Source organism: Choloepus didactylus, chromosome 6, assembly GCF_015220235.1.
Source record: "Choloepus didactylus isolate mChoDid1 chromosome 6, mChoDid1.pri, whole genome shotgun sequence".
NCBI lineage: Eukaryota > Metazoa > Chordata > Mammalia > Pilosa > Megalonychidae > Choloepus > Choloepus didactylus.
Window position 1 is genome coordinate 71098250 of NC_051312.1, and position 487587 is coordinate 71585836.

At 40.9% G+C, this 487587-nt stretch overlaps 7 protein-coding genes and 2 non-coding genes across 30 annotated transcripts; 7 read left to right on the forward strand and 2 right to left on the reverse strand.

Annotated features, from left to right (window-relative positions):
- Positions 1 to 21699: 21699 nt before the first annotated feature.
- ZBED5 (zinc finger BED-type containing 5) lies at positions 21700 to 41039 on the forward strand. Of its 7 annotated transcripts, none has more exons than XR_005217441.1 (3): positions 21700 to 22174; positions 23752 to 23868; positions 37374 to 41039. XR_005217441.1 is itself a non-coding variant. In XM_037839970.1 (3 exons), the coding sequence occupies exon 3, from the start codon at positions 25033 to 25035 to the stop codon at positions 27115 to 27117; it is 2085 nt and encodes a 694-aa protein (XP_037695898.1). In that variant the 5' UTR covers positions 21953 to 23690; positions 23805 to 23868; positions 24860 to 25032; the 3' UTR covers positions 27118 to 27191. The 7 variants fall into 7 exon arrangements, 6 of the variants coding, with proteins under 6 accessions (XP_037695898.1, XP_037695897.1, XP_037695895.1 ...); XM_037839970.1 differs by lacking the exon at positions 37374 to 41039 and adding an exon at positions 24860 to 27191 and having other exon boundaries at positions 21953 to 23690; positions 23805 to 23868; XM_037839969.1 differs by lacking the exon at positions 37374 to 41039 and adding an exon at positions 24892 to 27191 and having other exon boundaries at positions 21953 to 23690; positions 23805 to 23868.
- LOC119538938 lies at positions 35764 to 35891 on the forward strand. The gene has a single exon (XR_005217720.1). It is a non-coding gene; the product is annotated as a small nucleolar RNA SNORA32 (small nucleolar RNA).
- Positions 41040 to 53726: 12687 nt separating the features above from the next.
- On the forward strand, positions 53727 to 65299 carry EIF4G2 (eukaryotic translation initiation factor 4 gamma 2). The gene is made up of 24 exons (XM_037839614.1): positions 53727 to 53806; positions 53917 to 53951; positions 54126 to 54137; positions 55549 to 55675; positions 56011 to 56076; positions 56750 to 56890; positions 57369 to 57471; positions 58048 to 58179; positions 58268 to 58334; positions 58429 to 58580; positions 58953 to 59063; positions 59250 to 59333; positions 59423 to 59521; positions 59804 to 59945; positions 60046 to 60206; positions 60580 to 60693; positions 61202 to 61327; positions 61449 to 61553; positions 61654 to 61869; positions 61956 to 62214; positions 62536 to 62740; positions 62865 to 63076; positions 63191 to 63312; positions 64453 to 65299. The coding sequence occupies exons 1-24, from the start codon at positions 53727 to 53729 to the stop codon at positions 64516 to 64518; spliced, it is 2937 nt and encodes a 978-aa protein (XP_037695542.1). The 3' UTR covers positions 64519 to 65299.
- LOC119538952 lies at positions 60746 to 60880 on the forward strand. The gene has a single exon (XR_005217733.1). It is a non-coding gene; the product is annotated as a small nucleolar RNA SNORD97 (small nucleolar RNA).
- Positions 65300 to 82769: 17470 nt separating the features above from the next.
- Positions 82770 to 136650, reverse strand: CTR9 (CTR9 homolog, Paf1/RNA polymerase II complex component). Of its 2 annotated transcripts, none has more exons than XM_037840158.1 (25): positions 136403 to 136650; positions 135060 to 135158; positions 131053 to 131292; positions 130381 to 130498; positions 129833 to 129922; positions 127919 to 128067; positions 126232 to 126339; positions 107188 to 107295; positions 106836 to 107072; positions 106527 to 106616; positions 106299 to 106427; positions 106004 to 106187; positions 104791 to 104879; positions 92343 to 92528; positions 92170 to 92257; positions 91931 to 91986; positions 90780 to 90896; positions 90451 to 90596; positions 89472 to 89543; positions 88832 to 88967; positions 88540 to 88683; positions 87947 to 88104; positions 86801 to 86897; positions 86468 to 86580; positions 82770 to 83833 (listed from the first exon to the last, which is right to left on the reverse strand). In XM_037840158.1, the coding sequence occupies exons 1-25, from the start codon at positions 136445 to 136447 to the stop codon at positions 83407 to 83409; spliced, it is 3426 nt and encodes a 1141-aa protein (XP_037696086.1). In that variant the 5' UTR covers positions 136448 to 136650; the 3' UTR covers positions 82770 to 83406. The 2 variants fall into 2 exon arrangements, with proteins under 2 accessions (XP_037696086.1, XP_037696085.1); XM_037840157.1 differs by having other exon boundaries at positions 91838 to 91986; positions 136403 to 136649.
- A 72584-nt stretch (positions 136651 to 209234) lies between these two features.
- IRAG1 (inositol 1,4,5-triphosphate receptor associated 1) lies at positions 209235 to 347159 on the forward strand. 6 transcript variants are annotated; one of them, XM_037840052.1, is made up of 21 exons: positions 209235 to 209336; positions 265739 to 265896; positions 289055 to 289155; positions 290305 to 290375; positions 292519 to 292692; positions 293839 to 293916; positions 295168 to 295220; positions 295417 to 295464; positions 296625 to 297242; positions 299407 to 299485; positions 309646 to 309769; positions 314586 to 314616; positions 317015 to 317155; positions 317579 to 317710; positions 319715 to 319856; positions 325521 to 325570; positions 326107 to 326214; positions 328163 to 328227; positions 336853 to 336972; positions 338248 to 338382; positions 343537 to 347159. In XM_037840052.1, exons 1-21 carry the CDS (start codon positions 209270 to 209272, stop codon positions 343778 to 343780), a joined length of 2739 nt encoding a protein of 912 aa, XP_037695980.1. In that variant the 5' UTR covers positions 209235 to 209269; the 3' UTR covers positions 343781 to 347159. The 6 variants fall into 6 exon arrangements, with proteins under 6 accessions (XP_037695980.1, XP_037695982.1, XP_037695981.1 ...); XM_037840054.1 differs by having other exon boundaries at positions 325524 to 325570; XM_037840053.1 differs by having other exon boundaries at positions 295420 to 295464.
- A 5938-nt stretch (positions 347160 to 353097) lies between these two features.
- Positions 353098 to 366106, forward strand: LYVE1 (lymphatic vessel endothelial hyaluronan receptor 1). The gene is made up of 6 exons (XM_037840867.1): positions 353098 to 353448; positions 356931 to 357102; positions 357219 to 357358; positions 363164 to 363460; positions 364084 to 364162; positions 364718 to 366106. Exons 1-6 carry the CDS (start codon positions 353364 to 353366, stop codon positions 364902 to 364904), a joined length of 960 nt encoding a protein of 319 aa, XP_037696795.1. The 5' UTR covers positions 353098 to 353363; the 3' UTR covers positions 364905 to 366106.
- An 8728-nt stretch (positions 366107 to 374834) lies between these two features.
- Positions 374835 to 430006, forward strand: RNF141 (ring finger protein 141). 4 transcript variants are annotated; one of them, XM_037839990.1, is made up of 7 exons: positions 374835 to 375003; positions 379599 to 379683; positions 381967 to 382164; positions 385134 to 385242; positions 391550 to 391731; positions 395859 to 395966; positions 400950 to 405998. In XM_037839990.1, exons 3-7 carry the CDS (start codon positions 382022 to 382024, stop codon positions 401098 to 401100), a joined length of 693 nt encoding a protein of 230 aa, XP_037695918.1. In that variant the 5' UTR covers positions 374835 to 375003; positions 379599 to 379683; positions 381967 to 382021; the 3' UTR covers positions 401101 to 405998. The 4 variants fall into 4 exon arrangements, with proteins under 4 accessions (XP_037695918.1, XP_037695917.1, XP_037695916.1 ...); XM_037839989.1 differs by lacking the exon at positions 379599 to 379683 and having other exon boundaries at positions 374840 to 375003; XM_037839988.1 differs by lacking the exons at positions 374835 to 375003; positions 379599 to 379683 and adding an exon at positions 375042 to 375376.
- Positions 397180 to 486346, reverse strand: AMPD3 (adenosine monophosphate deaminase 3). Of its 7 annotated transcripts, none has more exons than XM_037839985.1 (15): positions 449337 to 449749; positions 441017 to 441242; positions 431796 to 432003; positions 428544 to 428706; positions 426237 to 426456; positions 424079 to 424208; positions 418291 to 418485; positions 417495 to 417626; positions 416780 to 416943; positions 415917 to 416043; positions 412787 to 412950; positions 411525 to 411645; positions 410158 to 410331; positions 408340 to 408450; positions 397180 to 399788 (listed from the first exon to the last, which is right to left on the reverse strand). In XM_037839985.1, the coding sequence occupies exons 1-15, from the start codon at positions 449356 to 449358 to the stop codon at positions 399675 to 399677; spliced, it is 2271 nt and encodes a 756-aa protein (XP_037695913.1). In that variant the 5' UTR covers positions 449359 to 449749; the 3' UTR covers positions 397180 to 399674. The 7 variants fall into 7 exon arrangements, 6 of the variants coding, with proteins under 6 accessions (XP_037695913.1, XP_037695911.1, XP_037695912.1 ...); XM_037839983.1 differs by lacking the exons at positions 397180 to 399788; positions 449337 to 449749 and adding exons at positions 405774 to 407230; positions 486326 to 486346; XM_037839984.1 differs by lacking the exon at positions 397180 to 399788 and adding an exon at positions 405774 to 407230 and having other exon boundaries at positions 426237 to 426426; positions 449337 to 449747.
- Between the last annotated feature and the right edge of the window lie 1241 nt (positions 486347 to 487587).

Below are 487587 nucleotides of genomic sequence, written 5' to 3' on the forward strand. Positions count from 1 at the left end.
CAACTAAAAGAATCAAATATCTAGGAAAAAATTTAGCCAAGGACGTAAAGGACTTGCACATGGAACACTATAAAAAAAATTCCTTAAAGAAATCAAAGAAGACCTAAATAAATGGAAATACAATTCATGTTCATGGATTGGAAGCCTAAATATTGTAAAGGTATCAATTCCACCCAAAGAAATTTACAGACTCAATGCAATTCCAATCAGAATTCTAACCTTCTTTGCAGAAACTGAAACCTGATTATCAAATTTATATGGAAGGGTAGTGGGCCCCAAATAGCCAAAGCCATCTTAAAAACAACACAGGTGGAGTACTCATATTTCCTGTTCTTAAAACTTATTACAAAGCCATAGTATCAAAACAGTATGGTACTAGCACAAGTTGTTCTGTCTCTGGAGACCAGGGGAGTATTCTGTAACATCCAGGAAAAAGTGGGACAGGGAGAAGCTGCAGCAAAAATTGTGACTGAATCACTCCTGTGGCAGTGGCCACTCTCGAGCCTTGCTTTGGACACAGACAGAGAGGGGCATGAAGGTGGCTTCTGATCAGTGAGTTTGGACTGCTCGGTTCCAACTCTCAATCACGGTTCTAGTCTGTCCAGAACACAGATCCCCACGCTACCAAGAAGAGGTTGAAAAAATACACTCCAAGCTGGGAAAGGTTTGCCAAAGAGCAACATCTGCTGGGAAGGCCAAGAAAGTGCAGCTTAGTGGAGGTGAAAAATACAAAATGCTTTTTGGCCTCTTTCCTGACCCTCTCCCCAGGGCCATTTGGAACTGGTTGGCATCCCCTTCATGGAACACTGGCCCTGTTTTGATAAGTTAAACATAGGAATTCTAAAGTCTAGAATAAGTTGAACCAAGTATCAAAGGAGAGACTTAACACAAAGCCAATCAACAATAAAACCCTAGTCAAGAGACAGAAACAGACTAACAGTAAACTCATCAAGATAAACAGGTGCCTAGACATCAGCAAAAAATCAAAAGCCATACCAAGAAAGAGGAAGACATGTTCCAGTCAAAGGAACAAATTAAAAAGTCAAGGGAGGACTTCCAGAAGATGGTGGTTAGGAGAGACAGCAAAAAAACACCTCCTTGAAAAATACTAGACAAAAGCCAGAAAGTGACCCAGAACACCAGTTCCAGTGATGCACAAGCTGGACAAGGTCTGCTAAATCCACAGGGACTGTGGACTTGATGAAACTGGGAGTCTGCATTCTGAAACAAGTGAGTAAGGCTGCTGAATATCTGGCAGCCATACTGCAGTGTGGGGAAACTATGGGTTGGCTGTTGGAGTTGGACTAGTTCTTTTTTAAAAAAATCCAAAAGCAGCTGTGGATATGGCAGCGAGAATCACAAAGTGAAGTATGGCAGGAACAGGCTGTGGGTACACTTCAATATTTAGCATAGACAATAGCCTTTTGTGCACCCGCTGCTAATTTTCTCGGAGCAAGGAAGGCAGAGGTAAGCCAAAAGGGGAAAATAACCACACCCCTTACAGCCATCTTCCCGGCAGGCTGTGAACACTCCTGCCTGGCACCAGCGCCATAGCCAAGAGCCACGCCAAAAAACCCTGTGTGATGGGAAGTGTTTCCAGCCTCACATGCACATGCCACAACATTGGGCATGGACAATAGCCTTTCACGCACCCACAGCTAATTGTCCCAGAGCTAGGAAGGTGGAGCTGTGGGAAAAAGAGGGAAATTAATACGTCCAATTCAGCTATCCTTTCAGCAGGCTGGGAACGCACCTACATGGCCTGGCAGCCCAGAACTTCCCTTGAGGGACAGTGCACACTTGTGACGTAGCAAGCCTCCCCTCAGGTTTAGACTCTTGGAACAGCCTTAAATCTCCAGGAACACCTGGGAGGCTTGATTATTAAAGCCACCCTCCCTTCCTAACTGCTCAGACACATGCCCCACATTCAGGGTGGACAGCACCAACAACACACCCAAACTTGGTGCACCAAGTGGACCCCCACAAGAATCAGACCCCCACAGACCACAAAGACAAAGTTGGGGAGAACTGGCTTGAGAGGAATAGGTGGCTCGTGGATGCCACCTGCTGGTTAGTTAAAGAACGTGTACACCACCAAGCTGTAGATCTCACAAATTAGAGATGAGTCTTTGAATTAGCCTACATATACTAGAAGAACCCTATCAAGTTAAGAAAATGCCAAGAGGCCAAAAACAAGAAAAGTTTTAAAGCATACGAAAAAAAACAGACAATATGGATAACCCAAACCCAAACACCCAAATCAAAAGATCAGAGGAGATGCAGTACTTAGAGCAATTAATCAAATAACTAAAGACAAACAATGAGAGAATGGCACAGGAAAAAAAGGACATGAAGAAGACCCTAGAAGAGCATAAAGAAGAAATTGCAAGAGTAAATAAAAAAATAGATGATCTTATGGAAATAAAAGAAACTGTCAACCAAATTAAAAAGATTCTGGATACCCATAGTACAACCCTAGAGTAAGCTGAACAAAAAATCAGTGACCTAGAGGACGAAAAAATAGAAAATGAAAGAACAAAAGAAAGAATGGGGAAAAAATTTTAAAAAAAATTGAAATGGACATCAGGGATATGATAGATAAAATAAAATGTCCAAATATAAGACTCACTGGTGTCCCAGAAGGGGAAGAGAAGGATAAAGGTCTAGAAAGAGTATTCAAAGAAATTGTTGGGGAAAACTTCCCAAACCTTCTACACAACATAAATACAAAAAGCATAAATGCCCAGAGGACTCCAAATAGAATAAATCAAAAAAAAAAAAAAAAAAAACCCACTCCAAGACATATTCTGATTAGACTGTCAAATACTGAAGAGAAGCAAGTTCTGAAAGCAGCAAGAGAAAAGCAATTCACCACATACAAATGAAACAACATAAGACTAGTGACTACTCAGCAGCCACCATGGAGGCAAGAAGGCAGTGGCATGACATATTTAAAATTCTGAGAGAGAAAAATTTCCAACCAAGAATACTTTATCCAGAAAAGCTCTCCTTGAAATTTGACGGAGAGCTTAAATTTTTCAGAGACGAACAAATGCTGAGAGACTTTGCCAATAAAAGACCTGCCCTACTTCAGATACTAAAGGGAGCCCTACCAACAGAGAAAAAAGAAAGGAGAGAGAATTATGGAGAAAGGTTCAGTATTAAAGAGATTCAATATTGGTCACTAAAGGACAATAAGAGAGAGAGGGAAAATATATCTGACAAACATAAACCAAAGGATAGGATGGCTGATTCAAGAAATGCCTTCACAGTAATAATGTTGAATGTAAACGGATTAAACTCCCCAATTAAAAGATATAGATTCATAGAATGGATCAAAAAATATGGACCATCAATATGTTGCATACAAGAAAATCATCTTAGACACAGGGATACAAAGAAATTGAAAGTGAAAGGATGGAAAAAAATATTTCATGCAAGCTACAGCCAAAAGAAAGCAGGAGTAGCAATATTAATCTCAGATAAAATAGACTTTAAATGCAAGGATGTTATAAGAGACAAAGAAGGACACTACATACTAATAAAAGGGGCAATTCAACAAGAAGAACTAACAATCATAAATGTTTATGCACCCAATCACGGTGCCACAAAATACATCAGACAAACACTGGCAAAACTAAAGGAAGGAATTGATGTTTCCACAACAACTGTGGGAGACTTCAACACATCACACTCTCCTATAGATAGATCAACCAGACAGAAGACCAATAAGGAAATTGAAAACCTAAACAATCTGATAAATGAATTGGATTTAACAGACATATATAGAACATTACATCCCAAATCACCAGGATACACATTCTTCTCTAGTGCTCATGGAACTTTCTCCAGAATAGACCATACTCTGGGACATAAAACAAGTCTCAATGAATTTTAAAAAATTGAAATTATTCAAAGCACATTCTCTTACCACAATGGAATACAAGTAGAAGTCAATAACCATCAGAGACTTAGAAAATTCACAAATACCTGGAGGTTAAACAACACACTCCTAAACAATCAGTGGATTAAAGAAGAAATAGCAAGAGAAATTGCTAAATATATAGAAACAAATGAAAATGAGAACACAACATATCAAAACCTATGGAATGTAGCAAAAGCGGTACTGAGGGGGAAATTTACAGCACTAAACGCATACATCAAAAAGGAAGAAAGAGCTAAAATCACAGAACTAATGGAGCAACTGCAGAAGCTAGCAAATGAAACAATGAAAAAAAAAAAAGAGAGACCCCTTGAGGAACTGGTGGAGAATGCAGTGTTGTTCGGCTCCCCCACCTTGATGGTTGCTGATGTGCTCACAGACATAGGGTACTAGTGGTTTGATGGGCTGAGCTCTCTACCACAGGACTTTCCATTGGGAAGACTGTTGCCATGAAGGAGAGGCTAGGCCTCCCTACAGTTATGCCTAAGAGTCTCCTCCTGAATGACTCTTTGTTGCTCAGAAGTGGCCCTCTCACTCTAGCTAAGCCAACCTGGCAGGTGAAAACACTGCCCTCCCCTCTACGTGGGATCTGACACCCAGAGGAGCGAATCCCCCTGGCAACGTGGAATATGACTCCCGGGGAGGAATCTAGATCCAGCATCGTGGGATGGAGAACATCTCGACCAAAATGGGGATGTGAAAGGAAATGAAATAAGCTTCAGTGGCAGAGAGATTCCAAAAGGAGCCGAGAGGTCACTCTGGTGGGCACTCTTATGCACAACATAGACAACCATTTTTAGGTTCTAATGAATTGGAATACCTAGCAGCAAATACCTGAAACTATCAAACTAAAACCCAGAACCCATGAATCTTGAAGACAATTGTATAAAAATGTAGCTTATGAGGGGTGACAATGTGATTGAGAAAGCCATATGGACCACACTCCCCTTTGTCTCTTTTATGGATGGATGAGTAGAAAAATGGGGGAAGGAAAAAAAAAAGGAGAAAAAGACACCCAGTGTTCTTTTTTACTTTAATTATTCTTTGTCACTTTAATTTTTATTCTTATTATTTTTGTGTTTGTGGTAATGAAAATGTCAAAAATTAATTTTGGTGATGAATGCACAACCATATAATGGTACTGTAAATGACTGAATGTATGCTTTGTTTCATATGACTGCATGTTATGTGAATACATCTCAATAAATATGAATAAAAAACTAAAAAAAGAAGCTAGAAAATGAACAGCAAACTAATTCTAAGCCAAGTAGGAGAAAAGAAATAACAAGGATTAAAGCAGAAATAAATGACATAGAGAACAAAAAAAAAAATAGAGAGAATAAATAACACCAAGAGTTGGTTCTCTGAGAAGATCAACAAGATTGACAAGCCCCTAGCTAGACTGAAAAAATCAAAATGAGAGAGGAGCCATATAAACAAAATAATGAATGAGAAAATAATAAATGAGAAAAGTGACATTACTGTGGATCCCGTAGGAATTTAAAAAAAAACTGTAAGAGGATACTATGAACAACTCTATGCCAACAAACTGCATAATGTAGAGGAAATGGGCAATTTCCTGGAAACATATGAACAACCTAGACTGACCAGAGAAGAAATAGAAGACCTCAACCAACCAATCACAAGCAAAGAGATCCAATCAGCCATCAAAAAACTTCCCATAAATAAATGCCAAGATCCAGATAGCTTCACAGAGGAATTCCACCAAATTTTCCAAAAAGAACTGACACCAATCTTACTTAAACTCTTTCAAAACATTGAAGAAAATGGAACACTACCTAACTCATTTTATGAGGTATCTAATACCAAAACCAGGCAAAGATGCCACAAAAAAGGAGTACTACAGACCAATCTCCCTAATGAATATAGAAGCAAAAATTCTCAACAAAATACTCGCAAATCAAATCCAAAGACACATTAAAAAAATCATATACCATGACCAAGTGGGGTTCATTCCAACCATGCAAGGATGGTTCAACATAAGAAAATCAATGTAATACAACACATTAACAAATTAAAAGAGAAAAATCAAATGCTCATCTCAATAGATGCTGAAAAAGCATTCGACAAAATGCAACATCCCTTTTTGATAAAAACACTTCAAAAGATAGGAATTGAAAGAAACTTCCTCAATATGATAAAGAGCATATATGAAAAACCCACAGCCAGCATAGTACTCAATGGTGAGAGACTGAAAGCCTTCCCTCTAAGATCAGGAATGATACAAGGATGCCCACTGTCACCACTGTTATTCAACATTGTGCTAGAAGTGCTAGCCAGGGAAATCCAGAAAGGCAAAGAAATAAAAGGTATCCAAATTGGAAAGGAAGAAGTAAAACTGTCATTATTTGTGTATGATATGATCTTATACCTGGAAAACCCTGAGAAATCTATGATACAGCTACTGGGGTTAATAAACAAATTTAGTAAAGTAGCGGGATACAAGATTAATGCACATAATCAGTAATGTTTCTATATACTGAAAATGAAAGAAGTGAAGAGACATTCAAGAAAAAGATACCATTTTCAATAGCAACTAAAAAAATCAGGTACCTAGGAAAAAACTTAACCAAAGATGTAAAAGACCTATACAAAGAAAACTACATAACTCTACTAAAAGAAATAGAAAGGGACCTTAAAAGATGGAAAAATATTCCATGTTCATGGATAGGAAGGCTAAATGTCATTAAGATGTCAATTCTACCCAAACTCATCTACAGATTTAATACAATCCCAATCAAAATTCCAACAACCTACTTTGCAGACTTGGAAAAGCTAGTTAACAAATTTATTTGGAAAGGGAAGATGGCTCAAATTGCTAAAGACACTCTAAAAAAGAAAAACAAAGTGGAAGGACTTACAGTCCCTGACTTTGAAGCTTACTATAAAGCCACAGTAGTCAAAACAGCATGGTACTGGCACAAAGACAGATATTTCGATCAATGGAATGGAATTGAGAACTCGTAGATAGATCCTCAGATCTACAGCTGACCGATCTTTGATTGGGCCCTCAAAGCCACTGAACTGGGACATAACAGTCTTTTTAACAAATGGGGTTGGGAGAGTTGGCTATCCATATCCAAAAGAATGAAAGAGGACCCCTACCTCACACCCTACACAAAAATTAACTCAAAGTGGATCAAAGACCTCAATATAAAAGACAGTACCATAGGGGGAGAAACTAAGACGGCGACTAGGTGAGACAGGGCAAAAAAACACCTCCGTGAAAAACACTAGATAAAAACCAGAAAGTGACCCAGAATACCAGTTACAGCGATGCACCAGCTGGACAAGGTCTGCTAGTTCCACAGGGGCCGTATACTTGGTAAAACTGGGAGTCTACATTCTGAAAAAAGTGAGTAAGCTGGCTAGAAGACCCACAGCCACGTGGCGGTCTGGGGAAGCCAAGGCTTGGCATTTGGAGACCGACTGGCTCTTTAAAAAAAAAGGGGGGGGGGACCCAGGAGCGGCTGCAGTTGCGATAGTGGGAACCACGTAGTAAAACACAGCAAGAGGGGGCTGGGCCGGCCTCTCGGTGTCTGGCCTGGAAGATAGCCCACTGCAGATACCCTCGGGGCTGGGGGAATAGAGAGGAGAGCCAGAAACAGAAAGAAACCCCACAGCTAGCAGCTGGCTCTCCAGAGGGCTGGATAAACTCCTGCCTGGGGCTGTGCCCACAGCCCAGAGCCCCGCCAGTTGTCCCAGAGCTGGGAATGAGGAACTGTGCAAGGAGGGGGGTGTTGAGATGCCCCGTTCAGCCATCTTTGCTTCAGGCTGAGAGCGCCGCTGCACGGCCCAGGGTCCCGGGGCTTCCCTTGAGGGATGGTGCGCACTGGTGATGTAGCACAGCATTCCCTCAGCAGAGGTCCTGGAGGATCGTGGCTGGGAGGGGGGACCCACTCGGAGAACCCAGGGACACTACGCCAAGTCCGGTGGTTTGTGGGACAGTGAGAGAGAGGGTCTGGGGCTGAACTGAAATGAAGGCTTAGACTCTTGCAGCGGCCTTGAATATCTGGGAACCTGGGGGATTTGAATATTAAAGCTGCCCTTCCTCCCTGGCAACCCGTACACACGCCCCACATTCAGGTCGGATGGCTCCAGCAACACACCCAAACTGAGTTCTCCAACTGAACCCCACAAGAAACATTTCCCCACACACTGTGGGGACAACGTGTAGAATTGACTTGAGGGGTATAAGCAACTGACAGATGCCATCTGCTGGTTAGTTAGAGAAAGTGTATGCCACCAAAATGTGTTTCTGAAAAATTAGATTGGTATCTTTTTTTTTACAACTTAAAAGAACCCTATCAATCAAAGCAAATGCCAAGAGGCCAAAAACAACAGAAAATCTTAATGCATATGATAAAACCAGATGATATGGAGAATCCAACTCCAAACACACAAATCAAGATATTGGAAGAGACACAGTACCTGGCACAATTAATCAAAGAACTACAATCGAGGAACGAAAACATGGCAAAGGATTTAAAGGACATCAAGAAGACCATGGCCTAGGATACAAGCGACATAAAGAAGACCCTAGAAGAGCATAAAGAAGACATTGCAAGAGTAAATAAAAAAATAGAAGATCTTATGGAAATAAAAGAAACTGTTGGCCAAATTAAAAAGACTCTGGATATTCACAATACAAGATTAGAGGAAGCTGAACAATGTCTCAGTGTCCTAGAAGTCCACAGAACAGAAAATGAAAGAACAAAAGAAAGAATGGGGAAAAAATTGAAAAAATTGAAATGGTTCTCAGGGATACGATAGATAAAATAAAACGTGCAAACTTAAGACTCATTGGTGTCCCAGAAGGGGAAGAGAAGGGTAAAGGTCTAGAAAGAGTATTCAAAGAAATTGTTGGGGAAAACTTCCCCAACCTTATACACAATATAAATATACAAAGCATAAATGCCCAGTGAACTCCAAATAGAATAAATACAAATAAACCCACTCCGAGACATATTCTGATCAGACTCTCAAATACTGAAGAGAAGGAGCAAGTTCTGAAAGCAGCAAGAGAAAATCAATTCACCACATACAAAAGAAACAACATAAGACTAAGTTGTGACTACTCAACGGCCACCATGGAGGTGAGAAGGCAGTGGCATGACATATTTAAAATTCTGAGAGAGAAAAATTTCCAACAAAGAATACGTTATTCAGAAAAACTCTCCTTCAAATTTGAGGGAGAGCTTAAATTTTTCACAAACAAATGCTGAGAGACTTTGCCAATAAAAGACCTGCGCTACTTCAGATTCTAAAGGGAGCCCTACCAACAGAGAAACAAAGAAAGGAGAAAGAGATATAGAGAATTTTAACAGACATATATAGTACCTTACATCCCAAATCACCAGGACTCTCATTTTTCTCTAGGGATCATGGATCTTTCTCCAGAAGGGACCATAAGCTGGGACATAAGACAAGCCTCAAGAAATTAAAAAAAAAAAAATTTGAATATACTCAAAGCACATTCTCCAACCACAGTGGAATACAAATAGAAGTCAATAATTTTTGAACTGTAACTCCACTATTTACTTCCTACATGATATAAAATACACAAACTCTAATGACAAATCAGTGGTTTTGAACTCAATGTAAAATATGTAATTTTAGACAACTATACAAAGGTGGGGGAATGGAGGAGTATAGGAACATAGTTTATGTGTCCTATTGAAGTGAAGGTGGTATCAAAGAAAAACAAGATTGTTATGGATTTAAGAGGTTAATTTTAAGCCCCACAGTAAACACAAAGAAATTACCAGAGAATATAACCATAGAGATGAAAAGTAGAGTATGGGTTAAGAGAAATGGGGGAAGGGGCAATGGGGAGTTAAGAAATGAGTGTAGGGTTGCTGTTTGAGGTGAAGGGAAATTTCTAGTAATGGATGGCGGGAAAGAGCATTACAACATTCTAAATGTGATTAACCCCACTAATGGTAGGCTAGGGAGGGGGTGGAATGGGAAGATTTAGGCTGTATATGTTTCCACAACTGAAAAAAAAAAAAAAAGACAGTCTAAATAGATGACAGTTGAATGCCAAGGATGAACTTGAATGGGATTGGAGGATGGAGGACAGGAGGCTCAAAGGGACACAGCTGAGACATAAGGAAAAGGAAATATAGAATGTAAGTTTTGTATCATTGTTGAATCTCTTGTACTTCGTAGCTGCGCTTAATGGGATTGCATAAAAGAATGTTCTTGTTCATGGGAAGTGTATATATGAATTACAGTGTATGTTCAAGGATGTGTGCAGCTAGCTCTCATATGTTCAGAAGACAGAGCAATAGATGATGGATGATAGATAGGGAGGCAGGGAGGGAGGGAGGGAAAGAAATAGCAATGTGACAGCATGTTAAAGTTGGTGGATTGGGCTATCAGGGGAGGGGGGTCAGGGTATGATGGAATTCTGTGTATGGGGTTAGTATTGTTTTGCAACTGTTCCTATAACTTTGAATTTATTTCAAAAAAAAAACAAAAAACAAAAAACAAGACAGTACCATAAAACTCCTAGAAGATAATGTAGGGAGAGATCTTCAAGACCTTGTATTAGGAGGTCACTTCCCAGACCTTACACCCAAAGCAAAAGCAACAAAGGATAAAACAGATAAATGGGAACTCCTCAAGCTTAGAAGTTTCTGCACCTCAAAGGAATTTGTCAAAAAGGTGAAGAGGCAGCCAACTCAATGGGAAAAAAATTTTGGAAACCATGTATCTGACAAAAGACTGATACCTTGCATATATGAAGAAATCCTACAACTGAATGACAATAGTACAGACAGCCCAATTATAAAATGGGTAAAAGATATGAAGAGACAGTTCTCTGAAGGGAAAATACAACTGGCCAAGAAACACATGAAAAAATGTTCAACCTCACTAGGTATTAGAGAGATGCAAATTGACTACAATGAGATACCATCTCACACCAATTAGAATGGCTGCCATTAAACTAATAGGAAACTACAAATGCTGGAGAGGATGTGGATAAATTGGAACTCTTATTCATTGGTGGTGGGGCTGTATAACGGTTCAGCCACTCTGGAAGAGACTCTGGCAACTCCTTAGAAAACTAGATTTAGTTACCCTTCAATTCAACAATTGCACTTCTCGGTATATACCCGGAAGATCTGAAAGCAGTGACGCAAACAGATATCTGCACGCCAATGTTCATAGCAGCATTATTTACAATTGCCAAGAGCTGGAAACAACCCAAATGTCCTTCAACAGATGAGTGAATAAATAAAATGTGGTATATACACACAATGGAATACTATGCAGCAGTAAGAAGGAACGATGTCGTGAAACATATGACAACTTGGGTGAACCTTGAAGACATAATGCTGAGTGAAATAAGCCAGGCACAAAAAGAGAAATATTATATACTACCACTAATATGAATATTGCTGGGGGAGAATGCAGGGGTGTTGGGCTTCCCCATCTTGATGATTGCTGATGTGCTCACAGACATTGAGGACTAGTGGTTTGATGGACTGAGCCCTCAATCACCGGACTTGCCCCTTGGGAAGACTGTTACTGCAAAGGAGAGGCTAGGCCTGCTTATAATTGTGCCTAAGTGTCTCCTTCTGAATGACTCTTTGTTGCTCAGATGTGGCCCTCTCTCTCTAGCTAAGCCAACTTGGCAGATGAAATCACTGCCCTCCCCCCTACATGGGATCTGACACCCACTGGTGTAAATACCCCTGGCAACGTGGAATATGACTCCCAGGGAGGAATCTGGACCGGGCATTGTGGGATGGAGAACATCTTCTTGACCAAAAGGGGGATGTGAAAGGAAATGAAACAAGTTTCAGTGGCTGAGAGGTTCCAAAAGCTGAGAGGTCACTCTGGTGGGCACTCTTAAACACAATATAGACAACCCTTTTTAGGTTCTAATGAATTGGAATAGCTAGCAGTAAATTCCTGAAACTATCAAACTAAAAAAAAAGAAACAAAAGTCAGGAGAGACACACAACTTGGAACAAATAATTAAAGGTGTTCAAACAAACCTAAATCAATTCAAAGAAATGAAAGAAAATATGGTTAAATAGACAAAGGATATTAAATAGCCACTGGGTGACCATAAAGAAGAATTTGAAAGCCTCTGAATCAAAAAGGGGAAGAGAAATGAAACAAAATAAAGTTTCAGTGGCTGAAAGATTTCAAATGGAGTCGAACTCAAACTCAATAGTAGTAAAAATTGCAAATAATTAAAATATGATTTTTTAATCTATCAAACTGCAAAAATTTAAAAGATTGATAATATACAAAACAACGTTGGCACAGAAATGGGAAGATAGGTACTCTTATGTTCTGTTACGGAAGTGTAAATTGGTATACTCTTTTTGGTGTACAATTAATATCCACCCAATAAGGCTTAAAGTGTAAGCCATCAGTTCTACTTTAGGACTCTAACCCAGAGAAGCACACACATGCACACACAAAAATGTACATACGAGGACATTTATTATAGCATTATTTCTAATACTTAAAGATTAAAAACAATCTAGAAATCTATCTATAAGGGAATGATTAAGTGGAAGACTAAGAGACTATCAGAAAGAAAACAGATTTTCATGTGCTGACATGAAAATTTCTTCAAGGCATATTGATAAGGGCAAAATGGGTTGCAGACTAATTTATAAAATATTTATATCAAATAATTATATGCATTTGATTGTGTGCATATATGTATATTAAAAAGTTTGGAAGGATATACACAAAACCATTATCTGTGATTAACTTTAGTTAGTGAAGGAAATAAGAAGGAAAAAGATGATAAGAATTTATACTTTATGTTCAATATGCAAATTAAAAATTCTGTAATCAAAAATTTCAAGAAGAATTATTTCTTGTGAATGTTTGTAATGGCAGTTTTTTTAAAAGAAGAGATGCTACATAGGAGGAGCTCAAAGCTTCTAGGAGGTATGATACTGCATAAATTCAAGCACTGATAACATACTCTTTATTGTCAGCATCTTTATTCTTTGCAGCTATCAACACAGATATGCCTTTCATCAGAGAAACTTAAACACAATTTACAAATAGAATTTCATTTATTCACAGAGCACACCTCTGAGGCAAGGCTATAATTCCAACATACAGACATAATAAATGACTTGCCTAGATTCTCAAACAAGTCAGGAAATGATCCAGAGCCAGAGTTCCACTCTAATGTGAATAAATATATATACACTGGCTCTCAGAGCAGCACCATAAATAACCCCATCTCCTGGTATTTCAGTCTCTCCCCAACTAACTGAGTGTTTAAATGGCTTGCAAACCTTCACTTTGGCTTTAAAAATTGCCTATGTCTGGCATTCTTTTTAAAAGAGATGGCTTTTAAAAGTTTAACATCAACCTTCCAAAGAAAGGAAGAGAGAAATATTTAGTTTTCACCTTCTACAAAAGGACAACCCTAGAAGATCATGGTATTTTTCCAAATGACAGTTCTGATCACATTATTTAGCCTAAGATCAGTAATTTAGCAGTAGTACTCTATAACCACATTACCCTCATTCTGAAAACTTTCTTTAAGAAAGGAAGCATAAAACACACTGATCTGAATCAGGAAATTGACCCAAGTTCTGCTTCTGCCAATAACTTTAAATGTGACCATGCAAAAGTCCACCAAGTTCCTCATTTGTAAATGGAAACAAGAATACCTCCCTACTTAACTAAACGTACTGCCATCTCAAGCTTCAAATAAGGAGACTGTGAAGTTGCTTTGTAAAGTATGAAGTTCCAGATAAATTTTTATTAACATATGAAAACTAAGTTCCCAATACAAGTATGCTTCCTGCCTACAAAATGTAAGAAAATATCTGGTTCACTATATTCAAGTCTCTCAATTTGGGGCACAATAATTTGTTTCTTCTAGACCAACAGCTGTCAACTGCAGTGTCTAGAAAAAGGAGTGTGTGACATTTGTAAAGTGTGTCATGATTTAAAAGGACAGTGATAAATTATAAATTAGAGAGGATTGTACTAGAGATGTTACTTCAATAGAGGCCCTAGACCTTTTCTGAGTGAATTGCCCCCACCTTCAGCTTCTCTGTTTACATGATCCTGCGCTTTCTTAACCACAGAAAGAGCTGGATTAAGGGGTAGGCTGTTGGGCAGTTATCCAAATAACTAATCTAAAAGGGACACTGAAATATCACTGGGATATTTAGTAACTATAGAACCAATTAACTCAGATAAAAGAATGTCAATTCTTTTTAAGTGGAGAAACATAAATTTGCCCCTTCTTGAAATACAGTACAGAGATGTGGAGACTAAAAACAATAGTATTAAGCTAACATTTATTAGATGCTTATGATTACAGGCCCTATCCAAGTGTTTTACATATATTATTTCATTTAACCCCAGCAACTATTGTATAAGGTTTTTGTGTTTAAACCTATTTTTCAGGTGAGTAAATTGAGATGTGCCCTAGACCGCACAAGGAGCAGATGGTAGAGTTATGATTTGAAACTAGTCTTCCTCCAGGGCCTGTACTCAGTATTCCTCACTGCCCTCCTCAGTCTAGCTAAGTTGGTTATGTTTTTGCATCTTGCATTTTTGCAGGAACAATCAGATGAAACTCAGCAGGCAGACTAATTCTGAAACCAAATAATTCATGGCATAGTGCTGTTGTCCAGGAATTAGTTACCTATTTTTGAATACAAATTTTAAACCTTTTACTATATCTCCAAAGGTGTCTGGTTCAGAAAAATTGCAAAAGAAAAGTGAAAAGATAGTATAAACTATAGAAAAATATGAAACATATTTTCAAATTGTTTCAAAATATTGACACTTCTTCAGAAAGTATAATTCAAGCATAGTTTCAAATTAATTTCCCACTGCTCCCATCAAGTTTATTTTGAACAAATATTTAAAGAATACTTTTGAAAGCTGTATCAGTTAGGATTCAGTTGTAAATAACAGATTTCACTCTAATTAACTTAAACAAAGGTTTTTGCTAGGAAAATATTAGAGGTTTATAAAATCAGTGGAAAGACTGGAGGAACAGGGTTTGAGGCTGGGCTTACAGGAACAACTTCCAGAACACCATCACAGAACTGGCCCAACATTGGCACTATGCTTTTGCCACACTTAGGGAATTGTGGAATCAGGAAGCTGCTTCTAGCCGCTGACTCTGCCATGATCTGAATCAGCAAAATGGATGCCCTGGTCCTTGAGCTCTCATCACTCACAAAATTAGGGACTGAATGCTGGGAACTCTGCAAAGCTGCTTCAGGAAAACCAACACCTCAGTAAACATGCTGCCAGTGGAAAAAAAAACAGAAATATAACCTCCATCTCAGAATGTTCACTTCTTTCTTCCAAATCTCCCTCAGGTACATCAGTTTAGCAGAAACTAAGTTTCATGTGGAATCCAAACTGTAAGAACCTCTGAGAAATGTAGTCTCTGTGCTTCCAGCCTTAAGGATTAAAGGCATGCCAGAAGGGAATTAGAATGGACTGGACTGCATCAAGTCCATTTGCTACAATCAAACACCTCATTATTAGCCAACCTAGAGCATCCATCATCTTGCCCCAGCTCTAACAATGGTTCAGAATGGGGACTTGACTTAAGACCAGCCCACATAAAGGGTGGTCAGTATTCCGTGACCTGCTGAAAAAAACATAACTTGGGCCAATCAGATTCCTCTCTCAGGGTTCTGATATTGGGACAATGAAGGATTGAGCCATGAATTGATTTGGGGCCAGAATGATAAGTCATATGCAAGTGAGTGTGTGTGGAAAATATGGGGGTTAATACCAGGAGAAATAACCTAAAAAGTTATAAGTGGTTCCATCTGAAGAAGGGGCCATGGAATCTCTTTTATGGTTGTTTAGAATCCTTTTAGTGCTATTTGAATTTTTAAGTTCTATGCCTGTATTGCTGGGATAAAAATTAAAAACAACAAAATGAATACAACAAATCTGAGCCTTTTAGCCAGAAAAATTAATCTACATATCACATGACCGATAGCTGAAGAGAGGGAGCTCCAGAAAATCCAGTCTTTATTTGCCTCACTTTCCACCTAGAACCTCCATTGCTGTAATACTGAAAAAATTAAAGAAGTGAAACAAAGTTATTGAGAACCTTGAATTCCAAGCTAGTCAGTTATCACTCCAGCAATGGGAATAACTTTGCATAGGGGAATGATTTTAATGTCTATATTTTAGAGAATGCTTATCTGTATGCAGGATAAATTTGATAGAGATTGGGTGGTAGAAAGGAGATTAGTTAGGAGATTAATAATGGGAACCTGGACTAAATTGATGGCAGTGGAAATGGAGAGAAATGAATGGACAAATAGATACAACAACAAAGGACTTCTTGGTGGCTGATAAGATATGAAGGGAAAGAAAAGTAAATTTAGTGGTTATCTCCCACTTTTCTATCTGCCCAGAATTTCTTCCTTTTAGACACTACCCCTTATCTATTCCATGAGACTCTGGTCAATAAGGGTAATCTCAAGTACTCAAAAGCAAGGAAGATACATGTCCCAACCTGTCCTCTTAGAGTACTCCCTCCCTGCACAATGTGCTTAGTTCACAGACTAACCCAAACTGGGCTGAAGACCTTTCTGGAAACCTTTTACCATTGCTATTGGGGTTCTCTCTCCCATAAGTTTTGGGATGCCAGAGGCCATCGTACAGCCATATAGAGAGGGCTTACCAAGAGACAGACAGTCAGACAGAGTCCTGACTAATCATTTGAGCCATTGAATCCACCCATCCCTCTGTTGGTGGGTTTTTTAGTAATATGAGCCAAGTTAATTTACTTTATTATTCATGCTTCTTTAAATTGGATTTCTGTTATTTGCAATAGAATGAGATCTTAACAGAGAGTCAAAGAGAGCTTAATTTATATGTTAACAAATATTTGCAATGTGCCTACCAAATGAACAGCTCGACATCCAGTACAATGGGAGACAAAAAAAAAAAAAAAAGAATTGTAAGATATGCTCCCTACACCTCTCCATTCCAGCTTTGTCACTAATTATCAATGTAATATCAAAGAAAGTCATATGATCACTCTGGAACGCATTCTTTGCATCTATAAAGCTAAGGAAAAAGGGGGATTACCTTGCATTAGTTTCTAAGATTTTCTCTTCAGCCCTAAAGTTTTATGAGTCTATGCCAAGATAAGAAGAATTAGTGAGTTGCTGAAGGTTCCAAAATATGGAAGAATGGTATGCGCAGGTTGGCAAAACTGCTTAAATGGAAAGAGACTGGAGGCTGGCAAGACTATGGCAATAATTCAGAAGGAACATTTCTTGGGCTTAGGCTGGAGATCATGCAAGAGTGATGGAGGAGAAACGATGAACATAAGAAACATTACAAGACATTAAAAATTTGATGCCTGTATATAAGAAATATGAAGGTGACTTAAGAGTGACTAAAGACTCCAAGTTTGCTAGCTTAATATCTTAAAAGAAATAATAAAATCTTCAACAAAAATTAGGTTATTGGGAAAGTACAAGTATTGGGAGAGATAATTCATTAAGTTTTGAACATTCTGAACCTGAGCTGTTGGTTTGTATTTGAACAGAAAGTCTATAGGCTATTGAACATTCAGAACTGAACTTCAAGTGGGAAGTCAGGACTAGAGTTTATATTTCTGGGAATCAATGAACATAGAAAGAATAGCAAAAGTTCAGGGAGTGAATACAAAGTACAGATAAGAAACTATTCTTGGCATGATTAATAATAGGCAAAATATGTTAAAATTATAATATTGTATTTCTTAAGATTTTAAGTTAAACTTACAAATCTTCTTAGTCTATTTATAAATCTGGTAATTTTTGTATAAAAATACGGACCATCACTTTCACTTATTCTCTGATTACTGTTTAATTAATTCACAAGTTTAACAGAGTAAATACTCTTAAATATTTAACACCATTTGCATACTTAAATAATCAAATTTTCTTAGACATTTTAAACTGCTGCTACAACTGCAATATATCTGACACCTAGCCAGTGAAATCTTTATAAGCAAGTATGTAACTTGCAAATCTAATACCAATTAATCAATCTTGAGCATGTGACACGTGGTCATGAAATTCTCTTAAATGTTTCATATATCTTAAAAGCCAGCAATGGACACACCATTGCACAGTGATTAGAAAACTTTTTCCTATACCTGTATTATAACTTTCACAAAAATAATGAAATTTCATTATATAGCTATCCCTTTTTAATTTTTAGTATGTTAGGCTAGCTAGAAGGAAATACCTGAAATTGTTGAACTGCAATCCAGTATCCCTGATTCTTGCAGACGATCGTATACTTATATAGCTTATAAAGTGTGACCTTGTGATTCTGAAGACCTTATGGCTCATACTCCCTTTATCCAGTGTATGGACAGATAAGTAGAAAAATGGGGACAAAAAGTAAATGAATAATAGTGGGGGAGAAAGGGTATGGGATGTTTTGGGTGTACTTTTTTTCTTTTCTTTTTAGTTTTACTTAAACTAAGTTATGCATTCATCACCACAAGATATTTACCTCTCTATGCTATTTCCTTATCTGTAAAATGGAGATAATCATCTGACAGGGTTGTTGTGAGACTAAATGAGTTATTACACTAAAGAGTACATAGAACAACCCCTAGCCCATTCCATGTATTGAATAAATGCTAGCCATCATCATTATTGGTCTGATTGAGTTCCACATTGCCTTCAAAGCTACCAAAGAAAAAGTTCAGATTTTAGGGTGTAAGTTAAGTCCTACACTTTACCTTTGTTGAACATGTTTAAATAAAACTAAAAATGTTCAAAAATTGATTGTGGTGATGAATGCATCACTATATGATGATACTGTGAATAACTGTACACTTTGGATGATTGTATGGTATGTGACTATATCTCAATAAAATTGCAAGGAAAAAAGTTAAACTTTATTAATTTACTATCTATGCTGGTTTGGATGTATTGTGTCCCCCAAAACACCATGTTCTTTCATGCAATCTTGTGGGGGCAGACATATTAGTGTTGATTAGGTTTGAACCTATTGACTGTTTCCATGGAGATGTGATTCAATCAACTGTGGGCAAGAACTTTGATTGGATAATTTCCATGGAGGTGTTACCCCACCCATTCAGGGTAGGTCTTAATTAAATCACTGGAATCCTATAAAAAGAGTTCATAGACAGAAGGAGCTCAGAGCAGCGTAGAGTAACATTTTGGAGAGCAACTGAGAGTGACACTGAGGAGCTGGAGCTTAGAGATATATTTTGAAAACAGCCATTGAAAGCTGATGCTTTGGAGAATGTCATTTTGAAACACAACCTAGGAGCAAAGCAAGCAGATGCCAGCCACATGCCTTCCCAGCTAACAGAGGCTTTCCAGATGCCAATGGCCTTTCTCCAGTGAAGGTAACCTATTGCTGATGCCTTACCTTGGACACTTTATGGCCTTAAGACTGTAACTTTGTAACCAAATAAACACCCTTTATAAAAGGCAATCCATTTCCAGTGTTTGGAAAAAGGAATCATTAGCAAACTGGAACACCATCTTTTTATTAAAGGTTAAAAATTGCGGCAGACATGGAGACGCTTCATGCAGATTCTAGCTGTCGGCTCATTCAAAGTCTACTTAGCTGCAGAGTCATACCCTTACCGGGGCAGCCCACATCTGCTGAGGGGGGTGTGGGGGGTGTGTTAAAGGCCAGGATGTGGCACTCTGATGATTCCAGAATGCCCTGCCTTATGATCTGCTTCTGGCGAACCTAACTGTAACACAAATTAACTCACTCAACTAAGGGGAATAGCACTGCCATCTCAGACCTCCTACAGCAACTGAAGCTACAGATTTGTGGTATCAGTGGAAATTCTTGTCACTAATTCCAGGATGATTTAACCTGAACCCCAAGCAAACTAAGTACCTTTTTAACAGAGAGGCTCTAACTGCTTACCCAATATATTACTATAATCTTATTTACAAGTCTTATGCCTAAATTTGTACACACATACCACACATACACACATGGCTTGTAGTTCCCCACAATCAGCATTGAACCTAATCGACTCTGCTACCGATTAGTTTTGGGAACTTGGGCAAGATATTTACCTCTCTACGCTAATCATCTGACAGAGTTGTTGTGAGACTAAATGAGTTATTACACTAAAAAATACATAGAACAACCCCTAGCCCATTCCATGTATTGAATAAATGCCAGCCATCATCATTATTGGTCTGATTGAGTTCCACATTGCCTTCAAAGCTACCAAAGAAAAAGTCCAGATTTTAGGGTGTAAGTTAAGTCCTACACTTTACCTTGTTGAACATGTTTAAATAATATTCTTCCTATCAGTATAATGTTTTGGGTTTTTCCAATTCATGAAGATGTAAACCAGATGTGTGAAGATAAAATTGGGACCACACATGTAAATGTCTTTTTCTGAAATATGAAACACTACGAAAATGAGATATTATCTCAATATTCTTATGAAGCCTACACAAAGCTTCATAAGAATGTTCACTTACAAAATGAAATTATTTCCTCAAGTCCCAAAAATAATTATTTCCACCTTTGTGGTTAAAGATAAAGTTCAAATGAAACTGAATTAATAGTAATAATTTTTAAATAATAATGAGGACATATGGATGGCCTATTTTAGGGCAAAGACCTGGAGATGTTGAAAATGGAGATGTTGAAACTTAGGACCAAATGTTGGCTTCTATTATCAGTCCTAGAAAATTGTCTATGAAGTTCCGGAAACTGTGTTAAATTGAGGGTTAGGCTTCTTTCAACACCTAAGAGATTTGCTTACCTATCGAAGAAGCTTGGATCTTTGTTAATTTGCCCTTCATCATCTTCTTGAAGTCTTGCATATTTAAAAACAACAACAACAAAAAAGCTGCCCTTACTTTGGAACACAAGTTGGGAATTTTGTGTCATTAGCGCAGCTCAAGAAAACATGATCCAATTTTCACTTAGCTATTCCTATGGGGCCTCGAGCAGCAAACAATGGTACCTACTGTTTAATGCTACCCATACCTTAACAAATTCCCCTCAATAAGTATATATATTTCAAGGTGCCAGTGTGGAAAAAAAGACTCAGAGTGTCTACGAAGGATTTCACACAAAATGGAAATTCAAGCCCGCAGATTTCTGTTGTGCTTTCAAAAGCAGGTGGAGAAGGGAGCTAGGAGAACTATGGCTTTAAAATTCCAAATCCTGCAACTGGCAAAATGAGTATTCCAGAAAAGGCAACCGGGCTTTCCTTCGGTGAAGGCATCATTTGTGAGAGGGTGCTAGGACAAGTAACAAGACAAACTCATCTTTCGCGGAAATACTGCCTTCCACACATATTCCTGGACTGCGTGCGGCTCCTCGACCCCAATTGGGGGCCACCCCAGAGCAGAGGCCTGGAGGGACGGATGGGAGCAGCGCCGGGGAGAGCGTCAGGTACAGCCCCAAGCCCAGTCAGGCCGGAAAGGGACCCTGGCTTGCCTTGGTCAGGAAATGACAGGGTGAGTTTTCTTCCCGAATTCCATGTGGAAAACATGGAAAAGTGGTGGTGGTTGCGTAATCTCGTCCCGGGGTGCGAACTCGTGGAACAAAGAGGTCGTGGAAGCACAGGGAGCAGGGCCTCTGTGCGCTCCTTTGGGGCACTGCCAATCCTCACAAATCACGCCCGCCTGGGCAGGGTGCCAGTGCTTATGAAAATGCAGTTTCCTGGACTCCAGTCCAAACCGGCAGGATCACAAACTCTATCGGATACCACCCAGGAATATGCATTTGAAACAAACACCCCAGCCGATTTGGGTCCAGGCAAATTCGAAAACAATCGCCTCACGCCGAGAAAATCTCGGCCTCACAGCCCAAGATAATCCCGAGTGGCTGCAACGGCTGGAGCGTGCCTCAACCGAGCCTGGTGCTTTCCTTTGGTTCCGCCCTGCTGCTCAGCGCGGATTGGTGGCGAGAAGGAACTCTGGCGCTGATTGGGCGGCAGGGGAGTCGTTCGTGGTTACTGTAGCGTTCGGGAGCTCCGGAGTGCTAAATTTATCTTCAGACGAGCGACCGCGCCAGCAGCGAATCGGAACTGTATGGAGGTGGTACAGGCGCTATCCCTGAACTGAGAGCATCAACCTGTCCCCGAATCCTTCTTTCCTCTGTTTTGTTTTCCATTCCCCTCCTCCTCCTTATCCCCCACCCCCCAGTCTGCGACGACTGGCTTTTGACCATGTTCAGGCCTCGGTGAAGGTGAGGAGCAGAGCCGCCACCGCGGCTAAGTGGTGCGCTCTGAAATGGCCGCTGCCTTGAGCTGTTTAAAATGGCGGCCGCAGACTCTGCTGGGGTCCGCGGCGCTGCTCTGCAGCCTAGCCGCAGAGAAGACCGTTCTTCTCCATCGCCGATGGAGATGACGTAGAAGGATAGCGTTGGGTGCTGAGACATTTTCATGGGACTGTTAGATAAGGCGACCGCCCGCGGGAGAGTTCTGAGGAGAGGGTGGGCTCCGACAGGAAGCGAGACCCCAGATGTGACGGTCCGCGGACGGTGCGAACCTGGGACAAGTGTTGTAGGATACCTGGCCCGGGCTACTTATCGGGGTGGCCTTTTAAAAGGCCGTTGATGTGCTGAAAGGTGTATCCGAACCCTCTTTCTGCCTAGCCTTTAGGTCTGGACTGCACTCCTGCTCTGTGCACTTTCTAAGAGTACTGTTCAAAAGCTGGAACTGCCTTGGGATGGAGGAAAAGGATTGTGCTGTCAGTTTTACCCGAAGGAGAGTCAAAAGAGGATTGTTTTTTGGGTTTTGTTTTGTTTTGTTTAAAAAAAAAACAAAAAACACATTTTCAGGGCGTGGAATGGAAACTTAATTCTCAAGGGAGTCCAGACTTTCTCCTTGAAAGATTTGAGAGAAGCACTTCTGAAGAGGTGGGAATGAGGCCCTCCTTCCTGAAAACAAAGCTTCCTACCCTGTTGTGTCCTCTAACAGCATGGGAGAAGGATCCTAATCTTTAGGTGAACCAGAAGCTCCAGAAGTTGATCTGTAATGGAGAAGTAGGGGGTTCTGCCAAGTTGATATCCTTGACTTTCTGACAGTTGTAACCCATTGTTTTTCCTTTTTATCCCTTTCTGTCTGCACTGCCCAACTCCTGGTACCAGATGTTTTTAGTGCCTGGGGAATTAAGGGTACTCAGGAACACACAAGTAATCCCTAGGTATGTGTGTTCTGCATTAGAATATTTGGGTTCTGTTCTTGAGTCTTCAGTTACTAGTTGTGTTAGCAAGTGACTTACCTCTCTCTACATATGTTTGTTCATCTCCAAGTGCAGTTATTAATAGCCCTGGCTTAGGTTTCTTTTGAGGATTAAATGAGGTAATCAGTATGAGGCACTTAGCACAGTTACTGGCACATAGTAAACAGTGTTCACAGAATAATTGCAATGGTAAGAGGTTGGTTATTGAGGTGAAAAATGGTTATAGGAAAAAAAGGCATATTTCATCTACTAGGTCCATCTTAATTAATTACGTTTTAGATTACTTCCTGTAAGATGTGGTTTAGTTTTTGAAAGATTTTAAAAAATTTGTTTCTGTGAAGTCATTGGGTTGGAGAGAGCATCTCAAAAGGGTGAAATTGCCAGACTAATACTAGTTGCAAGTATTAGCAACTTTATTATGCTAGGCATCTTCTATTTCAGTCCAAGATCTGCATTGTGGTGAAATAATTTCCACTCCCTGGATCTAAAAGAAATTGTAATTAATGGACATCTTAGAGGTTTGTAGTTAATTCTGCTTGTTACCCCAGTGTCTGATTTTAATGCTTTTTCTCATTCTAGGCTTTTTGGTTACTCCCCATTCCACCCCATCTCTTAATTTTATTCTTTTGAAGATTCTACATTTCAAGCTGCCAAGGTGGACAGTGTGATTGCAAGAGGGAGTGCTTCTCATTTCAGGTATCTTACCTGTTAATAGGATAACTATTCTGATTTAAGGTCTAACATAAGAATGTAAAGCTTACTTTGTAGCCAGATCATAAAGTTCAAATCAAATATAGCTATATTTAGATAGGTGATAAATTTGTGTGCCTTAACTTATAAAGCTAATTGTACTCTTAAAAGGTCCATACATTTGCACTAACCTTTGCTCTTAATTATGCTTTTAAAAAAAAAAATTATATGAAGAATAAACCTATTAAGGGAGAATTTGTTTTCTTTAGGTCTAGAGCAGTCAATCAAAATATACATGATTTTGGATGAGTCTTAATTTGGATAATATAAACACTTACGTAATTTTAAGTCAAGGGAAATAGTAGCTAACCTTTGGTCTAAAGTTTATTTTCCAATGTTAGTATAAAGTATTTAGGATACAATAGAATTCCCTATCTTGCAAAACTATGAACTTTGTATGTTTTTAATATAGCTCATCAGAATTTTTGCTAGCCCTGAGGGAAGCCTTCAGACATATAATACTGTAAACAATTAATCTGTCCAGCAGCAGTAGGCATCAAAAAGCTGTAAGAGAGTCCATGGTACTATATACCATAGGACTAGTCAGCAAACTGTGGCCATGCTGCCTGTTTTTGTAAACAGAGTTTTACTGGAACACAGCCATGCCCATTCTTTTATGTATTGTTTATGGCTGCTGCCACACTACAGCTACAGAGTTGAGTAGGACATACTGTATGACCCACAAAGCTGAAAATATTTACTGTCTGGCTCTACAGAAACAGTTCGCGAACCCCTGGCATGGGATGTATTCCTCAAGGTCCCTTCCATAGAAATAGGCTTCTCAATTCTTGCCCAGTGGTTTCCAAATTGTGTTTTATAGAATATTCATATTCTAAGTTAAAAGTGTTCTAAGGAAAAGATCTATGCTAACAATAGGGATTTTTTTTATAAAGTTTATTTTAAAATATAAGTTTGATTGCTAAACTCATTTCTATAGCTTTTATTTTTATGTGATAATCTACCTTTAAGAAAAGGTGTGCCATTCCTGAGAGCACCAGGAAGTCGCATGAGAGATCAGCTGATACACGAACATACGATGTTCCATCTGCGCATTGATGCATAGGCAACATTTGCAAATTAACTGTTGTGTTTCTATATATCATCTCTTTGATGATTGCTCATCTCCTGTGTATCCTGACTTATAATTTCAACACATTTGTGATACTCAATGTTTATTCTAAATTAACCATGTTTTGTACCACAAATTCATTACCCATGGATTTATTGCTGAAAGAAGGAAGTCTTAAACAAGAAGTAGAATCTTTTTGTTATCAAATTGTGTCTGAATCAAATGATCAAAAGGTTGGAATTTTACAAAGTGAAGATGAACAGTTGCAGCCTTCAGTTTCTAAAAAATCAGAAGATGAGCTTTCTAGGGTGAAATTTATGTCAAATCCCAACAAACTAAGAACATTTAGTAAGAAACCAAAAAGAAGAAAATATGATGAAAGTTATTTGTCTTTTGGATTTACTTACTTTGGAAATAGAGATGCGCCTCATGCTCAGTGTGTGTTATGTAAGAAAATTTTATCGAATAGCTCTTTAGCCCCTAGTAAGCTTCGAAGACATTTGGAAACTAAACATGCTGCATATAAAGACAAAGACGTAAGCTTTTTCAAGCAACATCTTGATTCACCTGAAAACAGTAAACCCCCAACACCTAAAATTGTTAATACAGATAATGAAAGTGCTACAGAGGCATCATACAATGTAAGTTACCATATAGCACTGAGTGGAGAGGCTCATACTATTGGAGAATTGCTTATCAAGCCTTGTGCAAAAGATGTAGTTATGCGGATGTTTGATGAACAATATAGTAAAAAAATAGATGCAGTACAGCTATCAAACAGTACTGTTGCACGTCGAATTAAGGATTTAGCTGCTGACATTGAAGAAGAGCTTGTTTGCAGACTAAAGATTTCTGATGGGTTTTCACTGCAACTAGATGAATCAGCTGATGTTTCAGGACTTGCTGTGCTGCTTGTGTTTGTTCGTTATAGGTTTAATAAGTCTATTGAGGAGGACTTACTCTTATGTGAATCTTTGCAAAGTAATGCTACTGGTGAAGAAATATTCAACTGCATTAACAGTTTCATGCAAAAACATGAAATCAGATGGGAAAAATGTGTTGATGTTTGTAGTGATGCTTCTAGGGCAGTGGATGGAAAAATTGCCGATGCTGTCACCCTGATAAAATATGTGGCGCCTGAAAGCACCAGTAGTCACTGCCTATTATATAGACATGCACTAGCAGTTAAAATAATGCCTACATCTCTGAAAAATGTGCTAGATCAGGCAGTACAAATAATCAATTATATTAAAGCTCGACCACATCAGTCCAGACTACTAAAAATTTTATGTGAAGAAATGGGTGCTCAGCACACAGCACTTCTTCTAAATACAGAGGTGAGGTGGCTTTCCCGAGGTAAAGTTCTGGTAAGACTTTTCGAGCTTCGTCGTGAGCTCTTAGTTTTCATGGACTCTGCTTTTCGACTATCTGATTGTTTAACAAATTCATCTTGGCTACTAAGACTTGCATATCTTGCAGATGTTTTCACTAAATTAAATGAGGTTAATCTGTCAATGCAAGGAAAGAGTGTGACGGTTTTTACAGTATTTGATAAAATGTCATCATTGTTAAGAAAATTGGAATTTTGGGCCTCATCTGTAGAAGAAGAAAACTTTGATTGTTTTCCTACACTTAGTGACTTTTTGACTGAAATTAATTCTACAGTTGATAAAGACATTTGCAGTGCCATTGTGCAGCACCTAAGGGGCTTGCGCTCTACTCTGTTAAAATATTTTCCTGTAACAAATGACAATAATGCTTGGGTCAGAAATCCATTTACAGTAACTGTCAAGCCAGCCTCATTAGTAGCACGGGACTATGAGAGTCTGATTGATTTAACATCTGATTCTCAAGTGAAACAAAATTTCAGTGAACTTTCACTAAATGATTTTTGGAGTAGTCTAATTCAGGAGTATCCAAGCATTGCAAGACGTGCAGTTCGTGTACTTCTTCCTTTTGCTACAATGCACCTGTGTGAAACGGGGTTTTCATATTATGCTGCAACAAAAACAAAATACAGGAAAAGACTTGATGCAGCACCTCATATGCGGATCCGACTCAGCAACATTACACCTAATATTAAGAGGATATGTGATAAAAAGACACAAAAACATTGTTCTCATTAAAATTAGAGGTTATATTGCATGTTTCTTGATAACCAAATGTAAGGTGAAAATAAAAGATGATTTACTTCATCTGAGATATTTTGAGGTGTTTTAAATTAAATGACTCAATTTTTTAATACTTCTTAGATTTTAAGAAAGCTAAAGAATCAAAAATTTAAACATTTTGTGTTCTTGTTGGTATTGTTTCTTTACATTGTAATTTCAAAGGGCTTCATGGTCATAACTGGGAAATGCTGATCCACAGGATACAGTCCCAATTCCTAGCATAACATCTCTTCAGAATCTAATCCCTGCCTATCTTTCTAGCCATGCCTACCCTGCATCCCTCCAATCACATGGAATTTCCTACCATTCCCTAAACAAACCACAGTGTTTCATACTTTGAGGTCTCAAAAACCAATTCGATCTTGCTCCCTGACAAACTCCTATTCACTTTTCAACACTTTGACTTAATAATTATCCTCAATACTTTAATTTTCTGTTTCTTTTAATCCTATTTTGTGCTATAGTATTTATTTTTTGTCTGTCTCAACTATAAATTCCTTGGTGGTATCACAATCCACAGTGTTGTTGACCCTCTTGGAGGGTCTTACCGAGCTCTGTTGCCAAAATCTGGCATAAGACCTTACTAAACTAGTTGTTCAGTAAAGGAATAAGTGTTGGTAAAGGTAAAGTAACAAAATTGGAATAGGAACTTCCTACCATTCACTGGTTGGCATGGTGGCTTGTACTTGCATACTCTGCATGTAGACAGAATGTTCCCCTTTGTGTTTGTGTGTCAGTTGTTCTGGTTAGCTAGAATTCATTGTGGCAGTTATGCAGAAGTCAAAGGTCAACAGCTTTAATTTGAGCTAAACTAGGGGAGAAGTAAGGAAAAAAGAAAAGCATTTTTAGCGATTTTATTTCTTTTGCAGTTCCTACCTAAATTATTGTAAATTCCATATTCTTAGACTAAATTACTGAGGTTTTACTGTACTTGAAGATGATTAATACTACAGTAATTGAAACTTATCAATTTATTCTCGAAATGCTGTAAAAGACTGCTGACTTTCCTGTCCCTGAGCTCCTCTTCCCATGTCACATAATGCAACACAGGTCACCAACTTAGTGTTCTTAAATATTTTAATTGTGTTACTCCTATAATTGAGAACTACTGTAGATAGTTATTACTTAATCTCACTTATTCAAACCTAATCTCACTTATTCAAACCTATCTGCTATTTGGGGGAGTAAGGGCACCTCTCATTAAGGCAGAGTGACTAGGTTTAGGTGCCTTCTCCACTACTATTTAGGCTTGGGCAATTTGAACTTTCCTGAGCCTCAGTTATCTGTGAAATTACAATTACACCTTTGAAGGATTATTTTGAAGATTAAATGAAAATGTCTATAAAATAGCTGCAGGTGATCAAGAATAATTATGCAACACATATTACTGACCTCCTGTACCTAGCCATGTCAGAGTTAAACTTGATTCCTCACTCCACACTTCTGAGTTTTTATTTTTTATGGAATCTCATGAGTCCTCCACTCCATAGGATATGTCCTAATCTGAACTAGCAGGATTAAGTAATTATAGCACAGTTTTTCCCCTTTGTCGCCTTATTAAGCACTATTTGTTCCTTGTCAGGCACCTTACTAGAGCTTTGTATATTGTCAGTGATATTCGCAACAATCCTATAAGATTTGGTAATTGTTAGACTTGCCCAAGGTCACACAGTAAATAGGAGAATTTAGCTTAAAGTAAGTCTGGAAAAGGTACTTTCCAAACAGTGATTTGGAAGTATAACCTAAGACTTCCTACTAAAATCTGGACATTTCTTTGAAATCATTTTCATAAGAAAATGCATTTTCTTATAAATTCATCCAAAGTTTGCAGTCTACCTCAACTTACGACTGCTTATTGTAATACAAAAATTAGAATAGTTGCTATCAGTTAAAATTTTCCAGAAAGATATATGATAATTTCTCATACATGTAACACTTAGTCTAAATTAATGAGGTTTTTGTATTGTCCATTAATCCCAGAAATAAAATGTGCCCTAGTTTGAAAAGCACATGCAATGCCACAGTGTCTCTCTGACTTATAGTCCAAGTCTGAAAACTAGACTCATGTAATTCATTAGCCTGGATCATCTACCCAGGATGTCAGCCACTTGAGATATGAGAATTCTCTTGCTTTCCAGTCCTTTTCCCCCACCTTCTAAGACTAGATTCCTGCATTTAAACCCAAGCCTATTGATTGAGAACCTGTTACCTGCTGCTAGAACCTCTTGCTGACCCTACTGAACTTTTTCTTGTTTCTTGATGCCAGCTGCTCACCTGTTGTATAATATATCAGGACTAACCTATGGATATCATGTATGGCTAGTGGGAATGGACATTTAGCACCTGAAGGTGGGTATTGTACCTCCTTGATGATGGGCAAGTCTAATTCCAGACAGCAACTTCCAAATTATCCTAATCTGTAGTTACTGGAACAGTTACTATATCCCAAATGAGATTCTTTTCCTTTATGCTTAAACTTTACCCTTGAGAATAGCCTACCATGTTCCATAAATAAAATTTAAGCAAACAGTCTTGAGCATTGCCAGCCTTTCTGGCATGCTTTCAAAGCCCTTTGGTTCCTCTTCAGCCACTACATCCCTGAGGCTCCTTCTGGAGCTAGAGGGAAACTTCTGAGGAACCTTTTAACACAAAAAATGAAAACAATTTCAAAAAGAAACAGTGGTGTCCCACTTATGAATGGAAAAAATACTTGGGGACTAAGTGATATTCTTGTGACACCCTCAAATGTTAGCTACCCTTCCTACCTTTGCATGAAACAGGAAAATTCCCCTAATTTGCCCAACCCAAAATAGCTTTCCTACTTTTTAGTTCCTAAACTTAAGTAATTATAATTGCATTGATTTCTTAATGAGGATATTTCATGTCATTTTTGCTCTACCACTCACATACATAAACACATAAATAGTAATCTCTTTGTAGCTAGGACTTGTTCTTTTAGTTCATTCATAGAACTTAGCAGAATTATAATCTTGAAAAGTACTCAGTGAATTGAATTCCCTAGCTTAAAAAATGAGATAATGAAATATAATTCGTACTAAAATAGCTTGAAAATTAGAAATCCTTACCCTCTCTAAAATAAAGCAGTAACTAGTCTGCCTTTCAAAGACTTCAAAAAACAGCATTTCTTAAAAAAGCAAGTTTACTCCCCAAAATATAATTCACCTACAATTCTTAAAAGAACCCATCAGTTACATAACTCTAGGTGCCTCTGAAATTTATGCCTTTTATTTACTTTTATTTTTTTAAGTTGGTGTAGCTGCACTGTTAATTAGTACAGTGGAAAGGTTTCTGAAGTGTGAGTTGAGAGACCTGTGTTCAGCAACTAATTAACTTAGATAATAAGTTCATCCCCCTCTCTAGGCTTTAGTTTCTTCATCTATTAAATGGGGTTGAACTAGAATGAGTTTTAAAGTCCTTACCAGATAAGATCAAATTTTAAACCTTTAAATAAAGATTAGGATAATGATAGGATGTGCTCAGTTATTTCAAATATGTGGGGTTTTTTTCTAAGCCAAGATTTTTTCAGTGAGTCTTAGCATAATACTTTCTACCAACCAAATGATAGTTTATAAAGTGCTCCATCATGAATACTTACTAAATGGAAAAAAAAAGTATTTTTTGGAAGGGAAGTATACTTTGAAATTTAGAAAACATTGGATGAGAAGTTTAAAGTATGTTTGATTATGACTATGTTGAAATCCAGTGTAAAGTGTCATGCAGGCTGCAGTGAAAATTGTTGACTACCTCCCAGCATCTATGTTGTCCCAAATCATTTCCTCATTTTCTTTCAGGTGACCATTCCTCTGCATAACCCATGTACTAAAGCAGCAGCTTACCCCAATACAGTTTTGAGAGTGAACCTGTTTTGTCTAAGACAGTACCTTTCAAACTTTTTTTGTTCCCAAACCACAATAAGTAACAGATTTTACATTTTCATCCAGATGTGAATATACGTGTAAATACCATTTTCACAAAGAAATACTAACCTTTTGTATGTAAGATTTATCTCCTATTTAATTTTTTTAATGATAGTTAAGACCCATGTATTAATTTCATAACCCATTGTTGGCTCATGACCCACTGTTTGAAAACCACTGGTGAGTGTAATGTCATTCATTGACCTCACAAAATTTGTTCAGCAACCTGGATCTGAGTCAATTGAGGCATGGTATTAATCTGGCCATAGAAGTTGGTCCAGGAATAGCATGTGAACCAGATCGTTCAGGTCAGTGAAAACCAAGGGCAGTATTATGGGAGCATTGAGAAAAGAGGCTTCCTTAACTCTTAAGGAAGAGGTAAGTGTTATCTTGTGTAAATGTGAGACCTGCGATTGCTGCAGCTCTAGCTGTCAGCCTGGGGATAAAGCAAATGTAATGGTGGGCAGACCCAAAATATTAGTGATCCCTGACTGAACCACACTTGATCACTACCCTACTTTTAATATTTTTGCTTCCTAGGCCAATAAATGCCCTTTATTGCTTAAGTCAGTTTATGTGGCATTTTCTGTTACCATACGCAGGATCACCTTTACCAATACAGAGGCCCAAAGAAGAAGCAATATTAAACTTTAGAATTTATTGGTAAACTTAGCCACAGTGATGAGATCAGTGCCATTCCAAACTAAAATAGTCTTATCTTTTGTTTATTTAGCCATCTAAGATGATGTTACTATTCAGAAACTCACTGGTAGTAGTTTATAGATCAGAAATTAATCTATCATGTATACGGACATATTGGATATCATCAAATGCCATTTTATTTCTCTCAGTGGGATAACTTGATAACATGTATTTTATTTATTAATAGCTTAGGCTGAGTTAGTCATAAGTTAGGTATGTGATTCAAATTTAAAATTAACCTTGAAAAAAACTTCATTTTTCCTTTAACTTGAAGACCTTGACAAAAATAATGGGATTTTTTTAAAATGGCTTTTAAGTTATATGCTTTGCAGGGGAAATTATCAGACAGAAATAATTTGAGTGTTTCTTCTGCCAAAGTTTTAAACAAGTTCTTTGAAGGATTTTTTTAAACTTCTTGTCATAGGATTATGTATTGACATAATAAAATCTGTCACAACACTGTTAGCATGGCTTAACAAATATCTGAACAAATTTATACCTTCTTTCCCCAAACAAGCTGGGTCTTCACATTTAAAGTGGTGATCTAAATATCTACATTTGTCTCTGCCTTCCTAAAATCCCATAGACATGTTAAAAGAAATATAAATCAGACAAATCCCATAGCAACACAGCAAAAAGAGTAAAGATGTCTCTGCTCTCAATACATTTTAGTGGGAGAAATAGAAATAAACTAATAAGTGATACATAGTTGTAGGCAGTTTTCCGTGCTATGAAGAAAATAAAACAGGATAATGTCAGGAAGAGTAATGGAGGATGTTAACTGAGTTACAGTGATCTGAGATAGCCTCCAACAAAGTGACATTTGAGTTCAGAGCTGAATGATAAGAAGGAGCCAGTCACGTGAAGATTGACGGAAGAATATTACAGCTGGAAGGAAAGCAAATACAACTTAGTGCAGGAAAGAGATCGGTGTGTTTGAGGAATAGAAGACTAATGTGGCTAGAATAAATACCATGAGCATAGACGAAGTTATCAAAGAGGAAGGAAGGGGCCAGGTCGCTTAGGATCTTATAGACCAATTTAAGACTTTATTCCAAGTACAGTAGGAAGCTGTTCTCAAATGGAATAAAGGGGTGGGGATTAGGTTACCACCTCCAGTGTAAATGTGTGAGGTCATTGAGGGAGGAGCTACTGTAACATATTTTAGGCCCATTATTAAAGATAATATTCACCCACATAAGACCCTTCCCTTTTGAAAGTTACAAAGTTTCGATAATATTGGAACCTTCAAAGACTTCTGAGGAGACTCAGAACTTAGGGAACCCCACTTTGGAAAATGTATGTTTTAATTGAAAGGTTCCTCGTCTTAAGAGCAGCGACCACACTTTGGACGTCTTTTCATCCCATATAGTACCATGTTAGTCTCCTTGTACCACTGTTAAGTTTGACACCTATCCAAATTTGGGAGTATGCAAAAGAGAAGCTGCATAGTATGGAACAAGACAATCATTTCAGAGACTATCATATAAGGCTCACATAAGGCATTTGATGGTGGTTACCTTTTATTTTTTATTATTTGTTTACTTATTTATTTATTTATTGGTGGCTACCTTTTGTAATGTAGAAATGCAGTGCATTAATCTCAAAGGCCCATGCTTTGGCTTTCAGTATTTTTGAGTGAAAGGATGAATGTTGAGTCTCCAAGCCTCATCTAGTAGTTCTTCAAGTTGGCTGCCATCACCATGTCCCTTTTGCTGCCATAACTCCTCCCCACCCTTTCCCTCTTCTTTGGGAAAAGGATTCCTAGAATTCTTGGTGGGTGGAACAAAGGGGACTCACTCTTATGAATTTCACTTTTGGAATTATTTTTTTACTTTATTTTTTAACTCCCTCTACCAGATGATTTCAAGACTGCATATAAAGAAGTAGCTCTACTTCCCTACCCAAAATATTTCAATGAACCCTGGTCTGAATGGTATAGCACTGGGTTGGCTTGGTAATGGCAAGAGAATAAAATTACTCCATGTTTTTTCTCTATGCTACTAAAACATTTTTAAAACTCACTTAGCATGTCCATTTCCAGATCACTTTAAAGGCATTAGGCAATTAATTCTACAGTAGGTCATACAACTATGTTACAGCCATGGAAGAATTAATTGCCTAACGCTTTAGTTTTTTTAAAGAAAAGCCTTTAAAATGCAAAATTAATTTTTACTAGTCAGGATAGATAAATGAATTTTTACTAGTCAGAATAGATAAATGAAGTCAAAAGTCATAGTATATTGTCTAAGCCTCAATTTTTTTTGAGTCCTTAAAAGACTTTTTTCCAGATTTATTCACAATTTTCTTCTCAACCAAGTGGTGAAGATGACTCTACAATACATCCACTTTAACAGCAATTAGATTTTCAAGTACTCATTCCAGCTTTTAAATATATGTGTGATCTATCAAAGCACCATAATCAGATCAGATAGCTGTCATCAGGAACTAAGCCAACATCCCTTTTCAGAAAGGCTCTGGAAAAAGATTTTTCTGACAAACTGTACTTATTCTTAGAAAACAAGCTACTCTCAAGGCTTCAGTATCCAGTCAAATAGGGGACTGGTGGTTTGATGGGCTGAGCCCTCTATCACAGGACTTGCCCTTGGGAAGACTGTTGCTGCAAAGGAGCAGCTAGGCATCCCTATAATTGTGCCTAAGAGCTTCCTCCCGAATGCCTCTTTGTTGCTCAGATGTGGCCCTCTCTCTCTAGCTAAGCCAACTTGGCAGGTGAAACCACTGCCCTCCCCCCTAAGTGGGATCTGACACTCAGGGGAGTGAATCTCCCTGGCAATGTAGAATATGACTCCTGGGGAGGAATCTAGACCTGGCATCGTGGGATGGAGAACATCTTGACCAAAAGGGGGATGTGAAAGGAAATGAAATAAGCTTCAGTGGCAGAGAGATTCCAAAACGAGCCGAGAGATCACTCTGGTGGGCACTCTTACGCACACTTTAGACAACCTTTTTTAGGTTCTAAAGAATTGGGGTAGCTGGTGGTGGATACCTGAAACTATTAAACTACAACCCAGAACCCATGAATCTCGAAGACAGTTGTATAAAAATGTAGCTTATGAGGGGTGACAGTGGGATTGGGAATGCCATAAGGACCAAACTCCACTTTGTCTAGTTTATGGATCGATGTGTAGAAAAGTAGGGGAAGCAAACAAACAGACAAAGGTACCTAGTGTTCTTTTTTACTTCAATTGCTCTTTTTCACTCTAATTATTATTCTTGTTATTTTTGTGTGTGTGCTAATGAAGGTGTCAGGGATTGATTTAGGTGATGAATGTACAACTATGTAATGGTACTGTAAACAATCGAAAGTACAATTTGTTTTGTATGACTGCGTGGTATGTGAATATATCTCAATAAAATGATGATTAAAAAAAAAAAAAAAAAAAAAGGAGCTGAGAGGTCACTCTGGTGGGCACTCTTATGCACAATATAGACAACCGTTTTTAGGTTCTAATGAATTGGAATAGCTAGCAGTAAAGACCTGAAACTATCAAACTACAACCCAGAACCCATGAATCTTGAAGATGATTATATAAAAATACAGCTTATGAGGGGTAACAATGTGATTGGGAAAGCCATATGGACCACGCTCCCCTTTGTCTAGTTTATGGATGGATAAGCAGAAAAATGGGGAAAGAAAAAAAAAAGTATCCGGTCAGATGCAGTATAGAGCTCTAGTCTACTGTAGGCTTGAAGTTCTGAGTCTTACTAATATTTTCACAATAAATTGACTACAAGTTAGGAAGTTCTCATTGTTTTTGCAAGCATTAAATAAGTCCAACACTCCTTAATTGTGCAATATCACTAAACTTCACCTTTTCAATTTTTGCCTAATTTTGTACTCAAAGGCAGACTTTCATCAACTTAACTATCATGAGTGATGAACAGAGCTTCTGAAACAAAGGTCTGAAGTTCAAGACAAAATTTGTCTACCAAAATCGAATGGTCATTACCAAAGCTTTTAGAATGCAGTTTCTGATTTGCTGTGGAGTTGGCCATAAAAAAAGAAAAGACATCCCACTAGGTTTTCTATTTGCTACCTTGGTAGCATTCGGCCTATTGGGAACATTCTATCAATCAATCAATCAATGAAGAATTGTGTGGTGGGTGTATGGAGCGTTTATTTGGTATTGAGCCAGTCAAATACTGCCAGATAGGAAAGATTTAATTAATTTAATGAAAAATTTAAATTTTATTTCCAGTTTCTATAGAGTATGAGAGAGAATGCAAGCACCTCTATATTCCCAGGACCTCGGATAATACCTGACACCTAATAAGTGTTCATTAAATAATTGTTGAATATCAAATGGTTATGGTGAGAAAAGGACTAGGTCACTTAAGTTTCCTGTCTGTAGAAGTTTTATTCCCTGTCTTTATTCACAGCCCTGCACCGAGGGTCAAATAAGGTCATTTATGTAAAAATCACTGTAAAAATGCTATAGCATTATTTTAAAGTATTATTTTAATACTGGTAAGTTATAACAAAACATTGCCTGGTAAAGATCCTTAGTGGATTTGAGTTAATACTAGTTAGCATCTTTATTTTTTTAATTCAATTTTACTGATATATATCCATATACCATGCAGTCATCCAAAGTGTACAGTCTATTATTCACACTGCCATCATGCAGTTATGCATTCATCACAATTTTTGAACATAATGAAAACTTACTCCAAAAAAATTAAAGTAAAAAAGAGCATCCAAAACATCCCATCCCCCCATTATTCATTTAATTTTTGTTCCCATTTTTCTACTCATCTATCCATACACTGGATAAAGGGAGTGTGAGCCTCAAGGTATTCAGTCACACAGTCACACTGTGTAAGCAATATAGTTATACAATCGTCTTCAAGAATCAAGGCTACTGAGTTGCAGTTCAACAGTTTCAGGTATTTCCTTCTAGCTGTTCCAATACACTAAAAACTACAAAGGGATTTCTATATAATGCCTAAGAATAACCTCCAGAATGAACTCTTGACTCCATTTGAAATCTCTTAGCCACTGAAACTTTATTTTGTTTCATTTCTCTTTCCCGTTTTGGTTAAGAAGGCTTTCTCAATCCCATGATGCCAGGATCAGGCTCATCCCCAGGAGTCATGTCCCACCATGTTGCCAGGGAGATTTACAACCCTGGGAGTCATGTCCTACCTAGGGGGAACGGTAGTGAGTTTACCTGCAGAGTTGGCTTAGAGAGACAGGCCACTTCTGAACAATGAAAGAGATTCTCTGGGGGTGACTGTTAGGCCCAATTATAAGTAGGCTTAGCCTCTCCTTTCCTGTAATGAGCTACATAAGAGCAAGCCCCAGGATTGAGGGCTCAACCTTCTTAATTGGTAGTCCTCAAAGTTAGCATCTTTTTTGATCATCTGTTGGATGCCAGGTGCTTTATATACATTATTTCATTTAATTATAACAATCCTGTGAGGTAGGTTATCAACCATATTTTAGAGATGAGAAATTAAGGCTCCAGGTTAGCTATTCGTTGTGTAACAAATTACCCCCAAATTTAGTGGCTTAAAACAATAGCACTTATTACCTCTACGTTTCTGTAGGTCTGGAATCTCGGTATGGCCTTAGCTGGGTCCTCTGCTTCAAAGTCTTCTGAAGGCTGCAGTCAAGTATTGGCCAGGCCTGCAGTTATTTCAAGACTCAACTGGGGAAGGATCCACTTCCAAGCTCTCTCCTATTGGCAGGATTCAGTTTCTTACAGGCTGTTGGACTGAATTTAAGGCCGCCCTCGGTTACTTGACACGTGGACCTCTCAGAACAGTTCACAAAGTTTCAGCTGGCTTCATCAAAGGGAGCAAGTATGAGAGCAGTAAGACAGAAGTCAGTCTCTCGTAATCTAATTTTAGAAGTGACATCCTATCACTTTTGTTGTATTCTGTTCATTAGAAGCAAGTCTCTTGGTCCAGCCCACATCCAAGGGGAGGAGATTATACAGGGCACGAGTACCAGGAGGGTAGGTATCATAGGGAGCCATTTTTGAAGGCTGCCTACCACAGGCTAAGATTGGTTAAGTTGCTTCTCTTGTTTCACAAAGCTAGTAAGTAGCAAATCTGAGATTCCACCTCACATGGGCCTGACTACAAAGCCCACAGTGTTTCTATTGCTCTTCTCCCAGTGAATACATAGGGATAATTTATGGTTAGTATAAACTTGTCTAGAAGTGAATTGTTAGAAAGCGTGAAAAGTCTGTTTGCTCTCTAGGATGGATTAAGCCATCTTCATCCTATCTTGTTCATCCTAATCATTTTCTTAATAGATAAAGCAAAGTAAACATTTTTCATTCTTGATCTGTGATAAAATAAATTCCAAATTTTAGTGATAACAGAATATTCATTTTTTTAAAAGTGCACAAATGGGAGTTAAACTGCCTAAGGAAAATAATCTCTGGTGAATACACTAGTGTTACTAACAAACCTTTGGAGAGCATACCTTTAATTTGTTTATAAACATTTCACTTTCTTTGTATAAGACCCTGCCTAGGGGATGGCATTAAGAGATTTATAGAGCCTGTTCCATGTCCTTGAGGAGATCACAGTGGGGAAGGACAGAGATATTTGTAAATAATATAATAAAGGTATAAACAAGGTGCTATGTAAACTCAGAGAATAAAGTGGAGAATGCTATAGGTAAAATATAAGTCAAAGCAGGACTTACAGAGGAAAAGATACTTTATTTAAGTCTTGAAGCATGAAGCTGAATTTACTGAGTGACCAAGGCACAGAGTTGTTAAAAAAAAAAAAAAATGGCATATATGAGGAATTATAATAGCCCAATAGCCCTAGATTATTGGAGATTATTGGAGCCCAAGAATAATAGCAGATTTGGAATTGTGAGGACTCCCTGAAAGTCAGAAAGCAGATGGGATCAGATTGGAAAAGCAAAAGTCAGACTTCAAGATCAGAGGAAATGATACAGGGAGTTGGGGTGGAGGAGAAACTGCAGTGTCCAAGAGCAACCATAAAGGATAACTGTTCCAGGAATGGAATTTGAAACTTCTGTTTAGGTTGGCTTCTGCCTTCATTCATTCTCTTCTTCAAATCCAAGGGTACCTAGGCTTTGCCCATAGGCTGGTACCTTTAGGCTTGTGCACTGACTCTGGGGTCTTGGGGCATATAACCTAGGTAGTGCCCCAGGAAAGGAAGTCCTACTTTATACCCAGAATATTAGCCACTGGTATAACCAAGATTCTATTTTGACCCTGCCTCACAATCTCCAGAGCAAACTGTGATAAAGAGAAACAGCTTCATGCATAGAGAACAGGGAATACCAAGATGAAAACAAAATCAAGAACCACCAGACACCCAAGGAAGACCAATACTATGAAAGGGTAACACCAATCAGCAACAAAACTCAAGCAAATAGCATTAATAGAGCAAACAGAGGGAGTATCTTTAAAATAATTATTAATATTTATTCAGTGCATACTAATGTCAGGCATTGTTCTAAGCACCTTACATGTATTTTCAAATTTAATCCTTATACAGTATATCACCAAAGGAATATGAAAGAATAGTGAATCTATGAAATAAGAACTAACTTTTATGAAAAGAACCAGTTAAAATTTTAAAAAGCTTTCAAAGATAGACTGAACAACAAATGGACTTTGATGAAAATTAAATCAGTAAAGCTGAAAGAATATGCTGAACAATTATTACATATTGCTACTCAAAAAAAGCAAAGATATTGAAGGAAGGAGTTTTAAGAGACATGTAAACTATATCTAGAGATTTCCAATATCCATCTCATAACTCCAAAGACTGAGACGAGAGAATTTGAGAGAGAAAATAATTGAAATAATGATAGAAGAAAAATTCCCAGAACTGGTGTGACTAATATAATTTGTAAGATATTTTTCGTGTAATTTATGTCAAAAAAATAAGAATGATGAAACATTATATAGGTGCATCTTATTTTGTATTGCCAGGTTGCATCTAAGATTTCATCACTTTATAATATGTATTTCTAAGTTATATATTCTGTATATTTTAGTGATAATTATGCTGGGTTTTTTTAGTTTTTAATTTTGAAATAAATGTAGACTTACAGAGAAGTTGCAAAAATAGTACAAATACCCTTCACCAAGCTTCCCCTAATGTAACATCTATAACTATAGCATAATTATCAAAATTAAAACATTAGTGCAATACCATTAACTAAATTACAGACTATTCTGATTTTACCAGTTTTTCCACTGATATCCTTTTTCTGTTCAGGTTCTGATCCAGGACCAGCTACACTATTTTTGATGTGTTAAAATGAGACTCAGAACAATTCCATCAATATCCTGTTTATTATTTTCACCTCTCTTTGATATTTCATATTATATAAGGAAGCCCTACTGAACTTATTTTTTAAACATTCCTGAAAATCATCAAGTATTAGTGTCATGGTAATATGTGGATTAGATGTAAGAAAAAATTCAACAAAAATAGAAACTAAAAAGTAGAATCACTGTTTAGAAAGCTTAGAAAGCACAGATCCTTCTTGACCTAAAGAACTTTTTTACCCAATATAATTTTCTCAGTCTTTCCTAGTCCTATTTTTATTACTCCCATTGCTTCTAAGGTGGACAGGCCCAGGTACACTGCTATTTTTTGTTTGTTTTTCTTTTGTTTTGTTTACCTTGTATCATGTTTACTCAGAGAATGTTCTGGGGCTTATCCAAAGTGCTCCCAATCTGAAAAATTAAGGAAAGGGCCTTTTTAATCCTTAATATATGTATTTCATATATTATTATATTATTTTTTCAATAACCGTTTGACAAAAAAAAAAAAAAAATGGAATCAACCAAAATGTCCATCAATAAAAGAACAGTTCAGTTAATTATGGTATGATAATGAGAGGTGTCAGTCTCAATCCTGGGTTCCCCCATGGATGTACCTATGGAAGAAACATTATATGTTGGCTGCTGGTTTCTAAACACATAATGCTATAGAACAGGAGTCAGAAAATTTTTCTATAAAGGGCTAGAAAGTAAATATCTCTGACATCAAGGGCTGCATATGGTATCTGTCATATATTCTTCTTTGTTTTTGTTTAGAAACCCTAAAGAAGGTGAAAACCATTCTTAAATGCTGTTCCAAACAGGCTCTAGCAGTTGGTAGTCAATGAGAAAAAAAAAACCTTGTATTATTCTTGTCTACTCAGGACAATTTCTACCTAATTGTCTCTCTTAGATTGTTACACCAAATAAAAAATTTTTAACTCCATTCAAGTCACTTCATTTTCTAGTCTTTGTCATAGAAGGATTGGTTTGAGAGGGATCGTTCTTTAAAAAACCATGTTTGTTTTTAATTTTCAGTATTTATATTGTTCCTCTGATCAAAAGGAAAAGGACCTTTAAGAGTAGGATTTGAGGGGTGCAATTTGGGGAAGCTTTAAAACTCCTCCAATTCAAGCATAGTGCCTCTACATCAACTTGAGTCTTGGCCTCCTAAATCCGTCTGTTTTCCTCTCCCCCCTTCCTGAATGTGTATGTTTTTTTACCTTGGCTTTTTTTTTCCTTTAATGCAATTTTATTGAGATAAATTCATACATCCTATAAACCATTTACCTTAGTTTTTTTAATATGTAATTTAATTCAGTTTTATTGAGATGTATTCACATGCCATACAATCATCCATGGTGTACAGTTGTTCATAGTACCATCATTTAGTTATGCATTCATCATCCCAATCTGTTTTTGAACATTTTCCATACACCAGAAAGAATAAGAATAAAAAATAAAAGTAAAAAAGAACACCCAAACCATACCCCCCCATCCCACCCTATTTTTCATTTAGTTTTTGTCCCCATTTTTCTACTCATCCATCCATACACTGGATAAAGGGAGTGCAATCCACAAGGTTTTCACAATCACACTTTCACCCCTTGTAATCTACATTGTTATACAATCGTCTTCAAGAGTCAAGGCTACTGGGTTGGAGTTTGGTAGTTTCAGGTATTTACTTCTAGCTATTCGAATACATTAAATCCTAAAAAGGGTTATCTATATAGTGTGTAAGAATGTCCACCAGAGTAACCTCTCTACTCCATTTGAAATCTCTCAGCCACTGAAGCTTTATTTTGTTTCATTTTGCATCCCCCTTTTGGTCAAGAAGATGTTCTCAATCCCATGATGCCGGGTCCAGATTCATCCCCAGGAGTCATATCCTGTGTTGCCAGGAAGATGTACACCCCTGGGAGTCAGATCCCACATAGCGGGGAGGGTAGTGAGTTCACCTGCCAAGTTGGGTTAGCTAGAGAGAGGGAGCCACATCTGAGCAACAAAGAGGTACTCGGGGAGATTCTTAAGCACAATTATAAGTAGGTTTGGCCTCTTCTTTGCAATAACGAGCTTCATTAAGGGCACGCCCCAAGATAGAGAGCTCGGGATTCTAAACCATCAGTCCTCAATGTTTGTGAGAACATCAGCAATTACCTTAGCTTTTTGATACCTCTCTCACTCCCTCCCTCTACCCCTCCCCCTCCCTCTCCCTCTCCCTCTCTCTCATTTTGCAAGACACTTCCTCCCTCCTCTTCCTCCCTCCTCTTGGTTCTCGAATCAAGCAGGTATCCAGCTCTGGTTTAAGTTAGCATGGAATTACCCTTAGGTTCTTTCCTGATTGAGTTGAGGCAAATAAGGTAGTGGTATAGCATTTAGGTACTAAAAACTATACTACCTATACTCAAATCCCAGTTCTGCCACTTGTTTTTCTGTGACCCAGCTTCCTTTTCTGTAAAAGAGACAACAGAATCAACCACCGCCTTGGTTTGTCGTTCACATGTAAAGCACTTAGAACTTAGCCTGGAACACAGGAAATACTTAGTAATTGTTAATTATTATGACTTGATCCAGGACCTCAATGGGATAGAGACCCATGTTATTTCTATCACATTAAAAGCTAAGCCAGTTTTTACTGAATGACCACAACATGCCAGACACTGTGCTAGGAAGAACATAGAGATGAAGCAGAAACCAATGCCGCCCTCATTGAGGTGTATTTGGTATGTACATAGTTACAATGGCAAAGGGCTGTTTACCCAGGCAGCCTTTTGCTGTTATCTCTGTTGACTTGAATGCAAGAAAGAATGATTGTGCTTTAACTCCTAATATTATCTTGTATTGTATTATTCTATTTTCTTTAAGACGTCAAAAGCACATTTTATAATCATAGATCATGATCCCTTACAGTTTTCAAATTCACTAGGGATTTTCAAAATTTTATCTTTTCCTGTAATTAAAAATAAACAGTACTTTTGTCTCGTTCCCAAATCCTCAGCTGTCCAAGTTCTCAGGAATCATAACTTTGGAGCTTGAAATGACTCTGCTCCCCTACCCCCCACCCCCATACACTTCCCCCATCCACACACACACTTTGATTTGGGGGTTTGACAGTATATATGTGTTTGCCTTTTGGCTATAGTGAGGTGTGGAAATGTGAGCTGTAATCAGAAAGGCGTCAGTGAATTTACCATTAAAGAGGTTAGTCACTTTATAGGTTTGGCTGGCAAAGCTTATTTAAATCCCTTGCTCACCAGTTGTTTCCCAGATCCATCTGGGTTTCATCTCTGGCTTCCCATCTTAGTGACAGAATATAGAAAGGAGACAAACTTGAAAGGGTCTCTCCAGAAGAGATTAAGAACCCTTTCTAAGGCAAAATGTGAAGTTCTAGTATAAATGATGCTTGAGGGAGAAGGATTTTTTAAAAAGGACACAGTAAAGTAAAGGATAATCCTTTGTTCTGGTTTACATTCTCCACCCAAAACTGAGACTTTTTATTGGTTTGTATACTTTGGCAGACACTTTCTCTTTTAAGGAGGGGTGGGGGAGAGGTGGGGAGGAATCATGCACAGGCCCTGAGCTCAGCTGTAGAGATGTGAAAATGGAGATGTGCAGTGCTGTGAGACACAAAATAAATTCTCTGAGACAGTTTTGGGTGACTGTGGATCAGCAGTGGATCACTGTGGTATCACTGTTTTCTGTTTTGAGTCCTTTGGTGGCTCACAAAAGGTGGCTCCAACCCTCCTATCTAATCAGCCACAGTAAAATGTAATTGTCAGCCAGAGAACAGAGTATTTATAGTCAAGGAAAGGTAGGCATTTGGTGCAATAACCACCAAAATTCATTTTATGTATAGCTCTGTCCCCATGCTATCTTCAAATTTCTTTCCCTTTTAGAATTGCCTCACTCTTTTCTTTATAAAGCAAATCATTATCCAACCAGTGATATGTTATTTTCAGTAAGTGATTAATATTTCAAAAGTCTTAAGACCACAAAAATCATCCTACTAAATCTATTGGTAGGGTGACAACACTTTGGACAATTTTTATGTGAGCCAGAGTAATCACATTCAATGTCTTTTCAACTTAATAGGGAAAAAATGAACACTTTTCTGTATTTCAATTTCAATGCCAAAATTTAAGATTCAAAGAAACACGGCTGGTTAAGCTATGAAAACTTCCCGGCATTACAACACTTTCCCTTTTTCTCATTTTCTCACATTATCTTTCCAATTTGCACAAATATTTTCAGTCTTAAATTAGGAGCCATGGTAAGTACTAGAATACCCAGGTCCAGATATGCTGGGATTCTCAACAATACTTATAAATCTTTGAAATTCTCACCCCATCATTAAAGTGGTCCTTTAGGGTTAATACTATAATCTGTAGCAAAATTATTAGAAATATACGATATCTAAACATATAGCAGATACAACTCCATTTCACTGCCTGAATCTGGAGGAGAATTGGGACTCCTGAATTCCCAGCCCAGGACATATGAAGTAAACAAATTAAAATAAGGAAGAATATCTGGCTAGAGACAGAGTAATTCATTCTGTCTTTCATTTCCCCAGCAATCACATAATCAAACAGTGCTGAACTAGGTATCCTGGTTTTTAGACCTGGTCTTATACAACTTCAAGGGCAAGATCTAAGTACAGATCTCAGGGAGCATCAGCTTCATCATCTATAGAATTGTGAGACTTCCTATCCCTCAAAGATACTGAGAGCTACATGGGAAAGTGTTTGGACTACTCAGAAAAATATCACTGCATGGGTTTGAAGTGTGATTATTTTCATTATCATTATTGTCATCATCCTTATATTTGGTGTTTATCATTATTGATGCTTCTTTCATAAGAGAAACTCAGATTTATAAAAAGAAACATATGTACTAATATAGCATATCTCTGTAATATCAAAATGTAAAATAAGTAACTGGCTCAGATTTCCAAACACATTAGTACATGATCCAGAGCCAAAATCCAACTTAGCACTCATAAATATATACACTGGCTATCAGCAATAACATAGAAACCCATCCCCAGCATCACAAACACCCACCCAGAAACTGTTTAAATGTCTTGCAAACCTGTACTTCTAGTTTAAAAATTACCTTCAACCAGGCATACTTTCAAAATTACTAGCTTAACCTCCCAAAGAAAGTAAGACAATGAAATTTAAACTTATCTAAGAATACAACTCTACCTTATCACAATAGTTTTCCAAATGGCTACTTAGTTATATTATTCAGACCCAGTTAAATGGTTAAGTGGCATTAAGCTAGTACTATACATTATCTTAATCCTGAATATTCTGTATTCTACTAAGACAAAGTATAAAGACCTAAGAGTTAAAAAAAAAAAAAAAGCACAAGTTAGTTTTTCCAAACCTCAATGTCCTCATCCGTAAAATGAAAATAAGAATATTTCTCCTGAATATGAAAGCATTCCTTAAAGTGTAAATCTGAAACAATTAAATTATTACCAAAGTATATAATCTGTGCTTTGGACATGTGTGCTTTCTACCCTCCAAAATCTTGGTTTATTGCACTTGTTTCTCTATTTCAATTGAATAATTTGACTTTTCTAGAACATTGATTCTTCAGCAGCATTGTTTTTAGCAAACTTTTAGTCACATTTGGATGTAAGTTACATTATTGTCCTAATAAAAACTGTAAATTACCAAAGTTTGCAAATGATTTTCTTTTTTAATAAATTAGAGTGGATGTAATGTTATCCCTATAGTAATATTCTCAGTAACATGCATTCATATATGCTTTATTAGTGTGAAAGAAAAAAATACCAAAAATTGCATATAATTTGAATCTGTCTCATCAAACTTGCTGCCAGTAATCTTGATCACCTTTTAGGAGTATTTCCTGTAGATGATCACCCATTCCCTAACTTTAGTTTTTCTAATTGAATTAAGAAATATAGTGAACTGAAAGGCATCAGTTGTCCTCCTTAGCTTAGGGCCCAAATGTGTCTCTACCTTGTCCAGTACAGAAAATTTTGCTCTAAAATGGGTCTCCCACTTCCTTCTACAAGCCCTACATCCAAAGGTTTAAGTGGTCTCCATGCTGATGAAGTCCATTGGGAGAGTAGTGTTTTCTAAACTTGTATCACCCACCAGAGAAAGATAATACTACAGAGTCCTACCCCTGCACCTTACTAGCTGTGTGACCCTAAACAAATTGAACATTATTTCTCTGAACTTCAGTTTCCCTCATTTTTGAAAATGTTAGAATAATATCTACCCTAGCCACTTTATAGGATTGGTATGAGGATTCAATGGGTTATGGGTATGAATGTGTTCAAATGCTTTGAGAACCTGACAATTATTAAGATTATGATGGCCACAACTACACAGTTAATGAACTAATTTCACATCCCTCCAGGAGATACAGTATAGTGAATTCTCAGTCATGTTACTATTTATCCATTTAAGAACTTTAAAAACTAGATGCTATTTTGACTTAGAAAAAAGAAATGCAGAAAAAAGTGGTTTAGGAGTAAACAGAATACTTGCTTTTGACCTACCTTCAACAGGATGTTAAAGTGAGGACACTTTATATTTTCAGTTGCAGTTAACATGCTTTACAACAAAACAAAAGCTGCCTGCAAGCCTGGGAGGCAACTAGCAATGCTCTCTCCAAGCTCTTTCTATTAAAATCTCACTCCCTACAGTTCCATATGGAAGCCCTTAGAGGACTCTGTGTTCACCTTAAACATGATTTAAGTGTTCTATATGCTGCAGTGCATATAAGGGTTACCACTTTGATAAGATTTCTCCAGGAAAGAAGTGTTCTTTACTGATTAGAGTTTAAAATCTATTATTTTGAAGAGAGAACAATGTCAGTTTATTGTTTAAGGACTATTAAAACATACTAGCAGGCAGGGTCTTGGCCTTTTTCACCTCTCTTTGTCTCATGCATCATAAGAAAGGTGATTTTATGTCCTGGTTTGCCTGGTATAGTCCTGGTTTATGCCTGCTGTCCCAATGTAATTATTAATAAGTGCCCTTTTTCATCCCAAACATAAAATGCTTACTATTGTTTATTGGTATATATCCAACTTCTAGTACTATACATGGCAAGTATTTGGTTCTTATTAAACATATTTGTTAAATGAATGTAGTTCTGGACTAAAATGCCATGAGCACTATAGTGGACTGAATGGTAGTCCCCAAAAATATATCCACATCCAAATCTCCAAGACCTGTGAGTATTACCTTATAAGACAAAAGAATGAATAGTACCTTACATGGCAAATGATGTGATTTAGTTAAGGATTCTGAAAGGAGTTTATCCTAGATTATCTGGGTGGCCCCTAAATGAAATTACATGCATTTTTATGAGACAGGCAGAGGGAGTTTGAGACAAACAGAGGAGAAGGCAATGTGAAGACAGAGCAGAAGGAGATGTGGCCACAAGCCAAGGTATGCCAACAGCCACCAAAAGCTAGACTAAGAAATGAATTTTCTCCTAGAGACTCCATAGGGAGTGTGGCCCTGCCAATGCCTTGGTTTTGGACTTCTGGCCTCCAGAGCTGTGAGAGAATAAATTTCTGTTCTTTTAAGCTACCCTCTTTGTGGTAATTTGTTGCAGCAGCCATAGGAAACTAATACAAGCACCTTACACATTGCATTCAAAAGTAAAAAGGAATATCCCCATTATGATCAATCATGATGCTGTGGGAGCTTGATACAGTTGAAAAAGTATGAGATTCTGCCACATAGTAACTGAATTACATTGGAAAAGTCACCTTACCTTCAATTTCCCTGTCTTATAAATGGGGAAATGCTATTTCCCTACTTACCCCTAATTCTCAATTGAGAGAATGTATATTCCTGTTTTTAAAATATTTTTGGATGCCTAAAACATGCCAGGAACTGTTCTAAGCACTGTTTCTAAGAACTACAACAGTGAGCATATAACAGACAAGTTTCCTGCTCTCATTAAACAGTGAGCAGACAACACATAAGAAGTAATGCAAAAAAAAAAAAAAAAAATCATTTCAGATAGTAATAAAGACAATTAAAAAAAACAAATGGAGCAGTGTGATAGAGACAGAAAGGGGGGCAACATTACATAGCATGATCAGGGAAGGCTTTTCTAAGGAGGTGACCCTTCAAGCTAATTCCTGAATTATGAAAAAGAGCCAGCCATGTAAAAAACTAGAGTAAGAGCTTTTGCGGCAGAAGAACTTGAAAAAGAGATAGCCAATGGCCTTTGTATGCTTGATGAATGGCAAGCTTTGCATGAGCTGGTATGTTGGAAGACTAAAGACCAGCCTGAATGAAATATAGAGGTCAGGAAGAAAATGACAGGCGATGAGGTCAGAGTGATATTTCAAGGGCTAGATCACGTAAGGCCATGTAAGATATGATAAACAGTTTGGATTTTATTGTGGATGTTATCCGTGTCCATGATTAGGGGGTTTTAAACATGGGAGTAGCATTATCTAATTTACATTTTAAAAAGATGACTGTGTTCTTTACTGAGAAAGTATTGGAGGGCAAGAGATGAGGTTGAGAGACCAATTAGGAGACTATTGTAATAATCCATGCTAGAGATAATGGTGGTTGGATTAAGGTGATAGCAATGGAGATTAAAAGAAGTGGACCAATTTAAAATATATTTTGGAGATAGAGCCAATAGAACCACTGGTGGATTGGATATGAGAGATAAGAGAAAGGAATTAAAGATGATTAATAGATTTTTGGCCTGAGCAACTGGTGGATGTTAGTGCCATTTATTGAGATGGGGAACAATGGAGGAAAAACTATTCTGAACATAGTAAGATTGAAATGCCCATTTGATATCCAAGAGGAAATTTCAGGAAGCAGTTTGATATGTATTCATAGCTTGCATGGTGGGGAGCATAGATCAGAGATGAAGATTTGAATTTGGAAACCATCATCATAAATGGGACTTAAAAGTCACGGCTAGATGAATTATCTAGGGAAAGTATTGGGGGGGAAGAGAAGGCGGCCCAGAATAAACATTTGGGGTACTTCAGTATTTAGAGATCAAGCAGAGGAGGAGAAGCCAATAAAGAAGACTGTTGTGAATTGGTGAAGCAATTAATGAGGAAAAAGGGAATTCTGGAAAGAGTAAAGTCATGGTAACTGAGAGAAAAATGAAAGACTACAATGTTAACAAGATAATATGCATGCACATTTTCTCAGCTCCTGCTGTGTACAAAGAATTCTACTGAAAATACAATGGAAGTGTTCCTGATCTCACAAAAATAATATACAGAGCCTTCTGATCTCATCTCCAGGTTTGTCCTTCAATCGAATCTACACAAGCCACAAGGTTAATTTTCTTAAAGCAGCACTGATCAATTAAAACCAGCTCAAGTACTATCTTTGCCCTGATACTCAAGGAAGAATGGCTAGAGCCTCTTCTCCTGCTGTTCCTTTTATGAAACATTTTCTCATTTTTTTTCTTGGCTGTTCAGTTGAGCATTTAAATCCTACTCTTCCCTGTCCTTCTATGTTAATTGATGTATCTTTTCCTTGTCTAGATGGTGAGCTTGACAATAGTGATTAAGCCCAAGCTACTTGCCTAGCTATTGGTATATTAACTCATTAGCTTTATTTTTTTCTGCCGAGTGAACAAAGGCCACCAAATTTTAATCATAGAATATAGAACACTGGTGTTAAATTGGAGCAAAGTTTGAGTACCATAGAACTAGATTATGGATGGATAACTGTAGCACTTTAGAGAGGATGTGCCTGGACAGAGGAATGGGGAAGTAGTCTGAAACCAGATCAAAGGGCCTTTTATGCCAAGCTAAATTCAGATGTTAGCAGGAGAGCTACTGAGGTTTTTGAGCAGGGCACTGATATATTCATATCCCTGCTTCAGGAATGAATTGACAGAAGGAATAAATGCAGGTGGCCTTAAAACTGCAAACAATGGGGAAGTGGGAGTGAAATTTTAGGCATAGCAACATCAGCCAAACTGGCTCCATGAGAAAAGACTGGTGTTTGGGAGTGGTGAAAAATAAGGCCAACCAAAGAGGTAGGGTAGGGCCAGAATATGAAGGGCAGGAAAGCCAGGCAAAATCAAATGAACTGGAATCTCTAGGTTCTAATGCCTATTTCCCTACTTGGGGAAAGTCCCTCATCTTTCTAAACAGCATTTCTTCTTCCTGGGGTTCCCTTCAGCTGTAAATGCTGTAATTTTCTGAAATTCTCTCACTTGCTACAGTGGTTTCTACCTTGACTGCACATTGAAATCACCTAGAGAGCTTTAAGATATTGATGCCTGGATTCAACGTCCAGCGATTCAGATTTATCTCATCTTGGATGCATCCTGGATATTGAAATTTTTAAAAGGTCCCCAAGTGATTTTAATATGCAAGGCTGAGATCAACTTATGTAAAAAATAGTGAAAATTCTAAAACTCGGTAATGATATACTGAAAAAAAGTGTTTTAGAGACTAACATGAAATATAGTTGTTCTAAGTAATATTCTCATCTGTTCCCATGCACAGGAGTAGAAAAAAATATAGTTGTTCTAAAGACTAAGATGAGTCTACAGAGTAGAGGGCAAAGACTGTAGAAGACCAACTAGAATTTTTCAATAATTCAGTAGGAAAATGAACTGAGCCTGGATTAACATGTATACAGTGAAATTATAGGGAAGATAAATGCAAGAAACATTTAGAGGGTAGTAACACTAGGATGCCGTAACTGTTTGAATATTAAACCTGATCAAAAGAAAAGAGAATATGTAGTCATTTCTAGCATAAAAGAATAGTGGGGTCCTTAACAAAACTAAAGTAGTTGTGAAACAGCTGGTTAATTGTTATTATTGATATTAGAGTAAATAACATTAAGTAATTACTATGGTAGGCTCTATGCTATGTGCTTTACATATATTATCTTATTTAATCTTTACAACTCTGTAAGTATTACCATTCCTATTGTATAGATTCAGAAGCTGAGAAAGAGACTGATTAAATAACTTGCCCAAATTTACATAGAAAGAGGAGAAGATTCAACTGGTCTGATTCCATTTCCTTATAACATGCTTAATCTGTTGAATTTGAACAGATGACTCAACAAAACAAAACAAAACAAAACAAAACAATGGATCTAATGGCCAGGTGTGAACATAAACAAATCAAGTCAGGTTAAACTGTGGTTTTGAAATAAAAAAAACATTAAGTGGAAACAGTCACTAGTCAGCTACACTTGAATGTTGCCAGGTGGGAATGTCAGGCCCAGTATTGCCAGATTTTAAGATTTTTTATGAAAAGATGAAAATCTGGATTTGTATGTAAAATTGCCTAACATTTCAACATCAACTAATTCAAATGTTTCAAATTAGTATGACCCAAACTATTACAGCTGCAAGTTTGCACCACTGGTCAATAGGCTGTTGGATATTCAGAATTGGAATTCAAATGAGAGATCTGAGCTGGAGGTGTATGATTAGGAAATCCTTAAGCACAGAGGATAGCAGACACTCCAGGAGTTGTATGTGCTAGAATAGCTATATTTAACATGATTATTAGTTAAAATAATGGGAAAATATATGAGTTAACAAGTCAATCAGGATTATTAAGAGTTTTCCAAAGAGAAAACTAACATAAAATAAATGTTAAAATTAGCAGATTGAAGTAATGTGTTTAAAATACAATTTTCTATGAACTAAAAGACAAATTCCAGACAATTACTTGAGTTGTCATACATCGACAGTGTGATAGAAACAGAAATTGTGAATCTATCTCCCCATTGACTGAAAGATAATTGAAAAGATTTTGTTTTATTCATATTTTCTACTTTTTCTTCCTTCGATACTCCCTCCCAGCCCAGTTTCTCACATACACTCATCCTTGCAAAGCCCATAGCAGAGGTGTTCACAATTAGCAAAGATTAAATAAAAGATCAAGTGAAACATTTATTTTAAATTAGTTTCAAGTTTCTTAATTTTAACAATAAAAACTGTTAATTTTTTTTTTTTTTACTTAAAAAAAGGTTTTAGAACTAGGATAATTTTCTTTGGCTGTACTTTTTAAAACACTATTCTTCCTATCAGATTAATGTACTCTATCAGTCACGAAGAATGTAAACTAGTTATGTAAAAATATAGTTTACATAAAAGCATTTTTACAAACAGTAAAGCACTCCAGAAATTATAATTATTCTGGTGTTATTTTGCAGCTAAAAGAGTCCTACAATTACAAAGCGAAACCTCTTGTATTTGAAACAAAATTTCCACTTTTCTCCAACAGAAGTTTCCTTTTTTCTTTTTTTAAACATGTAACTAACTCCCAGAGTGTGTTAAAGTTCAGCTGAAACTGATTTAATAGAAATAATCATAATACTATAATAGGGAGAGGGGATGATGAACCTACTATACGTCAAAAATCTAAGGATGCTGGAATTGGGTTGGAAACCTTCAGGGCCCCACCACGCCCCTCTATTATCAGATTTAAATTTCCTAGGAATAACTCTGGGCAACTCTCCTGAATTTTGTATTAAATTAAGGGCTAGATGCTTTCAAAAGAGCTATTTTGACATGTCAAACATAAGTTTGGGTCTTCGAAATCCTGCCCCTTACACTTTCTTTAACAAGTCATGCATGTTAAAACGTACACATACTTTCTTGCTTTAACCTACACATTGTATCATGTTCAACATGAAAATGGGGAAATATCTGTTGTTTGTTGAAGTATATGGGAATATGACTCCATTTTTGTAAAGCCATGACTCCATATTTGTATAGCTAAAATGTCGCAAACGATGTAACACTTCATTTTACGGTACCCATCCTTTAAAACATTACCTGAGAAGTATAAGTAGTTCAACCTGCCGGCCTTGAAAAGCCTAATCCTATTTCGTATAGTGCACCTTACACAAAATGGAAATACGCTGCTGACAGTCTTTAACGTGCTCTTTAAAAACAAAAAGAGGAGCCAGCAATTAAAAATCCCTCGAACGCCCGTGCTCCGCAAACACTTCTTCCAGAGATGTGTGTCATATTCTGGATATTTCTCCGTGACCGCTGACCAGACATTCCTTTGGGGAAAGCTGCTGCTTGTATGAGGTACAACGACAAACCCCTTCCTTTCATCCCTAAATTCACTTAGAGAACAGCTAAGCAGAGCTGAACAAAGCTCCCTTTACGCATTTGGGCGCACCTTGCTGTCTCCTGAACCTACTTTCCAGGATTCCCCACCCTAAGGCCGACGAAGCTGAATGCCTGGAGACTGGTAGGGATTCCAAGCTCGGCGCCCCGAGGGCGCCAGGACTCAACCCAGCAGGCCCGTCCCACGAAGGTCAGGTCCGCGATGGGCAATCTCGGCTCCTTGGGGGCTGGAGGCGCCAGGAAAACCAAAGCTCTTAACACGCCATGGAGAGGAATCGGGTGGGGTAGGAGAAAGACGAGTTTTCTTCCCATATTCCCGATGAGAAAAACGAGGTAGGGGGGAAAGAACGTTGTATAACTGGAGCGTGGGGTACAGACTCAGGGAACAAAGAGACTGGAGGAAGATGAGGCAGCCTCACCAACTCAGACTCCGAGGGCTCTCCGACTTTACGCAAGTTACTCGCATCTCAACAGTGCTCAGTTTCCCTTACGCCACTCTCTTGGCCTCAGAGCTTTCGCGAATATGGCTTTGCGCACTGCGGCGGGGCTGCGCCTCAACCGAGCTTGGCCCTTTGGCTCCTCCCCGTCGCCTTTAGCGGATTGGTGGCGGACATCAGCCAGGATGCTGATTGGGTGGCGAAAGAGCCATTCGGGGCGGCTCTGATGGGTTCGGCTGCCCCAGAGTGATAAGTTCGGCTTCCGACACGCCTCAGCGCCAGCAGCGAGTCGGAGCTCTATGGAGGTGGCGGTGGGTACCGGGTGGTGGCTCCAGTAGCGACTCTTCTGAGCTGAGAGCTTCAAGCCGTTTCGACTCCTTCCTCCCCCTTCCCTCCCCCTTTTTTGTTTTCCGTTCCCCTTCCCCTCCCTTCCCCGTCCCCGACGACCGGATCCTGAAGAGGCAGCTGCGGTGGCAGCTGCTGAGTTCTCGGTGAAGGTGAGTGGAGACGCCGCCGGCGCTGTCGCCGCCGCTGAGTAGAGCACTCTAAAATGGCCGCCGTACTCAGGCTACTTCTCGTGCGGTATAAAATGGCGGCCGCAGGCGGGCCGGGCGGGGCGACCCTTTTTAGCGGTTTCTGTGCGCTTGGGGCCCCTGGAAATTCGTCGCACCTGTTGTTCCTCGCCGTTGCTGACGGAGTAGAAGGAACAGGGTAGTCCTGGCGGGCCTCGGCCGTCCGGTCGTAGCTGTCAGCGGCCGTTCCCTTGGCCGACGCTGACCGAATCGCGGGTGTGATCGGACGGAAAGTGAGGGCGGCAGGGGTTGCGCGCGCCGAGGCGAGGAGTGCGAGCCGGCGGTGAGAGCCCGGCCGTTGGCGCGGGACAGTCGAGGCGCAGGAGTCCCGGAGCCGGTCTCCCGGTGGGGAGGAGGTGTGTGGGGCGGAGGCCGGTATCGGAGGGGAAATGGCCGGTTGCTTTTCGTGGGGGAGACCGACGGGTCTCCCCGGCGGGCCCCGCCCGAGGCGGGGGAGGGAAGAGAAAATAAGGGTTTATGTCTTTTTGTCAGCTGATAGGTAATGGAAAGGCAGCTGTCAGCCCCATGGGGATTTATGGGGTGGGAGGGGGCCCGCTCGAAGGCGGCGGGTGGGAAGGAGGCCGCCTTCCTGCCTAGAGAACAAAGAGCCCGGCGCTTGGGCCGGCGGGGGCGGCCTCCGTTCCTCCCCGCCGAGGCTTGGCCCTACCGGCGTGGGAGCGCCCCTGATGGCAGAGAGACCAGTGGCTCAGGAGGAGGCTGTCGGAAGCACTTCCCGAAGTCAAGCCTGGGTGGGAGGAATCCACTGCTCTTTTGTTCCCAGGAAAGGGGAAATGGGGCGGAGGTTCCTGCTGCCATGTTGTGGCCCTGGTCTTCGCCCTTCTAGGGCCAATCACTGTTCACCACTGCCCCTTCTTTTGCATTCTTCCAGGTGTGCATTGGGGGCAGGGTTTAAAAGAATGCCCAGTGAGGAAACCTCTAAGCGGTCTATAGTTACTTTATCGAGTCTGTTGAGCCCAGCAAGGCAGTAAATAGTACTACATTTTCCAAAAATGTGTCCGTGTTGATGGAGTTAGATTTAGTTTCAAGGGAGGCTTTTTTAAAAATTTTGGTTCTTAGTTTTTGAGATTAAATTTATTTTTATGAAGGCTGTTCTTGACATCCTTGAGGACCTTGGAAAAGTTTCCAGGTGGTTGAACAAAATGAGATTTTACCACTCTTTTGTTTTGAGAACGTTCAGTTTAGTCTTATGAGATCTGCAATGCAGTGAAAGTTCAATCAGCTGCAGTGCCAGGATCTGAGATAAATTGTAATTAATGCAGGTTTATAGATCTGTATTCTAGCAGTTATCTAATTTTGGTTCTTTTTCTCATTCTAGGTTTTTCATTTCTCCCTTCCCCTCCCCTCCCCACCCCATCCATTAATATTATTCTTTTGAAGATTCTTCGTTGTCAAGCCGCCAAAGTGGAGAGTGCGATTGCAGAAGGGGGTGCTTCTCGTTTCAGGTAAGTGCAGATTTATTTTCAAGAATTCTTTTACAAAAGCCAGGCACAAAACCAAGAGTCACCATACCAAATAATTGTGATTTTATGTGTTGAAATTTTAATTTATAATGTACTACGTATATTAAAAGTAGTTTTTAAATTTTCACTGGCCATCTAATAATTGCCATCTGAAGAAATCATGTAGTACAAAGTCAGTTCTCTGGTTTTTCCTCCATACCTAGGTTCAATCTTAATCTGGTGTAATTTCTAAAACAAAATAAAGAAATCCTGTGTCCATTTCAGGTAGTAATTAACTGGGATATGTTTTTAAAACTTTTTCTTTTTCTTTTAAATAGTGCTTCTTCGGGCGGAGGAGGAAGTAGGGGTGCACCTCAGCACTATCCCAAGACTGCTGGCAACAGGTATCAAACATATAAATGAATGTGTTTTTGAAGTAGTACATTTAGATTGAAAGTCTTTTTCAAGCATAACAGTATAGTTTATGGCAATAGACATCAGGACTGTCGAAATATTATGGGGTGTGGTTTCTGCTTCGTACCCTAAGTTTATATCTCAACTTTTGATTATTCTTTAGCCATTCATCTAATGTGAGTTGAGACCCTCAAACTGTTACGATTTCTTTTCTTACTGTTTGTGAACTCTTCTTTAATGTCATTTCTGATACCAGTTATTATCTATACTAACTGGTGTTAATAAAGCAGTGTGAATGCAACATGGTCATGGTTGTAACGATATCTAGAGACTTGTTTTCAGGAAACTTCTCTTAGACCCAGCAGCTTTGCCATCACCTGCAAATGCAAATTTTCCAGACTCTACCCCAGACCTAGTACTGCAGAAAGTCTGGCGGTGGGCCCAGCAATCTGTTTTAATAAGCCTTCCAAGTGGTTCCAAGGTATACTACAGTTGAAGAACCACTGATCTCTCCAGGGTTGCTCAGTTGTGAGGGAAGGTGGGAAAGGCTGACAATTATTTCTATTTATAGAGGGTCATTGTAACATTTGGCATGTGACTAGATGCAGTGTTTTTAAGTTTTCTTAATCTTAATTAAAAACCTGTTAATTTTATTGTAATCAGCGAGTTCCTGGGGAAAACCCCAGGGCAAAACGCTCAGAAATGGATTCCTGCACGAAGCACTAGACGAGATGACAACTCCGCAGCAAACAACTCCGCAAATGAAAAAGAACGACATGATGCAATCTTCAGGAAAGTAAGAGGGTAAGTTTATAGGTCTGTTTTGTCTTTTTTCTAATAGGGGAAAAGAATGGATTAATCAAACATTCAGAGTGCTGTACAATTGGAATTAGAAAACAGGAGTTATGTAGTGAACCAAAAAGTAGGACATCAGTATTTTGGAGCCTATAGTTGCTTTCAGCTATCGGGTTAAAATCCACAAGCCCTTGTGCTGTTATTTCCTTTGCCTGGCGTGTTAACCCAGTAAAGCAGAGAATATAACACATTATTTCCTGTTTCTAGCTTTGGTAATAAGGAGGCCCTTGTGCCCTGGGCTTTGAGAAATAGCTGAGGTGCCCCCAGTCTGGTCTGTATGTTATAATCTGAAGGTTTATTTCAACATCCCTTTGGTTAGGTGGGTAAGAAGACATGCCTTGATATTAAAGGGAGGTAGAAAAACAATTTTCAACTCAAAAATTTTTTTGTGTTGGCTGACACTTGGTAATATTTTCTTTTTCCCCAGCATACTAAATAAGCTTACTCCTGAAAAGTTTGACAAGCTATGCCTTGAGCTCCTCAATGTGGGTGTAGAGTCTAAACTCATCCTTAAAGGGGTCATACTGCTGGTAAGTTAAATGTTTACTTAATTCAAAGGAGGAGGAAAATATTTAATAAACCCAGTTTTTAATGGCCTCAGATTTAAGAGGTGAATTTTAAATTGAATTTACATTTTAAATTCATATTATGCTTGAAGAATGAAGCAGGGGGCTGTCAGCGGGCTGTTTTCCCCTCTACAAACACCATGATTTGGTCTTTGAAAATAAGTTGTATGATAATCAGTATAATGTTTCAGAGTCTGTTTACAGTTTTAACACCGACAGTGTTTTCAGCTACTGGGAAAGGGGTGATCTCTATAATTGGACATTTTTGGTGCACAGTAACATTTAAGTGCTTTATAGTTTTCCCAGATTGCACTAAGTATCGTCTCATTTGGTTCACACTGTAAATCTTATGAAAGAGGTGATGTTATTCCCAAATTATAGCTGAGGCATAGGCATAGAGAAGTGTATTTGTCCAAGTTGATAAAAGATTCATTGCAAAATTTAGCATCCTTAAGTCTGGAAGAATTATTTAAGTTATAAAGACAGGTGTCTCAAAGTTTTCATGTTTAATTTAGTAAAGCAAAATGACATTTTCTGTAGATTGTGGACAAAGCCCTAGAAGAGCCAAAGTATAGCTCACTGTATGCTCAGCTATGTCTGCGCTTGGCAGAAGATGCACCAAACTTTGATGGCCCAGCAGCAGAGGGTCAACCAGGACAGAAGCAAAGCACAGTAAGTAGTAGTTTGTTTATCATAAAGTTGATTTAAAAGGTTTCACTTGAATCTGCCAAATGATTTTTTGTATATTTGTTTCCGATAGACATTCAGACGCCTCCTAATTTCCAAATTACAAGATGAATTTGAAAACCGAACCAGAAATGTTGATGGTAAGAATTGATGTTTGATACATGAGTAGTAGTACATATTTTCAACTTAATTCTGAATGTTGACTTTCATTTCTAAGGTATTTCTCTTTTTCAGTCTATGATAAACGTGAAAATCCCCTCCTCCCAGAGGAGGAGGAACAGAGAGCCATTGCTAAGATTAAGATGTTGGGGAACATCAAATTCATTGGAGAACTTGGCAAGCTTGATCTTATTCATGAATCTATCCTTCATAAGTGCATCAAAACAGTAAGTATGACTGGGAATTTAGGTTTAGGTTAAGGTAAAAATGGCATGCATTGCTATTTGGGGGAAATGAGTTAATTGTAATTGTCTTAGAGGTACTCTGAGAAGGATGGTAGTCTAGGTAAATATTTTAGGTGGCCAGCAAATCTGGCATGTAGAGCAAAATTTATTTAAATATGTAATAGGGCCTACTGTGAAAGTATGCTATGTGATTGGCAAGATGGGTAGAACTGATTTAACCTACCTATATTAAGGTTGCTTAATTTGGAGGGATTTCTTTATAGAGTTTAGTAACTGTCGTGCCAAAATAAGGGAAAAGTACTACATCTAAACCAGGATCAAGATTTTGTCAACATACGGCTTTTCTTTTGGTAGCTTTTGGAAAAGAAGAAGAGAGTCCAACTCAAAGATATGGGAGAGGATTTGGAATGCCTCTGTCAGATAATGAGGACAGTGGGACCTAGATTAGACCATGAACGAGCTAAGGTGAGTATATTTCTTGATGCGGGCAGTATAGTTTGTCTTAGTTTTTATTCAAATTAAATGGCTTTTTTGACATAGATTGTTGTATTCAGTCATTAACCTTGATTATAATATTAAAAGTCTAAAAAGCCTTTAGAACGTGTTGGCTTTAGCAGTTTCTTCCAGTTATATGTTTTTTTCCTTCATCAGTCCTTAATGGATCAGTACTTTGCCAGAATGTGCTCCTTGATGTTAAGTAAGGAATTGCCAGCAAGGATTCGATTCCTGCTGCAGGTAAAATTGGTTTCTTTAAATGTTAGTAAGCTGACCTTTTTTTGTGTAAGAATAGTAGAATAAAATTTACACTTTTTTTTTAATTAAAGGATACCGTAGAGTTGCGAGAACACCATTGGGTTCCTCGCAAGGCTTTTCTTGACAATGGACCAAAGACGATCAATCAAATCCGTCAAGATGCAGTAAAAGTAAGACTTGTGGCTTTTTTTTTTTTTTAAGCAAATGAATTTTAAGTGTTTTTATAGTAACACATGGACCTCTAACACTTGTACATAAATATTCATCCTACTGGTGGATCTTAATGTTTCAGTGTCTTGTGTTCCATTTTGGGAAGAAGTTATTTACAGAAATAATACAAAAGCACTCTTATAAGACAGACATTTTTCCTTGTACTTTTTCTTATATAAGGAATGTAAGTTTTAAGTAAATGGTGTACAGAGACAAAATTGTTTATTCACTTATTTCTAAAGGATTTAGGAGTGTTTATTCCTGCTCCTATGGCTCAAGGGATGAGAAGTGACTTCTTTCTGGAGGGACCGTTCATGCCACCCAGGATGAAAATGGATAGGGACCCACTGGGAGGACTTGCTGATATGTTTGGACAAATGCCAGGTGATTTCAAACAAGACAGTGGTTTGGTTAATCTAAAAAATCAATTTAACATTTTAACAGTAGTAGAATTCTAAGAGATGTTTATGTGTATATTTTTAAGGAAGTGGAATTGGTACCGGTCCAGGAGTTATCCAGGATAGATTCTCACCCACCATGGGACGTCATCGTTCAAATCAACTCTTCAATGGCCATGGGGGACACATTATGCCTCCTACACAATCGCAGTTTGGGGAAATGGGAGGCAAGTTTATGAAAAGCCAGGTAAGGCTACATTTGAGAATGTCTAGATAACAAGTATTGAACCTGCAATGTATGTGATCTATTGTGGTTTTGCTAAAAAATGCAAATCTTTTCAGGTGTGTGTATGTGTGTGTGATTTTTGAAACTAAAGTTTCATCTATGATAGGTATTTCAAACTGGGTGAAATGCTAATCCTTAAATTGAGTAAAGTAGTAAAATTACATTGCTTTATTTGACAGTTAGGTTAGACTTTTATTCCCTGTATCATCTTTTACTTTCTCTGGGAGAATTCAGTTAAGCTTTCTTTATGGCTTGACTCATCCCTCTGGTACTTGCTTACCATAATTTGTGGATCCCTTTTTATCTAGACTTTCTTTCTCCCTTTCTGAAATAGGGGCTAAGCCAGCTCTACCATAACCAGAGTCAGGGACTCTTATCCCAGCTGCAAGGACAGTCGAAGGATATGCCACCTCGGTTTTCTAAGAAAGGACAGCTTAATGCAGATGAGGTACATTTACCTATGTTACTTATATACCATAGTTTGTCAATTCAGAAATCTATTGCCCGATGATTATAAAAAGACGCGTTATTAAGAGGACTAATGCTGGAATTCTTTACTTTTTTTTCTTTCTGTACTTTTTCTTTCTTTGGATGTCCAGCGTCCTATGAGCGAAGATTATGAGATATGAGGGCAAATTTCTTTAAGTCTTCGGTTAGAGTAAGGAAAATGGTTGTCAAGATTTTGCTTGTGGTTTCCTGTAGTTAAATTTTCTGGTTATTTTAATATTTTAGTCATGCTAATCCTAGGAGAATTATGGTACAAATGTGAGATTTGTAATGGTATCATTCTTCTGTAGATCAGAGCTTTAATTTTCAGTTATTAGAAAAACATCTGTCCTAGGTTTTATTGTATTTGTATATATTGAGTTAATATTAGGATGTTGTAATGCTGAGTTTAATAGGTCAATAGGATATTGTTAACTTTGATACCTGTTTTGATGTGTTCTCCATTCCAGATTAGCCTGAGGCCTGCTCAGTCTTTCTTAATGAATAAAAATCAAGTGCCAAAGCTTCAGCCCCAGATAACTATGATTCCTCCTAGTGCACAACCACCACGCACTCAAACACCACCTCTGGGACAGGTATGGACTATAATAGTATGACAGCATTTTTCTTTTGTTTCGACACTGAGTCTTCCCTCAGACCTCACAAGTTCCTTTTTTATTTCTTTAACTGCCAGTGTCTGTTGTGTTGTTTTTTTAGACACCTCAGCTTGGTCTCAAAACTAATCCACCACTTATACAGGAAAAGCCTGCCAAGACCAGCAAAAAGCCACCACCATCAAAGGAAGAACTGCTTAAATTAACTGTAAGCTTCAAATACTTCCATAAATAATTCTCTAACCCATGGAGTAGTACCTTCAGGATAGGGAAAGCACTAAAGGTATCTGGACTGTGTTCTTTTCAAGGAAACTGTTGTAACTGAATATCTGAATAGTGGAAATGCAAATGAGGCGGTCAATGGAGTAAGAGAAATGAGGGCTCCTAAACACTTTCTTCCTGAGATGTTGAGCAAAGTGATCATCCTTTCACTAGATAGAAGTGATGAAGATAAAGAAAAAGCAAGTTCTTTGATCAGTTTACTCAAACATGAAGGTATAGCTACTAGCGACAACTTCATGCAGGTAGGACAGTTCACACTTCGGATTTTGTGATAACTCTTTCCATTCAAATTTGAAAACTATTTTGACTGTTCTGTGTTCCTCCTAAGGCTTTCCTGAATGTATTGGACCAATGCCCCAAACTGGAGGTTGACATCCCCTTGGTGAAATCATATTTAGCACAGTTTGCAGCTCGTGCCATCATTTCTGAGCTGGTGAGCATCTCAGAACTAGCTCAACCACTGGAAAGTGGCACCCATTTTCCTCTCTTCTTACTTTGCCTTCAGCAACTAGCTAAGTTACAAGATCGGGAATGGTTAACAGAACTTTTTCAACAAAGCAAGGTCAATATGCAGAAAATGCTTCCAGGTAAGAAGATGCTGGAGTTTTTTTTGTTTGTTTACTTTGTTTTTAAATCTAGGGATTTCTAGTACCTTGAGTGGATATATATAGGTCAGGCACAGTCTGATAATCCTGTCCAGATAATCAAATATTACCATGGATAGTCCTTGCCACCTTATAAAAAGAGGAGATGATTACTTATTAATCCAGGCATATAGTTGCTGGGCTGGTTTTTTTTATTCTTTTATATGTATATTGTATATGGGGAAATAATTAATAAAGCTGCAAAAGACAGGCTGACTAGATGAAATGAACTTACTGTTAATGTAATTGGCTTTGTCTCTTCAGAAATTGATCAAAATAAGGATCGCATGTTGGAAATTTTGGAAGGAAAGGGGCTGAGTTTCTTATTCCCACTCCTAAAGCTAGAGAAGGAACTGTTGAAGCAAATCAAGTTGGATCCATCCCCTCAAACCATATATAAATGGATTAAAGATAACATCTCTCCCAAACTTCATGTAGATAAAGGATTTGTGAACATCTTGATGACAAGGTAAGATGAGAAAGATTTTTATTTACTAGAAAAAATAAGTACAAAGCAGGGTACTGAACTGTCAGTTTCTTTAGCTAGGAAAACTCACTTTTTGATTGTAATGGGGCATCTTGTTTCTGTTCAGCTTCTTACAGTATATTTCTAGTGAGGTAAACCCACCCAGTGATGAAACAGATTCTTCCTCTGCTCCTTCCAAAGAACAGTTAGAGCAGGAAAAACAACTGCTGCTTTCTTTCAAGCCAGTGATGCAGAAATTCCTTCATGATCATGTTGATCTACAAGTCAGTGCTCTCTATGCTCTTCAGGTGCACTGCTACAATAGCAACTTTCCAAAAGGTGAGAGGATCAATGTCAGTAGAATGGTGGGAAAGGGGCAGTTCTTAAACCATACACATATTAAATAATGGGAATTAACTTTTTTTTGTTGTTGTTGTTGTTGTTGTTGTTAAGGCATGTTACTCCGCTTTTTTGTCCATTTCTATGACATGGAGATTATTGAAGAAGAAGCTTTCTTGGCTTGGAAAGAAGATATAACCCAAGAGTTTCCAGGAAAAGGCAAGGCTTTGTTCCAGGTAAATCTTACTTTGTTAGAGAAATTTGTTAAAAGCTTTTTTAGGTTTCTTTGGTGTTCCCTCAATAAAAGAATTTTTTTTTTAACTGAAGTGACGTTAAATGCAGATAGTCCTGGTAGTTTGTCTTCCGTTTGTATTCATATGTATCATGTATATCATTCTGCACTGTTTGAAGCGTCAGTTAAGTAGGCAGTTTGTGGCAAAACGAGATTGAACTATGTAATGAAATCGTGCTTCAATCCTAATGGTGTCTAAAATGTTCAATTTGAGGTGAGTAACAAATTTGTAAAAGCGGAGCTTGTAATATATGTAGATTGAGTGATTATGCAAGATTGGATTTAAGGTTTTTTAAAAATTTCAGCTAATTACTGAAGAGATTGTTTCTGAATTTTTAGACCTTGATTTATTCTTTATTTATTTTTGATAATAACTTACTGGGTTTCTACCCCTCAGGGAAGAACTTAATGCATTAAGGGACTCTAAAATCACAATGTGCATTAATCACCTGAAGAGTAGTTTGAATGCAGGTCCAGACCTGATCCCAGGGATTATTTGTTAGTTCTGTTGTATGTATTTCAGGTCATTGTCTCATATTGGTATTCCAGGGGGTCTCATTTTGAGAAACATCAGACTACAGTATCGTGTTTCTACCCTTAAGGTTCACAAACTAGCTTCATGAGAATCATCCCTGCAGTATTTGTTCCTGTTCTCAGAGAATCTGCTCTAATAATTCTGGGGTGGGACTGGAAATTCCACTTATTCAGGAATAATTCCCTCCCCTGCCTCCTTCCCTCCAAAGTACTTCTAATATATTTAGGTATGGGCGAAGCCATTGCCCTATTCTGAAATGGTCCTGAAATGTAACTGAGCTAAGCAGTGTCATTCCTTAACCACTTAAAACTACAGGCCATAAACACTCGTAAGTTATCCCAAATCCAAACAACAAAAAAAAACCACTCTTATTATTTAAAAGTAACTAGGAAATAGTACTTTTGCATCATATTCTGAAAAGACTTTCCAATTATAAAATGTGACCTTGGTGGTACTGATGGTTGGTAGTTAGATCTGAACCAAAACTTCTGCTGAGTTTTACCTTTTGTACATAATATTTATTTTGTTAAATTACAAATTAACTTACAGGTGAATCAGTGGCTAACCTGGCTAGAAACTGCTGAAGAAGAAGAATCGGAGGAAGAAGCTGACTAAAGAACCAGCCAAAGCCTTAAATTGTGCAAAACATACTGTTGCTATGATATAACTGCATTTGACCTAACCACTGCGAAAATTCATTCCGCTGTAATGTTTTCACAATATTTAAAGCAGAAGCACGTCAATAGGATTTCCTTCTGCATAAGGTTTTTTTGTAGTATAATGTCTTAATCATAGTCTACCATCAAATATTTTAGGAGTATCTTTAATGTTTAGATAGTATATTAGCAGCATGCAATAATTACATCATAAGTTCTCGAGCAGAGGCAGTCTATTGCAAGGACCTTCTTTGCTGCCAGTTATCATAGGCTGTTTTAAGTTAGAAAACTGAATAGCAACACTGAATACTGTAGAAATGCACTTTGCTCAGTAATACTTGAGTTGTTGCAATATTTGATTATCCATTTGGTTGTTACAGAAAAATTCTTAATTGTAATTGATGGTTGTTGCCGTAATAGTATATTGCCTGTATTTCTACCTCTAGTAATGGGCTTTATGTGCTAGATTTTAATATCCTTGAGCCTGGGCAAGTGCACAAGTCTTTTTAAAAGAAACATGGTTTACTTGCACAAAACTGATCAGTTTTGAGAGATCATTAATGCCCTTGAAGTGGTTTTTTGTGGGTGTGAAACAAATGGTGAGAATTTGAATTGGTCCCTCTTATTATAGTATTGAAATTAAGTCTACTTAATTTATCAAGTCATGTTCATGCCCTGATTTTATATACTTGTATCTATCAATAAACATTGTGATACTTGATGTAGTTGTGACTTTTAAACAGCATCCACAAATTTATGGAGAATTCTAAGATTTTGTGAGGTAGTGGGCCTATTTTTATTGGTTTGAAGATTTGGGAACCTTAAATCCTTAGAATCGAATTCTCTTGCTGACGAGATAAAACATTCAGGATTATTCTTCTGTAGGTTGCGTTGCTAGAACTTACTGATATGTATACAATACCTGTAATTAGAGACAAGGCTGTGAGAGCACAAGTATCATGAATATGGAAGGACATTGCGATGTGTAACAAAATTGACATTTCCATTTCATACTGAAATGCATGGTAAAAAGCACTTAACAAGCTTTTCTTCATACCCACATCCCCCACAGGACTCCCTGACAAGTCCTGAGACTTTTTTTAATGTAATTTTATTGAGGTACGTTCACGCACCATACAATGCATTCAAAGTATACAATCAGTGGTTCACAGTATCATCACATAGTTGTGCATTCATCACCATCATCAATTTTATAACATTTTCGTTAAGAAAAAAAAGAAAAGTATAAAAGAAAACATCCCATACCCCTTATCCCCCATCTGTTATTGACCCCTGGTATTGGTGTGGTACATTTGTTACCGTTGGTGAAAGAATATGAAAATATTACTGCTAACTATAGTCCATAGTTAACATTTTTCCTCCATATATCCTATTAACTCCTTGTAATAGTGTCATACATTTCTTCTAGCTCATGAAAGAACTTTTATATTTATAGAGTTAATTAGTCATCATCCACCACAAGATTTCACTGGGACATTTTGGCAATTACAGGCTTACTTGGCTATCATTGGTTGGGGCAGGGACTTTTGAGAAAGTGCCACTGGAGTCCTAATTGCTATCTTAGCACCTAAGTATGTCCTGTACTTGGTAGTTAGTGGGAGAAATTCAAGACAGTAATAAACCATAGTATTGAATCTGATGGAAGCCTTCAGTATCAGAAAAGGTGGTAACTTCATCCAGAAGTGGGTGATGGGTAAAACTAATATTCCTGATTTTTTGAGTCAGAGAAGTTAGGTCCTATATTAGAGCAGTCATCTTTCCTGGAATTCTAACAATGAGTTTATAGCTCCTGATGGATATCTCAAGTACAGCAAAATTAAGGCCATGCAGAGACTTGTGTAAGATTTTAGATAAAATTAGAGGAAACTGCAAGGCTGAAAAAAAAAGATAGTAAAGAAGCCATAAATTGCTTTATTCCTGGCCCACTGGCATAATATGGTAGGGGGATGAGGGTGGGTCTTGGCTCCTCAATTCAGTTTACAACCAGAATTATTCCAGTTTGTGGTTAGGGAATCGGCTTAAAGGAAGTTGTACATCTAAACCTCCTGTGCAGTGGTTTGTCCTTGGTTGCAGGAGAGCCATGCTCTCATCACCATATATTTCAAAAATGACTTGATGGACCCCTCACAGAATATGCAACACTCTTCAGAGACAGTGTATTTTGTAACCAACCATACTAGGGAGTAACAATATTTGGATGTTCTTGATACATATACCTTGCATGAATGCCTTATAATTTAGCATCAGTATACAAATGCACAATGACATTTGAAAATAAGATTGTATGTCTTTACTGTTCCAAATTCCTGCTTCGAAAGAGCTGTCTATATTCACTTAGTCAACTCTATTTTTCCCACTTATTCAAATTTCAGTAAGGTTGCACTCTACACCCATACACTAAAGGTTTTCTGATGTCTCCAATAACTTGAGTGCTATATGTAGAGGGCTTTGTCTTCTATAGGCAGAATTTAACAGCCTATTCCTTGAGACTGCTCACTTGTTCTGAGAACACCTCACTCTTGGTTTTCTTTCTGCCTTACTTGCTCTTCCTGGTCTTCCTTCTAGGAAAAGGACTTTTTGATTGTCAAACTCTACGTCCGTCCATATCAAATCCTGTTGGTTCTGCTTTAAAAACACTGCACTTCTTCAACTGGTACCCTCCTTTCTCACATAGCACAATAGCCTTAATTGGACTCCCTGCTTAATCCTTGCTCTCCAGTCTCCACACAAGCCGCCAGAGGAAGTGGAATCCTTAAAGGAAAAAAAAAAAAAAAAATGTGCCACTCAGCTCAAAACTTGCCAGATAGTTTATATGTAGTTATAGATTTCAAGTCAAAATACTAAGTTTTGGTCCTACATCTGATGTAGTTCCCCCTCCCATGTCCCTCCTCCACCTACTATTTCTGACCTAATTTCCCACTACTGGTCCTTGCTCATTCTGCTCCAGTTAAACTGGCCTACTTGCTGTCCCTGGGACATGCCAAACATGCTCTTACTTCGGAGTCTTTCTTTTCCTACTAATCTACCCCGAGATAACTGAATGACTGACTCACCTTAGGTCTGGGCTCAAAGGTCACTTTTTATTAGTAAGGCCGCCACTGCCTACCCTATTTTAAAATGTAACCTAAAACACTCCCTGTTCCTCCTCCTTACTTAATATCCATGTCTGTCATCAAACATACTAAGTTATTTATATCTGACTTCATTATTGAAGAGCAGGAAAGTTTTGTTCACTGCTGTATCCTTAGCACAGAGTAGGCACTCAAATATTTGTTGTATCAAACTGAATTAACCAATAAAATTATCCTACATAGCAGGGTGTGGACCTAGAAGTATGGAAAGAACTCAGACTTGAGTTTTCAATAGATCTAGGGTTAATCCTTGCCACTTACTAGCAATGAGATCTAAGGCAGGGTCCTTCATTTCTCTGAGTCTTGATTTCTTTTAAAAATGGGGCTAATAACTTACTCATTGCCATGAGGGCTCAATAAGGTAATATTTGAAAGTCATCAGCAGAGAGCCTTGCCCATAGTCCTTTAATATGTGTGAAAGACCTGTTCAGTAGCTTTTCCAGAACGTATTCCCATAAAAATTGCCTCCATTCTCTGAGCTTCCAAGATACCAGTTATATTTGACATATATTTCTCAAATCTTATTTGACCTATCAAAGCCATTCAATAGCTGACTATTCATTCCCTCTTTCTTACTTTGTTGTTTCAGAAGTCAGAAGAATTTCTGCTTCTCCTTCAGACAGACAGCTTTTCCCTTGGAAATTCAACTTCACTTTCATCAGTTTCTAATTTGTAGCCTGCTCTACAGAATTCAGACTTGACAATCTCCATGGTCACATGAGCCAATTCCTATAATAAATCTCTTAATATTTACACACACACACACACACACACACACACACACAGACACATCCTGTCAGTTTGTTTTTCTGGAGAACCCTGAGTAATACACCATGTATATGCTGATGACATCTATATCTTGAGTCCAAACTTCCTTCCAGAGCTTCAAACTTGCACATGTAACCAACTCCTGGACATTTTATCTAAACGTGCCACAATCTCTTCAAACCCAACATTCCTTCACTAAACTTTTTCCCCAAAACCAACATTTAACTGCTACTCTGAATGGCACTCCGGTCCAAGCTGAAAACATGTGAGTTATCCTTGTGTTTTATAATCACTAAATTCTATTAGTTTTACACCCAGTATAGCTATTGATGCCATTTACTTCTCTCCATCTCTATTGCCACCACTCTAGTTCAATCATCATTTTGTGCCTAATTACTGCAATAGCCTTCGAAATGGTCTCCCTGTTTCTACCCTTGATCTCCTTCCAGTCCATTTGCCACATTACAGTTAAGAGTGGTCTTACGCACAAGCCTGGTCCTTCCGCCATACATCAATGGCTCCCAGTTTTTTTTCCAAATAAATTCAAATTCCTTAACTGAATAATCATGGCCCCAAGTCATGCGCCATTTGCCCATTTTTACATTTCTTTTCATTTCCTTGTCTCTGGGCTTCCACACATGTTGTTCACTCTACTTGGAACATCACTTTCCTTACTATTTCCACCTCTTCATCCCCCTTCATCTAGCTTATTTTCACTCCTCCTTCAGCTATTTGCATAAATGTCCCACCCTTGAAAAATCTGTTTTTCTCTGCAAGATTTGGTTAGGTCCTTATCTGGTTGCAAAGGGAACCTTACTCGAGACAAACTAAATAGAAAGGGGATTTATTGGAAATCCACCCACGGAATCCACAGGAAGTTCAGGGAACCAAGTTTAAAAATGAACAAGGACTAAAGGAAGCTGGGCAGCCTAAACCACAGAACCAGTGTGGCTAGCAAGGGCAATGTTGGAACCACCCCATCAGATCCTGGATTCCCCTGCTGGTGTCTGAATGAAATCCCCACTGTGATACCAGGTCTGAAGTCCCAGGCAGAAGTCACTAGTCGACTGAGATTGGATCATGTATCCACCCCCCTCACTGACTTGGTTTCCTTTAGTGGAGTAAGGATCTGGCCTTTTGGGCCACTGCTGTGTCAATAAGGCAGGCCCTGGTGCCTAGCACAGTGATGGGCACATATTAAGATTCACTAAGTATATATTGAATTCAACAATGAATCCAGGTTTTGCAGAACCTGAATTTTATAAAATTTTGGAGGGCCTCTATTAAAGGAAAAGAATACACAATTAGATTCAGGGCCCGGAAAGGATCCTGTATAAGAGGGTGGCCTTGAAACTGTGGCTTCATTGACTTCATGGTAACTGAATGACTGACTGTAGTCAATACACTAAATTATAATAATTTTTCTACCTATCTGCCCCAGCCCACTAGACTGAAACTAAAAACAGGAAAGTCTTTAATAAACACTTGTTGCAGTGACGAGTTTTTCTTCTCGGTTGTGGCTGCCCCAGCCCTCCCATTTCTGAGTCCCTCCAATCTAATTACAAAGCACCCAGTTCCAAACATTAAATTAATCTATTCATTTGTGCATTTAAAATTGAACACCTCCTATGTGCCAGTCTTGTGTTAGGTGCTGGGGATACAGAAATGATAAGACCCAGTTTCTTCCCCTTTAGGAGCTGTGCCAGTTTGAATGTATTGTGTCCCCCAAACACTATTATCTTTGATGTAATCTTGTGTGGGCAGACATATCAGTTTTGATTAGATTTCTTTGAGTGTTTCTTTGGAGATGTGCCCCACTCAGCTGTGGGTGATGACTCTGATTGGCTATTTCCATGGAGGTGTGGCCCCACCCATTTAGGGTGGGCCTTGATCAGTGGAGCCATATAAATAAGCTGATGGGCAGAGGGAACTCAGTGCAGCTGTGAGTGATGTTTTGAAGAGGAGCTACAGCCAAGAGGGACACTTTGAAGAAAGCACAGGAGCTGCAGATGAGAGACAGTTTGAAGACGGCCATTGAAAGCAGACTCTTGCTCCAGAGAAGCTAAAAGAGGACAAATATCCCAAGTGCAACTAAGAGTGACATTTTTGAGGAACTGCAGCCTAGAGAGGAACATCCTGGGAGAAAGCCATTTTGAAACCAGAACTTGGAGCAGACGCCAGCCACGTGCCTTCCCAGCTAACAGGTTTTCTGGACACCATTGGCCATCCTCCAGTGAAGGTATCTGATTGATGATGACATTTTGGACACTCTATGGCCTTAAGACTGTAACTATGTAACCAAATAAACCCCCTTTTATAAAAGCCAATCCATCTCTGGTGTTTTGCATTCTGGCAGCATTAGCAAACTAGAACAGGAGACCACTCTCCAGAGGAGACAGACAGGAGAACACAACACTACAGCAACATGGGTGCCATGTGTGCCGAGTGGAGGAAACATCCTGGAGAAGCTGAGACTTCAAGGAAGAGTACTTTTCCAGGCAAATGTGCAAAGGGCCTGGCTTTCCAGCACAGGCTTGAAAATACAAAGTGAATTTTTTCTGTCCCTGACCCAACCTTGCCTTTTTTCCTGGTACCACAGAGCTCCCTTCTATTATATACTAGAAGGATAGATTTCATCCAGCACCTCTGAAAAAGAGGGCATCCTTCATCTCAGTGTTGGAGATGGTGGGGCAGGGCAGTTTTGGTTATCAGCTGTCCAGTGGGACCAGGAGGGCAGGGATTTGCAAAGCTCTTTTCCACTTGTCTCATTGGCTTTAGAGAACCCACCTGTCCCAGATTATTAATGCTGCCATTATGCAAAATACCAGAAATGGTTTGGCTTTTACAAAAGGGGTTTATTTGGTTACAAAGTTACAGTGTGAAGGCCATAAAGTGCCCAAAGTAAGGCATCAATAATTGGGTACCTCCACTGAGAGACAGCCATTGGCGTCTGGAAAACCTCTGTTAGCTCGGAAGGCACATGGCTGGCATCTGCTTGCTCCCAGGTGATGTTTCAAAATGGCATTCTCCAAAATGTTGCTCTTGGGGCATTTAGCCCTCTCCTAGCTGCAGCTGCTCTTCAAAATGTCACTCTCAGTTGCTCTCTGGTCCTTCTGTCTGTGAAGTCCTTTATATGACTCCAGTGATCCAATTAACACCCATCCTGAATGAGTGGAGTAACACCTCCATGGAGATTATCCAATCAAACATTTCACTCACAGTTGATTGAGTCACATCTCCACGGAAACATTCAATCAAAGGATTCCAATCTAATTGACACTAATACATCTGCCCCCACAAGACTGTATCCAAGAACATGGTGTTTTGGGGGACATAATACATCCAAACTGGCACACCACCCAAGGCAGCTTTCCAAGGAAAACAATCCAAGGAAAAGCCAGGGCTTTGGTCAAGGAGATGCCTGAGCACAGAGCAGAGAACAGCAGGAATAGGATACTGAAGTTATGTGGGATGCCCAGACCCAGAAACCTACCTGCCCTTCCCACCCTTTCTCCAACTCCCGTAACTACCTGGAGTTCAGTACCTGACATTCAGTCTAGCAGAAGGGGATAAACAAGATGTGGGTGAGCATTCCCCAGGCCACAGATGGCAATGCTAATCTGGAATGTTGTGTGTCTCTAGTGCCTTCTGTCAGCTTTCCAGAAGATGACCTCCCCTTGGCAAATAGGGTACAAGGGGTTTTGTCCTCTACATCCCGAGGAGACCTATCAGACATATCATGAAGAGGAGGAAGTGACAACTGAATTGTATACTTTATAATGACTAAAAGGGCAAATTTTGTTCTCTCTCTTCTCACTACAATAAAATAAAAATTAAAAAAAAAAAAAGAGGAAAGAGTGAGAATTTGGCCTCAGCTTGGTCTCTCAGTCAACTGTGGAGGAAACTACAGTGTGACTGATAGGCAGGGAATCCTTAAGGGCTACTCAGTCAGTTGTGAGGTATGCGGAGTCACAGACCAGAACCTGAATCCCAGCTTCCCCATTGATTGGTTCTGGGAATTTAGGCCAATTGCTTTGTTTCTTTGGGCCTCATTTGCCTTATCTGTGAAATAATCCTTGGTCTGCCTACCTCCTAGGGGTTGTTGGGAGGAGCCAGATAGGTGATAAGAAAGAGCTCTGGGCAGGTGTGGGATTGTCCTAGACGTCAGTAATTCATTCATTCATTCATTCATTCATTCAATAAACACTTATTGAGTGCCTACTATGTGCCAGACACTATTCCAGTGCTAGGAATATATCAGTGAATGAGACAAAGTATTCATATGGAGCAAACATTGTGGGTGTCTGAGAGATAATAAATAACACATGTATAGTGTCTGGTAGTAAAAAGTGCAATATGTAGAGAAATAAAACAGCATAAGAGACAAGGAGTGATGTGAAGGCTCTTTGAAACAGGATATTTAGGGAAGGCCTTATGAGGAGGTGACCTCTAAGCAAAGATCTAAATAAAGCTGGGGAGAGAACTGCGTAGACAGCTCAGGGATGAGCATTCTAGGCAGAAGGGAAGTAAATCCAAAGGCCCCAAGATGGAAACACATGGAGCATCTGAGGGGAGTGTGGCTGAGGAAGGAGTAAAGGGGCCTGAGGCCACAGAAATGTCAGACGCCAACACACACAACTAGTTAGACCTAGTAGACTGTGGCTCTATTCTAAGTGGAATGGGCTGTTTGGGGAGGATTATTATTATTATTTGTTGATAATATTGATCAGTCATTAAGACTACATAGTGCCTATACTGTGTCTTGTGCTATGCTGTGACATTATTACTAATAGTCTAGCTTATGTTTATTAAGCACTTAATATATGATAGGTTGGACTAGGCACCTTACACTAATCATCCCATTTAATCTCCCCAACACCCTTACTATCTCCATTTTATTGATGAGGAAACTGCAGCTCAGAGAAGCTAAGCACCTTGAACAAGTCTTTCATTTGTTCAACAAATAGTTATGCACACCTTCTATATGTACTTTCGAAGTGCAAAGTCATACAGCTATGAAGTCATGGGATTGGGATTCAAACCCAAGCTCTGCAACTCAAGAGCCAGTACTCATAACTACTGTACCAAACTGCATGCTGGGAGGCAGAAAAACAGGAAAGAAAGGAAAGGACCTGTCCTGGAGGCAGTGAGTGTCTCTGCCCTGGAGGTAAGTAATCAGAGCTGGGTGAACACATGGAGTACAGTTGCCTCTGAGGGCTGGGCCTGAGGACCTAAGGGGAGGAGATATCAGCCTCCAAATCCTCCCCTGCATCCCACCTCCCCTCTCTCCCACACACCATGCACCATCACTCCCATTCAGATGGTGACTTCCAACCTCCCCCATTCCTCTCTCCTCCCCATAACCCAAGAGCTGCTTCTCAACTCAGCTGGATGTGAAAGAGTGGGTGAAGGAAAGGTTTGGATGAACAAATGAACGAGTGAATGAATGAGTGGTTGAGCTTTTTATTAGTTCGGAGAAAAATTCATACTTTGAAGAAAACTATTTCACTAGCAATCCAAGGTTAGTACAGAAAAAGTAGAAAATAAAAATAAGCAAGAAGAAAAGATATAAAGGTGGTCGTATTATACAAATTTTCATAATTTGGGGGTTGGGTGATGTTCTAGTTTGCTAATGCTGTGGAATGCAAAACACCAGAGATGGATTGGCTTTTATAAAAAGGGGGTTTATTTAGCTACACAGTTACAGTCTTAAGGCCATAAAGTGTCCAAGGTAACACATTAGTAATCAGGTACCTTCACTGGAGGATGGCCGACGGCGTCCGGAAAGCCTCTGTTAGCTGGGAAGGCATGTGGCTGGGGTCTGCTCCAAAGTTCTGGTTTCAAAATGGCTTTCTCCCAGGACGTTCCTCTCTAGCAAGCTTGCTCCTCTTCAAAACGTCACTCACAGCTGCACTGAGTTCCTTCTCTTTGAGTCAGCTCATTTATATGGCTCCACTGATCAAGGCCCACCCTGAATGGGCGGGGCCACGCCTCCATGGGAGTATCCCACCAGAGTCATCACCCACAGCTGGGCAGGGCACATTCCAAGCAAATCTAATCAGCTCCAAAATGTCTGCCCCACAAGACTACATCAAAGATAATGGCTTTTTCTGGGGGACATAATACATTCAAACCGGCACATTTCTAAGCATGACAGCAGGATAGTTCCAAGTTTTGTGGGACCCAAAGTTTATATTATTTGAGAGACACTCTTTAAGAAAAAGAATACAAAATTACAAATACAAAATTAGGTACAAGACCTTGGAAGAGGCCCAAGAAGGTGAGGGGCCTTGAATCATAAGCTTCTTTAATTAAACAGAAAATTGACTTCTGCATAAAAATAGAAATCCAGAAATAATGAAGGAAAATATTGATGGATTTATCTATTAATCTGGCTTAAAATACTATAAATAAAGGATAAACTAAGGAAAATATTTGCCATCCACACAGCAAAGGGTTAAAAGTAAAAGCTCTTAAAAATCTATAGGACTATGCCAGATAACCCTTGAAACCAAGAGGTGCCAGTATCTCCAAGAATGTCAGTCAGTTTGATTCCTCTACCCCATGATGTCTACACCCTTTTTCAGCATGAAGAAGTTAGAATGATCATTGCCCAGATACCCCTGAAGATTAAGAGAATGATCAAATTGGAGGGAGGAGTTGTAACTGAAAAGTTAGGATTTAACAAATGACTATGACCACTGAATCATTATATAGATATTTCTTTTCAGTTTCTAGTGTATTAGAATAGCCAGAAGGAGATACCTGAAATTGTTGAACTGTAACCCAGAGCCTTGATCTTTGATAACGATTGTATTACTATATAGCTTTTATCTTATGACCGTGTGATTATAAAAACCTTGCGGCTGACACCCCTTTATCTGGTGTATGCTTAGATGAGCAATAAAGACATGGAAAAAGGTAAAAAAAAAAAAAAAAAAGGGAAAAAATCCTAACTTTTTTGAGGCCATACTATGTGCCCAACACATAACACATTATTTATTTCATTTGAATCTCAGAACAGTACTGGGATGTAGACATCCTAACAGTAGGAAATTGAGACTAAGGAAGATGAAGCCTTAATTCACATAGTTTGTTAGTGGAAGAGCTAGGATTTAGAGTTTGAATAACTGTGAAGCTCATATTTTTTTCCATGACAGAATGGTCAAAATTGGAGATTTCCAGAGGAGGTGAAAATAAAACAAAAACATGGCAACCCATACCACAGACTCCCACAAAGAAAGGAGGGAGGGGCCTACCATCTTAGCTCTAACAGTTTCTTTTCAATTATACGAGGCTGCCTCTCAATTAGTCTTTTAGAACAAGGATGAACTGTTTGGAGATGATTTATTAACCTGAAATGATCCCAGTCAATGCTAGTTTTCGATGTTTATAGCGGTCCCCTGATGGCCATGGTTAAAAAAAAAAGAAAAAGCACAAAGAAATTTAACGCATATTTAGTCATTATTTCTGGGGGCATGAGCACACAATGGCAAGTGTGAGCAAAAGTTATAAAGAAGCATTTTAAAGTTTGCTTTAAAAAGTGGTTCATTTACTGGAAATCAAAAACACTCCCCACTGAACAAATGAAAATGCCAACTGTCCCAGTGTGATGCAAATGAATTTTTAAAGCTCAGGAGAACATTTCCAGCTGCCCCATAGACATGGATCGTCAAGGCCTGGATCTCAAACAACACAATGTTAGGGAAGGGAATTCTCTTGGAAACCTTGTTTAGATGATTCAGAAAGTGGCTCAAGACCAATATGTTGGTCTGAGATTTTGTAATGAATTTGAACAAAATTATTCTGTGAAATGTGAATGGAAAAAAGCACTAGTTCTTAATCAGTGTTTTATTTTGTGTAATATGTGATTTTAAAGGTACATTTGTAATTAAGTAAATATTTTCAGTAGATGTTGAATTATATCACGTACATTCCAAAAGTTTATAAATTAAAGTTAATCAAAAACTTTTTTGGCAGAGAGAGAAAGTTTACAGTGAGAATTGGTCTCATCATATTCATGCTACCATACGTTCTGGTATATACAATATTTAGGGCTCAAAACACAACTATTAATTTGCCTTTGGAAATGCTGAGCAGTGAATACTAAATCACCAGGGTAATGTGATGACCTCCTTGACCAACCACATTGTTTCAAAAAAGCACCATCAGTAACAACGTGCCATGGAGAGACAAGGTCTCATCCACCTGCCTCATGCTCCAGGCCCACAAGGCCACAGGGCCCTCGAGAAGGGGCACCCCAGCCTCCAGTCCCACTCCCTGACTCTTTCCCACATCTGTGCCCAGGGGAAAAGGAGAATGGACCGAGCATCCTCCAGTAGCCTTGCTCTATGAACCCAAACTGGTTACTCACCTGCCATCATGCCTTATTCTCACCTCAGTCACCACCAGAAAGCCCGAGAGCCTTGGGTCATCCACCTTGGACCCCCACTCCCAAATTTCAATGTATGTATGCTAATCTGACACAATTCTGCCACCTCCGCCTTCCTGAACCCTTCCTCCACACCCGCTGGGACCCACAGTCTATCACCAGGGAGTGTCCCCCTGTCCTCAATCTCTTCTCAGAACATTCCTGTCACCTTCTTGATCTAAAGGAAACCTAGCTTCCCCTGATGCCACAAGTTCCCCTGTTGTCTTTCCTCTTGCCCAATGGCCTTGGAGTGGGCCAGGTATCCACCTTGCTCCCCACGGATTATTTGTAACCACTTCTCCTCCTCTTTTCTTCAAAAGATCCAGCTTCTTTGATGTGCCATCAGACTTTACCATCTCTCCTGGTATCTCACCTTCTCACTCTTCAAAATAACTATTTCATATCCTCTCTCTGCATAAACCTTTGCTATCTCCTCCCTCCCATTCCCCCTCAAAATACCCCTGTCTTTCCATACCTCACCTAGCTGATGAAATTGCCTTGCCAGGCCTTTCAGTTCCAATGAAAACAAATTGTGGATCTCCCTCCAGCAAGGACGGATTTCTAATGATATATGACCTTGCCATTTCAAATGGAGTCTTTGGAGTAGCATCACCCAGGAGCATGTCAGAAAAGCAGAATGTCTGGTCCCACTTCAAACCTACTGGATCAGAATCCTTATGCAATTTGTTAGCACATTAGAATTTGACAAGCATTGATATACAACCAAGTCAACCCAGGCCCCCTTGCCAACCAGCAAGCTCGTACTGCCTTCCCAACCGCAGTGGTCATGGGCCTTGGCTTCTACTTCATTGAGAAACAAGTATACGTGAAATCTTCTTACCAACTAAACTACCGACTTGCCAACAATTGCACCCACCCAAAATCTAACAGTCTTAGATTTTTCCAAAGGCGAAACCGTCTCCTCATGTTTGGACCTCATTCCTTGGGGACAAATCTGTGCAGTCATCTGCTGTTTCTCAGCACGGGGGAAAAGGGCCCACTGGCCACAGCACAGCTGTCATCTGGAGCACACTGCTAGTTCCTCTGGCAATTAAGAGCTTCAAAGCTGCCTTGAATCAAGGTTTTAGACAAGATTAGTTTGCAATGTGATATTCCAGAAGGAAGAGTTCCTGAGTCATCTTGCAGATAGAAACCTGAGTTCTGTGATTTCTAAGAACCATGAAAAAGTAGCATGTGCAAAATTCTAATGCTAGTGAGTTCTGGCTTGAAGCAACGAGGGAATGGCAGCAGGATGATGAAGCAAGATTTTAACATCCATTAAACCAACCCAGTGTTGGTCCCTCACGTAATATCTCATGGCCAAGGCATACAGGTGGTGCTCTCTTCTCCTACCTTCATGGCACAAGGTACTCCTTTGCATTTCCTTAGCAGCCATTCCAAGCTGAAGCAGCAGAAAATGAGATAAGCAAGGGGCATTTGCACGCGAGTGCACACATGCAGGTCAGAATAATCTGGCAGCAGACTGAGGCAGGAAATTAAGTCTCCACTTCTTCCTAGTTAAGGAAATTGGAGCACCAGCTCCCGTTGGAGAAATAAAAGTGATATTGTTTTAGAGAACAAAATAGTACAGGAGAGAACAAAGGTTTTGGCATTGGATCCCTCTCTGGTGATGCTGTCATAGACAATCCACCCTCCTTAGATGAACTCAGCCTATCTAGGACTAAAGATCAAACTTACAAGTTTATTTATTAGGATCACGCGCAAGTATAGTCACCTTTCAGTTGGTTGACTAACACTCAATGCCTTCATAATTGTTAAAATGAGAAAATCTGATGAGCAATAACAATGGTTTCTGAGAAACAGCAACCTTATCATTTACAGTCACGCAGAGAGTCTGGTAGCACACCTGCTGATGGCTCCCATGTCTGTGAAGGGGCATCTGGACTCAAACCATGTGGCTGCTATTGACACTCCAAGTGTAAACATGGCTTAAACAAAATGGATTTGCTAAAACACATGGTAGGAGAGAAGGATGGAGCTACCAGAGACCTCAGAGCATAGAGTCCAATCCTCTCCCACAACCTCTCTTCTGTGGATAAGAAATTCAGTTTTAAAAATAAACCATAGAATAGCACCTACTTCTTGGCAAACCTTATGCTTTGTCCTTGGAAAATAGATGAAAAAAAGATATAATCCCTATTCTTGAGCTCCATTGTCTGGTAGGGACATATAAAGAGATCATTTCAATCAATTGCCTGGGGTCATTTAGTGCAGGGGCAAGGAGCCTGGCACATCTCGATCTCTATGATACATGCAAAAACCAATGTTATTTCCACAATCGTGACCCTGAATCATCAAAACAGGGTTAAATCCCCAGATAAGTTTAAATATCTCACTCCGAAGGGCCATATGTGGGAATGGAGAGGGGTACACATGAGAAAGGCTACACAGGGAGTCTCTGGTAGGGGCATGGGGTGTTGAATTATTTTTGTATTTTATTGCATCAAGTATTCTTTTATATGCATGATTAAAAGGATGAATATAGGAAGCTGTGTTTTTGATAACATCGAGCCTACTGATTGAACTGTACTCTTCTTTCCTCAATCCCCCAGGCTTCCAGTTATAGGATACAATAATCTTTCCTTATTGTTAAATCAGTTTGAATCAGGGTTTCTGTGATTTGTCACCAAAAACATACTAATTGATAAAGGGATAGAGAATGCAGCATTTTCCAAACTTATTTGACTATGGAATCCTTTTTTTTTTTTAACACTCATTTTTTTTAACTTTATAAAAAATTAAAAAACAAACAATAAAAAACATTTCAAACAAAACTAAAACAAAGGAATAAGAAAAACAAATAAACTAAAATAACTACATTGCTTGGGATCCTTTTTAAAAGAATATCTTATGGGACTAGTTTTTGTGGAAAACACTCTGAGCAACACTGGATTAGAGACCCATTTAGGAGATGGAATTGACAAGTCACAAAATTAGTGACTTCTGGATGACAACTGAAAAACCAGTCTGCATGTCTGGCACCCAACAAGTGTCATTTTCACTATTAAACTGTGAACTCCTGTATGAACAAATACAGATTTGCCCCCAGGGTGTTATACAATTGTGGCAATCTAGAACTGGTTAGTCATGTCAGAGCAAATGCATAAAAAAGTTCAGATATCTTCCCAAACTCTATTTTCAAAATGGACAGTTTAACAAAAACATTTCTGTTGTAGTAAGCAGAAAAAGAAAGCCAAAAACAAGCCAAATGCATATATTTTATAAGCAAAAAATAATTTATATCTATGAAAAATTAGGTCTGAAATAGTGGAAAAGTTTTCAATTACTTGAAACAGAAAGACATCAAGTTACTAATGCAATTGAAGTAGAAACTAGTACTAAAATTCTATGCAATGACCTAGAATGCTAAAACTTAAAAAGATTTCAACCTCATGTTATAATGAAGGCTGAAAAGTGAAGCATTTTGTCACATCAATGTGACCATCACGCCAGGTCAGCCTTTCTATTAGAAGGGCATAATGTAAAATGTGTTTGTCTGACCACAGGCTACAGTCTATTTGCTCTGCCCCAAATCAAAGGATGCACTAATCTAGACTGACCTGATTTGCCTGTAGCATATATCCTTTCCTGTGTTCCTGATGCCACTGTTGGAAGCATCACCACTGACATGTGCTGATCTGACACCCCAAAAGACCAGAGCAACAGAAACTTCCTTTTCCTAAAAGCAAAGCATAAAGCTGCAATGATCATATCCAAAGTCTAGTTTGAGAAGCTGAAATTATTCTCCTTTAAAAGGTCTTTCTTTTATCTGTTGGCTACTTATTCTTCCAGGGATAGAAATTGCTCATTGGTGGAATCAAAACAAGGAATACTTAAAAAGTTTCAGGAGAGTCCCATTTCCTGGAGATTAAAAAATATTTGTCTGGAAGGGAACTAGGAAGAAGCAACAATTTTTAATAAGATGACCTATGAAAGAATAACTGACATAGTCCCCACGTGGTCCAAACAAGGATCGCTGAGCTTGACGAATAGTGTTAGGCATTCGGAACTGATTCAATCAGATGGGTATTTTTGAGAAACTACCGTGTGTTCGTCACTTAACTAGCCTAAACTCAGAATTTTCACAACAAACCCATGAGCTAGATATAGTCTTTTATTATAATGGAATAGTCACCTACTTAGGAAACTTTATGTTCTAAAAAAATAATTTCGTTGGGGAAAGGGAGTTAAAGTTTCAAATTCAGAATAACAAAGTGGTTTTTCTTGCCAGCATTTGAACAAAAAATTATTTTAAAATTTAACAGCTCTTGATTTTATGGTTGTGGTATTTGGTCTGTTTCTGAACTAATATCTCAAAGATGATGGAAATCATATTCTCCAGTTGTGACAGATTCAGCTGAGATTTTCAAACTTATGGTGTAGGAGAAATGCCTCATTTTAGTACGAGGAAAGTGGCCTAACTAGGGGAAAGTGAATTGCCCAAGGTCACATGGCTCATCAGTGTCACAAAACGAGATTCCCATCTAGGACACCTGGACTCTAGTATCTCTGCTCTTAACGAACTATGCTACATTGCCTTCCCTGGTTGACAGCAAACTGCACTAAGAGATGAAGGCTGATCCTGAAGTGCAGGCAGAAGGGCAATCAGAGGCAGAGCTTGTGCCAGTCGAGCCCCCGAGGGCAGCAGCAGCTAACAGGGCAGTCACATTTCCTTTGTCAGGAGGACCTTTCCCTTTTCCAGCAGTGCATTCCCCACTCCTCGGTCATTTCTGTAGCAGCCAGGCTCCAAAGGGCAGCCACAGAAGGAAACTGCACTTGAAGAAACCTCACAGTGGTTTTTGATGTAGGCAACATGGTCAGGGAGAATACTGCTGTTCTAATCTGGGCAGAAATATCTGTATTTCTGGCTCCAAAATTGCAAATGAGGAAGTACACTCAAAAACATCTTTGTAGCAAAAACAGAGAGAGGGAAGTGAAACGTTAGCAAAATCACTATACACACGAGGTTAAATCCCTCCATAAATAGTTCTCCAAGGGACAATTCTGCTTGAATTCAAATGAGTCATCAGCTGGGAACTTTTTATTTTTATACTTAAGATAGATTTTTGTCCCCTTGGGGATCAACAAATTCACCTCAATTGGTATGTGACATTTTGGAAAAAGCAGGTGAAGAGGAGATGGGGACCTGGATTCTAGTTTAAACCTCACCTTTTACTAACCACATGACACCTATCAGTTCAATGAACTTCTGAATTGCAGATTTTTGACTTTTCAGAGGGGGAATACTTGCCTTGTCTCCCTTACATTATTATTGTAGCTTCTAGAGCTGAACATGTGACTCCTTCTGCCTCTAACATCCTTCCCTGAATTCTCTGGTCCTTTGAGAGCCATCTCGGTTTCCCATTTCTTCAGGAAAACTTGCTTTGACTGCTTCCCACAAGACTCCATGTCAACATTATCACAGCACTTTGCACACCACAGGAACAATAAATTTATCTTTTCCACTAGACTGTGAGCTTTTTGAGGACAAGAAGGGCATTTTTATTTCCAGATTCTCAATGCCTAATACAGTGCATTTAATACTTGTTGACGAAATTAATTAAAGCTCTTTGCAAACTGATAGTTATACAAAAATATTGCTCTTAAAATGCTAATCACTGAATTCCTGAAAGAAAAATACAAACTAGAACCTCAGTGTTTTTACCTAACTACCCTCCCTCCCCACATACACAAATCTACAAAGAATGACAAAAGTCTTGAATAAACCACCTTTGGCCTAATGCAGGCTCTTCCAAAGATCTGCATAGGTTATTCATGCTAAATTTTCATATACAAATGTATTTTGAGGAAAAAAGAACACAAAGTTACCCACAAAAGTTGGTAAAAGAATTTTATTACTTGGCTTAAGTAGGTCTTTGCATTCTATTAACAGAAAAGCTTTCTTTCACATCTTATCTACCTAACAAATTATATATTTGATTTTATCTATATGGTCGCAGTATTACACTACTGAAGAAAATCTTCCTTTCATTTGTACTTTGGTACAATTATACAGTAGATACCTCTTCCTCCAGAAAATAAAAATAGTCTCAATCTATACTCAAAATGGGACAAAGACATTAACACCAAGTTTCTTGCACTACTTGGTAAAAGACTGCAACAAAAATCAATACAGTATGCTGCTTAATAAAGAAAATGAGACATCTGCCACAGCTTCATTCAGACCTTTGTAGGAATGATTAAGCATCTGGGTTTATTTTTACTGCAGTTTTCACATATGATAGGTGGAGGTACCACAATGAAGAATAGTCTCATTTGCATAAGAGACTCGCATATTGGAATCTAGCACAGGAAATGTCTCTTGGGGCTTAGTAATATACAAACAGATTGGGAAAAAAAACTGCCTTAGGAAAAATTTCACCATTGTTTGACTAAACATCTGAACCATTTTTATCACAGCTTTCACATATTAAAAAAGTTTCCTCCAGAGATGAAGCATATTTATAAAATAAAACTAGTCGCTATCATCTGATCCATGTTCTGAGCACCGATCCGAGGCCTCATTGTTGGATCCCTCTGGTTCTGATTCATTTCCAGAGCCTTGGCCCGAACCCTCGTTATCTGATCCTCTCTCTGAATCCCGATCAGAATCGGCACTTGGAGAAGCTGGACGAGAGTCGTTCTCGGAACCTACTGAGCGGCTTCTTCCTGACTGCACAGATTCATTGTCAGACTGTTCAGAACCTGAGGGCCTTCTCTTTCTGGATGGCTGGTCACTGTCTGAATCCTCATCTGACTGCTGTCTTTGGGGCCTCTGGGGGCTGCCGGCCTCGCTGCCAGACCTATTCTGGTTCTCATCGGAATCACTCTCTGACGAGGCATGTGTCTTCCGTGGTTCACCCTCGTCTGAGTCGCTGTTGCTATTGCTATTCCTGGGGTGTCTGGCAAAGACAAGCATTGGTTAGACACTGAGGTTTATGGCTGACTGGAGCCTTGATAAGCAGAGAACATGCTTTTAAAATAAAGGCACTTAATGTTCTATTTCTTGACCTGGACAGTGTCTGCACAGGTGTTCACAATGTGATATTTGTTTACTTTTCTGTAAATGTGATATTATTTCACTATAAAAAAAGATTACAAAAGAAAAAGAAATGACACTTTAGCTATAAAGGCAGAATATAAACAGTGAAGGATGACTCTCACTGGATTTTATCAGTCACCTTTCATTAAAATGAAGCATTTCCTAATCTCATATAGAAAATTATGAAAAGGAAGAGATACATTTGCTTATGTTTACAAGAAAATCAAAAGCAACAAAGGTAAAATCCAGGATCTCCCTTGGCTGTAGAGACTTTAAGAACATACCCTCCTCCAAGGCTAGAAGAGTAGGACTCATCCTTGTTCTATTACCATCTGTGCTAACAGATACCTTAAGAAGAGCAAGTCATTATTGTCTATCCCAGGATTTGCTACTCCACCGTGACTATGAAAGACAGGAATCTGGGGCTAAAAGGGTTCTTCAATTTGTTTATTTTTGCTTCTCAAGTATTCCCTCTGCTTGTTGGTTGATATGTTAAATGGGAAGGGAATTTGTGCTTATGTATGGAGGCTCTGGAGGAAAGAACATTCCCTTAACCACTGTGACAGCTGCTCACCAACTCTCCTCCCCTCTCCCTCAAGCTTTGGAGAGGAGACATACACTTCTCTGGCATATTCCTCAGTAATGGTTTCCATGATGGGCATTCCAAGAAAGGAATATTAAACCAGTGAGGGAGGAGCATTAAATCAGTGAGGGAGGTGAAATAAATTATTCTCTTCAGACACCAAAACATCCCTGCAGACTGCAAAGAGGCTATTCACGCTTTAATCTGAAAGAATTATGTAACTCAGATCACTCTGAGAGAATATGGTGAAGAGTGACTAAGAAGCAGACCTGCATATTCATTCTGTTATATACATTAAAAGCAACTGTGTCTCTTGGGATCTAATTCACTCCATTTCATCTGGCCAAATGAACAAACACACTTCATGATGGTCAGGATCAAGTTTAACTGATACAAGTGGCCCAAATAAACTTGGCCTTGACCTCAGATATAGGTTTAGCAGCAGTTTAGCCTCTCAACATTGGACTTCTCTACCTACATACTTCAACAGTGCTCATTCTTTGAAAACACATTTCGTTACACTGACTATACATGCATCTACCCAACGCACCAGGCAGCACTGTGGGCAAGGGCAAAACATTGCTTTAGGGAAAAGCAATCCAAATTCAAAGGAAAAGGGAAATGTAAAATCATTACAGATGGTTCCCTTGTCCCCTATGGATCTCTACCCAAAGAGGCCAGTCCCTCACCAATACCCCTAGGTCTAGCTCCAGCCCTCTCAACATGCTCAATTCTCTCATCTCTGCCTCACCTCTGAACCAACCAGGACTCCCTACTCTTCCTCTGAGACTCAATTCAAACAGCATTTCTTTCACTAAAAACATCTTTTACAACTTCCCCAACTTCCCAAACCACCTCATCATTCCAGATTAGGTACTTCCTCCCCATCCCCTGGAGTGCAATAAATGTATAACTTAAGTGATAAATCTTATCACCCATGTGATTTTTGGTTTATTTCTTATTCACCACTGCCTCCAAGGCATAAAATCCATGGATGCAGGGTTTGTCTTTTTTCCTCTGTATCCCTAGCATTTAGCACTGTATCTCAAATAATGGATGTTTAAATGTCTATTGAATGCATGAGTTAAATGATGGCCAACAGAATAACATGGTGTAGTATAAAAAGTCCATGTCTAGGAATTTAAATGAGATAACAGATGTACATACCCACCGAAAAACACAAAGAATTACATTAAAGACAGGTTAAAAAAAAAAAAAAAGTACATGAAGACAAAGGTAAGTGGTGGAGAGAATTAAAATCCATATTGTCAAAAATGGCACTGGTTAATTTGTTTATCCAAACCAAGGAAATCTGAACAATGGAGGCAACTTGAGTTTGAGGGGAAAGTTTAAGACAAAATTAAATATTGTTCCACCGGGTGGGCAATGAGCTAAAGGAGAGCACTGTCAAAGTAGTCTGGGATATGACCTCCACAGAGCTTTCCACCTCCCGAAAAGGGGGAAAACTGTCAAAACAATGCTTGTCTTTGACCAAGATGAAGCTACTCATAATGCTTTCAGTCAGTCAAAGGTAGCACAGCCAAATGATGCATTTCATTAGGATGATGTCACCCAGGACATTTCAGCTTATTATCAATGAAGAAATAAGATTTCAAAATACGTTTTCTTCTTTGAAGGATAAGCATATAGTAGGACAAAATGAAAGGAGAAGAACAAATGTTTGCTAAGGTTTCTTCCAGCTGTAAGATTCCACGAAGCTCAGAAGAGCACATTTTGGGCCAGTGACCACTCCTAATTACCTATTTCCTCCCCCAGTTTTCTAAAGTCTGTTTTCTCTCTTATGAAAAAAAGAGTACATATATTTTTTTCTAGCGCAGATAGGCTGGTTAATCACTTTTTGTTTATTCACAACATTAAAAGTAAGTAATTTATCAAGGGAAAAATTCTTACCCTTCATCAGCAATTTTAAGTTTATCCTCATCTGAAGAATCATCACTTGACGATATTATGGCTTTTGATTTTATTTTTCCCTTCATTGAAGGAGGCAGACGTTCTGGCTTGGGCTAAAGAAAGAATGTCAAACAGAATATGTTACTCAAGACTCTTACATCAGAACATTTTGTTAAACTGGGTTTGCATCATAATGATACAATCAAGCAGCAACCAGTTAACTTTGAAAACAAGCATTTGTGCTTGAGGAAGCTGCAGGGAAAGAATGTATTCTAATGAAGTACAATCTTTTATGCCTATAGGGGGAACAGAAAAACAGTACTATGAACTTACAGCCTTTTTCTTCTCTGCTTTTGGTGGACGACGCTTTTTAGGTTTCGGGCCATTTTCTGTTTCATCATCATCAGATCCTTCTTCTCCCTTTGGAGGTCTTAAACAGTGAACACCAAGAGTTTGTTAGTATTCACTTATGCCTATAAAGTCTAAGTCTACTTCTCTATCAAAATATTATTCTTTCATTGTGAAAACCCTAAGAACGGGTACTATCCTCAACATACTATATACTCCTTAAGGGCAAAGTATGGACAATTTTCTCCTGCTGCACATGGCTCAGGAGTCTCCAGAAACCATGTACTTATGCAATATTTGCCAGCCAGTTTAGCCACTGTTAAGCCCTCTTATTAATCTATAAGTCTGAATCTTAAACATACGTGGAGTGGAAAACATTGTATCTTTCCCCTCTTCTTCCTTCCTTCCCAGCTATGCATTGCAGGCCTGCTGCTAATGTCCCTCATCACAGCTTCAATTCCACGAGTTTGTGTTTGAATAATGATTTCATCAGGTTCTTTCCAAACACAGTCAACTGAGGCTTAGGAAGAGCAGGTCTGGGTAAGATAACTGAATGGAGGCTCCTAGACAGATAAGTAACCTGGGAGGCAATGGGACAGCTTAGGTACACCTCAGGTGAGAGATGCACAAGGCATCTTTGATCTGAATAGCAGATGGCACTGGATGGTTTAAAAGATGCTTTCACAAACATTCATATTTTATACACCCAGCAAAATCATGAGGTGAGTATCATTACTTTCATTTTACAGAGAAGGAAACTGAGGCTCAGTGAGTTTCCCAAGACTGCACATTTAGTGTGGACATAAATACAGATTTTATCATTCTAAATCCCATACATTTTCCAATAGATATTACAATTTTAAAGAGAGAAGATCGAGAATTATGACTAATTCATAGCTGTCAGAAGTAAAGCAGTGGAAACTTGTGGAGATTCTAAGTAATCAGGATTCTATGATGGAGTCTATCTTAAGATTACAGTGGGAAGTGGGGGCACAAAAGGCTTTAATGTCTGGGAAGATCAAGTGTTTAGCAGGTGTTCCTAAATTTCTAAATATAAAAAAGATTCAGAAGGTGAAAAATCTTTTTACCCTTTTTATAAGGTTATTTAAAACACATTAATTATAATAATACCTTCTTCTCTTTTTCTTCTTTCTCTCACCACCCTCCTCTTCTTCACCTTCTTGTTCACTACCACTGCCCTTCCTCCTCTTCTTCTTTTTGGACATAGGCAGGTCATCATCAGTGTCATCATTGACAAATTCATCAAACTCTCCTCCCTTCTTAGAACGCTAAAATCCAAACAAGATTACAATCAGTTTTTTCCTGGTTGTTGGACTAAATATGGTTTGAATGAGAAGGTATCGAAAGAGGCCACTACAAACTAAGGATCTTCTACTAAGTCAAAGGGAAGATGTGCTTGGCTAGGCCAAAATTTTAAAGACTTCTTATTAGGATGAATGTCTTGAATAGTTAAAACTTTGCAAAAATCATTAACTACTTAAGAGTTCATTACAAGGAAAATATACCTAGCCTAACATGTAGTGTATTTCTCAATACAAGATACCATTGAAATAATTCAGTGATTGTTAGGAGACTATCTCTAAGCAAAGGAAGAAGTCAAGACTAAGGGCTAAGTATTGAGTGAATTTAATCAATTCTCTTCGTCTCTGAAAGCCAAACTATAGACACAAATATCATCAATGTCAGCAGGAATCATATCTTACCCGTCCGCCACCACCTCTTTTTTTCTCTTTTGTTGCTTCAGTCTCACCAGTAAACATAAGAATATTTTTGGTTTTCTCCACGTACTGGGCCCGCTGTTCCAAAAGTTTCTTCTGCTCTTCCTTTTCTCGGAGACGCTTCTCTTCCTATGAGATAAGAAAGTAGAAAAAACATAAAAATGCATTATGATAAAAAAATCATGGCTCCCATCCCAATTAGAAGGACTTTCTTAACAAGGTTTATGTATGCACACAATTCTTTCATTCTAGTGTAATCGGAAAATATAACAGATACCTGTTCTTTAAGAAGTTTCTGCCTTAACAGTTCTTTTTCTTGTTCTTGTTTGGCCCGCAATTCCCGTTCTTCTTCATCTTGTTTGCGTGCCCGGGCCACATGGTACTGGGCCTGACTCAGTAAGTCAGAGCACTGCCTAAAACATTTCAGATTTAGAGAAATACGAATGCAGCTAGTATACATTGCTCAAAAACTCAGAGCATCTGTTTTTCTTACAAAAATTTAAAATTTTGCAGGATCATTAGCTGATATCTATGCCAAGTCTTAATTAGAAAAATTAACTTGGTTTATTATAAACCAATACTGTCAACTATATTAAGTTCCCAAATTGTAAATTTCTTCCCAAAGCACAACTAATAAAACTTCCAACATTATCTTCAGCTATACCTCAGACTCAGAAGAGCACTTTTTCACGCAATGTAAGTACTTGTACTAAATCAATTGTGCTATATTCCCTGAATGGACCCCCAGAAAAAGGCCTTGGTGTAGGTTGGGTAGTCCCCTAGAGGAGAAGAGTGTGAAAGACTGATTCCTGGAAGGCCGGGAAAACCTGGTTCACTTCTGTATTATTCTCCCAGTCCACACCAGTATCACTGCCCACACCTCAAACAAAATCGCCTTCCATAAACAGTAACAATACCTGGCTTCTGTAGCAGCAAGGGCTAAATCGAATCTCATTTTATCTCCCACTTTACTCAAGTAACTGAAGTATCTAAAAAGAATGAGAAAATAAAATATTTTCCTTAAAAATGAAACAAGACCCTTTAGAGTTTTAATCTGTTCTATAAAAAAATTCTGTGAAAAACTAACATATTGACTGAATTACATGAATGTATTTAATACATAAAGAGCTATCATCTCAATAGGAAAATTATATATGCAACTCATTTAAAAAACCAGACTCTCATCAATAAAACTTACTCATAAAATATGTTTAATAAAAGGCAAGTTAATCAAAAGAAGAAGTTATAGTTAATGTTGCTATAAGTAAATCCACCAATAACCAGAAACCAATTCAAGCAATGATGATTTTCTAAATATTAAATTATTAAAATGTTAGTATGCGGGTTAGGAGGCTTAGACCATGAAAGCACTTACAATCTACAAGAAAGATAAGAAATGTTTAAACAAGAATTCAAATAAAGCTGGACAAAACCTGAAGAGATGTCAGGTTTTAATTTTGCCATATAATTTAACTAACAAATACAAAATATAAGGCTTAATAAATTTTTAGCTGAGCTGAAGACCTATTAATATTTAAGAAAATTAACATCCCATAAAAAGACACACTGGTGTGACAACTAAAGCCAGCAAAACTTAAGTGGAGTCTAAAAATGTCAAATGTATAAAATGCTATGTCATATTGTCAGATTAATGAAAAATCTAGGGTAGAGCTTGCAAAGCTAGCAAGCCAGTTCTGAGGGTCAGGCTACATGATCCAAATATGCTAGGCTTCTGGCTATTGTCTGGCGCCATCTGGTGTCAGCTGTGTGCTTTGGCTCAAATATCGCTAGAATGATTCTTAATCACTTTTGAGGGAAGTGATTTTCAGCACCCTTTGAGATACATGGGTTTGAAAAAAGAAAGCATTTCAAAGGTTGTTTCTACAAAATCTTTACCTATGTGCAAGTTCCAATTCTTTCACAGCATTAAGCACTTCTTTCAGATTACTCTTTTCATCTTTCAGGACAGAGGTAGCTAATCTTTGCAGCACCAAGGCAACGTTAAACATAAGAACTGTATCACTGGGTGCCACATGTCTAGCCTGCAAATAAAAAACAAGCAAATATTTTTATATAATCTAATGACATAAAAAGGATTCTAATTAAAAACAGTTTTAGTAGCTATGTGAACATGCATAAAAAAGCATAAAAAAAAAAAACCTTTTCATTAAACAATGTAGCAAAGAATTGGACTAGAATAGTGAGCTCCACTCCTATTTTTTTACCTTCAGCAAAGTCTGTTTGCATTCCTGTAACTTGCCACACTTGAAGAGGGCCCGGGCCAAATAGAGCACAACTTCAGTGTTCTGGTGTTTATAGAATTTTCTGAGACAGTTTTCATACTACAAAAAAAGAAAAAAGTTAATTAAAATACTACTGGGATTAAAGGATATTTTCATTTTATAGCAAATTTTCAAGGAATTTTAAAGCACTGTGAAAAGATATTTTTTACCCTTTGAATGACTAATTTCAAAGAATAATTTGACAAATGACTTTTGACATTCACCAAGATACATTTTCACAACATGAAAATCTGATCATTAGAAAAAGCAGATACACAAAAGTTTTTCCACTTAAAATTTGGGTTTCTGTCAGCATTCTGATTTCCTAACAATCAATACTGGAAGTGCAAACAGATTGGAAAGTCTTTTTTACACCTTTAGCAATACTAAATAAAATCAGTTTATTGACCATTGGTTAAAAGTCTCATACCTGGGTTATATTCTCTATTATCCTTATTTAATATTTGGTGGACCCTATTGGCCTTGAGAATAAGTTTTACAAATATGATAAGCCTTGAAATATAAGTCTTGAAACCCTTTCCCCATGGAGCTCTTTAAAAAAAAAAAAGAGTCACTTAATCTTTTTGAAACTCAGTTCTCCATTCTGAAAAAATAAGAAAACAAACCAATATTCATTCCTACCATTTACTGGGTACTTACTAATATACTAGGCAAGTTAGTGCCAAGTTCTGTGCTAAGTACTTTATATACTGGATCCTCACAAACTTCTGTGAGGTTAAGGTACAATTATCTCCATTTTATAGACAGGGAAATTGAGGCTCAGAGAAAATGTCCCTTGCCCAAGGAATGCAATTGGTAGAATCAACTCAAACCTTTGTCTGAACACCAAAGTCTGGTCTTAACATTATGTAACTATAAACCTCTGAATACACACACTATCACAAGAGATAACATAACCCCCAACAGGGCCAACAATTGTAAGAAAAAATCTGCTCAACAATGAATACGATGTCAAAATATCTTGAAAGACAAGACATTACCATCTGAACAGCACTGATATACTGCTTTTGCTCCACATAGATGTGTGCTAAGTTCAACCATACATCACTGATATCTGCTGTTGCTTCTCTTACTTGAGCAAATACATCACGAGCTTCACGGAAATATCCTTTGTGGGCCAACACAGCTCCTAAAAGTTACAAAAAGTTTCAGATTAAAGAATTTTCTAATTGTAGTCAGCCAGAAAAACAACTGAAAGTTCTGTTTAAAACAACTACATTTAGAACATTAGCAGAGAAATTCTGATCTATAAACATTTCCCCCAAAGTGTTCCCTTTACAAATCACTATGAATATCCAATTTTTATAACCACCTATGCCATTAGCAGCATACAGATTTTTTGCATCATTTCTGAGTACTTGTTTGTAGATGGCCAAAGCACGATCTTGATGACGCTTTTCCTATGAAAAGAAACAAATACTATAAAAAAAATTCCAACAGGAATATAGAGTATCTATTTTGTTTAAAAAGACAAAAAGAAATTACCTTTTCTCGGTCTCGGGTGGGCTGATGCAAAGTTTGGAGCCACACGTTGCCAAGGGCTAGCATAGAGTAAGTGTCAGTCTGTGTGGATGGTTGTTTTAATATTCTCTCAAATTTCTTCTGACCTGGACCCCATTCTTGTTTAGCCAAATGAAGATTACCAATCAAAGACCAAGCATCTGGATGATCCTGAAACACACATTAGGGATATAAAGAAACAAAATCTGTGTCTTAGATTGAGAGAGATCAATTCTCTTTCCACAATAGTTGACTACTGAAGAGATTTACAAGCTACATAACGTGTTTTTTAAACTGAGAGCTGAGACCCATTAGTGAGTTGTAAAATCACTGTGTAGTTATGAGCATAAAAATTGCAACAGAAGGGAGTAAAGTAAAAGTATCAGTGTTGGTAAGTTTTTGCTTCGCAAAACTTTCATTTCAGTTGTTTAGGTTATGGTGTGAAATCTTATCTCTTATTGTTGGCCGCAATCATAGAGTTTAGATGACTTTTATGGTTCCATTCAAAATGCTAAAAAATACTATGATTTTATTAACGTCTCTCATATGGGACTAACTAAATCTCAAGTCATGTAAACTAGAGAGGGTAAAAGACATAAGAGTCAGATCGCTTTTTCTGAAGTGCAGGTAAAGGGATAAGACAGGAGAAGAAAAGGAGGATCAAGAAGGGGAAACAAAAGAGAATTATACAGAAAGAGGAGCTAAGATGGCAGCATAGAGAGGAGTGGGAGACTGTTAGTCCCCCCCGGAACAATCCATAAATGACCAAAAAACTAGTAAATAACCTGGAATAACTGCAGGGAGACAAACGTGACTGTCCACTCATCATCCACCAACCTGAATTGGGAGGAACACCCAAGATCGCAGCATAAAATCTTTAAGTAAAACTGCTGACCCACGCTGAGAGCCGAGAGCCCCTCTCACGGAAGCCACGCTGTGCTAGAGAGCAGCACTCTCTCAGCCCAGCTCCAAGTCGGGTTTTAATGCTAACAGCTCAAGACAGACAGCAAATCCTCAACAAGTAGACAGAGGCTTTTGGTGACAACTGACCTTGGGAGAGTCAGGGGACATATCTGTCTCAGGATGGGGAGTCCAGAGGATCAGGTGCTATCTCTGGCTGACGGGTGAACCTGCGAGCTTTTCTGTCCCTTTCTCTCCGTGTGGAGAAAACCTCAGCCTTTTCAGCCCGCAGTGCCTTGCAGTAAAGACAGCCTCAGCCATTTTAAAATCAAAACACTGATCGGCAGAGTCAGAGAAACAAAGAACTTATTGATATGCAGTGACCTCTCTGGAGGAGGCATAGCTTCCCAAGAGGAAAGAGAGGGGCCCAGCTCTACTGCCTGCCTTTAGGAATCAGACCCTAAAGCCTGGGGGAGGAGAGCCACAGGTCACACCCTCTTACACCAGCCGGTGACAGGCTGACAGGTGCACCTGCCGGGCAGAAAAGCATAGGTGTATCAATCCTCTAAGAAAAACCATCAGGGAAACCAGATACTGGATATTTCCTCCTTCTGTGACCTGAGCCTATTCTCGTCTGGGAAAACCTTATTGGGGTGGCCTAGGAGGTCAGATGCCTAGACAACAGAAAACTACAACCTACACTAAGAAAAACAAAGCTATGGCCCAGTCAAAGGAACAAATGTACACTTCAACTGAGATACAGGAATTTAAACAACTAATGCTAAGTCAATTCAAAAAGTTTAGAGAATATTTCGCAAAAGAGATAGAAGCTGTAAAGAAAACACTGGGCATGCATAAGGCAGAAATCGAAAGTTCAAAAAAACAACTAGTAGAATCTATGAAAATGAAAGGCACAACACAAGAGACGAAAGACACAATGGGAACATACAACAGCAGATCTCAAGAGGCAGAAGAAAACACTCAGGAACTGGAGAACAAAACACCTGAAAGCCTACATGCAAAGGCGCAGACGGAGAAAAGAATGAAAAAATATGAGCAATGTCTCCGGGAACTTAAGGATGAAACAGTACAAGAATGTACATATCATTGGTGTCCCAGAAGGAGAAGAGAAGGGAAAAGGGGCAGAGGCAATAACAGAGAAAATAATCAATGAAAATTTCCCATCTCTCATGAAAGGCATAAAATTACAGATCCAAGAAGCGCAGCATACTCCAAACAGAATAGATCTGAATAGGCCTACACCAAGACACTTAATAATCAGATTATCAAATGTCAAAGACAAAGAGAGAATCCTGAAAGCAGCAAGAGAAAAGCAATCCATCACATACAAAGGAAGCTTAATACGACTATGTGCGGATGTCTTGGCAGAAACCATGGAGGCAAGAAGGAAGTGGTGTGATATATTTAAGATACTGAAAGAGAAAAACCACCAACCAAGAATCCTATATCCAGCAAAGCTGTCCTTCAAATATGAGGGAGAGCTCAAAATATTTTCCGACAAACAGACAATGAGACTTTGTGAACAAGACACCCGCCCTACAAGAAATACTAAAGGGAGCACTACAGAGTGATAGGAGAAGACAGGAGTACGTGGTTTGGAACACAATTTTGGGAGATGGCAGCACAGCAATGTAAGTACACTGAACAAAGATAACTATGAATACGGTTGAGAGAGGAAGGCTGGGAGCATGTGAGACACCAGAAGAAAGGAGGAAAGATAAAGACTGGGACTGTGTAACTTAGTGAAATCTAGAGTGTTCAACAACTGTGATAAAGTGTACAAATATGTTCTTTTATGAAGGAGAACAAGCAAATGTCAACCTTGCAAGGTGTTAAAAATGGGGAGGCATTGGGGGAGGGATGCAATCAACATAAACTAGAGACTGTAACTAACAGAATCATTGTATTATGCTTCCTTTAATGTAACAAAGGTGATATACTAAGGTAAATGCATGTAAGGGGGGGGATAGAGGAGGCATCTTAGACACTTGACATTGGTGGTGTTGTCTGACTCTTTATTCTACTTTGATTTAAGGTTACTTTTCCTTTTGCTACTTCCTAGCTGTCATTTTTTTTTCCTCTTTCTTTTGCCTCTCTACTTTCTTTGACTCTCCCTCCTGCCTTGTGGAAGAAATGTAGATACCCTTATATAGATACTGGTGAAGGTGGTGAACACATAAATATGTGACCATACAGAGAACCATCGACTGTTTACTTAGGATGGAATGTATGGTGTGTGAACAAAGCCATCTTAAAAAAAAATGGGTTGATGACAAAACCTCGAGGGCAATATACTGAGTGAAATAAGCCAGACACATAAGGACAAATATTGCAGGGTCTCACTGATAAGAACTAATTATAATATGTAAACTCATAGACATGAAATATAAGGTACCAAAATATAGGACGAGGCTTAAGAATGGGGAGCAGTTGCTTAGTATGAGCAGAATGTTCAACTAGGATGAACTTAAATGTTTGGAAATAAACAGAGGTGTTGGTACCAAGATGTGAGAATAACTAACAGTGCCGAATGGTGTGTGAATGAGGTGGAAAGGGGAAGCTCAGAGTCATATATGTCACCAGAAGGAAAGATGGAGGTCAAAACATGGGAATGTATAAAACTGAATCCTATGGTGGGCAATGTCCATGATCAACTGTACAAATATTAGAAAACTCTTCCATGAACCAGAACAAATGTATGACAAACAACTGGAAGTTAATAATAGAGGGGAACATAGAGAAGAAATATATACCTATTGCAAACTGTATACTACAGTTAGTAGTATTTCAACATTCTTTCATAAACAGTAACAAATGTACTATACCAACACTACGAGTCAACAATTGAGGGGGGTTGGTTAGGGATATGGGAGGATTCCAGTTTCCTTTTCTTTTTTTTTTCTTTTTTTATCTTTCACTTTATTTCTTATCTGGAGTAATGAAAAGGTTCTAAAAATTGAACAAAAATTAAGTGCGGCGATAGATGCACAGCTGTATGACAGTACTGGGGCAACTGATTGTATGCTTTGGATCTTTGGATAATTGTATGGTATCTGAACAATCCCAATAAAAATTAAAAAGAAGAAAAAAAAAAGAATTATACAAAAAACATTGTCCCCAGTATTCATAATAGTGAAAAGGCAGAAACAACCCAAATGATCATCAACTGATGAATGGATAAACAAAATGTGGTATGTATCAGTACAATGGAATATTACTCAGCCATAAAAAGCAATGAAGTACTGATACATACTACAACATAGATGAACCTTAGAAGCATTATACTATGTGAAAGAAGTCAGACACAAAAGGCCAATATTGTATGATTCCATTTATATGAAATATCCAGAAGAAGCAAATCCATAGAGACAAAAGGCAAAAAGTGGTTGCCAGATATTAAGGGGAAAGGGGAAATGGGAAGTGATTACTTAATAGGGATGGGGTGATCATTTCAGCAGACTGGGAGCCTCCCTACACAGCCCAGCAGCCCAGAACTGCCCTGGGGGGACGGCACTCACCTGTGACATAGCACAGTCATCCCTCAACAGAGGACCCGGGGTACACAGCCTGGAAGAGGGGCCCACTTACAAGTCTCAGGAGCCATACACCAATACCAAGGACTTGTGGGTCAGTGGCAGAGACAAACTGTGGCAGGACTGAACTGAAGAATTAGACTATTGCAGCAGTTTTAAAACTCTAGGATCACCAGGGAGATTTGATTGTTAGAGCCACCCCCCCTCCCTGACTGCCCAGAAACACGCCCCATATACAGGGCAGGCAACACCAACTACACACGCAAGCTTGATACACCAATTGGACCCCACAAGACTCATTCCCCCACTGACCAAAAAGGCTAAGCAGGGGAGAACTGGCTTGTGGAGAACAGGTGGCTCGTGGACGCCACCTGCTGGTTAGATAAAGTGTACTCCATGAAGCTGTAGATCTGATAAATTAGAGATAAGGACTTCAATTGGTCTACAAATCCTAAAAGAACCCTATCAAGTTCAGCAAATGCCAAGAGGCCAAAAACAACAGAAAATTATAAAGCATATGAAAAAACCAGACGATATGGATAACCCAAGCCCAAGCACCCAAATCAAAAGATCAGAAGAGACACAGCACCTAGAGCAGCTACTCAAAGAACTAAAGATGAACAATGAGACCATAGTACAGAATACAAAGGATATCAAGAAGACCCTAGAAGAGCATAAAGAAGACATTGCAAGACTAAATAAAAAAATAGATGATCTTATGGAAATTAAAGAAACTGTTGACCACATTAAAAAGATTCTGGACACTCATAGTACAAGACTAGAGGCAGTTGAACAACGAATCAGTGACCTGGAAGATGACAGAATGGAAAATGAAAGCATAAAAGAAAGAATGGGGAAAAAAATTGAAAAACTCGAAATGGACCTCAGGGATATGATAGATAATATGAAACGTCCGAATATAAGACTCATTGGTGTCCCAGAAGGGGAAGAAAAGGGTAGAGGTCTAGGAAGAGTATTCAAAGAAATTGTTGGGGAAAACTTCCCAAACCTTCTACACAACATAAATACACAAATCATAAATGCTCAGCGAACTCCAAATAGAATAAATCCAAATAAACCCACTCCGAGACATATACTGATCACACTATCAAACACAGAAGAGAAGGAGCAAGTTCTGAAAGCAGCAAGAGAAAAGCAATTCACCACATACAAAGCAAACAGCATAAGACTAAGTAGTGACTACTCAGCAGCCACCATGGAGGCAAGAAGGCAGTGGCACGATATATTTAAAATTCTGAGTGAGAAAAATTTCCAGCCAAGAATACTTTATCCAGCAAAGCTCTCCTTCAAATTTGAGGGAGAGCTTAAATTTTTCACAGACAAACAAATGCTGAGAGAATTTGCTAACAAGAGACCTGCCCTACTGGAGATACTAAAGGGAGCCCTACAGACAGAGAAACAAAGAAAGGACAGAGAGACTTGGAGAAAGGTTCAGTACTAAAGAGATTCGGTATGGGTACAATAAAGGATATTAATAGAGAGGGGAAAAATATGACAAACATAAACCAAAGGATAAGATGGCTGATTCAAGAAATGCCTTCACGGTTATAACATTGAATGTAAATGGATTAAACTCCCCTTAAAAGATATAGATTCGCAGAATGAATCAAAAAAAATGAACCATCAATATGTTGCATACAAGAGACTCATCTTAGACACAGGGACACAAAGAAACTGAAAGTGAAAGGATGGAAAAAAAAACATTTCTTGCAAGCTACAGCCAAAAGAAAGCAGGTGTAGCAATATTAATCTCAGATAAAATAGACATTAAATGCAGGGATGTTTTGAGAGACAAAGAAGGCCACTACATACTAATAAAAGGGGCAATTCAACAAGAAGAAATAACAGTCGTAAATGTCTATGCACCCAATCAAGGTGCCACAAAATACATGAGAGAAACACTGGCAAAATTAAAGGAAGCAATTGATGTTTCCACAATAATTGTGGGAGACTTCAACACATCACTCTCTCCTATAGATAGATCAACCAGACAGAAGACCAGTAAGGAAATTGAAAACCTAAACAATCTGATAAATGAATTAGATTTAACAGACATATATAGGACATTACATCCCAAATCACCAGGATACACATACTTTTCTAGTGCTCATGGAACTTTCTCCAGAATAGATAATATGCTGGGACATAAAACGAGCCTCAATAAATTTAAAAAGATTGAAATTATTCAAAGCACATTCTCTGGCCACAATGGAATACAATTAGAAGTCAATAACCATCAGAGACTTAGAAAATTCACAAATACCTGGAGGTTAAACAACACACTCCTAAACAATCAGTGGGTTAAAGAAGAAATAGCAAGAGAAATTGCTAAATATATAGAGACAAATGAAAATGAGAACACAACATACCAAAACCTATGGGATGCAGCAAAAGCAGTGCTGAGCGGGAAATTTATAGCACTAAACGCATATATTTAAAAGGAAGAAAGAGCCAAAATCAAAGAACTAATGGATCAACTGAAGAAGCCAGAAAATGAACAGCAAACCAATCCTAAACCAAGTAGAAGAAAAGAAATAACAAGGATTAAAGCAGAAATAAATGACATAGAGAACAAAAAAACAATAGAGAGGATAAATATCACCAAAAGTTGGTTCTTTGAGAAGATCAACAAGATTGACAAGCCCCTAGCTAGACTGACAAAATCAAAAAGAGAGAAGACCCATATAAACAAAATAATGAATGAAAAAGGTGACATAACTGCACATCCTGAAGAAATTAAAAAAATTTTAAGAGGATATTATGAACAACTGTATGGCAACAAACTGGATAATGTAGAAGAAATGGACAATTTCCTGTAAACATATGAACAACCTAGACTGACCAGAGAAAAAAACAGAAGACCTCAATCAACCCATCACAAGCGAAGAGATCCAATCAGTCATCAAAAATCTTCCCACAAATAAATGCCCAGGGCCAGATGGCTTCACAGGGGAATTCTACCAAACTTTCCAGAAAGAACTGACACCAATCTTACTCAAACTCTTTCAAAACATTGAAGAAAATGGAACACTACCTAACTCATTTTATGAAGCTAACATCAATCTAATACCAAAACCAGGCAAAGATGCTACAAAAAAGGAAAACTACCGGCCAATCTCCGTAATGAATATAGATGCGAAAATCCTCAACAAAATACTTGCAAATCGAATCCAAAGACACATTAAAAAAATCATACACCATGACCAACTGGGGTTCATTCCAGGCATGCAAGGATGGTTCAACATAAGAAAATCAATCAATGTATTACAACACATTAACAAGTCAAAAGGGAAAAATCAATTGATCATCTCAATAGATGCTGAAAAAGCATTTGACAAAATCCAACATCCATTTTTGTTAAAAACATTTCAAAAGGTAGGAATTGAAGGAAACTTCCTCAACATGATAAAGAGCATATATGAAAAACCCACAGCCAGCATAGTACTCAATGGTGAGAGACTGAAAGCCTTCCCTCTAAAATCAGGAACAAGACAAGGATGCCCGCTGTCACCACTGTTATTCAACATTGTGCTGGAAGTGCTAGCCAGGGCAATCCGGCAAGACAAAGAAATAAAAGGCATCCAAATTGGAAAAGAAGAAGTAAAACTGTCATTGTTTGCAGATGATATGATCTTATATCGGGAAAACCCTGAGAAATCAACGATACAGCTACTAGAGCTAATAAACAAATTTAGCAAAGTAGCGGGATACAAGATTAATGCACATAAGTCAGTAATGTTTCTATATGCTAGAAATGAACAAACTGAAGAGACACTCAAGAAAAAGATACCTTTTTCAATAGCAACTAAAAAAATCAAGTACCTAGGAATCAACTTAACCAAAGATGTAAAAGACGTATACAAAGAAAACTACATAACTCTACTAAAAGAAATAGAAGGGGACCTTAAAAGATGGAAAAATATTCCATGTTCATGGATAGGAAGGCTAAATGTCATTAAGATGTCAATTCTACCCAAACTCATCTACAGATTCAATGCAATCCCAATCAAAATTCCAACAACCTACTTTGCAGACTTGGAAAAGCTAGTTATAAAATTTATTTGGAAAGGGAAGATGCCTCGAATTGCTAAAGACACTCTAAAAAAGAAAAACGAAGTGGGAGGACTTACACTCCCTGACTTTGAAGCTTATTAGAAAGCCACAGTTGCCAAAACAGCATGGTACTGGCACAAAGATAGACATATAGATCAATGGAATCGAATTGAGAATTCAGAGATAGACCCTCAGATCTATGGCCGACTGACCTTTGATAAGACCCCCAAAGTCACTGAACTGAGTCATAATGGTCTTTTCAACAAATGGGGCTGGGAGAGTTGGATATCCATATCCAAAAGAATGAAAGAGGACCCCTACCTCACACCCTACATAAAAATTAACTCAAAATGGACCAAAGATCTCAATATAAAAGAAAGTACCATAAAACTCCTAGAAGATAATGTAGGAAAACATCTTCAAGACCTTGTATTAGGCGGCCACTTCCTAGACTTTACACCCAAAGCACAAGCAACAAAAGAGAAAACAGATAAATGGGAACTCCTCAAGCTTAGAAGTTTCTGCACCTCAAAGGAATTTCTCAAAAAGGTAAAGAGGCAGCCAACTCAATGGGAAAAAATTTTTGGAAACCATGTATCTGACAAAAGACTGATATCTTGCATATATAAAGAAATCCTACAACTCAATGACAATAGTACAGACAGCCCAATTATAAAATGGGCAAAAGATATGAAAAGACAGTTCTCTGAAGAGGAAATACAAATGGCCAAGAAACACATGAAAAAATGTTCAGCTTCACTAGCTATTAGAGAGATGCAAATTAAGACCACAATGAGATACCATCTCACACCGATTAGAATGGCTGCCATTAAACAAACAGGAAACTACGAATGCTGGAGGGGATGTGGAGAAATTGGAACTCTTATTCATTGTTGGTGGGACTGTATAATGGTTCAGCCACTCTGGAAGTCAGTCTGGCAGTTCCTTAGAAAACTAGATATAGAGTTACCATTCGATCCAGCGATTGCACTTCTCGGTATATACCCGGAAGATCGGAAAGCAGTGACACGAACAGATATCTGCACGCCAATGTTCATAGCAGCATTATTCACAATTGCCAAGAGATGGAAACAACCCAAATGTCCTTCAACAGATGAGTGGATAAATAAAATGTGGTATATACACACGATGGAATACTACGCGGCAGTAAGAAGGAACAATCTCGTGAAACATATGACAACATGGATGAAACTTGAAGACATAATGCTGAGCGAAATAAGCCAGGCACAAAAAGAGAAATATTATATGCTACCACTAATGTGAACCTTGAAAAATGTAAAACAAATGGTTTATAATGTAGAATGTAGGGGAACTAGCAACAGAGAGCAATTAAGGAAGGGGGAACAATAATCCAAGAAGAACAGATAAGCTATTTAACGTTCTGGGGATGCCCAGGAATGACTATAGTCTGTTAATTTCTGATGGATATAGTAGGAACAAGTTCACAGAAATGTTGCCATATTAGGTATCTTTCTTGGGGTAAAGTAGGACCATGTTGGAAGTTAAGCAGTTATCCTAGGTTAGCTGTCTTTTTCTTACTCCCTTGTTATGGTCTCTTTGAAATGTTCTTTTATTGTATGTTTGTTTTCTTTTTAACTTTTTTTTCATACAGTTGATTTAAAAAAGAAGGGAAAGTTAAAAAAAAAAAAAAAAGAAAAACAAGGAAAAAAAGATGTAGTGCCCCCCTGAGGAGCCTGTGGAGAATGCAGGGGTATTCACCTACCCCACCTCCATGGTTGCTAACATGACCACAGACATAGGGGACTGGTGGTTTGATGGGTTGAACCCTCTACCATAGGTTTTACCCTTGGGAAGACGGCTGCTGCAAAGGAGAGGCTAGGCCTTCCTATGGTTGTGCCTAAGAGCCTCCTCCCGAATGCCTCTTTGTTGCTCAGATGTGGCCCTCTCTCTCTGGCTAAGCCAACTTGAAAGGTGAAATCACTGCTCTCCCCCCTACGTGGGATCAGACACCCAGGGGAGTGAATCTCCCTGGCAACGTGGAATATGACTCCCGGGGAGGAATGTAGACCCGGCATCGTGGGACGGAGAACATCTTCTTGACCAAAAGGGGGATGTGAAAGGAAATCAAATAAGGTTCAGTAGAAGAGAGATTCCAAAAGGAGCCGAGAGGTCACTCTGGTGGGCACTCTTACGCACACTTTAGACAACCCTTTTTAGGTTCTAAAGAATTGGGGTAGCTGGTGGTGGATACCTGAAACTATCAAACTACAACCCAGAACCCATGAATCTCGAAGACAGTTGTATAAAAATGTAGCTTATGAGGGGTGACAATCGGATTGGGAAAGCCATAAGGACCACACTCCACTTTGTCTAGTTTATGGATGGATGAGTAGAAAACTAGGGGAAGGAAACAAACAGACAAAGGTACCCAGTGTTCTTTTTTACTTCAATTGCTCTTTTTCACTCTAATTATTATTCTTGTTATTTTTGTGTGTGTGCTAATGAAGGTGTCAGGGATTGATTTAGGTGATGAATGTACAACTATGTAATGGTACTGCGAACAATCGAAAGTACGATTTGTTTTGTATGACTGCGTGGTATGTGAATATATCTCAATAAAATGAAGACAGAAAAAAAAAAAAGTCATCCACAGTCCTTGAAATATGAATGCTTATAGTCTTGTAACTTGCCTGCCTTTGTAATAAAATTTCTCTTATTGTGGTTCTTGGGGAAAAAAAAAAAAAAAAAAAAATCAAAATAGCCAATCTCCCTGGCCACAGTGTTAGCCTGAGATGTGGGCACATGACCAGATTAAATAATCAGAACTCTTCCATGGGACTTTACATTTTAGAGCAACCAGAAGTAAAAAGATATCATGGAAATAAGCCAGGAACAAAAAGAGAGAGATTGTATGTTACCACTAATGTGAACACTGTGAAAAATATAAAATAAATGGTGTATATTGTAGAATGTAGGGGACAAAGTGATAGGTAGCAAACAATGAAGAGGGAATGATAATCTAATAAGAACATGTAACTTATGGAGGGTAAACTTAATGTTAATGGAATACTCAGGAACGACTATGGTTTGTTAATTTCTGGGGGTATGCAAGGAACAAACTTCACAGAAATTCAGTTATTTTAGGTTGTTTTTCTTATTCCTTTGTTGGGTTATAGTCTATTTTGTTGGGGTAGGGTAGGAACATGTTGGAAACAATGTAGTTATTTTAGGTTATTTGTTTTTTCTTATCCCTTTGTTTTGGTTTTGTTTCAAATGTACTTTTTATTGTTTGTTTTTTAATTTCTTGATAAAGTTAAAAAAACAATGAATGAGTGTGAAAAAAAGTAAATGAATAATGGGGGGAGGAGGGGAATGGAATGTTTTGGATGACCTTTTTCATTTTCATTTTATTTTTTGGAGTAATGAAAATCTCCAAAGATTGACTTTGGTGGTGAATGCACGACTATATGATGATACTATGAACAACTGATGGTATACTTAGAAGGACCGTATGTTATGTGAATATATCTCAATAAAATTGCATTAAAACAACAACAACAACAACAACAACAACAAATAGGGATGGGGTTTCCTTTTGGGGTGATGAATACGTTCTGGAATTAGATGGTGATGATGGTTGCAAAATATCATGAATGTACTAAATGCCAGTGAACTGTAGACTTCAAAATGGTTAAAATGGTGAACTTTATATAAGCTATGTGTGTTTTACCATAATAAAAAAATACACATGATTCCTATTTCTTACATGATTAATAATGCAACCTACTATACCTTTATACCTTTAACAATGGGAAAAAAAAACAGGGAGATAAGATTACTAAAATGATAATCATTAAAAGAAAAAATTGATTTAATGATGGAAAAATAATTATTTCTCAAACCTAAGAGCTAGTATTACCTACCTGATTAATCTGAAGAGCCTCTTTAAACCAATCTGAAGCCTCATAAAAGTTTCCTTTATCTCTGGCCATGGCTCCGAGGCGCAGATAGCCTGAAAACATATATTTTAAAGTTTTTATGTTTAAAATATTAGATACAAATTATAATTTTAATGCCATATTTTTGAAACAATTATTTTTTTTTGTTAAAACATCCATACAATGCATAGAAAAGTCCTGCAGGTGAAAAAATATCAAATATCAACATAACTATTCAACAGCCTAAGAAACTAGAGTAATTTGTCACTGTCACATTTTATTGTTTGAAATCTAAGATTTATGTCTTCTACTCCATTCCCAATGCTAGCACCCCAGTCGAATCCTTATCTCAAACTAAGTCATTTAAAAAGCTTGGAACTGGTCTCTATTTCAATTTCTCTCCAATGCACATTATCAGCAGTTCTTTTTCTTAAGAAGTTGTTTCTCATGTGGCAAAATAGTAAAAGCATGGACTATTAGGGACTATCAGTCAGAAGTCCTGGGCTGTAACGTTGGTTCTCCCACTTAAATAACAATAAAGCAAATGTCCTTCTCTTCAAAAGACCAATATTTCACCACTGCATATCAAATCAATTCAAATTCAGTCTGGCATTGAACTAGAATCTTATTTATTTTACACCACGTTTGTTATCTATAATAGCATGATAGAGGCTAAGTTAATAGCTCCTGATTTGACTGGAGCCAAAACATCAACAACTTTCAAAGAAAGTACTATATGTAAATTATTTTTTAATTAAAAGTTTTCCAATATGTTTTAATGTCTAGGATGCCAAAACTCAAGCAAGGACATTTTTAATAATAACTGTTTCAAGGAAAAACAATCTTTTTTCTCACTATATAAACATTGTAAAAATGTTTACATGAATTTAAAGCAGGATAGTACAAAAGTAAAATCCATCATCAAATATGCCAAGGTATTGTTAAAAGCCTAATATTGAAGAAAGCACAGTACATAAAATACGGTCTAACTGGTTTTTGGTTGTTTCTTTCAGTTTCTAGCATAATGCTAAATGGCGCTATATCTTTTTTTAAGCCACGAATTTGTGTTGAAGACATGGAGACATCAGAACTGTCAATATATTTTTACACTGGTTCTAAGAAAGATTTTTTTTTCAGGCTAAAATTTAAATGCTGTCATGGGAACTTGATTTCATTAAAAAATGTTTAAAATTCTTACAGTCAACATAATTCGGATGTTCCCGTAAAATGTTTTTATATAGTTTTTCTGCTTCATGGAATTCACACATCGCCTCATACAGCCTCGCTAAATTGTAAGATGTTGTAACAGAAATGGCATTATAATAATGTTCATCATGCTCAGCTTCTGCCTTTGCACGATCCAATGATGCCAAAAAATATTTCTATAAGACAGAAAAGAAAATTACACTGTTAAAAATTTAGTTAGTAAGTCTAAAAAAGATGTGCATTCAACTTGATCAAGTATAAGAGAAAGGAATATTTCTGTTTCGCACCTTTGCCTCCCCTAGGTTTCCAAGTCTAAAATGGAGGGCACCCACATTATTCAGAATCTCTGGGGGTACATCGGCCTGTACCTTCTCCTGAAGGATTCGTGTTGCTGTTCCATAGGCTGAAAGGGCACCCTGTATTTTCATGGTGAACAGAATAAGGTATAAATGAAATGAAAATAAAAGTGAAACAAACATTAGGTAGATGAAAGGCATTACTAAATTATGAAATACCTGTATATCAGTCTGCTCTAAGATTTGTGCCAATTCAATCCAAGCTTCAACATCATCAGGATACTGTTCCGTGACCTTCTTCAAATGGCCCTGGGATAAAAAAAAAATCATTATATTAAAGCATTCTAACTATAAGCTGTCAAAGTAAAAAGAGGGGGCTATTTCAACCTGTTTCCTACTTAAACTGGAACAAGGTCTGCTAACAAAACTGTTTCTGTCATATCTCTACTAGCAATAACCAGAAATAAGGAATGGAATAAGAGCCTAGGGATAGCTAAAAGAACATAGTGAAAATTTAAAAAAATGTACCTTGGCAATATCTCGTTTTTCTTGATCTTCTGAGGCAGCGTAGAGTGAGCCAAGAATTTTCATAGTTTCATAATTATTAGGATAAGCTTTCAAAACTTTCTCAAAGCACTGAGATGCATTTTCTTTGTCACCTCGATAAATATACATTTGTCCCAAACCAAAAAATGGCAGCACAAAAGAGGATGAGGCAAACTGTGTGGCTTGATAGTAGTACTGGAAAGCTTGGTCATAATCTTCCTAAAAAATGAAGACAAAACAAGACCAACAATATACACAAAAGTTTTTAAAAGACTTGAAAAACTATATATTTAAATATTATTAAATATTTAGGGAAGTTATAAAATTATCCTACCTGAACATGGAATGATCTAGCCAGCTGATAGCAACTTTCTGCCTGCATAGCCTCCACTTCTGTATTATGGAATGCATGGAGAGCCAAGTGCTGGACTTTACTATAATCCTGAACAATGAAGATCAGAAAATCTGCGTGAACTCACAAAATTCTAAGTTTCAATCACAAACGGTATTATATAAGGCTTCCCCAAATTCCGTTTACAGAATTTGTTAATTGAACTAACAACAACAGCACTGTCTTCAGAATTACAAATCATTTTGCTCACTACCCTTACTGATAAAATTCATGGGAGATGGAAGGTTATGTTTAACTATAATCCTGAACAATGAAGATCAGAAAATTATGAAGAAAACAATGAAGATCTGCCCATGATGTGTATTACTTCATTTAATCCCAAAAATCCTTTGAGGAATTAACCGTATTTTTTACACATTTTTAAAATTGTGAACTTTAACATAAATACATAACAGTGATAACTTCTAAAGTACAATTTAACAAGTAGTTAGAAAGCAAATTTTAAAGAATGTTATGGGTTACTGTTCCACAATTTCAGTTATTTCCATTATTGTAAAATATAACATATATACCAAAAGGTGTTAACTTTCAAAATACAGCCCAGCAAGCAGTTACCTAGGTAGTTTCAACAAATGTTATGGGTTACAGTTCCACAGTTTCAGTTCTTTCCTTATTGTGAAATAAAGGATATATACAGAAAGGTGCTGACTTTCAAAGCACAATTCAATGAACAGTTCCAGAACAAATTTCAAAGAATGTTATAGGTTACTGTTCCACAATTTCAGTTATTTCCTTCTAGCTATTCTAATACTCTAGCATCTAAGGTATTACATTTAAACATATACACGTTTATATAAAGTTTCAGTATTCTTAATCCTTTATTAAATCCTATCTTGTCTACTGCTATCTCTTCCTCTCATTTAATCACTTTCTTAGTCTTCAGGTGTGTCTAGGCAGTGACCACCCTAACTTGTCCAAATTGAAAGGGGGTGTCAACACTATGGGGAAGGGAGCTGCATCTGACTTTTGTTCTTAAAGATAGCCCTATCTTTGTGATGAGAAAAGTGAAGCTAAGAAAGGTTACATCCTTATTAATGTTACCTATAGTAATGGTACTTGTTGCTACCTATAGTAATGGTAACAATTGAGAACTACCATGTATCAAGTACTGTACTTGGGAGAATATGTATATTAGTGCTAACCTTAACCAAAAATCCTGCAAAGAGTATCATTTTTACCATTTTACTGATGGGAAAACAGGCTTAGAGAGGCAAAATGTGTTATTGTCCAAGGTGGAAAAGTTAGAATATGAATTTAAGTTTTTTTCCAACTCCAAAGGAAATGTTCCATCACATCAGGGTGCTAGCAAATGCCAATGCTTGGATTTTAATTCAGGTCTACTTAAATCTATGGGTCATAATCTTCCCATTTGGGTAATTTGGATTACCTAGTTAATCACCTTAGACTCTGGAAGTCACAGTTTATACACTGTATTAGTTAGGGTTCTCTAGGGAAATACAACCAACTCGAGATAACTGTAAATATAAAATTTTATAAAAGTGTTTCACGCAACTATGGGGACGCGTGAGTCCAAATTCCGTAGGGCAGGATGCATGAGTCCAAATTCTGTAGAGCAGATGCACGAATCCAAATTCCATAGGGCGGGCAGCAAATAGGCAACTCCGATGAAGATGTCTGATGAATTCCTCAGGAGACGCTGGCTAGCTGAAGAAGTGAAGGTCCTCTTTCTCCCTTAAAACATATTCAACCGATTGGATTAAATCCAGCTGACTGAATTCTCTCATTGCAGAAGACATGCCCTTTGTTGATGTAATCAGTCCCAAGTACAGTCAATTGACTGATGACTTAATAAACCATCCTTTTGGTTTATCCAACAGCCACAAATGTCCTTGCAGTAACAGGCCAGTGCTTGCCTGACCAGACACCTAGACACCATCACCTGGCCAAGTTGACACATGAACCTAACCATCACAGTCCACCCCTTGTCAACTTGACAGTTATACACAACACCTTAAAGCATACCTTATCTCTGTAAAGCACAATAACAGACATACATTTCACCTAACAATACCAAGTTGTCCTGCCTACAACTAGAAATGCACTAAGTCTCTCTAGAATAGGGTGCAAGTCCTTGGGTGACAATGACTCTTGATTTTCTTTAACTTAAATAATACTCATAACAAAACAAGGAGGAAATCTTCATGCCTTCATAGTCCTCGTTTCTGTAACTTGTCATGTGGTCATACTTCATATTTATCACTACCTTCTCCCATTACCCATTCCATGTTCCCTTTACCCTCAGCAAGCACTTCAGCTGGCCTTGGATCTTGCCTGGTGGGGTGACCCAAACCTTCATTCCTGAAATTTCTTGGCCATTGGTAGTCCTGCCTGGATTGGGTTGTTGCAGTTTTCCATTGACTCTAATCATAGGGCATGGTAAAACTAAGAGATGCCCTAGGGGATCTCCTGTATTCCAGGAAAACTCTTCTTTACCTCCATTGTGTAATTGCAGTGCTATTTCCCCTTGATAGTCAGAATCAATCACCCCAGTCAGTAAAGTAATCCCCTTCCTTGCCTCTTGATTCAGAGGCATGAGAAGCCCAAAGTGACCAGATGGCAGTCTTAACTTCCAGTTCAATGGAATTATTGTTGTGTCTCCTGGTGGAAGCACTCCTCCTTTTGGAACTAAGACTTGAAGACCATCAGAGCTTAAGGTTGCAGGGACAGGAATAAAAAATTTTCCTAGTGGATCACTAGGATAGTGAGTAGTGCCACTCTGTTTCCACCGCTTGATTCTTGGACATGTGAATCCTGGCTATGGGAGAAACAGCCCCATAGAGTGGAAGCTGACTCAGAGCATACATAGCCTCCTGGAGAACACTGCCCTGGCCTTGCAAGGTATTGCCAGCTAGTTGGCACCATAACTGAGTCTTCAAAAGTCCACTTAACAATTCTATCAACCCAGCTGCCTCTGAATTAAGGGGAACATGGTAAGACCAGAGAATTCCATGAGCATGTGCCCATTCCCTCACTTCATTTGCTGTGAAGTGGGTTCCTTGGTCAGAAGCAACGCTGTGTGGAATACCATGATGGTGGATAAGGCATTCCAAAAGTCCATGGATGTTAGTTTTGGCAGAAGCACCATGTGCAGGGAAGGCAAACCCACAACCGGAGTATGTCTATTCCAGTGAGAACAAATCACTGCCCCTTCTATGATAGAAGTGGTCCAATGTAATCAACCTGCCACCAGGTAGCAGGCTGATTACTTCAGGGAATGGTGCCATATTGGGGACTGAGTGTGGATCTCTGCTGCTGGCAGATTGGGTACTCAGCAGTGGATGTAGCTAGGTTGGCCTTGGAGAGTGAAAGTCCATGTTGTTGAGTCCATGCATAACCTCCATCCCTACCACCATGACCACTTTGTTCATGAGCCCACTGGGCAACACAGGAGTGGCTGGGCAAAGAGGTTGACTTGTTTCCACCAAATGGGGCATCTTATCTACTTTATTAAAATCTTCCTCTGCTGAAGTCACCCTCTGGTGAGCATTCACATGGGACACAAATATCTTTGTGTTTTTGCCAACTCAGAAAGGTCTATCCACATACCTTATCTCCAGACTTCTTTGTCACTGATTTTCCAATCATGATCCTTCCAAGTCCCTGACCATCCAGCCAAACCATTAGCGACACTCATGAATCAGTATACAAATACACCTTTGGCCAGTTCTCCTTCCAAACAAAATGGACAACCAGGTGCATTGCTCAAAGTTACGCCCACTGGGAGGATTTCTCCTCACCACTGTCCTTCAGGGACATCCCAGAAAGGGGCTGCAGTGCTGCAGCTGTCCACTTTTGGGTGGCGCCTGCATATCGTGCAGAATGATCTGTAAACCAGGACTGAGTTTTCTCTTCCTCAGCCAACTGATTGTAAGGAATGCCCAAGAGACCATGGCTGTGGGCTGGGAAAGAGAAAGTGGAAAGAGTGGGGGCCATAGGCATTTGGGCCACTTCCCCATGTAACTTACTTGTGCCTTTAGGACCCACTCAAGCCCTATCTTGTATATACCATTTTCATTTTATGACGGAGTGCTGCTGTGCACACCCAACTTTATGGCCTGGCAGGTCAGACAACACCCAGCTCATGATAGATAACTCAGGTCTCATGGTAACTTGGTGGCCCATGGTTAAGCATTCTGTCTCCACTAAGACCCAATAGCAGGCCAACAGCTGTTTCTCAAATGAAGAGTAGTTATCTGCAGAGGATGGTAAAGCTTTACTCCAAAATCCTAAGGGCCTGCATTGTGATTCTCCTATAGGAGCCTGCGAAAGGCTCCAAACATCATCTCTATTCGCCACTGACACTTCCAGCACCATTGTGTCAGCTGGATCATATGGTCCAAGCGGCAGAGCAGCTTGCAGAGCAGACTGGACCTGTCACAGAGCATCACCTTGTCTGGTCCCCACTCAAAACTAGAAGCTTTTCTGGTCACTTGGTAAATGGGCCAGAGCAGCACACCCAAGTGAGGATATGTTGTTTCCAAAATTTAAAGAGGCCAACTAGGTGATGTGCCTCTTTTTTGGTAGTAGGAGGGGCCAGATACTTATCCTTCACATTGGAAGAGATATCTTGACATGCCCCACAACACTGGACACCTAGAAATTTTACTGAGGTGGAAGGCCCCTGTATTTTTGATAGATTTATCTCCCATCCTGACATGCAAATGCCTTACCAACAAATCTAGAGGAGTTGCTACTTCTTGCTCACTAGGTCCAATCAACATGATATCATCAATATAATGGATCAGTGTGATGTCTTGTGGGAGGGATAAACGATCAAGTTCCCTGCGGACAATATTATGACATAGGGCTGGAGAGCTGATATAACTCTGAGGCAGGACAGTGAAAGCATACTGCTGGCCTTGCCAGCTGAATGCAAACTGTTTCTGGTGGTCCTTACTAACAGTTGTTGAGAAAAAAGCATTTGTCAGATCAATAGCTGCATACCAGCTACCAGAGAATGTGCTGATTTACTCAAGCAATGATACCACATCTGGAACAGCAGCTGCAATTGGAGTCACCACCTGGTTAAGCTTGTGGTAAATCTACTATCATCTTCCAAGACCCATCTGTTTTCCGCACAGGCCAAATAGGAGAGTTGAATGGGGATGTGATGGGAACCATTATCCCTGCATCCTTCAAGTCCTTAAGGGTAGCATTAATTTCTGCAATCCCTCCAGGAATCCAGTATTGCTTCTGATTTACTATTCTGCTAGGCAGGGGCAGTACTAGTGGCTTCCACTTGGCCTTTCCTACCATAATGGCCCTCAGTCCATGAGTCAGAGAACCAATGTGAGGATTTTGCCAGTTGCTGAATATGTCTATTCCAATTATGTATTCTGGAACTGGGGAAATAACCACAGAATGGGTCTGGGGACCCACCAGACCCACGGTAAGATGGACCTGAGCTAAAACCTCACTGATCACCTACCTCCATAAGCTCCTTCTCTGACTGGTGGACCAGAGTGACATTTTGGGTCTTCCAGAATTAATGTCACTTCTGAACTAGTGTCTAATAACCCCTGAAATATCTTGTCATTTCCTTTCCCCCAATGCACAGTTACCCTGGTAAAAGGCCGTAGGTCCCTCATGCAGAAAGCTGGGAGGAAGATTCACAGTATAAATTTTTGGCACTGTAACAGGGTCCTTCCTCAAGGGTACCCGGCCTTCCCCTCATTCAAGGGGCTCTAGACCAGTAAACTGTCTCAACTGTAGGAACTGATTAAGGGGCCGTGACTTTGTTTTTGGAATTCAAGTTAGACTTTTATTCACTTGACCTAGAATTCTTCTGAGTATACAGATCAAACAAGAATTTGGTAGACTGCCCATCTATTTTACTTCTAGGTACTCCATGATCTACTTGCCAATGCCATAAGTCCCCAGAGTCAGATTATTTTGATTACTGCTTTGAGCCTGCTGTCCATTATAGTAGCCACACCCACTTAGTCTTTGGTGATTAACTGCTGCCACATGGCTTCTGCCAACTCAGGATGATTATTCCCATTGTGTTTAAGATTCCAGCTCAGTGACAGCAGTTCCTACAGTAATATCTGACCTACAGAGAGGGGCAACTACAAAGCTCTTCAGGGATGATGGAGCTAGTCTCACAAATTTATTCCTCACAGTCCTGGTAAAAGGTGTGTCCTCTGGACATTCCAGGGGTGTGTGAGCAGGTCTTCCACGATAAATCCACTCTAACATTCCAATCTCTCTAAGCCTTTGAATCCCCTCCTCTACATTAAACTGGGCAGTTCTGGCATTTCGGCCTGAGATAATGTCAGCCACCTTTTGATCATGTTTCAGCCAACTACCCAAACAAATTGTTAATGCCCTTTCTAAGCCCTTGAGCTACAACACTGAATGCAGAATCTCTGCTTGGTGGGCCCATTTCAATAAATTCAGCCTGATCCAACATTATAGTCCCTCCACCATTATCCTACACCCTTAATATCCATTTCCACACATATTCCCCTGATTTCTGTTCATATAAATTGGAAAACTCATGCAGTTCTTTTGGACTATAGCGTAATTCCTCATGGGTCACACTTTGTACCTCACCCTTTGGGGCCTGTTCTGGCTTTAGTCTAGTTATAGGTCTTGAGGCAAAGACCGGTGGTGGGGGTGGGTCATGAAAACAATTAGAAGTATCCCTCAAGCCATTTACCTCAAGAAATTCCAATGCAGTTTCATCTCATGAAACAGGATTAATCTCTCCAGACAGAGGTATGAGGGATGCCTCCTCAGGGGAGGTGATTATAGGTTTAGCAGGCACTGAAGGGTTAATCTCTTTAGGTGGGGGTTGGATGCCAGGCTCCTTAGGGCACACTGGAGGTCAGGAAACAGTTTCCTCAAAGCAGGCTGGAGACTGGGTAGCTGTATTCTCAGAGCAGACTGGAGGTGGGGGAGGGCTGTTTCCTCAGGGCAATCAATTACAGGTATATCTAGCAAAGACTCAGCAGAATCCAGGGTTCCAATGTCCTCACTTGCCATTATTATCAATCCATATGCCCCCATCCCAAGTTTCAGGATCCCATTCTTTTCCAATTAATGCCTTTACTTTAACATCAGACACCCTGTGAGGTTGAGATTTTAGTTTACATTGTAAATCTGCTACTTGCACAATGAGACCCTTAGTCTGATTTTCAGAAATCTCAAGTCTGTGGCCACAGAAAATAAGATTTCTTTCAGGGCACACATAAAAACCTTTCCATCTGTCATACGTCACTTAAGTTTCAAATTTGAAGCCTTTAACTCATCCTTTCTCTTATAACTTTATCCAGTATCTCTAAGAGCAACCAGCCAACATCCTTATATCTCCTAACTCTTCAAAACTCTGTTATGATGTCAAAAACACTGTCACCCAGAGCCTTGCTTCATATACGAGTATGATTACGAGAATCAAATGGTGATATTTTGTGTATCTCCATTGCCAACTCATGCCAGGGCCATCTTGATTACTGGAAATGGAGTCATTAGTGCCTTTGAATATAATCAGAGTAGAAAATCAATTGGAAAAGCCCATTGTAAGATTCTGTTTCTCAAAAATTACTCTCGGTACCAAACTGTATTAGTTAGGGTTCTCTAGGGAAACAGAACCAACAAGAGATAACTTCAAATATTAGATTTGATAAAAGTGCCTCATGCAACTGTGGGGATGCATAGGTCCAAATTCCATAGGGCAGGATGCATGAGTCCAAATTCCATAGAGCAGGATGCACGAGTCCAAATCCTGTAAGGCAGGCAGCAAACTGGCAACTCCAATGAAGGTACTGGATAAAGTTCTCAGAAGACACTGGCTAGCCGAAGAAGTCAAGGTCCTCTCTTTCTCCCTTAAAAAATCTTCAACTGATTGGATTAAATCAAGCTGACTGAATTCCTTTATTGCGGAAGACATGCCCTTCGTTGATGTAATCAATCACAGGTGCAGACAACTGACAGACGATTTAATAATCCAGCCTTCTGCTTTATTAACTAGCCACAAATGTTCTTGCAGTAATGGTTAAGCCAGTGCTTGCTTGACCAGAAACCTGGACACCATCACCTGGCCACGTTGACACATGAATCTAACGATCACATAGTTCAAGCGCAGGAAATAACTTTCTGGTTTCAATAGGAATGTATGAGGCGGGGCAAGATGGCGGACTGGTGAGCTGTATGTTTTAGTTACTCCTCCAGAAAAGTAGGTAGAAAGCCAGGAACTGTGTGGACTGGACACCACAGAGCAATCTGACTTTGGGCATACTTCATACAACACTCATGAACACGTCGAACTGCTGAGAGCAGCGAATCTGTAAGTTTTTGTGGCCAGGGGACCCGCGCCCCTCCCTGCCAGGCTCAGTCCCCTGGGAGGAGGGGCTGTCGGCTTCGGGGAGGAGAAGGGAGAACTGCAGTGGCAGCCCTTATCGGAAACTCATTCTACTGATCCAAACTCCAACCATAGATAGACTGAGACCAGACACCAGAGAATCTGAAAGCAGCCAGCCCAGCAGAGAGGAGACACACATAGACAAAAAACAGCACGAAAAACTCCAAAATAAAAGCAGAAGATTTTTGGAGTTCTGGTGAACACAGAAAGGGGAAAGGCAGAGCTCAGGCCCTCAGGCTCATATGGAAATCCCGAAGAAAAGCTGATCTCTCTGCCCTGTGGAACTTTCCTTAATGGCCCTAATTGCTTTGTCTCTTAGCATTTCAATAACCCATTAGATCTGTGAGGAGGGCCCCTTTTTTTTTTTAATCCTTTTTTATTTTTCTAAAACAATTACTCTAAGAAGCCCAATACAGAAAGCTTCAAAGACTTGCAATTTGGGCAGGTCAAGACAAGAGCAGAAATAAGAGAGCTCTGAGACAAAAGGCAATAATCCAGTGGCTGAGAAATTTCACTAAACACCACAACTTCCCAACAAAAGGGGGGTGTCCACTCACAGCCATCATCCTGGTGGACAGGAAACACTCCTGCCCATCGCCAGCCCCATAGCCCAGAGCTGCCCCAGACAACCCAGTGTGATGGAAGTGCTTCAAATAACAGGCACACTCCACAAAACTGGGCGTGGACATTAGCCTTCCCTGCAACCTCAGCTGATTGTCCCAGAGTTGGGAAGGTGGAGCAGTGTGAATTAACAAAGCCCCATTCAGCCATCATTTCAGCAGACTGGGAGCCTCCCTACACAGCCCAGCAGCCCAGAACCGCCCTGGGGGGACGGCACTCACCTGTGACATAGCACAGTCATCCCTCAACAGAGGACCAGAGGGTGCACGCCCTGGAAGAGGGACCCACTTGCAAGTCTCAGGAGCCATACGCCAATACCAAGGACTTGTGGGTCAGTGGCAGAGACAAACTGTGGCAGGACTGAACTGAAGGATTAGACTATTGCAGCAGCTTTAAAACTCCAGGATCACCAGGGAGATTTGATTGTTAGAGCCACCCCCCCTCCCTGACTGCCCAGAAACACGCCCCATATACAGGGCTGGCAACACCAACTACACACGCAAGCTTGCTACACCAATTGGACCCCACAAGACTCACTCCCCAACTCACCACAAAGGCAAAGCAGGGGAGAACTGGCTTGTGGAGAACAGGTGGCTCGTGGACGCCACCTGCTGGTTAGTTAGATAAAGTGTACTCCACGAAGCTGTAGATCTGATAAATTAGAGATAAGGACTTCAATTGGTCTACAAATCCTAAAAGAACCCTATCAAGTTCAGCAAATGCCAAGAGGCCAAAAACAACAGAAAATTATAAAGCATATGAAAAAACCAGACGATATGGATAACCCAAGCCCAAGCACCCAAATCAAAAGATCAGAAGAGACACAGCACCTAGAGCAGCTACTCAAAGAACTAAAGATGAACAATGAGACCATAGTACAGAATACAAAGGATATCAAGAAGACCCTAGAAGAGCATAAAGAAGACATTGCAAGACTAAATAAAAAAATAGATGATCTTATGGAAATTAAAGAAACTGCTGACCGCATTAAAAAGATTCTGGACACTCATAGTACAAGACTAGAGGCAGTTGAACAACGAATCAGTGACCTGGAAGATGACAGAATGGAAAATGAAAGCATAAAAGAAAGAATGGGGAAAAAAATTGAAAAAATCGAAACAGACCTCAGGGATATGATAGATAATATAAAACGTCCTAATATAAGACTCATTGGTGTTCCAGAAGGGGAAGAAAAGGGTAGAGGTCTAGGAAGAGTATTCAAAGAAATTGTTGGGGAAAACTTCCCAAATCTTCTAAACAACATAAATACACAAATCATAAATGCTCAGCGAACTCCAAATAGAACAAATCCAAATAAACCCACTCCGAGACATATTCTGATCACACTGTCAAACACAGAAGAGAAGGAGCAAGTTCTGAAAGCAACAAGAGAAAAGCAATTCACCACATACAAAGGAAACAGCATAAGACTAAGTAGTGACTACTCAGCAGCCACCATGCAGGCAAAAGGCAGTGACATGATATATTTAAAATTCTAAGTGAGAAAAATTTCCAACCAAGAATACTTTATCCAGCAAAGCTCTCCTTCAAATTTGAGGGAGAGCTTAAATTTTTCACAGACAAACAAATGCTGAGAGAATTTGCTAACAAGAGATCTGCCCTACTGGAGATACTAAAGGGAGCCCTACAGACAGAGAAACAAAGAAAGGACAGAGAGACTTGGAGAAAGGTTCAGTACTAAAGAGATTCAGTATGGGTACAATAAACGATATTAATAGAGAGAGGGGAGAAATATATATGACAAACATAAACCAAAGGATAAGATGGCTGACTCAAGAAATGCCTTCACGGTTATAACATTGAATGTAAATGGATTAAACTCCCCAATTAAAAGATATAGATTTGCAGAATGGATCAAAAAATATGAACCATCAATATGTTGCATACAAGAGACTCATCTTAGACACAGGGACACAAAGAAACTGAAAGTGAAAGGATGGGAAAAAATATTTCATGCAAGCTACAGCCAAAGGAAAGCAGGTGTAGCAATATTAATCTCAGATAAAACAGACTTTAAATGCAGGGATGTTTTGAGAGACAAAGAAGGCCACTACATACTAATAAAAGGGGCAATTCAACAAGAAGAAATAAAAATCATAAATGTCTATGCACCCAATCAAGGTGCCACAAAATACATGAGAGAAACACTGGCAAAACTAAAGGAAGCAATTGATGTTTCCACAATAATTGTGGGAGACTTCAACACATCACTCTCACCTATAGATAGATCAACCAGACAGAGGACCAGTAAGGAAATTGAAAACCTAAACAATCTGATAAATGAACTAGATTTAACAGACATATACAGAACATTACATCCCAAATCACCAGGATACACACACTTCTATAGTGCTCACGGAACTTTCTCCAGAATAGATCATATGCTGGGACATAAAACAAGCCTCAGTAAATTTAAAAAGATTGAAATTATTCAAAGCACATTCTCTGACCACAATGGAATACAATTAGAAGTCAGTAACCATCAGAGACTTAGAAAATTCACAAATACCTGGAGGTTAAACAACACACTCCTAAACAATCAGTGGTTAAAGAAGAAATAGCAAGAGAAATTGCTAAATATATAGAGACAAATGAAAATGAGAACACAACATACCAAAACCTATGGGATGCAGCAAAAGCAGTGCTGAGCGGGAAATTTATAGCACTAAACGCATATATTAAAAAGGAAGAAAGAGCCAAAATCAAAGAACTAATGGATCAACTGAAGAAGCTAGAAAATGAACAGCAAACCAATCCTAAACCAAGTAGAAGAAAAGAAATAACAAGGATTAAAGCAGAAATAAATGACATAGAGAACAAAAAAACAATAGAGAGGATAAATATCACCAAAAGTTGGTTCTTTGAGAAGATCAACAAGATTGACAAGCCCCTACCTAGACTGACAAAATCAAAAAGAGAGGAGACCCATATAAACAAAATAATGAATGAAAAAGGTGACATAACTGCAGATCCTGAAGAAATTAAAAAAATTATAAGAGGATACTATGAACAACTGTATGGCAACCAACTGGATAATGTAGAGGAAATGGACAAATTCCTGGAAACATATGAACACCCTAGACTGACCAGAGAAAAAATAGAAGACCTCAACCAACCCATCACAAGCAAAGAGATCCAATCAGTCATCAAAAATCTTCCCACAAATAAATGCCCAGGGCCAGATGGCTTCACAGGGGAATTCTACCAAACTTTCCAGAAAGAACTGACACCAATCTTACTCAAACTCTTTCAAAACATTGAAGAAAATGGAACACTACCTAACTCATTTTATGAAGCTAACATCAATCTAATACCAAAACCAGGCAAAGATGCTACAAAAAAGGAAAACTACCGGCCAATCTCCCTAATGAATATAGATGCAAAAATCCTCAACAAAATACTTGCAAATCGAATCCAGAGACACATTAAAAAAATCATACACCATGACCAAGTGGGGTTCATTCCAGGCATGCAAGGATGGTTCAACATAAGAAAATCAATCAATGTATTACAACACATTAAAAATTCAAAAGGGAAAAATCAAATGATCATCTCAATAGATGCTGAAAAAGCATTTGACAAAATCCAACATCCCTTTTTGAGAAAAAAACTTCAAAAGGTAGGAATTGAAGGAAACTTCCTCAATATGATAAAGAGCATATATGAAAAACCCACAGCCAGCATAGTACTCAATGGTGAGAGACTGAAAGCCTTCCCTCTAAGATCAGGAACAAGACAAGGATGCCCGCTGTCACCACTGTTATTCAACATTGTGCTGGAAGTGCTAGCCAGGGCAATCCGGCAAGACAAAGCAATAAAAGGCATCCAAATTGGAAAAGAAGAAGTAAAACTGTCATTGTTTGCAGATGATATGATCTTACATCTGGAAAACCCTGAGAAATCGACGATACAGCTACTAGAGCTAATAAACAAATTTAGCAAAGTAGCGGGATACAAGATTAATGCACATAAGTCAGTAATGTTTCTATATGCTAGAAATGAACAAACTGAAGAGACACTCAAGAAAAAGATACCATTTTCAATAGCAACTAAAAAAATCAAGTACCTAGGAATCAACTTAACCAAAGATGTAAAAGACGTATACAAAGAAAACTACATAACTCTACTAAAAGAAATAGAAGGGGACCTTAAAAGATGGAAAAATATTCCATGTTCATGGATAGGAAGGCTAAATGTCATTAAGATGTCAATTCTACCCAAACTCATCTACAGATTCAATGCAATCCCAATCAAAATTCCAACAATCTACTTTGCAGACTTGGAAAAGCTAGTTATCAAATTTATTTGGAAAGGGAAGATGCCTCGAATTGCTAAAGACACTCTAAAAAAGAAAAACGAAGTGGGAGGACTTACACTCCCTGACTCTGAAGCTTATTAGAAAGCCACAGTGGTCAAAACAGCATGGTACTGACACAAAGATAGACATATAGATCAATGGAATTGAATTGAGAATTCAGAGATAGACCCTCAGATCTATGGCCGACTGATCTTTGATAAGGCCCCCAAAGTCACTGAACTGAGTCATAATGGTCTTTTCAACAAATGGGGCTGGGAGAGTTGGATATCCATATCCAAAAGAATGTAAGAGGACCCCTACCTCACATACTACACAAAAATTAACTCAAAATGGACCAAAGATCTCAGTATAAAAGAAAGTACCATAAAACTCCTAGAAGATAATGTAGGAAAACATCTTGAAGACCTTGTATTAGGCGGCCACTTCCTAGACTTTATACCCAAAGCACAAGCAACAAAAGAAAAAATAGATAAATGGGAACTCCTCAAGCTTAGAAGTTTCTGCACCTCAAAGGAATTTCTCAAAAAGGTAAAGAGGCAGCCAACTCAATGGGAAAAAATTTTTGGAAACCATGTATCTGACAAAAGATTGATATCTTGCATATATAAAGAAATCCTACAACTCAATGACAATAGTACAGACAGCCCAATTATAAAATGGGCAAAAGATATGAAAAGACAGTTCTCTGAAGACGAAATACAAATGGCCAACAAACACATGAAAAAATGTTCAGCTTAACTAGCTATTAGAGAGATGCAAATTAAGACCACAATGAGATACCATCTAACACCTATTAGAGTGGCTGCCATTAAACAAACAGGAAACTACAAATGCTGGAGGGGATGTGGAGAAATTGGAACTCTTATTCATTGTTGGTGGGACTGTATACTGGTTCAGCCACTCTGGAAGTCAGTCTGGCAGTTCCTTAGAAAACTAGAAATAGAGTTACCATTCGATCCAGCGATTGCACTTCTCGGTATATACCCGGAAGATCTGAAAGCAGTGACATGAACAGATATCTGCACGCCCATGTTCATAGCAGCATTATTCACAATTGCCAAGAGATGGAAACAACCCAAATGTCCTTCAACAGATGAGTGGATAAATAAAATGTGGTATATACACACGATGGAATACTACACGGCAGTAAGAAGGAACGATCTCGTGAAACATATGACAACATTTATGAATCTTGAAGACATAATGCTGAGCGAAATAAGCCAGGCACAGAAAGAGAAATATTATATGCTACCACTAATGTGAACTTTGAAAAATGTAAAACGAATGGTTTATAATGTAGAATGTAGGGGAACTAGCAATAGAGAGCAATTAAGGAAGGGGGAACAGTAATCCAAGAAGAACAGATATGCTATTTAACGTTCTGGGGATGCCCAGGAATGACTATGGTCTGTTAATTTCTGATGGATATAGTAGGAACAAGTTCACAGAAATGTTGCTATATTATGTAACTTTCTTGGGGTAAAGTAGGAACAGGTGGGAAGTAAAGCAGTTATCTTACGTTAGTTGTCTTTTTCTTACTCCCTTGTTATGGTCTCTTTGAAATGTTCTTTTATTGTATGTTTTTCTTTTTTGTTTTTTGTTTTTTTTTAATTTTTGTTTTTCCATACAGTTGATTTAAAAAGGAAAAAAAGGTTTAAAAAAAAAAAAAACAAGGAAAAAAATATGTAGTGCCCCCTTGAGGAGCCTGTGGAGAATGCAGGGGTATTGGCCTACCCCACCTCAATGGTTGCTAACATGACCACAGACATAGGGAGCTGGTGGTTTGATGGGTTGAGCCCTCTGCCATAGGTTTTACCCTTGGGAAGACGGTTGCTGCAAAGGAGAGGCTAGGCCTCCCTATAATTGTGCCTAAGAGCCTCCTCCCGAATGCCTCTTTGTTGCTCAGATGTGGCCCTCTCTCTCTAGCTAAGCCAACTTGAAAGGTGAAATCACTGCCCTCCCCCCTACGTGGGAACAGACACCCAGGGGAGTGAATCTCCCTGGCAACGTGGAATATGACTCCCGGGGAGGAATGTAGACATGGGATCGTGGGATGGAGAACATCTTCTTGACCAAAAGGGGGATGTGAAAGGAAATCAAATAATCTTCAGTAGAAGAGAGATTCCAAAAGGAGCCGAGAGGTCACTCTGGTGGGCACTCTTATGCACAATTTAGACGACCCTTTTTAGGTTCTAAAGAATTGGGGTAGCTGGTGGTGGATACCTGAAACTATCAAACTACAACCCAGAACCCATGAATCTCGAAGACAATTGTATAAAAATGTAGCTTATGAGGGGTGACAATGGGACTGGGAAAACCATAAGGACCACACTCCACTTTGTCTAGTTTATGGATGGATGAGTAGAAAAATAGGGGAAGGGAACAAACAAACAAACAGACAAAGGTACCCAGTGTTCTTTTTTACTTCAATTGCTCTTTTTCACTTTAATTATTATTCTTATTATTTTTGTGTGTGTGCTAATGAAGGTGTCAGGGATTGATTTAGGTGATGAATGTACAACTATGTAATGGTACTGTGAACAATTGAATGTATGATTTGTTTTGTATGACTGCGTGGTAAGTGAATATATCTCAATAAAATGAAGATTAAAAAAAATAATAATAAAAAAATAAAACCAAAAAAAAAAAAAATAGGAATGTATTTTCCTCATTTGACTAGAAATCTGGTTTGGAATACAGTTCTGGTCAATGGCCACTTTAGAGACTTTTTTTTTTAACATTAGGAATAATTACATGATTGTGGTTTAACAGTAACACGGGCTAAGTATTTAATGTACATATTACATTTAATCCCATTTAAACCCCTCAAATTCCATAAAGAAGGTATTACTTGTTTCACAAAGGAAGAAATTAAAGTTTAGGGAAATTAAGTTATTTGCCCCAAGTCACATAACTGTGTAGTGGTAATGACTGAATGTGAACCAGGTGATTCAAACTCCACATTTTAACATTTTAGCTAATTATATAGATTGTTCACTGGGATAATGGTAAGGATCACATGTTTACCCTGACATCTACTTTGATTTTCCCATTTTTATTACTCCATGACTCACGAAAAATATTCTAGGAAATAAAATATTTCTACTTGAAATTTAATATTTAATGCACGGACGATTAGAAAAAGAAATTGATTCTATTTTTAAATCCTCATTCACATCTTCTTTGGTACAGCTAACACTTATTTTTTAGTTTCCTTTCCCCCTGGTTTTTCTTGTTAATCTACTCTGCATTCCGAGTTCTTCTCTTTCCCTCTCAAAAGGCAAGCAAACCCATATCCAGTGTATCTCAATTCTAAGCTCCTTCTGGAGTTCTGTGCTAATTTCTCCAGGAGTCACTATAGCTCCCATCTCTAAACTCATTTTTACCACTCAATTACTGAAGTGACTGGGAGGTTAATCAATAATACCCTTTCCTCCTAGCTAAATTATTCGTCTGAAGGGGAGGCAATGTGGTGGTGGGCAGAGAACTAGAGAGCACATCTAAACTTTATCTGCTAGCTGAGTGAATTTAGGCAAGTTATGTTATTTAACATTGCTGACTCTCAAGTTTCTTATCTACAGAGAAAGGGAAATAAAAATATCTTGCTTATCTCCCAAGGCTGCTGTGATGATAAATTGAGAAAATATATGTATAAATGCTTTCTAAACTTTTGAGACATACTCAATGCATGATAACTTCACATCACCTAGCTCAGTACTGATTATACAGCAGGTATTTAGTAACAGCCAAATTGATTGGCCTGACTTCTGCATTTCACTTACGCAGTCTATAAGGTTCCGTATATACTGGTTGTGTTCTTAAGTACAGTCAAGTCTTTAACTTCAGCAGTGTAGGCATGACTAACTTTGAAAACTGAAAACTGAACAATTCTAATCTGGTTCAAGGAAGCTGTCAAGGAGCTGTAAGCACTGGTTATTAGACATGCACATGCATACTCAGAATCAATACTTTGTTTTTTCAGTGAAAATACAGCCAGTTAGCATAACTTTTATCTTAAACATTAATGTTTAATTTACCTATAAAATACAATCCCATCTCCTCCCTAAAAGTTGCTGTTTAGTATTCTATCAGTTAATAGTCTAAAGCTTAATCAATAATTCATTATGGAGATAGAGTATGCTTTTATAGCCAGAGGGAGTAAAGCATCTTAGTCAATATCTGTGCAACCTTAGGTTATTAATCCTGCCTCAATTTACTCATGCACAAAATGGGGATAATATTATCTGACCTCAATGTTGTGAAGATTATGTAAGTAAATACGTTATAAACTTTTTTTTAAATTAAATTCAGTTTTATTGAAATACATTCACACACCATATAATCATCCATGGTATACAATCAACTGTTCACAGTACCATCATACAGTTATGCATTCATCACCCTAATCTATTTTTGAACATTTTCCTTACACCAAAAAGAATCAGAATAACAATAAAAAATGAAAGTAAAAAAGAACACACAAATCATACCCCCATCCCATCCCCCTCATCCCATTTAGTTTTTGTCCCATTTTTCTACTCATCCATCCATACACTAAATAAAGGGAGTGTGATCCACAAGATTTTCATAATCACATTGTCACCCCTTGTAATCTACATTGTCATACAATTGTCTTCAGGAGTTCAGACTACTGGGCTGGAGTGTGATAGTTTCAGGTATTTACTTCTAGCTATTCCAACACACATGTAATGAACTTTTAACAGTGCTTGGCATTTAGTAAGCATTCAGGGCACATTAATAACAACAACAAAGTAGCTATTATTAATAAAGATTGATGCAATTCTGTGAACTTTTAATGAAATTGAAATTTAACTATGTTTAAGTTCTTGGTACAATTTAGTACCTGGTTTCCATAAGGAAGATTATGCTTTCATGCTTGTTGTATAAAAAATTTGCCAATGAAATCTTGGATTTAGTATTCTAAAAAATTCAAATATCATTGTATGTATAGAATTTGTGGCAATTTTACAAATACATCATGATCAACATGCAAAAATAAACACAAAAACTTCAATGGCTCCTTGTTGCCTACATAATTATGTCCAAAATCTTTTCTTACACAAGTGCCCATTTTCTGGATCCAATGCATTGCCAACCATAAGCCCACCACACATGATGCTCTTACTAGACCATGCTACCAAAACTATTTCATAAATCTGTGCCTTTTTCCTTCTACCTATTTACTAACCTCTACATTCCTAAAAACCTAGTTCACAAGTTTTCCCTTCTCAGTGAAAACCTTTAACCATTTGAGTACATCTTCCCTGCTTATTTCTCTACCACACATGGGTAGAGACCTTTATTTTACATTTGTTCACATGTCTGTGTTTTCTATGAAAGTGAATCCCCTGAGTGTACAAACCGTGTGTTACTGATCTCCACATCCCTCTCACGGTGGTGCATACAGTATAAAGGGTTAATACATATTAAGTGAATGAATGAACTAAGTATCACCCCAGATAACTAACACGAATGCTAATTTGAAAAAAACCCCGACATTTTCAAAGTTTTCCCAAAAAAGTATCAACTACAATAAAGAAAAACAAAAATCAGGAACTAAAAATAAAGTACTTTAAAAATAATTAAGATAAATGACTTTTACCTTTTTGAAGAAAAAGTGGTTTGCCAAGTGGTTCAATACCATAGGATTGCTAGGATCAATAGTATAGGCTCTGGAAAGAAGCTGGACACCATTTTTGATGGAATCAGCCTAAAAGAAAACAACAATGATGAAGTTATTGAGTGAAAACATTACTTAATTAGCACTTTTTTTCAGTTTTCTTTATAACTCAGGAAATATAGTTATATAAGCCTCAATTTAGATACCAAAATGTAGCTTGTTTTAGTTAACCTTCACCAGGTTGAAAAATTTCAAATAATGAGTTAACAAATTGCTTGAATTCAGTTTCGTTTCAAAAGGTAGGTGTAAAAGCATAACCAATGTAAAGCACTCCCTGTCTGCTAAAACTGGGTACATGTAATAAATATATTTGGTAGCATGTTTTTAATAATTTATTGTTGACTCACTGGCAAACAAGAGAAAACACAGATTACATTTTCTAACAGCTTTATTGGGGTATAATTCACATGCTATTTACCTATTTTAAATGTACAATTCTTCTGTGAAGAAGTGTACAATTACCCCACAATCTACAATTGGAACCTTTTCCTCATCCCAAAAAAGAAACCCTGTATCCAGTAGTAGTCATTCTCCATTTATCTTATAAAATATGCAAAGTTGCTTAGGTGTTTTTAAACAGACATAAATAGTTTATGCTGTAAATCTCATTCCAATTACTTTTCTGGATCAACACTATGTTTTTTTTAATCTTTTTATTGTAGACTATATCATATATACATAAAAATGATAGCTTTCCAAGTGCAATTTAACAAATAGCAAATTTCAAAGAATATTATAGGTTGCAATTCCACAGTTTCAGTTATTTCCTTATTATGAAATAAATAAATACACACACACACACACACACACACACACACACGCTACCACAATAAAATTTTAAAAAAAGTCAACAGTGTTAAGGCTAAGAAACCCTGGTAATCTAATTCTGGACAATTACACATAAGGGGAAGCATGGTGGGGAGCTTCCTTTTCAATACAGACAGAGCCTCTCTAAGAGAAAGCCTTCTATTCTTTCCTTTTCTCCCTCCTTATAAGGCTCATATAATAATGTGATGTCTGGAGATGTAGTAGTCATCTTTTAACTACTAGGTGCCAGACATGAAGAAGAAAGGCCTCATAAGAAGGAAAGGAGGACAAAAAGACAAAAAAGTCTGGGCCCTTGATGACACCGAGGTCCCAAATCTGAGACCTTAAATGGCTGGTTTAATGAATAAAAATCTTTATGGTTTAAGTCACTGCAGTGTGTTTTTTGTTACTTGCAACTGAAAGCCTTCCAATCTGATACACATTAGACAGGTCTACAATCCCTTATCTGAGATTCTAAATCCAAAAAGTCCTAAAAAATAAAGTTTTGTGTTTTTTTTTGCAATCTTGGAAAGAACTTGTTTGGTGAAAAAACACTACATGAACTGTAAGGCTATCCTAATCCTGTAAACAGTCATTCATTCTGCCACAGAAATATTAGTTTGATTTGGGGGTACTATCCTAGATTCCACTGGGGTGTTACATATTAGGCAGTACATGCATACTACCTTTCTATAATCTGAAATCTTGACTTGTGAAACACATCTGGACTCAAAAGTTTTAGATCAAGTTCTATGGACCTGACAAATCAGTCAGGAACTATGCACTTTTTTCACTTACATACCTCTTTATTGTTGAGTTCTAGAACAGCTAGTCCAACTAATGCTCCCACACATTTGGAATTGAGTTCTAGGGCTCTGCTAAATGCCAGACGAGCTTTTTCCAGTTTGTTGAGCTTCACGAAGCAATGGCCCATTCCTAAACGAACTTCCGCTAAAAAGAAAAGTCATTCAATCTGTCAAATGAGGGCATTTTTAGGGTTCAAATTCAATAAAAAAAAAAGTTTAACCCTTTTCTATGATTCACAAAAGCCCTGAATTAACCACAGCATAACTACACTTTAAGAGTCTTTTGCTATACCACAGACTCAGTTTACTGGAGTTTAAACCATCCCACTCCCTGTTCCTCCTTCTCAATCATGGATTCCTTTCTCACCATAGAACAAAACACCTAAAATACCGGCATTTTTCTTGTCTTTTAATACCCATCTTAAACTGTACCTTCAACATCTCATTTCTGAAGAGCAATTTTCAAACAGAGAACAAAAAGTTCCATGAAAGGCTTTAAACATTGTGAAATGCTCCTACTGCCATATCCCTCAGAGCTCTGCTTATAAATGCCATCTAATATCAAGGCCATGCCAAAAACACAACCATGTTCCTAGTTAAGGCCAAACCTTCCAATGGTCACTAGATCCTATCCCCTCTCATCTATTCAAGGACACTACTCCAGCAACCGTCCCCTATTTTTTCCTGAATCATCACATTTTCCTGTTCTACTGGATCATTCTCCTGGACATACAAATATTCTCCCATCTTAAAAAAACAACAATAAAAACCTCTCCTAATTCCATTTCCCCTTTCAGTTGCCAACCCACTCCTGTTCTTCCCTTGACAGAAATCCTTGAAACATCTGTCTCCACTTGCTGCCTCAAATTTCTTTCCATTTTCTCTTGAATCTATTCCAAGGAGGCTTTCACCTCCATCATTCCAGTCAAAACTCTTTTATCAAGATCACTGATGATTTCTATGTTACTAAATCTAATTCTCAATTCCCAGTCCTGATTTTACTTGGCTTAACAACAGAATCTGACACTGTTGGTTACTCTCTCCTCCTGGGAACACCTTACATCTGGCTTCAAAGTCACTTAACTTACTTTGCTTTCCCTCTATACCTCTGTTTGTTAACTCCTCAGGTTCCTTTGGTGATTCCTCCTCATTTCCCTAACCTCTAAATGTCAGAGTGCCTCAAAGCTCCATCTGTGAACCTCTTTTCTATCTACAGTCACTCCCCTGATGACCTCATACAGTCTCATGGTTTTACGGATCATCTGTATGTTGATGACTTCCAAATTAATTATTTCAACCCAGCCATCTTCCCTGAACTCCAGCCTTCCAAACCTCTGATTATACGTCAAATGGCATATCAAACTTTTCATGTCTAACACCAGTTCCTCTTGCACTATTTTCCAAATGTAGTAAAATGTAACTCCACTTTTCCAACTGCTTATGCAAAGGAATTACCTTTGATGCCCCGCAATGATGCTTTCCCTGGTTACCTTTTTTAAGTACACCCTCAACATTTCTCATACCCCTTTCTGTTTTACTTTTCTCCTTAGCCCTTATCAATATCTCATATGATATACATTTTTACTTATTTATCTTGATTATTGTCTGTCTTTCCCATTAGAAAATAAGTAAGAGCAAGGATTTTGTCTCTTCTGTTCATAGTTGGTGCTTGAAAAAATTTGCTAAAGGAATGAGATTTTGGAAAGAAATACAGTATAGAACAAAAAGATTATAAATGACCAGCTTTTGATTCAAACATAATATTCAAGATAAAAATCTCAATTTTACCATTTTAATAATCTTAGTTATCTTTTCACAACTACTTTATAAGCAACTGCCAAATCCTCAATATCTGATATCTGATGTTGGATCATACACAATTGAGACCTCAAATAGAGCTGTTCACTTACCTGGACATCCTGGGTTAGTACGCAGTGCTTTCTTATAGTAAGCAAGAGCTCCTCTGTAATCCTTCTTGTTGAATGAAATGCAAGCTTTACCTGTAATGATATTTTAAAATAAGCAAGCACTGTTTGGTTAAAGCACACAAGTCTAATATGCTTTATACCAACTCACCTAAATTATATACATCTCTTAGTAGGAACGGTGACATGATTTCATAAAAAACTTGTTTTCCACAAGGTTAAATTAATTTATGCCAATAAGTAGAATAATTCTGCCTTTATGTATCTATAAAATAATTACCAGAATAGCTTGGAATTATCTAAAGAGTTTATTGAATCTTTAGAAGTAAATAAATTATTCTTAACTAGTACATATTTATTTCTGCAATTCCAACAGAACCAAAGAACCTGTTGTAGATAATTTCATTTTTAAGATGACAAAGTTCTTTTATTTTGCTGTCAGACCCAGTTCTTAAGGAACTATTACAAAGACACATAGTCCTGGCCTATGCCGAAAAAACAGATTTCTAATAGGGTTGCCAAAACTTGCTTACCAAGAAGGGCTGGAATATTATTTGGAGACTGGTTGAGTACAAAATGAAACTGTGCATCAGCTTGATCCATTTTGTCACCTTCAAGAAGGCAGAAGCAGGCTCTTCCCAACAAATGGTTCTGAAAAAGTACTGCATCTTTTTAGACTTTCCTTTACCAAGAACTAATCACAATTTAACATGAATGTGCAACACTAAAATGAAAACCACCTAGTAAGGAGGTGGAGCATCACACGTATTCCTTTATCAACTGTAATGTGTTTAAACTTTCAATAAGCAATTCTTAATTATAAATTGAGAAATTACCCTAAAAAGTAAGCCTTCTGTGCCGGTAACAATGATAACAAGAAAAGTTCAAATTCCTTAAAATATGATTAAAAACCTCCTGGAGATGTTAGAATTACTGATTCAATATGTGGATACAAAGTTTTATATGCCAAGTTTTCCCACATTATCCTAAGAGTTCAGGCACCAACAAAACAAAACAAAACAAAACAAAACAAAACAAAATTCCAATTTTAACAAGGGACCCTCTTTGACTATTTATATCAACTGTTATTTCAAGAAAATTTATATTTTACTAATCTTGTTGCCTTTTATCATATTTTGTTTCAGGTTGTGTGGTTTTTTTTTTTTTTCAATTTCATAAATTCAAAGAAATGTGACTTATTTTACCTGATCATACATAATAATTTTATCGGCCATTGTATACAATAGGGTTGCCTGTGTAATAAGATCCTTCTTATTGTCCTTATTCTTTTCCTTCCGAGCCTGTTGTACATAGTAGGCTGCCAATGTATCCAAGCAAGTCATCTGGTCTTTTTCATGGTCTCTATAGTCCAAATTGCCATCTATACGTGCTGCTTCCAATAACTTTACAAACTCTTCTGTTTTTCCTTGCTTGTAGTATTCCAACTATAATGTAAAAGGATCAAGTTAGAATTACCAAAGCATATGTCCATACAAAAACTTGTACATGTGAATGAGAACAAATGTATGTCACTATTACAAGGTTTTAAAAATGGGATGATATATGGAAAAAATACTATTAATGTAAACTAGGGTTTATAGTTAATAATAACATTGTACTATTCTTTCATTAATTGTAACAAAGGCAATATGCCAAAGCTAAATGTCAATAAGAAGGGGATAAAAGGGAAGGGAATGAGATTTTTTTCTTTTCTTCTTTTCAGAAGAAATGGAAATGTTTTCATATAGATTGTGGGGGTGAATGCATAAGTATGTGACTATACACTTAGAATGGATTGTATAATGTGTGAATAAAACTGTTTAAAAAAATAAACAGAAAAGTACAAGTGCTGGAGAAGATGTGGAGAAAGAGGTATACCTATTCACTGTTGGTAAGAAAGTAGATTTGTGCAGCCGCTCTGGAGGGGGCAATGTGGCAGTTCCACAGGAAGCTAAGTATAGGGTTGCCATATGATCCTGCAACCCCGTTACTACGTATATACTCAGAAGAACTGAAAGCAGGGACACAAATAGACATTTGCACAATGATATTTATAGCAGCATTATTCATGATTGCAAATGGATGGAGGTGGCCCAAGGGTCCGTTGAATGATGAGTAGAAGGGTGAACTGTGGTGTATACATATGATGGAATATTGTGGGGCTGCAGAAAAGAATGAAGTTGTAAGGCATAGAACAAGTTGAATGAACCTTGAGGACATTACGTTGACAAAATAAGCCAGAACAAAAGGACATATATTGTATGAACTAACTATAAGGAGCAAACTCTGAGAGTTAAGTTCAAGAGCACAGTTTACCAGAAAATAGAAAGTGACCAGAGATTGGGCAACTGATGATTAAGGAGAATGTTCAATAAGGTTCACTGTAAAGGTTCAAAAATGAATAGCGATTGATTTAGGTGATGAATGTACAACTATGTAATGGTACTGTAAACAATCGAAAGTACGATTTGTTTTGTATGACTGCGTGGTATGTGAATATATCTCAATAAAATGATGATTAAAAAAAAAATGAATAGCACAATACTGTGTGATGGCAGCACAATACTCTAAGTGTAATTAATAAAGCAGAGTGTAGTATGGTTGAAAGAGGAAGGCTGAAGTTGTGTGTGTCACCAGAGGGAAAGCTAGAGGATAAAAATAATTTAGTGAAACCCAGAGTAGACAATGATGGTAGTTAATTGTAAAAATATAAGAGAGTTCTTACATGAACTAGAACAAACCTAGGTCACTATTACAAGGTGTTAATAATAGGGTATTTATGTGGGAAAAAATTCAACGAACGTAAACTAAGGTCTATAGTTAATGGTAACATTACAACATTTTTTCATTAGTTGTAAGAAAGGCACTATACCAAAGCTAAGTGTCAATAATAGGCGGATATAAGGGGTATGGGATTTTTTTTTCCTTCAGAAGAAATGAGAATGTTCTCATATTGACTGTAGTGCTGAACGTATAACTCTGATTATATCAAGCATCAATGATTTTTATTCACACACCATACAATGACTTTTATGGTGTGTGAATAAAACTGTTTAAAAAATTAAAAAATGGGGGGGGATAAGAGGTATAGGTGATTTTGGGTTTCATTCTTTTCTGGAGTAATGAAAATGTTCTAAAATTGATCTGGTGATGTATGCACAACTATGTGATGATATGGATACAAAAAACACTGTGAGCCAATGATTGTATACTTTGGATGGTTTGTTATAGTGCGTGAATATATCTCAATAAAATTGCATAAAAAAAACAACCTGTACATGTTTTAAGCAGTTTGATTTGCAATAGACAAAAACTGGAGACAACTAAAATGTCCATCAATAGATAAATGGATAAACAAGCTGTAGTGTGGTCATGCTATGGATACTACTGAGCAATTAAAAAGGAAATAACTATCGATACATGCTAAAACATGGATAAATCTCAAAATAATTATGCTGAGTAAAATAAGTCAGACCAAAAGAATATACACCACTCTCTGATTCCATTTATATAAAATTCTAGAACATGCAAATCTTGGGTGTCAAAAAGCAATCAGTGGGAACCAGGAGATCAGTGGGATCAAGGAGTAAAGCAGGAGGAAATTTGGGGTGGGAGGGTGACAGATATATTCATTATCTTTTCTGTAGCAATGGTTTTGTATGTCAAAGCTTATGAAGGGATACACTCAAATATGTGTAGTTTATTACAGGTCCATTAAACCTTAAAAAAAAAAGCTGTTTTAAAAAAACTGAAATCACTACAAATGCTTCCAACCTTACTTCTTACCTAGCAAAAATTGATTTTAACCTAAATCTTTTAAACAAGCAAGCCCAAGAGCATGACACAGTAGCAAGTGTGAGGTATAAAGAATTCTAGACAGAAAACTTGGGTTCTGCTTCTAGAGCTATCAGAAATTATCTGTCACTTTGGGCATGCTGAATAATTTCTCTGGGCCTGTTTCATTTATAAATAATAATAGGAATAGCCATCATTTATTGACCATGTACTATGGGTCACATATGCCAGGAGCTTCACACACTTTAATCTGTACTACCATACAACATGCCCATATTCTAGATGAGGAAACAGGATCAGAAGTTAGGTCACTGGCCTAAGACGATACAGCTAGTCAGCAGCCAAGTTGGGATTTGAACAAAAGTCTCTGTAATACCAAAGCCTACATTCTTTCCTCTGCAACAACTTACATCCTACGGTATTTCATCAATTTACTCTACCATAGATGCCATGCTAATTCTCCAATATCCAACTTTTGTGTAAATGCCATTAGAGGAAGCATATGTACTAAAACAAAAAATTTAAGTTCCTTTCTGGTTTCAAAAAATGTACAAAAGGAATAAAGGCTTATTCTCCATAGAATAAGAAATCTTGGTACTTCAACTAAGGCAGGCAGAGTTTGTCACTGAAAATATTTCTCTGTAAATCCATATAAAGGAAAGAAATTCTGAGGAGTAGGTTTGAGCACTTTACACAAGCCTAGTTCCAGGCCTACTTCTCTGATCCTCCAAGAAAACATGAGGTGTCCTCCTATCTTTTCATCAAAGTACACCCTATGGCACACCTGCTTAGGAATAACAATTACAGTATTTATATTATCTATCTCCATAAATAGGAAAAATGATTTCATACCTGTTACTGGTGTGTGTGTATTTTAGGCTTTCTGTAGTGATTTTCCTGTGAATTTCCAGTCACATTCATGTTATGGAGGGAACCAAACAAGGACAAAAACCTTAAGCCCATGATAAACTTCACACCAAAAGGTTTTTGTCATTAGCCTGGGAAACTAATCACTTTCTAGGGTATTTTATAGGCAGTGTTTTACTCTTATGGGAAGCAATGTTCATTAGCAATGTTTACATTGTAGTATCTTGCTTTTTGTCAGTTTATCTATAAACCAACTCAGGCTTCACTGAATAATCACTAAAAAATCAAATACAAATAACTCAATATAGAGTACTCTTTGGCTTAAATGAATTTTGCTTTTACCAACACATATACTAATTTACCATGTGCATTAGCACATATCATTTGCTAAATTGGACTTACTGTTCCAAAAATGGCAAGGCAATTAACTTCCACAGACACGGTATGGTTATTTATCATGCACTGAAGCTGGCTATTATTATGTCTGAAAACAAAAAGCACATATTTTCCCAGTCAACAAGCAAAAAAAATTTGTTATGTGAATACTAACCGCTAAAGCAATCCATATGTGCAGCTGCGTGTGTTCCTGTTTCAGAATACTGATAACTTCATCTCCCTCCGGTAACTGATCGAAGTCAAGTTCAATGACCTAAAACATAAAATACAGATGTTAACGCTTTTCTTTCTTTTTTAAATTCACAATTCTTCTCTGCTGCTTTTCTTGAATATACACCCATATGCATATACATAGGGTTTGTGCTTACTTTCAATAGGATTGAACTATTACATGTTAAGGAATGTTTAATGGAGCACACAAAAAATAGGTTATACTACAATATTAAAATAAAATCACAGAGAAGCAAACAGATCCTGCCAGTTGCCCCCAAATCACTAGAACTGTACAATGCTACAAAAGCTTCACTTATTCAAAAATAACAAAAACTCCACTTAACAAATAATCCAAGTAAGTAAGGTAAGCACCCCAGAGATGGAAGCCGCAAGTCTTATAGCTCACAATGCACAATCCTGGAGGCAATGCAAAGTTGAATGCTACTGTACACATCAATCATGGAGGCAGCATTTATGGCACAGACACTACTGAATGTGGGCACAAAAACTGTAATAGGAAAATGTTCTGGAATTAGATAGTGGTGATGGTTACACTGCTTTGTGAGTATACTAAAACCACTGAATTCCATGGCATGTAAATTATATCTCAATTAAAAACACAAATAGCATAGGAAATGTCCAGTAAGACCTAACATCAATGCAGAGCTTTACAGGCCAGCCATGAATGAGGGGTTGGGAAGGAAGCGGGGCTAATTCTATCTGTACACGGTAGAAGCTTCTCCTCAGACACCCAGAAAAGCTGTATCTTGGGGTCCCTATCTCACTGTGGAAACAGCATAGGTCATTAGATTATTTGCTACGTATCCTGTACGGTGGAAACAGCGCACAACGACACATTCCAGTTTCTAGGAGAGAAGGGGCGAAACCCTATATATTCCCAGGAAAAGATACCTAATTTGAGCCGCAGATAGACCACGGTGAGATTAGCGCCCACCCCCGCGATCCATTAAGTATTTTACAGTTTATTCGGTACCCTCACACCCTTGGGCTCCTAAGTTAGGAAAAGAGCGGAGAACTGTCAAATACGAACAGGTTTTGAGGAACTTTCAACAACTCCTCGGAGTGGCCCCGAGTTTGCGAGGCCAAGGGTGTTCTCAGTCTGGGAGGCGCAGGTCTCAGGAAAAAAGTGACCGGGGCTCTGGCCGGGGATATCGGCCTGGGCTCCTGGGGCAGGAGGGTACTCTCGCTTAGAAAAAGAAGTCAACTGAAGGAGAGGATTGTTCAAGTTCAAGGCTTCCACCCTCCCCCATACTCGACAGTTACCTCATCAGTGTCCCGGAGGGGAATCTCGATGGAGCCCCGCGACATGATGAGGCTAAAAGACGAGCGGGCGTCCCGCCCCGGCGCTCCGTAACCAGTAGTCCTCGCTTCTAGCTCTTCCAGAGGTTAGCGACGGCTCAGCCCCGGGTTATGACCGCCGCTCCGCGGCGCCGTCAGCGATCGGTCTCTTCCTTCGCGTCAGTGGCTTAAAACAAGGACCAATAGATAGTGTCCGGTCACTTCCGACGGCCCCGCCCCCTGCCCCCGGAAGGATTTTCCGCCGGAGGGTGCGTCCGACTGCTGGCTCCGCCTGTGGCTCGGATAATTGCTTTGTTTCGGGATGATGGCTCTGATGTATTCCTTCGCGGGTCGCCTGTAGGTGGACAGAGGGTTTTACAGTATCTCCGTGAGCCTGACGCTTCTGAGTCTGCAGCTAACAATGCCGTAAGCTGGAATAAAAGAACCCTAGAGTGGGCGGGGAGACGAACGCGGCGCTGGTTCAGGTTCTGGCCGCTGACTGACGTTGGACATCTGATCAATTCATGCAATTCTGAGCCCCAGACTCCGCCTCTGAGCTCCGGATTTGGCCTTTGTGGGATGGGCCTGGCGCACCTTGCTTTCTTTTCAGGATTGCTGTGAATTATTCAACCATTTGTTCCTCAACCCAATCGTTAGTTTATCGTTTAGCACCTATTATGTGCAAGTCATACCTGTCATGCCTTTGTGGCTAGTTTAAGTGTTAAGTTAGCAATGTATCCTGTAATCATTGTAGTAATTCATGTATTTTGTCTTTTTTTAAAAAGCTTTTTGAAGTATATAAGAAGAGCTGCTAGATTTGTGGCTTTCAGGAAATTGTATAAGAATATGATTAGGACTGTAATCTGTTTTCATTTTAGAATTTGATTAAACACTGTTAATGTGATCCAGTTAGTTTATAATCAGTTTTAATTAAATTAGAGAAGAATCGGATTACCTCTCAAGTGTTTCTCAGATGTATCCCCTTCTCGTCATCTCCACCACCTTCATTCTAGCCCAAACCTCTATTACCACTCACCTGGATTACCGCAATAGCCTCCTATTTGACCTAACACTTCATCCACTCTTGCCCCACACTCTAATACAGCTTCAACGTGTTGCACACATTAAGAAAATACCAGTTTAATGTTTGTCTTTCCTTCTACCGCCCTTAAAACCTTTAAGAAGAAATTTTAATATGTTAAATTTGTGTTACTTAACTATTGCAATGTTTGGATCAGTGCTATCCAACACAAATGCAGTGTGAAACAAACGTAACTTTAATAATATAGTTCATTTAATCCAATATATACAAAATATTATTTTAACATACAATCAATATAAAAATTATTTAAATAATTTACATTTTTTCATGCTAAGTTTTGGACATCCAGTATGTGTGTTACACTTATACCGTAGTACATGTCAATTCAAATGCTAAATTTTCACTGGAAATGCTGGATCTGTATTTAGATTTTATAAAATGTACAATTTAAAAAGTAGACTCACACTTTAGTTTTTCTAAACATAATTAAGTTTTCTGATAACTGAATCAATTATCAGTTTTTAAATGTAAACTAATTAAAATAAATTTTAAAATTGAATTCCTCAATTGCATTAGCCATATATGTGTTCAATGTGGTTAGTGGCTACTGTATCACATAGTACAACTTTAAAGAATACTGTTCACTAGATTTTAAGGTTTATAAAGTAAGTATTAAACAAAAGTACACATAGTACTGAATGTATTTATCTACACCTAAAAGCCTCCCTGACATCGAAAACCCTAACAGTATATTTCAATTGGCTTTTAAGTTACTGGCAACCAAAAGCATCTTAATTGATAATGTAGAACAGTATGATAGAATAATAGAGAAACTCAATTTAGATTGAGATTTGGAGGAAGTGACATTTCAGTTGCACTCGGAAAGATGAGTAAGATTTGGCTAGGTAAAGGCTATAGAGGAGTGTGTACCAGAGGGACAGCTTGCTGGGCAAGGCAAGAGCTTTGTGAATGTTAAATAAGACCATGTAGGGGAAGGTAGCATGAAGCTGAAGACATAAGAAGTAGCCAGCTCATGTTGGGCTTTTAGCATATGAACCAAAACTGACACCTTGTCCTGTTCCAATATGAGTAAGCGTACATATTGCATCCCTCAGTTAGGAAAAACAAAACTTTTTGCACTCTGAGATAGACCTATCTGAGATAAACCTATTACAACACTAACTAGTTGTAATCTCCAAAATGATTGAAACCGTCAGCATTTCCCATGTTACAGACTCCCTAAAAAACAATTTAATTCTTGACTTCTGTGGTGGTTAAGTCTGAAGATAATGCAATGGTTGGGTAGAGGGATATGACAAATCATATGAGAAAATTGCTGTTTTTCCATCATGAGCTAACTACCTATAACCTGTAAACTTGGTAATTGTGTGTTTGTGTGTTTGATGAAACTAGTCCTCCTAAGGCCTGAACACATTTGTAAACTTTTGTGTTTTTGCAAGTTAATTTTTTTTCTAGATGATTTTGTCTCTGAAACTTCTTTTGACATAGGGTAAGTTAAGGGTTTTGGGTTTTATCCTAGGTGCAATGTGATTGAAAAATTTTAAGTGATGTGTGAGTGTGAGTGTGTGTGTGTGTGAGAGAGAGAGAGAGAGGGAAGAGGGAGGATTAAATTTGTGATTTGAAAAGATCATTCTGGCTACACATTGTGGAGAATGAATTGAAAGAGTGCTTGAGAGGATGTGGGCAGATCACTTAGGAGATATTGTCCGGGTGACGTGTTGTAAATGGCTGGGAATAGGTTTAAGGTAGTGGCAGTGGAGAGAAGATGGCATGATTGTGCAGTGTTGTTCACAAAATTCCAGGCTCCCTATTGGGCCTGAGTGCACCAGATAAAGAAAGCAATTAGTGTATATGGTAAGTAAGTGTGGGTTATCTTGAGCGCATATTCTAAGACTCTTTAGTTTTCTTTTGTTGATATTGTGGTTTGTTGTATTGGTAAATATGCATATCTAGCCATCCAAAAGAGTGAGCTATTTTATATGTTGATAAAATGCTCTTATTGTTCAAAAGGAATAAAGAATATTTGATCTTCATAAGGAATATTTATCTTAAATTAGACATCTTTTAAATAGCAGGACACAAAGGGAAGTGTTTTCAATAGTTTGTTTAAACTAAGAAAGAATAGGGAGCCTATCAATAGGATAAGTCTTTGCCCTTTCCCTGTCAATTATTAAAATGATTATTAAAATAAGCCCTATTCCTGAAATAGTAGGATAAATGATCATTAGAAAAAAAATTAGGATTATAATTTATCATTACATTTGTCTAGGCAGTTGTTTTATAATCTGTGCCGTAGTTTCCTGTTGGTTTCAATAAATATTCATCTCTGAAACATGAACTTGTTTTCAGGAATTTAAAACTATAAAAAGTGCTGCCTTAGGTAAGAACTGGGAATGTAAAGGGTAGCAGGCCTAATTTGACTGTCAATATAAAAACTATGATAGAAATCTTAGTTCTGTCGGATGAGAATAACCACAAGACTCTCCTGCTACAAATACTGGAAATGCTGGGTAAAAAATATGATAAATGTCCTTTTAAATGCAAAGCTGAATGATCTAATAATCAGAATAACAGACATTTAGCCTGTGCTAAGGCTACCCAGATGGTGGTGGGCAAGAGTAGGAGTTGTTTTCCAAAGACCAGGAATTTGCATTTTAATGCTCACACAGAGTCAAAATCCGAAATTTTGGGCCAATCCTGGATCCCTTAAAAGACTACATCTTTTTTTTTTCCCCCTGTTGTTTATTTTTATTTTTTCTTTTTTTTTAAGTCTTCATTTTATTGAGATATATTCACAAACCATGCAGTCATACAAAACAAATCGTACATTCGATTGTTCCCAGTACCATTACATAGTTGTACATTCATCACCTAAATCAATCCCTAACACCTTCATTAGCACACACATACAAATAATAAAGAATAATAATTAAAGTGAAAAAGAGCAATTAAAGCAAAAAAGAACACTGGGTGCCTTTGTCTGTTTGTTTATTTGTTTCTTTCCCCTATTTTTCTACTCATCCATCCATAAACTAGACAAAGGGGAGTGTGGTCCTTTTGGCTTTCCCAATCCCATTGTCACCCCTCATAAGCTACATTTGTATACAATTGTCTTTGAGATTCATGGGTTCTGGGTTGTAGTTTGATAGTTGCAGGTATCTACCACCAGCTACCCCAATTCTTTGGAACCTAAAAAGGGTTGTCTAAAGTGTGCGTAAGAGTGCCCACCAGAGTGACCTCTCGGCTCCTTTTGGAATCTCTCTGCCTCTGAAGCTTATTTCATTTCCTTTCACATCCCCCTTTTGGTCAAGAAGATGTTCTCCATCCCACGACGCCGGGTCTACATTCCTCCCCGGGAGTCATATTCCACGTTGCCAGGGAGATTCACTCCCCTGGGTGAAAAGACTACATCTTGAGTAAAAGGGTGGGGAAAAAATCTACCAACTACCAACAGGAGATGACAGTTTGTCCTCTGGTTATGTAAGTTGCAGGTGGTGGTGGGTGGGGGAAGAGTCTCCCCTGAGAATTTGCAACCATAGGTCCGTACCTCAGGTGAGTCTGGGAGTTGATAGTACCCACTTGGTCTGGGAAGCCCCAAGGCAAGTAGTTAGCATAAAAATTACCCCTAGGCCTGTGCAGTCCCTAGGGAGCCTGGGCAAGCTTCTTAACCTTTAGGATCAATCCTTACTTTCCCTAATTATAATGACACAAATAATAATAGCTAACAGGTTTTGAATGTTGATGTGTGTCAAGACTATTCTGAGCACTTTACATGTCAAAACTCATCTTCAGAATAACCCTGTGATGTGAGTACCATGATCTGTCAGTGTAGTGGGGAGAGGTCATAGCTATCTGTAGTACTGATATGAAAATAAGATAAAGAGTTGTATAGCAGGTCAAGGCTTATGGTTTCTGTGTTTCTATTGTGTAAACTGCAGCCATCTACTCTGCCCCTTGGGGTTCTTTCACTTCAAGTGGGACACAAACTCTCAAACTCTTTTCTTCTTTTTCCTGTTATTCCCCAAAGACAAGCAGAAGGTCCTTTTTGTTTTAAAGATTTTATTATTAATTCCTGTTGAATGAAGGAAGAAAAAAAGATGGAACTTGAGGTGGAACTTGGAAGATGGGTAGGACTGAATAGTCAGAATTGTGGGGAGAGTGTTTCAGGCAGAGAAGGTATATCATGAATAAAATCTTAAGGGCAAGAATAACACTATTTAAGGCCAGTGAAGAGGGACTATGCCATAGCATTAAAACTTATCAGTTGTGTTTTTTAAAAACAACTTTATCAAGATATAATTCACATTATATAAAATTCACTTTTTTTTTAAAACAATTTTTTTACATCCACCCTCTGTCCCATCTCTTCCAGGAAGCCTTTCTTGTTATCATCTTTCTTAGTTTTGCTAGGCTGTGATCACAAATACCGCAAACTGGTTTTGACTTTAAACAAAAGAAATTTATTGTCTTACGGTTTCAGAGGCTAGAAGGCTTACTTCCTCCTGAGGTCAGTCGTGTTCCGGCTGGCCACAATCATTCAATTACTTGGCTTTCCCATCGCAAGGCCGTGTCCTCTCCTTTCTTTTCCCAGTCCCATGCTTCCTGTGGCTTTTTTTTCTATATATTTGAATTTCTACTTATAAAGGACTCCAGTAATCTGGAATAAGGTCTAACCTCATTCAGTTGGGCCACACTGAAACTAAAATATCTTCAAGAGATTCTATTTACAATGGGTTTGTACCCATAGGAATGCAATCAAGGCCAAGAACATATCTAAATCGGGGTACACAGTTCAATCCACCAGCATCCTTCTACAAGGATCTCTCACCTTCCTTTTTTTTTTTTTTTTTTTAATCTCTGAAAATAGCTTGGCATTGAACTATAGTTTAGAAGAACAATGAACAATATACATTATGATATATTTAGCCTTTTCTATTTAATATATATATTTCTGTATGTAGTCTTTTTTCCCCGCTAAAATTCTGATCTTGAAGAGATACTTTTATAAACTTTTTAAATATTCCCCTCTCCCAGTGTAAGGAAACTGGTAGGTGCTCAATAAATAAATAGATTTTGAATTGCTTTATAAAAACCAAAATTGGAAGCACAGAAAAGGATATTGCTTCCAAAAGCAAATCTACACATAGAATTTGCATGTTATTGCTTTGTGAAGATGAAGTTTTCTGCTTTAGTGTTTAAATATTTTGAAGATATTTTCAGAACTTTGAGAAGTGAAAATTGTTTCAACTAGATGATGCATTCATTCCTAAATTTGTAAGAAGTATTTCAATTTTAAGAAAAGATGGATTATTTAGATTGAATTATTTTAGGTCTGGTATATTAAAAGATCTTTGTTTAAAAAATGAGTTTAGAAGTGTTTAAAACTACTTTTCCTGATTAATTTGTCTATATTTGTGTATATCATAAACATACCACTGGGTTCCGGGACTTGTTAGGGCAGAGATAAAATTAACGTGCACGCTAGTGAGAATTCTTTTACTTACCTCTGAGGTGATTTTATATTTAAAAAAGTGTGTTACAACATACAGGAAGAAACTCTTTCCTGACTATCCTACTCATCTCTCTCTCTATAGTATAGTTTACGATGGGTCAAGTTAGTGGTTTTCACAGCACATAAACTTAGCCAACTTATCAGTGCTCTTGGCTGAGGAGCTGCCAAGGCCAGGTTGTACTGACACACATATTCCAGAGTGCAGACCACTCGTGCAAGTGAGGCCTGTTTACAAGGCAATTTTTTTTTTTTTTTTTAAGTCTAGGGATCAAATTTGCAGCAATACTTTTAATTTTTTAAATTCTTTTTGAGTTTTTTTTTAGAAAAAAAATTCTTCCAATGTTAATAGCATTTTGAAATAATTTTATAGTAGATTAGGGAGAGCTTTTCAAGTTTTGGAGAGATTTTCCATTTTTGTCTCTCAGAGACAGGACTGTCACTTAGAGCAGTGCTTAAACTTTTTAGTTTGAGAAATTAAAAATTCTTTTTAATAAGAATCACCCAAAGAGCCAGAGAAAACTTAGATTTCTGGGCCACAATCCTAGTTTCCGATTTAGTAGGTCTGGGGTGGGATGGAGAATTTGCATTTCTAAAAAGATCCCAGGTGATACTGATGCTGCTAATTCAGGACCACACTTTGAATACCACTGTTTAACAGAATGTGGGATTAAAGAGTTTTAGAGTGGGGCCTTAAAAAGAAAAGTTACTTACATTGTGTCTTACTGTGCAAGTTACTTTACATACATTGTGTTTCATCCTCACAACAACCTTACAAGTTGGGAATGCTTCTTTGCATTTTATAGCTCAAGGAACCAAAGCACAGACAGTTAAATCAGTTATCCAAGATCACACAGATAGTAAGTAACAGGGCCAGAATGTGAACCTGGGTTTTTCTATGTCCTGATCCATGCTTTTTCCATTAAAACATGCTTCTTTATCTGGATTAAGGTTCATCTAGTCCAAGTTCCTTCCTCAGGTGGGAATATCTTCTCCAGCATCCCTAAACGACGGTTCTTCAGCTTCTGCTTAAACTGTCAGAGAGCAGCGCTCCCTACTTCAAAATGGAGGCCTTTTGGGGGGCTGCTAGAGTGAACCATCCCAGTTTGCCTGGGACTGAGGGGTTCCCAGGACACAGAACTTTCAGTTTTAAAATTGGGTCAGCCCTGGTAAACCAGGATGGCTGTTTACCCTAGGGTTGCTCAAAGCATTTCAGAGCCTTTATAATGAGTCCAAATCGTTCTTCCTATAGTTTTCCCCTTCTGTTGTAGTTTTACCTGATGGGGGTTCTGTACATGACAATCCTTCAGATATTTGAAGAGAGTGATCTTTTCACCAGTATCCACAAAGATGGCTCCAGTAGTTTGTAAAGTACTTAGTATGGGGCAGGAATTCTTCTAGATCCTATATATATATTGTGATGGTTAGGTTCATGTGTCAACTTGGCCAGGTGATGGTACCCAGCTGTCTGGTAAAGCAAGCACTGGCCTAACTGTTGCTGCGAGGATGTTTGTGGCTGGTTAATAAACCAACAGGCTGGTTTATTAAATCATCAGTCAATGGCTGCAGCTGTGACTGACGACGTCAAGGGCATGTCTTCCACGGTGAGAGAATGCGGTTGGCTGGTTTTAATCCAATTAGTCAGTTGAAGACTTCTAAGCAAGACAGATAGAGGACCTTCACTTCTTCTTCAGCTGCCCAGCAAAGCATTTCCTGAGGAGTTTGTCGAAGTTGCCAGTTCATTTCCTGAGGAGTTCATCGAACATCTTCATTGGAGTTGCTAGTTTGCTGCCTGCCCTACGGAATTTGGACTTGTGCATACCCACAGTTGTGTGAGACACTTTTATATATCTTATATTTATAGATATCTCTTATTGATTCTGTTTCCCTAGAGAACCCTAACTAATACAACTTGGTTTCGGGAGTGGTTCTTGAGAAACAGAATCTTAAAATGGGCTTTTACAATTTGTTTTCTACTCTGATTAGATTCAAAGGCACTAATGACTCCATTCCCAGTAATCAGGAGGGCACTGACAATCCATGATGTGAGCTGGCAAAAGAGATACGCAAAGTAGCACCGTTTCATTCTCCTAATCATACTCTTGTATGAAGCAAGGCTCTGGGTGACAGTGTTTTCGACACCTTCACAGAGTTTTTCAGAATTAAGAGGTATAATGATGTTGGTTTGCTGCTCTTGGATACGTTGGATAAAGTTATAAGAGAAAGGGACAAGCTAAAGACTTCAAATTTAAAACTTAAACACCGTATGACAGATGTAAAGGTATCTATGTGTGCCCTGAAAGAAAATCTTATTTCCTGTGGCCACAGACTTGAGATTTATGAAAACCAGATGCAGATTCTCATTGTGCGAGTAGCAGATTTACAACATAAACTAAAATCTCAACCTCTCAGGGTGTCTGCTGTTAAAGTAAAGGCATTGATTGGAAAAGAATGGGATCCAGAAACTTGGGGTGGAGATATATGGATTGATAATAATGGCAGTGAGGACATTGGAACCCTGGATTCTGCTGAGACATTGTTAGATTTACCTTTAGTGGGCTGTCCTGAGGAAACAGCTTCCCCACCTCCAGTCTGCCCTAAGGAGCCTGCCATCCAACCTCTACCTAAAGAGATTAATCCTTCAGTGTCTGCTAATCCTGTAATCACCTCCCCTGAGGAAGCAGCCCTCACTCCTCTGTCTGCAGAGATAAATCCTGTTTTAAGAGATGAAAATGCAGCAGAATGTCCTGAGGCAAATGGCTTGAGGGATACTTCTAATTTTTTCATGACCCACCCCCACCACCAGTCTTTGCTTCAAGACCTATAACTAAAGTCCCAACAGGCCCCAAAGGGTGAGGTACAAAGTGTGACCCATTAGGAAGTATGCTATTCTCCAAAAGAACTGTATGAGTTTTCCAATTTAGACAGAAACCAGGGGAATATATTTGGGAATGGATATTAAGAGTGTGGGATAATGGTGGAAGGAATATAAGGTTGGATCAGGTTGAATTTACCGATATGGGCCCACTAAGCAGATTCTGCATTCAACATTGTAGCTTGAGGGGTTAGAAAGGACGTTAACAGTTTGGTCGGCTGGCTGAAACATGGATCAAAAAGTGGCCGGCACTACAGGAGGTTGAAATGCCAGAACTGCCCTGGTATAATGTGGAGGAGGGGATTCAAAGGCTTAGAGAGATTGGAATGTTAGAGTGGATTTATCATGAAAGACCTGCTCACACACCCCTGGAATGTCCAGAGGACACACCTTTTACCAGGACTGTGAAGAATAAATTTGTGAGACTAGCTCCATCATCCCTGAAAAGCTCTACAGTTGCCCATCCCTGTAGCTCAAATATTACTGTAGGAACTGCTGTCACTGAGCTGGAATCCTTAAACACAGTGGGGATAATCGGATCCTGAGTCAGCAGTAGCCAAGTAGCTGCAGTTAATCGCCACAGACAAGGTGGGTGTGGCTACCATAATGGAAAACAGGCTCAAAGCAGCAATCAAAATAATCTGACTCGACAGACTTATGGCATTGGCTAGTAGATCATGGAGTACCAAGTAGTAAAATAGATGGGCAATCGACTAAATTCTTGTTTGAACTATATAAGCAGAAGAATTCTAGGTCAAGTGAACAAAAGTCTCTCTTGAATTACAAAAACAGAGAGTCATGGCCCCTTAATCAATTCCCAGACTTGAGACAGTTTACAGATCCAGAGCCCCTTGAATGAGGGGAAGGACGGGTACCCTTGGGGAAGGATCCTGTTACACTCCCCAAAATTTATACTGTTAATGTTCCTCCCAGCCTTCCCCAGGGGGACCTACAGCCTTTTACCAGGGTAACTGTGCATTGAGAAAAAGGAAATGATCAGATATTTCATGGATTAGACACTGGTTCAGAAGTGACATTAATCCCAGGAGACCCAAAATGTCATTCTGGTCCACCAGTCGGAGTTGGGGCTTATGGAGGTCAGGTGATAGATGGAGTTTTAGCTCAGGTCTGTCTCACAGTGGGTCCAGTGGGTCCCCAGACCCATTCTGTGGTTATTCCCCCAGTGCCGGAATGCATAATTGGGATAGACATACTCAGCAACTGGCAGAATCCTCACATTGGTTCCCTGACTCGTGGAGTGAGGGCTATTATGGTGGAAAAGGCCAAGTGGAAGCCAAAATAGTAAATCAGAAGCAATACTGGATTCCTGGAGGGATTGCAGAGATTAATGCCACTCCCGAGGACTTGAAGGCTGCAGGTGTGGTGATTCTCACCACATCCCCATTCAACTCTCCTATTTGGCTTATGCAGAAAACAGATGAGTCTTGGAGGATGACAGTGGATTATCATAAGCTTAACCAGGTGGTGACTCCAATTGCAGCTGTTATTCCAGATGTGGTATCATTGCTTGAGCAAATCAACACATCCCCTGATACCTGGTATGCAGCTATTGATCTGGCAAATGCTTTTTTCTCAATTGCTGTCAGCAAGGACCACCAGAAACAGTTTGCATTCAGCTGGCAAGGCCAGCAGTTTACATTCACTGTGCTACCTCAGGGTTATATCAACTCTCCAGCCCTATGTCATAATATTGTCCATAGGGATTTTGATCATTTAGCCCTCCCACAAGACATCACACTGGTCCATTATATTGATGTTATCATGTTGATTGAACCTAGTGAGCAAAAAGTAGCAACTACTCTAGATTTGTTGGTAAGGTATTTGTGTGGCAGAGGATGAGAGATAAATCCAACAAAAATACAGGGGACTTCCACCTCAGTAAAATTTCTAGGTGTCCAGTGGTGTGGGGCTTGTCGAGATATCCCTTCTAAGGTGAAGGATAAGCTGTTGCATCTGGCCCCTCCTGTGACCAAAAAAGAGGCACAGAACCTAGTTGGCCTCTTTAGATTTTGGAGATAACATATTCCTCATTTGGGTCTGCTACTCTGACCCATTTACCAAGTGACCAGAAAAGCTTCTAGTTTTGAGTGGGGACGGGAACAAGATGAGGCTCTGCAACAAGTCCAGGCTGCTGTGCAAGCTGCTCTGCCCCTTGGACCATATGATCCAGCTGACCCAATAGTGCTGGAAGTGTCAGTGGCAAATAGAGATGCTGTTTGGAGCCTTTGGCAGGCTCCTATAGGAGAATCACAATGCAGGCCCTTAGGATTTTGGAGTAAAGCTTTACTATCCTCTGCAGATAACTACTCTCCATTTGAGAAACAGCTGTTGGCCTGCTATTGGGCCTTAGTAGAGACAGAATGCTTAACCATGGGCCACCAAGTTACCATGAGACCTGAGTTACCTATTATGAGCTGGGTGTTGTCCAACTCACCAAGCCATAAAGTTGGGCATACACAGCAGCACTCCATCATAAAATGGAAATGGTATATATGAGATAGAGCTCAAGTGGGTCCTGAAGGCACAAGTAAGTCACATGAGGAAGTGGCCCAAATGCCCATGGTCCCCCTCCTTCCACCTTACCTTCTCTTTCTTAGCCCATATCTGTGTCATCTTGGGGAGTTCCTTACAATCATTTGACTGAGGAAGAGAAAACTTGGGCCTGATTTACAGATGGTTCTGCATGATATGCAGGCACCACCTGAAAGTGGACAGCTGCAGCACTGCAGTCCCTTTCCGGGATGTCCCTGGAGGACAGTGGTGAGGGGAAATCCTCCCAGTGGGCAGAACTTTGAGAAGTGCACCTGGTTGTTCACTTTGCTTGGAAGGAGAACTGGCCAGAGGTGCATTAGTATACTGATTCATGGGCTGTTGCTCATGGTTTGGCTGGATGGTCAGGGACTTGGAAGGAACATGATTTGAAGATTGGTGGATGAAGTCTGGGGAAGGGGTATGTGAATAGACCTTTCTGAATGGGCAAAGGACATGAAGATATTTGTGTCCCACGTGAATGCTCACCAGAGGGTGACTTCAGCAGAAGAAGATTTTAATAACCAAGTGGATAAAATGACCTGTTTGGTGGATACCAATCAGCCTCTTTCCCCAGCAACTCCTGTCATTGCCCAGTGGGCTCATGAACAAAGTGGTCATGGTGGTAGGGATGGAGGTTATGCATGGGCTCAGCAACATGGACTTCCACTCATCAAGGCTAACCTGGCCATAGCCACTGCTGATTGCCCAGTCTGCCAGCAGCAGAGACCCACACTCAGTCCCTGATATGGCACCATTCCCTGAGGTAACAAGCCTGCTACTTGGTGGCAGGTTGATTACATTGGACCACTTCCATCATGGAAGGGGCAGCGATTTGTTCTTACTGGTATAGACACATACTCTGGATATGGGTTTGCCTTCCCTGCACGAAATGCTTCTGCTAAAACTACCATTCATGGACTTACAGAATGCCTTATCCACCATCATGGTATTCCACACAGCATTGCTTCAGACCAAGGAACCCACTTCACAGCAAATGAAGTGAGGGAATGGGCACATGCTCATGGAATTCTCTGGTCTTACCATGTTCATCATCATCCAGAGGCAGCTGGGTTGATAGAACGGTGGAATGGCCTGTTCAAGACTCAGTTGTGGTGCTAACTAGGTGGCGATACCTTGCAGGGCCGGAGCACTGTTCTCCAGGAGGCTGTGTATGCTCTGAATCAGCTTCCACTCTATGGGGCTGTTTCTCCCATAGCCAGGATTCATGGGTCCAGGAATCAAGTGGTGCAATCAGGAGTGGCACCACTCACTATCACTCCTAGTGATCCACTAGGTAAATTTTTGCTTCCTGTCCCTGCAACCTTAAGCTTTGCTGGTCTTCAAGTCTTAGTTCGAAAAGAAGGAGTGCTTCCACCAGGGGACGCAACAATAATTCTGTTGAACTGGAAGTTAAGACTGCCATCTGGTCACTTTGGGCTTCTCATGCCTCTGAATCAAGAGGCAAGGAAGGGGATTACTTTACTGACTGGGGTGATTGATCCTGACTATCAAGGGGAAATAGCACTGCAATTACACAATGGAGGTAAAGAAGAGTTTTCCTGAATACAGGAGATCCCCTAGGGCGTGTCTTAGTACTACCATGCCCTGTGATTAAAGCCAATGGAAAACTGCAACAACCCAATCCAGGCAGGACTACCAATGGCCAAGAAACTTCAGGAATGAAGGTTTGGGTCACCCCACCAGGCAGAAAACCACGGCCAGCTGAAGTGCTTGCTGAGGGTAAAGGGAACACGGAATGGGTAGTGGAAGAAGGTCGTGATAAATATCAACTACAGCCACATGACCAGTTACAGAAATGAGGACTATGATGGCATGAATATTTCCTCCTTGTTTTGTTATGATTATATTTTTATTTGTCTGTAAAGCAAATATCTTTGCTTTCTGCTCTGTCTTATCCCCTTATCATATGGCATAAGCTGTATTTTTCATTTTGCTGTATTTAAGCTAAAGGAAATCAATTTTAAGAGTTAATGCCACCCAAGGACTTGCACCCTGTTGTGAAGAGATTTAGTGCATTTCCAGTTGTACACTGCACAGCGGCGTATTGTTAGGTGAAATATATGTCTGTTATTGTTCTCTACTTAGAGATAAAGTATGGTTTTAGGTGATGTGTATAATTGCTAAGTTGACAAGGGGTAGACTGTGATGGTTAGGTTCATGTGTCAACTTGGCCAGGTGATGGTACCCAGCTGTCTGGTCAAACAAGCACTGGCCTAACTGTTGCTGTGAGGACTTTTGAGCCTGATTAATAAACCAACAGGCAGGTTTATTAAATCATCAGTCAATTGGCTGCAGCTGTGACTGATGACATCTTCGAAGGGCGTGTCTTCCACAATGAGAGAATGCAGTTGGCTGGTTTTAATCCAATCAATCAGTTGAAGACTTTTAAGTAAGACAGATAGAGGACCTTCACTTCTTTGGCTGCCCAGCGAAGCATTTCCTGAGGAGTTTGTTGAAGTTGCCAGTTCGTTTCCTGAGGAGTTCATTGAACATGTTCATCGAAGTTACCAGTTTGTTTCCTGAGGAGTTCATCGAACATCTTCATTGGAGTTGCCAGTTTGCTGCCTTCCCTATGGAATTTGGAGTTGTGCATACCCACAGTTGCATGAGACACTTTTATAAATCTTATATTCATAGATATCTCTCATTGATTCTGTTTCCCTAGAGAACCCTAACATATATATATATATATATATATGTATATATGTGTGTGTGTGTGTGTGCATATATCTATATCTATATATATGCACACATACATACACACACACTAATTTAATTCTCACAGTCAGGAGTCCTAAGGGGTAGGTACTAATATTATCCCCATTTTACAGGTGAGGGAACTGGGTCATATAAAGTACCTTGTCCAAGATCACACAATTATTAAGAGGCTGAACAAGGATTTTAATCCAGACAGTATGGGTCCAAAAACTATACTCTTAATTACATCTTAATGCTTTCCACTCAGTCAATAAGTATTTATTGAACACCTAGTATGCACTGAATGAAAAATGGTACAGAAGACATGGTCCTTGTCATCACAGAACATATAGTCTAGCAGGAGATACACAAGCAATAAGTAAATAAAAGAAATGAAATGATTACAAATTAGGATAAATGCTATGAAATAAATAGGGTGCTGTGCCAGTTTGAACCTGTTATGTACCCCAGGAAAGACTATGTTCTTTAATGCAATCTTGTGGGGGCAGACTTATTGTGGGTGGGATCTTTTGATTAGTTTTGTTTTTATGGAGATATGACCCACCCAACTGTCGGTGATACCTTTTAATTAGATTATTTCCATGCAGGTGGGTCTTGATTAGTTTACTGGAGTCCTTAAGAGAGCTCAGGGGACACAGACTCAGACACTTGGAGATGCAGACAAGAAGATGTTTGGAGATGCTAAGCTTAGAGATGAAGCCTAGAGTTTGTCCCAGAGAAGCTAAGAGAGGACTCCCAGATTCTTAAAGAGAAACACCCCGAGAGAACAAGCAAGGATGCACAGGAGCTGAGAGAGAGAAGCTACGAGAGACAGAAGCCCAGAGACATTTTGGGGAAGGCTATTTTGAAACCAGAATCTGGGAGCAAAGGACCAGCAGAAGCCAGCCATGTGCCTTTCCAGCTGACAGACATGTTCCAGATGCCATTGGCCTTTCCTCAGTGGAGGTATCCTCTTGTTGATATCTTAGTTGGGACACTTTTATGGCCTTAGAACTGTAAATTTGTAACCTAATAAATTTCATTGATAAAAGCCAATCCATTTTTGGTATTTTGCATAATGGCAGCTTTAGCAAACCGGAACAAGTGCTAAGATAGAAAATATTGGTATGGCAGTTTGGGTCCAATCAAGAGAGAGGAACTACATAGTAGTTCAGTAAGGGGAAGTTTAGCATAAAGAATTGCTGTGATAAAAGAGTAACTATAAGACATAAGGAAACTCTAGGGTACCTAGGCTGGAGTGAAGGTACTTGTTTCAGTTTCCTGGCTGCTAAAACAAATACCGTGCAATGGGTTGGCTTAAACAATGGGAATTTATTGGCTTATGATTTTGAGGCTAGAAGTTCAAAATCAAGACATCATCAAGGCAATGCTTTCTCCCAGAAGAATGGTATTTTGGGGCTGGCTGCTGGCAATCCTGGGTTCTTGCTTTTTTGTTACATGGCAATGCACATGATGGCCTCTCCTAGACTGGCTTCTCTTTTTCCTTCTGGATTCCATTGGATTTTAGTTTTTGGCTGCTCCCTCCAGCTTTCTTTTCTCTTTCTCTGTGACCTTCCCTTCAAGGCTTTTGGTAATAGGATTAAGACTCCTCCTGATTTAGCTGGGTCACATCTTAACTGAAGTAACCTCATCAAAAGGTCCCACTTTACAAAATTTCAGACCCACAGGAGTGGATTAAGTTTAAGAACATATTTTTCTGAGGCACATATCTCCAAGCCACTATAGTACCCAAAGGACAAACTTGGCCAGGATTCAGGTCTCATTGAAAAAGATGTGGTTCAGCTACCAGATAGCAGAGAAGCTAGTTTGGCCAGGCCAGAGTTGGTCTGGAGTTGCTGGACAAGCAATAGGCTACCCTCCCAAACTCAGGAGATCAGTAACTGGTGGTGTAGGGGCAAGAGCAAGCTTGGGGTGCTGGCATGGACGGAAGGACTTCAGAGCACATGGGCTGCATGGGGTCTCTTGTATCTATGTGGAGAGGACTGTGGAAAAATTATTGGTAGGCCAAGTCTGCAAGGTTGCAGAGAGACTGTGCTCTGGGCCAGCATCCAGGGACGGCTCTGTAGCATACCCAACCTGCCCACCATGGCTTGTGCTGGAAATAGCAGGAAAGCCTATTCCTACTGCAGTGTCCCTCCAGCTTCCTTTACTGAGAAAGTGGAGCACTGAGCTCATTTTAAAGGAGAAATGCTTAAAGGAATTCTGGTGCATTCAGAGCTGAGAGGTGATTGATAACAGATAAAATTGGGTGCCAAGTTAAAAAAAATGTTAAAAATAATATAAATCCAAACTAGAAAGTTTAAACTCCTTCAAATTTACTCCAGAAAGATACAAAATAAAAACGGAGAATCTCCTTCCCATCCCATTCCATTTTCCCTCTCCAAAGGTAAAAACCATAGTTTTCTGTAATTTCTTTCAGGAAAAAAGATGGGTTTACCCACATATATGTCAATGTTATCATTTATACAAAGGGATCATTTTCCTCATACTATACTTTTTTCACTTAATAATATGTGTTAAAGATTTTTTCCACATCAGCACATCCAGAAATACCTGATGCTCCTTAATCTCTATTCAGTTTTGTGTCATATAGATGATGGATAATTTATTCACCTAGTTCTCTCTCTTTTTTCTTTAAATTTTTATTTGGTAACATATATCCATCACAAAATTTCCCATTTTAACAACTTTATGTGTACAATTCAGTGATATCAATTAATTCACAAAATTGTGCCACCTTCACCACCATCTATTACCAAAACTTTATCATTGCCCCAAACAGAAATACTGTGACCATTAAGCATTAACTCCCCATTTCCCTCTTCCCCAGCCATTGTAACTTGTAATTTACTTTCTGTCTCTATGAATTTGCTTATTCTAGGTAGCTAAAATTAGGGAAATCATATAATACACATCTTTTTGTGTCTGGCTTATTTCACTCAGCATGATATCTTCAAGGTTCATCCATGTTGTAGAACTTCATTCCTTCTAATGCTGAATAATATTCTATTTTATGTTTATACCACTTGGGTTGCCACTTTTGGCTATATGTAAACAATGCTGCTATGAACATTGGTGTACAAATATCTGCTCGATCCCTTGTTTTCAGTTCTTTTGGGTTTATACCTAGAAGTAGAATGGCCAGGTCATATTATAATTCTATACTTAATTTTCTGAGGAATCACAAAACTTTTCCACAGTGACTGCACCATTTAATATTCCCACAAACAATGTGTGAGAGTTCCTATTTCTCTGCATCTTCACCAACACGTTTTCCATTTTTAAAATAATAGCCATCTCAGTGGTGGGAAGTCATATCTCACTGGTTTTGATTTGCATTTCTTTAATGATTAATGATGTAGAGCATCTTTTAATGTGCTTATTGGCCTTCTGTATGTCTTCTTTGGAGAAATGGCTATTCAAGTGCTTCGCCAAGTTTTAAATTGGGTTGTTTGTCTTTTTATTGTTTACTTGTAGGAGTTCTGTATATATTCTGGATATCAAACCCTTATCAGATATGTGGTTTCCAGATATTTCCCCCCTTCTGTATGTTGTCTTTTTACTTTCTTAACAGTGTCCTCTGATACACACAAGTTTTTAATTTTGATGAAGTCCAAATTATCCAATTTTTCTTTTGTTGCTTGTGCTTTTGGTGTCATATCAAAGAATTCTCTGATACAAGGTCCTGAAGTTTTTCCTATGTGTTTTCTTCTAAGAGTTTTATGATTTTAGCTGTTATATTTAAGTCATTGGTTCATTTTGAGTTAATTTTTGTATATGGTGTGAGATAGGGGTCCAACTTCATTCTTTTGCATGTGGATATCCAGTTTTCCCAGCACCATTTGTTGAAGAGTCTATTCTTTCTTCATTGAGTGGACTTGGCCCCTTTGTCAAAACTCAATTGGCCATAGATGTGTGGGTTTATTTCCAAATACTAGATTCTGTTCCATCATTCTGTCTGTCTTTATGCCAGTACCAAACTGTTTTGATTACTGTAGCTTTGTAATAAGTTTTGAAATAGGGAAGTGTGAGTCCTCCAACTTTGTTATTCCTATTTAAAGATGGTTTTGGCTATCCAGGACTCCTTGACATTCCTTATAAATTTGATGATTGACTTTTCCATTTCTACAAAAAGGTTGTTTGAATGTTGATCATGACTGCATTGAATATTTAAATGTTTTGTGTAGTATTGACATCTTAACAATATTAAGTCTTCCAGTCCTTGAACATGGAATTCCCTTCCATTTATTTAGGTCTTCTTTAATTTCTTTCAACAATGTTTTGTAGTTTTCCATGTACAAGTCCTTTACATCCTTGGTTAACTTTTTTCCTAGGTATTTCATTCTTTTAGTTGTTACTGTAAATGAAATTGTTTTCTTGATCTTCTTTCCAAATTGTTCACTGCTGGTATATGGAAACACACTGATTTTTTCCCCATCATCAATATTTATTGGGCATTTACAGTGTACTAGGTACAATAGAACATGCAAAAAACATTGTCCTTGCTCTTGAGGACCTTACATTCTAAAAGAAAAAAAATACACCTCCTTTAAAATGGTATTTTTGTGTGGTGTTTTCTGCAAGGTACTGAGGAAATTGTCTGTAGGGTGAGCTTTGAATATAACTTAGCCCTATCATTATTTTTTAGATAATAGAGAAAGAGGAAGGATTTAAAGGCAGACAATGACAGACCAATCAAGATAGGTAGGGTTTACAAGGAGAAAAACACAATCTCATCAACTAAGGAGAGATTTACTGCAATAAATAGGATGAGAGAAATGGTTTGTGGGATGCAAGTAAAGGAAGTGTAGGGTAGTATTTTAGACATTGAGTGGAGCCAGAAAGATCATACAGTCTTTTTCCAAGTACATGGCAACCAAGTAGGAATGGTTGTTGATGAGACAGAAGAAGGCTAAAAAAGGAAGGTTGTATTACTTAGGGCTCTCTAGGGAAACAGAATCAACAGGAGATATCAGTAAATACGAGATTTTATAAAAGTGTCTCACACAACTGTGGGAGTGCATGAGTCCAAATTCCATAGGGCAGGATGCCCGAGTCCAAATTCCATAGGGCAGGCAGCAAGCTGGCAACTCTGATGAAGGTCTTCCATGAACTCCCCAGGAGAGGCCGGAGGGCTGAAGAAGAAATGAAAGTTCTCTCTCTTCTTCTGTTTTATTACCAGCCACAAATGTCCCTGCAGTAATGGTTAGGCCAGTGCTTGCTTGACCAGATACCTGGGCACCATCACCTGACCAAGTTGACACATGAACCTAACCATAACAAAGGTAATCCTGTGCACCTGACAAACAGAAAGAATAAAGAGCCAAAACTGAAGGAAGTCTATAAGAGTACCAAGAAATTCTTAAAAACCAAAAGTGGAAGCATAAAACTTACAGTTAATGCTACTCAACATCATTATGGGCCAAGAATATTGTGGCTTGTGGCTTCCTAAGTTAGAAAATATCATATATCAACAATTTAAATGAAACACATTACTTTTATCCAATTGACAACCACCCACAGTAGAAACTAATTTGGTGTGGGGGGGGAGGGGTGGGGGGCTAGGGAAGTGGGGGGAAGGAGAATGGGACATGATTGGGAACAGTGGTTATATAAGTAATATTTTTGTTGTTATGATAGACTCTATATTTAAACTTGGGAAAAAACTATTAGCTGCCAAAAGGGAATAAGGAATAAATTTCAAAAAATGTACAATTTCTTTCAGAGATGTTTCAGAACCAAAAGACTAATTTACTTGAAAAGCTATAGAGAAGGTAGTTGAAAAGTCTGTTCATAAAACTTGTATTCCACTTACCTCAACTTAATACACGTGTTCTTAACAATTATGCTTGGATTGTTCATGAAAATTTCATAAGATTTAAACAAAGTTAGCCATCATCAAGTTATTTCCTTGTTAACTATTTTTACAGCAGTGCATGCATGTTGGGAAAGAATAAAAAAAAATCACAAAAGCAAAAAAACCTAAAAAAAAGTTAAATACATATATTTTTTTAACTGCTGTGCCTGTTATACATGAGATAATGGATATCAAACAACTTGTTTTTACTGCATCATTACTTGTACATTTATTCTAAGGTTGCATAAAACATTTAAATACAAATAAAATGAGTGTAGCAAAAATAATGAAAGAAAACAGCATGTAACTTTACAAATAATGGAATGTGAACCACACTTCCCTTCTTCAGAGTTTAGAGTAAACTGGATCACAACTTTGTCTAAAAGAACATTTCTGCAGTTGTAGTCAAAGGTGTGCACACTGAGATTAGGTATTATTCCACAGATACACATGGTTCAACATATAATATCCATGGGATATCTATTTCTACCACAGCCTCAAAAGTGCTCCAAACCTTAAAGTACCCACAGTAGCCTCATTTGTGACTGGAACCAATTATCCCTTTTATCTCTCACCATGACAAACCAAACCGTAGGCAGTTTTCTTTGCTTAGAGATGGAAACAGTTTTAATACTGATCCTTGTGAAGCCACAATGTACCAAAAGTACTATGCCAAACATTTATAACTTATATAAAAATTCCACATCCCCACATTGACCACCTCAAGATGAAAATAGATGACTCTCTAATGTTAACTGGCTCTACTACTCTAATATTAAACATAAAACCACATGGGAAATACAGAAATTCAAGTAGAAGTAACATAAACCTGTTATAAGCCATAAAAAAATATTTGTGGGGCGGCATGGATGACAAATGGTCTACTGTGTAAATTTTAGAATAAGGCAGACAAAAGTTGGAAGTCCAGTTAATTTTCCTCTCCTTCTCCTGCTTCAGCTTCATCTCCTTGGGTATTCAATATCAACAAGTTGTCTTTCAGTAATTGCATTATTAACATGCTGTCTTTGTATGGGGAGTTCAGAATCTCATAATAGAATACAGAAAAGTTAAGGGCTAGACCCAATCTGATATGATGTGTAGGTTGCATTTCCTTTTTGCTGATTTCAAATGCTTTTAGGTATACTTGTGACTGATCCACAATCCTTTTCTTTTCATCACCAGCAGCAACCTCAGCCTTGTAATGATAGTTATTTCCTTTCATTTTCATAGCGAAGACTTTACTCTTTGCTTGTGAGGCATTGGGGATCAAGAACGTTTCAAAGAGACAATACATCATTGCAGATGTCTCTTAGCTGGTCTCAATTTTCTCTCTGTATTCTTGAGCCATCTGCTGTTTTTTCTCAGCACCTTCCTTCTTTTGCTTAATACTTGAGACAACCCACCAAGATGACCTACAAGCTCCTACAACATTTTTATAAGCAATTGAGAGAAGTTTCCTCTCCTCATTAGATAATTCAGCTCCTTGCTCAGTTACAGACTTCATGCAGGCTGCTGTATCGTCATATCACTCAGCCTGCTTGGCCAGTTTGGCCTTCTGCACAGTTCTCTGTGTCTGGAGTAGGGTGATGGTAGATGGACGAGGTTCAGCAGTCTTCAACACACTGATTTTCTGAGTGTTGATCTTGTATTCAACAACTTTGCTGAATTCTTTTATTAGCTCTAGTAGATTTTTTGTGGATTTATTTTAGATTTTCTAAATATGGGATCATATCATCTGTGAATAGAGATAGTTTTACTTTTTCCTTTGCAGTTTGAGTGCATTTTTTTTTCCCTTGCCTAATTGCTCTGGCTAGAACTTCCAGTACAATGTTGAATAGCAGTGGTAGAAGTGGGCTTATCCAGTTCTCTTTGATGAGCACTCTGGGTTTTGCTTTTAATAAGAATTCTGCCAAGGCAATTACTGTACATATAAATGGGTCAGTTTTTGTGGTAATAAACACATCTAAATTCTTCCTTAAGCAACAGGATATGTGCCATTTTAATTCTGATAGATTTTGTCAAATATACCTGCAGTAAGTGCATTAGTTTGTACTCTCCTCCAGTCAAAAATGTATGAGAGTACTTGTTCCCTCACATCTCCTGCTAGCTGGAGAAACCTTTTGCCCATTTGATAAATGAAAAACAAAAATTTTTTCACTATTTAGATTTGTACTTCTTTAATTATACATGAAACGGAGCATTTTCTATATATTTATGGTCTTTTGAATTTGTTTCTCTAACAAATTTGTTTATATTCTTTACATGGTTTTCTATTGGGTTTCACTTTTTTCATATTCGTTCTTATCAATTCTATTTAAGTTATAGAAAAGAACTCTTTGACAAATAAGTTTCAAATAGGTTTTCCCTGTTTTTGAGCTTAGTATTTTGATTTAGTTTTTTTTTTTTTTTTCTTTTCTCATACCAAAGTTATATTGCTATTTAGGCAAATTTATTAATTTTTTCCTGTATGGCTTCTGGGTTTTATAGTCTTCTCCAAAAAGCCTTTAGCTCTCTTAGATTAGTAATAAATTAACCTGTATTTTTAGATATTTCATGATTTTGTCTTTTACATTCAAATATTCAATTTATCTGGAATTTATTTGGGTGCAAGGAGTGAGAAAGGAATCTAGGTTTGCTGTTATCTCAATAGTTACTGACCAGTTGTGCCATCACCATTTACTTACTAAACTCTCTTTTTTCCAGTGATTGAAAATCTCACCTTTATCTTTTGTATATGCATATCCAAATCCACTATATTCCCTTGTGCATTTGAGTCTATTTCTGATTTTCCTTCTATTAATTTGCTCTATTTCTTCTCTTATATCAAACTGCTTTATTGATTGAAGTTTCAAAATATGTTTTAATATTTGATAGGCCTAGAAGTGGACAGACTTTGGATGGGGTGAACAGAGGAAATCTTCTTGCTGAATAGGTGACATTTAGGCTGACACATGAAGATTAAGAAGTAACTAGCTTGATGGAGATGGGGGCAGGGAGCATTCCGGGTGAAGGAAGCTGCATACACAAAGGTTAGGAGGCAGAAACAACTTGGCACATTTGAAGGAAATTAAAAATGACCAGTGTGGTGAGCAGAGTGAACAAAGGAGAGAAGGACATGAGATAGAGTTGGAAAGATAGGCCACATTTTGCAGGCTGTTGTAGATCATGGTAAGGAGGCTGGTTTTGTCCTAAGTGTAAAGGGAAGCAGCTAATGAATTTGAAGCAGGGAAGTGACATGCTCCAATTTATGGTGTAAAATCAGCACTCTGACTGTTATGTTGCAAATGGGTTGGAGGAGAGCAAAAGTTTCATGAGGAGGTCAGTAAGGAGGCTATGGAGTGCTCTAGGTCAGAGATAGTGGTGGTCAATCTATGGTACGGGCAGTGGAGATAGAGAGAAATGGACAAATCTGAGACATACTCAGGAGCTAGAATCAACAAGATTTGTGATTGTTTATGTGTAGGATGAGTGATGGGAAGGAATCATGGCTGATTCCCAGGAGCCCCGTTTCATTTTGTACCTTTCTAGACCATTTAAATTGACCTACCTTATTCATGCATACATTTTAAAGTGGAAAAATGGTTGGGGGTGGGTTGAAGGACTTTAAAAATATCATATCTGGATTTATTTATATTATAAGGTCTCAGAAAGTAGATGATGGTACCATTTGCTGAAGTGGGGACGACTTAGAGAAGAAGTCTAAGAAGATTTGGGAGCAAAGGGAGGTGGGACAGGGTGATATCAACAGTGCAGGGATGAGATGGGTGATATCAACAGAGCAGGGGAGAAATTGGAACTCTTACTCATTGTTGGTGGGACTGTATAATGGTACAGACACTCTGGAAGACAGTCTGGCAGTTCCTTAGAAAACTAGATATAGATCCAGCAATTGCACTTCTCAGTATATACCCGAAAGATAGGAAAGCAGTGACATGAACAGATATCTGCACACCAATGTTCATAGCAGCATTATTCACATTTGCCAAGAGATGGAAACAACCCAAATATCCTTCAAGAGATGAGTGGACAAACAAAATATGGTATATACACACGATGGGATACTGCATGGCAGTAAGAAAGAATGATGTGAAACATATGACAACATAGATGAATCTTGAAGACATAATGCTGAGTGAAATAAGCCAGGCACAAAAAGAGAAATATTTTATGTTACCACTAATGTGAACACTGTGAAAATCGTAAAATAAATGGTTTATATTGTAGAATGTAGGGGACCTAGCAATAGACAGCAAATAGTGAAGGGGGAACAATAATCTAATAAGAACAGGTAAGTTATGGAGGGTAAACTTAATGTTCTGGGAATGCTCAGGAACGACTATGGTTTGTTAATTTCTGGGGGGGTATGGTAGGAACAAGTTTGCAGAAATGTAGTTATTTTAGGTTATTTGTTTTTCTTATTCCTTTGTTCGGTTATAGTATGTTTATTTTCTTGGGGTAGGTTAGGAACATGTTGGAAGCAATGTAGTTATTTTAGGTTATTTGTTTTTTCTTATTCCTTTGTTTTGGTTTTGTTTGAAATGTTTTTTATTGTTTGTTTTTTAACTTTTTGATAAAGTTAAAAAACAATGAATGAGTGTGAAAAAAAGTAAATGAACAATTGGGGGAGGAGGGGAATGGAATATTTTGGATGTTCTTTTTTATTCTAGTTTTTATTTTATTTTTTGGAGTAATGAAAATGTTCAGCGATTCTGGTGATCAACGCACAACTATGAACAACTGATTGTGAACTTGAAAGGATTGTATGTTGTGTGAATATATCTCAATAAAATTGCATTAAAAAATAATAGCAGTAAGAATATGCCAAAAAAAGGGGGGGGCGATGAGATGTTAAGTCTGAAATTTCTAAGAAATCCAAAAGCAGATAGCAAGTAGGCATTTCAATATTTGAATCTGGAGCCAGAAGGAGAGGTCTAGGGTACAGACATTAGTCTGCAGATGAATGTTACTTAGGATCGTAGGAATGGGTGAGATGATGGAGGAGGGAGAGAGTTTGGAAAAAAAGAAATGGGAGCCTAGGACTATTTCCTGAGGAACACCTGCATTTAGAAATGGGTGGAGGAGAAGAAGCCTGCAAGAAACTGGAGAGCACCCAGAGGCATGGCAGGAAGGCAAGAAGGCATGATTTCAAATACTTTACTGAAAATTTCTTACCACCCTCTGCAGAGCTCTGTGCAATTTGGCAGATGTCTACTCTCTGTTTAAAGCTGTAACTACTCCCAGTTTTGGCCACCATCTTTAGAGCCTTCACAACGGTCTTATGGCCTCTCTGGTTGGAAGAACTGCCCCAACCCCTTATCCCATTCACAGGTGAACTTCTAGTCATCCTTAAATGTTGCCTTCTTATCATCCAAATTCCCCTTGTTATATTCTATCCCAGCATCTTATTTATTACCTTTATCATATTTATAATTATATAATTGTTTATGCAGGGAAGTACACTCCATTAGGTGGTGGATAGTTTCTGTTTTATTCCTTTCTGTATCTTTAGCAGCAACATAGTGTCTAGCAAACATTAGGTATGCAATAAACATTTGACTCATGAATAAATGAATGAATGAGCACACCCTTTTCATCTTCACTATGGCCTTTGGGGTCAAAAATTTTAACTCTTTTTAATTGTTTTTAAACTATTCAGGACCTGAGACTCAGTTAGGTGACTGTTGATGAGAATCAACATAAGTAAGTAGGGATGGGTGGGTTTAAACATTGGTGACCTGTGTTCCAGCAGCCAGGCAAAAAGGAACCATGAAAAATAGGTGGTCCCCTGTTGCTGGGGAGCTCCAGGCCTAAGTAAGCAAGGCCCCAGCAGAGGGCAGCAGAGGTCTGCATAGGCCTGTGATTCCACTTAACACAATGGGCCCTGGACTGAGGGAAACCTTGGCAGGAAGAGGGCTGCAAGGCAGGGAAGTTGCTGGAATGGACACTGAACTATGGTTTGGGAAGGAGGAGACAAACTTCTGCCCAATCCTTTGCACTTATGGAAAGCTTGAGACAACATTACTATGTGTGTTTAGATGGACTGGTACCCCCAAAATAGAGTATTATGAAGCTGCTTTCCTGAAAGGTCCAAATGTCAGAACCGAGATGGGAGTGATGGGTGGGAGTGGAAAAGGAATGGTGAGTACAAATGGAATTATTGGCCTTGGCTGCAAGGGACAGGCCTCCTAGAGACTGTTCTGCAAAGCAGGAAATAAGGTGATGTCTGTCAGAGCCTGGCAGGGAGCTGGAAAGGCTCAAACATAAACAGGACTTTGAGGAAAATAGGAGGTAATTATTGGCTCAAGGAAATAGCTTTGGATATTCTTATGTTCTCTGAATTGATTTCATTTCCGTTCTCTGCACCCCCCCCCCCTTTTTAATTAGGGAAAAAAATTTTAATTCCACAATTGATCATCTGTGCTTAGGGGATAAGGGATTTTGCACACACACTGGCTATTGCCAAAGGGGTGCATAGTGCCATCTAGGAGCCAGCAATGTGGTAGCAACAGAAGTCAGAGTGAAAGTCCCCAAACAGCTGTGACAGTCCAGGCATATGATCTTCCAAACTAATATGCACATACACACACATACTCACACACTGTCACCCAAAACATAAATGCACAGTATATACATGCATCTCACACAACTATTCACACAGACACATCACATATACTCATATTACATACATACGCACACCTCATATACAGACATATCACACGTGCACATAATACAATACTCATACCCACACACTGATGCAGGGTCTGTGTAGGCTGCTCTCAGTACCTTGCCATGTGGGCCTTCCAACTTGGCAGCTTGCTTCATCAAACCCAGGAAGCTGAGAAGGCAAAAGAGAAAATGTAAAGAAGATGAAAGTCACAGTCTTTTATAGTTTAATCTTGGAAGTGACATTCTATAACTTTTGCCATATTCTATTCATTAGAAGAAACTCACCAGGTCCAGCCTACACACCTACACACACACATGCACACAGAGAAGAGATTGCACAAAGGTGTAAATACCCAAAGATGGGGATCATTGGGAACTATTTCAGAAATTTCAGAAGCTGTCTACCACAGGAAGGGAGGAGAGGAAAGCAACTAGAATTTATTGAGTTCCAAATATGTCAAAGGCATCTCATAATTATCTCATTAAATCCTCACAACAGGCTTATGAGGAGACTGGCCTAAGTTATTCTTTGCACCAAAGAATATCAAGGAAGGTCTCTGAGGGGTTAAAGGCCAGTTGGGAGACCTAATATTTGCATAAGTCTGGGGAAGGCAAGTCTGAGTGCTATGAGAAACTGCAAGTGGGGCCTCTGAGGTTGGAACTCAGAGATTAGTCAATTTGTAGCATGAGTGATAACCAATATACAAGAAGACTGCAGAAACCAAAGACACCATTTAAATGGGAAGGAGGAGAATATTCTCATGACAAATGAATGGGGAACAATGATGAGGTCATGGGGACAAGTCCTCAGAAGCTGAGGTTGGAATTGGATTTACAGAGTAGTGGTACAACTGATGTTCCAGAATTGTTGATGATGGAAGAAATAGTGAAAGGCTCTGAGGTAGAGTTAGCAGATGAGAGGGCTCCTCAGGTAATCAGTGGAAGCAAATGATGATCAAAACAGGAGCTTGTGAGAAAGGACATCAAAGTGGAGGCCATGAAGAATGGAATTTCTAATGCACAAACCCATCCATTTACCTTTCTTTAGCTTGTATGATCTCTAGGGGTGGGGATGGGGAGTCTGAGCATCTGTCTTGATGTGACCTGCAGCAAATTACTTAATCTCAGTCAGCCTTAGTTCCCATACCTTTAATAAGGCGATAATAATACCTACTCACAATGTGCTATAGGAATTAAATAAGTAAGTGATATAAATAAATTATGTAGTGTATACTAGGTGCCTAAGAAGGTTCCTTTTTCTTCTCTCTCTCCATTCAAAATAATATGGTGTAGTATATATGGTAGACTGGCACTCAACTGTCATTCCATCTGCCTTCTAGTGGACTGTTTTGTCCTGCAGAGGCTGAAAAGCTAAAAACTACATTTCCCTGATGGCTATGCAGTTACGGTTCCAGAGGTAATTAAGGCTCCACCAAGCAGATGTACTTGTGAGAGATTTGGGTGGAAGCCAGGCAGAGTCCATACTTTTGCTGCTCCTGCTGTTTCTGCTGGCAATCACAGTTGAGGGGCTGATTGACTTTCCTTTGGTAGTATGAGCAGATGTCTTAATGTCCTGTCACTAGCCTCATGGATACTGAGAAGTGAGGGCCATCTATTTTGTTAATGGCCTTGTGGTAAGAGCAGTGTTGGTTCTGGAATAAGTAGCTTCTTGATCAGAGATGAAACAGACACTACTTTGATAGCCCAGTTCTCCTTTGAGAAGCCTTCCTGAAAGCTGAATCTAAAGTCTTTTCTAAATCCCTTCCAGTAGTCCTGTGAGACATTCAATACTCTATCATAAATCCTTCTTGCTTAATCTAGCTGGAGTGGATTTTATTTGCTTCAAGTAACCAATACAAGTCAGATGGAGAGATTTTTATTGCAGAAGTCCTCTTTAGAGAAAGCTCTGTCTGTGTTTTGGAAGGATGCCTTGATAAATGCTTGGAGAGAGAGAGTGGGATGGCCCCTCCCCCACCTACCCCCATCTCATCCCTACCCAGGCGTAGGTGTCAGCTGACACTGAGGCTTCTGAATTTTTTTATTTGTTCCTGAAAAAGAAGGAAATGTGGATAGAAGGGAGAAGGACCCAGTGGATGGCAGAAGGCCAGGTGCTGAATGACATGACTCATTTCTAGGACCTTCTCCCCCACATTTTCAGTTAAATCTATATAAAGATTTCATGTGATTGAATTTTTTTTATTGGAAACCAAAGGTGTGACTGAATTTCATGTCAGAGAGTAGGGGTCATAGTATTGGGACAGAAGAGGTGTGTGAGGAAGCCAGAGATTTGAGAGGCAGAGGGAATCAGGAGATCACAGGTCCCCAGAGGGAAACAGCAGAAATATTGAGGAGAGTGTTGAAACTCCTCAGCCTATGGGATTCAAAAGTCCAGGGCTATCTCACTTGGATATCAAGGAGTAGAGGCCCTGGGTCATCCCAGGGCTGGAGTACACGTGAATAGCACTTAGGACTGGTTTTTTCGTGTTCTTCTTGGCTATTTACCTTACAATTTTATCTCTCCCATCAACTCTCACCATACTTAAGCTCCACAGTCCTTCAGAGAGCACTGCATTTTCTCATCTATAGTGTGATTATTTATGTGCATTTTTTTAACTTTATTTTAATTTTTTTTTTTACCTCCTCTGCAAGATTGTTGGCTTCTGGAAATCAGAGGCCTGGGTCTAATTCATCTTTCAATTTCTGAAGTTATTACAAGCACAGTGTCGTGTGTATGTGTCTGTGTGCCTATTTTTGAGGAGAGAGCCCAGATCTTTAATCATATTCTCTAAGGGTCCAGGACCTAGAAAAAGTTAAGAAGCTGCATGAGAAGTTCTTTTTGGGCATTTGAACATTGTTCATTTACTGATATGTAAAAAAGAGCCATCTTTCAGAAGCTGAGCCCATCTTGTCCTCATGCTTGTCTTCTGTTGGCAGGGATGTGCACCCATGGAGGTCTAAGAATCACAGGTCAGGCAAGAAACTGAGAGTCAGTTTCTGGTTTCAATATTCTGCCAGTTAAGGGCTCAGCCAAGCAGCACATATTTATCACCTCATCCCCAGATGCTTTGTTCTGCACTCGGAGAGGTTTACAAGCCAAAGTGACACCAGGCGAGTCTCACCGTGGGTGGGATCCAGGGCTGTTGTGTGCTTTCCAGCTTGTCATCCCTTAAGTTGTAAATATTTATCAAGTCAGTAAGGAGATGTCATCTCTGAAGAGTGTCTGGAGTTGTGTGTATGTGTGTATGTGTATGTGAGGGGTGGTGCTGGGAAAGCAAGAGTCCCACAGAAGCTAGTATGTGATGTTGATGGCACTAAAGATTCGATTACAAGAACCATAAAAACAGTAACATGAGTCAGTGTCTCTGCAGCTCTGTTTTAACCTGCACATCTTAATCCAGAAACCAACATGTTGAAATGTAACATGTAAACATCAGGAAAGCAAAGCTGGGTTCCCATAACTGCCAAATTCGTCAACTTTCTGCATTCCTTCCTTGATCTCTCACATTAATCCAGTGGTGTTTCCATTTGACTGACAGTTTCACGTGATTATCTGGATGGGTTCAGTGAGGTAGACATTTTTGTTGGCATTTCATGTTTTTTTTTTTTTTTTTGGTAATTGTTAAAATGGAACTGTTTTGCTCTCACTTGCAGCCGAAGCACCGAGATCCTTGCGAAGGATATCCACTTAAGGATTAAAAAAAATTGAAGCTGAGGTAGCCAAGAGGAGTAGAAATTGGAAGAAGAGTTTGAGGAAAGCTCCCTGTGTGCTGTAAGTCTCTCTGCCCCAACTTTAGAAAGGCTTCTGCAAGGCCTGAGCCTTTTCTACTCTTAGGAAGCCACCTGCCAATTTGCACAGCTATCACCCCAAACCGCACTATCACTGGCAGAAGGTTGTCCCTTCCCTTTCTCTGGACGCCCATGAGCCAGTGTCTGAACACAAGCTGTTGCCACCTCTGCTAGAGAAAAACTAAATACCTCCATGGTGGAGCTTGCCAGAAGAAATAGCAGAAGGGATGGGAGCTTGGCTGAAGCCCGACTTCTGCCCTTCAAAGCTTCCTTTAATGCCTCTTACTGGAGGAACCTAAATCCTATCCAGGGCATTGCCTGCAAGGGAATCTTGGAAATGTAGATTTTATTCTCTCTGCCTCTGCAGTTCAGGAAGCACATAGAAGGTGGTTCTAACGGGTGTTGAGCATCTGTTCACCTTATCTAACACAATCCTACCTTCACTCCAAGGCCAGCATGAAATGTTACCTCCTTTCTGAGACATCTTTCCCACTGTCCCTCTCCCCCAGTAGAAAAATTCCTTTGTGTTCCCACAGTTTATTTTAATCCAGTGTAACATGTCAGTCTCTTTTGTTAGGCTCAGCGGTCCTTGAGGGCAGGAATTTTGTATGACTCACCTCTGTGTCTCTGGCACCTAGTAAAGGCCTGATAAGTAATTAACTGTGGTGTTTTAAAATATGCCCATAAAATTCTTTGATACTTATCTCCTCAAAAGGTGGAATCTAATTCTCCTCTCTTTGAATTTGGGCCAGATTTAGTGACTTGCTTCTAATAAATAGAATGTGGCATGCCTTCTGAGAGCAGGTCATAAAAGTCATGGCTTCATCTCTGTTGGGTCATGGATCTGGGGGAAGCTAGCCACTATGTTGTGAAGACCCTCTAGTAGCTCTATGGAGTGGTCCACATGGCCAGAAACTGAGGTCTCCTGCCAACAACCAGGACTAACTTGCCAGGAATTTTCTTCCTCAGGAGGAAAATCTCTCCCTTCTGACCTGGGAAGACATTCAAGTATCTTTCTTCCCCTAGTCCATTAAAGTGGTTAAAAATCACAGCCTGTTGACTCGTCTTCTTTGTTTCAAATGAGTTGAGGCATGGTGGATGAAAGGAGAAGGAATTGAGGGTGGACAGGATAGAACTGAGGCTAGGAGTTCCCTGTTTGATTCAGGTTTCCTGGTTGTGGTTTGGCTAAGCCTGACTAAATTCCCCTGAGGAAAGTAAGGAAGGACATCAGCAGCTTAGAATCCGCACACCTTTCTTTATGGAAGAGGAGGTTGTGGTCCTGGTGAAATTCAGGGTCCCTGGAACAGCTTCAGCCATAGGATGGAAAGCAGGTCAGGGAGGGCTCTTCCGGTCCCTGGACCTCCCCTGTGCACTGTGTCAGGTGAGTGGTCTGGAAAGTCTGCCCCACACAGCAGAGAGAGGAGTCTTTACCCAGCAGTGTTGGAGCATTAAGCCCAGCTCTCCAAGCAATGCCTTCAATAGGCGGCCCCACCATTTCTCTGCTTCTGGAGGAAGTTGGAGATAAATGAGCAGCTGGCCTCAGGCAGGGTGTAAAAATTTACTTCTCCAAGATGGCTGGGCTCGGGGAAACTCAGGCAATCCTTGGCCTGTTTTCCATATGTTGGAATCCTACATCTTTTTAAAGGAAATTAAACAATTAATACAATCTCATTGTTAAAAAAAAAAAAGTTCAAACAACACAGTTACACAGAGTAAAAAAAGCAGTGTTCTCCTCCACAACTTACCCCCTCCCCCCAATACCATTTTTCTCTCTACAGGTAACTGCTGCTAACAGTTTGACATGTGTCCTGTCCTCATGGATATATAGATACTACATTCTATATATTGGCTGCAACTCTTTTTTTCACTTGACAATAAATCATGAACATCACTTTCCATGTTAGTACATACAGATCCAACACATTATTTTTTTCTAATAGTTGTCTGATACCCCATAGTATATGTGAGAGGAAGAAAAAAAATGATGCTGGGAACAACCACCTTCAGGGAATGGGGAGTGAGGGTGTTGAATGGAAAGCTTTTTGTTCATCTGAGCATCTCGGTGGGTTTGGTCAGTGATGGAGAAGGAGTTATGGAGAGCTGAATTACTCTTTATAATAGAGGGGGAGGAATTTGGAGCTTCTGAGGCCACTTGAGGTGGAGAAGTGAAAAAGAGAGAGGGAGAATGGGGGAAGTAAAAGGCTGCTGACAAGATGGGACAGGAGTGCTCTGCAAGTGACCCTTTCCCGTACCCCTTACATCTTCAGCAAGTTTACTAAATTCATGATGAATATAGTCCCCATTTTTTGGAGTGTTTCCTTAGAATAACGTCCCAGGGATGCAATCACTGGGTCAAAGGATAGGAATTTCTCTATGGCTCTTTTGACGTTGTCAAATTGTTTTCCCAAAGAGTTGTAAGAATTATGCTACTACTTATAACGTTTCTCTGTTTGGGGACTGTTCCGGTTTGCTAATGCTGCTGTTTTACAAAATAACAGAACTGGATTGGCTTTTATAGAGGGAGTTTATTTGGTTATAAAGTTACAGTCTTAAGGCCATAAACTGTCCAAGGTTAGGCATCAACAACAGGTACCTCCACAGAAGAACCCCATTGGCGTTTAGAAAACCTCTGTCAGTTGGGAAGGCACGTGGCTGGCGTCTTCTTCCTTTGCTCCCAGGTTGTGTTTCAAAGTGGCTTTCTCCCAGGATGTTTCTCTCTAGGTGTCTGGGGGTATTCTCTTAGTTTCTCCCAGCATACTCTAGAGTAGCAAAAGTCTACTTTCAGGCTGTCTTCAAAATGTTTCTGTTGGCTGCAGCTCTAAAATGTCACACTTAGTAGGCTCTGTGGTCCTTCTGTTTGTGAACTCTTGTGTATACTCCAGTGATTTAATTAACACCCTTCTGAATGGGCTGGGCCACTTCTCCATGGAAACATTCAATCAGAGGTCACACCCTAACCAAGGGTGTCACTCACAGTTGTCTCTTCATGGAAACAACCTAGTTGTAATATCCCAAGAGATTGGATTAAAAGATCATGGCTTTTTCTTGGGGGACACAATATATCCAAACTGGCACAGGCAGGTTGAAAGGAACCCCAGTTTAGAGTGTGCATTTCTAGAATATGATAATTGAAGAGGGGAGCTTATGAGATGGGAGGTGATCTTCACCACATCTGACAGACCAACATGTAAATTGCCTGCCCTGGGTCAGGCCCTGTACTACATTCTGCTGCGAAGCAGGCTGTGTTGTTTCAGGTATCAAGCTCAGCTCCCCCCTCACAGAACTGACAAGATTGGAAGACAAAACATGTGTACACTGACACTAGAGAAGCTTACAGGCCAGGAATAGCAAATATGTTTCACCTATATCCCCACTTTCCACATTTATGCTTTTGGCAGATGTCACTGATAGATCATGGAATTTTTTCTTGCTGAACCCAGGTGCTTCTTCAGCATCATTCTTAACATAGTGCCCCAGGCAATCACTACCAGGCAGTCAGAATTTGATGATAAATTGAACACATTTGCCTTCCCTGCTGTAGGTTCATCCTCAAATGAGATTCTAGGAGGAAATATCCAGAGGCCCTAGTAAACTAGGTGTCAACCATGCTGGAGAACCATATTACACACTTAAAATAAGGGTCAACTATTGTTCTTCTGATGTGGTATCCAGAGGAACTTTTAGCCTGCAAGAAGTGGAGTTTGAGGGGATGGGTCTGCACAGATTTCTCCCAAGATGGGTTCAGAACTGAAGGGAGGATATTTATGAGTTCCACCCTTAGAAATTCGAGGGTGCAACTAAGGAGCTCTGAGAATGCTGAATTTAGAGACTAGATTTTATACCCAAGAGGAGGGTCATGTAACTATAAATGGTTGAGTCAGGATTTGATATGAGGTCGTTCTGACTCCATCTTTCCACTATGCCAGAATTTTCTCAAGTGTGACAGACCTTTGGTGGGGAACAGAAAAGTGTTTTTTTTTTTTTTTTTGATGGTCAAAAAATATTATTTATTGATTTTTATTAGAAAAGTTGCAGGTCTACAGAAAATTCATGCAGAAAACACAAAGTTCCCATATACCCTCACCAGCCTGTCATACAGCTTTCCCTAACACTTTGCATTAGTGAGCTAACTTTATTACAATTGATGAAAACAATGTAATTATAATTATATTATTAACTATAGTCCATAGTTTACATTAGGGTTCACTTTTGTGTTGTATCGTCCTATATTTTTAAAAAAATGTTTGTTCTAGTAAAATATATAGAACCTGAAGTTTTGCTTTTAACCATATTCAAATATTGAATGTTGATTGCATTCACAATGTTGTGCTACAATTACCACCATCCATTACCAAAACTTTTCACCACCCAAAACAGAAACTCTGTACCCATTAAGCAATAATTCCCCATTCCCTACCCTACTTCAGCCCTTGATAACCTGTGTTCTAGTTTCTGACTCTATAAATTTGCTTATTCTATATTTCATATTAGAGAGAGCATACAATATTTGTCCTTTTGTGTTTCGCTTATTTTACTCGCTATTACGATATCTTCAAGGTTAGCCATCTTGTAGCATGTATCAGAACTCCATTCCTTTTTAAGGCTGAATAATATTCCAAGTATTTATATACCACATCTTGTATATTCATTCATCTGTTGATGGACATTTGGTACTTCCATTTTTTTTGGCAATTTTGAATAATTCAGCTATGAACATCAGTGTGCAAATATCTTCCAATCCCTGCTTTGAGTTCTTAATGGGTATATACCTAGAAGTGGCATTGCTGGGTCATATGGTAATTCTATACTTAACTTTCTGAGGAATGGCCAAACTATTTTCCACAGCAGCAACACCATTTTGCATTTCCTCCAACAGTGAATGAGTGTTTCTGTTTTTCCACATCTTCTCCAACACTTGTTATTTTCTATTTCTTTTCTATTAGTCATTCTAGTGGGTGTGAAGTGTTATATCATTGTGGTTTTAATTTGCATTTCCCTAGAGGCTAATGATATGGAGCATTTTTTATGTGGTTATTGGCCATTTGTATATCTTCTTTGTAGAAATGTCTGTTCAAGTCTTTTGCCCATTTTTTTCAATTGGGTTGTTTGCCTTTTTATTGTTGAGGTGTAGGATTTCTTTAGATGTTTTGGATATTAAACCCTTATTGGATGTATGGTTTCCAAATATTTGCTCCCATTCTATAGTTTGTCTTTTTACTTTCATGATGAAGTCCTTTGATGTACAAAAGTTTTTAATTTTGATGAAATTCCATTTATCTATTTTTTGTTCTGTTGCTTTTGCTTTTGGTAAAAAATCTAAGAAACAATTGTCTAACAAGGTTCTTAAGATACTTCTGTATGTTTTCTTCTAAGAGTCTTATCGTTTTGGTTCTTATATTTAGGTTTTGATCCATTTTGACTTAATTTTTGTATATGGTGTGAGATGTGGATTAAACTTCGTAATTTTGCATGTGGATATCCCATTTTCTCAGCATCAATTGTTGAAGAGACTATTTTTTTCCCATTGAGTGGACTTTGGCACCCTTGTCAAAAATCAGTTGGCCATAGATAGGAGGGGTTATTTCTGAACTCTCATTTTGATTCCATGGGTCTATGTGCCTGTCTTTGTGCAAGTACTATACTGTTTTGATTGCTGTAGCTTTGTAATAAGTTTTAAAATTGGAAAGTGTGGGGAACCTAAGATGGCGACTAGGTGAGACAGAGAAAAAAACACCTCCATGGAAAACACTAGATAAAAAACCAGAAAGGACCCAGAACACCACTTCCAAAGTAGCACTAGCTGGACAAGTTCTGTTAAAGCCACAGGGAACGTGCGTTTGGTGAAACCAGGAGTCTGCATTCTGAAACGAGTGAGTGAGTAGGCTGAATGCCTCAGCCACGCTGCGTTGGGGGAAACGGTGGGTTGGCATTTAAAAAAAAAAATAAAAGAAGCCCGGGAACAGCTTCAGATAAGATGGGAGTGGTCTGGACTAACGCCTCGGTGTCTGGGGTGGAGGATACCCCTTCCCACACCCACTGCTAATTGTCTCAGGTCCAGGGAAACACAAGGGAGAAGCATGACTTGCAGCAGTCTCCCCAGTGGGTGGGGCTATCCTTGCCTGGGGCTGAACACACAGCACAGAGCCCAGCTGAGAAACCCAGCCTGGCAGCCGTCTCCCCAGTGGGAAGGGCTATTCCTGCCCAGGGCCGAACACACAGCACAGAGCCAAGCCGAGCCGAGAAACCCAGCCTCGCAGCCATCTCCCCAGCGGGCGGGGCTATTCCTGCCTGGGGCCGAACACACAGCACAGAGCTGAGACAAGAAACCCAGCCTGACAGGGAGTCTTTCCCGCAGCACCGCTCACACGACACAATATTGGCCGTGGACAGTGGCCTTGAATTCACCCACGGCTGATTGTCCCGAAGCTGGGAGAGTGGAGCTGTGCAGAAAGGGGGAAGTTAATGCGTCCCAGTCAACCATCTTTGAAGCGGGCTGGGAACGGCCCTACACAGCCCGGTGGCCCAGGGCTTCCCTGGAGGCCGGCGCTGACTTGTGATGTGGCACGGCCCTCCCCCCCTCAACAGAGGTCCTGGAAAAGCACAGCAGGGAGGGGGGAATCGCTCGGAAATCCCAGGGAACCTACGCCAATACCAAGGACTTTTGTGTCAGTGGCAGAGAACAGCCTTAAATCTCCGGGAACACCTGGGAGGTTTGACTGTTAAACCTGCCTTTCCTCCCTAACCACTCAGGCACATGCCCCTCATTGAGGGTAGACAGCACCGACAACACACCCAAATTAAGTGCACCAATTGGACCCCAAAAGAATCAGATCCTCACATACTACAAAGTTGGGGAGAACTGACTTGAGGGGAATAAGTGACTCACGGATGCCATCTGCTGGTTAATTAGAGAAAGTGTATGTCACCAAGCTGCAATTCTAACAAATTAAAGATCAAGTAAAGCAAATGCCAAGAGGCCAAAAACAACAGAAAATCTTAAAGCATATGATAAAACCAGATGACATAGAGAACCCAAACCCAAACACTCAAATCAAAAGATCCGAAGACACACAGTTCCTGGGAGAATTAATCAAAGAAATACAGACAGGCAATGAGAGCATAGCATGGGATATAAAAGACTTGAAGAAGAGCATGGTACAGAATATAAAAGACATAAAAAAGACCCTAGAAGAGCATAAAGAAGATATTGCAAGAGTAAATAAAAAAATAGAAGATCTTATGGAAATTAAAGAAACTGTAGGCCAAATTAAAAAGACTCTGGATACTCACAATACAAGATTAGAGGAAGTTGAACAACAACTCAGCCTCCTCGAGGACCACGGAACAGAAAATGAAAGAACAAAAGAAACAATGGGGAAAAAAATTGAAAAAATCAAAATGGAACTCAGGGATATGATAGATAAAATAAAATGTCCAAATTTAAGACTCATTGGTGTCCCAGAAGGGGAAGAGAAGGGTAAAGGTCTAGAAAGAGTATTCAAAGAAATTGTTGGGGAAAACTTCCCAAACCTTCTACACAATATAAATACACAAAGCATAAATGCCCAGCGAACTCCAAATAGAATAAATACAAACAAACCCACTCTGAGACATATTCTGATCAAACTGTCAAATACTCAAGAGAAGGAGCAAGTTCTGAAAGTAGCAAGAGAAAAGCAATTTACCACATACAAAGGAAACAACATAAGACTAAGTAATGACTACACAGTGGCCACCATGGAGGCGAGAAGGCAGTGGCATGACATTTAAAATTCTGAGAGAGGAAAATTTCCAACCAAGAATACTTTATCCAGCAAAACTCTCCTTCAAATTTGAGGGAGAGCTTAAATTTTTCACAGACAAACAAATGCTGAGTTTGCTAATAAAAGACCTGCCCTACTTCAGATACTAAAGCGAGCCCTACCGACAGAGAAACAAAGAAATGAAAGAGAGATATAGAGACTCTTAACAGACATATATAGAATATTACATCCCAGGTCACTGGGACACACGTTCTTCACTAGTGATCATGGATCTTTCTCCAGAATGGACTGTATGCGGGGACATAAAAACAAGCCTCAATAAAATAAAAAATAAAAAAATGAATTTGTTCAAAGCACATACTCTGACCACAATGGAATACAAATAGAAGTCAATAACCATCAGAGACTTGGAGAATTCACAAACATCTGAAAGATAAAAATGAGGGGGAGACAAAAACATTCCCAGACAATCAAAAGCTGAGGAACTTCATCACCAGTAGATCAGTCCTAAGCAGGCTGAAAGAAAGGGACACTAAACAATTGACTGAAACCACATGAAGAAATAAAGATTTCCAGTAAAGATCACATGGTAAATATAAAGACCATTACTACTGTATTGTTGATTTATAACTCCACTATTTACTTCATACAGGATCTAAAATACATAAACTGTAATGATAAATCGGTGGTTTTGGACTCAATGTAAGATATGTAATTCTGGACAAGAACTACATAAAGGTGGAGGAATGGAGGTGTATAGGAACATAGTTTATGTGTCCTATTGAAGTTAAGTTTGTTTCAAAGAAAAACAAGATTGTTATAGATTTAAGAGGTTAAATTTAAGCCCCATGGTAAACACAAAGAAAGTATTAAAGAATATGACCACAGAGATGAAAAGTAGAGTAGGGGTTCCAAGAAGTGGGGGAAGGGGCAATGGGGAGTTAAGAAATGAGAGTAGGGTTTTTGGTTTGGGGTGAAGGGAAACTTCTAGAAATGGATGGTCAGAAGGTGATAGCATTGCAACATTCTAAATGTGATTAACCCCACTAAGGGAATGCTAGGGAGGGGAGGAATAGGAAGATTTAGGCTATATATATCTTTCCACAATTGAAAAAAAAAATAAGACAGTCTAAATAGATGAAAATTAAATGCCAAGGATGATCCTGGAAGGGACCTGAGGTCGGAGGAGAGGAGGCTCAAAGGGACACAGATGGGACACAAGGAAAAAATATATATATATAGAATGTAAGCTTTATATCAATGTTGAATTTCTTGAACTTCTTAGCTGCGTTTAATGAGATTGCATAAAATAATGTTCTTGTTCATGGGAAAGGTATATGTGAATTATATTGTTTGTTCAAAGATATGTGCAGCTTGCTCTCATATGTTCAGAAGACAGAGCAATAGATGATAGTGTTAGGGAGGGAGGGAGGGAGACAGTGGTGTGACAGGATCTTAAAGGTGATGGATCACAGTATCAGGGGAGGGGGCGGGGTATGATGGATTTCTATGTAGGGGGTTTGTACTGTTTTTACAACTGTTCCTGTAAGATTGAACTTATTTCAAAATAAAATTTATTATTAATAAAAAAAATTAAAAAAAAGAAATAATGGAAATACAGGGAATACATCAAATATATATTTTTTACAAATCAAAAACAAACAAAAAAAAAAACAAAAAAAATTGGAAAGTGTGAATCCTCCAATTTCTTTCTTGTTTTCCAAAACGACTTTGACTCTTCTTGTCAAAGAGACTATTCTTCCCCCATTGGGTAAACTATTCTTTCCACATTGGGAGGACTCACACCTTCCTTCTTCTTTTTCAAGATTATTTTGGCTATTTGGTGCCACTTAACCTTCCATATAAATGTGATTGGCTTTTCCATTTCTGTAAAGAAGGCTGTTGGAATTTTGACTGGATTTCATTGAATCTATAAATCACTTTCTGTAGAATTGACACCTTACTAATATGTGGTTTTCTAATCCATGAACACATTTATTTATGTCTTCTTTGGTTTCTTTTAGCAGTGTTTTGTAGTTTTCCATGTACAAGTCCTTTACATCCTTGATTAGATTAATTCCTAGATATTTCATTCTTTTAGTTGCTATTGCAAGTGGATTTTTCCCCTGATTTCCTCTTCAGATTGTTCATTACTAGTGTATAGAAACACTCCTGAATTGCTGGGTATTCCATCTTGTACCCTGAAACTTTGCTGAGTTTATTGGTTCTAGAGGTTTGTTGTGGATTTTTCAAAAATTATATACATATAGAATCATGCCATCTGCAAATATGGAAAGTTTTAATTCTTTCTTTCCTATTTTGATGCCTTTTATTTCTTTTTCTTGCCTAATTCCTCAGGCTAGAACTTTCAGTACAATGTTGAATAACAGTTGGTGACAGTGGGCATCCTTGTCCTGTTCCTGATCTTAGAGGGAAAGATTTCAGTCTTTCACCTGTAAGTGTGATATTAGCTGTGAGTTTTTCATATATGCCCTTTATCATGTTGAGGAAGTTTCCTTGTATTCCTAGTGTTTAAAGTCTTTTTTATCAAGAAGGGGTGCTAGATTTTGTTAAATGCCTTTTCTGCATCCATTGAGATGATCATGTGGTTTCCTCCTTTTTCCCCTTTGTTCTATTAATGTGGCATATTGAAATGAATTGGTTTTCTTATGTTGAACCACCCTTGTATATGTGATCCCATTTGATCATGGTGTATAATTGTTTTAATGCTGTTGGATTGGGTTTGCGCGTATTTTTTTTTTTTTTTTTAGGGTTTTGCATCTATATTCATAAGGGATATGAGCTATAATTTTCTTTTGGTATCTTTATCTGCCTTTGGTATTAGGGTAATATTGTTCTCATAATTAGTTAGGAAGTGTTTCCTCCTCTTCAATTTTTTACAAGAGTTTGAGCAGGATTGGTATTCTTCGAATGTTTGATAAAATTGACCAGTGAAACTCTGTGGTCCTGGGTTTTTCTTTGTTGGGAGATTTTGGATGACAGATTCAATATCTTTACTTCTTATTGGTTTGTTGAGATCTTCTATTTATGCTTGAGTCAGTATGAACAGCTTGTGTGTTTCCAGGAATTTTCCATTTCATCTAGATTATCTAATTTGTTGGCATACAGTTGTTCATAATGTCCTTTTATAATCCTTTTTATTTCTATCGGGTCAGAAGTAATGTCCCTCTTTCCTTTCTGATCTTAGATGTGTGTGCCTCTCCCTTTTTTTCTTTGTCAGTCAGCTAAAGGTTTGTCAATGTTATTAATCTTTTAAAAGAACCAGTTTTTTTACTTTTTTGATTCTTTCTATTGTTTTTCCCCCTCTATTTCATTTATCTCTGCTCTAATCTTTGTTATCTCTTTTTTCTTACTTTTGGTTTAGTATGCTCTTCTTTTTCTAGATCCTCCTGCTTTGAGGTAAGGTCTCTGATTGAGATTTTTCTCCTTTTTTTTTTTAGTGAGAACATTTAGAGCTATAAGTGCCCCTCTTAGCACTGCTAGCTACATCCCGTAAGTTTTGGTACATTTTGTTTGTTTGTTTTGGTTTTAATATGTCTCAAGATATTTCCTAATTTCTGTTGTGATTTCTTCCTTGATCCATTGGTTGTTTGACAAACAACAAACACCACAAATATATGTTGTTTAAAATCCACATATTTATGAATTTTCCAATTCTTTCTCTGTTATTGATTTCCAGCTTCATTCCATTGTGCTTGGGGAAGATACATTGAATGATTTCAATATATTTGAATTTTTGAGACTTGTTTTTTTGACCTAACATATGATCTATCCTGGAGAATGATCCATGTGTAATAGAGAAGACTGTGTATTCTGCTTTTGTTGGGTGAAGTGTTCTTTATATGTCTGTTAGGTCAGTGTTTAGTTTCCTAGGCTGCTCAAGCAAATACCATGCAAAGGTTTGGTTTAATGGGAATGAGAATTTAATGACTAATGGTTTTGAGGCCAGGAAAAAGTGCAAATCATGGTATCATCAAGGCAATGCTTTCTACCCAAAGACTGTGGCATTGTGGGGCTGGTGATCCTTGGTCCTGGGCTCCTCTGTCACATGGCAATATGCATGGCAGCCTTTCCTGAATTCTCCCTTCCCTTCCAGATTCCATTGATGTTCAGCTTCTGGCTGCTCCCTCTGTGGCTTTCTCTTTCTGTGTCTGAATTTCATTCCACTTATAAAGGACTTCAGTAATAAGATTAAGAACCATCTTGATTGAGATGGGCCACATCTTAACTGAAGTAACCTCATGAGAAGGCCCGACTTCCAATGGGATCGCACCCACAGGTATGGATTAAGTTTAAGAACATGTTTTTCTAGGGTACACGCTGCTCCCAACCACCACAGTGAAGTTGGTTTATATTATCTTTCATCCTCTATTTCCTTATTAATCTTCTATCTATATGTCCTCTCCATTATTGAAAGTGGTGTATTGAAGTCTCCTACTATTAATGTATAACTATGTATTTCTCCTTTCAAATCTGTCAATATTTGCTTCAAATATTTGGGGCACTGCCATTAGGTGCTGTATTAGTTAGGATTCTCTAGGGAAACAGAATCAACAAGAGATATCTATAAATATAAGATTTTATAAAAGTGTCTCGTGCAACTGTGGATATGCATGAGTCCAAATTCTGTAGGGCAGGCAGCAAACTGGCAACTCCAATGAAGATGTTCGATGAACTCCTCAGGCAGCAAACTGGCAACTTTGATGAATGTGTATGATGAACTCCTCAGGAAATGAACTGGCAACTTCAATGAACTCCTCAGGAAATGCTTTGCTGGTTAGCCAAAGAAGAAATGAAGGTCCTCTATCTGTCTTGCTTAGAAGTCATCAACTGATTGGATTAAATCCAACTGATTGAATTCTCTCTTTGTGGAAGACATGCCCTTCATTGATGTAATCAGTCACAGCTGCAGCCAATTGACTGATGATTTAATAAACCAGCCTTCTGGTTTATTAACCAGCCACAAATGTCCTTGCAGTAATGGTTAAACCAGTGCTTGCTTGACCAGACACCTGGATACCATCACCTGGCCAAGTTGATACATGAACCTAACCATCACAGGTGCATACATATTTGTAATTGTTATGACTTCTTATTGAATTGACTCCTTCAGCCATATATAGTGACCTTCTTTGACCTTCATAACAGTTTTGGACTTAAAGTCTATTTTATATGATATTGTATAGCTTCCTAGCTCTCTTTTGGTTAATTATGCCCATGGTTTATTTTTTCTATCCTTTCACTTTCAATTTACGTGTGTCTCTGGATTTAAGGTGAGTCTCTGTATGCAGCATATAGTTGGATCTTGTTGTTTTTTTATCCATTTGCCAACCTCTTCCTTTTGACAGGAGAGTTTAAGCCATTTGCATTTGAAGTAATTACTGATAGTGCAGGACTTTCTACCATTTTACTATTTGGTCTTTATAAGTCATATACCTTTTTTTGGCCCCTCAATTCTTCTGCTAATACCTAATTTGATATTTAATATGATTTTTTCTATTGTAGCATTTTGAGTCCCTGCTCGTTTTTGATATATGTCCTTCGTGGTTACCATGGAGCTTAAATTTAACATCCTACATCTATAAATCATGTTTGATTTGATACCAACTTAACTTCAATGCATACGCATACACTATTCCTATATCCCTCTTTCCTCCCCACTTTTTTGTTATACCTGTTACATATTATATCTTTATATGTTTTATGTCCAAATCCATAGATTTATCATTACTTTTTATGCATTTGTATTTTAGAACCTTTTGGAAGTATGATGCAGAGTTACATACAAGAAAATACAAGACAATATTATTGGCATTATAATTATCCAAATGGTTACCTTTACTGAAGATCTTTATTTTTTTTATATTGTTTTGAACCACAGTGTACTGTCCTTTCCTTTTAGTCTGAAGAACTCCCTTTAGTATTTAGATCCTACAGGTCTAGTGGTGACAAACTCCCTCAACTTTTGTTTGTCTGGGAATGTCTTAATCTCTCTCTCATTTTTGAAAGATGGTTTTGCTGGATATAAAATTCTTTGTTGGTAGTTGTTTTCTTTCAGCACTTTAAATATTGCATCCCACTGCCTTCCTGCTTCCATGTTTTGATGACAAATAGGCAATTAATCATACTGGGACTCCCAAAATGTACATAGCACATTTCTTTTGTCTCACAGCTTTTAGACCTCTCTCTTCTTGTCCTTGGAATGTGAAAGTTTGAATATTATGTGTCTGGGAGTAGATCTCTTTTCAAGTTTACCCTGCTTGGGATTTGTTTGGCTATATGAATGTCCGTATTCATTCCTTTCATTAAAGTTGGGAAGTTTTCTGCCATTATTTCTTTGACTATTTCTTTTGCCCCTTTCTCTCTTTCTCTTCTTCTAGACCTCCCATAAAACTTATATTGGTATGTTTGATGGTGCCCCCAGGTCTCTTAGGCTCTGTGCACTTTCTTTCATTCTTATTTCTTTCTGTTCCTCAGCCTGAATCATTTAAATTATCTTGTCTTCAAGTTCACTGTTTCTTTATTCTGTCAGTTCCAATCTACTGTTGAAACCTTCTAGGGATTTTTTCATTTCAGTTATTGTGGTCTTCAACCCCAGTATTTATGTTTGGTTCCTTTTTTTTTTTTTTTTTGGTCTTGCATTTAAAAAAAAATCAGTTTTATTGAGATATATTCACATACCCTTCAATCATCCATGGTGTACAATCAACTATTCACAGTATCATCATATAGTTATGCCTTCATCACCCCAATCCATTTTTGAACATTTTCTTTACACCATAAAGAATAAAAATAAGAATAAAAACAAAAATAAAAAAGAACACCCAAACCTTCCCCCCAACCCACCCCATTCTTCATTTAGTCCCTATCCCCATTTTTCCACTCATCCATTCACACACTGGGTAAAGGGAGCATAATCCACAAGGTTTTCACCATCACACTGTCACTCCTTGTAAGCTACATAGCTATACAATTGTCTTCAAGAGTCAAGGCCACTGGGTTGGAGTTTGATAGTTTCAGGTATTTACTTCTAGCTATTCCAATTCACTAAAACCTAGGAAGGGATATCTATATAATGCATAAGAATGCCCACTAGAGTGACCTCTCAAGTCTATTTGAAATCTCTCAACCATTGAAACTATTTTGTTTCATTTCATGTCCCCCTTTTGGTCAAGAGGATGTTCTCAATCCCACACTGCTGGGTCCAGGTTCATCCCTAGGAGTCATATCCTGCATTGCCAGGGAGATTTACACCCCTGGAAGTCAGGTCCCACATAGGGGGCTGGGCAGTGAGTTCACCTGCTGAGTTGGCCTAGCTAGAGAGAGGGGGCCACATGTGAGCCACAAAGAGGCACTCAGGGGGAGACTCTTAGGCAGAGTTATAAGCAAGTTTTGCCTCTCCTTTGCAGCAATGAGCCTCACAAGGGCAAGCTATGTTTGGTTCCTTTTTAAAAATTCCATCTCTTTGTCGAGATTCTCATATTGTTCAGTTTTTGTTTTCCTAATGTTCTTTAGTTCTTTCTCTGTGTTTTCCTTTATCTCCTTGAGCATACTGAGGATCAGTTTTTAAAAATCTTTGTCCAGTATGTCCAAAGTCTGGGCTTCTTCATTCATGGTTTCTGTATTTTTATCTTGTTCATTTGTATGGACCATCATTTCCTGTTTCTTTGTTTCTCTTACAATCTTTTATTGTGAACTATACATTTTAACATTTAAAGTGTTAACTCTTGAGATTTATTCCCTGAGCTGTCTGTTCCTTAAATGTGCATCTAGCTAGTGATACAATATAGATTTCCTTGAGTGCCAGGGGTTAGCAAAAATAAACAACCCAACACACACAAAAAACCACCTTTCACAGTCTTTGAAAAATGGCTTAGCGTTAACTAGTGCTCTTTTTTTCAGAGTTTAGTGCTCCTATCAAGAAATATCAAGAAGATCAGCTCAAGGTCAATGTGGAGTGCAGGGTCCTCTCCGTCTTTTCTGAACCTGGATCTTGTTCAGGGCTTAAGAATTCCCCTTTTCCTCATTTATAGGAATTCAGATGCCCCCTGTTCTCCCTCTGAAATAAACTTTTTCCCCTTCTGGGATGCTCTAGTTTATGATTTAAAGCAGGTAATCTTTTGCCCCAGGCCACTTTGACTTTATTGTTTCTTATACTGCTCTAGTTTTCCACAAACTGCTGCTGCCTTCAAGGCAAGCCAGAGATGAGTTTCCTGGTTCAGTCTTTCAGATAAATTGGAACTGATACACAGGCACCCCAGTATGCACATAGTGGTTACTCTGCTCCCTCTGGAACAGGGCCAGGGACCCATATGGGAGCACAGACTGGCTTCACACTATGCCAGGAAAGGGTTAGGGTAAGGGCCAACAAGGGCATGATAAGCTTCTCCTATTGTTTCTAAAGCTGTGCTTTCTAGATTCAACCCTTGCATAGTTATTGCAACCCTTTAACTGTTTTCCAGAGTTTTGAGGAAGATGGCACTGACAGTTTCTGCTGGTTGTTCAAAAATTCTTTTGGGGGAACAGCACCCTGGGGCATCTTTTTAATGTCATCATTTATGTATTCTAGTGAGCACTATGAAAAATAAATTTTCTGGAAAAGGCAAAATTTCAGGAACAGAAAATGTATCAGTTGTTGCTAGGAGCTGGGGGCGGGGCAGGGGATAAACAGCAAAGGGTCAGTACAAGGAAATTTTTTGGGTGATTGAACTATTCTGAATCTTGTTGTGTTGTCATTACATAAATGAAGGTCTTTGACAGAACTCACAGAGCTATACACTAAAAAGCGTGACGATTACTCTATGTAAATAAAATAGTTAATTAACAATATGGGTAATTTCCTCCCCACAATTACCTTATAATATAAGACTTAGAGAAGCTGAAAAACTTGCTTAAGATCTCACAGCTGGGAAATGGTAGAGCCAAGATTTGCACCCAGATCTAACTCCAAAGCTTGTTCCATCCATGGAACCATGGAAAAGAGTCTCTCCCCAGGAATGGAAAAGAACAGGATCTGGATGAATAGGAAAGTGTGAGCAAGGCTCAGAGGGGAAGAAAATCCCCTGCCCCCAACTTCCTGAAGCCTGACCTTCATTCATTTGTTGAGTGAGTGACCTCATATCTCGGACCCCATACACTTGGGTAAGCAATGGTGGCTGGCTGATAGTGCCTGGGACACCCTCAGGAAGTGGCTAGGGCACATTTGCTGGTCTTGTTGGTATACTATCTTGCAGGAAGACAGGGCCTGGCATCAGAAGAGAAATGAGGAGGGCGTGTTCTGCCCAGAAGCTGTTAAATGCCTTTTGGACTTGAATCAGATATAGTGGGAACAGAGAAACCCCAAATGAAAGTTCAGAGTGACTCTGTACCTATGGTTGGGTGAACTGCCTTACTTGGAATTTTCTCCTACTTGCTTCATTTGCTCGGGCAGTTAGATAAGAAGGCTTTTCTCCTCTCTACCTTGTTCTCACCAGGGAAATCAGCCACAGACACTAGTTACTTCTGACCTTGGTGTGACATCTTCCTTGAGTGGCCCCTGTGGCATCTCCTTATCTACCTCTGGCCAGCCCTGAGGTTGCTCTGATCTTGAATTGTGTCTCTGTGCTCCTAGGTTCTGCATTTCTGCCCACTCCCCACCTCACAATCTTGCCCTATTCCTTCCCAGGCCCAATTCCACTTAACTGCCCATCTGTTTCCTACCTACCTTGGATTCTCATGGGCTTCTCTTGCTGCCAGTGGAACTGTGGCTAAGCCTATTAGGCCTCATGATTTCTGGGCTCACCCTCCTGCCTCTTCTTGCCAGCTTGCCTGAACAGTCAGCCTTTGCTGACCTGTCAATCACCCCAGCTCCTGTGCGGCCATCTGGGAGCTGCCAAGTCTTTTCTGTCCTGAGCAGGAAGCCCATTTGTGTTGACAACAACAGTGAGTTGAGCATGTCCACACTGGGAGTACACCTACCAGTCATAACTGATTATAATGGCAGTATTATTTATAAGGACATTCCTTCTGTCTGAGGCAGTGAAGGTAGTGTGGAGGAAAGAACAGGGACTTAAGAGTCAGGTAGAGTTCACATATAGGTTTGGCAACTTACTATCTTGGACAAGTTTCTTAAGCTTTCAGAGCCTTAGATCCCTCATTTGGAAAAATGAGGATAAATAAAAGTGCCTAACTCATTGGGTTGTCGTAAGGATAAATTGGTATAAATGGGCATGATTTATAGTGAGAATTTTAAAATGGTAAGCTATCATTTTTCAGGAGTATTTACAAAGCCCTGGGTTTTGATGGGATTTAGTGGAATTAAATGGTGATCGTTCAGCCTTACACAGTAAACTCGGGATACCTGGTACATCAGTCATACACTGGTGGCAGCAGGCCTATGGTTGGTCCCACAAGCCTCCGAGTTCATGCTATGAGTCGATCCTGAAAAGCCTCGTTTTTCCCCCTAAATAACAGTGGTAGTGGTAGTGGTGATGGTGGTGGATGGTGGGCTTCCAGGGATTAGGGAGGCTCCACCTGACCCTGATGTCCATGTTGGATCCTTAGGGTCTGGGCTCAGGGCCAGATCCTGACTCTGCTCACCTCCTTCTCTTCCTACCACTAAACCAAGTTACTAAGAAGAAACTTTATGCCTCACAGCAAATTTCAACATCAGTTGGGATTCTTTCTCTAAGAAGGGGAAGGGATAGCAGCCTCAGGGGTCTCTACCATACTCCCTGTTCTGTAGAAAAGCTGGGTTCCCATGGAGAATGGAGAACAAGTAGTGTCCAGCAGCTGGTAACTGGGCCTTCTGTATGCCACACCAAGGAAGTGGGAAAACAGAAAGCCAAAGGGATTTTAGGGGGGGAATGAGAGTGGGACTATGTTCAGAGTGTGACAGAAGATCTTTACGATCTCTGTAAACTTCTACACAGACCCCAGTCCATCTTGGGGCTTAGTGTCATGGCTCATTATCCCAGCTCCCTCCTCCCAAAGGAGCCATATCTGGGGAGTCTCTTCCCTGAGAGTGGGTTGCTTGAGTGTCTAGGGCATCTGCTTCTGGCATTAAAGTCTTAGCATCTTAGCACCTAGGTGGCCTGCAGTTTGGACATTTGTCATATCTGCTTCTCACCAGGTCAAGGCTCTGTCTGTGAACATCACAGCAGGATTTGTGTGGCTGGAGATAGCCGGGTAATACTAGTCAGCTCTTGGGGTAGTGCCAAGCCAGGGAATGCTGTGACTTCCTCCTCAGCTTCATCCTTGAGGGTGTGCTGGTTTTATGAAGATACAGGGCCAGGATCTCTATTCTGTCTTTATTAACTACCCTGAAATTACTAACTCAGCTCAGATTCAACAAACATTTACTGAATACCCATACTTTACTAGCAATTATAGCTAAATAATATACTAATTCTGCTCTCAAGGATTTATATTCAAGTGGGGATAGAAAAGGCATAGAGAAAAATTCATTGAGATATAGGCAGAACATGATAAGGATGGTGATCAAGATCATGGCAAGGTACTATGAAGCAAAGAAAAAAGAGAGATTACTACCAACTAAGGATCTGGAAGCCTTCATAGAGGAGGTGGTATTTGTCTTGAATTGTGAAGATTGGATAGGACTTTAATGAGCACAGAGAGAGAGGAGGGTTTTAGAAGGGAAAAAATAGGCTAACAAAGGAAGGCAAGAATATGTGTAATATCATAGAACAACAGGTTTTTAAGTGTGGCTTGAGCATGGGGTGGAAGTGTTTATTTGGGGATGGTGAGGAAGATGAAATTAGAAAGGAAAGTTGTGCCTAGATTGTATAGGATCTTGGGTATCCCACTGAGGGATTTAATATTATTCTGTAAGCAGTGAAGATGGCATTGAAAAGGTTTGGACCAAGTCAGCAAATTTATTGGAATTGTGCCTTGAGAAGACCTATCTGGTGGCCTTTTATGAACTGGATTGAAGTGGTAGAGGCTGGAGGCAAGGAGGCCATATGGGAAAGTGCTGCAATAGTCCAGGAAAGACTTAAGACAGCTGGGCTGGGTTTCATAGGTCAGTAGCCAGCGTGGTTGAATGGTTTCTTAGAACAGGATGAGAAGAAGGGGCTGGATACCAGGTGTGCCAGTTTAGATGTATTATGTCCCCCCAAACACCATTATCTTTGATGTGATCTTGTTGGGGAAGACATATTAGTGTTGATTAGATTGGAATCTTTTGAGTGTTTCCATGGAGATGTGACTCAATCACACATGAGTGAAATGTCTGATTGGATAATTTCCATGGAGGTGTTACCCCACCCATTCAGGGTGATGTTAATTGGATCACTGGAGTTGTATAAAGGAATTCACAGACAGAAGGACCTGAGAGAAGCTAAGAGTGACATTTTGGAAAATAACTGAGAGTGACATTTTGAAGAGAAGCTGCAGCTAAGAGAGGAAAAAATGCCCCAAGAGCAATATTTTGGAGAATGCCATTTTGAAATGCAACCCGGGAGCAAGCAGACACCAGCCATGTGCCTTCTGAGCTAACAGAGGTTTTCTGGACGCCAATGGCCATCCTTCAGTGAAGGTACCCTGTTGTTGATGCCTTACCTTGGACACTTTATGACCTTAAGACTGTAACTATTTAACTAAATAAGCCTCCTTAAGACTGTAACTGTGTAACTAAATAAACCTCCTTTTATAAAAGCCAATCCATTTCTGGTATTTTGCATAATGGCAGCATTAGCAAATTGGAACACCAGGATTGAGTTGCCCACCACCCCCCCCAGCCAAAGATGGGGAGATGCTAAAGGATGTGACCCAATGGCAGGTGCCAACAGAAGATTCTGATGGGCAAATGTGGGGACCAAAGGGTCAGGCAACAATTGTCCAAGGTCTCTCAACATAATGGGATTAAAGTAAATTGGTGTTATATCTCAGGTGGTGATCACAAGGACAGGGAAGTCCAAGTTGGCAACAGCTGGAATTCCAGGCTGGTAGCCTGCAGCCAGAAGTTCTGCTACTGACCCTGCCTAGTTGGATGGTTTTGACTGGGCATTTTATCCATTCTGCTCTGTACTCAGTCCACTAGGTCAGATTAGTTAGTATCTGGGCTAGCTTGTCCTCCAGGTTTGTCCTCCAGGAATCATGAACCCTATCTTCCAGCCTGATCTATGCTGCTAGAGCTTCCTCCCCTAGTCTTCTATGCCTTCTAAGGTCCAGTCTTCATTTGTAAGAAGGACCTTCCTGTGCCATTTGAGGTCCTTTGGCATCTCTTGAGATACTTCTTGGGTGTCTTCTGATATTTCTGTTGCTTTTCCTTTGAGAGATCAGTAACAGGTAATGGTGGGCAGGTATGGACAGTCTTAGCAGACCTTTTGTTCTATCCCAGATTCAGAATCCTTGCAGATGGTGCCCTGCCAATTGGCCAGGCCAGGGCAAGAGGACAACCATCAACCTTTTTCTCCCAGACCCAGTGGCATCTAGACTCACAGTCTCCCACACTTAGCAGATTATTTGTTTCTGGTTCTGTGGAAAATGGCCTTATACTGGTTTAGTAGCTCCAGCCACTACTCTCAGGGCTACTCAAGTCTTCAAATTCTGGACATAAGGTCAGTGTGCCAGTTTGTATGTATTATGTCCCCCAGAAAAAGCCTTATTCTTTGATGCAATCTTGTGGGGACAGATTGATTAATCCTTTTGATTTGGTTTTGACTTCTTGATTGGATGTTTCCATTTAGATGTGATCCATCCAACTGTGGGTAATATGTTTGATTAAATTATTTCCATGGAGATCTGGACCCCTGCCCATTCAGGGTGGGTCTTGATTTAATCACTGAAGTCCTATAAAAGTGCTCACAAACAGAAGGATGAGAGAGCAGCTGCAGCTAAGAGAAACATTTTGGAGAACACCGTTTTGAAACACAACCTGGGAGCAAAGGAAGAAGATGCCAGCCTTGTGCCTTCCCAGACAACAGAGGTGTCCCAGATGCCATTGGCCATTCTTCTGTGAAGGTACCCTATTGCTGATGCCTTAGCTTGGACACTTTTATGGCCTTAAGACTGTAAATTTGTGACAAAATAAACCCCCTTTATAAAAGCCAATCCAGAGAAACTAAGACGGCGGCTAGGTGAGACAGGGCGAAAAAACACCTCCGTGAAAAACACTAGATAAAAACCAGAAAGTGACCCAGAATACCGGTTACAGCGATGCACCAGCTGGACGAGGTCTCCTAGTTCCAGAGGGGCTGTATACTTGGTGAAACTGGGAGTCTGCATTCTGAAACGAGTGAGTAAGCTGGCTGGAAGACCTGCAGCCATGCGGCACTCTGGGGAAGCCAGGGTTCGGTGTTTGGAGACCAACTGGCTCTTTAAAAAAAAAAAAAGGGAAAAACCCAGGAGCGGCTGCAGCTGCAATAGTGGGAACCATGCAGTAAAACACAGCAAGAGGGGGCTGGGCCGGCCTCTCGGTGTCTGGCCAGAAAGATAGCCCGCTGCAGATACCCTTGGGGCTGGGGGAACGGAGGGGAGAGCCGGAAGCAGAAAGAAACCCCGCGGCTAGCAGCTGGCTCCCCGGAGGGCTGGATAAACTCCTGCCCGGGCCGTACTCACAGCCCAGAGCCCCACCAGTTGTCCCAGAGCTGGGAAGGAGGAACTGTGTGAGGAGGAGGGGGTTGAGATGCCCCGTTCAGCCATTTTTGCTTCAGGCTGAGAGCGTGCCGCTGCATGGCCCGGCAGCCCAGGGCTTCCCTTGAGGGATGGCATGCACTGGTGATGTAGCATGGCATTCCCTCAGCTGAGCTCCTGGAGGATCGTGCTGGGAGGGGGGACCCACTCGGAGAACCCAGGGATACTACGCCAAGTCCGGTGGTTTATGAGACAGTGAGAGAGAGGGTCTGGGGCTGAAATGAAATGAAAGCTTAGACTCTTGCAGTGGCCTTGAATCTCCAGGAACCTGGGGGATTTGAATATTAAAACTGCCCTTCCTCCCTGGCCACCTGTACACACGCCCCACATTCAGGGCGGATGGCTCCAGCAACACACCCAAACTGAGTTCTTCAACTGAACCCCACAAGAATCATTTCCCCACACACCGCGGGAACAAGGTTGAGAACTCACTTGAGGGATATAGGTGACTCACAGATGCCATCTGCTGGTTAGTTAGAGAAAGTGTACGTTGCAAACTGTGTTTCTGAAAAATTAGATCGATATCCTTTTTTTTTACAACTTGAAAGAACCCTATCAAGCAAAACAAATGCCAAGAGGCCAAAAACAACAGAAAATCTTGATGCATATGATAAAACCAGACGATATGGAGAATCCACCTCCAAACACACAAATCAAGATATCGGAAGAAACACAGTACCTCGCACAATTAATCAAAGAACTACAATTGAGGAAAGAAAACATGGCAAAGGATTTAAAGGACATCAAGAAGACCATGGCCCAGGATATAAGCGACATAAAGAAGACCCTAGAAGAGCATAAAGAAGACATTGCAAGAGTAAATAAAAAAATAGAAGATCTTATGGAAATAAAAGAAACTGTTGGTCAAATTAAAAAGACTCTGGATATTCATAATACAAGACTAGAGGAAGCTGAACAACATCTCAGTGTCCTAGAAGTCCACAGAACAGAAAATGAAAGAACAAAGGAAAGAATAGAGAAAAAAATTGAAAAAATCGAAATGGATCTCAGGGATATGATAGATAAAAGAAAGTATGCAAACTTAAGACTCATTGGTGTCCCAGAAGGGGAAGAGAAGGGTAAAGGTCTAGAAAGAGTATTCAAAGAAATTGTTGGGGAAAACTTCCCCAACCTTCTACACAAGATAAATACACAAAGCATAAATGCCCAGCGAACTCCAAATAGAATAAATCCAAATAAACCCACTCTGAGACATATTCTGATCAGACTCTCAAATACTGAAGAGAAGGAGCAAGTTCTGAAAGCAGCAAGAGAAAAGCAGTTCACCACATACAAAGAAAACAATATAAGACTAAGTTGTGACTACTCAGTGGCCACCATGGAGGTGAGAAGGCAGTGGCATGACATATTTAAAATTCTGAAAGAGAAAAATTTCCAACAAAGAATACTGTTGTATTTAAGGAAGAGCTTAAATTTTTCACAGACAAACAAATGCTGAGAGACTTTGCCAATAAAAGACCTGCCCTACTTCAGATTCTAAAGGGAGCCCTACCAACAGAGAAACAAAGAAAGGAGAAAGAGATATAGAGAATTTTAACAAACATATATAGTACCTTACATCCCAAATCACCAGGACTCTCATTTTTCTCTAGTGATCACAGATCTTTCTCCAGAAGGGACCATAAGCTAGGACATAAAACAAGCCTCAAGAAATTTAAAAAATAAAAATTGAATATACTCAAAGCACATTCTCCAACCATAATGGAATACAAATAGAAGTCAATAATTTTTGAACTGTAACTCCACTATTTACTTCCTACATGATATAAAATACACAAACTCTAATGACAAATCAGTGGTTTTGAACTCAATGTAAAATATGTAATTTTAGACAACTATATAAAGGTGGAGGAATGAAGGAGTATAAGAACATAGTTTATGTGTCCTATTGAAGTGAAGGTGGTATCAAAGAAAAACAAGATTGATTGGGATTTAAGAGGTTAATTTTAAGCCCCACAGTAAACACAAAGAAATTATTAGAGAATATAACCATAGAGATGAAAAGTAGAGTTTGGGTTAAGAGAAATGGGGGAAGGGGCAATGGGGAGTTAAGAAATGAGTGTAGGGTTGCTGTTTGATGTGAAGGGAAATTTCTAGTAATGGATGGTGGGAAAGAGCATTACATCATTCTAAATGTGATTAATCCCACTAATGGAAGGCTAGGGAGGGGGTGGAATGGGAAGATTTAGGCTGTATATACGTTTCCACAACTGAAAAAAAAAAAAAAAGACAGTCTAAATAGATGACAATTGAATGCCAAGGATGAACTTGGATGGGATTGGAGGATAGAGGACAGGTGGCTCAAAGGGACACAGTTGAGACATAAGGAAAAGGAAATATAGAATGTAAGCTTTGTATCATTGTTGAATCTCTTGTACTTCTTAGCTGTGCTTGATGGGATTGCATAAAAGAATGTTCTTGTTCATGGGAAGTGTATACGTGAATTATAGTGTATGTTCAAGGATGTGTGCAGCTAGCTCTCATATGTTCAGAAGACAGAGCAATAGATGATGGATGATAGATAGGGAGGGAAAGAAATAGTGATGTGACAGCATGTTAAAGTTGGTGGATTGAGCTATCAGGGGAGGGGGGTCAGGGTATGATGGAATTCTGTGTATGGGGTTAGTATTGTTTTTGCAACTGTTGCTATAACTTTGAATTTATTAAAAAAAAAAAAGCCAATCCATTTCTGGTATTTTGCATAAGAGCAGCATTAGTAAACTAGAACAGTCAGATTTTTTTTTTTTCTTTTTTCTTTTTCTTCACACTATCTGGGATTTTTGAACCTCTACTAATAAATTGTAGTTCAGAGAAGACTTAATATCTCATCAAGCATTTGGCCTTTTCCTCAAACAAGGCTATCAGCTTGCCCCTGTAATCTAATTGTCAGTTGGGCCCTCCTTATTATTTGAGTTCTGGAAAAGATTGTTCCCAACCCACAATTCCACAGTTGAAGAAAGCCCAATGGGCCCCCTAAGATTATGGTGAGTTCTTTTTGTGTTTTTTGTTTTTGTTTGTTTGTATTTTTGTTTTTGGATTACTGTGAATTCTTATGGTGCTTCTGCTTAAAGGCTCTTGCAACCATGTAAACTGTCGGTGATTCAAATACCTCATGCCAACTTGCATGCACAACTCCCCCCCTTCATTAGTGTCCATAAGAAATCCATTCACACTGAGTATTTCTGAACTTAGCAGAGATACAGGGGTAACATCACACACCTCAAGCCTCCTCTCCTATTTCTGATATATCTTCCTCCAGAATGTCCAAAAGTCTCATTCTTCCTCTGTTCCTATGCAGAGCAGCTCCCCATCTGACACTCTTTTCCAGCTGACATTCAGATCTTTGAAGCTCCACTTTGTACCCCAATAATTCCCAAGATGTTTTCTCCGACAATGCGGTTCTCTCCCTAGGAGGTATTCTGGTGCCAATACTTACAATAGCAAACATTTCTCTCTCTGGTTTTACATATATCACACATAGAGTTGAGGTTTTAGGAAATTCGCTCTAGCAATTAGGATGCTTTGGGCTGTAAATTAGCAGGAACACAATTCAAAGTGGCCTAAATGATAAGGAAAGTTATTATTGCTCAAAACTAGAAGCCCAAGCTCTGGGACTCCAGCCTCTCAGCTCTGCTCCAGGCTCAAGTTCAGATTTGTACCAAGGTGGCTGCCACAGTTCCAGGCATCTCAGCTGGACCCAACAATGCCCAGAGCAAGAAGGCTCTGTCTCTTCCCAAATCTCTTCCTTTGTAGGGAGGAGACCTTTCCCAGAAGCCCCTTGGCAGATGTTGCCTTCCCATCTTTTTGGCCAGATTTTTTTTACATGCCTAAACTCATAGCTGGAAAGGGGACTGGGGTTCTGTGACTGGCTTAAACTAAGTAGGAACCTCCCCCTGCTGATGGGGTATCGTCAGCATTCCCTGAAGTATGAAGCTGTGCAGAGGAGGATGGTCTCCTAAACAAAACTGGGTTGCTCCTTTAGCACTCCTGCTGCTTTGCTGGTTGCTAGCTCCTCTCCCAACCCCAGTCTGCTTCCACAGCTGCCAGCCAGAGAAGGTATCCGGCAAAACTGAACATCTCTCGCCTTTACAGCTTTCCTCCCACTTCTGCTCCAAGGACAAACCTTCTTTGTCCTGAAATAACTTATTCTTATTTTTTGAGGAATTGATGTTCTCATTTGTTTCCCTGTTTAGGGCATAGTAGCAGTCTTTAGCAAGTTCTTGCATGGTCTATCTTTTGAGAGAATTTGTAGGCATTTGGGGGATTCCAAAATTTCCATTTGCCATGAGCACCTAAGAATCTGTGTGGTTTTTTTTTTTTTTGTTGTTGTTGTTTTTGGCTTTTTGTTTGTTTGTTTGTTTTTTGTTTTTTGCCTTTTCACTAGTTAGGATGGTGGTTTTAAGTAAGAAATACTTAGAAAGCTTTTAGAAATGACAGAATTTCAGCTCCTACCCCACCCCATCAAGAGTACAACTTAGGAACCTATATTTAAAGCATGCCTTGTAGGTGGTCACGTGTTGAGATACACTACTTACTTTAGGAGAAGGCATCCATATCTAACCCTGCCTTGACAGATTAATTTAGGGGTACAACTCCAGTGTTATGTAATTCTATTTTTGTTTATAAAAGGGATTTGTTGAATGCAAAACCAAATGTAACATGCATTTTAGACCATCAGGAGACTTTTCCTTTAAGTACACTCACAAATCAGAAAAGACATCTCTCTTACTAAACTGGGTGACTTAATTTTTGGTTCAGAGCATATGGCCACTTTCTAAGGCTAAACTTGAAGATACCGTTTATTCAGATGGAATGGTAGTTGCTTCCTCTCCAAATGCCAAGCCTGTGGCTGCTCAAGCACGTGAACAGTCTGGGCCTATAAAGGAAAGGAAAGACTCTGGCACTTGGAGTATATTCAGTGTTTCTGAGTTGTTCTTAGCTGAATAAGTTTGCTTCTTCCATAAATGGGGATTTCTTGTAAATTAGGACAAGTTGGTGATGCACTGTGCACTTGCTGCGGGGTCTGCTTCTGGGGCTTTGCCCATCCTGCCCCTTTTCCAGCACAGTCAGAAGCTGCAGGCAGAGGAGGGGAACTTGCAGCCAGATGGGCACAAGGCAGAAAAGGTGACCATTCTTGGCAGGTGTGGGAAGGGCATGGAATCAAGGTCACCCCAGAGCAGCATTGACCCTTGGAACTGGAACTGGGCAGTTTTAAACTTCACCTTTCTGTGTATAGAGATGGAGAGTGGGGACTCCTTCTTCCTTTTGGGGAAGGCTCCCAGCACTGCATCAGGCAGAGGGTGTGTGGAAGAGAAAAACAGGCAAAGAAATGAAAAAGGAAATGGAGTCAAATTAGAAGAGGAAAAGAGACCAAGAGCAAGGGCATGAGAGAGAGGCAAGAGAATTTTATGGTTTATTGCAAGAGGTCTGGAGTTAGGTAGGTTTGGGTTTGAATCAGGACTCTACCACCTGCTAGCTGTGTTTCCTTGGAAAGTCACTTGAACTTTTACATCTTGGTTTCTATAAAATGCGGTTAGTAATACTACTTACTCATAAGTTCTTGTGAGGATTAAATGAAGTAATTCATATGAAATATTTAAAAGTGCCTGCCTGGCATATGGTTATCATTGATTGTGCACTATTATAACCCTAGTTGACCCTCTTCATTTTGTATGTAATTGGTATGAAATGCTTTGTCAACTTGGAGTACAGACAATAATCTCCCTTAAGTTTTCCAATTAGTGCTAAGCTTAAGCACTCACATGCTTTTATTTTAGCAGAAAATCCAGCATCTCCCACTGAAGGCATCTCCCCTTTTGACTTTTCTAGTAACCTCAAAGGCTTACTCAGTCCAAAGGGACAGTCCTGCAGCCAAATGCTAGGCAGAGAGAACTCTAGAGTCTCATTGGTCCATTGAGGACATTGCTGCTGCTATTTCTGCTCTTGTCACGTAGTGCCATAGTTGAAAACTGGTTCCATGCAGCCTTGAATCACTGCCATGATAATCCTCACACTGACCTGGAACCCGCTGTGGTAGATTTTCCTATTGAGTTCTTCTTATAAAGGAATTTTATTTCTCACTCCACTGATACCCAGCTTGACCCTATGACTTGCTTTGACCAATCAAGTGGAAGTGGAAGTAACATGTGCTACTTCCAATCATAAGCTTAAGAGCCATTACTATTGGTCTTTTTCCTCTGACACAAAAATGGCAATGTACCATGTACAAGTTGGTCCTTCAGTGTGAGTTCTGGAATGAGGTGTTCATGGAGCAGAGACATAATCAAACCACAGTCAGTGTGTAATGTGACTAGGAAATAAAACTTTATTATTATAAGTCACTGATATTTTGGAGTTGTTTTTACTATAGCATAACTTTCTCCAGCTGACTGATACACCCTCTTTGGTCACAGGGATGTCTCACATTTAGGTTTCAAAGTTACAATTCTTTTAGTACATATATTCAACTCAGGCATTATACCCAAAGCACACCATAATGCCAGGACAGCTTGGTTCAGAGGGCCCTCCAGCCTCAGCTCCACCAAAACCAGCCCTCCTCCATGATCACTTAGATTCTTATCAAGAGATAGATACCTTCTCTGGCTGGCAGCTGTGGAAGCAGACTGGGGTTGGGAGAGGAGCTAGCAACCAGCAAGCAGCAGGAGTGCTAAAGGGGCAACCCAGTTTTGTTTAGGAGACCATCCTCCTCTGCACAGCTTCATACTTCAGGGAATGCTGACGATACCCCATCAGCAGGGGGAGGTTCCTACTTAGTTTAAGCCAGTCACAGAACCCCAGTCCCCTTTCCAGCTATGAGTTTAGGCATGTAAAAAAAAATCTGGTCTGTCTCTTCCCAGATCTCTTCCTTTGTAGGGTGGAGACCTTTCCCAGAAGCCTCTTGGCAGATGTTGCCTTCCCATCTTTTTGGCCAGATTTCTAATCTCAGGGTGCTTTCAACATTCAGAAAAAAGTAACAGGCATGGTTCCCACCCAGGAAAGATGAGGGAGGTCCATTGCGGCCCTCCAAACTGGCTTTTGGGAAATCCAAAACAGACCTAGGTACTTTAAGAAAACGTCTTTTGCTTTTAATCCAGAAGAAGGAAGGAAGACCACAAGGAAGGCTCAGATCCAAAGTGAATTCTTTGTCTTTTACATGGCTTATTTTGTGTGAAAGTTCAAGGTTACAAAAACAAGTGATTTCAATGGGGCTTTTGTGAATTCTGAAGCACAGATGCTTCTCCCATGTTTGGAGGTTGTGCTCAGATGTCTGTGCAATTTTTGTCATTGTTAAATGGAAGAAATACTGAGGCTATGGAACACTGCAACCAGGATGATGTGAAAAATAAGTAACAGTACAGGGCCCAGAATCCCTAGGAGGGGAAGGAAAGAAAATATGGCCATGGTTGGTATTCCCTGTTAACATGGTCCCCAGACACCTGGTTGAAAAACCCATTTCCAACATACCAAGCCACAAGTTGGATGGATTTACTGACTTAATGGAATTAATTGACCAGGTAAATTGATGTCAAGGAGACAGACCTGCAGCAGTGGTATTCTTGCTTTTCCTCCATTCTCATCTAGTCAATTCTGTTAAAATCTCTTTTTATGGACTTGGCTTTAGATTTCATTGACTTGATCAGGCACTTTTGGAAATGGACTCCTTGGGGGAGAGAGGGTATTGGATTTTGCTTCAGCAACTTTAGATTGAAGAAAACAGCATGGGCTTTGTGGTGTTCAGGCCCAGTTTTGTCACATAGTAGCTGAGTGATCTTGGATAAGACATTTCATCTTTCTAAGCTTCATTCTCTTAGCTGGAAAATGCAGACCAAACACCTACGTAATATGGTGGTTTTGAGAATAAGTGATGTATGTAAGTTGCCTGTATTGTGCCTGGTACAAAATAAGTCTTTGTTTGTTTTCCTTTGTCCCTCTACTCATTTCCCCATCTCCCTTCTTTCATCTTAAACTTATTTGCTCAAGATTTCCATCTTTGGCACTTTGAGAGAGATATTTTCAGTGGCACTTCTCAGAAGCTGAAACATTGACTATATAATTTACCTCAAAGTCCATGACTCTCTCATTGGACTCTAACCACCAATCACACTGGGACTTACATACCACTGAACATCTTTGTGCCCATAGCTGTGTGTCAGCATAAATTATGTCTTATATTTAGCTTATGGAAATGCAGTAGAGTGAAGGAGAGTGTGGGCTCTGGAGCTAGACTGCCTGGATTCATACCCAACTTTGCCACTATGAAATCTTGGGCAAGTTATGTAACCTTTCTGGACCTCAGTTTCCTCATCTGTAAAATGGTGATAATAACAGTACTTCTCTTATAGAGTTATTCTGAAGATGAAATGTGTTAGTATGTACAAATGCTTAGAATAGTACTTAGCATCTAGAAAGTGCCATATAATTGTCAGTTATGATGATGATAATGATGTTGCCCCTGTTAGACTGTAAACTCTTGAAACAGGGCATATGTATAATTCACTCTCCATCTCAAGGACCGAGCACAAGGGTCTGGTACATGGCGGGGAGGGGAGCCTTAGCAAATGCTTGTGGAGTGGATGAACATCTACTTGAATGAATGCTATGAAAATAATGGGAAATCAATGTGTCCAGAAGTCAGGTGCATACAAGTGCTTCATGTATGAGGATTTTCATTTTTGGAGGAGAATTCTTCAAGTATACCAGTTTCATGGTACAAGTTAGAGAGAATTAAACTCAAATAGCTTTAAAATGTATAGGATTTACATTCAGATTCAATGATAGCAATTAATTTCCCAGGACAGAATGCCCTGGTAGGGCAGGGGCACCCCTGTGTTAGGCAGCCACAACATGGGGTCAGATAGGAAGTAATCTGTGTTAGAATGGAGTCACCCTGGAGAGGCAGTCTTCGTGTCATCTGACCAGGACATACAGCATCTTGGAGCCTAGGGAATCTGACCTGAAGGCTAAGCAGCAGCTTGGAAATACTTTTATATGCTTTGATCCTGAGGGAATTATGATCCTAAAGATGCCAGAAGACATGCAGGACCTCAAGAGCTTATCTGTCAAGTAGAAGGAGGAGGCCTGTTTGGGACTGAATCATGTCCTCCACAAAAGGCATACTCAAGTCCCAACCCCTGGTCCATGGGTATGAGCCCATTTGTAAATAGGGCCTTTGAAGATGTTATTAGTTAAGGTGTGCCCAAACTGAGTGAGGGTGGACATTAATCCAATATGGCTAAAGTCCTCATAAGCAAAGGTAATTGGACACAGAGAGAAAAGACATGAGGAGAAACCAGAAATTGCTTAGTGGAGGGGCCCAGGCTGGACATAAATGTTTGAGAGTCTTTAATATATGGATGTAATTGAATCATGAGCCTGGATAAGATCATCTTGGAAGTGAGTATGGATATAAAAGAATCTAGGTCTGAGGACTAAGTCCTGAGATGCTCCAGTGTTTGACATCAGGGAAAGGAGGAAGAACAAATGTATTTTCTTTTATCATTATGAAAGGAGACTGTTCTATTTAATTCAGTTAGGCTTCACTTGAACAAAGCTGCTTACAAAACTTCTTTGCGTTTGCTTTTAAAAAGTGATATGTGCTCTTTGCAACATCAAAGTGTTTAAAAAAGAAAAAATAAAAAAAAAAAAAAACAACCCTGGCTGTGGAAGAAGGCCTCATGGTGCAGGCATTGAACCAGCAAGTCCTGTGCATCTGGAGATCAAGTTCCTCTTAGGATTAGTGAAATTGCACTTTTGTTAGAATTAATCTAATGGTGGAATGTCAACTTGTAAACCTCTAAAATTCTTTTCTGCTTCGCATCTCTTCCCCTTTTCCATCCCAAAGAAAAACTATGTGAAGCCAGAAGAAAGAATCTGAGAAAGGTTTGACCCTTCCTTTTGTGAGATAAACAATCTGCTATGTCATGGCACCAGCATAGAAATCTCGTGTTTCAAGAACAGGCTCAGGCTACAATATTATTCAGGATGGTTTAGGGGAGAGCAAGGCGGGGCTGGCTCAACTCGTTGTGTTAAAGATCTGAGTGTCCCAGAGGATCACAAATTCCTATGATCCAGGCAGTGACATGGCTATTACAAGAGCTAACACAATAGTAGGTTCAATTCAAAGAGGTCTAGTGTCCTGACCATAGGAAATCAGCATCTCCTGAATAAAGAGGCTGCTGGTTGGATGATGCCAGTAGTCCCCTATGCTATTCTGAACATCACGTTATGAGAGGGACTTAGGCAAAGTGTGTGGTATTTATTGGAGAGACACCAACATGGGACAAGGTTTAAACAAAAAAATAGGCATTTGGCCTGTGCTGGAGCCTTGGGGTGCCATGATCACTGTCTTCAGATATTTGAAGGGCTGCCAGCAGATTGGTTCTGCATTTTTCCATAGGGCACAAGAAGAACTAACAAAGGGGAAGTTACACAGAGTTTTTAATTGTTGGAATGGGCTGACACATAAAGTAATGAGTTCTCTCTCCCTTCAGGCATTTAAGTAGAGTGTAAATGATCAACAGTCAGGGATGCTGTCAAGCAAGGACTCTTAAGTGGGGTCATGGATGGGCTTCAGGATGTCTATAAATCCCATGAAAGTGCATGCCAAACTGTGTGGGCAAGCATGTATTTTTCAGGGGAGAGGGTCCATAGCTTTTATCAGATTCTCAGAGTTATGGAACCCTAAAAAGGTTAAGTCTCTTATAACAAATACCTCTAAGTGGGGTTAGACGTAAGAATGGTTGACCCCTGTGGTCTTCTTAGCCTAAGTTCTATGGTTTAACTAGCTCTAATATCTTTAATTCCCTGGCAGAGTGGCCTTGTAGAAAGAGCAATGTCTTTGGAGTTGGACAGACCTTGATTTAAATTCTAGCTCAGGCACTTTCCACCTTTATGACCGTGGACAAGTTGCTTAACTTCTCTTAACCTCCGTTTCTTCATCTGTAAAATGGGAATAATAAAATTTATCTCTCTGGGCCATTAAATAATGTAACATAGTCAGCACATCCTTGGCTTATAGTCGGTGCTTGGTAAATATGAGGTCCTTCCTTCACTTCTTGTCTGTAATAGCTTTATTACCCCAGTCGCTCTGGCCTCTCCCTCAGGATCCTTGGCCCTCCCCATGATCTGGCAACTGACCATGGCAACCCCCAGGACCCAGTTCCAGCAAGACAACCAGTAGTACCTTTTCTAATTGGCCAGTGTCTGGGCCATAACAATTGCTAACTATTTTGAAGACGACCCCATTAACATCCATTTTGAAGAAGAGGAAACTGAGGCTGGAGAAGCTAACTAATTTTTCCACAGTTCTTCAAAGTGTGTCTGGCTCTTTTTGGAATAATTCCCTGGCTGGTCCCCTGCCTCCAGCCTTGAACCATCCAATTCACCCTTTTCACTGCCCCAGAACAATGTTCCCAAAGTTCAGCTCTCATCATAAACTGCTCCTGCTTAGAAACTTCCTGTGACTCCCAGCCCTCATGGAGGTAAGTCTAAACTCTTAAGCCTGGGGTTCAAGGCTTCTTTACAATCTGACCTGCTCAGCCCTGCCCCATGATAGAACCTCTGCCACTGCATTCCTGGATACTGTCCCACACCACCCCTTCCGACCCATTCTCCACCTTTTAAAACCTTGAACTGTTTGGATTCATGGCTGCTTCAACTGTCAACTGTTCTAGAAAGCCAGGCTTCTGTAACACCCCCATTTCTTCCTCCTCAAATTCCTGCAGTTCAGTTTCAGTGTCCCCACCCTAGCCCAGTCATGGCACTGACTGTGTTCTTCCTTATAGAATAGTTTTACTAATAACACCTCATGTAAGCATCCTGATGCACAGTTTGCAAACCACTGCACATGCCTTTTGTTGTATATGTTACTTCTTTAAGTCTTACGTCATAAGCTCCTTAATGGCAGGGATCATGTCTTACCCACCTCTGTAACCTCACTGCCTAGCCCAGGCCCAGGCACAAGGGATATGTTCAGTGCATGTCCTTGGAACAAATGGGCAAGTCATACTCTTGAGGCAGAGTGGAGAAAGTGGGTGACAATTTTTCCACTAGGTGTTTTCTCCAGGGCTTGTTGGAAGCACAGTCAGGATACCAGGGCCCTTTCTGTACCCTTGTCTTACCCCAGCCCACCCCTCAGCCTCCTTCCAGTGGAAAGAGCACCCAGGGACTTATATTTTTCATTTTTATTTTAAAAATAATTTTTAAATCAAAGTAATATCTCTATATAATTTTTAAAAGGCTCAATTAGAAGATAATGTCTTATAATAAAAAGTCCTGCCCTTCCCTACCCAAAGTTCAGCTGCTGGAGGGAACCCCTTTAACTGTTTCTTCAAATGTATACTATTTTAACTCTAAATAATATAAATAACCTATAAGATTTAGACTTTATCCCTTGGTAGATGTGGCAGGAACTTAATTATACTAGTTTGATTTTCATTCCTTTGTAAGTGGCCTGCTTCCCTCTCTCCCCTCCCCAAGAAGTTTCTAGTTTCTTCTCCATGTCCTAATGGTCTAAATTTCACAATGGTATGTCCAAATGTGGGCCTTTTTCCTTTTTTTTTTTTTTTTTTTTTGTGCTGGGCACCTAGTAAGTCCTTTCATTCTGTAGACTCATATCCTTTGGCTCTGGGAAAATTTCTGTTGTTTCTTTGAAAATACCCATACCTGCTTTCTCTGTTCCTTTTTCTGGAATTTCATTTGGTTTGGTTCTCTATGCTTCAAATTGAAATTTTAATTTCAGTAATAATATTTTAAATTCCAAGAGTTCTTTCTTATTCTCTAGTTGTTGCTTTTTCAGAGCATCCTGTTCTTGTCTTATGATTGCAACATCTTTTGAATATTTCTGTGGATACTAGTTAGAATTATTTTTAAAGTTATCCTCGATTATCTGTGTTTTCTCCATAGTCATGTTTTTTGGCTCATTTCTTCATTTGATCTATATTTTTTGAGGGCCTCCCATGTCCAAGCACTATTCTAGGTACTAGGGAAAGAGTGATGAACAAAGTAGACAAAAATCCCTGTCTTCATGAAGCTCACATGAGGGAGAGTATGGAGGAGAGAGACAATAAATGAATTAATTAAAATGTGAAATATGTCAAATAGTGATAGATGCTGTGAAGAAAAGTACAACAGAAAAGGTGGATAGGGACCGTCTTAGTTGGGGGTGGGGATTTGCTATTTTAAACAGAGTGATCAGGGAAGGCCTCAGAAGGTGGCATTGGAGAGAAACTGGAAGGAGGTGAGGGAGTGAGCCAGGTGGACATATGGAGGAAGAGATTTCCAGGCAGAGGGAAGACTATGCTAAGTTTTTTTTCTTTTTCCTCTTTCATGGGCTTTCCTTAAATATCTTCTTATCCTTCACTGCCTGTATAAGAATGAGGCAATAGAGAAATCGATTGTTAGCTCTGAGTGGGCTAAGAATTGGGGGCTGGTTTACTGACTAGATTTGCTGAGGTTTTAAAACTTTGCTGTATTAGAATTCCCTTTCAGGGAAATTTAAAAAATCTCAATGCTTGGGCCATAATCCATACCAACTAAATCAGGAGTTCTAGAAGTGGGACCCAGGCAAAAGTGGTTTCAGAACCTCCCTAGGTGATTCCAATGTTCAACCATTTGAGGACCAGTGCTTTAGAGCGGTGGTTCCCAGTCCTGAACACTGGAATCACCTGGGAAGTTTTGGCAAATAGCTAATGCCTGGGGTCCCGACCCAGACCAACTAAGACAGAATATCTAGGAGTGGGGTCTGGGCAGTGATAGATTTAAAACCTCCTCCAAGTGATTCTAATATATAGCCAATGCTAAGAACCTCTGCTTTAGAGAATGAGGGTGTGCTTTCAGCCAGACTCTATTTTGTCCCCTCTCTCCTCAATTTCAGAATGCAGAGGATTTTATTTGGAGATAATATTAGCTCCCATAGTAGCTATTCTAATTTATCCCAGTTTATTCTGTTTCCTTAGAGAAAAGTGCTCTGTTGCTATTGTTTTTGTTGTTTTTGGTTGTGAGATCAAATACCTATTGCCAACTGACTTTCTGCAAGGTGGGTTAGAGGAGAGAACGAGAGGAGAGGAGAGATTGTCTTTTTTTATCCGCAGTTTTTTTTTTTTTAAGTGACTATATTGAAATTTGCCTGAGAAACTCCAACCTCTTCCTTTTATTTATTTATTTTTTTGCCATAATGTCAGACTTAACAGAAAATTTGCAAGAAGAGTACAAAGAATTACTGTACCTTAGCCCAGATCCCCCAGTTGTTGACATTTTGGTACATTTGCTTTGTATTTGGATATTGCCAGTGTCTTTTAGAGCAAAAGAAAATCCCCAATCATTTGTTGTATTCAATTGTCATGTCACTTAAGTCTTCTTATATTTGGAACAGCTCCTTGGTCTTTGTTTATCTTTAATGACATTGACATTTTTGAAGAGTATGGGTCTGTTTTTTTTTGGATTTGTATTTGCCTTTTCCCTCATAATCAGATTCGGATATTGCATCTTTGGCAGGAACATCACAGAAATGATGCTGTATTCTCATTGCATACTATCAGAAGTTACATGCTGTCAATTTGTCCCTTTACTTTATTTAACTTTATTCATTCTGCTATGGTGATGTCTGTCAGGTTTCTCCACTGTAAAGTTAACATTTCCTTCTTTTGTAATTAATAATTATCTTGTGGGGAGATATTTTGAGACTATGTAAATATCCTCTTCCTCCTTAAACTTTCAACCATGAATTTAGCATTCACTGATGATTTTTGCCTGAATCAACTATTAATAGGATGATTAATAGGTGATTTTCTAATTCCATCATTCTTTTACATTTATTGGTCAGCATTGTACTGTAAAAAGCAGCATTCCCTTCTCCATTTGTTTATGTTATCATGGACTCATGGATTCTTATTTTATCCAATGGGTTATAATCTTTTACTATTATATTAATTTTGATGCTCATATTATCTCATATTTGGCCAATGGTAGCCCTTAAGTGGCTTCCATGTCCTTTTGACATCTTTTCTTTATTCTTGAAGCACTTCCTGGCACAATAAGGTGATCCAGTCTGACCTTCTACTTTCTTGTACTTTCCCCATCCCAGCCCTAGAATCATCTATTTCTCCAAGCAGTTCTGGTTGCATTTATTGGAAAATGGTGTTTATAAACCAAGATCTGGAAATTAAGTATGCTTGTTACTACCAGGGCATCATTACTTCCAGGCTTCTCAGTGGACAGAACTAGAACATTGGTGTATGTTTATGTAAATATGTACATGTATGAATGTACCTAAATATGTGTGTGTATATATATGTTTGCATATATCTATACCCACATATATCTACATCTATCTGTCTGTCTAGTCTATCATCTACTATCTACCTAGTTCACTCCAATACTTGATATCTCAGTGCAACACTACATGGTTTATTCTACCCATCCCCCTTTCCATATTTGTAACTTCCTCCCTCGGCAGTGAGAAACTCGGTTCTCGTGATCCATGACATTTACTAATTTTCTCATTCTTAGAATGTACGGAAAATATTTTCAGAATTGCTAACCCATATATCTATGAAAAAACTATTCAAATTTGTTTATAGTTCTTTTTTACTGTAGCCTGAGGGCATCTAGTCCAAATGCTGTGTTCAAAAGTCACTTGGTTTTGTTCATTTGTCCCTACTCTGTCCATAGACTTTTATTCATCCCCTCTCTGTCTGGCTCCATATCTCATTTCTGTCCTTGTCATATCTGGCTTTTCAAGTCCAGAGCTCTCAGGGGCATCAGGGAGAAGAGTTCCCTTCTTGGCTAGAGCCTTTTTCTGTGTGTCCTCTCGGACTAGGCTGAGGCCTCCTTTTCCCTGCTTTTTTAGGCACATTCCTCTATCCTCTTGCCAACTTCCAGAAATGTGTTCACTCATGGTCCCCTCCTGTTCACATTGTGGCTAAGGATTGATTCCTTTTTAAATAGTCCTTTGATATCATTTTAATGGGAGCATAGGAGGGAGAGGAGATAGCATGTGTTCTCACTTGGTACCATCTTGAACCAGATACCCAGAGACTCTTGAATCAGAAAGATCTGGGTTTGTGAACTGTGAGACACTGGTGATATTCTTGACCTCTGCAAGTCTTATGTTTCTGCTTCTTTGTCATGGTGATGAGAAACTCTACATTTTATGGATTTGGTGAGGACTGAATGAGACATATAGGTAAAGTGGACGGCACAATGCCTGGTACCATGTTCAGTAAATGACAGCTATTATCATTGTCCAGATGCAATTCCTGCTGATTTGGTCATTTATCTGTTCACTTACTCATCCAGGGCCTACTAAGTACTTGGCACATCACAGAGTTCCTGAATTTAAAAGGGGCAGGGAAGACAAAACTCCAGTGAGGTCATCCCAGCAATCAATCCCAGATCTGGCAGTGTTCTTGGCAGGAAGCTGTTTCCCTCACTTGTCTTCCCTTTGTCCCAGGATGTGCTTTTTGCATGGGACTTTTAGACGTTTCCCCTGGCCTTGGGTCAAATGGCCTGTGGAGAGCCTCCTCGAGCTGTGTGGCAGTGTGCCTCGGCTGGCCCACTGCTTTCATACTGAGGACACATGACTGTCTCTGATGGGAATGAGTGATGAGCTGGAGATTTTGGTACAGTGAGGCCAAATCCCTGTGTGGCTCCAGGAATGAAGATAAATATAGCCCAAGTAATTGCTCATGCTCTTTTAAGGATTAAAAGTGAACTCTTCAGGCAAGCTGTGAAGCTCAGTGACCAGGACAGCAAAGGGACACAGTTCCTTTTTTAGAGTAACTGTGCATTGCTGGGTCCCAGGCCTCCCCACTACCATTCCTGCTGGAGTAATGAGGTCACCTTTACTAGCCTATGCACCATGAGGGCAGGGACAGATCTGAGGCTGGGTCTGAGGCATTGCTAACAAGTCCCCATCATCCAACATTCAATAAGCGTTTTTTAAATGAATGAAGGAATGAGCTACGAGAAGGTTTTATTTTAAAAATGATCTTTAGCATAAGATCTGTAGAGTGGTTAACAGTAATATACCAACATGAATTTCCTGCTTTTGATATTGTATGTCAGCTATATATCACAATTGGTGGAAGCTGGGTGAATGGTATATGGGAGTCTTTGTACCATTTTTGCAACTTTCCATGAGTCTGCAATTATTTCAAAATAAATTTTCAAACAAAAACCTTTTGTCAGGCTCATGCCAACACCCTTTGACACTTAGAGGAGGTGGTGCTGGAAGATGAATTGATTAAATCCAAACTCACAGCAGTGCTTTTGTTTTATTATTGTTTTAAAATGTCAACACATGATTCATTCATATGGTTCAAATTTTCAAGCGTATAAATAAGGCATAATGGATGGTCTTACTCCCAGCCATTTAGTTCTTCTCCTCATAGCTGATATGTTAATGTTATTTCTTGAGCTAATTTTGGTGTGATTGTATACACACACATGTGTCTGTGAGTGTGTATATGTGAATATATTTGTATATATATATATTTATTTTTTCACTCAAATGGCAGCGTTTGGTAGACAGTGTTCTGTTATCTTACTTTTTCCACTTTGCAACATATCTTGCAGGCTTTTCATATCAGGATACAAAGAACTTCCTCATTTTTTGTTATGGCTGCACCCTATCCTCTTTTATGGCCCCCAATTGATGGACATTTATGTTGTTTCCACCCTTTTGCTTTTACAAACAGTGCTGCAAAATGAATAATCTTGGTCATTTGTCATTTCTCAAGTGTGGGAATGTGTTTGTAGAATAAATTCCTAGAAGTGGAATTGAGTTAAAAGGTATGAGCTTCATAATCTTGATGGAGCTAAATTGTCCTCTATAGAGCTTGTTCCATTTTACACACCCACCAGCAATGTGTTTTATGAAATGCTTGTGTTAATGCAGTGATTAAAAACAATTATTTTGGTGACCCCTTTGTGAGTCTGGTGAAAGCTATGGCCCTCTATCCAAGAAAAACACAGATCACACAGTGTTTTGCACATAATTTCAGGTGACTCAGCGATCCCTCAAGGACATCTGTGAACCCCTGCTTAAAAATTCCTGACTGAAGGGGAGGTATAGGAGAAAGAGCTTTAGAGCCAAACACACCTAAATTCACATTTTAACCACCCTACTTACTAACTGTGGAACATCGGGCAAGTCATCTATCTCTTCGAGCTTCAGTTTCTTTTTTGAAAGTAAAGAATAATAGTTCAATTTCATAGGGCACTTGTGAAGATACATACATGCTTTTATGTAAAGCATGTAATAGAGTGCTTGCAATACAGTAGGTGCTCAATAAATGGTTTGTGTGTGTGTGTATACATACATATATATATATGTATACACACACACACAAACTATGTACAAATAATTTTTCAGTACAAGTGTGTCCCATGCAACATTTGGGGCATACTTATACTAAAAATTTATGCATTCTATATCTGTAATTCAAATTTAACTAGGCCTCCTGTATTTTATCAGGCAACCCTTCCCAGGGCTGTTCTGTGCTGCTTCTAACCCCAGAAGGAGACTGGAGCCCCCATGTGACTTTCTCTGAGCCTGGAGAGCCATGATCTTGACCGCAGGTGGGCACTGCACCTGAGGCAGTGAGGAGAAAGTATGGACTGGCAGAGTGTAGACTAGCCCGAGGGAGGCTGCCCTTTCTCAGCTGTGTTTGGTCAGGGTCAGGAAGCAAATTCATGCTAATCTGGAATTTAGCAGATGCTGGCACTATCTCATTTAATCCTCCCAATGACCCTATGAGTTGGGTATTATCATTATTATTCCCACTTCATAGATGTGGAGACTGAGGCTTTGCCATGTTAAGACCAAAGGGCTGTTAAGTGGAGAACCAGGGGTTTCAGCCCTTGTGGCTAGTGCCAGGTCTGGATTTAGCTGAATCTCCCAGGCGCTTCTCTCCAGTAATCCCAAGGGTTTAAGGTGGGAGCAGCTCCCATCACCAGGTCCCTGGGACAGGAAATGTTCCCAGATTCTTCTGGCTCTGGGCCAGAGTCCTCTCCAGGCTCCCATGCTTGCTGGAGACTCCAGACTGTGAGGCGTATCTGCAGCATCTCCTTCGTCCCCCCCTGGCCAGGGACAGTACCAGGGGCATGAGCTGCCCATGGGCACTGCCATCTGCCATGTGGGTACCCATGGGAGGGGCCCAGGGTGAAGTGCTGCCTCGCAGGTCCAGCCTGCCCTGAGCCCTGAGGTCTCCAGCCTTTAACCCCAGAGCCCGGCCAGAGGGGGCACCCCGAGCAGCTTGTGCCTCTAAGTCCCAGCCCCTCTCCTGAGGAGGCGGGTGGCCGAGGCACGGCAGCCAGAGGCTTCTCTGCTCTGAGCTCCAGAGCCAGATGTAACATTGACCTTAAATGGTAAAAGCTCCCCAGAGTGAAGAGAGGCTGGCCAGAGGAGGAAAGGGGAATAACTCAGTTTTAGGTAAGTAGCCGCTATATCTGAGAATAATTTGCCTCTTCAACAGGGAAGCAGAGGGAACCCTTCTCCTCCTTAAAGGTACAGGGTACTGGGACGGGGGCGCCTAACTTGATCTTTTCAGGGGAGTTGACTTCGTTATGTGGTATTTAGATTGGAGTATTTTTATTATAGCTGCTCTCAATTTTCGATAGGAAGTGAATCTTATCAGTTCTAATTTAAAGTATGCTCCTTTTGCTTTCTGTTGGTAAGCATGCACCGGTCAGGATGAAAAATGTGGCTTATGACTGGAGATCCCTAGCCCCAGTTTTTCTCTGGGGCCTTTTGGGGAATAGAGGGGTCCTCCGAATATACAAGCCTGCCAGGCAGGGCTAGTTCCCCACCACCACTCTCTACCCCTCTCCCGGCCTTGCTTTGTACTTCCATATGTCTCTCTCTGCTCCCATCTGACCCCCTGCCTTTGAATCTTGTCTCAGCCCATCCCTTGACCCTGCCCCTGTTTTTGTCCCTGTCCTGCCTGTTCTGTGTCCTGGTCACAGCCCCTGCTATTACCTCTGTCCCCATCTCTGCTTCTGTTTCCAGCTTCTCCCAAGTCTGTGCCCCAAGCCCTGCTCACCTCTAGAGGCTCTGTGTCGCAGCTATTCCTAGAGTGAGCTGCGCTCAGGTTGGCTTTCTCCAAAGGAAAGGCCGGTAGAATCCCACAGAGAGGCACCAGCTGCCTGGCTTCCTGCTGTCTAGTAAACAATTGTAAAAGCCCAGAAAGACTCTGAAGTTGAGTAAACTGCAGTGTGGGGTCTGGGGCCCCTGGCCAGTCCTCCAGCTTCCCAGAGCTCAGCAGCCATGGCTCTCTTACCACTCTTTAGTCTGCTCATTGGGGTGCCAGGGGAAGTAAAGCAGCCCAAGGACTTGCCTGAACTGGGTCTCCAGCAGGATAAAAGGAAGAAGCTTCCCAGGACTGTTATGTTGGGGTAACACTAGGGAGTCAGTCCTGCTAAGGATTATGTTGCCTCTACCAGGGTAGACAAGAAGTTCCTTGATCTTTATGACATGTTGGTGAGACAGGTAGAGTTATATACCACCAGACTACTGCCCCACCCCCCACTTTTGTGTGGTTGAGTGACCTGCCTAAGGTCATACCACTAAGAAGAAGCAAAGCTAGGATTCGAACCCAGGTCTGTATGACTCTAACTCAGTGCTCCTGCCCCTTGACAACTGCAGGATTAAGTGTGCACTCCTGCCTTGAATAGTGTCTTGTGATTTTTGACCTAATGGATAATACATCTGTCATGTTTGTTTGGCCCATGGTTCAGTGATGTATGTGTGTGTATATGTATGTGTGTGGGTGTCTGTCTTGGGGTTGGCTGTTTGCATTCACAGCAGATGTACCTTTATGCATGGTAGTAAATGGGGCATTCATTGGAAGAGAAATTTCTTGCACATTTACCCTCTAAGATCACCTGGGAGATATTACTCTGCGCTAATTGCTACAACATGATCAATTATCCTTCTAAATATGTTTTCTGGAAAAAAACTTATATAGGTCTTAAAATGTATTGGACACTGTTCTAAGCACTTCACATACAGTAGCTCACTTACCACTCCCGCAACCGTACAAAGCAGGGATTATTATCATCACTCTGGTCTTGAGGCTGGGATGTTTAAATACAGAGAGGTCATGCAGCTGTGAGGTGGAGCAGACGTTTGACCCCAGGCAGTCCATCTCAGGAAGCTCTGCTCTTAACCCCCATGCTGTGCTGATCTCCAGTTGGTGCCATTTCTGGGAGGGCAGTGGGGATGGCATTGTGCATCTGAGGCTCTCCATGCATGCTTTCATGTGCTCCTTACAGCAATCCTGTGAGGGATGTATCTTTACCCCAATTTTACAGGTGTGGACACTGGGACACTAAACAACTTGTCTAAAGTCACCCAGCCACCAAGTGACAGAGCAGGGGTTTAAGTAGTTCCTTGGATGAGGACAGTAGGGGTGTGTAGCACTTTCTCCTTGAAACTGAATTTCCATGGGACCAGTCGACTAGTAGTTGTGCAGTGGGGAGGGGTTCTGTGAGTGGCTGTGAGAGGTTCTTGTCTGGTGGGTGGAATTACACAAAAAAGGGTCCTCAGCTTCCCAAACATCCCTGCCTCTTTCCTCTAAGCCTTGATAATGAAGGGGGATGGATGCACCCCACGCCTCCACCATGAGTGTAGACTGAGCCCTGTGAGGGCAGAGACCCCATCTCTTTCCCCACTGTTTGTCCTGTACCTAACATGATGCTGGGAGTGTACTACATGCTTAGGATCAGTTGTGGTTTTGGATGAATAAATGGACATAACACTCATAAAGTGTGTTCTGATTAAATGGGGGCTCCAGGTTTATTATGCATATGTGCCTGAGAAGCAGATTTTTTTTCAGTCTGGCTTGAGAAGATGCAAGGTATGGTTCTCAAGTTATGCACACTGCACCCCCTTCCCCATACCCCCTCCCCATCACCTCTCCTGGGTAGCCTCAAAGGGCCACTGGGCTGCCCATCAGCCATCCTCTCTATGGCTTGGCAGTCAGCAAAGGGATTCTGTTTGCTGACCAGACTCTATCCCTGCCCCTTGGGGAGTTATTTGTGCCAAGTTTATTTCATTTGATCTGACACGAGGATGTTACTTCTCAAAGAGGTGAAGCAACATGCTCAAGGGCACACAGCTGTTAAGTGGTAAGTGGGGATTTCAGCTCAGGCCTCCTTGCACCAAAGTTAACACTTACTGCATTAGATGCACCCTGCCATTAGTTAGTAACCCAGGTCCCATGGACCACACTTGAGTGTCACAGTCCAAATGATGGGAAGATCAAGAAAAGAGGGAAAGTGGATATTGTGTTTCCCTGTGGGCCTGAGTGGACCAGGGCAACCTTGCTGGATGGGCTTTTCAGACACAGAGCCTTAGCAGAGGCACCATGTGCCCATAACTTTGGACAATCCCTGCCTTCTTTGCAAGGCCTTCTCTAGGGGAGAAGGTAAGCAGGTGTCAGTCAGTCAACCTGTCAATCTGTCAGTCAGTCAATCAGTCAGTCTGTTAGAAAACCTTTTCTCCCAGTTGGCCACAGATGTAAACAATGGTTTGCTGATGTTGGACTTGATCTGCTCTGGTTACTTTTTTCCTACTAATTTTTAATTTATAATTTCTATTCATTTTTTCTGTTAATAAAAGTAAAGTATGATCCTTGTTAAAACTTCTTAAAAATATAGAATTCTATAGTCTATAAAAAATAGAATAAATAAGAAAATACAGAGATAAATATGAAGAAATAAAAAATCCCTCCATAATCCCATCATTCAAAGATACCTACTGTTAATATTATGGTGTGTTTTTTGCCTGTCTTTATATTTCTCTATATTTTATAAAACTACGATCTTACTGCGTATATGGTTTTGTAGACTGCTTTAAAAAAAAAAAACATGATTTTTCAGTGTCTGCATAATAGAGAATCATTTTATAGCCTTACAGCAGTTGAATCTTTCTCTCTTCTCAGGCATTTACAAGTGTGGTTTTGCGGAGGCACATACAGGATGGCTTTTCCATATGTTTATGGCCTTTGGAAACTCAGCTTTCAGAGGTGGGCTTATGAGGTGTTTCCCAAGGTGTAGGCTTGTTCTGCAAGATGATTTAAATTAGGAAACTGACAGCCTGAAACACATGAAATCCCATTGTGAGAACGTATCACCCCATTTAAGTTATTTTCAGTCCTTCTGATCGAGGAGAAGCCTCCGTTTGAGGTAGGGTGACCAACGGTCCCAGATTGCCCAAGAATGAGAAGCCCCTCAGGATTTTCAGTGATGCAAAGAGAACAAACCCAGGCAAACCAGGAACAGTTGGTCACCCTAGTTTGAGCCTAGTATTCCTGTTACATTTTTCTGACACTTGCTTTTCTCTCCTTTTAACAAAATGACTGCAGGCCTTGGGCATGGAGCCTCTGGCAGGCAATAGCTAGAATTTAACAACTATTTTTGTTTCATTTATTTTTACAATAATTCTCTGTGGTGAGTGGTACTGATTTTTCCATTATGGTGGGGATATAAAGTTTCCCTTTTAAATAAATGGAATGACAATAGCAACTAACACTGCGTGTTCGCTGTGTGTTAGGCCCTGTTCTAATGCTTTGTCTGCAGTATCTCATTAGTCCTTACAGCAAGCCTCTGAGCTAGGTACTGTTACTATTCCCATTATATAGATGAGAAAGCTGAGGCAATCAAGGGTAAGGAACTTACCCAACAGCACAAAGCTAGTGAATGGCAGAGCTGGGATTTCAACCCTGGCTTCCTAGTCTATTGCTAGTCAAATTAAAGACTCTTAAGGAAATAAAATTATAGGTGGCACACAGACACAGCAAAAATCGTGAGGGTGATGTGCATGTGACTCAAGTTTAGGAAGCGCTACCTTGGTGGGAATCGGGGTTTTATGAGCAGGAATATCAGTATGTGCAGAGTATGAGGAGAGCAGAATCATCTCAGAAAAACCAAGAAAAAGTTAGTAACCTGCAGGCTGGTGGGAGAGATTGAGAGGGACGAAACCATACACTGCTCACAGCCTGGCTGCAGAGGGAATGCAGTGCCCTGGGGAGGGACACACAGAGCCTACAGGCAGCTCTGCCACTAACAGGAGAATCAGGGGGATGTTTCCAGAGAGCCCAAGTTTCCTGGTTCATCAGAAGGAGAAGACAATGTAAAGACATCTTGACCTTGCTCATAATGGTGAAATCAAAAGAGCACTAGGCCCTGAGTCAGGAGATGGGCTCAGTGTGGGCCAGCTCTTCCCTCATTATTACAGTGAGGAGATGGAGCCTCATGATAGAGGTAGCGCAGTGCCCTGGCGGGAAGTGCAGGCCCTAGAGTGTCCATGTGCCCCTACCACTGACCAGCTGTATAACCCCGAGCTACACTTAACCTCTGAGCCTCAGTTTCCTCTCCTGTAAAATGGAGATTATGATAGTACCCACTTGGCATGACAAAATCCCTTAGCCCATTTTCCGTCCTTAGGTCCTAGTAAACATTTGCTATTATTATTTCTACCCTCTGCCTGTCCCCTTCCAGGAGATTTCTGCACTGAGTTTGAGGCTCCAACCATCCATAATTCTGGGTCCTAGTCTCACCTCTATTAATGCTGCAAGGAGAATGGCAGGTTTATTTGCTAGATGATTGGTCCTGGACACCTGATGGGGTCTTTAAGGAAGGTCCAATAAATAACACTTCCTTCATTCACTTCAGTTTTAAGGCTTGTTAAGAATTCAGAGTCTAATATCACCCTGATGACTGAGAAAGCTGGTATTGGAGAATGTGATATATTTCGATAGGCAAGTAGTCTTTCTCATATTGCATTAAGCAAGCAGACTTTTGCTCCCAGCCCTACACAGTGCCCTTTGGTGGAAGCAGTCCCCTTTAAATCTTGGAAGTGGAGGAGCTGAGCAAAATGTGTGTTCCCTGTAGGCAGCTCATTCACAAGAGAAAGGGGAGATGGAAGGGCAGAGCCACTCACATTGACACTTCTCAGAACTCGCTAGTCAGGTAAGGCCTTCCCCTGGTGGAGCCAGGAGTATTACATTCTTGGGACTCCTTCAACCCCAAAGGAAACAATCATGCTTGGAAAAGAAGCACCATCCTCTTAACAGTACCTCAGTGTGGGCCTTGCCTGAGTCCTGCTGCAAAGCTGGTCTCTTAGGCAATGTGTGCCTGGGGAGACTCGTGCCACACCTGAGTGAGAGAGAGGTAGGCCCGAGGTTGCTGTGAGGTGCTGTGAGGGTGGGCACCGCAGCTCCTGCCAGTTCCACTTGTTGGAATCCTACCCTTTCCCATCCTGATATGCCTGGAGGAGATTTGTTTGATGTGGAGTCCTTCCTTGGACAAGACAAGCATCCAACTAGAAGTATCTGATACGAAATCTTCCTCAGAGAAGTCCCATTTATGCAGCTCCAGACAAGCAGCAAATGATCTCTTAACCCCCTCCTTCCTCTGAGTTACTTCTTACAGGTAGGCGAGAGAAGATTGGGGAAGGGAACTACCATCTTTTGAGCATGTTCTTTGAACATTATATCCATAATATAGCCATCTAAGGGATGTATTTATGAACAAACTGACTCAACAAGGTTAGATCACTAACCAGTAATTTTTTTTTTTTTTGGCTTTTATAAAGGAGGTTTATTTGGTTACAAATTTACAGTCTGACTGCCATGAAAATGCCCAAATTAAGACATCAACATGAGTATACCTTCACCGAAAGAAGGCCAATGGCGTCTGGAAAACCTCTGTTAGCTGGGAAGGCACGTGGCTGGTGTCTGCTGATCCAAGGTTGTGTTCCAGCTCCTCTCTCATGTCCTGCACATTCTTCAAAATGTTGCTCTTGGGCTGTTTTGTCCTCTCTTAGCTTCTGTGGAGCAAAGTGTCAGCAAAAGTCTGCTTTCAGTGGCTGTCTCCGAAATGTCTCTCTTGGCTCTAGCACTGAACTCCTTCTCTCTGAGCTCTTATAGGGCTCCAGTGATTTAATTAAGACCCACACTGAATGAGTGGGGCCACACCTCCATGGAAATAATCCAGTCAGGGTTATAACCTTCAGTTGGGTGGGTCACATCTCCATGGAAACAACCAGTCCAAAGTTTCCAACCTAATCAAGAACAAATATGTCTGCTCCCCACAAGATTTCATTAAAGAACGTGCTATTTTGGGGGACATAATACATCCAAACCAGCACAAGTGGTAAGTGAATTTTGAGGAGGAGGATGGTCTGAAATGCATTATAGTGCCTCTAAAAAGAGAATAAAATCTAGTGCTCTGGCCGTCTGAAATCTCTAAGATTGGATACTGACCAAATGGTTACCCCATTAAAAGGCCACTTCTGGAAGCCTACCTAAGCATCAGGAAGAGTTTTGTGGTGTTTTTGTTTTAAGAAAGAACATAAACCAGTGATTCCTACCTTGTGGGTCATGAACTTCTTAGGGACTTAGTAGTTAAGAAATTAAGTTTGCATTTCAAACATTGTAGACCAAATTATTTTTCACATATTTATAAATATTTTTTTAAGAATATATTACTGCTTTAATTAATAAAAGAGTAATTAAAGGCAGTACTGAATTCTTAGTCTTTTAAAAAGTATATCTGTAAACACTGTCTCCTAAAGGTGCACCTGTTATTATGTAGGGAGTCTCTGAAACTTTTTGAAATTAAAAAAAGTCCTTATTTTTGTAAAGAGTTAGATGTTATTATGCTAGGTTATGAACAGGAGCTTAGGTGTTAATTTTTTTTCTTTTTTAGAGAAGTTGTAGGTTTATAGAACAATCATGCATAAAAAACAGGATTCCCATATACCACTCTGTTATTAACACTTTGCACTGGTGTAGAACATCTGTTACCATGATAACACATTTTTATAATTGTATCATTAACTATATTCCATGGTTTAACTTAGAGTTCACTATGTAGTATGGATTTTGTTTTTTAATTTTATTCTGTTACCATATATACAACCTAATATTTTCCCTTTTAACCACTTCAGATGTATATTTCAGTACTGTTAATTACCTTCACAATGTTGTGCTACCATCACGAACATCCATTACCAAAACATTTCCATCATTCCAAATAGGAACCCTGTACATTTTAAGCCTTAACTTCCCATTCCCTATCCCCACCCCATCCCCTGGTGACCTATATTCTGGATTCTAAGGTCATGGCTAACTAAATTATAAAACACATCCTAAGGGAGCAACAACTCACACCTACATAGCAACCTACATTGTACAGAGTCATCCCATGGTTTCCTCTTTCCTCTCCACAGCAACCCAGATGAGGAAACTGGGTCCCAAAAGGCCACATCCACACTCAAGATCACACAGCTAGCAAGGGCCCAGGTCTGGGACTCCCATCATGGGTCATTAATTCTGCTTATTCTATTTGGTTCAAATCAGTGAGATCATACCATATGTGTCATTTTAAGTCTGGGTTATTTCATTCAGCATGATGTCTTCACGGTTCATCCATGTCATTGGATGTTTTAGGACTCCATTCCTTTTTATAGCTGAATAATATTCCATTGCAGGTTGTGCTGATTTGGATGTATTATGCCCCCCAAAATGCCATGTTCTTAAATGAAATCTTGTGGGGGCAGACATATTAGTGTTGATTAGGTTGGAATCTTTGTATTAGGTTGTTTCCAGATGCGACCCACCCAACTGTGGGTAATACATTTGATTAGATTATTTTCATGGAGCTGTGGCCCTGCCCATTCAGCGTGGGTCTTGATTAGTTTACTGGAGCCCTATAAAAGCTCACAAACAGACCAGTAATTTTTAAGTGAAGAATTGGGAGTCAAACCAAAAGCCATTAGGACCCCAGCCCTCAGCTTTTTCCATCTCTGGGTGGCTTACTCAGCCAGGCAGCAGGGTAGAATGAGAACCCCTTTCTCCCCCACCTTGTTTGTCTTCCTGTAGTTTTTGCCCAGGAGGCTTCCCAGGCTGCTCAGAGGAGATGCCCTGAGCTTTTGGGGCAGGAGCCTGGGGCAGTGGCCTCACTAAGCCCTGTTCTATTTTTCACCTCCCTTTCATCTTCTTTCAATTTGTGAAAGTTTTTATCGATTTCATAACCTTGTCCATTAACAAGCCCCTTCTCTATTTAAAAGGAAAATACTAGTCTAGAATAATGAGCTTTCTATTGGCAAGAAATTCTATGCTGTACAGTTGGGAGTCCTGCATCACTTTCTGTGGCTTACCAAGGTATGTGTCCTGAAATTTTGTAGACACTGCCATGGTCACCCAGTCTGCCACGGAGTCAGGCTAGAGTAGTGATTGGGACCCCTGATTCTTGAATCAGATGACCTGGGTTCAAATCCCAGCTCTAGTAGTTACTGTATGACCTTTGGGAAATGATCTAACCTCCCTCTACCTTATTTCTCTTACTTATAAAATAGGGCTGATGATGATAGTATTTGCACAAAGTGCCATTATGAAGATGAAATGGACTGCTGTATCAAAAGTACTTACATATAAGAACTCAAACATTAACTATTATTATTGGAGCCCAGCATCAAGCACATGGGACTTCTCTATTTTGGGGGCCCCAAATCTTCACATTTCCCAAAGCACTGTCTATCATGATATTTTCAATCTGTTTGGGGATTGGTTTCCTGGTAGAAAAAAATGTAATGTTGTCCTGGACTTTTTACCTAAGACATCTCTCATTTCCTTAGCTTGGAAGGTGATGATGAGGCTGGGTGTTGTCAGTAGTGAGCTGGCTGACTGGTAACAGGAGGCCTCTCTAAGGAGCATCATTTTGGGAATGTTTCAGAATGGGCCTATCCCTAAGCCTGGTCAGTGGCCTGGAGTTGATTGTACATGTAAAGATTGACTTACAATAATCAAACCCACAAGAGTCTGAAGTACACAATTCTGAATGTCCATGTGCTAATATAAGATAGGAGGTAATGTTTTCCTGTGATTAAAGTATTTAGGACATGGAGATGTTGGTCAGAAGGCAGGAAATTCTGAGGGATATTTCACCTGGACCATGATGTGGCCTGATGAGCCATCTCTGCATACAACAGAGAGATTTCTTCAGAGCCTAGGAGGAGTCTCTCTCCCCTGGAAAGTTTAGATGAGATGAACATTTTCCTTTGTAATCTCCTGTGTCTGCTGTAGAAAAGTATTCTGTAAATGGTGGTTATTGCTATTGGAGAAGGTGGTGTTCTGATGGCCTGTCTCCAGGTAGCACAGGTAGAAATTCATCAGATTCCGTATATATTGGCTAAAGTTCTTTGGTTATCAAGTATTAGAAACCTACATTGGCTAATGTAGGAGAAAATTGAGGTTTATTGGAAAGTAGTTCAGCAAATCAAAGGAAGAAGTAGACTGACAAGCCTTTAGGATGCCAGAATCTGGCAGCAAGAAATTAACAACTGTGCTGGTTTGGAACTGTATTTACCCCCAAAAGTCATGTTCTTAAAGCTAATCCATTTCTGTGGATGTAAACCTATTGTAAGTAGGACTCTTTGATGAGGGTACTTCAGTTAAGGCATGGCCTGGAGTGGGTCTTAATCCTCTTACTGGAATCCTTTGTAAGAGAATGAAAGAGAGAAAAAAGCCACAGAAACAAGAAATTGAAAGCAATGAAACCTGGAAAAGAAGGGAGAGACCAGCAGATGCCACCATGTGTCTTGCCATGTGACACAGGAGTCCAGGATCGCTGGCAGCCAGTCTTCAGGAAGAAAGCATTGTCTTGATGATGACTTGATTTGGACATTTTTATGGCTTCGAAACTGTAAGCTTGGGGTGGGGCAAAATGGCGGAGTGGTGAGGTGCAAAATTTAGTCTCTTCTTTAGAGCAGCTGGTAATTACCCAAGAACTGTATGAAACAGTGTTTTCGGGGTCTCCAGTGACCAGTCACACATCGTACACAAGTTTGGAACCTGAGGAAAAGCTGAGATCACAGCGAATTTTTTAAGTTACCCCAACTAGGGGTCTGACGCCCCTCCCCACCCAGACCCCATGGACAGTCTTGCAGCTGGCTCCCTGAAAGGGGGAGGAAAAAAAAACAATCTGCTGAGGGCAAGAAGGGAGACTCAACCCAGCCTCAATGCAGAATTAATTAACAAATTAATTAACTAATTTCTGGAGCTGGGGGTGCTAAAGAAGGGCTGGGCTCAGAGAAGTGGGGGGGGGGGAAACACACATAAAAGCAGACACCCATTCCCTGGCTCCAAAAAATCCTCCCCCCATCTACATTTTGTCCCTTCTCCTTTCTCACTTATCTTTTTGCACTTCAATAGCCCCCAGCAGGGGCTGAATTGAAACTGCTGGAGAGTAATTATCAGACAATAGCCCAAAGTAGATCTTTAAATGCTCTATTCTGACACAAAAATTCCAGGCTGGGAGAGGCTTTTAAAAGAGACTTCATTTATTTTTTTCTTTTTTCTTTTCTATTTTTTAAATTTAAAAGTAACATACGTGGTTATTTTCTATCAGACAGCCCAAGTTAAAGATCTAGGCTAGTCTTGGCGGGAGACAGAGTACCCAGAACATCTTTGAATTCCAGATTCACTTCTGAAGAAGGTCTTCACCCCAGTCTTTAATTGGCAACTCAAGCTGACCAAGGAATTAAGCTGGAGTTGCCCCAGAGAGGAGAGGGGAGAAGGGAATAGTGCCCCTGTGAGACAACTGGAGTTCCTAGGATTGGGAGAGTGGAGGGAGGTCCAGCTAAACTGTCAGCCCTCCTTCTGGGAACTCAGACCCCAGGGGTTGGAATTCAGATTCCAGCTTCAGTCAGCCATGCCCCTGACAGGATCAGAGTCACCAGGAGAACTAAAGGCTCCACACCTCCTTACACTGGTGGGGGAGCTGCATGCTGGCGAGCGCCACCTGCTGGACAGCATAGGAAAAGCACCAATTCTAGAGGTCTCACAGGAGGGTCTTATTCTCAGGGAAACTCCATACCCTCCTCCTGAGACCTGGGCCTCTCTAGACTGGGAAAACCTGACTGGGGTTGACCGTATCTGAGGAGATCCTCTGACAAAAAGGCTACATAGAGGCAGGGCAAGAAACAGAAAAACAAGAGGTGAAAAATTCTGATCAACTAAATAGAACCTAAGTTAGAGGTCTAGAATAAGATGAACTGAACAACAAAGGTTAGAGAACAAAGCCAACCAACAAGAACCCCCTAGGTAAAAGAGTAAAAATGAGCTCCAGGATAAACTCATCAAGAAAATCAGATACCTAGACAACATAAGATAACGAGCCATACTAGGAGACACAAAAATATGGATCATCCAAAGGAACAAACTAATAGTTCAACCAAGATACAGGAGGTGAGGCAACTAATGTTAAATCAATTCAATGAACTGAGGAAAGATATGGCAAAAGAGATGAAGGATATAAAGAAGACACTGGATGACCATAAAGAAGAATTTGTGAACTTGAAAATGCAAATGGAAGAATTTATGGTAATGAAGGCCACAATGGAGGATATGAAAAACACAATGGAGGGACATGACAGTAAATTTGAACAGGCAGAAGAAAGGATCAGTGAACTGGAAGACAAGACACTTGAATTCATGCACACAAAAGAACAGATGGTGAAAAAAATGGAAAAATACAAGCAGGGTCTTAGGGAGCTGAGTGACAACATGAAATACATGAATATTATGTTTTATGGGTATCCTGGAAGAAGAGAGGGGAAAAGAGGCAGAAAGAATAATAGAATAAATATTCACTGAAAATTTCCCAACTCTTATGAAAGACAGAAAATTACAGATTCAAGAAGTACAGCATACCCTAAACAGAAAGACCCCAATAGACCTACTCCAAGACACTTACTGATCAGATTGTCCAATGTCAAAGACAAAGAGAGAATTTTGAAAGCAGCAAGAGAAAAGCAATCCAGCACATACAAGGGAAGATCCATAAGACTATGTACAGATTTCTCTGCAGAAACCATGGAGGCGAGAAGAGAATTGCATGATATATTTAAGATATTGAAAGAGAAAAACTGCCAAACAAGAATTCTATATCCAGCAAAACTGTCCTTCAAAAATGAGGGAGAGATTAAATATTTTCAGACAAAAAGACACTGAGAGAGTTTGTGAATAAGAGACCAGCACTACAAGAAATACTAAAGGGAGTGCTACAGGCTGATCAGAAAAGACAGGAGAGAGAAAGTTGGAGAAGAGTGCAGAAATGAAGATTATCAGGAAAGGCAAAAGGAGAGAGAGGAAAAAATAAGATATGATATATAAAACCCAAAAGACAAAATGGTAGAAGAAAGTACTGCCCTTACAGTAATAACACTAAATGTTAATGGATTGAACTTCCCAATAAAAAGACAAAGACTGGAAGAATTGGATTAAAAAATAGGACCCATCTATATGCTATCTGCAAGCAACTTACTTTAGACACAAGGACAAAAATAGACTGAAAGTGAAAGGTTGGAAAACGATATTTCACGCAGACAACAACCAGAAAAAAGCAGGAGTAGCTATATTAACATCAGACAAATTAGACTTTAAAAGTAAAACAATTAAAAGAGACAAAGAAGGACACTATATATTAATAAAGGGTCAATTCATCAAGAAAACATAACAATCAAATATTTATGCACCAAGCAAGAATGCCCCAAAATTCATGAGGCAAACACTGAGAACACTGAAAGGAGACATAGATAGCACTACAATAATAGTTGGAGACTTCAATACACTGCTCTCATCAATGACTAAAACATCTAGATAGAGGATCAATAAAGAAATGGAGATGTTGAATTGTACAATAAATGAACTAGACTTGACAGATATTTGTAGAACACTACATCCAACAACTGCAGGATACACTTTTTTCTCAAGCGGTCATGGAACATTCTCTAGGATAGACCACATGTTGGGTCACAAAGCAATTCTCAACAAATTTAAAAATATTGATATTATACAAAACACTTTCTAGGACCATAATGGAATGAAGTTGGAAATAAATAACAGGCAGAAGGTCATAAAATTCACAACTATATGGAGGCTAAACAACACCCCCTTAGAAAATCAGTGGGTAAAGGAAGAAATTACAAGAGAAATTAGTAAATACCTTGAGGCAAATGACAGTAAAAATATAACATATCAAAATTTATGAGATGCAGCAAAGGTGGTGCTGAGAGGGAAATTTATTGCCCTTAATGCCTATACTAAAAAAGAAGAGAGCAAAAATTGAGAAATTAACTGTTCACCTGAAGGAATTAGAGAAAGAACAGCAAACTAACCCCAAATCAAACAGAAGGGAAGAAATAACAAAGATTAGAGCAGAAATAAATGAAATTGAGAACAGGAAAACAATAGAGAGAATCAACGAAACCAGAAGTTGGTACTTGGAGAAAATCAATAAAATTGATGGAATGCTAGCTAGGCTAACAAGGAGGGTGGGTGGAGAGAGCAGATGCAAATAAGTACAATCAGAAATGGGAAAGGAGACACAACTACTGACCTGCAGAAATAAAGGAGATAATGAGAAGACACTATGAGCAACTATATGCTAATAAACTAGATAACTTAGATGAAATGGACAACTTCCTAGAAAAGCATAAACAACCAACATTGACCCAAGAAGGAACAGAGGACCTCAACAAACCAATCACAAGTAAAGAGATTGAGTCAGTCATCAAAAAATTCCCAAAAAGAAAAAGTCCAGGACCAGATGGCTTCACATGTGAATTCTACCAAGCATTCAAGAAAGAATTCATACCAATCCTGCTCAAACTCTTCAAAAAAATTGAAGAAGATGGAACGCTACCTAACTCATTCGATGAAGCCAACATTACCCTAATACCAAAATCAAAGATACTACAAAAAAAGAAAATTATAGACCAATCTCCTTAATGAATATAGATGCAAAAATCCTCGACAAAATACTTGCAAATTGAATCCAGCAGCACATTAAAAGAATTATACACCATGACCATGTGGGATTTATTCCAGTTATGCAAGTCTGATTCAACACAAGAAAATCAATTAATGTAATACACTATATCAATAAATCAAAGCAGAAGAGCCACATGATCATCTTGATCCATGCAGAAAAGGCATTTGACAAAATTCATTGTCCTGTCCTGATGAAAACTCTTCAAAGGATAGGAATAGAAGGGAACTTTCTCAATATGATAAAGGCAATATATGTAAAACCCACAGCTAACATCTTACTCAATGGGGAGAGGTTGAAAGCTTTCCCTCTAGGATCAGGAACAAGACAGGGATGTCCACTGTCACCTTTGTTATTCAACATTGTGCTGGAAGTGCTAGCTAGAGCAATTAGGCAAGAAAATGAAATAAAAGGCATACAAATGGGAGAGGAAGAAATAAAACTTTCACTGTTTACAGATGACATGATTCTATATGTAGAAAATCCAGAAAAATCTACAGCGAAGCTACTAGAACTACTCAATGAATACAGCAAAGTGGCAGGCTACAAGATCAACATGCAAAAATCTGTAGTATTCCTATACACAAGAAATGTGCAACAAGAGGAGGAAATAAAGAAAAAAAAATTCCATTTACAATAGCAACGAAAAGAATCAAGTGTTTAGGAATAAACTTAACCAAGGACACAGAAGACCTTTACACAGAAAACTACAAGAAACTGCTAAAAGAAATTGAACAGGACCTAAAAAAATGGAAGAACATACCATGTTCATGGATTGGAAGACTAAATACAGTTAAGATGGCAATTTTATCCAAACTGATTTATAGATTCAATGAAATACCAATTAAAATCCCAACAACTTACTTTACAGAAATAGAAAAACCAATAACCGAATTTATTTGGAAGGGCAAGGTGCCCCGAATAGCCAAAAATATCTTGAGAAAGAGGAATGAAGTGGGAGGTCTCATGCTACCTGACTTTGAAACATATTACAAAGCTACAGTGGTCAAAACAGCGTGGTACTGGCATAAGAACAGATATACTGAACAATGGAATTGAATTGGATGTTCAGAAATAGACTCTTGCATCTATGGAAATTGATCTTTGATAAGGCAGTTAAGACAAAGCAACTGGGACAGAGTAGCCTCTTCAGTAAATGGTGTTTGGAGAACTGGATATCCATTCCCAAAAGAATGAAAGAGGACTCCTTCCTCACACCTTATACAAAAATTAACTAGAAATGGATCAAAGACCTAAATGTTAGACCATAAGACTCTTAGAAGAAAATGTAGGTCAATATCTTAAAGATCTTGTGATAGGAGGTGGTTTCCTAGACCTCACACCCAAGGTATGAGCAAGCAAAGTACAAATAGACAAATGGGATCTCCTCAAAATTAAACACTTTTGTACCTCAAAGGACTTTGTCAGAAAAGTAAAAAGGCAGCCTACAAAATAGGAGATGATATTTGGAAACCACATATCAGATAAGGGCTTAATATCCCGAATATATAAAGGGAACTTACAACTCAACAACAGAAATACAAAGAATCCAATTAAAAAATGGGCAAAAGACATGGACACTTTTCTGAAGAGGAAGTTCAAATGGCTCAAAAACATATGAAAAAAATGCTCAACTTCACTGGCTATTAGGGAAATGCAAATCAAAACCACAATGAGAGATCATTTCACACCTACCAGAATGGCCATTATCAAAAAAAAACAGAAAATTACAAGTGCTGGAGAGGATGTGGAGAAAGAGGCACACTTATTCATTGTTGGTAGGAATGTAGAATGGTGCAACCACTCTGGAATACAGTGTGGAGGTTCCTCAGGAAGCTAAGTATAGATTTGCCTTATGACCCAGCTATTCGACTGCTAGGTATATACTCAGAGGAACTGCTAGTTAAAATACAAATGGACATTTGTAAACCTATGTTTATTGCAGCATTATTCATGATTGCCAAGAGATGGAAACAGCCCAAATGTCCATCAATGGATTAGTGGATAAACAAACTGTGGTATATACACATGATGCAGCTATAAGACAGAACAAAGACATGGAGCATACAATAAGGTGGATGAACCTTGAGGACATTATGTTGGGTGAAGTTAGCCACAAACAAAAGGACAGATACTTCATGGTCTGACTAATATGAACTAACATTAATGAGCAAACTTTGAGAGTTAAAAGCTGACAACACAGGCTTACAGGAGATAGAAAGAGGGTAGAAATCAGGCTTTTGATGCTGAAGGACTACAGAATGTTCAGCAGGATTGATTGTATAGATCCAGAAATAGATAGCATAATACTGTGTGATGGTAGCACAATATTGCAAGTACACTGAAGAAGTCTGTGAGTAAAACTGAAAGAGGTGGGATAGGGGAATGTACGATAGCAGAGGTAAAGATAGATGATAAAGACTGGGACTGTCTAACTTGGCAAAAACTGGAGTGGCCAATGACTGTTAGTAAATGTACAAATATAAAAATGTTTTTACATGTGGGAGAACAAATCAATGTCAACCATGCAGAGTGTTGAAAAAGGGATGGTATTTGGGAAAAAACATAATCAAAGCAAACTGGAGTCTATGGTCAACAGTAACATTGTAATATGCTTCCATTAAATGTAACAAAGGCAAGGTACCAAAGCTAGAAGTGTATGAGAGGGGGATATAAGGGAAGGATATGGGATTCTTGGTAGTGGTGTTGTTTTCTGTCCTGACTATTATATTGTATGACATTTTATTTTTCTTTTTATTATCTTTTTTATTATTTGCTTAAAAAAACTTTTTTTTTGTAGAAATCAATATGTTCAAGTGCTGACTGTGGTGATAAATGTATACTGTGGATAAAGATAAATGTATGGTATGTGAATATATCTCTATAAAATTGTAGGAAAAAATATAAATAGGGGTAAAAGTGCTGGAGAAAACATGGAGAGGGGTGTACCTATCTACTGTTGATGAGGAGGTAGATGGTGTAGCCTTTCTAGAGGTCATTGTGGTGGTTCCACAAGAAGCTAAGTATGTGGGTGCCATAAGGGCCTGCAACCTCATTATGGGGTATGTAATTGGAAGATCTGAGAGCACAGACATGAATGGACATTTGCACACTGATGTTTATGGAGGCACTATTCATGATTTGCAATGGGTGGAGGTGGCCTAAGGGTACACTGACTGAGGAACAGAATGGTGGACTGTTCTGTGTGCATACAATGGAATACTGAGCAACTACGAGAAGGAGTGAAGCTGTGAGACACACAATGAGGTGAATGGATCCTGTAGACAGAATTTTGAGTGAAGTACATCAGAAACAAAGGCCAATACTATAATGCCTCACCAATATGGATTAACTACAATGTATAAACCCAGAACTGAATCTTACAGCACAGCCTAACAGAGGAATGATTATTGTAATGGTTCCTAGATTGTTTGAGCTCTTACCACAGTCAAATCTATTCCTGAATGGTAATGGCTATCTCCAACTCTGAGATGCTGATCCCTTTGTGTATAACCTGATTGGTGGTCTCTGGAACATTGGGTATCTGTGTGACACCTGAAACTCAGAGCTAGAGCTCGGCAGATATGGATGTCAGTATTAGCACACACAGCAACTTTTAAAAAAAGAAGAAAAAAAGCTGAAAAAGAGCCCAGACTTCAATTAGAGATATGAATGAAGCAGATCTGGTTAAGACTAGGGCAAATGGGGCCAAAGGGTGAAGGTTGAAACTGTGTGTTAAAACTTCAGCTTCCATGTGAGACCAAGGAAAGAGATGTCTATTTGGTGCAGGATCTATATTTTCTAAACAGTATAACTTCTACAGTCAGTTTGTTCAAACACCACAATTACACAGAACTTTGAATAGGAAGTGAGATATGGTAGGTCTGTATAGGTTAGAGTGAAGTAGTGACACATCCCAAAGTAATTTGGGCAGAGAATAAAAATATATATGCAGGGCCCCCCTGAGGAGCTGGAGGGAAATGTGGAAGTGTTGGACTTCCTCACCTGGACTGTTGCTGATGTTCTCACAAACACTGAGGACTGGCAGTTTGATGTGCCGAGCCCTCTATCATGGGTCTTGCCTTTAGGAAGCTCGTTACTGCAAAGGAGAGGCTAAACCTGCATATAATTGTGCCTAAGAGTCTCCCCCTGAGTACCTCTTTGTTGCTCAGATGTGGCCCCCACCCTCTCTCTAGCTAAGCCACCTTGGCAGGTGATCTCACTGCCCTCCCCCCTATGTGGGATCTGACTCCCAGGGGTGTATGTAAATCTCCCTGGTAATGCAAGATATGACTCCCAGGGATGAATCTGGACTTGGCATTGTGGGATTGAGAACATCTTCTTGACCAAAAGGGGGATGCAAAAGGAAACAAAATTAAGTTTCAGTGGCTGAGAGATTTCAAATGGAGTTGAGAGGTCACCCTGGTGGACATTCTTATGCACTATATAGATAACACTTTTTAGGTTTTAATGTATTGGAATAACTAGAAGTAAATACCTGAAACTATCAAACTCCAACCCAGTAGCCTGGACTCTTGAAGACGACTGTATAATAATGTAGCTTACAAGGGGTGACAGTGTGATTGTGAAAACCTTGTGGATCGCACTCCCTTTATCTAGTTTATGGATGGATGAGTAGAAAAATGGGGACAAAAACTAAATGAAAAATAGGGTGGGATGGGGGGATGATTTGAGTGTTCTTTTTTACTTTTATTTTTTATTCTTCTGAATTTTTCTGATATAAGGAAAATGTTCAAAAATAGATTGGGGTAATGATGCATAACTGTATAATGGTACTGTGAACAGTTGATTGTATACCATGGATGATTGTATGGTATGTGAACATATTTCAGTAAAACTGAATTTAATAAAAAAACTGTAAGCTTGTAGGCTTATGAATTCTCATTGTTAAAAACCAACCCATTTCATGTTATATTGCTTTTAGCAACCTAGCAAACTAAAACACCAACCTTTTCTCTAGAGCAGAGATCTTCAAACTTTTTTGATGGTGCATCTCATCAGTTAAAAATATTTTTTTAGTGTGTACTTCCATTTCATACATTTCTTTATTTTAGATCATATTCACTAGCTACTGTATTAATATGCTCTTTATTTTATAAAACATGTAAAAATAGAAATTTTTAAGTAATGAGAAAGATAGAATAATATTTTGAAAATCATGTTTATTTTTTAAACAGTGCCAATGACTCTTTTGCTTTCCCTAAAAAGTATTTAGTGAGAGAAGTGTGATTGATTGTGCTTTATTGTTTTTGAAAATCTCTATGTGGACTTTTGGATAACCCCTGGGATCAATGGCTATAATGGCTGAAAGAGGTATTATATCAGTAAGACTCCTAGTAGGGAGCCAAGTCTAACTCGTATGGTTCAAGAGATTTTAATGAAAGGACTGATTTGCAGAAGTGTGGGAGTCAAGGAGGGATGATGAAGTACCCTGAAACTAGCAATAGGGGGAAGCCTAGCTGGGAGGGACAAGAGAAGGAAATAGTGTTACTGGAAGCTAGTGAGACTCAGAGCCAGGGAAGGGGGTCCACCCAGAATAAGCTGTAGTTATAGAGTGATACAGCCACTCCAGAGATGTGGTGATGAAGCAAAGAGAGAGCAGGAAAGGAAATGCCCCAACCTCTCTCCTCCTGCCTCCTGCTGGCACACTGGCCAAACTCAGCCAGCAAGCAAGGAAGCCCAAGGGCTACATTCCATAGGTGTCATTTGGAGCACAAGGCAGGAAAGAGGAGGTCAGAGAATGGCTCTAGGTGCAGGGAAGGGCTGAAGAGAGGACAGGAAAACCAGCCTAGACACTTAACAAGGAAGAAAGGTTCCTTGGCTGCACATACTGAACTATGATACTAAATTTTCAATTTTATCTACCAGTTTGAAAACAAAAATTTTTTTTTTGAGAGTCGCTTGAGGTTTCATTAGTGGTGGTGTCTTCACATTTTTTGCAGGAGCCTTTTTAAAGCATATGCCCATTTTATGATGGTTGGTTTGGGTAAAACAAGCTAAATATATTCCACTAATCCACTTACTTAGATACATGCAAACTCTGTGTCACATTTCACTGAAAGCAAATGAATACATGAGGGTGCTAGGTCAGCCCTTTAGCATTGTAGAACTCCCCCTTTTCCCTTGGGACAGCTCAAAAACTGGACATGACGGTGACATTTAGATATATGGATCCTACTTTTTAAATAAAAATAACAGTTTCAAATATTTTCCCTATATACCCTTGGATCGTCTTTCACGTTCCCTTTGTACGCATAGTCCACCATGAAGACTCTGCTCTAGGGCACAGCTACTAGCTTGACCAGGCTTCAATACCTCTGATAGCCTAAGTTGGATGACAGTCAATCAGCCATGGCTAGGGGACAGGATTATGGGACATAGATGTGGCCATGGGGAGCCATTCTTTGCATGTAGTGATCCTTCCCATTGGAGGGGAAATTGCTGACAGCACAAATATCTTCTAAGGATGTTGTTACCTATTCACTTATAATTGCCTTCTTCTTCTGCCTTCCAGAGATCCCAGTCAAACCTCAGTCACATTTTCATTTAGAGATGGAGTGCTGAAGCAAGGAGAGAGCAGGGAAGAAACACGTTAGGTTATTTCCAAAGATGACTAATCAGTCCATTGTGTGGGTTTTCATTTGTTTATGCACTGGAGGCAGCCTTATTTCCTTGCTGTTGTCTCCAGTTATAGCCAATATTTCTGGCAGGTCTGGGCCTCACACTAAGAGGCAGACTATTACTTGGGCCAGTCCAGACCCAGCAGAAGAAGATGGATGCAGTGATGGACCTCAAGGATCTGGCACATTAGACCCAGAGACTCTTGGCAAGTTGTCCCTAAACCATGGCTCTTATAGTTTATAAAACACAGAAGTTGCCCAAGCAAGTGAACAAAGAAAGCCTTACTTTTCTGAGTCCTGGAGGGGAAGGTTCCATTTGCTGAAATCTTCAGGGACTATTTTCATATGACAATAACAGGAGTAATTTGCACTTATTATTATAACAGCTATAATTTATTGAACACTGGCTAAATTTTGTGTCAGGTACTTTATATATATTATCTCATATTTTTGAAACACCCTGTGACACAGGTAATAATATTATCGCCACTTACTGATGAGAAGATTGAGGCTTTCTGAAGGTAATTCACTGAGAATTACAATTTGCAGGGCCAAAGCCTTATTGCCCTTGGTACGAAATACACAGAATCTGTTTTAGTTTTCTTGGCTGCTCAAGCAAATACCATGCAATGGGTTGGTTTAAAGAATGGGAACTTATTAGCTCATGGTTTTGAGGCTATTAGGAAAATGTCCAAATCAAGGCATCATCAAGATGATACTTTCTTTCCAAAGACTGGTGTTCTGGGGCAGGCTGCTGGTGATCCTTGGTTCTGGGCTCCTCTGTTACACGGCAATGCACATGGCGGCCTCTCCTCGCCTCTCCCTTCTTTTCCAGGTTCCATTTACCGTCAGCTTCCCATTTCCATGGCTTTTTCTCTCTGTCTGGATTTCATTCTGCTTATAAAGGACTCCTGTAATAGAATTAAGACCCATCTTGACTGAGGTGGGCCACACTTTAACTGAAGTAACCACATCAAAAGTTCCTACTTTTGATAGGTTCACACCCGCAGAAATGGGTTAAGTTTAAGAACATGTTTTTCTGGAGTACAAGGCTCCAAACCACCACACAAACCATCAGCAGACAGAAACTCACTCTTGTTGCTTATCTGCCAGGAGGGAGGAGGGGCTGGGCTCTAAGATTTCAAAAAGGTCATATACTTATGGGTTTATAGGAAGGTATTAAGGGAAGTGGGGGTTTCTAGCACCATGGCAAATTTACAGCAGATTCTTGGTGGATATTGAATGAATGAATGAATGAACCCTTTCAGCTTTGAAAACAGAGAGTCTTTCAATATCTATTCCTTGGTGCCATTTCCCAAGCTATAATGAAGTTATCTAAGCAGTGGTCCCAGGTTCTGGGCTTGGCTCTTGCCTCCAACTTATTTTATGCCCTTTAGCAAATCACTTCTCCCTACCAAGGCTTTGGTTTCCTCATCTGTGAACTATTTCTCTCCAAAGCCCAGGGATTTGCCCAAGAGCTGTACGCGTTTGGCCATTCCATATTAATAAGTGTGTCAGACACTGTCTGTGCCAAGGAGGAAGACAGCAGGTGTGTTAGAATCCAAGTCAGCTATTGTTTATTTTCTAGACGCCCCTGCAGTGAGGAGGGGACAGTTGGAACTGGCACTGGGCCCAAAGTGAATGGAAGACTTTTTTTTAAAGAAAACATTTACTGCTGAAAGGAACTCCTATTCATTCTCTTTTGTAAACAAGGCATTTGCCTCATGCTTTAGACATGTACTGCTCAGATCAGAAACAATTGTCTTGTTTTTGTTGCTGACAAAGCATGCCCCTTTTCCTTCAACCTATCCAGTAATATTCCCCATCTCTTCTGCTCTGGGAACACACAGACTATATCTTATGGAGATGAGGGACAGGGACAAAAAAGACTGGATTTCAGTCCCCTGGCCAGGATGAACCTCACAGGCTCCACAAGTTGGGGGTCATCCAGGAGGCATTGGGTACCTCCTCAGAGCTCCATAAGAGGAAGAAATTTGGAGAACTTTAAGAAACCCAGGAAAATGATTTGAGTAGCAAGCATCTGCATAGTACTTTCTCTGACTGTATCTCACTTGATCCTTCCAGAGGACCATGGAGCCATGATATCTGTGGAACCTTTCATGAATCATCTGGACTTCACAGTTTTATGCACTTTAGGTGGCAAAACCCCTCCCACTGCCTCCCTTGCCCCACCCCCAGGGCTGCGTCATGACTTTTGTGGGCTGAAGGGCCTTTTACCTTGATGGGTCCCTTCCTACTTTAAAAAAAAGAATTAAAGACTTTATTTTTTGATCATGTTGGCATAAAGATGAATATATCAGTGTTACCTATTAAAACATTTTATTTGCCCTAAAAGTTCATTTTTCTTTTGATTTTAAATGAAATTAAAACATTTTCCTGGGCCCTAGGCATGTGCCTACTATTTTTAATGGGGAAGTCAGCCCTGCTCTGCCAGAGGGTGGTCCTTGGAACAACAACATCAGCATCACCTGGGAGCATGCTAGAAACAAAGACTCTTGAGTACTGCCCCAAACCTATGGAATCAGAATCTATAGTTTACCAAGACTCCCAGGTCATTCCTATGTACATTATGGACTGAGATGCACTTCTTACATCACTATCTCATATACTCTTGGGAATATCTGAATCATAGGACACACACTGTTACCCCAAGTTACAGTAAGAAGTTTAATAACAGAAAACATATATCCAGCATTAAATGGGTGTATAGATGCCAAGAATTCCTGGATGACTCTTTGCCAAAGCTGTTCTCTCTTCCTGAATTGATGCTTTTTTTTTTGTCCCCTCAGTGGAGAAGTGAGACCTTGGGGGAGGGAGTGCCTTTGCTTCTGATCTTCCCTGGGACTTCTCCACAAGGGCTGAGTCTCCACCAGGGCAGTGTGGCTTCTGTTCACCCACTTTATAGTTGCCTGACTCCTGAGTGCCTTGCCTTCTGGGAGGCCTTGGCGCCCACAGCAGCTGTTACTGGCCTCACTAATCCCCGTGTCCCGTCCCACCCCCCCATGCGCCCCCCCCCCCACATGCCAGAGATATTCAGTGCTCTCTGAATATTCATGTGCTCATTTACATTTCCAGCCTCTCTTGCGTACGTTTGGGCCATGTGACCAATTCTGGCCAAGAGACTGTGTATCACCTGTGGGTCGAGGGACACTGAGAGCTGGTGCTTCCCAAATCCCTCTTTTCCTCTGCTTAGATGGCTTTGCAAGCCATGTGCTTTGTTGGGCAAGATGTAAATACAAAGCAATTGAGATTTTGGGTTTGTCTATTGCAGCAGTTAGAGTTAATTATCCTAATTCGCTACCCAAGCACCCTTGTCTTGGGAAACCTCTTCCATTACACCACAGTGGGAGGACACTTGCTAGCTGTTTTGGTGCTGCCTTCTCTTTACTGCTTTTCTTGTCTTGGCTTGAGTGGCCATCCCAGGCCCCTCTGTCTGCTCAGTGCTCTAATTCTAACCCTTTCTGTGCCATATCTCTGGGTTAAAGTCTTGTTACATTCTGTTTTATAGGGAAGGAAACTTGGGATATTATTATTAAAGATTCAATTGGGTTTAGAATCTAGGTCTTCTGACTCCTGAGTGTTCTCCTTTGAGAGAGAAAAAAATATGAAGTACAAGTGGAAACCATGACTATCTTTTTTTTTTTTTTTTAATCTTCATTTTATTGAGATATATTCACATACCACGCAGTCATACAAAACAAATCATACTTTTGATTGTTTACAGTACCATTACATAGTGGTACATTCATCACCCAAATCAATCCCTGACACCTTCATTAGCACACACACAAAAATAACAAGAATAATAATTAGAGTGAAAAAGAGCAATTGAAGTAAAAAAGAACACTGGGTACCTTTGTCTGTTTGTTTCCTTCCCCTATTTTTCTACTCAACCATGACTACCTTTTAAGTAGCTCATCACCATCTTTGCTGAGGTGTTCCATAAAATTAAAGGCTGTTGTAGATCTGGAGTAAGGAGTGCGAACTGTAGACTGGTGCACCTGAGGGAATGTGGGAAATCCCCTTTTTCAAAATTCTTAAAGGATTTATTGAGCACTTACTATGTGCCAACATTGTTCTAAGAAGTTTATGTGTGTTATATAGTCTACATTATTATCATCACCCGTGTTTTACAGATGAGGAAAATGAGACACAGAAAGATGAAGTAACTTGCCCAACTCATACAACTACTTCATGGCAGGGCTGGGATATGAACCTAGGCAGCCTGACTCTGGAGCCCATGCACTTAACTGTTCTTCTCTCCCACGTCTGGACACCCACTAATTTGAGAGGGTTTAGGGCATCTCACACTAGTGTTTTGAGGAAGACACTACGATGTATCATAAAAAAAAATCATGGTCAAATAAGTTTGGGAAACATTATATGCTTTGTCTCCCTCTTGGAGATTTATATTGCACATTTGCTTCTTAAAAGCTCTGAGAAGCCTGTAGAACAGAAACCTAGCTCAGTCTAATATCCCCAAATGTATTAAAACATAGAAACCTTTCTTTGCAGAGCTCCTAATAATGCCTCCCAGGCTAGACTTGTGTGGAACCCACTTTGGGAAATGCTGGTTAGGGACATTCTTGCCTGATGGATGTGGGGTGGATCGTGCAGCTTCTAGGGAGCCCCTGCAGCATGCAGAGGTGCCAAGGAAGGCTCCAAGTGGGCCAGGACAGTCCGAAAGCCTCTCTGGGAGGCAGGCAGTGGGCCAGAGTAGGAAAACCATGGGCTCTGCTGGATTCAGATCCCTGCTTGACTATCCACAAGCACCACATTGAGCCTCAGTTTCCTTATCTGAAGAATAACATCCAGCGCACAGTGCAGTTGGGCTGAGTAAATTGAGTAAGTAAATATATTTACGGCATCAGGCATATGGTAGGTCTCTGATGAATAGTGAATGTTGTTACTGTTATTTGTTGTCTATTTTGCTTGTCTTATTTAAAATCTCCAGGTCCAGTGTAGAAGTAGGATACTAGAATTAGAAGTGTTCAAGGAGGAGGCAGGGCACAACTCCTCTGTGTCAGCCTGGAGGTCATTTTGCCTATTTTCTGCTCTCCCGTGGTCAGGGGACCAAGGAATAGTTTCCTCCTATGAAGGGAAAGGGTTGCTCTTGGGTTGAACAAGAGACTAGGGAGGAAATTTTAGAGAACTGGATGAGCTTGTAGACACAGAATATCAAAAGGGAACATTAACTCAGCATTCCAGAAGGTCATAGAAGACCCAGAAAAGGCAAAAATTGTTTTCCCTGGCACAGGCAGAATCTGCCCCAGGAAAAAAAGTTTTGATTACAAATGAGGTGCCAATTGGCAGAGTATGTGCAGAAGTCTGTGCCAACCTAGACCAGTCTCCTAACAAGGGGCATTTCTAAATCATGGTGGGTCTGAGAATAAATTTCAGAACACGGTTATTTGAAAAAGACCTTGAACAGAGAGGCAAAGTGAGGGAGGGACACTGTGATGGCATGGAAGGGCACCAGGCTGCGAGTTAGTCTCAGCTGGGCCCCTGCTGGCAGTGTGATCTTGTCTAGTCACTTCACCCCACTGAATCTTAGCCTTCTCATCTGAAAAATGGACATAATAAAATCTTCATTGTAGTATTGTAGTGAGGAGCAACTTAATTAGTGGATTTGTATAGCTTAGGCAATAGAAAGCTCTAAACAACAAGAAATTAGGTTTAAAAACTAGGAGCATCCTTTAAGGATTGTTATCAGAGGCCGACCATCAAGAAGAAATAGTTTCTATTTACAAAGCCCATGGATTCACCCAAGGTGAAGGCAGTTAAGCAGACCCAGAATGATGGTGAAGATTGGAGATGGCAAATGTAAGAGGCTTCCTGGTGACAAGGAAACATGACCCAAAGTTTAGGATCCCTTTTCCTAGAGTGTGGTTGAGGGGAGAGTCAGCTGAAAGCTAAGATCTTGTGTCAACAAATTTACCAAGGGCCTATGATGGGCAAACCTTGTTTGAGGACCCAGGGGATCCAGAAAAGAGTAAAATGTTCTCCCTGCCCTCAAGATACATGTAAATCATTTTCCTGTATGACACACTGACAGGTGCAATATATAACAATGGAGTAAGTTCAAAGGACGGAGAAATTTATTCTGCCTGGGGCCATCTGCAAAGCCTTCATTGAAGAGAAGATAGTTGAGTGGGTGGGATTTTGACAAGTAGGTAAGAAGTGGAAGGTTTTCCAGGGAAAGGCACAGGGTGGGAGAGTGGAGGGAGCATTTCAGACTGGGGAATGGATTGGTATGAATGAAGCACAGTATGCGGGGAGCCTGGGGAGAGGGTCATGAGAGGTAAATACAAAAGGGAATTAAGGTGAGATTGTGGAGGGCTTTGAAGGCTGAGCTGAGGAGAGGGGACTTGATCTCTAGGTGGTAGGGAGTCAAGGAGACTTCTAAGTAGAGAAGTAACTTGATTAAACCTGTGTTTGAGGAATGTTAGTGCGGAGGAAGATATTTGAAGGGAAAGAGACCGAGGACAGGGAAGTGAGCTCCGGCAGCATCTGTGTGGGGGTTAAGGAGGACCTGACCAGAGCCTTGTTGGGGGGTGGCAAGCAATAAGCCGAAGCTGCTGAGCTTTGCATTAGCCAGGATTTTTGTTTGAATGGAATAGAAACTGATTCACATTAGATTAGACAAAAATCAGAATTTTCTGGATCAAATGATTGAGAAGTCTAGGGGCAGTAGTAGTTTTAGATATGCTGAACCCAAGAAACCCACATAATGCTATCAAGGCTCATTCCCTCTAGATCTCAACTGTCCTTGATATTGAATCTATTCTCAAGTGCCCTCTCCCTCATGGTGGTACTTTGGTACTTGCAGGTCCTGGCTTATGTCCTATTCTTTCAGCAACCCTAGGAGCAAGAAGAACTCCCTCAAGATTTCCAACTGAAGTGCCCAATTTGAATCCATTGGCCTGGTATGAGTCAGGGCCCTTCCCTCCGTTAATCACCACAGCCAGGGCATAAGGTTCTGATTGGCCCCGCCTGTGTTATAGGCTCCCTGCCACAATGGTGTCAGTCAACTCCACCCTCCCCAAGCACAAAGGAGGCAAAAACAGCAGATGTCCCCCCAAAAGCACCAACCCTGTGCCAAGTAGTTTACACATCTCATTTCGTCCTCACAACCACGCTGAGGTAGGAACTATTAGCCCCATTTTACAGAGAACGAAACCGAGGCTTACATTACTTTGTCCTCCCTCCCTTCCAGCACTTTCTCTGTTCTGTGCCGCATTGGCATCTCTAAGGAAGGTAAAGTAGAGCCATTAAGAGAGGCAGTAAGTGAGTCACAGTGGAGAAAATGAGAACTAAAATATATGATCACAGAGATCAAATCACTTTTCTTCAAGCTGAGAGACATTCAGACTGCATTTAGAGTAGAAACCTTGTGCAGGGTTTATAGACTGACCACTTGCTAGAAGAATGGGGGTCAGTCTCTATGAGGCGGGAGATGCCCTCATCCCATGCATCACTTCTGTTCCATGAGTTTGGCAACTGGGAATCAGAGAGATGCAAACCACTGTGGCAATGGCTCCCTTTGGCATCCACAGCAGGTCAGAAGCTCAGAGTTTCCCAGGTGACTCTGCTTCCCTAGTTTGCAGTTTTAGGAATTAAGTTGCACCTTGATGATAGAGTGCCACCATGGTCACATCTCTAAGGGCCCCTTTCTTCCCTTTTGAGCCACATGCCAGGTTAAAGGCCTGTGACTTAGTAACAGCAAGAAGCAGGCATAAATCCTGAGCATTTCCTGTTTGAGAACCAGTACATGCAACACAGAGTAGTGAAGGACTGGGTAGGAGGGGACAGAACCAGCAGAGTCGAACAGCTGCCCAGATTCTAGTTGATGTTTGACCAAAGGCACTCTGGGTGAATGGTGACATTTAAAAAATGTTGACATTCCCAGGAGACTGGCCCAGCCCAGGGTGAAAGGCAATTTTAGAATCTCTGACTACTATTTTTGGAGGCTGAACTGCATTAATTCACTACTCCTCCAAATGGTGGGCAGCCAGGGAGAACTTCAGGGGGCCCTAGGGCTGTTTCCGAGCACAAACTCTGGTTCATACAGCCCAGGATCTGCAGGCCAGGACCCCATCCTCTCCCTGCTCCTGAACTAACATGAAGGACTGAACCACCATCTTAGGTTGATACTCCAAGGCTATTTCTGGAATATTGTGCAGCTTGGGCTCTGGAGTTAGGAGAGAAGAGGCCTGAGCAAGAGTCATCCAGAAGCATCCCTGGCCTTTCCGTCTCAGAGTAGACTGGGTCGGGCAAGGAACAGAATTGCTTTTCCTGTCATGTTGAGATTCCCTCTCACATGCCCATGGGTGGTTGAGAAGCCATGAGTCAGGGTAAAGGATCAAATATGTGATGCTTTTTTTGGGCCAGGTCTGGGTGGGATGAAAGGAGAGCGGAACAAAGCATGTTCTGGGAACTTTCCATCTGAAAGCCCAGAGGAGTAGTGTTCACATTCTTCTCCATGTCCTTACTGATAAAGGAGAATGAGGACAGGGTTTCTCTGGACTGTGGGATGAATCCTGTCCCTTTGTGTCCATATTTATAAAAGCACAACATATCTTTGCATATCTTTCCAAGCAGAACTCTAAGTGCCTCAGGCTGAGAAATGGTACACCCTGCAAAAATGATTCTAATTTTGGGAATGTTGCATGTGTTGAGTGTGGTTTGTGTGTCTATGCACATGTGTAGTATGTGTGTGTGCATGCACCCTGTGTACTTAAAGAGCATCTTGGGCTACTGTGCCCTAGCTCTCACTATCCATGCATGTAACTGCTTGTTTACTAGTCTGTCTCCTGCTGACCTCTGAGCTTGGTGGCTCAATCCATCTGTCTTACTACTATATACAGGACTTGGCACTTAGCAGGTGCTCAGTGAATATTTGCTAAATGGAAGAGTGGATTAGTGATCTGCATATGTATCTTGGTGAGTGTGTCTTTCTTTTTGGCTGTAGTCTTGTCTCTATGAGTGTATGTGTCCACCTTTCTGAACGCATGTCCCTTGACCCTTCATGTCTTCCTATTTCTGTTAGTCTGTTTCCTCTTCCTTCATTTCTTCCCGCATGACTTTGTCCTAGATACATACACACTTACTCCATCTCTCTTCCTCAACCTGTTTTCTTATATTACATAGACCAAGGAATTTTAGAGGTGGAAAGAAACTTAGAAATCATCTAGCTAAACTTCCACCGTTTATATTTGAGGAAACCATGGCCCAGAGAGGTTAAGCACTTGAAGTCATAATGTAGTAAAGACCAAAGCTAGTTTTCTTCTTTTTTTCCTAGCAGTTTTATTTTTAATTTTTAACAGCTTTATTGAGATATACATACTATACAACTCACCCATTTAAGGTGCACAATTCAATGGTTGTTAGTATATTCAGAGTTGTGCAACCATCACCACAATCAATTTTAAATGTTTGTATTACCCCATAAAGAAGCCCCATACCCATTAGCAGTCACTCCCCCTTCCAAACTACTTTTGGTTTTTATGGGTTTGCCTATTTTGAATGTTTCATATAAATGGAATCATACAACATGTGATCTTTTGTAATTTGTTTCTTCCACTCAGCATTGCATAATGTTTTGTAACTTGTTTCTTCCACTCAGCATAGCATAATGTTTTCAAGGTTCATCCATATTGTGGCATGTATCTGTACTTCATTCCTTTTTTAAAAAACCTATGCGAATAATCATATTGCCAAAAAAATAACAAAATTCAATACGTGTTTCCACATTCTGGAGGGGTAAGGCAGGGAGATAAAGATGAATGTTTCATGAATTACAGGTAGTTTAAGGGAAAAAGGTAAGGGGTTCCTTGTATCTAGAAAGTGGAACAGTAAAACATTAGCATTAATACCAACAAATATAATAATTCTTTATCAGTTCACTTAGTCCTAGGTAATTATCCTTGTTTCACTTTATCTTGTGTAGCAATCTCATGAACCCATCAGCTTCTTCACTAGAATGTACTTCATTCCTTTTAATGGATGCATTATATTCCATTGTGTGGATATACAACATTTTATTTATCCATTCATCATTTGATGGATATTTGCTTTGTTTACAAATCTGGCTAATATCAGTAATGCTGCTATGAACATTTGTATACAAGTTTTTGTATGGATGTACATTTTCATCTCTCTTGGATATATACCTAGGAGTAGAATTTCTGGGACATATGGTTAACTCTATGTTTAATCTTTTGAAGAACTGCCTAATTGTTTTCCAAAGCAGCTACACAATTTTACATTTCCACCAGCAGGTATGAGGGTTTCAGTTTTTCTGCATCCTTGCCAGTACATGTTTCTACCTGTCTAGCCATCCTAGTAGGTTGAAGTGGTAGCTCATTGTGGTTTTGATTTGCATTTCCCTGATGACTAATGATGTCGAGCATCTTTTCATGTGCTTATTGGCAATTTGTATATCTTCTTTGGAGAAATGTCTATTCAGGTCCTTTGCTTATTTTTTTAAATTGGGTTATCTGTCTTTTTATTATGGGTTTATAAGAAGTCTTTACATATTCTGGATACAAGTTTCTTATTCAAATATGATTTTCAAATATTTTCTCTTATTCTGTGGGCTGTCTTTTCACTCTCTTGATGGTATCATTTGCAACACAAATGTTTTAATTTTCACGAAGTCCAATTAATCTATTGTTTCTTTTGTTGCTTGTGCTTTTGTGTCATAAATAAGAAGGCTTTGTATAAACTACATTCACAAAAATGTAATCCTACATTTCCTTCCAAGAGTGTTATAGTTTTAGCTCTTGCGTTTAGGTCTTGTTCCGTCTTGAATTAATTTTTGTGTATGGTACAAGAAAGGAGTGCAACTTCATTATTTTGCATGTGGCTATCCAGTTGTTCCTGTGCCATTTGTTGCAAAGGCTACTTTTGACACCCTTATTAAAATTAAATGATTCTAAATGTAAGGACCTATTTCTGGATTCTCAGTTCTGTTCTACTGATCTGTATATCTACCCTTATGCCAGAATCACACTGTCCTAGTAACTGTACCTTTATAGTAAGTTTTGAAATTGGGAAGTGTGAGTCTTCCAACTTTGTTCTTCTTTTTCAAAATTGCTTTGGATATTCTTGGACCTTTGTATTTCCATGTGAATTCTAGGATCAGCTTGTCAATTTTGCAGAAAAGGCATCTAGAAATTTGGTAGGGAGCACATTTAATCTATAGATCAATTTGGGAAGTATTTTCATATTAACAATATTAGTCTTCTGATCTATATACATATTTTTTAATTTCTTTCAACAATGTTTTACAGTTTCAGAATACAAGTTTTGCACTTCTCTTATTAAATATACTCCTAAGTATTTTATTCTTTTTGATGCTGATGTAAATGGAATTTCTTTCTTAACTTCATTTTTGCATTGTTCATTACTACTTTACAGAAATATAATTGAATTTTGTATGTTGATCTTCTATTTGTATCCCACAACCTTGCTGAAATCTTTGGTTGTTTTTTTGTTTTTGTTTTTGTTTTTTTTCTAGTTCTAATAGCTTTTTAGTGGATTCCTCAGGATTTTCTATCTTCAAGATCATGTCATCTGCAAATAGAGATAGTTCTTCAAAGTTAGAATTCTTGGGGTCTAGTCCATACCATTATCTCATTGGAACGGTCTGGACAGGACCTTGTGGTTGACCTGGAAAAATACTAAGACAGTTATTTCCCAAAATTCATTGATCCTAATTCCATAGAGTAGGTATTTGAAACAGACTTGAATTTAAACCTGATATGGTTGAGAAATTTTATCAATAGCCCTCCTAGTTTTCCTCTGAGAGAACTGATCTCTGGTCAGTTGTAACTAGTGAAGCCAGAATTTGTTAAACAGTCTATTCACCACAGCCACCAAATCACAGTGACCTAGAGCCAGAATTAGAAGTCACTCTCTATTGTCCTGAGCTAAAGGATCCTTGTGTGCAATTCTGCATATTCCTACAGCTAATTTTAGTTAGGGTCTACTCTATAACCACATCAGAGGGTCAATAACTAGCTATGGGACTAGGATATACACATAACACCTAGAATTTCTATATGCACTGCATGCTTTAAAAAGCAAAGCAAAAGCAATTTGAGATCCTGCTGTGTAAGCAGAATGGTGAAAGTATGGTGACTTGCATGAGGTTCTTTCTGTGAAGTGAACTCTGAAGTTCTTAAATGCAAAAGCTCACTATAATTCTGTTCTCTTGTGAGCCGAGGATCTGTTTTAGAAGCTCACGATGTAACTCGTCATCGTGCTGTTCCTTACAATGACCAAAAGCAAGGCACTTTTGATCTGAATTAGTTATGTCAGTAGGAACTGAAAAGCAAGATTTCCCTCAAGTCATCCGAGCAGAAAAGTCATCCCCCCTTCAGCTGGTTGCATTATCTCCCTCTTTCCTTTGCACAGTCTCTGCTCCTTTTTTCGGCCTTTATTTTTAACTCTCTTGCCCCCTGAGTATTTTTATTGTCAGCTGGCCACAAACCCTTTTAGGAAGGAGGTAGTTATAAATCACCCACAGGGAAATCAATAAAAACCAATTCAATCTACAAGACCGATTTGTTCCCAGATAACCAGGATCCTGTATGCTCAGCAGTTTGACCCATGTGGGGTGTCTGCAAGGAAGGCGAGAGGTAAGGGGGGTTGTGTTCTGAAAGAAGGGATGGGCTGCCAGTTTCCAGAGGCCAGGCCAGGGATGGACTTTGGCCTCCATCCATGCACTTCTCATCCGTCCTTAGGGAAGGACTCAGTGTTTCCATTTCATCCAGTTTAGATTTTTTCCAGCAACATCAGTGGCATTTTCTTATCTTCTGAGGATCTGCTTCAGGGCTAAAGTATCTTCTTTAAGCCCCAAGAAAGCACAGTAGGAATGAAATGCTGTGTTTGCTGGGGAAAGCATGTTATTGTAGCGCAGAGGCATGGAAGAGGAAGGAAGCTCTATCAAGCTCTCTGTTAAAAGCTGCTTTGGGCCACCATGAGTAGAGGGAGGCCAGAACTCCAGGGGGCCTAGGCCCAGACAGTTGTGTTACTGACCCAGCGTCACAGAACAGTTGCTAGTGGAGCTCTACTGGAACTGTCGTCTTTTCACAACCAGCTCACAAAGAAATGTTTTCTCTGCTTTGAAATCCTAGTTTTTTTCCAAAAGGAGTTTGGCTCAGGAAATGCAAATTCATGGGTAATCAAAACTAAACAAAATGTAAATCTGTAGTGAAAAATAAATCAATGAATAAATTAGCTCATGTATTAAAAATGGGCACACCAAATTGCCATCCGAAAGGACCACGTGGGTCCTTGGACCATGTAGATCATTCGTTTATGCCCTCTTGGATAATGGGAGTGGACTAACAATTATAAAGAGAATTTTCCAGAATGGGGGTAGATGGCAGATTTCCACTGGCTGGTTTGAGAGCCGGGGGTGGGGGGTGGGGAGTGGTTTGTGGTGAAGTCTCAGGGCCTAAACCTAACACTCCACTCTCTAACAGGGAAAATATTCCAACTGCAAGGCCCAGGGTGCTGGAGTGGGCTGGTGAGAGACAGTGAGACTGCCTGTGGTGCCCTGAGGGCAAAGGGGTTTCCCCTGCCTTACGAGAAAGAGTCAGGCTCAGAACTAGGGCTGCTATGAAGACCTTGGGTCCCATGATTGCCTTATTTTACTTCCCAGGTGTTTCTGGTTTTCCCAACCTGTGCATTTCTATAGCCTCAGCTCTGGTCCCCCAAGAAGCCTTGCCCCCTCTTCCCTTAGGGGCTTTCAGGAGATGTGTGCATTTAAGCTGGTTTAAGGAATTATTTGATTCACATTTGCCAAGTCCTAATTATATGTCAGGTGCTGGGGACACAAAGATGAAGGAGATTGGGTTCTGAAGAAGGAATAGAAGTCTTCCATGAAGATCAAGTTGCTGTCAGCCAAGTTGGGGAGACCAACCTACAAATAAATAATTGCAATTATGTTAAAGCATGTGTAGTGAAACTTTTTATGCAGAGGGGCAGATGTAAATATTTTAGGCTTTGTTGGCCAAATAGTCTCTGTTACAGCTAGCAACTCTGCCCTTGTACTGCAAAGTCAGTCATAGGCAATATGTAAATGAATGGCTGTGGCTGTGTCCCAATAAAACTTTATTTATGAAGGTAAACAGTGAGTAGCATGTGGCCCATGGCCATATTTTGCTAAACTCTGTATTAGAGGAATGATATCATAATATGGGCATACTACTAGCATCAGCTACCACTCTAATAGTTTACTCTGTGCTAAGCCCTATGCCAGACATTGAGTACAAATTTATGTATATTTGCATACCTAATTGAGACACAGGAGCCAAAAACACAGAGCTAGTAAGTGGCAGATACACAGCTGGGCAAATCCACAGCCTATGCTCCCAACTAAACAAGTTTTAAAATGCTGAAAGGAAATGGGACCAAAGAGGTTAATCTGTGAGGATCATGAGGTGGCTCCGGAAGGATGAGCAGAGTCTGCCGTGGAGACCGGTTGGGGAGAAGGGCATTCTAGGCAGAAGGAGTGGGACAAAATTTGAAAGCACACAGAATATTCTGTGAACTGGGGCATTGGGTGGGCAGGACTGTGGGATACCTTGATGGCAGTGGCTGGAGAAGAAACAGGAGCGATTGGCAGGCTCAGAGCAGAAAGGGTCTGACAAGAAAGTCCATGAGCCTGGACTTCATCTATGGTCCCTGGGTTCTCCTGCTTTGGTCTTCTGGATATGTTGCCTGAGACTCCCCTGAGGTGCTGTTAGCCAGCGAGATTTCTGGGCCCCATCCCCAGCTATTCTGTTTCAGTAGGTCTGGGATGGGCCTAGGAACCTGCATTTTATCAAGAGCCTCAGGTGATTCTAGTAAGCCTCCAGATTTGGGAATCAGCGTGTGGTGAGCCAGGAAGTGTTTTACTCAGGGGAGAAATACGATGTGTTTTAGAAAGGTCATTTGAGCTTTCAGAAGAAAAGCCATTTAGAAGACGGATGGTCATTTGAGCCATTTAGAAGTGGAATCTCTTCATCAGGAGAGCCAACGTTCCCATGGGTCCTTTTTCTGGTCAGTTATCAAATTCTCTAATCTGGAAATGCAGAACGCAGAGGAAATGGGACAGGATGGCTAGATTTTTGTGTGGGGGACACTGGGGGAACTGTGGCAGAGTATCAGGACAGGATAGAATGGAGGCCAAACACCATCCCTTCTTCTTGCTCTGGGCCTTCCGGTGCTGATCACAGGTCTGGGCAGAATGGAGCTGCTCCCCAAGCCTGTTCAGTCTCAAGGCCTGCTAGCTGTACCCCAGTTGACTCTTCCAGCCTGGGGCCTTGAAGATTCTTTGTGTTCCCTAAATTCTGCCAGCCCTAGAGGAAGGGCCCTGCACTGGGGCTCTGGAGTGAGGGATCAGGGGAAGGGACTTCGGGGGAAAGGCCATGAGAACAGTGTCTCGGGCCTTTGGACTCCTGGGATCCTGAGTGACCCCAAATTAGTTGCCTTTTTTTTTTTTTTTAACTTTCTGTTCTATAACCTTACCTTTTCATATCACAGACACACATTCCTCCAAATTCTATCATATCATTAATGACAAAAGCACTTTTTAATTAGGAAACATCAACTGTGGGCATGGGAAACAGGGGAGCCTGGGGCAGTGAAAGGAGTCTGCATGGCCCTGGGAAAGTGTTCCCTGAAGTATAGGAGCTCTTGGGTGCTTCCACTCGGGGCAAAAGGGATGTTGCTGGGGCGATCCAATTTCCCAGTGCCTGTGCTCCACATGGCTGAGACCCAGGCCTATAGAGAGTCTGCTCACTCACAGCCCTGGATGGTGCCCGCACAACCACCTGAGGCATTGCCCCTCTCAGGTCCAACCTTAACTTGCTCACAAGGCTCTCTTAACCCAGACTTTTATAAACCTAAGAAAAAGCTTCATGACAATGACTCAGCTCAAACCCTGGAGTGAACTCTATACTGTTTACCAAACAGTTAAGTAGAGCAATTACACATATAACAAACCACAATTAACAGAAAGAACATGTGAATCTGAGGTTAAGGAAAACAACTTCTCCATGATGAATTGGTGAAGCCTTAGCTAGGTGTGGCCAAGGGAAACCTCTTCTGAATCTGGGTAAATGTTCCTTTTTTGTTGCTGGTGATTGATAATGTTCATTCTTGGTTCTGTGTTGTCCTAGAAGCCTCATCATGGTGTATTAAATATAACTCTGGGCTTGGACCCAGATTACACCGGGTTCAAAATCTTGGTTACAGTACTTAGTACTTGGGATACCTGGAGCAAATAACTTAGCTTTTCTGAGCTTCCGTTTTCTCATCTGTGGAATGGGCATGATAATACCATGTAGGGCTGTTGTGAGGATTACCTAAAATAAAGGTAGAGCACCTGGTACCATGTAATCCCTCAATAAATATAGGTCTCTCTTGCTGACCAGCCCCTCTTACCTCTCCATTGTGGAAAGAGGACAACTCCCTTCTGTGGTCACTTCCTGTCTCATATCATTAAGCAGTCACAGTTGTACATGCCTGTTTAAGTAGCAGGATGCTGCAGTCTATGTGCCCTCAGGCCACCAAAGTCTATCGTTGGGAGAACAGTTCCCAGGATCCCCCCTCCACCCCATCCCCTCCTCTCTCCTGGCTATTTCACATCACTGTTTACCAGAGTCTATTCTCAGGTTGTGTATAAAGACTGAAATCCTGCAGCTATTTGCATAGCTCTGGATAACCAAGGGAATTGCTCCATTTTACTTTAACACATTGCTTTATGTAGTCATAAAGGGAGAGTCTTTGGAGCTGAACAAGCTGCAAATGCAGTTCAGCTCAGATTCCATTGTGAAAAGAAGATCCTGGCCAAGATCCACAGCTATTCCCACCTCCTCCAAGCCTCTGTGTGAGGCAAGGTGTAAGCTGCTGCTTTGTTCTGCAAATTAGAGTCTTCACCCCAAACTATGGGGCTGGGGTTCGGGGCTGGGGTTCAGGGCAGAGGGCAGTAGGTCCCATCACACAGCCTCTCAGGGCCCAGGTCTGGGGGTCTGTTCTTCTGGGGAGGGTTAGGTGTAGATCCCATTAGACTCTATGCTGAGAAACAGGTTCAGTGAGTTCCTAAAGGTCATCCCAGGGAGGCAAAGACATTTGAAAGGAATATGGAGGTTGAAATTTGATTTAGCAAAGATATCTTGATGTGCATGAAGCTATCTTTTAGGCAGGAACATGGAGGTTGGTCAAACCCGGTTTCTCCTTTCAAGACTGAGAGTTTAGATTGGAGTATGTAGTAGGGGGATGAGTGAGGGCAGGCAGGCATACTGAAGGGTACAGAGGTTTGGGCTGGAATATCTGGGAGGTTGTTGGGCCTGTTAGGTTCTGAGGCAAGGGCATGTGATAATTTTAGTTAGGGAATAACTTAGGGTAAGCTCTTTTACTTTAGAGCTGTGTTTTCCAGCTCAAACTCTCATGGAAGCAGCAGATAAAAGAAGTGAGAGCAGCCTTTGGTACTGAGAAAGACCCCATACAGCCAGCTTTAAGTGAATTGTGAAACCAAAGGCTGTTGGAACTGTTTATTGCAAATGCCAGAAAACCCAACACAAACCAGCTTAAGCAGAAGGAAGTAGTCATTTTTTCTCAAAATAGAAAAAACCAGGGATATCAGGCACAGCTTGATCAAGGTCTTTAGAGGCTAGCCTTAGGACTGTTTTTTTCCAGTTCCTAGTGAACCCTCTTTCATACTGATTCCATTCTTAGACAAGTTCTTCCCCCACTGTCATGAGAGGGCTTCCGTAGAACTTTTACCCTCTTAAATTCAAGGTCAGCAGTTAAGAGTAAGAATCTCTTCCCAGGATGTCTAACTAAGTCTAATTGTGTCTCATTGGCTCTGATTAGCTCATCCTTGAACCAATCACTGTAACCAGGGGGATATGATACAAAAATGTCCAAAGGCTGCTTCCAGTCCTGGGCTTGCCAGTTAGGCCAATCAGGTGGCATCAGAGCCCAAATCTTCAGTTTATATAACTGTTCTCAATAGGCAACATATTGATGCTGAATTTACGGAGCAGAAAGTGTGGCTCAGGCTTACCCCACTCTGTGCTGTAGAGGTGGGGGCACTGAGGCCCTACTGGTGATGGAACTCTTGCCCACACAGGCAATTAGCCTCGTGATCTGCTCTTCACTCCCCCAGAGGGCACTTGTCACTGAGCCTCCATTCCCATCCTCCCTTTGGCTTCTCTAGAACTTTTAGGCCAGTCTAAATCCTACAACCTAGCCAAGCTTATGGGACCTATTTCCAAAGCTTCTGAAAACAGGGATTCCCAGGGTGGAGATAAACGGGGTGGGGATTTTAGCAGGGAAGCACTACATCCCAGCAGGGACAAACTATCTCTTCTGTTCCTCTAAGATAATCACAGCTGCTTCCTATCTACCCAGGGAATACTGTGAGAAGGACTTCTAGTTCCTCAGAGAGGGGCTGTGCCTATGTTGGGGTTGTCCTTCTCAGCTGTGCTGGCCCAGAGGTAGGGCTGTTTTGGGACAAATGCCTGCAAGGAAACATCTTCCAATACTCTTGTCCTATCTCTACTGAAGTTAGAGAAGGACAGGAATGAGTTCTCTGTTGGAAAGAGCTGAAGACTATATTTTGGATACAGGAGACCCAGTTTTTAATCTCCTTTGTCTCCTGGTGTGGCCTAGAGCAAGTCACTTTACCTTTCTCAGACTTGATTTCTTGAGCTGTAAATGTAGCTATAATACCTTCCTCACAGAGCTGAGAAGATTCAGGAATATACTATGCTGGGTAGATAGTAGGCCATATAAAAAGCAAGATTTGATTCCAAGAGTCCTCACTTTCATAAAGGAGAGCAATTACTCTGTATCTGTGCTATGTGCCCGTGGCTGATGCACAAAAGAAAGCTCTCTGCCTTCAGATTTGGCAGATGTGATTAAGGTACAGGAAACAGAAACCACTGCCTGCTGGACCAGAGCAGCCTCACAATGCTATCCTAGACCAGAGAGCATGCAGCATCTGGGCTCTCCCAGATCAGGGAAGGCTTCCTGGGGGAGACAGCCTAGCATAGTACCTGACATGTAGGAGGCACTCAACAAACATTTCTGGAATGAAGTAGAGGCAGCTTTTCCTTCTGACCTTTTCAAACCAGTTTCTTCAAATAGACCCCAATAGTCACTTCCCAGAACAAACCTGGGAAGGGGGAGTAAGAGGGAAGAACTGGCAAAGAAAGGTACACTGAGAATTATGTGTTATATTTTTTTGTTTGGGGCAGAGACGGAGGTGTTTTTATTTGGAACAAAGTTCCTAAGGGACCCAAGGATGATAGTGTGCTGTCTCTTGACTTTCTAGATAGATTGCTCCTGGAGATCTGGGTGGAACTTGGTGGATCTAGTGTCCTACACAAAATACCAGTTTGTCTTTCTCCATCCTTGTCTCCCTCCTAAGGAATGATCGGGGAACACTGGATGTCTTTAGGCACAGAGGCCAGAAAATCTGAGGAGCAGGCTGTAGGCTCAGATTCGGTCCCGCATGTTGGAATCCGAGAGAGACTGGGGTGTGGGCAGCACTGGCTCAAACCTGTCAAGCTGACTTGATGCCTTTGACCATCTCTCCGAAATAAGGAACAACAGTTCCCAGAGGCTGGCCTCACAGGAATGGGCGACTCCATGCCACCTCCTAATATCAGAGTCTCCCTTTGTCAAAGTGGGAGTTGGGCCATGTGCCCCAGTTTGGGTTCGGAGGCTATGACCACCTTGTTTATCCTTTGGCTCTGCTTTGTTGGGAAGGAGGTGTTTCCAGAGCACCACGACGGCAGATTCTAGGGTGATCGAGCATGGAATGCATGCCACTCTGAGGGTTTTAAGACCATCATCTTAGGAGCTGCTGGGGAATGACTTTGGCAAGCTTTCCAAACAGAGCTGAAAGGGCCAGTCAGGCTGTTCTGTGGTTTCCTATGAGGGTTAGAATAAAGCTGGGGATTCCGATGGTAAGTTGATCCTAAAAGTCACTTTACAAAGTACTCCTGGCTGGCAGAACAGAGGCATGAAGGTGTCAGAGGAGGAGGCCCTGCCCTTTGTGAGGTTCTGGGCCAGTTTGGATGTATTATGTCCCCCAAAATGCCATTATCTTTGACGCAATCTTGTGTGGGCAGACTTATTAGTGTGGATTAGACTGTAATTCTTTGATTGAGTGTTTCCATGGAGATGCAACCCACTCAACTGTAGGTGATAACTGATTAGATAATTTCCATGGAGGTGTGGACCTGCCCATTCATCATGAGCCTTGATTAGTTTACTAGAGCACTATATAAGCTCAGACAGAGGAGCAAGCTTGATACAGCCAAGAGGGACACTTTGAAGAATGCATAGGGGCTGAGAGAGGAGCTGCAGTTTACAGAGACATTTTGGAGATGGCCTTTGAAAGCAGACTTTTGCTTTGGAGAAGTTAAGAGAGGACAAATGACCCAAGAGCAACCAAAAGTGACATTTTGGAGAGAAGCTGCAGCCTATAAAGGAACATCCTGGGAGAAGGCCATTTTGAAACCAGAACTCTGGAGCAGATACCAGCCATGTGCCTTCCCAGCTAACAGGTTTTCTGGACACCATTGGCCATCCTCCAGTGAAGGTACCCAATTGTTGATGACTTTCTTTGGACACTTTATGGCCTTAAGACTGTAACTTTGTAACCAAATAATCCCCCTTTATAAAAGGCGATCCGTTTCTGGTATTTTGCTTAACGGCAGCATTAGCAAACCGGAGCAGGTTACCTCTGGGGAAATCTGCCTCATCTGTGTGTCTGAGAAGAACGGAAATCCGGTTAGATCATGAGGAGAAAAACTCAGCTGTCAACCTTGAGAAGCTCAGTGGGAAGAGGAGCAAGGCAAGGCTATCCACCTGCATATGCAGCAGCCCGGATCATGCATATTCATGTCTCTCCTATAAGAGGAGAACAGGGCCAAGACCTCCCCATTTCTCACATGATGAACTCCAAAGCCATTCAGGGTGAAATCAGCTGTGGAGGGCTCATTAAGCACCCCAAGGCTTCTGCACAAGTCAAGGTCTATACTCTTATTAATCTGTGTATTTGGTAGAGTATTTGACATTTTCTTTCACACTCTTTGATTTTTTCATTCATTTATTCAAGAATTTCCCTCATTGACCACCTTCTTTGTGCCCAGCCAAGGCAGAATGTTAGGCATGCAAGAAGCAGCGCATGCTGGCTTTTCCATCAAGGAGCTTACCATCTGGGACATGATTCTTCAATGAGGTGTGTTTGGGGAGGAGGAAGGGAGGAGTTGGGCAGGGATAGTGTGCCTGCTAATTAATCATTGGAATTAATCGGAAGACTTTTCATATTTCACACCACCATGGAGATGTATGCCTCTGTTAGTTGACAGAAACTTGCCATATACCTTAGGAGGACTGGGGTAGCAAAAAGCTGCTCGAGAACTGCTACTCCAGCAGGCTACGTAGAAGTAAACAAATGATTGCAAAAGAAAGCAACAGAGCCATGAGGGAAGAGTGAGCAAGGAACAATAGGAGCTCAGAAGAGAGAGATCAGGGGAGGAAGTCAGGGCAGGCTTCTTGGTAGAAGCGACATTTGAGCTGAGTACCAAAGGATAAGCAGGAGTTGGCAAGGGAATTCCAGATAGGAAATTCCACAGAAAGGCTCAGAGCCTCAAGTAGCATAGGCTGAAGTGAAGACCATTGACACCTAAATAATCCATGATCATCAGGTGTGAACTGTTTGCTTTAAGTAACTCTGGGGACACCAAAGAGATTTATTGTTTTCTTTTAAAAATTCCATTATTTATTTTATAAGTAAGCCATGCTCATTGAAGAAAATGGAAAAAATATAGATATAAATATTTAAAATATATTAAATTGAGTTTACTCATTATTCCACTTGGAGAGAATCACTTTTAACATTTGAGGTAAAAAAAAAAATGAATAAGACGTAGTCCTTACTCTTGAGATATTCAAATTCTGGCTGAAAATGTTATATTGACGCATAAAATGAAATGAAAATGTGCTAAATGCTGAGTTTAATTTGTACAAAGGGTTCTGGGAGAATAGGGAAGGAAGTGACTTCCTGGGGTAAAGAGGAAGAATGGGTTTATGAAGGAGAGTATATTTGAACTGGGTATTGAAGGATGAGTAGGAGTTTATCAGGCAGAGAAAGGGGGATGGAAGACAGCTGAGGTATAGGGAAGAGGATATGTGTAAAGAGAGTAAAAAAGCAGGGCGGATTTGGAGGTTGGATATTGGTCCATTGTGGCTGGAACAAGGCGTACGAAGGCTGAAAGAGGAGATGAGGCCAGACAGAGGGCCTGAGAGCTTGACTTAGAACTGGTTCCATGGTCTAAGGATGTCCTCAAAGGTTTTAAGCCTTTTAAAAGGAAGGATGATCAGATTTATTGTTTATTTGTTTTTCAGCTCTGGAAGTGACTTTTTAATTTTTGCTTTCTTTTCAAAAGACTATTTTTTAGAACAGTTTTATATGTACAGAAAAAGATAGCATGGTGTTCTCAGGCCCAGTTTCCCCTAGTATTAACACCTTATATTAGTATGGTGCATTTGTAACAATTAATGAGCCAATATTGATACATTATTATTAACTAATGTCCATAATTTAGAGTTCCTTATTTTTCATGTAATGTCTTTTTTCTGTTCCAGGATCCTATCCAGGATACATTACATTTAGTTGTCATGTAGCATTTTGGCTTTTTTTTTTTTTTTAATTAGAGAAGTTTTGGATTTAAACAATCATACATAAAATATGGGATTCTCATATACCACTCTATTACCACCCATATACCACCTTGCATTGGTGTGGTACATTTGTTACAATTGATGGAAGCACATTTTTATAATTGTACTACATAGTTTATAATTGTACTATTAACTATATTAGGGTTCACTGTTCATGTTGTGCAAGTTAATTTATTCTAATTTAATTTAATTTATTAAATTTAATTTAATTTATTCTAATTTAATGTTGTGCAAGTTAATTTATTCTAGTAACATATACACCCCTCTGTCCCTCCACCTTTTTTTGTAACCACTGATATCTTTGTACATTGATATCCAAAACCATAGATTCATCATTATCCTTTATGCATTTGAATTAGCACCTGTAGGAATTAGAAATGTATTTAGATACCAAACAATATAATACAATAAAAATGACGTAATTACCCAAATGGTTTCCTTTCCTGAAGGTCTTTATTTATTCTGCTTTGTTCCACTATCTAGCGTCCTTTTCTTTCAGTCTGAAGAGCTCCCTATAGCATTGTTTGTAGGGCAGGTCTAATGGTGATGATCTCCCTCAGCTTTTGTTTATCTGGAAATGTCTTAATCTCTCTCATTTTTGAAAGAAAATCTCTCTGGATATAAAATTCTTGGTTGGCAATTGTTTACTCTCAGCACTTTATTTCAACCCACTGCCTTCTTGCCTCCATGGTTGCTGATGAGAAATTGGAACTTTAATTGGGACTCCCTTGTACATAATACATTGTTTTTCTCTTCAGTTTTCAGAACTCTTTGTCCTTCGCATTTGCTAGTTTCATCAGTATGTGATGGGCCATATTTTTCTTCAAGTTTATCCTGTTTGGTGTTCTCTGGGCATCTTGGTTGTATACATTCATGTCTTTTGCTAAGTTTTGAAGTTACTGTTATTATTCCTTTGAGTATTCCTTCTGCCCTTTTCTCTCTTTTTTCTCTTTCTGCTTGATTGTGTCCCAGAGATCTCTTAGGCTATTTTTGCTTTTTATAATTATTTTTTCTTTCTGCTTCTCAGCCTGACTCATTTCAATTGTTTTGTCTTCGAGTTTGCTGATTCTTTCTTCTACCAGTTCCAGTCTCCCGTTGAAACCTTCTAGGGAAGTTTTCATTTCAATTATTGTGGTCTTCAACTCCAGTAGTTCCATTTGGTTCCTTTGTAAAATTTCTGTCTCTTTATTGAGATTCTCATATTGCTCATTCATTTTGTTTCCTGATTTCCTGTATTTTTCTTCCTCTCCTTTTGCATATTAAAGATCACTTTTCAAAAGTCTTTGTCTAGTAGGTCCACAGTCTGGTTTTCTTCACCGATGTTTTCCAGATTTTCATCTTGCTCCTTTTGGGTGGGTCATCATTTCCTTCATTTCCATTATTTTTTTTTATCTTATAATCTTTGTTGCATGCTGTACATTTTAATATTTTAAAATGTTAACTCCAGAATTTATTTCCTGAGATGTCTGTTTCTTGAGCTTGTAACCAGCTGGAGATATGACAGAGATTTTCTTGAGTTTCAGCCCTCCTATCAGGAAGTCCTGCCCAGAGAGAATGTAAAATGCAGGGTCCTCCCTGTCTTTTCTGGGCCTGTGTCTTGTCCTGGGCATGTGCTTGCTAGTGGTCTTAGGAGTTCTATTTATAGGACTTTGAAGCCCCCTCTACTTCTCAGGAGACAGACCTTCTCCCTCTCCAGGGTGTTCCACCACCAGACTTAAAGCAGGGAAGCCTTAGCCTGAAGTCAACCGCCTCACTTGTTTCTTATACTGTTTTCATTGTCTCAAGTTGCTTTCGCCTGGAGGGCAAATTCGGGGCTGGAGCGGGGGAGGCATGCCAGATAGAACAAAGCCAGGGACCCACAAAGGGAATGCAGGCCACCTCCAAACTGCCCTGGGAGAGGGGCCAGGAAGGGTGGCAGGAGCTTCTTCCACGGCTCTCCAAAGCTGCACTTGCTTACCTGCCCAGTAAATGCAGCCCTTCAACTTTCCCCTGCAGTTCTGAGGAAGTCTACTGTCTTCTCTGCCACCTTTATCCAGGGCAGGTTGGAACAATGGCCACCATCACTGTCGGGCCCCCTGTGATCTAAAGTCATTAAAGAAAAGCCATGATCAGCACTTCTGCTGACCCCGGATCTTAGGTAATTGGATTTTTATGTCCTTTACTGGCACCAGCAAGCTACATCAGAAGCCAGACCCCACTGCTGCCTGCCATGAGTGTGGGGAATGGGCGCCGGTAATTGCTGTGTAGAGAGAGCAATTTACTGGTTTTTACTGTTTTTATCAGCCTCTTCCTCTTTCTCTTCCCTGAATGCTGTATGGTGTTTTACTGGACTCTTGCTTGTTTAATAATCCTGGTAGTGTGACTAATTTCTGGAGCTTCCTACTCTGCCATCTTCCTACAAGCCTCCAGATTTATGTTTCAAGAGACTGCTCTGGCATCATTTCTTAGGGTGGATTGGTAGGAGCCAGACTGGAGGCAAAGTGACCAAACAGGGTGTTGTAGTAATTCAGGTCACAGTAGGAGTGGTAGTGATCAAAAGTAGGGAAGTGATCAAAGACATTTCAGAGCTAGGATGAATAGGACCTGGGGTCTAATTGAATATGGTGGCGGTGACAGAGTGGGATGAGTTGTGATGATTGCCAAGTTTCTAGCTTAGGTGCCATTCATTGGGGTATAGGAGTGGGATTGGTGGGAGGCAGGGTTAGGGAGGGAAGAAACGATGAATTCTGTTTGGGACATGGTGAGTGTGAGAGCCCAAGGTATACCAGAAGAGTTGTCCAAAGGCAACTGGGGATCTAATCTCCAAAACTATGTTATTGTGTTAAAGTTATTTGCGTTCCTTCTGCACCCTGGTAGGGGTGAGGAATGAGGACCTGGGACTGAGTATGTTGGTAAATGTTTAACAGCTGGGTCTCCGAGAAAGAAAATGACCTGATATGTAGAATTTGCTCATTCTGTTGAATAAATATTCCTATCATGGCTGATTTCAAGCTACCAACTCAACATCACTGAACCTGGAGTTGGGAAAAGGTGCATAGTAGCACACCATTATATAGTATTTCCACCAAACAGATACAAAAGATGTAAATAATCTCAAGAGCATAGATAATAGTAAAATGTAGCAAAATAATTAGGGCATGATTTTTTTTTTTTAACAGAAGTTTTAAGTTTAAAGAAAAATTGAGCAGAAAGTATAGAGAATTCCCATATACTTCCCCCTCCCTAATAATAATAACAATAATAATAATAGTAATAATAATAATAATACTATTAGTATCTTGCCTCAGTGTGGTACATCGGTTACAAGTGATGGATCAATATCAATATATTATTATTAACTAAAGTCCATAGTTTACCTTAGGGTTCACTCTTTGTGTTATACAGATTCATGGGATTTGACAAATGCAGAATGTTGTGTATCCACCATTACAGAGGAAGTGATTATTTTGGAGATTTAGTTCTGTTGTTTTTAATATAATTTATTTAATCATAAATTTATGTAATTTAATTTTTAATAGTGTTTGTCTTTAACAGCCAGCTCATAACATCCCTGACAATTTAACATTTGGCTCTTGTAGCTGTTATGAGCTGGCTCCTGCACACCACTCTGGGAGGCTCCTCCAGAGTACAGGTTGGAAGAGACCTAGATCTCTACCCACTTCTCAGACAGGCTCAGTGACCCCGCAAGGTCATGCACCTGATACGAGCAGAGTCAGGTCCAGGCCCAGGCGGCGCCTCCGGTCCTCACTCCTTCCTGACAAGCCCCATGTGCCCTGGTCAGCCTCACAGACCTGGGAACGTGGTATGGTCCTTGACCCCAGGATGATGACTCATGTCACCCTGGACTGAGTGATTCAGAGAAGAGGCGGCTGGACGGCCCGGAACAAAGAGAACAGGGCAAGATTTATTTCTGCTAGGAGCTGAATGGGAAGCTCAGATACTTGTCTGCTATTCCTGGAGCCTTTGAACTGCCTCTGATTGAGCAATTGCACATATTTCCAAGAAGAAAAAATTTCTTCAAGTGGACATATTTTCAAAAAAGAATTGCTGAAGTGAACAAGCTAGAATGGAAACCTGGGGAGATGTTTTGGCTCACTTCCTGTCCTGGTCGGGGATGGGGGAAAGGGTTGGGAGGGAGGAAAATCTGGCCTTTGCTTGGCTATTTCTCAAGGGGTATAGAACCTGGATCTCAGGCATGTCAAGGTTTTCCCAACCCCCCTTCCTCTGGAGTGGCATCAAATTCCCAAGAAGCTTCCCAAATGCCAAGAAGTCAGGTGAAGAGATGCTTTGGTATTCAATGTCATCTGTCCTAGCCAGTGTTTGATAAGATGTCCATCACACTTCCTGCCAGTCTTTGGTTAGCAGGCAACCACTGAACCATCCTTCTCGAGGCAACTTCAGGTCTGGCAGTTCTCTGCTTCTGAGTACACAGTACTTAACAGTACACTGAGTACTGAGTATACAGCATCCTCCCCTCCCCCATTCTCTGGGACGTGAGAAGCCCTGTGAGGGTGTCTAAAGACCTTATCTATCTAGATGAACCAAATAGCCATTGGGGAGATTTATTTCTCCCACTCCAGGCCTCTTGGGTCTGACCAGTTTCTAAACTTGATTGCTTCTACTCCAACTCTCCTGTCTTTCCCTCCCCTACCTCACCCCCCATAGTCTTTTACTAGTCTTAGTGGAGGGAGACTTACTCTGCCTTGGATGTTTTCTCCCAAGTGCCCTGAGCCCTTTCCATTAAACTTTGAGAGACACAAGGCAGGGATAGACTCCCTTTTCTCTACCTCTTGCTGCTACAACCTTCCCCTAAGCCTATGAGCAGAGAATGTTCTTGCTGTTTGCCTGAGGGGAAAAGTAGAGGATGGGGGGGGGGCATGAGTTACTATCATGAAAATACGATCTAAGAGCCTACCCCCACCTCCACCCCACCCCACCCCTGCCACCCCAGCCCCCCTCTGGGAGCTGGCCCAGGCTCCTCCTGGATGTGGCTCCATCACTGGTCTAAACAGATGCTGGCTCACTCCCAGGTCTGTAACGAGTTCTGACTCAAGGGAGGAAGGCACCCCCAGCCTGCAAAGCCTATAGAGGATCTCCAGAAGTGGGGAGAATGGCCAGAGAAAGTTGGGCTCTGCACAGTTTTCCCAGACAGGGTGCAGACCTGGGACAGTGTGGGTCTGTGCTAGCCAGCCTCTCCGAAGCACGTCTAGGTCCTGGACTGGAGGGGATCGTGTTGAGGGACAACATCATTATCCAAGTCCCTTCCAGTCCCTCATCCTCCCATTTCTGTTGCCAATGAGGCTTCCTCATCACATCTCCACCTTTCTCCCCCTCATGCCTGCTCCCCCACTCTCCCTTTCAATCCCAATCTGCCTTCAGGAGAGAGTCCTCTGGCCCTTCTTGCACCCTTCAGTCATTTATTCATCCATTTACCCAGTACATTCCAGGTACCTGCTGGGCCAGCCTCCTTATCTGGCCCTTTTAAAGAGAATGCTCCATGCTTGGCCTTCCTCTCACTTGTGGAATGAAAACTTTCTCCTTTGGGAGTCAGCATAGGGGTAGTAGAAAGATCTGGAACTTTGGAACCAAACAGACCTGGGACTTGCCACAGTACTGAGCCCCCTCTCTCAACGTGACAGCAGTGTGGATGTCAGCAGCACTGGAGGGCGTGGTCCTGATGGACTGAATTCCAGTCATTAAACTGACTGTCTTTAATCTATTTGTCTCCACAGAGGAGACTCCCTGCTTGAGCAGGGCTGTGTTTCCTTGACTTGCAAGAGACAAAGCCAGGAATCTTCTACCCAGCATTGTGAAAACCAGAAAGGCTGCATCTTGGTTGGGTTTTGAGGATGCTGTGGCTAAGAGAACTCAGCTGTCCTATTTGGAGAAGGGGAAGTACACATTAAGTACATACTGTGTGCAGGCACCCTGCATGCATTTCCTAATTTAGTCCACAGGACAATTTTGAATGACAGGTACTCTCATCTCCATTTCACAGATGAGGAAACTAAGGCCCAATAATATTATCCAGCAAGAAAAAAGCAGAGGAAGGATTAGAGCCTACTGCATCAAACTCCAAAGCCCTCTCACAGCTTCCCAAGGTTAAGAAACAGGAAGGCGCTCTTCCAAGAAGGGCCCCCATTCAGGCTCACTTGCAGAAATGCAAGAGGCCCCAGCTCTGCACTTGGCTGGGCCCCAGGGGCCCGCAGAGGCGCCCCTTAGCACTTTGAGCTGATCTCTGATACCTGAATTGATTTTCCACGTCTGTCCAGGACTGCCTTGGGGTGAGTGCAGGAATTGGGGGGCATCCTCTCTCTCCAGTGAGAGTGGCTGGGAAGGAAGCGGATGCCTGCCTTTGTAGCACAAGCACAGTTGCTTATTCTTTACTACAAGTAAACCCTTCAAATCAAGAGACCAGGAGGCTGACGTGTGGAGGGCCTGGGGAGCAGGGATTCTGGAAGCTCCTCAGACTCTGCCCCCGACTCATAGGTGAGGCCTGGGCCAAGTCCCTGCCTCTCTCTCTGGGCCTTGTTGCTCCTCTGTCAAGATGGGAGCAGGGAGCAGGACTGGCTGATCTCCAACAAGCCCTCCCTGCCATCTTCTGAATTTCCAGAGCGGCTGAAGAGATGTGTGTGCAGTCACCCCAAACAATTCCCCCCAATGAGTTCTGCATCTACAGATAGACCAGTGGTATTAATAGCAACCTAATCTCTTTCAAATTCTTTGTGCTGCTAAAATGAAAGCAAAAATTCAAAGCTGGAAGAACAAAAAAAACTCCCTTCTGAGAATTCTGAGTCACTTCAGAAAGGTCAGTGGAGTCTGAGTTAACCCACTGTTTTCCAGAAGGACTTCCTGGCTCTTCCCCCAGTGCCTAAAAATAAACAGAGAGACTGTGAGAGCTCCTTGCCCTGGAACACTATGGTTTTTATAGAGGTGTATGTTCTCTTCAGGACTGCTTGCAAGCTCTAGGAAATGCATCTTTGGGGCCAGTGAGAGAAGCCACTGTCTGCCAAGAACACTATTTGTGAGCTGGTAAGCTTAGCCCTGCAAGAAGATGGAGAGTCAGACAATCTTCAGCTGGCACTGCTACTCATTGGCAATATGATTTTGGACAAGTCTTTGGGCATCTGTTTCCTCATATGTAAAATGGGACTATGTTAATAACAGTAGTACTTCCATTACCCACCTTATTGGGCTGTTGAGAGCACTGAGGGAATAGTTTCTTGATGGCAATTTTCAAACCATGACTCCTGCAGTTCCCCCAGTGCTTGCTGGGACACAGCCACCACCACAGGAAGCCACTGCCCCTCCCACTGAGGTCTGCAGGATGGAGGTGTTCATCCAGTTGTGAATGTGCATGTCTGTGCTCGTATGGCTGCCCTGTCAGAGCAGCCCCCTCCTGCCCTCCTGTTCTCTCCTCATATCCCACAGGATCTTGCAGCAGTATTCCTAGGGATGGAGCCTATGTTTTTGGCCTAACTACTAACAGAGTTTCTGAAGTGAATGTTGGATGAGCTAACCAATGGAGAGTAGTGTGAATGGAAGAGTCAGAAGGTGAGGTGGGCGATTGGATGGACCAATAGACAGAGAGATGGATGGATAGATGAATGGATGGATTTGCCAAACCACACTGTGGGTCATGGAACTTCAAACCGTGGGCCCACTTTCCTGCTCTCATAAGGCTTGGAGGACAGGAGGGCTTGGAGCCAAATTATTGGTGCTGATTCCTCTCCCAGCCCCATCACCATCCATAGCCCCACTTGTACACACTACAGTTCTCCCCAGGATTAGGGTTTGGAGGGTGGGCAGTGATGAAGGGGGAGTTGCATGCTGGGCTCTTTTGCTACACTGTAGCAGAACTTCCGGTGGAGAGACACAGTGGAAGAGGAGAAAGATGATGGGCCTTGGAGTCAGACTGGACTGGGTTAAAATCCTTGGCCTGCCGCTTACTAGCTGTGTGATCTCAAGCAAGTTGCTGAACCTCTCTGAGCCTTAGTTCCTTAATGTATAAAATGTAAATAATGAAACCCATCTCATAGGGGTGCTATGGGGGTTAAACAAAACAGCATTTGAACTGTACTTAGCCTAGGGTATGACACTCAGGAGGCAACCTAGAAATAGCTGATGAATAAAAAAAAAATGAATGAGAGAATATTGGTTTTCTTTCTTTCATGAGCAGTGCCAGGGACAGATAAAACATTTAATTTGGTTCAGCCTCTTCAGTTACACAAATGATCAGATATTCATCCCAGAAGAGGGTCTTGGATAATTTTCCCCAGGTGCAAAGTTAATGTGCCCAGTCAAGTTGCTTCCCTTCTAGTTTCCCTTCCTGTGAAATGGTTATACTTAGGCAAAGGCTGAAGGTGAGTCAAAAGAGCTGATTGGCTCTTGGCACCGACCCTACCCAACCAGAATCACCTAACCCTTTACTGACAAGGCTGGAGAGGCAGCGAGAAGGGCCCTTGAAAATGGGTTAAAGAAGGAGCTGCTCAGAGACCAAACATCACTAAATATTTTTTCCTTTTATGGGCCCCTGCTCTAGATCACCACTTCCTGGAGATTGTATTCTAAATTTTGCTGTGATGGATATGAGGTCCGAGTGCCCACGAGCTCCAGCGGAACCCAGATGTCTACCCTGGGGGAGGGACTTCACTTTTACCTTGCTATTTTAAGCAGCGGGTTTATAATAATGGATAGGAGAGAAAGCAAACAGGGCCGTAGCAGTGTGGGGATGGAGCCGGCAGGCAAGGCTGCTGGAGCTCCCTACCTAGGAGTTTGGGTTTTGCCTTGTCAAGCGTGGGACCTCAGCCAGAGTCCATTCTGACTTTATCCTGCAGCAGCTGAAATCTCTTAGGTTTTTTCCAGCTTAATTCATTTCTGTTTTATTTTGTTTTCCGACCCCAGGGACTTACTTAAAGTCTGTCCTGAGGAGTGAAGCTGGAGGAAAGGAAGTGGTCAGAAAATGTGATATTTGTGATGTGACTTTGGAAAACCATGATCCCAGAATCCTCTGGGTCATGGTCATCAGGTCTTGTAGTTTGTTGTAACTAGGAAGGATCCAGGATTTCATGGACCTCCAGGGCTGGATAAGCCCCCTAAACTGGATTAGGAATCCCATGATTCTCACCCCAGAATTTACTGGAACTCTCCCAGGAATAGGGGTCTCACTACCTTAAAGAAAAGCCCATTTCATGTTCAGATGGCTCCAACACTAGAGTGTTTTTCCTTGCCTTGGTCTGACCTTTCAGTTATTGGTCATTTGTCTCACCTTTGGGGACAACAGAACAACATGAGTCCCTTTCAAATATCTGATAAGAGATTTTATTTCCCCCAGCACCTTCTCTTCTCCAGGCTAAAGGTCTACAGTTTTTAAAACACAAATTCTCATGCTGCTAGCATCCTGCTTCCTCTTTTCTGAAATGCCCCCACTTTGCCAAAATCCTTCTTAGTATGCACAGCACAATAAACTTGCTGGAGTATAAGGCATAAAGGAAAACTGGAAGGCCACCTACCATGTTTTGGAAACTATATTCTTATTAAGACAGCCTGGACCTACACACATGTCACACACACATTTTTAAGAGGTTTCCTGGGAGGTGTAACCAACTTCCCTGGTGGCTTTTGTGTTTGTGGATACTTTTTGGCTACTCTAAACCCCTGTTACCATACACTTTACCCAACACCACTGATGTCACTGCTGCTGAAGTCCAAGTAAAAGTGATAGAAATTAATGACAGAGCTTGGTCAGAGACCAAATATCAGGATGAACCTGATGCTTAATTTATTCATACAGTAGCCATTTGGGATGAGAAGCACAGCATGCCCTGGTCCGAAAGCTCTTATCCTCAAGAGCCAGCTCTTAGGTAAATCTGTCCAGTTTGTCCTGTCTTCATTCCCATCTCCAGTCCTCCCAGCCATTCTGACTGGGGAAATTCCAATTAGCATTTCAGTGTTCATGGCTCAGCGCAAACACCATTTCTAATGTGAAATCTTCACTGGAACCATGTCCATCCCATCCCAATGTTCGTAGTTAGAGACCCTTTCTCTGGACTCCCACAACTTCTTACTTTCACAGTATTTACCCCATTACAGTATTTTCCACCTGCCTTCCTCCATTAGTCTCTATGCTCCCTGAGGGCTGAGACCATGTCTTCATCATCTTGGAGCCTGGTAGAGCAGGCATAAGGTAAATGTGAACGAATGAACGAATGACTCAGGTAGTGGATATTCTACTTGAGATGAGAATTTTTGAGCTGACCAGCAGGTGTCACCCCAATTGTTTCAATGCTAAATGGAGCTACCTCTCCATTGCAGAGAATGACAGAAGTCAAAATGATGGTCACATTGACCAACCCTGGGTTGGGAGGGGAATGGCATAAAGTGAATCAGAGTCAACACGTCAACAAGCCTTTTTGGATGAATCCTCTGGGGATCCACAATGAATCAAACATCTCACCTGCCTCCAGGTGTGCGGGATCAGAACAGGTGCATGTGTGTTGGGTGAGGTTGTCTTATCCAGGCCCATCCTGCAGCATTCTAGTTCTAGGGTCCTTCTGAGCCCACAGTCCGTGAGAGGGAAGAACACCTAATATCACAGCAGGTGGCAGGGTTTTCTGGCTTCTCGTGCATCCTCCGGCGGTTGGCAGCTCCTCGCATAGGCCATAATAGGTACTCAGTAAGTGACAGTGTCCTACCTTCCCCCTGTATGTGTCCCAACTAAGGACAATGTCTGAAGATGGCATCTGTAAGTCTAGTGGTTTTCATCTGCCATCCAACAAAGTGGCTCCTTCACGGAAGCTCTGAAGTTGCTTGTTGATTCTGTGGGTCCTTGAGGGTTTTCCATAACCTACAAGGAGCAGGATGGCTGAAAGAGTTTAGGGATGGGAAGAGGCCATACAGAGCCCTCTGGACTCTAGTCAAGCATCTAATCCTTCCTGGGCTGTAGACTTACATGCGGTAGACTGTGTGCTCGGCACTCTATCTCAGTCCATCCTTGGAGCAAGCTTTCATGGGCTTATGTCTGCTTCTCTGACAAGTTTTCCTGACTGAGGCTCAGAAGTGAACTCCACTTTCCAAGACCACACAGTGGCAGAGTAAGGACTCAAATTGAGGTATCTAATTCCAAAGCCTCGTTCCTCCATACTCTTTCTACCTTGCTGTACTGCTCCTCCAGAAGGAGACCTGGCATTACCAGAGACTCCTTTTCTAAAAGGAAGCAGAGTAGATGTAACCACTGGCTCCATTCTGTTGGCAGGAGGGGTTGGGGGATGGTGGACCTGGGCCTCATGACTGGTAAGAACAAAGAAGTAACGGTTAGTATGCTTTTGATTACACGTAACAGAAATCTCAACCCAAACTGACTTAGAAACCAAGGAGATTTAATTGTTCATGTAACTGGCCATTTCAGAAAGTATCATGTTCAAGTGCACTTTGATCAGGGCTCCAGCTCCATTTCTCTGAGGGCCTCTTGGTTCTGCCCTCCTCTGTTTGTCAGTTTTATCCTTAGTCTGGCTTTCCTCATGGTAGCAAAATGGCTTCCTCAGTACCAGGTCTCACATCTGCACATGCCAGTCCCCAGAGCAAGAGAAAACATCCATATCCCAGAATCTGAATCAACCACTGGGACCAGAGGACTGCCATGTGCTCATTGGCTTAGGCGAGGCTGTTGTCTATCCCTAAGCCAATCACTATTGGGGAGATGGATAAAATTATGCCGATTGGTGTCAATTTCAGCCAGGCCTCATGGCTGCTACACCATGGGGAGGGGGAAAACTGGCTTCTAGGGAAGCAACCCAAGGTCTGTTATGAACTGCTAGAGTGGGCTCTGCACAGGCACACAGATCCACCCTGGTTGAGCTTCTAGAATCGTGGCTTTATTAGGGCAGGCCTGCCAGTGAGGGCTGTAGTCAGATGAGAGAGCCCTGTACTAAAATCTGAAGAGCTGCTCAAGGGCATGAGAGGGGCTATGGGGGATTCAGTCAGGAAACACCATCTCTTACATCCCATCTGCAAGGCCAAGAGAGGCTGTGTGGTGTAAAGAGCCCTGGCCTCAAAATCAGGAAAATCTGGGTTCAAATGCTTGGTTCTTTGTATGATTTTGACTTCTGTTTCCAAGGCAGTTCCCTCAACTATAAAATGGGAATAATTATGCCTTCATCAGAGGCCATCATGCAGATTAAATTAGGTGGCGTTAGTGATACTCCTAGCACCCAGTAGGTGCTCAATGAATGGCACACAAATGCAAATCTGATTCCAATGGAGTGTCCTCCATTAGCTCCAGCTTTGAGGAGTTTGAAGCAGTTTTCTCCCTTCTGGGATATCCGTGTTTACTCTAAGGACCAAATTAGATGCAAAATCTCTAAGGTCACCTCTGACTTTGTAAACAAAGCCAGAGAACAGGAGGAAATGCAATTCCAAATGCCCTCTCCTAGTCTATTTTGACCTTCAGTTTTGATGTAAACTCAAGCAGGCTGACGCTGTTGGGACCTCTCTTTGTGACTCATGGCTCCTGGAAATGGAACCCAGATTGGGATAGGGATGGGAATGGATTTGATTTGTCCTTTTGGCGTCTCCCCAGCCTGTGGAGCCCAGGTCTCTCGGAGCACCCTCAGGGCTGACGCAGCAGAGGATCCGGGCACACACGGCCACTCCTGCCAGGAGGCTGCCATGCCCCACATTCCCGAGGATGAGGAGCCCCCCGGAGAGCCACAGGCAGCCCAGAGTCCCAATGGCCAAGTAAGTGCTCCCTCCCTGCCCTTGGCTAACCCAAACGCCCTGGGCTTAACACCACAGCTCCTGGCCTGGCCGGAAGGTTTGCTGACAGCCTCTGCAGGCTACAGTGGGTGCCCGGGGGGAGGCGTGGCTTCCACAGTAAGGAATAAATTACCCTATCTTCATTTGAATTGACTGAAGCCCCAATGTATCCTGTAAGTGGAACTATCTAGGCTGTGTCTAATTGAGGCCTTATGGGAAGTCAAACCATCCTATATAAGTAACTCCTAAAATGGAGAAAGACACAGAAGAGAAAAGTCAACACAGAGGGCCTTGTCACATCAGGATAGTGGGCACCAGCAAAAGGTCATTGAAAGTGAACCAAATTAAAATAGAAATGAAAATTTCATGGTAAAGAGTGAGAAAAGCATTTTATTGAAATTTTACTGTGAAGAAGGAATTGAAGAAAATAAAAACTAAGATTTTTAATAAGAAAATGAGTTATTTTTTAGCTAAAAATATAGGTTATATACTAATTTTCAGAATGATCAAAGAATTAAGTGTTGATTTTGGTTTCGGTGTGTTTATTTTTTATACCAACAAAATGGTCTGTTTGCATGATAACACATTCTTTACATTTTACTTTACAGCACCTTCCTTAAGAGATTGGTTTTGTTTTGTTTTTTAATTTAAGGGTTTCATCCGTCTTTTGAAGGACATTTTTCAATCAATCAGTATTCAAATCATTCCCTTTTGAAAATTGTTTTGCCAACATCCTTGCCATTTTCCTTTTACATTTAATGGCTCATCTCTATCTGAATTTCACTGGTCAAGACCTTCTCCAACATCATTTTCTTTGACTTCATGAACATAGCAGTTAATTCACATCCCCCTGTTATATCTGAGAGTCACCTTAAGCTGACCAAGGCCAGATGGGAGGGGACAGATATTAGTTAAGTGAGGGAAGAATGTATGGGGTGAGCATTAATTTTATAAATGGACAGATTCTTCATGACTGTTTCTGTGTTATGATGACATTTATTTTCTTACATGTCATAATTGTGGGGACTTTAGATGATAAATACAGAAAAGAGTGGCCCCTTGTAACTCCATATTTCAAGCCTGTGGGATTAAGATATGTGCTTCAGGGTTGCACTTCCCTCCAACATCTAAATGACATTGGGCCAAGCCCTCCTCCCTTTGACTATAGGCAGCCCAGTTCAGGGTTTTATTGACCCTTCCCAGGGACTTCTTGGACCACAGTGGGTGCTGCTCATCAGTTGCTTTTGGCAGATCCAGATAGCTGCTCTGTTCCTTTGCAGGCCGCTTGCAGCTTTCCCAAGACTAAGTGTCCTGCTGCTTCCCCTCTCCTGCCCCTCTCTTGCTGCTGCTTTTCCTCAAGTGTGGACAATTCCCCTAAAATGTTGTCAACAGTGGGCTATAAGGTTTAACCAACATCTCTACTGAAAGCTTGAGGATTAAAAAAGGGAATGACAACACAGAACAAAACACCCACAACTGGATTCCAAACGTGACTGCTCCCCAGTCCTCAGGTCATGACTTACCTGGGTTCTGTCTCCTTAGCAGCCCTGCCCTTGAGCCAGATCCTCATGCAAAATCTAGCTCCAAAATCCTGGACAACTCCCCCAAACACTTGCATGCTATGCCTCCCAAGAATAAAAGTACTTCCAAAAAACAAGTAAGGTAGATCAGTAAAGATACAACTCCGTGAAATCAGCCTTTTAGATTGAGTTCAGTTCCTCCTGGTTTTAAACTTATCCAATTTAAAGGTCCTTCAAACCTTTTCCTCAGGAGACACAAAACACAATGACACAAAAACCTGCTGGCTCTCTTAACCATCATGAATTCAAATTGCTCATCTGTACAGCTCCATTAGGTCAGGTGTGAGAATGAGTTTCTAGAGGTGGCCGTCCCTAACCCATCTCCACTATCACAGTTGAATGTTAAGAGAGCTCTGGTAGGCCAATAGAAATTCCAGATTCTAGTTCGCTACTTGCTCCTCTCCCTGTGACCTTGAGCCAGATACAGACCCTGATCCTCTCTAAAAATCCTTCAAATGCCATGATTCTATGTTTGTGCTCATGAGAAATCAAGACAACAAAGAGAAGGTTTGCAGGAACCAGTAGCTTCTGCATTGCTGGAGCCCAACAGGGAGGAATACATGAGGAAGTCAGGTGGCCTGGGAGCCGGGAGGTCTGCACCTCCTACGGAGGGCACGTAGGACAGCATTTAAGAGTACAGATTCTGGAGTCAGACCAACCTGGGCTTGAATTCCAGCTCCTCTATATCCTGCTTAAGAGTACAAGTCTGCTAACTTTTCTGTGCCTCTGATGCCTCATCTATTACCCAAGACAAGTGGTATTTGCTTCCTCCTAGACTCTGCCTGTTAGGTCCAGCTTTGGGACGTGGAGCTGGGACAATTTAAACCCTCCAGACTGAAGACCACATCAGATTCAACATTACTCTTCTGCTTTTACTGCCGGGCATTGGCCTCCCTGAGTTCTCCAGAAGCAAATGGGAGTATTGTCAATGAAGAGCTTCTCACCCTCTTACACTCACCAGACAACCCACAGTTGGCTGTGCAGGCAGCCACAGCCTCAGGGGTAGAAGGAAGAGTCAGGCCTTGTGAGCCAGTCTGGAGCCTCCCTGGGAGAAATAGAAGCCAGGTAGCCAGGGAAGCAGGGCTGGCCAGGAGGACTCGGCTTGAATTCCCTGGTACTGTGTGAATTCCCACCCTGAGAAGCAGGCAAAGAATAGAGCATCTTTCTGAGTTTACAGCTCCCCCAGGTCCAGCCCTAGTTCTGGTTCCTCAGCCCTTGCCCCCATTTCCCATTGCTGGCAAGAGCACAAAAACACAAAAGCTGTAATACTAGATCCTGTTTTTCTTTCTGGACACATGCACATGTGCGTGCACACACACACACACTCTTTAGGTCCCAGTTGGAAGCCATAATCCCCCAGAAAAATCTGGGAATAAAGCCTCCCAACAATATACCCTGTGAAGCTGGGTCCTGAGCCGTGTTTTCAGGGCTGTCCCTTGAACAGAGAGGGCTTCAAAGGGATGGCTCATAGCCAAGGATTTCTAGCAGGAATAGAAGCCATCAGGACATGAGCCTGGGACCTTAAGGGACCATGGAATGACAGACCCATGGAGCTAGAAGGACCCTAGATCACATCTGAGCCCCCCCTCCTCCCAGGAATGCAAAGCTCTCCATAGCAGTGGGCACCAAACCAGCCACCTAGGGTATTTGTTAAACCCCAGATTCCTCATCAACCCCAGATCTCTAAATAGGGAATTCCTGGGGTGGGTCTCAGAAAACTGTAGGAGGGTAACTCCATAATGGGAGCTACCACCTCACAAGGATCTGTGTGGTTGGCCAGCTCTGCTTCCTAGTTATGCTGGAATCTGCCTTCACAGTGGCTCCCTCAGTTCTGCCCTCTGCTACAGCTTGTGGTGTAGTGAAAACCTGCAGATGCGAGAACACAGTTTTTGGGTCTTTCCAGAGTCTCTTTTCCTGCAGTTCCTTCAGTCTTTCAGCCAGAATTTATTTATTGGAGAAGTTGTAGGTTTACAGAAAAATCATGCAGAAATACAGAGTTCCCATATACCTGCCTCTGCCCCCAATACACACACACACACACACACACACACACACACACACAAAGTTTTCTCTTTCATTAACAATTTGCGTTGATGTGATACCTTTGTTACAATTGAAACAATATTATTATAATTATACTTTTACATACAGTCCATAATTTACATTAGAGTTTACTGTTTGTGTTGTAAGTCCTATGGTTTTTAAAAATTTTATTCTTGTAACATAAAATATTATTTCAACCTAAAATTTCCCCTGAAACCACATTCAAATATATAATTCAATGGAGATAATTACATTTACAATGTTGTGCTACCATCCCCACCACCCCAACTGGAAACTCTCTACCCATTAAGCATTAACTCCCTGTTCCCTACCTACACCCCAGCCCCTGGTAACCTGTGTTCTAGTTTCTGACTGTATGAATTTGCTTATTTCTAATTATTTCAAATCAATGACAGACATCATATAATATTTGTCCTCTTGTGTCTGGCTTGTTTCACTCAACATGATGTCTTCAAGTTTCATCCATGTTGTCACATGTATCATAATTTCATTCCTTTTTAAGGCAAAATAATATTTCATTGTGTGTGTGTGTGTGTGTGTGTATATATATATATATATATATATATATATATATATGTTTGTTTATCCATTCATCTGTTGATGGATACTTGGGTTGCTTCCATCTTTTAGCAATTGTGAGTAATGCTGCTATAAACGTTGGTGTGCAAATAACTGTTTGAGTCCCTGCTCTCAATTCTTCTGGGTACGTACCTAGAAGCAGGATTGCCAAGTCATATGATAATTCTATACTTAACTTTTTGAGGAACCACCAAACTGTTTTCCACAACAACTGCACCATTTTATGTTCCCACCAACAGTGAATGAGTGTCCTATTTCTCCACGTCCGCTCCAACACTTGGTATTTTCCATTTGTTTATTATTAGCCCTTCTGATGCGTATGAACTGGTATCTCATTGTGGTTTTGATTTGCATTTCCCTAATGGCTGATGATGTTGAGCATCTCTTCAAGTGCTTATTGGCCTTTGTGTATCTTTTTTGGAGAAATGTCTAGTCAAATCTTTTCTCACTTTTAATTGTGTTGTTGGTCTTTTTGTTGTTGAGTTGGAGGGTTTCTTTGTATATTCTGGATACTAAACCCTTATTGGACATGTAGTTTCAAATATTTTCTTCTGTTCTGTAGGTTGTCTTTTTACTTTCATGATGAAGTCTTTTGATGCATAAAAGTTTAAATTTTGATGAGGTCCCATTTATCAATTTTTTTTTCTTTTGTTGCTTGTGCTTTTGGTGTAAAGCCTGAGAAACCATTGCCTAACATGAAGTTCTTAAGATGCTTCCCTATGTTTTCTTCTAGGAGTTTTATAGTTCTGGTTCTTACATTTAGGTCTTTGATTCATTTTGAGTTAATTTTTGTATATGGTGTAAGGTAGGGGTCCACCTTCATTCTTTTGCATATGGAGATACAGTTTTTCCCGAGTTAAAGAGACTTCTCTTTCCCCAATTGTGTGGACTTGCACTCTTGTCAAAAATCAATTGGCCATAGGTGGGAGGGTTTATTTCTGAACTCTTAATTCAATTCCGTGGGTCTTTATTTCTGTCCTGGTGCCAGTACCAGGCTGTTTTGATTACTGTAGCTTTGTAATAAGTTTAAAGTCAGAAAGTATGAGTCCTCCAACTTCATTCTTCTTTTTCAAGATGATTTTGGCTATTTGGAGCCCCTTAACCTTCCATATAAATTTGACTATTGGCTTTTCTATTTCTGTAATGAAGACTGTTGGAATTTTGATTGGGATTGCATTGAATCTATAAATTGCTTTGGGTAGAATTGACATCTAAAGAATATTTAGTCTTCCCACCCATGAAAACAAAATGTCTTCCATTTATTTAGGTCTTCTTTGATTTCTTTTAGCAATATTTTGTAGTTTTCTGCATGCAAGTCTTTGATATCCTTCGTTAAATTTATCCCTAAATATTCGATTATTTTAGTTGCCGTTGTAAATGGAATTTTTTCTTGATTTCTTCTTCAGATTGTTTATTACTAGTGCATAGAAATACTACTGATTTTTCCATGTTGATCTTGTACCCTGTCACTTTACTGAATTCATTTATTAGCTCTAGTTGCTTTGTTGTGGCTTTTTCAGGATTTCCTATATACAGGATCATATCATCTGCTAATAGGGAAAATTTCACTTCTTCCTTTCCAATTTGGGTTACTTTTATTTCTTTTTCTTGCCTAATTCCTCTGGCTTGAATTTCCAGTACAATGTTGAATAACAATGGTGACAATGGGCATCCTTGTCCTATTCCTGATCTTAGAGGGAAAACTTTCAATCTTTTACCGTAGAGTATTATGTTAACTGTGGGTTTTCATTTATGCCCTTTTCCAGGTTGAGGAAGTTTCCTTCTATTCATAGTTTCCTAATTGTTTTTATCAAGAAGGGATGCTAGATTTTGTCAAATGCCTTTTCTGCATCAACTGAGATGGTACAAGATTCCCGCCCCCCCCCCTTTTGTTCTATTAATGCAATATATTACATTTATTGATTTTCTTGTATTGAACCATACTTGCATACCTGGGATAAGTCTCACTTGATTATGGTGTATAATTCTTTTAGTGTGCTGTTAGACTTGGTTTGCTGGTATTTTGTTGAGGATTTTTGCATCCATACTTGTAAGAGATATTAGTCTGTAATTTTCTTTTCTTGTGGTATATTTATCTGCCTTAGTTTTTAGGGTGATGTCGATCTCAAAGAATAAGTTAGGGAGTGTTCCCTTCTCTTCAATTTTTTGGAAGAGTTTGAGCAGGACTGGTGTTAATTCTTCTTTGAATGTTTGGTAAAATTCCCCTGTGAAGTCATCTGGTCCTGGGTTTTTCTTTGTTGGGAAGTTTTGATTACTGCTTCAATGTTTTCTACCTATTGGTTTGTTGAGATTTTCTATTTCTTCTTGAGGTAATTTCTGTGTTTCTAGGAATTTATCCATTTCATCTAAGTTATGTAATTTGTTGGCATAGAGTTGTTCATACTATCCTCTTATAATCTTCTGTATTTTAGTGGAGTCAGTAGTAATATTTCCCCTTTCATTTCTGATTTTAGTTGTGTCCTCTCCCCCTTTTTTCCTACATTATTCTAGCTAAAGTTTTGTAGATTTTATTGAACTTTACAAAAACGAACTTATCATTTTGCTGATTCTCTTTATTGTTTTTTAATTATCTATTTTACTGATCTCTACTCTAATGTTTGTTATTTCCTTCTGTTCACTTTGGGTTTAATTTGCTTTTTTTTGCTAGATCCTCCAAGGATGAAGTTAGGTCTGTGATTTGAATTATTTCTTCTTCTTTGATATAAACATTCAGAGCTATAAATTTGCCTGTCAACACTACCTTTGCTGCATCCCATAAATTTTGGTATGTTGTGTCTTCATTTTTATTTGCCTCAAGATATTTCCTAATTTCCCTTGTGATTTCTTCTTTGACCTATTGGTTGTTTAAGAATGTGTTGTTTAAGTTCCACATATTTGTTACTTTTCCAGTTCTCGCACTGTTATTGATTTTTTAGTTTCATTCCATTGTGGTTGGAGAAGATACATTGTATGATTTTAATAATTTAATATATACTATCTTGTTTTGTGACCTAACATATGGTCTCTCCTGAAAAATGACCCATGGGCACTTGAGAAGACTGTATTTTCCTGCTGTTGGGGGAAGTGTTCCAAATATGTCTATTAGGTCTAGTTTGTTAGTAGTATTGTTCAAATCTTCTATTTCCTTATTGATCTTCTGTCTAGATGTTCTATCCATTATTTAAAGTGGTGTATTGAAATAGTCTACTATTAATGTAGAACTATTTCTCCTTTCAAATATGTCTATATTTGCTTCATATATTTTCGATCTCTGTCGTTCGGTGCTTATGTTGTATCTTCTTTTTGACACTGTTTCAGAGTCTCCCCCAGCTCCTTCTCTGGATGCATGCCAGCCTGTCCACCCCTCACTGTGGGGCCCTAAGCCTGTCCTTGGTGCACCAGATGCAGATTGACTAGGGTGTCAGTGATTTTCTGTGCTGTGACCAGCAGCCATATTTTAAGCCTGACTTACTGGGACAGCATGGCCTTTCACAGGTGCCTTGCAAACCTGAGGGTGCCAAAAGGCTTAAATTAGCTGTAAGATCCCAAACTTCTCTAGCTTTAGCTTGTACCTGGACAACTCCTACCCTCCTCCCAAGGATTTCTGGAAGCCTCCAGGAGCAGGTCAATGTGAGCTCATAAACAGACTTCCTATTTTCTGCTCTGGAAACCCCTCCTTCCCAGTTTCCCATTAATAATAACAGCTAACACTAATATAGCACTTACCACATGCCACAAACTTAACAGCTAACACAAATGTAGCGCTTACCACATGTCGCATACTCTTCTACTATCTTAACTCTCTTGACTTTCTATCAACCTTATGAGGTAGGTAACATCATCCCAATATCATACCTGAAGAAGCTGAGGCACAGAGATGTTAAGTACCTCTCTCAAGGTCACACAACTCATAAGTAGCAGGCCCAGGATTTGAACTGAGGCACACTGGGCCCCAAGCCCATACTTTTAGTCTTTTCCCTGCACTAAGCATTATTGACTTTGCCTTTGGGGACTTCTGTGGGTGCCCTGGTGCCTGGACCAAGGGAACATTCTCTTTTACTCTCACAGCCACTCATCTGACAGTGGTCAATGTGGGCCTCTGCACAACTCATTATTGTGTGAACTCCAAAGCACAGGATCTTGTGGGGCTGAGTCTCACTAAACCCCTTCTGGGAGCAGTGATCAGCATCTGCCTTCCGTTCCTCAGGTGCAGGAACCCATGGGGCCAGGGAACAAAGCTCTGTGTCACAAATCTGCCAAGACACTGTGCTGACTGTGTCCCATCCTATGCAAATCCCTTCCCTTTTCCTTTTCAGCCAGACACCAAAAACAGCACAATTTGAATGCAAGTTGACTCCTAGAGACACAGACCACCATGCTATTGCCTGGCTTACTTTCATTCCAGGTCTCCTCAAGCTTCTACTTTGTACTTCACTTTTTCATGCTTAGCTCTGTTAAACAGCAACATCGTGTAGGTTTCAGATCATTGCAACACTCAACTAACTTGTGGCATCTCCCTTATCCCCCAATTTTTAAGTAACTGAGGCAAGTTTGGAGTATGCTCTTGAGAAATAACTCTCCATGTATAGCTCTAACGGGAAGGGATCTATTCATGGAAACCTGGAATCTTTGGCCATGAAGCCAAAGCTGCTGGGCCTCCTCCTCTTCTTCTTCTTCTTTCTTTCCTTTTTTTTTTTTTTTTAATCAATTCACATTAATTTATTCATGATAAAAAAACATGAAATCCACTGTTACCATTCCAACCAAAGGATACAAAACTTTCTAAAAATGTCTCTGAAGAAAAATTCACAGTACATTAGGTGGAAGAATTTAACCATGCAATGTATTATTGATTTCAGGTAGCTGTATTTGCTATGTGTTACTTGTACTTTGAAGATTTCCTCAGTGGACCTTTTTTATTGTACAAGTTTTTGTAATCCAAGTTTCTTTTAAAGTACATTAAGTTGATATTTGCTCTAATCTGACTAAGTGACTTTATTTGGCACAAAATAGAGGAGCTTTGCATCTGAAACAATATTTTCTAAGAAATCAGTTATGGCACAGATACATACTAAAGCACAAAGACTCTTCCAGAAGCTGAAGAAAAAAATTATGATTTGTGACTCCTTATATTTAAGATATCCGGGCTTGGAAATCATATAATCTTACTAGTTTTCAAAAAGTCCAACAACACAAACACAGAACTACAGCAGAGAATATAATACTTACAAATTTCACTCTTAAGCATTTAAAAACTAATTATAATAGAAAACCATAGGGCTACATTTAGCTTAAAACATACAAAGATACAAATTACAAAAATTCTTCACATGGCCAATTTTACCAATTTTCACCAATTAACTAAAAAAAATTGATAACTTATCATCAAGGGTCCAAGTGATAACATCAAGAATTTGTGCAAATATACCTTAAAGGAATTAAACATTTTCCAGACTGTTATCTGCTTCCTCGATTAATATATATTTCTTTCAGTTTCAAGTGGGACTTTTAAAATACTGTTTAAAAAGAACATGATGAATTACTATGTTTTTATCCCCATTTCACTTCCTGTCTCCATCTACTGTTTATATCACCTAGGTGAAAGAAATGAAAATATTTTCTTCATTGTTTTTGTTCCTTTTCTTAGGAGTAAGCAGTATGTTGGGGGAACTTTCCATAAAGCTGAAATTGGCAAGGTTTTATTCCCAATAATACTAAACAACTAATATTCTCCTCCGTGAAGGGCCTCCTTTTCTTTTGACCCAGAATTGGAGACCATGGTAGCTGCCACCGTAACAAATCTGGAATTCTCTCTCAATTCACATCAGTGTACTAAGAGACCCATGCAGGCTTAGCACTGTCAGTGAGCTGGGCTCAGAGCTGACCCTGCTAATTCTGTCCTTTTAGAAGAGGAGAGTGACCAAGCAGGGTTCCCCAAGCAGCTAGGGAGTTCCAGAAGGTATCGAAAATGATCCCAGTACATAGAAACACAAGGTGTAAGCAATACAGAGAGTGGACAGATCCTGGACTTCACATCCCTGAATGTGACTGTGGGTAAGCTATCCACCTGACCTCAGTTTCCTTACTATAAACTGAAGGCAATGGTAATCACCGTTAACAACAGCTAATCTGTAATGAGCACTTAACACCTGTAATGACACTGCTAGGTTTGTTGCATACATTATCTCATTTAATTTTCACATTAACCCTGCAAGGTGAGTGCTATTGTTATTTATAGATGAGGAATTTAAGGACTAAAATAGTAAGTGGCAGAGCCTTGGTTTAAATCCAGGCAGCTTGACTTGGCAGCTAATTATATGAAGTGATCAGCAAAATTCTTAGCTCATAGTAGAAGCTTGGTCAGTAATATGCACAAAACAACTTACAAAATGTTTTCATATATGTTATTGCAACTGCTCTTTCAGCACCACTCAAAGTAGGCAGGACAGGGATCTTCATCCCCAGGAAAAATGGAAGCTCAGGGTAGTTAGGGATCTTACCCAAATGAAGGGCAAGAAACTAAAAGGGGGCTCCAACTGGATTCGGTGCTGAATTTTTTAACCTATATTAATCTTCCTAACACCCCTGTAAGGTAGAGATGGCTATACCCATTTTACAGATCAGGAAACTAAGACTTGGAGAGGTTAAACCAGTAGTCCAAAGAACAATAAGATGGAGTGGCAAGACCTGGATTCCACTGTCTCACTTTCATAAGCTGAGAAAACAGGGTTAGAATTAAGTTCTTTTTCTTTCTAGTCCAGAAAATGCCCCATTATGCCACAATGGAGTTTGAGCACACAAGAAAGGGATAATTATTCAATTATACATGATAGGTTCTCAATAAATATGGAATTGAGTTGAATTTATTCAATAAATGTTTATTGAGTACCCACTAACCAAATCTCACTCTCAGGGACACCACTTTCTAGCTGATTTACAATTGAATGACAATTCTCTATGGTCTTATTTGCACTTGTGTTCTCCCATGACCCTCTCTGGTCAGGAATTGGAGGATCTTTGTTCTGTGCTGTCCCTGGGAAAATCTAGAGCTCAGCAATATGCTTTGCTACTTCAGGTGAATTGCCAACTCTCTCCATTTGGTCTTTCTTTGGCTGTTGAGGCTCTGTCTTCACTGATCAGCATATTAAGTTTCTTTCTATACCTCCCTGAGATCCGTTGGGAAATGTGTGCTCTCCCACTAGGGGAAAAATGTTTAGGACCCCAAGAATCAATTCTCTGTCAGGAATGAGATGAAAACTAAATAATAATGCAAGTAAAGCTCTTAGAATCTGGTAAAGACCGTGTAGAGTGGGCTCCCACCCCCAACTCACACAGCAAGAACCGTTATACCATCCTTCCTACATACCAGGCACTGCTCTAAGCACTTCACACATATTAACCTCACAACAACTTGAGGAGATAGGTTTGATTATTTTTCCATTTTACAGACAAGAAAACTGAGGTAGACAAGTATACTCTTATGGCCAGAAACTGGGCAGTACTTTGAATGCTCCCAATGAAGATTTTGAAGTTACCCTCTCTGGGCTCATTTTCACTTATCTTATCACACCCTTTGCATGAACAGCTTCAGTTAAGACCTTTTATGAAATGTCTTCAAATAAATTATTGGTAAAGCATTAGGATATGGTGTACAAAATATTAGCAGCATCTTTTGAGTACCTGCTCTTTCGTCTCCTTTGACTCTGACATCCTCCCTCCAAAATGGATATTATTATCTGTATTTTACAGATGAAGAAACTGAGTCTCTGAAAGATTATGTAAGTGTCACAAGTCCTATAGTTGGTTCATGGTTAAGTGGAGAGTCAAACCCAAGTTCCCTGTGAGATGTTCTTGCCAGCTTCTGCCTCCCTCCCTGAAAACGCCTGGTAATAAAGCCAGTGTCCTGGACATCAGAGGCCCTGGGCATGGGAAGTGGGTGCTTTGATGGCCTGTCCTCCATGGAAAACAAGCTGGGACTTGGGAAGTGTCAAGAGGATAGTTCCACCAGGCTGGTCTCTAGTGGTTCTGGTCACAGAGCAAGAACTATGAGATTGTAGCTGTGGAAGAACCTAGGACAAAGAAGAAAGTATTTTAGAAATGCTAGTAGTTACAGTTGGTCAGGAAAACATATTACAATTGTTTGTCCTTAGTTCCTGCTGTGAGCTATTGAGTATCTCATGTCACTCTTTGTTTCTCCATATCCCTTGCCAGGCTGCATGTGAGCTATTTGGGGGCAGAGGCCATGACTTTCATGTGTGTGTCTCCAACCCTCAGCATAGGACCTTGTTTTAGTTTCCTTGGCTGCTCAAGCAAATACCATGCAATAGGTAGGCTTAAACAATCGAATTTATTTGTTCATGCTTTTGAGACTGGGAAAAAGTTCAAATCAAGGCATCATCAAGGCAATACTCTCTGATGACTCCCTTTCTAGGATTGGCTGCTGGTGATCCTTGGTCCTTGGCTTTTCTGTCACACAGCAGTGCACATGGCAGCCTTTCCTGGCCTCTCCATTCTCTCCAGATTCCACTGAATTTCAGCTTCTTGCTTCCTGTGGCTTTCTCTACATCTGCTTGAATTTCATTCTGCTTGTAAAGGACTCTAATAACAGGATTAAAACCCATCCTGATTGAGGTTGGAGACACCTTGACTGAAGAAACCTTATCAAAAGGTCCTACTTAGAATGGGTTCACGCCCACAGGAATAGATAGTTTAAGAACATGTTTTTTGGGGGAGTACATACAGCTCCAAAACACCACGGGCCTAAGTGGTGGGAGCTTAGGGAAAGAAGGAAGGAAGGAAGGAAGGAAGGAGGGAGGGAGGGAAGGAAGGAGAGTTCAGACGGATGAATGAATGGATGGATGCTTGTATGATAGCTTGGGTGGATAACTGGATGGCTGGATGATTAAATGGCTGAATTGGAGGAAAGGAAGAAATGGAGGGAGGAATAGTTCTAGTAAGGGAGAAGAGAAGGGGAGATAGACGTTGATGATGGATGAATGGCTGGCTGGCTGCCTCAGTGATACACTCTATGCAGAATAAGACTAATAGAATTTGTATGCACTTCTATACCCTCAAATCTGTTAGCATGAGAGTAATAACAGTGAGGAAGGCAGCAGGATAATCTGGTGATTATTGATCCCTGGTTTCTAGGAATAGAGTGGACAATGGCAGCAAAGGGTTTCCAACAAGACAGGGCAGGCTCTGGCTATACAGCTCCAAGCTGTGGAGCCTTCAGGGAGCCAGCATACCAGTCCTCTGTCCTTGGGAGGGAGGACCCCCATGCCCAGCAGACCTCTGTAGAGGCACTTCCTCTCTCTCCTGTGTTCTTAGTGCATGACTCTGGAATAATCATTTTCTTGAAAGTACCCAGAGAGTGTTTTTATTGAGTCACAAGAGAGGTTAACTCCTGTTTGTGCCAGACCCCTCTCTACAGAGGCAGTCCTTGTATACCCCCAGGTCATGAGAGTGGGATCTGGGGATATAGCCCCAAAAGTCCTCATTCCATACCCTGCCCCACCCACCCCACCCTCATCATCATCATTATTGCTTTATCTCATTTAATCCTTCAAAACAGCCCTGAAAAATGGGGATTCATAGTTCCCCATTGAATGAGAACAGGAAACTCGGAGAAATTAAGTTATTTACCCAAGATCACCCAGGTGGGATTCCGGCCCAGGCCTACCTGACTTCCGGGCCCACGCGTTCTCCGCTATTTCACACTGCCTTCCCGCAGGATCCTCTCCTCTCCTGGGCTGTTTGCCAGGACCCGTCTGCAGGAGCTAAACTCCTCACTCCCGCCTGGGCTGGGGCTTCTGTTGTTCCTTAGCGCTTCCTAGCCCGATCCGCTCATGTGACATTGGGGAAAGGAAGCTAATATTCCCATCTATGACACTGGCCTATATTTATCTCTGGGCCCAGGCAGTTAGGAAACCATTGTGCATTCCTGGGAATTTATGAGTGAAATAAACATTTAAATGTTTCTATAAGATTTATTTAAGGAGAACGAAATGTGACCTGCTGGCTTATTAAGGGTGAGCTTGCTAGGAAATGATCCAGCCCCACAGCACTTGGCTGACTCCAAGGGAGAGAAATGGACCTCCGGGGCTGGGCCTCTGGAAGGGTGAGAGGGGCAGTGAGCCAAGGACACCTTCTGCCCCTGCGATCTTGCCCCCAGTCGTGCTTCAGCCTTGAGCAGGCTTGAGGGTCTTCCTGGAGGAAGGAGTTTGTGAGGGAGGGTGCAGCCTGAAGGAATGAGAGAGGAGAGTCAGGGGCCCATGGGACACCCGGACCAAGGGGAGATGAAACCAAAGACCAGGATTGACGGTTGTAGGAACAGCGTGGTGTAGTGGGAAACACACAGCCTCTGAAGGCCGACAGGCCTGGTGTTTGGTCATTTTCACCTCTTAGTTGCTCCACAGCCTTGGGAGAGTCAGTTTTCTCATTGGAAAGTGAGGATTGAAATAAGCAAAGAGGTAAGGGAAAAGAAACGTATCAGTCTCCTACTCCATGCATAGGACCTTCCCCTTCATATTCCCATTTCCTTTTCACAATTCTGTGAGGTTGGGAGATATTATCCCTAATTTGCAGTTGGGCATCCTGAGGTTCATTCACAGATTACTAGGAGGATTAAATGAGAAGTGTCTAGGACAGGGCCTGGCACACAGTATGTCTGAGTAAATGTCACTTTCCTTTGCCCACATTTGTTTTTTTTTGCTTTTTGTGCCCTTAACCCAGTAAGGTTCAGAGTTAGACCCTTACGCCATGAAGACCCTTATCCTTACTATACTTGGTTTGAGAGGCAGAGGCTGAGAGAGGGAGAGGAGCCAGTCAGAGGCAGCCTTAGAGGTGGGTTTCTCTGGGAGTCATTGATTGCTTGGAAGGAGCAGTTGCAGGGAGGAGCTTGGTGTGTTCCATGATCAGAGGGTTAAGGCAGCTCCAAATGGTTAATTGGACCCAGAACTGAACACAGCAATATTCTCAAAACCAATTCAATACCAAAAGTAATAATAATGAATGAGGATGTCTAATGCTTATTGAGCATTTACTAGGTGCCAAGCACTGCTCCTTGTGCTTTCCGTATATGGTTGCCAAATTTAGCAAATAAAAATACAGATATGTCCATGCAATAATTGGGACATAATTTTACCAAAGAATTTCTCATTCTTTATCTGAAATTAAAATATGACTGAGTATCCTGGATTTTATCTGGCAACTTTATTTCCATGTCAACCCATTTAATTCCTGTAACTTTCCTGTGGGGTAAATGTTATATAATATATCCAGATGAGGCAACCAAGGCACAGCAAGGTGAGGTAACTTGCTCAAGGTTGCACAGCTAGGAAGTGGGAGGTTGTGTAATGAGCCAGTATGCTCCTAAGCCTGATGCCCTTGAAGCCCCCTGATGAAATGGGGGGTAGGGGGCAGAAGCCAAGGTAACTTACCCAGTGGACCTTACATTTGGATGCACTACCCAGCAAGCCTTCTCAAGCCTGTGTTTGACAGTTCAGAGTGGAAGTATGGATGAGTATTTACACTGCATTAAAACCTGGCAGAACTCATGCCAGAGGGCCCCTGGAATCTTCCCACATTCTGTCTCCTAGATTTCTGTCTCCCCAGAACCAGAAAGAGTGAAAACAGCCTGCACAAGATATGGGAGTTCTCCACAAAAACAGTTCGGCAGAAAACTGGGAAAATTTGTTCAGAGCTTGCTTAACTATTCTGTGTGCTGATTAGAGAAAGAACATTTTGATTTTATTAAATGAATATTTTGCACACATTGGAAGGAGAAAGTGAAGAACATTCCAGGATGTTCCATCAGGAGATTAGAGGATTTCCCCTGATTGCTTCATGCCTCTGTGTTTTTACACAGCTTGGGATTGTGTGCATCCACAGTTATGTGCTTGGCACTTCCTACCCATGGCTTGATTCAGCCTTTCTATGTGGGAGCCTTTGCCCCTAGACCCTTCTCTAAAAGTGAGTGTGCCTGCAGTTCTGTGCTCAGCAGCCACCTCAGTAGAGCTTTGCTGCCGAGTGGCCTTTAGCCAGGAGACAGAGAAAACTTGTACCAGAAAGCAGCCCACTCCAATGCCTTGTAGGCCATTTACCTTGCAGGTGTCAACATTGAGGGAACTAGACTTGGGAGCCACTTGGTGGTGGGGTAGGGGTGAGGGGGTACTTCCACCCAGTGCCCTTTCCCCTTATGCTAACTGGGAAGTACTTCAGAGGCCTGTCTTGCTCACCTTTGTTTCCCCAAGGCCTAGCATAGAGCCTGGCACATAATATACATTCAATAAATGTTTGCTGGATGATTGAACAGAATAAAGCATACTAATGTGGGAGTGTTCATAGACTTGACCACTCTGCTAAGATTGCCAAGGAGAATCTTACACTTGCCAGCACAGTGCCTCTCTGTTGTCTTGGAGAAGAGCCTTTCTCTGCAAGACTCTTTTTTTTTGGTAAGCAGTTTATTAGGGAACAAGTTATGTATCAATTTCAATCTCAAATTTACTGGTTTTTGTTTTTATAGAGTACTATTCAAAAAAATCTTTTTAAAGCAATTTTACTCTATTTTCTCATTTTTTTCATAAAAATATCCAAGTAGGTAAGAGGTCAAATTACTTCCATCTTATAGATGAAGGGGACACAAAGAGATTAAGTGACTGACTGAAAACATAGGTCTAGAGTTCCAGTTGTAATATTTTTCCACTAAACCATTGTGACTAATTAACCAAATAACAGTATTCAAATAAACTATCAGTGCACAAAAGACCTAGGATGAATTAGAACAGTTAAGAAAAGTGTATGTACATTACACTTGGGATTTATTTGTTTAAGGGGCTGTCATAAGGGGACAGTGTATATATTAGGATTCCCTTGTGTGAACAGGATAAGGTCAAAAAGGAACATATCATCACGTACATAGTAGAGGAGGTTAGGATGAGAACATGACTATATGGGGACTTGACTCAATCCGTAATAAGGACAGTGGCACTCTGGGTTCTCTCCCATGTAAGCAGGGTAGCTATTCTGCAAGACTCGTAAATGCTGTGAGTCAATCATAAGAAGAGAGACTAAGACAATCTGCACAATAACTAACCAGAAGGAGCTGGGGAGTAAAGATTTTGGGGTAGAGATGGGGGAGGAAAGGAGAGAGTGGATTTGGGTAGGAAGGTTAAAAAGTGAGGAGTCTTTCCATCAACAGACAAATGGGATATTGTTCAGCTGTGAAAAGGAATGAAGTCCCGATACCTGCTACAACATGGATGAACCTTGAAGACATGTTGAGTGGAATAAGCCAGACACAAAAGGACAACGTTTATGATTCCACTTATTTGAAATACCTAGGATATGCAAATTATAGAGACAGAAAGTAGATCAGAGGTTAGCAGAGGTGGGGGTGGGTAGAATGGGGGATTATTGCTCTATGGGAACAGGGTTTCTGTTTGGGGTGATGAAAAAGTTCAGTAATAGGTGGTGATGACAATAGAACAACATCGGGAATGTACTTCCTGAATTGTACACTTGAAAGTAGTTACAAGGGGAAATTTTGGGGTTGTTTATATGTTATCAAAATAAAAAGTAAAAATATAAAATAAGTGAGGAGACTTTAGGGTGTAGGATATGAGAAAAGTGTGAAAAAGAAAAAAGAGTAGAGGAAAGGTGAGGGTGGGAATTAAGATTTGTTTCCCTTTCATGTCTTTGAGAGGTAAGAGTAAAGAATGGAGTTTTTGTTGTTGTTTAATTAGCCTTTTGTCTGTTGACCAGCTCTTTAAAGCAGTCTTTCTCAGAGTCTGGACCACATGGATCACAGCTTCACTGGGTTTCAGACCAAAGAGTTTATCACCAGAGTCAAACTATGGATGGTTAAAAGGAGCATGATTTCTCTTTGTCTGCTAGGGATATTTATATGTATCAAATTATGCCCATTTTTACAGTCTCATGTTTTTATGCCTTATATTTTATTGTTGGTTACTTCAAATTGCCTTAACAAGTAGGTACTGTGTCAATAAAATAAAATAAATTAGTGAACTATATTCTACTTACATAGCAGACTGAATATATTAAACCCTTGGAAACAGATACATAGTAAAACCATGACCTGCATTCCCTCCAATTTGTTTGTTTTTTCACAACACAACATTCAGAAGTTAGTTCATGTTTGGCCCATCCTTCTCCCTTCAATAGACTTAACCGATTTGCACCAATGCATGCCGGGAATTTGTACAAGTTCCACCATGAAGGATGGCAGAAACCATGGGATATAATGAGTAGGAAAATTATATTTTAGTCAAAGGGCACTCCTTCATTTTCACCATAAGATCCATACAAGAAAGAAATTCTCTATGACAAACATGAAAAAGACAATTTTCAGAGCTTAAAGTTTCATGATCAGAATAAATTCCACACAGGGGAGGAACCCCAAATACACTGTAATACTGTAAGCACAGTAAGTGTTTTGCCTGGCATTCCCATGTTATCAACCACCCATGAGGCCATGTAGGAAAGACGCTCCATTAAGATGACATGGGTGGAAGGTTTTAAGCACAAACTTCCTATGCTCCTGAAAACCAAGTATTACATGAATACAGATGCTTTCGGGGCCTGGCAGGTAGCATAAATGATTGAAGCAGGCCAGGTTAAGATGACTGCAGCCAGGGATTACTCTTCAGAAATGTGGGCCTGAGATTGCTTATCCCTTGGTTTTTAAAGAAAAGCAGCGAAACCAGATTTTTATGTGAATTTTCCCAATTATGAAATGTTGGTAGCTAATTTAAAAAATTGTAAACACTCATATCTAATGGGCCCACAGTTTCCTAATTTGCCATCTCTGAGTCTCATAAAATAGGCTTCAGGGGATGCTCATTCCTTAATTAACATCCAAGAGACTGTACCACCAACTTTTAATGATGTGAAGAAAACCTCTGGAAAACCTTCAGCCCTCCCTGCTCACCAGAGAGTCCACACAGTACAAAATTCCCCCATTGCTCTTTCTTCCCTAGCTCTCTCCATTTGGTATGGCACCTGCCCCTGGTTCCATCCCCGTCCTGCCACATGATATTTTGACACACTGCGTCCCCTTCTTGACCTCAGCAGTTTCCCTAGACACTGTTCCTCAGACCATAACCCAAGATCCTCCTGGCCCCTTGAAGACCCCAGCCCCTCTGCTGTTGCCTGGCCTCCCTCCATGGGGGCCTAGTAGACAAAGGGTGGGGAGAATTGGTTCAGAGTAGAGCCACCATTCATTTTAATGGTAACTTTGATTATTGGATATTTGTAAATCAAAAGTGTATATACATCATTTTGTCATTTTATTTTATTCTCACAATCTTTTGAGACAGAGAAGGCCTTTGACCATTTTACAATTATGGGAATTGAGGGACAGTGTGACAAGAGGACAAAGCAAACTTGCCAGCTCATCACCAACCCATTAATGTGATCCTATCTATAGAATGAAATGCTGCTTTTTGGGAAACTCCCTGGGCATCTCTTCCAGGAGGAGTCTGTAATGGAATGATGGATATCTGTGTTCTTGGAGAAACTGGAGCTCTAGGGTCTTGAGAACAGGTTGGCCAGTGGTTCCAGTCCCAAAGATCTTGTTGACTCTTTGACACTCCACCTTGGTCAACTATGAGCGTCCAAATGGAGAGTGGCCTGGCTTCAGTTTATCAAGGGAGAATGGATTCTTTAATAACTGGGCTTTGGCTCTCATCTCCACCAACATGAATCAAATGGATTCAAGGACAGATCTGCTGTCAACAATTCTGTACTGTCTCTGTGGGCAGTCAAGTTATTTCCAATCCTAATCTTCAGGGTTGCTCACCTCCAAATCTATAAAGGTCAAACTCAATAGAGTGGCATTCAAGGTCCTTCAGAAGCTGGCTCAATCTCTTATTTTAGCCTTGTCCTCTCCTGGCCCCTCCTATACTGCATACTCCACAGTCCATGCTCCAGCTACATTGATGCCTCTCTAATTCCCAGTTTTGCCATTTGCTAATGCTATTCCTTTTGCCCAGAAATTTTTCCCTAATACCTTTGTCTTTTAAGCTCCTATTCATCCCTCCAGACCTAGCTAAAATATCCCCTCTTCTATAAAGTCTTCTCCAACTTTCCTACCTAGGGAGTTTTCTTTTGTTTTCTCTGAGCTTTCACAGACTGTGGCCCATTCCTGATCACATTATATTTAGTGTAAGTATTAGTTACTTCTTTATCTCCCCTACTAGACTATGAGACTTTGAAGGTCTTATCTTTGTATCTCAAGGTGCTTCTGACACATGGTGGATACCTAAAAAGTGCTTGTTAAATGAGCAAGTATCATGACAGTAATATAACCATTTATTGAATACATCAATTAGGTATTTTATCAACACTATTTTTAATCCTTATACCAACATTATGAGTTATATTTGATGATCCTAAGGCATAGAGAGATGAATAAATCACCCAAGGACACATAGCTACTAGTTAATAAGCAAAAATGTGAGTCCAGGTCTGTCTAACTCTTCCAATAGGTGATGTTGCTTCCTACTCCTACCCAGCCAAAGTCCCTGGCCAAACTGCCTTCTGTGTGCTCAGAGATTCTGAGTGCTTCCCCTTCTGTTCCAGTTTGCTAATGCTGCCATTATGCAAAATACCAGAAATGGATCGGCTTTTGTAAAAGGGGTTTATTTGGTTACAAATCTACAGTCTGAAGGCCATGAAAATGTCCAAATTAAGGCATCAACACAAGAATACCTTCAACAAAGGAGGGCCAATGGCATCCAGAAAACCTCTGTTAGCTGGGAAGGCACATGGCTGGCATCTGCTGATCCCGGGTTGTGTTCCAGCTTCTCTTTCAGCTCCTATGCATTCTTCAAAATGTTGCTCTTGGGGCATTTTGTCCTCTCTTAGCTTCTCCAGAGCAAGCACTGGGCTAGCATCTCCAAAGTGTCAGCAAAAGTCTGCTTTCAGCGGCCATCTCCAAAATGTCTCTCTCAGCTGCTCTCCAAAATGTCACTCAGCTGCTCTCAGGTCCTTCTGTTTGTGAGCTCCTTTATAGGGCTCTAGTGATTAAATCAAGAACCACCCTGAATGGGTGGGGTCCATATCTCCATGGAAATACTCCAATCAAACACTTCACTCACAATTGATTGAGTCACATCTCCATGGAAACAATCAAAGGATTCCAACCTAATCAACACTAATACATCTACCCCCACAAGACTGCATCAAAGAACATGGCATTTTGGGGGACATAATATATCCAAACCAGCACATCTTCTAACAACCACTCCATCTCCCCTTAAGATGAAGAGGTCTTAGATAAGAACGCAGAGTCCAAGGAACATCTTTTCAGGGATCTGGCTTTGGATTTCCATATGAAAGCCCCTTTTCTGCAAGGGAAGCAACGTGGTGTTCCCTGTCCAGACTCTTACTAAGAGACTCTTTCCCAGATCACACAGCCTTATGTTTGAGGCCAGGGCAGGGAAGAGCTGGAAATGAAAATGGGAAGAGCTGCTTTCACTAAAAATTATGGGATTTGAGGACTTCCAGACAGTACTGTGCAGTACCCACTTAACAACAAGGTATAATGTGAAAAGGAGAGGGACTTCCCCTCACCTTGCAAGGAACCGACACTATACACTGAGAGCTCAAGAACACAGCTTAGCTCAGCTCTGACTCTGTAAGGGCCCCAGTTCATTGGCAGCCCCCGGCCATGGCTTCAGCAGAGCTGGTGGAAGTAAGAACTCTTCATGCCCACAGGCTCCAGAAGGACCCAGCCCCACAAAGTAGCAATGGGGCAACTGTACCAACTGCTCTGAAGCTACAGGAAGCCACACTAACAGTAGGAGGTGATGCAACCTGCTGGGGAGCATCAAGAGACAGTGCCTTGGAGATGACTACTATGACGGTAGTGCATTCACAGAGGGCCTGGCAACCATGGCTGCACATATCAGTAAAGGGAGCTGGGACAGAAGAGGGGAAAATGGCAGGTATCACATTAGTTGATGAAGGGGCACATGAGATTACCCCAGAGAGTCTCCCAGATATAACTGGGAACAATTCTGAGATGAAAATACTGCAATAGCAGGTGTGTAAAAGGACCAGAGAGATACCATGTATTACTGTTAATGTGGTCCTATTTTACCTCTATGTCTGCTTTGACCGGGAAAATCCAGGTTTGAGGTACATCTTTATGGATCTAACTGTATACCTCATATTGCTTTTATGTCATCCATTCATTTATTCATGCAACAAATACTTATCATGCCCCTCAGGTTGTTCTACAGTTCACTCAGCAGTCAGCAGTGTATAAGGATACCAATTGCATTACAAATTCACCAATACAGGAAGTTATTATTTTTGAATTTTATTAATTCAGTTGTTGTGAAATAATACCTCAAAAATCTAAAGACTGGCCAGTAACTTTTGTCCTAATTTTGGAAATTTATATTTAAACATTTTTAAAAAGAAACAAATATTAAACTGCATTTCATTACCCACTAAACAAATTACCCTTATTGAAATGTCAAATTGTCCAAGTGTAGGACTGTGACTGAATCTCAGGAATGTAAGGGTGTTACTGCCTTTTCTTCTGGCCTCCATTCTCTCCCCAGCCAGGTCTGGCCACAGTCTGAGGGTTCCGGACCATTCCTTTCCTGCACTGTTTGTGAGAGCTTTGAGCAAAGCCATGGCTTATAGATTCCCTAATATTAGTGCATGAAAAGCAGACCATAATAAGCTAGCGTGAATGCCTCCTGGGGAAAGAAGAAGGAACCACCTATCTTTTTTTTCTGAATAATCCAAATAAACTGCATTCATCCCCTTATCAAGGTGACTCAGAGTGTCAGGATGCTGGAAAAAATGCTCCAGCTCCAATCCCTGGAAGCTTCCACCATCCCATGCTTTACCCCTTCTGTGTTTTTGTTCTAAACCACCAGGGCCCTCCAACCGAAGGAACATCTTGCAGCCCACCTGCAATCATCCTCACTGGGGATGCCAGTTCACCAGAAGGCAAGACCGATAAAAACGTGGCCAACAGGTACACGACCCATGTGCCTGATCCCTGTGCTGTGAAGAATGTTTCCTAGAACCTGGGGGTCAGAGAGCTATTTATTTTTTATAAATCTTTTCTTTCTTGTATCATTTTATTGATTTTTATTGATCTTTCTTGTTTCAATCAAGCAGTTTTTCGAAATGAGAGAGAGAGAGCTTGGGATTTTTCCATGTCTTTCCCCCCACAAATTATTTTTCCTCTCCTGCATGTGGCCCTTTTTGCTAGCCTTTAAGAAAAGCACACACTATAGCAGAGGAGTTTCCTAAGTAATAACTGCCCAGGTATTTGCAGGCAGACCTACAGGATGTGAGTCTTTGACTGTAGAATCCTGCTCTTGGCCAAAGCAGGGCCTGAGGGGAAGATGATCTCTTGGGAGGGACACGGGCCCACGTGTCCAGGCATGCCACTGTACTGGTTTGATGCAGCATTTGGCAGTGTATCGGTCAATCTGGAATGAGATTGTCAAAATGTAATTTTCAAAAACTTAAAAAGATAATTCTTATACAAATATACACTGAGCACGTCAAAGATTTAACTCATTCACGAGGGAATCAACAGGTTAACGAAAAAGGTTCAAAGGAGGAGACGAGAAATCGATATGCACAGCTAATCCGTGGGGAGGAAGAGAATGCTGGTATGACACTGCTAAGTTAGATATAATATAGGTTAATGTTCCAAAGGATATTGAAACCATGATTTTGTGGTTATCTTTTCTTCCAAACAGAAATCATTTGCACCCCTGCTAGACAACAATCATTTACATCTTATGAGGTTTTATTTTGTCAGGTTAGATCTTAACAGAAATTCTGGGCCCTGAATAAATAGAAAGGTAAAGTTACGTCCTCTAGGAGCAGTGCTTCTCAAAATTTAGCGTGCATCAGAATCACCTGCAGAGCTTGTTAAATACAGCTCCCTGGGCCCAAGCCCTAGAGTTTCTGGATCCAGGAGGTCTGGGGTGGGACCTAAGAATTAGCGTTTCTGACAAATTCCTCTGTTGAGATTCAGATGACCCTTAGATGAGCTTAGAAGACAACATTCTAGTATGAACTTGAAAGAATATATAAGCATCTTTGTGTTCTATATCCAAGTTTTGAACAAAATTTCTTAACAAGATGTCTCTGTTCTGTCTTTCAGAGCTCATAGCCCGCACAGGAGGCTGTCACACCGACACTTGAAGATTTCCACAGCTTCACTGACTTCCGTGGGTAAGGACTAGGCCAGTTTATCTTTTTCCACTAAGATTGCAGGGGTCCAGCTGAAGGTGTGTTTGAGTAGAAAGCCTGTGTTCTGGCAGCTTGGCTCGACTTGAGCCCATTCCCCTCTCCTGACCCTCAGTAAGCAAAATAAATCAGCCCCTCTGTGTTTGAACCCAGACAAGTTTGGTATCTAATTTCAATTTCTTTTGGTAAAAAGACAGGACCAGGGCATGAAGAGAAGGATGAGGAAGTCACAGAGAGGCATGAAACACAACAGCTGGGCGAGGCTCAATTCAGCTCTCCACCCCCTGGCAGAGAGGCTGGCACCCAGGGAGGGGTGTGCCTGAGTGCAAGGCTGGCAGCTCCAGGCACCTGCTCATTCCCCAAATGTTTTCTCAGGGCTGACCTTGGGCCAAGCACTGGGAACATAGATATGATACAGACCTGGCTCTTGCCTTCATGGAGCTCATAGCCTACAAGGAGCCTTCTCAGAAGTGAACAGATAAAATAAGGACACTATTATAAGGGCCTTCACACAAGTGCTAGGGAAACCGAGGGGAGAAGAGGACCAATTCTCTCTGGGGAAGGGGAGGGTTGTACAGATATTCCAGAAGAGATGGTATTTGAGTTGTGCTTTAGAAAGTTCAGTCTTTAGAGAGTTGTATCTTTAGAGAGATAGTCAAGAGGAAGGAAAGACATTCTAGGTGGAAGAAACAACAGGGCTAGGAGAGCAGGAGCCGTGACAGAGAACTTGCTGGTAACTGAATACTCTGCCATGTGTATCAGTCTGGACTCGTTCAAAAACGCAAGACTCTTTCAAAACTATCAAAACTCAAAGAAGCTTGTGCCTAAATAAATAAATAAATAAAAGTCAGGAGTTGTGGTTTCAGGTCATGCTGGGTACTGGTGCTCAAGTTGGGTTGTCAGTAATTTTCCATTCCATCCCTCTAGTCTTTCGTGTGTCTCAGCTTTCCTTTTGGGCACGTTTTTCAAAAATGCAGCAAATATCATCAGTGTAAAGAGATTCCTCTTCCCCAATAAACCGCAGGATTGACTCTCATTGGACTCACATGGCCATCCCTGACCAATCTCTGACCCAATCACTGTGGCAAAGGGGATTGAATTCATTGATTGGCCATGCCTGGAACATTTTCCCACTCCAGGCAATGGAGGTAAAATGGGTGGGGAGGGGGAGTTAGCTCCTCCCTAACTAATGCAATTGAGAGTTGGAGGGGTTTCCCCCAATGAAGACTGAGGGACTACTACCAGAAGAATGGGAATGGAAGCTAGGAGACAAAAATGGGGGTCATTCACTATAAAGTAGCTGGAATGTAGGGGTCTGGGAAGGAGAATATGGGGCTGGCAAAATTAGCAGGACCCACTTTGCAGTTTGGATGTCATGCTGAGGACCATGAGGAACCTTGATGAGAAGAGGCAGGAGAATGGTATGGTCAGATACAGCTTTTTGAAAGGGTCACTGATAGGCCATGGAGGATGGCATGAAGGGGATAGCCTGGAGTCAGGGGTCTTATGAGATGGTTGCTGTAATTGTTCAGGTAAAAGCTAATGAGCAAGAATAAAGATGGGGGGCAGAGGTTCTGGAGATATTTGAGGTAAATTCCAGGACTTGATGAGATGGTTGAACACTGGGGGAGCGGGGAAGACTGAGTAGTGTGGAGTGACTTCCATGTTTCTGAGCAGCTGCCTGAGAGGTGGTGTCCTTCACCAAGAAGGGGCAGTTTGGAGAAGGACCAGGGTAAACAATGTGAGTGGAGGAAAGAAGGGAGGACAGGTGCAATGAGATTGTGTCTGTGGCCCATGATCTTTGGAATGCTCCCTTTATCCTCACACCTTAAACTCACCAGCTTGTGAAAGAAACAGAGACCCAAAGTAAGAACACACTACAGGGAGGAGATAGCATGGAGATGGGGCCCCAAGATGGCTTAAAGTGGAGTTCAGGGTAGTACTGGATACCCATGGTGGCTTCATGACCACTTGTGACACAGCCCTGCCTATGGATCACCATCAGCCAAGGTTTGACTGGCCCGGTCTGCTCTGGGCAGCAGCCCTGGGCTGAGGTGTGGGGTGGCAGGCCTCTAAGCTGGAGCCCAGGATTCAGTGGCTCTCACCCTGTGCTCCCTTCCCTCTGCAGACCCAGCAGGGCACATCATTGATCTGGTAAATGACCAGCTGCCAGACATCAGCATCTCAGAGGAGGACAAGAAGAAAAACCTGGCATTGCTGGAAGAAGCCAAGACGGTGAGTGAGCGATTCCTGACCCGCCGAGGGAGAAAGTCCAGGAGCAGCCCGGGAGACTCCCCACCAGGTAGGGCAGGACCCGGCTGTGTAGGTAGCTGCCCTGAGCCACTCTCAGGTGGGGGAGGGAGTGGTGGGGAGAGGGAAGGGCCAGGCTCCAGCCATAGTGGGAGCTTTGCTTCCGAGGGGGTTGCCCTTGACTCACCTGTCCCCAGGCCTGTTGACCCCAAGAGGACTGAGCCTTGTGAAGAGTATCCTGAGAAAAGGGGGCATCTTGCCCAGTTTCAGAAGCAATAAAATGCCAACCCAACTCTAGCCCAGAAAGCTCTCCTGCTTTTCGGTCTTTGGCTTGGTGTGTGACATTTGTAGCATCCTGTTTAGCCAAGAAATGTCAGCTCATATGGTCACCCATGAACATGGAGACAAACCCACACCTGCCAGCTTCTACCTCCCTAATCCTACATGAAGAAAAATCATCCATGTGTTGCCCACATGCACAGACACCTGGGTCACCCTCCACGGTTGTATTCTGTGTGACAGCCCCACCTTCCCCAGGAGGCCCTGCTCTCATGGCCACCTCCTCAGCAAAGGTCTGGAGAGCCTGTCACTGGGCTCCCTCTCCTTGATCTGCTGTGGGTTCTGAAAAGGATCCTAGGTACTGGGGACATGTGTTTGTTGGGGGGTGGGAGATCGGGGTGGGGAGAAGGGAGGATGTGGAGGGGTTGGTTTTCTGATTCAGGGGATTTCTGAGTTAGAAGTAAGGCTTCCCTGGACCCTGAAGTCCGCCTGCTACCCCTATGGCAAGTGACTCTTCTTCCTGAGCAAAAGATTGGGGGCAGGGTTTAGGTGAGACTGAATGTTCTTGGGAGGATAAGGGGAGCATATGAAATCTGGGAAATCCAGGAGGAGCAGGCTTTGGGAGTTGTCAAACAATGCCAGGTCCTCGGTTTCTGGAAGGTACTTTGAGGTCTGGGTGGGCAGGCCGAGGAGTACAAGCCTGCATGCACATGCACACCCACAGTGACCCGAGTGCCCTCTCGGGCTGGCAGCAGGGAGGAGTTGGGTTGTGGTGGGAGCCTTGTCTGGCAGTCAGGAATCAGCGCTACTCTGATATGGCAGGTCTGGTTTCCAGGAGGGGCAGAAATATCGGAAAGATGTCTGTGTTAGGCTGAAGTCCGAAACTCACAACTGTGGGCCAATTTGTCTGTCTCCACAGCTGCTCCCCGGAACTCCAGCCCCGGAGCGTCCCCTGCCTCCTCCCGGAGCAACTCGCTCACAGTCCCCAGCCCCCCAGGTGAGGTCCATCGCCCACTTCTTCCCCTGAGTAGGGGCTCTGCCCATCCCCTGGTGTGCTAATTTCCTAGGGCTTCCATAACAAAGGACCCCAACAGACATGTATTGTTCTATAGTTCTGGAGGCTGAAAGTCCAAAATCAAGGTATTGGCAGGGCTGTGCCCCCTAAGAAACCTGCAGGGGAGAGTCTGTCCTTGCATCTCCCATCTTCTGGTGGTTGCTGGCAATCCTTGGTATTCCTTGGCTTGCAGCTGCAACACTTCATCCACGCAAGGCTGTCCTCTCTGGGTCAGTCTGTGTCTTTTCTCCCCTTCTTATTAGGACACAAGTTATATTGGATTAAGGGCACCCCTACTCCAGCATGACCTCATTTTAATTTAACTGATTCCATCTTCAATGACCCTATTTCCAAATAAGGTCACATTCACAGGTAACCTTAGATTCAATGTCTTTTTGGAGAACCCAATTCAACCCATGATACCTGGCCTAACCATGATGCCTCCTAGTTCCTTCCCCCCAGCCTGCAGGTTGCCCATTCAGTAGTCTCTGCTTGCCCCCGTCCACTAACCCAGTCAGCCCCCCTCTCCCTGGCAGCTGGTTCCCCACTCAGTCTGGCTGGGTTGCTCCAGAGGAGGCCAATTTATTTTCAACTGGTATTGGTGCTGGTGTGGGGGAGGCAGGGCTGGTCCAGAAGGAGGTAGGCAACAGTTTGGGAGAGGGAGCTATGGAGGGCTCTCTCTCTGCCCGACAGGCCCAGAGAGAGTCCCAAGAGAATTCTAGAACACAGCTTACTTGGAAAGGCCACTGGGCCACTATTCACTTTTTGATTTCTTCCTTTCACTAAGCTATGAACAGGGGAATACCCTCAGACCAGCAGGGAAAGGGGCAGGGTGCCAAGGAGAGCAGCTTGCCCTTATCAGTACTGTGTGATAAGCTCAGACTTGGGTCAGACAGCCTGGGTTCAAATCCCAGTGCTGACACCTGGCTGAGTACCTTGATTTCCCTATGCCTCAGTTTCCTCCTATGGTTTCTGTGGGGATTAAATGAGAGCCCACCACAGAACCTGGAACATGGGAGGTGCTAAAAAAATGGTGGTGTTGGTGGCTGCTCTTACTGGTGGCTGCTCTTACTGGCTCCCAGGCCTGAGATTGCTAAGGGAGAATGTTTGGGGAGGGAGGCATGTTATCTGCTAAAGGGACAGCTGAGGGTCTGGGGTGCTGGCTATCACTCACCAGTGCCTGGACCATTCCAGGTTTGGATGTGTGCAGTGGCCCTCAGCCCCCTCTGCCTGGAACGCTGCCACAGGTAATGGGCACCCTGTGGGGTTTCTATGCCAATGGGTCTCTCTCTTCAGCCCCTAGAAGCCCCCAATGGTCTACTGGAAATGAGGGCACTGGGTGTGGGAGGCATTTAAACCATTGCTAAGGACCTCCCTGTGGGTATTTCAAGAGGAAATGTGGTCTCTTCCCATTGCTTACTGACATGTGTTTACTTTCATCAGCAGAAGGGGGATGAGGCCAAAGTGTCTTCACCTCACCTTGGCGAGCCTGTGAGTTTGAGCTTTGCCTGATTTGGATGATTTGGGTGGGGGAGCCACAGTCTGCAGCTGGAAGCCTCAGCTGGAAGCCTCACCTGGCCCCAGGCAGCCTGCGAGTGTGTGTGCATGAGTGAGAGGCTGGGGGATGCTGGGGAAACTGACAGATCCGTCTGCCCTGTCATGACTGGAAGTCTGAAATGGAGGGGGTGGGGAAGCAGGATTCAGTGAGCCTGACCTCCATGAGGATCCTGCCCTCAGCCCTGTACTCCTAGGCAGGCAGAGACCAGGGCTGCTCTGGCCAGCTCAAGTGAAAATTGTAGAAAAATCAAGCCCCTGGTTGGGATTCTTCCTGAGGGCTGTCAGGGAAACTCCATCTTTGTTGATGATAGAGCGGCCCCACACCTGGTCAGAGCAAGGTGCCAAAGCACTGAAGGTGGGGTCAAGGGCAGTGTTGGAATACAGCCTCACCTAGAGCTGGGTCCAGGATAGAGTCTTCTGGAAGAGTTTTAGCACACACACAAACATAGTCATACAAATACTGAGATGCAGACCCACACCTCCTCACAAAGCAAGTTTCCCTTGGGAAATGGAAGAAGTGTACAGCATCTTAGAATTTCTGAGCAGTAGGCTATTACCTCTGCCAGGATCGCCTCATCCAATGGTCCTTAACCTCTTTTGGATCATGGACATCTCTGAGAATTTGGCGAACGCTGTGAATTCTCTTCTGAGAAACACACTCATACACAGGCACAAACATATAAACACACACACAGATTTGCATACAGTTTCAGAGGTTCACAAATAAGATGTGAAAATGGAGCCCAAAGAGTTAAGGGCCTTTCCAGGCAGAGCCAGGACTAGAATCTGGAGCAAGGAAGTTGGGGCCAAAGCTTGTGACTGCCCCATGCTGTCTTCTATTCCAGTCTCCTCCTCAGCTCCTAGACTGTGGGAAGCTCTTGGCTGGTTGTGAACTGTAGGTCCTGTTGCCTTCTCTGTTTTACAAACCTCAGGTGTGTTTGTGGATTCCCTTTGCTGGCTCAGATCCACCTAGCACTCCTCACCCCCATCCCTTGTCAGGGTTTATGGGGGCAGATGTCCTACAGTAGACATGGCTCCACCTACCACCTCTCCAGGCTCTCTTCGGGGTCTTAGCTCTACCTTGTCTCTTTCAGAATGTTCCGGAAGGGCTAGCTGACCAGAAGCAGAATGACCAGAGGAAAGTCTCTCAGGGCAGACTGGTTCCTCACTCCCCGCCGATTGAGAAGTCTGAAGAGACTACAATAGAACAAAAGGAAAACGTTGATCCCCTCCAGCATCCTGAGACCACACCCAAGGGCCCAGCTTCTGGCACAGGAAGTGGTGGGAAAATGGCCCTGAACAGCCCCCAGCCTGGCCCTGTCGAGAGCGAGCTGGGGAAGCAGCCCCTCAAGACAGCCAAGGAGAGCAACCCTCTGCCGAGAAGCCCAGCCCAGGTTTCTGGAGGGGCGCCTCCCCCAGTCCCTCAGGGGAAAGGCTCAGCCGGGGAGCCAGCAGGGTCCAAGGTCAGCTCCAAAGCTGAGATGTGGCCCCCTGTGTCCCGGCCCCCCCTGTTGCGAGGGGTCTCCAGGGATAGTGGCCCCGAAGAACCTGGCCCCCATCTGCAGAAAGTGCTCGCCAAGCTGCCACTGGCAGAGGAAGAAAAGCGTTTTTCAGGCAAAGCCAGCAGCAAGCTGGCCAAGGCACCAGGACTCAAAGACTTTCAGATACAAGTCCAGCCTGTGCGGATGCAGAAACTGACCAAACTCCGTGAGGTAGGTTCCTGGGGGCCTGGTGGGCAGGGTGTGGCCCTGGCCTGAGCAGAGGGCTCCCAGGACCCCTGGGCTGAGAGTTCTCTGGGCTAAACCTGGGGCCCGGGGCAGGGCAGCTCTGGCCTGGACTTGGGCCTCCTGGGAGCCCTAATCTTCCCACCCTGAGAAATCAGGCCCACATGTGTAGCATCTTCTTCATAAACACGAGATGCAGGTGCTATTACCCCAGTAACTAGGGAGAGGTCAGTCTGGGCTATAGTTGCCACACAAAGGGAAGGCAGATGCATGGAGAGAAACATGGACCCTCCATCCGGGACTGTGTTTTCCTCCTCCAGCCAGAGCTGGTGGCTGCTAAACAGGAACCCCTTGATGGAGTGCTTTGTCATTCCTGGGACTGAGATAGGGCAGCTTGCAATGCCCAAGCTGCTTTCCTTCCTGATGCCTGTTAACAAAGGTCTCATGTCCATCTGCAAGTATAATGATGGCCATGGGGGTTGCTCCCATGGTGAATTTCTTCTAACTCCCATGGTGCTGCCCACTTTTGCTGGCCATCCAACCATGCACAGTGGTGACTCCTGGGGCTCCCACCCTGTGCAGGGGCAGGGTTGGAGGTATCAAGAGATGTAGGGAGAGAGTCCACGAGGGTGTGAGAGAAAACTTTAACAGGGTAAGGCAATTCCTGTTTGATTCATTCTTCCCCAGGAGACCAACCCAGGCTACAGGACAAGGCAACAGGGACTCTGTAGGGTGGGGCCTGGGGCATCCACAGCTGGCTCTGCGACAGAAGGGACATGGGCCAGAGAAGGAAAAGAGGCACCTGACGCAGTCACGCATAAGTGAGGGGATTTTTGACTCAAGCATAAGTGAGGGGATTTTTGAGTCAAGCCACTGCCCTAGTCAGAACTTCCATGAAGCTGAGTGGGAAGCCTGGGGAAGCTGGGGCCTTGCTGCTGATGTTAACGTTTTACACAGAAAACTCCACCCAGTCATGAAGACTTCACTAACTAATGGATCAGCACAGGGCCTGGGGGGGCTGCCGGGATGGTCGACTGTCCCACATTTCTGCTGAAGATGGATCCACAGGAGTCAGACAGGCAGGGATTTGCCTCCACCCCTGGGCATCAGAGGCCCGGCCAGTTTTTCTCACCCAGCAAAGAAGGTTATAGAGAACTCAGAGGCTCCATCCGGCTCCCACTCACCACTACCCTAGCAACTGAGCAATGCTGGCCTGTGCCTGCCCCCCATCCAGTGTGCTAGGAGCTGACTGGCTGTGGCCACTGACTTGCTAAGGAAATAAGTAAAAGGGCCCTGGCTGGTGATTTCCCTTCAAGCCATGGGCACCCCCTGCTGGTCACTTCCTTTTCTTTTTACCTGGGGCAATACCACTCAAGTGACCTGCTACACAGAAGACTGAAAATCCATTTATAGTCACAAGGGCTCTGTCAGTCATTTTCTCTTGAGGGCCCTACCTTGTGCAAATTGGCTCAGAGCAGATGTAAGCCTACCTGTGCCACATACCTGAGGTCAGCATCCCTCTCTCTCCCCACTTCTGAGCCAGCCCTGTCAGTCCCCTGGCTGTGCTTGGGTAGTGACTGCTAGGTCTGCTGCTTTGGGGCAGTAATTCCCAGGCCTCATTTACCTAGGCTGTTTAAAACTTAAGAGATGCCCCCCCAGAAAAAGCTATTGAGCTGAGGACATCAGGGGGTCACAAGTCCCAGAACTGGGTACTAACTGTGATGAACGGCAGGGCATGAAGCCCCAGCCAGCTCAGACCACAGCCAGGATGTTTCCAGGAGCAGCCTGGGCACACTCAGGGATGCCCCCTGTCCCCAGAGTTCTTAGTTTTGCAACTAAATGTTATCTGAGCAGCTCATTCACCCTGTGGCATTCCATCTTATCTAAAACAGCAGGCTATGATGAGGACAATTCTTAACCCAAGGAATGTGGCCCTAATGGTGGGGTTCCAGGTACCTACAGGCTGGGAGAGGAACTATTTTCTTGGTGCTCCTCAGATCTCCCCATATCATGACCCTCGGCCCCACTTTTGAGGCTGCCCTGAGAGTCCCCCACCCAAGGCTTAGTGGTCACAGAGCCATAGACGGGACCAAGAAAAGAGTCCAACCTGAAGTCAGCATCTGAAATGTTGTCTTTTTCTTTTCCCACAAAGGAACACATCCTGATGAGAAGTCAGAATTTAGTGGGGCTCAAGCTTCCAGACCTTAGTGAAGCGGCTGAGCAAGAAAAAGGTAGGTGGGGTGGGGGTTAGCTGCTCCCCACAGGCTGGGCTGGATCCATGCGTGCCAGGTCAAGGAAGGACGGGTAAACACTAGCTTCCTGACAGCAGCCCTTGTCCATCCCAGTGGGTAGTTTGAGCCAGACACAGAACAGACCCTCAGTAAATATTTGCTGATGAATGAATGATATGGAAGGGTCACCCAGGCCTGAACTTTTGACGCTTCCTTTTCTGTCTCCCCTCACACCCAGGAAGCCTCCCAAATGTATCAGTTCCTCTTTTCAAAGACATCCGAGTCATCTCTGGCTTTCTAATCTGCTGTCACCACAAAGTCTAGACCCCAGACCTTCCCTCCCGGGTCACTGGAAGTCCCCTCCCTCCAACCTTACAGGCTCTACACCACCCTACCCTCATCCACCTGGCCAGACTCATCTTCTGGAAATAAGGCTTTGAACCTCTCTGCTTTTCCCCCATCCCACCCTGTCTCCTCACTCACCTCTCCTGATGTCTTCAGTAGAGTCCTCACCCTCCTTGTTTGACTGACTGATCCAGCCCTACTTCCCAGTGCTTCCCAGGCTCCCTCCTCAGCACCATCCAGCATACTTGTGCTGAGCCCGAGAGCCAGAACTGTGAGGCCTGCTCTCCAGTAAATCCTGGCCCTGCCACTGACCAGCCATGTGACTTGGGCAAGCTACTTTACCAATCCATGCCTGATTCTCCCCATATCCAAAATGGGGCTAATAATAGTACCTCATGGGGTTGTCATAAAGGTTGAATGAATTAATATTTGTGAAGTACCTGGCATGTGCCTGGTATGTAATAAGGTAGTCCAGGCGTTTAGCTGTTATTATCACTCGAGCAAAGGGCCCTCGAAGGCAGGGATCTGTGGTGTGTGTGTGTGTGTGTGTGTGTGTGTGTGTGTGTCCATCCCCAAATTCCAAAGTGCTTACAACAGTGCCTGGCACTTCTAGGCCCTGAATAAACATTTGTTGAATAAATGAATGAAATTGTGTAAGATGTGACGGGGGAGTTGAAATAGGTACATAAAATTTTAAAACCTATTATAGCTGTAAGTACCACAAGGTAGACAAAGAGGAGTGGGGGTGACTTCAGAGGGAAGAACGTTTCCAACAGGCCAGACTGCCCTTCCCTCTGCCCCAGATCCTCCTCCCCGTGGACACTCATCCTCTTGCTTCTATGCCTTTGTTCATGCTGAGTCTCCATCCTGACGTGCCACCCCCCTCCAAACCATCCCATCCCTGTCCCTCAAAGCAATGGGTAAGTCCCACCAGCTCTGAAACCCTCTTCCTTTCCTTTCTCTCTTTTTTATTTGATTCTATATCCTACTCCTTTTAATCTAATCATAATAAATAAATTCTTTCTGGTATTTCCCATAGTATAAATCACTTTGTACCCCTGTTTTAATCTAATCCTCCCAATAACTAAGAGAGGCAGTTGAGGAAAACTGAGGAACAAAGATTTCCTAAAACCAAATCTCATGGTTCTTCTATCATGCAAGTGATGATGAAACTTTTTTTTAGCTGCCCAATGTTTTGGACAAACTAATCCATAGAAGGCCAGTAGGTAGGGGAGAGAGGAGAGGGGCTGCTTGGTCAAAGAGGGTAGGAGGGCTTGGATCCACACCCATGGGCCACTCTCCCTTTCCACTGAGGCCTTGAGGCACCTCAGTGCCCCTCAAGCTTCACAGAGCACCATTTGAAAAGCCTCGATCCCCTTCATGCTGCCCGTGGTCAGTCTAAGTCAGTCTCTGCGTGACACGTTCTGGTTACAGATTGTTGTGTGGGTGCGTCTGGGCTGTCACCAGTGCCGCAGGGAGCCCCCGGTCTGAAATGCAGTAACTAACACCCACCTGTCCAACATTAACAAGCAGGTTCCCAGAAGTAAACTTTCCACCAAATGTTTTTAAAAAGCAACATTTTTTTAAAAAGTAACCTTCCTTAGAGGAAGTCTTTTGAAAATGCATTGTATACTTCTCTACTTTAAAATTTTAATTTGTTTATTAAAGCAGATTTGGAACACTAGGAAAAACTTATCTTAAAATTTCACCGACAACCCCATAAATTCTGAAAAAGCAACAATTTTACTCTTTCTAATATTTATCAATATTTATAATTTATGATTTTTCACAAATGATTTGCTATAAATGTAACTTTCTGTTTCTATTTTTTTTATTACTTAAGCTATTTCATAACTCCATGTATTTTGACTTTCATATTTATCATTAATTGGGTGCATTTATATATCTGTTGTCAGGTAATTCAGATGATTACCTTCTTTTTGGCTATGATTAACAACCCTACTATAAACAACTTTGTACTTGTGGTTTTTTTCTTTCTTCCTGTAAGTTGCTCCCTTGGTATAAATTCACAGGCTGCTCAAAGTGCAGAAGCATTTGCATTTACCAAATTCCTTCCAGTTTATAGCGCTGCCTGCAAAGACTGAGTGTACGTCTTTCCCCTAAGCTTTATCAGTGTTGGACTTTGTTTTGCTTTTGCTCCTTATTGGCCAGAATATAGCAAGAACCAGATAATCAATGTCAACATTAACAGCAACAACAAAGTGTTGTTATTAGCATGAAATGGCACTTCATTACTATTTCATCTAATTTTCTAGAAAGCACAAAATTTTTCATATTTATTTTCCATTTTTATTTCTTATTGAGTGAATTAGCTACTCATTTCTTTGCCCATGTGTCCATTTATGTGCTTTGTTTTTTATTGGTTTGTTTTTTTGTTGGCAATATATATTTATATGTAAGCTCTTGATACATTATAGTTATTAACCTTTCATCTGCTACTTTCATTTTATAATTTTTTTTTGCTTTTTAACAAATTTTGTATTATTTTAGAGAAGTTATAAAATTTCCACATAATCGTTTTTGTTCGTTTTTTCCTTTGAGATGCCTTCTTTTTTAATCATTATAAAAACATTACTTTTCATTAATTGGGATAGCAAGTCTATTTTCTACTAGATTATATTTTGTGGCTTAGATAATCGTTACATTCATATATATCAGAGCCTAATTCTGGGCTCTTGATTTTGTTTTATTCTGGTCCATATCACACCATTTAAATTAATGCTGCCTCATAATGTGTTCTAGTGTACAGCAGGGTTGGTTCTCCCTCATTGCTCTTTTTTTTTTTTTCAGAATATTTGTGGATAGTCGTGATACAGAGATTCAATGCAAATAAATGGAAAGAGCAACTAGACAAGAAGCCAGATTTGATTTCATATCCCAGTCCAGATATCAATTAATGAAGTCCTTAAATATGTTCCCCAACCTCTCTAAGCCTTTGTTTCCTCTTGGACTAGATAAACTTAGAAGTCCCTTTTAATTCTAACCTTCTAAAATCTAAGGATTCCAGATCTAGTTCTGACTCTTACCTGTCCGTTTTTCTAAACGTAATTTATACTGTTTTGTACAACATTTTTATTATGATTGCCCCAAAGCTACACATTGGATTTAGAAGAACCATACTAGTTACGTTTGTTTTTACAGTTTATAGACTTTTAAATTTTTTGATTTTTAAATATTTACTTCTCATTTAGGCACATGGTTTGTCCCTCTTTTTTTCTCTAAAATATGTGCATTTATTTTTATAGGTCTCCTACATCTCATGTTGGGGCACAATCTATGTGATTTATATTTTTGCTTGTTTATTTATGAAAACACTTTTTTCATCAGATTTTCTAGCTGCTAATTAGTGGCATAGATGAATCCTGCTTGAGTTTATACATATTTCTTATGTAATAAATGGCAGCATTTCTTCCTACCTTTCCATTGCTACCTATACAAATGTTAGATTATTCTTTTTATATTGTCAAGGTTATAACATTTACATTGCATTCTATGACCATAGTTCCCGCAGCTGTTTAGCCTTAGATTTATATGTAAAGAAATTTAATGCTTACCTCTAGTCCTCCTTCGCCATGGCTCACTATTTCTAAATTTATTATTTTGATTATGTCTTGTTTTCTGGACTTCATTTTCCAATAGTTTACCCATAAGTTCCCAGAGATGCTATGTTCCCTGAGTTCTAGCATGTTTGAAAATATTGTCTTTATTCTTGAAGGACAGCTTGGAGGGTTATAAAATTCTAAAGTCACTCTTTCCCTCAGAACTCTTTAGATGTTGCTCCACTGTATCCAGTGTTGTAAAGATGTCTGAGAAGAACTGTTTTCCAGCACCCCTCACACACCTCCAGCCTTGCCCCAGAGGTAGCTGACTTTTTTCTGTGAGGGTAGCTGAAGAATCACTTCTGCATCTTTCTTTTTCCATGTCACGTCATGTCATGTCTCATGTCATGGCATGTCTCACGTCACATCTCACGTCATGTCTCACGTCACGTCTCACATCTTGTGTCACATCTCACTTCACTTCTCATGTCACGTCTCACATCTTGTGTCACGTCTCGTGTCACATCCCATGTCATGTCTCACCTCATGTCATCATGTCATTCTTCTTCTTCTTCTTCTTCTTCATAGTATGCTCTTTCAATCCACAGGTTCAGCTTTTCCTTTCATTTGAGGACAAATTTTAAAAATTGTATCTTTGAATATGCTTTTTGTTGCATTTGTTTCATTAGCTATTACAGAGACCACATGATCCATAGATCGCTCATCAATGTCTCAACTCCAGGCCCATTATTCCATCTCTAAATACTTTATTCTTTCTTTTCTTTCTTGTATTCCTGGTGAGCATCTCAATTTGCCCCTCCTTACAAGTTCAGTTTGAAGCCAATTCTGTTTTATTCCTTCATATTAGAACATATTGGTTAGTTCTCTATTTTCCAATTTCTTGCTGGTTTTGTTATTTTGGTCTTCAGTTTGTTTCCTTAAATTGTAATCCTCTTCCATCTTTGTGTGATCTTCTCATCTTGATTTCTTATTTTCATTGTCTCAGATTCTAATTTATTTTAGAATCAAAGCCTTTGTGGTAAACATTTTTGCATTTTTGACATATTTCTTGCAGCTATGTTTCCATCCTGACATCTGTCTTCTATATGTTTCCTTCTTTCCTTCCTTTCTACCTTCCTCCCTTCCTTCCTTCCTCTTTTGGTAATAGTATTTTTGCATAGTTGCCATTCCATTTGTCTTCATTTCATTTCTTTTTGCTCTGGAAATTTCTACCTGGAGCTTCACTTTGCCCAGATATGTTTTGTGCAGATAAATTTTCATAGACTCTTACCTTATCTGAGATCTCTTTGCCCTGCCTTTAGAACCTCAGTTGAGGCCTGGAGCTTTCATGTTGACCTGCTTTGCTATTGCTTGGGTACTAGGGAAAAGGGGAAGTTCACATGTAGCTGTGGGTAGTAGTATTTATGGGATTAGTTTCTGCTCTTTTTAAATAATTTTGTTCATAGTTCAAAACTTGGGTTTTTATGCCAAATTGGAGCATGCCTTATTTCCTTGGGTGGGTGATAGCAGGTTTTTGATTGTTTCACCAATTCAGGGTGGAATTGCAAAGACAGCCTATCCCAGGTGTATTTTCCAAAACTGACTCAACTGTTCTAGCAGCCACCTGGAAAGGATAGACAAAATCCAAGGAGTTTGGCCACTACACTATTTTTTTGGAAGTGGTAGAGGGGACTTCAACTGGGGCTTTCCATGTCTCTTGCCCCTCAATCCCTAAAAGGAATTCCTTTTATTTATTTTCTCTTTAGTCTTCCTTTCTGGTAAATCCCTTCATGTTGTTTGAAGCTGTGAGAGAACACTGTTCAATCATTCTGCTTTCCCGTTCCCTTTTGCCCCCTCCTGCCTCAGTATGGAAGGCAAAATGGCAGCATGCGCAGTTTTGTTTCTTTTTGGAGTGTTGTTATGGTGGAATGGAGAACCTTCTACTCTAGAGAGACTTCCTGACTCTCCACTTCAGACTGCCTGCTCATTCCTTCAGTTCTCCTCCTAGTCTTGTCAGAATTTTTCCTCTCATATATTCTTCTCGGTACTGATTCTTTGGAGGAAGAAGAAAAAGTTATCAAGCATTGGAGCTCTACATTTATCCCTACTTATCTCTGTCTTTCTTTGACTATTATTTTTAAAGATTATTGCCCTCTCCTGTATTTGAGAGTTCCTGGTATATTATTATTTGGTTTTAAAATGTATTGTTGTTGTTATTATTAATTTAGTTGAGTTCAGGAGTAGGGTGGTTCTGGGATCACTCTTAGGGCAGCCATTTTAATGGGGATAAAAGTGCTATTTCCTTTTTTTCCCTCCAGCTTTTGTCTGGGCAAAAGTCCCTGGTATAGCTTTCACTTGATTTATTAGACCTTGTATGGTTCAGCCAATTATATAGATTTCTCAGGAGCCTGGAAGAGAAAGGAGAAGATGCTGCCACTAGCATTGCCATGTGACAGAAAAGCCAGGGACCAAGGATGGCAGCAGCCAGCCCTGGAATGCCACAGGTTTGGGGGAGAAAGGATTGCCTTGCTGCCACCTCAGTTTTGGACTCCTCCTATCCCCAAAACTGTGAGCAACAAAATTTCCACCATTTAAGCCAACTCACTGTATGGTATTTGTTTTAGCAGCTGGAAAACTAAAACAGTTTTTGATACCAGGAGTGGTTCTTGAGAAACAGAATTATAAGGGTAAGATAGCTGAGTTAGATGTGAAGTTTTGGGAATTGGTTCTCTAATCAGATTAGATTAAAAGGCACTAATAACTCTATTTCCAATGATCAAAATGACACTGATAGTCTGACATGAATTGGTAACAGAGATATGCAACATATCACCACTGGATACTGCCACTCAAATGCTTTTAAGAAGCAAGGCTTCGGGAGTCAGTGTATTGGATACCTTAACAGAGTTTTGTGGAGTTAAAAAGTATAATAATGTTGGCTAGTTGTTCCTAAATACACTGGATTGGTAGAACAGTGGAATGGGCTCTTGAAAACTCACTTATGGCACCAACTGGATGCCAATATCTTGCAGGGCTGGGGCAATGTTCTCCAGGGGACTATGTATGCTCTAAATCAGAATCCACTCTATGGTGCTGTTTCTCCCATAGCCAGGATTCACTGGTCCAGGAAACAAGGGGTGGAAATGAGAGTGACTCCATTCACTATTACCCCTGGTGATCCACTAGGAAAATTTTTGCTTCCTGTCCCTGCAACCTTAAGCTCTACTGGTCTATAGGTCTTAGTTCCAAAAGAAGGAGTGCTACCACCAGAAGACACAATGATTCCATTGAACTGGAAGTTAAGACTGCCATCCAGCCACTTTAGGCTCCTCATGCCCCTGAATCAACAGGCAAAGAAGGGAATTATTGTCCTGGATGGGGTGGTTGATCCTGATTATCAAGGTGAAATAGAACTGCTACTACACAATGGAGGTAAAGAAGAGTTTGCCAGGAAAACAGGAGATCTCTTAGGTCATGTTCTGTGATTAAAGTCAATGGAAAACTGCAACAACCCAATCCAGGCAGGACTACTAATGGCCCAGAAACTTCAGGAATGAAGATTTGTGTCACCCACTAGGCAAAGAACCATGACCAGCTAAGGTGCTTGTTGAGAGTAAAGGGAATGGATAGTGGAAGAAGGTAGTGCTTTGGTTTGGTAAAGCTGACGAAATGCAATATACCAGAAATGGGTTGGCTTTTAACAGTGGGGATTTATTAACATTACAATTTACAGTTCTTAGGCTGTGAAAATGTCCCAATTAAGGCATGATACCTTCTCTGAAGAAAGGCTGCTGGCAATCCAGACTCCTCTGTCACATGGCCAGGCACTTGGCGATGTCTGCTGGTCCTTTTCTCTTGGGTTTTGTTGCTTCCGTTTCTGGCTCCTCCATCTGTAGCTTGCTTTCTCAGCTTCTGTGTCTTTTTCTGTGTGCTCTGAATTTCATCTCTCTGCTTCCGTATGTGTTTTCTCCTCTTATAAAGGACTCTAGTCAGAGGATTAAGACCCACCTTGCATGAGGTGGGTCACATCTCAACTGAAAAAACCCAATCAAAAAGTCCTGCCCATAATAGTTCTACTCCCACAGGAATGGATTAAAAAAATATGGCCTTTTCTGGGGTACATAACAGCTTCAAACCAGCAAAGTAGTTATAAATAGAAGCTATAAATGCATGATCAGTTGCAGAAATGAGGACTGTAATGATTATGAGTATTTCTTCCTTGTTTTGTTATGAGTATGTTTGTATATAAACATAAAGCAAATATCTTTTGTTTTCTTCCCTATCTTATCCACTTATCATATAACAAAAGTTGTACTAACTTTATGTCATAATGTTTAAACTACAGGATATCAAGTTTAAGAATGAATATTACCCAAGGACTTGCATCCTTTTCTGGGGAAAGGGTTAATGCATTTCCAGTTGTATGCAGGACAGTTGAATTATGGTAGGAGAAATTATGACTGTTATTATTTTTACTTAAAGATTAAGTATGGTTTAAGGAGATGTGTATGGGCATTGTTTCAGTTTGCTCAAGCTGCCAGAATGCAGCATACCAGAAATGGATTGGCTTTTACAATGGGGATTTATTAACTTAAAATTTACAGTTCTAAGGCCATGAAAATGTCCAATTAAGGCATCAACAGGAAGATACCTGGACTCTGAAGACAGGCTGCTGACATCCAGGGTTCCTCTTCACACAGCAAGGCACATGGCTGGTGTCTGCTGGCCCTTTGCTCCTAGGTCTCGTTGCGTTCACCTTCTGGTTCCAGTGGCCTCCTCTGTGAGCTTCTGTGGGTCTTCTCAGCATCTCTGGGGCTTTTCTCTCCAAGCTCTCTGGGTGTTTCTTTCTCTGAGCTCTCTCCAGGTGTTTCTCTCTCAGAGCTCTCTGGGATTTTTCTATCTTTTATCCTCATAAAGGACTACAGTAAAGGATTAAGACCCACCTGGAATGGGGTGGGTCACATCTCAATTGAAATAGCCTAAGCAGAAGGTCTCACCCACAATCGGTCTGCACCCACAGGAATGGATTAAAAGAACATGGCATTTTCTTGGGTACATAACAGCTTCAAACCAGCACAGGTTCCAAGTTGACAAGGAGTGGACTCAAACTGTATTTAGTTCCCCAGCTGCTAAAACAAATATCATACAGTAGTTTGGCTTAAACAATGGGAAATTGACTCACGGTTTTGTGGTTAGAAGAAGTCCAAAATTTGAGGCATCAGCAGAATGTTGGCACTTTCTCCCCAAAGACTATGGCATTCTGGGACTGGCTGCCAGCCATCCTTGGTACTTGGGTATTCTGTCGCATAGCAATGCACATGGCCATGTCTTCTCCTTTCTCTTCTGGGTCCTCCTGATGTCTGGCTTCTGGCTGCTCCCTGTGGCTTCTCCTTCCGTGTCCAATTTCCTTTGCTTGTAAGGACTTGAGCCGTATTGGATAAAGTCCCACCCTCATTCAGTTTGGCCTCACCTTAACTAATAACATCTTCAAAGGTCCTGTTTACAAATGGGTTTACATCCATAGGACCAGGGGTTGGGGCCTGAACATGCCTTTTGTGGCGGGGATATGACTCAATCCCTAACACCCAAGATAGTTTTAGGAGGTAACGAAAAGCTGGTCCTTGGCTTTCTTCACTATATAGAAGCATTTATATTTCTGAGATCTATTAAAGATAAAATGACTTTAGGTGTACCCTGGAAAATCCTGGTTTCTATTCTTGTCTATGGGGGTATGGAACCAGATACTGATTCCTAGGTAACACAGAGAAAGCGAAACTTTGAATTCATTTGACAAATAGTTGGGCAACAGGCCCCCTGATATGCTTGCCAAGGAGTGGGGGCTTTCCCAGGCATTCTAGCCAGCAGTCAACCAGGCAGCTTCCACTTACCAGAAACCAGCACCTGACTCCAGGCACAAGAACTTGCTTGACACCCTGGGGAGCAATGGGAAGAGCACAGACTTTGGAGTCAGACCTTAGTCTGAAGTCTTGCTGTGTACTTTACATGTTCTGTGATCTTGGACAAATTACTTAAAGATCCAAAGCCTTGGTCTTCCCACCTGTAATATGGGATGATTAGGTTCTAGCTCTTTGGGTCTTTGTGAGGATAAAGTATGATAACAATTATAAAGCCCCTGGCCTATAAGTAGGTATTTTATAAATATTAGAACTCTTCCTTGGCCCCTGCAGATAGTTGCCCACAGTGCTACTGTGATTTTAAACAGACATTTTATAAGTAAGCACTTTGTTTTTTCAGGGCTCCCTTCTGAATTCCTCCCAGCTAATGAGGAAGAAGAGTCAAAGAATGGCTTGGATGTCATGCCCAATATTTCTGACATGCTGCTTCGCAAACTGCGAGTCCACAAGTCTCTCCCTGGAAGGTAAAGTCAGGGTGTGGGCTGCTGAAGAGCCTAGATTGGGTGGCCCCTGTTACATTCAAGGTGGGACAGTAAGCAGCATCAGTCCTGGTCTCTGACCCTAGAAGGCCCAAAGTCTAATGGTCCAGACAGGGCTAATGCATCCAAAGTAAAGAGAATAATGAAGGGACAGCTGGGTGGTTCCCACTCAAAGAGCAAGTGGGGTTCGTAAGTGGGCACAGCTAGTAAGGACACCAGGGTCATTGGAGGCTCATGGCAGCAGGGGGTGGGCTTTGGGCCTAGAGACATGGTTTTCAATCCCAGATGTACTATTTACCTATACAAGGGAGATTCTAAGTCCAATATAGGATTGCTTAGAAACCCTGCCAGGCCTCTTCAACAAATGGGGAGAAAGTGACCTTGCTTTCTGAGCCTCATCTTCCTCACCTATACAATAAGGGTCATAAGCATTCTATCCTTGGTAAGGTGCTGCACAGGTTAAATGAGATGATGTGTGAGCAGGGACTAAGGATCGTGTTAGCACATAACAGGGCCTTGATACCTGAGTTGAAAAGTGAACAGTTTGGAGTATAAAGCAGAGAAGAGAGGGGACTAATAAGCAATAGGGTTTGGGTGGGTGCCTGCACGTGAGGCCTACAGCTGATCCATCCACCTCGAGGCTGAACTGATAGTGGGAGAAGCCATCAGGTATGACAGAGCTCCCACCTTTCAAAGATAAATACAGAAGGAGAACAAGTTTTGGCCTAGTGGGTATGAGGTATGCAAATTCCACATAATAATCATCTAAAATGCAACATTGTCAGTACAATACTCAGAGGAACCTAGAAATTAGATGAACATTAGGAAAAGTGCTAGAAACAAATCAGAAGCAAGCTGCATCTGCAGCTGGAGGGGACTGTGGGTTGGGTGGGTACTCCTAAAGGAAGGCAGGGGTAGGGGGATGTCCAGAGGCAGAGGCAGGAAACCAGAAACCAAAGGAGAAGCACCCCAAGAATGCTGTAGGTTACAGAGCATGTTTATATGTGGTATGTCTTTTGGTGTTTGTAACAACTCAGTGAGGCAGACAAGGAAGATTTTGTTATGTTTTATCTTTGTTCTGTCAATGAGGGAACAGAGAAGTAAAGCAATTTGCTGGCAAAGTGGTTGAGAAAGTTGGCAATTGAACTCAGGTTGATCTAATTCCAGATCTAATGCCATTCCATTTGTATGAGGGGTCTATCAAATGTATAAAAACACAATTGTGGTAGCCTTCAGACTGCTAGGAACAGGGCTGGTCAGGAGTGAGATTGACTTGTTTTTGCTAAGCAAAGTTGAGGAAAATTCGTATGATTAGGGCACACTTTCAGGTAGTTAAATTCTCTCAGCTTTCTCAAGAGAGGGAGACTGAGCAGATCTCTTCTTGAGTAAGTTAACAGCTGCTAGCTACCAACCATGAGGCCACACCAAGGCCTCATGGTCAGTGAACACAATCAGCTTCTGAAGCACATGGCCCAGGGTCTCAGATTGAGATCAGTGGCCCTCAGGCCTTGTTTCAATAGTCATATCGCCCTCTCCCAACCCTCCCTGACCCAACTACCATCATGGCCAAACTAGGCTCAACAGAGGCTGTTTCCAAATTGGGCACTTGGTTTGGCCTGGAGCTGTTTGGGGACTTGGGATAGATGGACACACTGTTATAGAAGGCTTGTCTTCCAACAAAAGGAAGCCAAAGCTTTCTCCAGCAGAAACATGGGAAAATTACACTTGATTTTTCATCTGAAGAATGAGTTGGTTTCATATCCTATGTGGATTATGTGAACTGGAATTGGACCACATCAAGATCAGAGGGTCACCAAGCTGAATGGGTTCATTAGAAAACCAGGCTTAAAACCAAAATTAGAGACATGGCCATGCAAAGATTTTGATGAAGAGATTTCCCAGCAGAAAGAAGAATTTAACAAATGGTGCTGGAACAACTAAATGTCCACATTCAAAAGAATGAAGTTGGACCCCTGCCTCACATGATCCACAAAAATAACTCAAAATGGAGCATAGATCTAAATTTAAGAGCTAAAACTATAAAACTCTTAGAAGAAAACATAGGAGTAAATTTTTGTGATCTTGGGTTAGGCATTCTTAGTTATAACACCAAAACCACAATAACAAAAGGAAAAAGTAGATGTATAGGACTTTATCAAAATTAAAAACTTTCATCCTGCAAACAATGCCATAGAGAAAGTGAAAAGACAACCCAAATAATGGGAGAAAATATTTGCAAATCATATATCTAACGGGCTTGTATCCAGAGTATATCAAGAACTCATACATCTCAATAATAAAAAGACAATCCAGTTTTTTTTTAAATGGGGAAAGGATTTACATAGAGATTTCTCCAAAGAACATATTCAAATGGCCAATAAGCACATGAATGATATTTAGCATCATTAGTCATCAGGGAAATGCAAATAAAAACCACAATGAGATACTACTTCACAACCACTAATACGGCTACAATCAAAAAGTGTTGATGAGGAGGTGGAGAAATTAGAATTCTCAGTAAAAATGATGCAGCCACTTTGGAGAACTCTTTGGCAGTTTCTCAAAAAGTTAATCATAGAGTTACTATATGACCCAGCAATTCCAGTGCTAGGTATCTACCTAAGAGAAATGAAAACATACATCCACCCAAAAACTTGTACATGAATGTTCAAAGAAGCATTATTCATAATAGAAAAATGTAGAAACCATCTAAATGTCTGTCAACTGAATGGATAAATAAAATGTGATATATCCATACAATGGAATATTATCCATAAGAAGGAATGAAATACTGGTACATACTACAACATGGATGAACTTTGAAAACATTATGTAAAAGAAGCCAGTCACAAAAGACCACATATTATTGATTCCATTTATATGAAATGGCTAGAATAGGCAAATCTATAGAGACAGAAAGTAGAATAGTGGTTGCCTAGGAGTGGAGAGGTTGAGGGGAAATGGGGAGTGACTGCTAATGGCTATAGGGTTTTTTTTAAGGTGACGAAAATTTTCTAAAATTGGTAATCATGATGGTAGCACAGTTCTGTGAATATACTAAAAACTACTGGATTTTAAAAGGTGAATTTGATGGTTTATGAATTATATTTTAACAAAACTTTATTTTTAAAAAGTGGGGGAAGGGAGAACAGTCAATGCCAAGGCCCTGGGGCCATGATGAGTTAAGCTATTTGAGGAACAGAATGGCCAACAGGGCTGGAGAGCAGAAAGAGGAGTTAGGCCTGGGCTAGTCCAAGGAGGGCCTTGATTTTATTCTAAAGCCTATTAAGGGAGATTGAATTCCAAGGCAGGAAGGCCATCTGGGGTTGTTTCTTTGTACATAACTACAGAGACCTCTGTCCTAGAGGCCCACAGCTCTGCCTCCCAGCTGCCTTTGCCAATTTTTGAGGGTCAGCTCTGTGTCAGGAGATGACCACGTCACATGACTTCTTCGCCTATGTCATCCCTACCTGAGTCCTCAGGACTTTCTACATTAAAAACAAAATAACAAAATGAAACAAAAAACTGCTCGTGTTCTATGCAAAAAAAGCATAATGTGAGTCATCAAAATAGAAAAAAGGTTTGATTAATAATTTATGAAAATATGTAAATTTCACGTAATATCTAAACAAACCCAGGAGTCAGAGGCAAACTCAGCCAGTTCTGAGAAATCATTTAATCAGTATGTGCATGTTCTATACAACAGTTCAGATTATGTTGTCCCACAAAGGGAAGGGCCTCATGGGCGAGGTCGTGACAAGAATTGTAACCACCAAACATCTTTGCAGTTGTTTATCCCATGTTCTGTCCTCAGCTAGCTTGATGGCCATGGGGTCTTGTTGCCTCATCCTGACAGGAAGGCTCTCACAGTCTCTTGTCAGGGGTGAGAACCAGCCCCTTGCAGAAATGGCTGACCCCCACCTTTGTTCTCGGGGTCCCTCTGCACCCGTCAAAGGGAGGAAGCTGTGTTTCCTGAGAATCTTATTGATGGCATGCTGTGTTGCCAAGTCCTGTGATGCTGGAAGGACATCTCCCAGCCCGCCCCACCCCAGCACAGGAAAGGGCCTGTGCATTATTTACATTGTCTGGGTTTCAGAAAGAGCCCAGCTCTAGTTAGTAGCAAGAGTGGTGGCAGTAGCAACACAGAATGGGTGTGCAGATAAAAGACAGCTTACTCTCAGAAAGGCCCTGGCTGTGGGAACTGCACAGGAGGAACCTCTAGAATAACAGCTCTTGTCCTGGCTGGGCCTCTCTTGCCTGCTCTCTGATTCCAGCCGTCAGAGGAGTTTCTCGCTGTTGAGAGGAGCTCTGGTGCTGCTTTCCTACCTTATGGTCTCTGGCCCACATGCACCCTTGTCACAACCCTCAGAGACAGGAATATGAGTCAGGCTCTGCAGAGATAGGTAGCCCCAGGAAAATCATAATGGCAGCTCAACATTTTTATAGTTTGTAAAGTACTTATTACATGTGTAAGTCTTATAAAACTCCTGAAAGGTAGTATTATTATTACCATTTTAGAGATGAGCAAACCAGGACTTAGTTTAAATAACTTGTCCAAAGCCACTGAGATAGGAGTGGTACTGCCAGAGATCTGTCCCCAGGATCTAATATTTTCCACCACACAAAGAGTCAACATCTGGTCAAGTATTTGATAGATTACGGAGCACACACAAAGGATACGCTACATCTTTTCCATCTCACCAACTCAGCTCACTGTGTGGTCTACTGGTCATTCAGTCATCTTTGGTTTATTTAATAAGTTGGATAAAGTTCATTAATGCATTTTTTTTCTTTTTCACAGTGCTCCCCCACTCACTGAAAAGGAAGTTGAGGTAAGTGACTCAAGTGCTTTATGAAATTTGGTGCCTGTGTTTGCCTGGGCTTATTCAAAACTTTCCGTCCTCTAGCTGTTGGTGCTAACATTTTCATGCAAAATTGAGTATGAGTGACTTGGGGGTAATATGGGCATCTGTGACCAGCCCTACTGAGCCTCTGAGATCCCCACTCTCACCCCAGTTAATGGCAGATTTTCACAAAGTTGGTAAGAGGCGAGAAGGAATAGGACATTCCACATTCCTTCAAGGACTGTTTATGTCCTTTGAAAGTATCACTTAGATATACAAAGTCAGTTGGGAGGCGGAAGAATTGAATCAAAATTTATTTCAAAATTATTGAAAGATGGTCAGATTTCAAGTTTCAAACTTTGGTCTAGAGGAAGAAGGTGTTTCCTTCTGAGGGCTTCAGACATAAGGAGGCTAGCTCAGCTGAGGCAGGAGGCCGTGCTGTCAGCTCTCCAGCCTTCCCTGATTCCCCCATGAGTCTCCTTGGGGCCTCCTTGTCTCAGTAGAGATGTTGTCTCAGTGAGGGTAGTGAGTGAGCCGAGAGGAACTTGTCTGTGTTTCTTTCTGGTGAAGTCCTAGATAGAGAAAAAGAATGTATCAGAGGTGACATGGTAAGGACATCTGATGCCAGCACTAGATGGTTTCTGAGACGGTTATGTTGGTGTTAATATAAGGAAGGAAGAAAGAACATGGTTGAATATTCCCTCCAGGTTGGGAGGATGGCAGGTTTTGTAGTCTTCATAGCATGCTTTACCACTGATAATAAGAAAATGAACATACCTTTCCTGAGCCCCACTGGACCAGATGGGCAGAGGAAGAGAGCCAATATGACATATCTATCACCAAAAATAAAAATAACCATGCACATAGATGTTGCACTTACAGTTTATAACCATCTTTTCAGCTGAGCCCCTCATCAGCTCTGAGAAGCAGGAGGAGCAGGAATTAGAACAAAGGAGAAAACTGAGTGATTAAATAATTTATCTGAGGTCTGAGAGCGGGACCTAAATTTGAACCCAAGTTTTCTGACTGAATTCCCGACTCTTTGAGTCACGCTCTCAGAAAGGAAATAACCCAGGTGTGGAGAACACAGCATTGACCATTATTGATAGATTTGGCTGAGGCCTGGGTAGGGCAGAGCATCTCCATCACTGAGCTGTCAGCTCAAAGCCCACTCGCTGACATTTCTGAAGATGGGCCATGGCTGTTTGTTTAATGCCCAGATCCTGTCCTCAGGTGTATACTGACACAACCAGCTCTCTGCATGGCAGAAATAGCACAGGTTTTGGAATCAGACGGGCTGAGATTGAATCCTGGCTCTACTACTCATATATTGGGTCACTTGAACAAGTTAATGCCTTCTCTGATCTTTGTCTCTTTAACCATAAAGTGGATATAACAATTCTTATCCCAGAGGGTTGTTGTGGGATTAAATGAGCTAAGGTATGTAAAACTCATAGCAGTGCTGGCATATAGTAGATACTCAATGAAAAGTAGTTTTCAGTGTTACCATCATCATCATCATTGGGTCGGCTAAGTGCGTTCAGTTCTGTCTGGAGATGTCTTCTTGGCTGTGGGCCATGTTACATGAACTTCAGATGTTCAGGTAGAGTTGACTTACCCCACAGGATGTAAATCTGCTACCACTTAACTCAGGCAGAGCAGATGAAGGCTGTAAAAATGAAAACCATTACTTCCTTCCTCTATAGAGTCCATTTGTCCATTTCTCCTTCCCAGGCGTCCCCTATTATTCCAGAAATTCCCCGTCTGGTCAATATAACCTTTTAAAGTTTATCCATGCAGATTGTATTTTTCTGCATGGAATATTTATTCCAGAATGCTTATCCTAATAGAGTCATACCTGGCCTTACTTAATCTCCTGGCTATTTAAAGCTGCTATTGATATAGGACTTGTCATACCCAGGCTAGATGCTGGTTGAATTTGCTTTAAGTCGACACAACTTAAATCTCAAATGAGGTTTCTTTAAATGCAGTATTTCATGTGAAACTTCCAAAAACCCCATACAGTAAATCCCAGTGTAAATATAAACTGCTTCCACAGTCAGCTATGTTGACCTGAGTTTGTCTAAATCCAAATACAGGATGTTATTTTCTTGAAGTTCAGGGGAAAACAAAGTGTTATTCCCTTCTTATTTTTCAGTAAAATGCATTTGGTCTTTTGAGGCTGCTCAGGATCTAGTGCAGACTTCAGGTTACCATCTCACTGTCTTTTGTGCAGTTGACTATGAAATGAGAGTTTCACTTGCACGTGGATGCTTTGGTGATTGGTTCTAGGGGAGGTAATATGCTCGTGCAAGGAACATACCCACAGCCTTCTTCCCTGTAATAACTCCTCCTAGCACCTCTCCCACACTCTTGTTCCCAACAGAACGTGTTTGTACAACTGTCCTTGGCCTTTAGAAATGACAGCTACACCCTGGAATCTAGAATTAATCAGGCTGAAAGGGAACGCAACCTGACAGAGGAGAACACTGAGAAGGAACTGGAAAACTTCAAAGCTTCCATTACGGTAATTGTGGAGCGTGAATTTGGGAATCCTTAGAGGATGGGCTGTCTCCAAGGGCCATGCTCTGTGTCCTGCTTCTTCCCATTATCCACCACAGTCTCCTTAAGTGAGAATTCAGGCCAAGGTCCTCTGGGAGGAGCCAAGGCAGGGATCCCAACAGCTGGCTACATCAAGGCTGTGGGAAAGGCCTCTAAGTCCTTTGGGGCTGCTCAGGGAGGGACCAGGGGTTTGGATGTGACTCCTTCCTTTAAGCCAGCCAAGTATGGGTGTCCACATCGGGTTTCTCCAATCTCCAGAAGAAGCTGGTGCCCAGGTCCTGCAGAAACTACCGTTCTAGGCCAGAATGGGGCCCAGAGCTAGTCTTGAGAATGCAAGGCCAGGCTGGGTGCACAAGGACCCCAGGTGAGACTCCTTCTCTCTCCTCAGTCCTCAGCTGTACTCTGGCACCACTGTGAGCACCGAGAGACCTACCAGAAGCTGCTGGAGGACATCGCTGTCCTGCACCGCCTGGCTGCCCGCCTCTCCAGCAGAGCTGAGATGGTGGGGGCTGTCCGCCAGGTGAGCCTCCACAGCTCCCAGCCTTGCTGACTGATTCTGCTCTTCCCTCAGTAACTGGAGCAATAACACAACCACCAACAATTTCAGAAACCAGTTTTTGATGGCTTCCCCTCTGCTAGGTATCATACGTTCATTACTGTGGTGTTTTCAGAGGATTTTTGGTGGATCACTAAACCCTTGAGGTGCTCCTTGGAAAAAGCTTTCTGTGGACACCCAAGTTTGGGAACTACTGAGTACTCTCTTCCTTTCTTGGAGATTTATTAAGCACACAAGCATAATCAAGTCTTTGAGAAGTCTTATCTTGAAGAAGCTGCTTAACTCGACCTATATATTTCCCAAATGTGTTTGATCATAGGAACTGCCTCCTCTCTTTCTCCCCTTCCCCACCTCCCCCCCACAAAAATGCCTATTCACCTCCCATGGAGCTAGTATCTGGCAAAACATGCTTTAGGAAAAACTGCTTTGTTTCATTTTATCCTCCCTGCAAGGCTGTGAAATAAATATCCATATCCCCAGATGATCAAACTGAGTCTCAGAAAGGTAATGACACAAGTGAGTGAGATCTGGCTCCCTCTCAGGCACTCTGAAATCCTAAAGCACTCAGAGCAGTGCCCTGATCCAGCATGGGGTAGGGGAATCAGACTGCCTGAGCTCTAATCCTGACACCCCCACTCACTTGCCATTTGGGCAAGTTACCAAAGCTCTCTACGCTTCAGCTCCTTCAAAACCATCAAAGAAGGGTGATTATGTTATTTGCCATATAGGGTTGCTGTCATACTTGTAAAGCATTTAGATGTTGTTATTACTGTTATTATTTCCATGGACCCATGGCCAGCTGCACTGATTGCATGAGATTAGTATTCCTGGGACATAGCACTGAACAGTTCTCGTGGCATGAAAGGAGGAAAAGCCACTGGGTTGCCCCACCCCTGTACTCTTCTGGAGAAAGGACATCTGACTCAGCAGCATCGCCCAAAGTGTCACTCCAGCTGGGAGCAGCCACACAGGGAGGAATCTAGGGAAGTGGCTGGCCTCAGCTCACAGCTGCAGGGGACCTTTTCCAGGGAAGAGTCACTAAGCATGTCCCTCTGTGGTCAGGCAGTTCCTGGGCTAGGCCCTGTGAGTGATCCAAAGGGGTGTAAGCAGAGAAGCTTCTTCATTTTGTACAGCCCTCCCAAACATGTTTCTTGATCTGTGTGTTACTTACTTCAGTCTTTATTGCTCTCCCAATGGCTTCCCTACCCAAGCTGCTGCTTCTTTCTTTCTTTCTTGGTCTCACTGCCACCAGTTTCACTCCTTCAGCCCAGTCTCCACTGATGACCTAATTATGTCATTCCCTTACTTTAGGATATTCAATGGCTCCCCTTTTTCTTTTGAGTAAGTATACATTTCTTATTCTGCCATTCAGTACCCAGCTCTGACACTTATTTTCCTCTTGTGAACAAGTGTAACTGCTGGCTGATTCTTACATAGGTAGGATGCCCATATAGTCCTGCTTTATATCTATTGTCCCAGTATAGTTTTTAATAGCACCCCCTTTCACTCTCCAAAGGATTCCTGTTTGGAGAATAAATCCTTACCTATACACACATTCTCTGATTTCCTGCCTTGGGCCCTTTGCTCTTGGCATTCCTTGGCCTGGATGCCCTTTGTCCCTCTTGCCCATCTCTACATGCCCAGATGCTGCCCAAGCCTTATGTCCACTCCATTCCATCTCCATTAAGCCTCCCTGACCCATTCTCTACAAGCAGAAGTGACTCTTTTCCACCTTTCATCTCCTGTACCATTGTGTTTGTGCTTTTGTCTCACTCTCCCTGAGAGCAGGTGCCCAAGTCCACCTCTCAGCTCACATCGTGCACAGCAAACTCTTAGAGAGTGAAGTCATGTCTGATTGGTCCATGGATCCTTACAATTCTTCCAACCCAGAGCCTAGCTCACAGCAGCTAATTCTCATGGAAATTTTTCTCCAACTGTCTGGCACACTTATGTTCTTCTTCCCTCCAGGAAAAGCGCATGTCTAAAGCAACAGAAGTAATGATGCAGTATGTGGAGAATCTGAAGAGGACATATGAGAAAGACCATGCAGAGCTCATGGAGTTTAAAAAACTTGCAAATCAGAATTCAAGCCGCAGCTGTGGCCCCTCTGGTAAGGAGCTGGGCTGTGGCCCCCATCTTGGCCCCTACAATGTAGGTTGTGATGACTCTAGGCTAGGATCATATCCAACAGGGTAGTGCCAGGACCTCTTTCAGGCTGAGCAAGGCTCCCTGCCCCTGCCCAAATGCTGCCCACAGGGGCCTGGCAGGAGCTGCTTTGGTGAATCTGGGAGCCTGGAACCAGAATACGTGAATGGTCCCATTGACCTCTTGAATTCTAACACAGTTAACCAGAGTGGCTGACTACTGGTGCAGAGCCCACAGCTGCAGCCCTCTCTTTGCTTTGTGAGGGTAACAAGCCCAAGACCCTAAAAGCATTTGTGCTTGGGGGGCCCATTTTAGGCAACACACATGATGGAATTTGGACTTTGTCCTGGAAGGCATTAGGGATCCAACCAAAGATTTTAATCAAGGAAGTGGCATGATCACTTGTATAGTTTAAGACGGTTCCCTCTGACTGCTGTGTGGTAATTGCATTACTGAGGCAAAGCCAGAGACAGGGAAACCCAGAAAGATAATATTACAACAGGTGTTGCAACAGAAAATGAAGCCTGGGCAGTGGGGATGCAGGGAAAGCCTGGAAAAAGGAGATATTGCTGAGATAAATAACAGACTAGAGGATAAGACAAATCTTTTAAAGACATACTTTTTAAAAAAGTTCTACACAAATTGCTACAGAAACACAGAGGAGCCACCTCATTCTGCTTTTAAAGGAGACAAGGAAAACTTCATAGAAAGATGGCATCTGGGCAGTATTTTAAAGTAGAAATAGGTATTCTGTAGTCAAAAGCGGGGAAAGGAGAATGCATATACAAAGGTGTGGAGGTTGGAGGTGAGAACAATATAAAGTAAACAGTGATTTGATTGCAATGTTGGGGTGTGATGGGAAAGGATGAAGGTAAGACTTGCTAGGCCAGGGCCATGTGCCAGGTCATGTTAACACTTGTGATTTTGTCCTTAGCAATGGGGAGTCATTGATGAGAGTTGCATGACATGATAAGATTTTCTTTTTAGAATATTACTCTGACTTCAGAGTGGACAATGCATTAGAGGAGTGCAAAAGTTGAAGAGATGAGCTAGGAGGCTCTTGCAGCAGTCCAGGAGAGGGATGATGGGATCTTAAACCAGGATTTCTCCTTGGGAGCTGCCAGGGTTTGGGCTCTGGCTGATGAGCATGGATAGCAGGAGAAAAACAGACCTTTAAGTGACAGGAATCCCTGTGGAAGACAAACATCCGTGTTACTAAGAGCAGGAGAAGGGAAAGCACAGAAATTATAACAGATAGAGAAGCATTTATAAACAGGAGGTTTCACAAGTTTCCTGGGGAATATCAGTGATGCTTCCCAGAGTCCAAAGGCAGTGTACACATGTTCCAGACTGTCTGCTTTGCATCTTGGCAGCAAGGCCCTGACCCACATGTATCTTGATCTCTAACAAACCACACTCTGTCAGTGTTGGAAGTTGGGGAAGTTGCTGCCAAAGAAATCCTAATACGTGGACGCTCACATTATTGTCCTACAAGGTACTAGGTCTCCTGTGAGTCACCTTACCCAGGATTTATGAGATGAGCACAGCTACCCATAAGTCTCATTCATTCATTCCACTAGCATTTATTGAGCACCTTTGGTATATCATACATGATACTGGAATACAGAGGTAAAGGGCATATTGTCCTTAATCCGAAGGACCTCTGACCTGTGGGGAGGGGAGGGCAGGGCAGGGCAATGCAATTAATGCTGTGACAAAACCAGGCTGACTTTCACGGGGAGCACACTGCAGAGTTCCACATTCAGTCTGGTGGTGGGGTGGGGGGCAGTGTTTGAGAAAATATGTACATTATGAAGGAAGACTTTAGCTGAGACTTAAGTGATGAACAAGTGCTTTTCAGACATTTGTGCCCTCTCCAGCTCTTTTCCAAGCTATACCTCAGCTTGTGCTGGTGCAGAGTGGTGTATCTATAAGGTACTCTATGACCATTCTTTGATAGTGTTTTTTTAAGTTTTTAAATGACTTCTGACAATCTTTGTCTATGCCCAAGACTTTGAAGACTACTGTGAAATAAAATATTGGTGATTTCATGAAAGGTGGTGTACATTTTAAAGGAAAAAATAACAGTTACTATTTTTTTTCTGGATATGAAACATGCTTATTCTGCATTTTGGATAATTTCTTTAAGATGGGTATTTCAAGGTATAAATACTAGCTTAGGGGAATCAAATATATTTATAAGGCTCTTAAAGCAAATTATTTTCAAAAATGTAAACCTCATTGATATTTCCATTTAATGGATTGTAGTAATGTTCAACTCATTGTGCCACTGAGAGCATTCTTATTCTTTCTTTTAAAAACTTTTTATGACTTTGATAAGTCAAAACGGTATCTTATCTCATAGTTTGAATTTCTTTGCTTTTTGTAATGTTTATTGGACATTTGCACTTCCACTTTTGTAAATTATCCATTTATGACCATTGCCCACCTGTAAGATTGGTATTTTATTAATTTGTATAAACTCTTCATATATAAAGAATATTTTCTGGTTCTGCTATTTTGTCTGACTGAACAACTTGAAAATCCTTCTGCTGAATGTACTTAGAAATGCCAGATAAACATTAGTCTAAAAGAAATAGCTGAATCCACAAGAAAAGAAATTGGAATTTCCAGATACAAGAAAAGGAAAGAGAACTGAAACCAAACTGAACCTGCAGCTTCCTCGGGGCTCACGTGTCATTTTCTAGGGGCTGGACTTTTGCATGCGCATACAATCTGAGAGAGGCCTTGGACACCCATAGCAGAGAGGTGACACTGAGACTCTCACAGAAATTTAAGACTTTCCAAAGACTGCATCTTTAGAGAGGACTTGGACAAGGAAAAAACATTTGCCAATTAGCACTGAAACAAATAAAGAAATGTGTCTGAATAGCTAGCAATAAATACCTGAAATACCAAACTAAAAAGAAAAAAAAAGAAATGTGTCTGTTTCACCCTGGGCTCTAGTACGAAAAAATACTTCCTCCTTCTGCATAGGAAAAGTACATGTCCAAAGTGATGATGCAACATGTGGAGAACTCAAAAAGTATATCAAAATGGTGCCTCTAGGAACACTGTGGAAAGGAAACGTAAAGCTACTCTGGAGAGGCACACCTTGCACCCAGGACACATAGGATTCCTCTAAATAAAGCATCACTGAAGATGAGTTCACAATAAAAATCATAAAATACACCAGGAAATAATCCACCATGAGAAGGAATCATCAGACACACAAATAACAGGATTATATCCCTAAGAACCTCAAATAATAAAATAATCTGATCAATTTCTTGAAGCAAAGACGCTTGAAAAATTACTAGAGACTTAAATGAATGAATAAAAAACATGAGACTAAAGGAATGCAACAATCAAAAACGAACAAAACAGAACTTCTAGAAATTAGGGATGGAGTCACGGAAATTAAAAACTCAGTAGATAGGCATGGTAGTTGCTATAGTTGAAGCTCTTCCTTGTATATTCCAGATCTCCTCCTTCTGGACATGCTTCTCTATCCCCTTGAAATTATGCATGGCCATATGACTTCTTTGGTCAATGTAGTATGAGCAGAAGTGACAGTGTCATATCTGAACCAAGGCTTTTAAGAACTAATGTGACATTTGTCCTATGTTTCTTCCTCCTGACATGCAACCATCACTGCTCCAGAATAGTAGAAGCTCCATTAGCCTGAGTCCTGGGTGAGGAAATGCAAAGCAGAGCCTGCTGCCAACTCAGAGGCAAATGGACATGCAGCATAAGCAAGGAAGAAATATTTGTTATAAAGCCACTAAGACATTGGGGTTCTTTATTATTGTAGTGTAACCTAGCTTATTCTGATTGGTACAACATTTAAATCAGATAAGGCATATTTGAAGAAAGATTAGGTTAACTGGAAGACAGATTTGAAGGAGTACCCAAAATACAGTTCAAATGGATAAAATTGATGAAAAATATGAAACATTATGAGATATGGGATATGGAGTATAGAATGAGAAAGTCCCAAATACATTTATTAGGAGATACATATCAGAGAATGGGGGAGGGAAAATACCCAAAGAGATACTGGCTGAGGATTTTCCAGAACTAAGGAAAGGCATGAATCATTGGATTAAGAAAGCACAGTGAATTCCAAGCAGGAGAAATAAAAACACATCAAAGAGAAACTACAGAACAGCAAGGATAAAGATCTTAAAAGCAATCAGAGAGAGCAGACGAATTGTTTACAAAGGAATGTCAATTTTCAGTAGCAATAAAAGGGCCAGAAGACAAGGTAGTAACATCAACAAAGCTCTGAGAGAAAATAACTGTCAACTTACAGACAATAGATCCAGCTAAATTATCATGTATGATTGAGGGCAAGGTGAAGACATTTTGAGATAACTGAGAAAATTTACTTCTCATAGACTCTTGCTGAAAGAACTACTAAAGGATGTATTTAAGGAAGAATGAAACTGAGTTCAAAAGAAAGGAGTAGGATATGAGAAGGAACAGTGGTCAAAGACATTTGTAAACGTGGTTAAATCTAAACAAGCACTCACCATATAAAAAAACAATCATAATGAATAATTTGGGAATACAAAAAGGTAAAAGTAAAATACTGAGAAACAGTATAATTTAAGATTGGTGGAAGTTATTATTCTGAGGTTTATTCAGGAAGAGGCAAGAGATCTTAATTAATTTTAAATTTAAAGTCAAGTAAATATGTTAAAAATGTAAAGAAGCATACTAAAAATTAGAACTAAGAATGTATAACTTCCAAACTAGTGAAGGGGTAGGGGTAGATTAGAAAAAAAAAATCAATAAATAAAGCAAGGTAAATAGAAAATACAAAATAAGATGGTAGAAATAAATACAAATATATCAATAATCACAAGAAATATAAGCAGCTTAAATCTGTTAGTTAATAGAGAATTTCAGATTAGATTAAGAAAAAATATCCAGTTACATGCTTTCCAAGAGGCATACCTAAAATATGTGGATAGGAGGGATGGATCAATATACAGCCTAGGTAATACTGATCAAACAGAAGCAAACTGAATTAAGCTTGTGAATAACTTTCTCTGCGTATATCCAGATGTTTCTTGGTGGCAGCATTATCCTGGTGTGGTGCTAAGTACTTTACAGGAATTATATCATTTAATGTATATACTAATGACAAGAAAATCCTGGGGTGGTTGCTTCCTTTGTTCTGAAGGAAGCATATTATAGGTGATGTATTAAAACTACTTCTGTCAGAACTTTTCATTCTTTACCAACACTACACCTTCATCCCTTAAATGAACATGAAACAACCCAACAAGTGTTGGTATTGCCATGCATAGTTTCCACACATCCTCCTGGGCATCACTCAGAGATTGTGCAGTGGTAACAGGCAGAGAGCAGAAATTCAAGACTGGAGCTTCTTATGGTACCCAGAGAAATTAGGATCAATGTTCTGTCCAAAAAGCCCTGCACTTTGCAGATGATCATCTCAGAGGGTGAAGTTCTAAACTCAGTAACCCAGGCCCTTGGGCAATCAGAGGGACAGTTCTGGTCTGTAGACGTTGTGGGTTCGTTTCTGCCTATCTTTTTCTTGCTGGAGTCTGGTCTGAAAACTTACCTGAGTTCTCTTCTCTGTTCCTTCCTGCTGCAGAAGACGGAGTCCCTCACACAGTGCGGTCCATGTCCCTCACACTGGGAAAGGTATGTTCAAGGAATACCAGGGTTCCCAGGCTGTCCAACAGAAGTTTCCACAGTCACCCAAGCAGCCATTTATTCCTGGATCCATTGGTGCCAGAAATCCTCTGGACAGAACCTCTGTTCAGCTTCCCTTACTCACTAACTTAGCCCCCAACATCTCATCTTGCTTGTTCATAATTCCCTGACAGTACATCCTTTATATGCACATGAAATGACCCGTAAGCCTTGGTATTGCCATGGATAGTTTCCCACACTATCCAGGGTGTTACCCAGAGACTGTGGTATCATTTCCATGCTACTTCTTCGGGATCTAATAAACTAAAATAGAAACATGTTGAGAGATCACTCACCACCAACTAAAAATTGTCAACTTTGGCCACTCTCTCCACACCAACCCCTAGCACCATCACAACCCCCAAACCAAAGTAGCCAGTGAATGTCATCACAGCATTAGGAACTGATGGCATTTTCCAGGCCCTTCTGAACAGTGGCTGTTGCTGCCTCTAAGATAGTGAGCCTAGTCACTTCTCTTCCCACAGAACATGCCCCGCAGGAGGGTCAGCGTTGCTGTCGTGCCCAAGTTTAATGCCCTGAACCTGCCTGGCCAATCCTCCAGCTCATCACCCATCCCCTCCTTACCAGCTCTGGTGAGTATGCTGATGTCTGCCTCCCAGTCCTATTCTGCCTCTCCCTCAGAGGCACTGCTATGGGAGTGACCCAGATGGGGCAGGGTCAACAAAGAAAGGAAATTCCCAGGACAGAATCTGGGCTGTGGGCTCAAAAAGCCCAATAGAGACCAGGTTGCATGTCTTCCACTGCTCTGAAAAAAGGTCTTGGTGCCATTGAGCTAGGTGTTGGCAGTTCAGAGACTGTTCTTTGCAAACAGTATCCCTTTTTTTGCTTATAACACAATCCTCCAAGGTGGATATGACTTTTTCCATTCTGCAGTGGGGTTAAGTAGCCGATGGTTGTATTGTGTAGTGAGCGATGGAGCTGAGATTTGAACCTAGACTGTCTGATTCCAGACCCCAGTTCTTAAGCCCAGTGTTAGTCTGCCCCGGTTCATTGTAGCATCATCTGTAACAGTGAAATTGGAAATAACCTGAACTTCCATCAATAAGAGATTGGTTAAGTATATTATGGCTATCCCTCTAAGGAGTTTATATACAGCCACTAAAAATAATGATTAGTATATAAATCTCTATTTATTTACTTGGAAAAATGCCCAGGATTTATTATTAATAAAAAAAGTTAAAAAAAAAAAAAAACCCATACCAGCATGTACAGTATAATCCCATTTTTTAGTTTAAACAAAGACGAGGGTGTTTCTGTGTGTAACAGAAGAATTCTGGAAGAATATATATGAAACTATTAACAATGGCTATTTCTGGGCAATGGTGAAATGGGTAATTTTCATTTTCTTCTTGGTGCCTTTTTTATATTTCCATAATGATCATTTATTACTAATAATCAGAAAAAAAATCCATTCAGTTTTTTTTAAACAAAGACAGTTCTCTATAACAAAGTATTTTCCACATCCCAGGCCTCTGTGCATCTGGTTAATTCAATCTAAAACTCTTCTAATTCTTTCTCTAGTAGTTTCTCTCTTCCCTGTCCATGACTCTATAAGAAAACAATTTGATTGTGTAAGCAACAGATAAAGTAGATTCGAACCCTATTGTTGTACCATCGGTAGCAATAGCTCTTAAACTTTTCACCTCATCCTGCCTCAAACATTTCAGTCATCAATGAAATCAACCTAAACACCAAAATCACTTATTAAGACAAAGCATCCTGTGGTGGGGAGGCGAGCTTTGGGAGAACTAGTTGGTGTGTTTTAAGAGACCTATTTCCCATCCTATACCTTAAGGTATGAATGTAGTTTTCAGGTATATAGTCATTTAGACTATGGGTTCTCAACCAGAGCTATACATTAAAATCATGCAGGGAGCTTTTAAAGCATTCTGTGTCCAGGCCCCACCCCAAGTTTCTGGAGTGAATCAGTACTTTCAAAACTCTTCCCCAGGTGATTCTAATGTGCTATCAGGATTGAGAACCATTGTTTAAACCAAATCAATTGCAACAAAACAACAGGGAAGTCCTGTGGAATTTATTATAAAGAAATTGCTCATGACTTCAGCTTTTGGTAAAGTATCTGCTGAGAATTATTCTTGGAGCTGTATTTCTACAGGCACTGATGGGTTTATAGGTTCGCATGAATCTGTCCATACTCCCTTCTCCCAGGGAACATTTGGTAGAATTCAGTGGCTGTCAGTAAACAGGGGACAGAGAAAAACTGATTGCTCCCCTCCAGAATGAAGCCTCAAAACATGAACTCTCGTCTTAGCTCAAGGAAACACAGAAGAGGAGAAGGTGCAAGTCGCATGTGCCCCAGAGGGAAGGAACCCTGAGGAAAGGACAGGGAAGGCCCCAGGAAAAGGGCTCAGGTGCAGGTTGGAGAAAGAATGGGGGTTGGGGAGGAAGGGAAAGAGGAGGGACAGCAGCAGGCCCTCCCCCACATCATCTGAGACCCAGCAGCTCTGGCCTCTTCCTTCCATAGCTGAGCCTCAATTCTGTCTCCTGTTTTCCATTCAGTCAGAATCAACCAATGGGAAAGGCAACACACCTGTCACCTCAACACTGCCTGCACTTGTGGAAAAGTAAGTTTGCTGATTTTCCTCTTTACTTTAGGGCTGCCAGAGGAAAATTTCCCCCAACTCACCTTCCTTCCCTCATTCCTCACCCCTAAAATGTGATGGAAAGCAAATTAAGTTCCAGGGAAAATGACTGGGGGACTCTGAGACCCACAAATGTTTCAGTTCCAGTTGGCAAAATTGTTGGACCATGAAGATGCTGTGGCTGAGGCCAAGTATAGTACAATCTAAAAAGAGTCCAGAAGAGATGCAGGCTGTCTCTGTTGGTTGGGATTCTTTCGACTGCAAATAAAAGAAAGCCCCAACTCAAACCAGCTTAAATAATGAGTCCAGAGATAGGGCTGCTCCAGGTGTGGTAGGTACAGCAGGGCTCTGGCTTGGCCTCTCTGCACCTTCTTTGCCTCTGCTCATTTTGTATATTGACTTCATCATCAGGCCTGTGGCAAATGGCTGCTAGTTCTAGGTATCCCATGTGGACATGATAGTATCTAAAGGAAGGAAGGAAGAGACCTTTTTTTCCATGTTCCTTTTTTAGGAATGAATCCAGAAGCCTCTTATCAATCTTCCCTCCTTTCTCATTGGCAAAATTTGTTATAAGCTCCCTTTCTAAACCAATCACAGTCTTTTGGAATGGGATTGTCATTAAGGGTTTAACCTATCCCTTGGAGTTGGGGGGAGGGTCAACTTCCCATGAGACAACATGGCTCCATGAAAACAGCTAAATAGCTGAATAAATCGTGCTGCTGTCTAGCAGTAGGAAGGGGGTGAATATTGGGTTGGCAACCAACAGTGTTGCTCCTCCTAACTTTTCAAGGCATCTGTGTAATTTGTAGGTCTTTTCATCCTCAGCCAGAGCAAGTCAGGCTATTTTCATGCACTCAGAGGAGTTTATAACTTGCTTTTCAAATTCTTCGTTTGCTTGCTGGGAACCATCTAGAACATAGCTGCCGCCTCTCAGGACTTCCCCATAGTGACCTTCCTCACTTGGGCGAACATTCACCTCTATTCTTCCTTCTCACTTGCCTTGAGACAGCTTTAGTCTTCCATGTTTCATAGCTCTCAGAATAGTTTTCCTCGACCTGGCAAAGAATGTCTATGTTGGGCCCCTTTTCAGTACAGACGAGCTCTAAAGTTCCTTATCCCCAGACTCTGCCTGTTGTCCCTACCTCTCAGTATATGAAGCCACCAACCTAACAGTGACTCAGCCAATATTAGTCTTGAAGTTTTTCCAACACTTCCTCTCCTGGCCACCCCATCCCCTATAAGTTTACAGCTCTTGTTGTGGATCTGTGGACATTTGTTTGCTTGTTTGTTTGTTTTCCTTATCACTTTGGGGAAATTGTAGAGGTAACAAATCAACAACCTTGTGGAAGTAACCAAGATTATAGAATCTTAGCTGGTCTGTAGAGTCTAGTGTCTAATCCATGGTGTCCTAGTTTGCTAATGCTGCAGAATACAAAACACCAGAGATGGATCGGCTTTTATAAAACGGGGGTTTATTTCACTACACAGTTACAGTCTTAAGGCCACAAAGCATCCAAGGTAACACCTCAGCAATCGGGTACCTTCACCGGAGGATGGCCAATGGCATCCGGAAAACCTCTGCTAGCTAGGAAGGCAGCTGGCGTCTGCTCCAAAACTCTTGCCTCAGAACGGCTTTCTCCCAGGACATTCCTCTCCAGCAAGCTTGCTCCTCTTCAAAACATCACTCCCAGCTGCACTCCATTCCCTTTCTCTGAGTCAGCTCATTTATATAGCTCCACCAATCAAGGCCCACCCTGAATGGGCTGGGCCACGCCTCCATGGGAACATCTCATCAAAATCATCACCGACAGCTGGGTGGGGCACATTCCAAGCAAATCTCTGCCCCACAAGACCACAAAGATAATGGCATTTGGGGGACACGATACATTCAAACCGGCACACATGGTCTACGGATCTTTTCAGAAACGGTCTCTTTGATGCTTCTGAGTGAGAGACTCACCAAAATTCTCCCTCTTTCCAATCCCGCCTTTGGGCATCCCAACCCCTTCTTCAGGAGGGCCCACAACAAAGCACCATTCCCAAATGTAAGCCTGCAGAGCCAGTCAAAGCAGAAGGGCCATTTCTCCTACTCTCCCCAGCAGACTCTAATCATGGATGGGACAGGGCCTGGATTCTGAAGAACTAATGCTTAGGCCAGCAGGGAGCTTCTGCTGGAGGCAGTGGGGATCTTAAGAACCCAAGCTATCCTTGATAGGAGAAACTGAGGTGCAAAAATGGGGACAGCATGTAGCAGCCCCAAATAATCTGGTGTGGCAACAAGTGAGGACCAGTGATGGAGTCACTGTTTCAAGGATTTGGAGCCAGGAGAGACAGGGACAGAATGAGAATTGAGGCAAATCAAGCAAAAGGATTCCCACGAAAGGTGTCTTGAGCTCACTTTTATGGGATAACCATGCCGTGGACTAACTCACCTTTTGGGAATACATCCAACGTATAAAGATAGCTGCAAAGAGAGGAGGTGGTATTCAAAGGAGAAAGGATTCAAGACTGAAAAGAGCTTTTCCCTCTGGATTTCTAAAAGGTGCTAAGTGATTTCCATCTGAATTCATGAAACTGGAATCAATAAATTCCCAAGAGGTTTATCATGATACAATCTATGAGTGTAAATGAATTCTTATGTTCTGTACACAAATGCAGTCAATTATAGCTAGCTTATCCATACTATTAAAGCATTATAATTTATTTAACATACATTATTTTATAGATTGTCCTATTCACTTTGATGTTAAAGTGATTTCACATTTCCTAAGTACATAATTACCAAGCAGGAAGGGAATTGGCTAAACCCAGGAATCATGATGAGACTATCAAATAGCCTGTGGTTAGTTCACAAGCAAAAACTTGGGAGCTTACTGCATGGCTAAAAGTGATTTGAGAGAATTCTGAGCTTGCTCCTGTAGGTCATGCCATAATAAACTGCTCTTCATTCAATGAGCATCTGGAAACCTGTATACTTAGAGAAGACTATAGGTGGAGAGTGATATTTAAAGTCACTCGTAAAGATTAAAACAGAACCAACCTCAAGAGCAGTTCCACAAGTAGGAAGAGCTCTTTTTAAGTATAAGCTTTTATTCTTTCGTTCCTTTGACAATGAATCCCCAAGGGCCAGGCACATAGAATGTACTCTATTTCCCAATATCTAATGGGAAAAACAGATGGGAAAAGAGCTGATTATAATACAACACAATAGGAGGTATCATAAGGAAGTAAAAATTGTTAAGGGAACAGCACACACACAAAAAACAGCACCTAACCTGGTTTGGTAAGGAGTGGGGCAGGGAGGGAGGCTCAGAAAATGTTTCACTAGGAACTTACTTTTAAACCAAAACCTGAAGGAATATATGGTTAACTAGGTGAACAGGAGGTTGACAACAATCCAGGCTCTGAGACAATAATAATAATAATAACAATAATAATAATAGTGATGATAATCATTACTATTCTGATTTACTGCATGCTTACTTTATGGCAAAGTGCTGTACTAATTGCTTTATATTAATGATATTTCATCCTTACACTAATCCCAGGGTGTAGTAGGTATACTATGAATATCCCAATTTTATCCAGGAGGAAACTGAAGCTCAGAGAAATTGTTACCTGCCTGAGGTTATATAGCTAGACAACAGAGTTCCTGCTTTTACCCTCTTACTAGACCCTCCTTCCAACTGAAAGAACAGAAAGAAGTTCAGTGTGACTGGAGAAAAGAGGACGGATTCAGGAGCTCTTTAGGGTGAAAGAAACTGGTGGCCCTCCAGGCATGGGGGGAGATCATAATATCATATTTCAGAGAGCAATTTTAACTATGATATCTAAAAGAACCATTTGTCTACACTTTTGATGCAGCTAGTGTAATTGCCTAAAGGTTTTATATTACATTAAATTTGTACAATAAGTAACTCCTCTCTGCTGATAATTTTCTGGAACAACAGCTAATATTATCCCCAATAAGCTTGTAGTGGATCCCGGGAACCTGGGACAGAATAACAGGGAGCGAGGGAGACAACCCAGGGTGGGGGTTGTCCAAGGGAGCCAGGGCAGTGGGGTGGCTTAGAAACATTGCTGAGCCCAAAAAGGTAAGAACTCTGCATTGGAAATAACTGTGGTCTCTTACAATTATTGTTTACAACATGGAAGAAAATGAGTGTAATATACCTGCCTGTTAAACAGCTCATTTTGATTAAATAGCCCCTCATATTACTGAGAGCTGAGCACAGTGGCAAACTTTTTTGACCCAGTGAACATGAAAGAACAATGAGTCTCATTTTAATGAATTACCCCAGAAAGAAAACAGGCAGGATTTCAGGCTGGGGACAGATGCCAGAATCCAGGAGTGTTTGGCCCAGAAATCTCAGGGCTGGGCACAGGACGTGCTCAGCAGCCAGATTACAGCCATGAATAGAGATGCTGTCAGCCAGACCCAAACACTGGGTCCTTGGGAAATAGCCCCTTACAGAGAGGACCTACCCATTTTACAAGATTAAATGTAAATATTGGATGATTCCAAGTGGACTCCATACAACTCAACAAACACTTAAAGTCACCTACTGTGTGCCAAGCACCATTCTGAGAGGCTAAAACACAGCCCCTTCCTCTCTGATCACAGTCAGGTGGAGGGAAAGGCATGTACGCAAAACAGAAAAATGCCCTATATCTGAGTTAAGCTGTAACAGAAGTTTGATGAGGGTGCAGAGGGAGGGAGAAAATAACTTTAACCAGGGAGTGGAAGGGGGGCATTATCAAAGGCTCCACAAAGGAGAAAATATTTGAGCTGTGTCTTACAGATGCATGAGGAGAAATGAACAATTTCCAAGCAGTTGGAGTAGATATTTAGGGAACCAGAGATCAGAAGATACAGAAAAATCATTATGGATAGTGTGTTTTCTATACTTCCCACCCTAACCCCAGTATTATAGGCTTTTCTAGCTCATCTTATATCTTAAACTAGCAACCTTTTAAAGAAGGGCAGCATCACAAGTCATGGCCCAGCCTGAGGATGGCAATGGCTTCACTCAGCAGGTACCATTGCCTCAGAACCCCACACACCACTCAGAGACCCAGGAAAACACTTCCACTAAAAAGGAGGCTCCAAGGAGGGGTGGAAAGCACATCTAGAAATGAAGTTAGAAGACCAAAGTGCAGTCCCAGGCAAGCCAGCCAAACACCAGTAGTGTGGCAAACCATGGACCCAACCCAAGAGTGGGTACCTACATGTCCAATGGATGGTGGGAAGTGCAGCCAAAAGCACAGGCTGATGTCAGACTGCACAGGGTTCATGAAGCTTAAAAGAGATCTTAGCATAGAATCTGATACATAGTAGACAGTAGATAAATGTTAACTTTCATTATCATTGGGAAGTTTAAGTAAGAGAATATATGTGAAAGCATGTTACAAACTAACATACTATACCAATATAGGGTGAGTTGAAACGGACAGTAGATCCATATATGAAGGAGTCAGTGAACTGGGCTTCTTGGCTCTACCAAACATGCTAGGTAAGACTTTCTTCTTCCCTTTTTTTTTTTTTTTTTTTATTAGAGCAGTTATAGGTTTATAGAAAAATTGTGCAGAAAGTACAGGGTTCCCAAATATCCCTCCCCACCACACACAGTTTACCTTATTATTAACATTTTACATTAGTGTGGTACCTTTGATACAATCAATAAGATAATATTATTAACTATAATCTAGAGTTTTAGTCTCTAGAAAGCAGTGATGGACCCGAATATAGGCTTGTTTATGGTCACTTGGCCAGCAAAACTCCAAGGTGCATGAATACATTATAGCACTCAATAGATATGCTCTTGAGATATTTATTAAAGCAATTTTATGTGAATTTTTCCTTTTAAATTCCTTCACATGTTTCTTCAGACTCTGAAGTGTTGTTGGAACATATAAAAAGTTCTCCCTTGATGATATAATCTGCTTGTCATTAATCAGCTGGAATTTTCTGGTGGATCAGGTTCTGAAGGATCTCAGATTGCTTCCAAAATTTACAAATTTACTACATAGCAATAATAATAGGTACCATTTATTGAGTTACCATATCCAGAAAGTTTACTTGCATTTCTTCACTAATTCTTATACCACCACCATCAGGTACATATTATTATCTCCATTTTGCATTTGAGGAATCTGAAGTTCAGGAAGGATAAGTAATTTGCATGTGTTGCAGCTGGGGTTTGAACCCCAGATTTGCCTCAGGCAGGTTCCTTCCTCTATTCTACACTGTCCTCCTTCACACATGTTTAACATAAAGTAACCTCTAAGGCTGAAAGCTATAGATAAAATAAATTAAAGATCTGATACCAATGTTTCATTTCTAATATATAAATACATTTCATAAAAGAATCACTTTCCCTGCTCTTGGCTGTAGTTATGTTTTTCTGCTCTTGCTCCAATCATTTGGACAAATAGGAAACTGCACATTAAGCAAAGGTCACATGGAAGGGAGTGGATAATGTAATTTGCAAAAGGACAAATGTTATGAATAGCAAGTATTTTTAGAGTGTTATCTTTCTTGTTCACAATGGGTTTTGGTTTCCAGCCTGATGAAATGTAAATTTTAAAAGGTCTAAAGAAAAATCAGAGACGGGAAACTGATGCCAAGAAGGAGGAGAAAGATATAAAGCTCACTCATAAACCCTGCCTGAGATGTTGAGGAGGGATGTCAGCTGTTGGTCTTTCAGAGTCCTGGCTTCAAAGCTCTGCTCACAGTTTTGCCTTGTTTGAGGGCTCCTCCTTGACAGCATTACTTCTGCTGGGTTTCTGGACCCCTAGGTAGGCTGCAGGACGTATAGGGGAAGCATGGCCATCAGGATGCTTACTTTAAATTCATGATCCCCTGACTCAAATGGACTTCCAGCAATCCTGCTAAGATTTTCTAGTCTGTGTTTCCACTCTCCCTCACGACTCTTTTACACTTTCTCCTCTCTCCTCAAGCCTTTCCTAGGTCCCTCTACCTCTTACTCTCTGCAGATGATCTTGCCTCCCACTTCAGAGACAAAATTTAAGCTATGAGACAGGAGCTCTTTCATTTTCTTTCACCGGTTCCCCAACCCATAATCTTCATCTTCTTCCTCCCTTTGTTATAACCAAGGGAGAGTTTCTCCACCTTTCTGGGGTCTTCCCAAATTCCCTTTTCAAGGACTTTGTTCCCTTGGTCATTTGCTTCCTTTCATCCTCTCTACTGGATCATTTCCATCCACATTCATATGTGCTTTTTTGTCCCTTGACCCCCATTCTCCACTATGCATTCCCCCTGACATAGTCCTCTACTCCCCTTCCCAGTCAAATTAGTGCACCTCTGCCTCTCCTTTTCTTACTGCTTGTTCTTTACTGAGCCCATGCCAATCTGTCCTTGGTTCCTGCCAATTCATCAGAGCTACTCTTGACCCCTGTATTGTCAAATCCAAGAGTCACTTTTTCTGTCCTCATCTGACTCAGACTCACCCTCCTTGATACTTTGTTCTCTCTTGGCTCGCTGGACTCCACACTCTCCTGGCTTTCCTCCTACCTCTTTGGCCACTACTTCTCACCCCTCTATAGGCTCCTTCTTGGCCTGAGCTAAGGTTGGAAAGCCCCTTGGCTTTGTCCTGGTCCTCTTCTCTTCTTTCTTTATATTGTCTCCCTAGGTGATCTTATCCATTCTCCTGGCTTTAAATATAATCTATATTTGGATGTTGCCAAATGTATATCTCTAACCCAAAGCTCTTCTCTGACTCACTTTAGTATATCCAGCTGCCCACTTGACATCTTGCCTACTTGGATACCTCATTGGCACTGTAAATATATCTTCTCCAAAAGTTAGCTCCTGCCACACTGCCTCTTTCCATTTCCTCAAACATCCAGTGTATTTCGTGTCTCAGCACCTTCACACATCCCACGTCCTCCACCTGGGATGATCTTCCCTCTGCTGTTGCTGATTTCTTCTCATCCTTCAGGTCTGTGCTTTGATTTCACCTTCACAAAGAGACTTTCCTGACCACTCAATTGAAGTACATTTTTCCCTCATTATTTTCTGACACTGCACAGATTTCTTTCATGTAAGTTATTATTTGTAATTAATTACATAAATTTTTTTCTTTCCTTTGTTTGGACTCTCTGTCCTGCAAAGCTCCATCATGGCAGGGACTGTGTCTTTTATTTTCTAAAGTATCCCCAGCGCATTAAATTGTGTCTGTGACTTAGTTGATACTCAAAAGATATTTGAAAGAATGAGTGAGGTTCATGAAGCAAAAGATGGACTCCAGGAATGAAATGCCTCCACCTTCCTCATCTTAAATCTTTGGAGCTCCCAACAGTTGTCTGTCCATTCACAGCATCTGCTGGAATAAGAATAAAGGTAGATTTGGGAGTATGAAGAAGGGGAGCTGGTGTGTATTTGATGTTGGGGTTCAGGGGATATTCATGGCTAGTGCCTTTATAAAATCTTGTTTCTGGGCAGAATAATTCAAATGGACTCGAAAGTTACTGAGACAGCCTGAGTTTCCTTGCCTCTGGTCAGGAATCAGGCCAAAGACATGGCTTTGTTTTCAGATGCTCAACCCTCCCCTGAAATGACTCCCTGTGATTCCCTCTTCTCCCTAGTGGAAAGACAAATGGGGACCCAGATTGTGAAGCCTCTGCTCCCATCCCAACTCTGAGCTGCCTGGAGGAGATAAACCAAGAGACTAAGGCCAGGATTGCGGAAGAAGCTTATAACAAGGGGTGAGTCACACCTCGGCTGCCTTGCAGTCACCTGGCAGGTCTTTAAAAGATACCTTCTCATGGGCATTTCCTGATTCTTAGAGACTTTAGGGAAGCAACCAGTGACCCCAGGACCTCCTTGTCCCAGTATGAAACTATACAGGAAAGAGCAATACTGTTCCACAGGAAGGGCAGAAGGAAGCAGGGTGAGAGGGTGTGGTTATACAATAACTAGACTGCCCTCTTTTTTAGGCAGAAAGCTGCCAGAAGGCCGCTTCCAGAATGGTCTGGAAATCAGGGCCCCTGGTTTGTTCCTCTTGGTGGTGCCCGAGGCTTCCTGACACGTGTGCAGGGCTGTCATGTTGCTACCAACAATGCCCAGAAGCAGCTGCAACTCTGCTTCCTAGAACTGCCCTGGTCATCCCCCCTCAACTTCCAACCATCCAACTCTCTGAGCTTCCATTAGCACTTTTGGCCAGTTGTCAGTCACTGGTGGGACAGAGATTTGAGCAGGGGCAAAGCCCAGGCCTCAAGGCAGAGAATTACCTATGACAACGTACCACATCCTGAGCTTCTTTCCCTGTGACCCTTGAGGCAGTATAGCTTTCGCTGACACAGAACCCTTGGGCTTGTATGTGGAGTTCCCATACCCAGTGATGGGGCTGTCTTAACCAAACTGGGCTGATCTTAAACCCTCAGCCTTAGAGCAGGCAAATGGAATCTATTCAGGGTAAGGCTAATCTTGGGAGAAGGGAATCAGGAGGGTTTGTTTCTCTTGGAAAGGCTGACTTTTCATCCACAACTGCCCTCTATGCTCAGAATGCATGGGAGAGAACTCCTCTGTTGGCTTTGTAAGCATTTACTGAACCCAGTCCAAGCTGTGTGTCTGGCACTTTCATGAAATTTCCCAGCAAGCCCATGAGATAGGCGTCATCGTCTCCATTTTACAGGTGAGAAACTGAAGCACTAAGTTTACAGAGGGAGCAAATGCAATCTTATCCCCATGGAATGTTTCATAGGGTAAGAAACCAGTCAGGAGACCCTGTGCTCACATTTTTCCCTGTCATTTTTGTCACACTTTCACATCAACAGGAAGGATGACTGAGGAGTGAGGGGAAATTGTATTGCTATGAACCACTTTGGGATTCAGTGGAGCTTCCCAGCTTTTTCCTGTTGTGTGGAACCATAGGAAGTGCGTAATTATAGGACGTGCTCAAGTCCCCTCCTCCAGGAACTCAGGAAAGGATGTTCCAGACCCAGCCTTTCCAGATTAAATTGTTCTTTTTTGTCTTCCAGATACCAGGAAGGTCTAAAGAAGACTAAAGAACTTCAAGACCTGAAAGAGGAGGAGGAAGAACAAAAGAGTGAGAATCCTGAGGAAGCTGAAGAGGCAGGAGAAACTGAGGAGGAGGAAAAGGACCAGAGAAGCAGGTGGGAAGCCTGAGCTTAAAGTCCTTGTCAGTCAGGCCAAGAGTTGGCATTACTGAAGTAGGTCACAATTCATTTGATTGCACAAAATCTCTAGAAGCACCAGTCCAGGGTGGCAGTGGGTCTGGCACTCAAGTGAGGAGCCAGCAGAAGCCAAGGGGGCACTCAAGTTGAGGGAGGAGGTAGAGAAAAACCCAAAGAGCCAAAATAGTTAACAATGGGACATTTGCAAGTACAGAAGAGTCAGAGGAGAAGAGGTGGTCAAAGGCAGGGCAGACAGAAATCAGGAGATATTGGGAACTGAGAAACAGGTTAAGGACTCTGACTGGAGTCCCTTTTAGCCTTGCCACAGTTAGCTCATTTCCTAGCCATCCCCATGAAAGAGCCAAAGCCAAGGGAGCATCCCTGAAGCCCTAGGAATGTTTTCTCAAAAGAACAGAGGCAAAGAAAACACATGCAGCAGGGAAGAGACCCAGCTCTTTGGCAAAGACAAATCTCCAGCAGAGCCCAGCCATGCTGAACAAACAAACTTGTTCATCTGGACAGTGTCTTCACTTTGGATTGGAAATACTTGGGTTTTTCTTTCTTAGCATATCTTTATATTTCAAGTGTATTTTCCTCTAAATCGGGGAAAAAAATAACATGTAGATAAAGAGAGTGTAGGTCCTGCATCTTGTCCCACCTATGGTCCTACTTGGCCTTCAAGACACAGAGTAGTAGAAATAACCTAGTCTAATTCCAGGGTACTCTATGCAGTGAGGTATTATGGAAATGAAGTCTCAGCTCCACCATGCCAGGATTATATCACAGGAGCACTGCTACAGAAGTATACTCTACCCTATGTGTATAGTGACCACATCAATGTCCTGGATTTTCAGGACAGCTCCAAATTTCATACATTCTGCCCTGTTGTCTCCATTAGTACATTTAAACCACAAGTCTTGAATTTTGATTCAATAAATTTTATAGCAGCCTTGGAACCCTTCACCAAAATGTTTATTTTCAGACCCCTGGCTATTCTGGCATCCAGGGCAGCTCCAGCAAAAAGGATTAATTATGTAATCAGGTGCTGAACTTGGGGGCATGATGTGTGTCTGGGCCCCATTACCGGAAACTCTGGAAATCACATGCATGCAATGAAAAAGTAGTAGAAGGGCAATGGGTATGCTTCAAAGCATACAGGAGCCACCAATGGATCCCAGTTGGTGGAAGAGTCAACCAGGATGAGCAGTCTCAGCCACACTGGTCAAACCCATTGTTCAAGGGAAGAACAGTCTAGGAGAGCTGGGAAAATGTTTCACTTTTGACACCATCTCCCCTAATAAAAGAACCTCCGATATTTAACAATGAAAGCACAATCTCTACTTCAAACAGTTGAGCGTTATTCTTCTTAGGTCTTCTCTCCCTCTTGGGGGTCCTCTGCTCTTACTTTTTAGACCACCAACCTACCTCTTCCTCCTCGTTAATCCCAAGTCTGGACAAGAGCCTTCCTTTGGCTCCCCTGAATATAGCTGAGACAGGATAGATTATCTAACACTTCCAAACACTGAGAAAGAACATAAGACAAATAAACAGAGTACACAGAGTATAAACAGGCTGGTTTACAAAGCACAGGGCTCAAATCCTTATCTAGCCAATGTGATCTCAGGCGATTGCTGGCTTTCCTCCCATTTCACAAAACCCCAGGGGAAGCAAGGCTTTGCCTAGGTCACTCTCTGCCCAGCTCCTGGTCATCAGCTCATGGCAATGGCCACCCTTAGCATCCATCACCGAAGAATGTCCTGTAAGTCATGCTCATCATGAGAGATCTCATTCTGCCTCCCAACATTTGCTGCCTCTTGGATCTGTCTTTTGATTTTAAGAATTTGCCTGTACCTCAGCTGGATGCAAGGCATGAGCACAGCACTCAGGGGAGTCTGCATCCTTCAGCACGCGGGAGTGTAGCTTCATGTTTCAGACACGGCAGTGTCGCATCATCTTCTCCATAGGAGTATGACATTGTTATCATATAAACTGCACACTCAGAGTTGTAAGGGTCCCTTCCTCCCTGTGACTCAAGCTCATAATGGGCCCAAAAGCTTTTGTCTTCAATGCTAGGCAATCCTCATCCATTCCCGAGTCCCTTAGACACAGTTGCCTGCAGGCATCTGCATTCAAACATGATTCCCCCATGAAAGTGTGGCACCTCACTAACAAGCAAAATCTGAAGTTTTTAACAGTTCCATATCCTACTTGAGTGCCCTTTAAAAACATTAGGCTAACTCCAGCAACTGATCCCTTATTCAAGAGATTCAGCATCAAACACCCAAAGCTTTTTGTCTGAATCTCTTCCCTGTTATCATAATATGTATAATAATATAAGCTGTTTTAAGCATTACTTTCTGGTGGACCACTTTAAATGAACTTTAGGTGATCCCAATATCTTAATCATATAAGGACAGAGAACATAGTCTTCTGACATTTATTTAAGATATTGAACAAGTGGGACACATAAGGTGCAACAGAATACTTTTTGTCTTTTTTCTCATTGCCTTTTCAAGCCTGCTTTATGAGGTTAGGTTGATATTTAGGCAAGTTCTTTTACTTTTCCAATAACTCTCAGAAAACTATGGTGCTCTGTTCAGTTTAAGTTTCAAGAGTAACTTTATTTCAGTAATTAAAAAGGCCAATTCCCTGAAATGGTCAAAACTTGGAATGCCTTAAAAATTTCAAGCTTCTCCCTTCCCCCAGCTCTGGTTTGTTCCAGGAAGGAAGCCTGTAGTGGGAACAGGGAACATCGTTGGCTTTTTTCTCCAAATCCCCATTTGCACTTCTACCTCTCCATCCCCAGCTTTGTTAATTCAGTGTCTGACCTCTCAAGGGTCAATGCTGGGAAAGAGAATTGAGGTTAAGGGGTAGGGAAGGTCATACTTGATTGCCATCACTGTGAGCTGGCTCCAGAGCTTGGCAGCTTTAGTATGGTGCTGTTCAGGACCTTCAGAGATAACCACTTCCCCTGTCCCCCAAACACATACACACATTCATAGCACTGCTGGGGATTTCTCAACTGCATCTCTTCTAGTTAGACACTTAAAATTCCTCTTTCAGTCCTTAGGTTGTTGGGTCTATACACTCAGCTGTTCTACTGAGGTCTCTTCAGCTTCTAGATATCTCTCTCAGGCGGGATCTAAGATATTCCATGCCAACTTGCCTTCATCTGGCTACATCCAGTCAAGGTAGAATATGTGCCTTTGTCCCACTATTGGTGGGAGTACAGTTTTCCCACTCATGACCTCCTCCTATAATGCTACACAGCACTTCAGCAAGATTCTTGCCCTTCAGATTTCTCAGGTGTGAAATCTCATAAGTCCACTGTGTCACTCAAAATGCAACACAGCAAGCTCTCCAAGAAGTGTCTCTGAAACCCCTCTTCCTAGGCCCAGGTAAGGGGAAACAACCCCAACTCCATATGAGGGACTGGTAAAACTCAAAACAACCAATGTTTATTTCTGAAGGAAGTCTATTTCTAATCTAATTCTTTTCAGCCTCTTTTATAGGCTAGAAATGGGTGATCAGCTAAGGGTCACAAAACCAGATCGCGACCTCCTCTTTTGCAATCCCACTTAAGAGATTTAGCATCTTATTTTGGAATGTGGAAATACACACCAAAAGAAAGACTCCATTTTAGCATCCAATTATATCTGTATAGAAGCTAAAGAATCTAAATTAGGCCTGAAAGAAAGCAAGCTTCCATTTCCAAGCTCTCCCCTCCCAACAAGTGTGCAAAAAGCCAATGATATTCACCTCAGCTAATGTGCTCACTGTTTTTGCATTGCTTGGTTGTTTCTGAAATGATCACCAGAGTTCCTACACGGAAAAGAAATGGATCAAGGCTCCCTGCGGCCTTAGCATTGAGGCAGGCATTCCTGAGCATCTGGTTTCTTTCTGAGGAGGTTATTTGTTGGGTCTTTGGATCCATAGTGATGCATCCCTTTTCCACTAACTCTGACTTTGAGCTCTCTACTGCTCAGCAAATGGCCTACATGTTGCAATGTCTGTGTGAACCTTGGGACCTTCAGAAAGCCCTGTGTCACTTTGACCACCTTTTCCATTTGGTAATTCTCAGTATTCTCATTTTTCATATGATTTTTTTTTAAAGACATCTGGGCTTACAAAGAAGAGGACATTTTAGCTTAATGAAGGTATCCATTGATTTTTCCAAAGACCTCTAAGAACGGACTCCTCAAAATGGGCCATCTGGCCAAATATCTTTTCATAAGCCACAAAGAGAGAGGAAAAGTTGAAAAACAGATGGGAAGGAAGCAAGAGGAGAAAGGAGAGTGAAGGAGGTCAAAAACAGAGGGAGAGAAAGGCAAAAAGGAAGGAGAAAGCAAAAATAGGGAAAAAAGAGAGTGGAGAGAGTAAAGGAGGAGACAGAGGACAAGGGAAAAATTGGGGATTGAAGATTCGTGGGGTTGAAAAAATATCTTGAATAAGCCACTCAGAGGCTGCTGGAGGCTATCAGTCCTCTGGTTGCCCCTGGGGAGCTGGGGTGTTACATGAACTCTTGAGATTGATCTGATTCCTTGTCATTTCCCCCTGGATATCAAGCATCTTCTTAGTGTTCAGCATGGTCCTTCTACTCTGAATGCAGTCAGGTGTGGAACTGAAAACAACAAATTGTGCATCTGAGCACAGAGGCAGGGGAAAGGTTAGAAACTGGAACTAGGCGTTTATACATTTAAGTGGAGAAAGATGCTGGTCCTCTCTGGATGCTTGGGAGTGTGTGTCAGCCAGTCTTGTTTCCGGGCCTAGCACAGTGCTCAGGAGACTGCAGCTGTCAATAACTATCCCATGAATAGATGAGGTCATGTGTGAATGGATAAAGGAATGATCAAGCAAACATGTAAGTAGAGTACTCTAGATGAGTAGCTGCCAATATCAAGGCTATGGTCTGGTGGCATCAAAATCACATGGGATAATTTTTTAACTACAAATTCTTATTTAGCAGGCTTGGGGCATTTTGAATAATTGCCAGCAAGGATTCTATGCTCAGATGAGTTTGGAAACCACTACTCTAGACAGCTTAGAATGTATCCCCAAACAGAGAATTATGTGGGTCTTGGCATGTGTGTGCCCAATATACTAAACCCTCCACCTATTTTTTTCATTTGGCAGTAAACTTGAAGGATTGATTCATTTCTTACAAGTCATGTTTCCCAAACTGTGTCAGCACTGGCAAGTAATCTGGATGATGGCTGCAGCGGTGCTGGTCTTGACTGTTGTGCTGGGACTCTACAATTCCTATAACTCTTGTGTGGAGCAGGCTGATGGGCCTTTCGGAAGAGCCACTTGCTCAGCAGCCCAGAGGGATGCCTGGTGGAGCTCAGGACTCCAGCATGAGCAGCCTACAGAACAGTAGGAAGCCTGATACCTAGCGAGGGCCCTGCTTCAGGACCCTCAGCCTACCACTCTTTCCCCAAGTATAATATGTCAGGCCCAGGAGTGGGCATGTTGCCACCAGTTCCATCAGGGGTGAAGAGGGGTTCGTGAAGTCCATGAAGTACCTCTCTGTGAGCTATTCATACACAGTAAGTGATTTCTTGGAGGATCAACAATACTGCCTGGGAAAGCCTCCAATGGACAGAGACGTCACCTTCACCAAGGAACTCTAACTGATGGCTGGGAAGAATTAAAACACTTTCACTGAGGGGGACAGTAAGACACTCACACTCCCCTTTTCTCTTCATTGCACTTGGTCATCAGGAAGAATTGTGCTTAAAGGCCAACCCAGACCCTAAGAATCTGACCTGGAATTTGGAGTTGCAAAGTGAATATCTTCCCATTTCCCATCTCATTTGCCCTGACTATCCTTCAGCCTCCCCTTTTTTCCCTTTGGAATTGGGGTTTCTTTTTACAGAGGTAGGGAGGGTTTCTTATAAACATGCATAGGTTGGATTTAGCTCAGTGCTTGAAATGAAATGGGAAGATGTGAATTTATATGCAACTGTGTACACACACAGCACACACACACACACACAACATACATGTGCATGAAGCTAACAACCCTCAAGCATGTGCTCTGGTTGTGTGCTCTGGATAAAGAAAATGCTCATCAAGCCAACCCACAGATTGTCACTGGGTGTGCAGCTGTCTCCAGGCACCTGTTCAATGTGTTTTCCACATGGACTTAAGATGTTTGAAAAGTGCTGAAAACTCATGCCTTCAATGGCGAACTTGCTAGTCTCCATTTCAAATGCTAACTCAAAGCCACTGTACAGCACAGATTAGTCATTTGTTCTCTCCCTTAGAGAACAGTTAACTCACCTCTCATGAATGAGTAGAAATGATGTATTCTCAGCTTCAGTCTCTTACTCTGTGTATGTGCCTACACATAGTGTGCATTTGCGCCTTAGTGCTTTGGGTCAAACAGGATTTCCAACCCAAGAATATGTTTCAGAGCATTCCCAGTTTTTAGCATAAAACTGAGGGCACACATCCAATCTCCAGTTTGGCCTCTCTCCACCTGTATCACCACTGCCTTCATTCAGCTCTCCTCAGTTTTGGGAGGAGTGTTGATTTTGTGTGGGTTTTATTGTTGTTTTGCTTTTATTTTTGTTTCGTTGTTGATGTTTGTTTTTGTTGCCAACACTTATGTAGAACTTACTATGGGCAAACATTGCTCTAAGTATTATATAGGTATTAATTAATTTCATCCTCAAGAGAAAGAATAAGCTATGAAGTGGATACTACTCTTCCCATTATTAGATAAGAGACTAAGTCCCCAAAAAGATAAGTAACTTGTGACACACAAGTTAAATCACAGAGCTGGAACTCAAACCCAGGTATTCTGATTCCAGGAACTGTGTGCTCTTAACTCCTACACTAAATTGCTCTTTTCTAATAGTCTCCAAACCAGACGCCTTACATTCCAATCTCACATGTTTCCAATTCATAGCCCACACAACCACAAGAGTGCTCTTCCTAAAGCAAAAATCTCAGAATGCTTAGAACTCCTCAGTGACTCCCCCTCACCTGTAGGATAAGATTCCCTTTCTTTACCTGGCATCAAGGCTTCTCAAGATATGGTCTCTTCCTGCTTTTGTAGCCTCCTGTACTGCTGCCCTACTCCTAGCAGCCCGTCAGCCACTGCAAACCACTTCTGGTTCCTGAACTGGATTGTTTACTCTCACAGCTCTGTCTTCCACTCACTCATTTTTCTTCGGCCATTCTCTTTTTTTTCTGACCACTTCCTGTTCATATTTGAGGACCAAGTGCAAGAATCATCCTCTTCATGTTCCCCCACTATATCCTTAACGTAATAAGTCACATCCTCCTCTGTTTTTCTGGCACCTTTTAAATACCTTCGTTATTGATCCTTGCTACGGTATATCACAATAACTTATTTATGTCTGTCTCCCCTACCATTTTTCCTCAAAGACAAGAACCATGTCTTACTCACCCCTGGGTAAGTGCTAGCATGGTGGCTGATGCTTAGGAGGGTATCATTAAATGTCAGTTGAAAGAACAAGTAGGGATTCAAGATGGTGGAGAATAGCACCAGCACCATTACCACGACCATCTAATGAGAACAGTAACATTTTAATAACCTGAGGTTATTCTAATATTTTTCAGTCTACTCTGTGAGAGAGCAGGAATGAGTCCAGACTTGCAACACCATTTCCAAGTTCAAGGACTGGGATTTATGAAATCACTCCCTTCAGAGAGACCCACCTACTTCAGGCCCAATTTTAAAACATATTTATTTAAGGGGGTCACCCTTTACAGGGCCTAGAAAACCTCTGCCAGAGAAGCCCAAGCCAGGGTTGACCAAGGATGTGCCATTAAGGTAGAGAGAGAGAGAACTGGGCAGGGGGACTTTGGGGACATGGGTGGATGGTTCAACCTGCCTCTTTCAGGGGGACCAGAAATAACTGAAGGAACTTTAGCTCTATGAGGTCCTCAGAGTCAAAGACAGGATGTGAATGGAGCTCCAGAGAGAGTGGCTGGGGGGCAGGACTCTACGCTGGCAATGTCCAATCTCAGCCTTCTTTAAAGAAGGACCAGGCTGAGCTGGCCCATTGTCCACTTGGCCACAAGGTTCCTACTTTTGTCCCCAGTTGAAACAAAAGCCAGGAATGGAGGTGCCAGTGAACTCCTGAACCAGCTGGTCAACAGGAAGGCCTGCAAGAGTACTTCCAAACACAGACTCTCACCAAACTACTCCATTGGTGAGGAAGGGAGGTTGAGGAAAAGAAGGAACATTATCTCCAAAAAGGAACATATCCTTATCTCCAAAAAGGAACATAAGAGTAATCACATTTACAGGGGCATTACTGAAAAAGTACTCACTGGTATTCCTTTTCTGAAAAGCACAGATCAGCTTGAAGCAGATGAAGCTACTGCCAAAGTATTATTGAATTGGAAGGAAACAGGCCCTATATTTCCAATAGTAAAGTTGATCTGAAATAAAAGTCCACCTCAAAATGTGCCTCTGTCATCTGACATTTCTGCTTAGCCCTGGAAGTCTGGATACCTACCTACCTTCAACTGCAGAGTGATGTGTTTGTGTCACTGTTGATGACACCTCCTAAAAGGACCTTCACTTTCTGGCTGCCACAACCCATATGTATTGCTCCCTATATACGGTTAGGCAGAGTAAATGGAGAGGGAGATGTTGGATTTGTGTATCACTAGCTGTCAGTGCCTAATGTTGTTAAGCCTCACATAGGTGTGCCAGCATTGAACTGTAAAGGGTCACATACCTGAATTTGAAAATAAAACCACATTTCCAAACCTTATACAGCAGCCACGTGCCTCCTGATTTCATGGAGCTGAGTCACAATCTTACCTCAATCCCGAATTAGATCCCTTTGGATATTAGCACCTCCCAGAGCAAAGCCAGAAGTCCCCAGCCCTTGGGTCATTATATAATGCGCTACCTTGCAGGGGCTGGATCCATCCCTCTCCTTCTCCCCTTCCCCATTCCTGATCCTAGTTTCCTTGACCTTCCTAGCCTATGATTTTTCAATTAATACTTTTTGCCTTGATAGAGACTTCTGAGTTTTCACTAACCCTATTTTCACAACTAGACTATTTTTCTCAGTCTTTCTTGTGGCTAAGTGCAGTGGAATGTGGACCTTCCAGGTCTGGTTCCATAAAAAACCTCCCCCCCCACAATACTTCACACTCTCTTTATTCCCTTTCTGCCTCCCAAATTAAGATCTAGTTGAACACTCTGAGGTCAGAAGATGGCAGAACTACTAAGTGGAAGCTGGGTCTTTGTGTACTCACAACCTTGAAGTGTAACATGAGCAAGAAATAAAATTTTAGTGACTTAAGTCACTCAAATTTGGGGATGTTTGTTATAGCAGTTGACTTTCCCTGAATAATGCATATATTTGAACCAAAAGTGGGGTGTTTCAATAACAAAATTCTAAAACATGGGACACTGGCTTAGCAGTGAAGTGGCAGGAACCAAGAAACCTGATATTAGGGGCTGGTAAGTTGGTGACCCATGTTGTGAATAAAACAAAAATATTTGGTAAGGTTTTAACCTATGAAAACTTGAAAGCAGACTATAGCTCTAGGAGAGATGGTTGGAGAGAATCAGGGTGTTGGTTGGGAGTATGTAAAGATCTATTGGCTGCCTTTGGCAAGATATTACAATGAAAAGAAGCATTCAGGAAAGAATCAGCTATTTGGAAAGAGAAGTGAAAGAGAATAGTGTTGAGAAATTTGAATCATTGAAGGGATGGAACACCTGGTTGCTTCTAAACCCCAAATAGTAAGACTAAAAAGAGCTCGAGTGGAAAAAAAATCTCAGTTGAACAAATCAACTCAGCCCTATGGACAAAGACCAGATTAAGTAGTGGCCCTTCCATCTGTGGTTTCAGATGAATTCAGTGTAAACTTCTTTACACTGAAAGAGAGAGAGGATGGGGCTGAGAAAGGAAAGAAATCTTGAGAATTATGACTGGGAAATAATTGTGTTTGATTATCGACACATGGAATCAAATGGAAGCAAATAGATCAAAAGAACAGTAATCTACTAAGTTTGTGAGGGAATTGTATTTACAAAGAAACCACGAGCCAGGTCTAAAACCTCCTTGACTATTCAAATTAAAAAACAACTTTTGAGACCCTAAGCTTACACGAGCAGGAAGCAGACTGCAAATGCTCTGCTACCCCCAAGTAGGGGATACTGCTAATGCCTGCTCTAAACATTGCCAAGGAGGATGATATACAACAAAGAACCTCCCTGGAGGAAGCCAAAGACCACAGAGAAGAATGGATTTGGGAGTTTTTCCCAAAAAGTAGAATCAAGGTCTAATCAAGAGTAGGTGATTTTGGTAAGCAAAATTTCTGAAGTGGCCCCCAAAAGATGCCCCACCACAATCCCTGAAACCCTTGAATATGATATCACTCCAGCTATTATATGTTCCTGTACAACTGGCCTTAAGATATAGAGATAATCCTGGATTATCCAGGAGAGCCCAATATAATCACATGAATCCTTAAAAGCAGAGTGATTTCTCTGGCTAATTGTAGGTATAGAAGTCAGAGAGAATCAAAGTGTGAGAAGGACTCAGCATTTCATTGCCACTTTGAAGATGGAGGGGACAATGTGAGAGAATGCAGGCAGCCAGTAGGAGCAGAGAATGGACCCTGCTGATAGTCAGCAAGTAAATGGGGACCTCAGTCCTACAACCATAAGGAAATGAATTCTGCCAACAACCTAAATGAACTTGAAAGTGGATTCATGCCCAGGGCCTCCAGAAAAGAGCCCAGCCTAGCTGATACTTTGATTTCAGTCTTGTGAGACCCAGAACAAAGAATTTAACTAAGCCCACCTGGATTTCTGACCGACAAAACTATAATAAGTGATATAATAAATGAGTGTTGTTTCAAGCTGCTAAGTCTGTGGTAATTTGCTATACAGCAATGGAAAGTTGGTAACAGCGGACTTTATAATGTCCATTAATTGGTATTCCAGATTTGCTATGGGCCACTGACTGTTGTCTCCCATTCTTCCCCTTTACAAATGAAAGTCTTTATTGAAGTTACCCAGATCCTGCTTCACCATTGCATTTGGGGGGCAGTGTATAACTTCTTAGTTTATAGGTCACAAGACCATAAGGTGTCACAGCTGGACCTGATAGGGAAGACTGAGCATAGTTCAGAAATCATGGACTTTGAGCCATATGGGATGTTTGATTGTCTCCCTTGGGAACAAGAGTGACTGTATTATGTGTGTGAGAGAAACAGTGAACCCTATAGAGGGTGATCAGAGGGTGAACAGTGGCAGAGACTGTTTTGTGTTCACCAACTCCTTTTTTCTTTTCCTAGATTACATTTCCCAGACTCCTTTGCAGTTGGGTGGGACCATGTGACAAAATTTTGGCCAATGGAATATGGGTGGAGGTGATACAGCCATTTACAGGACTGTGCCTTAAAACAATTCCCAGCATAATTCTCCACACTCTCTCTCTCATTTCTTGACTGCTGGCTCAATGTAGAAGATCTTGGGGAGGACCCTGAAGTACTGGAAAATGGTAGAGCCACACAATGAAAGGAACCCCAATCTCTGAATATCTGTGTGATGTGGATATTCTCCACCCACCCATAAACACCACCCCACCACCACAACTGTCAGCCATTAGACTGTGACATGAGAGAAATAAATTTTAATTTGTTAAGCCATTGAGATTTGGGATTGTTTGTTACAGTAATTAGCTCATACTGACTACTAACACATTTGCTTGCCTACATATTTTAGAAAACAATTAATCCCTGTAATATTAGCTACCATAGAATTATATGCTACAAATTATTTTTTAAATTCATATAATCCAACTCCTTTACTTGACAAACGATAAAACTTAGCCCCAGAGAAATTAAGTGACTTGCTTAAGGTCACACATGTAACTAAATTAATGAGAACTTAAACTAAAATTTAGAAATTACCCTCAGTCCACTACTCTGGATCGTACCATATTTCCTTCATGCCACATTTAAAAATTTCTACTCTTTAAATTTTTATCGGCATTCATACAATTAAACATCACTTTCATTCTTGTTTTCCATACCCAGGGAAAAGAAGAATGACCTGGTTATCCTATTTTCCTGCTCTCCTTTGAAACTTGATTTCTGTTGCCTTCATTTTCTTTAACTTTTCAAATTTCTCTTCTAATTCTACAATTTCTTCTTTAATTATGGGTTCTCCTTGATTACAGCCTGAACTGTTATTTTAGAAGTGAACAGTGCTGCTGATTATTTTTTCTATATCCTGAAACACTGTTTCTACAAATGGTGAAGAGAGATTATTTTCTTTATAGCTCTCCTTTTAGCTGTCGGAAAGAGGCTCTTTTCAGAAACTTCTCTTGAGTAAGAGGCCTAGAAGCTAAGACAAAGTACATTCTCCCTTGATCAGAGGGGCAGTAAGTTCATCTCAAGCATTTTCAATCACATTCCAATGGTGGTTTAAGTCCTCTCGATAGAGATACCAAAATAATAATAAAAAAAAAAGTTACCCTTTCCAGAAACTCATTATTTAGCACTAGCACAATCATACAGACTCCCTTTATCCAATAATTCCCCTTCTAGGAATTTGTTTCCAAGATTTAGGTAATTCTCATTTCTCATAAGCTATTTCTCCCCTCCAAAGTCTTGCCTTCCATGACTCATTCTTTCCCTTCCTGTCTTCGTTCCTTCTTTCTTTTTGTATTAATTTAACAAATGTTAGCTCTCTTTCAGGCAGGGTGCTAGGCATTAAGGATAATGATGAAAAGGACGTGATTCCTGCATTCCCATCTACCTGGTTCTGTGGAGCTAGAGTCACACATGTTTCTGAGGTGCCAGCAGGCTCAGGGCTTGTGCTACCCAATAATGGAGTCTATTTTGGAGATAGTTAAGGGCCATTTGCCTGGTTTCTTAGAAGTTCCCTGTGTTTGTGCAGAGCAGATTCTCTTTTCATTATTAGTATTTCCCTCACAGATATCTAACTTTATGGCCAATATATTTGAGTGGAAAAGAACTGGTTACCCATACACTATTCCTATAGAAGACACATGTTTTGGAGAAAACTCATAAACCATTCCTCAAGGCATTACTCTCAGGCCAGAACTCCATAATTATCATGGAGTACAAACCACTGAAAATCCAGATGGGAAAATATAGAACACACTCTTCTCAAATACAATACACCTATAACTCACATTCATCAAGCCAGAAAGGAAAAGTCTAAATTGAATATTTTTGTTCTACCAGAACATAAGCACCAAGAGAACATTATCATGTAAATGACTCCTGTGGTGATTACTTATTTTAAAGTAAAAGATCTTTTTGTAAAGTGACTACTTGCTCCCCTACTTACGTTTATAGATCTGCATTTTTATAGGTGTCAACTTTCTTTGACAAAGGAATCACCTATAGTAGTGTAGAAATTTAAAAACTGAAAAAGAAGTTCCAAAGGGAGGCATGAAGTTTCTGTCCTTGGTATTTAAATGGACAATTTCTTGCATGAGACTCAGCATCATTCCCCCACAGATCACAAGCCTATGTATCTACAGGGAAAAAAAACACTGATTGTGGGAATGAAAGACGCACAATCCATACTCAATCTCCTTTAGAGACACAGCTATCCGAAGGAATATGTGTGAATGGGCTTGATGTGGTATGCCGGTTTGAAACTGTTATGGACCCCAGAAGAGCCATGATCTTTTAATCCAATCTTGTTGGGTAGAACCTTTTGATTGAGTGTTTCCATGGAGATGTGACTCACCCAACTGTGGGTGAGATCTTTGATTAGATCTTTTGCATGGATGTGGACCCTGCCTATTCAAGGTGGGTCTTGATTAGATCACTAGAGTCCTTTAAGAGATCTCACATTGATAAGGAGCTCAGAGAAGCTGACAGAGATATTTGGAGAGAAGCTGAGAGAGACATTTTGGACATGCTAAGGTAAGAGATGAAGACCGGAGTTTTCCCCAGACAAGCTATGAGAGGACTCCCAGATGCTTAGAAAGAAATGCCCCAGGAGAACCAAGCAGAGAGCTGAGAGAAGCTAAGAGAGACAGAAGCCCAGAGACATTTTGAAGAAAGCGACTTTGAAACACAACCTGAGAGCAAAGGACCAGCAGACATCAGCCACTTGCCTTCCCAGGTGACAGATATGTTCTGGATACCATTGGCCTTCCTTCAGTGAAGGTATCCTCTTGTTGATGCCTTAGTTGGGACACTTTTATCACCTTAGAACTGTAAATTGGTAACTTAAATCCCCTTTATAATTATTTCACAATAAGGAAATAAATGAAACTATAGTACTGTAACTCATAATATTTTTGGAAATTTCCTATATAACTACTTGTAAATCATACTTTGAAAGATATTACCTTTTTGCATATATGTTATATTTCACAATAAGGAAATAACTGAAACTATGGAACTGTAACCCATAACATTCTTTGAAATTTGCTAACTACTTGTTATATTGTATTTGGAAAGTTAAATTGTATTTGGAAAAAATGTATTGTTATATTCTACAATAAAACTGTTTTAATTAAAAAAAAAAAAAAAAGCCAATACATTTCTGGTATTTTGCCTAACGGTAGCATTAGAAAACCGGAGTGGTGTGAGAACTGAGCTGGTGGGGGAAAAGGGCGGTGGCAGGCCAATAGGAATTGGGAAAACCTTCAGCAGTTCATACTGTGCTATCTGCCTTCCTCATTTGTGTGTTTTCTGAGTCAGCATTAGCTAAATTTTCCAGAAAACCATCCAGAAAGTACAGCCTGGGCGTTCAGGGGATGTCGTTAATTTCCCTCAGTGACCTTGACAAGTCAGAAGCTTGAAAGCGGGGAAATCCGGATGTCTCACTTATGAAGTGGAGCAGTGGAGGCTGTAGCATATTTCCAGAAGTCTCCATCAAGGCTGCTGATTGAGTGTCTGCCTCCGTTACTGCCAGTGGCCATCTGAGGTGCTTCCCTGGCTCTGAAGTGGTTGGCACAATGTCCAAGTGCTTCAGTCTGGTTCTGCTTCTTGCCTCCATCTGGACCACAAGGCTCCTGGTCCAAGGCGCTCTCCATTTAGAAGGTAGGTCTCTTACTAGATTTCCTCCATGAGACAAGGCAAGATCTTGTAAACTGTGTTAAGCCTACTGAGCTCTTGACTATGGATGGATTGCTGGGAGTGGGGGACCCTTGATTTCAACACAAGACCTGATTGTAGTGTCGCGTTGCCATAAATGTTTTTACCATATTCTCTACGTCACAACAAGAGTTACATTTACCTTCAAATCATCTTGACTTCTGTTTTTAGTTATGGAATATTTTTTAATGAGAATATTTTCAAACAAAATTATGATGAGAAATACTTTATTTTTGGAAGTATTTCACTGAAGAAGCAAACTATGATTGTAAGAAATTTAAAGCAATTACTAAGCCTGGGGAAAATGGGGTAAGTGTCTATAAATATTGGCCTTTTTATATTTTTGGAGGTGTCAGCATGATTATTTCCATTTCAATTTTACTATATTATAAATGGAATACAATGTTTTTAATATGCAATAAGGAACAAATTAACTGAAAAAAAAATCTGTGAAAATAAAATTAGCCAAGTTTCCCTGCTGAAAGAATGACTTAGTGATTATATGATTTGTGGGCTTTTGTGGAACCTGTATGGAAACCTCATTCTGCAGTGTAGGCAAAAGTTGTAGCCACAAACCACTCACTACAGCTCTGGGCAAATGGAAATCTGAGTACTTTAAAAGGAAAATGCTATGTTCCTATGCTGAAAGATGCCCTGAGATATAAAATATGTCAGAACTATTGTTATTTTAATTTATAAGGGAGGTTACAGTTAGATGATTGATTTGTGTTCAAATGTCAGAACTGTTACTCTCAAAAAAGTTCAGTCCTCTTAGAAATCCCTCTTGGTAAACTACATACTTTTCCCCCCAATGGGCCATTTCTCAAACTGTTTAGGGAATGTTCTTTGCAAATGACTCCATCATACTCTCTGTACCATCCTCAATGATGGAAAAATTTCCTAAAGAAATTAAATTTTTGGAACATTGAAAGTTCTTCAGAACTATGATTGGGGAATAGGGTGGCCAACGAAGGTGAGTGGATGGGGATGGGAACTAATATTTTTGAGGGTCTACTATGAAGACAGAGTTAGGTGTATATCTCAACATATCTATAATAATTATATATTGATTGTTATATATTAGTATATTATATATTAACTTAAACAATATATATAATTTTATTTAATCCCCTCAACAAGACATTGTATAGGTAAAGAGATAGGCTCAGAGAGGCCAAGTGATCTGCCCAATGTCGTGCAAGCAGTAAATAATAAAGCTTGGATTTGAATTAGGTCAATCTGATTCCTAAACATATACTATTTCCACTATGTCTGCTGTTTCTTAAGAAATCTTATTGCAGGGGTTAATGGAATGCCCTTTGATTCTAGCTCCCTATTGTATTTCACCCTTAATGAAATAGGAAAGCATAAAAATGACTAATATATGTTAACTTCCTACTCTGGACCTCGCATCTATGAGGTACAAAAGTCCAATGAGGAAGACATAACCATACCCAATCTACAGATGGGAATGCTGACTTGCCCAAGGTCCCATAGTTAGTTAATGTAGAAGCAATATTCAAAACTAGGTCCATTCTCCTAGAATAGGTCTATTATTATTCTAAATAACAATACTTAGAGTAAAACCTGAGGTGTGATGAGAGAATGGCAAGACCCCTTATTGGTGTAATTAATAAACTTTCTCTCCAGGCAATTTCCAAAGAATCAAAAGAAGTTTGAGCAATGACAAGGTCACTGGGCTAACTGAGCCAAATTCCCAAACAAGCAATGTGTTCAGAGAGTTCAACTCTAGGTGTGTGTGTGTGTGTGTGTGTCTGCATGTGCACACATACACTTGTGTTCATCTTCTCTCCATGGCACAGCGAGAGGCAGAACAGTCTCGTAGTTAAATACCGTGGTTTTAGAATCAGGCTTAATTGGATTTGTGCCTTCAATCTGCCACCTAGTAGCTCTCTATGTTTAAACTTGGGACTGCTTCTTACTCTCCCTGATCCTGTTTTCTGTTATAGAAGATGGTCTGGTATAGAGTAACAACAGATGATAGGTGTTGGCATTAACAGTATTAGTATCAATATCTGTATTGTAAAGGTTTTAGTATTGGTGCATACAGTCATAAGAGGTTGCTGTCACCCCAGTCACAAACACTCATATTGGGTGTGTTGGCGCTCTGTTCTCTTTTGGTGAGAACAGAGTCTGGAAGCAAACAAGACCATCTACAAATACTCCTTCCTCCTTCCCCCTGCTCTAGAGTCTAGCATAGTCTGGAGGACTTAGAAATGCTCCTTCCCATGCTGTCAGGAAGAAATTTCCTTTAAATACCAACCTAGAAAGTCATCCAAGCATATGATTGAGCATCCAATGCACAGAACCCTGTATAAGCAATTACTTGGGATATCGAAATGTTCTTTCATGGACTGTCATGGATGAAGACCAATAGAATTAATGTACTTGGATGCAATGCAACTTGGCAATTTCATTCAGGTCTGTAAATCCCAGAACTCATAGGGTAGGGATCAACAGAAATCCCAAATCCATTAGGTTTTGAGTAAATATATTATTCACATCTGAAATGTTCAACTGCCTTAGCTGCTCAAAAAGATAAGTCATTGGGAGACTAAAACCAAAATGCTTTGAAGATAACACAATGGCAATATGTTATCTGTGGTTTATTGAGCACCGACCACATGGCAGACACTATGCTAAGCATTTTTATTGGAATTAAAGCATTTGACTCTCATCACCCTGAGGTAGATGCTGTTATTCTCTTGGTTTCCTTATAAATAAGGAAAATGAGGCTCAAAGATGAAATAACGAGCCTAAGGTCATAGAACTAGCAAGTGACAGAGGCTGCATTCAAGTCCAGACTTGACTCTAAAACTCTGCTACTCTTCAATCAGTTTCTCTGCCACAGGTACAAGTCAGCACAAGGTTTACTGCCCATCTCCTCCAGGAACTTCTAAGTAAGCTTGCCCCCCAGTGGTCAGAGAAGAGCTGGACCCGAGAGAGCTCACATTCTGCTATATGAAGTGCAACATTTTCAGCCTGTTTCAGATCAAGTGGTGCGCCAGCCCACAGTGGTTTGGAGTGTTGCTAACTGTTATATTAATCAGAGCCCTGAATTCTATCTTTCTCAGACTCTCCAGAAGGCTTGCACAACTGCACCACCTAGACCCCACCCAAGGCACTAGTATCCAAAGCCCCGACATGATAAATAAGGTACCTGAATGCAGTGAGATAGGATGAACTGCAATCTCGTGAGATTTACACCTTGGATCAGAGCAAGCGCCCATCTCACTCAGCAGGCTGTCCTTCTGGGAAATGCCTGGCCTGTGCCCTGTTGTTTCTGTACCCCAATCTCAGCCATACAAACCTCACTGTTGCATCACAACATTAATGCTTTACTAGGAAGGAGAGTCTGAGGGCTGGGAAAAAGCAGCAACCTGAGGATCTATATGATTCCTTTGCAGATATTTCCATCTTGGGGCCATGCAGAATTGTGGGGATCACCCTTGTGGGCAAAAAGACAGACAAACAACTGGATTTCACAGATGCCAAGGAGGCCTGTAGGCTGCTGGGACTAACTTTGGCCAGCAAAGCCCAAGTTGAAGCAGCATGGAGGTCTGGTTTTGAGACTTGCAGGTGAGAAACAGCTGAATCCACTAATTCTGCTGGAGCTCGTCTGACTGTGTTGCCATTCAGCAATAGAGATGGTGCATTCTAATTTATCCATTCAGCTAATGTGTATTCTGTTACAGCTATGGATGGGTTGAAGACAAGGTCTCTGTTATCCCTCGGATTCTCTCAAACCCCAAGTGTGGGAAGAATGGGATTGGCGTCCTTGTTTGGAGAGCTTCACTTAGCCAAAAGTTCAAGGCGTACTGTTACAACTCATCTGGTGAGTGAGATCCACAGCCTCTCCACTTGGCGTGTTTTCTCTACCTGTCTCTAGTTCTGTGACCTGAGACCTGACTGGGAAGAGTAAATCTGAGTAGCAGCCGAAACAGTCATGGTGTTGGTCATCTAATCTCCCCAAGACTGCCTCTCTGATCAGGCTAGGGGTGGCAGAGAGGGAAAATGTGACTGAAAGGCAACAGAAGGAGAGAGCATTGCAGGAGGCTTAATGCCACCTCCTCTCCCACCCACTCATCCTGTAAGATAAACAGGAAGAAGGGAAGGAAACAAATGTGTATATAATGAATCGAATCCACTATGGACAAAGCAGTGTGCTAGGGAATTTGCTAGTGTTACTGAACCCTGACAACTTCTTTGTGAGGTATACTTTATCATCCCCATTTTGCAGATTAAAAAAAAGAACTTGGCACAGAGGATTTTATATTTGTCTAAGTTCTCATTACTTTAAATGTTCAAATTCAGGTCTAATTCTAAAACCATGCTCTCTCCTCTATCCCTCATTCTTTTACAAGAGAGAAAATTCAGGTGTTACATTTGATATTTTAAAGAACAAGTTCCAATCTCTATCTTATGGAGGAAAAAATTGAAGGAGTAGAGTGGAGGTATATGAGAGAAAGAAAGGGAAAGGAAGAAAGGGGATCTTTATAGGAGAGAAAGGGAGAGAGGGTTCTTTATAGAAGAATGCCAGTTAATAAAATTAGAAGGAAAGATACATCTCGAGAATCACCATTTTGCACCCTCTCCCTTCTTCCCCCATATAATAGCTAATTCCAGCAAGGATCATCAATGGCTGCTTAAAGCACTAAGTAAAAGTTTATTGGTGAGCAGGATATTTGCGTGGTGCCAAAACGTCACCCTATAGATTACTTACTAATTGCAAAAGGAAAACATCTTTACAATTTCATTGGAGAGATCTGCCAGTCACCACCTTAAACAAATGATCAAATTTAACAATGTAGTGAGGTAATCCTGACATGTGTCTTCTGTTGTGATGTGATCCAAGGTACAAAATATAATCTCTAAAGTAGTCTTTACACTTTCTCTGCCCCAAACATGGAATTAGCCATTTCTCCAGGGAGACCTGACTCCTTTCAATGGAGAAGGGTAATTAAAACCAAGATCTGGCTGCAAGTTGTTTTCTTACTACTGACATTTTCATCACTTAGCAGTACTTTTTAATGGACACATTAACTTATGAGTTTATATTGATATTTCTAATGCAAATTTAACAATTCAAGTTTTTTCTTAGTTTACTTTCTATTTGTATCTTTTTTCTGTTATATTAAAAATGTTAGTTCCCAATAAGTAATATTAATACAGTTTCTTATACCACAATACTTTCAAAATTACAAATCCAATGTTATTAGGAATAATAAACCTACTGAGTGAAATTTAAGATTTCTTTGGAGGTCTTTTTGTCCTTAGAAAATATCCCTCTAAGGATGTACAATTAGAGAATTGTGTGCTAAAGGGACCTGAAAAATTCACTATTCTCTGGTGGTTATATTATCATTTTAAAGATCAACAGTCACTATGAACAGTTGATTGTATACCATGGATGATTGTGTGGTATGTGAAGATATTTCAATAAAACTGAATTTAATTTTAAAAAGTCAATAGGTTCACTTGCTTCTTTTTGTGATCAATTTTAGGGTTTAACTTTTCCCCTATTTTTAATTTTTATTTTCAACTAGTTATGACATTTATATGGTTCAAGCGTCAAAAAATATATTTTTAAAACGCATGCTCAGGGAAGTCCCATTTTCATCCCTTCTACTCTACTCCCACCTACTGTTTTCATTCATTTCTGGTTTAAACTTCTGTCTTGCTTCTTACATAAAAATGTGGGGGGTGAGGGTCATACTTCCCTTTCTTACCCCAAACTAGCATACCATTCTCTGCTCTGTACCTGACTTTTTTCACTTAAATCCTAGAAATCCTAGAAATCACTCCATATCAATTAATAGGTATCTTTTTCATTCTTTTTTATGGCAGCATAGTACTCCATTAGATGGCAGTATCATCATTTTTTTCAACCAGCCCTGTTTTGATGGACTTCGGGGTGGTATACAATCTTTTTCTATTATGAGTAATGCCAAAGTGAATAAACTTGAGCATATGCTGTTTCATATTTATGGAGGTGTATTGTCAGGATTGATGCCTAGATGTCCAAAGTGTGTGTGTGTGCACGTGTGTGTTCCCATGTGCCATTTTTGTGAGGAATAGACTTACCGTAAACTCATCCTGATGATAATTCTAAACCTTGCTCTAATTTTCTTTCTTTAATTTTCCTTTTTATTGCTATTTTGAGGTTTGGGATTCATAGTTACCCTAATTCTATCCCAGTCCTAATCCTAAACTTAACACTGATTTCCCTTTTCATTGCTATTATTGTGAAGTTTGGGGGTCAGAGTAATCTTAACCCTGTTCCTAAACGATATTCTAATTGTCTTTCTCATTGCTATCTTTGTAAGGTTTGGGGATCAAAATAACCCTACTCAAATCCTAATTTTATTTTTTATTGCTATCATTGTGAAATTTAGGATCCGACCAAAGTGCTTTTAAAGCTCTGCATGCACCATGCTGTTTGGAGCCTTTGCTTACACTGTTCCCTCTGCCACAACACCCATCCTCTTCATCGCCTGGGTAACTCCTACTCTTCATTCAAATCTCACATGCCTTATCTCTAGGAAGCCATACCCCTACACTTAACTGTTCTCTTGGACTCCAACCACATTCTGTACTTAATATCTATCAGAGCCAAAGGCACATTGTGGAGAAATTACAATTATGGTTTGGAGAGGAAGGAGAGCCAAGCCCTCGGTGAACCCTAGGTGAGATAATGTTGCCCTTGACCAGTTAGGCACCACAGCACGACACTGCTATTGCTCCTTCTCTCCCTGGCCTTCTCAGCCACACATATGAACAGAGAGGCAAAAGAAATTAATTCTTAAAGATTTTACCCATTATTCCCAGACATGATGCTATGTCCTAGACATCTACTATCTCATTAATCCTCATTAATCCAACATATGGATCATTTCTACTTTACGGGTGAAGTAATTGATGCTTAGAGTGTACCTTATCTGTGGTCACAATCTGTAAAAGAGAGAGTCAGGATTTAAATTTTGAGCTAAGTATAGTGTGTCATGCTACTTCCATGTAGCACCTTCCAAGGTGATGACCACACATCAATAATATGCAAGGTCCAGGGTGGGTCCTGTCATCAATATTTTTTTAAAAAAAATCCCCAAATGATTCCAATGTGTAGCAGGACTTGAGAATCACTTTTATCTAGAATATCTCTGTGATCTAACTTTTAGGTTTCTAGATACTTCTGGATTCTCCTATTTGTTGGTAATTGTAATAGCCACCTTCCTCATTCCCAAATTGTTCCCTCACGATCTGATCTCTCTCTCTTTCTCCATCTCTCTCTCTTTCCCTCTCTCTCTCTCTCTCTCTCTCTCTCTCTCTCTCTCTCTCTCTCTCTGTCACCATTTCATCCTCTACAGTATCTACTGATAATTACATTACTCCTCTGCTCCACAGTCTTGGATAACTTCCCATCTAAGAATATGATGTATACCGTGAAGCCTTTTTCATGTAAAAGTGAAACATATATGAGAACTTTGCATGACATTTGGGAGGTTTGTGGACTCCAGTTGAAAATTCTTTCCCCTACTGAATAAATTCCAAATTCCTTAACATTGGCAATCATGAATCTTGATATTCTGGCCCCAGCCTATCTTCCCATCTCCCGTTTGCAGCCTTTCTCATTCCCAGTCACTTATATGTCCTTCCCTCAGCCACAATGTGCTTCTTGTCACCTTTCTAACATACCTACCCATTGAAACTTCTAGATTCTTAGGTCATGATATTCCTATTGGGATATTCTAATTTCTCTTCCATATTAGATGAACTGCTACTCTGTTCCAGTCATACTGGCTTTTTTACTCATCAAACGTGATGAGTTTGTTCTACTTCAGGCTCTTGAACTTTCTGTTCTCTTTACTTGGATTGCTTTTGCCCTAGATCTTCAATGCTGGCTACTTTTCATTATTCAGGTGTCAGCTTAAATATCACTTTCCCAAAGAGAACTTCTCTTATCACCCTATCCAAGGTATCTGTTCCCCATCTCTCATCTCTACTATTTTAATCCTTACCATGGTTAATTTGTTTCTCAACATTTATTATCCTCTGAAATTTCTGGTTTATTTGTTTAGTTTTTTTATTATCTCTATCCTTCCAATAGCATGTAAGCTCCTTGAGAACAGGGACTTTGTCTTGTTTGCACCATGTCCCTAGCACCTAGAACAGTGCTTGTCATAGAATAGATGCTCAATAAGTATTTGTTGAATTAACGCATTAATCCTCTATATTCTGTCCACATGCCTCCTCTGTAGATTCCCAATATTCTCCCCCATCCTTATAGCAAAATACTTCTGTCCTTCTGTAAGTAGGAATCATGCCTTATCTGTCTATTTCAGTTCCCAGCACAGTATATTGTGCTCTGTAGGGTTTCTCCCCATTATGTTCAAAACTGTTCGTTTTCTAAGGGAAGAATTTAGCATGTGCTCAATAATGGGAAATATAGTTAAGAGTTCAGGGCAGAGAAGGTCAAATAGAGGTCTTTTTAAAGCAAAATGGATAGAAAGTATAAAATACTGACAATGCATATGTGCTCAAAATGTTTTATCAGTATCTACGATCTTGATTGGTAATTTTATTTAACCTTCACAAACCAGTCAAGTTAATGGAATAACTTGCTCTTGATAGCTAACATTCCAGCAGACACTACCCACTGTCATAAATTACTAGGGATTTAAAATTGATATAAATTCACATTACAATATATTGCATGGCTCTGCTGTTTACTAGCTATGTGAACTCGGGCAAGTTATCCAATTTCTCTGAACCTCATTTTCCTGCTGTATGAACAGCACTTAGTAAAATTGTTAGATGTCTATTTAAACACCTAGTACCAGGGTTGACTAAGCGTAAGATGCTCAGCAAATGTTAGTTTCCTCTCGGTCGCATACAGCAGATTGGAAAGCAAAACCAGGTCCACTCACTGTTCCCCCCTTTTTTGTTACATTTTTTATGAGCACTGAGGGGTCTGGTTGTAGCAGATCATTGTCCTGAAGTGGGTTCATGTGTATATATTTAGTTTCTTCATCTATTTCTTCCTTCCTTCCATTTTTCCTTCCTTTCTTTATGCATGAAGTATTTATTGGGCATGTCCCATGTGCAGGCACAGTGCATATGGTGTGATGACCAAGGCAGACAGGTTCCTGCTGACAGGAAACTTCCAGTCCAGTGGGGAACAGTGTGATGAGAACCGTGACAAGTATGGGGAAGTACCAGAACAACTCAGGACCAATTTAATCAACATGTCTGCCAATTTAATCAATAGGAAAGAGATGGTGAATCTGAGACCTGAAGTACAAGTAAGAGGTAGTTAAATAAAGAGTGGTCAAAGGTGGATGTAAGAGAAATCATGTCAAAAACTGAAGGAATTTCATTAAGGCTGGAACACTGAGAGAACGAACGATCAGATGAGGCTGGAGATGTCAGCCAGGGCCAGATCACAGAGGGCCTTATCGGCCAGGCAGTAGGGACCGTCACTGAAGGATCCTCAGGGAGGATGTGATATGATTAGATTTGCATTTTTCTGGTCATTCTGGCTGAATGTATAGGGAATGGAAGGGAGTAAGATCGGAATTAAAAAGACCAGTTAGGAGGCTGTTGCAATACTTACTTGTTATTTCATTTTTTCCTCTCCTGACAGATACTTGGATTAACTCATGCTTTCCAGAAATTATCGCCACCAAAGAGCCCATAATCAGCACTGAAATGGAAACATATACAACAGAAATTAATGTCAGTGACAGCACATACTCAGCATCATCCCCTTCTTCCTCTATACCTGCTCTTACTTCTGCTCCTCCTTTGGCCTCCACTCCACGGAGAAGAAAATTAATTTGCATAACAGAAGCTTTTGTGGAAACTAGTACCATTTCTACAGAAACTGAATCACATATTGGAGATCAGGAAGCATTCAAGAAGCAACCTGCTGAGTTTGGAGGTAAAAGCTTTCTGTGTCTATTTATGTTTGTGTATGTTAATGTATAAGGAATGATACATAGAAAACAGCCTGTTTCCACATTGGGCACTAAGGACCTGATAAACAAAAATAAAAGCTTAATGCAAACTCAACTTGCATAAAGCAATAGAACTTGAGAACTTTAAAAAATCTTGATTAAGCTAAAAGCCATGAGTATAAAATAGCCTCACTGTTTAAAACTCAAAGACTTTTAATAATAAATAACTATAATTTTCTGCATGTTAGTATGTAGAATTTCTTTTAAAAATCTATACCTTAAATGCCTACCGCTAGAAAGTTCATTCTCCTGTTTAGAGGGTCTTGCATTTAATTAGCTCCAAACTTTTCATCTCAAGGTCACAGAGAGAAAATAAGCTCCAGCTGTCATGTTATAATTTATAGAACAGATAGGTTAAGGATTCTGCAGGTAAGAAGGAAAGAAGCAGAAGAGGTCCCAGCATCGTAAGTGGTCCCTGTTTGATCCAGAGAAGCTTTTCTCCTGCATTATCTTTTGTCTCCATCATGTGTAAAGATGACTCTTTAAAAGAGTAGTGCACATGAGGTGTAAGTGAAGGACCAACAGGCCATCCCTCTGTTTCCTCTAGGTGTTCCCACGGCTCTCCTAATACTGGCTCTTCTCTTCTTTGCTGCTGCAGCTGGTCTCGCGGTTTGCTACGTCAAAAGGTCGGATTTTGGCACCTTTTGTTCATCAGTCTTGTAATCTTTGTCACAGCCCTATTATGTGTTTTGTCAGGGTTGTTACTGGCATTTTCTTGGTCAAAATGGAGATGCCTGTTCTCTTCCACCATCAATTGTCTCCTGTACCTCATTTCTCCTCCCTACTACCCAGCTTTCCTACTGTGTCAGCACATGCATGTCATCCAAACTTTAGATAAAGGTGATTGGTTATCCTTTGAAAATCAAGAAGAAATAAGAAAACACTGACATTTGGAGAAAAAAAAAGGCGTATGCTTTATTTTACTTTTGATTCTTTGTTTTTTGGTGGAAGGGTTGTCAGGTCAGGCTAAAGTTTGGCCTGTGAACTTCCTGTCTCATCTAAATGAATCCATTAAGGTGGGGGTGTGTTAATGTATTTGAGCATGCATGTGTTAGTGTCAGCCTGAGATAAAGGTACCCAGTGTACTGTGCCAAACATGTGCCATCATAGATGAAGCATCATCCATTGTTATACGTGCTACATGGAAGACTCTCACTTTAACTTTATGTTTATGCCTAAAGGTATGTGCCAGCCTTCCCTTTTACAAACAAGAATCAGCAGAAGGAAATGATTGAAACCAAAACAGTGAGGGAGGAGAAGACCAATGACAGCATCCCTAATGAGGAACCAAAGAAAACTGAGAAAAAGCCAGAAGAGCCCCAAAGTCCACCCAGAACTACAGTGCGATGCCTGGAAGCTGAAGTTTAGATGAGAGAGAAATGAGAGAACACACCTGAGGCCAGTTTCTTTCCTGATGCCTAAGGATCCTGGCCCAGTTGGGAAAACTAAAAGGGCCAAAGAACCAAAGAAGAAAGTCCATCTTTGGTTCCTAACTGGAGTCACCTCAGGACTGCCTTTGGACTATGGAATTCACCAAAGGGAACTTCCTTTTTATTAACCGTAATCCTTTCTGGATCCTATCCTTCTACCTCCAAAGCTTCCCACAGCCTTTCTAGCCTGGCTATGTCCTAATGAAATCCCAGTAGGAGAAAGGAACTTGCCAACTTATGAGGACCTAGAACAGTTAATCAGTACACATTTGTAAACAGTCCTCTAAGTTGGCCAGAAATAGGTGAGTTAAGGGCCGAGAAGCTGTTGAGTCCAAGGCTTTCTCTACTGACTCCAGCCCAGATCCTTTCTTCAGATCTGAAAGAGAAACATTTATAACACCCTGGCATGTTCTTCTGAGCCAGGCAAGAGAAAGAAGGAAGAAAAAGTTTAGCAACTGAAGGCCATGTAGATTCACATGGCTTGAGACCTAATCTCTGTAAAGTCAGAATAAATAGATAAAAAGAACGAGGCCAAGGATACTGACAGCTTGTTGTCAGCAGGGACAATAAACACAGACAGGGTAAAAGAATTCTTTTCTGAATAGTTTGAATTGGAATCACTTCTCTCTCTCTCTCTCTCTCTCTCTCTCCGCTGCTGCTATTTTCTCTAAAAGAAATATTTTTTTACATGAAACAAACAAAAAAAATCTCTCTTAAAAAGCTCTATTTTCATCTGAGTTACAGGAATTATTACTAAGGAAAATTTCTATGTTAAAAGGTAATACAACTTAACAAATGCTTACTAAGTATTTTCTATATGTCAGATAGTGTGCAAGGTATTACATTCTGTAATTGAATGTTGTTCATTGAGAAAAATTGTAGAATGTTTTCTGAAGCTAATTTTTTTCAGTTTTGATATCCCTAGCTTATCCATTTCCCAAACTTTTTTTTTTCTGCTGCGACTAATATATTCATTGTTTTCTCTAATATGGTGACCTCTGTAACCTTAATTTATTATTAACATACCCGAGAAGTGCATTATTACCTCTGCATGCCAAAGTACTTTCTCTATACCATTGGCAAGAGCCTGAGAGGGCAGAAATAAATGTGCTGAAAAAATAAAAGCATTTAGAGATCTTCTTTGTTTTCTTACTTACTTAGATGCATCATACTTTACATACAAAATTGAAGTAAGGCCAAATCATAATCCATTTGTAAAAGTAAGAGGGATGAGTTTGGTTGTTATAATACAAACATATGTAAACCCAACAGTACATATATCACCATGCACAGCTGTTCTTGTCTCGAATGATCTTACTTTGAGCTGGACAAGTACATACACACATAAAACAGTCTTTTACATGGGGTTTCGGGTCCTACATTACAATCTGTTTCAGAGTTTACAAGGAGAGCCAGAGATTCAGGATACCTAATCTGTTCTGTTTCTCTAGCTTTCCCTTTCCCTCTCTATTCTTAACCGCTTAGATAGCTAATATCTTTTTCCTTTCACCAGTGACCCCACAGCTTCCTGATCCTTTTAACCCAGAGGCCATAATCTGCTGACATAGTCTTTACTGAATGTCTCACAGAGTATTATCTTAAAATTTGGTTTAATTATCAAGAATTAAAAATCAAGAGATTTCATATGGTTATATTTCCCATTTGACTTTCACACCTTCCCTAAGAGGTAAGAACAAAACTGCCATTTTTATTGACTAGAAAATTGAATTTTTAGAGGGATTAAATCACTTTTTTAAGGTCACAGGGCTAGTTAACTGGTACAGGTAGAATTAAATCCCAGATCAGAATGACTGCAAAGTCCATTTTCCCCTTGAAAAATGGGAAGATCTGGAGATAGAGAACCCATATTCCCTCAAAAGCAAAAATTACCTGATACTGAGTAGTGTCTGTCCCCTTTAAGTGGGGTTTCACCAGAGTCTTCACCACTCTCTATCAACCCTAATGCCAAAGTAAAGGAGCCATTTCTTATGGATCTTGTAATCCTGCTGTCTTTTGTCACATCCATCCCATTCATTCACTTACATTCCTGCCTGGCCATGTGGGTCTATGAGTTTGAAACACTGGTTTGTCAGTCCTTAAGCTTCATCAGTTTTATCTCATTCTCAGAAGAAAAGAGGGAAAAAGTCTAAATGGTGGTCTTCCCTCTGCTAAAAAATAATCAAATCTTCCATACTAGGTCTCCCATCTTGTGGACACACACACACACACACACGCACACACACACACACACACACACATCTAAGGAAACTATCTCTTCTGTTATCCTAGACAGGGATGTGCCCTACACAGGAGGAGGAAGGGGGAAGGAGAAAAATCCTATCCAGCCATGGATAGTCACTCAATAGCCCTTATGTCATCTGCAAACATACTGATGAAAATATGTCCCTTCTACCCTTACAGAAGGAAGGAAGGGAGGGAGGGAGGAGGGAAAGAAGAGAAAGAGAGTTAACATTTCTTGAGCACCTACTAATTGACAGTCATTTTCACATATCCTATTTAATCTCCACACCTTAACCTGAGAGGTAAGGATTTTAACTGCCATTTTTATTGATTACAAAATTGAAAATTGAAAATTTAGAGGGATGAAATCACAGTATAGATAGCATGCTGTACTTTGTATAAGAATGAGGTGGGAAACACAAATATATATACATATATAGTTTTCATTTATGTTTATATATGTGTATATGCATATGCTTATATTTTCAAAAATAAATACTGGGCCAAAACTTTTAAATATAAGAGTAGTGAGGTATCAGAGAAGAGGGTTTGGAATGGATATGTTACTTCTACAAATATACCTTATAAAATTCTGACTTTGGGAACACAAAAAAATTTACATTTCAAAAGTAAAATTCAATTTAAAAAGCAGTATCTTGAAACAAAAAATTTTAAAAACCTGAGAAACCACAAAAAGAAAATAATCATTTTGAGGGACTAGAGCACAATATTTTGACTCTACATCCTTAGCGAGATACATTCCAAGGATAAACAGAGCAGTAAAGAACTCTTAAACTTAATTCAGTAAGCTAATTGTTCATAGTGATTTTGGTATTATTATTTTTTCTATTTTCTATTTCTTATAAAATAAGTAAATAATTGGGTTGTTGTTAGGGATTAAGATTTTCAATGTAAGAGAAAAAAGATACAAATATAAAATCAAAGATTGAAAAATTTTTTAATATTAAATTTAAATTAGAAACATCAGCATGAACTCTAGAGTGTTACTTTCTTTTCAAATGTGTGTGTGTGTGTGTGTGTGTGTATACACATATATATTCCCTAGCTCTGTCCACTGAAAAGGACTAGAGATAATGAAAATCCGATAGCTGTGAGTAAATCTAGGGACCAGATTATGGCCTCTAAATAACTTTACCCTCCAAAAGGGGAATGGATAGTTCCAAGTCTAGAGCAGGAAATATAGAAGATAAGCCTAGGACCAGAAAGCAAGGAAGCTATCAAAATCTTGTCAAAGGAGACAATATAATGTGGTTACCAATGGCTGAAGATGGGACTACATAACCAACAAAAGTAATTATGAATGCAATTGATCAAATATAGAAAACCCATGAGTTCATAATTATACTAATAAGGTTAAAATACTACACACCAGACACCATCGGAAGTAACTAGGTACCAACTTCTTAAAAGCAGAGAATTAAGTATTTCTCTTGCCTTTCGTGGATGAATAGTATTTCAGGGTAATCAAATAGTCCTTGCTTATAAGGAAAAGTTATTCACTGAAGAAGTGATGCTAATACCTTTTCTAATAATCAGAAAATCACCATTTCATAAACCCTCATAAAATGGATTCAAACTATCATCGTAATGGGTAAAACCATTCAATGAAAGATTGGTGAGAAACCTAATGACCAGCCTTAACGTGGGACAAGTATATATTGCATGTCTCCTGATGTGATGCACTACAAAGTACACAGCATCACCTATGAATTATTCTTGCCAAAAGAGTTGAACTGGAATCCAATCAAGCCTCTGTAAAGCCAAACTGCATTTATAGGAAATATGGGGAAAAAAAGGAACAAGATAAAGACACCACAAGGAAGAAAACAGATAAATCCAGAATGTGGGATAGCTTTATACAACAATTGACCCAGTGTGATGGTCAGTTTTATGTGTCAGCGTGGCTAGGTTGCAATTCCCAGTTATTCAACCAAAAACTAACCTAAAAAAAAAAAAAAGAGAAGAAAAGAAAAACTAATCTAGGTGTTGCTGTGAAGGCATTTTGTAGCTGTAATTAAATTCCACAGTCAGTTGACTTTAAGTAAAGGAGCGTATTCTATATAATCTGGGTGGGGTTGATTCAATCATTCGAAAAGCCTTAAGAACAGAGCTCAGGCTTCCCAGAAAAAGAAATTAAGAAATTTTGCCTCAGCATAGCAATTTCAACTTAACGTCCAAGAGTTCCAGCCTGCCCTTTTCATGGCCTGCACTACAGATTTTGGACTTACCTTGCCCACAGTCAAGTAAAACAATTCCTTGCAATAAATCTGTTTATATCTCCTACTGGTTATGTTTCTCTAGTTGAACTTGACTGATACACATAATTTCTGCAGTAAGTTAACAGCATGGAAAAGGAAGGGAAGAAAACTGCTCTAATTAAAAGAAATGTAAAAGAAAACAACAAAATGTAATGAGTGGATCCTGTTTGGATCCTGATTCAAAACAAATTATAAAAAGACATTTTTGAGATAATCTGGGAGACATAATTATGAGCTAGACCCTGCCTAATCCTTCTTTTCCATGTAGCAGAATGATAAACTGACCTGATTTTTTTCTCCTTCTGCATAGACTGGGTCATTTCCCATCGGGCTGTCCCTCTGGCGACAAGGACCCAAAAGATGAGAGTGGAGAGTTCCTAGGATTGGAGAAAATACTACATTGTTCTTTAGCGTTTTCACTCCATTTGATCTGGCTGCTCCCCAAAGGTTTAAATAGTTTAAATAGTTAAAATAAAAGCTAAGGGCTAAGGACAGAGCTTGAGCAGAAGCAGTCAGAAAGAAAGGATCGATGAAATGTAAAAACTTCAAAGTACAGTATCCTAGAAGATAATAAAGCTTTAATATTAATTGTAGGTAACCAGTTGTTCCTATGCTGATATAATTAAAAGCAGTAATATATTATGAGGAAAAGCAATAGATAAGTGGCCAGGAAATCCAGATTCTAACCCAGTTTAGTTAACTTGCTCTGTATCCTTAAGTGAGTCACTTCCTATCTTTGGAGATCTCTATCTATGAAAGAAGAATGTTGGACCAGATGACTTTTAGACAGTTCTTTCCACTTTATGATACCATGAATTACATACAGGAAGTTAAAAATGTTTGCAATCCATAGCCACTCAAAGTCTTCCTCATACATTCCCACAGTCCTGCCACAGATGTTTAATGACCTTACAAAAAACAGGAGGCATTGGATGTACTTTCCTAGGAAATATATACCTTTTTAAAAGTCTCTCAAATTTTCTTGGTCTTCACTCCAGGGTAGTGTTTGTTGTGATTTTATTGAAACCTCTGTGTTTTCTTAAACTTGAAAGTACCTATATAAACTATGAACATCTGAATATAAATTACAAGATTCATTACAAAAGAATTGTTCTTAAAAAAGGATTAACTTAGAGGTTTCTTCCATAAATCTTACTAGTAACCATAAATCTTGCTATTTAACTTTTTGGTTTCCTACAAACATTTCTCCTACACTTTTTTATTTTCTTTTAGAAAATAAAGATTTACTTCTCCTGCTACAAAAAAAAAAAAAAATCTTATAATAACCATCCCATGGAGGATTTCTAATGTCTTCTATTATGGTTTTTAAAATAATTATCTTCTACTATTAAATTATTATTAAATTACTGTCTTCTTTTTTATGTCCTAGCTAATTCATTATGCAAAGTTAAGAAAAATACTGCACTTCTGGCCCTGTTTTATAAAATTAAAGGCAATTTGTACAGAGTGATTTTCCTGACTCCCAAGCTCAAATTAGGCTGAAATAGCAAGTCTTTTAAAATTTAATTAGATATATCTTTAGTTTTAAAACTTTATTGAGGTATAGTTGGAATACAATAAACTGCACATGATTAAAGTAGACAATTTGAGGAGTTTTGAAATATGTAGACACCACTGAAGCCATCACTATAATCAAGATAATGAACCTTACTTACCATCCCAAAAAGTTTTTTCCTGCCCCTTTGTGATACTGCCCTCCCACCCATCCCCTCACCCCCATCCCCTCACCCCCATCCCCAGGCAACCAATGATCTTTTTGTCACTGTAGATTAGTTTAGATTTTCTAGAATTTTATATAAACAGAATCACATAGTATATACTCTTTTTACTTTATTTAATTTTGGCCTGGCTTATTTCATTCAGCATAATTATTCCAAGATTCATCCATGTTATTGTGTGTATCAATCATTCATTTGTTATCATTTCATTGTGTGGATATACCTTTTACCTAGTTATGATCATTTGGGTTGTTTCCAGGTTGGGCCTTATGCTGGTTTGAATCTGTTATGTACCCCAGAAAAGACTATGTTCTTTTAATCCAGTCTTGTCAGGGCAGACCCATTGTGGGTGGGACCTTTTGAATAGGTTATTTCCATGCAGATGTGAACTCACCCGTTCAAAGTGTGTCTTAATTCCCTTGCTGGAGTCCTCTGTGAGAGGATAAAAGGCAGAGACTTTTTGAAGAAAGCTCAGAGAAACTTAGAGAGAAAATGCTGAGACATTTTGGAGAAAGCCATGGAAACCACAAGCTAAACCCAGGAGCGGACCAGCAGATTCAGGCCATGTGACTTCCCATGTGACAGAGGAACCCCAGATGCCATAGGCCTTTCTTCAGAGAAGGTATTGCCCTGTTGATGCCTTAAGTAGGACATTTTCATGGCCTTAGAAGTGTAAATTCATGAACTAATAAACCCCAATTGTAAAAGCCAATCCTTTTCTGGTATATTGCATTCTGGCAGCTTCAGCAAACCAAAAGAGCCCTATTACAAATAATGCTCATATAAATATTCATATTCATGTAAATGCCTTTTGTGGGCATATGCTTTCATTTCTCTTGGGTAAATATTTGCCTAGGAGTGGAATGGCTGGATTATATGGTAGGTGTATGTTTAGCTTTTTAAGAAATGGCTAAACTATTTTCCAAAGTGGTTGTACCATTTTACATTCCCACATGCAGTATATAAGAGTTCCACTCGTTCCACATTCTTAACAATATTTGGGATGATCAGTCTTTTTAATTTTAGCCATTCTAGTAGTTAGGGTGTACAGTGATATCTCATTGTTCTTTTAATTTGCATTTCCCAAATGACTAGCAATGTTTGAGCAATTTTTCATGTGCTTGTCACCCATATGTCTTCTTTGCTGAAGTGTCTATTCAAATCTTTTGTCTGTTTTTAAAAATTGGGTTGTTTACTTGTTCAGTTGGAAGAGTTCTTTATATATTCTAGTTAGAAGTCCTTTGTCAAATATGTTTTGCATATATGTTCTTCCAATTTGTGGCTTGCCTTTTTATTTTCTTAATAGTGTCTTGAAAAGCAGAACTGTTGAACTTTGATGAAAAACAACTTATCATTTTCTTCCTTTTATGTTTTGTGCTTTTTGAACAATATTTAAGAGACCTTTTCCCAATCCAAAGTCACTAAGATCTTTCTCCTATGTTTTCTTATAGAAGTTTTATAAATTTTGTTCTTACATTTAGGTCTATGTTCTATTTTGAGTTAACTTTTGTGTATGGTGTAAGGTAAGGATCAAGTTTCATTTTTGTTGACATATGGCTATCCAATTGTTCCAGCACAATTTACTAAAAAGATGATCCTTTTTCTCCATTGAATTGCTTTGGTATCTTTGTTGAAAATCAATTAACCATATATGGGTAAGTCTATTTCTGGGCATTCTATTCTGTTCCATTGCTCTACTTGTCTATCTTTACATCACTATCATATTGCCTTAATTACTGTAGCTTTTATAATAAATCTTGATATCAAGTATTTTAATTCCTCCAGCTTTGTTTTTCTTAATTATAGTTTCTTTATCATTTCCACATAAAGTTTAGAACAAGCTTGGCATTTTCTAGTAAAAAGCCTGCAAGGATTTTTATTGGATTGCCCTGAATCTATAGAGTGATTTAGGGATAAGTGGCATCTTAACAATATTGTCTTCTGATCCATGAGAATTATATTTCTATTTATTTAGGTCTTCTTTAGTTTCTCTCAGCAAGGTTTTGTATTTTTTAGTTTACATGTCTTTCACATACCTGGTCAAATTTATCCTTAAGTATTTCATATTTTTTTGCTGCTAAATGGTATTTTAAAAATTTCATTTCCTAAGTGTTTGTTGCTAGTATATAGAAATACCACTGATTGTTTTTTGTATATTGATCCTATAACCTGCAACTTTGCTGAACTCACTTATTAGTTCTAGTAGCTTTTTTGTATATTCCATAATATTTTCTACTTAAATGATCATGCTGTCTGCAAATACAGTTTTATTTCTTCCCTTCCAATCTGCATGCATTTCTTTTTTTCTTTTATTGCACTAGCTAGAACTTCTAATACAATGTTTAGTTGAAGGCAATTTGTGCAGAGTAATTTTCCTGACACCTAGGCTCAGATTAGGCTAACCTGTAGGATCTTGCTGGATTTATTTTGAATTTACCAAATCATTATTTATCCTTCATGTTTAAACTCTTAGTTTTTCCAGCATTCAAATATTTATAAAATGTCCAAATATTGAACAACTACTGCATTCCAGGCACTGTGCTGGTTGTTAAAGAGATAATTGCGCACAGAGAAACATGGACCTGTCCCTCATGAAGCCTTACCATCACCTGAGTCAGTTCAGAACAAGAGTTCAAAGCATAGGCTCAGGTTCAGTTGGTGTGAATCTCACTCTGCTCCTTAGTGATTTGTCTAAGATTGTTTCTTCATCTGTAAAATGGATGTATTAATAATACCTCACAGGATTCCAGTGAAGATTAAATGAATTAATACCTTTAAAGTACTTAGAAGAGGGCTTGGTTGATAAATATAATGTATTAGTAGAATACAGGATTAATCCTTCACAGGGCAAATCTACAAATGACTGGAGAAGCATGGTGTGCAAACACAAGCATATGAAGCAGTTTAATTTAGCTGCTAAACATAGAGATAGTAGTGTCAGATTTAAATTGGCTTTAAACCAATCCTTGCTCTGCTGTTTACTGGCTATGTAACTTTGGACAAACTACTTAAACAAGAGCAATGCCTATAAGGTTCCTAATATAATATTTGGCATACAACAGATGCTTAATGGACAGCCACTATTGACTGCAGAGGTGCTGAAAAGCAATAATATCCCCAACATGTGTTCATAATAACTGCCATTTATTAGGGCTTACCCTTTCCTACCCTGTGCTCATTACTTTCCATACATTCTCATTTATGCATCCCACAACCCAGCTGGTGAGCATAATCGACCCCATTTCATGATAAACAAGAGATGATCTTTGTGTTATCTAGGATCAGTGGGAGGTTGGAAAGTTAATAAACGGTGACATGGAATCCAATTCTAGACGAAACCCCTTGCAGTACGTCCTTTGTCACCAGCTCGGCCCTCAACAGCCCTCTCTGTAGATGCCGCCTGCAGGGGCCGGAGTCGGCCAGGCGACGCACAAGACCATCCCACTGAGACCGCCTGGAGAAGCCTTCTCGGCGAGGCCTTTCCCGTCGCCACTTGGGCACGGCCTTCTCCTTGGTTTTCCCCGCACAGCCTCGCTTCTCAGATGGCCTCCAGGACTTGACCTGCCGTCATCCACAGAGGAAGCAGAACCTGAGAGTCGAAGCCCAGACCTGGGGAGGAAGCTCAGGGCACCGTCTCCTGGCAACGCGCTGGGGGCGGGGCCCTGCGTCACTGAGGTGCGACTGGGTCCGCGATCCAGCAGCTGCCGTCGCCTGGGGGTCCTAGCGGCGGGCCGAGGCTGCGCTGCTGCCTCTGGTTGCGCGATGCCTTGAAGCTGGGGTGAGCTCCGCAGCGCTGTTCTTTTGCCTCTTCCCTTCACAGCTGCTCCATGACCCTCAGGCTGGGAGTAGAAACACCAGCCAGGCCTCGACTGCTGAGCCGAGCGCCAGGGATAAGCTAGGCCTGGTCCTTCCCCTTTATCCAGGCCTCGGCTTGGAGCGCGGGGCCGGCTTGGGAGATCCCTTCTCTGGGTGCACCATCCCCAACCCGGCAGTTCCCAGCTGCTAGGGGTGAAGGTGGTTTATCCCGCTTTGGGGGTGGCTCTGGGTTATCAGGAGAGAGTTTTCCTTTCCCAAGTCCAGAACCGTCTTTTGAATATTGCCGCCGGCGCAGTCGGTCGGTCCCCGGACTTAGCTGTTGGTTAAATGTTCAGGTGCGTTTGAGGAGGGGCCGAGGCGTCGAGGGAAGAAGAGGGGGCTCGCGGGTGGTCTGTGGTGTTGCGACGCCGCCGGATTGGACACTCCAGTTTAGGAACCCTTTGCCTGGGGCGTTAACTCAGAAATAGCCTAGTGGATCTATTTAGCCAGCCCCTACATTTCTAAATTAACTAGGCTGCTACCCTTCAGAAAGGCCTTTCCTTGCCTAACTAGCTACCTTGAAACAAAACGTTTCCTTCCGAATAAATCGTAATTATTCCTGGAAAAGAAATCTTCTGTGTTAGCTTTTGAAATTTTTTCTTCAGTTATTTGTCTCGTGTTACAAAGTGTGTATTTGCTATTTCCGAAATTTATCTCCAACCCTTTTATTAAATTGCAGCATATTTCCGTATTCCTACCCTATTTCACTATGCCAAAAGATTCTCAGTTCTTTCCTCGGGCGTATTTATAAACCTGCCGAAAATTTCCTATTGTTTATAATTCTTACATCTTCTGCCCCAAATAATTCGTATTCATACCTCCATCCTCCTCATTCTTCATACTATAAAATGAACTCCATCCATTTAGCATTTCATCATGGGCCTGAGCTGCAGGGGTCCATTCGTCCTAAATTAATCACCTCTATATTGCAGTCACTCCTCTGAGAAGTGATGCTTTCTGAATTTAAAACTCAAAAATAGAATGGATTTTTCTCCTTTCCTTTGGTGGTGTCTGGCTTCAGCTGCTAAATATTTTCCTCCAGGATATGATTGTATTTTCCAAAATATATTCATTCTTTGCCACTTAGTGTAAGTGAACTTTGTATTTGATGTATATAGCCTCATCTTTTATGATTCACTATCTAAATACACACTTCCCTTTCCCTCTTCCTCCCAAAAAGGTCCAGAGAGAATTCTTACAGTGTATTTTCCAAATATTAATATATTTAGTAAACACTCTGGTGCTGTTAGAAATCCAGATTCATAATCTCCAAGTACTCTCTATCCTCCAGTAGTTTTTCTTTATATATATATATATACACACACACACACATACATACATACATACATACATACATACATACATACATACATATATATGTGTGTGTGTGTGTGTGTGTGTGTGTGTGTGTGTGTGTGTGTGTATGTATTTCTGATTAAGATTTAAAGCCAGGTATTCCAGACTCTGTATGACTCTGACTGGCCTAATTGTTTCACTATGTCTTATCAGTTATAAATGAGTTAATTTCTTGTTGTGAAGAACAACTGATATCTGCTTACAGATCTAGAGTTTGAGTAAGCAACGAGTAATAAAGTATATAGTATTCTCAGGGATCTAGTTTTAGTACTTGGTTTTTATCTCTGATATTAAAAGTGTCTTGACAATAAAAATGGTAGTTGGTTATTTCAATTGTATGTATCTTTTTAATAAGTAAAGAAGTTGATAATTTGTTGGAGAACAGATTCTAAAGAGGCTTCCTAAATAACTGCATCACTTGTGAACTAGTCATTTTATTTCTCAACCTTGCTTTAATCCTTTTATGAATGGATTATGGTTTAAATTTTCAGGGAGGTTTTTTTGTGTTTTGTTTTGTTAATTACCCAGGATGTGATTTTTTATATTTTTGAAAGGAATATTTGAAATACAACAATACATTTGTTAGAAAAAGAAGTGATCAAGTGTATGTACCACCCACTAGAGAATGTGGCATTTTTGGAATCCTTAGTGTTCTCATGAGTTTCAAAATAAGTTGTTCTTTATTTAGAAAAGTCTAGAAAGGACTGTTAAGGATGGCACAATAGTATAAGAGCTTCTTGTTCTTTGAGAAACCTTGACCAGAGATTTGTCTTTTGCAGAAGTCTGTGCCAACGGTTTGTAAATCATGTTCCCATGCAACACTACTGTTAGATGATTTAGATGGAGGCATATTGCGTAATGAAAATATCAAATAATGATTGTTTCCCAACTTACATAAATATTGATGATGCATTTCCACAGTTTTATAGTTTTTTCTTCCATGTATTTTTCTTTAACTTCTGTATCTCTCCAAGTTAGTAGTAGTACACAATTGAACAAATTAACAAGAATCAAAAGAGTACAGAGTAAATAATATAAAAACCAAAAACTTTCAACAATATTTACTGCATCTGTTCAGTAAACTGCACTCATTCAGTAAACATTTATTGTGTGCTATATATCTACTAGAAGTGAAAAACAACTGCTATTCTCAGGAAGCTCCCAGAGGGGGATGATCACATGACCTAACTGGATGATATGTGCTAGGATCAAAGGATGTTCATATTGCTGTGGGAACATGGAAGAGGGACACTGAAGAGCCTGTGGTGGGTGACAGAGGATGGCCTCAGCAGATGGTTTTTGTGAATATGTACTCCTGGTTGTGGTTTTATATTGCATATAGATCACAGTCATATTTTTATGCTACTGATGAACATTAATATTTATCAATATTTTGTGGTTTTCAAAATGAACCCTAGATTCCAGGCCCTCACCACTGGATCAGGTTGAGAACCGCTGTTCTAGGGTCTCTTCAGTGATCTCTAGTTAGGTGTTCTCTTTTAATCCTAGGCATAAGTATCTGGTTTTCAGAATACCAAGTGCAATCACAAGATAACAAGTTTTAATGTGTTGCCTCAAAGTATAAACCTTATCATTCAAAGTTAGGGCACCAGATCAAAACGATGCAGGACAATGACAATGCAGGAACAATGCAGGATATTTTCTAACTCTATAAACAAGATACTGGGACTTTTTTTTTCTTTAAATGTGGTGTTGGTGGGCACATTGATTAAATTCTCATTACATGTTTGACACTAAATATTAAGACTCTATATTCCAAAAGCTTTGTTTTTTCTTTGTTGTTTCTGTATTTAGTTTTTTTCTTTGGTAAGTAATATAGGCATAATTTAAAGTTGTCAAGTCTAGTTGCTTAGACTGTTTATTGCAGTTTGTTTGGGTTGGTACTGGAAAGCTAGAGGGCAGTTAATTTCCATTTCTAGAGTAAAATATTAGGTTCGAGGTCACCTGTTCCACTTCTCACCCAAAGCAAAAATCTTTATAGCACTCATTAGATGAACTTCTAATCTTTACTTAAATGCTTCTAATGAAAGGAAGCTCATTACAAGATAGTGCTTTCTATTATGGATTATTATAGGTGGTAGGAAATTCTTATATTGAACTGAAATATGCCTCTCTAATTTCCATTTATTGGCCATGCTGTTCTCTGTAACTATATGAAGTGGATCTTACTTCCTCTTCCACACGACAGCTCTGCAAATATTTGAACAAAACTATCATGTTGCCCCATGTTGTTACCAAGCTATGATTATCCAGAATAAATAGCTTTGTTTCCTTTTCTAGACCCATACATCTTGGTTGCCCCCCACCACCCCGAATATGCTCTAATTTATTAATACCCTTAATAGTATGACTGCCTAGAACTAAATATAAAATATCTGTGTGATCTAACAAGTCCACGACACAATGGGACTGGTAGGCTCCTTGCTCTGGACTTCTGCTTTTAGCACGAGTTCAGGATTATTTTAGCATCTTTGGTGTCTCTGTTATATTATAAATGTATTTTGACTAACTGCCCCCCCATCTTTTATATTTTTACTGCTTTTAAGCATATCTTACCTGTGTGTTTTTATGCAGTTGACTTTTCAAAACATTCAGAATTTATTAGTCATATAAAATGTAATTTGTTTTTTCAGCAAATCAGTATCTCAGTCTTGATTCTGTTATTCAGTGTCTATTATTCATTCCTTCCCATTTTGGTCATCTAGACTGTACAGGCATGCAGTCAGGGGTCAGATCATCAATAAAAATGTTAAACATCCCATGTCTTGGTGCCATTCTCTGTCTCCTTCTCCCTCTTAGTCACTGGTCTTTTTAAGTTACCTCAGAGGCACCTTACTCCCTATCTCGCCATTTTCTATAACCTCTGCGCCCAGGATGTCTTCCCCTCACCATGTCCCACTCCTCTTCTCTGGCTTACTCTGACTGTCCTGATCTCAAATCAAATATTGCCCAGGGTCTTCTTCCCTGACACAAGACTACGTCAGGTCCCCCTTTTATAGGCTTTCATTGCATCCAGTATTTCTCTGGCATAGCACTTCTCATTTTCTAATTATACATCTATTTGTGTGATTGCTGTCTCCTCCCCACTGTATTGAGTGTTCCATTGGGGCAAGAACCCAAAATCCTTCTTTTGCTCCTCAGAACAGAGCACAACTCCAGGAAAGGATGCTTGTTGAATTTAATTTTAAAGAAGACCATGTAACAGAGCAGCACCTATCATCAATCGGTAACTGTCAACTTCTGATCAAGTTTTCACAGGTTTAGATTAGAACAAGAAAAATAAGGACAATGTGTAGTATACATGTACATATGTAGTATACATCAGTGTGAAGTTACTGTCCTTCTTGGGAAGCCCTTTTATTCTAACATTATATCCTTCTACTTTTTGGGTTATAAATTGTTCTTTATAAAATGAAATAATCATTTTCTTAAATTTGGGAGATTTTTTGTTTGTTTTTGGAAACTGTCCTTACTTAGAATAAAGAGAAGTGTGCAACACCATGTTGCTTTGAGATTTTACTAGTCTGTGAAATCCAGAAATCTGTGATGTTAAATACCCTAGATACCTCCTTCAGGCTAAAATCTTTAATTATATCACTTTGGATACAGTTGCTATGAATATGCTTAGCTATATTTAAAATATATAATTTTGCCTTCGGAGATGCTTTTTTTTTAGTGGCCTGGATCTTTCCCAACAACTTCCTTTCATTTATCTCTGTAATATGATATTTACTGTTGCCAAGTAGGCTCAGATTCAAAACAGTAATTGTTGAGTTTTTTTTAGTACAGTTCTACTTTTCCTGTTTTTAAAATGACTAAAAAATAAACCTTAAATACAGTACATTTAATAACAAAAGCAAAATTTATATAATTATGGTTACTGAAAACTCTTATTGTAAATGTATTCATGTAACTATCCAATGGTTTATATTTTAAAGTTATAATTTTATTTTTTTATTAAATGATAAAATAACTTTCCCAGCAAAGTTTTTCCTATACAGGTAATATTACTATTCCACCTGCTTTACATGAAATGGTGCTAGTTTGGGTGAGATAAAATGATTGTTTTTGATGAGTAAATAAAATGGGATTTCTAAGGAGATTTTTTTAAATTTGTAATGTTTTTCTTCTAATTTTATTTAAAAAAAAAACAGAGGGAAAAACTGTTATTGCAATGTGACTTTCAGCAAGTTACTTTAATTAATCTATCTCTACCTGCTTCCTCAACTATCCTGTTATTATGGTTATTATGGGTATTTAAATGACTGAATTCATGAATACTTGTAAAGTACCTTTTAAGAGTATGTTACACAATGGAAGTAACCAGCAAATGTTAGTTGCTTTTACTATTAATAATGATGTTCATATCGAATAGGGATTTTCACATTCAGTTATAGAATATGTCACCATAGCTAAAGACTAAAAATTTAGCTTATTTTCTACATCGTTAACCATAATCTCAGTACTTGATAGTCTGATAAATCATTATTTACTAAAGGAAAAATACTATTTAGAAGATACACATTCAACTTGTCTCTGGCCACACTACTTAGAGTTAATTATAACTTTCAAGACTTTAGAATACATAGTTATTAAATACATATTTTGTGATTAAATTTTAAACACAATTGAACTAATTATTCATCTATATTGATAGTAGATTATTAAAGTAGTGATCCAGCCTTTCAACTAAAATAGCATCTTCTTATTTAGAAATATTCTAGGTTAATAAAACCTGGAGGAATTAAAAAGCAAAAGCTCTTGCCCCCCTTCCCCTTTTTTTCCTAAGCAGAAAGTGTGAGGTGTTTAAATTATCTAATATTTTAATTTTCTTAGGTTTTTCAAACCAAAAATCTGTTTAATTTACATGTACCTTAAAATTTTAAAATAAATTATGCATTTATAAATAAAATGATTCAACTAAAATGCTTTTATAGCTGATATAATTATGACATGAGTCAGTCATAGTGGTTAACAGTGTGAACACCAGAATCTGAAAAGAATGAGTTAAAATTACAGTTCCATCATTTACCAACTGTGTAACCTTAGAGAAATTATTTAGCTCCATTTCCTTATCTGTAAAATAGGGTTAGAATAATGCCTTCCCCTTCGGGTTGTAAGAAATAAACAAGATAATATATGGAAAGCACTTAGTTTGGAGTCCAACACATAGAAAGCAGTCAGGAAAAATTCTTAAGAAAAGTATATAATTAAACAAGCTTCACAATCACTTAATTGCCTGTGGGTTTTCCAAATGGTTTTTGCGTTGGCAAAATTAGATAAATTAAAGGTTCATCACCCTCATTTAGTTATACCTGAGAAAAAATAGAAATATAAATCTTTACTTTAAAAATATAGTTATTTAAATAAATTTCTACCTTAGGCTCATGTAAGTCTACTAAACTGTTACTTAAAGGTATTCCTAGTTTGTTTATTTTTTTTTTGAAGGGATGGGTATATTGCTGTTTTTATATTCTATGTAAAAATGACTTTTATGTATATTTGACAGAAACTGTGTGAATGAAGCACCATTCTTTCTGGATTTTGAAAGACATCATTGCATCATGGGACAGCAATTTTCAGATCAGACACAACTGGTTCTTAACAAGTTACCAGAAAAAGTAGCAAAACATGTCACATTGGTCCGAGAAAGTGGCTCCTTAACTTATGAAGAATTTCTTGGGAGAGTAGCTGAACTTAATGATATGTAAGACCTGTTCTTTTTCATTATTTTGTTTCCCCCTTATGTATGCCCATGTGGAATTGCTGTATAAGAGGTAGCCAGAGATATTGATTGGTAAGACTTACCTTAATGACAAGCTTTACTCCTTTAATTTCAAACAGTTTTCAGCAGCAGTTAGCAGATATTTATTGAGTGCCTATTATAAGTAAACTTTATGTAGCAATTCTAAAATATATAATGGGAACAGAAGAGACTGAAGGAACTTAAAATTGGGAAGACAGAACACAAACATATTGAAGCAATTCTAGAATATGCAGCCTGACAGCTGAGCAATTATACAATAGTAGACCGTAAATCGACGCCTGTTTGAAAGCACTAAAGAGATGCATAGCAGAAGGGAATTTGCCAATCTAGTCACTCTAGAGAAAGACTCCTGCACTGAGAAGCTTTCTGTACGACAATCAATTCAGCTGGTTGAAAAAAAAAAAAAAATCGTGTGTTTGCTCACTGAGCCATTATTTTGTCAGAGAAATATATATAGTAATAGTTCATTTTTCATCACTGAGGAATGAGATAGTCCATTTATTAATATTTGCTAATAAGCTAATACCTTTTAAATCCCTACTTTATTTTGAATAGATTTCTATCTAAGGTGAAATATAAATTTCTCTGCCTTCTTAAATAGCACACCTAATAGAATTTAACTTTTTTTATGAATTAGGATATTTATTATATCAATTTTTGTACTGGTCAGTATAGAAACTATTTAAATACACTGCTCCTGAATGGCCCAGACTGCTATGCTGCTATGTTTTTAAAATATTACTTTTTGGTTTGTTTGTTTTGTCCCCTAGTGACTGGTAGACAGATTGTATTTCTTACTATTAAGCCTCCCTCTGGCAGGACTCTCACTCACCCTCTTCATATATATATATATTATCTCCTATCCCCCTGGTGGCATAATTATAACTCATTGGAGTTGCTTCTTAAATGAGATCTTATTGGTTCTCTCCTTATTCTATTCAATTTAGCTAACATGTTCTTAGCACATACCATGTGCAAGGCACTCTGCTGATCATTGGACCATTTAACTGAGTTCTAAAAGGATTGCCTAAATATTAATAGCAGATCTAGCTCTCCAGAGTCTGAAGCTCTTTCCACTATCCTACATTCCCTCTCCTTAAAACTAAAAAAGTCCAAATAAAACCACCTAGTAGTATCTGAATGTATAATATTATAGTCACAATTAATAGTTTTGGGTAAGATTCATGAACCTACTCCCTAGGTTTTGTGATAACTGTGTTAAATGATGAGACATACTTGACAATCTGGAACACATTAGATAAGGAGAATGAAATACTGCCTTTTATGGACATAGCTGGAGTCTACTCTTACTAGCCAGTCATGAAGAATAAAGAATGTCTTAAAAATTTGAAGTTAGCTTAGGAGACCATTTCTTTTAAGAACATTGGATTTCATTCATGTAAAAAAATTTAGTATAGGTAGGTAGATAGACAGATAGAAGTATGGAAATGAGCTAGAAGGATATAAACTAGTCATAGTGCTTGTCTCTGGGTGGTAGTTGGTGGGGAAAGGGAGCAGCAAAGGGAGCGTTTACATTTACTCCGTATATTTCTGTATTATGCAATCTTCAATGACAAAATTATAGCCATAGCTTTAAAATACTCTAGCATTGCCTTTTTTGTTGTTTTTATCCTCCAAATGGTCGTGTTTGAAGCATTACTTCTGGGACCATATTCTTAAGGAGTAAAATTGGTTGAGAATTTTAACAGTATCATAAGAATGGAATGCTTTTTTATGTTTATTGTTTCAACTCTTATAAAGAATAATTAATGATATTTGCCATCCCTTTTAGAATCTTTTTATACAAAAGCCCAGTCTGTTCTATGAACATTTGCCTTTTGGCCTAAAGATATTAGACAAAATGTGTCCTATGGAATCATCCACGTGCTAAACTTACATGTAGTACAAATGTGACGGTAAAGAATACCTTCCTTTTATTTATTTAACACAAGAAGTTTCTGACTTGCTTTGGTTCTTAAAACCAATTCCCATGAGCAAGAATTGGGCATTTCATAAGTGCGTTGCTGTCTGAGGACTGTAAGGTTAAAACTGTGCAGAGAAAGCATGGCTTGGAAGCTAGAAAACAGAACTGGGAACTGAAACAGCTGAATTATTTTCATTGGAAGACTTGGTTGCCTAGGGTAATTTCTAAATTTTTGATGGCCTCATTTATTTATCTGTAAATCACTTAGTTGAGTGTGATGTCCCCACTGGTGTTGAGAGAAAATGTTAATAATGATAAAAGGGAGCTACAATATTTAAGTCTATTTTTTAACTCATTTAAGTTGTTGATAGCATGATATTGACTTACCCTCCAAAAGCATTATATTTTTACATTAGAATCTTGTGGCCCTCTAAGTTAAAATTATTCTGCTATGGGTGGGGCAAGTAGAACTATATTTAAAGTGTCTCAAAATAAAAATCTGTTTTGCTTTATCCAGCTCAAATTATCTATGAAACAAAAATTTTCAAAGAGGTAGGTTAGTGTTGTTGTTTAAATAATGATTCAAACAAAAGCAAAATTGTTTCATACATCTGAAGCAATAGTCAAAATTCGGATAAGTGAAACAAATTAAACTTATAAGTACTTGATTTCTTGAACTTCTTTTCCCTAAAAGTCTTTGTTAGAAATTTAAAGATCATTGAAATACAGATATGAAAAAAGGGCTTTATAAATGCCATTTCACTGTGTTTTTGGCTTTAAAAACCTAGGAAATAAAGTTGTATGATTATATTCAAAACATTCATTATTACTTTTTAAGAATCTAATTATTACAGTACTGTTATTTGTCTTCATGCGGTTTTTCAGTTTTCCTTCTGTTTAAAAGTGTTTCTTGAATCTGATTTCATAACTACACTATTTTTTATGACTTTTTGTAAAATTAATAAATGCATTTGTCTCTTTTCAGAACTGCTAAGGTGGCTTCTGGCCAGGAAAAACATCTTCTCTTTGAGGTACAACCTGGGTCTGATTCCTCTGCCTTTTGGAAAGTGGTTGTGCGGGTGGTCTGCACCAAGGTGAGACCAACAGAGGTTTCCATCTCTGAGCTAAGACGCTTTTGGTGGTTAGAACTACACTTAATAGTGTAATATAATATGGTGGAAATAAATATTAATATCTTGGGGGGCTGTAAAACATAGTTTTGATATTGTTATTACCTTTCAGATTACTGTTTGGATCCCACTGCTGTCTAGTTACTATATAGCAGAGATTTTCATAATTAAAAAGGAGGTAGTAAACTCTCATCTTTATCTTCACCTTTCTTTTTGGGTTTCAGCTGGCCAGCAACTAGTGGAGTCCTATGGTAACATCCTATTTCACTCTAAAATTACTTCTTAAAAAGTAAAGTTATTTTAGGAGGTCATATCTTTTAAGAACACTAGATTTCACTCATTAAAAAATATTTTTTTAGTAATTTTTAGTTTTGGAATGGATTTTTCACCATCAATACACTATCAATGTCTCTTTGATAATTAGCTATATCAATTGTGCTAAAAAATATAATGGCAGCTGTCATAGAGTACTAGAAAGCCTCATCCACTAGTGGGGTGGATTAGAATAAGTGGTTCTTAACCTCCTTAAAGCCACAGATCTCTTGGTGAAAATGAAGAAACAGATTTTATTAGGCCTCCTGTACCAAACCTTCCTGTAAAACAAATAAAATACCATCCACATATACATATAAACAATAAATTAGGTATTCATGAATGCCCTAAATTCCACTCCTGACCTGCCTATAAAAAAATTCTGGGCTAGGAGATTTTTCCTTTGAGTCATGGACCTTAGGTGTAACCCAAATACTATGGCATGTTTCCCCAGCATGTCGATTGCCACTGTGCTTTAAATGTGTTAGGGATGATTATCAATAGTTGATCAAATTAGAAATTTTAATCAATTTAAGTAGTAACAGATCTTTAAAGAGGATTAGAGTAACAGAGTCATAGAGATGTTAATTCCAGACTTGGCTAAGTGCCTGAAGTTGAGTGGCGCTTTTTAAAGTTTACAGTTGCTTTAGAGAAAATATAGTTTTATACCTTTCAGTTGGGCTTATCCACACTGTAAATGTGCTAAGTTGATTTTAAAAAAAAGTCCAAAATGTTAAAGAGTAATATAATAGCTGCTAGAGGATCATCATTCAAAGAAATGTTATTTCTCACCACAGAGTAGTTCATGTACTAGTGTGGATGCCAGTGTAAACTTCATACACTGTATAAAGTGTTACAAATTATAATAAATGAATAGCCACTGAAATACGGAAAACTTAATCCAGGATCAAGTTTTAAGTTATTATTTATACTTTGATTCCTGAGCTCAAAAATTATTTACAAATCACATATTTTTCCCATTTCCTGTGTTTTTTTTTTATTTTTGTTAATGAGTTTGTATTATATTTATATTAAATTCATTAGGGGTTTTATAAAGTAGTGTAAATACACATCCCCTCAAAAGAACTCTGAGAATATGCAACTTTGGACTTTGCAAAGGAATAAGACAGAGAAGAAATGAAGAATTGGGTGAAAAACATGTAAGACCAGTTAAATAGGCTCAGTATTTCCCAGACTCCTTCATCCCACAGCTGCAAATTTATACTGTGCATAATCTTGCAGCAGAACTATTTGAAAGCCAACTTCAAAGGGCACATGGGTGAATTTGTTAAGAATTCTGGTGACAAAGGTCATTTCTGAATAACATGCATTCTCACTCCTGTCATTTCTTGCCCCCTCCTCCACAGTGAATTAGCCATCTGGTCTTACCAATTTTACTTCTGTGTTTCGATTCCAGTTTATTCCAATTTATTCAAGCAAATGTTTGAGCACATAAGGTATGCCAGGCACTAGGAATATATAAGACAAATTCCATGCCTTCAAGGAGACTGTTAACTATGGTTCAAGCCCTTCTTTCTTGTGACCCAGACTACCTTAGATTCTGTATTAATCTCCACACCTCCAGACTCTTCTCCCACTTCCAATTATGCAGCTGTAAGATTAATCCTTCTAAAACACAACTATCATGAGATCATTTCCCTACTTAAAATTCCCCAACATTTCCTCATTTCCTACAAAGTAATTCCAGACCCTTACATTCAGGCCCTCTATAATGTGGCTCCAAACTATCTTTCCTGCTTTCTTCACTCATATCCCCTTGTATACTCTACATTCTTACCAGACTTAACTAACTAGGGTATATACTTGTTACTTTCTATGGTTATGAAATGTGGGAAACTGCAACTTTTGACTTTGGTTATGGAGTTCCCTCAACTAGAGTGTCCATTCCTTCTATCACTTAAAATGCCATCACCTGCAAGTCACAGATGATGACTTTGACCAGGTTAGACAAAATAATATTTACTTTCATTTATCAAGAAATTCTGACTTAAGGTAGCTCCAGGATTGGTTAGTTCAAAGACCCAGCAGCTCTCTTTCCAATTCACTGATCAATATTAGGTCACATCCCCTTCTTTATACCTGCATTGGCAGAGGGAATATGAATACCATGATTGATTTAGATTAGACAAATCAGGATTGACTTCTGAGTAATTTCAGGGAGTGGTAGATACCAAAACAAAATCAGGGCTATGCCAGCAATGAAAAGTAGGGAATGGCATTTGGTAATTAACCGATAGTTCCTGCCACATCTGTTATTTCTACCTGTCTAAACTCAATGTCTCTTTAAAGACCCTCCTCAAATACCATCATACCCGTAAAGTCTTTCCTTTTCTAAACTCTAACAGCACTTTATTTACACTTCATAACTTTGTTCTATATTAAGAATTAAAATTTTTTATTTAGGTTCTTAGCTCTCCTACTAGATAGTAAGCTCCTGAGGGCAGGAACCATGTCCAGATTCACCTTTGTGTCCCTTACAGCCCATAGAGCAGCCTTTCCATAGGAACTCAATATAGGTTGAGTGAACAAAAACTTGTTGAAGAAATACTCTCATTTTAAATGATTGGGATAGATTGAGGCTTTCCTTGTTGATTGATATATTACCTAAATTACATTCCCTCTCCATCTCTTTTATAAAGTTCTGAGCTCACAATAAAGAAGCAATATAAAATATAAAAAGCTATGGGGATATAAAGGTATAAGGTTTTTGTTTGATCCCTTATTTTGTTGCCCCTCTTTGGCAAACATGAAATTCGAGTTTAATTTAACTGTTAGTCAAATTTCTCTTTTGCCCCAGTATCTCTAATCATTACATCTGTATGCAGTTACCTAAAACATCTTAAAATAAAATTCTAAATAAAAAAAACAAAAGCATTAAAGATAAAGACAATTAGAGCTTTCATTTGTGTGACTTTTGGTTTTAGATCTACTCTAAAGGAATATTTTAATTTGTATTTCTTAGATTCTTTTCTAAAGAATTTCTGAGAAGTCAGTGTATTAGAAGGAAAGACTTGAAATCTGGTATGAAAAATGGATAGGAGATTGAAAGTGTTGTTATTTTCTTTTTCTTAAACAACTAAAAACACTTGTACTTTGTCTGTATTTATGATAAGACCTTATCTTGGCTACCTGTCATCTGCTATGATGATTATACTTAAACAGTATTTAGTTCATTATAAAATATTTAAATTAGGCCAAAATGAAATATTTTGTGAGAAAAATTTTAGAAAAATTAATAAGTTAATAAAAATTATGGTCTAAGGAGGCTATTAAACTTCATGAATTATATTATTTTCATCCTTTATATTACTTAGACCAAAACCTTGGAGTCATCCTTGACTTCTTTGTTTTTCTCATGCCCTACAGTCAATCCATAAGCAAATCCTATCTGGTTTCTCTTCAAAATATTCTCAGATTCTGATCAGTTTTCACCACAGTCCACTGCTACCACCCTACTCCTAGGCACCGTCATCTGGCACCTGGAATATTCCAGTAGCCTCCTAACTGGTCTCCCTGCTTTTGCTCTGGCTGCCATTCTGTCTGTTCTTGGTAAACAACCAGACTTTTATATGTCACAATCTGAAATATAAATCAGATCATATTACTCCTTGGCCCAAAACCCTCCAGTGAATTCCCATGCACTAGGAATAAAGGCCAAAGTGCTTTCTATGATCAGCAAATTCCTCTATTTTCTGTCCATACCCCACCCTCTAACCCTATCTCCTGCTCCCTCTCTTTCTGTTCCATTGACACTGGACTCTTTGCGGGGCTCCTTGGGCATCTGGCCAGTTACACTTCTGCCTGACAACCTTTACACTTCCTGTTCGCTCAGCCTGGAATGATCTTTTCCCCAGACATCCATATTCTCATTCCAGCACCTCTTCCAGTTCTTAAATGTCATCATCTCTGAGGTCTTTCCTGCAACCCCTCAGCACTTCCTCTCCCCTATTTAATTTTCTCCATAATTCTTATTTCCATCTAACCTGATCAGCATTTTACTTCTCTGTCTCTCCTGCCCATCATGTAACCTCCAGGAGGCAGAAATTTTTGTCTCCATTTGCCACCAGTGCCTTGGACTGTGCACATAGTTCCTGTAATATCCACAAAATGAGTAATGATTTGTTGCATGAATCCCTATGGTTATAATAATTGGAGTTTGAAAAACTTTGCTATTACAATACTAAGCTTATATGAATTATTCCTTAATTTCTTCTATACTGTGCAGTTCCAAAGGATGACTGGCTCAGTTTCCTGAGTTCTGAGTCTGTTTTGTAAACCTCTATAAATTCCTGTCAACTTTTAATTCTATTTATTTGTTCCCTACCCCATGTACTGTCTCTTATTACAAAGAATCTTGCATATTTGCATCTCCACATAGATCATACCTTCCCAAAATTTAATCAATTTTCTGATTGTTAGAAATGGTTCCAACATTTCACAAAATGGAACCTGATTCATGCTTGAGTCTCAGTTTTTTCTAGTTAAAGCTATTACTATTTTCATTCCTAATAGTCAAACATTGCTCTAGTATTTTTTTAATATGTGACATGACTACCTCGCTTTCTCACATCCCCAGTTTCATCAACACATTTCAAAACCTACCTCATTCACAATTTTAAGGCCCACTATCTTTATATCTCGCCCTGCATTCTTCATTTCTTTCTAAATATTTTTATCTTGTTTGTTCCATTTATTTTGATTTGCACTTAACATGAAATGATACTAAATGATAATTAAATGATATTTAACTTTGACTTCTCATTTTTTTAGTAACAACTCTATTTTGCCCCCCCATTTCAGTATTCCCCTCCCCCCATTCTATTAACAGTTCAAATTTAATGAAATTTAAAAAGACACAGAAATGAACAAAGAAGAAAGAGGATAATGCTTGGTAGGAAACATTTAATGATATCATCATTATAACTAGGCTGATAAGTTATAAGAAACCAAGAATCAGATTTCTGACAATTCCAATGTGACTCTCCCTCCCTACCACCAAAGAAAATCTCTAACTTGAGAGTACATTTAAAAGACACTTGAATAGCAAAAATAATGCTATTAAGTTAAAAAAATATATAGAAAGACTATTCTTACAGTCTTCCATGCCATCTCATGTGCTTGAAGGAAGTCTTTCACATCTTTAATCTTTCACTGATTACTTCAGGTTCTTCATCCAAGAAAATTGCACCCTCAGCCTACTACCTCGGTCATTTCAAAAAGAATATGTGCCCCACTTCCTGACTCCCTCAAGCCATTTGAAAGCACCATTAATCTCTCCTTACCTACTCCCCCACCCTTGCCCCATAGAATATAAGCTGGAGTAGGAAGAGGTACACAACCTCTAGGCAACTGGTTCTACTTCACATTAAGGAAACTTTTTGCTAAAGCTTGACAGGGCCTTCTGGGGAAACTTCAAATACTTTTAATTAGGATTTACTTTAATGTAATTGTCTTACTTTAATTGGAAATTTTGTTATAAAATAGAACTTAAGATACTCAAGAAAGCATTCTGTTTGTGGTAGCAAATCAATTGTAGCAGTCAATTTTAGTAGAATGGCAGGTGCTTGTTGGATTCAAATAAATTTCTTAAAAGGAAAAGAATTGTCAATACTGATCTTTCAAATTCATTTCTGGGCAAGTCCCTAACCTCATCAATTCTAAAGAGGATGATGCCTAATCTTACAGGGTTATTTTAATCATCAAATGAGATAAATTTGTGTAACTGCTTTGAATCCCACAAATATAATGGATACGGTGTTATTCATTTCTTCGGATTCTTGCTCTCTTGTTATGTAGTTTGCAAACCCTGAAAGTTTCTATTTCCTAGGATGGTTGGCCAGCTTTTATTCGTTTTTTGGGGTTGTGGGGTGGGGGTGGTGGAACTTGAGCAGAGAAATGACTAACTTATTTTTTTTTTTAATTTTCTTTGTATTTTTAGATTAACAAAAGCAGTGGAATTGTGGAAGCATCACGGATCATGAATTTGTACCAGTTTATTCAGCTTTATAAAGACATCACAAGTCAAGCAGCAGGTGTATTGGAACAAAGCTCCACCTCTGAAGACCCTGATGAAAATTCATCAACTATAGCATCTTGTCAGGCCAGTCTTTGGATGGGAAGGTATAACATGCATAGTTTTTATGTTTCACTTATTTTCCAATATGCAAACTACTGAAATCTAATTAATATTTTTGCTGGTGTTCAACATCTTAAGTCACATTACTTTTTGCCTCAACTGATAGTGTATCCCAGATCAGTTTTCAGATTATTCTGTGCTTCAGGACATTGTTAAGAGTGCCAAATTAAAGTGGCTCCCACCAGGTAATGTTTCTGTTAACCCAGTTTTCATAAATCCAGTCACCACTCTAAAAACTTGCATTTAATGACAAAGGAGATAGTTAAAGTCCCTGTTATAAGAGGTATTTAGGTTCCTAGAAAATCAGAGCCCCTCAGAGAATTAGGTCTAAGACTCTGGCAAAATCATCTCCATTTTTCCTAAAAGTGTCTGACTAATTGGAATATTAACAATTAAAATATTGGCTGTAGGACTTGGCAGTCCATTCAGGAGTGAAAGCAGTTGGTGTACATGTTGCATATAAGGACTTAGCAGAAGGAAATGAAGTCAGCCAGAATTTTCTGTGGTGGTGCTTATTTACTCAGGCTTAACATATTATTGTCTGTCCTATCTAAACTTTCTCTTCCTTCTTTGTTATGCTTTTGGCATATGAAAGTTCCCACCTGTTAGCATATGACAACCATGACCATAATTCAAATTTGTAAATGCCTCATTGGAAAAAGACTTACATGGATCCAGACATGTTGACATCCTATCTTATTGTCATACTAGACAGAAAGCAGAAATATGTATTGACAGTGCCTTTTATTTTAAAGTTAAGAATATGCTTAACAAGAATTTCTCTTACTGCTCCATTTATAATTATATTTTCTAGTCCATTCTTAATCAACTAGTTTCCAAATGCTATGTTGCTGTTAAATTATATTTTTCCATTTATCATATCCTGGTTATATTAAGTAGCATTATTTGGTTTTCTAGGTGGAGTGTATAAGTGTTATTAACATGCCAAATGAGTTTTAGAACATTTTAGGCAGTGTTTAGGAAGAGGCTTATCTTTCTGTATTTTTTAAAGTGGATTTTTCAAAGACAAGTATCTGATTTTCTGCTTTTTTGTTTTCCTTTCCTTCTTCAGAATGGATTGTTTTGGTTTTTAAGTGTTTGGAAATCTAATGTGTACCAGTATATTTAAGCGCAATAGTAGCAAAATGAAAAGAAAATAGTACTTTTCCTTGTTGCAGTCATCTTAAGGAAGTAAAGGTGTTATCCTTCTTCCTGTTTCAGTGCCTGACTGGTTTGTTAGGGCTACTTTTTCCTTTGTATGTTTTTTTGGTTCCTGGTGCCGATGCTGCTGATCCATGGGTCACACTTTGTGTAGCTGACTGTACTTACTGTATTTTGCCAAATGGTAATCCGACTTGTACTTGAACACCTGCAGTAGTGTGGGACTCAGTCCTTAGAGAAGCAAGTCTTTTCATACTCTGATGGCTCTTAGCACTATGAAGTTTTCCCTTTTGTTATATAATCCTCAGACTAGCTAAAATCCAACTCTCTTCAGGCAGCACAGCACAGACTCTAGAACCAAATTGCCTGGCTCCACTGTCAACTGTGTGACTTTGGACAGGTTCCTTGAACTATTTTTCCTCTGTTTCCACATCTTTTAAAAGAGGATTGATAATAATAGAATCTGCCTTGTAGGTCTTTTGAAAGAGTTATATTAGGCAATATATATAAAGTGCTTGGGACAGTGCCTGGCACATAATAATACATCTATAAGTTAACTGATATTATTATTAAATTATTACTGTACTCTACTCACTGTTTTCAGTGCCCGTGTCCTCTGAAATTCCACCAAACAAGCCCATTCTCTCTTCCAGAGCTTTCAAATATTTTAAAACAGTGATCCAATTCTCACTGAGCTGTCTGTTCTCCAGGATAAGCATCTCCAGTTCATTCAGCCTTTGTTTATATAGGACTTTCCTGTATACTGGAGGCTTTCCTGGATGATCCCATCTGTTGATATGCTTTCAGAGTGTGTAGCCTAGAGCTGAATCATTCTACAAATAGTCTAACAGGGATAAATAAAGCAAGAATCTTTCTCCTCCCTTATTCTGATCACTGTGCTGCTACAAACATAGCCAAAAATCAAATGAATATTATACACTTTTCAGTGGCTGCATCTGTGTCTCTTAATCTTTTACCACTATCCAGAATCCCATTCTTCTTAGCCCTCTGCTCCTCACTTTTATACTCTACCTTCAGAAAAATCTGTCACTCTCATGGATTCAGTTACATTCTCTGTTAATGACACCCAAGTCTTATCCTTAGACCTAGATTATTGTTAGCTTCTCAAAAGCAGAGACCCTAATTCATCTTTGTATCCTCAGGGTCTGGAATAGTATGTGGCATCTAAAAGGCACTTAAATGCTGAACTGAAGATATATATATATATATATATATATATTTTTTTTTTTTTTTTTTTTCATTCACTAATACTCTGAATCCACCATGTCTAAAATCAAATTCATTAGATCCACATCCAGCTAGATTTGTGTTCAGTTTCTCCATTTCAATTCTGTGGCTGTCCTCTTTCCCCATTACTGAAGCATAACATTTAATCTATTACCACTTCCTCAGGAGTTTTCTTTTATAATGCCCTTTGGACCAGACCCTGTTTATCTCCCAGGTGAAATGCTGAAATAACTAGTTTTTCTCCCTCTAGACTGCCTCTCATACCACACTCCCAATTAATCTTCCTAAAGCACTGTTTCAGTGGGGGTTCATTTCCTCTTGATTAAACACTGATTCTACTTTGCCTGTCAGAACAAGTTCAAACTTATTATTTTGATATTCAAGGATAAGATTATCTCTGTTGTATTTAATCTTATCTCTCAGTTTCCTTCCCAGAGCATCCTGCCAGCCTCCTTGTTACCTATGCATATGCAAATACACGCAGCTTTTTTTCTACCTCCATAGCTTTGTTTATGTGTCTAGAATGTCCTCTATCAAAATTCTGTCGTTTTTCACTTCACCTTTCCAACAAATTTAAAGTACACTGCTCTCTTACTTATTTAGCACTTCCTCCCTGTAATGCACTTTTGACATTTATTTATATTCTGTTTTATGTTCAAATCAACAAATTTTATAAGTGCTATATCAATGTCTTATATACAGTGCTGTAAGCACAGCAGGGAATTAAAAAAATGTTAGAGATAATTCATATCTTTAAAAAGCTTATAGTAAAGTGTCTATGCTTTGGATCATTCAGTTTTTGTTTAATTACAACATAATATATGCTCGATGAAGAAAACCTAAAAAATACAGAAAAGCACACAAAGGATCAAAGAAAATTAAAATCACTTCAATAAACATTTATTGAAAACCTAAGACAAACTGCTTTTATTCAAAGAGCTTACAGTTTATGGAGAGATCAACCAATAAACAAATCAATTAAAATGCAGTTTTTAAGTACATTGAGGCAAATGTTGGTTTTGAGAGCAGAAAGAGGATATTTTGAACTAAGTTACTGAGGTTGAAGTTTACTAAACAAGAGAATTCCAAGAAGGGAAAATATGTTCAGGGACACTCTAAATTGTGACTGGAATAGAAGGTTCAACATTTCTTTTCTCCCAAAAAGATGAAAGGGTTCCTTGAAGATGGAGACTTTGCTTTTTATCTCTTTTGTATTTCCAAGAACACCTGATACTTAAGTCTAAGCTACTCTTTCATTTATATGCCCATTATAAGTATCAGTCTTGTAAGATCCTGTTGGCAGGGTCTGTATCTTATAGAGCTTTGCATCCAGTACAGTGAATAAATCACATATTATTTGAATTTATTTATATAAAATCAGTATGATTTAAATGGGCTAAGTTATTTTCAGGAAGACCTGAATATTTCCAGTTTTTGTCCATATATTTCTAATTATTGCAGAATTTTTCTTTTATCCAGTCTTTCTTTATGAAATGTACCTGTTAGTACTTTTTCCCTAATACATTTGCTGTCCCTATAGGATATGTTAAACTTACAATCTGATTTCACACATGAGTAGTACTGTACTTTATACTGTGAACACATAGATGTTAAATAATGTCTTTTAAGACAATATAAACAAAGTAGAAAGCATGATGGCACCAGAGATTATCAGTGCTTCAGTTCATTTTTCACATTGCAGGGTGAAACAGCTGACTGATGAGGAGGAGTGTTGTATCTGTATGGATGGTCGAACTGACCTCATCCTGCCTTGTGCTCACAGCTTTTGTCAGAAGTGCATTGATAAATGGTAAGTTATTTACTGCCTTCCTACAGGCAAAGTCCAAATGGGATACTATATATAAATATGCTTTGAAAAGTACAAAACTACTCTATAGTAATTAAATACGAGATTTTGCTATTTAGTACTTTGTATTATATGACAGGTATCTTATTGATTAAAAATATTTTGATTTTTATACCTAAAGTTTATAAAATGTGAGGCTGTATTTTAGTTCTGATATTTCACTTTTGCTGTAAAGAGATTCATACCTGACTTGAGTCTAGAATCAAACACTGTCCTTTCTCATCCTTTTTTCTCCTCATTTCTATATTTATCCTCTGTATATGTTTAAAAGGAGTAACATGAATACTTAAATATTGGACCTGGAGGGAACTTTAGTGATTGCTAGTTGAGCTCATTATTTTACAAAATTAGAATCAAAATTTAAGAGAATTTATAATTAACATACAATAAACTACATGTATTTAAAGTATATAATTTGGTATGTTTTGACTTGTGTGTTTACCTGTAAAAACCATCACCACCATCAAAATAATGAACAAATCCATCACCCCCAAAAGTTACTTCATGCCCCATTGTAAACCCTCCTTCCCACCCTTCTTCCCCGGTACCCAGGCAACCATTAATCTGCTTTCAGTTTCTATAAAATAGCTTGGATTTTCTAGAATTTTTATAAGTGGAACCATACAGTATGTACTCTTTTTGTTATCTGGCTTCTTTCGTTCACTGTAATTAGTTTGAAATTTATCTGTCTTGCAACAGGTATCAATAGTCATTCCTTTTAACTGCTGAGTGGTATCCATTGTATAGATATACCACAGCTTTTTATCCATTCACCTGTGGATGGACACTTGAGTTCTTTCCCACTTTTGGCTATTACAAATAAAACTGCTGTGAACATTTCTGGACAAGTCTTTTGTGGATTTTTATTTTATTTCTTCCTGGGTGAATACCTAGAAGTGGAATGACTGGATTATAGATGTATATTTAACTCATTAACAAACTGCCAGTTGTTTTCCAAAGCAATTGTACCATTTCACGCTCCCACCAGCAGTGTATAAAAGTTCCAGTTGCTCCATATCCCTGCCACTACTTGGCTTGGTCAGTCTTTTTAATTTTAGCAATTGTAATAGGTGTATAGTATCTCATTGTGGTTTTCATTTGTACTTCCCTGCTGACTAATGATGTTGAGCATCTTTTCATGTGCTTATTTGCCATCTGTATGTCTTCTTTGGTGAAGTGTCCATTCAAGTCTTTTGCCCATTTCTTTATTGGGTTGTTTTTGTATTTTTGAGTTTGAGGTTCTTTACATATTTTGGATACATGTCCTTTATCAGATATGTCATTTGCAAATGTTATCACCCACTGTGACATATCTTTTCATTTTCTTAAGAATGTCTTTCAAAGGGCAGAAGTTTTTAAACTTGATGAGTCCAATTTATCAATCTGTGACTTATGGATAGTGATCCAATCAAAGCTAAGAAATCTTTGCTTCACCCAGGGTCACAAAGATTTTTTTCTATCTTTTCTTCCAAATGTTTTATAGTTTTAGGTTTTGTATTTAAGTCTATGATCCATTTTGAGTTAATTTTTGTATATGATGTGAGATCTAGATTAAAAAAAATAATAACTTTTTTTGTTGTTTATGCTCCAGCGCATTTTGTTGAAAAGACTATCTTTTCTTCACTAAATTTCTTCTTTACCTTTGTTGAAAACCAGTTGCTCAAATATATGTGGGTCTATTTCTGGACTCTATTCTGATCCATTGCTCTATTTATCTATCTTCACATCAATACCACACTACCTTGATTAATGTAGCTTTAAAATAAGTCCTAAAATCATGTAGTGTTAGTCTTCCAACTTCGTTCGTCTTTTTCAAAGCTGTTTTTGCCTGTTTTAGGTATTTTGTATTTCAATATGAATTTTAGAGCCAGCCTATCAATTTCTACAAAAGAGCCTGTAAGGATTTTGATTGGCATTGCATTGAACAAATAGACCAATTTGGGGAGAGTTTATTTCTTACCAATATTGAGTCTTGCATCTATGAACAAATTTAATTTTTTTATTTAGTGAGGTCTTCTTATTTTCTCTCTTAGCAAAGTTTTGTTTTTTTCAGTGTTGCATATCTTTTTTCAGATTTACCCCTAAGCATTTCTTATGTTTTGTTGTTACTATTCTAAATGGTATTTTTTTTCCCAATTCGTGATTGTTTGTTGCTATTATATAGAAATACAATAGATTTTTGTGTATCATTCTTATACCCTGCAACCTTGCTAACCTCATTTATTAGTTCTGGTAGTTTGTTTGGAGATTCCACAGGATTTTCTCAAATGTCTGAACATCATTTTTTAAAAGATATTTTTGCTGGATATAAAATCTTAGATTTACAGTATTTTTTCTTTCATGATGTTGCTCCACTCTCATCTTATTGGCATTGTTTGCTATGAGAACTCTGTTGTCCTCATTATCTTTTTTCCTCTGTAGGTAATGTGCCTTTTTTCTCTGGCTGCTTTTAAGACTTTTTTCATTATCATTGGTTTTGAGCAATTTGATTATGGTGTGCCTTAGAGCAGTTTTCTTCATGTTTCTTGTGCTTGGGGCTCATTGAGATTCTTGGATTTGTAGGTTTATAGTATCATCAAATATGGAAAATGTTCAGCCATGATTTTCTCAACTTTTTCTGTCCCTTTCTCCTCTCCTCTACTCCAATTACACATATTTTAGGCCACTTGGAAGTTTTCCCACAGCTCACTGATGCTATTTTCCTCCTTACTCTCCTCCTCCTGACATTTTCTCTGTTCAATTGTGTATAGTTAATTCTACTGTGTGTTTTAAAATTCACTAATCTTTTCTTCTGCAATGTCTAATTTGCTACTAATCTCATCCATTGTATGTTTCATCTCTCAGATATTGTAATTTTCATCTATAGAAGTTTGGTTTGAGATTTTTTATATCTTCCATGTCTCTATTTAATATGCTTGATCTTTCCTCTAGTTTTTTGAACAATACAATTAAAGTAACTTTTAATTTTCTTTTCTGTTAATTCTAACATCTTCGTCTGTTCTGGGTTGGTTTTGATTGACTTTTCTCTTCATTTTGGGTTGTATTTTTCTGTGTGCCTGGTAATTTTTGATTTGAAGCCAAATATTGTGAATTTTATCTTTTTGTGTGTTGAATATTTTTGTATTCAAATAAATATTCATGGCTTTGCTCTGGAATAGAGTTACTTGGAAATAATTTGATTCTTTTGGGTGTTCCTTTAATATGATTAGTTACTTGGAAATAATTTGATTCTTATGGGTCTTGCTTTTATGTGATTAGTTTCCCTACTAATGAAGCAAGGCCCATCAGAGTACTCAGAGTACAGGTTTTCTAGTCTGAGTACTGTTCCTTCTATTCTTTTTTGGGTGATTCTTTCCTTACCCTCAGATAGTTTCCTCACATGCACGCACTGATCAGTACTCTGCTGAATATATTCAAAGGGGACCCTCTGCAGACCTCCAGAGTTTTCTCGGTGTACAGCTCTCTCCTCTCCAGTACTTTGCCCTTTGAACTTTAGTTGCTTTGGCCTTCTTAGATTCTCAGCTCTCTCTCTTCAACTCAGAGGTTCTGCCAGGTTCCACCTAGGTTTCCCTTCTTGAGCTGCAGCCTAGAAACTCTCTCAGGCAGTTAGCTAGGGCAGTTACAGGACTTACCTTGTTTGCTTCCCATCTCTCAGGGATCACTGTCCTTTGTTGCCTGGTGCCCAGTTTTGCAAACTGTTATTTCATATATTTTGTGTGATGTTTTAGTTGTTTTAGATTGGAGGATAAATCTGGTCTCTGTTGGCTGAAGCACAGAAGAGGATACATAATTATCTGGTAAAATATCTCTGAGGAACCAGAAATTAACTTGAATAACATTTTTCAGCTCTAGCTTTCACATTTAGTTTTTGGAACAAATTCCTAAATTTTTTCACAAAAGCCAAAGAGCAGTTGATGTAATTTAATTACTTTGATCTCAGATTTCACTGGGAGATGAGGAGAAAAACATGTTTCCCTGCATGATATGCATCTGGCTCAAATATTGTATTTTTGAAATTTCTAAAATAATGTTTGACAAGAGAACAATCTCTTTGGAAAAACATAATCTTATTTAGGTAACAATATAAGAGTTATTTTCCTATCAGAAAAATTATTCTGCATGTAAACTTCTTTTATTTTAAACCTTGAATGTTTCCATTTTCATACAATTTCTTAAAATCTTCCTGTTGCTTATGAACCATAGAATTATTATCAGACCTTTAAGCTTAGTTAATTGTTGAAAGTCATGCAGATATTAATTAGAAAAATTATTAATATCTTTTCCTGTTGCTGTATTCCCCTGCCACTCCCTAGAAGTTGTTCCTAGAGCAATGACTTCCATTTAAATAATCATAAACAAACATTTACACTTTATACTTTACCAAATCCTTCACTGAAAAGGAGTTTCCTCTTAGGACTCACAAAGATTTTGATTGTAAAAGAAAACTTTACCTATTTTGGGTGGAGGGATATTAATTGCATCATTGTTTGTAGTGGCAAAAGACTAGAAAAAGCCTAAATGTCCTTCTGTGGGGAACTGGTTAAATAAATAAATGGCGTAGTCACACTGTCCACATACAGAAGGCTTACGTTAAAAAGGATAGATAGCTCTACCATATGCTGGGATGTATTGGTCTACAGATATATTGACAAGTAAAAAGGGCAATAATGATGTATATATACAGACAAACCTGATCATGCTTAGTCTACCTCTGGAAGGCTATGTAAGTAACTGGCAACAGTGGTTGCCCATGAGGAAGAGAATTGGAGATTGGAATGGGAGGGTAATATTTACTTTTCACAGTATACACTTTTATGCTGTTTACTTTTTTTAAACCATGAACCTATATTACTTTTCAAACAAATCCCTGATTTTTAAAAAGAAGAAAAAGAAAACAAACTTTTCTTCATTTGACTTCTCTAATAGGAGTGATCGACACAGGAATTGCCCTATCTGTCGCATACAGATGACTGGAACAAATGAATCTTGGGTGGTGTCAGATGCACCCACTGAAGATGACATGGCTAACTATATTCTTAACATGGCTGATGAGGCAGGCCAGCCCCACAGGCCATGACCTTGGGATGAAAGTCTTCCATTGTTATTGTGGGCTACAAACACTTTGATCATGGGGGAAGAATGCAGGGATGTTGTGGCACAGACACAGGAAAATCTTTTTTTCCCCACCCCATATTTTTGCTATTCTGACAGTTTGTCCCATTTCTTTTGATAAACTTTCCATGTCTTCCATTTGTGATACACTAAAATTTGCTACCATTCTATGCCATATTTTCTTATTATTTATTTGTTCTAATGTGTATTAGAACTAATTTCTCTATTGCTAAGATAACAGCAACACATTTCCAGAGGCTTCTGAAACACCATTACTTTTTAGGGCAGAGTATTCTGGAATCTTTGTAGTTAGGTTCATAATAAACCTTGAATGTTAAAAAGATGTAGCCAACCAAAAGATACAATTTTAAATGACTGAAAATGTAGATTGTGTCAAAGTGCATGTTACTACTTAAAACTAGTCTTTCTGCTGGAATCTAAGGAGTAGCTGTGCCTCCTTGTGGTTAATTATTGCTCCTTTAATAATTTTTACTTGATTAATAATTATTTTGTAATTTTCATAATGTGTTTTGGAGTTACATATTTTTTAATTAAAAGGCTTTTTTTTTTCCTTGTCATGCGGTAAAATTTGGGTGAGGACTATGAAGTTGGGCATGACCTTGCCCTGTAAATGGACTTCTGCTGGGGAATCTTGTTGGCTGTTTTGGAAAAGCTTTCCCACAACTGGGAAACTGTTCTAAATGGTTTTTGATAATGCTCACACTTCTTGGAGTTTCAGAAGGAAATTTGACAAGAGAACTCTCTCTTTTCTTAGAGAAGAAATCCTAAATTTTACATTTCTGAATTATGATAAATCATTCAATATTGGTTTATGGTGCTTTTATTTTCTTAACTTGAAGCCATCTTTCTGAGGTTTTAAAGTCTTCAAATTTCTTAGATTAAGATGGAAGAAAATAGGATGTAACTTTTTCACCAAATGCACATAAAACACCTCTAAAAATTAGGAGATAGTTTGGCTTTCTTACTGTTTCATTGTACTTCCTTTGAAATACTCTGAAAGAGTATAGTAGTAATTTATGATCTTCAGTAGCATTGCAACCATTTTTTTTTTTAATTTGGCTTATGATGTAAAATTTTTGTTTTATATTAAACACCAGCATTTCATCATATAGTAAAACTAAAACCTGACATCTTCTTTAAAAAGTATTTTAACATTCCAGGAAAGTTTTCTGTCTATGGTAAGTTGCAAATATTACTATTTTCCTAAGTACCAAGTGGCATAATTTAAGTTGCCACTTATTGACATAATTTTTAGGTACTAGGATTTTAATAGTAATCCTATTAAATAGCAAATAAAATAATCCATTTCTAGGAAAAATGTCTCACTGAGAATAGCTTGATTTTGTCCACAGAGTACTGGTGGCCTACTCTATTGGCATTCATGGATGGGAACAGCTAAATACCAAATAGCTAAATACTTACCATAGGAATTGATACAAGCAAGAATACTGGGAGCTCTATCATTATCAACCTAGTGATGGGCTTGATGGTTCTGTGACCTTGAGAAAGTCCCTTTCTGTTGTTTGTAGATTTCTTTTTATACTTGATTTCAGCGGTAGAAACTTTTGTTTCCCCCCAAGTAAAATCTTATACACAACCTCTACATACACACCCCCACCCCCTATATAAAAGTCATATTTTATTAATATAAATGACCTTGCTATTATAATAACTAAATATTATGCAGTCAACAAATGAAAACACATAAAACATCAATGATCTCCAGTATATTAGAATTTGGTGAATGACACATTTGTATGATTGGAGTTGTTTTTTAAATTAAAATTTTTTTTCAAAATATACTTTAACTGCAAGTCAAATTTGCAGAGCCCCGAAACTCCTCCATGGATTCTTAGTATTCCATGGAAAATAGATGATCTTCTGAGATCTTTTCCAGCTCTAAGATTTTAAATTGTCCTTTTATATTGGACTTGCTGAGTTTAATTCAGATTGCCAGATTTAAAAATGTTTATGAAAATAAACAAAGTTGCTTTACAAATGTTTGAATCTTTCCAGGTATAGCCAATGATTTTGTCCCTTAGAATCCTTCACTTTTCAAGGAATTATTTAACAATGAGCCCAGTGACTCGACATTGCCGAAACCTTATTTTACAATATGAGCTCCAAGACACTGACTGATCTACTGTGAAATATAAAATTTAGCCTTATCAATTAAATGAACACACAGTTCTTTGCTCACTTCATTAAACTGAGTGATAATTCTTTAAATGTGAATTTTAGGTGGGGTTTTCTGTAATAACTAATCCTAAAAGTTGTAAATTTGTTTAAAGAATGAAATGTATACTTTTTGTATTCTTTACAGCTTTGTCTTTTTTAAAATATGAAGTACTTAAATGCACTTATGATGATAGGAAATGTAATGTGTGCCTTCTAGGATTTGTGAAATGGTTTCATGAACTCTAAGTAATTTGTTTTATAAGTTATAAAGTTTTCCTTATCCTAACTCAATAACAAAGGATTTATTTATATAATAATGCTATAGAACTTTAGTTTGAGAAAAATGAATTTGACTATGTACTGAATTAGAGGTTGAGATAATAGTATCTGTTTTATTCTTAGGACAAACTAATAAACTGTGCGATAAATAATCTGTAGCAAGTAAGTTTTAGCTAATTGAAGAGATTTTTTTCTTATCATGTAATTTCACATTCTTACATATTAAATGTTTATATTCCTTAGAGGACTATTTTATATTGTGCTTTGGGGGTTTGTGATGTTTGTGTGCTATGTTTTAAAATGCACTTCAAACTGGATTCAATTTCCTTATGCCTAATGCAAATATAGGTAATAAGGATGCTTGAGAATACCTTTTTCTTCAGTGATGTTTAACATTGGAAAGTTGGGTCCATTAAAAGGCAGATGAAGAATTTGAATTGTAATTTTGTTCTTCCTGATTAAGTCAAACTTACTTTGTCTATCCAGGAATAAGAAAATTACTTGGAGATTGGGGAAACCAGCTAATTATCCACATTTATTATGGCAACTCAATGACAATATAATATAAGCAGTTGACAACAGACGTCAAACCATTTGGTTTCATATCTTTTTACCCTATTGAGCAGTAAAACTAATAGCTAAAATACTCCACCCTATGGTAGTTTTCATGGTTACCTTGTAAAATCATTTCAGAGATACAAGAACATAATTTAGAGAGGCATCTAAGAATCTTCATGCTGAGAAAGAAAAGACATTTATAAGAGGAAGTGGCAGTTTATATTTACTGATGCACACCATCATAGGGAAGTATGCATTTTGGCATCAAAAGACATAAACATCTCCTCAGAGATATATTTTGATAATTGTGCAGCTGTTCATAGTCTTACCCTGTCATCCTCTATTTTTCTAAAAAATAGGTACTCATTTCAGGTTGAGGGTGCAAGAATTTCCTAAGGAACTATTTGATTACTTTTCTTTTTAATACAGTTAGTTGTACTCAATGATCTTTATATTAGTTATAGTTCAGCTGTAGAATGTTTAAGTACATCACCAATATATCAGCTTCAGTTATGTCTGCCAACCCAGACAAGTAAAGAGAATGCCAGAGGGATATGCAATCAACTCTGCTTTAATCTAAGAGGAACTAAACTCCAGAGAACAGGCCTTGACAAATACTAACCCAGGAGCTGGGACTTGAAGTAACACATTAAGACTTCTAGAATAAATAAGGGGTAACATGCTTCAAAAACCATCTTTTAGGAACCTGGACTAGTATATAATTGCCTTGGAGTCCAACTTAAGATACAAAGGAAAATATGCATTCACCCCTAAAATGGCCAGTTAGGTGCGACAGTGTAATAAAAGTTTAAAGTGCTATAGAAAAAGGTGTCTGAAAAGCAGGCAGGTCAGGTAAAATCCAAGTTCTGGCTAAGCAGACTAAAATAATATCCAGGGAAAAGGAAATGAACATGGGTGTCTTTACTCATGAACTATAACAGGGCAGAAGTTAGATTAAAAGTTTGATAGCAAATGTTTAGTAGCTTCTGGGTCTAGTGAACCTCAGTTTCAACTTTTTTTAGTTTTCCTAGGGAATGTCATCCATGTCTAAGTCTTAGTAAAACTTATTGATGGCTTTTCGTGATGCTCAGTATTTTCATAAAGTAAAAAACATTTTCTTTAAATAGTATTAAGTTGAAATCATTTTAAATTATTGAGCCACTGTCCTGATAAACTTTAATAATTTTTAAAAATGGTACAGATAAAATGACAATGATAAACTGTACAATATTCACTACATTAGGATAAATGTGTACAAATGGGAGCTTTTCAAAAAGAATGAATCCCTAAGATCAATGCTTAGTTTTCATTCAATTTCATGATTAGCTGTAAGATATAGCATATGTGTTTTCCTAGTAAAAGACTACATTTATAGTTCCATATGCTAAGTTGATTAGCGGAGGAGACAGGCGTTACAAAATTACAGGACAAGACATTCTAAATTCAAATAAGCATTTTCACACGCAGAAAGAGTTCTTAAATTATAATGATTCAAAAGTACTTCTTACAGTCTAAATTTGCCCACAGAAATAGGAAGGTCCTTGAGCAGCTTGTTGAGTACTAGGAGTGCATATCCTTAAAAAGTTGGCGTAAGAGAAATCATTGTTATTCAGTATACATTTATTGAGCATCTACCACATACCAGGCACTATTAACAGATGAAAAGTACATTGGTAAAGCTTAAATTCAGATTGGTCTTTAAAAATGCTTCCCACCTGGCCCCCAAGACCACTATATCTTCTGAAGAGGTCTGTGTTTTAAGTAAGGGAGAAATTTCACCTTCTTTAAAAAATGCCCAGGTTATAAATGATAAAGAAAAAAAAAAAACAAAAAACTAACATTTGTGAGGCCCGATGGATAAGTGGGAAAAAGACTGGATTAGGGGTAAGGAAACCTAGTTCTAGTCCTATTAATTTATTAGCTGTGTGGCCTTGAAAAAATTTCACTTCTCTGACCCTAACTCTTCTTATAAAATGAGGATTGAACTACAATCATAAAATATTGGAGCCAAAGGGAACAAAGATCATCAAGTTCTGTGGTTTTCAAAATTTTCCCCCAGGAGTCCTTAATTCAGATGAAAATATTATATAGAATCCCCAGTGTAAAACTGATGAATGTAAAGTTACTGAAGAAGTAGCAGCAGCACCCAAAACCTCACTCATTCATCCCCTTCCCTCTCCCACCACAAAATGGTCTATGAGAAAGATTCACAGTACACTGTCTGAAAACCACTCATCTAGTCTGAACCCCATTTTTTTAGGTGAGGAAAACAAGACTCAGAATAGGAGTGATTGTTTAATGTGTACATTTGGCTTCCTAAATAGAAAAGCGGGGGTGCGGCGGTTAATAAAACAATTTAAGAACTTCAAAAAGACACAAATTGTCATGAAGGAGGCTTTGTATTTTAATTCTCTTGAACTAGCCCCTTTATGAAAGGGAGCTTTAAAATTGATTTTGTTTAAGGCAGCCAGCCAGCCAGAGGCTGAAATGAACAACTACCAACTACCATGCAGGGACTATAGAGGAGTAAGGCCCAAAACTACGTAATAATGTCACTTGGCATTTGACTCTAGAAAATCCTGGCCCCAATAATACAAGCACTGGTGGTTTCAAGAGAAATACTTGGGAAACTAGGACTGAGAGCAGACAGATGCCCAGCTCTCACACCCCAAGGAGGAGTCCCCATCTATTTCTCAGAAATATTAACAGAAATGGGCCTGTTAGTTCTTAAAATAAATAATGCAATCCAAATCACTAGTTTGAAAGAGCTGCAGAGGCATCCTTTTCATAGAAGAAAGTCTTAGTTTGGTGTCTTGACCACTGTTAGTCACAGCAAACTTGAAATTAAACCAAAAAGTTAAAATGCATGTCCAGTCCTGGACCTATATGGTCAGGGCTGTGATCTCTTCTGATTTCATGGCATCAGACAGGAAGCTGAGCTCATTGCATAAGGTCTCGTATCGGAATGCCATCCGGATCTGAGCAACATTTGTCTTTCGAATATCATTTCCTTCAGGTCCTTCTTTATAATAATTTTTTCCCAGAAACTTTTGCTTTTCCTGTGGACCAAGAGAAATACAAATGAAATAATATATCTTGGATCCACTTTCTATATCCACATAGGCAGCTTTGACGTTAGCCATAGCAAATCAGACTAGACCCCAGAAGCAGATTCTCAACAGGACATCTTTCCCCACAGGGCTCTTAGAAAATTCATCCAGAGCTCTGTGTCCTTGAGAATGTCACCCTGGCAACCACATTCATTCCCTTCATTCCTGACTATGCTTTCCTTGATCAGAAAGGAAAGATAGGAACCACAAGAGCTCCGAGGACAGAGAAGGCAAGGTGAACAAGTTAAGACTAAATAAGAAGTCTCTCCTGAGAGCTGACAATGGCAGACAAATCAATAGTGTTTCTGGGGAGGGTCAAGCCAAGGAACCAAGTCCACACAAAGAGAATATTGAGCTTTGAACTCCTCTCGGCATCATCATCCATCAACAGCTTCTCCTGATGCAGCCCTCTTTTTGTATCAATGACATCACCCAGGGGAGGTGACCAGGGACCCAAGATACCATCAACAACAATGGTCCTCAACCCTGACTCCACATTAGAATCACCTAGGGAGTCTTAAAAAATTACTGATGCCCAGGTACCTATATTCAATCAAGGTATTATTTATCCAAGAAATACTGAGTGCCTATTATGTGTCAGCGACCACTTTAGGCCTGGGGATATAGTGCTGAACAAATGTCTCTGTCCTAATGGAGCTTGCCTTCTAGAGGGAAAGACAGAAAAGCAAGTAACATAAATGGATATTACGTTAGTAGTAATAAATGTTATGAAGGAAGTCAGATTAAAGGGATAGAGAATGATGGTAGGGCTATTTTAGAATGGGTGACCAGGGAACGCCTCTGCCAGTAGGGGCATCAGAGGAGGGGTCTGAAAAAAAGGGACAAAGCAGCCACGTATATTTTGGAGGTGCCTAAATTTGGTTTTGGATGGGATGATTCTCTCCCAGAACTTGAGTTTCAGGGCAATAGAGACCCAGCTTGGTTTGTTTATCACTTAACCACAGTGCCTGGAAAGTGCCTGGCACACAGTAGAGGCATCCAGCATAAACTTTTTGAAAGGATGGAGAACAGAAAGCCATGCCCAGCACACACCGTACCTGATGCGAGAGGCCACTCTGCAGTACGCTGTTCCTGGCGATTTCACACAGGTCACACGTGCTCAGCTTCCATACTTGAGCTGCAATTGCATATTCTTCCATAAGTGCTTCCTAGATCCCTCCCCCAAAAGTAATTTTATTAGATGGTAGAATTTTCACATCAGTGCTTCATATATTTATAAAGCTAGACAAGTCAAACAGGCATTGCAGGTTTAATTTTCCTTCAATAATTTGCACCTGGATGAACAACAACAAACCTTAAATTACAAACTCCTAAAAATCTTGTTTGTGTGGAATCTCAAGGCACCAAAGTGATGTTAAAAAAACACCTACACATTTATTGGTTGGCCAGTACTGAGTGCCTATTCTGTTGGAAGCCTTGAACCCAGCATTGGGGATAGCAGTCTCTGCTCTCCTGTGAATAACCCCCTGGTCAAGCATATCTTTAATACCTGCCCTATAGCTTTGCTTTTTATTTAACACCACTTTATTAAGTTTGTCCAAATATAAAAGTCAATATGAGTAAAATATTAAGGACAGAAGTGGAACATTAAAATAAGAATGAGAAATGATCATGGTATAAGTAGTGAGAGAGCATAAACCCAAAAAGATTAGGTTTGAGCTATAAGCTTGCTTTTCTTTTCTGGAATGTGAAAGGATTTACATTAATCACCAGCCCTTCGCTGTCCCTTCTCTACCCCATTGCCTCTGTATCCCAGGGAAGTGGTTCTCAAAGTGTGGTCCAAGGACCCTTGGGGATCCCCAAGAACTTTTGGAAATGGTCCACAAGGTCCTTGCTTTTCTAACTGTATATTGGTGTGAGGCCAGATTTCTTTCTTATACCTTGATCAAAATGACATATCACAACAGATTAAATGCAGAAGCAGAGATGAGAATCCAGCTGTCTTCTATTAAGCCAGACATTAAAGAGATTTACAAAATTTAAAACAATGCCACTCTTAGCAATTTTTTTGTTTGGGGAAATATATTTTTCATAAAAATTGCTATTTAGGTTAACATTTAATAGGTTTATTAATGTTATTTTTAAATGAGTTGATAATATTTTTTAATTTCTCAGTTAATTTATAACAGTAAATATCGATAGATATAATCAACATAAGCAAGAGCTCTTTGAGGACTTCAATTTTTAAAAGTCTGAAAGAGTCCTCAACGCAGAATGTTTGAGAACCACTGTCCTAGGAGACTTTGGCTCTTCCATTTTTGCTAATCAGGGGCTGGTTTTGTCAATACCATGAAAATACACTAGGTACACTTATAGCCGGTCTTCATCCATGAGATCACCTTTCCCTTCCTCTTCTCTTTTCCCAGACAGCCAAAGTGTAATAATAATAACAGTAGTAGTTAAAAATAGGTTGTTAACATTTTGAATACTTACATATGCAGGCACTGTGTTAGACCCTTTTGTTCGTTATCTTAATGAATCCTCACAATAAGTTAGAGGTAGGAGTGAAGTGATAGAGACAATTTTATCCCCATTTTGCAGGTAAGGAGGAATAAGATACAAAGAGATCAAGTAACTTGACCAAGTCACAGAGCTAGGAGTGTCAAAGAAAGGGGAAGTAGAGAAAGGTAAAGAAACGAAATTGTGCCTTCCCAGGGTCAAGGACCCCAAAGAGAGGGCTCTTGGAAGGAATAGCTTCCCCTCACCCATGGCTTACCTGTTGTCTTCAATGGGCAGGACCACCAATCCCACCCCAGAGTAGAACTGAGCTGTCTGCTCAGGTCCCTGCTCAGGAAGGGACAGCCCAGGACTGATGCCTATTGGGACACCACTGTCCCATCCCCCAAAGTCCTCACCTTCGTGTAGTGGAACTGCATTGGGTCATCAGTGGAGAGAGAAACGTGCAGTCCCTTGTGCAGGAATTCCCTCAGGGGGTTTTTGGAATATTCGAGGAACAGACTGTTGTTGCTAAGAGGAGACATGGCAATGGGGATCTGAGCAAGATAGTAGAGGTACTGCAATACCGGACTCTGCAAAAGAACCACCAAATTCATGTGACAAGTGCCAGAGAGGAGAAGGAGAGAAGAAGGGAGAGAAAATGGAAACCAGGGATCTGGGCAGTGTTTGCACAAGTCCCCAACCAAGCCTGAGTTCCCCAAAGCCAGGACACCCAGACCTCCCCCTTCACCTACCTCTGTGTGCATCTCATGTGTACCTCATGAGCTCTCTCCCTCCCTGGTGACTGCCCTCCTACCACTGTTTGGAGTGTTCCCTCTGGCCTCCAGACTGAAGGCACAGGTCTTGGCCCTTTCGGCTGGACCCAGCTCAGGGCAGGAAGGGCAGCTGGGAGGCCCCAGGCTGACTGTACCCAGTGTCAGCTCCACTTCACAGGAGCCAATTGGTCAGTCCAGGAGATGACCCATTTTTGTTGTGCTGTTGCTTTGACCCTGAATACTCTTGTTGAGAATGTAAAACCTCTATGTCCTTGGAGATGAGCCCTGAAAGGATGGGAAGGGGCAGACCTGACAGGGCTAACATGGGTGCCGCCAGCAGAGAGAGCAGTGATTTTCTGAGGTCACACACAGAGACGAGACCTGTGGCTAGGCCTCTCCAGGGAGCATTTTATACAAACATCATTCCCAAGGAAGTCATCCGAAATATGGAAAAGACTGACTGCACAGTCCGTATAGCACTGTTTAAACGAGTTTAGAGATGGATGTACTCTGTGGGTCCATCAACTGGAGGCCAGCTATGTCAATTATAAACCATCCCAATGAGCAGGCCAGTCATCCAACAGCTTTTAAAACAAGGAGCATAGATATTATATTACAGCGCAGAAAAATGCTTGATGTATAATATTAAGAGACAAAAAGAGACCAAAATTCTGTGATCATTATGACTATAAGTACATTAAAAATATGCTTTGGGAAAAAAAATGGAAATGAAAATACTAAAAAACTAATGATGGCTGTTTCTATATTCCATATTCTAAATTGTGATGTGTTTGATTAAATTACTTTTATTTTATTTAAAAAAATTCATTTATTTAAAATAAAATCAAGATGATTACAGACAGCTCAGCCCAGAAAAAGTTCCCTCTCTTCTGACATCACTGGCCGGAGCCTTGCAGGGAGTGGACATGAGCCCAGGGACTCCGCACCTCCCCAGAAGACCCAGGGCAGGACAGACACTGCAGGGCCAGCCTCCACGTGTGGCACTTTACCTTCTTGAGGAGCAGCCCATGGGAAATGTTGTCAGCAGTCAGGAAAGCAGACACCAGGTGGGTGATGGAGCCAGCCTCCCCACAGTGAGGGCGGAACAGGAAAGTACTCAGGCCTCGTTCCCTGTGGGAGAAGTGAGGCCCTGTGTTCATCCTGCCTGCAGCTCCACAGGCCTGGGGCCAGCACCCCCAGCTCAGGGCCCACCCTGAGGGAGATGGTCACCCAGCGCTCCCGGAAACTACTCCTCCCAAAATGCCAGAGGCCCAGGCCCAGAGCTCCTCAGAACAAAAAGATGCCATCTCCAGGGGAGAGACAGGATCTAATGGTAGAAACGGACCCCACCCTCTTCCTCTACCTACCGTTTCCCTGCATCCCCTCAGCAGACCTTGTAGCCCAGATTCACAGAGCAGGAAAGTCCATGAGAAACTATCGAGTCCAGATTCTTTGTTATAAAAATGGGTAAACCAAGGCCCAGAGAGTGAAATCATTTGTTCAAGGCCACTGAGCAGGTCAGTGGCAGAGCCAGAACTAGAACCCCCATCGCTAAATGCCCAGCCAGGACTGGACCCTCCCTGACACCAGGCCATCTTCTTCCAGTCATGGCCCCACTCCAAACCTCCATATCCACAAACCAGCATTACCTTAGGCTGAGCTAATGAGGCCCCAAGACCCAGCCAGGGATTGAAGGGATACTAGACCAGCAGGGAGGGGAATGGCCCATGTGTGCCTTGTGTCTATGTGCATATTGGTGGGAGCCAGTGTGTAAGATCATTCAAATGTAAGCTCCATTTATGTATTATATTATACATATGTATTATATGTTCAGTGCCTAGAATGGTGCCTATCATGTAGCAGATACTATATTGCTGAACAAATAAATACAAGTGTGAATGTCATTGGTGTGGTGGTAAATGAACATGAATATGTGTTGGAATGGCCTCTGTTTGCATGTGTTTCGGGGTGTACATGTACACGTGAGTGTGTTGGTGAGCGTACACGCATATGTATGGACGTGTGGTATGCATGTCTGCATTGTGTGTAGAGTATGAATCTATGTATGTCGTCACAGTGTGCATGCACATGTATAGGCTTATGTGGATCTGTGCCTGCGTGTAATATGCTGGGAAGCATCCATGTGTTCTCAAGTACATGGGCATGTGGACGTGTGTGTTGATTCAAGTGCACTCAGACACATGGGTCACATACATGTATGTATGTGCTTCCATGTGAACACAGGTGTGTGCAGGGGGGCGGGGTCACCCACCTGCGGAGGTTGTTGAGCACCATGATGTTGGCATACATGTAGTACAGGTAGTAGCTGTAGGGTGGGTTCTGCTGACTGGTCCAGATGTCTGGGCTTGGGCTCTTGTCCGAGAACATGTGGTCGCTGTGCTTAGACTCATCATCCACGCTGTCGAACCCTGTCACCTGGGAAGGAGCAAGGGTCCTGAGCATCAAGCTAAGGCAGAACAGGCCAGGACTCCAGCTTGGCTCAGCTTCCCAGAGCTTAGAGCTGAGCTGCCAATGGCCTTGGAATCCAGGCCTCTGGAGTCCAGAGTTTGCACCTCAGCTGGGGACCCTGTTGCCTGGCTGGGGCCACATTCCTCCCAGGGATGGCATGCGGGCACAACACTACTCTCTGTCCCTCCGGGGCTTACAAATGTACCCAGGAAGCCAGACTGGAAAAGGCCAAGGAACTGTGTGGTAGTGGGGACAGTGAGGGGAAACCCAGGCAGGGCCAGATGAACTGAGGCAGCCATGCCCACGGCCCATCACTCTGCAGTGCCAAAGAATGGCCCATTCTGCAGGGTAACCAGCAGCCACTGGCATCAACAGCAGTGACAAAAAGCTGTGAGGGGAAAGAGGCTGGGTGTTTCCCATGCACCTACTATGGCCCTGCTTGAAGCACCCATCAAGTAATGTAGTACTCAGAGCAAACCTGTGAGGGAGAGCTTGGCTGTGAGCCCCAATTTAGAGTTGGCAAACCGAGGGACAAAGCGGTTAAGAAACTTGCCCAAGTGAGATGACCAGGCTGTGAACTCAACTAGGCTCAGAGTCTGGACTCTCTGGGGACAAGGGTGGAGAATATCCTATGGCATGTCCTGGTGTGGCCATGAGAAACCAACCTGGATGCCTCACAAAAAGGCCAAGCTGTGCCCCTTCCAAGAGGGCATCTCAGAAGGCTGAGCCGTGGTTCCAAGGAGGCAGCTTCTGCTCTTCAACTTCTCGCTGGGAACTGCTCTCTGTGCTGGGTTAGAGGCGCCTCAGGACGCTCCTCATCCTTGCACTGCAGTTACAGCTCCATCTGGGATCCAACCAGGTCCCACTCTAATCAACAGAGTGGAATCCCAGAGGCTTCTGGCTGATTCCAGAGGTCAAGCCTCGACCAAGAATGTACCTACAGAGGACACAGCCTCTCAGCCAGCACACAGGAGCAGTTTTGCTAATGTGTCTACCTCGTTTTATTCAGTCATAGCAAAATTTGGGAAAGAGCCTCTGAACACAAAACCAAAAGAAAGAAATATTGTCTAACTCACTCCACAACTGGACCAAGCTGGAGGGCTCCCAATTCAGGCCCCAGGCCCCAGCCAGGTCTGTCAGCCTCTCCCATTCCAATATGGGTAGTGGAGATGCAGAGGAACAAGGGACCATGAGGGTCTTGGCCAGGATCTTTCCTGTCACAGAGCCAAATGTGTCAAAGGAAAGGACATGGTCCCTGCTACGGCTCTAAGTGTGCCATGGGCAGGTCTGGAGGGCTGGAGAGGACCTCTTTCTGTGCTTGCCTGCCTCATACTTCACCAGAACTCTCTGGGGCCTGAGATGGATGATGTCAGGCCCTCCCCTGAGCTTGCCTCCAACTGATGCAGAGCCTCAGCCCCTGGATCTCCCAAGGCCTCAAGTACAAAAATAATATGTCCAAAGCCCATCTCCTCCTCCTCCCCAAGCCTGCCCTTTCCATTGTTGGCAGTTACCTCTGTGAGAGGCGCACTGTCTACCCTCCCACAAAACCAGACACATGGAAGGTTCCTGGGCTCTCCCTCTTCCTCACCTCATCTTTGCACAGATCCTATCAGTCCTGCCACCCACCCCGTTCTTGCCAAGCCCTCACTCCACCCCTCGGAGCCCTGGCCTGCCATCTGCCCAGAGCCACCGGCTGGGAAGTCACCAAGCACTGTACTTTTCTGATTTTGAAGGCAGTGTAGCATAGGGGCTAATGGCATGGGCTCCAGGGTCAGCCTGCCTGGATTTGAATTCCAGTTCTGCCACATTTTAGTTCTGTGGTCTGTTTCAGTTTCCTCATGTGTAAAATTGGAGCTAGTACCTTCGGAGGGCTGTTGTGAGCGCCAAATGAGATAGTCCATGGAGGACACTTAAAGTTTCTAGCACATGACAGGCACATAATTTTAAGATTACTAACAACCAAATGGTGATAATAATGGGATAATTGTGAGGCTTAAATGAAATGATGTCATGGTGTGTATCACGTGCAAGCACTGGATGGACGTGAGCTGTCACCATCGGTTCAAGTTCCCATCCTTCATCTCCACCGCTGGAACAGACCCCCTGACCCTCATCATGCCCCTTCCCCCCAACTCCCACTACCCCAGTTTCCAGGCCATTCTTCACACAACAGCCAGAATGATTTTTATCTAAAGCATGAATTCAATAATGCCCCTCAGCTCATTCAAGCCTCTTTCAGCCCCCTGCGCGCACACACAGACTCACCCACTCCCTCCCCCTGGCCCCAGCCCACTGGGCTCCTCCCCACCTCCCTCCCTGTAGGAAATCCTGCCACCGCCTCCTCTGTGGACCCTCCTCTCGGGGCATCCAGAGGGAGGGACAGCTCCTCCCCCTCACTACCTTTTTGGTTATCTCTTCCCCACCCCCTCTCCCTCCTCCTCCCATAATTAACCAAATATGGAAGAGAAATCTGTTCTGTGGCACTTGCACCAGACAAGGTATGAGGACTTCTGTTTCTAAAGGTACAAATGGGAGAGTTGAAACATCTGAAGTTTGAAGAAGACCCAAGGCTGCTGCTGCTTGGGCAGGATCTAATCTCCTCAGGTAGGGGCTCACTCACCTGACTCACCTGGCCAGGACCTGACTCCACACACACACACACACACACACACACACAAACACACACACACACACACACACACACACACACACACTGCTGCCCTTCCCAACAGGGCATTCCCTGCCCCAGCACCCTCCCCACCCAGAGCTGTCCCTGAGGAGGAGACATCCCCTCCCTGGGCAAGGCTCCATTATTTTAGGAATCAAGTTCCTTGGGGATTGGAGCCCCAAGCCTGAGGCACATCGGTGACAGGGATCTGAGAAGGGGACCCTGGGGTGAGGGAACGCCCCCCCCCCCACTCACACACGCTTACATATTTGAGGAAGAGGTGAAGCTCTCGGTGATCTTGGGGGTTGATTGTGGCCTCGAAAAGGGGCAGGAAGATGTTCTCCAGCATCTTCCCAAAGCTTGGCAGCAGCTTCTTTGACCTAAATATGTCACTGGGGGAAAGCAAAGACTTGCTTATCAGGTGGGCCCAACCGCCCCCTTGGCCCGTCAGAGATGGGCCCCAGTTGCTTCCTCAGACAGCTGCATGCTCATTTAAAACACCCAGCGTAGAGCTAGAGATGTTGCCTGCACGTAGATCCTTTCCTTTCCCTCCCAGCATTTCTTCAATGGCTTGCAAACTCAGCACCCACCTGCTCCCCTTAAGAGAGCTTTCTCAAGCCAGGGACCATCCTGGGGTTTGGGGGTGTTTTTCAGGCTGGCCAAATATCTTGAGAGACAAACCCTCAAATTTCCCAGGAATCCAAACTTTGTGTCACTCAGCTCAGTTCCCCCAAAGCACAAGCCCAGCTCATCCTACGGCAATGGCCAGTCATCTGGAGAGGACAGTATTGGTTGAGTGACATCTAGGGAGAAGGCCTAGGCTGCCACCAAGGTTACCTCATACCCTGTGGCTCACTGAAGAGGACAATCCATCCTCAACCCCCAGTGAGGAAGGGGGAGGGCAGTAGTTCCCACGAAGGCTTTGCACATATATATTCTTGGAAGAACAGGAGTTTAAATGTCATGGGGAGACCTTTGCCAATCACTTCCCAGGAAAACTGCTGGGAAGGAGAGGCCTAGGCTGGCGCCAGAACAGGCTCTACCCCTCAATAGTGCAGACTGCAGCCCATGCTAGATGGGGTGACATCCCCAGGGCACCCTGGGGCAGGCAGTAGGAGCCTCACTTACTAGATCCTGGGCACCTGGATGATCCAGCGCATGTTGGGTGAGTAGACCTTGTGCTGGATGAACCAACGGGCCAGGTTGGGCCATTCCTCGGGACTGCGGCCGTAGATGGAGAGCCGTGGCTCTGAGTACTGGTACTTGCTCTCCTCCAGCTCCCGGGCCACCTCCTGGCACCAAAAAGAGCCCCAAGTCAGCTCAGTATCATTCCAGTTACATGGAAGACCCCCACCTCCAGCTCTCTGACACCAGTAGCCGGATCCTGCTGCTCCCTCAGCCACCTGCTCCTAGGCTGGGAAGGCCTAATCTGAATTCTCAGTGCTGCTGTGTAAGCACTTGATCCACCTTAGCAGGGGCACCAACCTAGGGAGGAACATCTTGGATCTATACCCAGTCATGCTACAGAACCAGGTCGGCCATCAGAAGCATCTCCACACTGAGCTAACCTGTGCCAGCCAAGTTCAGACTGCAAACTGAGAGATGGGGCAGCGAGCCTGGATGCTGTGAGCTCTCTCTCCTCTTCCCTGCAGTCAGCACAGGTGGCACCAGCCTTGCTCAGGAGCAGGGCAGCCCTGGATGGATGGTGGAGGAGGGCTCCAGGCAGGGAAGGGGACAGGAGGCTGGGCAGGACCCCCACCCTCTGAAGGGAGATGCTATCAGGTACGTCAGCCTCCCGCCCCTGCCTCTGAGGACGGCTTGGAGAGGTGGAGGGCTCACTTGCCTTGACCATCCGAGCAAAGTACTCTCCTCCCAAGTAGTTTTCTGTTTTTAAATACAGGTCACGCAGCTCACTGGCACCCACAGGGTTATACTTGGAGTTGAACTTGTCGAAGCGATGGAATGTCTGCCGGCCCTGGGGAGAGGAGACCACCAGCCAGATGGAGACATGATCTGCACCCACCACACACATCCCTCTCTCCAGGCCTTCACAGACACGTGAGGCCACCCTAAAAGGTGGCTTCTATGTCATTTCTTGTATGAGATCTTGGGAAATCCTGAGGGTGAGGACCAGATGTGCTCACTCAGCCAGCCTTGGGGCCTTCTGTGGAGCCTCCATGAAAGTGGGTCAAAGGGCCTTGTGCCTCCAGGGACCGTCCCAGCGGCATGGCTGGCTTGGTGAGCAGAGAATGTTAGATTATTTAACAATCAATAAAGTGTTTCCTATTACTGGTTAGACTTTGTAAAGCACTTCCTCCACATTACCTTGTTTAGTATTTTAATAACTTTCCTTATTCATCATTTTATAGGCAGGGAAATAAAAGCTTAAGTGAGTTAGTTGCCTAAGGGCACACAACTCCTAAGTGGCAGAAGTGGGGATAAAACTCAGGTCTGTCTCATGCCAAGCCACACTCTTCTGCCCTACCACACATCTGCTCCCAGCCCTGCTATACTCTCAGGCTAAATTCTTTCCGTGTCCATGGCTAAAAGAAAGACAGTCGCTTAAAAGGCCAGCCTCACTCCAAGCTGCTTTTCAAGGATGGCTGTCTGCTTGAGGACTGGAGCGGGAGCTCACTTACCGCGTGGACGTCCAGCGAGTCCACGGTGAGGTCGTAGGGGTCCATGCGCAGGCTGTCGAACACCTGCCGCAGCGTGATCTTCCGGCCCCGCTTCTCGGCCACAGTCCTGTCAGGCTCTGTCTGGTACGTGTGCTTGATGAAGCGCAGTAAGTGCTTCTGGTTCATGCAGGCGGCCGCGTGGATGTGCGTGTCCACCTGTAGCACAGTGTCCATCGGCCCATGGGCACACAGTGAGGATCCCCACCCCCCAGTGTGGAGCCACAGAGCCCCAGCACCTCCTGGGCCGCAGAGGCAACCCCAGCGATGCCTGGATCCCCCTCCCCGTCTCTCCTCTAGACTTGTGAACAGGCCTCCCTCCCTCTACCCTTGCTGCCCAATCCACCCTCTTTACATTAAGGGATGTTTTAGGAGGTAAATTGGGATGGACCACTCCCCTGGTAGCAAATCATCATGGCCCCCATCATTTTCAAGATAAAGCCCAAGCTCCTTATCCTGCCTGATGATATGTTCTCCCATGACAAACCACATATAGGTGCTCAAGGCAGCATGCTGCTCCACACCCCTTCACTTTGCCCATGCATTTCCTCAGCCTGGAATGCCTTTGTTCCTTCTCACCAATCTCATCCAACTGGAAATTTCCTATCACCAACTCCAATTGGAAGCCAATTCTGGTCCCCAAACACAGCTGATCACTCCCTTGTACAAATCAGGAACCTAGCAGACACTGCTATTACTGTATAGGAACTGCCGATCTACTCTAATTTTTTACTGACTAATCCTTCGGTCAACTGGGAGCTCAAGGACAATACGGTGGTTTGGAACTGTATGTACCCAGAAAATCATATCTTAGAGCTAATACATTCCTTTGGGTCTGGACCAATTGTAAGGATATTTTGATGAGGCTACTTCAGTTAAGGTGTGACATACCTCATTCAGGATGGGACTTAATGATCTTACTGGATTCCTTTATAAACAGAATGGAGAGAGAGAAGGGGTGGGAGGGGGAGAGAAAGAGAGAGAGAGAGGAGAGAGAAAAGCAAGAAGCTGAAAGCAACAAAATCCAGAAGAGAAGGGAGAGACCAGCAGATGCTGCCATGTGCCTTGCCTTGTGGCAGAGGAGCCAAGAATTGCCAGCAGCCGGTCTTTGGGAAGAAAGATCACCTTGATGTTACCTTGATTTGGACATTTTCTTGGCCTCAAAACTGTAAGGTAATAAATTCCCATTGTTTAAGATGAAATATTTCATGGTATTTGCTTTAAGCAGCCAAGGAAACTAGAACAGACAGGGACCACATCAATACCTCTAAGACTCCAGTGCCTACACCAGAGCCTGTGCAAAGTATTACTTGAATGAATGGATGGATGACTGAAGAAATGAACACATGTAGTAGGTTCCAATAGTATCAATGATATCCACATCCTCATAAAATCCCATCTCTTCCTACTGACCTCTCTTGGAACCCCCAGAGCATTCCCAAAGAAAACCCCTAAGTGGGAGTGAATGAAGATGGCAGGCACCAGAGATCAGTCACCACCACACACTTCCTTATCTGTTTATACCTCATTAAAACCCCAGGGCATGCAAACCCCAAGAAGCAGCAGCTCCACTGACATGGACTCAAGTTGTAGGTCCCAAGGCCAAGATCTTAAAGCCAATCCTAAAGAGCAGAAATGCACAGGGAGCTTGGACTTCTTCCTACCCTCCATGGAAAGGCTGTTCCCTGGCAGAAGGCACCAGGAAGGAGCTCACCAGGATCTCAAAATACTTCGTAATATTTCTTACTCTTCTCCATCTTGCTAAGTTCCTTGATACCAGGTTTTCCTCTTGCCTCTCTGGCCTCTCCTTTTCCATCTCGTTGCCAAGCTCATCTTCAATACCACACCTCTCAATACTGAAATTTCTTCAGGCCTGGCCCTGGGCCCTCTTCTCTCTCTAGACACTCTTTCCAGAGGTGATGTTGTCCATTTTTGTGCCTTTATCCTCTTCTATGCAACAACTCCCAAATTTGTATTGCCAGGTAGAAGCTCCAGAATTCTAAAAACATCTGTGTACTTGACATCTCCACCTGGATAACTCAGAGACACCTCAAATTTAATCTATACAAAAGTGGACTCTTCATCTCTAGCCCCGGCCCAAACCTGACAGTCTCCCAGGTTTCTGCATCTCAGGAAATGGTATATCCTGCACCAGCTGTTCAAATTGGATATTTGGGAGTCTTCCTTGACCTTCCCCTCTCCCCTCCCCCAACATTCGGTCAGTCCCATCAATTCTACCTTCCAAAGAGATCTCAAATCCATACACTGCTCTCCAACGTCATTGCCACACAAGCCCAAGCTTGCATGCTCTCACTACTGAATTATTGCAGTGACCTCCTAACTGGCCCTGACACTTTTTCTCATGCTCTGGTGCAATCCATTCTCCATACACAGAAGCTAGAAATGATTTTTTTTAATGCAATCTGATTCTGTTACTCAATACCTTCACACTCTCAGGATGAGGGCCCTACTAATACTACCTGGCTCCTACCCATCTCCCCATCCACTTGTCCCCACTCTTCCCGTCTGCACTGTGCCCTACTAGCAGGACTTCTGTCAGTTGCTTGAATAGTAATGGCCACACTCTCTTCAGCCACCAGCCCTGGAGAAACAGAACCAAGCTGAGAGATGGCTTGAAGTCACAGTGGGCATCCTGACCCCCCTTCCGTGAACCTGAGGAGCTTCAGAGAGGCCCCGGGGGGGAGTGACAGCAGCCTCACAGGCCAGGGTGCTGGCAGCCTCCAGACTGCACACTGGGGTTTCTGCTGTGGCAGACTGGGCACACAACCAGGGCTAGGGTAAGGAGGTGGGCTAACCTCAGGCCAGGGAATGCTGTCCACAGCTGGCCAGGCTTCTCCAAGTCATGCCAAACCAAACATTTGATCTGGTGAACCTCTGTGAGCATATAGCCAGCCAGTGTCGGCCACTGGACGTCAGAGAAATGAAACAATTCAAAGCACCAAAAAGTTTGGGCACCCCAAGTTTAGGATTGGACTCATATGAGACCCACATAGCTTAGCTCAACTACCTCAGCATGACTCAGCACATTCTGGGCTTTCTGGTTGTGTCCTCTAGCTTACCAATGACACACCACAGGGGGTTTAGCCTGTCCTTACCCCTATGAGTCACAAGCTAAGGGAGAGAAACAACTGGACAATCCAACTTTGGAATTCCAAAGGTGATTATTTTAGGAACAAGCAAAAGATGCTGTCATTGGATGTCAATGTTTTCAAGTCATCAGAAGATCCAAGCTCATTCCCTGCTTTCACCTAGGATCAAGCCAAACAAATTGAATAGCCAATACCTAAGCCAACACTGACCATTTCCATATCCACGGCAGACTTCAATAATCAGTAACAGCACTCTTTTTATTACACTTCCGGAGTAGCTGCAGGTAGCCACTTCCATCTGATCAGGTTTGGCACAGAAGATGAAATCTATCTGCTATTCCTGATATGACGCTTAAACCAAATTGGATATTGCCTAATCCTACCCAACCCCCAAGCAGTAAACACACTCAGCCCCTTGTTCTTGGCTCTGTGCAGAAAACAAAGTGTCCCATTTACACAACGCTGCTAGTTGGGCTCTTGGTGTCATAACTCGTCGCCTGCTGTGATAACACAGGTGCTCTCACGAACACCAACCACACAGACCCATGGCCAGGCCATGGCTTCTGCCCCAGGGGCTCAGAGCACAACCGGTGCCAGTGACTCTGACTCAAAATACGAGGCAACCCTCCCAGCCCTTCTAAAAAGAAAGTCAGCTCTCCTGCGCCCAGAAGAGGCTCTGAGGGGAAGATGAGGCAGCCAGCACCAGGGAGGCCACCTCCCCCTCACCCAGAAGGGGCAGCGCCCGCCTGGCTCAGAGCAGACCTGGGCCCACAACTCTGAACTGATTGAGAGGTCGAAGAACAGGCCAGGTTCAAGGCCTATCAGAGCTCAGTGTCAAGGCTATCTCGGTCCAGAGAGCACGTCAACCACCAGACGGACGGGGAACCCAAAGGATCAGCCCTTTCGTGCAACCACACTCCCACATGTTAAGATTCTCTCCTACTTCATGGTCCAGGAACACCTGCTGGGGCCCCGCCTCTGAAGTAAACAGATGCGAGTCAGAGCAGGTGGAGTCAGGGAGGACAGCTCAGCCCCGGGCAGCAGGAAGCCCTCAGGCCCGGAGCATTTACGTATGAGGAGGGCAGGGCTGCACCAGGCTAGGCTGGGAGTTTCCTTGGGGGCCATTTGGCCAAGAGCTGGAAATGCAGGGTGGGTGCTGGGCAGGACTGAGATGAGCTGACATAGTGACTGAGGCACACGCCTGTTTGAACACCCAAGGCTCACAAAGAAGGAACAAATGATGTTTGAAAGGTTAAAATTCCAGGCTGCCCAGGTAGGTGGTACCTAACATATGTCCTTTCATCCCTTCCTGGAAACTCCCAAGACATGCCCATAAGCCTCTGAGAGCCCTGAGCTAAAACCAAACTTTCATTTCTGAAGGTTCCTACCCAAGAGGGAATCCATGCCAGACCCATGGCACTCAATAGGGGTGAGCTTGGGGCATTCCTTCCAGCATTGCTGAGACTCCAGACCCAGAAGAAGGCCTGACCCAGGCTTTCCCAGAGGGATCACACCCTCCCCTGGCCCACCTTCCCTTATCAAAGCTGATCTGAGGGTGAGGTGGTCCTCAGAGGGCCCTATGGAAATGACGACCCCACTGTGTCTCAGCTCCAGGCAAAGCTGAATCCCCACACACACCCCCATCAGCTTCTCCCCAGCCCATTCCCACACCCTGGCCCAGCTCCTGTCTTCTCTAAGAAACCTGTGGGCCACTTCACAATCCAAAACCTCCCCACACCTTTGCAGCCTCGCTCTCCCCACAACCCCAAGGCTACCCATTTCTTCCCCAACACACAGCACCACCTCCAATTGTGTCCCCCTCCCTCTCTCCTGGTATTTGCATGAGCTGCTCCCTCCTCCTGGAATGCCATCACTCCCCACCCCCTACCCCGCCCTCACCTGCCTAACTCCTACTCACTCTGGAAGTCAGCTTAAGTTTGGCCTCCCCTTAGAAGCACCCCTGTCACAACACTTACGGCACTTATAGTAATAGGCTGGGAATTTCGTGTACTCAGGAACTGATTCTGATTCACCATCAAATGTCTTCTTCTTAGCACTGATGCTGGCACATGGTAGACTCACTGGGTTAAGCGGAAGAAAATTGCAGTGCTGGAGGTCACTGTCATTTACTACACACGCCTCCATAGCTACAGGCCAAGGGTTCCACGAGCCCAGGCAGGGCTGCTCCTCCACTTGATGGAGAAAGGAGGGCAGAGACATGCGCCCATCACACCCCAAAGGAGGCTTAACCACAAAGTCCCAGGTCCAAAGTAGTCTTAGCTTTATCTCCCTGTGATGAATCTAACATACACTCCCTACCTTAAAAGTCACCTGGCCTCAACTTTCATGACCAATTAACAGACGATGCCCTGTCTTCCAAGGAAGAGGGCACATTCCAACAGATACACAACAAGGACAGAGGTTTCCACTTAGAGCGATACCAGGTACTGTCTGAGCCTCTGTCTGACACAAAGGAATGCACCTCGCCTCGCCTCGCCAGTCCTCCATATGCATCCTGTTCCTCTGCCCAGGAAGGCCCCCTCAGCCAGGAGCCCTGCGGTTCTCAGGGGGTCCAGCCCCAGACTGGCTGGGGGCCTCCCAGAGGGTTTGGGATGGGGGCTGGGACACGCCCGCTAACGCACCTTTCTCACGTTATAGAAGTCTCGGTGGGGGTTACTCTTCAACTCTTTGAATTCAGACATTTCATTTAACATCTCGTGAAGACTGAACTTGGATTCCAAAAAGTTCAGTCTCCGGTGGCAATATGTTTTCCTGCAGGTAGGGGAAGGAGGAGAAACTACAGGTGAGGAGAAATTGCCATCAACTCTCTAGACGGGAGACCTCCAGGGTCAGTGGTGACAGACCCTGTGCGGGGAGGTCCGGGCCTCGGGCAGGATGGAGCAGGGAGGGACCAAGAAGTTGTAGCTTTCTACAGAGTCAGAACTGTGAATTGTTTAACTACATCTGTGTGCTCTATAAAGTCTGTCAAATCAGTGGAGAGTCAAGATATGGAGCAGTAGCAGGCAGACTTTGGGACTGGAAACAGGTTCCTCCACTTCTAGCTTTGTGTGATTAAGTAATAACCTCCAGTCTCCATTTCAAACAATAAATATGGGGATGGTAAGCCCAAGGTTGAAGTGAGGGTTAAATTAGTTTATGCTTGTGAAAGGGCCTAGCTCTGAATATAATGGATGCTCATAAAACCCTCCCTCCTTCCTTCCTTCTTTCCTCTGTCTATCCTCAGCCACCTTTAATTCCTTGAAAGGAGTTTAACTTCTGCCCATAAGAGCAGTAAGAGTCAAACTATAACGTGTGACCTGCCACCTTGAGGTGAAGGGATAACTCCCTTCTGACAAATGGCCATCCCCCAAATCCCAAGACCCAAGGACCTCTCAACTCTCTGAGATTTTAGGACAAGAGGAAGATGTGTTGCATCAAGGGCAGATTAGGAATGAAGGGATGTTTGTTGTTGGGACAGGAATCTCTGTGATGCTCCCAAATTCCCTTACACTCAAGGATGGAGCTGAAGGGCATTGGAGATTTTCTCAGCCAAGAAAGGCCACTGGAGGGGAGGGGTGCTCACTGCTTGTGGCCACCTTCCCAGATGCCTGGCCACATACCCACGTCCACCAGAACCTTCAGCTGCAATTTATACCACCCCGCTTCCTTGTGGCTCTTAAGCAAACAGCTGCTCCCTTTTCATTCAAACACTGAGAAGGGTGGCTGCCAACCCTGTAAACTATGCAATCCTCTGTCTGCAGAGCTAAACCCGGGAGAGTCTCAGAGTCAAAAGGGATGATGTTGAAGGTCATCTCATCCAGCCCTCTCAGCATAGGCAGGTCTCCCCGCAATAACTTCCCTGACCGGATGACCACTGCTCACACACCTCCCAGGACAGCCAGTTCCCTCCATCTTCTCCTCCCTCCCCATGCTTTCCCTAAAAGCCTCCTGGGACTGGCCCACCCCCAACCAGGTCTTAGTTCTACCCTCAGATCATGGAGGACAAAGAGCCACGTTGCCTGGTTCACCTGGCAACCCATTCTCCATTGGATGCTAGCATCTCACCCATTCCCAGAAAAAAACAAAAAGCAGGAGCAAGCAAGATGTTCATCAGCCGGCACCATCACCCGCTTCCTCCTTCAGACTCCCCATGTGGCCACTCCAAGGCTCTCAGGGTCGGGCATGCTGAAATGCCATTGATGATCAGTTTAGTGCTCATCAAGAGAGGGAGGGACCATATTCAGGGAGACAGCTGCCTGACAGGTTATCTCAAGCCAAGCTCATGAAGCATCATGGGGATTGTGGCACCAAGTTCCCCAGCCTCCAGAAACACAGAAAACCCCATGTATGAAGCAACAGTCTCCATCACTTCTCCACCAGCTACATTCACGCCCTGTGCTGGTAACACTCTGCAAGGCTGTGTCCTGCCTGGGGAGAGTGGTGACAGCCATTCTGAGGTGCACAGGTGGCCACCAGCAAAGAGAAGCCAAATGTCTATGTAGAAGGTGCAAGAAGAAGCAATTCTATAAATATGCCGGCTCCTCTGTCCTGCCCGCCCTTCCCCATGCTGAAAGATAGCAAGTTGCCCTGAGAACAGCAGGGGGAGACGATGAAGGAAAACTGCTGCAGAAGCCCACAAAGTACTAGGGAAAGAGGACATCACCCTCTTTCTAGGATGGTTTAGGTGAGGACAGCCCAGAGTAGGGGGGTGACCTCATTGGCCTTTCCCAGAGCCTTCCCATGAAAAGCAGGGGTGGGGGTGCACAGGGGGCGGGGCGCGGAGGTGGGAACCTGGCTTACGTGGGGCCATCGGTGATGAGAGCCAGGATGTGGCTCATGTCCACCGTGTAGGTCTCCAGGTCAGGGTAGGGCAGGCTGTGGGGCTCCTGACGCTCCAGCATCTTCTCGTTGTCGTACACAAACAGGATGCCCGCCTGCATGCAGACCAAGTAGCCCAGGTTGGGGGGTGCGTCATCCAGGCAGTATGGGTCTTCCTGGGGCAGTGGGGGAGGGTGAAAGTCTGCAAAACAGGACTGAGTGATGCCAACGTGCCCCTGACCTCATGAGTTCACGTGGGCTCAAAAGCCACAGTCTCAGCAAGGCCTGCCCTGCCCAACCTAGCTAAACTTCAACCACCCCCACCTGCCTCGACCTTTCATACCCCCTTCTCTGTTTTATTTTTTCTCCTCAGCACTTAACAATGTGTAAAGTAATTTCACTTATTTCTCTTGTGTACTATATGCCTTCCCTACTCAAATAGAAGCTCCATGTGGACAGAGATTGGGGTTTGTTTTGTTCACTGCTGTATCCCCACTGCCTAGAACAGTCCCTGGCACCAGAACAGCCCTGGCACATGACTGGCACTTCAATAATTTTTTTTTAATATAACTGAAATGGGCTTCAGTTTTCCAGGCACTTCAGGACCCCAGGGATGTTGGAAAGGGCAGCTGTGTCTTTTTCCCAAAAAGAAAACAGACAGCACCTGGTTTTGCCCAGCTGGAATAATTGTTCCTGTCCTTCAACATCATCCTGAGCCCAGGGCAGCCCAGGGACTAGATGGAGAAGCCACCACCCCACCCCATGTGGGCACAGAATAGGAACCTTCTGTCCCATAGAACGGGGAATTTCCAACAACAGAGCTATCTGTTTCCCATGGCTGTGGGTAGAATTAGGCCACACAAAGCAGAAAAATCCTCTTTGCTATTTCCCAGCCATGAGACTTTGGGGTAAAGCCCTGGTATCTCTCTGATCCTGTCTCCTCATCTGAGGATAACACCAGTCCTTATAGGGCTGCCTTAAAGTGTGCACAGGAAAATGCTTTGTAAACGCTAATGCCCTACACATAAATTACAGGCATTATTGTCATTACTGTCCCAATGAGACGTCTTGATAAGCAGTCTCTAGCCGAGGAATGAGTTCATGCTAAACAGCAGTAAAACTGGGGTCCTCAACTCTCTGCAGGTCACTCAGCCCCACATAGGAGCCAACTGCCCAGCTGCCAGCCCAGGCTGGAGGGAGCCCTTGGTCCTTCATCAGGCAGGGACAGAGCCCGCTCAGGAGTCCCTCACGAGTCCGGTGGCCACACCTGACAGCCTGGGAGATGGAGGCAGAGTCACAAAGGCCTGGCTGAAGGCACGCCTGCCCTCTTGGAGGGTGCTCCACACTCATGCCCGGGACCCCTGAGTACTCTTGTTTTGTGTAATGTATACATTTGATGGCCATTCCTATCTGTCCTTGCCAAAACTGAGGGAGGTGAGTTCAACTTCCCTCAGAAGGGGAAATGGGCCCAGAAGGGGTAGGTCTTGCCCAGGACACCAGGTGGTAACGGATGCTCAAAGTCCAGGCCTCAGGGCTTCAAGGAAGCCAGTGACGGCCGGGGGGCAGCATCCGGGGTCCCTGGCATTGGCACAGACTGCCAGGCCCTCATCTGCCCCCCACCAGCAACTTTCAAGAGCAAGGTTTCCAGTTGCCCTCATTTACTTTACTCAACTTATAGCCTCTACTGAGCCTAGGTCCTTTACAGGCCAAAAGGACTCCACCAGGAAACCATCCTGCCCCTTCAGATTTCCCCTTCCCTGAACTCCACAGCATAAACATAGCTACCATACATTGAACACTCATTAGATGCCAGGAACGCACTGAGTATGACATGTGCATTCTCCCATTTAATGCTCACAACAGCCCCAGGATATAGACGTTATTATTATCCCTATTCAAAAACTGAGAAACCGAGACTTGGAGAAATGCCTCACCCAACAAAGTAGCAGAGCTGGGATCTGAATGCAGGTACATTCAACTCCAGAGCCTACTGCTGCTCCCGGAACATGCCCTCTCTACCTACCCCTCACCCCCACCCCCACTAGACTACCAATTCAGCATTTACTGTCTGACCGTGTTATTTTAATATTCCACAGCTTCTGCAACTGACCTCTACACGGGGCTAGGCACGCAGCTCAGGCTGAATCGATCCTTGGGAGAACAAGACCATCAGTGAAGGAGAAACCAATATCAGGCCCTGCCTTTAAAACTCCATCTGGGGGAAATGCATCCAGTCAGCAAAATGTCCCAACCAACTCTTGGGCCGTGCCTCCAGCCCCAGCGCCCTACCTGGCAGGCCGTCTTCCAGGGATGTGGTATCGGTCTGCTGATGACCCAGGTACTGGGCTGTGGTCCGTGGGAAGCGGTGGTAGGCAAGCCGTGCATACTTCTCCCGGATCATCAGGGCCTTGGCCAGGCTCTTGGCAGCCTGCTCATAGTCCTCCACAGTGATCTGCAGGAGGGACGAGAGGAGGAAGAGCTGACAAAGCCAGTCTGAGGCCACTACCTGAGAAAGGCCTGCTAGCAAGGCTGGCCATGCTCGTTTCTGGGAACTTGGATTTCAGAAGAGTTCCCACTATTTTCTAACTGATGGTCATGGCTCGCTCTGCCTGAGTGGTTTGCACAAACGATATGGGTTATGCTTAACATCTTATTTCCTTCTGGAGTACTGAATTTCTAATGAGCTTCCCTGATAGAAAAAACTTCACACGTGTTGTGACAATTCGATGCTGGAGGAATTAAGCCCATCTCATGTGACTCCACTGGGAAAGGACTCTTGAAACCTTACACCTAGTTTCCTTCGACCTTGGCCCTATACATCTTTTCCCTTTGCAGATTTTGCCTCATATCCTCTCTCTGTAATCATTTGAGATTTTTTACTGAGTCCTGAGTCCTCCTAGAGAATCTAGGGGGTAGTCTTGGGGCCCTCCAACCCAGGAGGAGAGTTAGGTCTGCTGGGAGGGAGGTGGGGGTTCCGGCCTGCACACCCAGAGGCTAGCCTCACGCGCTGCTGATTAAACCACAAACTGTTGCTGTCCCTGCCCATGAAGAGACAAAGGCAGGATCATAAGCCCCTAGGAGGATGAGTGCCATCATCTTCAGTTGAGAAAATACATGGCTCTTTCAGATATAAAATAAAACTTCTGCATGCTCAACCTGCTGTTTCACCAAACCTAGACTCCTTATTAAATCCGGGTAATCACCTCAATTCATGTAGTCAAGTGCTTATTGACGTATGTTATGTGCCAGACCCTTTCCAAAGATTTCATTTTGGTCTCACCACAACCCATTTTACAAATGGGGAAACTGAGGCCCAGAGAAGCTAAATAATTTGCCAGGACAACACAAAGTCAAAATCCAGACTCTGATCTGCTTTATTGCCAAAGCCCTGGGACATTCTACTTTCCTATAGCTGCTTCATATTCAGAGATGAAAGAGATAAATTTCCACCTTCCAATTCCTCTTAGTCTGTTTGGGAGGGATGAGTATCTCAGAAATCTGAATGTGTTTGAAGCAGCTTAACGGCAGTCAAACAGGGGCCAAGTGACACAGCAGAGGGAGCTTCAGGAGGCTGGGCCAGCAGAGAGTGCAGGGCAGGGCTGCTCTGCTTCAGCAAATGAATAAAACAGAAAGCCTTGCACCTGCCTTCCAGATCCAAAAATATTAATATTTATCATAATTGTTTCAGATATCTTAATATGTCTGATAAACAATCATCACAGATACAGCAAAAATTACCTTCCTCTTTCCCCTACCCCACTGCATCCTCTAAGGAAGTAAATTGGTATATATCCTTCCCATGCATGTTTTTGTACTTTTACTAAAAATGTCTTATTCCTTGCTTATTACGGTAGTAGCTTCTCCTTTGTTGCCTCCAAATGTCCTGACTATCTTGTGTTTATTCCATGTTACACCTTCCAGTGGATGGCCTCCCAGAACAGCAGGAATAGAAAAGCAGACACAAACACCTTAGATAAAAATATGACAAAGCCAAGCACTCTTCCGTAGAACCAATGGACTCAGCCCGGCAAGGGGCTGAAGTCGTGGCTAAGGGTATCAGAGATGCTCTGGACCCCGGCGGGCCTGCAGCCACCAGCAACAGACCCACTGGGTGCTGAGGACATCTGTAAGGTCAGCCTGCCTCTCAAGGATGCTTAGCTCTCCGGGAACCAATTGCAAGTTCAGGAACTCCATGCCCCGCTGCGTGCCAGCCGAGACACTGGTTGAGAGAAGCCAGTTAATGTGCCAGGCCTGTGTCCTCCCGTTCAGCCGGTGATCAGCCCCCCTCGACTTTCCCTTTCCCTGCTTTGACCAGGCCTGAGGCAGGGCGGACACTGAGGTCTCCTGGTCGGGATGCTGCATCTGCAGAGAAGACCTGGTTGTTTCCAATCCTACCTGAAATCTCATCCAGAGGTGCTTAAAGATAATAAATTTATCCTATTAAATAAATTATGATACACCCACATAATAGAATACTTTGGAATACTATGCACTTGTTAAAAAAAAGAACAAGGAAGTACTTTATATATTGATATGGCATTGTCTCCGAAATTAAGTAAAAAAAAAGCGGCAATTTAACTTGTATAGTAAACACCATTTGTGTAACAGCAAACAAATAGATAGATAGTGTGAACACTTAACAGTAGGTGCATACCATCTGTGTGAGAGCACACAAGAAACCAAAACAATGGTTGCCTCTAAGGACAAGAATCAGGTAGCTGGGGACAGATTTTACTGGATACCAAATTTGTACCATATGCAAATATTCTCTATCACACACACAAAAATCAAATTTTTTTAAATTAGGGGAAACTTTACAAGGAGAGTAATAAGCTAATTTACTTTCTCAGATATATGTATTGTAAAACTACTGATAAAAAAAAATGAGAGACTAACAAGGCCAACTGAAGCACAAGCAGGGGGCTGAAGGCAAGGGAGACAGAACCAAGCTTAATCCTGGTGCTGATCCGGGAATATTTCTCTTCAGGAAGTAAGCAAGTAAAATGCATCATCCAATCAGGTGAAATTAGCACATTTTCAGTGACTGACTAAACTGCCTTGCTGTAAACCAAGTCTGCTCACTTTCTAATCAAGAAAGGGTCTAGCCTGTATTTAAGGCTCTTGAAGCAAAGCAGGTTAAGAAGAGCTGAATAAGAAGAGTGAAATAACCAATTTCACGCAAACCAGTCAATACCATGACTTTGAATCCATCAAACATTTGGGAACACTAAGGGTCCCAAGCCAACACCTTTCTCAGTGGGCCACATGGATAGAGGGCAGCATTCCGGGCCTACGGGCCACAGCCACAGATGCAGCCCTCAGCCGTCCTCAAGGGGATGGGGCCGCCCCTAACACACACACACCCCACAGCCTCGGTCAGGGTCCTCCTCCTCCTCAGACTCCTCCCAGGCACCCACAGGTCAGGGCCAGGCTTGGAGGGTGGGCACGACCCCAGTGGCCTGAGGGGTCCTGCATCCAAGGAGCACCCGGCACTCCCACGGCCCCCAGAGCCAGCAGGGAAGGGGAGTGGGGACGCCTTACCCCTGCACAGTAATCTCCGCTGATGGTGACCCGCTGGAACTCGGGCATGCCGTAGTCTTGCGCTGGCGTAGTCTGGGAAGTGATTGCAGCGATCACGGGAGTGGTGGGAGACACGGCTGGACTGGCTGTCGGGAAGCCCTTCCAATCTTGCTGCGCTGGCATTTGCAGAGACAGGGACCGGGACCGAATCATCTTGAAACTTTTCTTTCTAAGAGCCAAGGACAAGGAAAAGTGGAAGACATCAGCTGCTAATTTGGGGTGAGTGATAAAGGGTCTGTTATGTCCAAGGCAGGATTATTTTGCTATGATTAATCACTGGTGCTGGCCCTACCATTAAGAAGTTTCAAATTATTTATGCCTTCATCTTACATACATCCCTCAGTCGGAAATACAAAACAGCCCTCTAGACACTAAGAACTGCTTTGGGCTGGGTTTGTAAGGCACACAGGGCATTAGTCGGCAAACACCATTGGAGACAGGTGGGCAGGCGGGCAGGCAAGCCACACTGCAGGGGCCCTAGCATGAGAGGGCATGAGACAAGGATGTCAAATCAACCAGGATTTCCCCCAGGAAAGTATGCTGTCTTCAGATGACCCAAACTCTAAGTCCCAGCATATGCACAATCAGGAAAGAATATGAACAGGGTCACAGACAGACAGTCACACTGCATTGCACAGAGTGAGAAATTTGGGGCAGTGGAACCAGAAGAGATCATGATGATCAACTAGTCCACCCTCTGTTTCATAGAGAAGGTGTCAGGGGCCCTGAGAGGGGCAGGGACTCATATAAAATCACACAGCAAAGAGGCAGTAGACCCTGGCCTCCCACCTCCCTGGTGCCTGCTCCCCCCAGTCATCCCTGCTGCTCCTTCCTCAAGCCTGTCATTTGCCATCTTGGCTAATGCTACTGGAGCAGGCACAGATCTAGATCTCTGTTATAGGACAAGGATTGATCAGCATCAATTTCAGGTCCCTCTGGATCTGTCACCTTGGCACCAAAAGGTGATTTCACTAACTCTTTGAATAGAGGGGCACGAGGCTGGCTTAAAACACCACAAACTCGTGCTTATTTGCAAGGCTGTTTTGTGATAGCTCCATATTCCAAAATAGTACCCCAGATCCTGGAATCACCCAGGAAGGGGGTTAACCAGCAGTAGGTGAGGTCATCAATACCCCCTTCTCCCGTGTCTCTTTCTGCCTGTAATGGGACCCAGCCTCCCCGTAGTGTCACCCAGCAGTGTCCAGTGCCAGAAACGAGCTGACTACTTGCTCTATCTGTGCCAGAGGAGACAGGAGTCACCTGGGTGTCTATCCCACCACAACCAGGGCCACTGGCCCCTGCAAAGGACTCAGTGACAACTGTGCTCCACTAGAGCCCAATGAACCCCTCCTCTCCAGGCACCAGGGACACTCTGAGGGTGTGGAGAAATTGAATGATCCCCACATCAGCGTCTTGGCTCACCCCAAAGCGGCTGTCTTCCTCCTGGCTCTTGGCCAGCTCTCCTACTGACAGACCTGATTTTTCAGTAACTCCTCTGCAGTAACTCTTCCCCTAGTTATACACCCACCAGTTGCCATGGTCCTCTGGTTCTTACCTGCATACCCAGTGTTATCATCTCTTTAGAGACAGGACTATATACAGCTAGAAGATGGAGGTGGCCCTTTTTTACCCTGCCCTACCTCTGGCCCTCTGCATAACAGACACACTGGGATAGTTCAGAATATTCCACCTGAACCCAGGTTGCCCCTGACCTAGGCTTTTCCCAGCCTGCCATACATCTGATGGAGCTGAGCCAGGAAACCCACCCAGCAAAAGATGCTGACTCATGCCACTTGGTCATTCTCAGAGGCAGGTTCCCCTTGAAAGATGAAGTTCTCACTTTGGCATCTTCTGGATGTTCACACCCAGAGGAAGCGCCATTCCTTTGGGCTCCCTCTGGCATCCTGACAGGCTCCGCCAGGTCCCATGAGATGCTGGCTTCTGTGTCACTCACATGCCCACCAGGTTACTGTTTTTACCTCTGTGCCAACCTCACCCCTGCAGGCCTCAGTCAGTGGTGCTTGAGATCAGGCACTGCCAAGCAGCAGCAGCAGGTGAGCTCTAAGGTGAGAGGGGAAAAGCCACCATGGACAGGAAGCTGGAAGGCTGCGTGAGCCGAGAGCCCACCAGGCTTTTCCATATTCTTCTGCCCCAGTGAAGAAGCCAGTGCTCACCAGCAGGTGCCCAAAGAATTCTCCTCTTAAAAACATCCAATGGATTATAGCCTTGGTCTTCAGGCAAGTTCTAGACTGTCACAAATGAATATCCATAGGCTGAGAGCTCAGACTTTATTGTAGACACCAGGAATAGGTTTAACGACAGAGGGGCAAATCCTCACCGTGGGGCTTGGAATAACCAGAAAGCTAACATTCCTATCTCAGAAAGTTGGAAGCGCTGAGTGGAGCCCAAGGAGAAGGTTCCATATTTATTTTCCATTGCTGCATAATTGTCACAAACTTAGTGGCTTAAAACACTACCTATTAATTAGCTCACAGTTCTACAGGTGAGACGTCTGGGTGTGCTTGTTTGGGTTCTCTGCTTCAGTTATCAAAAGGCTGAAATCCAAATGCCAGTCATGCTAGGCTTTAATTCAAAGGCTCTGGAAAATAATTCACTTCCAAGCTCATTCAGGTTGTTGGCAGAATTCAGTTTCATGTGGCTGTAAGACTGAGGTCCCTAGTTCCTTGGTGTTGGCCAGGGGGTCACTCTCAGCTCCTGTGGCTGCTCTCTGATCCTTGCACACACCTCCCTCCATCTTCAAAGCCAGCAACAATGTGTCCTTCTGGTGCTTCAAATCTCTCTGGCATCCCCTTGTACCATCAGCCCAAGCAAGCTCTCTGCTTTTAAGGGCTCATGTGATTAGATCAGGCCCACCCAGATAACCTCCCATTTTAGTCAACTGTGCCTTATACTATAACATAATCATGGGAGTGAGATCTCAGCAAATTCAGAGTTTGGGGATTAGGGAGGGGCCTCTTTGGGGGTCATTTTAGAAATTCTTCTTACCATAGGCCCAGATCTCATAACCATTTTATATGACTGAAGCTCAGCCAACAGAAGTTGAGTGTGGTAGCTGAATGGCTAAGTGTGTGTGTGTGTGCATATGGGTACCCCTCTTTCCCTCAAGGCTGTCTGAAGCCCCACACATGCACAATACTAAAATAATTTTATTATTAAAATGAAATAATAAAAGAAGTTACCTAAACTTCATTTGAATTATAGAACCATAGGGTCTCCTACTTGGAAAGGACCTCAAAGATGACCCACCCCAGTCCTCCCACTAAGGCAGCCTTTGCTTGACTACCTCCAGTGACAGAGAGCTTGCTACTTTCCTGAATAAGACATCAGCATCCAATCATTTATTTAATAAGCCATTATCAAGCACCTATTCTGAGCCAGGCCAGTGCTAAGCACAAAAACACAAAGCTGACCAAGACTTGATCTGTTGCCACTATTAGAAAGCATGTCCTTATGATGGGTCAAGATCTGTCTGCACCCAGTCCCACCTGTCGTGGCTCATGCTAGGCCTTGGGGCACCAGAGTAAGGCAGCTCCCTCTGCCACATGAGAGCCTGCCAGGTATTGAGAGACAGCTGGCATGCCCCTTCCTTCTCCTGCCCACATATGTGCACCTGGCAAAAAACACCCTCCTGCCAAGGAGCTGGCAGAGTATGAAGTTATGAGGACACTGAGCTCCAGGCCAAGCCAAAGGGTCAAGAAGCAGCTTTGTCATCCCTGACCTGGCAGTCCTCCCAGACCAGACCAGGACCTCAAGGCAAGGAGCTGATCTGGCCATGTAGGTTGTTATTTCAGCACCTCGCAGCACCAATCTGGTGCCACACCCACTCTAGGACCCTTGCTGTCCTCCCAGGGGCACACCCCACCCCCGCCATCCACAGTGCCCCCCCTTACCCTGCCCCACTCCCCAGCCCTCCTTAGCTCCTGGAACCAGGCATCTCAGAGCCTTCCTGTTATAACATCTGATTCCTGTGCTCAATTCAAGACCCCTCCGGGCCCTCATTGCTCTTCTGGAGAGTAACGTGCAATTCCCTAGGGGTCTTCTGAAGCCCAGTGCCCTGTGTAGTCTGTCAGAGGACTTCCAGGTAGGAAGGGGCACCAGAGAAAACCTTTCACCAAAGGCTCTCAAATGCGTACACTGAGTTGGGGATGACACATGGACTGTGTGCCAGGCCAGGTCCTGGGGATAAACAGGCAGAGAAAATACAGCCCTTGACTGCAGGGACCGACTGTGTGATGGCTTAGATGAATCCAGATAGTTCAACCGATTGTTACCATAAAACGTGTCCAGTGCAATGAGATGCCCTGGATATTTGGGGGCCCCAGAGGAGACACCTAATCCAGCCTGAGGGGTGGGGTGCAGCAGAGTAGCAGAAACAGGGGAGGCTCCTCCATCATTTTCAGGGGAAGAGAAGAACATTTCAGAACAGGGAGGACTGTCTGAACCCACACACACTCAGGTGGTTCCAGACGGCAGCCCTTACCACACCCCTCCAGATGAGAATTATTACTCCCAAGGTTCAAGGCAGAGTCACAAACCAGCATGGGGTTTTTATTAACAAGTTGAATTTGAATACCATTAGGTGGGGCTGGCATTTTCCACTCCCACGGGCTCCCCTGCACCTCTTGCTTACACTGTCCACTGCACTGATTCCTGGCCTAAGGAGCATGGGACTCCTGGCCTAAGGAGGAGACCGGCACCTAGTCTGTGGCTGAGACCAAAGGTTCCCAGCCCCTCTGAAAGGCAAACATGGACGTGAGTGACCACAATGCATGTGGCGTGGTAGACGCTGTGAGAGAGGCCTGCAGGGAGCACAGGGGCCCCCAGAGAGCACCTACCCTGCATGCACGGTCACAGTGGGCGCAGCTTTGATTCAAACACCCTGAAGTCCACCAAGTGTAAAGACTGAGAATCCCACCCCTGTCTCTTCTGCCACTCCTTTCCCCCTCCTGAGTGTGGGTCTCCACCGTCCTTTTCCCCAACCTTTCCGGGCTGCCATTCCTCACGAAAGACCCCAGATGTCAAAATGAAGTACAATTTTTATAACCTTTTAAGTCAAGTTTTATAGTTGATATTCTCAACTTTAAAAGCAGATGAGTTGACTGTTTCCAATGCAGCTTCTTTGTCAATGGCCCTGAATTTTAAAATATGTCACCCACCCCTAAATGTTTTATAACACTTTAGTTGTGCAATGCTCATTTTGTAATAACTATTTGCGTGTCTATTTTACTCAAAACATTCTTGGGGGAACATTCTGGATAGCCAATTTTTCCAGATAACAAAGTCTGCCTCCTTTATTCCCCAATTAAAAAAAATTTTTTTTGGTGTGATTTAATGAAATACGTAATTCCTGCATTCTTAATCAGAGCATGCTGAGCATGATTCAAGCTTTTCTTGATGACTCCAGGTCATCATTGTGTTCTTTAGTCACAATCTGAGAGGCAGTTTGTCCCTAGACTGCTGTGTTTTGAGTTCTTGCATCTGCTTTTCATAAATATTCTGTTTCCTCCTTCACTGTTAGCCGTCACATAATAACAAAACCAACAACACTAATGATGCTATTAGCACTGTGCTAAGCATTTAATATATATTAGTTCATTTAACTCTTACAAGGTGGGTCCTATTTACTCATCATCCTCATTTTGCTGATCAGGAAACTGAGGCTCAGGCAGTTGAGAGCCTTGCATAAGGCAACTGACACCGAAGCCTGTACTCACCATCACTGTATGTCACTTCCACCATCCTACTCCCCACTTCTAATTTGCTACTTTAAATCTGCCACAGGATAAGTAACAAGAGAGCCAAGCTTATTAGAGCTCTGTGTACAGTAAGAATAATTAGGAGACCAAGTTTAGGGGGGTAACAGCTGAAGGGTACAGGGTTTCTTTAGGGAGTGATAAAAATGTTCTAAAATTAATTGTCGTGATGGCCGCACACCTCTGTGAATATTATACTAAACTCCATTGACTGTACACTCTAAATGGGCAAATTTTATGTCTCAATAAAGCTGTTTAAGAAGAAGAAGAAAAAGAAATAGGAAAGCCTGAGGAGCCCTAATGTGCATTTTGGTTGCTGAGGAATTTTTCACATTGTTGTCCATGTTGCCCAAGTTCCAACTATGTACATTTTAGGGAGGTGAACCTGAGCTAGAAGAAGTAGATGAGCTTCAAAGTGAAAACAAAAGATAGCTTCTAGGCTCCACCAGGGTTTTCCTGTCTTCTTGTCTTGCTTCCTAACTTTGATTTCAGAGATAGTACCCCCCTCCCTCTCGCCTTGGCCCCACCTCTGGGTTTCAGGGGACCTGGCCACTGGCCTTGTGACCTGGGCCCGGCCTGGCCTCCTGAACAACTGCTTCTCTGAGCATCCTTGAGCACTCAAGAATGAACGACTGGAGTCAGTCCCCAACCCTGGAAGGAGCAGTCTGCATCCAGCTTAGGCTCTTACAGCTGCTGCCATCCTGGACAACAAGCTTGCATGTTTTAAGTGCTCCTCTTTCTTGCTCACAGCCCAAGTTTTCCTTCTTTTTTGTAAGACTTTGCTTTACTTCCATGGCTCTAGCTTGTGCCTTTATATTACACTTAACGATAGATTTTTTAATGAGAGAAAAACAAAATTGTTGTAAAGAAAAGCCTTCTCCTTGCTCCAGGAGTATTCAAGCTTGTCAGAGGACCTGGGCCAGGGGTGGGCTTTTTCCAAACTGGAAGCCCATCTCCTTCACAGTTGGAAACACAAACCTACAGATTCTGGGTGTCTGAAGACTTGTTGCTGGTTCCAGGCCTTGGGCTCCTTTTGGGAAGGCCCTGTGTCTCCATTTATATCCCAGAATGTCAGGGAGGTCCCAGGGATGAAGAGGGACCTGGGGAGAGGGTGTCCTCCAAGAAACTGTCAACATCTGAATATTTGGATAAAAGTGCCCCTAGTGAGCAGTGAAGGGAAGAGACAAAATTAGGGTGCACAGCCCTGGAGGACACTGGGACACCTGACAGATGGTCCAGGGACCAGGTCATCCTTTGGCAGAGAAGAAACCAATGGACAAAGGGAAGCCTTGGCCCTGCCTCCCTCCATTTCACTGGGAAGTCAGCAGTCGCACCATGAGATGCCGAAGCCCAGGGTCATTCCACTGTCTACAGAGGATCCAAAACACCCAGCCCTGACTGGAGAAGGGACAGCCTCATAGTAAGTAATTCTGTATTGAAAACCGACTTCAGAAACATACTATTTCTGGTAATAAAAAATATCAGGACTCCTTCTCTTCTGGTTATTTAGGGGCTAGAATGCTCAATTCGTAACACTCAGAAAGTCCTGCAGGCCACTCAGTTCATCAAGGTAGCCCCTCTGTTGGGCAGATGCAGTGTGGACAAGGGTCTCTACAGTCACTCCTTTCTCTGCCCTTCAGGGATGGCCACGGCTGCTTGGCCCGGGGTTGCCCCACCTCGCCCAGCACAAGGCCGGAACTCAGAATGACTCCTTCACTTCCTGGGCTCACAGCCCCTGAGAGGAAGGAAAGCATTATGGATAGCGAAGCCCTGCATTTGCCTTTATACCAGTAGCCAATTTTCTAGTTCTTTCCCTAAAAAGTTAAAGAAATGCTGAAATTCTATATTACCAAGAAAGGAAAAGACATGCCTCTAAAAATAAGGACCTGATCCTGAGCTAGGTCTCAGAGAGGGCTTCAAGTGCTACTCACCTTAGCTACTGAAATCTGCAGTGAGCTGGGCAGGCAGGGACCCAGCTGTGGCCCTACTAGACACTTTCTCAAAGCTTTTTATTCTTTCCTTCTGCTCGTTCAGGTGAGATAAAATGTGAAAGGACTAGGTCTTCCCATTGCACTTGGACTAAGACCCAAACTGTTTATCAGGCACTAGGAGGCCAGTCTGACGTGGGCCCTGCCTATCCCTCCAGCCTTTTGTCCTCTCACTTTTCCCTTTAACCACACCTCTAGCCACACGGGCCTCCTAGAAGATACCTGAAGGCCTTTGCTCTGGCTGATTCCTCACCCAACTCTTCATGTAGCTGATCCTCTGCATCTTTTAAGTCTCAGCTAAAATGTCACCTCCTTGGAGAGAACTTCCCTGACCGTTCTATCCTAAAAAGGACTCTCTCACCCTTCATTACTCTTTCTCTCTCTCTCAACTCTTTATTTATCTCCTTCATAGCACTTGTGATGGTCCTGGGCCTGATTGTCCCCACATCTGTCCTTCGCCCTCCCCTGCATTTCCCAGTGTGTGTCAGAGGCTTCCAGCTGGGTTTGGCCAATGGGAGGCACTGAGGGAAACAGGAAGATGTAGGGAATGAAGAGCCAGGAAATCTCCATCTCAATCTCAGGAGGTGTCTCTGCAGCTGATGCCTCTCCTCCGTGGCTCCAGTTTCCACAGGACAGGCCCACCAAGGCTCCAGCTTCCCCAGGGTGATCCCACCCTGGGCTCCAGAAATACCACCTCTTTCCATTGTCTCTCCAGCCTAGGTGTGGAAGCTGCTTCCCGCTGTGCCCAGCCTCTGGGGTGGCTCCCTCTCACTTGTGTAACCAGTTCCCTGTGTTAAAATCCTGTTTCCTACTCTCTAGTGGTTTCTGTCTTTCTGGTTAGACCCTGACAGATACAGCACTTCTCATAGCTTGTAATTTTTTTTTATCAATTTGTCCAGTAAATTTCCTATTGTCTAGACCCACAGTAAGCTCTGCAGGACAGGGCCTGTATCTCTCTCATTTATTCTCACATCCTAGTGCCCAGCACAGCACCTGGAAAATAATGACCTGAGTTATTGATGTATAATACTTGTCGCATGATGAATGAAAAGAAATAAAACAGTTATTTCCCAAGAAATTCTTGCATTTCCAAAATGAAAATGGAAATGCCATTTGGAAGTGGCATGTATTTATGTACATGATTTATTATCAAAACTGCAGCAGAAAGAAAGTGGTTTTTGATCTTTTCCAACCAAACAGAGACACAAGGACCTCCTTCCTTCAATAAATAAGTGTTGAATTACGTGATCGTGGTTAAGAAATAAACATGAAGACATGGGCATAAGACCCCCACTCAGCTCCCTCCACTCCCAGGGACACACCAGTTCCCGTGAGGCACCTCATCTCAAGACACACACCCATGGCCTGCCTGGGTTTGCACGACTCTACACACACAAAAGCCAAGTCTTGGGGGACAAACCTTTTTGCAGTTTCTGCAGACTTCTGCTCTGCCAGCTCCTTCTGCAGCTCCCTCTCCTTGGCTTCCTTCTGCCCAATGGGGCAGTCCTCGGGCACGGTGAAGAGGGACAGGGCATCTTTGCTATCTTCTTCTCGGAGCACTTTAGCAAACACCTTCTCGGCCAGGAGCCGGACTTGCTCATCCACTTCAGAGATGTTCAGCTTGGGGAACTGGCGTGGCATCTCGGCTGGCAAAGAAAGAAAATGCATTAACCTTAACGAATGACTGGATGGCCTGAACTCCCGTGTGGGGAAGGAGAAGGCCCTGAGAAAAGGGCCAGGCCCACCAGGTCCTTGGGGTTAGCTGTCTAGGCAGGAATTCAATACGTAATTAAATGAAGAGTGCTGGGCCACTTATATTTCGTGAGAAAACAAATGTTCAGAAGTCAAAGAATGAACTGTTGAACTAGGTATGCTTCTATCTTCCCAAACTCAGGCACCAGCAGCCTTGCCCTTCCAACTTTGCTTCCATGATTGAGAAAGGAGAGGACAGTGTTCAGAACTGTGAGTCTAAGTTATGGTTGCAACCATGATCAAATGTCACTCCCCCACTGCACAGAGAGTAAGCGCGAAGCCTGAAGGGTTTAAGGATGAGCCTAAAATCCCACAAGATTACAACCGAGCCATGGGGAATCTGACACTGTTCATCACATAAACAATGCTGTTTGCAGAAAAAGAATCTGCAGTCATAGTAGCACCCCTCAAACCCTCTAACTAGTCAAAGCAAATAAAATAAAAGGTTTGAAACAAGGACACACTTCATCTTTTACAGCCTAGCCAAAAACTCACTTTCTCAAAAAACCTTTCCCTTATCCACCTGTCTGCATTCTGGTTCCTTACTATCAGTAACTGGCCTCAATTATCTGATTTACTTCTTGTTGTTTGGTTTAACAAACACTTATAAAGCATTTATGGTGTACATGCTGCCAAGCACTTTATACCTATCAGCTCAGTTAACCCTTTTACTCCCAATTTTACAGGTGAGAAAATGAAGACAGAAAGTTAACTTGCCCAGGGTCACTATTCTCAGCTATCCTCTCTCCCGTCTCCTTCTCTGAGCCTCTACTGTGGGATTTGAACCAAGGCACCTGATTCCCGAGTCTGCAGTCTTTACTACACTGTGCTGCTTCTCTTTGTCTTTTCAGGTCTCAGGGCAGGGTCTCCCCACTGTCCCCAGCATAACACGAATGGGTGAATGCTGCATCCTTTTTAATAAGCCACCTTCAACAGGAGCAGCTCTGGAAGAGTAGTTTCCTGTCCACGTATTACCACAGCTTCCTAAAGGTTGGTTTAAAGAGATGAGTGGTTTTGTCAGCCTGAAGTCAGAGGATGAAGGTGAAACAGAGCCCAATTACTCTCTGTCAGGGGGAGGAAGCAATTACACGGCAGGAGGGACTCGCCGAGCAATCACCGGACAGTCATCTGTGAGATGAAGGGATTGGACTAAGTGGTCTCTCAGGCCCTCTCAGTTCTAAGTGCTGTAATTCTAGGTTCCAGAGAGGTGTCTGGTGCTGGGGGAGGCCTGCGGCAGGTGAGCCGAATTCATGTCACAGACAGGGAGGAAAAGAACGCTAGTAGCCTTAGTCAAAGTTTTGCCTGTGTGTCCCTTGATGGTAAAACCAATTTCCTCCTTCCCACCACACCCAGGGGCATGCCTTTCCTGGGCCTCTCTCAGCCCAAGGAGTTGAGTGTGTGGGAGTGGTGCGGAGAGTGATGCTTTGCATTTGACACAGTGCAACTGCAGTGGCCTATGGAAGCAGATACCAAGACAGCAAAGCCCCTCTCCAGAAGAGAGGAACGAGGAACAGAGCTGAATTGAGATTTCCACATCTTGAGAGCAGAGAGTTGAAGCTGGGAGCCATCAGAGCAGAGGCTTGGAGAAGAAGGTGACAGGGGAGAGAACAGTTCAAGGACTAGAAACACAGGAAGTGCCCTCAGGCTGGAACAAGGCTGGCCCCTCCAGCCCCCTAGTCTCGGTCCCCAGGTTAAATGCAGAGTTCCAGAACCCCACATTGCATCTCAGAAGCAGATACCAAACAAATCCCAGGCAAAGGGCAATTAATGCCATAAAGCCTCCCCACTGTTTGACCAAGTAACCCTGCTTCTAGAATTCTTTTTCTAAGAAAAGAATCCAAAAAAAGTACAAAAGTGTTTACCTGAGATCTTTATACAAATCGCTTTAAAATGTCCAAATTAGAGCACACCATTTGAAAAAAACTGTTAAGCAGCCAAAATTATCACTATGAGCAGTGCAATCACACAGAAAACATCCTGTAAACTAAGAGCAAATGAAAAAATTAATACACAGAAGTGCACTGTGCTTTGGTTACAGCTATAGGAAAATGCATCTATGCAAAAGAGACATTCAAGTGACCAGAGAGCAAGATTGCCTAGGGGGAGTGTCTTATTTTGATAATTAATGCTGTCATAATGTCATTTTTAATAACTACAGAGAAGACAGAAAATAAATAGACTTAAAACTTTCTAAAAAGAGAGAAAGAGAGGGAAATAAATCAAACTTCCTATCCCTGCAGGTTTTGGCAATTCGTGTCCTCTCCCACTGACCTCATACTGGAGAGAGACCACCCCAACGACCCATCTCTGCATTAGCTCCTACCCTGGACGGCAGCTGCCTACCACTACCTCCTTCTTCCCCAGCTGCTCCCAAATACTCACGGGCCTGAACCAGACACACCCCTCCACGCCCCTCCCAGAAAGGGGCATTTGTGGGGTGATTGCTATTACAACAGATAGTGCTACGTTTTTGCATGGGGCATTTTTAGCTTACTCAAGTCAACTACACATACTTTCCAGTATGCATCATTTTACACAATCCCAGAACACCTTCCTTTATCATAGCTTAAATCAGCCTTTCCCAAACTGTGTCTTAGAACTAGTAGATATCTGTTGCTGGGAAAATAGGGCCAGTGGTCAATTCATTGGGGAAAATGCTGCATTCCATAGCTCCTCACCCTCAAATTCACAGGACTCTTCAGCACATTAAAGACTTGAGAATCATAGAATAGCTTTTCCCACATTTTTTTCCCCAATAGAAACCTTTTTTAATTTTTTTACAGAACCCATATGAGTCTCCTGCAGAATTACTACCAGTGTCTTATTCAGGAAAAAATTCATTCCATACTTTAGTAGGGACCAAGTAACCCCCTTGGGGTACTGCACTAAGTGAATGGGCCCTATGAGCCTGCCACACATCTGCAGTCTTCTGGACACCTTCCCTTCAGAACTTGGCTCTACTTTCAGACCTACAGATGTGTCAAGAAAGCCCACTCTGCTAATTCCAAGCAGAGCTTCAACTCCAGCTGTCTGTTCATGCCTGGCTTGGGAGGCTTAACTGTGAATTCACTGGCATCAGGCAGCTATTGATACACATTATCTCACTGTTACATGCAACACCCTCCATTCAGCTTGGAAAAATGTCCCCAAGTTAGAAAGTTCTAGAATACCAAAATTTCTACAAACAGTAAATTTTCATGTCACCACAGCCCTTCCAGAAAGGAAGCCCAGTGCCACTAAAATCCCCTCCTTACACAAACGAGACTGCTTCCCATTCTCTCCAGACTCCCATCATGAGAACCACGACACAAACCTGAGCCCGCCTCGGGAGTCTCCATGACTGGTCCTGAGGATGCCACGGAGGACAGCCCAGGTGCTGCGTGCTGCCGGGGAGACTGAGCTGAGTCAGGGTATAAGTGCAGCTAGCTGGGTCCTGTCTGCCACTGCTGGGGTGGGAGGTCTCTGCTTTGCATATGTGTGAGCAGCAGGGAGCCAGAGCAGGAAAAGTCTGGGCTGGAAATTGAATATGAAATGCAAATGGAAAATTTCCAAGAATCCTCAAGGCCCCCAGGTTAACGCCAGTTATTCAAGGCAAAATGGCTGTTGCATCCTAAATGCAGTGTCCTGGCCCTGCTCTCAGCCCTCACCAGAAAACAAGAAACTAAAACTGCCACTGCCCTAACCAACCACAGAAGATAAACCACAGCCTCCACCTAACGCCCAGACTCCTGAACGCTGAGTAGAAACATGCGATAACCATCACTTTTGCAGCTTCCGTTTTGAAACCCCACTTCAGGCTCGGCCTGGCCACCGGGTGCATCTTACCCACGGGTTTCTACTGCACAGTCTGCCCTCCCTCCCTCAGAAGGATTCCCAAAGCCACCCTCCTGAGGGCATCCAGGGCAGCCAAGTGGACCGCAGAGCCCAGCTGCCAATTCAAGCTCCTCTCCTCCTCCTCCAAAAGAGGGAAGGACCATGAACAGCTCCCTCCTCCGCCAGGAAAGGACGGAGACCCGGGAGAGGTAACGCTCAGCACAGAAACGCGGCAACGGACAGCAGACCGGCAGGGCTAGGAAGAAAAGCTGGCCTGTCCTTCCTTTCTTCACTGAAAGAAGCCGTACCTCACAGGCGGCTGTGCGGCCTGGCGGGCTCTCCCAGAGCCCCCTTCAGAAAAGAAGTATGTCCCGCCCGACCCTCCCGAGCCCACCGCCCGCCCCTACTCCGCACCCTCCCCTCCTTACTGCCGTCCCCGGCTCCCACGTGGGCCTCCAGGTCTGAGCAGCCACCCAAGTGCCCGGCTGGACGCCACCACCCTGCTGCCAGCAGCTGCCGCGAGCTCCCCGAGGAAGGTGGAGCCTGCCTCGTGTGACCCACAGAAGCAGTTTCTCTAAAGCCAGGCAGGATGGATTAAAACAGCATCACAGTGCACAAAGCTCTGATTTTCATCCACCCTTTAGGAGAAGGACAGTCCTATGTGGGAAGGCTCAGAACAGACACATGGCCTCCCAGTGACTGAGATAAATGATGTGGGCCTGGGAAATAACCCTGAGTAAAATGGCTATTTCTGTGATGCTGTTGACATCCTGGGAGAGAGAGCCCAGAAAGGTTGGGTCAGCTGTTTACCGGAGGCTAGCTCTAGCCCTGACTTAGGCCTGAGTCACCTCCTCATGTCCAGTCGTGAGGTTGTGCCTAATTGAGCCTACTTCATAACTCCTGTGAGCACAGAGCAGGATTACAGTGTTGACACATGATCCTTGGGCTTCTGCTGGGCTTTAGCTACTCAGAGATTATGACCCACCTGTCCTCACAGTTGTTTCATAAACAGTGCAATCAGCAGGCTACAAGCAACCTAGAGGGAGGGTAGTGTTTATTCATTAAATAATTAAACAGACTTACAGCATAGAGAAAAAAGTCCAAGCCTCAGTACTGTTCTGCCAGAAGGGAGGAGGGGAAAATGATTCCTTAGACTGATGTATTTTGGGGAAGGGGAAGGTGTGGTATGAGCTGCATTGGGAACATCCTAGCCCAAGGATCAGTGGACATACCTGGGCCCAAGACACTCAGGAAATTTAATTCTGCACCTTTAACCAGACCCTGGAGGACCTCAGTCTAAACAAGCACTTCACAAAGTGAAGTCTGTAGAACACAAAAGATCAGAAAGCTTGGAAAATACCATATACCATTTTCCCCTATGGGAATTCATGCATAATTCCTGCTAGCAGATTAAACACCTGCGAAGTCCTGCAGCAAAGAAAGCTGCTTGACTTGTTCAACCCTATATACTTATTTGATCCTCCTCCACCACCACCATATTAAAAAAAAAAAAACAAAAAAAAACAACCACCTATTAATAGCCTGTGGTGTGGGCTTTGGAAAAGATCTTCCACTTTGATCCTTCATTTCCCTACTAAAGAAAGCTGTCTTCCTGAATGGAGCATGTTAAAGTTTATGTCTTCCTGGCAAAGCCCCCAGCTACGGGTGTGACACCTGCCCCCTCAGGTTCAGATAGAGACAGGCGGCAGCCCCAATAAGATGACACAGGTTGGAGCAATGACCAAGGGTCTCACTGGAGCCAAAGGGATGGAAGACCCTCTGATATGAGGCAGCTTGGAAGGAAATGTCAGCTCTGTCCCAGGAGGGCAAGCTCTACTCATCACCTCACAATTTCACCATGAGCCTAACATGCCACTATTCCTTGTGGCCTAGAAGTCTCCTTGGCCTGAAGAGCACTGATCCCAAACTCGAAGCTTTATTTCTCTTTTGAAAGAAGTATTAAGATAATCTATGAAAACCAGGCCCAGGGTCTGTATCTCACAAGTAATCCCACCCTGAAGGCCAGACTGTATTGACTTTTGTTGCTGAAGTGCCCCATACGAACCCCAAAAGATAGAAAAGGCTAGATTCAAATCATGTCTCATTTAAAAAAGGCACCAGTGCCCCCACCCCTCACACATCACCACCACCAAAGGGTAATGTAGGCTATATACGGGCCCATCTTCCTTCTTGTTTCAAGGTGTGCATGACTCACACCTGGAATTGATCAAAAGGGCTTCACCCACTAAATCTTGGCTCCATGACAGACTTTGCCTGTGTCATTCACTTTTGTATCCCCATGCTTGGAATATGGTAGGCACTCAATAAATATTTGTTCAATAAATGAATGCATGCTAAATAAATAAATGAGTGAATGAGCCAAGTTGATGACTCGATCTATGGCATCTCAAGAATCAGTTTTATGTATTACGTAGCCAGGCTACCTGGATTTTAATTCTGGCTCCACCACTTAGTTGCATGACCTTGGGCAAGCTGCTAAACTTCTCTGTGGCTTGGTTTTATTCCCTATAAAATGAGCATGGGTTGCCAAGACAATTACATTAGTTATTATATATAAAGTGCTGAGAATAGTACCTGGTATGGTATGCATCTCATGAGTACTATCTATCAACATCATTGCTATTATCACCATCATATCTGGTACAAGAGAGAAACCATTTGGAGACATGAACATAAATTTTCATCTAGACACTAAATCCACTTACTCATCATTATCCATTGAGCACCATTAGGTGCCAGGTACTTTCCCAAGCACCTACATGGGTGCAGGGGAAAAGACCATTTTTAAATGTGAAGTCAGATTAGAAGGAGGAATGGCCTCCTCCTCTATGAATACTACTTCTCGGTGACCAGCCATGAGCCCATCCTGTATGCCCTGGTCCCTTATAATACCACAAACCCAAAGCTATCGTCTCCTTTCCTAGATATGCAGCCAGCACACGGAAGAACTAAGAGATTAATATCCTTGATAGAAGAACCAGGAAGGCTATGTTTTATCTGCCCATAGCATTTTCAAAATCTGGGAAATGACTTCGAGGACTTTTGGAGAGTGACCTAGCAAGTAAGGACAAGAAAAACAGGCCTCATCTCTCAAAGAACTCCTTAAAGCAGATGAAGGCAACTCACCCCTTATCTAGGATCTCAAAGTTTGACAAGGAAGGACTGAGCCTGGCCTGAGGGCAGGGCTAAGAGGTCAGAGTCTCCTGGCAACCCAACCATGCAGGAGCCACTATTCTTAGAGAGGGCAACCCCATGCCCTCATCTTCAGAGCAAGCCAGGTCCCTCAGAGTTGGAGCCAGAATTGCAGCCAGGCCAGGCCAACTATCGCGGACCTGTTGTCAACACTCAGTGGTAAGAGCTGACAAAGGCTCTGTCTTCCCGGCTTAACTACCACTCAGCATTGATGCTTCATGGGCAGGGAAAGAATTTCTCCTCTGAAGGTTCCAGCTGCAGCCAGCTTTTCCCCCCGAATATGGCCAAATGTTGGTCGTCACCTCTAAGGGGATAGCCAACAAGGGATCATTATTATGCTAAAATCCCTCCTAGCAATTCCAGCTCTCACCCAACTCCTTTGCTAATTTGTGGACACCAAGCTTCCAGCCACACACAAGGCCTAACTGTCCCGGGAAATGACACTCTAGCTAGCATGCCTCTCCAACTCCAGGACCTCTCAGAACCCACCCCAGAGGCCTCTGCCAGCCAAGAGGAGCCATTAGTAGCTCCACTGGCAAAGCAGCTATCAGGAAGTTCAAGGGCAGAAAGCACACTGCCAGAACAATGAGTATAAGCTTTCTTGCTGGGAGGGAGCCAAAGGAAGGATGAAGGCCTCAAACGACCTCATCACCCGGTCATCCTGCTCATCCCGCTGTCCAGGTGGATGTCCACCCAAGCTGTAAGCATCCTAGAAACTTATCCAGGTTGTCCCCACACTTAAGTGGTGGGAGGTCCCGGGTCTCGTCATTTCTCTAAACCTTGTGAATCCACTGCAGGCCGCCAGGGAGCCTGGATGAGTCATGGGTGCCGGTAGGGATGAGCCTGGGGTCGAGACCACCGCCTCTGTGAGCTAGGACGCCCGGCGCGGGGGTTCCGACCTGGGAGCGCTCCCCACTCCCGCCCTAAGCCGCGGGCCCAAGGTCAGCATCCCATATACTCACCGGGTTTGGGAGACAGGGCCATGCCGTGCGTCCAAAGGGGGCGGCCCGCAGGACAGGAGCGCAGGTGGCTGCGCGGGGCAGGATACACAGCAAGTACCGCGGAGAGGGACAGCACGGCCCTGATGCCAGCCCGGACCCGCCCAGGGTCAGGCCGCGCCCCCGGCCGGCACACGGCGGGAGCCCTTGTTGCACGCCGCAGCCGGGGAGGCAGCCAAGCGCTGCGAGGGCGCCGCGACGCGGAGCCCCCGGCCCAGCCCCGCCTGGCCGGAAGGCAGAAGAGAGGGCCGCCTCCGCAGGGAAGAAGTCTGCGAGCTGCGCGCCGCCCCAGTCGGTGCCCTACCTAGCCGCGGGGCGGAGGAGCGCCGAGGAGCCGGGAGGAGAGCGGCGCGGGCCGGGCGGCCGCGGGAACTGCGCAGATCTGCCCCGCCCGCCGCCCGCCAGCCAGGCCTGCCTGCAGCCACCTGAGGCGCCCCGGACGCGCTGCCAGCAGGAAACTTGAGAGCCCAGGGACACGGCGGTCGCCCGGCCCCTTGGCCAAGAGCCGCTAACGCCGGCGCCCGCCGCCACCTGGGCTCCGCGGGGCCCGCGCCGCAGCCCGGGGTCAGTTGCCGGCCGGGCCTCCTGGGACCTCGCCTGCGCAGCGGCTGCCGAGCCCGGGCCGCTCCCCAGGGTGTTCGGGTTTGCCCCGGCCTCCTCCCCAGCCGGGACTTTTCCCAAGGAGAGATTCCGGGGTCTCGGGTCCCCAACAGTTGGCTTACTCCCTGTTGCTGAACGGACCAACAAGCATCGATTTTCTCCCGGACGTCCGTGTGGGCGCTTGGATCACCTTCCCGCCCCTCCCAGCACACACACATGCACACACACACCACACCACACACCACAGCACACCACACACCGCACACCCCCTCTCTCTCTCCCAACCCTCTTCTTTAGCTTCCTCACCCGCCCCCAAAGTCCGCAATGATCTCCTAGTTGCCAAAGCCCCGTGGGTGCCTTACTCGCTTCTGCCCAACATTGGAACCTGCTGACCACGCCTTTCTTCCTGAAACGCTTCCAGAGTTGGCGCCGGACGCCCTTCTCTCTCGGAGTTTTCCACATACCTCGGTGCCGGCACGGGCTGTGCCTCCGCGGCCTAGCATTTCAGTGCGGCATTCCCCGCTGCCAGCTTCTTCTCTTCCTGCCTTGGCCCACTGTGGGGATCTCAGCCAATTCTCATGGTTTCAACAACCTCCTGCTTGCTGATCGATGACTCTTGAACCTCATCTTCAGGATAGAAAGAATACTCCAGAGCCGCGGATGGTGTATCCAACTTCCTCAGAAACATCCTACTGCAGGTTCCTAGTCCCATGGAAATGTGTCCACATCCAAACTCCTAATTTCCTCTCCAAGAACAGGCCAGAGCCTGCTGCTGCTCCTGCTCCTGTGTTTCCAGATTTAGTGAATGGCACAGCCATGCATTCTTTCTGCAGACCACACTTGGAAGCCATCCTTAACTCGTTCTCCCTTTCATCACTCACACCAAATTGGTTAAAAAAAAACAAAAAGAGGGAAATAAAACTATTCATTAGTGAGCACCCACTATGGGTCCTCCCTGTGCCAGCTGCTTTCACATAGTCTCATTTAAGCACCATTTTATTCCTTCCACCTCCTAAGAATCTATTGTAGTTCAGTGGTCTCCAGACTTCCTGGATGGCACACCCCAACACTAAAAGTGTGTTGAGTCCATAACTTGATTTTTACAATTTATTTATAATTTATATACATGTGCAAATGAATTTATATATTTGTATATTATAAAGCCCACTACATAAAAATGTTAAAGGATGTATTAAAGATGAAACAATATTTTTAAATTACTTACCTCTTTTTTAATTGATGCTACAATATACCTTTTTGCCTTCATTTTAAAATTATTAGTAATAATCTTTTTAGTAAGAGAAATATTATTAAACATGGTTTTAATAAATCAGTTTAATATTTTATGGGACTAGAAAGAGTGCGTCTAAGTTCAATTAATTTCAATACTTAGTCCTAATGGCTATCATTGCTAAAAAAAATAAAAGATATCTCACAAAAATAAATAGATCCAAATAGAAGAAATGTATCTTTGACTGCACTTATTAAATCATAATTTTCACTCTTTTAATCCATCCACTAATTTTACAAAGTGAATGCACCTGAAAACTCTTCTTTGTCCATGAAGCCAATATTTTCAATGATTTTTTCATCAGTTATTCTAAAAATATTTTTAACAAATGTGATTTTAATAACCCTTTAAATTTCATTTGGAAGATTGTAAAATGGGTTAAAAAATGTTTCTAAATTTTGAAAACTATGACTGTAAGAGTCTTTAGAGGTGGCACTGCCACACTTTATTTTGGGCATTAAAATCACATGGTAGTGGAAACAGTTCCAGTCATCAATTAACAAAGTGTTTTCCCCATAACATGATTCTTTTAAAGTACAGTTTAAAAGAATATATCACCTTTACCTGAAAGGACACATTGTGTGTGCATATGCATTTGTCTGAGTGTGCATGCACATGTATTCCTTTCTGCCATATAGCATACTAGTGACAGTCACAAACCAGCAAAGCAGAGGTCAGCAAATTTGTAGCACTGTCCCTGTGTTAAAGAAACTCATCTTTTATGTTCTTTTACTTGAGACAATCAGTAAACTGTTGTATTATACAAGAGATTTTCTTGGCTACATGCCACATCTCATTACAAAGAATTGTAAAGATACTACTGTTTTATAAGGTCCTTTTTTAATCAAATTCACCATGTTATTGGCATCCACTAATATTTTATGCTCATCTAATTTCATCTTCTTTACTGTTGTAGCTTGCAAATGAATGGCACAATTGATGAGAATATCACATGTAGTCCTTTCTCCCAACCCACCCCCAGTTTGTATTCCAGTCAGGGCAGACGCTCCATCAGTGCTTACTCTTACACAAGAAAACGATGGCATGTTGAACTAAATAAATCAGTCACTGTGGCAAACACATCTTTCCTTTAGTGGATCACAACAAGTAGTTCTTTATGAATTTGATCATTGAAAAATAATCCAGCAAATACAAAGGGAAACATATTAGCAATTTTCATCCAACCATATAGCAAACTTCCCACAACACATCATCTGTTCTAAAATCTTTTCTTCAAATCTTCAACAGTTTTCTACCTATCTTTCAACAGAATGCATTTTTATGCGTTGCCAACTACTCTCTACATTAATTCTGTCCCTTATATTGTGGCAAATAGAACACCTGTTTTTCTCCAGTGATATTAACTGACTTTTTGTCTTTCACTATTAAGAAAACTCAAAAGAGATTTCTAAACATTTTCATTACATTTAGTGAAATTTCACTAAATACACAATTAAGTATTGCATGACTTGAAACATCCCTGAAAAACATTTGTAGAATTTTGTCCTCATATTCTCGGTACCTAGAATTAACATGTCTTACTGATCATGATGGCATATTTATATAATTATTAGCTAATACCTCAAGGTCCAATATATACATATATTATTGTTAATTATAGGGTAGTCTTTTTAATAAATTTGACCTTTTTTGTGGTTGACTCCTTTGTCAGAGCCAATTATATCATCATAATGAATCTTGAATTAATAGTAGGAAACTTTTAGTTTTGCTTTTTTTCCGAGTTCAACTTTGCTTGTATTATTTGTGTTATTTTCAATCAATGGGTTTCTTCATAGGACTCTTTTTAAATGATATGTCCCTTTCATAAAAATTAGTTTGGTTAAAACCAGATAATATACTATGTGTCTCTATTGCATGGGGTTTAAAGTAATTTGTAATACCTCGTGATACACTTGAAAGTTCTGCTCTTCCCTGACAAGGCCTCTGGTATGATGCGTGACATGGCCACCTGATACATGGGCTGCATAAGGGCACCTCTGTCAATCCATAAAGTAACATTGGGAAAGCTTAATTTCCTTATTTTTGATTAAAAAATAAATAGAAGTTTAATTTTTTTTTACATTCCAATTGGATCATCCTGCATACCTCACTTCGAAGACCACTGATTTCATCCATCCCTTCCATTGCCTCAGCTCAGTGTGAACACCACCTAACCCGCCTCTGCCAACACCCCCGCACACCCCCAGCCCTCCAGCAGCAACATCACCACCACCAGCCTCTTCTCCGTGCTTCTTCCACCAGGGGACAGACATCCCGAATCATCTCCTCCTCTCCCCAGCATCTGCTGAAACTCCAATTATTCACACTTTTGAACACCTGAAACAGCACCCTTTTCCAGAGCTATGGTCCACCTCCAGCAGTACCCTGACTCCTGGGATCACTGTTATTCAAGTGTTTATAGAAGCCAAGAGGTGCTTGGGGGTCTCTGCCCTCCGCCTCCCCCTACACTAATGCTCTCCTCTGGGAACCTGCTCCACAGTGTGCATGCACAGCCAAGACAGACATGGGGGGCTTCACATACCCAATTTCTCTGCCTCCTTTTATAGTCTCCTGAGCTACAGAAGAAAGACTCTCCCCCAGAAGGCAACAGGAGAGAGGCTCTGCTTCCGAGAGTGCTTTAGCAGAGCCTCATCATTTGCAGCAGGTTTTCAAATCAAAGTTCCCCAGGCCTTCTACTAATTGAGTGGACTGAAATCATGGTATATGGTTTGACAGCGGGGCAGAAAGAGATATGTCAGGAGGACATGGTGGCCAGAAGATGAGGGCCCGGGGCAGTTTTCTTGGCTTCGGACAAGGCAAGGCATTCCAGCCCATCCTGATGCTGTGGTATAATGTGAGCCCAAGTCTTCCCCAACCTTCCTCTCCAGTTCAAAGCTCCATTTGCTCCCTGGGACTTTAACTCCTGTGTGTCTCTGTTAGGCTGAGGCATGCTGGAATCTTCCCACAGTTAGCCTCTGACAGCAGGGGTGGTGGTCTGCTACTATTAATAGCTAGTTCCTTCTTTCTTAAATGGGTCTCTAGAGAGGAGAGAATCAAAACTGAAAGCTTTGAAAATGTGTGAATGAAAGCTAGAACCCAGACCCAGAGCACATTCACTCAGCATAAAAAATGGAGCCATTGTGAGAGGAAGTTGTGGATGATATCCTGGGCCACATACCCAGGCCAGGAGGGGGAAGAGGAGAGAGCACAGGAAGAGGACTGGTGAGGGGCCCTTGGGTTTAGAGACCCTCAGCCACTCCTCGCTGAACTGGAGTGAAGGAAGGCCATCAAGTGTGGGTTTGAGTCTGGGGACCCCCAGCATACGGCCACAGACACTCTCTTCATAGTTGAGGGCATGGCAGGGGCCGATGCTCCCCAGGATATGCCTGTCTGCTGATATGCAACCAGCTTCTGTAACTAAATTGAAGTCTGGGTATTAGTAGTCCCCCTTCCCATGAAGAACACCCTGTTATCACTGCCTCCCCTCAGTGCTCTGTTGAAGGTTGTCCTAGGCTGCACAAGCAGAGAGGCTGTTTTATTGCTCCAGCTCACCACCTGCATGCTCCCGTGTTTATGCTTCTTTCACACTCTCCAAAACTCCACCATCAGCCTAGTCATTACCCTTTTCAGTGAGACTCTTCAGTTCTATCAATGGGAATTACAGCCTCACACAGCCTTGCACATTTAACCCATGGTCCAAATTCCCCAAATCATCTGTCCCCAACACCTGCATCTTTTGACTTATAATTGGAATTCAGATTTCAAGTTCCAGCATGACCATTGCTCACTAGAATTATTGGGGAGGGGAGAAGAGATGGGCAGAGCAGAGCCTCAGAAGAGCCTATGGCTCTTGTCTCCTAGAGATGATGTCTCCCCCATTCTCTCCCCCTTCCACCTCCACACATACACACACATTCCCAAGATCTCTCCCTGGCTGTTGCTTCTACTGTTCTCAGCCCTGCCTGTCCTCTTCCCCATCCCTCACTCAGAACTGTCCACCCATCAACACAATGAGTAATAGAGTCAAAGGATGAGCCAGAAGCAAAGGTACATAGGTATCCCATCTCACAGTATTTGCTGAATGTCAGACTCCAAAGGCTGGACACCAGGAGTCCTTGACACTCCCATAAGCTCGCAATCTATCCACAGTTCTGCAGATTCTACCAGGGACATTCAGAGATATAGGGACAGCATAAATATCAGTAGCACAGGGATTCCTTAAGTTTCTGAATTACTGTTATTTCAGAATCAGCTTAATTATGATCTCATTGATAGATGTAACACCCCCATAGGTAGTATGGGGGAAAGGGGCAGATCTTGGCTTAAGAATTTGATTTTGGAAATTAAAAATCAAAATATTTAAAATTGAATTTTTAAAAATGTCATTTCAAAGTTCCATTATTTCATTGCATCATTAAAAGTGAACAGGAGTCCCCTAGAGCAAGTAGTAAATAGCCAGGGAGCTGCAGGCTGACAAGCACCCCCTGCTGGGCAGGATAGAAAAAGCACTGAGTCTAGAGGACTCACAGGAAAATTTGACAATCTTCTGGGTCTCATCCTCAGGGAAACCTGATACTGATTACACCCTCTTCCTGAGACCTGGGCCCATCTGCTCTGTGAAAACCTGACTGGGGAAATCAAGGAAACCACATGCCTAGACAGCAAAAAATTACAATTCATACAATGAAGATATGGCCCAGTCAAAGGAACAAACTTACACTTCAAGTGAGATACAGGAGGTAAAACAACTAATTAAAGATGTTCAAACAAATTTTCTATATCAAACAATGAGCTGAAGGAAAATGTGGCAAAAGAGACAAAGTATATAAAGGAGAAACTGGATGACCATAAAAAAGAATTACTAAGCTTGAAAAAAACAAATGGCAGAACTTATGGGAATGAAAGGCAAAACAGAAGAGATGAAAAACACAACGGAGACATACAACAGCAGATATGAAGAGAAAGAAGAAGGAATTCATAACTGGGGGACAGAACATCTGAAATCCTACACACAAAAGAACAGAAACGGAAAAAAATGGAAAAATATGAGCAGGGTCTCAGGAAGTGCATGAATATATGTGTCATGGGTGTCTCAGAAGGAGAAGAGGAGGGAAAGGGGGACAGAAAGAATAATGGAGGAAATAATTATGGAAAATTTCCTTTCTCTTATGAAAGAAATAAAATTGCAGATCCAAGAAGCTCAGCATACCCCAAATGGAATAGATCCAAATAAACCTCATCCAAGATACTTAGTAATCAGATTATCAAATGTCAAAGACAAAGAAAATTCTGAAAGCAGCAAAAGAAAAGTGATCCATCACATACAAGGGATCCCAATAAGACTGTATGCAGATTTCTCAGTAGAAACAATGGAGGCAAGAAGGCAGTGGTATGATATATTTAAGATATTGAAAACTGCCAACCAAGAATTCTATATCCGGCAGAACTGTCCTTCAAAAATGAGGGAGAATTTAAAATATTTTCACACAAATAGACACTGAGAGAGTTTGTGAACAAGACACCTACTGTACAAGAAATACTAAAGGGAGAACTGTAAGCACACAGGAAAAGCAAGGAAAGAGAGGTTGGGAGAAGAGTGTAGAAATGAAGACTATCACTAAGGGTACAGAGAGAGAGAGAGGAAAAGAAAAATAAAAGAAAATATGACATATGAAATCCAAAAGACAAAATGGTAGACAGTAGACATTATGTTGAGTGAAATTAGCCAGAAACAAAAGGACAATATTGTACGGTCTCACTAATACGAGCTAACATTGATGAGTAAACTTTGAGAGTTAAAGTTGAGAACATAGGTTATCAAGCTAGAAAGAGGTTAGAGATCAGGCATTTGATGCTGAAGGACTGCAGAAGGTTCAACAGGATTGGCTGTATAGATCCAGAAATGGAGAGCACAATACTGTGTGATGGTAGCACAATATTTTAAGTACTCTGAACAAAGATGAGTGTGAGTACAGTTGAAAGAGGAAGACTAGGGACACGTATGACACCAGAAGGAAAGATAGAAGATAAAGACTAGGATTGTATAACTTAGTGAAACCTGGAGTGGTCAGTGATGATGATTAAATGTACAAAAATAAGAATGTTTTTGCCTGAGGGAGAACAAATGAATGTCAACATTGCAAGGTGTTGAAAATTGGATGGTATCAGGAAGAAATACAGTCAATGGAAACTAGAGTCTATAGTTAACAGTAACATTGTAAGATGCTTCCATTAATTGTAACAAAGGCAATATACCAAAGCTAAATGTCTATAAGAGGGGGATATAAGGAAGTGGTATGGGATTCTTGGTGGTGGTGTTGTCTGACCTTTTCATTGTATTTTATATATTTTTTATTTTTATTTTCCTTGTATCTTTTATTTTTTTATTCTTCATTTTTTTCTCCTCTTCCTCTTTCTTTGTGGAAGAAATGGAAATATCCTCATATAGATTGTGGTGGTGAATGCATAACTATGTGATTATACTAGGAATCATTGATTGTTTGCTTAGGATGGATTGTATGGGGTGTGAATAAAACTGTTTAAAAAATAAACAAAGGGATTAAAGTGCTGGAAAAAATGTGGAAAGAGAAATGTATATATTCCCTCTTGATGGGGAAGTAGAATGGTGCAGCCCATCTGGAAGGCAGTGTGGTGGTTCCACAGGAAGCTAATAATGGGGTTGCCATATGGTCCAGCAACCCTGTTATTAGTTGTATACTTGGAGGTCCTGAGAGCAGAGATACAAGTGGACATTGCACACTGGTGTTTGTGGCAGCAGTTTTCATGATTTGCAGTGGATGGAGGTGGCCTAAGGGTACACTGGCTGATAAACAGAATGGTGAAGTGTGGTGTATACATACAGTGGAACACTGAGTGGCAGCAACAAGGAATGAAGTTGTGAGGTACGCAGCTAGGTGAATGGACCTTGAGGACAGTATGCAGAGTGAAATAAGCAAGAATCAAAAAGACAAACATTATAACACCTCAATAATATGGACTAACTATAAAGTACAAATTCTGAGAATTGAATCTGAGAGCATTTGGGTATCAGGGGAAGTCTTATTATAAAGGTTCCTAGATTGTAAGCTCTTACAGCAGTCACATTCACTCATGAGTTGTAATAGTTATATCTAAATTCTGAGACACTGAGCTGTTTGTTTATAACTTGGTCCCCATAACTTCAAGTATCTGTGTGACACCTGAGACTCAGATCCAGACTTCAGCAGCTATGAATGTCAGCATTACCCCATATGACAACCATTAAAAAGCTGAAAAAGAGATCAGACTTCAGATACGAAGATACAGATATGAACAAAATGGACTTGGTTGGGTCTAAGGTAAATCAGACTAAAGGATAAAGGATGATATTAGCTGTGTTTTAAAACTTTGGCTTCTGTATGGAACTAAAGGAAGAGATGTTTATTTGGTGCAAAATCTATATTTTCTATAACACCCTCTGTAATTTAACTTGTATGGTCAGTTTACTCAAACACATAATTACATGGAAACTTGAATAGGGAATGAGATTGGTTGGTTTGTACAGGTTAGCAAGAAGCCTTGATACATCCCAGAGTAATTTGGGCAGAGAATAAAAAGTATTTGCAATATCCCCTTGAGGGACTAGGGGAAAATGTGGAAATATTCAACTTCCCCAGCTGGGGAATTCCTGATATACTTGCAAGCATTGGGAACTACCAGTTTAATTGGCCAAGCCCTCGATCTTGGGGCTTGCCCTTATGAAGATTTTACTGCAAAGGAGAGTCTAAACCTACCTATAATTGTGCCTAAGAGTCACCAACAGAGAACCTCTTTTGTTGTTCAGATGTAGCCTCTCTCTTTAAGCCAACACAGTAGGTAAACTCACTGCCCTCCCCTCTACGTGGGACATGACTCCCAGGGGTGTAAATCTCCCTGGCAATGTGGGGTATTACTTCCGGGGATGAGCCTGGCCTTGGCATCATGGGATTGAGAAAGTCTTCTTGACCAAAAGAAGAAGAAATGAAACAAAATTAAGTTTCAGTGGCTGAGAGATTCAAACGGAGTCGAGAGGTCATTTTGGATGTAACTCATGCATTATATAGATATCCCTTTTTAGTTTTTAGTTTATTAGAATATCTAGAAGGAAATATCTGAAACTGTTGAACTGCAATCCAGTATCCTTGATTCTTGAACACAATCATATAATTACATAATTTACACAGTGTGACCATGTGATTGTGAAAACCTTGTGGCTCACACTCCCTTTATCCAGTGTATGGACAGATGAGTAGAAAAATGGGGACAAAAAGTAAAAGTATAATAGTGGGGAAAGAGGGGTGTGAGATGTTTTGAGTGCTCTTTTTTACTTTAATTTTTCTTCTTATTTTTATTTTTGGAGAAATGGAAATGTTCAAAAATTGATTGTGGTGATGAATGCACAACTATATAATGATACTGTGAACAACTGTTGTACACTTCAGATGATTGTATGGTATGTGAATATATTGCTACAAAATTGCTTTTTTAAAAAAAAGTGAATAGGGCCCAGAGAAGATGCTCATTATCAACTCCCCAACTATCCCCAAGCCTTCAGGCAAAGTGGTTTAGAGGTGCTCTGGGGGAAAGAGGAGGACGGGCCACGTTCCACCCTGGAAAGGCCCGGGAGGGGATGGAGAGCAGCTGCAGGAGGAGAGCGCATAAACACATAATAAAGAAAGTGGGCCAAAAAGTCACTGTGACACAGAGGCTCCACCAGGAATCTTCAGATGTCTTAGGAAGAACACTGGACAAGCTCCAAATAGCTCAGGGTGGGCAAAACTTTCCATGGGTCATGATTTATCATAAAGGGTGAGTCTTTGAGAAAGAGGAATAAATCAGTTAGAAATAACTGCGATCAAGTCACCTGTCAACTGTTCCCAAAAGATAAGCCCCAGTCACTAGCCTGTCTGCCTATCTCCATCTTCATCACATTCCAGATAATCCTCACGTTAGCCAAATCAACGCTTGATCATCTATGGCAAAATTTATATCCTTTCTAAATAAACAGTGGAAGTTATATCCTTTCTAAATAAACAGCATGGAATTAGGTTCAAACTGAGGGCAGCAGTGACCCAAAATAACAATGGCCAAAACAAAAGTTTCTTTCTTTTTCTCTCAATAGTCCAGAGTTGGCAATCCTGGGTTGCTCCTCAAAATCCCCAGGCTCCTTCCAGCCACCACTCTACCACCCCGCAGGCATGGCCCTTTTCCTTGTGCTAAGTAGCAGTCCCCCTTCCCTTGCCAAGAACAGCCAAAGCTCCAGCCACTACATTCAAGTTTCATGGAACAAGAAGGAAGAAGCGACGAGGAAGAAAAGGCAGAGGGCATTTGCCAAAGGCCTTTGAGTGAAGCCTCCATATCACACTTCTTGTCTCTCATTGGCCAGACCAAGCTTCCCTGTAACACCACTGACCAACAACACTAGGATTTCTTCTCTTACATATAACTCCACCTGGGCACAGCCTTCCTTTCCAAATGTAACTGCTGTTGGTTTTCATGTTTGGCATGATTATACGAGAGCCATCAAAGAAAGTGGAGAACTATCAACACAATGCCATTGAGATAGCCTCACCACCTCAGGACTTCCTCTGAGCACCAGGATAGTTGTAGAGTTGTAGCAGACCCTCCATGATCCAAACACCTCTGAGTGAAATGGAAACCTTTTAGAAGTTCCAGGGAAATCAAAGCACCTGTGGGTCTTTCCTGCTGTGAGGACAAGATTCAATTGAATTACGCTCTTCCCTACCCTTCCACATGAAGTCCTCATGCGGGCACCACACACTCCCTCCTTGCTAGTGTGGTGTCATAAAAAGGTCTCTACACAGAGAAATGCAGGTAATGAGGCCTGAGCTTCCAACCATTGTGTATTAGGCTTCTCCTTTTTCTACTTGGGAAGCTGGTCTCCATAGGACATGCTTTAAACGCTCTTCCATGAGCTATCTATTGAGCATCCAGGCACTGTGGTAGGTCCTAGAGCAACAATGGTGAGTGGAGAGATGCAGTTCTTGCCTGCATGGAAGTTACCGGCTAGTGACTAAGTAGGACACTAATCAAATGGCCACATGAAAATGTGACTTCAAACTGTGATTAGTGCTGTGATGGCAACGTACAGGCGTGATATCAGAGTATAACAAGAAAACTTTCTTCAGGGCACGAAGAAGGGGGAGAGGGTTCCAGACACAGAGCACAGATGGGCAAAGCCCTGGGAAGATTTAGGGGGACAATACCTGGGTCATTTCCCCACTCACCCACACACTTTACCACTGCCGCATATGCATGATGGAACCTTCTGTTACATTCACACAATAAAAGCATAATTTCCAATGCATGTAAACTCCTTATCTTACTAAGGGGAAGTACCACATGGCTTAGGCAAATAAAATTAGATTTAGTGCTCCAGGGTGGTACTGTGTTTAAATTAATTTTTCCAAATCCTGTCATTTTCCAGCATTTATTCAATTTAAAACAAACTTGCCTTAAAAATCCTCATGCCCACCCCACCCTCAAACTCTGAATATGTCCAGCCCTGTCTCTCTTAAGCATTCCTTCCACAGGAGTATATTATGAAAGTCAGTGGGGAAGAATGAAAGCATCCGTCCTTCTCCCTTATGTTTTGTAAACACCTCCTTTCCTTCTGCCAAAATTATAGAGGGGCCTACTAGAGCCAAACACAGTGCCAAGCACTCCAGTCCCAGATACCACCCACACCACCCTACCCCTCTTCACTGGGCTCCAATTTTAATTATTTATCTTCCCCCAGGGTCTGATGTGTTCAGACCTTCTCCAGAGAGCAACTGGAATAATATCTGGGTGGTGTCAGCAGGCCTGAACTATGGTCTTACTCAAGCCTCCCTTTCTCCTGACACTACTGCCCCATCCCTGTTCCAATTCAGATCTTTCTACTCTTTACCTACCCCAGTGAGAAAGGGCTAAATATGTTGCCAAATTCTGTTCCTACCAGGGATCTCTGAAATATGTCAATGAAGTCACTGTCTGTATTTTAACTTTCATGCTGTCCTCACACACTTCTCCTGCAGGAGTCCATCCTTTAAACTCCTTTCCATCTCCAGAGCTGATTGCTGAGAGCCAGAGTCCCAGGAGGGCTCTCTAGAGTTGTCAACAGGATGGCCTCTGAATCAGGAGAGCCCCAGTAGCAAATGGATGGTACACTGATAATGGGATAATTGAGGAGAGTTTAATAGTGGGGCTATTTGCAAAGGTGTGGGAAGAGTTGTAGGGAAACCATGAGGGTTTGGGCAATACTCCAGGGCTAGTAACATCAGGGCTGTTACTTCCCCTGGGTCTGAAGAAGCAAGGGGAAAAAGCAGCTACACTGGCTACACAGCAGGCTTCCAACAAAGCCAGATTCCAAGTCATCTCGCTTGTCCTGTGTTGCCTATCTAATTCCTGTGCTCCTGGAGCACAACTCAATAGACCCTTTCCTCACAGCCTATCTCCAGACCCCTCCCAAGATCTCACTAAGCCTCTGCCCAGGGGTTACTCTTCAGAATGGGGTCTTCCTGCCTCCGACATGGCCTGCAGGGCTTCTTAGGCACCCGGTGGCTGCAGGCACCTGTCCCTCTAGTTCCTCTTTCCTCCTCAGACGAAGATCTGAGAGAAGTGCTAAGAGTCACCTCCTTTGCTCTTTGACCTCCCTTGCATCTTTGTAGCTGGTGACTGGTACCCAATCAGGCTGAACATGAGGTCATGGATAGTTCTCCTGGCTTCCCACTGTGGAGGTCTTCTGACCCACCTTTTCCTGACCAACCTAGTTTGGTCCGGCTATTAGTTCAGGTGGCTGAGTCCAATCTGTTCCTCAGGGTTTTCCACAATGAAGGGGAATGATCCCTCCCCTCTACCCCTTCCCTGTCTCCTATGGATCACTATAATAGGATCAAAAAGCAGGGTGGCCCTGCACTCTCAAAGTCCCAGTGAAGTTGGAGCAAAACTGCTCTGATTTTTTTTCACTTTCCTGAGGCTGCGCTGGAGCAAGGTGAGCAATGTCCCCAGGCTGGACCCTTTCCTACGAGGTCCCTGGATCCTTCTGCCAACAGACTGCTGCCTGCACCCCCACAGCTACCTGAGACACACCCAGAGGCATCCAAAGCTGAGGGTCCTGGTGCTCAGGGCACCACACTGTCCCACCAGAGTGCTCTGCCTGATGAGGGACAGCTCTGTCTAAGCAGTCATCCCGCAGACTTTCTGAGTAGTCAACTTTCTGTCCAACTGTCAGCAGATGGAATCATGCAGCTCAACTTGTTAAATGTTTTCTGTGATTAAAAAAGCTGCTTGTCAAGAGCCTATCATAATATAGTAAGTGCTTATGATAGAATATTGAGTCATAAAGACTGTGAAGTATAACGACACAAGAGCCTGATTTCAACTGTGTGAAAAATAAACAAATATAAAAAAAAAAAAAAACACCTGGGCATAAAAATTAGTGTCAAGAAAATAAATAAAAATATAGCTCTAGATTCTAGGGGGAGAAACCCTACACTTAGAGGGGCTATCCTGAATAAAGATAAGAACAGAAATCAATGATAGAAGACAGGCATACAATAGAGAAAATCCACAAAGCTAAAGTTTATTCATTGAAAAGATTAATCCAATTGATAAATCCCTAGCAAGACAGATCAATAAAAAAACAGAGAGACTACACAAATACCTAAATCACTATGAAAAAGAGGATAGCACTATAAATCTTACAGACCTTAAAAGGATATTAAGAGGATATTATAAACAACTTTATGCAAATTTGGCATTCTGTATTCTTAAATTGGAAAATTTATGTGAAATACACAATTTCTTTAAAATATAATTTACCAAAATTATTACAAGAAAAATAGAAAATCTTGATATTTCCATTAATAAAAGAAATTGAATCTGTGATTAAAAGCCTCCCCACAAACTAAACTGCATGTCCAGATGGCTTCACAAACATTTAAGGAATACATAATGCCTATCTAAAATTCTTCCAGAAAACAGGAAAAGATGGGAAACATCCAAACTCAGTTTATAAGGTCTGCATAAACTTGATACCAAAAGCTCACAAAGGCATTACAAGGAAGGAAAATTACTGGCCAACACCTCTCAAGAGGTTTTGTTGATAGGCCTGGAAGTGGCATATATCCCTTAATCCCCTGTAGTCTTTCATATCCCTTTAAACAGAACCCAGCCACAGGACCCAACCTAACCAAAAGCTAGGCTTGGAAATACAGAGACAGTTTAGATGATGGGTCTATTTGTTGAGCACTAGCAGTCTCCAGCACAGTACACTCTTCTAGTCATTAGTATCCCTTTGGATCCTTCTTCCCATGCACAGCACACCTTCAATCCCTCCTCGCGGGAGAAAGCCTCACATCCATTTTGTCACTGCATTTGTATCTCCATCAAGAACAGATGTGGATTCTCTGACTGTAAACCTGTAAACTAAAGATCCAAGGCATCTGCCTCACACTCACACCAACATACAAATATGTGATGATGGAATGGGAATAGGATAACTACAAAAGACACTCCCATTCAGAAAGAAGAAGAAGGAGAGACCCACAGCAGTCAATGAGCCATGACATTGCGGAAATAACACTGGGCAGACGTTATGAAGGGCTGCTTACCTTCATCCATTCTTCTCTGCAGTCCTCAGCAGCACTCTCTGAGGGGCTTCCTCTTTGACCCTTATCCTCCTTAGCCACAGCTAAAGAGGGAGCTAGGAGAATACTCTCTTTAGGGGCTGTGCAACTTCCTGCCAGAGGTTGTTTTAGAGCTTAACTAACAGTCTCCTAACGGTCTCATGCTTTATACACAGGCTTGTGGTTTCTTGGACAAGATAATTTCTTCAAAAATTTGGTAAATGTCTAATCTATCTGCACCAGTGAGTTGCACTTGCCAATTTCCACACTCATTGTTCCTTTTGTTGCAATATAGTTCTCAAAATTGCTTTATTCTTTTGCCGTCTTGTCCCCATGTTCTCTTTCAATGTGATACTAGCTACCTTGAGGCTAGCTGAATGGTGGATGATAACACCTGAGCTTGGATATTTTCCATGATTCACACTAATCAATTGAAACATCTTCTTTGGCCTTTGTCACTCCAAGCCTTCTGAATTACTATCTTTAACTATTCTGGAACTAGAAGCAGTCAGTTTTTCAACCCTTTGAGACTCAATATTCAGAACTCTCTCCTTTCTCTTTCATTTCTGCTGGCAAAACAGTCAATCCTATTCTTTGTTTTTTTTTTAATTTTGTTTTTATTGAGATATAATTCACATGCCATAATATTCACCCTTTTAAAGTATACAATTCAGTGATTTTTAGTATATTCACATCATTGTGCAACCTTCACCACTAATTTCAGAACACTTTCATCAGCCTAAAAAAGAAATGCTGTAGCCATTAGCAGTCACTCCCCAATGCCTCCTGCCCCAGCTCCTGGAAACCACTAACCTATTTTCTCTCTATGGATTCACCTATTCTGGACATTTCACATAAATGAATCATGAAATATACAGACTTTTATGTCTGGCTTCTCTCAGCACAGTTTTTTCAAGGTTCATTCATGCTGTAGCATGATTCAGTACTTAATTCCTATTTATAGCCAAATCATATTCCATTGTATGGCTATACTATATTTTGTTTATCCATTCATCAGTTGGTGGACATTTGGGTTGTTTCCACCTTGGGGTTACTATAAATAATGTTGTTATGAATGTTCATGTACATGTTAGTTACCTTGAAGTTGAACTGGTGAATCATATGGTAACTCTATGTTTAACCTTTTAAAGAACTGCCAAACTTTTTCCACAGTGGCTCCACCATTTTATATTCCCACTAGTAAGGTATAAGGATTCTGATTTCTCCACCAATTCTTATCATCTGTCTTTTTTTATTACAGCCTTCTTAGTGGGTGTGGAAAGGTATCTCATTATGTGTTTAATTTGCATTTTCCTAATGACTAATGATGTTGAAGATGTTGAGCATCTTTTCATTTCTTTAGTGGCAATTTACATATTTTATTTGGAGAAATATCTATCAGATCCTTATTCCCATTTTAACTAGATTAGTTCTCTTTTTGTCACTGAATTGTAATAGTTCTTTATGTATTCTGGATACTATACCCTTATCAGAGAGAGGATTTGCAAATATTTTCTCACATTCTATGGGTTATTTTTGCACTTTCTTATTTATGTCCTTGAAAGCACAAAGGTTTTTAATTTTGATGAAATCCAATTTATTTTTCATTGTTGCTTGAGCTTTTGGTTTCATGTATAAAAAACCACTGCCTAATTCAAGATCATGAAGATAGACACCTATGCTTTCTTCTAAGAGTTTTGTAGTTTTAGGTATTACATTTAGGTCTTTGATAAATTTTGAGTTGATTTTTGTATATGGTGTGAGGTAAGGATGCAATTTCATTCTTTTGCATGTGGATATCCAGTTGTCCAGGACCATTTGTTGAAAAGACTATTACTTCCCCCATTGAATTGTTTTGGTACTCTTGTTGAAAATCAACTGACTATAAATGTGAGGGTTTATTTCTGGACTTTATTTCTGTTCTGTTGATCTGTATGTCTATCCTTATGCCAGTATTACACAGCCTTGATTACTGTAGCTTTGAAGTAAGTTTTTAAATAGGTAAGTGTGAGTCCTCCAACTTTGTTCTTCTTTTTCAAAATTGCTTTGTCTATTCTAAATCCCTTGAATTCCCATGTGAATTACAGGATCAACTTGTCAATTTGTCCAAAAACTCATTTAGGTTTTTGGTAGATGTTCCCGTTTGCTAAAGCTGCCATTAGGCAAAATACCAGAAACGGATTGGCTTTTATAAATGGAACTTATTAGGTTACAAATTTACTGTTCTAAGTCCATAAAAGTGTAAAACTAAGGCATCAACAAGAGGATAACATCACTGAAGAGAGGCCAGTGGCATGTAGAACACCTCTGCAGCTGGGAAGTCATGTGACTTGCTTCTACTGGTCCCTTTGCTCACAGGTCCTGGTTTCAAAATGACTTTCTCCAAAATGTCTCCAGGTGTTTTCTCTCTTGGCATCTCTCTCTCAGCTCCTATGCATCCTTGCTTGTTCTCCCAGGGCATTTCCCTCTAAGCATCTGGGAGTCCTCTCTTAGCTTCCCTGGAGCAAACTCTGGGCTTCATCTCTTAGCTTAGCTTCTCCAATCATCTTTCTGTCTGCCTCTCCAAGCATCTGGGTCTGTGTTGGCCACTGAGCTTTCTTAAGGACCCCAGTAAACTAATCAAGACCCACCTTGAATGGGCAGGGTCACACCTCCATGGAATTAATCTAATGTAAAGTTCTCACCCCCAAATAAGTGGGTCACATGTCCATGGAAACAACATAATCAAAAGATCCCACCCACAATAGGTCTGCCCCCACAAGATTGCATTAAAGAACATTGCTTTTTATGGGGTACATAACAGCTTCAAACAAGCACAGTAGAGATTACTTTGAATCTATAGATCATTTGGGGGCATATTGTCATCTTAACAGTATTAAGTGTTCTAATTCATGAATATGGAAAATCTTTCCACTTATTTAGGTCTTCTTTCATTTCTTTCAGTAATAATGGTTTTCATGTACATGTATTGAACTTTTGTTAAATTTATTGCTTGTATATAGAAGTACAACTATACAAATGATTTTTGTATATTGATCTTGATTCCTGGTCTTGCTGAATTTGCTTATTAACTCTAAGAGGTTTCTTTTGTGTGTTGTGTATTCCTTTGGATTTTCTATACTCATGATCGTGTCATCTGCAAATAAAGGTAATTTTACTTGTTCCTTTCAAATCTGGTTGCCTTTTATTTCTTTTTCTTTCCTAACTCCCATGACTAGTACAATGTCAAATAGAAATGGCAAGAGCAAATATCCTTGTCTTGTTCCTGATCTTAGGGGGAAAACTTTCAGTCTTTCACCATTAAGTATGAAGTTAGCTGTGGGGTTTTTATAAATGCTTTTTATCAGATTGAGGAAATTTCCTTATACTCCTAGTTTGTGGAGTGCTTTTATCATGAAAGGGTGTTGGGTTTTGTCAAATGCTTTTCCTGAATCTATTGAAATGATCATGTGATTTTTGTCATTTATTCTATTAATATGATATATTACACTGATGGGTTTTGTATGTTGAACCAATCTTGCATTCCTGGGATAAATCCCTCTCTTACACATTGCTGGGATTGTTTCCTAGTATTTTATTGAGGATTTTTTTCATCTATCTTCATAAGAATTATTGGTCTGTAGTTTTCTTTGCTTATGATGTCTTATTCTGCATTAGTATCAGTTTACTACTAGCTTCAGAGAATAATTTAGGAAGTTTTTCCTCCTTTTATATTTTTGGAAATGTTTCTGAGGTATTGGTATTCTTCTTCTTTAAATGTTTGGTAGAATTCACCAGTGAAGCCATCTATTCTAGGTTTTTCTTTGTTGGAAGTTTTTTGATTACTATGGCAGTTTCTTTACTTATTATAGGTCTGTTCAGGTTTTCTATCTCTTCTTGAATGAGTTTTGGCAGTTTGTTTCTCTCTAGGCATTGGTCTATTTTTTCTATGTTATCTAATTTGTTGACATATAAGTGTTCATCATATTCCCTTCTAAACCTTTTTATTTCTCTAAGTTTGGTAGTACTCTCCCCACTTTCATTCCTGATTTTAGTAACTGAGTCTTCTCTGTTTTGTTCTTGATCATTCAAGGTAAAGGTTTGTCAATTTTGTTGATATTTTCAAAGAATCAACTTCAGGTTTTGTTGCTATTCTCTATTATTTTTCTATTTTTTATTTCATTTAACTTGCTCTAATCTTTATTAGTTTCTCCTCTGTTTGCTTGGGTTTAATTTGCCCCTCTTTTTCTAATTTCTTAAGGTGCAAGGTTAGATTATTGATTTGAGATCTTTCTTCTTATTTAATATAGTTTTACAGCTGTAATTTTCCCTTTAAGCACTGCTTTAGTTTCATCCCATTAATTTTGGTATGTCATGTTTTCATTTTCATTCACCTTGAATACTTCCCTTGTGATTTCTTCCTGACCCACTGATTTTGCAGAAGTGCATTCTTTAAGATCCACATATTTGTGAATTTACCAAATTTCCTTCCATTATTGATTTCTAATTTTGCTCCATTGTAGTCAGAGAACACAGTTTGTATTAGTTCAGTCTTTTTAAATTCATTGAGATTTGTTTTATGACCTAACATAGTCTATCTTGGAGAATGTTCCATGTACACTTAAGAAGAAGTGTTGGGTGGAGTGTTCTATTGCTATTTGTTAGATATCATTGGTTTATAGTGTTGTTCAAGTCTTCTATTTCCTTGTTGATCTTCTGCTTAGTTGTTCTACACGTAATTTAAAGTGGAGTCTTGAAGTCTTCAACTCTCATTGTTGAATTGCCCATTTCCTTTCAAGTCTGTCAGTTTATGTCCCTGAATTTTGAGGTTTTATTTTTAGATGCACATATGTTTATAATTTTTATATATTCTTATTGGATTAATTATTTTGTCATTATAAAAATATCCTTCTTTGTCTCTATTAAAATTTTTGTCTTAAAGTCTGCTTTGTATGATATCAGTATAGCTACTCCAGATTTATTTTACTGAAGTGGCTCTTTTGCTGTTTGCGTGGATATCTTTTTCCATTCTGTTACCTTCAATCAACCATTTGTGTCTTTGAACCTAATGGGTGTCTTTTGTAGACAGCATATAAATGTATCATCTTATTTTTTATCCATTCTGCCACTCTATAGCCAATTCTGAGCTCATCTTTTTTTCTTATAATACCCTAACAAATGCAGCCAATAGCAGCCAACACACACTACTAATGTTCTCCTTTTCGATTTCTTCTCTTAGAGTTGTAAACACTGGGTCTGCCTTCCAAATTAGATCAGGTGATAATTTTACAAATAGCCTGCCACTATATAATACATATTGATATATTTCCTATCGCCACCATCAGTTTTCCTCTTGACCTGCCACCAAACCTCTAAGCTGTTAGGGCAGTACCCTGCATTAGTCTAATATCTATGTTAGTCAGAATATGATAACATATACTGTGATAATAAATAAACCCCAACATCTAAATGGTTTAACAAAAAAAAAGACCTATTTCTCACGCAGGTTACCGCCCAGTGCAGGTAAGGTGGCTCTCCTGTGTGGCTGTCCTCCAAGAAATAACAGGCTGCTTACATCTGTCAACTTAGCCATTTCAGACATTTTCACTTCTGGAACCATGAAGAGGAGGGAGGGAAGTGACTGATACTGCAGAGGGGTTTATGGTCAGCTCCAAAAATGTCACATCTCATTTCTGCCCACATCTAGTTGCTCAATTGCAAGGGAGGATGGGAACTTTACAGGAACACTATAGTCTCCACCACAACCCTTTTACCGAAACATACCAGAATTTCACCTTTGAAAGGAGAGGAGGATGGCCATTTTATTTTTATGAATAAAATTTTATGATTACAGGATCTAAGATGGCAGCATAGAGAGGAGTGGAAGCTAGTTAGTCCCCTGGAACAACTAATTAGCAACCAGGAACAGCTAGTAAATAATCCAGAATAACTGCAGGGGGACAAACATGACCATCCACTCATTATACACCAACCTGAATTGGGAGGAATGCCTGAGATCGTAGCATAAAATCTGTAAATAAAAACTGCAGATAAGCCAGCAGCCACGTCCCCCTACAGCCCGAGCTGCAAAGCTCATGGAGCCAGAGAGCAGCTTTCTCCTAGGGAGCAAATATAGCACAGCTGAACTCCAACTGGGTTTTAATTAACAAGTGTGGACTGCTTGATATGAATCCCCAACAAGTAGAAAGAGGCTATGGGTGAAGACTGACCTTGGAGAGCCAGAGGGTGGCCATGGACTGTCCCTGTTTTGGCTCAGTGGAGAAAGCCTCAGCCATTTTCAGTTCCCAACACTCTGACCCAGACAAGGGTGGAGATAGCACAGGCAGAGAGAGATCATTGAAATGCTAATGACCTCTCCCTAGGGGGTCTATCTTCCCTAAGAGGAAAGGAGTGGGCCCCAGCTCTATTACCTGCCTTCCATTCAGAACCAGACCCCAGAGCCTGGGGGAAAACAGCCATGGGCCACACCTCCTTACACCAGTCTGGAGTTACAGGCTGACTGGTGCCACCTGCTGGGCAGAAAAGCACAGTGACCCAAGGCCTCACAGGGTGTACCAATTTTCTGAGACACACCCTCAGGGAAACCGGATACTGAATAGTTCTTCCTTCTGGAACCGGAGCCCATTATAGTCTGGGAAAACCTGATTGGGGTAACCAAGGAAACCATGCCTAGACAGCAGAAAACTACAACCTACACTAAAAGAAATGAAGCTATGGCCCAGTCAAAGGAACAAACTTACACTTCAACTGAGATACAGGAATTGAAACAACTAATACTAAGTCAATTCAAAAAGTTTAGGGAGGATATGGCAAAAGAGATGGACCATATAATGGAAACACTGGATGTACATAAGGTAGAAATTGAAAGTTCAAAAAACCAACTGGCAGAATCTATGGAAATGAAAGGCACAATACAAGAGATGAAAGACACAATGGAAACATACAACAGCAGATCTCAAGAGGCAGAAGAAAACACTCAGGAACTGGAGAACAAGAAACCTGAAAGCCTACACATGAAAGAACAGATAGAGGAAAGAATGGAAAAATATGAGCAACATCTCCTGGAACTTAAAGACAAAACTAAAATCAGGAATGTACATGTCATTGGTATTCCCAAAGAAGAAGAGAAGGGAAAAGGGGCAGAAGCAATCATAGAGGAAATAATCAATGAAAATTTACCATCTCTTAGGAAAGACATAAAATTATGGCTCCAAGAATCACAGCATACCCCAAACAGAATAAATTTGAACAGGCCCATGCCAAGACACTTGATAATCAGATTACCAAACATCAAAGATAAAGTGAGAATCCTGAAAGCAGCAAGAGAAAAGCAATCCATCACATAAAAAGGAAGCTTAATAAGACTACGTGCGGATTTCTCAATAGAAACCATGGAGGCAAGAAGGAAGTGGGGTGATATATTTAAGATACTGAGAGAGAAAAACCACGAACCAAGAATCCTACATCTGGCAAAACTGTCCTTCAAATGTGAGGGAGAGCTTAAAATATTCTCTGACAAACAGACAACGACAGAGTTTGTGAATAAGATATCTGCTCTACAGGAAACACTAAAGGAAGCACTGCAGACAGAAAGGAAAAGACAGGAGTGAAAGGTTTGGAACAAAAGTTTTGGGAGATAGTAGCACAGCAATGTAAGTACACTGAACAAAGATGACTGTGAGTATGGTTGAAAGTGGAAGGTTGGGATCATGTGGGACACCAGAACAAAAGACAAAGGATAAAGCCTGGGACTGTGTAACTCAAGGAAACCTAGGGTGCTCAACAATTGTAATAAAAGGGACAAATATGTTTTTACATGAGGTAGAACAAATGAATGTCAACATTGCAAGGTGTTAAAAATAGGGTGGGCTTGGAGGGAAAATACAATCAATGCAAACTAGAGACTATAATTAACAGAAACATTGTATTACGCTTCCTTTAATATAACAAAGGCAACATACCAAAGCTAAATGCATATGGGGTGGGGGTAGTGGAATAGGGGAAGGATATGGGACTCCTGGCATTGGTGACGTTGTCTGACTCTTTACTCTACCTTAGATTAATGCTATCTTTCCTTTTGTTACTTTCTAGCTGTCATGTTTTTTTGTTGTTGTTGTTTTATTTTTCTCTCTCTTTCTTTTTTTTCTTTTGTCTCTCTGCCTTCTTTGACTCTTCCTCCTTTTTGGGAAGAAATGGAGATGTCATTATATAGATAGTGGTGATGGTGCTGAATATATAAATACATGACTATACAGGGAACCAACGATTGTTTACCTAGAACAGAATGTATGGTGTGTGAGCAAAACCATCTTAAAAGAAAGGGGATGATGAAGAAAACTTGAGGGCACTATATTGAGTGAAATACGACAGGCACATAAAGGCAAATATTGCAGGATCTCACTGATATGAACTAATTATAATATGTAAACTCATAGACATAAAATATAAGTTACCAGGATATAGAATGAGGCTAAAGAAGGGGGAGTGTTTGCTTATTATGAGCAGAATGTTCAGCTAGGGTGAATTTAAACATTGGGAAATGGACAGAGGTGATGGTAGCATGTTGTGAGAATAACTAACAGTGCTGAAAGGTGTGTGAAAGTGGTGGAAAGGGGAAGCTCAGAGTCATGCCTGTCACCAGAAGGAAAGTTGGAGGTTAAAAGATGGGAATGTATAAAACAGTGAATCTTGTGGTGGACAATGTCTGTGATTAACTATACAAATACTAGAAATCTCTCTCAAGAACTAGAACAAATGTATGACACTATAACAAGAAGTTAATAATAGAGAGGCATATAGGAAAAAAATATATACCTATTGCAAACTATATACTACAGTTAGTAGTATTTTAACATTCTTTCATCAACAGTAACAAATGTACTATACCAAAACTATGAATCAATACTGAAGGGGACAGTGCTTAGGGGTATGGGAGGATTTGAATTTCCCTTTTTTGTCTTTATTTCTTTTCTGGAGTAATGAAAATGTCTAAAAATTGAAAAAAAAAACTAATTGTGGTGATGGATGCACAGCTGTATGATGGTATCATGGGCAATTGACTGTACACTTTGGATCTTTGGATAGATGTATGTAAACAATCGCAATTAAAATGTACATATATATATAAAATTTTATGAATACATTCTATCCAGAATACTAGGAGGCATCATGGCTAAGTGATGTGGATCTGGGTGCCAGACTGCCTGGGGTCAAATCTTGGACTTACTAATTAATTGCGTGACCTGAGGCATCATATTTAACCCTATAAACTTCAGTTTCCTCATCTGTAAAGTGGAGGGTCATAGTAGTTCCTTCCTCCTAGGTTTATTGTCAAGAGAAAATGAGCTGATCCATTTAAAGCAGCACAGTGGCATACAGTAAGCCTACAATATAAATGTTGCCTATTATTAATTAAAGAGCTGGAAAATAATGATGCAGGAAATAAAACCAAATAGGGAATATTATTGCTGTTGATGATATTTCCCTCTGCAGTGCCTGGTTGGAAATGTGCCTGCCTGGGGGCTCCAAGCATTGGCAGGAAAGTGCATAGTCAGACAGATGAGGTGCTAATGGGCCTATTTATATGAAACAGGCCTCTGGTAGTGGTATTAGCTCTCATAAGTGTGTGATCCAGGCCTGAGAATCATCTGAGTACTGAACGAGAAGAGGTTTAATTGAAGTGCAATTTAAATCTCAGGCAAAACTGGGTTCACAGGAGAGAGAGTGATGTTGGCTGCAAAAGAAGCTTGGACTGTACTTTGGCTGTCTCCGATGTTTCAAACCACACATCTCAGCAAACTCGAGTAGGGGACCACAGGGGAAACCAGCAATTGGCTCTTATTGCTGCTGTAGTTAAGAGGTGATGGTATAAGGGAAACCAAAGAGGTAAGGTAACTTGCCTGAGCTGTATGTGGTCAATCCAGTGTTTGAATTCAGGGTCTTCCTCTGAGGGGTGAGAGAATATAATGGTTAAAAGCATGGGTTCCAGTTGATTGAGTTCAACCCCAACTCTTCCTCTGAATTATACTAAGTTTTTAAAATTCACTAACACCTCCAAACCTTAGATTCTCCATCTGAAAGCTGAGATTTATGTCATTGTGTTGTATGTCCTGTAAAGGAGGAATACCCACAGCCACAAGCAAGCACAAACCCAGGAAGAAAATAAGGCTTAGAAAAGATGAAGAGGATCCTGTACTTCATGTTCACCTCAGGCTGGTCTTGATAGGAAGTCTAAACTCTGAAAGAGAGCGCTAGAGAAGGCAGAGCCAAAATGCAAAGACTAAAAGATCTTTTCTGCGTTGGCTTGTTTTGTTTTTGTTAGTTACTGGCATCAAGGAAATCTCTGTCATATCACTAGCTGTACACAAACCAAACAGACAGCTCAGAGACTAAATGCCAGAGTTAATACTCTAAAATGTTAAAATGTACCATGTGCAACAAAAAATTACAAACACGAAAAAATGCCAGGTCGGAAGCCAGAGGCACCAGAACAAGCTGGAACTCAACATGTGACGTTGTCAGGAGAGGTTCAGGACTATAGCTGGGAACCAGAGGGCATTAGGGCCATTTTAATGCCATGCTGGCTGCGGAGTCCAAAGGAAGTCCCTTGTGTCTTAAGGAGCTCATGCAGAGCCAGCTGTATCAAATGAAAAGAAACTCCTCAAAAATAAAGCCCGAGAAGATTTTCTGCTTTACTGTGAACCTTCAACAACTGCTGATGGAGAGACTAAGAATTCTACATTATTCACATTAAACCCGATTTTAAGAAAGCAAATCATTTCAATGTAGACAATGTGGCATGCACACTGCATGGGACACAGAAGAGAATTAAGAAAGAAAGCCAGGCTAAGACAAAAGAGGATGCCAACAAAATCAGGGCAGGGATGATTTCCTAGCCACAGCTGGCTATAGTTGTCACAGTTCCCTAAAGAAGAAGGATTGGTGTGGATACCTGAGAAACACTTCATCCTCTTTGTGGTTATCTGTGTATATACATTTGCTTAAGTCAGCTTGTTTAGTCTTTACCCCCTACTGTCAACACGGTCATTCTAGACTAACTTTCGTGTTGTCATTGAATTTACAGATTTCCAAGACAAAGCCCATCTCTGGATATGGTCATAAGATACCTGTTGTTATAGAAAGATGCCTAGGCCAGGTAGATTCCAACGGACAGTCATTGCTGAGATCCTAGTACCCAGATTAAGTAGACCAGGTAACTGCTCTCCCCAGGCCCCTTAGAGGCTGCAGAGCAAGCCTGAATGTTAGATGATAAGGCCTAAACAAGTCTCAGTGCTGTGTGGGTGCACCACACATTACATAAGCAGGATTAGGAAGCATGGCCTGGACTAATAATTGGGTCAGAGATGAAGGGACCCAAGAAACAAGTACTCAGATCACTGAGAGCATGAAATGGGAGCCTGTCAGCCAACTGTGCTTTTAAGTCAATAGGAATTTGTTGCTAGGAGATGCCAAGTCTCTACAAGATGACTGAGCAGTTTTCTTCTGTTCCCTCTTCCCTGAGGAGCTAAAGGAGGGGCAGTCACAGACCTGGTACTGCAGGCATGTAGGAAGGGAGGTGGGGGGGCCTCCGTGGAAGCCCCTAGACCCAAGGCCCCACAGGGTGCAGCCAGCTGTGCTCTCCATGGGCAGATGCTGCTTGCTCATTTCACCTTCATGTGGAGACTGCCCTGGGCTGTGTGCCAGGGCCATGCAGGGGATGCTGAGGCTTCAAAAGCTCAGCCTTTCCTATCTTTCCTTAATCATGTAAAAATTGTGGAGGAATTCTGTGGTTCCCTCTAGAGCTTCAAGTCATTAAGAAAGGAAATGTACTCAGGCACTCTGCTTCCTTCTTTGCTCTTTTCAAAAGGTTAGGTTTTTTTTCCTAAGTTATTTTTGTTGCTATTTTTGCTTTTGTTTTTTTTTTTTTTCCAAACCAAAAACTTCAATAACCACAGAGAAACACAAAGGAGAGGAAACTGTGATAGTCATTTCCCAGACTCCAGCACAAAACTCCTGGGGAAAATGCACATCTTAACATCTGCTCTGAACTCCAGACCACAGATTTTAGCTTTAACTTGGAGGCAAAATGGACTTCTTTCAAACTCTCTCTTTAAAAAGAGCCACAGATAAACATCCTGTGTGTTATTCCCTTGGACTCTCTACACAAAGGAGAGCTTGGAATCAGCATCAGGTGCTTTCCCTCGGACAGTCTGACTGCCCCCCCACACACAAACACCCTACCCCACAGCCATTCAGAATCCCACTCCTCATGGGTGCACCTGCTGGAGCTGACTGATCACATGGAAAACTACCAAACAAAGCTGGGAAGGAACATTGCATGGAAAGTTAAAGAATGTCACAAATGAAAAGCTGTGGTGCTTGGCGCAGAGGAACTGAGCAAAATCTTTGCAGAGTGTCACACACCACACTTTGACTGAGCTGCACCATGCTTTCCCCACCTCTTGGCCCCTCCCTCACCCTTACCTTTTAATTTCTGCTCACTGGCTGACCCTTTATAAAATTGCCAGACTGCCTGGAGATAGACAGAAGCTACTGAAGGGAGATTGATATCCTAATGTGTTCAAATATATTAATGAGGGTGAATTTAAAGGTGTAGGAATGAAGGTTCTCTGGTGGTGATTCCTAGACATAATTATAGGTGGGCTTAGCTTTCCCTTTACAATCATAAGTTTCATAAGAGCAAGCCTCAATAGGGGTGATGATTGTTTCTTAATGGGATTATAAGTATCAGAGCTGCTTTGAAGGCAAACAGTATTGAAAGGGGTTGTTTAAAGGCATGTATCCCACAGATCAGCACTACAAATACAGATGGGTGCTTACATGATATACTTCTAAGGTATGACACTGGTACAGAGAGTTGACCACAGACTGGTAGACGGGAAAAAATCTACCTATTACATGCTAGGGACTATAATTAATAGGAATACCTTACTAGTACCACAAAAATACTAGGGCTGAAAAAAACTATAGGATGTTTCAGGTCATGAGAATTGTTTAAAATGGAAAGTGATGAGGATTGTACAACTAAGAGATGATGTGAGTTATTGATTGCTTACATGGACAGAACATATGCTATGTGAACTTGGGAACCCCCTAAGTTGAGGCTTGCTCTTATGAAACTTATGATTGTAAAAGGAAAGCTAAGCCCACCTAGAATTATGTCTAGGAATCACCACCAGAGAACCTCTTTTGTTGCTCAGATGTGGACTTTCTCTAAGCCCAACTCTGCAAATAAATTTGTCACCCTCCCCCCAATGTGGGACAGGACCCTCCAGATGAATGAGTCTCCCTGATGATGTGGGACACGGATTCCAGGTATGAGTTTGATCCTGGCATCAAGGGGTTGAGAACACCTTTTTGACCGAAAGAGGGAAAAGAAAAGCAACAAAATAAGGTTTCAGTGGTTAAGAGATTTTAAATAGCGTCAAGAGGCTGTCCTGGAGATTACTCCTATGCAGACTTCAGCTAGATATGACAAATGGCCATAGTATGAGAGGCTCAAATCAACAGTAGTCCCCCAAACCCCAAAGAATACCAGGATCCCTATCTGAGACTCTACAAAAGTTTCACTCGCTAAGTTTATTCTTCAGAAACTTAAATCATCCAGAGAACTCCTATGCCAGCTAAGTCCCGAAACCCAGAGGCAATAGCCTCTTAAGAACATCAACCAAATGTGTCCCATTTTCCCATAATGTCAACACCCCTTTTCAACATGAACAAGCTAGTGTGGTCACTGCCTAGACATCCCTGAAGATTGGAAAAGTGACTAAGTAGGGGTAGCAGCAGACAAGATAGAATTTAACAGGATTATGAATACTGAATCTCTGTATAATTTTCTTTTTCTTATTTGCTAGGGCTTTAGAATAGTTAGAAGGAAAGCACTGAAATGGTGGAACTGTAACCCATAGCATTCTTTGAAATTTGCTCTATAGCTACTTGTTAAATTGTAATTTAGAAGCTATCACCTTTTGTATGTATGTTATATTTCACAATAAGGAAATAACTGAAACTATGGTACTCTAACCCATAAAATTTTTGAAAATTTCTTATATAACTACTTGTTAAATTGCACTTTGAAAGTTATCACCTTTTGCATATATGTTTTATTTCACAATAAGGAAATAACTGAAACTGTGGAAATGTAACCCATAATATTCTTTGAAATTTGCTAACTACTTGTCAAATTGCACTCAGAAAATTTTCACTTCTATGTAAATATGTTATATTCCACAATAAAAACTCAATGAAGAGGAATGGAAGAAGATGGTGGCGTAGAGAGGAGTGGAAGTTAGTTATTCCCCCTGGACCACTAATAAACAACCAGGAACAACTAGAAAATGATCTAGAATAATTGCTGGGAGACTAGCGTGACTGTCCACACATTGTACACCAATCTGGATTGGGAGAAATGCCTGAAATCACAGCATGGAATATGTGAGTAGAAACTGTGAATCTTAGCTGGGACCCCCCCTCCCCCATGGCAGCCCAAACTGCAAAGCCTCACTGTGATAGAGAGCAGCACTCTCTGAACAAGCGACTATACCTCAGTTCAGCTCCAATTTGGGTTTTAATTGGCAAATGTGGACTGATCAATGCAAGCTGCAAATCCCCAACAAGCAGACAGAGGCTTTTAGTGACAACTCACTTTGAAGAGCCAGGGGACTTCTCTGTCACAGGAAGGGGAGCCCAGAGGACTGAGTGCTATCTCTGGCCTACAGGTGAAACTGGGGGCCATGGACTGACCCTGAAGGGGGGCTTTCTGTCCCTTTTTTCTCTCTCTCAACCTGAGCAGCTCAGTGGAGAAAACCTCAACCATTTTCAGCTCACAGCAATCTGACCCAGACAAGGGTGGAGATAGCAGAGTCAGAGAGACAAAGAACCTATTTATATGCAAATGAAAACTCCCTAGGGACATATCTTCCCTAAGAGGAAAGAGGTGGTGCCCAGATCTACTACCCGCCTTCCATTCAGAACCAGACCCCAGAGCCAGGGGGAAAGCAGCGATGGGCCACACCTCCTTACACCAGTCAGAAGTGACAGGCTGACAAGTGCCACCTGCTGGGCAGAAAATCACAGTGGCTTGAGGCCTCACAAGGCGAGTCATTCCTCTAAAACACACCCTCAGGAAAACTGGATACTGAATATTTCTTCCTTTTGGGACCTGAGCCTATTCTGGTCTGGGAAAACCTGATTGGAGTAACCAAGGAAACCAGATGCCTAGACAACAGGAAACTACAGCATACACTAAGAAAAATGAAGTTATGGCCCAGTCAAAGTGTGCCAGTTTGAATATATTGTGTCCCCCAAATGCCATTATCTTTGATGTAATCTTGTGTGGGCAGATGTTATCAGTGTTGATTAGATTGTAATTCTTTGTTTCTTTAGAATGTGCCCCACCCAGCTGTGGGTGTTGACTCTGACTGGATAATTTCCATGGAGGTGTTGCTCCGCCCATTCAGGGTGGGTCTAAGTTGATCAGTGGAGCCATATAAATGAGCCGACATAACAGAAGGAGCTCAGTGCAGCTGAGAGTGAACTTCTGAAGAGGAGCTATAGCCAAGAGGGACACTTTGAAGAAAGCACAGGAGCTGCAGATGAGAGACAGTTGGAAGACGGCCGTTGAAAGCAGACTTGCTCCAGAAAAGCTGAGAGAGGACAAATATCCCAAGTGCAACTAAGAGTGACATTTTTGAGGAACTGCAGCCTAGGGAGGAATGTCTTGGGAGAAAGCCATTTTGAAACCAGAACTTTGGAGCAGATGCCAGCCACGTGCCTTCCCAGCTAACAGAGGTTTTCCAGACACCATTGGCCATCCTCCAGTGAAGGTACCCGATTGCTGATATGTTACCTTGGACAGTTTATGGCCTTAAGACTGTAACTTTGTAACCAAATAAACCCCTTTTTATAAAAGCCAATCCATCTCTGGTGTTTTGCATTCCAGCAGCATTAGCAAACTAGAGCACAAAGGAACAAACTTACACTTCAACTGAGATACAGGAATTGAAACAATTAATACTAAGTCAATTCAAAAAGTTTAGGGAAGATATGGCAAAAGAGATAAAGGCTATAAAAAAACACTGGGTGTACATAAAGTAGAAATCAAAAGTTAGAAAAAACAACTAGCACAATCTATGGAAAAGAAAGGCACAACACAAGAGATGAAAGACACAATGGAAGCATACAACAGCAGATCTCAAGAGGCAGAAGAAAACACTCAGGAACTGGAGAACAAGAAACCTGAAAGCCTACACACAAAAGAACAGATAGAGAAAAGAATGGGAAAATATGAGCAACATCTCCAGGAACTTAAGGACAAAACAAAATGCAGGAATGTACGTGTCATTGGTGTCCAAGAAGGAGAAGAGAAGGGAAAAGGGGCAGAAGCAATAATAGAGGAAATAATCAATGAAAATTTCCTATCTCTTTTCAAAGACATAAGATTAGATCCAAGAAGCACAGCATTCCCCAAACAGAATAGATCTGAATAGGCCTACACCAAGACACTTAATAATCAGATTATCAAACGTCAAAGATAAAGAGAGAATTCTGAAAGCAGCAAGAGAAAAGCAATCCATCACATACAAAGGAAGCTTGATAAGGCTATTTGTGGATTTCTCAGCAGAAACCAAGGAGGCAAGAAGGAAGTGGGTGATATATTTAAGATACTGAAAGAGAAAAACCACCAACCAAGAATCCTATATCCAACAAAACTGTCCTTCAAATATGAGGGAGAGCTTAAATTATTCTCTGACAAACAGACAATGACAGAGTTTGTGAACAAGGTAACTGCTCTACAGGAAATACTAAAGGGAACACTATATACAGAAAGGAAAAGACAGGAGTGAGAGGTTTGGGAGATAGTAGCACAGCAATGCAAGTACACTTAACAAAGATGACTGTGAGTATGGTTGATAGAGGAAGGTTAGGAGCATGTGGGACACCAGAAGGAAAGAGGAAAGATAGAGACTGGGACTGTATAACTCAGTGAAACCTAGAGTGCTCAATGACTGTAATAAAAGGTACAAATATGTTTTTACATGAGGTAGAACAAATGAATGTCAACATTGCAAAGTGTTTAAAATAGGGTGGGATTGGCGGGGGGGGGAGGTACAATCAATGCAAACTAGAGACTATAATTAGCAGAAACATTGTATTACGTTTCCTTTAATATAACAAAGGCAATACACCAAAGCTAAATGAATATGGGGGGCAGGGAACATAAGGGAACAGTATGGGACTCTTGGCATTGGTGATATTGTCTGACTCTTTATTCTACATTAGTTTAACGCTATCTTTCCTTTTGGTGCTTCCTAGCTGTTACATTTCTCTTTCTCTCTCTCTCTCTCTCTCTCTATCTATCTATCTCTCTTTCTATTTTCTTTCTCTTTTGTCTGTCTGCCTTGTTTGACTCTTCCTCCTTCTTTGTGGAAGAAATGGAGATGTCCTTATTTAGATAGTGGCGATGGTGGCAAATACATGAATACGTGACTATACAGGGAACCATCAATTGTTTACTTAGGAATGTATGGTGTGTGAACAAAACCGTCTTAACAAAAATGGGTTGATGAAGAAATCTTGAGGACATTATATTGAGTGAAATAAGACAGACACATAAGGACAAATATTGCAGGGTCTCAATGATATGAACTAATTATAGTATGTAAACTCATAGACATGAAATATGTTACCATGATATAGAATAAGACTAAAGAATGGGGAGCATTTTCTTATTATAAGCAGAATGTTCAACTAGGGTGAACTTAAACATTTGGAAATGGACAGAGGTGATAGTAGCACATTGTGAGAATAACTAACAGTGCTGAATAGTGCGTGAATGTGGTGGAAAGGGTAAGCTCAGAGTCACGTATGTCACCAGAAGGAAAGTTGGAGGTTAAAAGATAGGAATGTATAAAACAGTGAATCTTGTGGTGGACAATGTCTGCAATTAACTGTACAGATATTAGAAATCCCTCTCATGAACTAGAACAAATGTATGACACTGTAAGTAGAAGTTGATAAGAGAGGAGCATCTAGGAAAAAATACACCTATTGCAAACTATATACTGCAGTTAGTAGTATTTTAACATTCTTTCATCAACAGTAACAAATGTACTATATCAATACTATGACTCAATAAAGGGGAGGTGGTAGGGGTAAGGGAAGATTTGAGTTTCCTTCATTTGTCTCTATTTCTTTTCTGGAGTAATGAAAATGTTCTAAAAATTGAATAAAAAGTTGTGGTGATGGATGCACAACTGTATGATGATACTATGGGCAATTGTACACTTTGAATCTTTGGATAATTGTATGGTATGTGAACAATCACAATAAAAAAAAAACTCAGTGAGGACAGAATAAAATTATTTTTATTCAATGTCTGAAAAAAAAATTGCCAGACTTTATGCAGTATTCTGGCCCAGAGCTCACAAAAGGAAGCAAAAGTTCAGAAGACATACCCGGCCGGAGCTGTCAGTTCTGCTCACATATCTCTGGGACATGTCCCTGCTCTCTGTGTAGCTTAACTGGTCACTCAATCATGTGCTGCACAGATATTCCAAACACTATGGTAGGTAGACATACAGAAGTGAACAAGACTGACAAGGTTCCACCTTTATAAAGTTAACTTTTTTAAGGGTGGTGTGAGATGATATGCAAGTAAACAGATAAATGAACAAAGTAATTTTAGATAATGATACCCACTGTTCTAGTTTGCTAATGCTGCTGGAATGCAAAACACCAGAGATGGGTTGGCTTTTATTAAAGGGGGTTTATTTGGTTACACAGTTACAGTCTTAAGGCCATAAAGTGTCCAAGGTAACACATCAGCAATCGGGTACCTTCACTGGAGGATGGCCAATGGTGTCCGGAAAACCTCTGTTAGCTGGGAAGGCACGTGGCTGGCATCTGCTCCAAAGTTCTGGTTTCAAAATGGCTTTCTCCCAAGACATTCCTCCCTAGGCTGCAGTTCCTCAAAAATGTCACTCTTAGTTGCACTTGGGATATTTGTCCTCTCTCAGCTTTTCTGGAGCAAGAGTCTGCTTTCAACGGCCATCTTCCAACTGTCTCTCATCTGCAGCTCCTGTGCTTTCTTCAAAGTGTCCCTCCTGGCTATAGCAGCTTGCTCTTTCTGTCTGATCTTATATAGTGCTCCAGTAATTTAATTCAGACCCACCCAATGGGCTGGCCAACACCTCCCTGGAAATTATCCAATCAGAGTCATCACCCACAATTGGGTGGGGCACATCTCCAAGGAAACACTCAAAGAATTACAGTCTAATTAACACTGATAGGTCCACCCATACAAGATTACATCAATGATAATGGCGTTTGGGGGGACATAATACATTCAAACTGGCACACCCACTATTAATTCTTTAAAACCCAAACAGAGCAGAGTGATGTCTTAGATAACAATTTGGGAGAAGGGGTGCCTAATCTAGATTAAGAAGCTCTCTTGGAAGTAAATCTGCGCTTACGTCTGGATGAGGAGGAGCTGTGGCTGCAGTGAGCAATCTGGGCAGAAGGAACAGCAAGTGCAAGGGTCCTGGGGTAGGAACAGGAGGATGACAGAGAGGCCAGTGTGGCTGAAGCCCATGAGGGAAGGGTGGGGGGTGGTACAAGAAGAGCTTGCAGAGGAGCAGAGGGCTCGGTAAGGACTTTGGGTTTTATTTTAAGAACAACAGGAAATCACCAGAGAATTTTAAACAACAGAATGGTATAACCTCATAGACATTTTTAATGGAGTCTTTTCAGCTACTATGTGGAAGGTAGATCAAGGGTGTGTGGGGAGTGGTGGAAGCAGAGGAACCAGTCAGGGGGTAACTGCAGTGGCCCGGGCAAAACACGATGGTGGCCTTGACAGGGATGGTCAGCGGTGGAAGTGGAGAGAAGTCGACACAGTATCGACGTCGTAGAGGCACTGGTGGCAGGGCTTGCTGATGTAGTAAATGAGAGAGGGGAAGGAAAGAGATGAATCCAGCATGATCTTGGATTTTTGCCTTAAACAACTGGATATGTTCCATTTATTTAGATGGAGCTCACTGAGGAGGAACAGGTTCAGGAGAAAGAATCAAGGGTTCCAGTTTACCCAAGTTAAGTTTACGGTGTCCGTTAGGCATCCAAATGGAGATAATCAGTAAGCAATTGAAATGTAGGGGAGATATCAGGGCTGGAGAGACATGTTTGGGAGTCATTGGCATAAAGATGGTATTTACAGCCCCAGGATTAGATGAGATTTACCAAGAGAAGAGGGCTGAAGAAGGAGCCACAGGCATTCTAGAAGAGGGGGAATTAGCAAAAGAGTGAGACAGACAAATCAGAAGAATGTGTTATCAGGCAGGTCAATAGAAGCACATTTTTCAAGAAGGGTGCAGTCAAGTGTCTGGAAAGCTGTGGAAGACTGAATAGTGACAGTGAAGTGACCATTAGATTTGGCAACATGGAAATAATGTGTGACCTTGACAAGAACAGTTTCAAAGTTCTGATGGATACAAAAGCCAGGATAGAATGTGTTGAACCTGTGACTGAGGCTTCCAGTTAAACCACATGTGATGTCTCCACCCCTTCCTGACACCACTGAAGTAAGAGGGAAAAAAAAGGAAGGAGCGCTAAAGAACAAAGAGAAGGGTGCAAAGGCAGCAGAGGACAAGACAAGTCAATAAATTGCTGGACCATCACAGAGGCAATGCGCGCGTGCATGCACACACACACACACACACACACACACACACTATGCCCCACATTTCCTCTCTCTAGATATGATTGATTTGAAACATGGTGTTCTGCTCAAAGATGACTTTGACAGGTGAGATCTGGCTATTTCCATGGCACTTCTGAAGCCAAAATAAAAAACACATCACTTTAGATTGACTACTGTGTAATAGACAACATACTGAAATGTAGAGTCAGGCACTGTGGGTCCACATCCCACCCCCACGTCTTATTCTGTGTTAATCACTTTCCCAAGTCACTGACCACCGCTCTAGACCTCATTTTCCTCATTTGCAAAATGTGGAGAGAGTGACAGTGCTAACAGCAGAGAAAAGTGAATGCAAATCCCAAGGATTTGGGAGAACAGCCTGAACTATGCCTGTGAAACTCAAGTTGTCTTATATTTTAATGCAAATTACACATTACATTCATACATGTATATTTACTTTAATGTAAACTTAGTGGGAAGAAGGATTCCCCTAAAATACTCATGTCAAATTGATGCTCCTGGAAGATGGTCCACATCTAACCTCACTTTGGTTTTATCCTCAGCATAGCATTGCATGCCCCGTTTTCAGAAGTCCAGGGCATGAACTCTAAGAAAACTCAACTCTTAAGAATGATCTTAACATTCTTTAAAACATCTCAAACTTCCACAAGCCCAGTCTCCATTCCACCAAACTAACCGTATTGATGTTATTAAGCTCCTCCGATCCCTGAACTGGGGTCAGGATTTCCAGGGGTTCTACTGCTGTCGTAGAAACTGTGAGCCCAGAGCAGACAGGGCGTTGAGGAGCCCATCTGCATGTTCCTTCAGGCCGTCCACACCCACCGCAAGTTCTCTGGAGGCTGCAGTTGAGGTTGAGGGAGATAGAGGGAGCGGAGGGGGCTGCAGACTCCCTGTTAGGCTGGAAAAGGAGAATCCACAGTGAGGGCACAATAGCCTGTGGTCTCCTCTTCTGGAGGCTTTAGTGGAAGCTGATAGTATTTAACCCTTACAGACTCCCCAATTCTGACCATACCTTACATGGTGGGCCCCTGGGGGAGTTCTTAGATAGAGGGGCGTGTGTGTGTGTGTGTGTGTGTGTGTGTGCGCGCACACACACACACGGAGGGGTTTCATCTTGGGTTGCCCTCCCAAGCACCAGTATCGAAGCTTCCTGACTATCTGAACAGATGGGCCAAAGAGCTCTCTCTCTTCTCCACGCCTTTGCAAATGCTGTTCCCTCTGCTTGGAATTTCCATCTTCCTGTCCCTCCCCCATCTGCTAGCAAGTCATTCGCTCTGTGAAAATGTCCTTGAGAGCCCCGCCCCCAGGCACGGGTGGACACTCTCTCCTCTGAGCCACCACACCCCCCCCACTCACTATAATTTTGTACAGTTCTCTAGTAAAGCACCAATTGCCCGACAAATCATCTACTTTCTTGTCCATCTCCCACCCCCCACACTTTGCGGCTTTGAGTTCCCTGTCGATGCCCAGCACAGAGCCTGGTACTAGAAGACCTCCATAAATGCTCTTTGTAAAGGAAGGAGCAAACATGTTAAAGATTAAAACAGGAGTGACAACTCACAGCAATGCCACAGAAGGCCGAGCTGCTATGATCCAGCCCACCAATTTTCCAAGGCCTCACGGGTGCCTCGCTCAATCCATAAAATACTGGGCCCCGGAGAGATCCCCTTCCTGCCACCCAAAATTGCCCTTTCCTGCAGCAATTATCTTCTGGAGCCTGAAGAGGAGGAAGCCTGAGGGTTGAAACTCCCTCTTGAAAGAACCCAGAGGATGTGAGCACCTGGGTTTGCGGGGCTCCCGGATTAACCCCCAGGGATGGTGAAGGAGTGCTCACCCACCTGCTGGGCAGTTTTCCCTGGGAGAGGCACAGCTCGCTTCTCTCCTGCCTCCCTGGAAGGGGAGGGACCATGCAGAGCCAAGCTGTGTGGACACCAGCAG

Coding starts and splice junctions, on each gene's coding strand:
- ZBED5 (XM_037839968.1), top strand. CDS start 25,033: ATGATTGCTCATCTCCTGTGTATCCTGACTTATAATTTCAACACATTT.
- EIF4G2 (XM_037839614.1), top strand. CDS start 53,727: ATGGCTTTGCGCACTGCGGCGGGGCTGCGCCTCAACCGAGCTTGGCCC. Junction 58,581..58,952: donor TTCATAAGTGCATCAAAACA/GTAAGTATGACT, acceptor TTCTTTTGGTAG/CTTTTGGAAAAGAAGAAGAG. Junction 59,522..59,803: donor TCCGTCAAGATGCAGTAAAA/GTAAGACTTGTG, acceptor TTATTTCTAAAG/GATTTAGGAGTGTTTATTCC.
- CTR9 (XM_037840157.1), bottom strand. CDS start 136,447: ATGTCGCGGGGCTCCATCGAGATTCCCCTCCGGGACACTGATGAG. Junction 92,529..104,790: donor AGGCTCTTCAGATTAATCAG/GTAGGTAATACT, acceptor TGTGTGTTTCAG/GATCATCCAGATGCTTGGTC. Junction 86,898..87,946: donor AAGAAGAAAAAGAGAAGAAG/GTATTATTATAA, acceptor TCACTGTTTAAG/ACCTCCAAAGGGAGAAGAAG.
- IRAG1 (XM_037840052.1), top strand. CDS start 209,270: ATGGTAAAAGCTCCCCAGAGTGAAGAGAGGCTGGCCAGAGGAGGAAAG. Junction 317,156..317,578: donor ACTTCAAAGCTTCCATTACG/GTAATTGTGGAG, acceptor CTCTCTCCTCAG/TCCTCAGCTGTACTCTGGCA. Junction 336,973..338,247: donor GAAGAAGCTTATAACAAGGG/GTGAGTCACACC, acceptor TTTGTCTTCCAG/ATACCAGGAAGGTCTAAAGA.
- LYVE1 (XM_037840867.1), top strand. CDS start 353,364: ATGTCCAAGTGCTTCAGTCTGGTTCTGCTTCTTGCCTCCATCTGGACC. Junction 357,359..363,163: donor GTACTGTTACAACTCATCTG/GTGAGTGAGATC, acceptor CTCTCCTGACAG/ATACTTGGATTAACTCATGC. Junction 364,163..364,717: donor GCGGTTTGCTACGTCAAAAG/GTCGGATTTTGG, acceptor TTATGCCTAAAG/GTATGTGCCAGCCTTCCCTT.
- RNF141 (XM_037839988.1), top strand. Junction 385,243..391,549: donor TGCGGGTGGTCTGCACCAAG/GTGAGACCAACA, acceptor TTGTATTTTTAG/ATTAACAAAAGCAGTGGAAT. Junction 391,732..395,858: donor GCCAGTCTTTGGATGGGAAG/GTATAACATGCA, acceptor TTCACATTGCAG/GGTGAAACAGCTGACTGATG.
- AMPD3 (XM_037839981.1), bottom strand. CDS start 449,358: ATGGCCCTGTCTCCCAAACCCG. Junction 411,646..412,786: donor GTGCTCAACAACCTCCGCAG/GTGGGTGACCCC, acceptor CTTCTCCCACAG/GGAACGAGGCCTGAGTACTT. Junction 408,451..410,157: donor TGCAGTTCCACTACACGAAG/GTGAGGACTTTG, acceptor GGAGGGATCTAG/GAAGCACTTATGGAAGAATA.